General features: G+C 32.3%; 13 protein-coding genes and 1 long non-coding RNA gene across 34 annotated transcripts; 2 read left to right on the top strand and 12 right to left on the bottom strand.

The window, feature by feature from the left end:
• Window positions 1-13,240: 13,240 nt before the first annotated feature.
• On the bottom strand, window positions 13,241-14,035 carry LOC139494059 (GTPase IMAP family member 4-like). Its single transcript, XM_071282227.1, has one exon. The coding sequence runs from the start codon at window positions 14,033-14,035 to the stop codon at window positions 13,241-13,243; it is 795 nt and encodes a 264-aa protein (XP_071138328.1).
• A 34,408-nt stretch (window positions 14,036-48,443) lies between these two features.
• LOC139494058 (adhesive plaque matrix protein 2-like) lies at window positions 48,444-57,205 on the bottom strand (the record flags this gene model as incomplete). Its single annotated transcript, XM_071282226.1, has 10 exons — window positions 48,444-48,537; window positions 49,036-49,152; window positions 50,550-50,675; window positions 50,930-51,052; window positions 52,092-52,205; window positions 52,850-52,960; window positions 54,105-54,212; window positions 54,716-54,826; window positions 56,206-56,316; window positions 57,184-57,205. Coding segments are annotated over 10 exons (975 nt in total), but the record flags the coding sequence as incomplete, so codon positions are not given.
• A 44,811-nt stretch (window positions 57,206-102,016) lies between these two features.
• Window positions 102,017-102,853, bottom strand: LOC139494057 (uncharacterized). Its single transcript, XM_071282225.1, has one exon. It carries the CDS (start codon window positions 102,851-102,853, stop codon window positions 102,017-102,019), a length of 837 nt encoding a protein of 278 aa, XP_071138326.1.
• An 18,308-nt stretch (window positions 102,854-121,161) lies between these two features.
• Window positions 121,162-348,564, bottom strand: LOC139495273 (adhesive plaque matrix protein 2). 17 transcript variants are annotated; one of them, XM_071283550.1, is made up of 17 exons: window positions 348,383-348,536; window positions 346,483-346,531; window positions 345,853-345,963; window positions 344,444-344,551; window positions 343,494-343,604; window positions 342,468-342,578; window positions 340,954-341,064; window positions 339,713-339,823; window positions 337,974-338,081; window positions 336,899-337,006; window positions 335,620-335,730; window positions 334,857-334,970; window positions 333,463-333,585; window positions 333,091-333,216; window positions 332,236-332,361; window positions 121,748-121,864; window positions 121,162-121,247 (listed from the first exon to the last, which is right to left on the bottom strand). In XM_071283550.1, the coding sequence occupies exons 1-17, from the start codon at window positions 348,464-348,466 to the stop codon at window positions 121,216-121,218; spliced, it is 1,761 nt and encodes a 586-aa protein (XP_071139651.1). In that variant the 5' UTR covers window positions 348,467-348,536; the 3' UTR covers window positions 121,162-121,215. The 17 variants fall into 17 exon arrangements, with proteins under 17 accessions (XP_071139651.1, XP_071139650.1, XP_071139657.1 ...); XM_071283549.1 differs by lacking the exons at window positions 121,162-121,247; window positions 121,748-121,864 and adding exons at window positions 331,043-331,130; window positions 331,631-331,753; XM_071283556.1 differs by lacking the exons at window positions 121,162-121,247; window positions 121,748-121,864; window positions 332,236-332,361 and adding exons at window positions 331,043-331,130; window positions 331,631-331,753.
• Window positions 146,027-157,499, bottom strand: LOC139495313 (collectin-12-like). The gene is made up of 4 exons (XM_071283621.1): window positions 157,416-157,499; window positions 151,837-152,623; window positions 150,346-150,390; window positions 146,027-146,406 (listed from the first exon to the last, which is right to left on the bottom strand). Exons 2-4 carry the CDS (start codon window positions 152,207-152,209, stop codon window positions 146,120-146,122), a joined length of 705 nt encoding a protein of 234 aa, XP_071139722.1. The 5' UTR covers window positions 152,210-152,623; window positions 157,416-157,499; the 3' UTR covers window positions 146,027-146,119.
• LOC139495274 (uncharacterized) lies at window positions 181,897-186,832 on the bottom strand. Its single transcript, XM_071283568.1, has 2 exons — window positions 186,804-186,832; window positions 181,897-182,472 (listed from the first exon to the last, which is right to left on the bottom strand). Exon 2 carries the CDS (start codon window positions 182,464-182,466, stop codon window positions 181,975-181,977), a length of 492 nt encoding a protein of 163 aa, XP_071139669.1. The 5' UTR covers window positions 182,467-182,472; window positions 186,804-186,832; the 3' UTR covers window positions 181,897-181,974.
• LOC139495312 (uncharacterized) lies at window positions 234,984-265,560 on the top strand. Its single transcript, XM_071283620.1, has 6 exons — window positions 234,984-235,004; window positions 235,833-235,917; window positions 239,975-240,185; window positions 249,354-249,436; window positions 256,960-257,780; window positions 265,546-265,560. Exons 1-6 carry the CDS (start codon window positions 234,984-234,986, stop codon window positions 265,558-265,560), a joined length of 1,236 nt encoding a protein of 411 aa, XP_071139721.1.
• An 8,373-nt stretch (window positions 348,565-356,937) lies between the features above and the next one.
• Window positions 356,938-430,212, bottom strand: LOC139495280 (sodium- and chloride-dependent GABA transporter 2-like). 4 transcript variants are annotated; one of them, XM_071283576.1, is made up of 18 exons: window positions 430,113-430,212; window positions 408,418-408,483; window positions 402,652-402,702; window positions 401,094-401,316; window positions 396,030-396,164; window positions 385,395-385,566; window positions 383,099-383,173; window positions 382,009-382,180; window positions 379,657-379,821; window positions 378,783-378,889; window positions 377,113-377,240; window positions 376,061-376,069; window positions 372,457-372,569; window positions 371,118-371,270; window positions 369,693-369,789; window positions 366,958-367,031; window positions 365,143-365,316; window positions 356,938-361,835 (listed from the first exon to the last, which is right to left on the bottom strand). In XM_071283576.1, exons 4-18 carry the CDS (start codon window positions 401,182-401,184, stop codon window positions 361,629-361,631), a joined length of 1,872 nt encoding a protein of 623 aa, XP_071139677.1. In that variant the 5' UTR covers window positions 401,185-401,316; window positions 402,652-402,702; window positions 408,418-408,483; window positions 430,113-430,212; the 3' UTR covers window positions 356,938-361,628. The 4 variants fall into 4 exon arrangements, with proteins under 4 accessions (XP_071139677.1, XP_071139680.1, XP_071139681.1 ...); XM_071283579.1 differs by lacking the exon at window positions 376,061-376,069 and having other exon boundaries at window positions 402,463-402,702; window positions 430,113-430,211; XM_071283580.1 differs by lacking the exon at window positions 376,061-376,069 and having other exon boundaries at window positions 430,113-430,211.
• A 2,592-nt stretch (window positions 430,213-432,804) lies between these two features.
• LOC139495267 (epidermal differentiation-specific protein-like) lies at window positions 432,805-443,145 on the bottom strand. 2 transcript variants are annotated; one of them, XM_071283544.1, is made up of 9 exons: window positions 443,050-443,145; window positions 440,728-440,750; window positions 438,407-438,528; window positions 437,617-437,743; window positions 437,026-437,165; window positions 435,311-435,449; window positions 434,489-434,696; window positions 433,574-433,733; window positions 432,805-433,225 (listed from the first exon to the last, which is right to left on the bottom strand). In XM_071283544.1, the coding sequence occupies exons 2-9, from the start codon at window positions 440,737-440,739 to the stop codon at window positions 433,057-433,059; spliced, it is 1,077 nt and encodes a 358-aa protein (XP_071139645.1). In that variant the 5' UTR covers window positions 440,740-440,750; window positions 443,050-443,145; the 3' UTR covers window positions 432,805-433,056. The 2 variants fall into 2 exon arrangements, with proteins under 2 accessions (XP_071139645.1, XP_071139644.1); XM_071283543.1 differs by lacking the exon at window positions 443,050-443,145 and having other exon boundaries at window positions 440,728-440,799.
• A 1,174-nt stretch (window positions 443,146-444,319) lies between these two features.
• On the bottom strand, window positions 444,320-463,735 carry LOC139494056 (epidermal differentiation-specific protein-like). Its single transcript, XM_071282223.1, has 5 exons — window positions 463,646-463,735; window positions 447,971-448,092; window positions 447,479-447,608; window positions 445,310-445,508; window positions 444,320-444,489 (listed from the first exon to the last, which is right to left on the bottom strand). The coding sequence occupies exons 1-5, from the start codon at window positions 463,733-463,735 to the stop codon at window positions 444,320-444,322; spliced, it is 711 nt and encodes a 236-aa protein (XP_071138324.1).
• Window positions 463,736-508,624: 44,889 nt separating this feature from the next.
• LOC139494777 (uncharacterized) lies at window positions 508,625-517,889 on the bottom strand. The gene is made up of 3 exons (XM_071282970.1): window positions 517,696-517,889; window positions 510,920-511,079; window positions 508,625-508,793 (listed from the first exon to the last, which is right to left on the bottom strand). Exons 1-3 carry the CDS (start codon window positions 517,877-517,879, stop codon window positions 508,625-508,627), a joined length of 513 nt encoding a protein of 170 aa, XP_071139071.1. The 5' UTR covers window positions 517,880-517,889.
• A 7,373-nt stretch (window positions 517,890-525,262) lies between these two features.
• Window positions 525,263-529,968, bottom strand: LOC139494776 (uncharacterized). Its single transcript, XR_011657145.1, has 4 exons — window positions 529,834-529,968; window positions 528,081-528,197; window positions 527,664-527,782; window positions 525,263-525,358 (listed from the first exon to the last, which is right to left on the bottom strand). It is a non-coding gene; the product is annotated as an uncharacterized lncRNA (long non-coding RNA).
• A 5,252-nt stretch (window positions 529,969-535,220) lies between these two features.
• On the top strand, window positions 535,221-539,089 carry LOC139494775 (ninjurin-B-like). The gene is made up of 4 exons (XM_071282968.1): window positions 535,221-535,347; window positions 536,855-536,923; window positions 537,381-537,446; window positions 538,445-539,089. The coding sequence occupies exons 1-4, from the start codon at window positions 535,294-535,296 to the stop codon at window positions 538,919-538,921; spliced, it is 666 nt and encodes a 221-aa protein (XP_071139069.1). The 5' UTR covers window positions 535,221-535,293; the 3' UTR covers window positions 538,922-539,089.
• Window positions 539,090-542,782: 3,693 nt separating this feature from the next.
• Window positions 542,783-552,306, bottom strand: LOC139495266 (epidermal differentiation-specific protein-like). The gene is made up of 9 exons (XM_071283542.1): window positions 552,290-552,306; window positions 550,922-550,944; window positions 550,045-550,166; window positions 548,878-549,004; window positions 548,107-548,246; window positions 545,820-545,958; window positions 545,174-545,381; window positions 544,023-544,182; window positions 542,783-543,016 (listed from the first exon to the last, which is right to left on the bottom strand). The coding sequence occupies exons 2-9, from the start codon at window positions 550,931-550,933 to the stop codon at window positions 542,851-542,853; spliced, it is 1,074 nt and encodes a 357-aa protein (XP_071139643.1). The 5' UTR covers window positions 550,934-550,944; window positions 552,290-552,306; the 3' UTR covers window positions 542,783-542,850.
• Window positions 552,307-562,250: the final 9,944 nt, after the last annotated feature.

Genomic DNA, 562,250 nt, shown 5'->3' with positions numbered 1-562,250 from the left:
GCGACCGAAGAAATAAGATAGGCACTGAATAATATCTATATGGCAGATAAATTCAAAATCACAGCTTTTATGTGTGACCCAAGACAACACATACTGCAGCTTTTAATGCAAGCTACTACTTTGTGTTTGAAATGATCAAAAATCAAAAAGGACAGAACTGGGATAGAGACTAAATGACACTTTACATCAATAAAATGCTTATATTCAGGTCAATTCTCAATGATGAATATTTGCGTATTTTTCAAGAAGGCCATTTTGAAAAAAGCCGCCATTTTGAATTTCAAAGATAGATCAAAACAAAATCTTGCTAAGTACACCAAATCATTCAAATATGTTGATTTTAGTGCTTCCAGCATTAAATCCACTGTGGTTTGAGCTATACTGGAAAATATTTAAGAATGTATGGCAGCCATCTTAAAAAAAGACGCCATATTGAGTGTTGACGGTGGGTCTATAGCTATTATTGCTCTGTACACAAAAATGTACCATCATGCACAATTTGGTGCTCATTACTTGAGCAATTTTTTCACCGATCGGCCGGACTACAATACACATTCGTGTATTACAAATTTCGAATAAAATTATGTAGTACGTAATTCGATTTACGGACGTAAAACCCAGCAGTAGTTTGATTTTTAATAATACGTCAGTTACATCAGACGTCAATATAGAAAATAACGTTCCTTCAACATGAGACTGTGAAACATACAGTTTTAGATATGTTCCCTATGAGCATGTCCTTACAGGAGACCTCAACAAAGTCGAAGCCCGTGAGGTCGGGAGTTTTCTTCAGAAAGGACAGAAATATCGTCCTCCGTGTATAATAGATTGGAAACAGTGTCGTCAGGTCAATCAATATGCTCTGTCTACATAATGTACAAATTGATGTAATGAAAACACTTTAGGCAAATATTTGAATAAAATTATGAGATACTGTTTATATTCGTATATTTCCCCAAAATATTCTGAAATAAATGAATAGGTATGATATTCCCATTTTCTGGAATAAAATATCAACTCCAAGTATTCGCAAAGCGCTTTGTGTTCGTACCGGCAAACAAAGCAGCCAATAATGTAGTGGTGCTGTGACGCTTATACTAAAGGAAGTTCTTCAAAACGAAATGATAAATTTTCTATATGCAGGTCTGTACGCTCAACAGAGAGTCAAATTGTAAACAAGCATATTTAAGTCTATATGTTTGTTTAGGGGCCAGCTGAAGGACGCCTCCGGGTGCGGGAATTTCGCGCTGCATTGACGACCTGTTGGTGACTTTCTGCTGTTGTATGTTCTATGGTCGGGTTGTTGTCTTTTTGACACATTCCCCATTTCCATTCTCAATTTTATATCGAATTGATGGATCCATACGATGTGTCTTTGTCCAAACTAACTACGGACATGTTAACAACTTGTTAGATTGTGGTTCGTCGTCTGATCTTTAAATTACCGAACATGACTTATTCCCGATTGTGACTGTTTTAATGAGTGTGATTTCGCATTCCTTTAAGACATGTCACGGTACTTTTAAGATAAAGCAAAACCTAACGTCCACGGCTTCCCTCTTCATCTTCACACAATTAATATCATTTTTTTCATAGAACATTGCAAGGTTCATGTTCGGAACCATATCGAAATATATTGGTTTCACTAATGTCCTGCAATAATTATATCACATAATCTATAATTATGTTTATATAGAGATAGATTCCTTCTGATAAGAAATTATCAAGTTTGAATTATATATGCTATTTATAAATTTTATACGTTTGCAATCAATCCTACACTAATATAGCGTTTCGGCGATATTTTTTTTGGATTGATTTCAAACATTCAAAATTTATGATTATACAACTTGATAATTTATTATCAGAAAGAATTTATCTCTTTATATAAACATATAAATATATATAGATTTCACATTTTTGAGTTATTGGATTTTTATTTATAAAAAGGGGTGATTCTCCAGTTTTCAGACAATAACCTTGAAGTACTTTGACCAGTTTTCATTAAACTTTTTTGATTGATTTGTATCTATTATGATGACACCCTTTTTTTCATTAATTTTTAATATCACATTGAGAAGTTATTGAACTGTATTCTTGAAAACCGTCAGGCTTATCATGCGCCCGAGCTCATGACGCAGCTGTTTATTATTTTTATGCCCCACCTATGTAAGTAGAGGGGCATTATGTTCTCTTGTCTGAGCGTCCGTCCGTCCGTTTGTCAGTTCGTTCGTCCGTCCGTCTGTTCCGCTTCATGTTAAAGTTTTTGGTCAAGGAAGTTTTTGATAAAGTTGGAGTCCGATCAACTTTGAAACTTAGTACACCTGTTCCCCATGATATGATCTTTCTAATTTTATTGACGAATTAGAGTTTTTACCCCAATTACACGCAACACTGCACATATAAAATAATAGTCCCAGGTTGAAGACCCATTGGTGGCCTTTCGTCTATTTTCTGCTCTTACGTCAGGTTGATGTCTTTCTGAGACATTCCCCATTTCCATTCTAATTTTATTTCATATTTCAACTTTATTTTTCTTATTTTAAGTGTTTGATTTCATGCTTTTGAAGGGGATATAACAATACAAATGGTTTATATGCATATTACCTATCTATTCAGCGAAACATAAAAGGAGTTTGTCCACTCCACATTTACACGTGATTAGAATTAGTTAATATTCTAATCTTAAAATGCAGAATACATGTAAAGTGTATATATATGGATTGGTCCTGTGCCCGATAGATATCGATATAGTTAGTCCCCCCATATGTGAGACCAAATTCAAATCATTCCAATTATTACAAGAAAGGAAACATATAGGTTAGAGATACCTGAATAGGATAGGTCTAGGTCTACATGAACGAAAGCGAAACACCCCCTTTAGTGTTAGAGACTCAGATCAGATATTGATTTCTATTTTAGAATTACACACAATGAAATATTCTACAAGCTTGTAAGTTGAAATTCCAAAAACAAAATATTAAAATAAATGCTGAAAAATGTATTCTAATCTATAAATTAACTGTTAACAAAAATTAGAATTTTTGAAATACTAAGGCTTTTCTACCTGAGGAATAGATTGCTTAAGCTGTATTTGGCAAAACTTTTAGGAATTGTTTGGTCCTCAATGCTCTTTAACTTCGTACTTTATTTGGCCTTTGTTTTACATTTTTTGATTCGAGCGTCACTGATGAGTCTTTTGTAGACGAAAAGTGCGTCTGTCGTATATATAAAATTTTAATCCTTGTATTTATCTTAACAAGAAATATTTATTTTTCACTGAATATACCAGCTCCAAATATACGCACACGAAAAATTGGAGTTAATTACAAAGGATTATAATAAGAATGATGTTGATTGGTCCTGAACCCGATTGATAATAATATAATAACATTGACATGTGTAGTGAAACATATCAAATTTGTTAAATTTTAACTATTTATCAAATAATTTCTAAATTAGCTGCAGAAATCCAAAAGAAAAATTAAATTCATGTAAAATGACTGGACTATGAGAAGATTTTGTAGACAAGATATCAAATGTATTTACTGTAGAGGATATGGAAATTAAATAATCTTGACAAACTAACCATTTGTGCACATTTGATAACATCAGTTGACACAAACTGTAAGAGAAACACTAAGCATAATCATTTAATTGCTTGTATAAAAAAATCAACAATTGCATGGTGTTAATGTTAAATATCAGGGAAATACGGGCTGTTCTATAATTTTAAAATAACTTTGAGAGGTTACTGTTGCGACGAGACCAAAGGTACAGTTACGAGTCTAGAAGATCATGAAGATATGCATTGTATAAACATGAACGTTTATTAATCAGAACATTTACAACAAGACTGTGTGGCCTTAAGTGTGTTTAAGACATCATGTCCCTTCACATGCTAATATTTCCATGTTTAGTCTACAACTTCTACTACTGAGTCAAACTGATAGTTTGATTTTAAAGGTTTTATATTTTAAACTAGCGGATGTGGATCACAAGATAAAAGACAGATGAACTAACTAACAGACGCAGAACCGTTCTCATATTTGGAGTAGACATATTTGTATACAAACATAACTGGGGATTTTTTTTTACTTTTGTTTTAATTACGTATAAAGTAAACCCTTTACCTTCCAAAATACAGTTAGTACACTTTACAAACTAACAAGATCGTCTAAAGGAAGTTTGGTGTGCTCATCTTAATTAATGTATCAACAACACTGAACAATTTACCAATATTGATTTACTCTAAATGCATGAACAAAAATCCTAGTAACATGGAATAAATTTTTGTGTAAATCTTAGTCATTGGAATATTGCAGAACTTTAATCGCTTTGTTTTTTAATGGCGATTTTAAATAATACAAAAGTGTTCATCAAATGGATTGATGAATTTTGAAAAGCGTTATACTACTGCTGCCTTTATTTATATGCATAGTTCATTAAAGATACAAGGATTATAATTTAGTACGCCAGACGCGAGTTTCGTCTACAGAAAACTCATCAGTGACACTCATATAGTTTTAAAGCCAAACAAGTACAACGTTGACGAGCATTGAGGATCCAAAATTCCAAAAAGTTGTGCCAAAAACGACTAAGGTTATACGTGTATATGAAACGATAATGTATAAGAACCAAAACAGTAAAAGATCTATCTGACCAAAAGTACAAACGTCAAATTCATATAAGGTCAGATCTGCCAGAGGGAGTTAAAACCTGAGTTTGTCTAATATTTAAACATTTATAAACAGAAAATTTTAGAAAGTTTTATATAAATTTATCTGATTAACAGACATAGTTTTTATTTGGCAATTGTGAAGCTACATTGCATATACAACATAGATGTGCGTTTGGACATTTATTTAGCGGGAGGTGGTTTAAAAATACTGTACAACATAATTTGCGACTGAAAACTTCAATTGGTTCCAAGAAACATATTCTCAAAGCATCTTGTAATATTTTCGGGTATATTCCGTATAGCTTATAATCTTACCTCCTAAACATTTTAAGAATATGATTGGTTAAGAGCAACCGCGGTTAGACCGTGTTTATTACATTTAAGGTTAGTAAGGTTCCATGTTAGGTTAGTAGTGCAGTTGTGTCCCTTTATACAAACATCAGGCCGGTGAGAAAAATCTTAAAGTATTCAATAGACGATTAAATGGATAATAAACGATTGAAATTAATTCCATACAACACATTTAGAACTAACAGTTTGTTATTGTTGGCATTTGTTTTTTAATAGACCTAAGGAAGTTGGTTCATAATACTAACATTAATGTATTCCATTTTTGCTCTCATCCTATATGGAATTTACTACCCCCATATACATTGTATATCGTATTAGGGCACTATGTAACTAAAAATATCATTTTTAAATTGAAAAGGTGTGAGCATATAAATTAATGGCCAAATATCGGCGCAAGTTGAAGTCTTTTTTTAGCTTGTTGACAAGAATTTAAACTTTGAATACACCGACAGTAGAATATTTTTTCGGTGTACTACAGGATTGATCAATTCACGACGATCGTATTTGTTTATCATTACAAATGCTGAACCGTTTGACTAAAAACACTCACGGCTATCATTGTATCTATTAGGGAAACAAATGTGCTGTATATAATTTTTACCTTTTAAAGACATTTGATAAACAGACAATGAAAATATCAATGATATTGAAATGGATCTATCGCGTTTTTGTTGCTATTTGTTAGAGGGCCATTATTTGATTCATGTTTTGACAATTAAGCAATTATCTTTAAATGACAGTTATTGTCTTTATATATTAATAAGCACATTATGCAATGTCAAGATCCATCTATAGACAGATTTCAGACCCATGCCTTTGCATATGTTTATAACAATAATATTTAGTTTGCTTTTTTATTTACTGATAACAAAATCAATATTAATACCAACTAGAGGCTCTTAAGAGCATGTGTCGCTTATCTTGGTCTATGTGCATCTGAAACAATGGACACAGATGGACTCATAACAAATTTTTGTTTTAGTGATGGTGATGTGTTTGTAGTTCTTACTTTACTGAAAGTCTTGCTACTTACAATTATCGCTATCTTTTATGAACCTGGCCCATTAGTTACAGATGAAAATATTTTGTAAAAATTTGCAAAAATTTACAAAGTTTATGAAAATTATTAAAATTTAGGATTCAATTTTCCACTTTGGTCATGTTGACTTATTTGTAGATCTTACTTTGCTGAACATTTTGCTGCTCACACATGTAACAGTTTATCTTTTTCTATAATAATAATCAAGATAATGACCAAAAACAGTAAAAATGTCCTTAAAATTACCAATTCAGGGGCAGCAACCCAACAACTGGTTGTCTGATTCATCTGAAAATTTCAGGGCAGATAAATGTTGACTTGATAACAATTTAGTCCTGTCAGATTTGCACTAAATGCTAAATGAAATAAGTAACAGCCGGAAAAATAATTTATTATAATAACATATGAATTCAGACCTGTTGGTGACCTTCTGCTGTTGTTTTTTTCTATGGTCGGGTTGTTGTCTCTTTGGCACATTCCCCATTTCCATTCTCAATTTTATACTACTCATATTCATCCGGTTTTATTTAAGCCTTCAGGCGAGTAGCTACGTTTACGTCAAAACGCCCGGGCGTACACTTGAATGTGGGTAAAAAATATTTTAATCTCAATAAATTAAAAAGAACTGGTTAAAATCATATAAGCCTTGTAAATGTTTCTTCAATGGCTTGTATACTTGCGAATTAAAGTGACAAAATTTACTTTTCAACCAAATGGTATCATATTATACATTTGTTCATTTTCTGTCCAAGTCTGACTCTACTATGAATTCTACCTACTTTCCCTAAGTTTAGAGGTATTCATTATCAGTCGAGATTTGCTTTTTTGTCGAGCCTATGACATATCAGTCGCGAAAGCGAGACATAGCGATCTAAGATTTTGTGGGTGGCGTCAACATTTAGGTTCAGCATGTTGTTAAAACTTTTTTTAGATATCAATAACTTTGTCAAACATTCATAAAATTTCAGAAAGTTGGACATTAATTAATTTTCCCCTATTTACTGATAAAAGGAATTCATTTTTGCAGTTAACAAGTAGATACAGTCTAGGGTTTTAGTTTGTTACACATTAATTGATTTGTCAAACCTTCATCGAATTTTATGAAACTTAAGCAGAAGCTTTTTATGATTAATGTCTGAAGCAAAATTTTAAAAGAACTTGGTTTACATTTTTCAGTTGACGGACATATCTTTTCGCAATTAACAAGTATTATTTTTTACATGATAAATGTGTAGACCTCCATAGATTGTCATGAAACTTTGGTAAAATATGATAAAGAAAAAATATCTAAAGAAAATGTTTTTTTTTTAAATCCTGTAATGGACTGATAAATGGAATTTATTTTTTGCGGGAAGCAATCCCAGGCGAGAACCAAGGTTCCATAATACACCTTCAGATCTTTCAAAATTAATTATTTCATGTCCATTTACGAAATTTGCAAATAAAAAGGGGTCTTGGTTGAGTGGTTGCTTTACCACATGGTTCCTTTTAAACATATTTTAAAGTAACTGGTTTAGACATTTTCTCTAAAACTAATGACCTTTATATCTCAAATCAACACAATGAGTAAATTAAATATAAAAGATAAAAAAAAATGAAGACTCTAAGATATGTTGCTATTGATGAGTATTTAATGACAGAAATGGTATCTCATTCTTGATAACTCGTTAATTTCAGGGGCTTCGCCCCTCGAACCAACTATCATCAGGTGCGATGACCTGGACCCGATTGGGGCCCTCAGACCCCTTGCCGAGGTTCGGGCGTACACTTAAAAGTGGCTTAGCTACGCCACTGGCCTTAGCAAGCTAAGCAAGATTTGTGTCACTTGCTCTGTCAAACTTCCGATTATCGTGTGAGTCTGGTCCGACTGATTTCGAATTAACGAGAGTCGACTGTACTTTTTTCCTGATGAAACATATAAATTCATTAACTTATTTATAAAACACAACAACATATAAAAGATTGCAGTAATACACGACCGATAAGTAAGTTAATTCCAAATATCTAAACATTTTTTCTTTTAAGGTAGATCATAAGTAAATATATTTTGAGACAGAATTTTCTTATACTTAGCCAAAATGAAGATTTTACTATGCTTTTTTCAAAAATATAATAAAAAGTATGGGTCACCGTGCTATTTTTCAAGCTATATGTCGTTGAAAATTGCTTAAATTTGGTTAGATTGTTCATGGAAAAACACATTTGTGTGCACAAAAAAAAATATATGAGATAGAATTTTGAAATAAATTGTGAAAAGATAGTTTTTGTAATATATTTTAAGAAAATAAAAAGAAAAAATGGTGTCACCGAACTTGTTTTCTTGCTACAAGTAAAAAGAAAAAAAATCCCTATCAGTCCAGTATAATTTTTTTACTAAAAGAGTTATCTTCCCTTAAATGGCCCATTTGAAAAAAATGATTCTAAACCCAAAAAAAAAATGATATTTGTTTAAATATTTTGAATTATACAAAAAATTACCAAGTTTTCTTTATATTATTAAACAGTCTAACCTTTAAATTGCAAATCTGTCTCCAAATTTGCAGATTTAGGCAAATAACTAGACCCATTTTTTACTGTGATTGTACAATCCAAGATGGCGGTATACAATGTATCTACCTTAAACAAAAATTTTATAATGAATATACATTTTTGTATATTGTATTTTGTTTCATAATACTTGCTTTATCAACTATACATTAATTTAGTAACCTGAATTCGTCCGAAGATGGTCTAGCGTTTAGTTTTAATATTGTTTTATGATGCTGCTTTTGTTATTTGTGTTCATCCGTCATACTCTTTTCATTTTCATCAATCCTATTAAACATAATCAAACCACCATTTCTTTTCACATGGGATGTAACACTATTAGTCAAACTATTTTTATGACACCAATGTTTCTGAGATCAAGAGAAAAAAGAGTAATATATGAATATTGTCAAATTGATTATAACAAAACACAACTACTGTTTTAACTATATCTACTTATAACAGATAAAAAAAAGCAATCTTTTTAAAGGTTTTTTGGTATTTTATGCATAGTGCATTAATGTTATCGACAGCAGATACATTGGCAGAACTTCGTCCATAAAGAGGTGCTTTTTTTGTATATCATTTTTCTTTCATCTCTTTTGCTCTTTATTTCAAGCATACATTTGCGTAGTTTCAAAGATTGACTTTCAAGCATTTCTCCAGTTTGCCTGTTGTCTAGGAGCATGAATCTCTCGTTGCATTTTTTCAGGAGTTGTGTCATTGCTTTTGGTAAAGATTTGATAAATAACTCAGTATCTGGTTCTTCCTCGAGCTCTTCCTTGTCATCTCTCCATTGATCGGAGTGTGTAAAAGCAATTATCATGAAATCGTAAATCTTATGACCGAAATACTTTTCTAAATTCGAAAGGAATTTCTTGTTGTCATCCGATATTCTATCCATTTTACAACAAATAATAAAAAAATGCGGACCAGGATGAACTAAATCAAGACAACGGCAAAAGCAATCTTTTCTTGCGGAAGACGTCATGAATCCCCCTGGTGAATCTACAACAGTTACTTGCATTTCATTATGATGAGTAACAATCTTAACTGGAGTCATTGATGAAGATCGAAAATTAAAATTTTCGCCAGATCCTAATATACAGTTTCCAGTTCGACTTTTTCCTGAACCTCGAACTCCTAGCAGTATTATTCTCAAATCTTCATTTCTTTTGTGTGCCATTTGGACTAGAAAACGTGTAAAAAGCTGAAAAAAAAATTAATATATCATTTTAGAATTTAATTGTTTAAAGAACATATTACTGTAATTATTTAAAGCTGAACTATTAATTTTAAATGTGTAGAAATTCTGTTCGAGTATAGATCAAAGGAAAAACATAAACATGCGATGAAACATGTCTGCGTATGGATATTTTGTATATAAGAGTTTATCTATGATACCCTTTTAAAAGTAAGCTAGGAGATCATCGCAAAATAGTTATAAATACAGTTCAGTTTTATCTTTTTTAACAGGTTGAGTAAACCATATTTTTTTTGGAAACTCGAATTTTCTTATTTGGCAGAGACTTAACTAATAACTGAAACGTATCCTTTTTATAAATACAAAATGTATAATTGATGAAAACCAAAGTTATTGAAGTTAAAAATTCGTTCATGAATGCGTTCACGTTGTATAGGGCATTTTCAATTCTTTTTGTAGAACTATTTGAATTGTTGAACTTGCATTTTTATTATTTTTTTATTTTTGGTTAGCAACAACTTAATGAAAAAAAGGGATCTTTCCTGCTGAAAGAAAATATTTCTTACCATTTATTCAAATTTATGTATTGCGTGCACTTTTGTGTAACGCTGTATGAAATCAGTTAAACAGAATTAAATTCGTGACGAAGCTATATAAGAAACCATTTGTTTATACCTTTTTACAATGAAAATGCGGTATAGATATTTTCAGAATTCTTTATTGAACCGTGCACATGTATGATACTCTGACGTAGTGTTTGCTTTGTGACGAATAAGTTCCCGCCTCTATCTTCCTCTTTCCATAATCTAAATAGGCAGTGGTTTTGGTTTATCTTATATCTTTTACCATATCGAATGGTATCTTTATTGTCATCGGTTAGACTACACCTTAGAACTTTCTTTTGTTAAACTATGATATGTCATATCACATTTCTATCACTCTTGTGAGTTTGAAAACTCACTGAATACGTCTAGGGTAATGGCCTTATGGCAGGTTTTTTTGTCTCTTCTGTGACAACTTTCGAAGAATGCAAAACACATATATTTCAATTCGACGATGGTGGCGATAACGGCGGCGGGGACTACGCACCGTTTTGGTTGAAGCTTTTAATTTCAAGGGGTAAACGACATAGATGCTTTATAATCTGCATGCATATGCGTTTTGATTCGAAAGGAGTAGGTTCAGTAAGACCCCTTTTTGGCCCCAAAATATAGCAGTTTTACAAAGTTGTTAAAATGTAAACTTTTAGTTATTTATTGGACAGTAGAATGCTTCTGCTACATAAATATGGGCTGTTTTTGACAATACAATGCACATATATCGGGTACTAGCACCATAAAGTCATGCTAATTTACTGAAATCTTCACAGTTCTAGCATTTTAGTTAAATTTTAGACAGTTTTCAGGTAAAACGAAAGTGGCCGCATTCGTGTTCATCCTTAATATTGAAATGTAAGTTGTATTTTATGATAATACATAATATATATAAAGGTTGAGGATGAACACGGATGCGGCCACTTTCGTTTTTGACAAAAACCATTTGAAAAGTGACATTTTTCGGCATATTTGGTAGATTTTTCATATTTGAGCTTGAATCAAATTGTTTTTAATGACTAAATCAGTTAAAATATTTCACATAAACTAATTGATTCAAATGAAATAGACACTTTAGTGTTTAAAAAGTGGTCAAAATCTTTCGTCAGACGAACCTGCATTTGAGGATAAAATCGTTCCTTACCGGACCTACTCCTTTGTCTTGTCATTTTCAGAAGTTTTTTTTTAAGTAACTGTGAGTACTTTTAGATCGGTGCACTATGTCTTTATTTTAGTTTTCTGCGTTGTTCCGATTGGATGAAAAAATTCATTTCAAATAGATTTTTACAGTTTGTACTATAAGTCGTTACAATATTGGTTTTCTTGTTTGCACTACTCATTTGCAACCGTAAACGATTACGACAAATTTATTTTACGACATTGTTTGTAACGTTTTCAGGACTAGAATGACATTTTAGTCCGAAGCTATCCGGAGACTCTATCCGAGAGTTATTCCCCCAATATAAGTGATATGTATTTTCTATCTGGTTCACTGTAAGTGATATTGACCTAGGGCCTATATCAGAATTGGATCAAGGTCAAATGTCAAGGTCATATTCTAAAATTTGATGTTGGCTTATTCATACTTCTTTTCATAAAGCGTACAAGATACCAACTACATATTTTTATCAAATAGTCATTTGCGAGATTTTTGTTTTGGTTGATAGAGTGCGTAGACAATAAATGGGAGTTTTCGCCACTCTTATTATTAAATCGCTTGAAACCACACAATTTGCACTATGTTTAATTCATAAGCAAGCGTATCATATATCATAATTTCAAGTTTATTTGTGTGTCTCTTACAAATATTCTATTGTGAAACATGAATAATAAACTGTGTTATTACATTGTGGTATATCATTTTTTATCAACTACTTAACGCAGCCGTTGCTTTTGCATCTGAGAGCTGATTCCCTTAAACTATGCTATAGTTTAGTTGGTACATTTAAGTGATACTAACAACAGTTGGTTAATGTTTTCTTTTCAAATACATTTGTTCCAGCGACTGTGGTGATTTGTTCGGGCCTACCTTTTGTCAATTCAGCTTATAAAAATATGAAGCTGTACATGTCCGATTATGGTTTAAAGCACGAACCGTCATTTTAATACTATCACTCAAAGTTGATTAAGGTCGATCAAATAGTATAGGTGTCTTTTCGTGTTCTGAAGCAAAGCAACATATCTGATACGTAAACTTCCCTTATTACCCAATAACTCAATTTAACAAAAAAAGGTTCAAGTTTTCAAAAACAATCACCAATTTTATTCCTCCGAGGAAACACTGATCACCAAACGTTTCAAATTATTGTAAACAATAAGAAAAAATGCAAAAGTAATAAGTGACAAATGTCCTAGTTAGTAAACTCATAGTGTGCATGTGAAACACAGTTTAAACGGTACGGAACAATTGTCGAATTAATGTAAAATTGTAAGTGTCTTCACAACGAGTACTATTGCACACATGATATTTGATCGACACGTTCTATACAGTGTCTTAATGATTTGATGATCATAATAATCTGATAATAGTAAAACTTAAAAATTTGCTATCGATGACTTACTTAAATGCGTAAGACTTCCTTTCCGATACGGTATCTGAGAAAACCCTGGTGTATTAAAAAAAATAGCCTGGTACGATTTATAACTATTGAGCACAGGAACTTACGACGACATGATTGTAAATTATTGATCTTTAACATTTTACCGTCTTTCTGACAACAAGAGACTTATAGTATAATAACAAGAGGACATAGTTTGATATTTTATAAAATATGAATATATAAATTGTTTTATACATATCTAAACTCAGAGCGTACACGTTGTTGAATATTGATAGTGTTTAAAACTTAAAAAGGAATTCCCAATAATTTTTTCACCGAATCAAGAACTCTTCGAAAAAAATTTGGGCTCTGTTTAACTTCGTCTCTAGTCTTCCCACGTTCCTTTGCTAACTCTTCTTGTAAGAGTCGTTCAACTTTCTCAAAATGTGCATTCGTATAACAACCATGGCCATTGACACGTATCATGTTTTCAATCATTGCTAAAAGTCTCTTTACTTGATCTTCTTGTTTGTTGCCTTTTAGTCGGTTATTGAAGAATATGTGACGATTGCTGCATTTTCCAAACACAGAACGGAGGAAGTCGTTATCGATATTTTTGATATATTCAACTTCAGTCACTGGTGGTTGGACTCCTTCATTATCCTCTTGCCATTGGTCAAAATGCGTGAAAAGAATTATCGCATACTTAAGTAATTCTTCACCAAAAAACATCACGAAATGCTTCAATGCCGCATTATCTTCGTCTGTATATCTCCCAATTTTCAGACATAATATTACTGCGTTTGGTCCAGGAGATGTAAGGCTGATACATCGTTTTATTTCATGCAGGATTTCATCATTGGATCGATTAGTGTCAAACACGCCTGGAGTATCGACAACATCAATTTTCTTCTCAAATCTTGTGTTTGATCTTAGACTGCACTCGCTTGTTAATGAATTTGAAGTTCCACCAAATTTAAAGTAGCCAATATCACCAAGAATTGTGTTGCCGGTTTTGCTTTTTCCGCATCCAGTTTTACCCAAAAGTACAATGCGCATTTCATTAACAGGTGCTTGGGATCCATAACTATGATAAGCCATTACTTCTGTAAGAGATTTTAAACAGTTTTACTTCATTGATTACTGCTTACACATAAGCCCGTGTGGATTTTGCTTTTTCCACCTGCCCACCGTGGGCAGTCCTCTCGTGCCCACTCTAGCTATAATATCTTTTTTTGTAAAAATATTGATTACAAATGCTTATATGCTTTTTCCCAGTGAATTTACTTGCAAGTCTTTACTAGATGAAACAACAGAAATCGAATGTCCACTCCTCCAGGTGGTCATAGTGGTCAAGGTAGCAATTTTGCCCACCCGGTGCCCACTCCCATGGTGGACCGATAGACAAAGCTAAATCCACCCGAGCTGTAGTGTACTTAAGAATGTACTTCTTCAATATGTATATATATAAAAATAAAATTGAGAATGGAAATGGGGAATGTGCCAAAGTGACAACAACCCGACCATTGAAAAAAAACAACAACAGAAGGTCACCAACAGGTCTTCAATGTAGCGAGAAATTCCTGATATATATATATATATAAAAGTCTATAAAAGGACCAACCAGAAAATTTACTATGTAGATAAGGATAAATTATATCAGTCTAAAAATTTGCACAACGGTACTTCAGTTTTCCTTACTCTGACAATTACACAAACACTGCCCTCCAATCAATAATATATCATGCACTATCTACGCTGATGAAAAGGATTATAGCACTATGTTGACTATTTTGAAATTTGTACATATTAAGTCTGTTAGTCTTGTTAACACATCGTTGCCAATATTATTGAATTTTATGCCACTGTCATACAAGTAAAAGGTTTAGCTAGCTATACGACTAGGTTTAATCCACCATTTTCTACATTAGAAAATGTCTGTCCCAAATCAGGAATATGACAGTTGTTATTCAGTCGTTCGATGTTTTTAAGTTTTGATTTTGTCATTTGATTAGGTACTTTCCGTATTGAATATGTGGCTATGGTTTTTTTTTGAAAAAAGTTTGTTTCCGGTTTTGGAAGAAAAAAATAATTTGTTTCTGATCCTGAGAAAAAAAAATGTTTGTTTCACACTGAGCTGCCACTATATGTAATGCTAAAATTGAAAGAAAAAAATTGTTTTCGATTTCTCGCCAAAAAAAATAGATTGTGAAGAAAAAAATCCATAGAACAGCCCCCCCCCCCCCCCCCCCCCCCTAACGAAAATCAAATGGTTGCTGCCTAATTGCATGTGTTGCAATAATAAAAACATATTTTTTTGATTTTCAAATTTTTGTATAAAGGAAAACTATTTTAAGCATTATGTTGTACATGTTTAACATGTATGATGTACTTTTGTACATGTTGTTACTTGTATTTTTGCATTGTACAAATTATATCATGTACACAATTTGTGAACATGTGAAAAACCTATAAAAAATCGCAGGACATTTACAGGACATATGTAAAACATAATATAACAACTACACACGCTTTAAAAAAAACACGTAATTCATGTTTATCCTTCCGTGACAAGGTAAAACTACGACTATTGAAGCTATATTTTTATATATCGGATGTGGTCGACTGGTCTAGAGCGCTGGATATGAGGGGATGGACAAATATTTGCCAGTAGAAAATCTAACTGTAATACTGTTTGGTGTAAAAAGTAAAATTACAAAAATACTGAACTTAATGGAAAATCAATTTGGAAAGTCTATAATCACATGGCAATTTCAAATAACAAAACGCATCAAAAACGAATGGAAAAGAACTGTCATATTCCTGACTTGGTATGTGTAATTTTCAGACTAATATATGTATACTGTGAACGTTGTTACAAGAACAATAACGTTGCTTCATAATACTAATATGTTACGAACAATGACGTCATGTCATAATACTAATGTGTTCTCCATAACGACGTTCATAGTCTTGAAAAGTCCGAAGATTGATGAAAGCGCTAGACAATGCTGCTTTTAATACTCTTTTTGTTTATTTAATTTTTAATATATAATTCTGTACACCGCTTGAAAAGAAACTTTTTGTATATGTATATCTTATCGAAACAATATTCCAAAAATTTTAGATCTGTAAATTTGCTTTCGAAAATTTTTTGTTCTTCCCTCGCCGGGATTCGAACCCATGCTACTGAGAAATACATGTAGAAGGCCAACTAATATACCTCAATTAAGAATTGACTCTTGAATCTTAACGAGTCAAAATAGGTTGAATGGATTATATAAACCGGAGGCAAATAAAATACAAACCCAAACAAAAAAACATAAACAAGTCTAAATTGAAAACAAAGTTCAAACCTATGAATGCATTGGATGAAAAACGCAATTTTTTTATACGTGTCAATGTAACAAAAAATGTCGTTGTAGAGGTGTTATAGACAGCACAAACAACATTTTCCAAGAGACCAAAAAATAAAGGCAATAGTAGTATACTGCTGTTCAAAACTCGTAAATCGATGGGAAAAAACAAAATCGGGGTAAAAAAGTAAAACCGATGGAAACGCATTAAATATAACATTGTATAAGAGGAGAACAACGACACAATATTAAAATGTAACACACACAGAAACGAACTAATCATTAAACAAAATCCGATAAGAATAACAAATATAACATCAAAACCAAATACATGAATTTGGGATAGAAAAATACCGTGACATATTATAGTAATGTGAATTCACACTCAAACACAAGAGAAATCAAAGAGAAAAACAAACGACACAACGGAAACACAACGTTTAAATGTAACACATATAGAAACGAACTACAATACAAATAAATAGGGGAATATATTAGACAAAGAAACACACACATAATAGCGAACAAAAGGCACCAGGTTTTAAATTTAATACGCCAGAAGTGCGTTTCGTCCACACGAGACATACTAGAGACGGCCAAATACAAAAGTTCGAAAGTCAAAAACAAGTACAAAGTTGTACAGCTTTGAGGATCAAAAGTTCAAAAAGGTTGTGTCAAATACAGCTAGGGTTTTCTGTTTGGGACAAGAGACAAGAACATCCTTATTATTTAGAACAATTTATACTTTTGCAAACAGTAAATTCTATAAAAGGACTATATAAAAGATATACATGATAAAGCTGAAGTATTAACTACTTACAGAAAACAAAACCCTAATACACATGATACATTACATAAACCAACACAAAAAATAGACACACACGAGTTAGCCAAGGCCTCAACGCAAAAAGTGAAAAAAGTGACTTCACATACAAAAAGGTAAAAAAGGCAACAAATAATGAAGTCACATTTGAAATTCTAAAACAGCACACAAAAAATGATGTCACATTTGAATGACTAAAACTTTTTCTCAGAAATAAGATAGAATTAGGATTGATTTAAAATTACATTTAAACTTAATACTGGTATTACATTTAATAACCATGAAAATTGCAATACTTATTAATATCAAACTGAGGTAGCAATTAGACAATTAATTATAGTATATAGCTATATCCAGTTTATTTGTAATCAAACTGCTAAAGTAAAACATCGTACGAATTACGTTGAACCAAATCAAATCTAATAAATGAAGGCGGTGATTAATTTTCTTTACCATACCACATGAATGTAATGAAAAAGATGTCAAGAAATTTGACAAAATTCGATGAATTTACAAATATAACATCAAAACTTACTACATGAATTTGGGATATAAAAGTCCCGTAACACGTCTTATAGTAATGCGAATTCACACTCAGCAAAACAGTCACAATTGGGAATAGATCAGGTTCGGTAATGTAAAAGATTAGACGACGTAATGACAACCACAATCTAAAGTGGTAAAAATGTCCTTAGCTAGTTTGGTCAAAGACACATCAAAAAAAAATCAAAACGCATTTGACTAGCAGGTGATGTTTTTAAATCCTGCTGACTGCAATTGACGATTTTCAAATGGTCAATCATATACACAATAATATTTCCATCATTTTTTGTTTCAATTTTTGTTTGGTATTGTAATATTTTTATGTTGTTTTAAACTGTTAAGTTGACTTAAATTGTAAAATGTCAATATATCAAGTTCGAATTGGAAGACCTTGTAGGAAAACATTGGAACTTTCCTAATACATACAAAGGTGATGGTCCGATTTTTGCATCAAATATAAGGTTCATCTGACGAAAGATTTTGGACACTTTTTAATTACTTAAGTGTCTATTTCAGTTGATTCAGTTAGTTTATGTGAATGATTCAAACCCATCCAGTCATTAAAAATGCGCCGATCCAAGCTTAAATATGAAAATCTATCAAATATACCAAAAAATGTCACTTTTAAGATGGATTTTGTCAAAATGTTTAGACTGTTTCCGTCGCAAATGAAAGTGACCGCATCCGTGTTCATCCTCAACCTTTATATATGTTATGTATTATCATCAAATACAACTTACATTTCAATATTAAGTTTGAACACAAATGCAACCACTTTCATTTGCGACGGAAACAGTCTAAAATTTAACTAAAATGCTAAAATTGTGAAGATTTCAGTAATAAAGCATGACTTAATGATGCAAGTACCCGATAAATGTGCAATGTATTGTCAAAATAAGTCGATATTGATGTAGCAGAATCATTCTACTTTCAAATAAATAACTAAAAGTTCACATTTTTACAATTTTGTAAAACTGCTATATTTTGGACAAAAAAGAGGTCCTACTGGACCTACTCCTTTCATTCCCCCTTCTTCTAATAACCAGATGTGGTATGGTTGTATGGTATGAGTCAATTATCACACAAATTTCAAATTAGATTCAGATCGATACAAAAAAAATCTTACAAAAAACACAAACCGGGTGTTGCAGGGTATTTTTACATCCTTCTCAATCAAACAATATCAAAAAGTCTGAGAGTAATCGCAGTGACTGGCAGCTAGTTCAAAGCAAACGTATAAATGAATCTTGTATCTAAGACTAAAACATCAATCAGTACACATTCAACATCCAATGGATTTAGTGAAAAGACGTCATTGATAGTGAACACATTGGCAATCAAACCACATCTTACCACAGTTTTCAGATATATATACATATTTAAGGTTTACTCTTATAAAATGTTATTTGGAAGGAGAGTTGTCTCATTGGCACTCACACCACATCTTCCTATATCTCTCTATATATATATATATAACGTAACGTCAGATTCAAACGTACTTCAAATATCTTTATTAATATATAACCACTATATCAAAATATATAATTAAGCAGTCAAAGACAGTAAATATGAATTTAAAAAAATATTTTTTGTTCATTAATTTTACAAAGGCAATAGAAATCGCTTTTAAAATATCACACAGCGTTCTGCACGTTTTACACCTTAAACTGTCAATACTTTTAAGTGTATATAGAATCGTAAATAATTATGAAATTATTTAGATTTTAGCAAGATTGCACTAATGTGTGAAATAGCTTTCCTTATTTTCGGGATACAGTCCAATAAATCGTGAAAAGTAAGAGTTGTTCTGCATTGTAAGCAAACAAAATTGCACTAGTGCCTAAACTTTTGTTTGCCATAAAAAAAAAATCTACGTCTGCACTAGTGGATTTCGCTAACTTATGATCGAACGAAAGGTTTCTTTTTTTTGTATTCAAATTATGGTGGGCAAGTAAATTATTTATAAGCTAAAAAACACTCACCTGCGCCATACCTAAAGTTACAGTTTTGATCAAAAAGGCCCTAGATATCTAGCTTAAGTTTCTACCTAAGTGCGGACATAATTGTTGCCACATATTCTGTTTTATTAACTGTTTGGTTAGGGTTTGGTTGGGTATCTGACCTAAACTTTGGACCTACTTTAGAAACAAACTAATCCGGGTTAAGATGGTTAGCTGATGTCTACATACAAAAATTCAGGGTGGCGTTCGATTTAGTCATCAATTTTAATCATCTTAAACAGACCTTTTAAACCCACTGTAGAGAGCCGTGGTGTAGTGGTTAGTGCATCGGACTACTTTGTCCTAACACAAAGGTTCCTGGTTCGATTCCCGTTCCGAGAAGAAAATTTCAGGGACTGAATTTTCGACTCTCCCATGACACCATTTACGAGTATGGTCTTGACGAAAGTCCGTCGGAACGGGACTATCAATGGCTGACCCACTTTAAGAGAAAGCCATATCCCTTGCAAGTAAAAACAACCTTATTGATTTCGAAAACGAACAGGCTCTTGCCGTTACAAGGCAGCACTCGCACCTGCAAAGTGGAAAGGGGTTAATATAAGTTGCAATCCATCATGAATAAATATGTTTAAACTTAACTTCAAAATAAAGATCACAAAACCTTATTTTTCAAATTAAAAAAGTCTATTTTTTATCCGTCGACATGATCTTCGATTTGAATACTATTGATCAGATAACCGCTTTCAATATATACTTTAAGACTGGACTAGTATTCTTATTAGTTTTAAAAGTAGTAACCTCCCTCGAGCTTTTAACACGTTTGACACCGTATACGACTTTTCTTTCATGATACGATTCCCACATTCAACGACAATCGACTTTTCTTCATTCTTCGATAAAGTACAGTTCAATGATGTGCTTTCGAAGTAGCTCCTTAACCTCGCCGTTTTAACGTTCGGTACCTTTTTGCTGTCCACATCATTTGAGAAAGACGTGATGTTGTTGTTAATACCGCTGGAAGGTATTTCTAACGTCATATCTTGTTTTACCGATTCTTACCATCGGTAATAGAAAAACACATAGATGATACTTTGAATGAATTTTAGTACTTTGTAATCGTGAGAAAAAAAAGACTCGATTGATAGGTTTAGACCCCTATTAAAAGGTTCTATTTGCATTAGTAGTTGATGTAACTTAGCCCTTGGTCCCATTCACTGATGTCCCGGAATATGCATTTCTACAGGTAGATGGTTAATTAGCTTGTTAATAAAACCCGTTAATAATACACCTTACAAACTGGCAAAGTCCCAAAAAAGATTCACCCTTTCTGTCGTCGTCTTTGAAGAGACTTTTTGATTGACGACAGGGTAACAGAATGTTTATCATGTGGTGTTTAAAAAATATACAATCGATTTTGTAATGGAAATTGGAATTGTTGGAATTTAGCTTAAACCTTCCACAAGTCAAAACAACTTACTCAATAACCACAATGCACTTCACAGACGATCAGAGTACATAAATGCACTCGCCAATGTCAACCTAATAAAAACTATTATCGTAACCTTCTTTTTTAACAACTATTTAAACATTAAACCACGGACACGGGAGAAGCCTAGATACATCATCGTATCCTTCTCAAAAGAAATAAAAGTAACGAACAAACAAACAACAGTCGTGTTGAATCACTGTCAATTACCAAATGTATTTGCTATTCTGATTGATCAACGGTATCCCGCAGACTTACTTCTCTTTGCCATATATGCATAAAGAGAACAATACCATTCAATTTTCTAATGTTTTTTCATTGCGCTAAATACTGGAAAACTGGAAACATGGGAAAAGACGTCTCATTGGCACTAATACCACATCTTCCTATATCTATTAAATGTTTGTTGGGAGTAAAAGGTTAGTGTAAGGCGTGTTAAAACAGCTAAAAAACAACCATGTCATCCTAAGCCGTGATATGTTTAGCGTATTTAGAAGACCCATAAAGTATAATGAATTTTTAATTGTTTGCGACTAAATAGTACTACTATACAACGTACTTCACTGTTGAAACCGCTTAAACACGAGTATACTGTAGAGAGAAAAAAATAAGTAAAAACGTAAGGTATAAATAAATTAATTATGCAACGTTTGGTTAGCTTTTAGTAATTATCAGTCATTCAAATCAAGTTCCATTTCTAGGTTTGTTGCTATAAATTAATAGACGATGTAGAATATAACAAGCAAACGTTTCGGGAAGCCAAAATGAGAGATAGAGATGTTTAAATACATTGACATTTAAAAACACTAAATAAACTAGATAATATAAAAAAAAAATATATGTGGCAAGATTTCCAACCCTCCACAAGAGACTAAAATAAACAATTAAAGGTCAAAATACGGTCAATAATCATGAGCATAGCCCATACCGCATAGTCAGCTATAAGATGCTCCGAAATGACAATGTAAAACAGTTCAAACGAGAAAACTAACGGACTAATTTATATACAAAAATGAACGACAAACAAAGATAAAACACATAAACAAACGACAACCACTGAAATACAGGCTCCTGACTGAGGACTTAAAATACCATTAGAATCATGTGTTCTTAGATTCTTCTCGGTACCAATTTAGTTGATGGAAAAGATTTAACAAATCAAAAACGCATTCAATTTGATTTAAACAAATGCATACCTTTTATGTCTCATGTTTTTTTTTCTTGAAGTTTATAGTTTAAGTGATTTTGACCTTCAAATATCCTTTTTTGTCTGTCTTATGTTTGCAGTTGCATTTACGGAATTCTATGATAGTGTATCTAGTATGAACAAATGCACATGTAACCAACTACATAATTAAAAGTGAATTCACAACCGTGTTCAGTGACATGCAGTAAATGATTTCGACAACACCATTTGCTTGTAACCTCGAATGTAACGAATAACATATTGCATATAACAGAAAATACTTCGTCGCAGCAGGTAAAAAATATTGCTTTTAGAACCAGTCTTGTTTTCCTTTATTTCTTTCAGTGTACATTTTGTTTTAATATTACAGAAATCGTATGCAAAGACTATAACAAATAATTACGTATACTATATACTTAATCAAATAATACAGTTCGAACATATGTAAAGCCTTATGAACCATTAAATTTTCTCATTAATTGATTTATGTATATGGACAATAAAACTTGCCATATCAACGTCATAAAGGATTCAGCTCTAAACGGGGAAATGCGAGGCTCTGTCGAGCTTTTTCCCCGTTTTTGGGCTGATACCTTATATCGTTGATTTGGTAAGTCAGTGCACTATTATTGTCTTTATACTGCAATCTTGAAAAAACGAATTTCCAATTGTTTAAAGTGTAAATTTGATTTAAATATTGGGGAAATCCCAATTTGAAAAAGCCTCCTACCGGTATCAGGCGGAGAAATATACACAATGAAATGTACATTACCTGTTGAAACCAGCAATCGATGGTGAACGAATTCGTTTTGGGTATTGACAAATATATCGACAATTAACATAAAACATAAAAAAACTAGAAAATTTGACAAGAGAAATATTTTTTCCCAAAAAATATAAAGGAATTAAGTTTGAGTCTCCCCCCCCCCCGCCCTTTCGTTGCAAACATCCAAAAAAATAACAGGTTGAAGAGGTCAGATTGGATGAATAATTAAATATAGTTACTTTTATTTAAATATGCATGAGGAAAAGTGATATCGGGTCAGTGACTCTATATGGCATAGTAATATGACGGCGTGCACAAAGCTGAGTCCACAAACGTAACGTCTTCAAATTACTAAAACCATTTACGACGTCGGCACTTTCCTTCAGAAAACAAGCGCGTAACAAAAACACTGGACACTTAGTTTATCACATAACTTTAAATATTTACGTTCAACATATTTCTTTTTTCTTCGAACAAAAAAGTGCAGCAAATGCACATTCTGGAAATATAAATAGATATATGCTAAGAGCAGTGAAATGGAAACGTTCGCGATTATGCCGTGGACCCTTTTAAAAAAATAGCGTTAAAACGTCATTTTTTAAGATTGTAACATACTAGCTGGACATTAAAAAAATTCAGGTGTTCAGTCTGGACTATCGAATCATTCATATTTTGCAGATTATTTTAAACCTCTGGTTATGCACATTTGGAATACCAAGTTATTTTGAAAATAAAAAGATTGTAATAACATATTTTTCTTGTCGATTCTTCCATTTCGATTATTAGTCCTTCCAAATTACTACTTCTTACACATAACGAAGACCATTCCAAACTTATCTACCATGATCGTTTTTGATTTTTTTTGCGATGAATTTCGTGTGATGTCCGAGTCCGAATCCGAACAATTCTATTATACGAAAATGCAGGAAAATATGTTGAATTTGTATAAGTTTTAGGTCAAAAACTCTAATTTATGCTTATTTAATGTTACAAGTTACACCGTATTTTTGCCGTTTTCTATATGCCCGTTTCATGCTTTATAGATTAAATTTTAATTTACCTTACTAGTAATGTGGATTTTAATGGCATGCATTCATCATTTTATCATAAAAAAATTCTTATTCCTATTCTTATTCAAAAATATTTTAAACACGGTTGTATATAACTATTTAAAAGGCGCATTTTACAGTTGCCGTCAACTTTGTGCACGCCGTCTATACGATCAACGCATTTTTACTGCTCAAATAGAAAGAGTGCAGTATAAATATATAATTATATATATATTTATTGGATCCATTTTTGATCAATCAAAATTGTTAACATTTTTTAATTTACGTAGTTAAAACAGAAGATTTCGCAAAATGAATCTATACCGGTTACCACCATGACTTTGGAAATTCAATTTGCTATCAATAAAACCGTGACTTACTTAATCAATGACATTTTCATGTTATGTCATGTCAAAAATTACATTTTTATCCGAAAAAAAAGTAGACATAAGTTTCATTTTAATTGATCAAATTTGTTTATGCCCCAATTATGTTTTAAAAGTAACACTGTTTGATTGATTAAACTTATGAAGTCAGTTATAGTAAATTTAAGAAAATGTACTTGTCTGTATTTCCTGAACCTATTGGTTATTGTTCTGGTTGTTTTTAGGCGTAAACCACTTCAGACTTGGAACCATGTTTGAAAAAAAACTACCAGCTTTTTGATACATTGTTGTTTCAATTTGCTTTTTGAAACATTCTCTTTTATTCAAAGAGACAAGTTTTGAAATGGTATCAATCAGTTGTTTAATTTGCTGTTCATTTTCTGCCCCAGTCAGTCTGTTGTTGATTCCACAGTATCGTTTCGCTTCAATTGGTATGTACTTTTTGATAGCTGCAGGTAACGAATTGATGTAGCGTTGGAAGTCAGTATCACACCCAAGTTCTTCCATGTCTTCTTTCCATTGATCAATACGCGTAAAAATAAAAATTGTAAAACGATTTATCTTTTCACCAAAAAAATTGACATGCTTTTCAAGCATTTCGTTTATCTCTTTGGTACAACGACCCGCTGAGATGCACATGAGAAAAATGTGAGGACCGGGTCGGGTTGTATCGAGACAAGCAGCCAGGTTTTTCTCATAATTTACATCGTCCTTGTTTTTGTATCCAGGTGTATCTATTATACTCAGATTTAGATCGGATCGATTAACTGATATCTGTTTTACAACCCGTGTGCCCTGACCAGCATTGAAAATATTATCTGCATTTGATTCAGCAATATTCCTGACAAGACTACTTTTGCCAGAACCCGTATTCCCAAGCAACACAACTCGTACTTCATTTTCGTCACTAAGGGATGATGTCATGACGGACTGAAATAAATTATAAACTAATTCTTATAAAATGATGGATCCTGCATTTTGCTTCTGTGTATTTATCAGATATTTTTGAATTTCACAACAGTATAATGAAATGCCACAAAGTGTACAATGAACTGTGAATTAATGTTATAAAATAAATGCACCACACGGCTTCCATTGAATTTGTTTGACTACTAAAAAAACTAAAACTATTACGTTTCAGTAAGAAGCGGGAAGAAAATGCTAGCTGGTATAATATTATTTGAACACTCGGTTACTAATAGATCAGCCTTCGCATGTACAATTGTAACCAACATTTTTGATAGTCAGGGATTGAAAAAATAAACGAATAAATATGAAGATTAACGACCACACAGTTCCTTTATAGAATAGCTAAAATCAGTCTAAGGTTAATTTTCTGCTGAGTGTTGGACCCGTTTGTGTAAATAATTTTAACATTAATCGACAATATTTTTTCAAAAAAAGTTTATAATTAATCTTAACCATAACTAAGGAAAATACACTGATCTGGGGGTGCAATAGGAGACTACAGGTCATCTAGCAACCGTATCGATCAAATGTTAGACACTATGTTTTACCTTCACTAGATCTTTTACCCGACAACTTCGAATATAATTCATGTACAAGTTATTAAATTTGCATGATACTTTACACATGTGGTGTTTTCTATATGTAAGTTAATTCTTTAGGAAATAATCAAACTTAACATTTTGAAAGGCTATGATACACAACTATACGGATATTTGAACAAGAGTACAAGAGTGTCTACATTTATAGAATAAATGTGAGACTAGACATTAGTATAGCCAATACTATAGGTCATCATGACTTACGTACAACGAACAGCAAGAGAGCAATTGTTTTTAAACATGCATACAAGAATATATCATGTAAACACCAAACACAGCCAAAATACAAGTCGAATACTTGCCATCAGTTAAATCTGGTAATAATGGGATGATTTACATTTTCTCCCAAATGATATATGTATGTGTATGTTACTACAATCATTATTAAACTTCATATATTTGAATATTGTTTTTTTGCATTTTTTGGACATTCTAAGGATGTTCTATCCCATTAAAAGATTACTTTCACCGTATTTGGCAATGCTTTGGAATTTGGGTCCCAAATGCTCTTCAACCTGGTACTTTATTTTGCCTTTATAACTTTTTTGACTCAGGCTGACTTTGCAGCAGAAACGCGTTATTGCCGTTAATAATTCTAATCCTGGTGAATGTGATGGGTTTATGCATATATCATATATTAGGTCAACCAATCTCATTGTGAAGATCATGTACATGTACAATCTGTCAAAACGTTTTTGATATAAATTTAGTTTATCAAAACTGAAATTACCGAAAAACTCCTCATTACGTATGTAAACTAAATGTTTAGGTATTTGTGTACAGTAACATGATTTATACGCAAATTATCAATTGCACAATGTGTGCAAACACCTTAGGTACCTTAATGAAAATCATTTAGGTGTATTTGAAGACAATAAATATTCGAAAATTGAAAGAAAATCTTTATTCTAGAGAATAGGCACAACATGAAGAAATGACAACGTTAGCAATCGAAGAAAATCATTCAAGTTTTTCCTAAGATCAAAACATCGTTGCCTTTTTTATTATAATATGAATGTTATTTTCATATGATTGTCAAATCTCATCTCCAAATAAAGAGGCATAGAAATAACTCTGTAATAGCTCAAAAATAACCATGTTTGTTACAAGTTAAATAATACTATGACAATAATACAGTACAGTACATAATACATCTTCCATGAGCTCTTTTTCTTAATAATGTTATCAATATTTGACCATTTTCAAGTAGATAGTTGAAAATTGAAGAACTTGTGTTTGGTTAGAAAAAAAAAGAAACAATAAAGAAGCTTAAATCAGAACTCTTCGTTTATTTTGATTATGAAATTGCAAGACTTCTATAAATGGAAAATGTAATCACCATTTAATGTGAGGCTACCCATTAGCATGATATACTTTACAGTAGAGGTTTCAACTGTTAATTTTTTTATTAAACCATTGATAATTTACTTAATCAAAATTCTTTAATCAATTACGTTTAGTGACATAAATCGTAAACCATTATCGTCAAGTTTAAAACATAATGAAACCATTTATTAGCATTCTCATTATCTTTTTATTCAAATGATTTTAAAACAACTGAATTATTCCAATAACGGTTTTCTGAGAAAAACAACAGGATTTCGTGCTTAATGTTTAGTAACGCTTATTAACAAATCCAAAGGGGATATATTTTTTGAAAATTCCATATAAATGCCAATTCACATAAATTAAGATGAATACACATCTTGGTCCATAACAAGTAACACCTATTTCATATAACTTTATCGCAAACATCAATATCTACTTAGAATTTTGCACACTGCTTCAGAGTGTTCAAAATGATATCTTTACGGTTTTGGTCTGAACTGCAAACTGTTAATGAATTCCACAATAAGGCAAGCAAAATTTTTAAACAAAAAAGGCAACCAAAGGAAAGAAAATAGGAAATCAAATAGCATTGGTAAGTGCAAGTCAAATCAAATTTAAAATATTATACTTTTAAATGGCTGTCATTGATAGCCTTAAAAATAATGATATCAAACTCCTTTACCTTTCTACGGCAATTGATCGTTGTAAAAACGTACTTTGATGCATTGATAAGCAATACAAGTCTGACAGATTTGGATTATCACCATTGAGATCTAAACATTTTTTACTTAGTCCCTGGATCGGCCAGCTGCTACTTGTATTCAAATGCCCGTTAAAATAAGGAAATATTTTCTTCAACATTGTTTGAATTGTTTTGCAAAATCTGTTTCGATCATAAAGGTCAAAGATCAAAGGTCAAAGGTGTTCTCTAAAAATAGCAAATTTACAAAGATGTATGATATGATAATGTATCTGCATAATCATGTACACTAGTAAATAGTTATCAAAGGTTCTAGGATTATAATTTAGAACGCCAGACGTGAGTGTCGTCTACATATGACTCATCAGTGACTCTCAGATCAAAATAGGTGTGTCAAATAGGCTAAAATAACATATTCCTGGGGTAAGACAATCCTTAGTTTTTTGAAAAAAATTAAGTTTTGTAACAGGAAATTTTCATATAAAAATCACCATATAATTTATATTCATGTCAACACCGAAATATAAGTTATCTACTTCCCGAACATGAAGGAGAAGAAGAAAAATGTTATAATAAATAAACTTTTGAGATTTGTTAAGATGGTTTGTATCATCAATTAATCAAACATTATTTCAAATAAAACTTAAAAAGAAAATGTAAATCGGCACCATTCAACTAAGAGTTAAAACATTTTTAAGGTCATTTTTGTATTGTTGCTCAAGAACAATTACAAACGTCTCCTTTTCGTTAAGTTCTATATATTCATTTTAATATAGTATTTATTTGATTCAGGTTATACAGGCAGCACTTGTAAATTAAAAATGCATTGCATATTGCCACTATTTATCAGTTTTTATAAGTTATTGAATGTTTGGAACGGTAAATAGCATGGTAATATTTTAAAGATTTGAAGATATTGTTGTTTAAATGTAGTTTTAAAAATAATAATTCACATAAAAAGTTAATTTTCCATTCATTGATTGGTAATTTAACAACTTGAACAGTAATGTCATAGCATAATGAGACCACTCTTTTAAAATTGTTGCATGCATTTGACTAAGCAGTTCGTCACTATGCACAAAAAATTGCCTATAGGAAATAAAGAGAAGTTATAACCATAAAAAAGAAGACAGACAACAGGATGCCGTGCTAAAAATTTTGCGTAGAGGGTAAAATAATATCTAAAATCGTTTCATTGGGATTGAAGAAATATTTTTTTTTTTACAAATATCATTACACACAATTGACACAAACATTCATTGAAATTGGTGTGTATTGAAATATTTAAATAACTAACTCGACATCTAATGTGGTCATACGATTTAAAACCGTTAATAGTCAAGAAATGAAGTCAAAATAGTGTAGAAAGAAATTTTTTAAGTCATGTAATAAGCCTTGATAGTATCCAAATATCCGTAAAAATTATGGAAAATAATTGAAGATTTAGTGTTGAGAGTGTACCAACAATAATTTATTCGATCAATAAGTTTCAACATCAAAATATTTCCTCATAATGGCTGATTTTTATTAAGATGCGCTTGGTGCAGATATACAATGCAGACTAATAAAAAATTCACAATTATCAAATTCCAAAACATGGTACTATACTCATCCCACAAACTTTTGATATGTATTTTAAATTAACTCTTAAATGAACTTTTTGATATCTTTAGAGTCGGTACTCGTTTTGAAACCCCTGATTATTTGTCATTCTTTTCTATTTGTTTCATCATTTTGAACACAGTATTTATTTAAAGGTGACGCGACATTGCCTTTTTTTTTTAGATTTCACTTGTGAACTTAGAACATATTTTTGCTTAATTATTCCATATTTCACTCATTGGTTTAAAACATTCTTTCCAATTTTTGATATGATAGATTATAAACAAAATTAAAGGCTTTTTGTTTAAACACCAGAATATGCGGGTACATAAAGGTCATTTTACGAAAGACATTCGAATGTTTACGATTCAGATTTGAATAAAAAAGGGACAAAACATACCAAAAGGACAGTCAAACTCATAAATCGAAAATAAACTGACAATGTCATGGCTAAAAATGAAAAAGACAAACAGTAGTACACATGACACAACATAGAAAACTAAAGAATAAACAACACGAACCCACCAAAAACTTAGAGTGATCTCAGGTGCTTCGAAAGGGTAAGCAGATCCTGCTCCACATGTGGCACCCGTCATGTTGCTTATGTAAAATAGTTTAATTCGGTAGGTCACATTCATGAAAGGGAAGGGGATTGTAGTTACGACGTAAGGAACATATCCGATATCATTTGTGAAACAAACCTAACCTTTCTATGTGACATAAAGATCTAACTCTTATTACTGTTGCTTGAGATTCACAAATAATTTCGCAACTATGTACGCAAGACAATAGTTGCATACGGCTAAATCACTCGAAGTTACTAAAAGACACTCTTGTGTCTATGATTTCATTTAAACAAATTAACTTTGATTTACAAAACTTACAAAAATATCAGTACACATAAAAAAAAATATGCGTCAAAATGTTGAATACAAATGACATTTTTAAATGCTAAAATGAATCGTAGGATGCATAGTAATATGTCTGTTCAGAACTATATAATCAGGTCTGAGCATGTTTAATTTTTTTAAACGAAATCACTATGAGTACCGAACACATATTATTTTAAAACATATATTGTTATTTTACAAATAATTTTATATCAATATATATTTCTGACATAACTATGAGTCATGTGTAACGTTTACATATTAAATGAATTTTAATTGCACAATATGGGCAAACAACATTGCTGAACGTTTCTTAAATAGTTGACCAACATTGTGATTTGTAATAATATAAATATCAATATTATGCTAAATTAAAACATTTAAATAAGGTATTTGACAGCTAATGTAGTCATACGTGAGATACAGTTATCTACCAGGTCATAATTTTTTGACAAATCTATTTAAAAAAAAACGAAGATGGCAGTTTCCGTACTTTATCATTCCTGTCACAATAACACAACACAAATTATCCCAATTGTCTACGATAAACGAAAGGGTGTCATGTTTGTCCGAAACTTAAGTGAACTTGATTTTAAATTCTTTTAAAATATCATTTTTTTAAATCGTAGTTGTATTCACATAAAATATATTCTTCGATAACAAGTAAAGTCTGGTTCGTACAACTTTGGTCAACATTACTTATGCAGACATCAATATTTACTAGGAATTCTGTACCATGTGTAATCTAATTTAAAAACAAATTAAACTGATAGATATATAATTTTAGTTGGAAATGCCAACCATTATTAATTTGATTGTTAACGCTTAAGAATAGAAAAAGAAGGAGAGAATAATAAAAGAAAAAATTTAAAAGCATCTTGGAGTTGAAAGTTAAAATCAGATTTAAGATATGATTTAAGATATTATATCTTAATACTCCCGATAATTGAAATCTCAAAAACATTTAATTCAAAATATCCTTACCTTCTAACAGAAAATTTTCGATGAATTTCAACAAGTGATTTGATGCACTCAAGAGCAAATTAAGTCTGACAAGTATTAGTAATAAAATGTTGGTTAAATACTTAAGCTAAGTCATGTGATAAGCCTGTTGGAACTTGTATATAAATGATTCCTCCCACACTATATTAATAAGCCCTTTAAATTAAATTTGATAACTGTTTCGAATTTGCACATAATGTTTGGATTTGCATGTTTGATTTTTTTGTAGCGCGCGTCTGGCGTATATACAAAATTTTAGCCCTGGTATCTACAATGAGTTTATTTACTATCTTAAAACTAAACATATTGAATTGCAACAGTTACAGTAGATGCAACACTTTATTCTACACACAAAAAAACGCTACGGCGTAGGTAACTGAATATCGCAAATTGAATAAAAAGAGCATTGTCATATATTGGAACCATAACAAAGCATAACACGCTATTTTGTATTTAAGTTGTGATTCAATTAATGATAATTATCATTATTGCTTTAAATCGTTCATGCTAGGTCGTTGCTTTTTTTTTTGCTGCTTGATATTGTAACTCCATTGTGATATAATTTGATAATTTTTGAGTTTTAGTTTGGTATGGCACATATTGTCAAGTAACAAATTGTAAAGAATATTGATCAATGCTTGTAAACCTTAAAACTTAGCCAACTATTTAAGACATCATGTATCGTGTAAGAATCAAATATGGATAAACATTGATTTATTTTTAAACTAACATGGAAATAACAGGCTGTTTCATCTTCATAGGAACATAGCCTTTAATCACATGGTTAGCATTTCATTAGGAAATTTCAGTATACGCCGAACTTTTAATGCAAAATATGTATGCCTAACTCAAACACACATTTCTGCATACGTTTTTCATAAAATTTACTAAAATTAATGAATTGTGCAACAAACTATAAATGTATCATTGTATAAAAAACACTTATTCAACATATATATGGGCCATTTTCTCTCAACGTTACCAAATTATTACGAAATAAACGTTTTTAAGAAAGAACTATTCTGCCGAACTTGAATGCTTCCAGGCAATCTTGATTTACTATAAACATTTCTATTTATAGAATAATGTCATGAATTATGTCAATTTTTTAGATGGTTTGAATCAAATTTGTGTGAAACAAATTGTATCTCACACAACAGTTACATTCGACACGATATAGCATAAAACAATTTATGCAGACAATATCGCATGTGTCTTTAGTGCGTTATCTTTTTATCTTGAATAATAAGATAAATGCGCTATTCCTATTTTTTTAAAGTCTGTCATCAAACAAATTTTAAAAAATAATAATCAAAAATAAAACCTGTTAAATTCTTGGCCAATCTTTTGTATTCATTATTTGCCTGATTCTATCAATTAATCGAATTAGTTTGTATATGGATAAAGATTGGCTGATATTCAAATAAAACCAGGAAAACCACAGATAAATTGAAATGCACCTAACTAACAGAGATGTGTTAGGTTGTTTTTTCATTTCCTTATCCTTGATAATGTTTTTAAACATGTATTATGAATTATCATTAAAAAAAATTAAAGACCAAATTGATATTTGATATGACTGATACTAGATGAGACGATTTACATAAATAGACAAATACCAAAAGGATAGTCAAACGCATAATTCGATGGCAATTAAAGTAAAATAACCCCCTAAAAAACATGAAAAAAGACAAATCCTGCACCTAATATGGCACCAGTCTGATTATAGTGATAGTGTAGTCCCACTCGAACGAAAGATCATGGGTAGTGGTTTCGACCACTTGAGGGAAGCAAGACAAATCGTCGCTTTTGCAAAAACGCCACATTTTACACCGACTCATCCAACGTTTTCAAAAATCGCCCCACTCTTGTTAACCAAATAATGTGAAAGGGTTAAAACAATTTAACTTTCTTCTGCAACCTCGCCCCACTTATGAAAATTGGTTAAATCCCATTCAAAAATAGAAAAATCACAAAAATACTAAACTCCGATCAAAATTAAAGAACGAAAGGCCAAAATCAAATGGGAAAATCAAATCTCAAACGTAGCAAACGAATAGATAAAAACTGTCATATTCCCGACTCAATATAGGCATTTTCCTATGTAGAAAATGGAAGATAAAACCTGGTTTAATTTATTCCTGTCAACTCGCCCCACTGGTGAATATGGGTAAAACTCAGATAAATGTATAACTAAAGTATACAAACTAGCCCCACGTAAATATAAACTTATCTACACAGAATACAAACAATCGAAAATTTACTACTAGTATATGATTACTATTGAAATTCAATGGTTTTTCACTGTAGATTTTTGTTTATGGACAGCTGAAACATGTCTCAGGATGGGTGATTTTTTTGCTGTGTTAACGACCCATTTAATGGCCTTCGACTGTTATCTGCTTTCTTGTCGGGTTAATGTCTATTTAAAATGTTCCCCATTTTCATTCTTAAATTTATTATCTATTATTATGTAATTTACGTATCAATTGGAGAATAACTTTAGTATTGCAAACTAAGTTGGACTCTGTAGGGCGAGATGGCAGGTCTTCAATCCACGGGATTAAACCAATTTACATTAGAGGGACAAATTTTTTATAAGGTGGGTGACTTGGAAGATCTTTATTCTGTGGGATTTTAACCATTTCCATAAGTGGGGCGAGCTGTCAGATTTTAGTTCAAAGTGAGTTTGTCCTTGTTCATATGTGGGGCGTGTTGAAAGAAAGAGTGGAGCGATTATTTTAAAAGTGGGAAGAGTCAGTGGAAAAGTAGGGCGATAATTTATGGGGAGATTTGCCAGAGGACCGAGGAGTCATTGATTCCAATTTGAGCATGTCTGTCGACATGTGTGAAACAGATATTATAAAGGCTAACAACCTCGAATAATTGAATAAATAGCTTCCATTAAAGCAACAACCATCTATCTAGAAAATCAGTATAGGTAATGCAAGCTCAGGATTATCGTTTCAATTTGGAGATATATACTTTATTTACTGGCAGATCCGGATTGTTGTTAAAATAGACATTGACAATTCTCAATTTGGAACCTTAAATCATCGTTTGACGTGTTGTTTTCACCCGATTTTTAATGTCACGTTTTAAATTTAGATCAAGATATGACGAACAATTAACTTTATCAGTTTTTGTCAAGTTCGATGGGAAAGATGAGTTAAAAAAAATCATCAAACTTTGAAATCATCAGTGAGAGGACTTTAGGTATACAAAATCTATAGATAAAATAAATCGGACATAGGTTATAGTTAAGAAGCTGTGCATGATTGAGGATCGCTCTGTGGTGTTCTTTTTACCAGAATAACACTTTTGAAACATGATTAATGAGACAAATTATAAAAACATTGCAAGTCAAAGCATTTTATATCCCTCAACGTACAGTTAGTTATAGTATTTAATCAATTTTATTAAATTTTGAGAGTCACCAAATTTGTTTTTGCAATATATATCATTGAAATTTATGTATCATAAGTACGAATTACAGAACACATAAGAGTTTCCAGTCAACACGGCACTCTTTGGTTTTTCTTTTGGATGTTTTTATTCTCGTTGTAGGTCAATGCTAACATATAAGTATTAATAGTACAATGAAGGACCATTTAATTATCTACTTACACGAAGTTTTATACTTTATCAATATTTTCGAGTCAAGCGAGATAATTCGATATTACTTGAAGAAATTTTACCTTAATTGCAATAATAACAATTTACTTGAAATATACAACGCTGAGATTGACAAATTAGACTTTGAATGTGAGTATGGATTAAAACCCAAAACTGATTTAAAGATTAGAATTACCTGTTTATCAATTGAATCTTTTATGAAAACCGCATAATACTCATTTTCTTGTATTATTAGTTTCTTATATCAATTAAACAGACGTCCATTTGATTATTGTATTATATCCTCATTTCATTATTATATAGATATTCCTTCTGAACAAATATCACATAGTAATAAAATATGTAGGGAATAAATTACATTGACGGTTACAATTTTTTTCTGTACAAGATGCACATTTTGAAAATAGATGTCTATTCAATGATGCTCGATAAATTAAAACTGTTAAATCCCAAATTTTTTTTTAATTTTGGAACAGTGACAGGAGGCAAGGGTAATTTCTTTCTTCTTAAAAGTTGTTGCCTGTCATTCAATATCACTCATAATTTAGCAGTTCATTATTCTGTAATATGTCTTTTATGTTTATGTTTTATCTATTTTCAATATGTTTTCTATTCGCTATATATTTTCTAATGTCCATATATTTTCTATAAGCTATATATTTTCTATCCTCTATATTTTTTCTATTCTCCATATGTTTTCTATTCTCCATATGTTTTCAATTCTCCATATGTTTTCTATTCTCTAATGTTTTCTATTTTCTATATGTTTTCTATTCTCCATCTGTTATCTATTCTCTGTATGTTTTCTATTCTCCATCTGTTTTCTATTCTCTATATGTTTTCTATCCTCTATCTGTTTTCTATTCTTTATATGTTTTCTATTCTCCATATGTTTTTTTATTTTCTCTATATGTTTTCTATTCTACATATGTTTTCTATTTTCCATATGTTTTCTATTCTCCATATGTTTTCTATTCTCCATATGTTTTCTATTTGCTATTTATTTTCTATTCGCAATATGTTTTCTATTCTCCATATGTTTTCTATTCTCCATATGTTTTCTATTCTCCATATGTTTTCTATTCTCCATATGTTTTCTACTCTCCATATGTTTTCTATTCTCCATATGTTTTCTATTCTCTATATGTTTTCTATTCTCTATATTTTTAGTATTCTCTATATGTTTTCTATTCTCAATATGTTTTCTATTTTCAACATGTTTTCTATTCTCCATATGTTTTCTATTTTCCATATGTTTTCTATTCTCTATATGTTCGCCCTTTATTCTGCACTCATTACTGATTATTCTCCGTTATGTATACCCGATCAGTGGCGTAGCTAAGCTACTTTTCAGTGTACGCCCGAACCTCGGCAAGGGGTCTGAGGGCCCCAATCGGGTCCAGGTCATAGCACCTGATGGTAGTGGGTTCGAGGGGCGAAGCCCCCTGAAATTAACGAGTTATCAAGAATGAGATACCATTTCTGTCATTAAATACTCATCAATAGCAACATACTATAGAGTCTTAATTTTTTTTTAATCTTTTATATTATATTTACTCATTGTGTTGATTTGAGATATGAAGGTCATTAGTTTTGTCCAAACCAGTTGCTTTACAATATGTTTAAAAGGAACCATGGGGTAAAGCAACCACTCAACCAAGACCCCTTTTTATTTGCAAATTTCGTAAATGGACATGAAATAATTAACTTTGAAAGATCTGAAGGTGTATTATGGAACCTTGATTCTAGCCTGGGATTGCTTCTCGCAAAAAATAAATTCCATTTGTCAGTCCATTACAGGATTTAAAAAAAACATTTTCTTTAGATATTTTTTCTTTATCATCTTTTACCAAAGTTTCATGACAATCTATGGAGGTCTACACATTTATCATGTAAAAAATAATACTTGTTAATTGCGAAAAGTTATGTCCGTCAACTGAAAAATGTAAACCAAGTTCTTTTAAAATTTTGCTTCAGACATTAATCATAAAAAGCTTCTGCTTAAGTTTCATAAAATTCGATGAAGGTTTGACAAATCAATTAATGTGTAACAAACTAAAACCCCAGACTGTATCTACTTGTTAACTGCAAAAATGAATTCCTTTTATCAGCAAATAGGGGAAAATTAATTAATGTCCAACTTTCTTAAATTTAATGAATGTTTGACAAAGTTATTGATATCTAAAAAAAAGTTTGACCAACATGCTGAACCTAAATGTTGACGCCACCCACGGAATCTTGGATCGCTATGTCTCGCTTTCGCGACTGAAATGTCGTAGGCTCGACAAAAAAGCAAATCTCGACAGATAATGAATAGCTTTAAACATAAGGAAAGTAGGTAGAATTCATAGTAGAGTCAGACTTGGACAGAAAATCAACAAATGTATAATATGATACCATTTGGTTGAAAAGTAAATTTCGTCACTTTAATTCACAATTATACAAGCCATTGAAGAAACATTTACAAGGCTTATATGATTTTAACCAGTTCTTTTTAATTTATTGAGATTAAAATATTGTTTACCCAAATTCAAGTGTACGCCCGGGCGTTTTGACGTAAACGTAGCTACGAGCCTGCCGATCAAGACACTTATGTAACATAACAATTGCGCTTTGAGTGAAAGCTTACTTTTTCTGTAGGATCCTTTTGACGCTTTTGAGATTCCTAACTGCCAAATAGGTTACAATTCGTATTCTTTTTCAAGAATATATTACAATAGCTGTGTTTGGCAAAACGTTGTAATTGATTTTGGACTTTTAACGTTTATAGTTGGAGCGTCACTGACGAGTCCTTTGTAGGTGACACAGATGTCTATCAAGCGAATTAAAAGTCGGAAAATTTAGATTTTCTTTTACAAATACGCAGAACATAATGAAATGAAAATATCTAATTTTGTGTTTCAGATGTTGTTTCAGAAATTGTCACAAGAAATAAACGGAATAAGTTCAATCCAACATCAATTTATATATGACTACATTAGGTTTGTCAGAGAAACAAAAGATACCAAAGGGACATCCAAATTCATAGGTAAAATATGAGCAAACAACTCTCTGGCAACAACAGGAAGAGGTCCAAAAGACACACAGATGTATACAAACACAAGATAGAATACTGAAGAAAAGCAACAGTAGTATACCGCTGTTCAAAATTCATAAATCGATAGAGAAAACAAGAAATCCGGGTTAAAAACTAATACCGAGAGAAAACGTATCAAATATAAGAGAACTACGACACAACAGAAACACAACACCGAAACGTAACACACAGAGAAACGAACGGTAATGTAACAATGGCTAAAACCATGAAATTCTTTGTATTAATTTTGAGTTCGAATCTTAATTCAAACACTTAATGTTCATCCCTACTATTATACCACAGTAATACAACTCTCTTAGCGTCACTTTATCTATACAGTTGATGTACATAGTAAAAAGGCATATTTTGATTTCCTTGCTGGCATGTAAGTTTGCATTATAGTGATTTGGGTTGTAACTGTTTTTAGGGACATTTTTTCTGTTGTTTCTGTTTGTATTGATCACGCTTTGTTGTCAATATGGTAATATTGCGTATGGTTGTTATACACGTGAGAGGTTCGGATAGCTGTAAGGCCTGCTTTAACCGCTATTTTCTACATAAATAAATACCTGTATAAAGACCTAGATATGACAGTGCATTTCATTTGTTTGATGTGTTTAAACATTTAATTTTGACGTTTGGTGGGATGCTGTCCGTTTTTAGGTTTTCTTTGGGGTTCGGAGATTTATCATGTATAGTACGTGCTATCTATTGCTATTCATTCCATTAAATTTCCCAACATTTATATTTTTCAGGTTAATCGATAGTATTTTATATTAGAAAGAAATATAACAATGTGTACATGAATAACAAATATCCTTTAATAATGAAAAACAATTTTAAATGTCTAGGTTAACTTAATACTCGTCATCGTCGTTGTAGAATGGTACTGAAAAATAAAAATATATCAATTAATATAAATATGGAGAAATCATAGCATGTGAAATAGATATGACTAAGTTTTAAAGACATTCTATTACTTGTGTTGCCTTGGTTTATTTATAAATGGAAATTTTATATATTGATTGAAGTATATATGCATGGAAAGATAAATGACGTATATTATTGAATAATAATCGAACTTCTATCTCGTCATGACTTTCAAGTTACAATTCGACTTTTCAGAATCTGAAGGGCTATTGGTAATTTCATTGTTCGTACACCAAAAGAAATACAACGTTACGCTAGTGTTTGAATTGCCATTGTTAAGAACGTTTTAAACCTATCACAACGTTTTGATATACTCTTTTGAAAATATAACCAAGAATGCAGTATATTCTGAACCGGCGAATTGAACAAAGTAATCAAGGAGACGGTATACACCGTATCGCTATTTAATGCAGTCCAGTGGAAAAGCAGTCAACTCCCTGTTTGTGTCAAGTGTTGCAAAACAGAGTTCATAAGTATAAAAAAAAGTATTCACAATACATTGTTTGATAGATCGCCAGATACCTTTTAAGGTTTGTGACGTACTGAAAACCTGTAATTTCAAAACTTATCTGAAATGAAATAACTACTTATAATGTGTTCATAATCTTGCATTGTAACAAGAACCATATATAATAAGTAATCTCTAAAGGTAATATCTGAGTATCCCTTGGAAAATTTATTTCCCTCGTATTAACCAATCCAAATCTTCCATTTTAATATTAAGTATGATAATAACTTTCACATGTGGGACGGGTATATATCCCAGAATATATACATTTATAACTATTTCCTTCCCATTAACCAATCAAAATCTTGCATTTTAACATAACATTTAAAGAAATAAAAGAGAGGCCAACGATACTGATGGCACATTCATTAGCCGAAAATGAACTGACAACGCAATGGCAACAAAATCTAAATCCACAATACGAACAAATGTACACAAAACACACCATAGAAATCGTGAGACTGAGCAAACAGCGCTATAATTTAGAAAACTACTTAAGGTGGTACCTATCACTACAGGGAGATAACTCTGTAAAGTCAGCTGAACGTTTTAATTACGTTGTGTTGTAAAAGGAATATGAAGCTTCTCAATGGTCAAAATTGGTGTTTGTCAAATTACTATATAACCAGTGTATTTTTTCTGACAAAACGATTGGTTCAAAATTTTTAAAATTTTTATATTTTATGTTTGAGTGTCAAAGTTAATACTTTGACAAAATTTTATGAAAATTAAACGAGCCAAATTTATTTTAATGAAAGTGTTGGGTACCACCTTAAACTGTCTGTACACAATAAGAAAGCTTAGTGTTTGAACGTATAAACCAGTGTAGAAAACACTGAATTTAAATGCTAATATAAAAAGTATCGAATCCAAATATTAAAACGGATATCTTGATTTAGAAATAAAATTTTATCATTTTGACCGATATAATTCAATTTGCAGTTTGTATGAGATATATTTTCAAAACAAATGGTAAAGACAAGCGATCAAGAATATAGTTGAATAGCTTATATTATTTTAGTAATCATATACCGGAGTTTTTTCTTTGTGTTGCATTGAAATTTAAAATGGATAAAACATGACGTAATATGGATCAAACATGACGCAATATGGATCAAACATGCCAATAATACCGGGCGTTACCTTTGAAATGATATAAACTGTAACGACAAAATCAACCTTTCGATAAGCAATGTCAGTTTAAAACTTTAAATGAAAATTCTACACGTCTTTCTTTATATGGTCTTGGAGGCCTCTTTTAAAGACGGACAGGAAGGCCTTGTTTTATATAATTTATTACGTTTAAATTGAAATAAACACAACCCTGTTACATTTCCATAGATGAAAAATCCGTACATAGAGTATTGTTTAGAAGATGTGCATGATTAATGATTGTTTTATGGTGTTCTTTTTATAAACGGAATAACAGTTTAAAAAAAATGTTTTATGAGTCAAATATATAAGATATTGCAAGTCAGTGTATTTTATACCCCTAAAAATACAGTAACTCATAGTGACTTATCCACGGTATTGAACAAAATTTTGAGGACTACTAATTTCTTTTCAACATAGACCATTGAATGCATGGATCATAATTATAGAACAATAAAGAGATCTATTTGTCCATGCATATGCAACCAAAGCAATGTTTGTATTCCCACTGTACAGGATCACACTAGTTCAACTCTAACATTTAAGTATTATTATGATCAAAAAGGATCATTGTACTACCTGCTTACATGCAGTTTGATACTTTATCAATAGTTGTGAGTTAAGCGAGGTACCTCAAGATTACTTTAAGAAACTTAACCTAAATTGAAATAAAACATTCAACTTGCCAATGCAATATATGCTTACTATAAATATGATTAAGTCACCACTTTTAGACAATTAAAATATTTAGAAACTCCATTATAAATTCTAAGCCGGTGTTCGAATACTGTATTTATAAATATCAAGTTTTCTCAATATATCAAACATTCCTATATCAATTATTTTAGAATTCGTACATAGTGTTGAAAAAAATAGTATAGTCTTGTGATGAAATCGGAAATACTCAACGCTAATTAGGTTGACAAATTAGACTTTGTATGCGGCTATCTATTAAAACACAAAAGTTATTTAAAGATTAAAATTTCCTGTGTATCAATTGTATCTTGTATGAAAACCGCATAATATTCATTTTTTTGAATAGCTGTCTCTTATATTCAACAGACGTCCTTTATTATTTTTTTGAAGACTAATTTCATTTTACAAATATCCCTTTTAACAAATATTACATAGTTATTAATTCGTAGGGAATTTTATAAAATAGACGGTTACATATTTTTCTGCACGAGGAGCGCCTTCTGAAAAAAAGATGTCTCTTCAGTGGTGCCCGATAAATTAAAATGATAAATTTCTTCTTTTTGGAATAGTTATCAAAGGTACCAGGATTATAATTTAGTTCGCCAGACGCGTGTTTCGTCTACACAAGACTCATTTTAAACGCTCATATCAAAATATTTATAAAACCACACAAGTACAGAGTTGAGGATCCAAAATTCCAAATTCGAGGCAAGGTTATGATTTATCTTCTTCATAAGTGTTGCCTGTAATTTATTTGCTTCGTACTTAAACAGCCAATTATTCTGTATAGTGTGTTTTATGGGGTTTTAGGCTTTCTATTCGCTATATGTTTGCCCTTTCTTATACAGTTAATTATTGCCGATTATTCTCTGTGCTGTAGATCCGATCCAGACCCTCCTATTTCAAAGATTTCCTTTTTGCGTGATAGCTTACTTCTTTCAGTAGGACTATTTCAATGTTTCTAAGATATTGCCATGCCAAATATGGTTTCAATTTTTTATTCTATCACAAGAACAAATAATTTTAAGTTTACTTTAATTTTGTTTTGCAAAACGTTGTATTAATTTTGGCTTTAAAATTTTTATAATTGTAGCGTCACTGTCGAGTCTTTCGTAACCGACACGGATGTCTGGCGTACAAATTTAAAGTCGGGAATTTTAGAGGTTTTTTTGCACATATGCAGAAAATAATGAAATGAAAGATTAAGTTGTCCATGCATGTACAGTCAAAACGGCGCTCTTTGAGTTTTTCTCTTCGAAGTTTTTATTCCCACTGTAATAGATCAACGCTACCATATAAGTATTAATATGACAATAAGGGATCACTTAATTACCTGCTTAAACGAAGTTTTATACTTATAGATATGTTCGAGTCAAGGGAGGTAATTCGATATTACTTGAAGAAAATTTACCTCAATTGTAACAAAGACATTTTACTTGAAATATGTTTTTAACATATAGTCAACTTTTTTAAACAGTTTAAATATCCATTCTAAATTGTAAGTGGGTGTTCGAGTATTGCATTTATGAATATCTCTCAAGTTTTCTCAATCAACCAATCGTTCTCTTTTCATTTAGTTTAGAATTGGAACATATTGAAGGAAAATATAATAAATCTGTGATGAAATTATTATATTTAAGGAATGACTGTAATATTTTTTCTGTCTATGAAGAAATAACATAAAAAAATTGGTGCACACTGAATAACGCGCGTAGCGGGTTATTTAACAGTGTGCACCACATTTTTAATGTTATTTCGAATAGACAGAAAAATATTACAGTCATTTCTTATAATTTAATTCTAAATTCCATTTTAAACCGTAGAAAACCATGAAAAAACGTTGATGACGTCACGGTCACATGACTAAATTATGTCTATGGGTTCATAACAAAATAATGTCAGCCAATCAGAAGACGCGTTACATCCAAAATTAAATTATACTAATATACTCCACGCTTAGGTTGACAAATAAGACTTTGAGTATCGATTAAAACACAAAAGAAATTTAGAAATTAACATTACCTGTGAATCAATTGAATCTTGTGTAAAAACCGCATTATACTCAATTTCTTGTATATTTGTTTCTTATATGAAACAGACGTCCATTTGATTATTTTATTGTATCCTCATTTCATTATACAGATATTCCTTCTGAATAAATATTACATTAATTTATTCGTAATTTATTCGTAGGGGGGGGAAATTTTGACGGCTACATTTTTTTCTGTACAAGATGCGCATTTTGAAAATTGCTCGATAAATTAAAATGATAAATCCAAAACTATTTTATTTATTTTGGAACATTAACAGGTTACAAGGGTATGATTTCTCTTCTTTATAAGTGTTGCCTGTTATTCCATATTACAATACTTTAACAGCCCTATATTCTGTGTACTTTATGTCTATTGGTTTTCAATTCTCTTTATGTTTGCCCTTTATTCTACACTTAATTATTGCCGATTATTCTCTTTTTTGTAGACCCGATACCCTCCTATTACAAATCAGTGACGCTCGATTCAAAAATGTTTAAAGGCCAAACAAAGTACGAAGTTGAAAAACATTGAGGACCAAAAATTCCTAAAAGTTTTGCCAAATACAGCTAAGGTAATCTATTCCTGAGGTAGAAAAGCCTTAGTAATTCAAAAATTCAAAGTTTTTTTAACAGTTAATTCATAATTATGAAGTCAATACAAAAGTGCTGACTACTGGGTTGGTGATACTCGCGGGGAAATAAATCTCCGCTAGCAGTGTCATCGACCCAGTGGTTGTTAATAAACTCCAAAAAAAAAGAAAATTTTGGACCAATCATACCGATATTTCGGACCTAATTTCTATTTCAAAAAAAGAAAATTTTGGACCAATCATACCAATATTTCGGACCTAATTTTTATTTCAAAAAACAACGGCAGACATTATCTGTTAACAAAACTCTGTTCATTACCGGTTAATAAATTAAATAAAATTTTGGAGGATTGCAACACAATTTCATATAGCAGTATGAAATTGTTCAAATTATTATGGCATATTGTTATTCTAAACTATTTCCCAAAATTGATCGCCCTGAAGATCATAAAAAACATTTTATTAAAATAAATCATGTCAATAAAGGTTTTGATTTTGTAAATATTGCCGGTATATTTAACGATTATTCTGTTAAAGAAAAAATTCCTGGATATTTTGACAATACTGAGCTACCTCTTATTTGTTACATTTACAAGAAATCTACCCGGAATTTTGTGTTTAATTATAGTCAATTGTGTAAAGATGTTAATATCAGTGAAAATACACCTACTTCATGTAATTGTAGTACCTCCGAATATATTTATGGACCCATTTCCCATGTTATAACAGGAGATCTTAACATCGTTCAAGACCGAGAGTTAAAATCATTCCTGAGTAAAGGACCTAAATATCGTCCCCCGTCAACTATTAATTGGAATGAGTGTCGTAATATCATCCACGACTCACTTTAAACTTACTGTATGAAATGGATAAAACGGGAACAAGCTGACAAAAAATCTTTGAACTCTTTTTTTAATTCAGTAATGAAGATAGTTGATATACGTATTCAACATTTTAAAGAACATTTTACTATTAACAATAACCACAATAAACCTATTTCTCGTATCAAACATAAACTAAAAGAACTAGCCAAGAAATTTGTTTTTGTCCCGGCCGATAAAGCTGCTAATAATATTATTATTGTTTGACGTAAATTTTACATTGAGGTTCTGAAAAAAGAAATCACCAATTCACCAACATTCCAACTGACTCCATTTTCAGAAAACGACATCTGTAACAAACATAAACTTTTAGCTACCGCTTTACAAGCAGAGCCAAATACAATGAAAGTCCCAACTATGTATTGGCTTCCAAAGCTACACAAAACACCTTACAAATATAGATTTATTTCGTCTTCAAGCCATTCTTCCACTTTCTTCAAATTGTCTATTCTTCTTACCAGCACACTTGGTACCATTAAAAACCTGATAATAAATTGTTCAAATAAGGCCTTCGAAAATAGTGGAATTAATTACTTTTGGAGTGTCAAGAACTCGTTGGAAGTACTTGATAAATTGCATGCATATATTGGTGATTTTGAATCTGTTCAAAGTTTTGATTTTTCTACCCTGTATACCACATTGCCTCACATTCTCATTAAGAAAAAATTCACACACCTAATTAAATGGGCATTTAAAAAATCAGAATGTGAATATATATATGTTCAAACTCTTTTAGGTCATTTTTTAGTAGCAATAAACAAAAAAACTATGTCAATTGGACATGCTTTGATACTATATATGCCCTTGAATTTTTACTAGATAACACGGAATTCCAATGGGGACTAACTGTGCACCACTTATTGCGGACCTGTTTTTGTATTGCTATGAGTTACAATTGATGACAAAAATAAGCAAAGACCCATCGAAACAACATCTGATAAACAAACTTAATAATACTTTTAGATATTTGGATGATATTTTGGCTCTCAATAATGACGACTTCAGTATGTATATTAAAGAAATTTATCCTGTTGAACTTACTTTAAATAAAGCTAATACTAACAATGACCACTGCCCTTTCCTCGATCTTGATATCTATATCACTAACGGAAAGCTAAATACTAAAATTTATGATAAAAGAGATGATTTTTCATTTCCTATAGTTAATTATCAATTTTTAGATGGTGACGTTCCCTTGTCACCGTCTTACGGTGTTTATATATCTCAACTTGTACGATTCGCTCGTGTATGTAACAATGTTTTAGATTTTAACGAGAGAAATTTATGTATTACTGAAAAATTATTACACCAGGGTTTTCGATATCACAAACTAGTCAAAACATTTACTAAATTTTATCATCGGTATAAGGACATCATTCGTAAATATAACTCAACATGCAGACTTCTTATACGTTCAAGTATTTCACATCCAATTTTTTATGGAAATATTCTTTATAAAGCACAAAGGTGTCAGTATTCACCTCAAAAACTAACAAAACCTTTGAATAGACTTATTAAGAAGGGATATAGTTACGATACTGTTGTCTCATATATGTTATGATGGTATGATACTAAACCCCTAACGGGAAGGATTGTGCCTGATGTTCATATGATGAAATCATAATCTTTCAGTCAGTTTATTTGAAGTCTGGAGCTGGCATGTCAGTTAACTGCTAGTAGTCTGTTGTTATTTATGTATTATTGTTATCTTGTTAATTTTCTTTGGTTACATCTTCTGACATCAGACTCTGACTACTCTTGAACTGAATTTTAATGTGCGTATTGTTATGCGTTTACTTTTCTACATTGACTAGAGGTATAGGGGGAGGGTTGAGATCTCACAAACATGTTTAACCCCGCTGCATTTTTGCGCCTGTCCCAAGTCAGGAGCCTCTGGCCTTTGTTAGTCTTGTATTATTTTAATTTTAGTTTCTTGTGTACAATTTGAAAATTAGTATTGCGTTCATTATCACTGAACTAGTATATATTTGTTTAGGGGCCAGCTGAAGGATGCCTCCGGGTGCGGGAATTTTTCGCTACATTGAAGACCTGTTGGTGACCTTCTGCTGTTGTTTTTTTTTCTATGGTCGGGTTGTTGTCTCTTTGGCACATTCCCCCATTTCCATTCTCAATTTTTCACCATAGATACCAGGATTAAAAAAAATATTTACGCCAGACGGCGCGTTTCGTCTACAAAAGACTCATAAAAAATGCTTTGTGCGTGATAGCTTACTCCTTTTAGTAGGATCCTTTCGATGCTTCTGAGATTTCTCAATGCCGAAAAAGGGTTACAATTCATATTCTATTACAATAACAAATTAATTTAGATGTGTTTGGCAAAACTTTGTACTTTGTTTTGGCCTTTAACTTTTATAATTGGAGCGATACTGGCGAGTCTTTTGTAGCCGAAACAGATATCTTGTGTACAAATTAAAAATGGGGGATTTTAGAATATTTTTTACACATAAATTATGCAGAACATAATGAAATTAAAATATCCCACTTTGTGTATCAGCTGTTGTTTTAGAATCTGTCGCAAGCAACACACGGAATTAGACCAATCGCGAATCATTTTATAAGATATACGGCTATAAAAGGTTTTTTAAATGAGACAAAAGATACCAAAGTTTATAGGTCAAAAATAAACAGACAACAATATGGGAACAACAGACTGAAGAAGACCAATAGACAAACAGATGTATACAAAACACAACTGAAACTAGGAAATTCTTTGTAGTTATATTGAATTCAAATCTTGGTCTAAAAACTAAATGAACACCCCTACTGTTGTACCACAGAACTACAACTCATATATCATCATTTTATCTATACAGTTGATGTACATAGTAAAAAAGCATACGCCGTTTTGGTTTGTTTCCTTTGCTGTCATGTTACTATATTATTATAGTGATTTGGGTTGTGTTTGGTTTTTTTACATTGTTTCTGTTGTGTCTGTTTGATCACGCATTATTGTCAACATGGTAATATTGTGTACGGTTGTCATACAAGTGAGAGGTTCGGATACACGCATTATTGTCAACATGGTAATATTTTGTACGGTTGTTATACAAGTGAGAGGTTCGGATACAATATACATGTAAGACGTGGTTCAATCCACCATTTTCTACATGGAGAAATACCTGTATGAATTTATGAATATGACAGTGTTTCCCATTTGTTTGGTGTGTTTAAACTTTTAATATTGACATTTGGTGGGATACTGTCCGTTATTTGCTTTCTTTTGAGTTTTGGGTTTTTTCATATATAGTGCGTTTTATATTTCTTGGTGTTTATTTCATAAACTTATGCTAAAACATTTGGGTGTATCAATATCATTTGATCATAAGAATGAAGAAAACAATTTATATATGAATATCAAATATCCTTTAATAATGAAAAACAATTTTAAATTTCTAGGTTAACTTAATACTCGTCATCATCGTTGTAGGATGGTGCTGCAAAATAGAAATATATCAATTAATATAAACATGGGACAAACAATGTGATATCAATATATTCTTAAGTTGTAAAGACATTATAACTTGTTCAAATAAAAATAATAACTGTTTATCATGTGTACTTGTTTTGATATCTGAAGTGAAAGATTCCTATTGCTTTCAAATTATCATGTTTCCGTCCTTGATATGCAAAACTTTTAAAACAAAAAATCACACAGCCATCCATTGTTATCATCTATTGTTGAAGACGTCGCGTTGATTAAATCGTACGTAGTTTAAGAGCCCAATGTATGTTTATGTTATATAAGAGCAATATTTGATTCGTCCTTGATATACGAGCCAACATTTTATACGTACGTAAGATAAGAGCACAATATTTAATACGAACGTGACATAAGAGCACTACCTTTGATGCACAATATATGATTCGTCAGTGGTATATGAGCACAATATTTGATACGCACATGACATAAGAGCACATTATTTGATACGTACGTGATTTAAGGGCACAATATCTGCCACTATATCCTTTTGCACATGTACACACATATTTGGTACCTTTAACAGTACACTTTCCTCTATTTTTGCAAGGTCTTGAAGCACATGGGTTATCTACAAATTAAAAAGTCAAACAATTTGTCATATACAATCATCTGATGAATATAAAAGAAACACATCAAAGATACCAGCCTTATCAATCAATTCGTCACACTCGCCTTTTGTCTTAAACACATAAGTAAAGCTCTAAAAAATCACAGTCAGAAGGTCAAATAAAGTACGAAGTTGCATAGCATTGATGTGTTTCATAAAACAAATGGAAAGTGATTAAATGTTATTTAATTATGCTTAAATTAATATGCGACAATATAAGACAATAAGATAACTGAACTCAAGAATCGCAAACATATTATTAATTTGAGATCTATACACGAACAATTTTTACATCTGTTTAAATATATATGAATTGGGTAAAATTTGCTCGAGTAACTTCACATTTCATGAAATGCAGGAAAAGCTGCGCGATATCAGTCTCAATTTAAATCCAAGCATATTTCTGAGACTATAATATTTGATTTTTTTACTCTTGTACAAACATGATTTTTTAGTGCAATGCCTGCCGCTGTATCCGTATGCGCATTTGCATCTATAAGTTTTTCCATTCACTTTCCTCTGTTTTTGCATGGCTTTGAAACAACACAAGGGTTTGGTTTATCTTCAAAACAGGAATTTAATATGGAAATATAAATAAGAAGATGTGGTATGAGAGCCAATGAGACAACTCTGCTGTTGTTTTTTTCTATGGTCGGGTTGCTGTCTCTTTGGCACATTCCCCATTTCCATTCTCAATTTTATCTCCATCCAAGTCACAATGTTAAAACAGTTATCAATTATAGGTCTACGTATTGCCTTCAACACATAGCCTTGGCTCACACCGAAAGCAAGCTATAAAGGGCCCCACAATGACTAGTATGATACAATTATCGTGTGCATGAAAATAACCCACCAAAAATACCACGATTATCATTTAATTCGTCACACGCGCCTTTCGTTTTACACACACATCAATAAAGCAAAAAAAAAACAATTAGAAGACCAAGTACGAAGTTGAATAACATTATTTTTATTTCATATAAAAGAAATGCTAAGTGATTAAATGTTTTTTTTTCTAAAATCTTTTTGCAACAATATATTACATTATGATAACTGAATTCAAGAATCAGAAACGTATTAATACTTTGAGAACTCCACACTGAATAATTTTACATCGGTTAAAATATATTTGAATTTGGGATAATTTTATTCGTTTGATGTGTTTGAGCCTTTAATTTTGCTATTTGATTAGAGAGTTTCCGTTTTGAATATTCCGCGGGGTTCGGTATTTTGACATTTTGCTTCAGTGTCTTCACATTTCACGAATTGCAGGAAAAGCTGCGCAGAAGCAGTCTCAATTTAAATCCGAGCATTATTTTGCAACATTACTATTTGACATTTGTTTATCTTATACAAACATGATTTTTTAGTGCAATGCCTGCCGCTGTATCCATATGCGCATTTGCATCTATAAGATTTTCCATTCCAAATACACTTTCCTCTGTTTTTGCATGGCTTTGAAACAACACAAGGGTTTGGTTTATCTTCAAAACAGAAATGTAAGTATCAGCTTGTCCTAATTTAGCATTTATGAGGTTGGTAATGTTTATTTTGAACTGAATATTTACAAACTGAATTATAAATTAAACATCCTTGGTATTTCTCGCCGTACTTTTTCCTAATTTTTTTTATACTTCTTTCTTTCTGGCCTTTTCTGCTGTATGTTTTGTCATTTACTATCAATTTAATCAACCCCACCCTGATATAGATGTTTGAATTTTAATACTTCTTCACTTACATGCTTTAGCAGTACAATGTCTTCCACGGTATCCATAAGCACATTTACAGGTATAAGTTTTCCCATTATAACTACATTTTCCTCCGTTTTTGCAAGGTTTTGTGTTACATGGGTTTGGTTTATCTTAAAAATGAAAATTCCACATTACAATGTGATATATATCATATATTAATGAACATAAAGATACATGGAAAAATCAAAAATCAAGTAATTGATTCTAAATTGAACTCTTATTTCTTCAATTTAACAATACAAAGGTACGGACTTTCATGTTACAAATGGCCGTTTTAAGAATCTAAAGAATCATGGGTAATTTTATTGTTCGTACCCCAAAATGAAAATAATGTCACGTTATTGGTAACCTTTCCATTGTTTATGACATGTTTGACCAATCACGATGTTTTGGTATACACTTTGGAAAATATTACTCATGAGGAATTGGATTCTGAAAAGGCGAATTGAACAAAGTAATCAAGGAGACGGTAAACACCTTGTCGCTATTTAATGCAGTCTGGGGGGAAGCATTCATCTAGACAACTTCCTGCAAAACAAAGGTCATAAGTATAAAACAATGTATTCACAATATATTGTTGATAGCACGCCAGATAGCTTCTACAGGTTTGTGACGTAGTGAAAAAGCTTGTATAATTTCAGAGCTTATATGCAACTGTCATACAAGTGAGAGATTAAGCGCTATAAATCCAGGTTCAATCCACCATTTTCTACATTTAGAAATGCCTGTACAATCCATTTGATTAGGACCTTTCCGTTCTGAATTTTCCTCGGAGTTCAGTATTTTTGTGATTTACTTTTTATGCATTTTAACAACTATCTGAGTATCACTCGGCACATTTACATTGATAACTATTTTTCTCGTATCAACAAATCAAAATCTCTTATTTTAGCATGGAGTATGATAATATCATGAATATGTAACCTTCACATGTGGGACCTTTGTATCCTCCTACTCATCTACATTTATGACTATTTCCCTCACATTAACCAACCAAAAGCTTGAATGTTATTAACATAAAGTATAATAATATCTAACCTTCACATGTGAGACCTTTGTATCCTCCTACACATCTACATATATTGCTATTTCCCTCACATTAACCAACCAAAAACTTGCATTTTGACATAACGTATGATAATATTTTACCTTCACATGTAGGACCTGTGTATCCTCCTAGACATTTACATTTAAACCCATCATCACTCTTGTCAGGGTAACATCTGCCTTTGTTCTGACATGGATTGGGTTTACATACATTTTCTAGAAAGTGAAAATAACAGTTTTTGAAAATCATGCATCCGTAGCGCTTGTATACATTTGCTCTCAGCAGGTAATCTCAAAAGCCAAATATTTGAAAGCAAGAGATGTACAAAAACAAAAAAAGTTGAAGGGCTATATGACTACAAAAATTCCACTAAAATGATAGCTGTACCCCTCGGAGGAAGATTAAACCGTATTTTCCAATCATTTTTTTTATCTATAAAATTATTACAGAAAGCGTGTATGAAATAAATTAAAGTAATGAGAATAAGAATTAAACATAAAGAATGAGTAAGCATCAATGGAAATAAGATACAAAATTATATAAGATAGCGACTAAAATCGAACTTTTATTTCTGCCAAGCGCACATAGTCTCTTTCTCGGTTAACTGTTCTTGTTTAGTTTTCATATTGAAATATACATCAATTCGCTCTTTCAGAATCTAAACGACTATGGGTAATCTCATTGTTCGTACACCAAAATAAAAACAACGTTACGTCATTCCTTGAATTTCCATTGTAAGGAACGTTTTAAACCAATCATAACGTTTTGGTGTACGCTTGTGTAAATATTACCCACAATTTATTAGATTCTAAAACGACTAATTCATGAACATTTGTATATATGTAAACTGTTATCTTACCATCACAAGTAGGACCGGAATATCCACCTACGCATTTACATCTGTAACCATCCCGTCCTTCGGGATAACAACGACCTCTATTCTGGCATGGATTAGGTTTACATACATGTTCTGTTGAATTATAAATAAAGACTCTATTTGTTTGAGGGTCATCTGAAGGACTCATCCGGGTGCGGGAGTTACTCGCTGCATTGATGGCCTTTGGCTGTTGTCTGCTCTATGGTCGAGTTGTTATCTCTTTGATACGTTCCCCATTTTCATTCTCAATTTTATCTACCATTGCATTGAGTACGATACGACATTTCTCCACTCAAAACAGATAAATTTCAATTTTATAACGCGAGGTTTGCCGAGCGAGTTAAAAAATTTAAATTCAACCATCGAGACTGGAGAAAAAAGTATTAAACGAGATCTTTTAATAGATGCTGTTATATTGTTGGAAGATACGCAGTCTAAACTTAATTCTTCTTCTTTTCCAAAGATCTGAATACAGTCATCAGGCATTGTCATCTTTTTAAATGACATCGCAATAGCAAATGAGAGGAAAGCAAAACAAACATTTAACGTCATTATGTAATGTTTAATTATAAGCTGAGATGAAAAAAAGATTAAATGATTGGTGAATAGTGAAATGCACAAAACAAAGTTAACAACACTGATAAAAGAGTGAAACTTATAAAATACAATAAAGACTTTTATACGCATTTAACTATAGCATAAGCTTGTCATCATATCTAAAACGACTTTTTAGTGGCTTTATGCAAAATAGAGAAAATACTAAAACAAACATGCACTGGCTGTGTTTTGCACGCTTGCATTCGGTTCGAGTGTGTCGAATTACAAATAACTGTCATTTAACAAAATTCTTTTAGTAGTAAGTGGATATAATAAGGCATTGCTAAGTTAGTTAGAAAGAAACATGTCTTTCATCATTGTTAAACATATGAATAATGATTTGGTTAATTTGGGACTTTATTGCTATTGGTTTTTTTCTAGTTTAAAATTTAAATCTTTACTACAATTGGTAATTCCATTTCCACCATATGTATTCTTATTCATTAAATTTATGCATAACAATACCTTAATGATTTTCAATCTTTGACTATAACGTAGGATACAAGCATTTGGATATTGATATTAAGTATTGATGTGTTATTTACACATACTGCATATGATTACATATACTGCATATGATTACACAAACTGCATATGATTACACATACTGTACATGATTACACATTAATTATTATCTTACCTCCACATGTAGGTCCAGAATATCCTCCTTTACAGATACATTTGTAACTACTGCCTTTGTTGACACATCTGCCACTGTTCTTGCATGGATTGGGTTTACAGACATTAACTATATATATAAGAATATTTGGTATGTATGACAATGAAACAACAAACATCCAAGACACATATCATTTACTACATAAATAAAAAGATTTTGGTATGAGTGATAAAGAGACAATAAATATCCAAGTCAAATGGATTTGGGTTACAAGCCTTTACTATATAAGTGAGAAGATGTACGTGGTATGACCAATCAAATTGTCAGAATCTTTGCATGGATTTCACCTCCCTTTTATCGATCTGTATGGGGTCAGTGGTGAACTGACTAACACATATTTTGCATACGGGACTTGTCTTTTTTTAGTTTGTATATAAATAAAAATATAAGCAATGATATACAAACATATTAATCGATAACGTCACTTATAATAGTAAACGTGACGTCATAAACTCTATATGAAATCTACTAACACAATTTGAACCCATCGGATGTCACCACGTGACGGCGTTTAACCAATCATGACGTCATTATTTATGCGATGTGCGATAAAACACATTATTACACCTTACCATTACATGTTAGACCTGAGTATCCTCCGGTACATTGACATTTGTAACCACCGCTACCATCAGAAGAACATTTCCCGCCGTTTTTACATGGATTAGGGGCACAGACATATTCTATCAAATAGAAAAACACTTATTTATATAAAATTAGATTCATCATCATACAATTAGTTTTGTGGTAGTGATTCATGCATACCCGGGGACGTTTATCCAGTCAATGCGGCCGGTCTTGTTCCTTTAGAAATTGGTGTGATAATTCAGTGACTGTCCTTTTTGCCTGTGACGTCACTTTTGGTGGCATTGATACATTTGATAACGCACAGTGTATTATGTTATCATCAGCTCAGTCGTCAGTGGTTCGAAACTGATAATTCGCAATTTCGTTAAATTAGCAGTTATGTGAAAGATTATTAAGTATTAATATCAATCTTTGTCTTAACATGGTTGACACCGCTGCTTTTCAAGAAAAGCGAAAGAAACCAGCGGGACAGTCAAACTCTTAAGTCGAAAATTAACTGACTATAGTTATAAAGAAAAAGGCAAACAGACAGACAGACAGACAGACAGACACAACATAGTTAACTGAAAACTGGAAGTGATCTCAGTTGATCTGGAAATAACACCAAATCATGGTACGTCACATCCGGTTGTATGCGAAAGAAGGTCTAAAAAAATATTCCCATGAATTTGACAGTTGTAAAAAATTAACCTTGCATTTCAGTGCACTTAAATTTTTCTGAGTCATAAACATGTATGTTATGTGTCTAAAAATAGCATTCTCTTTTTATTTGATGGTCTTATAAAATATTTTGGAAAGTTAAGGTTACATAGTTACCAAAGCAGGTAACCAGTAAATAACAGTGTAACCATTGGGTTGTTTACTTCCGGTGATGGTCACTTTCTTATATGCAATGAAATGTAGTGTGAAATTTTCACTGTAGCACTGGAAAGGACTAAACTTTATTCATGCAAAGTATTTCTTTGGTTGAAATAAAGGTAAATACTGTACAATATTTTCAAAATTGCCAATTTAACAAAGACTAATAGGGGGAAATCAATGGTGGTATTACACCTAAACAGAAACTTCTCCACATGGGGTGTATATCTTGTTGCTCATTTTACAGTCCCGGTGATGAGTCTAATGTCACATCCCGGTCAACCAACTCTTGATGACGTCCGTAATATTTACGAACGGATGATTTCAACTTCAGCACGCGAAACTAGTGACTGTATAGCTACCTTGTGAGTAACAAAGCTTTATCATGAAAGTCATTTACATGAATAATGAAATAAAAAATTGTTATGAAATATACAATTTTCAAAACAGGTAAAAGTTACAAATTCATATATGACATGTATAGTATTGGCATCAACAATATCACAAGTTTGAGTAAGTGTGTGAAACTTATTATGCATATAAAAAATGCACAGCTTCTTAATGTTCCATCAAGTAATTAGTATGTGAAATAACCTCTAAAAAGATCTAAACTTACTCTCGCATTCTGGACCATAATATCCTGTACGACATTCGCATGAGTAGTCTCCAAATTTGTCAGCTGAGCATTTCCCTCCATTGCTACAGCGGTTTGGTTTACAGGCGTTTTCTGTAAAAAGAACATAACGTTTTTAAAGGAAAAATAATAGATTATTAATTTTGAATGCAACGTAATCATGTTTAAAAATACGTTTTAAACGATTCGCATTTTGTGGTCTAAATAAAAGAATCGCACTTATTTCTATAACAAAAGCACTTATGTATCAAAACGATGTCATTATGTGCAAAAAGCTTCTGTAACTACAAACTCTGATGATAGTGTAAATGAGTATATACTTTGGAAAATCCGACCATACATACTGATATATAACAAGAGTGTCTGAGACTAGAGATATATAAATGCAATCTAAACGACGTCTTTTTGGACGATATTGAGTGCGCATCTAATTGTTTATGAGGGCGATTTAAAGATTTGTAATATTATTGAAGAAAAATGATAGTCCTGTCATGATTATTTACATGGTAACCATATGACGTCGAGTTTTTTGCGTTTTTAAAAAGGTTGATATTCTGATATATATATATATTACTTTTTTATGAATAATTTTGGAATCAATAAACAAGTTAACAAATCATCCAATTTCTCTACATGAAATAGTGAATGTAATAAACTATGGATTCCTCGATTGACACAATTCGAGTATAAGGTAATTCCTTTGACGCCATGTTAACGATATAAGTGTGTATATTCTTTCATAAATCAGTCAAATTCAACTTGTCACATTGATCGCAAGATTCTGAACAATTATTTTTTTCCGTTTTGTTTTGCTCAATTAATTAATACGACCTTATCAGACTTGTGTGTATCTCGTGTTTCAGTTCAGCTGGTCAAATAAGAAAATCAATTGTTAAGTTATTCAAAATTGCTGCCAATGGGAATAATCTAAATTCAAATATCTATAGATCAATGTCCTACCTTGACATGTAGGTCCTGAGTATCATCCGACACATTTACATTTATATCCTGTTTTGCCATCGGGAAAACATGTTCCTTTGTTTTTACATGGATTTGGTTTGCAAGCATGTACTAATGATAGGAAATGAAAACTATTAAAATCACATGGATGGTTTGCAAGCATGCACTAATGATAAGAAATGAAAACTGTTACAATCATCAAATTAAATTAAATTAAATGTTTACATTCACACCAAGGACCAGATTATCCTCAACCACATATACATGTATAACTATTTCGTATTTAATCAATGTTAAAGATGTTTAGTAATCAGAATGATATTATTGGATTTTACCTTGACCTGGTTTTCAGTGAAACAAGAATCCCTCACTCCAACATTGATTTTAAATGGATTCTATAATTCCAAAAAATCAAGATTTCGATTAACATTACAGCGTTGTTTTCAATTTACCCTTATAAGACATGCTCTTCTGACTTTGAGACACCAACACACTTTAAAGTTATGATCCGTTATACTCCAGATAGAAGTAACCTTATGCCACGCGGTTATATAAAAAAAAACGATGTGCACCAACTATTTCTCGAGAGTATATTATTTTCAACATAAAATTGAGAATGGAAATGTTGTCAAAGAGACAACAACCTGACCAAAGAGCAGAAAGCAGCCAAAGTCACCAATTGGTCCTCACAAATGAAAGTGGGCCTCAGCTGGCCCTAAATAAATATGTACACTAGTTGAGTGTTCACAATACTGAATAAATGTAAAAACAAGATGCTGCAATAAATCTATGACATTTTGTCAGACATTTACTAGTAGTTGATATGAGAAATGCAAACCGATAACACATAATTGTTTGGACCTCACTGAATGTTGATTATTTCAGAGCACGTGTCATAAACATTGAAATTGGCATTTCGGATATGTACACGATCGCTTCGAGTGATAGTGACTGACAGTTCAAAATGTTTTCAATGTGGCTAATACATGAAAGATCGTTAAGTGAGAGACTTTTCGAATTTGCTTAATTGTGATGTCTACCGGTATATTAATGGAGGGATACCAATTTTTAATGATTTTATGATTTTTGCAAATTAGGGAAACCTAAACCTAATTTTAGGTATTTTTGACATATAGCTCTTCAACCATTTTCGGTACTTATACATCTTCGGATTTCAAATGTTTGGCTTTGAGCGTTCCTGATGAAGGTAAATCCAGAATAGCGCTTCGGACGCAATAAATTATAAAACGTGTTGTTTTCCATTTTTTAGAATGTTCAATGCATCAGAAAACTTACTCTTGGTAAACCACGAAATCAAACATCTACAAAACTATCATTTTTCCGAAATGTCTAAAAATAAGTACCAACAAAAATAACCAATCAACAATATTTCACTTCGAAGTAATCTTACATTCTAACATGACGTCCTTCAAGCGCTTTAAGTACACCCCGTGGTAAAATATGAATATATTCTTTGGGCTGTTCACATCGTACTCCCATGGCATATGTTGTTTTATGAATGAGCTACACGACGTCATAGAACGTTGACGTAAAAAAATAAGCATTTTACGGGAAACTACACGCTTGTGAAACCAAAAATCATCACAAGAAGGAAATGTAAACAAACAATGCTATAATGTGTTATATAAGCCATTTATGTAAACATTTAACATATTTAAGTAAAATTATCATTTAAATTCATCAAAACCTATCTAAAATGTTATTTCAAATAGTTTAAGCATGTCACTTTATATTCAGTTTGCTCATTTCTTTTACGTCAAATTAATAGTGCGTTTATTTATGGGAACCGCAGATAATGCCTTCAACTAGAGCGGTTCTATCCAAATAAAATGCCGTATTTGTCCTATTAAAATCGAAATAATTCATGGGGGCTTGACTATAGCTAGATTTTGCCACGGGTTGTCCCTTTATGTCGATACTTTGCACCTCGCTATCGCTATAAGGGCCAACCCGTGGTAAAATCACGATATATCCACCCCATACATTATTTTTTAATTATAACTGTTTAAATATGTTAGGTTTGCATATTTTTGATTTCTCTTAATAAGAAACGCTTATTCACAACTAATGAACAACAAAGATGTGTATTCTTTAAAACGAGTGAAACACTATCTGCACAGACGGGATATACAAGAATAAACAAGGGTCAAATTTGAAATAGTGAGTAAGAACCTAAGATTCATCATAACTTCTGAAATATAACGTTTAATATTATAACATACACGTGTTACATATCATACAGTAATTACCCCTGTTTTAACCAGACTTTGATATTTCCCATCAACGTGCAAATTGTAAAGTATCTACTTTATAAAGTTAAAAACAAAACGATTCAGGAAATAGTTGAAAGTAGTCGAAGTGAACCTACAATTATATGTCTAATATGGTTAAAGGTAATTTCAAAGTGATATCGATACATATTATCAAATTTTTCAAATTTAGATATTTTCCTCTCCATTATTGGTAATAAATCATTTGAATCTCCTCTCTTTCAAAATGAAGCTGATTGCTATATTTTTAGCTAAACAATTTGTTTCGATTTGAGTATGGTATTATATAATGGCATACACTTTGTTAATAAAAGCAATATCCTGCCAAACAAATATAATAATTTCGACCCTTGTACGCACTAACTCTAGGACTTCTAGTGTTACTCCAATAGGTTTTTGGTTATATTTCCCTTCTGATGAAGATTATAACACAATGTTGACTGCTGTACCGCTATTTTTTTATTTTTTACATATAATGTCAGTTTGTTTTGTTTAATATAATGGAATTGTATGCGACTGTCATACAAGTGCAAGGTTTAACAATCTATAAAACCAGGTTCAATTCACCATTTTCGGCATTAGACAATGCCTGTACCAATTCAGGAATATGACATTGTTATCCATTCGGTTAATGTGTTTGATATTGCCAATTGATTAGGAACTTTCCTTTTTGCATTTTCCACGGAGTTCAGTAATTTTGTGATTTTTACTTTTTTTAATAAACATTGACTCTTTGGCAGATTTTTTTTCAATTAAAATGTATGTTTGACTCTGATGTTTGCTGTATGTAGGGTATAGACAAGTGTCATGATTATCTGTTAACTTTTTTCCCACTCTTTTTGTGTAAGGTCAGAGACACATATTTCTGAGAAGGCAGTCACTTTTTTTCCAATGATATCTAAGAATACTTGTTAGTTTTGAAGGCTTTCACAACAAACTTTTTTATAAACACCGAAACCACAGTATTGCATATGTGTCGGGTGACTCAATGTTCTACTTACTAAATATGAGAACTATTTGAAATTTAAAATTATATGAACTATTATTATCGTGATGAAAAATAGAAAAATTTGAAGTAGATTAACCCATATTTTTTTTTTCAATCCAAGAAAGAGAAACTTGCAACTGAACCAATGAATTAAGTGAAAACAATTTAATACAGTGAAACCTGGCTTAACCGAATCCTGCATAAGCCGAAAACCTGTATAAACCAAACATGTTTTGAAGCACCGTTTTATTACATTGTATGCGTTGTGAACCTGATAAAACCGCATATCGGCCAAAACCTAACACAATCTCAAGTTCCGAAGAGGTTTAGTTTAAACAGGTTAACTGTAACACATTAATTAGAAAAAAAAGAGACCTGGTCTAGATCTGTTCGTTATATTGTTATATTGTATAGTATACTACAATATAAAAATAGTTAGATTGTCAATAAGACACCTATCCACCAAAGTTCCATCAGAGTGGATTTAAGTCATTACACAAACAAACAAAAACGGCCTTCGATAATTCGGAAAAAACATTACCTTAAAGTCGGCTTTAACATACCCTGACATGAAACAAAAAACTTGGCACAAGCACTTCAGGATTGTAGGGTTAACAATATTTGCCGTCACCAAATCCCTCCCTTTACTTGAGACAGAGGGGAAACAGTACAAAACAAGAAAAAAAATCAATTTATATTTGCTTGGGGGGAAATGAAATTTTGGTTATAGTTATGACCTTATACTTTAGTTTTCTGTTTGTACCCTGACTGACTGTGAATTCTAATGGACAAGTATGAAATTGTATAAAGACATAAGAAGATGGGATATGAGTGTCAATGAGACAACACTCCATCGACTAGCTCACACCGAGCAGCAAGCTGTAAAGGTCCCACGAATTACTAGAGTTTAACAAATCTAACAGCAACACTGAGGTCTATTACTGTGATGTCCCCATCATACACAATGCGCATTCAAAATAGAGCAGCAGTACTCTTAAGATTGATATATGCAGCATGATTGCTGTTTCAAATGTGTCTTCCCTACATGACTTCCTAAAAACCCTATACGTAAACGACGACAAGGAAGAGAAGGTGAAGGAAAAGGACAAGGAGGACGATATCTCATGGTTTTGTTTTGGAACATTTGCATTTGAATTATATGTGATCTCAAATTTTACTCATCAATGGTAAGTATTTCGTTTTGAAGAGGAGAAAAAACGAAAGAAATATACATAATGAACAACTTTCTATAAATTCAACTAATTTCTGTCTATAGCATCAAATTGTTTTTGCATTTAATGCTTTTCACAAATGTATCCCATTGTGTGCAAACATTCGGCGTCATTCCATTTATTTGATCCACTCAGAAAATGAACACAGTCTTCACCATTTCTCCAATTATCCGGCTGGTTAGTACTCCAATCAGTAAATGTAACTGGCGTATTGTCAGACACCCATATAAAACGAGATTCTCGAGTTTAATCATGTGCTCCAATCCATACACTTCCGCCTAAAATGCAATTAAACAAAGTTAAAATACCATGCCCTCGATGACATGTGCGATGCAGGGATCAACATTTAGCTGTTAAAACCCGAGATGTTCGATGAAGGGATACAATTTGACTGTTAAAACCCGTGATGTTTGATGAAAGGATTTATATATTGTACTGTTAAAAATTAAATGTTCGATGAAGAGATATACATTTAACTGTTAAAAACCGAGATGTTCGATGAATACATATATATATTCAACTGTTAAAACCCGAGATTTTAAATGAAAAGGTATATATATATTACTGTTAAAATTCGAGATGTTCGATAAAGAGATGAACATTGAGTTATTGAACCTGAGATGTTAACATTGTCACTAGTATGATATGTGTCTAGTTTTTCAGGTACATTATTAGTTTTTATGTAGTTGTATGTTTTGAATTCTTCTGAAGATCATTAACCACACCCTTCGTCCCAAATACATTTGTTATAAAAAGATGCAAGTTGGTGAGATACACATTCAAATAATAAATATAGTGGTTCTTCTTTGTGGTATTTGTCGATTAAAAATAAAATCAAAATTGTTTGACATCATGAAGGTTCTAATGGGATAAAACTTGCTGGATTTGTATTCGTCAGCTATTTTAGATATTTTGTTTAGTTATTTTGTTTAGCTATTATCTATAGCTTCAATGTATTCTAGGGTCAATACGTTCCCTCGTAAAGCTACTCCATTGGGAATACGTTTTCGACATCTTACTTTGAAATTTATAAGAAAATAACTTATTTCAATGTTATTTATCTATAAAATGCGAATTTCCGATGGTTCAGATGATATTAGGGAGTCTTTATTTAATGTTACAGCAACAATTACAGTTGAATTTTGGGACCATATCATCGTACTGGTAAATGTAGTTTATAATGAAAAGTAAAACAACAAAAATACCAAACTTTTAGGAAAATTCAAATCAAAAAGTCCCATATCAAATCGGGCAAAATCAAAAGCTGAATCACATTTAACAAATGTCATATTCCTGACTTGAAGTCAAAATTGCACTACCCTGATATCTAATATGTATACTACATGTAATTATGATATGAACCTTTTGAATTGTAAAGTCAAAATTCGTGGGGATTATCTGGATGAAATAATATACCACAAACTTATAATTTAAACCGGGTGGTGGGGTCCCATGTGAAACTATGTTTGTTCATAAATTTCGAATTGTTTTCAAGTCATTTGTCATATTATCGACAATTATAAACAAACATATTTTGCCTTTATTTTCAACATATAGGAAAAAAATATTTAACATAAATATTGAACTCCGAGGAAAATTCAAAAAGAAAAGTGCTTAATCAAATGGCAAAATCAAAAGCTAAAACACCTCAAACGAATGGATAATAATTCAATCTGCCTGACTTGAAATAGGCATTTTCATATGTATAAAATGGTGGATTAAACCTGATTTTAAGCTAGCTAAATCTCTCATATTTATGACAGTCGCATCAAATTTGATATGTAACAAAGAAGCAGAAAATGACATATAGACGAAGCGTATTAGCAAAGATTACAGACAAGAATACACAAATTTACCATGGTACAATAACACAATGATGGGATATATAAGTACAGAGCAACGTCATATATGTATAAAAGAAACATAAACATAATAAAACGGTATATATTAGACAAAGCACATTAGCATAAATGAAAGACTAGAATACAAAACTATTTAACAATAGCATAATAACGGGATGTATGAGTACAAAGTCATGTCATGTAAATAAAAGAAACACCAAAATGCATGTAAACAAAGCATATTAGCAAAAACGAAAAGCAAGAATACGATAATTATCATGTATGTGATCCGAGATAAAACTGTCATGAAATGATTCCGACACGCACTTTTTATGATAATATGTTTACCTGATATAATTATTGTAGTAATCCAATACCCTTTTTAATATTAATTGTCGAAGTTGCTAAAAAGAAATACAACAAAGAAAAAAAGTTGTTGAACCACACTTGTTTTTACTTTTCTCCGTTTGGTATTGTTTCCCAAGTTCATACTTTCTTTCCGCAACTTAAACGTCTTGAAATTAAATGTGATTTCGTACATGTGCTGTTTGTAATGTATTGTATTGTTTGCATTCGTTTTTATAACTGCAATCTCATTTTCTGGACACCTTTGTTTTCTTAAACAATTGTAACTGCTTTCAGATCAATTATATTTATAAAACATCATATTTAAGTTTAGTTTAGGTGAACAGTGTACATCAAAATCCAGGTTACTTCTCTTTAATTGGAAAATACTTAAAGTGTCGTGCAACAGCATTTTTACTTTTTATCTTTCATATATATGTTAGTGGATCATTAACCCATGCAAACCTCGTATTCATATGATTTTTAATACATTTAAAAACATATAAAAGTGTTATGTTATAAGCTATTCTCAACATTAATTTAAATATTCTTTATTAATACTATTTTGATATTTTTTGATATACTTGCATGCTCTTTTTTTATTTCAATATGTCTTTTTTTTTATATTTTTTCATATTTTGATATATCTGATATGTTTACAACGTCTTTAATTTTAGCTAAGAAATATTGATAAAGTAATTATATACAAGTGTACGTCAAACTCCTTGTTGTAGCAAAATTGTCAATTATGCGTCATATCTGAATTTTGAAAATGGATGATTTGATACTATTAATGTACGATAGATATATTTAAGTTTAAGATGACTCTGTTTATGCACCGAAAACATCTCTCCAGTTTTTAAGTTATGCTTAAATTGCGTATCCACACTAGAATAGCTCCTTTTTAGTGCAAATGTACACTTGGAAAGAGTTTAAATTGTTTGAACTCGGACGGAGTTGAATACAACAACAGATATCAATTAAATTTGATTGCACTATTGCCGTTAGAGACAGAGGATTCGTAATAGTACTGCAACCAGAGTTCATTTTTAAAACGTTTAATGTTCTGGAAGAACACATACCTAAATTACATATCGATGGAAAGAGAAAAACGTGTTCAATAAGAAAAGTTTGGTCGTAAAAATCCAGAGTGGTCACATTTTTCTGAAATTGAGGTCCTAAAATATCAATATGTCAATCACAAGGACAAAAAGAAGAAATGTTCTGATATTTATTCAATAGAATGATATAAAAGCGGTTCAAATATAAGCATATGATATGAACGATGTTAAAACGACATATTGGACTACTTATATGAATGTTCTTTACTTAACCATAATGTATCAATATTGCTCATTTTCGGATCAGTACGGTCTTTTGGTGTGTGTTTTAATGGATAGTTATACCAATAGTTTACTACGGTAATTTCCTAACAACACTGACATATTCATAATATACTGGGTTGAAACACAATTTACAAATAAATAGGGTTACCTTATAAACCTTATAATTGTAACTAATTAATAACGACTGCTCTGATTTCAGTTAAAAAAAATCAATATGTTTTAACATGAAAGCAGATAAAAATATAGAACTAAAAATAAACGCAGCACTTAAAAAGCCTGTAAGTGATAATCAGACAGATGTGAACTCGGATTACCGTTTTACGGTTAACGAATTCGACCAAGGAGGTTCATGAATGTATATACGGTTTTCTTTTATGTTATTCATAGAATTTCTTTCAAGCTACTATACTATTTGATGCTGTCCCACTGGCATGTGATGCTTTAAATATACATCAATTAATTAACTACATGCTTTATTAGTGTCAAATTAGTTTCAATTATTTTATTAAAATAGTTTAATGAACCTATTTTAGATGAAAACATGTATGTATTCATCACTTTGAAGTACTGATATGACTTACGTCTTTATCAACTGCCTTTATATTTTTATCTATTGTCTCCAGCTACATTATGATTAACCAAATATCCTTCCATTATACTTTATATCTAGCTTTTGAAACAAATTAATGTATGTGCTTTTCATTAAGACAACTCCTCGTATATTGAAATAAGAAAATAAATTTAACATAAGAAAATAGATTTGAAAAAGAAATGTGTATTAATTATAAAAAAGAAGATGTGGTATGATTGCTTATGAGACAACTCTCCAAAAAGAGACTAAAATGACACATCAAATTAACAACAATAGGTCACCGTTAAGTTAAGTCTTTACTTCCTTAAAGAAGTGGGCTTATTCGTATTAAGATTCCAAAAACACAATTTTAATAAGATTTAATCTTAGAATAGATAAACACTTGATTTCGTATAAAGTTATGATATACATGTATATAAAAAATAAGAACGTACACAAAATCCGTTTAACGATGAACCAATGCCTCTGCATTGAAATTCTTTTCAGAAAAAAATGCATGCATCCCTCTTTGACACTATAAATATAATACTGTTTATAATTTTTTTAGAGAATGAAAAGAATGTTAACAAACTTTCTAGTCTTTACTAATCAGACATCGAAGTCATCTATACAAACGTTAATCAACATAATTGTGTTTAACTTACTTTATATTTGTTTTAATTATAAAAAAAAAGCAAGTAATTGACAGTTATCGAAAAGTAATGGAATTACTTTTGATAAATTAATCGATTTCAATTGATTATGCACAAAAATCTAAGTAATCGATTATTAATCGATTGCATAAAATACTTTCATGTAATCGATTACATTTGTCAGTAATTGTGCCTACTCTTGACTATGATTGTCATGTTAAAGGTGATTCTTTTCAGGTATACTCTGTCATTCTCAGGTGCATCTATTACACATCGCTTTGAATATAGATTAAATTAAAAGTAAAATGCTATAAACCCTACATTCTACTGATTGTTGATGATCTGCACATTCAGGTGTTGTATTGTTATATTTGAAATACCCCCTGGTATATATCGGCATTTGAAAAGTTATCTTAAAATACAATTATACTTCAAATCCAACTTAGTATCAGTTGGGTTATTTATCATTCCACGCACGACATGAAAACAAATGAGTAAATTACCCAGTAGGTATAACCAAACAATGATTTCAAAATAATTTTTATAGATATTGTTCCGAAGTATGGGTACTATTTACTGTTAATAGTTCCCATACTTCGGAACAATATCTAAAACAAATAGTTTAAAATACGTGTTTCATTCAAATAAGGTTATCTCATATTCTTCAGTAAGGGAGACATATTGAGAAATCTTCAAAAAAAATAGCAATTATAAGATCTTGTGTACTTGATCAAATCGTGTATTTTCTTGAATATTAGATGATGTTGATGTCGTTATTCCCTCAATTACCTTTCTGGCTAATGTTTTTTTAGATAGTAGATAGTCTTATATATGTTTTAGATAGTAGAAACGTCTTGTATCAAGAATTGAAACTTTGAAGCAAATACATGTATTTACTTGAAACAGATGTAATTAAACAGATAAAATGCCTTGTACCAAGTCAGGAAAATGGCCATTGTTACATATTGTTCGTTTCTGTGTGTTACATTTTGGTGTTGTGTTTATGTTGTGTCGTAGTTCTCTAAGACTTATATTTGATACGTTTCCCTCAGTTTTAGTAACCCAGATTTGTTTTTTTTTTTCTCTATCGATTTATGAATTTCGAACAGCGGTATACTACCTCGCCTTTATATAATTAAACTGAGTGACATTTGTAATGTTGTTCTGATGAGAATGTTGATTTAAACATTATATACTAAAGATAAAGAAAAACATTCAATATCGACAAGTCATATAAAAGTGGGATGAAATATACCAAAGGGACAGTCAAACTCATAAATCTAAAACAAACTGACAACGACATGGCTAAAAATGAAAAAGACAAACAAACAGCACACATAACACAACGTAGAAAACTAAAGAATAAACAACACGAACCATAAACATAACAATTGGTCATCAAGATCTAAAATAAAATTCCGAAGAAAGTTCAAATAAAAACACCAAACTTCAAGACAAATTAAAAAAGGGAAAGTCCATAGAAACTTAAAAATGTTAACGCTTTCAACCAATGAGTGAATGAGAACAAAAATAAAAAAAATGTGGAAAATAAATGTTTGTCACAACAAACGGTCATATAAAAGTATGTTTGTCATGATAAACATGTATTTTATCTAAAAACCATTATATTTGACCTTCATTTTGATATGGATATTGACATTTCTCAGAATGTATGATAACATTGTTAATAAATCTATTTTGAATGAGAATTTATAAAAATGTATTAACTCAGTATTCGTTAAAAAGGTAAACTCTACAATGTAGTACATGTGTTAGTTATGATTCAAACATTTATCTGTAAGAAGAAAGACTTTGAATTCCGTCTTTTAGATCAACATTTTTTTTCTTTCTAAAATATACCAACTGTGACAAAAAAATGATGTTAGTAGGATATGCATTTGCATTTAGAATATAAAGTTAGTTTTTGTAGCTCACAAAAAATATATATTTATCTATTTGTCACTATCAAAGCCCTATGTCCTTTCAACATCAAATATACAAAGTGCAGGATTAACGTAAAACTCTGAAGGTTATTTTTCAATGGATGACATGACAAGGATAAATTTGGATTATTTCACGTTCACGTGAAAATACCTTTAAAACTATGATAGAACAAAGAAAAAATCAATAGTATATATATATATATATATTAAAAGGGGTCGAGACGTTATACAAGTAATGATCGTGTCTTTTTCAAGTCGCGTACAGTATTTCATGAATAAACTTTAATAGTTAAATAATTAAAACATAACGTTCCAACACCTTGAGTTAAAGTTGACTTGGATTTGGATTAACTATTTTGTAGGGATTTTAACTAAATAAAGAGCTACTCATCGTTTACTCGTTGGATATAACGATCAACGTTAAACTTTTGACATTATTATCTGATACTAGTTACAGTACCAGAATATATATACTGCTGTTGACAGCTGATAAACAGAATGTAGTTATCAAGCCAATAAGTTGTCATGATAATATAATTATCATGTTTTTTGTTTCGGCATAATTCGTTTTGTGTGTCCTATATAATAACATGTTTCTATGTTGTATTTGCTGTATTTTGCAAAATTGTGAGGAACTGTTGTTCTTCAATGCTCTCATCAACGTGGTACTTTATTTGGCCTTTTAATTTTTTTTATTCGAGCGTCACTGGTAAATCTTTAGTAGACGAAACGTGCGTCTGGTGTAAATAAAAAAATTCGTTCTAGGTATATATGATGAAATTATTGTTAACATAACTTGGTTATAAGTCTTTACAAAATAATATTAGAATTGTGCTGCTTAGAAATCACTCGAATACTCATAGATATTATTGATCATTATCTCAGACGCATTATTTTAACTTCTACAGTTTTCTTGAACTTTCCATTCTACAATTTTCTCAGAGTTTCCATTCTTCGGTGTTCTAGGAGTTCCCCTAACACCTATATATTCCGATTCCGATTAAGATATCAGACAGTTATGGTAAGAGGATAGTCGTAACGTAAAACTACGGTTTACCAGAAAGTGAAGACAACTCGAGAGATAAGTTATTTTCTAATTTTCGTGCAGTATGAGGTTTGTAGTCGATGATCGTAACTGGTATGAAATAGTAGTCACCAAAGAAAGATGATTGTAACTGATTATTTATAACAACTTGTATCAGAGTATTTTAAAATTACTATGCACATAACTCAAATATCGTATATGGTTTACTGCAAACAACATTGTTTGTTACTTTGTTGTAATATGTTGACATTAAGTTAAAGAAGTATCAAATTGAAACAGTTTTGAAATATACGGGTTTAGGAAACAGAGCAGCAAGGATGATAATTCAGTTAACTAATCATACTAATGGTGTCCTTTCCCAGTATATATTAATTTATAAGTCACCAACTCACGATTGCGTAATTAAATTCTGTCTTAATGTGGTATATAAAAGTCAGTTTGCAAGTAAGACTAATATTCCTTGAAGTTTGCCAAAATAAAAAGACATAAAAAGGTTGAAATGTAAAAATAGAGGAACAGCAATCAACATTGTGCTTTTAATATTAATCTTTATATAAAGCAACTAAGCAAAAAAGAAAGAGAACAAAAAAATAAACTGGATGTTCAAGTACCGAGCCACACCAAAAGGATATTTCCAAATCTGGACTCAATAGTAAAGGTAATAATGTCTAAGACAAACAAGCAAACTAACACGTTATAAAGATTATAAACAACAGTAATTTCCTCATTTGGTTTATATTAAATCATTAAAACAAAAATGCAAACGATTTCCAAAGAATTTTGTAACAATTTTGCTAAATTAACCAGAAAGGGAGGTTCAACAATTAGACCTTCACCAGCCTGGTTCTGTCGTCGGTGGATTGTATCCTGTGATCTGGATTCGTCATTGCACATTCTATTCAATCATCTGTCAACTGCCATGTTTTTGTAAATTCGAGAAAGTATTCAAAATCATAAATGTATTACGTAGTTTTAAAATTTACTAATGTTCGAGGACTTCATACATCATATCATATTATTTTGTCACACCCCTCAAAAAGACAAACAACAACGACAAAACAAAACAACAAAACAACAAACAATATAACGAATACTAGTGAACTATAATACTCAATATGTATTTTTATAGTTATTTAATATTCGTTATATTGTTTTATAACGTCAGAGTAGTCATTATAACGTAATATATCCAAGCGATGTAATTGTTGTTTCAATGGTGTAATTAATTCCAATGAAGAAGGCGAAATGTATGGGAAATGATGATATAGTTTTTATTATATAAAATTGTCAGCAAATAAATCTAATTATAACACTGTTGGATGTAATTTTTAGATTTATGTATACGTTTTTTTATTGTTTTTACAAATATCGTTCATACATTGCGTTGAGTCAAATAGGCTCTAAAGTTTTGAAGTGTTTATACAAAAGGCTTATCTAATTTTTGTTAATTTCTATTTCAACAATGCTTTCCATTGCTGAAACTGTTAAATGTGTCATCAATGATTAAGTCAAATTTAACAGTTTGCTACCGAATCGTCTAGTTTGCTATAATATTTTAAAGGTTCAATAGCATCTGTTGATATAGTGTATCATCTGTTTGTCCTACACGTAAAGCACACGGTTTTATAGTTTATTTTTCCCTGAATGGTATATATATTTCCAATTTTATAACAAAATACTTTGGTCTTATTAATAAGCGAGCATATGCACATATTTCCCGCATGGTCCACAATTATTTCTTTTTTAAAATAATAAATTATGTTTCTTAAAGAAGATTTCGTATGATTGGCAATGAGACAACTCCCCACAAAGAGACCAAATAACATTGACAGTAAAAACTTAATGTTACCTTAACAGATGTATATTGTTCAAGATAATGAACAAATAAAAGGAACATAGACAAGTAAGTAAACATTTTTTTATCTTTTTTTTTACGTTGTTAAACTAGTCGTGTAAAAGTATAAGATAAGACCATCTATAACAATCAGTTGAAAGGGCTTAACTCAATAAATAACATAAATTACCAAGGGAACCAGGTGCTGCAAGTTGTGTAAAACACCAACAATTAATTATTAAAACAATTAATTAATAAAAAGATTAGACGAAATCATCAAAATGTTGGAAAAAATGTATATTTATATATTAAAACCGTTTTAAAATTTTCAAATGCATTCAATATATAGTGCCTTGAATTAAGATTATATTAGAACTGCAAATATTATGAGCACTACATTTTACAGATTTTGGATGATCTGCACATTCACGTTTTGTAAATACCCCCTGGTAGTAAATATGTTTTCGAACATTTTTTTAAAACTAAATTGTGAAGATCAAGTTTTATCAAATTAAATATTCGGCGAAGATTTATTGAAGTTACTAGGATTTAACAAGCATTGAAATTAATATTTATCGGCATTTGTAAATTCAATTTTAGATACAACAATACTTCAAATTCCAATAAGTATCAGTTGGGTCATTTATCATTCACCACACGACATGAAAACGTTCAATCCCTAGTAAGTATAACAAAACAAAGACTCCAAATTTGTTACAAACTTGTTTATGGTTTCCATGCTACGTACTTATGTAACAAAAATTATTTAAATTACGTTTATCATTTCAAAAAAGGTTATCTTACGTATTTATTTAACGAGACATATTTCGTATCTTCAAAAGGGGATCAATCAAAAGATCGTGTGAACCTGTATTGGTCAAATTGTCTTTTTTCTTCCGTATTAAATGATGTATCTTTCGTTACGTCTACAATTACTTTTCTACTTTGATAAAATGATCAGCTTGTATCAGACCTTTTGGATTATAGCTCTTCATCTTTTATATAAGCTTTGGATTTCAAATATTTTGGCCACGAGCATCACTGAAGAGACATGTATTGTCGAAATGCGCATCTGGTGCAAGAAAATTGGTACCGTTAATTTTATTGTAATCAGAGGTGGAACTTTTTAACGAATACAAGTTTTTCGTAAGCAGATAAATTAAACTGAGTGATAAACGTAATCCTGCTCGGTTGTGAGTGTTGATTAACACAAATTAGGCAAACATATTTTTGTCTTGGGACAGGCTTTACAAAACATAATGAGGTGAGACGGTTTACCTAGTTTAAAGGCATACCAAACATTCCCTTCACATGTGATAGCACGTTGGTTAAAAGATAACATAAAAACAAATGTAAAAATCGGTAGATTTATCCGATCGATACACTACAGGTGAACATCTAACAAAAACTAGAGTGTACTTGGCAGGGTACTTATTCATCCCCATTCAAAAATTACCCATCGAAGATGACTTGAAGTTACTGACAGCCAATTAGAAAACAAGACAATACGTGATGCATCTTGTAATTGTTAGTTATCAGTAATAATGTAATCTACGAGGACCACAATTCATAAAAAAATCTGTGTTACTATTTTTCTTTGCTATATACTGTTTGTTTTCCTGATAATTTTATGATTTAGCTATTAGACATATTAAACTTGGTTCCTTTTCATCCAATTTACATTTGTAAATATAAATCTTAGCAATAATAATCATCAAATGCAACAGTGAACTGTTATTTTGAAGGTGAAGAAAAATTGTGGTTTTTAAATAACGTTAAGTCTTGTGAAAAAAAAAGATTGCCATATACATGATATATGTGTTATTCATTCATAGAACAGAATTTTAATGCTTCATGGTTTCATCAGAACGTTTCATAATGTAAACAATTTTGATATTTTTACTACCTTATCCAAGATAGTATTAGTTGCAAATATTAAAAGTAAACACTTGTATTTACAGCCAATTCCATTGAGTGGAATATCTTTGGTTAGCTTGTTTGTTATCTGAACCGTGAAGTCATTAGGTGTACTACCCTTCTCTCGAAGAAGCATAGTCCTACATACAGATATATTTTTTATCTGTGTGAATTGTCTACTCTTAAAGCAAGGTAGTTTACCTTACCTTATAATGACTTCACAACTCGGCTCGCAAGCAGGACAACCAAGAATACTACCTTTGAGCAACACACTCGATGGAATCGGCAGAAACAAATCTTTAATAAATATCTTTACATGATTTTCTTAATATAATACAATATTCTGAATAAATTTTATATTACACCAAATGCGTGTTTTATCTACTCATCAGTGATGTTCGAAAAAAAATGTTGAAAAAAGAGTCAAATAAAGTACAAAGTTGAAGAGCATTGAGGATCAAAAACTCCGAAAAGTTTGGCCAAATATCCCTATACAAGGAGTAGGGGCATTAAGGCCTAGTTTTGGCCCAAGAAAATAAAATGTTTGATAACCATTTTAAATTGGAACATAATGTTTAGAAATGCATCGGGTCAAGAAATATAAATGAAAAACATAAACATGATAAAGACGATTTAACGATGAAAACCTACAGAATTTATGCAGTTTTCTATCTTTATTTCCGTTGTGGAAACATCATGCGCAGCCAAGAAACAACAAAATAATTTAACAGAAGCTTTATTAAAACTCTTGGCATAATCTCACCAAATATAAAGTTGTTTCTAAGATGCGCACATACTTTTCAATCAGAAATATACTTAAAATTTAATGAAAAACAAGGAAAATCACGAAATTTAACACAATATGCAAATTAAGTCATGATTTGTTACCATGGTAACTTGGTCGATGTCAAATTTGTTTTGCTTTTCTTAGTACCTTATACCAAAGTCAAGTTTTCAGTTATTCAAGAATATGTATGATAACTTTTAAATTTGCAGTATTTTTTGGGCTAAGCAAGGGCCTTATTGCCCCTACTCCTTTCAATACTTTCATGCCTTCTACATGTTCAATTATAAGAGCTATTCTGTTTCAGTTGCCCATTTTTGTGAACAAACTTGGCATTTTAGTAATTTAATAATCTTTCCAAAAATTGTCCAAAAATGTCAGATCAGTTTAAAGTTTTAAAATTTACATGAGCAATGTTTACTTTGATAGGTTTTTCAATTCGCTTTTTAAATATTTGCAATGAGACTATAATACAAAAAGGTGTCTATTTGTCATTTGCTTACCGTAAAAAATGACATTATTGGCAGTCGTACAAAATGAAAATATATATGTTACCTTTTTTAATTTTATGCTAATGGTATACATTTGTACCATGTATATATCTGTCCTTTTAAACTTTTGGGTGAAAAATGAACAAATAAATTCGCATTTTTGGCCGTACGTTTTCAATTTTTTGTAGAAAGTTTTACATTGCTTGTTGGCATCGAGAATGGATGCTTTCATGCTCGCCCGCTTCAAGAAGACCATACAAGCGACTGTTTCATAGGCGCTCGTCGTCAGAAACAAGTGTAAACAATGCAAGTTCTAAAAGGGTCAAACCAACTTAAATGAGGAGGAATCATCATGCAATTGCCTAGCTCCTTGAATTTTTACCTTAGGAGAATCCAATCAACGCTTCTTTCCAGAAACAGTACTACAAATAAATAAACCGGATGTCAGTCTCTTTTTCAGCTTATCTAAAGGTTGATTTATAACAATGCAAACTGCTTAAAGTCTGAAAAGACCAGTTGTTGTGCTCACGTTTAACTTGACTAGTCTCGACATTGTCTCGACTTTACTTAAATAGTCTCATTCAGTACTTGGTGATCTTGGTGCAGTCTGAAATGGTCTTGACCAAGGCTCAACTTTCCAATTAAGTATTGACTGGTGTAAATCAGCCCACCTCACTAAATTAAATATTGATCTTTCAACATTCCAGCTTATTTGGTAGTTTGATTTATTGCTGTGAAATGAAAGAATTAAATTTTATAATATAGGTAAAATAAAAATGGTTAAATTCAGATAGGAATCTTAAAATGTTTTATTACTTTTTCAAGTCAAGTTTTCATCAAACTATGCAGCTATCTTGGGCATGACCATTTCAGAACTACAATGTACACCAAGATCATCAAATACTGAATCAGATTAATAAAGTAAAGTCGAGACCTAGTCGAGCATAAAAACTTGCCATTTTAAAATCAAAGCAGTTGGTAGTGTAAACCACTGCCGATGAAGTTCGCTACCTCTTCAAAACTCATGTATTAGACTATTTTGTCGAAATGGAAAATCATTGTCAATATTGTAAAACTGACTTACTGACTTAATCCACTTCGTCACAATGGGGACATAGAGCGACTACAGTTATTGTACAACAGTATGTTATAATTTTCTAATTTAAAAACAGAAATATGTGGTGTTATCATAACATTTAAAATTTAGGCCACAACTAATTCAGATATGTTTTTAAATATTTTATATATAATATATACACATGTGTCTCTAATCAGATACATGTATCACTGTTGTAGGTATCGCAATCACATGTCACGATATCGAAATAAAATGAGTTCAGCCTCAACCTTGACCTTGGCTACATATCAGTGATTTTTGTATATGGCAGTTTTTTAAGTAGCCCAGAAAAAAACGCTTAGATTAAAATAATCATAAACTGTCCGTCGTCGTCTTTTGAGACACGTGTCTTATCTTATAACGCCGTTTCTCTGCTCAGGGATTTCACAAGCACGGTTCTACTTCTGCACTTCTGCTTCAGCCTTATGTAGTCATCATCAATAAACTGATTAATAATTGCTTTGCCACTTTTGATGCACATGCAAATAGTAATTAGAAAAAAGGGTGATTAGTGCTTTTGGAATTATTTTTTTTAACACTTTTCTAATTATAAAAGATTTGATGGAAATATATATGCGATTAACAAGCCTTGATAAATGTATTTCGGCATTCTAAATGTATATTCGGGTGGTAAGTGGTATGAATCAAAACTTTTATTTTATTTCGCGAGCTGATCTATTTACAAACGTTATAAAACATTCATTTGATATGATCTTCACTTCTGTTGGGCAAAATACGAGGATATAAGTAACGTGTTTTGCTAAATCGTTCAGGTGTTCAAATGGCTAAAATACATTAAATTGAAAATATATCGATAATAACAAGATAAAATTATATCGGGGTTTGGTTTTTTTTTCGTTTTTCAACGTTTATTCAAACATTATTGTTGGTTTAATTACCTTTTAAAACACAAACGTGTAAGGTGTTGGTACGCAAACGTGTAAATGTATTCTGATTGCAGTTAACATGTTCAGTTATTAGACCCTATTTATTCTAATCCATGATTGTCTGCAGAAAAATTCACCACGTTATTGCTGTCTTCATTAAAGTTGCCACAACTTCAACGCTTTGCTGCTATAACAATGTAAAATGTCATAAAAAGGCAACAGTAGTATACAGGTGTTAAAAAAATTATCAATCGAGTAAGTGAAAATAAGTCCCGGTTACAAACTTAAATCGAACGAACAAATGAACTAAAAGAGACGAACAACGGTTTTATGACTAGCCGAATCTCCCGTTTGAATTACAGGTTAAAAAATATCTTTTCAATCACAACACTATGTGACATACAGTTCAAACTTGCAGAAGAATAGTAAATGTAGAAATTAATGTATGATAGTCCATGACAGAATGTTTACTGCGGCATCAAAACAAACCTTTTCCTATAAAAGAAAGTTCGTGTGTATTTATCACCCATTTTGTTTTTCAAATTATCAAACAAAATCAATTGAAGAGAAAAAAGATGACTGCTGTTCTCTGATAGTTTTTCGACAAGAATAATGTTAATTGTCCAAAAAAATTACTGCAAGTGAAATAAAAATTGTAGGCTGCAAATCCACCTCTTCCAATTCAGATAGCCTTCTGCACTCTTTGAAACAATTGTATTGATTTTTATAATACCAATTTTTATAAATGAAATATCGAGTTTCATATTGTTCCGGTAAACACAGCGTTGCCAAAACCATTTAATTCTACAAAACATAGTGAATATATTTGCGTCGCGAATACACGTCTTGTTTAATCTTATCTCTGCATGTTTGTATTAATAGAAATAATTATAAAACTTTCTCTGTAAGTTGTTTGAAGATTTCGGTTTTTGTATACACGCATAGTTGTGTGTATAGGGTGGTTAAAAATACTGTCAAAAATTTGATATTGAAAAATTCGATTAGTCGTAAGAAATATATGACTTGCTCAATACCTTTTGTGGGTTTTTTCATAGGTGTATTCCTTATAGCTGGATTTAAAAGTTGTGTTCAAATAGCTTTTGGGTCATATTTCGCGGCAATTGAAAAGAATTGTTTAATTTGTTTACAAAAATTAAAATTTGTATTACACAGCCGATAGAATATTCCTTTGATGAACTTCACGATTGATCAATTCTCGATTCGCGACTATCGTTTATTATTAATATCAGCGATCAATATATTTGATAGAACGTAATTTATGTTTTAAAACAGTTTTATCTTTTAAGATGATATCTTTATAAAACAACCATTATACAAGGGTCGTTTTTTATTATCTATATACATTGTATTTTGTTTATAACATATTTGGTTAGAAGCCTTTACCATGAAGTTGTTCGGTAACCATATTACGACATAGGATGTGCTAGTGGTCGGTTTTTATTTTTCTATTATAATGTTGCTCTTGTTATTGTTTTTCATTAGTCATTCTTTATTCATGTTTATCAATCATGTTTATCACAATCAAATCGAATTTCATTTTTACGTTTTTTGGTATACAATAATTGATTCAAATTGACGAAATGACACAAATATTAAAACTCATATTAAAAGAAAATAATGTAATATGTTAGTGTTGTAAACTTGATGGTAACAAAAAAAGAATAAAACTACTGTTGATTTACAAGATTAACTTATAAAAGGCAAATATGCCAATCTCTTTGCATGTTTTTTTTTGCTTTGTATTTATGCACACAACACATTACTGATATAAACAACAACAGATACATCTGCAGAACTTCGTCCAGAAAGGAGTGCTTTTTTTGTATATAATGTGTTTTTCGTCTCTTTCGTTCTTTATTTCAAACATATCTTGACGTAGTTTCAAAGATTGTTTTTCAAGCATTTCTCCAGTTTGCCTATTGTCTAAGAACATGAATCTCTCGTTACAATTTTTCAGGATTTGTGTCATTGTTTTTGGTAAAGATCTGATAAATAATTCAGTATCTGGTTCTTTCCCAAGCTCTATCATGTCATCTCTCCACTGGTCGAAGTGTGTAAAAGCAATGATCATGAAATTATAAATATTCCGACCAAAATACTCTTCTACATTCGAAAAGAATTTCTTGAACTCATACGTACTTCGCTCCATTTTACAACAAAGAACAAAAAAATGAGGACCAGGATGAACTAAATAAAGACAACGGTCAAAGCAGTGGATGCGTTCAGTGGGTGATTCTACAACAGATACGGGTATGTCATTATGGTAGTAAGAATCAATCCTAGCTGGAGTGCTTAATGACGATCGAAAATCAAAATGTTCGCCATGTCGTCCAAGTAAACAGTTTCCAGTTCGACTTTTTCCTGACCCTCGAACTCCTAGCAGTATAATTCTCAAACCTTCATTATACGTGAACCCCATTTTGACTAAACAATTATGTCAAAATCTGAAATAAAAAATCTTATCAGATTATAATTGAACCGTTTGAGGAGCATATACCGGTAATTAGTTTGAGATGTTCCACTCCTTTCGTATATAGGAAAATTTTGTTCTGGAATAATATTAAAGACAAACATATACAGGCGATAAAAAAAATGTTCATGCATTGGTATTTGGAAATTGATACAGAGTATATCTTTACAATTTACATATATATTTATGACACTCTTTTAAAAAGTGACATGAGAATAACAGACAGAGAATACTCAACATTGATAGACGGTTGATCATAGGATGATGAATAAAAAATACATTGCAGTTTTATCCTCTATTAAAGGTTGAAGATATAATAAGTTTTTTTTCGAAACTTTCGACTTTTTTTATTTAGCAGAAACTAAACTTATACCCGTAACATATGTATGTTATAAAAAAATGTATAATTGCTAATGAAACCACAATAATTGTAATTTAAAGTCCGTTCATCACTGCGTTTATGTTTACTTTGTATAGAGATAGGCTTATGTTGTGTTGTTTTGTAGCCAATAAGTCTAATGTTTCTCTTTCCGTAATTTAAATAAGCAAATACTTTGGTTGAACGCATATATTTTACCGTATGCAAATATTATATGCTTTGTTATCTATTAGACTAAATCTTAGGGAATCACAGTGTACCTTTGATTTATTGTTTTCCTGTATACTCATCCAAATTTTGCTCACGTGAATTTCACGTGAATCTCATTTCACGTGAATTTCACATGAAATTCACATTAATTTTACGTGAATATCACATGAATTTCACGTGAAATCACTTCACGTGAAATTCACGTTAACTTTTCACGTAAATTTCACGTGAACAAAATTTGCCTGTGTAATTTGAGATTGAAGGTAGATTTTATTTAAATTAATGAAGGATTGAATGAGTGTGATTTGTTGTATGATAGTGATGATACATTATTATAGATACTAATTTCGTTATCAATCTGTATGTTTTATCAGCAATATGTTATTTTTTACCTCCTATACGACATCATGAAAAATGAAAGGATATTTAAAAAGATTTCTGCCTCATATAATGACACAAATGTACTGATATGATCAAACAAATTATCTATATGTAAACGATAAATCAATATGTTTGTGTTTAACGGACTTAAAGTTGTAAAATATTGACAGATAAGATGCAAATAAAAATATAGACACACAAAACTAAAAATATGTCTAGATCTTTAACAAACATGAAAAATAAAAATTGTGATTATTTCAAAAAATTGGGAATCCAATGGGTCTTCAAGAGAGTGAGAAATGCCTTAACGCGGAGAAGAGTTTCAGTTAACCCCTGGACACACAAATATGTGTATTGGTTAAGTGAAAAAGACGTGAAACTTAACTCTAAAATTCACAAAAATACATACTAATACAAGAATAACAAAGGCCAGAGGCTCCTCACTTGGGATAGGTGACAAAATTAGATTTGTTTTTGCCTTCGATGTTAGGGGCCACATGGCAACGTGTTTGGTAAAAAGGCACGGATAATACATACCTTGTATGCATATTGTGTTCTCTAGATACGAAAACATCTATCACAATTTGTTAAAGTAAGGCATAACAGGTCAAAAGTACGGTCGTTAAGACGGAGCATTGGCTATAAACTAAGAAGGCCCCGAAAACATTGCTCGTGTAAAACCACTCAAACGGGATGGTCTAGTCTGTATAAAGGAATAAAAACGAAAAATATTCATGAACCACATCATTATATACCTGTATCATGTGTATGGAGCTATTTTCTTTCAAATCAATAGGTCATTATTTCGAAGAATCGACCCGGACGATATCATGGTTCAATGAAATACGCTCCAAGGCCTCAAATAATGACCTTTTTTAGGTCATCATTTTCGTTGATTTAAGATCTAACTATTATCAAATTCAAAATTGTATTCGTCTGAACATTTTTGTGGCTGATTGGGGAAACTATTAAAAAATATATGATAGGTGTAAAAAAGACGTCATTACCCGCATTTTAATTATAAAAACAAATAATGTTTTGTCAATTTATCGCTACAACACAGAGACATTTTTAGACTTAAAAGAGATAAAATTGAGAATGAAAATGGGGAATGTGTCAAAAAGACAACAACCCGACCTAAGATAAAAACAGCAGATGAATGTTAATGTAAAACTTTCATCCACTTTTAAAAAGTAAGATTTATCATATTCGTATGTAAGATTTAAAATTGATTCAATCGGAAAGAAAATCATTTAAGGACCTACGTATACTTATAATCGTACACATGTATTTATGCTCCCTTCCTGTCAGTTCTAAAAAAACAATGGCCATTATCCTGGCTTGGTACATGACAATTGATAAGAACAAAATAGTGGGTTGAACCTGGTTTGTGGCATATCAAACCTCCCGCTTTAATGGCAATGTTAAATATAACATTAAAATGACAACAAAACATTACATTACATTACATATTTTCCTATTCCAGGCATAGATTACCTTAGCCGTATTTGGCACATCTTTTTGGAACTTTGGATCCTCAATGCTCTTCAACTCTGTACTTGTTTGGCTTTATAAATATTTTGATATGAGCGTCACTGATAAGTCTTATGTATACAAAACGCTAACTATATACAGGACTACAATACAAATAAATAGGAGACCTTATAGAACAGAGGCACCAGGTTAAAAACTTAATACACCAGAAGTGCGTTGTGTCCACACGAGACTGACCAGTTACGCTCAGATGAAAAAAGGATAAAGTTGTAAAACATTAACGCAATAAAAAGGAATATCCCACTAAAAAGAGGTCGGCAAAAAGGATGCAAAATTCTAAAATCTTTATAAAAAACAATACTGTTTTTACGGTTTATAAGTCAGATAATGCATAGTTTATGGTTGTTTTGTCGTTTAACACACAGATTGGCGTCAGGATTACCCGAATATAGATTTCTCTACGGTCGGTCTTTCATTTGACACCCTCATTGTGTTCTATGACAAGAAAAACGTTAAAATATGCATTATCTATAACATAAACGACAACCACTAACAGGTACTAACCTTCACCCTAATCGAATTAAGGGCATATGTAAATGACGTAACTGTGACATATCGGGAAAAGATGCATTTTGCGATTGATTTTTATCATTGAAACTGATTTAACTTTAAAACGAGTTCATTGACCCCTCTTTTTTTATAATGACATTCGGTTTATTTACGAATGAAGGTGATTTGTACCAATTTCATAAAAAAATCAATGATGCAATTGTTTTTTAATTTGATAAATATACAGTACAAAATGATGTTTTCTTCTACGTTTATGAACATTTGATGTATTAATGTTAATTCTGAACAAAACATTTTATAAATTTAAAGAATAGTTATATAATAGAGAACTTATAAATAATATAACAAAAAAACAGCTTGTTTCTATCTTTTAAAACAAAAAAGTTATACATTTCTGTCGGAAGGAAAAAATACGTGCACAAATCCGAATTTTTAGCAAATATCTGAGAAATCTCAGTATACTCAAAAGGTAGTACGAGAAGGTATATTTTTTATTACATTTTTAATTTCAGCAGATAAATAATGCCTATCTATAATACTAAAATAACGAGGTCCAACTTGTCAGCCGTCATCACGTAAAAACGATGAATAAAACAAATCAACTTTATATATAACTAATATAGAACAATGCTGTTGATTGAAAATTACACCACTCCAGACCCTTTTGTTTTCCACATAATTAATATTGCCATTAATTGAGAAGTTCCGGGTCGAATCTGATACCGATACCAATAGTATATTCACCTGTTACCTATTACCTTATCTGTACGTTCCGAATCAGACAGGCGCACCACCAAACGATGTATTTTGCTATATACACGGGTCGTAATCACAGGGTTGACACTTCTTAATTCAATCATTGTCACATTGTTCCCGATTGTAGTATTTTAATCAGTATGACTTTCTAAGATGACAAGACGAATAATAAAAATCTGGACTTATAATAAGGTTTTCAATTTGTTAGCCGGAATAACGTAAAACAGCGAATCAAAGAATTCAACGTTATTTATAACTCATACAGGACAATGCTGTTGATTAAAAAATACTCCTTTCCAGTCCCTTTTGTTTTCCAAATAAAATTAATAATACCAATAATTGATAAGTTCCAGGTCGACGGGTTCAAACATAAAGATGTTGAAAGTAGAGAAAACTGTGCATCTTATAATCGGCATGACTTAATCAGATGACAATACCAATACTTAAATAAGGCTTACGCATAGTTCTATTCTTTAATTCAGTCACAGACCCGCGATACCACGGGTGTGTTCTAGTATATATCTTAAAGGAAAAAATCACCGTCAGAAACAAACTGTTGGAAATGCCCTTAACCGAGTGATATTGTAAACTAAACCTTATCCAGGCACTTTCAACAACACTCTGACAGGCAGTAATTGAATGGCATAAACCATTTATTTGATATTTTATAACAGATGTTTAATGAATTTATAACTTATTTTCATACAAATCTAAACTCAAAGTGAACACGTAGCTAAATATACAAAGTGTTCAAAACTTATTAAGCGAATCCAAAGTAATTTTTCAAAGCAGCAACAACTTTTTGAAAAAACGTTGTGCTTCGTTTCACATCGTCTCTTGTCCTCCCTTTGTCCTTTACCAATTCCTCTTGTAAGAGTCGTTCAACTTTCTCATAATCTTCATTCGTATAACAGCCATGGTCATTGACACGTATCATGTGTTCAATCATTGCTAAAAGTTTTTTTACTTGATCTTCTTGTTCTTTTTCTTTCAGTCGGTTATTGAAAAAAATGTAGCGATTGTTGCACTTTTTAAAAATAGAACGTAAATAATCATTAGCGATATTTTTTATATATTCTTCTTCAGACAATGGTGGTGTGATTCCTTCATTATCCTCTTGCCATTGGTCAAAATGTGTGAAAAGAATAATCGAATACTTGAGTAATTTTTCTCCAAAATAATTCACAAAATGCTTCAATGCCGCATTATCTTCGTCTGTATATCTTCCAATTTTCACGCATAATATTACTGCGTTTGGTCCAGGAGATGTAAGGGTAATGCATCGTTTTATTTCATGCAGGATTTCCTCATTGGATCGTTTAGTGTCAAACACTCCTGGAGTGTCGACGACATCAAATTTCTTGCCAAATCTTGTATTCGTTCTCAGAAAGCATTCGCTTGTTACTGAATTTGAGGTACCACCAAATACAAAGTAGCCAACATTTCCAAGAATTGTGTTGCCGGTTTTGCTTTTGCCACATCCAGTTTTACCCAAAAGTACAATGCGCATTTCATTAACAGGTGCTTGGGTTCCACAACTTTGATAATCCATTATATCTGTAAGAGATTTTTAACGAGTGTATTTCATTGATAACTGTTTCACTAAAAAAACATAACACTTGAACATTGATATATATTATTGCAACAACAATTTAGTTCATTTTTCTAGTCTTCAAGCATTTAAAATGTAGATTTTTGCTGCATATTTGACTCGGATTGCAGGTCGGGGGAGGGAGATACTCCAATACTTGATATGGGGTAATTGCTGGAGTTTTGTTACCCCATACAGTTAATTTTATTGTGATTTCAAAATGTATCCCTTTTCGTATCAAGAGTGTCAAAAAAGAGGAAATATGTTAATAAAAAGCCAGGAATACAAAGAAAAAAAACTAAGGTAGGTATAGGGAACTTTATTGACCTTATCGTGAATTTCTGATAGTTTTCCCGACCTCTTCACATATTTTCACGCTTTAAAAGGTGGCATATTCCAGCAGCAAGTCCAATCTGTATATAGAAGTACGTCCCCCGCCAGCCCCTGAGATATTTGATGCATTCACACTATCTTTATAGTAAGTACAATATTTTGATTTCTTACAAAAACATTAATGATTTCTTAAGTAGTGAGGTACCTAGAACATATTTTAATATGTGAATTGAATACTGACTATAACATTGTCTTATCAATAATGACCGGAAATCACCCTTAGATCCGTTCATAACCGGTAGATGGGTAGAAGGTTAATACCCAGGCCGATATGTTAAAGAAATTGTTTCAGTTTAGGTCAATAAAAGATGCATGCACAGAAAAAATGTTTATTGCGTGCATTTAAAAAGAAAGAATCCAAATTAGACTACAAATATGGATTTGTTGAAAGTTGTTTACATGTCAGTTCATAACAATTAAATCAGTGAAAAAAAATTATCCAAATGAGATATTATGGTAGGAATTGCAGATTTTACAAAAGAAAAAGAAATGCACATCCATTCTTTCTAAGAACTCGTCTGATTTGTTTTATAACAAAAAAACACTCTAATAAGAGTATTGTCAATGCCTTTTGAAACACGTTTGAAATGATATTTCTTCAATAGCCATTCCTAAATTGTTGTCTGACAGTATTTTTTTGTGAAAAAACTATTGTTGTCGTCTTATCGCATCATGATATAAAGGGTTTCTACGATATATTATCAGAAAGCAAACAATTCTGATATACAACACGAGCACCGTCACAAATTTTATAAGTATTGGTAAAGACTACTACAACATAAACATGATAAATCAAATATTCATTCAAAAGGCGGTAAGGGATTCGGAAATTACATTTTCCAAACAAAACAAAAAATGATGTTAAAATTTTCTTCATGTTACTTCATGGTATACACTACGAAATCGCGTTTGGCAAAGGATGACTTGATTGAATCGTTGTTTTTCTTCGATATTTTTCAATAATTTTTAAAAACAACATGAACAAGGACAAAGATCTTATATTCTATCATATTAAGTTTTACTGTTGATAATGTTCACGCTGAATATTCACAACGCTTGCTTTTCGATTCAATACCCAGTAACCCTTGCTATGGCAAATGAATATCACAGTAATGTATATTTTGGACCAATCATAGTGAATTTTAAACAATAAATGATTTGAAAACTGTGTGAATTTAGAATTTTTGAATATTTTGAATATTTCAAACAGTTTTATACAAAAGAAATGCATCTGTGTGGTCAATTGATTACAGTTTTGCGTATATGGTACTGTTTAAAAATTAATAGATTCATTTATAATAACATGCATAACATCTTTATCAAGATTTATCTAGAACTCTGCGATACTTAATATAGAATACCAAACACCGCTAAATTGAACCATCATCTATTTAAATACCAGGGCCAGCGCTTGTTCTTGAATTTAAGTAAGAAAAAAAAAATCTGAATATTTACCGTTATTTTCAAAGAGTGTCAAAATGATGATAGAGGGTAAGCTAGAATTAAAAGACTGAATTTACAACGAGACCATTGATTAACATAAGTTTAGGTGAACTTGCTACTTCCTGTTGAATATTAAAACGATAAATTACAAAACATGCTGGGCCGGAAAGTAACACATCATGATTATTATTGAAATTAAACTAATGTTCGTAAAAGTACGAATTATACTTTGCCATTTGAATATATTGATAATATATTTTTAGACTTTCGATGGCAAATTTCTAGACTCAGATCAAGACCAAAAATAGACACAGCTGGTATCCTTTATATAAAGTGCGTTGGAGTGCAGTTGTATTATTTAACGAAAGAAGAATATCTTTGTAGCAGAATGAGAGGTCAACAAATACATTCAGAAGCTTTATAGAAAGAGCTTCTCATTTAACGTATGTCAGTCATATGCGTCAATTTATGGAACTGGGTCTATTCACCTTTACAGAACACATGAAACAATCCTTGTTTGGAAATTTTCATGTCAGTAATTTTTTCCTTACTTTTGTTTGTTTTGAACACTGTTTGTCTTTTTTTCTCTCGCCTTTATCATTGTCCTCTTAGCATTACAACATGCAGGGAGATCCTAATTCCAAAAGTGGAGTATTGATCACAATATCGTTCTCCATACGAACGTGTACTGTAAATTAGCTTTTTTCTCATATACTAGTTTTAAGTTCACATTGCAACGATTTATATTCAAAAAAATTTCTTGATGGCATAGATGGTTGATTTGTATAATCCTTTGACATTCTGGTTTGAAAGAACAGCGTTACTGTTACTCTGTTAACACACTGATTTGACCAACTGAATGTTAATCAATCTGCTTGATATAAAGGGCTTGAGTAGAAGTTGTCCATAATTACACATGATTTTTATTTCAGACTTCCGAACTCTGTTTCGAAGATTAAATTGGATTAAATAACGTGGAGAGATAAGTAATGGCGTATAACTGTTAATTTTAAAATTTAAAAAGCGAGTCTTTTCTAGCCTTTTGAATATTTAAAATCTAACTGTATATAAGTGAACCAATATTGTGTAAACGAGAAATACTTGTGGAATCTGTTTCTCTTATGATTTGAAGAACATATTCTTCCTTTTCAAAAAAATGCTTTAAGTTGTGTGTGTTCTATGTGACGTCATCATGCATTGTTCTATGAGTCAATAGTTCAAAGTTTTTCATGACGTCCCACTAGAAACTTAATAGTTTTTCTTCAGAGATGAGGACTACTATTTTTACATCTTTCAGGACATATTCAAATTTGTGAATGACTATTCTAAAACTTTGGAATAAAAATTCAATATTGTCAAAAATAATCACGGTACATTTTTTGTATTTGATTTTTTAGTATAGGAATTATTACACTAATAATTACCTTCTAGCTGTACATGCAATCATATCATCTGTTTCCCTCAGGGTATAATACATAAACCGAGTGCCGAGTTGACATATATAACCCGCGGGAAACGTCATAGTCTTATGGTCTTTGAAATGTTTGCATCGACAAACATTTAATAGCATTCTATATAATAGTATCCCTCCCTATATGCTAGACAAAACAACAATAAGTATGAAGTAAATATGATAACACTTTTAGATATTTGACGGTACATTGGCTCTACATAATTGCGACTTCAGTAGTACACTAAAGAGATGTCTCCCATTGAACGGGCTTTTTATAAAGTGAGTACCTACAATAAACACTGCCCTTTCCTGGGTCAAGATATTTAAATGCTTTTCGAAAACGTTAAACCAAAATTAATGATTACACAGATGATTTTTCTAATTTCCTATTGTTAATTATACATATATATTTGTGGGTTTTGTATGTTTGTCATTTTATTGTTCATTAATGTGTTAAAGAGTTAACGTGTTAAAAAAAATATCCAATTTTACTGAATAGGTTCTTATTTATGTTTAGGAGCCAGCTGAAGTCCACTGGATTTTCTCGCTGTGTTGCAGAACCATTGGTGGTCAAATTTCCGTTCTCTATTTTATGAACATATGAGCAATCGACACGTAGGTTAAATTTGAGTTCACAATCATATGCATTGACATGCGGTTAACCATCTCAACCAAATAATGTAGCCTTTCTCTGAGTAAACGTATGCTGAGTATATTACCTTGAATTTATTAAATAATTTTTGCATGTAACAAAAAATATTTCGTCGCAGACAATTAAAAAAATATTGTAAGCGGGACAATGATATTTTTTTTCAAATACCTGCGTACATTCATGTTTAATATTTCAAAAAATATATATATCAGTCTATGGAAGAAGCGTATGGATACAAACTTTTCTTATATCACATAGCGTCATTGTCTAATATCAATTGTAAATATGCAGACATATTTATTATTATAAATATGTTGATGTTGTTTTCGGCAACGAAAAATTAAGAAAATACTAACTTTAATTCTTATTGTTCAAATATAAACAACATATGAGTTTAAATATACATTCAGAAGTTAGCTAGAAGCAAACATTTCTGTCCGTGTAAAATTTGAAGTGCTGTGTTTTTCTTATATACATAAATATACAAATGCTATTATTTCTAATATCAATGCGATACTTTTAAAATATCGTAGCGGTGTTTTTATAATATCACTATTAGAACGTATTAGTATTAATATTTGTCTGCTGAACCCATATTTTGGCAATTTTACCTATTATGCCTGTTTTGTTCACGCATCGTTGTAAATATGACAGAATTTGATGAGACTGCCATACAAGTGAGAGGTTAAGTGCTATAAATAAAGGCAACGGTAGTATACCGCTGTTCAAAACTCATAAATCCATGGGCAAAAAACAAAATCGGGGTATCAAACTAAAACCGAGGGAAACGCATTAAATATAAGAGGAGAACAACGACATAACACCGAAACGTAACACACACAGAAACGGACCAAGCATCAGACAAAACACCACGAGAATAACAAATATAACATGAAAACCAAATACATGAATTTGGGATAGACAAGTACCGTGCTACGTCTTATCTCAATATCTCAAAAATAAGAGAAAACACAAACGACTCAACGTTAAAATGCAACACACACACAAACGAACAACAATACAACAATGGCCATCTTCCTGACTTGGTACAGGATACTTTTAAAGGGGAATAAAAGTGGTGGGTTGAACCTGGTTTTGTGGCATGCCAAACCTCGCACTTTAATGGCAAAGTTAAATATAACATTGAGATGACAACATAATATTACAGGACTACAATACAAAAAAATAGGAGAACATAGACCAAGAAAAACATGATTAATAGATAACACAAAGCATCAGGTTTAAAATTCAATACGCCAAAAACGCGCCTTGTCCACACAAAAATCAACAGTGACGCCCAGATATAAAAGATCGAAAGTGAAAAAAGTACAAAGTTGTACAGCACTGAAGATCAAAAGTTGAAAAGTTTTCGCCAAATACGGCATTGTTTTTATGCCCGGGATAAGAACATTCTTATTATATAGAACAATTCATGCTATTGCAAACAGTAAATTTTATCAAATATATATGAAAGAGTTAACTAAAGAAACTGAGGTATTAACTAATTACAGAAAACTAAACCCGAATACATAACGCCAAGATATAAAAGATCGAAAGTGAAAAAGGTACAAAGTTGTACAGCACTGAAGATCGAAAGTTGAAAAGGTTTTGCCAAATATGGCATTGTTTTTATGACCGGGATAAGAACATCCTAATCATATAGAACAATTCATGCTATTGCAAACAGTAAATTTTAACAAATGAATATGAAAGAGATATACATAATGAAACTGAAGTATTAACTAATTACAGAAAATTGAACCCGAATACATAATGCTATTAAAGTTTAACACAGAATAGACACAACCGAATCAGTCCAGGCGTCAACGTAATTAAAAAAAATGTGACGTCACATACGATGGCGAAACGGCACAAACGTTATGTCACATTTGAATTTATAATTTATGAAATTTAGAAACAGCATGACGTCACTTATGAAAAACTATCAAAGTGAGATAGAATTAGGATTGATTTAAGATTATATTAGAACTAAATACTGATAATTCATTTAAACAAAATGCATATAGCAATACTTATTAATAGCAATTAACTGTAATATATATATATATATGTGCTATAAACAAGGTTCAATCCACCATTTTCAACATTTGAAAATGCCAGTACCGAGTCAGAAATATGAAAGTTTTTCCATTAATTTGGTGTTTTTTCATTGGATTTTACCATTTGATAAGGGACTTTCTGTTTTGAATTTTCCTCGGGGTTTAGTTTTTTTTAATTTTTACTTCTTAGTAGTTTTGTATTTAAATACAGTTTTAAGACCATTGCCTAAATTCAAATTGTTTTTGGCAACATCTTGCAAATTTCTCAATTGGTTTTGGAAGCAAAACTAATCAAATAAGAGTTTAATAAATAATGCAGTAATCAAATAGCTAAGTATCAGAATGATTGTTCACATATATAACATTTAGCAAATTTCATAATGAACGCACCGAAATAATATATATCCGATATGCTTGCAACGCACGCATGGAAGACTTTCTTAATTGATAACAATGAAACTTACTTGTTACAACGATGAATCATACTGTCCTCGTTCAGATTGATTCGACAAAATTTGACCTGTATTTTTAAATCTCCTTTTTTATACAAATTAGACCGTTGGTTTGCCTGTTTGAATGGTTTAACACTAGTAATGTTTTAGTTCCTATATAGCGTGGTGTTCGCTGTGAGCCAAGGCTCCGTGTTTAATGCCCTACTTTGATCTATAATTGTTTACTTTAAAAAAATTATTACTTTGATGGAAAGTTGTCTTATTCGATCTCATGCACCATCTTCTTTTGTCTATAAATCTTTAAAAGTTCCCCTTATAAATGACTGTTTTTTACCTTCATTGTAATTTGGAGCTGTATTTGATTGGATTGTTTGAATGAATGTTTCTTTAAGGTGGCTGGGGTGTCTTCCTCCATCTTGGATTTTAAATAAGCAGATATCTTTGGTCTATATATTTGATGAAATGTGCAAATTTTGAGAGTTGTATGTAAATTATGTAAAAGACTTTTGATATAAATATAGAAAATTGTGTGTTTTAACATAACTTCAGTTGTAATTTTGTAAAAACGCCTTGTTTGTGTTTGATTAGATTTTTTCAAACTTTGCCAAATAAGGGGAGATAACTCCGATAAAGTAAATTTTACAATAGAAAGTGTTATGAATTTACCTATTTTGATATGTAGCAAGAAAACAAGTTCGGTGACCCCATTTTTTCTTTTGCTTATTTGAAAGCATGTTATAAGAGCAATATTCTCACATTTTATCTTAAAGTTCTTATAGTACGTTTTCGTTTTATCACACAAATTTTAATTTTCCATGAATAATCTATACAAAATCTGACAATTTTGCGCAACCTGTAGCGTGAAAAAAAGTCCGGTGACCCATATTTTTTAATACAGTTTTGAAAAAAGCATGATAAAAGCTTTATCTTGACAAGTTATCAAAAAATTCTGTCAGTTTTAATTAAGACGCCCCAGCCACCTTAAGTAATGATATCTTTTGTCTATTTCGATATTACCAAGGTGGGTAGGCTATAGCAGTGTGACCAGTATATTATAATCTAATAACCGCTTTTAAATTCCGCCATTGCATCATCACTTCAAATAGATTTATAAAAAAAGAAAATGTGGTACGATTGTCAATGAGACATCTGTCCACAAGAGACCAAAATAACGCAGACAATAACAACTATAGGTAACCGTACGGCTTTCAACAATAAGCAAAGGCCATACCGCACAGTCAGTTATAAAAGGCCCCGAAAAGACAATGTAAAACAATTCAAACGCGAAAACTAACGGCTTATTTATATATATAAAAAAAAACGAAATACAAATATATATCACAAAAACAAACGACAAGCAATGAATTACAGGCTCCTGACTTGGTACAGGCACATACATAAATAATATGGCGGGGTCAAACATGTTAGTTAATCGCTTAAACCATGTGATTGAAAACAATAGACTGAACAGATTATCAACACTTTCAACTATCAATAAGGTCAAGCAACATTTTCGAAATGATAAGTTCATGTAAGCGTAAAGTTTGTTACAGTTACGAAATTTTAGTGATGTTGATCCTAAAACATTAAACCGGTCATGATCTAAGTTTGTGAATTATGTTTGCAGTTTTCTTGACATGCATTGTGACGTGTCATCGTATTCATTCTATATTAGAAAACTATAGCAGTTATATTAGAAAAGTATCGCATTCATAAATTTTTGATACCAAACAAGAACTATCTTTAAAAAAGATTTTCGACGTATTTAAATTTGAGTATATGTTTTAAAAAATCCCGCGGACATCTCACATGTGTAGGTGCGTTCTAAATCATGTACGTTCGTACCACAAAGTTTACATTAAACATTATATAATTGTACCGAATAAACAGCTGTCATTGATGTAAAGAGCTATTGGAGAAACACTTATTTTAATAGAAATATAAATCTTTGTAAGATATAGTTCAAATATTTATAGTTTTTCACTTGCTTTCCATCACGATATAATAAACGAGACTTTTTTTCAAACACAAACAAATCACCCATCATGATAGCATTTTGTCCAATCACAGAAAGGATTTTCGAGCATGCGTATTCTGTTGCCATAGTTAAGCCTCCTTAAGTTCAAAGGGCACAAACCAAAACTATACCGACTACGTCGGAAAAATCATCGCTATGATATAAGACAAATATCGCATTGATATTTTAAAATATAGCAGTATCGTTGATTTATAAGTGATTTTGGCGTAGCAAACAATTTAATTCATCTCAATTGCATTCCACTGAATTTGCTACAGATAAATCGTGCATTTATGTTTCATTTATTCAATAATTCAATGTTCTCGTTTAAAAGACACCTTGCTTGTTATAACATAAAATAACTTACATGAAAATTATACACCAGACGTATGTCGTGTTAAATGTCACCCTGTTTAAAGAAAAGAGTCATTACTTTATACCGAGAAATCTTCCTTTCTTCGTACAAATGCTAACATTTCCGACAATGCAACTCGTTTATATAAGACAATTTCGCTATGTGATATAAGGAAATAAAATTGAGAATGGAAATGTGGAATGTGTCAAAGAGACAACAACCCGACTAAATAAAAAACAACAGCAGACGGTCACCAACAGGTCTTCAATGAAGCGAGAAATTCCCGCACCCGGAGGCGTCATTTAGCTGGCCCCTAAACAAATATATACTAGTCCAGTGATAATGAACGCCATACTAATTGAAAGCTTTTATCGAATCGCTTCTTCCATCGACTGTGTATACAAAGACTGTAACAAATTAGGATAAATACTACATGATTAATGATAAAAAAAAGTTTGAACATATGTGTAGCCTTATGAACCGCAAAACTTTTTTTATTAATTGAGATACATATATGGTTAATACAAACATATTTCAATCTGATAATAACAACTAAAGTATTAATAATTTTAATAATTAGCACAGAAGGTTTTGCAAATTGACTCTATACGGGTATTCAATATAACTTTGGAAACTAAATTTGGTAACAATTAAAAAAGTGCTAACTAAATCCATGGCATGGGTAATTGATTGGTTAATATATTATATCATGTCACATATGAGATGTTTGACTTTATTTTATCCGCAAAACTGTAGACAATAGTTTCATTTTGGTTGATTTATTTATTGACTTACTAGCTACACTCTTTGATTGCCTTGATGTGTATTCCACTTATTATTGAAGTCAGTAAGTACGTATAAGAGAATGAACTTGTCAGTATTTATTGTACCTATTCGTTATTGTTCATGTTTATGTTACGAATTTTCAGAATTAACCAATTGATATTTCGAATGAAGTTTAAAATATAATAACCAACATTTTCAACAATTGTTGTTTCAATTTCTTTTACGAAACATTTTCTATCATTCACAGAGACAAGATTTAAAATGGTACTAATCAGTTGTTCAATTTGCTGCTTATTTTCTTCCCCAGTCAGTCTGTTGTTGATTTGACAGTATCGTTTTTCTCTAATTGATGAACACTTTTTGATAGCTTCAGGTAGCGAATCGATGTATTGTTGAAAGTCAGTATCACGCCCAAGTTCTTTCATGTCCTCAATCCATTGATCAATATGCGTAAAAATAAAAATTGTAAAACGATTTACATTTTCACCGAAAAACTTTACATGTTTTTCAAGCATTTTGTTAATCTCTTTGGTACAACGGCCAACTGGGATACATACGAGAAAAATATTAGGGCCGGGTCGGATTTTATCAAGACTAGCAACTAGGTCTTTGTCATAATTTTTGTCATCCTTGTTTTTGTATCCAGGTGTATTTATAATAATCAGATTTTGATCTGATAGATTAACTGATATCTGTTTCACAACCCTTGTACTTCGATCAACATTGAAAACATTATCTGTGTTTGATTCAGCAATATTCTGGGCAAGTCTACTTTTGCCAGAACCCGTGATCCCAAGCAACACAACTCGTACATCATTATCGTCGTCACTAAGAGGTGATGCCATGACGGACTGAAATAAATTACATACTAATTCTTATAAAATGTTGGATTCCACGTTAATCTTCCGTATAGTTTACAACATATCTTTCAATTTCACAAAAAGTATAAACAATTACGACAAAGTTAACAACGGAAATTTAATATGGCCAGGAGAAAAAATCAGCCAGACGGCTTCAATTGAATAGAATAACTACCTCGTAAAACTATAAACACACTTATATGACGTTTCAACACGTTCAATGTGAAGAAATTGCTTACTGTTATGATTTTAATTTAAATACAATGTACTTGTTTTGCCAGAACTTTTAATAGATAAACCTTTACATTTGACCATTGAAACCGACAATTGTGATATCCAAAGTTATTCAAATAACGAAATATATATGGAGTTTTGCAACCAAATAGTTTTGTAATAAAATAGTAGAAAGTAAGTTCCAAAAGAAATAATTATACATAACATTTGAAAGACTGTGATACACATATAGAAAACTAAAGGGAAACTCTTTGTTCCAAAATGTTGAATGTGACTCTTGAAATAAGAATGATAAATTTTACAGTAAAGGTACCAAATTTTAAAAAGTAAACTATTTATTTTCTAATTAATTTACATTCTTTAATTGATTATGTTTAGCGATGGAATAAATCGGGAAAAAAATCGTCAAGAATAAAAAAATAATAAAGCATTCTCATTATTTATTTATCAAATCATAATATAACTACTAAATTCAATCCGCATCGAGTTTCTGAGATAAACAGCAGCTTGCCGTGCTAAATACTTAACAACGCTAATTAACAAATCCAGAGGGGCTAAATTCCGTTTAAATGTCAATTTACATAAATTTATACAAATGCACATCTTCGTCGATAACAAGTAACACCAGGCCTTGAATGCATAAAACTTTGCTCAGTGTTCGGAGCACAAAAATCATGCTCGAAACATGAAATCCATCAATTTGATTGGATGATTCTCGAGTCTGAGTACAAAAATCATGCTGGAAAGTTTTATGACCGTGAGGCCTGGTTCATATAGCTTTGATCGACATAACTCTATCGCAAACATCAATATCTACTAATACTTCTGTGCAGGTAATCAGAGTGTATACAATGATATATATATATATATATATATATATATACGGTTCTGGTCTGAACTGACAACAATAATGAATTTAACAATAAGGGAATGACAAATTTTGAAACAAAAAAGGCAATCGAAGGAAAGAATAAAAAATCATGAAATCAAATACATTTGGTGAGTGCAAGTCATAATCAAATTTAAAATATTCAAGACTATATTTTGAATGGCTTGTATTGGTAACCTAAGAACTTGTGATACTTAACTCTATTACCTTTCTATGGCAATGTATCGTTATAAAAACGGACTTTGATGCATTGACGACTAATCCAAGTCTAACAGGTTTAGTTTATCACCATTGAGGTTTAAAAGGCGTTTGACTTTATCATGTGATAGGCCATTAATGTCCGTTTAAATTAAACGGAAATTCTTTTCACATTTCCAAACGTCTCCTTTTCGTCACGTTTTTATATTCATTTGAATATAGTGCTTATTTGATTCAGGTAAACCAGACTACACTTGTGAGTTCAAAATATATCCTTCCAAAAATATTGCATATTTCCACATTCATTAGTTTTATTAATTCGTACATGTTTGAATAGTTTTACATCTATAAAAACGTGTGAACGTCAAATTATTTCGGTAAATTTGTCAGATCACAATGAATCAAAGTACTATAAATGTTGCATGCTTTTGACTAATCAGGCTGTCATTAAGCACACAAAATTGCCTGTCAAAAAGCACACAAACATCCCAGTTCCTTAAATAAAGCTAAGATTTTTTACCAAAAAATCAGTAAAAACATACAAATATTCCCTTATCTTATCTTTCTAAAACAACTCAAATAGTCTGAAACTTTTAGGATGTCGTGATAAGTATTTGGCAAATTTCGCTAATTTACCATATAAGCAGAAGATACGAAAGTTTTTTTAATGAACTATAGGAAATTAAATTTTAATTAATCAAAACTGACCGTCGATATCATGACACACAGAAGAGACAAACATTTGAAGAAACATTCAGTTCAAATTGAAAAATATAAGAAAATGCCGCCCTATACCAACGTGATTTTACAACGTTGAAACATGTGCAAGTTTTTTTGGTTACATTACTATTTAAAAACTCCATTTCATCAAGGTCTTTAATTTCTTTCGAATAAAGTCTTTATTTATTCATAGCTACATTATGTAACACGTCTTTTTTTACATTGTTCTTGTAATCATATAATATATATTTCCAAAATTAGTCCATATTTGCTCTCGGAATTGGTTTTAATCTTTGAATATACAATAAATGAAATTGAGAATAAAAATGGCAAATATGTTAAAAAGACAACACCCAGAACAAAAGGGGAATAAAAGCCGAAGACCACTAATAGGTCTTCAACGCAGCCAGAAAATCCCGCACCTGGAAGTGGGCCTTAGATGGTCCCTAAACAAAAATGTGTACTAGGTCAATGAAAGGTGTCGTCATACTAAACTCCCTTATATATAAATGAACTAATGAAATAAAGGCTTTTTTTTTGCAAAATTTAAAAGACGTTGGTACATTTTAGATCAATTGAGCATAGACGTTCAATGAAAATTTGAAGAACTTTTTTTTAAATGTAGTTTGTATACCTTGTTCACATAAAAGTTCAGTTAACCTATGATACTTGGGTGAGAAGAATAACAATTTGAACAGTAATGTTACAGTATAATACATGTATGCATATAGTTTTGTTTTTTAATTGCCAGCATCACGCTTATGATGGTACCACGGTTAAAAAAATCATAAAGAAAGAATGAATGAATAACATAAAATCAAATAGCATCTAGGAATCAAAAGTCAAAATTTGATTTACGATAAAATACCTTGTAATGGAGTTGTAGTAAAAAAAAGTGTTAATATTTTCTTACCTTCTAACGGCGATTTATATGTGTAAACAAGTTAGTGCTTGGAAGCATTCGGTAATAATTCAGGTCTGTCTAGTTTTAGTTATCGTCATTTTGGTTTAAATACTTTTTAACTAAATCATGTGATAAGCTAAAGTTCTTGTTTGTAACGTTGCTATGGACAATTTCACAACGTCTACTTTTCGTCACGAATTTTATGTTCTTTGGGATAGAGTACTACGTTAACTACAGGTGACAAGACATTATCTTTATTCAGATTAAAATTTATTGATTCTATACCTTTTTTCTAAATCTTGGGTAAATTAAAAACAAAATATATTGGCTTTTTTGTGTGAACATCAAAATACGTCAATACATAGATAGTCATTTACCGATAGATGTTTAAATTTTTACAATTCAGATTGGATGAAATATTTGTTTTAAATATTGTTTTTAAACACTGTGCATACAAAAGTTCAGTTTTCCATTGATCTTAGAATGAATAGACTCACTGTCTAAACAGCACAATAAGACCAAATTGTTTACACCGTTGCTTGAGATTCAAAAATTTGGTCACAATCATGCACCTAAAATTTTCTTAAAGACAAGAATTACAAATCACACGAAGTAACTAAATATATGCTAAGAAGGCTTGTGATTTTATTTCATAAAGTAAACTTTGGGCTTTGCTCATTGTTTTATATTTGTTATGGAACAATTTACAAAAATATCGGTACCATATCTATGCGAATCGAAAAAGTTAGGAGTACAAACGTGTACAACTGAAGGGAAGAAAATATAACTACATAATAAAACTACAGTTGCTTTGCGTTTACGACCCATGAGTGGTCGTCGGTTATTGTCTGCTCTTTGGTCGGGTTGTTGTCTCTTTGACATAATCCCTATTTCCATTCTCATTTTTGTTCAGAACAGGTGTGTTAGAACTATAAAATCAAATACATTAAAGTCTATTCTTATTGATAAAAACGAGAAACGAAGACGTCCTTATTTTAAAAAGATATCGTTAATTACTAATAATATTCTATCAATACATTGATACGCCTCCGGGTGCGGGAATTTATCGCTACATTGAAGACCTGTTAGGGACCTTCTGCTGGGTTTTTTTTCTATGGTCGGGTTGTTGTCTCTTTGACAAATTCCCCATTACCAGTCTCAATTTTATTTCTGACACTTAAAAACATTCAGTAAACATTCGATTTTTTCAAATAACATGAATCACTAGACGTTTCTTAAATAGTTAGACAAGATATTGATCCATAGTAATATAAATTTTGATATTGTGCTTATTTAAAACATTTTAATAATTGACATCATATTTAAGGTTGTACCTAACACTACAGGGAGATAACTCTGTAAAGTCACCTAAACGTTTTAATTTCGTTATGTTGTTAAAGGAATACAATGGAATATTAAGCTTCTCAATGATCCATATTATTGGTTGTCAAATAGCTATATAACAAGTGTAATTTTTCCGACAAAACAGTCGGTTCAAAATTTTTAAAATGGTTATATTTTTGTTAAAGTGTCAAAGTAAATACTTTGACAAAATTTTATGAAAATCAAAACAGCCAAATTTATTTTAGTGAAAGTGTTGGGTACGATCTCAATTTTATTTTTGTTTTGTCTGGAATCGGTAGATGCTATTTCTACTGGGCCATTTTCTTTATATTTTTATTCACACAAAAAAAGAAATATTTCCGTTGTCTAAGATTCACGACAGGGTGCCTTTCTGAAAGTTTGGCGACGGTAATTTCTGAAAGAAGAGTGGACTAAAAGTCAATTTCTTCCAAAATATCAATGTAAACAATTTTAGATGTCTGCACATCAAATATCGTCTTTGATAACAAGTAAAGGCGTCTGGTTTATATAACTTAGGTCAACGAGCAGACACCAATATTTACTAGGACTACAGTATTAAGCAAAATTAAATGTTATGTATATAGTATAAGTCTACACTGCTAACCATCATGATTTTTATTTTAACACTTTTAAACAATTAGACCAAGAATAGAAACAGAATAGATGAGAATGAAAAAGTAAACTCTACGTGTATCTGAGAATTTTTGAAAGTCAAAATCGGATTTTAAATATATCTTTGAATTACCGATGATATGGTTCACTGTAATCTAAAAAACATGAATTACCTTCTAATGGATAATTCTATGTGTATTCAAACAAGTGCTTTTATGAATTCACCACCAAGCTTGAACAGTATAAGTTATAAAAATGCTTGGTTAAATACTTTGACTAAATCATGTGATAAGCCTGCCGCAATTTGTTTTTAAATGTCATTTAAAAGTATTGACTGAGAAGTGCATTTTTAGTGTAAACATATTTTATTAATTATATTCAGGTACATACATAGGCATTTACATAATAATACAAGTGAAAAAGTTAATAGGATCCAGAAACAAGCTCTTAGCTTATATTAATCCGTTTCCTAATAAGAACATTTCATATTTTAATACTCAAAGGGTAAAATGTTATAAAAAATAACAATGTTACACTAGATGGAAAGAAGAAAAAAACATATAATAAGGTTTGTGACACACAAGAAAGAAGAAAAAAATATATACATCGGAATAATAAAGTGTATGTTTCTAAACGGACACAATTAAAGATATAAGTATTACTTGTTGAACAAGATGTGTGCTATCATATGACAAATCTTTTACTACTGAGTATAAATGTTTGAACTGCCAAGAATATTTCAATGTTTTGTTCGTAGCTGAAGTCCGTTGAACCGTGTAGCAAGATTTCTTCCGACAAAAAATGTATTATATTGATATTATAAAAATGCTGTTCATGCATAATGTGAAAACGGGGGCAGTGTAACAAGTAGTGCGCTGTAGTTTCTATAGCACCACATAAACAAAGTGGCGAATCCACTATATTTTTAACAAAAAGATGATGATTTGGAGAACTGCATTGCATACGCAGTCTTGAGTGATAAATTTGACCTAATCGCTTACCAATGTAATAATAATTTGGAGGTTTAATCGCCCGAGACTGGACACAATTCCTGAATGCCCCCACCGAAGTACTGGTCTTAGCATTCTAAGGGAGGAGATTCCATGAACGTACAGTTGCCGGTAAAAAATAATTTAAAAACAGGGCTGTTCTTGTTCGAACAGGGGGGATTAGGGACGAGTTTCTCGTATTATGATAATGTATGGCTGCATGGGACTCTGGAACTAAGGTTGATAAATATTCCGGAGCAATATTATTTTTCATCTTGTAAAAATAAATTAACCTGTGGGCCTCCCTTCGATCTTTAAGCTTTTCCCAACCCGTTTCGAGATATAATCTCTCTAGGGACACCAACCTAGTACCCCCAGTTACGATCCTGGCAGCCTCTGTTTGCACTTTTTCAATCTTATCAATCAAAAAATGTGTGTTGTTGTCCCAGATGACATCAGCATATTCTAATAACGGTCTTATATATGTTAGGTGTATTGTCTCGAGTGTCCGTCTGTCAAGGATAAACTTAAATTTTCGAATAACATTCAGTCGTTTGTATGCCTTTTCTGTTATTACATCAATATGTTTGTGCCAAAGGCCATCGTTTGAAATATGTAATCCAAGGTGTTTATGGGTTGATACCTCAGCTACAGTTACGTTGTCCATGTTAAGTTTTGGATGATCAGGTTTGTTAAGTTTCCGTGAAATTGTCATGGTCTCGGTTTTCTGAGGGTTAAAGGTCACTAGCCAATCTGAAGACCATCTATGGATTTTTGCGAGATCACTATTCAAGTTGTTTGCTGATTCTTGGGGGTCATCTACTATCAAATATAAACTTGTATCATCAGCAAACAACTTAATAGAAGACTGTATATCAGATATGATATCGTTAATAAATATCAAAAATAAAAGAGGACCCAGGATCGACCCCTGGGGTACCCCAGCCATTATATTACCCCACTTGGATGATACACTATATATTACAACCCTTGGCTTTCTATCAGATAGATAATTGTTTACCCATGCCAAAACAGAACCTCTAATGCCAATAGCTTCTAATTTCCGTAACAACCCCTTATGCCAAACTCTGTAAAATGCCTTACTTATGTCACACAAATTTCTCTAATTTCTGTCCCGTCATCTAATGCCTTCCCAAACTCATTTGTAATATTCAACAATTGATTAATGGCTGAGTCCTGATTGGTTGGGTGTGATTATCTGGTTAGCTATTATATAGTTATGAACATGCTTAAAAACACATCTTTCTATGACGTTTCCGATAACGCTTATCAATTATATCGGTCTATAGTTTCTATAGTCACTTGGAGAGTCCTTCTTACGTACAGGGGTAACATTAGCACCTTTCCAGTCGGAAGGAAATTTGCCAACTGATAAAGATAGGTTAAATAACCTGCACAAAGGATATTTCATAATTCCATATGCTTCTTTTAGAAGTCGTGGGTTTATACGATCTGGTCCCGATGCCTTTGATACATCCAAAATCTTCAAGATGTCTACTACCTCGTTCTCAGATATTATCATATCACCGATTCCGTCTGTTCGTGTGTCAGGTATGTCTGGAAGGTGTTTATTAGAGTCATCAAGATTTGATTGACCACAAAAATAATCATTAAATATTTTTGCCTTTTTTGTAACTTCACAGATCAGATCATCATCTATCTGTAAAGGGGGGATGTTGCGACTGTCGCTGGAGTCACATTTCATCAAAGATTTAATAAGTCTCCAATATTGTTTGTCACCATGAGTTTCAGATATAATTTTGGTTGACAATTTTGAAAAATAATCAGTTTTAGAGTTTAAAACTAGTTTACTACACTTATTCCTAACTAATCGAAATTTTGTCCAGTCCGGAGCAGAATTTGTTTTTTTGGCTCTTTTATGGATACGATTTTTTTTACGAATCATCCTTTTGATATCAGCGGTAAGCCATGGTGGTTTATCTTTTCTGACTGTAATAATTCGGTTAGGAATGTTTTTATCTGCCTTGTCAATAAGTTCGTCCGTTATGGCACATGCCATGACATCAACGTCATTGGAAATAAATAAAGCATCCCAATCAACAAGTGATAGCTGGTGTCTATGTGAGTCATAATCACCTCTATCATACATGTATACTTTACGTTTACAAACTTGATGTAACTTGCATGGCTGGGTAAGGATACCTATTACAGGTAAATGGTATTTGATCAAGTAACGGGGCCCCAACATCAGAAAATAGGAGGTTAACAGGGTCATTTACTAAAATAAGGTCTAGAAGTGATGAACTGTGTTCTGTAATATAAGTTGGATCGGAGATAACTTGATGTAGACTGAATTGTGCTTTAATCATGCTAATTCTATCATTAGCGGTGTTCCTTAACTGGTTGGTGTTAAAATCACCTGTAACTATGATATCTAAATTGCATGATAAGGCAAGGTCGATAGACTGTTCTATGTTGTCCCATACCTGTGGGCTACTACTAGGTGGGACGTAAAAGGTCCCATAAAGATTTTTTTTGGTCTTGAATCTTACTTCGAGCCATATACACTCAGTACCACAGACCACTAAGTCTCGCCTTTCAGAGCAATTTAAGTTATCTTTAACATATACTATAACACCTCCCCCTGCCTTCCCCATCCGATCTCTTCGGAATGGTGTTTTATAACCCGGTAATAAAATGGCTTCATTGCTTACTTGCGATGAAAGCCGACTTTCGGTAAACGAGAGTAATTTATGGCAAGAATATTATGCGGCAATCAACTCAAGCTTCGGAACAATTCTCTGAATATTAAGATGAAGATCATCTCGGCTACTATTACTACTAAAGCTTGACTCTGTAGTCAACGGACCTGGATTTGACTCAATGCCCGATATCAATAACAAGATACAAACTATACTGAACGAGCAAGCTATGATATTAAGATCACAATGATCATGTAAACGGTCGTGTTCGTCAGGCGAAATTTTTCAGTAGCGCGTGGTCCGATTCGAAGTGTGTCACAAAATTTAAGAAAGAATGTAAAAAAATTAACAAAATTAATGAACAAAAAATATAGGTGAACATAACAAGAACACTATATTTTTGAGAAATTGTTCGGGGGTTCTAAATACAAAATAATGTAGTTAGTATAATCTTGCATGAAAAAAATATAATATACGTGGATACGTACTAAAATTTTAATGCTTGTGGGCATAGGTATAATAATTTTGACTGTTTTTCAACAATATCGAGAAACAAGATACGCATTTACCACAACTTTTACTTAAAACAATGTGGAATGCTGTAATTAAATTTCAATTATATAATTGAGATGTAAAATGTTTATCAGAAGAAAAGACAAAATAATGAAAATGAAACTATCCACGTATATGCCATACGAATAAACAAAATACAACCCTCATAACACCTCAAATTTTAAATGTCTGCATGTACACAGGTAATGTTTGAATCGAAAAATCTATATAAAGTCTCTAATGTGGTACATACAAAATTGACATCAACAATTGCCGTGTGAATTCATTTACTCATTGGCCAATGAAAAAAGAGTATATGACATGGTCAACTCGATTGGTTTAAATATAATAACCTTCTCCTCATAGAAATATACTATGGATATAAAAGTAGTAAAAAAAAACACAATTAAAAAAACAAAAAAAAAAACACACACACACCTGTTTCGTTGGTTGCAAAAGAACGTAGTATTGATATTAAGATGTCATTATCATAGTTAATCAAGAACAACACAAATGAGTTTACTAATACTGCTATCATATTAGACTACCATCCATCGGGTCTAACTTGTCGACTGCTTGGACGAATCTAGTTGTAGTTGTAACATCATAGTATAGGTTGTGTTTGTCAAGCATATATATTTTCCCATTCGTTGTCCATAACTGTTTAATTTTGTTCTTTTTCAACAGTTTTCTGCAGTGATAGAGTATATTGTTGCGAAGCATGGTTAAATCTTCATTGATGTAGACGGACTTAAAGTTTGCATTTTCTTTCAGATGTTTTCTACATTTAAGTATCCTGAACTTGACACCAGGTTCTGATAATCGAACAATTATCTGACGATGTTTTGGGTCACTGTTGACATCGGGGTCTGATACTTTACCAACTCGATGTGATCTGAGAATGTCAACTCCCTTAAACTCAGGATCAATATCATAGATAATTTTGCGAACCACTTCTGTTGTGTTTCTCTCATCATTTGGTTCAGGGACACCAGATATTCGGATCAAGCTTCTACGCCCAAATTGCTCAACAGCATCTACATCTTCTCTAAGTTTTTTGTTTTCATATTTTAGTTGGTCAATTTGTTCAAGTAGTGGCTCTGTGTGCGATTTAATTAGATTTGTAATGTCAGTAATAATATTGGACTTTACAGCATCTGCTATTTTTTGTATGTCTTTATCCGAGATGGTAAATTGTGGTAAAAGTGTATGTACCCCTTCCGCAGTATGAGAACTAACGTCTATGTATTGTTGATCCATTACGTCTGTACGTGATCTTTTATCCTCACGTTTTGGTGGGGTGGGATTACTTGTTCGCATACGCTTAGTATTGTTAATGGTTTATGAACTTGCGTGTATAGTGCTTACAATATATAATGTCAAATGTAAACAATGTACCTTTTACTCCGTGAGTTGTTTCAAAAGTCCTCCATTTTGAATGATTGTCCGAATTGAGTCGATGACCACAACATATTTAATAAGTCATAATCACCACTGAAACACACGGATTTTTCCTACAAATGTTTATCTTCTACAAATCATTGCCGATACAATCTTTCATAATCCCCAAACGATGCGTGTTTTTGAATATATTACATTTTTATATCTCACTGGTTTTAGCTGACCATCTACCCTTGAGCATGCGCCAAAAAAAAGTGCATTTTTGAAGAATAAAGACCGGAAAACGTAAATAATTATAAACCATATCACTGACTTTAATTGGGCATCTTATATATATGTTCTTTAACGCCTCTTTTTAAAATACAGATAGGAATATCATATTTGATTGTGATTTTCATATGCATTGGATGTAATAGGAAAATTTAAACAAATAATGTGACCTTAAATCAAACGATATGAGTAGTTTAACATGGGAAAATCAAGAGAATTAAACAAAGAAAATAAAAACAAAAATGAATGCACCTCAGTAACTGGAATCTGATAATATTCGTAATATACTATGTTTTCCCTAATTCTAATAGATTATCATGTATTACAAATTAAAATCGACGAATCTTTTAACAAATGGCAAGGCAAAAAACAGGCTGTAAAAATAGAAAAGTCTACAAAATAAAACAAGGGAAAATGCAGACCGAGTAAAACGAACCCAAATAAAAACCATATGTTATCTTATGTGCATCGGATGGAAAGACCTGATTATGATCTGAATATGGCATCTGTATTGTTCCTCGTTTAAGATATCACCCGGTGATTATTCTAAGTATATAGTCCCAATCACTATAATATTGTGGTTTTAACAATCGGAGTATACCTGCTATTACTGCCGATCAGATACTCCACAACGGTCAACAGACTCCTGAAGGTGACCGTACCATTTTTGAAAACATCAAAAGTTTCTTTCATAGCAAAATCTATCTATAAAGTTAGTAGATAGGTATTGCACGCTCTGGAATATCGTATCTTCTGGAAGATATATACTGTCATAAATTTGAAAGATTAAATCATCTCTTGTCAGTCTCAATCGAAATTTCATGTATGCTTTTAAGAGATTTAGGTCAAATGTGAAGCACCGTTAACTTTTAACCTTCATTCATAATGAGATAGATGCGTGCAACATAATAATCTATCTTTGAGTTATTTATTGATAAGAAGATGTAGTACGAGTGTCAATGTGATAGCTCTCCATGCAAGTCATACTTTGTGAAAGGAAACCCATTATAGTTCAAAGTACGATCTTAAATTGATTCTGATTATTATTTCATGAACGTAAAATAAGGAGACGGATTAAAATAAAATGGTTTCCGAATCCTAATTGTGACTGTGTTTATAATCAAACTTGCAATTTTCCTAGTAAAAATACTGTTTACAATAAACTTAAATTAACTGTTCCATATCGACAAAAGGTGAATCGTTAATACTGTCTGAGAATTTAGCAATCATTGCGATTTTTGCGGTTTGCCTTAACTGAATCGATGTTGTGAAGTAACAACTACTATATATTATATGTGCGCAACATATTTTGTTAAAACTTAAAATATGCATTGCAATAATTTCAATAAATGCAACATTTTTAAGATAGAAAAAATGCTACGAAATCTGCAACTTGATAACGCAAATTTAATATTAAGAGCATTGTGATACATTGGTTCCAAAAGAAAGTATAACGTCGTTTTTTATTTGTTTGTAATATCATATAGTGAATTCAGTGATTCAATATAATCATTATTGCTTAAAATCGGTCATAAAGATTTGCGTTGTTATGCTGCTTAATATTATCAAATACTTTGATATTGTTGGAGTTTTGTAGAACATGTATGGTCAAAGAACAAATTGTATAGAATATTGATCAATGTTTGTAAAAATAAAAACTTGTCCCAGTATTATATTATTTACCAGTGATTGACAAATATCGTGTTGGAATCAAATATGGATTAAGACATCATTCATTTTTTAACAAACATGCCAATAACAGGGTTGTCACCTTTTAGAGAAAATAGCATTTCATCACAATGTTGGCCTTTTTTATGCAATTTTGCAGTTCGTCGAATTTTTTCAATGATAATTATGTATGCCCTACTCATACAAACATTCCTGCTAAAAAGTATTTTGTAAAATTTACTCAAACTAATTAATTATGCAACAAATGAAAGACATTTCATTGTATAAATAACACTAAGTAAACATATTTTTGGTCCAGTTTCTTTTAACGTTACCGAATTTGATATCAATTATGTACTTTTGACGAGATCAATACGTTACATATGGACCTGTTCAGAATATATTGACATTGTCCGAAGTCCGAATGTCAAAATAGTATAATCGCTCCAATAATAACACATTTACTGATTGAAAATCCTCATAATATATTACGTTCAATGTTCTTTTGTGTATTTTCAAAAAGTATTATTAGTGAATTTTAAAATGTTATTGAAATTACCAATATCCCTTACACAATTTCATAGCTTGTTGCATTATCTTTCCTGTATTCTTATTGTCTGCATTGTTATATATCTCCTGTGACGTCATGATGTTATACATTAGCAAAATGAAATTAAATTGATCGTCAATTACACACAAATAGAAACATAGAGTCAATATACTTTAAAATAGATACAAGGCTTTGGATACGTAAAATATGTAATGTTATAAAAAAAAGTGTTTTTAAGAAAAAACTAGTCTGCGGACCCTGAATCCTATCAGGTCATCTTGATGTACTATACACATTTATATTTATAGAATAATGTTGAGAGGCATGTAAACTTTTCAGACGGATTTGATTTAGATTTAAATTTGTCTTTCACAAATTGTATCATGAACTACTGTTATATTTGACACGATATAAAATAAAGCAATCAATGCAGACAATAGCACACTTGTCTTACGTACGTTATCTTCGATCTTAAATATTGATCAAAAATGCACTAATCCTTTTTATAAAGTCTGGCATTAAACAAATTGAAAAGAAAATTGATAACAAATAATGTGTGTACATTAAAACACTTGGCAGATTTAATCTATTATCTACCGGTTTTTGACAATTCATCGCAATGTATTTATATATGGATACAGATTCCCCAAAATGGCATCTCATAACATGCTTTGTCACTGGTGAGCATTAATAAAAACCACATTTGAGGAAAATGATATGTAAAACACTTTATTTTACTGTTTTTGAAAGGATTATGGATGCTTCTTATTTTGATTCATATTATAGACCACCAAAAACAAATACAAATTGTAAAAATAAACCATGGCACTGGATACACACATCTTCTGTGTTTCTGATCTAGAAAGCATCTTTTCAAATACAAACTAGAAGGCCAAGATGAGTTATGATTTTGATGTTTTATGTTATAGGAGAATTTAAACCAAACCGAACTTGAGAACAATTTATATAATAACAACTGGCACATTTGTAATGATAAAAATGAGAGAAAAATGTATAATCATTCACTCAACTGATATATGTATCGGAACATGGGCTAATACTCAAATAATACCATAAAAAAAACAATAGATAAACCACAGATAAATAGAAATGAAATCACTTTACTAACTGAAATATATATGTTAGTTTGTTTTTTCTATTTCCTTATCCGTGATAATGTTTTTAAAATGCATTATATAGTTATCCTTACAAAACAATTTTTGAGAACAAATTTAATATTCAATATAACTGATATTGAATGAAATAAATACATAAATTAAAAGATTCCAAAATTATAGTCTATCGCATAACTTGCCGGCAATAATCAAGACACGAACACGAAAAAAAAACAAGTTAAAGTGAAAGATACTAAAGGGTCATTCAAACCCATAGATACATAACAATCTAACAATGACATGTAACTTTACATCAGTCTAAAACACAAAACATTCAAAACTAAAGACTGAATACACGAATCAAACATAACCAAGGGTATTATCAGGTGCTCCGAGGGGAAAAGACAGTTCCTACTCCACATGTATATATGACACCAGTCTGATTATGGTAATAGTGTAGTCACATTCGAAAACAAAGAGGATGGGAGTGTGTTTCGGCAATTGGAGCATTTCTATCGTCATCTATGAAACAAAAATGCTATCACAGTCAACAACCTCGTGAAAGTGGAAATAACGTTTTCGAAAACTTCACAACTTCGACTTCTTTGTTGAAAAACTTTTATGTAAGCAACGATCACCAATTAATGAAATCACGATCGGTAACGCAAGCGCATGCATATTTTTTATACTTAATATGCTAGCTCATCTGGAAAGTTGCTGCATCGAAATTGAAAATTCTCTCAGTTGGGACACTTGAATCATCTCTTTTGTCTTAAACATGTTAAAGTGTTGTTGTCAACCAATCATTAATATCATGTTTTAGATTAAGATTAAGATATGAGGCAGAATTAACTGTAACATTTTGTCAAGTTCAAAGGGATAGTTGGGTGGAACAAAATCCTCAAACTTGGTTTAAATTATTTAGATAGAGGACATCCGGTACGTAACGGACATCACGGAACGTCAACTTAAAGGAAAATTTTTGCGTTTTATTGCTCACTTATCCTTAGAAACACCTGAATAAATATATATCCTTTCGTAATTCACACAGTATCCATTATAACAGCGAACACCAATTATCAACATTTGACTCCTCAAAATACAAGCGTAACCTACTGTGGATTTATTATTTTTGTTGGATACTGACTTTTGTGGATTTCGTGGGTACAGGTTAACCATGAAATTAAAAGTTCAACCAATAAGAAATTTATCATAGAATTTTATGCACACTTTTATGTCATAACCACGAAGTTATATATCCACGATCATGAACGAGGTTTTCCTTCATCCACGAAATTAAATGAATCCACAGTAACGACAAATGTGAAACGATTAAAACACAAAAAAGATTAAAAGATTAAAATTACCTGTGTATCAATTGAATCTTGTGTGAAAACTGCCTAAAACTCATTTTCTTGTATATTCAATCTTATATTAAACAGAAGTCCATTTGATTATTATATTGTGTCCTCATTTCATTATACAAGTATTCTTTCTGAACAAATATAACATATTATCCTGCAATTGGGTGTTCTACTATACAGATACAGCCATACAGATATCGCTATGCTTTATCTGTATACTACACAGATATCGCTCAAAAGCTCCGCCCACTGCCGGACTGAGTATTGTATGAACCTGCGTGACCTCAGAATGTGTATTGCAGTCGCATAACCATGACGTATTAATTGCGAATTAACGATTTCTTTTATACGCTCTGTTTGCTTTCAAAAATTTCGTTAGAGCAATAAGAATCACACCAATTTCTGATAACATACACACATGAACAGCAGTCTTTTCTACGATGACAACTATCGATTTCAAAACTTGAATGTGTGCAAAAACAACCATGTCAATTTCAGCATGCATGTTTAGTGAATGTAGAGTCTAAAGCGAAGGACAACTTGTACACTCCTGTTTGAAATTGGACAATGTTTTGTTATTTGTTTTTACTGTTGAAATTGATTGTTATGTTAATATAGATAATTATTCACCTTAAGCGATGTATGATTGTTGACCATTCGAGATTCTTTTTGTTTGCGAACCAGTCTTCGGCAGAATTTGTGATTACTGTATCATATTACTACACGGGCCTCAAGTGATTTCAAATCGAAAATAAATGGAAAACATGTGTTTTTGTGTCTTTCATATCACAAATAATTTACAGAATTAATTGCAAAATAAAGACAATAGCTAAAAGCTCGCATACACCTTGTTTCTTAGCCTCGTCTTGTCTATGTAATTAATAATGTAGGGAATAAATGACATTCACGGTTACAAGTTTTTTCTGTGCAAGATCCGCATTTTGAAAATAAATGTCTATTTATCAAACCTTGATAAATTAAAATGATGAATCCCGAACTATTTTCTTGCTTTTGGAAACACTGACTCGAAGATAGGGTATGATTTCTCTACTTTATAAGTGTTGCCTGTCATTCCTCATTCTTTGTACTTAAACATCCCAATATTCTTTATCGTGTGTTTTATGGATTTTAGTTTTCTATTCTCTGATTGTTTGTCCTTTATTCTACACTTTTCTGTAGACCTGATCGATATATATATATATATATATCTATTAATTTTCAAAAAGTTTTATAAACTTGTATTTGTAATAAATTTATTTATTAAGTATATTCATTTGATCAAGTCATAGTGACAAGACTTCTTCTCTACAGCATTTGGCTTTTTTCAAAAATACAGCCAGATTTTTCAAAGTAATTAAATTTTCTGTTCTAGACTAGTTAAAGTGTCTCTGTTACAATTACTTTTACACCATAATGGTAAAAACTTTCTCCTTATATCAGCCAAAATTGGACAAACTAGTACAAAATGGAATTCATCTTCTATTTCATTTGTATTACAAATTTTACACAACCTATTTTCCCTTGGTTGGTTTTCATGTCTACCTTGTTCAATAGCTAGCTTATGGTTTGAACATAAAATTGAAAATATTTCATATCTAAGATTATATGACAGTTTCTGTATATTTTCATTTATACAAATATAATCCTTAACTTTTGAATAAAAAGCACACTTTGATGAGTTGCCAATATAATCTGACCAAGCTTGTAAGTTTATATCTGTAAGTCTCTGTTTAAATAAATGTAAAAACAATTTTGCATCTCCAACACTTTGACTTTCCCATACAACACCAAATCCATTTGAAAATAATAGTCATTGCACTTTAGAACACCAATTTAAACGTCCATGTTCATTCATTTTAAACATCATACGATAGCATAGTTTTGGAAGTCTGTTATCATCCATGCATTGTAAGTGTAGAAAATACTTAATAGGTTTACACGCATAATTTATATATAGTTCATGACGGCCACATTCACCTCTTGCTATGTGATTATTAGTCTTTTATCCCATTCCTAGTAGCCATTTACAAAATTTATTTTGAACAGTTCAATGTCTTTCACTTTCTCTGTTCCCCATAATTCTGCACCATAATAAAGAATTGGAGCAACCATAGAGTCAAATAACTATCTCTAGTTCCAAGTTTACACATACAATGTTTTATCATGTTCAGAGCCGTTTCACACTGCATTCGTAATGTTTTGCAACAGTAAGTCCATTTCAGTCTATTGGAAAAATATATTCCTAAATACTTATAATAACTGACAACTTTTAAAGGTTCATTATTGAAGTACCACTTCTCGTTTTTTAGATAATTTACCTCCATTTTTAAATACAACAATATTTGATTTGTCCATGTTTATAGTCATATTCCACTTTTCGCAATACTTTTCTAAATTGTTTAATCTTCTCTGTAGATCAATTGGTGTATCGGCTATAAGTGCAAGATTGTCTGCGAAGAGTAGTAGCATAACGTTATGAAAGTTCTCATGTATAAAGATGCCATTTCCACCACTGTTCTCAATTTCAGTTGCAAGTTCATTTATATACATTGCAAATAACCAAGGACTTAAAGTACAACCTTGTCTCACACCAGAATTACATGTAAAAGTTTCTGATAATCCATCAGTTGTTTTAACTTTTGCTTTGACATTGCCATAAATATTTTGCAATAGCTTTATCATTCTACCATGTAAATTTTTACTTAACAATATATAAAAAAGTTTTGAACGATTTATGCCATCAAAGGCTTTGCTAAAATCAATGAATGCACAGTACAGAACACCCTTTTTCCTTGATAAATATTTCATAATAATACTACACAGTATGAAAATATTATCTATTGTGGAATAGCCACTGCGAAAACCAGCTTGTTCTTCTATTAAATGCTCATTCAAATCTGACCATACTTTTAATCTATTACAAATAATACCCATAAAATTTTTACTTATAACACATAAAAGCGATATACCACGATAGTAACCACAATCATTTCTATCACCTTTTTTGAACAATGTAAAAATAATAGCAGTAGACCAACATTCTGGAAAATCTCCAGTGTGAAATATTTTATTAAATAATTTTAATAACACTGCCAGAAGTGTTGAAGATAAACATTTATAAAATTCCCCTGATAAACCGTCTTCACCTGGTGATTTATTATTTTTAAGCTTTTTTAATTCACTTAAAATTCCTTCACTAGTAATATCACTGTCTAAATATGAAAAATTTTCATCAGTACATAAATCACATTCAGCATTATGAGCCTGTACAAAATTATCAACAAATTCAGAAAAATTTACATCTTTATCTATTATTTCAGGGTTCAAAAGATCAGAAAAATAAGTTTTCCATTCTTCGCTAGAAATATTTGACCTAGGTATATTAGATTTACTAATAACTGATTTGATCAATTTCCAAAATTTACAAGAATCTCCAGTTTTGGCAATATTACATAATTCAGTTTTCTTATTCTCTTTGTGTTGTTTTTGTTTAGTTTCACACAACTTGTTAAAATTTTGTTTCGTTTTAACATATTCTTGTAGTATGTCAGCATTGCTAGTTGCTCGAAAATCATTTAATAATTTACACTTTTTTTCTTTTCATAGACACACATTCTGAGTCAAACCATTCCTGATTGTTAATAGCACGTTCACTGCTTTTATTATGACATGATAATAAACCTGCTTCTGTACAAATATTTTGCAAGTGAGATATTAATGCCTTGGCAGCGTCATTTGTATTGCTGTCTATTAATTCTAAAATATCATTTCAACCTGCTAAGGAAGTCGGATTTACTATTAGATCTTTGCACAACTGAGCTTTGTTACTGTTCCATTTAAATCGTATCTGTTTCTCATTACAATATTCTTCACCATTTTCAACATGTCCTGAAACTGGAATATCTAAGCATCAAGAAATTGGTAAATGTTTAGATAAATCAACAGAAAGTACACTAAAATATGATATCCATCTGAATATGTTATAGCTAGAAATAATATAATCTATAACACTAGCACCATTTGCACACATATAGGTGAATTCACCACCTCTATCATAATGTTTGCGTCCATTTAATATATATAAATCCTTTGCACAACACAACTGTATCAATGAGCGACCAAAATTATTTGTAATTTTGTCTTTATTGCGACGGTTACACTGCGTAATATATGACTTTGAGTCGTGATCGTTGTTTATTATGTATTGAAGACCAGGAATATAGTTAGGTTTATCTTCTGTGACAAAATCATTTAATTCTGAAGTCCTAGGTTTTACTAAATACTCGTCATCGTCGTTGTAGGATGGTGCTGCAAAATAAAAATATATCAATTAATATCAATAAGGAGAAGATAATGGGATATCAATATATTCTAAAGTTGTAAAGACATTATAACTCGTTCAAATAAAGATAACTGTTTTGCATGTGTACTTGTTTTGGTATCTGAAGTAAAAGATTTCTATTGTTTTCAAATTAATTCGGTGTTCGTGTACCAAAATGAAAATAACATTACGCTATTGGTTGAATTGCCATTGTTAAGAACGTTTTAAACCAATCACAACGATTTGATATACGCTTTTGAAAACATTACCAAGAATGCATTATATTCTGAACCGACGAATTGAACAAAGTAATAAAGTATACACCATATCGCTATAGCCTTTTTGTGATAATGCGGTGTAAAGCAACCAAAGCTATTTAAAAAGTAAAATCACAAAAGTACTGAACTCAGAGGAAAATCAATTCGGAAAGTCCATAGTCACATGGCAAAATCAAATAACAAAACGCATCAAAAACGAATGGACAAGAACTGTCATATTCCTGACTTGGTACAGGCATTTTCAATTGTAGAAAATGGTGAATTGAACCTGGTTTTAAAGCTAGCTAAACCTCTCACTTGTATAACAGTCGCATCAAATTCCATTATATTGTCACCGATGCGTAAACAAAACAAACAGACACAATAGTTAAAAATGTTAAAAATAGGGTACAGCAGTCAACATTGTGTTATCTGGGGGGACAGCAGTCAATTAGACAACTTCCTGTTTGTGTCAAGTGTTGCAAAACAGTGTTCATAAGTATAAAAAAATGTATTCACAATACGTTGTTTGATAGAACGCCAGATACCTTTTAAGGTTTGTGACGTATTGAAAACCTGTAATTTCAAAACTTATTTGAAGTGGCATAACTACTTATAAAATAAATGTGTTTATAATCTTGCATTGTAACAAAAACCATATAATAATAAGTAATCTCTAAAGTTAATATCTGAGTATCCCATGGAAAATTTACATTAATAGTTATTTCCCTCGTATTAACCAATCCAAATCTTCCATTTTAATATTAAGTATGATAATAACTTTCACATGTGCGACGGGTATATATCCCAGAACATATACATTTATAACTACTAGTATTTCCTTCACATTAACCAATTAAAATCTTGCATTTCAACATAACATTTAAAGAAATAAAAGAGAGGCAAACGGTACCAATGGCACATTTATTAGCCGAAAATGAACTGACAACGCAATGGCAAAAAAATCAAAAACCAAAATACGAACAAATGTACACAAAGCACACCATGAGACTGAGCAAAATGCGCTATAATTTAAAAAACTACTTAAGGTGGTACCTAACACTACAGGGAGATAACTCTGTAAAGTCAGCTGAACGTTTTAATTTCGTTGTGTTGTAAAAGGAATATGAAGCTTCTCAAAATTGGTGTTGGTCAAATTACTCTATAACCAGTGTATTTTTTCTGACAAAACGGTTGGTTCAAAATTTTTTAAATTTTTATATTTTATATTTGAGTGTCAAAGTTAATACTTTGACAAAATTTTATGAAAATTAAACGAGCCAAATTTATTTTAATGAAAGTGTTGGGTACCACCTTAAACTGTCTGTACACACTAAGAAAGTTTAGTGTTTGAACATAAAAACCAGTGTTGAAAACAATGAATTTTATCATTTTGATCGATATAATTCAATTTGCAGTTAGTATGAGATATATTTTGAAAACAAATGGTAAAGACAAGTGATCAAGAATATAGTTGAATAGCTAATATTATTTTAGTAATCATATACCGGTGATTTTTCTTTGTGTTGCATTGAAATTTAAAATGGATAAAACATGACGTAATATGGATCAAACATGCCAATTATACCGGGCGTTACCTTTAAAACAATATAAACTGTAACGAGAAAATTACCATTTTGATAAGCAATGTCCGTTTAAAACTTTAAATGAAAATTCTACACGTCTTTCTTTATGTGGTCTTGGAGGCCTCTTTTAAAGACAGACAGAAAGGTTTTGTTTTATATAATTTATGATGTTTAAATTGAAACAAACACAACCCTGTTACATTTCCATAGATGATAAATCCGTACATAGGTTATTGTTTAGAAGATGTGCATGATTAATGATTGTTTTGTGGTGTTCTTTTTATAAACGGAATAACAGTTTTAATAAAATGTTTTATGAGTCAAATTCATAAGATATTGCAAGTCAGAGTATTTTATATCCCTAAAAATACAGTAACTCATAGTGACTTATCCATTGTATTGAAAACAAATTTTGAGGGTCACTAATTTTTTTTAAACGTAGACCATTGAAATGCATGGATCATAATTAAGAAATATAGAACAATGAAGAGATCCATGCATGTGCAGCCAAAGCAATGTTTGTATTCCCACTGTAAAGGATCACGCTAGTTCAACGCTAACATTTAAGTATTGTTATGACCAAAAAGGTTCATTGTATTACCTGCTTACATGCAGTTTGATACTTTATCAATAATTATAGTAAAACGAGGTAACTCAAGATTACTTTAAGAAACTTAACCTAAATTGAAATAAAACATTCAACTTGCCAATGCAATATATGCTTACTATAAACATGATAAAGTCACCACTTTTAGACAATTAAAATATTTAGAAACTCCATTATAAATTCTAAGCCGGTGTTCGAATACTGCATTTATAAATATCAAGTTTTCTCAATATATCAAACATTCCTATATCATTTATTTTACAATTATTGCATAGTGATGAAAAAAATAGTATAGTCTTGTGATGAAATCGGAAATACTCGACGTTTAGGTTGACACATTAAACTTTGTATGCGGCTATCTATTAAAACACAACAGTTATTTAAAGATTAAAATTTCCTGTGTATCAATTGTATCTTGTATGAAAACCGCATAATATTCATTTTCTTGAATAGCTGTCTCTTATATTCAACAGACGTCCTTTATTAATTTTTTGAAGACTCATTGCATTATACAAATATTCCTTCTTAACAAATATTACATAGTTATTAATTCGTAGGGAATTTTTAAATTTAGACGGTAGCATATTTTTTTCTGCACGAGGAGCGCCTTCCAAAAATAGATGTCTCTTCAGTGGGGCTCGATAAATTAAAATGATAAATTTCTTCTTTTTGGAATAGTTATCAAAGGTACCAGGATTATAATTAAGTTCGCCAGACGCGTGTTTCGTCTACACAAGACTCATTTTTAAGGCTCATATCAAAATATTTATAAAGCCAAACAAGTACAGAGTTGAGGATCCAAAATTCCAAAAACTCGACTCGAGGCAAGGTTATGATTTCTCTTCTTCATAAGTGTTGCCTTTCATTTCATTTGCTTCGTACTTAACCAGCCAAATATTCTGTATAGTGTGTTTTATGGTTTTTTTTGGTTTTCTATTCCCTATATGTTTGCCCTTTCTTGTACACTTAATTATTGTCGATTATTCTCTGTTCTGTAGATCCGATCCAGACCCTCCTATTTCAAAGATTTCGCCATGCCAAATATGGTTTCAATTTTTTTATTATATCACAAGAACAAATTACTTTCGTTTTGTTTTGCAAAACGTTGTATTGATTTTGGCTTTAAAACCTTTATAATTGGAGCGTCACTGGCGAGTCTTTTGTAACAGACACGGATGTCTGGCGAACAAATTTAAAGTCGGGAATTTTAGAGTTTTTTGCACATATGCAGAATATAATGAAATGAAAATATCTTGTTTTGTGTTACAAAATATAGAACAAATAAAAGATTAATTTGTTCATGCATGTACAGTTAAAATGACACTCTTTGAATTTTTCTCTTCGATGTTTTTATTCCCACTGCAATAGGTCAACGCTACCATATAAGTATTAATATGACAATAAGGGATCATTTAATTATCTGCTTAAACGAAGTTTTATACTTATAGATATTTTCGAGTCAAGCGAGGTAATTCGATGTTACTTGAAGAAAATTTACCTCAATTGCAACAATGACATTTTACTTGAAATATGTTTTTAACATATAGTCACCTTTTTTAAACGGTTAAAATATCCATTCTAAATTGTAAGTGGGTGTTCGAGTATTGCATTTATGAATATCTCTCAAGTTTTCTCAATCAACCAAACGTTCTCTTTTCATTTAGTTTAGAATTTGAACATATTGATGGAACATATAATAGATTAGTGATGAAGTTATTATATACTAATATACTCGACTCTGAGGTTGACAAATAAGACTTTGATTATCGATTAAAACACAAAAGAAATTTAGAAATTAACATTACCTGTGAATCAATTGAATCTAGCGTGAAAACCGCATAATACTCATTTTCTTGTATATTTGTTTCTTATATCTAACAGACGTCCATTTGAATATTTTGTTGTATCCTCATTTCATTATACAGAGATTACTTCTGAATAAATATTACATTAATTTATTCGTAATTAATTCGTAGGGGAAAAAAAATTTGACGGCTACATTTTTTCTGTACAAGATGCGCATTTTGAAAATTACTCGATAAATTAAAATGATAAATCCAAAACTATTTTATTTATTTTGGAACACTGACAGGTTGAAATCATCCCTTCGTAAATTTTACGGACGCCATCACGAGTTGGTTGACCGTTATGGAATAACCGTTTCACAAATGATATCGGATATGTTCCTTACGTCGTAACTACAATCTCCTTCCCTTTCATGAATGTGACCTACCGCAGTAGACTATTTACCGGATTTGTAATCACATAAGCAACACGACGGGTGCCACATGTGGAGCAGGATCTGCTTACCCTTCCGGAGCAACTGAGATCACCCCTAGTTTTTGGTGGGGTTCGTGTTGTTTATTCTTTAGTTTTCTATGTTGTGTCATGTGTACTATTGTTTTTCTGTTTGCCTTTTTTATTTTTAGCCATGGCATTGTCAGTTTGTTTTAGATTTAGGAGTTTGACTGTCCCTTTGGTATCTTTCGTCCCTCTTTTACAAGGGTATGATTTCTCTTCTTTATAAGTGTTGCCTGTTATTCCATATTACAATACTTTAACAGCCCTATATTATGTGTACTGTGTTTTATGTCTATTGGTTTTCTATTCTCTTTTTGTTTGCCCTTTATTCTACACTTACTTATTTCCGATTATTCTCTTTTTGTGTAGACCCTATCCAGACCCTTTTATTACAAATCAGTGACGCTCGATTCAAAAAATGTTTAAAGGCCAAACAAAGTACGAAGTAGTAGAGCATTGAGGACGAAAAATTCCTAAAAGTTTTGCCAAATACAGCCAAGGTAATCTATTCCTGAGGTAGAAAAGCCTTAGTATTTCAAAAATTCAAAGTTTTTTTTAACAGTTAATTCATAATTATGAACATATCAACGATAACTGAAGTGCTGACGACTGGGCCGGTGATACTCTCGGGGAAATAAATCTCCGCTAGCAGTGTCATCGACCCAGTGTTTTTTAATCAACTCAATAAACTCATCATAGATACCAGGATTAAAAAAAAAATATTTACGCCAGACGGCGCGTTTCGTCTACAAAAGACTCATAAAACATGCTTTGTAAGTGATAGCTTACTCCTTTCAGTAGGATCCTTTCGATGCTTCTGAGATTTCTCGATGCAGAAAAGTGTTAAAATTCATATTCTATTACACTAACAAATTACTTTAGAGGTGTTTGACAAAACGTTGTACTTGATGTTGGTCTTTTAACTTTTATAATTGGAGCGTCACTGGCGAGTCTTTTGTAGCCGACACGGATGTCTGGCGAACAAATTAAAAGTTGGGAATTTTAGAATTTTTTTTAAAACATAAATTATGCAGAACATAATGAAATAATGAAATGAAAATATCTCACTTTGTGTATCAGCTGTTGTTTCAGAATCTGTCGCAAGTAACACACGGAATTAGACCAATCGCGAATCAATTTATATGATATACGGCTATAAAAGGTTTTTTAAATGAGACAAAAGATACCAAAGTGACATTCAAATGTATAGGTCAAAAATAAACAGACGACAACAATATGGGAACAGCAGACTGAAAAAGACCTCAAGACAAACAGATGTATACAAAACACAACTAAAACCAGGAAATTCTTTGTAGTCATGTTGAATTCAAATCTTGGTCTAAACACTAAATGTACATCCCTACTGTTATACCACAGGACTACAACTCTTGTATCATCATTTTATCTATACAGTTGATGTACATAGTAAAAAAGCATACGCCGTTTTGCTTTTTTTCCCCTTTGCTGTCATGTCTTTGTATTCATGTTGTATTCAAATCTTGATCTAAACGTACATCCCTACTGTTATACCACAGGACTACAACTCTTGTATCATCACTTTATCTATACAGTTGATGTTTATAGTAAAAAAGCATACGCCGTTTTGGTTTTTTTTCCTTTGCTGTCATGTTACTATATTTTTATAGTGATTTGGGTAGTGTTTGGTTTTGTGACATTGTTTCTGCTGTGTCTGTTTGTTTTGATCACGCATTATTGTCAACATGGTAATAAGATGTATAAGAATAAAGATAACAATTTATATATGAATATCAAATAGCCTTTAATAATGAAAAACAATTTTAAATTTCTAGATTAACTTAATACTCGTCATCATCGTCGTAGGATGGTGCTGCAAAATAAAAATATATCAGTTAATATAAATATGGGACAAACAATGTGATATCAATATATTCTTAAGTTGTAAAGACATTATAACTTGTTCAAATAAAAATAATAACTGTTTATCATGTGTACTTGTTTTGATATCTGAAGTGAAAGATTCCTATTGCTTTCAAATTATCATGTTTCCGTCCTGGTTATGCAAAACTTTTAAATCAAAAAATCCCACAGCCATCCATTGTTATCATCCATTGTTGAAGACGTCGCGTTGATTAAATCGTACGTAGTTTAAGAGCCCAATGTATGTTTATATGTTATATAAGAGCAATATTTGATTCGTCCTTGATATACGAGCCAACATTTTATACGTACGTAAGATAAGAGCACAATATCTAATACGAACGTGACATAAGAGCACTACCTTTGATGGACAATATATGATTCGTCAGCGGTATATGAGCACAATATTAGATACGCACATGACATAAGAGCACACTATTTGATACGTACGTGATGTAAGGGCACAATGTCTGCCACTATATCCTTTTGCACATGTACACACATATCCGGTACCTTTAACAGTACACTTTCCTCTATTTTTGCAAGGTCTTGAAGCACATGGGTTATCTACAAATTAAAAAGTGAAACAATTCGTCATATACAATCATCTGATGAATATAAAAGAAACACATCAAAGATACCAGCCTTATCAATCAATTCGTCACACTCGCCTTTTGTCTTAAACACATAAGTAAAGCTCGAAAAAATCACAGTCAGAAGGTCAAATAAAGTACGAAGTTGCATAGCATTGATGTTTTTCATAAAACAAATGGAAAGTGATTAAATGTTATTTAAGTATGCTTAAATCAATATGCGACAATATAAGACAATAAGATAACTGAACTCAAGAATCGCAAACATATTATTAATTGCGATCTATACACGAACAATTTTTACATCTGTTTAAATATATATGAATTTGGTAAAATTTGCTCGAGTAACTTCACATTTCATGAAATGCAGGAAAAGCTGCGCGAAATCAGTTTCAATTTAAATCCAAGCATATTTCTGAGACTATAATATTTGATTTTTTTACTCTTATACAAACATTATTTTTTAGTGCAGTGCCTGCCGCTGTATCCATATGCGCATTTGCATCTATAATTTTTTCCATTCCAAATACACTTTCTTCTGTTTTTGCATGGCTTTGAAACAACACAAGGGTTTGGTTTATCTTCAAACAGAAATTAAAGTATCAGCTTGTCCTAATTTAGCCTTTATAAGGTTGGTAATGTTTATTTTGAACTGAATATTTTCAAACTGAATTATAGATTAATCATCCTTGGTATTTCTCGCCGTACTTTTTCCTAATTTTTATTTATACTTCTTTATTTCTGGCCTTTTCTGCTGTATGTTTTGTCATTTACTATCAATTTAATCAACCCCACCCTGATATAGATGTTTGAATTTAAATACTTCTTTACTTGCATGCTTTAGCAGTACAATGTCTTCCACGATATCCGTAATCACATTTACAGGTATAAGTATTTCCATTATAATTACATTTTCCTCCGTTTTTGCAAGGTTTTGTGTTACATGGGTTTGATTAATCTTAAAAATGACAATTCCACATTACGATGTGATATATATATCATATATTGATGAACATAAAGATACATGGAAAAATCAAAAATGAAAGTAATTGATTCTAAATTGAACTTTCATCTCTACAATTTGACAATACAAAGGAACAGACTTTCATGTTACAATTCACCTTTTCAGAATCTAAAGAATCATTGGTAATTTCATTGTTCGTACCCCAGAATGAAAATAATGCCACGTCATTGGTAACCTTTCCATTGTTTATGACATTTTTAACCAATCACGATGTTTTGGTATACACTTTGAAAATATTACCCATGAGGATTGGATTCTGAAAAGGCGAATTGAACAAAGTAATCAAGGAGACAGTAAACATCGTGTCGCTATTTAATGCAGTCCGGGGGGAAAGCATTCATCTAGACAAATTCCTGTCTGTGTCGAGTGTAGCAAAACAAAGGTCATAAGTATACAACAATGTATTCACAATATATATTGTTGATAGCACGCCAGAAAACTTCAAGAGGTTTGTGACGTAGTGAAAAAGCTTGTATAATTTCAGAGCTTATATGCAACTGTCATACAAGTGAGAAGTTTAGCGCTATAAAACGAGGTTCAATCCACCATTTTCTACATTTGAAAATGCCTGTACCAAGTCAGGAATAAGACAGTTGTTGTCCATTCGTTTGATGTGTTTTATCATTTTACTTTGCCATTTGATTAGGAACTTTCCGTTTTTTATTTTACTCTGAGTTCAGTAAAGAAAAAATATTTAAGTTTTTATGCATTGAAATAACTACTGATAATTTTGTCATAATCTGTCATTGTAACAAGAACCGTATTATAATAAGTGATCTCTAAATGTAATATCTGAGTATCCCTTGGAACATCTACATTGATAACCATTTTTCTCGTATCAACCAATCAAAATCTCTTATTTAAGCATGGAGTATGATAATATCATGAATATTTAACCTTCACATGTGAGACCTTTGTATCCTCCTACACATCTACATATATTGCTATTTCCCTCACATTAACCAATCAAAAACTTGCATTTTTAAATGAAGAGGGATAATATCTAACTTTCACATGTGAGACCTTTGTATCCTCCTACACATCTACATATATTGTTATTTCCCTCACATTAACCAATCAAAAGCTTGCATTTTTAAATGAAGAGGGATAATATCTAACTTTCACATGTGGGACCTTTGTATCCTCCTACACATCTACATATATTGTTCTTTCCCTCACATTAACCAACCAAAAACTTGCATTTTGACATAACGTATGATAATATTTTACCTTCTCATGTGGGACCTTTGTATCCTCCACTACATCTACATTTATAACTATTTCCCTCACATTAACAAACCGAAAGCTTGAATTTGAACGTAACGTATGATGATATTTTACCTTCACATGTAGGACCTGTGTATCCTCCTAAACATCTACATTTAAACCCATCATCACTGTTGTCAGGGTTGCATCTGCCTTTGTTTTGACATGGATTGGGTTTACATACATTTTCTAAAAAATGAAAATAACAGTTTTTTTAAAATCATGCATCTGTAGCGCATGTATACATTTGCCCTCAACAGGTTATCACAAAAGCCAAATATTTGAAAGCAAGAGATGTACAAAAACAAAAAAAGTTGAAGAGCTATATGACTACAAAAATTCCACTAAAATGATAGCTGTACCCCTCGAAGGAAGATGAAACCGTATTTTCCAATGATTTTCTTTTATCGATAACATTATTACAGAAAGCGTGTATGAAATAAAATATAGTCATGAGAATCAGAATTAAACATAAAGTATGAGTAAGCATCAATGGAATTAAGATACAAAATTATATAAGATAGCGACTAAAACCGAACTTTTATTTCTGCCAAACGCATATAGTCTTTTTCTCGTTTAATTGTTCTTGTTTATTTTCGAGGTTTAGTTTTCATATTAACATATAAATCACTTCGCTATTTCAGAATCTAAAGGATTATGGGTAATCTCATTGTTCGTCCGCCAAAATAAAAACAACGTTACTCCATTGCTTGAATTTCAATTGTAAGGAACGTTTCAAACCAATCATAACGTTTTGGTGTACGTTTGTGTAAATATTACCCACAATTCATTAGATTCTAAAACGACTAATTCATGAACATATTTATATGTGTAAACTGGTATCTCACCATCACAAGTAGGACCGGAATATCCACCTACGCATTTACATCTGTAACCATCACGTCCTCAGCGAACACAACGACCTCTATTCTGGCATGGATTAGGTTTACAAACATGTTCTGTTGAATTATAAATAAAGACTCTATTTGTTTAAGGGTCAGATGAAGGACTCATCCAGGTGCGGGAGTTTCACGTTGCATTGGTGGCCTTTGGTTGTTGTCTGCTCTATGGCCGGGTTGTTATCTCTTTGACACATTCCCCGTTTCCATTCTAAATTTTATCTACCATTGCATTGAGTACGATACGATATTTTTCCACTCAAAATAGATAAATTTTCAATTTTAAAACGCGGGGATTGCCGAGCGAGTTAAATAATTAAATTCAACCATCGATACTGGGGGAAATGGTATCAACGAGACCTTTTAATAGATGCTGTTATATTGTTGCACGATACGCAGTCTAAACTTAATTCTTCTTCTTTTCTAAAGATCTGAATACAATCATCAGGCATCTTTTTAAATGACATCGCAATAACAAAATGAGAGGAAAGCAAAGCAAACAATAAACGACATTATGTAATGTTGAATGAAACGCTGAGATAAAAATGAATTTAAAATGATTGATGAAATGTGAAATGCACAAAACAAAGTTGACAACACTGTCAAAAGAGTGAAACTTATAAAATACAATAAAGAATTTTATACGTATTTAATTTTAGCATGAGCTTGTCATCATATTTCAAACGGTTTTTTAACGGCTTTAAGAAAAATAGAGAAAAAAATTAGAACACACATGCACTGGCTGTGTTTTGCACGCTTGCATGTGGTTCGAGTGTGTCGAATTACAAATAACTGTCATTTAACCAAATTCTTTTATTATTAAGTGGATATAATAAGGCATTGGTCAATTAGTTAGAAGGAAACATTTCTTTCATCATTGTTAAACATATGCATAATGGTTTGATTAATTTTGGACTTTATTGTTTTATTGTTTTTTCTAGTTTAAATTAAAATTTTTACTACTATTTTTTATTCCCTTTCCACCTTGGGTGTTCTTATTCAGTAAAGTTATGCATTTCATTACGTAAATAATTTTCAATCTATGACTATAACGTAGGATACAAGCATTCGAATATTGATATTGAGTAATTTAGATTGATGTATTATTTACACATGCTGCACATGATTACATAACCTGCATATGATTACACATACTTCACATGATTACACATACTGCATATGATTACACTTACTGCACATGATTACACATTACTTATTATTTTACCTCCACATGTAGGTCCAGAATAACCTCCTTTACAGATACAGTTGTAACTAATGCCTTTGTTGACACATCTGCCACTGTTCTTGCATGGATTGGGTTTACAGACATTAACTATATATATAAAAATATTTTGTTATGAATGACCACGAAACAATAAAATTCCAAGTCACATGGAAACCATCGAGACTTATGAAAAAGGTATCAACGAGATATTTTAATAGATGCTGTTATATTGTTGCACGATACGCAGTCTAAATTTAATTCTTCTTCTTTTCTAAAGATCTGAATACAATCATCAGACATCTTTTTAAATGACCTCGCAATAAGAAAATGAGAGGAAAGCAAAGCAAACAATAAACGTCATTATGTAATGTTTAATGAAACGCTGAGATGAACATAAATTCAAAATGATTGATGAATTGTGAAATGCACAAAACAAAGTTGACAACACTGTCAAAAGAGTGAAACTTATAAAATTCAATAAAGACTTTTATACGCATTTAAATTTACCATAAGCTTGTCATTATATCTCAAACGGTTTTTTAACGGCTTTAAGCAAAATAGAGAAAAAAACTAGAACAAACATGCACTGGCTGTGTTTTGCACGCTTGCATGTGGTTCGAGTGTGTCGAATTACAAATAACTGTCATTTAACCAAATTCTTTTATTATTAAGTAGATATAATAAGGCATTGGTTAATTTGTTAGAAGGAAACATTTCTTTCATCATTGTTAAACATATGCATAATGGTTTGATTAATTTTGGACTTTATTGTTTTTTCTAGTTTAAAATTTCAATTCTTACTACAATTTGTTATTCCCTTTCCACCTTGGGTATTCTTATTCATTAAGGTTATGCATTTCATTACGTAAATAATTTTCAATCTTTGACTATAACGTAGGATACAAGCATTTGAATATTGATATTGAGTAATTTAGATTGATGTATTATTTACACATACTGCACATGATTACATAACCTGCATATGATTACACATACTGCACATGATTACACATACTGCATATGATTACACTTACTGCACATGATTACACATTACTCATTATCTTACCTCCACATGTAGGTCCAGAATAACCTCCTTTACAGATACAGTTGTAACTACTGCCTTTGATGACACATCTGCCACTGTTCTTGCATGGATTGGGTTTACAGACATTAACTATATATATATATAAGAATATTTTGTTATGAATGACCACGAAACAATAAAATTCCAAGTCACATGGAAACCATCGAGACTGATGAAAAAGGTATCAACGAGATATTTTAATAGATGCTGTTATATTGTTGCACGATACGCAGTCTAAACTTAATTCTTCTTCTTTTCTAAAGATCTGAATACAATCATCAGACATCTTTTTAAATGACATCGCAATAAGAAAATGAGAGGAAAGCAAAGCAAACAATCAACGTCATTATGTAATGTTTAATGAAACGCTGAGATGAACATAAATTTAAAATGATTGATGAATTGTGAAATGCACAAAACAAAGTCGACAACACTGTCAAAAGAGTGAAACTTATAAAATACAATAAAGACTTTTATACGCATTTAAATTAAGCATAATCTTGTCATCATATCTCAAACGGTTTTTTAACGGCTTTAAGCAAAATAGAGAAAAAAACTAGAACCAACATGCAATGGCTGTGTTTTGCACGCTTGCATGATGTTCGAGTGTGTCGAATTACAAATAACTGTCATTTAACCAAATTCTTTTATTATTAAGTGGATATAATAAGGCATTGGTTACTTATTTAGAAGGAAACATTTCTTTCATCATTGTTAAACATATGCATAATGGTTTGATTAATTTTTGACTTTATTGTTTTATTGTTTTTTCTAGTTTAAATTAAAATTTTTACTACAATTTTTTATTCCCTTTCCACCTTGGGTATTCTTATTCATTAAAGTTATGCATTGCATTACGTAAATAATTTTCCATCTTTGACTATAACGTAGGATACAAGCATTTGAATATTGATATTGAGTAATTTAGATTGATGTATTATTTACACATACTGCACATGATTACATAACCTGCATATGATTACACATACTGCACATGATTACACATACTGCATATGATTACACTTACTGCACATGATTACACATTGCTCATTATCTTACCTCCACATGTAGGTCCAGAATAACCTCCTTTACAGATACAGTTGTAACTACTGCCTTTGATGACACATCTGCCACTGTTCTTGCATGGATTGGGTTTACAGACATTAACTATATATATATATATATATAAGAATATTTTGTTATGAATGACCACGAAACAATAAAATTCCAAGTCACATGGAAACCATCGAGACTGATGAAAAAGGTATCAACGAGATATTTTAATAGATGCTGTTATATTGTTGCACGATACGCAGTCTAAACTTAATTCTTCTTCTTTTCTAAAGATCTGAATACAATCATCAGGCATCTTTTTAAATGACATCGCAATAAGAAAATGAGAGGAAAGCAAAGCAAACAATAAACGTCATTATGTAATGTTTAATGAAACGCTGAGATGAACATAAATTTAAAATGATTGATGAATTGTGAAATGCACAAAACAAAGTTGACAACACTGTCAAAAGAGTGAAACTTATAAAATTCAATAAAGACTTTTATACGCATTTAAATTTACCATAAGCTTGTCATTATATCTCAAACGGTTTTTTAACGGCTTTAAGCAAAATAGAGAAAAAAACTAGAACCAACATGCACTGGCTGTGTTTTGCACGCTTGCATGTGGTTCGAGTGTGTCGAATTACAAATAACTGTCATTTAACCAAATTCTTTTATTATTAAGTAGATATAATAAGGCATTGGTTAATTTGTTAGAAGGAAACATTTCTTTCATCATTGTTAAACATATGCATAATGGTTTGATTAATTTTGGACTTTATTGTTTTTTCTAGTTTAAAATTTCAATTTTTACTACAATTTGTTATTCCCTTTCCACCTTGGGTATTCTTATTCATTAAGGTTATGCATTTCATTACGTAAATAATTTTCAATCTTTGACTATAACGTAGGATACAAGCATTTGAATATTGATATTGAGTAATTTAGATTGATGTATTATTTACACATACTGCACATGATTACATAACCTGCATATGATTACACATACTGCACATGATTACACATACTGCATATGATTACACTTACTGCACATGATTACACATTACTCATTATCTTACCTCCACATGTAGGTCCAGAATAACCTCCTTTACAGATACAGTTGTAACTACTGCCTTTGATGACACATCTGCCACTGTTCTTGCATGGATTGGGTTTACAGACATTAACTATATATATATATAAGAATATTTTGTTATGAATGACCACGAAACAATAAAATTCCAAGTCACATGGAAACCATCGAGACTGATGAAAAAGATATCAACGAGATATTTTAATAGATGCTGTTATATTGTTGCACGATACGCAGTCTAAACTTAATTCTTCTTCTTTTCTAAAGATCTGAATACAATCATCAGACATCTTTTTAAATGACATCGCAATAAGAAAATGAGAGGAAAGCAAAGCAAACAATCAACGTCATTATGTAATGTTTAATGAAACGCTGAGATGAACATAAATTTAAAATGATTGATGAATTGTGAAATGCACAAAACAAAGTCGACAACACTGTCAAAAGAGTGAAACTTATAAAATACAACAAAGACTTTTATACGCATTTAAATTAAGCATAATCTTGTCATCATATCTCAAACGGTTTTTTAACGGCTTTAAGCAAAATAGAGAAAAAAACTAGAACCAACATGCAATGGCTGTGTTTTGCACGCTTGCATGTGGTTCGAGTGTGTCGAATTACAAATAACTGTCATTTAACCAAATTCTTTTATTATTAAGTGGATATAATAAGGCATTGGTTACTTAGTTAGAAGGAAACATTTCTTTCATCATTGTTAAACATATGCATAATGGTTTGATTAATTTTTGACTTTATTGTTTTATTGTTTTTTCTAGTTTAAATTAAAATTTTTACTACAATTTTTTATTCCCTTTCCACCTTGGGTATTCTTATTCATTAAAGTTATGCATTTCATTACGTAAATAATTTTCAATCTTTGACTATAACGTAGGATACAAGCATTTGAATATTGATATTGAGTAATTTAGATTGATGTATTATTTACACATACTGCACATGATTACATAACCTGCATATGATTACACATACTGCACATGATTACACATACTGCATATGATTACACATACTGCACATGATTACACATTACTTATTATCTTACCTCCACATTTAGGTCCATAATAACCTCCTTTACAGATACAGTTGTAACTACTGCCTTTGTTGACACATCTGCCACTGTTCTTGCATGGATTGGGTTTACAGGCATTAACTATGTATATAAGAATACTTGTTATGAATGATCACGAAATAATAAACTCCAAGTCACATGGATTGGGGTTACAAGCATGTACTACTAGTATATAAATGAGAAGATGTTGTTTGAGTGCCAATGAAACAAATTTCTATCCAAGACGCAATGTATACAAAGTTAACAATTAAAGGTGAAAGTACTGTAGTATTGACTAAGAAAATAATGCAGATTTAAAAAAAAAGTATCAAAATCAATTACATTGTTAATACGACATAGTGTTTGAACATATAGTAGATAAAACAATATATACCGTCGCTGGGGTTCTAAAATGTTGTAAATTACAATTTTTTCAAGAAAAAAATTTCTCACAAACAGGCTTTGAAAAATATGACAAAATGCATGCTTCCAAAATGTCGTTTGTGAACTTGAACATTTTTGTAAATAGCAGTGAAATAAAAACTTTGACATTTCTGGATTATCCAAGAATTATCCTTAAATTATTTTCACTGAAATAAAGAAATGTACAATTTTTTTTTCCCAAAGCCATTCTACAACGATTTTCAAGTTTTCATGCAACATTTGGAAGCAAATTTTACAAACAACTAACATTGGCAATTTTGCAATATGTCTTATTTCACACATTTTGATTGGTCTAACTGTATGCTATTTTGTAATAGCAAAGATTTCCTCCCGCCCAGACCATTGGTGTCAAAATGTATTTTTAGCCAAAAAAGTCATATACGAAATATTTTAGAAGCCCAGCGACGATATATGGGATACTGTTGATTCATATATTTTTCATTGGTATCAATGTTAATGCATTGAAGAAAACATGCATTTTTGTTGGGGTACATTTTTAATCAGCCAATTACATCTTGAGCTTTCAACTCTTTAAAAATGTATAATAATCTTACGATCCCGAAAAAAAATTCAGAACAAAGAGAAAAATTGAGCATTTCCAGATCCCTAAAAGCCAAGTTTGAACACATCAAATTGGCATAATTACACTCCATGTAAAGCAAAAGTCTCGTTAGTGTTACTGTTCTGGAGTTTGCACTATTTTTTATCCGTTTATTTTTACTAAATTGCAATTACCGTTTTACCAAAAGTAAAGATACATCTCAATTGATACCCTCATTTGCTTGTGATATTTCGAAATTTCCCCGTCGTTCATAAAGAAATGAATACATTTACACAAGTTTATCAATATGACTTGATTACAATGAATTGAAAAGAACTTACAGTGGAGAGAAGTAAGTATTTCAAAGTCAAATATAAATACACAATGTATATAATAAGTTTTTTGGTTTGCTACTGACCCCCTACTGATCCATAAAGGGTAATTACAATTCAAATCTTTTCATGGATTTCACTTTCCATTAATAGATCTTTGTGGGGTCATAGGTGAATTGACTAACAAATGTATTGCATACGGTACTTGTCTTGTTAAGTTATATATAAATATAAGTAATGATATACAATAAGTCACTAGTAATACTAAACGTGACGTCATAAACTCTATTTGAAATCTACTAACACAATTTGAACCCATCGGATGTCATCCCGTGACGGCGTTTAACCAAGCATGACGTCATTATTTATGCGAGGTGTGATAATACATATTACACCTTACCTTTACATGTAGGACCATAGTATCCTCCGGTACATTTACATGTGTAACCACCGCGGCCATTAGATGAACATTTTCCGCCGTTTTTACATGGATTTGGGGCACATATATATTCTATAAATGAGAAGTAAAAATCATATATCTATGAATGTTCATAAAATTAGATACAAATAAAGACAGCAGTAGTATAGCTGTTCGAAATTCATAGATGAATAGAGAAAAAAACAAATCCGAGTTTCAAACTAAAACTGAGGGAAACGCAACAAATATAAGAAAACTACGATTCAACAGAAACACAACATCAAAATGTAGCACACACAGAAACGAACCATTTCCCTGACTTGGTACAGGTTTTAAGATAAAAATGGTGGGTTGAACCTGGTTTTGTGGCATGACAAACCTCCCGCTTTGATGGCAATGTTAATTACAACATTAAAATGACAACATTACATGACTGGACTACAATACAAATAAATTGGTGAAAACATAGGACAGAGAAACAAAACGAGTGATAGCCAACAGCAGGTACCTGGTTAAAAAATTAACAACATCGTACATTTAGTTTTGTGCTTGTGTTATATACATAGTAGGAGACGCTTATTCTGATAATTGTTCCTCTTGAATTGAATGCAATTACCTCAGTCAGTGTTTCGACTTCTGTGTTGACTTGAGTTATCATTGATATGTTAATAATTATAAATTTACTGTTAACAAAACTTTAAATTTTTGAAAAACTAAGGTTTTTTTTTACCTCAGCAATGGATTCCTTTTAAGTAAGCTGTATTTGGCAAAACCTTAAGGATTTTTTTTGTCCTCAATGCTCTTCAACTTCGATCTTTATTTGGCCTTTTATAACATTTTTGATTCGAGCGTCACTGATGAGTCTTTTGTAAACGAAACGCGCGTCTGACGTAAATATTAAAATTATTCCTGGTATCTATGATGAGCTTATTCGATACTAATATGAGTTTTTTCAATCAATTTGAAATTTCCTGTTGATCAATTACATTATTTATTTTGGAAATTATTGTTTCAGTTCTATGATGCAAAGTTGACTTTAGATGGAAATAGTTCTGCTTTATCTATCTCCGTTCGTCTATTTTTTCACGTATTAATTTCTAACCCCTAAATGTTAACTAAAACCGATAGTGATCGCAAGCTGAACCCGTCGTTTTGATCATGTAAGTACAAACCCAGGATAAGTTTAATTCTGTTGATCACATTCTGGGAAAAGGGGACAGAATTGTAGTTGCGAAAATACAGATATTCAATAACGGCAAACCAACTCGAAAAGGCATACGTAAAATTTGATAAGGGATGATTTACACTTTGCAACTTAAAACTGTTTTTTTAATAGCTTCCTTGAGAGAACCAAAGCAATATCAAGAAAGTCCCTAATTTCCGTTAGTATGTGATATAACCTCCTTACTCTCGCATTCTGGACCATAATATCCGGAACGACAATCGCATGTGTAGTCTCCAAATTTGTCTGCTGAACATTTTCCACCATTTCTACAGGGGTTTGGTTTACAGGCGTTTTCTGAAAATAGAACCGTATTCATTAAATACAATATCAAATTTATAGTCCAGTCGATTTGTGCAGATTTTTGACATAATTGCTCAGATTGTGGTAAAAGTATGAAATTTGGCATAGTAGTAGTACATGTCATGAACAACATTTTAAGCTATGGACCCAATCTGAAAATCGAAATTGGCGGAAAAGGCGGCCATTTTAAAATGGCGGCCGTTTGATCTCAATAGATTAATAATAGAAAATCATGAAAATGATACTAGAGAAGATATTGACATGAAATCTGGTTGATAGAAGAACAGTGCTGAATCCAATTGTCTTGTAGAACAAAAGTTTTGGAAATTTTACCCATATTGAATGGTGGCCATCTTGAAATTTTGTTTTAAGTCAAAATATGTAGTCATTATTCGATATAATAAAAAAAAATGCATTATGGAAGATATATACAAATGTATTTGTTTGAGCTATATAAACAGGACAAAAAGCTAACCTATCCCCCTCCCCTAGTTATTCTTCTGTTTTGTAGCGGGTACAAAAGCATTAAAACGCGGACACGAGGAGGATCATAAAACATTGTAAAATGAATTATTACTCTGAAAGCAATATTCGTGCCACCGCTTGTTCAACATAGAATAACAGGAGAATTTTATTTAATACGTAGAAATAAAGCAAGAAAATATTTGTCGTTTATAATAGTTGGCTGATTACTGGATAATTCGTTTTGTTGATATTGTTCATTTGAAACAACTTTCAAAAACCTTGATTGCAGACATAATGAATTTTATGTCATACAAGTAATGTTATAAGAACATCAACTGCTCAAATTTTCTCAATTGACGTTAAAAATATCTAACAATAAAATGAAATGTACATGTACATGTTTTGTCAAACCACACTCTGTTTATCATATTCTATCACATTGTCCTCCAGATTAACATAGAGTAGTACAACTTAATACTGCCTTCACACATTTGCATTTCCTTAGTAACCGCGTTCACTTTGACTTATAAGTTAAGCGCTTGCTGCAGAAAATTATTATACAGTCATATGGTATATTCATCAATTGACAAGGACTGTCATCTGAGGACTTCATATATATTGATTTGTTGATAGTCATCTTGAATGATGGCCATTTTGAAAACATGAATTTCCAATATATCATTATTCGCTTATCTTATTAATTCACTGTTTGCATTCATACTTTTTTTACTAATTTATATTGGATATTCACAAAGAGGTCAGATAAAACATGCACATGTTTACAAAATTAAGATATCAGTATCAAAATTTCTGTTACTAACACGTTTTCCTAAGTAACTTTTTAAAACAGAAATTACGTATGTATTATATGATTTATGACCGAAAGTTTTTTTTGGAAAAGATCAAAATTGTAGATCTCGAAAACACTGGAACTAGATATAAGAAAAACATAATGGGCAATTAGAATGGAAGGAATGTGTGAAACGGCAAGAGAGGACATGTAAGGGTTTGCAATGCCAAGCAGATACAAACGGAACAGTCATAGACATTTGAGCTGGCAATCACTCTTTTGATGCAAGCATACGAAGATGTTGGGTCTTGAATTGGTATTCCTTTCGCTCAATTCGAAACAGTTGAATGAGGGCTATGGAACTGCAGAAGCACTCCAGAATCACAAGGCAAAATGGCACAAATCATGTCAAACAAATTTTCAGACCTCAAAATATTTTATCAGCAAAAGGGAAAACATACTTCTGATGTTGAAGATAAGTTGCCAATTGAAACGAAACAATAAGTAACCAGACACTGAAAAGTGGAACTTGATAAAAAAGAACAATGACTGCAATATATTTTTTCTGTGGTGATGTATCTGAAGATCTCCATGATACATCGACATTTTCAAATCGACAAAAATAGGGCATGACTGTGCACTTGTACTACAAGACATATTCCCTAAGCCAAAGTAAGAGCTGGAGATGTCAAATCACTAGTATCATGCTTGATAAAACTTGACAACATAGCAAATAGCCAGAATAAAAGACACAGAAAGAAAGACAGGAATCTTTTATCCTTGGAGTTGTGCTTTCCTAAATAATGAAATACATTGATGGCACACGGTCTGGTAGAAGTATTGTACCAATCTCCAAGCTTTCAGATCACGCCAAATTGTACAGTAAACGCCTGGAAGATCTTGGAGTTATCATGGAAGGAAGAACTGATACAACGCAGTTAACAAAATTGGAATGTAGCCCGCCATAGGATATCTATAAGCATACAAGCAAGATAAATTGGTGCTCTTGATTTTCAAGAAATGTAATCGTGAAGCTCTGAAACAGACCTGATAATAAAAGGGTAAAAATGAAGGCATCACCGTGGCCATAGCATGGTTTAATTGTGCAACTCGTCATTGAAAGGATACAACTGCAACTTATCAGTCCTCAGATAGAGAGTAAGATGTCTCAATGATTGTGGAACTGATTCATTTGGAAAGCCTACATTGAATGTCCCTGTAAACCTTTTTATAGTAACAAGCTAAACTCTTCAAACTATTCTAGTTACTTTGACTATGAGGAGGCCTTCATCATCACGACTAAAAGACATGGCCTGTTTCAGAACTTCCCCAACATATTCGTTGAGAATCCGGAGAAAGTCGCAACCTTTCATGTGTGCTTGCATATCATCTATGGCAGCTAGTATTCAATTTTTCAGAAGTGTTGTATTAATCATTCCTTCCATGACAACTCATATTTACTAAGAACGTTTACTGTACAATTTACCAATATCATCAATTTCAAATATTAAAACAATATGTGTTCCAGAGTGTGAGCCGTCACTGTTTTCTATCAATATGGCGAGCCCCATTCCATGGATAACAGATTCTTGACTTTTTTCTGTGTCTCGAATTCTGTCTAATTGCCCTGTCGTGCAGTTTTAACAAACATTTAGCATGATATCTGCTCCTGAAATATTAATCTTCAGCACTGAGTCTTGCTAAAAGAACAATGGTTAGTAGTTCAAGTGACAGTCACATACTCTATTGTCGATCATAATTGTCGAGGATGATAGTCAGATACCTCATCACAATGAAAGAAAACAATTCCTGCAATCATATTGTTCTTGTTAATTCATCACAACTGTGGCTGGTTATTTTAGTGGTATTTACAATCCGTGACTCATCTTAGACTTTTTTCTTTTTTCCTGACAAAATGTGTTTTGATCTTAATATATTATCTTATGACAGGATAAGTACCTTTTGCCATTGACTTAATACCTACGTATTATTCCTTTTCAACATACAGTGGTCATAACTAATATTTATATTGTATATACGCATTTTTTGGTGGTAAAAAAGTAACTAAGCCCTACATGCTAAACTGCAATTAAAAGAATTTACGCGTATTTTTTAAATACATTTATTTGAACACTTGGTGAATATATCCTATATGAATAGCAACAGTCATATAAATAAATGATAAGAAAAACTAGTTGTAAATGCATATAAAACTTAGTATTAATTCAAAAAACAATTTAGGATAGCGAATAATGATTTATTTGAAATTTATATTCCAAAATGGCCACCATTCAAGATGGCCACCTAATACTTCAATAGTCCTCAGTTGATATTCTTTGTCATAAGATAAACGAAAGTTTATCAAAATTGGTAAAGTAATATCCAGACCCTCATTCATGTGTATGACAGGCACCATTATTTGGTTAATTAGAACGAGATTTACATTTTAGTTTATATATATTACAATCACATTGAAATCCGATGTTCTGATACATCTGTTGTCTTTGTCCATTATTCTCTAATATATGAACACCCCATACAGAACTTCATTTACATATATGACAGGGCAGGCAATATTTTTCATATTTTTTTTTTAATCATTTTTATTAATTTTTTGGACATGATCCGCCATTTTGATTTTCTGAATTGGGTCCATAGCTATAAATGTTAGTTATGACCTCAACTAACACTCTGCAAAATTTAATGCTTTTACCACAATCTGAGCAATTGTTTCACAAATCGACTGGACTATTATAGTTGCGGCTTCGTGTTGTATACAAGTTATGCAAGCAAAGCATTATTATTTATTGTTTGATAATCCTGTTTCAGAGTGTATAGAACACTAAAGGTGGTATGGGAGTCTAAAATAAAAATGATACAATTTGTTCATACTTTGCCAAAGTAATAAGTCAAACAAAAACTATGTCATTCTAAGCATGCACATGTATATCATATCTTGACATGTAGGTCCTGAGTATCCTCCGACACATCTACATTTATATCCTGTTTTGCCATCGGGATACCTTCTTCCATTGTTTTTACAAGGATTTGGTTTGCAAGCATGTACTAATGATAAGAAATAAAAACATCAAGTTAAATTATATTTAAATGTTTTACCGCCATATATATATATAGGCCACGTTCACTTGTATTTTTGTCCATCTGATGAGTTTCAACTGATTTTTATAGTTCGTTCTTATGTTGTACTGTTATACCACTGTCCAAGGTTAGGGGAGGGTTGGGATCCCGCTAACATAAACCCCGCCACATTATTTATGTGTGTGTCTGTCCAAAGTCAGGAGCCTGTAATTCAGTGGTTGTCGTTTGTTTATGTGTTACATATTTGTTTTTCGTTATTTTTTTACATAAATGAGGCCGTTAGTTTTCTCGTTTGAATTGTTTTACATTGTCTTATCGGGGCCTTTTATAGCTCACTATGCGGTATGGGCTTTGCTCATTGTTGAAGGCCGTACGGTGACCTATAGTTGTTAATATCTGTGTCATTTTGGTCTTTTGTGGATAGTTGTCTCATTGGCAATCATACCACATCTTCCTTTTTATATCCTCCATCACATCTACATTTATAATTATTTCCTTTGCATTAACAAAACATTGCATTTTAACATAAAAGTCTGATAATAGTTAATAATTCAATACGTCAGACGCGCGTTTCGTCTACATAAGACTTATCAGTGACGCTCAGATCAAAATAGTTGTAAAGCCAAACAAATACAAAGTTGAAGAACATTGAGGACTCAAAATTCCAAATAGTTGTGCTAAATACGGTTAAGGTAATATATTCCTGGGAAAAGAAAATCCTTCGGTTTTTTTTTCAAAAAATCAGTTTTATAACAGGAAATTAATTTCTAACCTTCATATCGGGGACCAAAGTATCCTCCACCACATCTACATCTACATTTATAACTATTTACCGCGCATTAACCAATCAAAATCTTGCATTTTAACATTAAAGTATGATAATATCGTCAGAAAATTTTATACGTCACATATATTTGTCGTTCAATGTACATACAAACAATAACTGGTACCAACCTGGTCGATATCTCGATGGTGAAGGCTTGTATACTGGTGGTGTGTAGTCCTGTGAAAGAATAATAAATAACCTCGTTATAGATATCAGGGAGAATATTTTGTGCGGAGGACACCCTCTTCGAAAAAAAAGACGCCATTTTCGTCTTCAAAACAAGTATCAGTGACATTCGAATCAAGAACGTAAAAAGCCAAAATAATAAAGTTGATGACCAACATTTTTTTGTACTTAAAGTTGATATTCTCAAACTGAAAATTATATTAAGAAGAGAGACCTTATGTGTTGTATAATATCTTTACATATTTTGTTTCATAGCAGTGGTGTTTGAAAATATTTAAATTAATGTTTTGCCTTGCATTACTTTATATAGTGCATCTTGGATTCATTTATAGATGAAATATATTTTAAATGCTGGACAAACTAATCTAGCAATAAAAAATGCTACAATTTGTTAAATAAAAACATAGTTATAGTTACAGCCGATTTTGTTAAGTGTGAAGCCAAAGGTAATATTTTTGGTTAGCTTGCTTGTTAGCTGTACCGTTAAGTCATTATTAGGTCAGGTAAACTACCCTCCTGTTCAATAGATAGATAGACTAGTAAAATGCTGGACTTGTCTACGCTTAAGGGAGGGTAGTTTACCTAAACTAACAATGACTTCACAGTTCAGCTAACAAGGAAGCTAACCAAAGATTTTGCCTTTAGCTTCACACTCATTGAAACCGGTTGTAACCATCTAAAATTTCAAATCATGGTGTACTGCACCTGACAAACAAATATAAGTGGTCGCAAATCTCAATTGCATGACCGTATTTGTTTTGCCAAATACAGCTCAGGTAATCTATTCCTGATGTAGAAAAATCCTTAGTATTTCAAAAATTCAAAAGTTTTGTAAACAGTAAATTTATAAATAGGACCACATCAATGATAATTTATGTCAGCTGACATCCTTAAAGAAAATTGTTTATACATACATCCTCATTGTCATCATATTGACGTGTGAAGTATCAAGGCAAAGCTGTGTACAACCCTTAGGATCAATGGTACTTTGTGGTCAAACATTTCTAAATTAAAATCTCTTATTTATACTAGTTATTTTCTAAATAAATTCGCCCATAAAGATGAATTGTTTATACAAACCTCTTCATTGTCGTTTTATTGAGCCGGTGTTATATTTAATACTAAAACCACTGTTACTAACAAATTCTTAGCTTCTATAATTCTTATTTTATAATATTTTTGTTTAAGCTTAATTTTTAAAATACTTTAATAATGAAATTCACAACAACAAATGCATAACTTGTTGAAAAGAATTATTCTACTTTCTGGGGTATCCCCTATGTAAAAAAAATTGATGACACTAGCCTTTACAATAAACTCAATACTCAATTAAAGAGTAAAAATCCGTTATAAATAGTATCCCTTGTCTTAATAAATAATAAAAATAAGACTACATGGCATGATTGCTAATGAGACAACTCTCAATTAGCCCACTACGTTAATTTGTTCATACATACATCCTCATCATCATCATAATCACGTGGTGACGTTCCTAGGCAAAGCTGGGTACAAGTAAGCAAAAGAAAGAAAGAAAACAACATGATGCTTCTGTGACCGTCTGGTTAATGCAGTTCAACAACTGTATATCTTTACTTATATAGTATACCAGTGTACAAGGGTTGTATTGTCAGTCAAGGTCGATAAAAAACTGCAATCATCATCATAGTATACCTATAAAAGCATCACTTGATTAGCCATAACATAAAAATATGAAATTAAACATTATTATAACGGATTACTTTAACTGATGCATAAACAAACAATACTACTTTTATATAATAAGGTTGTTCATGTTCATTATTGTTTTATTTACTTTATAGGCGAGTGATTTATTTAAAAAAAAGACGCTTAGTTAACGACTTTAATGCACCCACATAACACACGGCTGTATTATATATCATTCGAAAGCTGTTAATCTGTACTTTCTGTTTAGCCCGGTCGTAAAAAAATCGTACGGTGCATTATTGTTTTATTTACTTTATGTTTTATATCACTAAGAATATGTATGTTTTTTTTCTAATATATCGGTGCGGGTTTTTTAATCAAAAGATTACACAGGAGATTAGCAATGGGGTAAAATAAACAATAGATGAAACATCGAGGATGGTCCAGCTTGTCTTCATATTCCCACTCTGGAAAGGAAAAAGACATCTAACTTCTCTGTTGTCAGCAAAACAACAAATTGCATACACCCGCATATATTTCATAAACAGCTAAAGGTAAATAAACTAAGCTACGAGATTCTGGATGGGGATTTCTATATTCTTTATTCTTTTTTCCATTTTTTCTGTATTTTCTTTTTTTTGTGTTTTTTTTTGGGAGGGAAGGGGTGTATTTATTCTCTTTATTTTATATTTTAGCCACTAATCATTATATATTTATTATTTTTCGCATTTTTTTCTCTTATCTTTATCTTTTGGTCCTATGACTTTTCTGTTAACCCCATACAGGTCCTCACGTAAGATTAAGTAGTGATTGTGATTCTAGTTCAATTCTATGACTTTGATTTTTTTCATGTTTTTATAACTGAAGAATCGGCATATTAAGATACGAAAAAGAAAGATATGTTGGAAAAATTTAAACAACACTTTATACATTTCATGCGTCCGTAGCGCTTTCCTGAATTTATCTTCATCGGGAACACTACGAGCAGAATATTTGAAAGCCAATCATGTATAAGAACCGAAAAAGTTGAAAAGCTATATAACCAAAAAAGCCCCTAGTAAGTAAATCTATCTATGGACAACTTTTACTGAGGAGGTTCAGATATATGTTTCCAAACAATGTCGTCATTTATAAGGTTTGTTATAAATCATTTATCTGAAGGCCGACTAAAAATATTTAAAAACCGAAACAGTTGAAGAGATTTTAGACCAATAAGATCCTAGAAATAATAGCCAAATTCATCTAAATGCAAATTTCCATGAGCTGATAGTCATTCGACAACTACTTCAATATCACAGTGCTTTAAATCCAGCATTACCTTAAATAAATTTATTTAGCTCGAAATCGAAATTTCTGTTAAGTTCAACAGTTTACACAATTATGTGAGAAAAGACAATGACTCTTTAACCATATTACATATATTACAGTGAAGTCCTTAAGAATGAAATTATAAATTCATTTACATTCAAGTGCATGTGCTATATTTAGAGTTAGATAGTAAACATCATGTCACCATGGTCACTGCCATTTTTTTTTCCGAAATGCTTAAAAATAGGTACCAACAAAAATAACCAATCGACAATATTTCCCTTCGAAGTATGCTTACATTCTAACATGACGTCCTTCAACATGTTCAAACTCTTTGAGTACACCCCCGTGGAAAAAATATGAATATATTGTTTGGGCTGTTCCCGTCGTACTCCTACGTCATATGCTTTTTTTTATGAATGAGCTACACGACGTCATACAACGTTGACGTCAGAATATAAGCATTTTACAGACAACTACACGCTTGTGAAACCGAAAATCATCACAACAAGGAAATGTAAACAAACAATGCTAAAATGTATAAAACATATAACACATTTAAGTAAAATTATCATATAAATTCATCCAAACGTATCTAAATATGTTATTTTAAATAGTTTAATCATGTCACTTTATATTCCGTTTGTTCCGTTCTTTTACGTCAAATTAATAGTGCGTTTATTTATGGAAACGGCAAATAATGCCTTCACATAGAGCACTTCGATCCCAAATAAATGCCGTATTTGTCCTATTAAAATCGAAATAATTCAAGGGGGCTTGAATATATATAGATTTTACCACGGGTTGTCCCTTTATGCCGATATTTTACCCCTCGCTATCGCTCGGGATAAAATATTTTGCATAAAGGGCCAGACCTTGGTAAAATCACTACATTCAAGCCCCGTGAATTATTTCTTAATTATAACTGTTTAAATATGTTAGGTTTGCATATTTTGGATTTCTCTATACAAAACTAATTAACAACAAAGATGTTTATCTTTTAAAACGAGTGAAACGCTATCTGACCAGACGGGATATACAAGAATAAACAAGGGTCAAATTTGAAATAGTGAGTTAGAACCTTAGATTCATCATAACTTCTGAAATTTAAAACGTTTAATGTAATAACATACACGTGTTACAAATCATACAGTAATTACCCCTGTTTTAATCAGACTTTGATATTTCCCATCAACGTGCAAATTGTCAAGTATCTACTTTATAAAGTTAAAAACAAAACGATTCAGGAGATAGTTGAAAGTAGTTGAAGTGTACTTTCAAAGTGAACCTACAATTATATCTCTTATATGTTAATAGATAATTTCATGGTGATATTGATAAATAGTAACTCCAATTGAAGGTGTACTGCATTGATATGTTTAACAAAGTTTGCATATCTAATATATGTGATTGCTTTTTAGTCCAATATACAACGACTGATTCAATTTGATCCGATTCTATCAGACAAATATTTAAATTTAGATTTTTCCCCTCTGCATTATGGGTAATAACTCACCTGAATCTCCTCTCTTTCAAAAGTAAGCTGATTGCTATTTTTAGCTACAACATTTTTTTCGATTTGAGTATGGTATTATATAATGGCATACACTTTATTAATAAAAGTAATATCCTGCCAAACAAATATAATAATTTCAACCCTTGTACGCACCAACTCTTCGAACCCAATTGTTAACAAGAACTAGGACTTCTAGTGTTACTCCCATATGTCGTTGATTATATTCCCCTTCTGATTAAGATTATAACACAATGTTGACTGCTGTGTCGCTATTTTTTGACATTTTTACATATAATGTCTGTCTGTCTGTCTGTTTGTTTTGTTTAATATAATGGAATTTTATGAGACTGTCATACAAGTCAAAGGTTTAACAAGCTATAAAGCCAGGTTCAATCCACTATTTTCGGCATAAGACAATGCCTGTACCAATTCAGGAATATGACATTGTTATCCATTCGGTTAAAGTGTTTGATATTGTCAATTGATTAGGGACTTTCCTTTTTGAATTTTCCTCGGAGTTTAGCTATTTTGTATTTTACTTTTTTTTAGTAAGCATTGACTCTTTGGCAGATTTTTTTCAATTAAAATGTATGTTTGACTCTGATGTTTGCTGTATGTAGGATATAGCCAAGTTAGTGTGTCATGATTATCTGTTAACTTTTTTCCCACTCTTTTTGTGTTAGGTCAGAGACACATATTTCTGAGAAGGCAGTCACTTTTTTCCAATGATATCTTAGAATGCTTGTTAGTTTTGAAGGCTTTCACAACAAACTTTTTTTATAAACATCGAAACCACTGTATTGCATATATGTCGGGTGACTCATTGTTCTGCTTACTCCACATGTGGAGCAGGATCTGCTTTCCCTTCCGGAGCACCTGAGATCACCCCTAGTTTTTGGAGGGGTTCGTGTTGTTTATACTTTAGTTTTCTATGTTGTGTCATGTGTACTATTGTTTTTCTGTTTGTCTTTTTTCATTTTTAGCCATGGCGTTGTCAGTTTGTTTTAGATTTATGAGTTTGACTGTCCCTTTGGTATATTTCGTCCCACTTTTCTCTAACTAAATATGAGAACTATTTGAAATTTAGAATTATATGAACTATTATTATCGTGATGAAAAATAGATAAATTCGATGTAGATTACCCCATATTTTGCTTTTAAAATACAATATAGAGAAAATTACAACTGAACCACTGAATTAAGTGAAAACAAATAAATACAGTAAAATCTGGCTAAACAGAATCCTGTATACACCGAAAACCTCTATGAACCAAACATGTTTTTAAAGCACCGTTATATTAAATGGTATGCTTTGTGAACCTCATAAGACCGCATATCGGCCAAAACCGAACACAATCTTCAGTTACGAAAAGGTTTGGTTTAAACAGGTTTCACTGTAACACATTAATTAGAAATAAAAAGAGACCTGGTCTGTTCAATATATTGTATAGTATACTACAATATAAAAATAAAGTTAGATTTCAATAAGACACCTTGCCACCGAAGTTCAATCGGAGTGGATTTTAGTAATTACACAAAAAAAAATACGGCCCTTCAATAATTCGAAAAAAAACAATATCTAAAAGTCGGCTTTAACAGTCCCTGACTTGAACCAAAAAACTTGGGACAATGACTTGAGGAATGTAGGGTTAACAATATTTGCTGTCATCAAACCCTTCCATTTACATGAGACAGAGGTGAAACAGTACAAAACAAGCAAAAACTATAAAATCAATTTATATTTGCTTGGGGGAAATGACATTTGGGTTATAGTTATGACCTTATACTTTAGTTTTCTGTTTGTACCCTGACTGACTGTATTCTAATGAACAAATGTTAAATTGTATAAAGACATAAGAAGATGGAATATGAGTGTCAATGGGACAACACTCCATCCTTGTAAAAGTGTGTAACTCTACTGGCTCACATCGAGCAGCAAGCTGTAAAGGTCCCACAAATTACTATTCTAAGAGTTAAACAAATCTAACAGCAACACTGAGGTCTAATTTTTTTTCGTTTGTAACTCTATTACTGTGATTTCACCATCATACACAATGCGCATTCAAAATAGAGCAGCAGTACACTTAAGTTTGATATATGCAGCATGATTACTGTTTCAAATTTGTCTTCCCTACATGACTTCCTAGAAACCCTATACGTAAACGACGACAAGGAGGAGAAGGTGAAGGAAAAGGACAAGGAGGAAGATATCTCACGGTTTTGTTTTGGAACATTTGCATTTGAATTATATCTGATCAAATTTTACTCATCAATGATAAGTATTTCGTGAGGAGAAAAAACGAAAGAAAATACAGTAGTATCATGAGGCATATACATACTGAACAACTTTCTATAAATTCAACTTATTTCTGTCTATAGCATCAAATTGTTTTTGCATTCAATGTTTTTCACAAATGTATCCCATTTTTTGCGAACATTCGGCGTCATTCCATTTATTTGACCCACTCAGAAAATGAACACAGTCTTCACCATTTCTCCAATTATCCGGCTGGTTAGTACTCAAATCAGTAAATGTAACCGGCGTATTGTCAGACACCCATATAAAACGAGATTCTCGAATTGAATCATGATCTCCAATCCATACACTTCCGCCAAAAATGCAATTAAACAAAGTTAAAATACCATGCCCTCGATAACATGTGCGATGCAGGGATCTACATTCAACTGTTAAAACCAGAGATGTTCGATCAAGGGATAACATTTAACTGTTAAAACCCGTGATGTTTGATGAAAGGATGTATAAATTGTACTGTTAAAAATCAAATGTTCGATGAAGAGATATGCATGTAACTGTTAAAACCCGAGATGTTCGATGAAAACATATATATATTCAACTGTTAAAACCCGAGATTTTCGATGAAAAGGTATATATATTTAACTGTTAAAAATCGAGATGTTCGATAAAAAGATGACATTTAGTTGTTGAACCTGAGATATATGATGTTAACATTGTCAGTAGTATGATATGTGTCTAGTTTGTCAGGTACATTATTAGTTTTTATGTAGTGTATGTTTTGTATTCTTCTGAATATCATTAACCACACCCTTCGTCCAAAATAAATTTGTTATAAAAAAATGCAAGTTGGTGAGATACACATTCAAATAATAAATATAGTGGTTCTTTGGCATTTGTCGATTAAAGAATAAAATCAGAATTGCTTGACATCATGAAGGTTCAACTGGGATATAACTTGCTGGATTTCTATTCGTCAGCTATTTTGAGATATTTTGTTTAGTTATTTTGTTTTGCTATTATATATAGCTTCAATGTATTTTAGGGTCAATACGGTCCCTCGTAAAGCTACTCATTTGGGAATACGTTTTCGACATCTTACTTTGAAATTTATAAGAAAACAAGAATGTGTTCCCAGTACACGAATGCCCCACTCGCACTATACTTTTCTATGTTCAGTGGACAGCGAAATTGGGGTAAACCCTCTATTTTGGCATTAAAATTGAAAAGATCATATCATAGGGAACATGTATACTAAGTTTGAAGTCAAAAACTACCTTGACCAAACACTTTAACCTGAAGCGGGACAGACGGACGGATGGATGAACGAACGGATGAACGGACGCACAGACCAGAAAACATAATGCCCCTCTACTATCGTAGGTGGGGCATAAAAACTTATTTCAAAGTTATTTATCTATAAAATGTGAATTTCCGATGGTTCAGATGCTTGTAGGGAATGCTTAGTTAATGTTACAGCAACAATTACAGTGTTGTAGAAATACAAAAATTGCTAATATCGTGGAGGTGGACATTTCCTTTAGGGATAGACAGTCCTCATGCAGTCATTCTAACACGGCGCTGCTAAAATAGTAATGTCATCACCAATTAAATGTGTCCATTGCGAGGGAGGAATGTACATAATGAGTATACACAAAGTTAACTTAAAAAGACAAATATCATTTTAATGATAACAAACATTACATGCTTTTGTTCGTACGAAGGATATTGATTTTTGATTTTTGATTTGATGTTTTGATTTTTTGGTGTTTTAACACCACTTTTAAGCACCGTATTTAGGCTATTTCGTGACTGCCAGTTGTTATTGTTATAGGAAGCCAGAGGGCCCGGGAAAAAACCCCCGACCTTCGATAGGAAACTGACATTTCTTATCAATTAAGATTGGAGTCGAGTACACCCGCACGATCGGGGTTCGGATTCACAACTTCAGTGTTGACTGGCTAGTGATTACAGTAGTAATTACTTAGACCACTCGGCTACCGAGGCCCCTCAAAGGATATTGATAATTTGTGATAAACTTACCATTGAAAATCGATTTCAAAAACCAGTTCTCAACAAAATCATCAATTTTTACAAGGAATCCTCCTTTCCTCTGACAGTCTGTCTTAAACAATTAAGATAAAGCATACATAAAAATTAGTCTGATGATATGTTGACATAATTAAAAATAAAATAACATGAACATTTGTAGTGGAAACTGCCTACCATTCGGAAACACAAAGAAGTTTGTTGAGATTCGACACGTTTGTCTGAAATCTTTGAGGTTCTGTATTAGTTTTTAACTTCATATCACAATCAAGTCTCTGTCATCCATGTTGTTGTTTGTTTGTTTGTTTGGTGTTTATTTGTTAAATAAAATTGATGATATTAAACAGACTATCCAACTCAAAAATCCACTGTTTCGTAGCTTCCTTGTATAACGCAAGCTCTAGAAAATCACATTTACTGATAAACATAAGGGCAGGAACTGGTGTAATTGGGCAACGTAGAAATAGAAAGTTCACAATTGGGAAGCTGGAATCATCTTGTTGGTAGTAAAATTGTGTCTTTTCTTTATAGATTTCAGTCAACATATAAAAGCAGACATAACTATGTCTCTCAGATCCTCTATTTCATAATTTATGGGACAGGTGTTTCTAAAGCAACCATAAAAAAAAATTGAGAATGGAAATGGGGAATGTGTCAAAGAGACAACAACCCGACCGTAGAAAAAAAACAACAGCAGAAGGTCACCAACAGGTCTTAAATGTAGCGAAAAATTCCCGCACCCGGAGGCGTCTTTCAGCTGGCCCCTAAACAAATATATACTAGTTCAGTGATAATGTTTGAATCAAACTTTGAATTATGTAATGAGAGAACACGACCTTTATATCAAAACGATAATGCTAGCTTTTTAATTATTTATTTCAATAAGATTTCAAATGTTGTTCTTGGAGATGAATGCCTTACAAAAATCGAGACTTCATATTTTATATTGATATATATTGCATTCAAACTTACTTTTATTTCATTCCATTTTTTTTTTAATTCAATTGAAAGTTATAACAACCGACCCTATAAGATCTACATAACTGTAAAAAATAGATTTCAAATGTTGTCCCTGGTGATGAATGCTGAAAAAAAAGGAGACTACATATTGTGTATTGGTATATAATGTATTTAAACTTCCTTTTCCTTCATTCTATTTCTTTTTCTAATACAATTGAAAGTAATAGCAACTGACCCTTACCATATCCACTAGCAAATGTTGTCCATGAGGATGGGTGGCTTTTAAAAAAGGTAGACATTAAACATATTAAATTTTTACAATGTTTTTTTTTAATATTTATTCCATTAAACTTACTTTTGCATCATTCCAAGTCTTTCTTGAATTCAGTTGAAAGTTATAACAACTGCCCCCAACCAGATCCACATGTCATTTTCTTAGCTGTGAAAACATATATATTCGTAATTAAACTGTGATGCTTACAGGTTGCACTTTGTCAATACAGCTGTTTCTGAAAACACGTCTCTTTTGGGGAGAACTTGAGTATTCATAGAAAAATTAATTTTGTTTACATACTGGTTCCCAGTTATGCTATACGTGTTCCATCTCACAGAGACATAACTTGGGAATGTTACCAGTAAATAAACATGTGCATATTGTTAAAATTGAAATCTTAGGTCACCTTTCATTAGATGTGGGGGTAGTTAGAAAAATTAGTGTTAGTTTAAACTCTGAAAAGTTCAGGGCATATAAACGTTTAAAATATGCCGCACATCCCTATATTTTGACCTTTGAAAAAAATTGTGATGCATATGAACTTTCAATTCTAGGATAAAAAAATTCAAAACTTCATAGTAAAAGTTGTACAGTTTTTGCCGTACAAGGAGTTCCTATGGAAAATTGCATTGTCAATATTTTCAGAAATGCAACCTACACGTATAGTAGTTACTATTTAATGCATCTGAAAGTGATAAAAAAAGAAATACTGGTATGACTGCCAACGAGACAACTCTCCGCGAGAAACACATTACACGGAAGTTAACAGCTATAGATCATCGTATGGCCTTAAACAATGAGCATGATGAGCAATGCCCACACCTCGAAATCAGCTATAAAAGGACCAGAAATCGCAAATGTTAAATAGTTCATTTCGCCGATTGCTCCTACAATTGAGTAACATAAAATAACGCACCAGTAACACAACTGCTTCTGTTTATGCTTTTAGATAAATGAGTAAATTGTGCTGTTTTCGGTCTGTTCCTTTGCATGCATCTGAATGAAGATTAATTCTGAACCACTCATCGAACAAAGTATTGATATAAGCGTTTAAATATCTTAAACATTGTCTTTATCAATGACATACCTGGTTCCCCAGACTTTCCAATTTCACCCTTTTCTCCACCTGCTCCTACAATCCAGATATGTTAAATGATGAATTCGTACCATACATTGAAGAAAACTGTGTCTTTCACATATGCAATCCATTAACTTCATTCTGGTTCAAATGGATGAAATCAGCGTCCGAAACATGCAACATATTTCAACAAGCCAGGGCATCAAAAGTATGATTTTTCCATAATACTAAGGATTTTCATATTCCAGGCATAGATAACCTTTGACGTATTTGATACAACGTTTTGATATTTTGAGTCTTCAATGCCCTTCAACTTTGTACATTGTTTTGCCTTCTTGACATTTTTTTTTATAATCGAGCGTCACTGATGAGTCTTTTTAAAACGAAATGTGTGTCTTCCGTAAACACACAATCCTGATAGCTATGATTGGTTGATTTACTATCCGTACTGAATAACGAATTAGTGTGTATTTGTTTCTATTTGCTTAGTCTTTATTTTACTATGTTGTCGTTTTTTTTTCTTTCGGAAAATGACTGTAACAATACAGTTGTTTTTCGTTTGATCTGTTTATGGATAGCTGTCAATTTTGTCAACTAAATGGAATTCTGGTTCAAATGGATGAAATCAACATCCGAAATATGCAACATATTTCAACAAGCCAGGGCATCAAAAGTATTTTTTTTTCATAATACTAAGGATTTTCGAATTCCAGGCAGAGATAACCTTTGACGTATTTGGTACAACATTTTGGAATTTGGGGTCTTGAATGCCCTTCAAATTTGTACTTGTTTGGTTTTATATCTTTTTTGATCTGAGCGTCACAGATGAGTCTAATGTAGGTTAAACGCGTGTGGCGTATCAAATTAAAACCTTGTACCTTTGATAACTGGTAAGAAAAGTATACAATTATTTGATATATGCTTTTATTTGCTTCGTTGTTAAATATTTGTTTGGTTTTAATTTGATTGAGATTGTCACATTGTGATGACTACTGTAACCCTATTTTTACAAATTTTACCTATTATGTCTGTTTTGTCCACACATCGTTGTCAATATAATAAAATTTGACGCGATTGTCATACAAGGGAGAGGTTGGCCTTTAAAACCAAGTTCAATCATTTTTTTTTATATCAGAAAATGCCTGTACCAATTCAGGAATATGACAGTTGTTATTAGTTCGTATAAAGTGTTTTATCTTATTTTGCCATTTGATTAAGATCTTTTCGTTTTGAATTTTCCTCGGATTTCAATATATTTGTAATTTTACTGGACACTGCCGCTAGCGAAATTGATAGGTGCCTTTTGGTTCTCATGTTCGTCACAAATGTGAACGTTCGGCTTGAAAACCATCATCAACTGTTTTCGTGATATTTATAGGTATCAACAGTGGTTTCTACTATTCTAATCATTATCAATACACTTTATACTTAACTTTGTCTTCAGTACAAATATTTCATTTTGAATGTTCTAAGCCTTTATTGATTTGTGTATAATTGTACCTTTTTGTCCATTGTCGCCAATAGCACCTTTCTGTCCTGTAGTTCCCTTGTTTCCATTGATACCGTTTTCGCCATGTTCCCCTTTTAAGCCAAGTAGTCCATTTTCTCCCATAAGACCTTTAACACCAGTGACTCCCTTTGCGCCATTTTCACCTTTGTTTCCTGTAGGACCAATAATACCAGGTGATCCCATCTCGCCTTTTGAACCTTTTTGACCCTCTGTACCTATAGCACCAGCTGTTCCTTTGTCTGCGTCTATACCTTTTGCACCATTTTGGCCTTTATCTCCAACTGTTCCTTTTTTGCCCTTATCTCCCAATGGTCCTCTAATTCCTGTTAGTCCCTTTTCACCAACTGTTCCTTTATCCCCCATTGGTCCCTTTTTCACCTGTTATGCCTTTATCTCCCATTGGTCCACTTATCCCTGTTGATCCCTTTTCTCCAATTATTCCGTTATCTCCATTTGGTCGCTTTTCGCCTGATACGCCTTTTTCCCCGATTGGTCCCTTTTCGCCTTTTTCTCCTTTTCGATCATTTATCCCTAGTGGCCCCTTTTCACCAATTGTACCTTTATCTCCAATTTGACCGTTTGCTCCTATCAAACCATTGTTTCCTTTTTCGCCTTTAATGCCAGATGCGCTAATTGGTCCTCTCAGTCCAGTCTCACCTCTTTCACCTTTCACTTCTTTTTTACCAGTATTGCCTTGATTACTACCAACACCCGGATTGCCTACGTTTCCTCTGGAGTCCTTATCAACCTTAATTAGGTCTTTCATATCACTGTTATCTTGAATAAAAAGAAATGAATTATATGAATGTTATGAAAATGGTGAGGCCTTATTATTTTCAAATTATACGATGTATGAGCTTATCGTCAAAGAGACAGCATATTACCAAAACTGTAAGAAAATAATAGAAATATCTGCGGAACAGTGTTATCCCTTATGGGTCTGCGTTTTATCTTTTTATAATTGCATTTATATTGAGCTCGCTGAAAGTTTTGTTTCAATCTTTACATTGATTTGCTGATCCAAAAACATGTGACATTAGCCAGATAATCGGTATCACATGTGTGTTTTTAATGATATATTGCTTTTTGTCTGAAGTTGCCGAGAAAATTTTCAGTTATCTTCGTACTAAAACATTGAAGATAATTGTTTCATATAAGTTCACATTAGCTTATATGACAATTGACCTTTGTTTAAACTTGTAGTTTATATTTACCTACACTGGCAAATTTCACTCACATGAATTTCACGTGAATTTCATTTATGTGAATCTCAAATGAATTTCACCTCAAACGAGTTTTTTTTTGTTTTTTTTGTGAGTTTCACGTGAATATCATGTGAAACTCATGCGAATTTCACATGAAAATCACGTAAATTTTGTTCATGTCAAAATCACATGAATTTTTAAAATAGAGTAATTCAAATAATATCTAAATTTTGAAATTTAATGCAAATCATGAAAATATCAATTTTTTGGGTTGTAGATGTCTTGTCAAATTCATATAGTTGAAGATATTAGCAAGCAAAATCGAGGGAACAGCGCAAATGGTGATACAAGCATGAAAATGACCACAAAGCATCATTAATATATACTTTTTAAGAAATATTTTTTTGAAGATGGCCACAGCCATTTTCTAAAATGGCTGTTTTCTTCAGTTTGAAAATATTGATTTTTCTGGAAAAATTTTCTTTTGGTAAAAAACAATCATCAGGTTTTGGCGGCTACCTTCCTTACATCATATATTTATTAAAAATGAATATTTGACATTTCCAGTATTTGCGCATGCGCGAAAATATTACAATATTCTTTCAAAATCATTTGAACTATTTACTATATATTTAGTGTTTTTGGATTTCTAATGATATTATGAATTGGTTTAATAACATTTTTCAAGGTTATGATACACATGTGTTTAACACTTTTGCGCATGTGCAAACTATTTATAGACATCAAGAGTGATTTGTATATATGCACTACCAGGCAATTCTCGGGTATTCGATGGATAAGGCGAAAATGTGGTGAATCAGAAACATCAATTGCAGATCAGCCACTTTTGGAAATGCCTAAGCATATTCACTGGGAATGGCCTGATTTGTACGGAAAAGATAAGTTTGTCGTCATGTTTGGTGGATTGCACATTGAAATGACTTGTTATAAAACTCGGGGTAATATATTGAGTGATAGGGGATGGGCATGTTGTCTTACTAAAGCCAATATTGCAACACCAAGAACGGCAGATGCTTTGTATGTATGTTCAAATGTACCTAGGACTAGATAGGCGCATCAGATAACTGCATGTATTTTGCTTGAACTGTTAATTTCGGATTATGAAAGCTAAACTCAGAATATATAATTATGTCATGGCTCTGTGACGTTCAATGATTTTAAAGACTGGTGTAAAGAAATAGAGTCATCTCGACCACAGTTTCATACCTGGCGTTCAATTATAAAATAAGAACTTCTTCTGATTTTAATATTATGCTCATTTCATGAGTGAGATTTCGTATTTTACAAACAGTCCATATAAAGCATGATAGGGTATTGATTTAGGTCTTGATCAAGTAAATAATTCGCGATCGTTACCGACCCATCTCCAAGATATGACTTCCCTTCCCGAACATCACACAAAGGTGGCAATGGAATTTGAAAATGATACTTGCACTGTACGTAAGACCAGCAAATTTCTTTCTTATAACACAATTGATCAGGCACAAAAACAGAATAATGAAATTGTGAAGGGCGATAATGGTGCTTTAGGATTAACCGAAGATCCCATTTAAGCAAGTGGATGTATGGAGTCAGTATACTAGAGAATAAATTTGGAAGATCTTGTGGTTTGGGTCATTCTTTAACAGATGAACGACCTAATGAAGACTCTACAAAAATACTCCATTTAGGAAATTGTTGAACAGGTAAGATATGTAAATAAACTCCAAGATATTGGTCCAAACAATACGAAGATCTTTTGAACCAAATGCAAAACGAAGGAGAACCTGCTTTTTATAACCGAATAAAAAATAACAACTTCCTATTTTGGCCGCAAATTGACACTGGAAACGTCTTTGTCAAAAACATAGCTAGAGAAACCTTGAAAATGATTGGGAAACTTTTCTAGACTTTTCATTTCTTGTCACAGTAGACACTTTTACTTGGAATATTTCTTTATCCATAAAAACCAAACTGCTCCTCCGTCTTTATCGCATGATGTTTCTTGAAATAGTGGTATTAAATCGCTGCAAATGGGTTTACTTGAAACATTCTGCGATTTGCTGATCCAAATTCGGACGCATTTATCGTCGGTGTGGCAGCAATGGTTCATTCCAGGTCACAAAGTTGGGCAAATATAGTTGATGATTATGCAAATAATGTCATACTTCCTTACATATAATCTTGCATCGATAAGTATTCAAGAGTAGACATTGTATTTGATGTTTATTAAATGAATAATTTAAAGGCTGTGACAAGACAAAGGCAATATTTTTTTGTGCCAGATGGAAAGGTGTTGGTTCTGGTAGAACACCAATGGTTTGGAGTAGTTTTCTCTGTGAAGATGACAACGAAACGAAATTTTTCAAGTTTCTTAAGAGACTAATAAAAATTTGTATGTTACTCATGGTGAAAATATTCTTTGCAATTTTAATAAGGATACTTCCTATCTACCCCTTGTAATCATGAAGAAGCAGATACACGAATGTGTGTCCCTATTCGGCATGATTATGAGAAGTGTAGTACTGACACAGATGCAATAGTATCAAGAATTGCAGCAATAGCAAAACTTGTTAGAACACATTGTGGATAGGTTATGGAAGGAATAAAGATTTTTGATGGCTTCCTGTACGTGACATATCACATGCGTTTGGTCCCTATGTAGCTGCCCTTCCTTTTGTCCATGCATTCAGTGGATATGACACTTTGTGGAATTGTCGTGGGCAAGGGAAGAGGTCACCTTGGCTAACAATGGAAGGTTTTCCAGATGTAAAGGACTTTTTTTTTGGCTTAAGCATGAAGTGAGGCACGATGTGAATTGTTCTTTTCCAGAGCACATCAAAAGAGAAGTAAATAAAGAGGGAGTTGTTTGGGTTCAGCCTGATTCATGTATTCGACAGGTAAATGTACCAAGTCATGAACACTGGGGTTGGATGAAAGAAAGAATCAATGACAGTTGGAAACCAAAATGGACTTCTTTGACTGCCGTTGCATCCTCGTGTCAGGAACTTTTGAAATGCGGAAACAAATATCCAGCTGTGTTTGTGACCGCATATGCTACTGTTCTGGTCTTCCTTGTACGGGTTGTTGTATAGGCAACTGTCAGATAATTATAAGACGAGCAACCTGTCTTTCTAACCAAACTAGGCATTTTAACTTAAGAAAGAGTGGTATTACTTGTTAAGTTGATGAAGATTATTAAAATATTTTCTACGTATTTGCCTCCAATTTGGAACCGGAAATCACTATTTTTCTTCATTTATGTGTTGTTTTGTCGTACTAAGGAGCTGTTGTTAACGTTTTATCATAACTTACATTGCAGTATACCTATAACACATCTTTCAAGGGTTAACATCCTTTGTGAAATTGCTTGAAAGTATAAAAATCGAAATTTTTGACATTTTTGCCGGCATTTTGAAACCGGAAGTCATCCAAAGTTTCATTAATGTATCGTCTAGTCGTAATTTATAAACTGTTTTATGCTTTTTATCAAATCTAACATTGGATTTTACATATAACACACCTTTCAAAGGATTAACAAATAATGGCTAATTTGTAATGACGTCATTTCCAATATGTGTGGTGGCCATCTTGAAAATTTATCATTTGGTTAACCTTTATACCAAATTTCATGCTTGTATCACGATTTGCACAATTATGTCCATAATATCTCCCACTAATATGAAAAATTTTACATCAAATTTTCAAACGAATTTCATGTATAAGCTCGGATGAGGTGATTCACACGTGAAATTTTTCATGTGAATTTCATGTGAGATTTATGTGAAATTGATGTAATCAAATTTTGCCTGTGTAGATGCTAAATGCCCTTGTTTATCAGAACTTGTAGTTTATATTAATCTACATGATAATTGACTTTGTTTGTCTGAACTTGTAGTTTATATTAGCTTCCATGCTAAATGACCTTGTTTGTATGACCTATAGTTTATATGAATTTACATGATAATTGACCTTGATTGTCTGAACTTGTAGTTTATATTAACTTACATAATATTTGACCTTGTTTATAAAAAAAAAGATGTGATATGATTGCCAATGAGAAAACTGTCAACAAGAAACCAAAATGACACAGACAATAACAACTGTAGGACACCGTACGGCCTTCAGCAATGAGCAAAGACCATACCGCATTGTCAGCTATAAAAGGCCCCGATATGACAATGTAAAACAATTCAAAGGAGAAAACTAACGGCCTTATTTATAAAAAAAAATGAACGAAAAACATATTTATGTGACACGTAAACAAACAACAACCACTGAATTACAGGTTCCTTACCTTGGACAGGCACATACATAAATGATGTGGCGGGGTTTGTCTGAACTTGTAGTTTATATTAACTTACATGATAATTGTTTGTCTAAACTTGTAAGTTTCGAAGTATTACTTGTCAATACTTGTATCTGCTTTTCTAGTCTCACACTGTTTTTATTTTATCTGGAATAGATTATTATTAACAATAGATAATTTAAGAAAATATCTAAACGAAGAAGCACAATATAAAAAGTTGTTCAACAAATGACCGAACAACAATTAACTTGTTTGATTGCTTTACATTTGTAGAATTTGTTACAGTTAAGAAAATATATAATTGTATATGGAAAAATTGGTATTAAAGGGGCACTAGATTCAAGATATATAAAACAATTGTTTTTGTTCAATAATAAATGAAAGTGAAATATTGAAATAATAATTCGCTATTACCGGCCAGTATGGTTCAATTTTGTCAAAACAGGCGAAAATATTGATGATGAATTATTCACTTACAAGTGGTTATCATATATTTTTAAAATCTAAAATGAACTCAAACAGATATAGAAAAAGAAAAATCCGATTGCACAAGTTTGCCTTTTAGTTATATGTATATTTTTTTGTATATCGCATATATCGCTTATATGACCACCGAAGGTCTTCAGTGATCAACTCGATAGTTGTTTAAATGGCAAGACTATAATACATACGAAACATTTTATCGAGCGCATGTCCTGTCAATTGTTTGTTTAACTTTATTATAAATCAATACGAGAATTTGAGTTTAATCTTGGAACATGAATTTGACAGCTAGTGCCAATCAAAAGACCTATGAACGATTTTGAACTTTAAGTTTTTTTTAGGACTTATTCAGTTTCTGCCACAGGACAGACATCTCTGCCTTCTCTTACAACTTTGACCGTCGAAATATATGATTTTATAATGATAATACTAAAAGTATGTTAAAACGTAAAATTTCGATGACACAGTGACTGTTCTGCCAATTTTTGATGTTTTATTTTCTTGTGTATGTCTATGAATCTTTACGTAGATCGTCAGGCAATAATGCACATCTATATAAGTTACTTTGATACTGGTATGAACAAATTCAAAAAAAGGTTTCTGAAATAACAAATACGTTTAGAAATATACTTACCATTCAAATATACAAAATTGACAGCTACTGCTAGTAAAACACAAAATAACTGCACAATAATAAAGGCTAGAATTAATTTATCCCTTTTTCTACTCGCCTTATGAAATTCAGAAAGTTTATTATTCAAAACAGTTTCCCGAAAATGATCACTACTTTGAAAATGTTCAGTCTGAAAAATGTTTACAAGTTCAACTTGGTCGCCCATTTCCAATGATAACGTCACTTTTTTCAATTTGTCTCCCAATGTGAAACAAAGAACCAATGCGTGAAGTATTGAATATTACTTCCGTGTTTATAGAAATGCATGGCTTTACAACTTTATAGTATATTTTGTCACGTTGTTCAACAATATATGAATTAGTTCAAGTGCCTTAAGAGACATTAAATCCTAAGAGTCTTCGGACTATCCTCATTTTTCAACTTAATAGATGTGTTCTACTTAAAATATAGTGTTACTTTGAATGATGTACTTGAATAAATATTTTGTTTGTATAACAAATCTAATTTTTCTTTTATAAAAATTAAAAGTAAAAATTAAAAGATGGGGCATAATAGATTATGAGACACCTATTCACAAAACATAATCTCCAACGAAAATTCATATAGGAAAGTCCCTAATCAAATACACAAAACAAACAGTCATAATAGGTAGTAAAAATGTCACAACAGGGGTACGGCAGTCAACATTTTGTTATAATCATAATCACTATAAAACAAATCAAAAATATGTCAACGAAGATAAACAAAATTAATATAATCTAAAAGGAAAGATTAAGTGCAGTCAAAAAGATATCTGAATCATCTCCCGTAACGCTACTCTGTAGATTTAGATATATACGCTTATAATCTTTGAACACCTCCATTATTGTTTGTAAAAAGTAAAATCATAAAAATACTGAACTCAAAACTCAAAACGGAAAGTCCCTAATGATATGGCAAAATCTAGAGATAAAACACATCAGACGAATGGACAACAACTGTCATATTCCTGACTTGGTACAGGCATTTTCAAATGTAGAAATGGTGGATTAAACCTTTTTTACAGAGCTTTACGTCTCACTTTCATGACAATCCCATCAAATTCCGATATTTGTACAACTATAAGTGTTCGTATTTCATTCAATCCTATTTGATATGTACAATTGTCTGTTCTATAAGATTGATAAAAAGCAGCTTATTCAAAGAGTAAAAAACTACAAAGAACTGACAATAGAGGGGCGACAAATACAAAAGGGACATTCAAATTCATAAACCAAAAATAAACTGACACCGTCATAGCTTAAAAAAAGACAAACAGACAAAGTGTAGTACACAAACATATAACATAGACAAAACAGACTAAGCAACACTAACCCAATAAAGTCATGTGATCCGGAAAAGGTAAACAGAACCTGATCCACACGTGGCACTTGTAGTGTTACTCATTTGAGTACTATCCGGTATTAAGTATAAATTGGTAGGTCACATTCGTAAAAAAGGGGCGGGATTTTAGCTACGATATTAGGAACATATCTGCTATCATCTGTGAAACTGATATTCCATAATGGTCAACCAACTCTTGATGGTGTTTGTAAAATTTACAAAAGGAATAATTTCAACTTCACCATTTTTAAAACCTTTGTTAAATTGCTTCCATGTTAGCAGTAACCCTCTTACAAGGAAACAATAAAAGGAAATACCGGGAAATATCTATCAATTTGGAGATGAACACTCCTGTGCAGGTGCTACTGGAATGTTGCTACAGAGAAATTAAAAGTTCACAATTGGGAAGTTTTGTTGTATCCTTTATTGCTGGCTCTAAGGTATAGAAGCGTTCAACATAGTAACCAAATTTTGCATTATTCGGTCAGAGAACATGATCAATATCACGAAAAGTATAGTTAAAGGATACTACTAACTTCTTTTATATTTTCGTAAGGTGTTCTTGTATAAAGTAAGTCTCTTAATATAAAGTATCAAACATATGTCAGATTTCGTAAATATATTGTACATAAATCTTCAAAACTACTTTACTAAGTTTTAGTTACCGTAGGCACACATGACAGTAGCCAGATTTGAACTTTTTTTTAGGAATTTATTATTAAAAAAAATAGATCTTTAACAGCCTGGTTTTTAACGTGTGCAAATTGTTTCGAATTGGTTTTTTTTCAACAAACACAATCATAATATTGTATTTCTGAGATTTAAATCATAAGATATTTAGACAAATGTATCTGCAAATATTTTTTTTAAAGAAACGGATAATTGATGCTATTTATGACCTAAATATTCTTCATGCTCTTAGGATTGTTACTGACAAAGAACATTTATTTTCTAAATATAAATCAATTACCAAAAATATGGCGTGTATCGGTGTAAGTCAATCACAATACGTTGAGAAGGCTTTAATTATGAAAATGAAATAGATCATAATATTTAGATATATAACATGTCACGGTCGTTTAAAGAAAACTTCAATGTTTGATAAACTTGTTTAATATATTGAATTCCGCCTAATTTCCAGAATATATGATTCAAGTCTTTCACATTGAATTTATTGACTCCAGAAACTTACTATCGAAAAGGTACACACAAAATGTTTATGCAAACTATGTTAAATATATCTCAATTTATACGAATCTTGGCACTTTTTCCCCACGTTTGCCACTTGTTCTTGATCTTTACTTATCTTCTATTTACAGAAATTATGGTTATATGCTAGTCAATTGAGCATTTATGCTTTTTTTTAAATTTCGTTTTTAAATCAAACAAAAGAGTCATTTACATGTACATATTATCATGACTCTATAACATAGTTTTTTAATGTATGAAAAGACACTGTTTGCATTTTACCAGATTTATTATTTAATGTAAAATTTTCTGTTCAAACATGTATACTGAAAATAAGGTAAATAACGAACATATGAATTACAATTTGGAAAAGAAAAGAAACTTTACTTCGTATTTATATATGTCTCTTTAGAAAACAGACAAATGTTTCGGGCATTTTGTTATAGGAATCAGTCTGATTTTAATTGGTTCAGAAGACATTTGACTGCAAATATTGGACAGGTTGGTCTGAAAACTAGTTCACCTGTTTTTATACGCCCGTCAAAATTTTGACGGGACGTATTATGGTATACAAATGTCCTGTGTCCGTCCGTCTGTCCGTCTGTCTGTCCGGCGTAAACATGTCGCACCGTAACTTCAGAATGACTTATCCAAATTTCATGAAACTTAATATAGTTGTTTCTTATGATGGTCAAATGATCTGTATACTTTTTGGTGAAAATAAGATTTAAACTTTTTGAGTTACGGCACTTTGTAACTAAAACAGGGGTGTGTTTTTTTCACATGTCGCACCGTATCTCAAAAACGATTCTTGATTATGGCTTAAAACTTTATATACTTTTTAGTTATATTAACTCTAATATCTGTATACATTTTGGTGATGATTCAAAATTTCATTTTTGAGTTATTGAGTATTTTGTAAAAAAAGGGGGAGTGACTTTTTACATGTCGCGCCATATCTCAAACACTATTTACCATTATTAACCATTAAAGGTCAAGGTACGGTTTCCAACACGGAGCCTAGGCTCACACCGAACAGCAAGCTAAAAAGAGCCTAAAAAATTACTAGTGAAAATGGATAACATATGAGGATAGAATATTATATTGAGAACCAATTATATCATGTGCGGTGATTTTTTTTATCAAAGAAATATCTTGATTAATCAAAAATCAATGTGTTATTACTTACTCTACGAGTTCAAAAATAGTGATTTTGCCATCGCGTTATTTTTATTTTGTGTGTAGCCATGGTGTAGTCTATTGTTTTTATCTTATACACTTTTATTTCGAATGTCTTTTGTACATGTTGTATTTTCTGTCTCTTGTTTACTGTATTATACCATATATTTGCTATGTAGATTTAAGATTTTTTCTAATATCATGTACTGTGAATTCATTATTATTCGTTGGATACCAATTTTCGTGGATTTCGTGGTAACAGGTTAACCACGAAATTAAATGTTCAGCGAAAAACAAGTTTTCTATAGGCGTTTATGCAGACCTTTGGCAAAACCACACATTAAATATCCATGAACATACAAGTTTTCCTTAATCCACGAAAATTGGTACCCACGAAAATAAATGGATCCACAGTATATGTTGATTGTAAAAATTGCTGATTTTCTTTTTTGTTTTCTTTTGTTTGCTCCATTCAATATCAAATGAACTTATTTATTTTGGTCTTTGATGTCAAGGTTGATAAAATAGATATCATTCACGTTTAGCAAATACAAAGAAATCCATAGTTAATATACATTCCTCCAAAAGTTAAGCCCCACCTACTTTTATTGCATCGATTGTTTTTCAAATTTAAAAATCAATTATTCCTCGAAAAATAGAAAACAATCATATAGCAATTTTGCTAATGGATACCATAAACAAACCACAAATATAATTTTGGTCACTTATGAAGGTTCTATGTATGTAGGTTTTTCGTTCATAGAAATAGTGTAAATTACACAATTCAGAAACGGAATTTAAGTTTCACTGTGATTTTATTTTTTTTCAACAATTAATCACCCAATATCATTAAAATTTTCTACATATAATTGTAATCCTTGGTATGTTAGGCAAATTTAATGTCAATATTTGAGTCAATAGCATGTGTAACAAATTCTCTTCCGGTACAGTTTCATAACAAGACGTATCATTCTCGGTACACGCCTTCAAAACTTTAGTTGAGGAAATCTGTTGCATTAAACAACAAATGCCACTTTCAAATCAAAACTTTTGTAAAGGTTGATCTCTGCGACTGAGATTTCCGACAATGGCATCTCAAACATGTTTGATAGGATTTATGTATGGAGTCAAGGAAGGCCAAAAATTATGTGTAAATGGCTGGTTGCTCTTTGGACTCGGTAAAAATTCTTGCCCTGTGTGGTATAGCCTTGTCATTCAGGTACAAGGGTCTTTGACAATGTTGACGCTAGTAGGGGATTATTAAAATGAGGGACTACAATGTTTTAAGGCACCAAATCTCTGTATGTCTGTCCGTTTATGTTACCCTGCAGAATATGCATACCCAGCTTATAACGGTATTAGAAGCAACCCCGCAGTGGAACACCACCAGCACTGAATGTAGTCCTTGTGCAAAGATTGTTTTTTGTCATACGCCTTTTTTCCCCGCGAAATTCGTATTATGGCGTCTACTGACAGTAAAGGAAACTGACTCCGATCTGACCAATGAGTGTTTTGTCAGGTTCTTATGTTCAAGCATATATGGTTATTATCCAATTTAAAGCTGTCGGTAGAGTTCCTGCTTGTAGGTACAGGTATCTATACACCACGACTTGCTCTTCGTTTGCCTCTATGAAGTCGACGGACCAATGTACGAACACTTACACGACCACCTGGAGAAACAGTGTATTTGTCAATGCGCAGATGACCTTTGATAAAAGTTTGCTTGACTGATTTATCGGAGTTCAATCTTTTTGGTCCTAATGAATTTTCTTTGTGTATGTTAAAGGTAAACATTCATATTTTTTGGCAATAGTTAAAAAATATTGCCAGTTATATTTCGGTGGTGCTTAACTTTTGGAGGACTGTATATATATGTCATTTAGAAAGATTATGCACAAGTATCAGTTAGTGTGAGGCTAGAAGATCCTTTTATTTGCATGGGTATTTTCATCTCTTTGTATTAATTTTTTGCACCACATGTAGAAAAAAAAATGAATAATAATTAAAAACCAATTGTTCAGAGAACAATTGAAGGTCTTTCCACAAGTAAAGATCTATTTTGATATTGAAATATGAAAAATCAGTTTAAAATGTTAGTTCCTATGGCTTTATGATGTATTTTATATGAATTTAAAGCAAAGGTCAAAATCTAGAACGTCCTATAAACCTATGACCTTGACCTCAATTTCAAGGTCACAAACCAAGGTCCTTAAATCAAAAGACCCTAGGTCTTTAATATGTTTGGTTAAGGAGTAATATCACTTTATGTGTAATTCTAAATGTAAGATGAGCAAAAACTCCCATTTATAGTCTGCGCACCCTTTCAATCAAAATATGCAAGTAAGGACATGTCGCAACTAACAATTTATGAAAAAATATTTGTCTATATGTCATACGGTATTTGAAGATAAGTGAAAATAAGCCAAAATCAAAATTTAGAATATGACCTTGACCTTTGACCTTGACCTCATTTTCCTTTTTTTTCACCAAGGACCTCAAATCTAAATACCCTCGGTCTCTATCACTTATGGTTTACTAGTTAGAAATGCATATCACTTGAATCAAATGAAAAAGGGGGAATAACTCTCATATGGAGTCTCCATAAAGCATCGGTCCAAATGAATATCCTAATCCTGAATATGTAACGAGCACTTTGGTAAAATAAATTTGTCGTAATCTTTTACGGTTGCGAAGGAGTAGTGGCCACAAGAAAAACAGTGTTAGGGGAGATAACTCTTACACTGTAAAGTATTTTATTTTGTCGTTGTAAATTTTTAAAGCGTATAAACTATATGATATCATATTTCAAATATCTAAGCGACATCTTTTGAAACCTCAATACTACGCAAGAAAAAAAATTAGGCGGAAGAAAAAAAAAAAATTAAAAACCAATTGTTCAGAGAACAATTGAAGGTCTTTCTACTTGTAAAATTCTATTTTGATTTTGAAATATGAAAAATCAGTTTAAAATGTTAGTTCCTATGGCTTTATAATGTATTAATATGAATTTAAAGCAAAGGTCAAAATCTAGAACGTCCTATTAACCGATGACCTTGACCTCAATTTCAAGGTCACAAACCAAGGACCTTAAACCCTAGGTCTTTAATATGTTTGGTTAATGAGTAATATCACTTGACGCGTTGTTCTAAATGTAAGATGGGCAAACATTCCCATTTATTGTCTGCGCACCCTTTTAACCAAAATATACAAGTAAGGAAATGTCGCAACTAACAATTCATGAAAAATTATTTGTCAATATGTCATCAGGTATTTGAAAATAAGTGAAAATAAGCCAAAATCAAAATTTAGAAGATGACCTTGACCTTTGACTTTGACCTCATTTTCATTTTTTTGGACCAAGGACCTCAAATCTGAGGACCCTAGGTCTCTATCACTTATGGTTTACCAGTTAGAAATGCATATCACTTCAATCAAATGAAAAAGGGGGAATAACTCTCATATGGAGTCTCCATCAAGCTTCGGTCCAAATGAATACCCTAATCTTTAAGACGTAATGAGCAATTTGGTAAAATAAATTTGTCGTAATCCTTTACGGTTTCGAAGGAGTAGTGGCCACAAGAAAAACAGTGTTTGGGAAGATAACTCTTACAACGTAAGGTATTTTGTTATGTCGTTGTAAATTTTTAAAGCGTATAAACTATACAATATCATATTCCAAATATCTAAGCGACATCTTTTAAAACATCAATACTACGCAAGAAAAAAAATTAGGCGGAAAAAAAAAAAAAAATTAAAAACCAATTGTTCAAAGAACAATTGAAGGTCTTTCAACCAATAAGGATCTATTTTGATATGAAAATATTAAGATTCAGTTGAAAATGTCAGTTGCTATGGCTTTATGATATAAAAATATGAATTTCGAGCAAAAGGTCAAAATCTAGAACGTCCAATTAACCTATGACCTTGACCTCAATTTCAAGGTCATAAACCAAGGATCCCAAATCAAAAGACCCTAGGTCTGTATTATGTATGGTTGATGAGTAATATCACTTTACGCATAATTCTAAATATATGAGGGGCAAAAACTCCCATTTTTTGTGTACGCACCCTTCCAATCAAAATTCATAAGTTATGACATGTCGCAACTAACAATTTAGTAAAAAAATTGTCGAAATCTTATAAAGTTAATGAACATAAGTGAAAATAAGCCAAAATCAAAATTTAGAATTTGACCTTGACCTTTGACCTTGACCTAATTTTCATTTCTTTTTACTAAGGACCTCAAATCTAAAGACCCTTGGTCTCTATCACTTATGGTTTACTATTTAGAAATGCATATCACTTAATTTAAATAAAAAAGGGGAATAACTCTCATATGGAGTCTCCGTAAAGCTTCGGCCCAAATGAATATCCTAATCGTTAAGATGTAATGAGCAATTTGGTAAAATAAATTTGTCGTAATCTTTTAAGGTTGTGAAGGAGTAGTGGCCACAAGAATAACAGTGTTTGGGGAGATAACTCTTACAACGTAAAGTATTTTGTTACGCAGTTGTAAATTTTTAAAGCATATAAACTATACGACATCATATTCCAAATATCTAAGCGACATCTTTTGAAACATCAATATTACGCAAGAAAAAAATTTAGGCGGAATAAAAAAAAAAAATAATAATAATAATTAAAAACCAATTGTTCAGAGAACAATTGTAGGTCTTTCCACTAGTAAAGATCTATTTTGATATTGAAATATGAAAAATCAGTTTAAAATGTTAGTTCCTATGGCTTTATGATGTATTTATATGAATTTAAAGCAAAGGTCAAAATCTAGAACGTCATCTTAACCTATGACCTTGACCTCAATGTCAAGTTTACAAACCAAGGACCTTAAATCAAAAGACCCTAGGTCTTTAATATGTTTGGTTTATTAGTAATATCACTTTACGAGTAATTCTAAATGTAAGATGGGCAAAAACTCCCATTTATTGTCTGCGCACCCTTTCAACCAAAATATACAAGTAAGGACATGTCGCAACTAACAATTTATTAAAAATTATTTGTTGATATGTCAAAAGGTATTTGAAAATAATGAAAATAAGCCAAAATCAAAATTTAGAATATGACCTTGACCTTTGACCTTGACCTCATTTTTATTTTTTTGGACCAAGGACCTCGAATCAAAAGACCCTATGTCTTTATCACTTATCGTTTACCATTTAGAAATGCATATCACTTAATTAAATGGAAAAGGGGGAATAACTCTCATATGGAGTCTCCGTAAAGCTTCGGTCCAAATGAATATCCTAATCCTGAAGATGTAACGAGCAATTTGGTAAAATAAATTTGACGTAATCTTTAATGGGTGCGAAGGAGTAGTGGCCACAAGAAAAACAGTGTTTGGGGAGATAACTCTTACAACGTAAAGTATTTTGTTACGCAGTTGTAAATTTTCAAAGGGTATAAACTATACGATACCATATTCCAAATATCTGAGCGACATCTTTTGAAACATCAATAATACGCAAGAAAAAAAATTAGGCGGAAGAAAAAAAAAAAAAATTAAAAACCAATTGTTCAGAGAACAATTGTAGGTCTTTCCACTAGAAAAGATCTTTTTTGATATTGAAATATTAAAAATCAGTTTAAAATGTTAGTTCCTATGGCTGTATGATGTATTTATATGAATTTAAAGCAAAGGTCAAAATCTAGAACGTCATATTAACCTATGACCTTGACCTCAATTTCAAGTTCACAAACCAAGGACCTTAAATCAAAAGACCCAAGGTCTTTAATATGTTTGGTTTATTAGTAATATCACTTTACGCGTAATTCTAAATGTAAGATGGGCAAAAACTCCTATTTATTGTCTGCGCACCCTTTCAATCAAAATATACAAGTAAGGACATGTCGCAACTAACAATTTATGAAAAATTATTTGTCGATATGTCATAAGGTATTTGAAAATAAATGAAAATAAGCCAAAATCAAAATTTAGAATATGACCTTGACCTTTGACCTTGACCTCATTTTTATTATTTTCGACCAAGGACCCCAAATCTAAAGACCCTATGTCTTTATCACTTATGGTTTACCATTTAGAAATGCATATCACTTAATTTAAGGGAAAAGGGGGAATAACTCTCATATGGAGTCTCCGTAAAGCTTCGGTCCAAATGAATATCCTAATCCTGAAGATGTAACGAGCAATTTGGTAAAATAAATTTGTCGTAATCTTTAACGGTTGCGAAGGAGTAGTGGCCACAAGAAAAACAGTGTTTGGGGAGATAACTCTTACAACGTAAAGTATTTTGTTACACAGTTGTAAATTTTTAAAGCGTATAAACTATACGATACCATATTCCAAATATCTAAGCGACATCTTTTGAAACATCAATAATACGCAAGAAAAAAAATTAGGCGGAAGAAAAAAAAAAAAAAAAAAATAATAATAATAATCAGAACAAATTCAATAGGTCTTTCCACGGAAAGGTGGAAAGACCTAATAATTAAAAACCAATTGTTCAGAGAACAATTGAAGGTCTTTCCACAAGTAAAGGTCTATTTTGATATTGAAATATGAAAAATCAGTTCAAAATGTTAGTTCCTATGGCTTTATGATGTATTTATATGAATTTAAAGCAAAGGTCAAAATCTAGAACGTCCTTTTAACCTATGACCTTGACCTAAATTTCAAGGTCACAAATCAAGGACCTTAAATCATAAGACCCTAGGTCTTTAATATGTTTGGTTAATGAGTAATACCACTTTACGCGTAATTCTAAATGTAAGATGGACAAAAACTCCAATTTATTGTATACGCACCCTTGCAACCAAAATATACAAGTAAGGACTTGTCGCAACTAACAATTTAGGAAAAAATATTTGTCAATATGTCATACAGTATTTGAAAATAAGTGAAAATAAGCCAAAATCAAATTTTAGAATATGACCTTGACCTTTGACCTTGACCTTATTTTCATTTTTTTTTACCAAGGATCTCAAATCAAGAGACCCTAGGTCTTTAATATGTTTGGTTAAGGAGTAATATCACTTTATGTGTAATTCTAAATGTAAGATGAGCAAAAACTCCCATTTATAGTCTGCGCACCCTTTCAATCAAAATATGCAAGTAAGGACATGTCGCAACTAACAATTTATGAAAAAATATTTGTCTATATGTCATACGGTATTTGAAGATAAGTGAAAATAAGCCAAAATCAAAATTTAGAATATGACCTTGACCTTTGACCTTGACCTCATTTTCCTTTTTTTTCACCAAGGACCTCAAATCTAAATACCCTCGGTCTCTATCACTTATGGTTTACCAGTTAGAAACGCATATCACTTATATCAAATGCATAAGGGGAAATAACTCTCATATGGAGTCTCCAGATAGCTTCGGTCCAAATGAATTGCCTAATCCTGAAGAAGTAATGAGCAATTTGGTAAAATAAATTTGTCGTAATCTTTTACGGTTGCGAAGGAGTAGTGGCCACAAGAAAAACAGTGTTTGGGGAGATAACTCTTACAACGTAAATTATTTTGTTACGCAGTTGTAAATTTTTAAAGTGTATAAACTATACGACATCATATTCCAAATATCTAAGCGACATCTTCTGAAACATCAATACTACGCAAGAAAAAAATTTAGGCGGAAGAAAAAAAAAAAAAATAATAATAATTAAAAACCAATTGTTCAGAGAACAATTGTAGGTCTTTCCACTAGTAAAGATCTATTTTGATATTGAAATATTAAAAATCAGTTTAAAATGTTAGTTCCTATGGCTTTATGATGTATTTATATGAATTTAAAGCAAAGGTCAAAATCTAGAACGTCATATCAACCTATGACCTTGACCTCAATTTCAAGTTCACAAACCAAGGACCTTAAATCAAAAGACCCAAGGTCTTTAATATGTTTGGTTTATTAGTTATATCACTTTACGCGTAATTCTAAATGTAAGATGGGCAAAAACTCCCATTTATTGTCTGCGCACCCTTTCAATCAAAATATACAAGTAAGGACATGTCGCAACTAACAATTTATGAAAAATTATTTGTCGATATGTCATAAGGTATTTGAAAATAAATGAAAATAAGCCAAAATCAAAATTTAGAATATGACCTTGACCTTTGACCTTGACCTCATTTTTATTATTTTCGACCAAGTATCCCAAATCTAAAGACCCTATGTCTTTATCACTTATGGTTTACCATTTAGAAATGCATATCACTTAATTAAATGGAAAAGGGGGAATAACTCTCATATGGAGTCTCCGTAAAGCTTCGGTCCAAATGAATATCCTAATCCTGAAGATGTAACGAGCAATTTGGTAAAATAAATTTGTCGTAATCTTTAACGGTTGCGAAGGAGTAGTGGCCACAAGAAAAACAGTGTTTGGGGAGATAACTCTTACAACGTAAAGTATTTTGTTACACAGTTGTAAAGTTTTAAAGCGTATAAACTATACGATACCTTATTCCAAATATCTAAGCGACATCTTTTGAAACATCAATAATACGCAAGAAAAAAAATTAGGCGGAAGAAAAAAAAAAAAAAAAATAATAATAATTAAAAACCAATTGTTCAGAGAACAATTGAAGGTCTTTCCACTAGTAAAGATTTATTTTGATATGGAAATATAAAAAATCAGTTTAAAATGTTAGTTCCTATGGCTTTATGATGTATTAATATCAATTTAAAGCAAAGGTCAAAATCTAGAACGTCCTATTAACCTATGACCTTGACCTCAATTTTAAGGTCACAAACCAAGGATCTTAAATCAAAAGACCCTAGGTCTTTAATATGTTTGGTTAAAGAGTAATATCACTTTACGGGTAAACCTAAATATACGATGGGCAAAAACTCCCATTTATTATCTGCGCACCCTTTCAACCAAAATATACAAGTAAGGACATGTCGCAACTAACAATTTATGAAAAATTATTTGTAGATATGTCATACGGTATTTGAAAATCAGTGAAAATAAGCAAAAATCAAAATTTAGAACATGACCTTGACCTTTGACCTTGACCTCATTTTCATTTTTTTGGACCAAGGACCTAAAATCTAAAGACCCTAGGTCTCTATCACTTATGGTTTACCAGTTAGAAATGCATATTACTTATATCATTTACATAAGGGGAAATAACTCTCATATGGAGTCTCTGGAAAGCTTCGGTCCAAATGAATTGCCTAATCCTGAAGATGTAATGAGCAATTTGGTAAAATAAATTTGTCGTAACATTTTACGGTTGCGAAGGAGTAGTGGCCACAAGAAAAACAGTGTTTGGGGAGATAACTCTTACAACGCAAAGTATTTGGTTACGCAGTTGTCAGTTTTAAAAGCGCATACACTTTACGATATCATATTCTAAATATCTAAGCGACATCTTTTGAAACATCAATACTACGCAAGAAAAAAATTAGGCGGAAGAAAAAAAAAAAAAAAATAATAAATATAAATCAATTGTTTAAAAAACAATTGTTAACGGTCTTTCCCCTCTGAAACACGATTGATTTTTTATTAATTGCTTAATTAATTGAGTGATAGATTGATTGATTGGTTGGTTGGTTGGTTGGTTGGTTGGTCGGTCGATTAATCAGTTGATTGATTGATTGATAGATAGAGTTGAAGCCTCACGGAACACGTTGAAAAGGATTTGGATAGCGTAATTCCCGTGTTTAAACACTTGAGACCTAGCCTCTCGGAACACGTGAAAACGGCATTGATGGCCTAGTGCCCGTGTTTAAACACTTGAGACCTAGCCTCTGTGAACACGTGAAAACGGCATTGAGAGCCTAGTGCCCGTGTTTAAACACTTGAGACCTAGCCTCTGTGAACACGTGAAAACGGCATTGAGAGCCTAGTGCCTGTGTTTAAACACTTGAGACCTAGCCTCTAGGAACACGTGAAAACGGCATTGAGGGCCTAGTGTCCGTGTTTAAACACTTGAGACCTAGCCTCTGTGAACACGTGAAAAACGGCATTGAGAGCCTAGTGCCCGTGTTTAAACACTTGAGACCTAGCCTCTGTGAACACGTGAAAACGGCATTGAGAGCCTAGTGCCTGTGTTTAAACACTTGAGACCTAGCCTCTAGGAACACGTGAAAACGGCATTGAGGGCCTAGTGCCCGTGTTTAAACACTTGAGACCTAGCCTCTGTGAACACGTGAAAACGGCATTGAGAGCCTAGTGCCCGTGTTTAAACACTTGAGACCTAGCCTCTGTGAACACGTGAAAACGGCATTGAGAGCCTAGTGCCCGTGTTTAAACACTTGAGACCTAGCCTCTGTGAACACGTGAAAACGGCATTGAGGGCCTAATGCCCGTGTTTAAACACTTGAGACCTAGCCTCTGTGAACACGTGAAAACGGCATTGAGAGCCTAGTGCCCGTGTTTAAACACTTGAGACCTAGCCTCTGTGAACACGTGAAAACGGCATTGAGGGCCTAGTGCCCGTGTTTAAACACTTGAGACCTAGCCTCTGTGAACACGTGAAAACGGCATTGAGAGCCTAGTGCCCGTGTTTAAACACTTGAGACCTAGCCTCTGTGAACACGTGAAAACGGCATTGAGAGCCTAGTGCCCGTGTTTAAACACTTGAGACCTAGCCTCTAGGAACACGTGAAAACGGCATTGAGAGCCTAGTGCCCGTGTTTAAACACTTGAGACCTAGCCTCTGTGAACACGTGAAAACGGCATTGAGAGCCTAGTGCCCGTGTTTAAACACTTGAGACCTAGCCTCTAGGAACACGTAAAAACGGGTCCGTGCAACATTTTAGTTGTATTGAAATTATGATATTTGTAGGAACATGAAAGGATATATATACACGCCTATAAAAAAATCCTTGCATCTTCCTTTATACATGTTTTTTTTTTTTATAGGGTTTCCCAGGATGTGTGTCTTATTTACTTATTGATCTTATTGTGTGTGCATTGTATTCAATTTTGTATTTAAAGGAAATCGAACCTGACCTGCATGGTTTGAAATGTACGTGCACATTTTAATTTTTTCGAAAAGGGGGAAACCCCTTTTTGATTTTAGGTAGTACCGGATGCAGCGATTGTGACGTCACCAAGCTGATATAGTCAAACAGATAGTTTATTATAATCCTTTGCAGCGAGAGACGTCGTCCTGAGCACATGCACCTATGTATAAAGAATGTGCAAACGGATTTAATTTTCTTTCATTTACAGGTCATTGATGTCGGATTGTGCATGCATTTTTTGCACACGTATCTACGGGAACACAGATTTGTTTTTTTAATGCATGTTTAGAAGTTTGATTCTAGGATTTTACTACTTTTTACGAACTTTGGATTGATTTCTACATCATTGATTTTAATTTCTCAATCCAGATTGGAACGTTAAGCGGACTGCACGTGATTTGTACTGCTAACGGAAAATATATTTTCTCGATTTATTTTACAGGTAAACTATTGTCCAATCGCTGACCGCTGACCACTGGTCGACTCATTCATTGCATGCACACAAAAATGCTATTAATGCCGGTGTTATAGTACTTTAACAAAACGTTTATCGATCAATTCTCAGAAATACATGTACATGATTTGGAGCAGATATTTTATTGTGCATGAATAGATTTGTATTTCAGAAAGAAATTTATTTATAAAAAAGATGGATTAGCATTTTTATAATAAAATAGAAATGGGATTCCTAAAAAAAAAAGGGGGGGGGGGGTGTTAGATAGGTAGTTGTGGGCATTGGATTATTTACAAAGATAAATTGCATGTACGCATCATGAGAGCTGTAAAGTTTGAAGCTATAATTAGTAAATTTGTTGATATTTCCATTTCAGTGGCATGAAAACCCCCAAAATACTACGCATATTTTTTCGACAAAATTTCACGACATAAATAATGTCGCGACTAACATTTTGCTCACATTTGTTTCAAATTTACCCCTAACTTTTTTCAAAGAAAAAGCAGTTTGAAGTGAATGTCAAAATTTAGATCATGACCTTGACCTTTGACCTTGACCTCATTTTTTAAGTTGGGACCCCAGGACACCAAATAAAGCGGTTCTAGGTTTATACGCCTAAAGGTTCACGAGTTCATATGCATATCACTTATCTCAAATGCAAAAGGGGAAATAACTCTCATATGGAGTCTCCGGATAGCTTCGTTCAATTTAAGATCCTAATCCTGAAGACGTAATGAGCAAATTGGTAAAACAAATTTGTCGTAATCTTTTACGGTTACGGAGGAGTAGTGGCCACAAGAAAAACAGTGTTTGGGGAGGTAACTCTTACAACGTAAAGTATTTGGTTACGCAGTTGTCAGTTTTTAAAGCGCATACACTGTACGATATCATATTTCATATATCTAAGCGACATCTTGTGAAACAACAATACTACGCAAGAAAGAAATTAGGCGGAAGAAAAAAAAAAATAATAATAATAATCAGAACAAAATCAATAGGTCTTTCCACGGAAAAGTGGAAAGACCTAATAATAATTAAAAACCAATTGTTCAGAGAACAATTGTAGGTCTTTCCACTAGAAAAGATCTTTTTTGATATTGAAATATTAAAAATCAGTTTAAAATGTTAGTTCCTATGGCTGTATGATGTATTTATATGAATTTAAAGCAAAGGTCAAAATCTAGAACGTCATATTAACCTATGACCTTGACCTCAATTTCAAGTTCACAAACCAAGGACCTTAAATCAAAAGACCCAAGGTCTTTAATATGTTTGGTTTATTAGTAATATCACTTTACGCGTAATTCTAAATGTAAGATGGGCAAAAACTCCTATTTATTGTCTGCGCACCCTTTCAATCAAAATATACAAGTAAGGACATGTCGCAACTAACAATTTATGAAAAATTATTTGTCGATATGTCATAAGGTATTTGAAAATAAATGAAAATAAGCCAAAATCAAAATTTAGAATATGACCTTGACCTTTGACCTTGACCTCATTTTTATTATTTTCGACCAAGGACCCCAAATCTAAAGACCCTATGTCTTTATCACTTATGGTTTACCATTTAGAAATGCATATCACTTAATTTAAGGGAAAAGGGGGAATAACTCTCATATGGAGTCTCCGTAAAGCTTCGGTCCAAATGAATATCCTAATCCTGAAGATGTAACGAGCAATTTGGTAAAATAAATTTGTCGTAATCTTTAACGGTTGCGAAGGAGTAGTGGCCACAAGAAAAACAGTGTTTGGGGAGATAACTCTTACAACGTAAAGTATTTTGTTACACAGTTGTAAATTTTTAAAGCGTATAAACTATACGATACCATATTCCAAATATCTAAGCGACATCTTTTGAAACATCAATAATACGCAAGAAAAAAATTAGGCGGAAGAAAAAAAAAAAAAAAAAAATAATAATAATAATAATAATCAGAACAAATTCAATAGGTCTTTCCACGGAAAGGTGGAAAGACCTAATAATCAGAACAAATACAATAGGTCTTTCCACGGAAAAGTGGAAAGACCTAATTAAAGGTTTGCGGTTTTTTTTAACAGAAACTTCAGTTCATTATTATTGATTGTATATGAGCCAGTCCATGCGAAAAGGTACAAAAAGTCCTTTTGACGAACTTTTTTTTCCATTTATTATTTTGTTTGTTTCTAAAAGATAAATGTTTTCTACTGATGCTCCCACAGAGAAATCGATCACGTTTTATAAAAGAAAAGCATACATGAGACAATCGTATTATAAGAAACAAATATAAGCATATTTAGCATCTTTTTTTGGGACCCTTTATAGATCGTTGTTCGGTGTGAGCCATGGCTAGGTGTTGAAGACTGTAACTTGACCTATAATGGATTACTTTAAATTGTTTCATTGGCACTCATACAACATCTTTCTATTATATATATATATAAGTCTGAAAATTACACCAAACAATGTTAGAGTTAGATTTTCTATTGACAAATTTTTGTCCGTCCCTCAGCGGGATTCGAACTCACACCTTTGATACACTACAACACCAATCGCTTAGCCTCATGTCCAGCGCTCTAGATCACTCGACCACATCCCCTATATTAAAATATAACTTCAATAGTCGTAGTGTTACCTTGTCACGGAAGGTGAATCTAGAGATAGACATGAGACACGTGTATATACATGTATATATATATATATATATATCTTGTATACCCGATAATTACTTTATGACTTGCATAATTGATTATATGTATCTCTTATATTCTGTTTTTGTGACCAACTGATTTTTTATTAAACGCTGCTTAGTGTAACACGTGTTTGTTTTTGCAGGTCGAAACAGAAACTGTATGTATATTTAGAAATGGTAAAAAATCACGAACTGTATCGCAGAGATGACAGTATCATAACGTAGATGTAACACAAAAAAAAAACGACATCCATTATATAAAGTGCAATTTCAAAAGCAGATTGTAGATCTCTTTTATGTGATAAAATTTGGTTTGTTTTAAAAGTCTTATGACAAAGAGAGGCAAAAGTACCAAATGGACACTCAACCCCAAACGTTGGAACAACCTGATAACGCCAAGGTGAAAATGAAAACGGTCAGAAGACACACAATAGTTTTAAGTATGACAATAACGTGGAAAATAAGAACTGACTTACACCAAACTCTCAAGACACCATGGGTGATCACAGGTTTTCCGACAGCATAAACCGATACCGATACACACAAAGAACACGTCACGTTGCTCATATAAATGCAAACCTGATGGTAAGTCGTATTTGGTAAATCAAACTGGAGAGGATGCGGGTAAGACTTTGGTTAATACGATTAGGACATATCCTTCGTTCTCTGTCATAACGTCCACTCAAAGTAACTCGTGATGCGTTTGTAAATTTTTTTTCGGAATGATTTCAACTTCCCCAGTATGAACTATCCGTTTTATAGCTTCCTTATAGAAACCATTCTCTATCAAGGAAATCAGTATAGGAAACACAAGCCCTGAAATATCACGTCAACTGGGAGATATATATCCACAGTTAAAAATTCTGTGTTTCGAAAATAAACTCTGCGTAAGAGACATTTTTTATTCATTTTTGAAGCATAACATGTATTATATACAGGGTAAAAAAAAAATAGATTGTGTGCAGGCGATTTGGTGTCACGATATCACAGTAGCATGGGTTCGAATCCCGGCGAGGGAAGAACAAAAAATTTGCGAAAGCAAATTTACAGATCTAACATTGTTAAGTTGATGTTTAGACGAGTTGTATATACATTATGTACACAGCCATGTATCACCATCATTGATGGCGATCCGATGGATACATCTGTTGTAGGGTTGTCACTGACTCAGACGTACTTATGAATATAATTATTTTCTGTGACTGTATCTTACATTAATTTGTAGGATACTTCACTATAGATAATTTAGCTGATCTGTAACAATAACATCTTCATGCCTTATATATCATGTACTGTAGTACGCCGCTAGATTAAAACTGACGTGGAAAGGTAACACATGCCCACCGAAAGCTCTTTTTTTTGAGAGCCCAGGTGGTCGTGTGGTCTAGCGGGATGGCTGCAGTGCAGGCGATTTGGTGTCACGATATCACAGTAGCATGGGTTCGAATCCCGGCGAGGGAAGAACAAAAAATTTGCGAAAGCAAATTTACAGATCTAACATTGTTGGGTTGATGTTTAGACGAGTTGTATATATACAATGTATATATATATCTTAAAGGTGTTTTCATGACAATTGGCTCTTGTGAATCTTAATACGTGTATATATATTTTATGATTATTCCTAAATGTAGTGTCTAAAAGATTGCCAGAAGGCATGAAAGAGCTATTGACATTATTTCAACATACTGTTAATATTTGATGTGAAATGTAGACTTTTCAAATTATATAAATCTGAAAATGTCAATACAGCTCCCTTTACAAATATATAAGTTTGAGATACATAACGAAAACAAATGATTGTTGTCTCTTTATAAAGATAAGTAAACAACACATACAACTATATTTTATTATTATTACAAAAAAGATGTGTACAAATTAAAAAAACAATTGTTCAGAGAACAATTGAATGTTTTTCCACCAGTAAAGATCTATTTTGTTATCAACATATAAAAAATCAGTTTAAAATGTCAGTTCCTATGGCTTTCTTATGAATTTAAAGCAAAGGTCAAAATATAGAACGACGTTTTAACCTATGACCTTTACCTCAATTTCAAGGTCACAGACCTATGATCTCAAATCAAAAGACCCAAGGTCTTGAATATATAAGGTTAATGAGTTATATCACGTTACGCATAATTCTAAAAATTAGAGGGGGAAAACTCCCATTTATTGTTTACAAACCCATTCAACTAAAATATATAAGTTACGACATGTTGCAACTAGCAATTTAGTAAAAATATTTGTCGGTATAATACAAAGTTTTTGATAATGAGTGAAAATTAGCCAAAATCAAAAATTTCGAATATGACCTTGACCTTTTACATTGACCTAATTTTCATTTTTTTGGACCAAGGACCTCAAATCCAAAAACCCTAGGCCAATTTTACTTATGGTTTACCAGTTAGAAATGCAAATCACTTCAATCAAATACATAAGGGGGAATAACTCTCATTTGGAGACTCCGGATAGCTTCGGTCAAAATTAAAATCCTAATCCGGAAGATGTAACGAGCAATTTGGTAAAATAATTTTGTCGTAATCTTTTACGGTTGAGAAGGAGTAGTGGCCACAAGCAAAACAGTGTTTGGGGAGATAACTCCTACAACGTGAAGTATTTGGTTACACCGTTGTCAATTTAAAAGCGTAAAAACTATAGGATATCATATTCCAAATATCTAAGCCACATCTTTTGAAACATCAATTTTACGCAAGAAAAAAATTAGGCGGAAGAAAAAAAAAAATTAATAAAGATCTTTTTTGATATGAAAATATTCAAATTCAGTCTTAATTGTCAGTTCCTATGGCTTTATGATGTATAAATATGAATTTAAAGCAAAGGTCAAAATCTAGAACGTCCAATAAGCTTATGATCTTGACCTCAATTTCAAGGTCACAAACCAAGGACCTTAAATCAAGAGACCCTAGGTCTTTACACTACAAAAGTCTAAAAGTCTGAAAAGACCAGTTTTTGTCTTGATTTGCCTGAACTTTTACTCGACATTCTCCAAAAGTATGACTTGTGTCTTAATTTTTCTTGACAAATTCTGATTTATATCAAATTTGTATGAAATTTACTTGACATATTCTTGACATTCTGAATATGGTCTTAAAATTTCTTGACAAATTCTTGACATTTGAATACTGTCTTAAAATTTATCGACATATTCTTGACATTCTTATTTTTTCTCAGTATGGCTTGACATATTCTGAACATTTGGAATTGTGTCTTAAATTTACTTGACAGTTCTCAGTTTTACAAATCATGACCAATATTCATGATATAACTTTAATCTTTATTTTTCTTTACATAATATACTGTTGTTTCAAGTTACACTACTTACAACAAAAAATAAAAGTTGGCATTTAAAATAATTGAAAATTTGGGCATCAAAATATTTTTACAAAATGCAAATGTGGCTATAAAATCTAATGTATAAAATAATTTAAATGTGGGTGTGTTGTAATAAAACAATTTAAATGTGTTTTTTTTTTTAAATTACAAATTTTGATTCCTCAATCTTATAAATTAAATGATTTAAACCAATCATACTGTAGACATATTTTATTCTACATTCATAATATTCATTTGTTAATATGGTAAATAATTATTGTACAAAAATGTGATTTATATAAATAGCAAATTATGATGATATACAAATCATTCATTAACAGATGAAAAATTTGTGTAATGTCATCTGTTGGAATATATATTAAGTATTACACATTGACAGGATGTTCCCCATAAAATTAAGATATTCATACCCCAGAATACACACAACTGTTAAATAGAAATTACTGATTTACCTGTAATCATCCATACAACTTATCAGTTGACCAGCCATGCCACTACAATTTCAAAATTTGTTTAATAGATGAAATTGATGAAAATCATCATTTTGATGAAAAATTATAAAATTCAACACTCAAATTTGAATAAAAAATGTTTTTGAGTTGTTCTGAAAAAATGAATAAGTTTTTTTAATCAAGATGAGAACAAATTTGTTGACCTACACGTAACCCCCCCCCCCCCCTTTCTTTTTTTAGCCACACAAACCTAAAAGATGAATTGTGGGGTCCAAAAGAGACACATGGTCGCATTATAAACTGCCTACAAGACACCTATTTTAGTAAAGCATATTTGACTGGCAGTTTTGCGAATTGTAAAAATCTAAATGCTGTTTGTCAGTTTTATTGACTTATAATGAAAGTGAAAACCATCAAAACTAAACTACATGGGGGATTAATCAGGGTATTCCAACTTAGGTGAACCAAAAGGGTATTTTACTATACCAAATTAATCCTTGATACTTCAAAGTTTAGTTTAGCAAAAATAAAAAGGGAGTATATAACAGCAATAGAATGTCATAAACAGTGCAGAATAAGTCTGTACACATTTCAGGCGATATTTATACTGTTGAGAAAGTGTCAAGACATTAAGACTGTCAAGAATGTGTCGAGACATATTCAGACATTATTTAGAATATCAAGACAGATTAAGACATTATTAAGAATGTCAAGAATATGTCAAGACAGATCGAGACAAATTTAAGACAGTCAAGAATTGGTCGAGACTAATCCAGACTCTAATCAGATGATACAGGAAGTGTCGAGAAATTTTAAGACAATGTTCATACTATCAAGACACTTGTCAAGAAAAATCAAGAACCTTATTAGACAAATAAATACTATGTCAAGAATTTTTAAATATTATTTAGACAAATTAAGAATGTCGAGTAAAAATTCATGCAAATTCAGACAAAAACTGGTCTTTTCAGACTTTTTGACTTTTGTAGTGTTAATATGTTTGGTTAATGATAAATATCACTTTACGTGTAATTCTAAATGTAAGATGGGCAAAAACTCCTAATTTTTGTTTGCACACCCTTTCAACTAAAATTTACAAGTAACGACATGTCGCAATTAACAATTTATTATAAATTATTTGTCGATATGTCATAGGGTATTTGAAAATAAGTGAAAAAAAGCCAAAATCAAAATTTAGAATATGACCTTGACCTTTGACCTTGACCTAATTTTCATTTTTTTGTAACAAGGACCTCAAATCTAAAGACCCTAGGTCTCTATCACTTATGGTTTACCATTTAAAAATTCATATCACTTAATTCAAATGGAAAAGGGTGAATAACTCTCATAAAGAGTCTCCGTAAATCTTCGGTCCAAATGAATATTCTTATCCGTAAGATGTAACCAGCAATTTGGTAAAATAAATTTGTCGTGATCTTTAACGGTTGCAAAGGAGTAGTGGTCACAAGAAAAACAGTGTATGGGGAGATAACTCTTACAGCATAAAGTATTTTGTTTCGCTGTTGTAAATTTTTAAAGCGTATAAACTATACAATATCATATTTCAAATATCTAAGCGATATCTTATGAAACAACAAAACTACGCAAGAAAACAATTTAGGCGGAAGAAAAATAATAATAATCAGAACCAAATCAATAGGTCTTTCCACGGAAAAGTGGAAAGACCTAATAATCAGAACAAAATCAAAAGGTCTTTCCACGGAAAGGTGAAAAGACCTAATAAAAATCAGAACAAATTCAAAAGGTCTTTCCACGGAAAGGTGGAAAGACCTAAGAATAATCAAAACAAAATCAAAAGGTCTTTCCATGGAAAGGTGGAAAGACCTAATGAACAAAATGCTTTATTCTGCACATCAAAAAGAAGCAATTATTTCGAATCTGTAATACGAGATGGCATTTGGACACACGATAGGGCAGAACACTTAATATCTTTTGGTAATCTTTCCTTGTTTTCAAAATCTGGTCTATGTTTAACTCCATCAATATCTGTCCACATTGATCCTTTTTTCGCGGTGTGTACATATAGGGAGCTATCAATTATCAATCCACGGTTTTTGGCCAGTGGATGATTTTCACAAATTGAAATTGTTCCTCTGTCTGTTCTGGTTTCTATGGTCACGTAGCATACCTTTTTCTGTGAATCTGGGTGGAATTCCATAGAAGAGTACCTATTCAACTTTGTAAATCCTACTTTGGAAGCTTCTTTCCATTGTGTTTCCTTGGTTACTTGTACTCCTATTCCACCAAAAGCACCAGCATTTGCGTCTACACCAACATTAGCTAATTGTTGGTATTCGATATCGCATCCAACTTTAACATGAACATTGTGAGAACTAGCATTAGCTATATAAACATCCATTGTATTCTGCAAATGATAAATTGAAAACATTATCTTAAGGTGGTAGACCTAGGTTAAGGGAAATAACTCTTAAAATCATCAGTACGTTTGTGTCAGCCATTTTCATAAATACGTTCTAAGCTTCTAGGATACATAGATTATTTTCAATCTGTTTCAGGTAAATGCTTAAAATTCATTGAGGAAACTTGACTTTTACAAACACATAACTGATTTAAAGAGTTATCTCCCTGTACCAAGGTCTACCCCCTTAATTGGTTTACTAAATCAAATAAAATGAACATGTGTTTGCAAGTGATACTTGGGCCAAAAACATTTGAAAATCTACAATTCGATATAAACAATTCATAGTTTGCTATTCAGTTTGAGTCAATGCTTTGTACTTTGTATATAATGTCATCAATTTGTATCATGTAATTATAGTCCAAGAAAGTGTTTTTTTTTTCAAACATTCTGCAAAATCAATGGATATATTTTTACTAAATCAGGGCAATTTCAAGACACAAATATTGTCGAACAATAAAAGCCGCATGCTATGCGCATTACAGTACTCTTCAAAAATATTGATTCGATAACTTTTTTCTCCGATTTCCGTGTTTCTCGGAATCACACCGAGTACCGCGGATTTCACTCCTAAAATCCTCCAAAGATTCTCTCCCAACACCGCGTGGCTGTTAATTGGTTTATTGCCCATCGGATGTACTTCAAATTAACGACGCGTGACAACATAATTGGATTACCCAGATAATTTACCTTTGAACATTTAATCGATCTTGGTTGCACAGGTGTGCTTTAAAATCACGGTATTATAAATTGAACAAATGTTTTCCTTTCTTTGACAGATAAAGATGTGACAATATCATTTAGAATAAGATAATTATTATCCTTTATATTTGTGTCTTATGCCGTTATCTTTAAAATAGAAATTACATACGAAAAAGTATGAAGAAAATTGTTATTTTGTGTTTCTATTACAGTCCGGTCAGGTCTTACATTGTGTAACTGTGTTCTTTCAGCAAGGACGATTTTGCCACAATTAGTTTCTTTTATAACTTATTCAATAAGCAATATATAAGCGCATTAATTGTTCATTATTAAAAAATCAACTGGCTAATAAAATCATGTTGTTTTTTCGGTAACCCGATTCATCGGATCATCAAGTAAACTTAATTTATTGAGCAATGTAAAATATTATGTTTGACCACCTCGGTACATTTATACAGACTTGAATAATTCAAATTACGAACAGAAACTGTTAAATGACAACTCTGTTGACAAAGAAAATAATTTCAAGTGATATTGATAGTGCTCGTCATTTTCGCATTTTACGGAACGGTTTTCAAATTGACGAAAGTATTTATATTAATTTCGTCATTTGAATTTGGAAAGTGAAAAATATTTTCACATTAATTATATAATAAATGTACTATAATTCTACCGGTGTTTGACAAGTTTATGACGCTCAATCATTTTACGTTTACAAAAGATGTTAAAAGTTGTGATGATAAGTAATCCGCTTATCGCTATCCGATAGGTCACTAATCCTTTAATTATTAATAAAATTTATCAAACCTCATAATTGCCCATCATAATATTCTATTCCAGTTAAATCAGTCATCATTTTATTTTCAAAATTTCCCAACCGCCTACAATTGGCATTTCTTTATCGTATTATCATTATTATTGTCATTTGAATACAATCAATCACCCCGGACAATTTCCATCATAATTTCAATTAATACATCACCAACTGTAAATCTATATTATTGACCATGGACATATAACTATAAATGTACTTTCTTTTTTGAAAGATAAAACATTAAAATTCAAATAGTTAAAAATGTGTTCACGTTTATTCGGATAAGAATTATATTTTCCTGATAAATCAATTGTAAAAGGACCTTCTGGAGCCTCAATACGATTGCACAAAAATGTCGTTCTGCAACTTTAGAAACCTTGAATGGACTTTCCCACGGTCGGCCAGAAAGGTCACCTGAGTTTACTAGTACGCGATATTTTTTCCCGCCCTTTAAAAAACTCGTGCTGTGGATAACATTGATGTTAACTATTTTTAGCATTTAACATTGTTAAGTAAGTCAAGTTCAAGTTCAACCCAAACTGTTGATAACTGAGATGTGTATCGTGGAATTGTCTTCGCACGGCAAATAATTGTTTTTAAAATCTTTTGTTGAAAATACACAAATTTACATTCATTGTGCGAAAGTTAATAATAAACAAAGTTGAATTAATGCAGCTGGAAGTATTCCTGTTGTAACGGAAATGTATTATTATTCTGCTGTACTGCCAACAAATCGTAAAACGAAAATGCCGTAATTGTTAAGCATAACGAATGGTGAATAATATTTTCCTTTTTACTTGAATATACAAAACTTTCAAACACGTAATTTTATTTAACTGCTCAAATTATTTTAGCGAAAGTTTCCGGTTATTTTTACACAAGTATGCTCATTTCGTCAATAAAATATTAATTTACTGGTGAAGACATCGAGGTCAAAATTAAGTAGTTTTCATTTTTTTATAAAACTTGAATACAATTGAAAGAATTAACAACAACATTTTGCTTTTAAATCTTTTATTCATTCCAGCAATTAGATAATCGTAAAAAGAAAATGCCGTAGATTTACACAATTATTACGGGGCAATTATTTTGTCTAATGAATGGTGAATAAATTTTCCTTTTTACTTGCATATATAAAACTTTTAGACTTATAATTTTTAAATAAAGACTTTAACTTTGAAGTAGAATATTTTGTTTTTCACATATTCCGCTATATTTTATAATCGTTTTTTTTAAAAGCAAGTACATTAAGGTTAAGATATTTTTAGATGGGCTAACAAAAAATACGAAAATATTTTGACTTTAGTTTTTATTACCACAAATGAAATTTAATTAGTATTAAAGACATTTAAAATTATACACCTGTTTGACACTTAAACTGGTACAGTAGACCGGAAATATATTCTTTATTACTTCAACCTTTACCTGTCAGGTAATCCAATTACCCATTCAGTCTTGTGCCGGTATAGATCAAAGTAGGATAAGGGCAATTAATTCCTCGGTGTAGAGAGTGAGCTCGTTATCACAATAAACATTTACCTGATTTTGGGAGAGATTACTCCCAAATTCCTCCCAACATTTTGGGAGGAATATCGGAGTTTTTCGGAGTGGCTCCGACATTTTCCTCGGTGTAGGGTGTGGGAGAGTTGGTACTCTTGAAGGGTACTGTATACTCATACAAGATTTGTACACAATTTAGAAAAGTATCGCGGCTGGTTAACTATCATTTAGTTTCTCCAGCGAAATTCACAAGTCATAGATATTTTCCTACGTAAAATGCAAATTGTTAAGCAATTTAATACCTTATATTATCTTGTTAGTTTCAAGGTAAGTTGTTTATCAATCATTATCAAAGTTGACCTTAGTTGCAGTCGTATTTTTTTTTTTCAATTTGTCTATAAATTCCTGTTAATTAGATTAAAAGGTTTTAGCTTTTTCATCCAAAGTTTAATTTAGACGGAACTAGTCATTATGAATAATTATAAATCTATTGCTTTTCGACCGCAACGTTTTATATCAATGACTGACCAAGAACTTACCTGATGAAAATTTTCCAGGGGACCCGCTTGTCAGATAGAAATTATTTTTTGTGCTCAATAAGTTTTTTGCTCAAAATTAAAATTGGATGGTTTGTGTGTTTTATTTCTTATTTAAACCTGTTCTTGTTTTCAATGTAAACAACGGTGCTTGGAACGACTCAGACTTGTCTCTTTATTCGTTTAAAAAAACATATTTCGCTTGTTGATAATATGGCTTGTAACCTATATAGCATGTTTTATGTGTATTGTTTATATATGTGACCCGCCATGTCATTTCCAGGCTTATGGAGGTAGAACGTCATTGTTAGAAAAATTATAAACATGAAAAATATCGAGATTCAATGAAATAGGTATTTGATTGATTGATTGATTGTTGGTTGCTTAATGTCCAGTGGCAAATATTTCATGCATATTCAGGACGAGAAATAGGTATTTGTGAAGAAGAGATAAACACTTTCCTTTGCTTCTTTCTTGCGGACGCCGAACTATACATTATTGAAGAAGTTTTACTTTTTTGTTTGAAGTGAAAAATATTTGAATCTACATTTTAAATTGATACAAAAAAAAAATCAAAATTCTCTGCTCTATAAATTTTCTTTCATAAATGCAGTCAGAAATATATCCATAACAAACACTTACTCATAAACTGTTACGCGTCGCATACTATGTATAGAGACATGCATAATAAATCTAAATTAAAAGAAGGAATTTTTAACTCTTACTTTTGTCGTACTGACTTTCTGTGCTGCGTCTCTCACATGTCTCAGTCTGATGACTTTTAGTGCCTGGTGTAAAACAAGAGAAAGTTCTAGTAAATATAGATGTTTATTTCTTGAAATCAGTAATCAAAGTGCTACAGATTTTACACAATAAAATAGCAAGTCTCACTTGATAATAAATTTAGAATTTCACAAATGAACTAAATTAAGGGACATAACTCTATGCAAATTTTAACTAATTAAATAAAACTTGCCCAAACTCTATTTTATCAAGTGAAACAGCTTTACAAAACTTTACGTACAGGTTAATGCATAATACAATATGTTAAATAAACCGAATCATTTCAACTAAAAAGGATATTTAATTTCAAATGTTTTGTATAATAATTTGTTGCTATGGAAACAATTAGCTTTTAAAATCAATAAAATCATTGCCATACTATCTTAATATTTAAATGCATAAATTCTAATACCAAATACAATTTATTCTGAATAAATTTGTATGTAAAATAACTTTGCATAATTCTTAAACAGTAATTACTCTTATTGCAAAATATTAAAATATAGAATATACCCATGTATGTATGTATGTATGTATGTACGAAGATCCCTCCGTGAACGGAGCATCCCTCGATTGCTGCAAGGGTACAGTGGAATCCGTGTACACTCCCTATCAGGATTAATGGAGATGTGTCACTAACATATATACAACCCACCACCAGGACAATCCCCAACCCAACACAGAGGGAGTGTTAGGAGACACATGGAAGTCTGTTATTATGGTGGAGGAAGCCGAAGAACTCGGAGAAAAACCACCGGGCTTCTCGGCGGGAACAGACAAACCGAAGAGATATCTATAGATTGATCTCCAGGTCAAAGTCGGGGACCACTTTGACCTACCGAGGCCCCCAAAGTACCCATTCTAGTTTATTCTCCGGTCTAGGTACCAGAGATGTGTGTGGGAGGGTGAAAATCACCCTACTAATAGTACTGAAATTCCAGCGCCCCGAGCCAGGATGGAACCCGGGACCTTCAGCACTGTAGCCATCGGTCTTAACCACTAGGCCACGAACCCACACACAATATAAACAATATAAACAATATGTATAACAATATAAACAATATGTGTAACAAACATGTACTCCTGTCACGAGTTCCGTGTATGTGTGTATTATAATAAAATCAACTAAATTCAATTTAAATGTTCAAACAATTTTGTAAACAAAATGAAATCCTGCGGACAAGTGTCGCTTACAATAACCTATTTTATGAACTTAATATATACAATATATAAATAAAATATAATAACACAACTTACAGAATAAATAAAGTAGAAAATAAGGTTTCATGTCTTTGTTATTTAGCTTTCGATTTAACTCTATAATCATTGCTTTAAAGTTTTTCAACAAAAGACATTTCTCCCGGCAAATAAAATTACAAATTATCTCCCCTGGACACTGTAATACTTAAAGTTAATACGGATACAATATGAAATATTTCCGGACTTTCTCTAATCTTTTGAAAATAACTATTTTGAAATCAATTATATATTTCTAAACATAGAATAGATTTGTATAAAATAAATTCTTGAAACATTTCTCAATTGTTTACATAAATAAAAAGTATCGTGTCCTAAGCGTAACCAACACAAAAGTAATTAATCACAATGGAAACGAAAGAAAATATATACAAAATATATACAATTAATTTAAGTGAATTTCATAAACTGAATCTTAACTTTAGTTAGATTTTCAAAAATATAAAGTAATTAAAACTCTTTAATTTAAATAAACAAAAATACAAAAAATATACTTCAACTTACCTGGTGTAAAACAAGAGAAAGTTCTAGTAAATATTGATGTTTATTATTTGAAATCAGTAATCAAAGTGACCGTTGAAAACATAGATTGTTTCCATGCGGGCGTGGTCACATGATCACTGATTTCTTAACTTTCTCCTGTTTTCACCAATCAAAAATTACCTTGTAATTTAGCTCCCTTGACCACAACCTATTTTCACTGGTTGGTCAATAATCCAGTCATGGGTGACAGGTGTTATAAACAATTTCACACATGAGTAATAGGAAAAAGTAAAATCACAAAAATACTGAACTCAGAGGATATAGGTTGTTTAACAAAAGCCTTAATTTACATGTAAGGTACATAATCCAAAGTAAATAATTTAGCACTTACATGTCTCTTTGTTATCCGTCTTAATTACGTAATCTAAATATTAAAGTTGTATGTCATTCTTCTTTATCAAAAATTAACATTCCAAAAATAATGTAACTTATGTAAGGAGGAATTTTAGAAAATAAAATAAAATTTAAACTTCAAAATACTTTAACTAGTTGTTATAGAAAAAATTATGAATTGCCAAAGACAAAATTTTAATATAACATGTATATGAACTCTCGTTTTGAATCGAATATGTATATGAACTCTCGTTTTGAATAGTTATATGAACTCTCGTTTTGAATATTTATATGAACTTTCGTTTTAAATTGATTATTTCTCGTTTTAGTTTTAAGTTGACATGGTTGAATATTTCTTGTTTTAAATGTTTCTTTATTCTTAAATATAATGTTTCTTATTTCAAATATCCAAAGAGATTATAGATTTACTATTTTACAACTTAATCCGATGGCTGTCAATAGTGCGAAACTTACACTCAACTTCAAAAGAAGCAATTATCGCTATTTTGCTAAGTTAAGCCGGAGGACAATAATCCGTTTATTATTACATAACATTGGACAATTATATTTATATTTTCTGAGAACCTTTTATAATGTTTTAAATACCCTTATCTTTGACTTAATTTATGTTTTGTAAACTGTTGCTTTGGCAGTCTTCCCCTAGCTTTCAAGCTTTAAACTTGTGAATAAATTTGTATATATATTTTATACAGTCTTGCGTTGAAAGCAGCCAAAGTGTCGATTATAGACCTACAGACTTTAATGTAACCCGTGCCGAAGTTCACGGACTCATGCCGCAAGTTCACGGGGTTATAATTGGGGAGGATTCCTCGATTACCGTAACCTTAAGCAGCCAAGCGAGTGTTTTATTTATGAACTAGTCCCAGTATATGAAAAATTAAAAATGGAATTACCGAAATTGGAACTTTTTAACGCGTTCGAAACAAAAAATGCAGACGTTTGGATAAAGAGATACGAACTAATGTGTGAATTTTCAAAGTGGGATGACGTACAAGCCACAAGAGCATTCACGTGTTTCATAGACAATTATGCTTTAGCATGGTATATGCTACTTGACGACGAAGACAGGAACAGCAAAGATAAACTATTCCGTAAGTTCAAGCCGTTTTGGTAGAAATTGTATGCAAAAAGTAGGATTTTGGAAGGAAGCGGCCAATCTGAAACAAAAACACGATGAAACCGTTTCACAATTCATATCTAGGGTTGAGAGACTATGTTTTCTAGCAGGTCAAACCGTATTTATGGAGCGTTTTATATATCAAGGACTTAGACCAGAATTTGTTGTTCCGTTTGTAACCGCAACTGGTCTCAAACAAAAGTTTACCATAAGTAAGGCTATCGATGCTGCATTGCTAGCAGACATGACAATTCAGTTGAAGTCGAAACCGGAACCAGACCAAGTCACCAGTGCTATTAAAGACAATCCTTCTCCGCAGAACCAACCCAGAAGTAATGGTAAGTGTGATACATACTGTCATAATTACGAACAATTTGAGAATGCACATTTTTACGTTCCCCCTGTCAATGTACTTAATAGCAATTCTCTGTAACCACCAACCAAGTTGCGGCACGCATAGTCTCAGATTTTCTTGAAACCTGGTCTGTTGGTAGCTATCGATAATCTAACAAGAAAAATGTTGACAAAAAATTTGTTTATGCCCCCGTTGCCATGGTTACGGGTCCCCTTGGATTTTGCCTCAAAAATGCATATTTTGAGGATAAAAAATTACCCATTTTAAGCAGTTATTATGCATACATTTCAAGTTTTATGAATATTTTGACTATAATTCATTAAAATATAACACTTTATGAGTAAGATGAAAGATAAAAATTATTTCTGACAAAAGGGGAGGAAGGGGGCAGCACTGGTTCAAATAGTGGAATTTTCAATGTATTCAAAAAGGCAAATTATAGGCATTTTGCATGACATAATTTTACACTTTTGCATCCACAACCAATTATACTAAAGTGATAAATGTAAATTATGACTGTTGCCTAGAAATAATTTATCGTTAAAGGTTTGGGAAACAGGTTGCTAGGGTGGTTGCTATGGGAACATAAAAGTGTCATTTTTGGTATTTTGAAGAAAAATTTTGACATTGTTATTTGAATAGTTTAAAAACAGTGACAAATACAAAATAAAAATCACTTGGGACATGTTGTGCATTCAATGACCTAAAAGTTGACCTCAAGGTCAAAGTTTATTTATGACCTTGACTTTGACCTTCGGTCTTTTTTTATTTAATTGTGTTAGAAATTTTATCAAATAAACCCCAAAAGTATTTAGAAAAAGTGTTTAAACAAAATTTTGCTTACATTTCGTTAGAAAGCAAAATGCCAGAGGTCAAGGTCATGTTAAAAGTTCTTAGCAACGACCCTTACTTGATATAAAAGTACCTAGCAACCATACATAGTTGGGTTCAGAACTATGATATACATCATAATTAAAAGTTGAGGGGTCAATATTTTCAACATAAACTTTACCAGCCATTCTCATATAATCAGAAAAAGCATAGCAACCATCCTTGTATTGGTGCTTTACTAAAGTTGTAATTCATTCTTACATTTAGACTCTCAAATTTCTTTAAAGAACAGGTATTGTGTTTCTTAAATAGTTCACGTACATGAGTCAACTCATGTAAATTTCAGTTAATCGCAAGCAACTCTGTTTCCTGTTCTTAGAATTACAAATGCTGTTTTTTTCCAAAGTATTTTATCAATTTTACGAAAAAATACCAGTTGAATCATTATTTCATTAAGTAGGGGACTCGTGTTTTACTTTTATGTTCTTAATCTTGAATCTTCAACGCATGTAAAAAAGTAATATAACAAAACATTATTTTTATTGAAACTTATATGGATAAATGAACAATATAATAGTAAAAATTACCAACAAACCTCAATCATTTAATCAAAATATTCGAAAATTTCATTTTACTCCATATAGGTGGTTTGCCTTTTAATGAATACTAGTATTAAAGGAGAAAAATTCAAATAACAGCATTTTCTTTTGTTTCCTTATCCCAATTATTTACTTTTCTTTAGTTACTCTTGTAGCTATACATAGCTTATTCTATATTAATATATTCATGTTAATACTAAATGACGATAGTTAGCCCAAATTGACTTTAACAGGGTATTTACTCTTATTAGGGGTTGTCAAATAAAATTAAGGTAGATTCATGGTATACCGCCATCTTGGATTGCACAATCACAGTACAAATTGGTCTATTTATTTGCCTAAATCGGCAAAGGAGAAGGTACCTATGAAAAGGGGAGTTTTTGCCCCCCTCTCAAAAGACGTCTTAATTCATACCATTGCTAGCCTCAGTATAGAAACTTTAAAAAAAAAATGTTTTTTTTTTGTTTCGGTAAAAAGAAGGTTGTCTAGCAACCATTTTTACTACATGATATAATTAGCACATACGAATTGATGTGTCTGTACAAAAAACCATATTTTCCAGATAAGATGGTTGGTTTGAGAAAAACTTGAAGGTACAAATGAACAGTCACTTCAATTTGAGTTCACAAATTGCTTAGCAACTACTTAGCAACAGAAATTTTCCTGAGCAACGGTTAATAAAGGGTGATTTGTGTCCTCTGAAGTATGAATCTAGCAACATAAATTTCATCAAAAACAATTGTCCTTATTTTTTTTACTAAAATTTTTTTCTTTTCAAATGAGCCATTTAAGGGGAGATAACTCTTTCAGTAAAAAAAATATACTGGACTAAGAGGGATTTTTTTTTTATTATTACTTGTAGCGAAAAAACGAGTTCAGTGACACCATTGTTTCTTTTTATGCCCCACCTACGATAGTAGAGGGGCATTATGTTTTCTGGTCTGTGGCTCCGTTCGTCCGTCTGTGCTTCCGTTCGTCCGTCCGTCCGTCTGTGCGTCCGTTCAGGTTAAAGTTTTTGGTCAAGGTAGTTTTCGATGAAGCTGAAGTCCAATCAACTTGAAACTTAGTACACTTGTTGCTTATGATATGATCTTTTTAATTTTAAAGCCAAATTAGACTTTTGACCCCAATTTCACGGTCCACTGAACATAGAAAATGAAAGTGGGAGTTTCAGGTTAAAGTTTTTGGTTAAGGTAGTTTTTGATAAAATTGAAGTCCAATCAACTTGAAACTTAGTACATATGTTCCCTATAGTATAATTTTTCTAATTTTAATGCCAAATTAGATTATTACCCAATTTCACGGTCCATGGAACATGGTAAAGGATAGTGCGAGTGGGGCATCCGTGTACTTTGGACACATTCTTGTTATTTTCCAAAAACATATGATGAAACCTATTTTCCCACAAATATTCAAAATTCTATCTCAAAGAAAAAATTTTATGCACACAAGTGTGTTTTTTCAAGAACAATCTAACCAAATTTAGGCAATTTTCAATGACTTTTAGCTTGTAAAATAGCACGGTGACCCAACCTTTTTATTATATTTTCAAAATTCAATTAATATACACAAGGTCAAAGGTCAAGGTCATCAATGACCTTTGACCTTTGGACAAATTTATGGTAATTTAATTGCCAATAGTTTGCACATCATAGTCATTCAATAATAATTACTTTTTGTGGATTATTTTAATAAAATGGCTACATTTTAGAGGTAAAAAGGCAAAAATGATCGACACATTTTTGTTTCCATAGCAACCATCCTAGAACCTAATTTCCCAAACATTTTGCTATATTTTTTTTATTAGAAACTTTGATACTTTTCATTCATAACCACAGGTTAAATGGAGGTGGATGCAAAAATGTCTATTTTGTTCATACAAAATGTGTAAAATTTGTCTTCTGAACTATCATGAAAAATGACCTCTGCTTCTGCGGTTGTGACAATATTCAGCCAAAATATTTTTTATATATGACATTGCTATTTTGTTTGTTAAGTTTCATGTTTCTAAAAAATATTTACAAATATCATTAAATAAAACCTAGTTTTGATTACGAATGACTGCAAAGTAGTTGTTTTTTCGATGCTAAATTCCTCAAAATATGCGGGAAATCTCATTCACTTGGTTGCCATGGCAACCATGAACTAGCAACATTTGTGTGGGCATTTTTCTTACTTTTTTACATGATCACATGTTTTGGCTAAGTTTCATGAAAATCGGTGACTATGCGTGCCGGCACCCCTATATAAAATGGTTGGTGGTTACAGAGAATTGCTCTTAATCATGTGAATAGACTGATACGCCCCCCAAATAATAGGCTTCAGAAAAACAAATTGATTTTTTATCCAAGAAGTGCTAAGTCCAACCCGACCCATAATTCAACCAGACACATGTTTATGAATTCTAGAAATAGCCCGCCTAATCCGAATATTGTTAATCTGTTCGCAAATTCAGGCTGTTCAAGAGCCGATTGTAAAATAAATGTTAGAATAGGTTCCTCGGTTATACATACTCTTGTCGATACCAGTGCAGCAGTATCGGTCATAAATACAAATACTTATAAGTCATTACAAGTAGACATACCTTACCCTGTAGATAAATCAGATTTGTTAGGTGTACGTGGTGTAAATGACAATTTTATCAGAGTGCTAGGCAAAGTCACACTGCCCGTTGCAATAGGAAAGCTCACTTTATTTCACGATTTTTTTATTTTGGATGATGTCAATATGCCACTTATTTTAGGCCGAGACTTTATGCATGATCAAAAAGCTGAGATAAGTTTCCCCAAACAAGTTTTATCATTACAAAATGGAATGACAGAAGTTTCTTTAAGTCAGGGCCAAGATCGGGATCACACCCACAATTTTGTTCGTGTGCTATCCGATGTTACATTTCAACCTAGAGAAAGAGTTATTTTTCCTGTGAAAATAGATAATTTTAGCGAAAACACATCAGGTATAATTGAACCGAATTTTTCACTTGCTGGCAAACACAGTATAATGGGAGCACGGTGCTTAATACAAAAACATAATAACAATTCTGTTTTTGAAATTTTAAATCCTACAAATGCTGCAATAACACTAAAACAAAATACTATAGTTGGAAATTTTATTAAAATTCAAGATGATAAATTTTTTGGAGAATTAAAAGAAAATTTGGAGTTTATAGATAGTATCAGAACTGGCGAAGCTTTAAATTCAAATAACAATTATATCAAAATTGCTACCGAGATGGGTATTGATCTTTCAAAATCCGATTTAAGCGAAACACAAAAATATCAGTTATTGACTCTGTTAGGGCAATATAGGCAAGCTTTTGCTAAAGACATAACCGAATTGGGCTGTACCAAAATAGGCAAACACATCATTGATACAGGCGATGCAAATCCAGTCAGACAATTTCCGTACCGGACTACCCCAAAAACAAAGGAAGAAATAAATACACATTTGGACGAAATGTAGGAACAAGGTATCATTCGAAAAAGCATGTCACCATGGAGCAGCCCCATCTTACTTGTAGCAAAACCCAATGGCGAGAAGAGAGTATGTGTGGACTATCGCAAACTAAATCGTTTGACGAAAATATATACCCAATCGCTCCCGAATCTTTCAGATGTCCTAGATACACTTGGGGAAAAGCATGCGCAGACATATAGCGTCTGTGATATGAGACAGGGCTTCTGGCAACTGGAGCTTGATGAACAATCCAAAGAAAAGACTGCTTTTATGACGCATCGAGGTCAGTACGAATTCAACCGACTTCCATATGGCCTCGCAAATTCTCCTGCAACCTTCAACATGATCATGAATGAAGTTATCAGAGATCTCAATTGGAAAAGCGCATTAGTTTATGTAGACGACATTCTAATTTACAGTAAGAACTTTGAAGAACACCTTTGTCACTTAGCAGCCATATTTGATAAACTAATCGAAGCCAATCTGAAATTGAAGCCGTCAAAGTGTCAGTTCGCTTGTAAAGAAGTCCAATATTTAGGCCACATTATCACGAAAGAAGGCATAGCAGTGGATCCAGAGAAGACGGCATCTGTACATTCCTTTGCAGCACCGAAAAATGTCAAAGAAGTACGTATGTTCCTTGGACTATGTAATTATTACAGGAAGTTCATTCACAACTACTCCAAAATAACTTCTCCTCTCAATCAACTGCTACACAAAGATCAACAATTTCATTGGACAGACGAATGTCAACGATCGCTCGAAACCCTCAAGACAAGACTCACTTCAGCTCCTATTCTAGTATTTTCGGACTTCAATAAAGAGTTTATTCTACATACTGACGCAAGTGGTACTGCAATAGGATATGTTCTAGGTCAACACGACAAAGACAAGAAACTCCGAGTTATTCCGTATGGCGGACGTATGCTACGAAAACCAGAACAAAGATGGGACGTTAAAGACAGAGAATGCCTCGCACTAGTTGTAGCTATCAAACAGTTCCATGTTTATTTGGCCAATAACAAGTTTCACGTGTATACAGATCATATAGCTTTGCAATACATTCATCGTATTAAAGAGAGTACCGGACGTTTAGCAAGATGGTCTATGTATCTTCAGACATACAATTTTGAAGTTCACTATCAACCAGGAAAAGATAACGTTTGCGCTGACTTCCTCTCCAGAATTCAGCACCCCGAGAACCAGCGTCAGCATCGACTCAGTATAGACGAAATCGAAGCTACATATACAGCAACCGATCAATCTAGAAAAGAAACAAATCAACAGATGTATAACGAAAATCAAAGGTCAGTCGTCCAGCCAGTCCTGTTACAAGACTCTGGCAAATCAAAACATAATTCAGTATCAGCAATTAAGGCAGTCACTGAAGCAGATAATAGTTATCGTAATGCGGACCCATTACTCATGATCATCGAAACCACAAAGCTAACACAGGATAGAATCCAAGCAGCTCAAAATGAAGACGAAGAAGCAGGACAAATGCTACAATACATTGAACAGAATACTCTACCACAAGACAAAAAGACAGCTGACGTTATAGTCCGTGAGTCAAACCACTACGTTGTTTCAAATGGTATACTATTTCACCATTACTATCCAAGAGGAAAAGGACACTTATCAGATAGGGTCATCAAACAATTAGTTGTACCGAAGTCATTGCGTAACGACGTACTTTTATCGTACCATGATGCAATTATTGCAGCGCACCCCGGTATTGACAGAACTTACAACAACATCCGAAGAAGTATTACTGGAAGAGAATGTACTCAGACATTGAAGATTATGTGAAAACCTGTATTGAATGTCAACAAGGCAAGACTAATCCGCACTCTAAGAGAGCACCTTTACAGCCGCTTCCGGCAACTGGAGTATTTGAAAGAATACACATGGACATTCTTTGCAATTTACCACAGTCAGCAGGTGGATTCAACCAAATCTTACTAGTAGTATGTCCGTTCTCTAAATGGTGTGAAGCCTTTCCACTTAAAACAGGAGGAGCCGTAGAAACTGCAAGAATCTTGTACAACGAAATTATATGTCGATATGGTCCTTGTAGACAAATTCTTACAGATTTAAGGAAAAATTTCACTTCAAACCTCGTGAAAGAAATCTGCAAAATTTTCCAGATCACCAAGCTCAATACGTCATCCTATCACCCAGAATGCAATGCAGCAACCGAACGACAGAATCGCACATTAGCAACATCTCTGCGAATGTATCGTCATGACAACCAGTCGACTTGGCCCGACTATTTACAAGGCGTCATGATGTCTTTCAGAAACACAATACAAACTGAGTCCACACAATATAGTCCATATTATTTGGTCTTTGGAAGAGAGCCTCTAAATCCTATAGATATTGCACTGATTCCAGAATCTACAAAAGGTCTGAGCAAAGATGCAGTGTCAGCATTTAATTTGATCGTTGATAATCTCACCAATGCCAGAAAAATAGCCAAGACAAATATTGAAGCTGCACAACAGAAGTATAAAACGCAACACGACAAAAACGTAGAGGAACCGAGTTTTTATATACTAGACAAAGTGTGGCTTTACTGTACCCGGACTCCAGTTGGGTTGTCGCCCAAACTCCAACGAAAATGGACTGGACCATATTATATTGCGGAACACATAGGCGAATATACTTACCGTTTGCGCAAATCTTCTGACTATAAATTATTAAAGGCTCCAGTGCACGCTAATCGATTAAAGAAGTATCTCGACCCCAAGAATCGCCCCACGAACCCACCCGATGTAAATGAAGATCACGACCTAAACCCAGAGGAACTCATGGACATGCCTGAAATCCTTGACAGAGTCAATGACACAATAATCAATCATACACAAAATCAAGTAGGGAAAAATAATCAAAATGATCCAACAAAATTACACAAAGATACGCAACCGTCACAAAATCCAAACCCTCAACAGGACATATATGATGTCGAAAGAATACTTAAGTGTAGAAAACGAGGCAACATTAAACAGTACCTTATTAAATGGCGAGGTTATAGTAGTTCACAAAATACATGGGAACCATCAAACAACATACCTAATAATTTAATCCAACACTTTCATGCTCAGAGTTAAAGTAAAAGAAGGCGAAAACGACATGGATAACTTTAATAATAATCCAGGCCAAGTTTTTTTTTTCAGTACATGGTTTTAATCAAGTCTAGATAATCAACTCAATGAGAAAAGTATATTTTTGTTTGTCATTTTCACATTTGAAATCTATTTTATTAAGAAAACTTCATTCTCTAAGATGAATATTCATTTCTTCTCTGAGATATTTTCCACTGACATTAAGAAATTAAGCAATTAATCGAGCTTAAGTCGGTGTATCTTTGTTGTATCATAGAACCTAGTGTTTTACACAAGTAAAGATTGTAACTTTGAACAAAGATCACTGACTATAGTATACCAAATAACCACAATTATTGTTTAATTGTCGTTATTATTTTGTATCATTTCACGCACAATGCTAGATAAGTTGTTGAATTTACACGTATGAGCTTCCATATGAATACATAGATTATCAGTGGAATAACAAAATCATTTTAGAATACAATTTTGGTCCGAAACAGGAGTGCAAGGTGGACTCGTCTCTTATCTTGTGTTCTTGTTTCCATGGGTGTACAGGAGTGACGACCTGTATACTACATGTCAGAAAAATGCATTATTATGTTTGATCAAAACCTGCTTACAAGGTACAAATAGCCACTGATAATCTGATAATCGGTTTAAATTCTTGATAGTGTTTTTGAAAACCTTCCAGAAAATATAGTGTAGTTTGTTAGAATTCTAAACGGGCAAATGATCATTATTGCCCCCCGCCCTTTTTCCGCGATTCATTGAATACTTAGATACTTAGTTCTACTTTTATGATTATGATAAATCGCCCTTTGATGTTTATATATCTATACATATAAAAGAGCCATGTTCTTTTGAGTTGTGAAGTTGAAATAGATATTACAGTATATTTATGAAGTCCCTCTCCTCAAAATGTTATAGTATATTTATGCCAGGAGTCCCCCTCCTCGTCGTGTTTTAGTATATTTAGGTCAGGAGTCCCCCTATACTCAGAGTGTTTTAGTATACTTATATCAGTAGTCCCCCCTCCTCAGAATATTAGTAAATTCATGTCAGTAGTCCCCATCTTCAGAATAATTTAGTGTATTTATGATAGTCCCTCTCCTCAAGGGTATTTAAGTATTTTTATGTCCAACTCCTCATAACCCCCTTTGTATATTAATGAAAAGGTCCAACATATGTGCATTTTCTATGTTCGTGATGTTTTCAGTATGAACACACTTTCAGCAACCAGAAAGATGAATTACCCATAGACGAATTACCCAAATAAGAATTACCCAAAGACGATTTACCAAAGACGAATTACCCATAGATGAAATAACATTACAAACCCAAATATACAAAATGTAGCAATTTGTGCTCGGGACGAGCACTTCGGGGAAGCAGTGGAGAATATAACCGGAAGAAAAGTGACATTGGAAACTTTTACTATAATTTGCAAAGTGCTATATATGAACTCTCGTTTTGAATCGAATATGTATATGAACTCTCGTTTTGAATAGTTATATGAACTCTCGTTTTGAATATTTATATGAACTTTCGTTTTAAATTGATTATTTATCGTTTTAGTTTTAAGTTGACATGGTTGAATATTTCTTGTTTTAAATGTTTCTTTATTCTTAGATATAATGTTTCTTATTTCAAATATCCAAAGAGATTATAGATTTACTATTTTACAACTTAATCCGATGGCTGTCAATAGTGCGAAACTTACACTCAACTTCAAAAGAAGCAATTATCGCTATTTTGCTAAGTTAAGCCGGAGGACAATAATCCGTTTATTATTACATAACATTGGACAATTATATTTATATTTTCTGAGAACCTTTTATAATGTTTTAATACCCTTATCTTTGACTTAATTTATGTTTTGTAAACTGTTGCTTTGGCAGTCTTTCCCTAGCTTTCAAGCTTTAAACTTGTGAATATATTTGTATATATATTTTATACAGTCTTGCGTTGAAAGCAGCCAAAGTGTCGATTATAGACCTACAGACTTTAATGTAACCCGTGCCGAAGTTCACGGACTCGTGCCGAAATTCACGGGGTTATAATTATCTTGAATATAATTATAGATACAGATAAACTGTTAATAGCAAAAATGTTAAGCAAAGTAAGATCTACAAATAAGTCAATTTGACCAAAATTGTCAATTGACCCCTTTAGGAGTTATTGCCCTTTAAAGACTTTTTTCACAATTTGTTCATCATGTTGACTTACTTTAAAAAATCTTCTCCTTTGAAACTGCTGTATCAATTTCATCCAAACTTAGGATAAATGAGTTTCAGAGTATCTAGTATAAATTTTATATTTTATTTCCTTGTATGTCAAGAAACATAGCTCCTATGGCTAAAATAGAACATAGGAGAAAATGATTTATTTTTTTTTTGCTTTTGAAGAAAATAGGACGATTCAAAGAACATTTAAATAAATTGAAAAGCCAAAATAATCATTGATGAGAGATTTAACCAAAAAAATTAAGGTGAGTGATTCAGGCTCTTGAGAGCCTCTTGTTTCATGATGTATTCCGGTTTAAAATGGAAATAAGAATTAAATTATAAGAAATGACTGTAATATTTTTTCTGCCTATTCGAAATAACATAAAAAAAAAACGATTGATCTTGCTATCAATTTCTATCAAATTGGAAAGGTGAGGAGTTTAGCATAGAAATATCGAATCGTAAAAGAACGGCAGTATATGCAAACAGGATACTTAAAGTAGATAAAAAAAAACTGGCAATAGCATGGCAAAAAAATGGAAAAAAACACAAGCACCAACAACAGTAAACAAAACGTAATAGAAGACAGGATAGTATTACTGTAAACCATCTTATTTTCGCGGATTCTTAATTACGCGTTTTTCTATTTCTAGTCCACTTTGCGGCTATTTGATTTCGCGATTTTCTTATCTACTTGATGTAGTTTGATAAGTAAAGATCCAAGTAATATATATTCGCGACGATTTATATTCGTGTTATTTTACTACTCGCGCGAATGACGCGAAAATAAATCGCTCGCAAAAATAAGTTTACAGTATGTATTTTCCTACTCCCCTTATGATTGTCAGAAAATTCAATATTCCTTTCATTATAGCTGACTATATGGTATGGGCTTTGCTCATTGTTTAAGGCCGTACGGTGACCTATAGTTATTAATTTCGGTGTCATTTTGTTTTTTTGTGAAGAGTTGTTGTCACATTGGCAATCATACCACAGCTTCTTTCTTTATATTATGTGGACAATCTTATCCAGTTTGGCAAAGCTAAGTCTCTAGAATGTTTACAAGTTCAACTTGTTCACCCAAATAAAATTTCTAAATACAGTGAAACCTGACTAAACCGAATCCTGCATAAACCGAAATTCTGTATAAATCAAACAAGTTCTTAACCACCGTCATATCAAATTGTATGCGATGTGAACCTGATAAAACCGCACATCGGCAAAAATCGAACTAAACCTTTTGTCCAGTAGAGGTTCGGTTTAAACAGGTTTCACTGTAGCAGTATTTAGCGATGTATAAATGAAACTCCGACTTTCTGTAAAGAGGGAGGGCGAAAGGGGGGTCCCAATAACAGCAAAACAGCAAATTGATTTGACTTATTACAGAAAACAAGGAATAAAATGGACAAAAACAGATAACAGTAAATTGAATATTAAAATAAGTCGGGTCCTTGACAAATCCTGTGTTTCTTATTACGGGTATAATCCTTTGTAATGAAGTCCATTTTCTATGAACATGGTTTTTAGAATTTTGTATCTAGATATGTATTTGGTATATTCTTGTCCGTCCGTCGTCAACATGTCGGACTTTAATTCAAACACTCTTTAACCAATTTACATAAAACTTTGGGAAATTGTTTATATCTATTGACGTGAGCTCCCTATTATTTTTTTTTTGTCATTTTTAGATTTTAAGTTTCTGAGTAATGGGATTTATTCAATAAAAATGGTGTTTTTTTTCCGTTTTTTTATAATATCTCAAAAATCCTTTCACAAGTTTGCAAAGAATTTTTGTGAATTGTTTATATCTATTGACATGAGCTCCCTTTCAATTTTTATAAATTTTAGATTTTACGTTTCCGAGTTAAGGGGTTTTATAAATCAAAAAGTGTTTTTTTTTTCTAGTTTTCGGACATTAACACAAAAACGTTTTTAGCAGTTCTCATGAAACTTTGTTGAATTGTTTATATCTATTTAGGCGAGTGATATGGGAGCCAAATTTACATTTTTAATGCACCTACCTAACACACGGCTAAATTATATATCACTGGAAAGCTAAGAATGTGTACTTTCTAAATATCCCGGTCGTCAAAAGAAATTATGGTGCATTTTTTTTTTAAATCGAGGTCAAAGGTCATGGGTGCAATTTCAATTCACGGATACTTCCAGTTGTAAAATCGAGTCAAAACAAATGCAAAAACGAAACAATTTTATAGGAATTCTGTATTACTGTTGGGAAAATATATTTCTATCATAATATTAATTAATTTTGGTTGATTTTAACGGTAACGCATGTTACATAACGTTTTCTCTCGGAGTCTTTGAAAATCAACATTTAAGTCACACAAATGTATCTGTAGTCACCCTTGCATTATCTAAATTATATAATACCTCCATATCATTTGATTGCACGTATTTACAAACATATATATCTGCAAATTTGATATAAATAATCCGAAACAAAATATTTGAAGCAAGGGGAAAATATAACATATGACGTATTTTTAATTGTTTAGAAAAGTCCCATGATGAGCTGTTTATTGAAATTAAGGAAGCGTATGGTCTCCTGTTAGTTTGAAAGCCTGACAACCATAGAGAGATTTTCTTTTATATATGTTGCAATATGTTGATATATAAAAAAGAAGATGTGGTATGATTGCCAATGAGACAACTATCCACAAAAGACCAAAATGACACAGACATTAACAACTCATATATCACTAAATCAGATATGATAAGAGTACTAACAAACATAACTAAAATGAGTAAAGTGCTACTGGTATTTTTATATCAACAAATTGACAATTTTAATATAAAACATCACAAGGAAAATATGATCACTCATTGTACGTCAAAATGTGTTTGATTTTACTTCAGTCGGCTACCGTGTATCTTGAGATATATAATTAATCAAACAACACTTGATAAAGTAGTTTGTACTCTTTTTAAATATTACACTAGTGATGACGTTCGGCTACTTTGGCACTAAGTATTACGTTTTTTTTTTATCTTGTTTCACCGCTTCAAACGGAGGACAAGGCTATCCTAATATTGAACCTTTTATTTGGCTTTCTAATGTTAAAATCCCGTGATCGAAACGTCGGACCAATGGGATGTTGTACCATTTAGGTGTCGGAATATTGCGATATCGGAATATTATAGCTTCATTTTAACTTGTAATCTCATCATTCTTATCGGTCAATATATCCATACAAAGACAACTTTCTTGGCATGGGCATATATCAGTACAGCAGAGGTTTTGCTCAAAGCGGACACAAGATCTACTATATACAGATTGAATTAAAAATTTGGAATAGACATGAGGGATTTGTCAAAGAGACACCAACCCACTAAAAAGCAGGCAACGGCCAAAACCACCAATGGGTCGTCAATGCAGCAAGAAACTCCCAAACCCGGAGGCGTTCTTCAGCTGGCCCCTAAACAAAAATGTACTACTTTGAAATGATAATGGACGTCATACTAAGCTTCGAAATATACTCAAGAAGTTAAAATAAAAAATTATACAAAACTAAGAAAGGCACGATGCTCCTGACTTGGGACAGGCGCAAAATTGCGGCGGTGTTAAACATGTTTTTGGAAATCTCAACCCTCCCCCTATACCTATACCAATGCGTGAACAGATCAAATCTTGTAGAAAGTTGGATGACATCATACCGGACCGATGTTGCCTTTTAGCCAACCAAAGTCATACGGAGATCTTTTATTGTTTCTGTAGTTGGGTCGACATTGTCTTGGATAAAATTTTAACCCCCAGAAGAAAAATAATGCCATGTAGAATGTATGCCCCATTTTTATTGTTTCTAATCTCCTGATCAGTCAAACTTGTTAATAGTTATCAAAGGTGTGTCCATAAACACGGTGCATTGGTAGTGATAAAGCTAAATGAAAAAGAGTAAAAAAAATATTTTTAGATAATATACATTCTACTAAAGCCATACATCTAAGAACTTTGTCAATAGGAATATCGTACGCTTTATTAACTGCATGCCGCAGATGTGCCATCATCCAAAAGATACGGAAGCCGATAAGGGCCATTCAAAAAAAAAAATTATGTCGTAATTACGACATAGCATGTCGTAATTTCGACATAACATGTCGTTATAACGACATCGCTATGTCGTAATTTCGACATAATATGTCGTTATAACGACATCGCTATGTCGTAATTTCGACATAACATGTCGTTATAACGACATCTCTATGTCGTAATTTCGACATAATATGTCGTTATAACGACATCGCTTTGTCGTAATTTCGACATAACTTGTCGTAATAACGACATCACTATATATATTAAAGAATATGTATTATGATTGCCAAGACACTAAATGACACAGAAATTAACAACTATAGGTCATATCATAATGCCCCAATAACTAGAAAAGCCCCCGCATAATCAGCTATAAAAGAGGGACGAAAGATACCAGAGGGATAGCCCCCGAATTGCTGTGTGGCAGACAGTGTTATTAATTAATTATTAGCTCCCTTGGTAAAACTCCAAATTTCATATTTAATGTATTTCATTGTTAAATAATTTACATGAAGCTGAATAAGTATATATCTGTTAATTGCATAGCTTTTGCTATTTGAATTCATTGATTAAAGATATTTATTTATATTGTAAAGTTTAATATTTGTATCGTCGCAAAATCTTTGGTCACCTTCTTTGGTTACCTTCTGTGAGAAACTTATATATTTTATAGATCCTGATTGAAAGTAATAAGAAACCGACCGGGGACTAAGCGCACAACTCCGTGGTTTGTGGTAATGAGGGTGAAAGGACGTATCTATTGCTGTGTATTTACTGTCAAACGATGGGCACGATGTTCCTAAAACACGACGTTACACATAAAAAGCGGCGTCGAAGAGGGCTTTTGATTAATTTTTGCAAGTTTTATTCGTTTTTTTATATGTTGGTTGATTTATTTATTATATTACAAATTTTTTAAAATTTCTGATTCTGGTTCTGTTCGTTTTGTGATGTCATTTTATCATAAATTACCTCAAGTTGTGGAAATCTATTTAATAATGTTTACCCTTTAAGTTATTTCAACTAAAAATGCATTACTGTCGGAAGTAATGTGGGAAAGAAAGATTGGACAGAAGTAGATATAGGCAGATGTGGTACAGTTTTCCGTAAAAAAGATAATTTTTTTTAGATGTACGAAACTTTTATCATATGATGTTTAACTTTCAAGGTGCATATCATCTGTCATTGTAAAATTTCTAAATCTTAACTCAACCCCAATACAAATATATCTGACACTCTGCAAGTAAATCGAACATTTTTACCCTTGGTTAAATTTGAATAGAATTGTATTTTCCCTGGTACATAAGTTGTCGAAATAGACCCCTTCAATTATTTGAACCTTGGCTTGAGAATTATTTCCGCAAGTCATCTATAGTGTTTAGTTTCTGATATACATTTTAAAATATAGTAATCTACTCCTGGATCGTCCGCGAAAGCGGCTTAAATAATCCCGGGTTTTTAAAATTCGATGAAACGGTTTTCATCGCTGTTTGGGATTTGTCTTTCAATTACTAGTACCTCCATTTCATGCACAAGTTTATATTGACGAAAAGTTCCGGCTTCGCTAATACAGGAATTAATTTCATCACGACAGTTACAACATGAATAGCAGGACAAATCGCGAAGTAAAACACTCCGTGAACTGGTATATAAGTCTTTTAATATTGGTGATTGCACCTTACTGAAATGACGACTTTAAATGATCTATGGAGTACTTCCACAATATAAATTTCAATTCGAATTTTACATTTAGAGGATTGTCTTGGTGTCTAAAATTTGTCTTTGCAAAATTTGGACGAAGTTCATGTAATGAGATGTTTTTCCCCATTTCACCATTCTTTTAAATAAATCGTTAAAAGCTATAAACGATTAATAAAAATTGCAAAATTTAACCTGTGTCGAACCTATGTCCCCGGGTGGAGTCTATAGCAACATGCGCTATTCTTTTTTTTCGGCAGCAATCATCAACCTGTTTTTCCAAATTTCACAACACGATTTGTTTTAATTATCATGAACATTTAATTGAAACTTTAGCACATGTAACGACGGAAATTAGCGTCTTTCGAACTTTCGACGTTTGGACAAATTGGCTACTGTTTTGTAATGTGTGGAAGCATTTTATTCCTTTAAGACCCAAACATGTAGTTAATAAGAAAAGAATCTTGTCATTTTTTACTCTTCGTGTATCTAACTTTTGTTTTGATTAATTATAAAAAATACGCGTTAACTGCTTTGAAAAATGAAATATCAACTTGGACAAAATGGCTACCGTTTGAAAAACGATTGTGTAGAGAAGATTTTATTGAATAAGCAATATTTGAACTCACGAACAATGAGGCAAATATTTGTACTTTTGTTAGATATTATTATTGTCTAACTATTTTTATTCATTTTCTGCTACTTACAAAATTCACTTTCAGTCGTTGAGATAACGAAAAACGTTGTTGGACATTTTTCTTATTCCCGCTTAATATAAAGCCACCAAATCAAATAAAATTTGGCAAAAATAACGTCTTTAACGCCACAAAGAACCGGCACATGTCGTTGTTCCTGCCAAGTATCAAGAAGATCAGAGAATAAGAAATAGGATCACTATACATAAGATTTAAAACAGTTTTTCATAAATGTAACGTTGAACATCCGGTTTTTTTCACATAGCTTTGCTAATATAATCATCAAATATACTAGATATTACTTAGTATATGATCAAGAGCTGTAAAAACATAATTTGAAACATATATTGAATTTGCTTTAATATTGGTTCGTGTTTTCAAACATTTTCATTTTGTTTTGCGGATGAAATTTCGAAGATTCCTGTTTTAAATCCTAGAGGTTGTAGAAACATCGTGTCCAACGTTTGTAAGTAGAAAGAGAGCAATGAATATATTTCAATTCACCCTTATTACACGAAGGCATGTAGTTGGGCGATGGTTTATAGGTCGGGTGTATGTCTGTTCTCATATAATTCCTCACATGTTAGTTCAATCAAGTAGAGAGTTTATCAGACAACAAATGGAAGTTTTTAACGACCTTGACTGGCTATACAGCCCTTGTACGGTCGGTAGATTATCAGACTAACTCTGTAACTCCTTCAATAGGATCTATAAATTATATAAGTTTCTCACAGAAGGTAACCAAAGAAGGTGACCAAAGATTTTTCAACGATACAAATATTAAACTTTACAATATGAATAAATATCTTTAACAAATGAATTCAAAAAGCAAAAGCTATGCAATTAACAAATATATACTTATTAAGCATCATGTAAATTAATCAACAATGAAATACTTTAAATATGAAATTTGGAGTTTTACCAAGGGAGCTAATAATTAATTAATGTTAACACTGTCTGCCACACAGCATTTCGGGGCCTCTCCCTCTGGTATCTTTCGTCCCTCTTTTATAGCTGACTATGCGGGGGCTTTTCTAATTATTGGAGGCATTATGATAACATATAGTTGTTAATTTCTGTGTCATTTAGTCTCTTGGCAATGATAATACATATTCTTTAATATATATAGTGATGTCGTTATTACGACATAGCTATGTCGTTAAAACGACAAAGTGATGTCGTTATTACGACATGTTATGTCGAAATTACGACATAGAGATGTCGTTATAACGACATGTTATGTCGAAATTACGACATAGCGATGTCGTTATAACGACATATTATGTCGAAATTACGACATAGCGATGTCGTTATAACGACATGTTATGTCGAAATTACGACATGCTATGTCGTAATTACGACATAAATTTTTTTTTTTGAATGGCCCTTATCGGCTTCCGTAAAAAGACAACACAGAAATGTTTTTAAAGCAAGTGGCATAATTTCAATTGAATAATCCAGTGAAATGTTTCTAGATAATGGATATTCATTTGATTGGATTACAACTTTACCCTATATCTGCTTCCGTAAAGTAGCTGCACTAAGTGCTTGCAACCAGTTTCGCAGTCACTGCTCAGATCTTTAAATTTTACAGACCGAATATCACAGTCATTTTAAACGGGTAATTTTCCGTCATTACGGCATAAGACAAAATTATAGAGCTACTGTATACAATATTGGATGTACCTTGGCCTTGTTGAAGCTGTATACATGTAACTATGAAGCTCATAATATGTTGTGTAGTTTTCTCGGCGGCGATCCTCGGGCAGAAATTAAGCCCGGTTAACTGATCAAGTAATTAAAGTTGTTAACCAGAATACTTCCTTGTGTACAGGCACGTCATCTTTAATCGTCGAAATGTTAGTAAAAGCTGTTTTATGTCTAAATAGCTCTTTAATTTCTGATTTCAAATTTTGTAGCAAATATTTAGCGATGCAAGCTCGATGGTATAAAGATTTAATAGTAAAATTATCATGAGTTATTTTGTAAATCAGATCATTGTAGGAGATATATGTAGTAACACTCAATACAGCTAGGGTTTGCTCCTCAGAGGATACCTTATGAAGTTGTGTAACTTGCTTATAGGCTTTATACATTTGCAAAATATACAAACAGACAAATCAGAATGAGTTGTAGATCTACTGTCCTCGTTGATATATGAGAAGATCTACTGGTTGGTAGAATTGGTACATGTAGTACAAAGTCTTTGTACAGACAAAACTTCATTTAAGTGTTAACTACATAGTTTCTATGTAGTAAATATATGACAGACTATGCATCTGTGTCAATAAATGGATAGTTTTTTTGCTTTTTAGCAAAGGAAGGGTTTCATTGTGAACTGGACTGTGAAAATTTGACACGACTCGGAAGATTTTCTACAATTTTCCGATACGATTCCTTATTTAGAAAGGGGTGAATTCTACAGAACTCAAAAACTATGTTTTACTTTGATTTGATCTTTATTTTGGGCGATTTTATATCTATTTAAGCTACACTGAAGTTAAAGATAGAAATAGAACCGTTTAAATATGATTTATCGTACTCTAATAACACTATTAAGTACACGGAAATCGACTAATATATTCAGTAAAAAACGATAACGAAATAAATAAGGAATTCCGGAAATTATAGTGATTTTACCCAACATCATAAAATTACAGAAATTCGTGATTTTAAGAAATGTTGAGATAAAGTCTTGATCTTGAATGAAAAAACGATAACTGATGAGTAATTTGGTGTGATCTAAAACGGATAGATTGCAAAAACATTTAATAAAAATTTAATTGTAGATCCGAAAAGGTCGGGATTATGAAAATTTTCGTACAAAATGTCAAATATTTAGAAGGAATGCAAAAGCATGCGGACTTACAGTTGTAAATATTGTTTTTCATTATTTTAAGAATCTAATTCACTTAATTATTCTGTCTAAAAGAAGAGATACGACTAATTTCCATTGCTTGAAAAACATGCCGTAATTATATAATTTTCAACTAATTTCTGAAATTAACGTCAATTTTACAAAAACTGCACCGTACGATTTTGTGACGACCGGGCAAAAATCAAAGTTTAATCATTATTCTTTCATTTAAAAAAAAATTAGCCGTGTGTTAGGTGGGTGCATTAAAGTCCTTAACTAGACGTCTTTTTCAAATATTACACTCGCCTAATTGTTGTAGGCGCACTTTCGATTTTTATTCATTTTCGATTTTTTGTTATTCAGTTAGGGAGTTTATTCATTAAAAAAGATGGTATTTTCCAGTTTTCGGACAATAACTCAAAAATGTTTTCAGCAGTTCTCATGAAACTTTGATGTATTGTTTATATACATGATACATGTTGACTGATTTTTTTAAATATCTGATATGACATTGAGAAGTTATCAAATATTTCTAAAAGTGACGGGCGTTATTATGCGCTCATGGCGTAGCTGTTTATTTGTTATAGAATACGTTTTTCAGCATTTATTTTTGTACAGATATAGAAACTCGCACATGCTTGTAATTTAAATAGTGTGTAATATAATTAAGAATGGAAATGAGGACTATGCCAAAGAGACAAAAATGATATCTAGTAAAAATTCAAGGGCAGTTATGGTATCAAAGTAAACATAATTGCCATAGTTCTAGTGTTTGTTGCTACTAAAATCTACATAAAAGAGTTTGAATATATATATTCACATTCTGACTTTTTTAAATGCCCATTCAATGAGGTGTGTGAATTGTTCTGAATAAGACTATGAGGCAAAGTACATAGGGTAAAAAAATCAAAAGTACCAATTATAAGCATGCAATTTATCAGGTACCTCGAACTAATTTTGACACTCCAAAAGTAATTTATTCCACTTTTTTTAGAGACCTTATTTGAACAATTTCTTATCAGGTTTTGGATTGTATCAAGTCTACTAGTAAGTAGAATACATAGTTTAGTTGGGGAACAATGGCTTGAAGACGAAATAAAACTTTGTTTGTATTAAGTTATGTGCAGCTTCAGAACCCAGTACATGGTGGGAACTTTCATTGTACAATGTATGTGGTTCTGCTTTGAAAAGAGCTGAGTTTATGTACCATATAATATAAAAGGTTAAGTGGTTGTAAGGACCTAGTCCTTAATTGAGATCCTTGTTAGATATTCCTGGTCATATGTTTTTCGTCTTATTAAGATTTGTTCTAATTTAATATGTTCGTACGGGAAACAAGGAACATTATCCTCATACAAAAAAATAAGATAATTCTAAATAAATGTTCCAAAAAAAAAATGGAATGTATTACAAAGGATAATCTGGAATTGTCCTGGACCTCACTTCTGTGATGGGTATATGTTAATGGAATCCTTCTCTGAATACAGGACCAACATATTAGTAGTGGTAGACCCTAATGTCCAATGATCTTCAATTTCTACCGAATTTTGGCTGTCAAAGAATGCTAACATTCCAATTTGCAATAACAGTTAACAGCAAATACATTATCACAATAACAGATAACAAAAAAACTAAAAGCCCAATAACAGCTAACAAAGAATAGGACAATAACAGCTAACAGCAAATAGATTTTCAGAATAACAAAAAACAAAGAATTAAAATGCCCCATAACAACATAACAGCTAAACCCCTTGCCCCCCTCTGTAAAACAGGGACGAAAGATACCAGAGGGACAGTCAAACTCATAAATCGAAAATAAACAGACAACGCCATGGCTAAAAATGAAAAAGACAAACAGACAAACAATTATGTCAATTTTACAAAATGCCTAAATTTAGAAAATGCCTGTAAGTGAGAGGTTTAGCTAGCTATAAAACCAGGTTCAATCCACCATTTTCTACATTAGAAAATGCCTGTAACAAGTCAGGAATATGACAGTTGTTATCCATTCGTTTGATGTGCTTTTGATTTTCCTTTTTGAATTTTCCTCGGAGTTCAGTATTTTTGTGTTTTTACTTTTTTCTGTAACATATACAGAGATTGGCAAAACCACAAAATCAAATATGATTTATTCAGTTTCCAATAATTTTAAATAATTTCGATTAATACACACACACTTCTATAGAGACCACAGACTATCATCAAGCGTCAAGATAATATAAGTTTTATTTTTAACATATATATATATATATATACTACAGTGAAACCTGACTAAACCGGTCCTGCATAAACCGAAAAACAGTATAAACCAAACAAGTTCTTAAGCACCGCATGTCAAATTGTATGCGTTGTTAACCTGATAAAACCGAACATCAACCAAAATCGAATAAAACCTTAAGTCACGTAGAGGTTCGGTTTATACTGGTTTCACTGTACTAGTATATTGCTTCATGTGTAAGGTGTTCCTATCACGTGATGTTGTCATTCAGGTGGCATTTTTACCGTTTGCATATAATCGTGAGGTTTGGCTAGCCATTAAAGCAGGTTCCCAAAAAAAAATCTTAATATGTCTTGTATCAAGTCATACATAGGGCAGTTATCATCAAATATTCCTTTTATATGCATCTTTGCATTTGTTTTTGTATCAGTTCAGTGTTTCTGTTGTTCCGTTGTTTTCCTCTTAAAGTTGATTTGTTTCCATCAGTTTTGGTTTGAGAGCCAAATTTCGTTTCGCTGTATCGATTTATGGCGATTGAACAGCGGTACACTACTGTTTATTTTTAATAGAGTATGTATTATTTATCATTTTAGTTAGTTTAATTAAAAACTTTTATCGTCTTAAAAAATAAGAGTAGAATCTCCAAGGAACATTCAAAACGGTAAGTCCCTAATCCAATGGCAGAACCACATCAAACGACTGGATAACAATTGTCATATTCCTGATTTAGAACAGACATTTTCTTATGTAGAAATTAGTAGATTAAACCTGGAATTGTAGCTAGCCCAACCTCTCACTTGTATGACTATCGCATAAGATACTTACTTCTACAGATCGGATACTAAATTGTAAGTATGATGATAAAAAGCATAGGGCATGGAATAGTGCTGGGTTTAATGTTTTAATGCGGCGGCTTGTTTTAAAACATGGTCGCCATAAAATATAAAAATGAACAATGATCACTTATATATGTCAGATATGAGATCAAATGAAACAGGATATTAGATCAAAGTGTTTAAGACAAAACTAACTATTAACCCATATAATGGTGTCAATACGGTGTCATTTTCCTATCTGTCCGTCATAAAAAATTAAAAAAAAAAAAAAAAATTACAAAGATAACGTCAAATTTAACATGGTTGTGCTGCTAGATTATTCAGTCAATATAAGCTGTTACAGCCGATTTCAATGAGTGTGTAGGCAAATGTAACATCTTTGGTTAGCTTGCTTGCAAGCTGAACCATGAAGTCATTTTAGGTTAGGGAAGCTACCCTCCTTTTAGAGTAGACAAGTCCGACAGATAACCAATCTATCTGTCTGAAGGACTAGTCAACTTCGAATGGAGGGTAGTATTCCTTACAATTACTTCACGGTTCAGCTAGCAGATATTACCTTTAGCTACACACTCATAGAAATCGGCCGTAACCCTAATGGAAATGTAAGTATGGCTGCCATAACATATCAAAATAAATAAATATCCTTTATTTAAGGCTACAAAATGTTCTTTACCACGTTTCGTTCCCGAGGGTATCACCAGCACAGTAATCAGCAATTCTGTGTTGGCATGAATATCAATTATTTGGTCATTTAAATAAATTTCCAGCTGACAAAACTTTATATTTTTTGAAAAGGTTAGGATTGACTTATCCCAGGAATAAATTACCTCACCCGGATTTTGCACAACTTTTTGGGAAATTGGGTCTTCAATGCTCTTCAACTTTGTATGTTTGGCTTTATAACTATTTTGATCTGAGAGTCACTGATGAGCTTTGTGTAGACGAAACGCGCGTCTGGCGTATAAGATTATAATCTTGAAACCTGTGATAACTATTTGACGTACCTTTGGTAAACATGTATGCCATTATACCATGCGTACGTCATATTTATTTAAATTTCAGGATGTATTTAAGTGAATTAAGCAAAGCTAGAATATATAATTGATACTTTCAGTAGGAAGACCTTTAGTATATAAGTCATATAAAAGGAGTCAGTGTTGAAAAATAAGGTTAATCCAATTCTTGAACCAATGTTTTGTTCTTACATTCTTACATATATTTCCAATCTACATTTGATATATATATATATATATATATATATGATGTTTTTAGAGACAATATAGGTAAATAAAAAAAAGGGGGGTCAGTCAAACTCCTTTTTGACACCATAAATAAGACTCATGGCACAAAGGAATAGGAAGACTGCATGCATTTCATCTTAGACCAAAGGTGAAAAAGAAATTCACAAACTCCTGGAGCGTGATAATATAATAGAAAAAATTGGAAATACTCAGGCACCATGGGTATCTTCAATAGTCACGCCGCCGAAAAAGAATCAAGATGAAGTAAGACTGTGCATGGACATGAGGGAGGCAAATGAGGTAATTATACGAGACAGACATTTATTATCGACAGTGGAAGAACTGATATATGATCTGAACAATGTTTCAATCTTCAGTAAACTAGAATTACGATCACATCACTGGGTAGATGCCTCTGCTGGTGGACTATCAGTCCCCGACGGTATCATCTGCGCAGTAGTCAGTACTTCGGTACTGACATGATTTAACACACCTCTCTAAAATTGTACGTTTATGGATTTTTGAAACTAATAAGAAACTAAGGTTTCAACTCCCTCAGACAAAGTTAGCTTTAGATGAATGGCAATTTTTTAAGGTATTTTTGACATACAGCTTTTCAACGGTTTCGTTACTTATACGTCTTCGGATTTGAAGTATTTGGCTTTGAGCGTTCCTGATGAAGGTAAATCCAGAATTGCGTTCGGACGCCTGAAACGATTAAACGTGTTGTTTTCAATTTTATACTACCAATTAGAATTAGATGAATCATCTAATTATATATCACAACACTTAGCACTCTCAATGGATTATTCAGATACAAAAGACTAAATTTTGGCATTTCCTCTGCATTAGAAATTTTTCAAGAGACATTTCGCAGTTTTATTCAAACGTTCGAAATGCAAAGAACATTTCTGATGACATCATAGTCTATGGAAATTCCCTAGAGGAACATGACCAAGCTCAAGATGATTCTCTAAAAGATTTACAAAGAAACGGCTTAACTGTAAATAAAGACAAGTACGAGTTCAACAAGAACAAAATTACATTCTTTGGGTCGTCTTCTCAAAGGCAGGCATTCACCTGACCTTAAGAAAGTTCAAGCAGTCAAAGATGCTGAAGCATCGACAACTGTTCCAGAGCTTCGCAGCTTTCTTGATATACTTACTACTCGTCCCGATTTATCAGATACTATGCATCTATTTGTGAACCATTACGAAAGTTAGCACGACACAATACAGTTTAGGAATGGAATCCTGAGCATCAAGAGACATTTGACAATCTTGAAAATGAGCTATCTAGTGAGACAGTGATGACTTATTTTAACGCTGCTTTACAAATAAACATACTACTCGATGCTAGCCCAGTGGTTTTTGGAGCAATTATCTAGAAAAACAACAACAGTCAATAACATATGTAAGCATAGCATTCATTACGTAGAGTCGAGGTATAGTTAAACGGAAAGAGAGGCATTGGCCATATTACATGTATTATGGGCCTGTGAACATGTTGACATTTTTATTCCTAGAACAAACAACGTTGATGTGATTATTGATCATAAGCCTCTAGAAAGAATTTGGCAAAAGGTCAAAATGCCAATGAGAATAGAAAGCTGAGTATGTTTCTTTTTTTATTTGTAATGACATTTCTATCGCGGAAAAGTGGTTATGTTTTTAAAAATTTCAATTGAATCGAATAATTTATTCAAAAAGATTGTCTTTTGAGTAGAATAATTATATTTATATACCCTCCCTATCCGACCCTTTTGTGAGTTACGTGAAACAGAATAAAAGGTATACCTAAATTTAGAAAGGTTAAGAACTGACACGAAGACGAATATAAATACATTCAGGTCGCAGTATGATTTCCTATTCAGTGTGTATCGTCCTAAACATGCATGAAATATTTGCCACTAGACATTAAGCAAGCAACCAAAAATCAATCAACCAATCCAGTGTGACTCAACAAGATTTTCAAAATCTTACACACGGATATGTTAAATCTGGCTATATTTTATAAAAGTCTACATTAAAATTTATCTCACATAATTTATGATAACGTTTCTTTATTGTATAGCGATAAATTAACAAAACTTCACGTCATTTGTTTCTAAAATTAAAAGGCGGGCAATGACGATTTGTTTTACACCTTTCATCGATTGAACTTCAAGAAATTAGTTCCGAAATCGGCAACAAAACAACTACCACACGAATATAATTTTGAAGTAAATTACAGATTACATTTTTATGAAGGAAAATAATGACCTCACACAGGTCCTTATTCTATGCCTGGGAGCATATTTCATTGAAACATGGTATCGTCCGGGTTGATTCTGAAAAAAGAATGACCTATGGTTCTGAAAGAAAATAACTCCATATAGGTATATAACTTTGTTTATTAGTTTAGTAGAAAGTTAGTTTTGTTCATATGTAGATTAGAAGTATACATGAGAACACAAACCCGTCCGACATGACAAAGCTACGGAAAATATCTATATACAATTAAAAACCAATTCTTCAGGGAACAATTAAAGGTCTTTCCACCTCGATAATAAGAATGAAATTTAAAAAACGATGTTAGAAAATGTCACTCCGCGTTGATGTAATGTGGTAAATCAAACTGATATTAAAAAAAATAAGATTAATAGGTTTATGCAGAAGACTTAATTGTTATATAATGAACCAGAGAGAATTTTTAGCAAAGGTCAAAATCTGGAAGGTCAAATTTACCTTTGACCTTGACCTCAATTTTGAGGTCAAAGGTCAGTGGTCTCAAATCAAAAGACTTCAGGTCAATCACTTGTAAGGTTGTGGAGAAATACTGATTTCAAATACAAAAGGGGAGAAAACTCCTATGAGGGTTGACCAAAAACTCTTCGACTTAGATAGGTTGAAGTTGCGCCTTTTTGTAAACAGTTATTTGGCAAACACATCATATCATTTACTGTCACAGTTTCTTTGGAATAACGATAACAAGCAAAATAAAAAAATATTACATGACCTTGACCTTTGACCTTGACCTCAATTTTTTTCAAATAGATCAAGGACTTCATATCAAAAGACTGTAGGCCTCTACGACTGATAACGTATGAATTTATCCAAAAAATCGCCTATCTTAAATTTTCAAAGGGAAATAACTCCCATAAGATTCTTCCGATCACTCAAGTCAAATCAACCAAATCATTCTTAAGAGTAGATGAACAAGTTAGTGAACACAGTTTGCTTAAATGTTTTACGGTTTTAGAGATATAGCGATAACAAGAAAAAGGGGACGCGGGGAGATAACTCCTTTAAGTATAAGTGTTCGGTCACACAGGGTGAGCTTTGAAACCCCCATTACTGTACAACATCATTGGCCAAAAATCCATTCGATATGTTGTAAGACAAAAAAGTATCTCAGACGGCAGAAGAAAAAAAAATCAGAAGAAAAACAAACATGACAAAAGGTCTTTCCACGAAAAGTGGAAAGACCTAAATATACATTTGATTTTTAAAATTTATTTGACAATTTAATATTTAGAAACTACAAGAACAATATTAATAGACAATCAGAAATTTCAATCAGTCCGATATGAATATTTGCATACATGAACAATACATATTCAGTGTTCTCTAAGTGAACTATTTGTTCAAAGAAATATATACATGTATAATTTCATTCGTTCAATATTTTCAAGTTGTCAAGCCAAAGCAAATAAATATGATAACAACAATCACATAACAACATAGTATGCATTCCTGAAATCTCATGTTATCTTATACCCTTGGCTGTTTTTTAGAGAAATGTCTTAAGGTTCACAAGTATAAATAATAAATTCTAGACTGATGCTAAAACGAAAATGTCTTTGAAATGTATAATAAAAGAAAGAAGCAGTAAAGACAACTCTTTGTTGAAGCCATATATAGCGGCGTGAATCAGAGATGGATATTAATACATGTAATTCCAAATATCTTTCAGAGTACATACAATCTAAGAGTTCCTCATTTTGCAATAGTATTTAAACATTTTACTTTTTCTAATCTCCACAAAAGTATTCCTATTATCACAAATTGTGAAAACATACTCTGACTTTAACAGATTTTCTTTTACTGAAAATGAACATTTTCAAGCTCATACGTGATTTTAAGTAAAACAAGATATTTGTCACGTTTGGTGGACGTAATTTTTCATCAAATATTCGTCATTCCCATGGGTAGAAAATGTGTTCTCAGAACACAGAACACCTCAGAAGCTAACATAACCTTTAAATAGACTCTAAGTATTAAAGTAAAATAAAGTAATATTTTGTATCTTAGTTTCTTCTGTATAATTTGGAGTTTAGTATGGCGTTCATTATCACTGAACTAGTATATACATTTGTTTAGGGGGCAGCTGAAGGAAGCCTCCGGGTGCGGGAATTTCTCGCTGCATTGAAGACCTATTGGTGACCTTCTGCTGTTGTCTGCTCTTTGGTCGGGTTGTTGTCTCTTTGACTCATTTCCCATTTCTATTCTCAATTTCATCTTGTTCTTGCCAACTTGTGCCTTCATTTTTTTAAGGTTTATTTAGATTAGGGTCCACTACAAACTGTTCAGAGTCTGAATTGACCAGTTTTTGTGCTCGACCATTAAAATCGAGCACACATTTAACTCGACTAGTCTCGACATTGTCTCGACTGTACTTAACTGTACTTAAGTGTACTCGACTAGGTCTCGACTTTACTTAATTAGTCTGATTCAGTACTTGATGATCGTTGTGTAGTCTGAAATGGTCTTGACCAAGGCTCAACCTGTCTTATCTAGTCTCGACCTGTCTCGACTAGTCTTGATCTTCAAATTTAGTTTTGACTGGAGTAAATCAGCCCATCTAACTCAATTGAATATTGATCTTACAAAATTCAATTTGGTAGTTTGATTAATTGCTGTGAAATGAAAGAATTTAATTTTACAATAGGTAAAAATAAAAATTATTATATAAATTCAGATAGGCATCTTTATTTTTTTTATAACTTTTTCATCAAACTATGCAGCTATCTTAGATATATATTAAGCTAACTGAATCCCAGGTCATTTTTGTTTTTTGTTGAATTGCTGTCAAATTTAAGAATAAAAGTAATCTTGGTAAAAAAAATCTAGGATTTGCAATTCCGACAAAATAGAGATAGTACACTTTAATTTTTTTAATAACTTTTTCAAATCAACTTGGATTTTCATCAAACTATGCAGCTAACATAGATATATATTAAGCTTACTGAATCCCAGGTCATTTTGTTTTTTGTTGTATTGCTGTCAAATTTAAGAATTAAATAAATCTAGGTAAAAAAATCTAGAATTTGCAGTTTGAACAAAATAGAGATAGTACACTTTAATTTTTTTAATAACTTTTTCAAATCAACTTGGATTTTCTTTAAACTATACAGCTACCTTGGTGATGTATTATTCTTACTGAGTTCCAGGTTGTTATGAAGTTTGTTGTATGGCTGTCAAATTTAAGAATTAATTTAATCTAGGTAAAAAAAGCTAGGATTTGAAAAATAGAGATAGTACACTTTAATTTTTTTCATAACTTTTTCAAATCAGCTTAGATTTTCATCAAACTCTACTACTATCTTTGCAATATATTGATCTTACTGAATCATATGTTGTTATTTAGTTTGGTGTATTTCTGTCAAAATTTAAGAATTTAATTAATCTAGGTAAAAAATCTACGATATTAGAAATATATCTTTCCTGATAATTTGGGAAAAAGCATATATAAAATAGTTATATAATTCCTTTAATGTTTTATTCCTTTTTGATATATATCATATAAATATATCAGAAAGGGATGAAACATTAAAGAAATTATTAAAATAGTTCTTCTGATTTGTGGTGATTCATAAAGCAATACCTCCTGCTTGGGTCGAACTTATTAAAAATATCACATCTACCAGAGAGTTTTAAATTCTAAATAACATTTATCAAAGTTGAACATCCTGTTAAATCTATATCGCAAGGCTTTTTTAATTCACTAGATAAGTAATACACGAGTTTAAGAAAAGTAGGGCTTTCTTTTTACCTGTAAAACTGACGTGTACTGATGTAATTAAACCATGTAAAGTGCCATGTCATTAATTTGTCAAACAAATATTTTAAGATTTGATTAAAATAAATTTTTACTGTAACTTTGGAACACATTTCTTTTTAAAAAAGATTATCAAGGATTGTAATGAAAGTTCATGATATTAAATTTTTGTTTTAACAAAAAAAGGTGTCTTTTTTTAAGATTTCAAAACTTTTTCAAATCAGCTTGGATCTTAATAAAACTTTTCAGCTATCTTTATTATATATTTCTCATACAAAAAACAAGGTTGTTTTGTATGTTGGTGTTTTGCTGTCAAATTTAATGACCTAGTTAATAGGTAAAGACCGTAATATAGTTTTCAGTGGTAAACGGACATAAAGTCACAGGACAAAAATTCACAGGACATAAAGTCACAAATTTGGTAGGACAAAAAGTCACAGGGCAAAAAGTCACAAATAATATGTTGACAATTGTTTGAATATATAAGAGAAATATCATGAAATGTTTTCTTTTTAATACATATATTCATATTAAAGTTTAAGAAATGTGTCATTATACTTGAAAGATTTATTTAATTTCTATCATGCAAAAAAAAAGGTTTCTTGGCACCATGAACATGATGAAGCCATTTAAGCGCCAAGCCACTTTGACATTTTTTTTTTTAACAATTATTTGATTTACTTTGATATTTTTTGATACATTTTGTTTACAAAGGTAGATTTTATACAATAGTTCAAAAGAAATACAAAAATATTTCAGTAGAAATAAACGTTTTTTAATGAAAGAAAATGGTCAGAAAAAATTAATTGTGACTTTTTGTCCTGTGACTTTTTGTCCGTGACTTTTTGTCCTGTGACTTTCTGTCCTACATTCTCTTCGGTTTGACAAAATTCAGATAGATACCTATAGGTTGCACTTCTGTAAATTATTGACAATGCAATTTCCCAAAGCAACTCCTTTTACGGCTAAAACTGTACCACTTTTACTATGAAGTTTGGAAAAAAATCTTATCCTAGAATTGAAAGTTCATGAGCACCACAATTTTTTTCAAAGGTCTAAATATAGGGCTGTGCGGCATATTTTCAACGTTTATATGCCCTGAACTTCTCATAGTTTAAACTAACACTAATTTTCTTAACTACCCCTTCTTCGAATGAAAAGTTACCACAGATTTCAATGTAAACAATATGCACATGTTTATTTACTGGTAACATTCCCAAGTTATGTCTCTGTGAGATGGAACTTAGAGAGCATAACTGGGAACCAGTATATGAACAAATTTCATTTTCTATGAATATTCAAGATCTCCCCAAAAGAGGCGTGTTTTGAGAAACAGCTGTATTTACAAAGTGCAACCTATAATTTAAATATTTAAATTTGACAGCAATAAAGTAAATTACCAATATAACCTGTTTTTTTTAAAGAATAATATATAATAAAGATAGCTGTAGAATTGAATGAAAATCCAAGTTGCTTTTACAAAATCTAAAGTGTTCTATCCGAATTTTATCTGAACTGCAAATTCTAGCTTTTTTTTTACCTACATCAATTTAATTCTTAAACTTGTCAGCAATACTACAAATTACATAGCGACTTATGATTCAGTAAGATCAACATATTGCTAAGATAGCTGTATAGTTTAAAGAAAATCTAAGTTTATTTGAAAAAGTTATGAAAAGATTTAAATTGTACTATCTAAATTTTGTCCAAACTGCAAAACCTTGCTTTTTTTACCTAAATTAATTTAATTCTTAAATTTGACAGCAATACACCAAACAACATAATGACCTATGATTTAATAAGATCAATATATATCTAAGATAGCTGTATAGTTTGATGGAAATCTAAGTTGATTTGAAAAAGTTCTGAAAAAAATTAAAGTGTACTATCTCTACTTTGTTCAAACTGCAAATCCTAGCTTTTTTCACCTAGATTAATTTAATTCCTAAATTTGACGGAAATACACCAAACTTCATTACAACCTGGGATTCAGTAAAATTAATACATCGCCAAGGTAGCTGTATAGTTTGATGAAAATGCAAGTTGATTTGAAAAAGAAATTAAAAAAATTAAAGTGTACTATCTCTATTTTTTTCGAACTGCAAGTTGTAGCTTTTTTTACCTAGATTAATTTAATTCTTAAATTTGACAGCAATACAACAAAAAACAAAATGACCTGGGATTCAGTAAGCTTAATATATATATATAAGATAGCTGCACAGTTTGATGAAAATCCAAGTTGATTTGAAAAGTTTAAAAAAAAATTAAAGTGTACTATCTCTATTTTGTTCGAACTGCAAAATTCTAGCTTTTTTTACCTAGATTAATTTAATTCTTAAATTTGACAGCAATACAACAAAAAACTAAATGACATGGGATTCAGTAACCTTAATATATATATCTAAGATAGCTGCATAGTTTAATGAAAATCCAAGTTGATTTGAAAAAGTTATTAAAAAAATTAAAGTGTACTATCTCTATTTTGTTCGAACTGCAAATTCTAGCTTTTTTTTACCTAGATTAATTTTATTCTTAAATTTTACAGCAATACAAAAAAAACACTAAATGACATGGGATTCAGTAAGCTTTATATATATCTAAGATAGCTGCATAGTTTGATGAAAATCCAAGTTGATTTGAAACAAATTAAAGATGCCTATCTGAATTTATATAATAATTTTTATTTTTACCTATTGTAAAATTAAATTCTTTCATTTCACAGCAATAAATCAAACTACCAAATAAGCTTGAATTTTGTAAGATCAATACTCAATTGAGTTAGATGAGCTGATTAACACCAGTCAAAACTCAATTTGAAGGTCAAGACTAGTCGAGACAGGTCGACACTAGTCAAGACAGGTCAAGACTAGTCAAGAAAGGTCGAGACAGATCTAGCCTTGGTCAAGACCATTTCAGACTACACAAAGATCATCAAGTACTGAATCAGACTAATTAATAAAGCCGAGACCTAGTCGAGTACACTTACGTACAGTTAAGTTCAGTCGAGACAATGTCGAGACTTGTCGAGTAAAATGTGTGCTCGATTTTACTGGTCGAGCACACAAACTGGTCAATTCAGACTCAGAGCAGTTTGTAGTGGGATCTATAAAGGAAAAAAAAGTCAAGAGTTAGCAATTTTAATTTCCCTCAATTTCAGCAATATAAATTATATCATCTCGCAAATTAATTCAGAGTTTGGAATGATGAAGTCGAACGCACCTATTTCATCACACTTGAGGTGTTTGGTGTTTTTATTTTCATAGCAACAACGTCATGTTTCACAGTTTTATTTTGACTCATGAAATTAAATGTTCTATTGCAATGTTTTGCCTCTCTTTTATCATAACTGTTCATCTTATTAATGTAGTTGTAAACCTTGTTTTCAAATAATGGAAAATCAGACATATGGATTTAAGTAAAACAAGTTCGACATATACGCTAGAATTATCTCTCTTTGATAGGTTAAGTGTTTATTTTTCATTTAATCAAAAACCTTTAAATAAAAGTTCCTTAAAATATTATCCAATCAAAACAGTATATTAACATTTGAGGTGAAGGTCTTGTCAAGGATGTGATTTTTGGGGATAAAAAGGAATGTAACTACATTTTATGATTAAACTGTCGAAGTTTTCAAAGGAAATTAACATTTCTATGTATTATAAATTCAAGGTATGTTATTATCAATACACGGTATTATACACACAAAGATAAATCCAAGAAATTAAGTCTACTTTTACTTTGTGTACTGCACGAGATGTCTTGAAAGTAGTCTTATCTTAGACGTATTTACTTTGCTATTTTTTTATTATTATTTCTGCAAATAACTTAATATATTTGCGTAAGTTGTGAATGCATGTTAATTGCAGTTCAATAAAACGCTTAATGAATATTATAACTATGAAACTATATGTATTTGTGCGTTTCTTTGTTACAAATGACGTGGCTCTGTACTTATACATCCGGCTATTGTGTGTAATTGTGACATGCTAAAGTTTTGTATCCTTGTCTCTCGTATGTTTGCTAATGTGCTGTGTTTATATACAGTTTTGTGTTTCTTTGTCATATATTGTTTTTTTGTGATTAAGTTTATATCACTGCTGTACCCCTATTTTGGATATTTGTATCGATTATGTCTGTTTATTGTGGTGAATACATCTCCAGGTTGCATCTAACATTTTCTACATAAGGGACTGTGCAATATTTATCTAAGGGTGGGACCGGTGTACAGCAAATATTAAATTAAATAAAACTTTACGCCCCGCCAATATTCATTATAAGAAAAGTTCTTACTCCGCTTCAATTAATGAAAAAAAAGTCCTTGCACCGCTGGAAAAAATGAAACACATATATGGAAACATGATATTTTTTAACTAAAATGCACAACATTCAATAATACATGTATATCAGAGTTGATATTCCAACTCAAATGCACATAATTCAATATTATAAAGATTTTATTCTTGTGAAAGAAGTCAACTTAGGAGCCCTGTGATTGAATGTAAGGGAACAATATATTGCAAAATTGAGATAACCAATAATATTGAGCGATGGCTCATTAACTTTCCTACTTTATATAATTTTTGGTGGACTATTTTGTATAATCATAACCCTCATATAACTGGCATAATAAGTAAAATTCTTACCTTGAAACGACAAGATGGTGGTCAAATTTCAATCGCCGACACCTTTCGTGATGACGTAGATTCCCCCTTGTAATAATAATGTACTACATGTATAAGCAATTTAATATTTTTTTAAAGTGCCAAACATTTATTTTTTCTTATTTTAGTTTAAAAATTCTTTGTACGTAAATGTACAATGTACATGTATATTTTATACATTCTGTTACTCAGAATTTCATTTTTTTTTATAAATGATTATAAAAAGCATAAACACATAAAAATATATTGAAGCGCTGTATTGGGTTATTTTGTTTTAGATTCAATGTTGCTTTTTCTATCAAGTTACTTTTTCCTTAAGAAATCACAAATATATGTTTTGATAAGAATATTTAGACCTTTAAACATGTTGCATTCAGATAGTTTTAATCGGTTATACTCTGATTTAATTTATTTATGCACACACGAAGGTTTTTTTTTTAAAGTTTGCGCCCCGCCAAATGTTTGTTACAAAAAACTTTGCGCCCCGTTCATAAATTGCATGAAAAAAGTATTTGCCCCGTCTATGTTTGCACCGGCCCCACCCTCAGATAAATATTGAACAAACCCTAAGAAAATGCCTGTACCATGTCAGGAAAATAAAAAGTCCTTTTAGTGTGTTTATCCATATGTTAAATGTGTATGAGCTTTGATTTTGTGAGCTGATTACGAACTTTCAATTTTAAATTTTCCTCCGAGATCGGTAGTTTTGTTAATTTACTTTTAAAATTTCATATTTACATTTTAACTCAAGTGTTTTGATGATATTTGAAAATCGATTAACATGTGACACAGTACGACACTACTGTATTTTTTTGAATTTTTGTCGTAAATAATAGTAAGCCAGATGTTGTTTCGTATATTGATATAAACCATATTATTATACGTAGAAAACAAATTTGCTTGTTACTAAATCAACTGTCGTGTTAATCACAGTTGAATCCTATAAAAACAATCTTTGAACTTGTATTGATCAAATGATATATTACACGTGACTTTTGTGTGGTTAAACATGGTAATGCTTTCATTTCGCTGTTTAACAGTTCCATGTTATACTATCTAAACCTTTATCATTTTTATGTTTTTGTTATAGATTTTTTGTTTTTAACTTATAAAAAAGAAGATATGGTATGATTGCCAATGAGACAACTATCCACAAAATTACATACTTCAATCATTTATGTTTTAGCGCTGGTGAGATTTTGTAGCTTATAATTATGGTGAATAAATGTAATCAAAAATATCATCAGCACTGGCAGGTTCAACCCTCGCATCATTTATTTAACTACTGTTATAATATGATGTCAAATTAAGTTTATCCATAACTATACTATAACTAGGTACTATATACTTTCAGATTACTCCTTCTTAAATAATAGTAACGGGAAATCTCGACAAAACAACCAGTAAGACATAGTAAGCACACAATAAAGCGTATGTGTATCAATATGTTAACCAATGGGCGGAAACTAGTTACCCTTTCGATCTACCAGATATAATCGTCGGCTTTTGGTCTTCGTAATGTTCTATCATTTTTGTCCTTGTGTCTTTTGTGTTTATCTTTTTGTCTTTCTTATGCTTTTGATTGTCTTCTTTCCTTCTTTGTCTTCATATACATAATTGGGTGTTTTATTAACATAACAAGCCCTGTGCGATTCGCTTTATCATTTGAATATTTCGTTTTGTTTCAGGTTAAGGATCATGTCTAAAATGAATAAAACAGTAGGCATAGAAAATTCCTTAAGGTATTGAATTTCTTAAAAATAGATAAAACAATAGTTTTAGATATTTGCTCAGCATATTGGTGTGTGTTAAAATTTTTAAATAGTATGGTATTTGGTTTAGATTGAACACAGCACAGCAGAGGGATATTTATTTTGTAAAAAAAAAATGACGTGAAACAAAAAAAAGTCTACAATACTGTTAAGACAATGAGCTTGCAGTTAATCAACATCCGTTCAGTTTTTTCATAATTTGCATACGTTCCTATTTTATGTAACTTCTACACACCAGCACTAAATTCTATTGTCTGAAAGGCTTCTAAAAATAATATGACTTACTGCAAGCGATTTATCTTAACTGCATGTATCACTATACATACGTTTATAAATTTACTAAAGCAATGATCACGACTTAAACATTTGTTATGCAGACCTTAATTTATGTCAAAATCAACATAGAATGGTATACAGCAACCATGAAGAGTTTTGTAACATATAAAAATGCTATTGCAAAAAGTCTCTGAGACAACCAATTTCTTATTTCACTCAAGCTGGCTGCCGACTACAGTTAGAATTTTTTTTAACTTATCACACATTCTTTTTTCTAGAAACAATGAAGTTATTGCACATTTAAACAATCAAGTTACATATATCGGTCTATTTCAACAATTGGAAAGACAATGTCTTGTATCCTCAAACGTAAAATGCTTAATTTATTGATGAATAGCAAAGCAATGCAGTCAGGTGGCCGTAAACAAATTGTTGTCGTATGTTGCTAGTTAACATATTTGTTTTAGTTTTTAATGTTTGTGCGTTTGAATTTGGCATCTGTTAAAATAATTTTATTTCAACTCCTTGTAGTTTGGTATTATTGCTTCGTTACATTATACATAAATCAGACAGTCTGATTTATTGTTTGAATTGTTTTTCATTTCATTTTGTTCAAATGTAACACATCTCCTCATTGTATAGTGATCGGCTGTACAGGAAATGTACATCTTTAAATATTTATACTGAAAATGTAAAATTAAACTTACTGAAACTTTGAAAAAGCAGTTATTTATTGTTTGATTAAAGACATACCAGCTGCTGATAATTGAATGATCCATGTCGACCAATTTTATCTTACCCTTGTTTCATCTAGGAGTATATAGGGTAATCAAATGATCGATACTTGTCTATTCTGGTGATCTAATACAACATCCTTCTTTTTCTTAATCTGTTCAAAGCAATCCATCAAACGAGGAACCACTTGAGATGTACAATGTAACTAAACCAAAGAGAGGATTTGCCGTAATAATTAACAACTATTCGTTCTCTGAAAAAAGCAAATTGAGGAAACTGTGCGGTGGAAAAAGTGATACAAAACGATTAGATAGTACCCTAGGGAAACTGGGGTTTATCGTTAAAAAACACGAGAATTTAGATGTTAAAGGAATTATAACAGTCATACAGACATGTAAGAATAAATATAAGTACAGTTCATTAATTTATTTTCCCATAAGGCTACGGAAGGATATAAATAATGCATACTAGCATATCCAGAAAAACACAAAGGGAAAAATTTTAAACGCACCCATGTTAAACTGCTTAGTAAAGTAAAAATCATCAAAAATTACAGCCTCAAAAGTGCCAGACGCGCATTACATTAAATACTGTTCATAGTTGTAGTGCAATTAAAAACCACAGTTATAAAGGTTTTGCCAAAACAGAGCTGTAATTCCTGAGGTAGAAATTCTTATTTTTTCGAACAGTTCAAAGCTAAGTTAATATTTGAGAATTAATGTGCTAAATACTGGGTGGTAATGCAATATAATATCGTACAGTATATAAAACAAAAGAAATATCGACGAACACATCTGTAACATAACGAGATCCAATAACATCTAAATGAAGAATAATTTATTTCTTACCTCCAAAAAATATTGATTCTAGATACTTTTTTGTTTGTTTATATCAAGTTGTAAGAAAAGACCACAAGAGGTATGGATGTTTCCTTTGTGTTTTGTCAAGCCATGGAACTGAAGATTACATTTTTGGAACAGACGGAAGAAGAATATCAGTTTTCAAATTGATTAATTGCATAGCTGATTGTAAAACATTACAAGGGAAGCCGAAATTGTTTTTTGTAGATGCAAGTATTTCTTAATTTAAGGAGGTTTGCTACTAAGTTTCAAAATATCAAGCTTTTCATAACAGTAGTATACGTTGATAAAAATTAAAAATCACAAAAATACTGAACTACGAATAAAAAATAAAAAGAATTTTATAAATCTTTTACTTGTAAATTAATTATCCATCTGTAAAAGATTTATAAAATCCTTGTTAATTTTTTTTAATAGTTTTTCGAGCATTCAAATGCATAAAACCAGAGCATTCTGAAAATCTGACAAAAATCTCAAAACATGATAATCGAACATCCTTAAGATTAAGATAACCAAAAAAATTAGTAGATTTTGCAAAATGAAAGATTCTTTAAGCAGGAAGGACTTTGTCGATTTAAGACATGCATCCAGGTTTCGTATGCTCATTATTCAATTTGAAAATCTACCTTTTCCTAATTTTCCTAATTTTATCTCATTTATCAAAGTCGTGATTAACAACCACTGCATGCATTCCTATTTCAGAAATACTATGAGGCTCAAAACAACGATGTAGTCATCCCAACCTTTAAGGAAATCGTTGTGAAAAGAATAATGTTCAAATCTAAAAACCAAAATATATGAAAGATACATGTATTGATGATCTTGATGATATCGATAATCTAATTTGAAAATTGAAGTGAAGATATCGTAAAGTAAACAAATATACATAGATATAGTCTTACAAATGATTACTGTACATGTAGAAAACATATTTCAAACGGGATAGTACATCCTCATTTTTACGGAAATGTCGTTTACCGTGCCAGGGAATTTAGAAACGGTTCTATCCTTTAAATAAGCTTATGATAAAAGGCTACCAGTTTAACAATGTAAGAAAACCATTGAATATTGTTTGTATTGGTATTAATATTGATTTTTTTATCATTAAATTAAAAGCATACTAAATGTTATTGAAATATACTTATACACATTTATGGATCTACAACCTGTCGATACCTGTATCTTGGCATGGAACAAGTACAGATTTTGTTTAACTATTTATGACGTCGTTACACTAAATCCTTTCGATGTTGGATGTGTACTGATTGACAATTTAGTCTTAGAAGCCTTATTTCTTTTTTATTTGTTGTCGGTGGGTTTGAACTAAAGACTATTACTATCCTGTATATGTTGTAGCATTTATAGGGTGTCCGCTTTTTTTCAAATATGAACTTTTCGGAATAAATCATTTGTCTCTTTAGAAATAAGATTATGTGTCAAAAAAATTCTTTGCTGTGAAACTAAAGATCTGCACTTTGGGGTTTTCTGTTAGAATACACTTTGAATAAGCGTTTGTGCCTGTCCCTAGTCAGGATCCTGTAATTCAGTGTTTGTCGTTTGTTTATGTGTTACATGTTTGTTTTACGTTAATTTTTTGTACATACATAATATAAAAAAAAAGAAGATGTGGCATTATTGCCAATGAGACAAATGTCCACACGAGACCAAAATGACACAGACATTAACAACTATGGGTCACCGTACGGCCTTCAACAATGAGCACAGCCCATACCGCAAAGTCAGCTATAAAAAGCCCCGATAAGACAATGTAAAACAATTCAAACGAGAAAACTAACGGCCTTATTTATATCAAAAAATGAACGAAAAACAAATATGTAACACATAAACAAACGACAATCACTGAATAACAGGCTCCTGACTTGGGACAGGCACATGCATAAATAATGTGGCGGGGTTAAAAATGTTCGCAGGATCCCAACCCTCCTTCTAACCTGGGACAGTTGTATAACAGTACAACATAAGAACAAACTAAAAAATCAGTTGAAAAAGGCTTAACTCATCAGATGGACAAAAGTACAAGTGGAAGTGGCCGGGTACTTATACATCCCGACACAAAAAGACAGAAATGAACAGATCTGAGAGTACCCGCAGTTATCTGACAGCTGGTTCAAAGCCATTAACAACTAATAAAAAAAAATCATGCATCTAAGACTAAACTATCAATCCGTACACATCCAACATTCAATGGATTTAGAGTAAAGACGTCATAAACAGCCAGAGAAAAACATGACCTTGTGCAATGCCAAGTTACAGGTGTCGCCAGATTGTAGATCCTTGAATGTGTATATGTATATAACATACTAGTAATATTTAGTTACCTTTTAATTTACTGAGAACCAAATGAATATTTATACCAATAAAACAATACTCAATGATCTTATTACAGTGTTGAATAAGACCGTTAGTTTTCTCGTTTAAATTGTTTTACATTGTCATTTCGGGGCCTTTTATAACTGACTATACGATATGGGCTTTGCTCATTGTCGAAGCCCATACGATGACCTATTGTTGTTAATTTCCTATTCATTTTTGTCTCTTGTTGAGAGTTTTCTTATTAGGATTCACACTACCTCTTCTTTTTATATTGGTCCGAAACGTTCCTTGATCAACCAAATTGAAATTATAGCCGATTCCCTAAGTATCGTCAAATAAAATCTAATAGTAAAGCCTGCAGTAACCACTTACACCACTCGGTCTCCAAGGCCCCATGTTCATCTTATGTACTAGTATTTGAAAATTATTTTTAAGTTAAGATAATCGGTAATTACTGTTAACCTCATCATGCATTTCATTAGATGACGTCAAAAGACAGGATCTACAACGTACGTCACGAGTCACGTGATATTTGTAAGTTTCCAGCCGCCATTTCTGGAATTTCGAAGCGAACAAAGGTAAGAAACCTATGATTAATTTGCCATGAAAGCATGTATAGGTAAAAATATATGGACAAGCACATAACAGGGGTAAATACTGACACGGTTTAGCATTACTGTTTCATGTAAAACGTCCTATCTTTACAAACACTTTCGAAAACCGTGAGGGGATCATGTATCTCAGTCTGCACGGTGTAAACACAGTGTAGAACATTCTTTCATTTCCCCCGTGACAGAATGATAATGATAGTATAGACCATATAGACCAACAGGTGTCACGGAATAGAAGTTCCTTCATAATATAAGTACCAAAAGGAAAATATATTCTGGAATATTGTTTCCACAGGAATAAATATTACGTAAAATAGTGATAGTTTACCAGTTTCGTGCATGTTATGCGGGGGTACAGTGGTTACCTTTCTCCTTTGTCCTGCCATTTCTCTAGCCCCCTTTTCCTTTCACGCATATCTTCTCTTGAATTTTAGTCTAATCGGCATCTGGTCAAAGTGGTGCCTGCGGGTCGATTTAAATCGGCACCGAGTCAAATACCACTACCAGTACAGAACCAAACAGAGCATGGATTCAATTTTTGGTACTCCTCATAAGAGAATCACTGATTGTTTGGAGGTTGGTTCAAACTCATTTTTCTGTGAAACACAGGTGCAAGAAACTCAAAAAACAGGGGCGAGGGACATTCAATTCCTAGATCGAAAACAATCTGACAACGCCATGGCTAAAACGAAAAAGACAAACTGGCAAATAATAGTTCAGTTTACAAAACACAGCATAGAAAACTATAGACCAAGCAACAAGCCTCCCCACATTTCTTTCCAGGTCCCCTCTATCTCTGTCCACCTTTTCATGTTTTTTTTGTTTTTTTTTTTATTTACAAAAGTTATGCTAACGGTCACATAGAAAAATAAATATGCTAACGGCCACATTAAAATAAAAAATATGCTAACGGACACACACAGTGCATGTAGTAATCTATTTTCTATATATTGAGATTACTTTAATCAAAAATCATATGCTTCTTTTTGTAAATTCATTGAGTTGTTAAAGCGTTGACCTTCAAAACCGAGTAAGTCAACATCTCCTGAATCAGATACAGTTTTGATCCTGTATTTACCGTTTGTTGAAATTTCCATATAGGCTAATTTTTGCCTGGTTTAATCAAATATGTAATAAAAAATATACCTCTATGTGCTACTGTTTGAGTTAAATGCGGTCGAAATTTTGTATATTTACTCAAAATTCGGATTTGTGGTCGTATTTCCCTTTCGATAAAAAGCCATAACGTTTTTTGTTAAATAATTTGTAATTTCTGTATCTTATAAGTATCATAAAAATTTATGCATTTTGTATTCAGAAATAACTCATATTTATCTAATGGTCATGAATTGAGAAAAAAACGTAATTTTTTGCTGTATGTAAAAACATTGCACTATTTACAGTTTTATAAAATTTGGCCCAAATAATTTCAATGGAAAATGAAACAGAATGTCGTTTTAAAAAATTGGGGTCCATGCACTTGTTTTCAAATTAAATCAGTTTGAATGATAACAATCAGTCGAAACATGCATCTTTTCACGATATGTCACAATTTGACGTCGCAAAAATAACGTTTTACGTTAGCAACGTCATTACCCCCCCCCCCCTTTTTTTCACTGTATAGTATGCCCTTAATCAGTAATAAAAAAATTCCACTTGACAACATTGCCTTTTTGCTGTGGACTGAAGTTATAAGATGGTTCAATTTAGAAAACACATCTGGTATGAGATCCTAAAGCAGACATAACAGTTAAGGAAGCTGGGCATGTGCCTATTTGGAGGGAAATTTATTCGCTTTAAGAGTGGGTACAAGAACACTACAGACGGTGAATCACCACCAGGATATTTTGATCCATCCAACTGTGACATCAGTTTTGCCATTCCATCCATTGATGTTCTACGTGAATAATATACACATTACAATGATTGCTTTTGTAAAAGACTATCTGATTCACCGTCTGTAGTGTTCTTGTACCCACTCTTAAAGCGAATAAATTTCCCTCCAAATAGGCACATGCCCAGCTTCCTTAACTGTTATGTCTGCTTTAGGATCTCATACCAGATGTGTTTTCTAAATTGAACCATCTTATAACTTCAGTCCACAGCAAAAAGGCAATGTTGTCAAGTGGAATTTTTTTATTACTGATTAAGGGCATACTATACAGTGAAAAAAAAAGGGGGGGGGTAATGACGTTGCTAACGTAAAACGTTATTTTTGCGACGTCAAATTGTGACATATCGTGAAAAGATGCATTTTTCGACTGATTGTTATCATTCAAACTGATTTAATTTGAAAACAAGTGCATGGACCCCAATTTTTTAAAACGACATTCTGTTTCATTTTCCATTGAAATTATTTGGGCCAAATTTTATAAAACTGTAAATAGTGCAATGTTTTTACATACAGCAAAAAATTACGTTTTTTTCTCAATTCATGACCATTAGATAAATATGAGTTATTTCTGAATACAAAATGCATAAATTTTTATGATACTTATAAGATACAGAAATTACAAATTATTTAACAAAAAACGTTATGGCTTTTTATCGAAAGGGAAATACGACCACAAATCCGAATTTTGAGTAAATATACAAAATTTCGACCGCATTTAACTCAAACAGTAGCACATAGAGGTATATTTTTTATTACATATTTGATTAAACCAGGCAAAAATTAGCCTATATGGAAATTTCAACAAACGGTAAATACAGGATCAAAACTGTATCTGATTCAGGAGATGTTGACTTACTCGGTTTTGAAGGTCAACGCTTTAACAACTCAATGAATTTACAAAAAGAAGCATATGATTTTTGATTAAAGTAATCTCAATATATAGAAAATAGATTACTACATGCACTGTGTGTGTCCGTTAGCATATTTTTTATTTTAATGTGGCCGTTAGCATATTTATTTTTCTATGTGACCGTTAGCATAAATTTTGTAAATAAAAAAAAAAACAAAAAAAACATGAAAAGGTGGACAGAGATAGAGGGGACCTGGAAAGAAATGTGGGGAGGCTTGTTGCTTGGTCTATAGTTTTCTATGCTGTGTTTTGTGAACTGAACTATTATTTGCCAGTTTGTCTTTTTCGTTTTAGCCATGGCGTTGTCAGATTGTTTTCGATCTAGGAATTGAATGTCCCTCGCCCCTGTTTTTTGAGTTTCTTGCACCTGTGTTTCACAGAAAAATGAGTTTGAACCAACCTCCAAACAATCAGTGATTCTCTTATGAGGAGTACCAAAAATTGAATCCATGCTCTGTTTGGTTCTGTACTGGTAGTGGTATTTGACTCGGTGCCGATTTAAATCGACCCGCAGGCACCACTTTGACCAGATGCCGATTAGACTAAAATTCAAGAGAAGATATGCGTGAAAGGAAAAGGGGGCTAGAGAAATGGCAGGACAAAGGAGAAAGGTAACCACTGTACCCCCGCATAACATGCACGAAACTGGTAAACTATCACTATTTTACGTAATATTTATTCCTGTGGAAACAATATTCCAGAATATATTTTCCTTTTGGTACTTATATTATGAAGGAACTTCTATTCCGTGACACCTGTTGGTCTATATGGTCTATACTATCATTATCATTCTGTCACGGGGGAAATGAAAGAATGTTCTACACTGTGTTTACACCGTGCAGACTGAGATACATGATCCCCTCACGGTTTTCGAAAGTGTTTGTAAAGATAGGACGTTTTACACGAAACAGTAATGCTAAACCATGTCAGTATTTACCCCTGTTATGTGCTTGTCTATATATTTTTACCTATACATGCTTTCATAGCAAATTAATCAAAGGTTTCTTACCTTTTTTCGCTTCGAAATTCCAGAAATGGCGGCTGGAAACTTACAAATATCACGTGACTCGTGACGTACGTTGTAGATCCTGAAAGAGAGGGACTAAAGATACCAAAAGGGATAGTCAAACTCATAAATCGAATATGAACTGACAACGCCTGACTAAAAATGAAAAAGGCAAACAGACAAAATTAGAACACATGATATAACATAGAAAACTAAAGAATTAGCAACACGAACCCCGAAAAGTAATTCAGTTTTTACATATTATAAAAATAACCATGTAGTATTATTTTTCTATGCAGTATTTCCAATGAACCTTTGAAAATATAGTCACTTTTCCTGAACGAATCAAATAAGTCAAAACATACAAATTATTTATATTACAATATTTATTGGTAATAAACAGTGTAATTCCATATTCAATTAAAAATTTTAGGCTTGCCGAACTCTCGCAGATGATATTTGTTCGAAACCATATATGATAAAACCAGATTGTGTTATCTGTTTTTCAACTTTAAAAGGTATAGTGATATCATTAATTAATACATACACTATTTCATATATTTGAACAAAGATGTATCCAAACAAAACGTTTAGAACATTCGGCATAACAATCACATTTGTGACAGGACGCAATTATTATCAGACTTACTTAAAGGAAGAAAAAACACAGCATAGCGAAAATATGAAAGAACGTTAGAGTGGTTGATCATTAAGTTTGGAGGTATTCACAGGATATATTGTAGTCACAGTATAATGTAATACCTATTGGACACAACAAAGTTTAGCAATGACATATTATACAATTGTTTGACCAAACAATTAATTCATTTGAATACCTCAGAGATGCTTGACAGAGCATAAAGGCTCCTCTACATAACATAAGGAAGAAATGACAGGAGGTAAAGGCAAAACGACAAAACACATTAAATATTTACATTATAAGACAGTTCCGGCGTTCCATAATTTCAAGTTAAATTCCCGAGATTATGTTTTGACATATTTGTAATTATAGTTCCTAACAAATAAAAACAATTTAAACCCTTTGATAATCAAAATTACACCAGAAGTTGAAATATATTTCTTTATAGGGGCAAATCAAGGACTAAAGGAAAATTTCTAGTCTGATCTTTCTAGTCAATTGAGTTAGAGACAATGAATTATTAATAAGTTATTATCACAGTGGGTTTGATTATAGAACCTACAGTGAAGACATTTCTTTGTATAAAATGTAAATGTACTGAGTTTGGTGACCATAACAAAATACCCGCTTAACAAATTATGAAAAATATGCTTCTAAGTTCATATCTACAATTTCATCCCATGTTCTGGAATAGGACACAACAAACAAGACGTATTACCGGGTTTAAACGAACATAAGCAACAGAACGGGTGTCAAACATTGAGGGTGATATAACCTTTCTTATCACTGAGATTACCCCAGTGATTTTGAGGGTTCGTGTTGCTTAGTCTTTAGTTTTCTATGTAGTTTTTTGTGTACTTTTGTTTCTCCTTTTAAGCCATGGTGTTTTCGACTCATGAGTTTGAATGTCCCTTTAGTATCTTTCACATTTCACGCTTAATTTTCTGAATGAACAATAGAGTTTATTTTCTTTTGAATTTTATTGGCTTATTGGCATGTATTTTCCCTTCTTGACTTTTACGTCAAGATGTGGCACTGTTCAATCTGTGTACAACTTCATATGAATAATGCGCTGCATTGCACAGTGATAAAAACATGTCAGTTTGGAATTTAGATGATAATTGGACCATTGAGGATAAATTATCATATATCGTCTATTCAGTAATTTTCTTATAATAATGTAGAATACATTTAATGGTTAGTGGACACTACCAAAATAGTTCTTGGCAGCAAAACATATCATCCGACCAACCGGGATAATACCAGTTCAGTTTTCATACAAACACCCTCTTGATTAAATTTAATGTGAACTCGCAAATACAAGTATTAAAGCTAATTGGAAGGCATGATCCACTACAACATGCTAGCTGATGCAGGTACAGCTATCGTCAAGTTGACTGAAATCCTCCACTCAAAAAGAAAACACAAAATATAGTCAGTGAGTTAGCTTTATACAAGAGACCAGCTGATTTAGAAACAGCTTTAGAGGATCAAAAATATGACTACTTGTTAAGAGAACCTTCACATTAGTGGTTCTATACAGATAAACTCAACTTCTTTTGAACTTTGGCAAGTTAGGAAACCGTATATTCTATGTTATCATGTGTTTTATTGAGAAAAATACCATTAACATCAAAACAATTCAGGATCAAGATTATTACTATCCAGTACATGTAGTAGCAATTATAGGGTGTCAGCTTTTTTTTTCAAATATGTACTTTTCGGAATTAACCATTTGTCTTTTTCAAAATAAAATTCTGTGTCAAAAAGAATATTTGCAGTTAAATTAAAGATCTACACTTTGGGTTCTCTGTTAGGATGTACTTTGAATAAGCGTATGTGCCTATCACAAGCCAGGAGCCTGTAATTAAGTGGTTGTCGTTTGTTATGTGTAACATGTTTGTTTTTCGTTCATTTTTTGTACATAAATAAGACCGTTAGATTTCGCGTTTGAATTGTTTTACAATGTCATTACTTGGCCTTTTTATAGCTGACTATGCGGTATGAACTTTGTTGAAGGTCGAACGGTGACCAATAGGTGTTAATGACAGTGACAGTTTGGTCTATTGTGGAGAGTTGTATCATTTGGAATCATATTTTTGTTGTTGTACAAATTGGTTTGAAAATTTAGGATGTTTGTTTGTTTTGTTTTGGAATTTTTGTCAGATTTTCGAAATCCTCTGGTTTTATCCATTTGAATGCCTTAAAAAAATTTGCCCAAGGACCCCCATTTTTATTTTTATAAATCTTGTACATGTATAATTATAAGCCATTTGTAAAAGTCTTATAAAATCGATGTTTGTTTTATGTTCTGGCAGCATACTCAAATTGATGTTTGGATGATTATCTTACATATAAATTTACTAGTAAATAAATGTGTAAAAAATTTGATGTTAGTAAAAGTCTTAAAATATGAAAAATTTATATAAAAAGTGTCCAAATTCAAAACATTATCAAACTCTCTAAAAAAAATTTAATAGTTTTTGAGAACTTTAACTGGTCGATGATAAATCTACGAAAAATCAAGAGAGAACATTTTCCCGCCAAAATTCCAATGGCTAATATCTCAATAACAAGCACATTGACCCTATATGTTTTTTTATTTTTTTTTATTCCTCAATTAATCTCTTATCAATATATACTAGTTTTATGGAGAGTTATTTAGTATGAAACTGAGCAGCAAACATCCTTAAACATCCGCTTTGCATTCGATGTCTCCTGTTAACAACTTATCTATCACGCATATGAATTATAACATGTTGGCAATAGTTTGATTTTGTTCTGATTGTAATTCCAGGTTATTTGTCTATGATTCTAGGTCACACTTCGAGATTTGATTTTTGTTCTTTTCCGATTGAAATATATGAAATATTTGTTGTGTACTGTTTGCATATTGTTTGACTGTTGGTTATTTGGTAGTTGTCTTTGGCAAGACATAGTTCGTCATCGAATCATGAGGGTGAATCTTCAAACTGTTGAATTTAAGTTTTATTTAACTCGGTCTATATGACAATAAGGAGATGTGGTAAGATTGCAAATGAGACAATTGTCCGCAAAAGTTAACTAGAGGCTCTTAAGAGCCTGTGTCGCTCACCTTGGTGTATGTGAATATTAAACAAAGGACACATGACAAAATTGTGTTTTGGTGATGGTGATGTGTTTGTAGATCTTACTTTACTAAACATTCCTGCTGCTTACAATTATCTCTATCTATAATGAACTTGGCCCAGTAGTTTCAGTGGAAAATGTTAGTGAAAATTTACAAATTTTATGAAATTGATAAAAATTGACTATAAAGGGCAATAACTCCTTAGGGGGTCAATTGATCATTTTGGTCAAGTTGACTTATTTTTAGGTCTTACTTTGCTGTACATTATTGCTGTTTACAGTTTATCTCTAACTATAATAAATGAAAATTCTAGGGCAGAAAGATCTTCACCTTGTATTTTAGTAGTTGTCATTGGTTAGTGCCTGTCGTTTATGTTTTTTCTGAATTGTTTTACTAGTATTCTAAATAAGGCCGTTAGTTTTTTCGTTTGAATTGTTTTAAATTGTCATTTCGGGCATTTTGTAGCTGACTATGCGATATGGGCTTTGCTCATTGTTGAAGGCCGTACGGTGAATTATAGTTGTTACTTTCTGTGTCATTTTTTGGTCTCTTGTATAGAGTTCTGTCCTTGGGATTCATACCGCATCTCGTATTCATGTGTATACGCATTGCGTTTGACTAGTTTATTCATGTATTGAAAAGGATATCCTAAAATTATGAAACACGTAGTTTGACTAGATATCAAATAACCTTATTTGATTTGCCGAATCTATTTTAAATGTTGTAACGCATCAAATATTTAATTTAAGATGTAAAAATCTCTAACATAGTCTTTTTTCATTAACAAAGTAGTGTTACTTTATATGCCGATTGTTTTTTGTTTAAGGTGAAACTGCAAAAATGATGGATGAGACGTCAGAATGGCAAGGATCATATTTCATCAAATCACTGTGTGATGTACTTAAAAAAGATGGTGAAGTGTTGCGTTTGAGTGCAATTCTCGATAAATTGAAACAAGCAGTTAAAATATCAAGTAACCATCAAACTATGGAAATCAGAGATAGTTCAAGTAAAGCAATAAGCTTTGTGCCGGACAGGTTTGTTTTACAATATGTACATTACAATTCAATTGATTAATTATAATGTTTTCGCATTTCATATTCATTTATCATTAAACGTCATTTGTACTCATATCTTTACAAAAACACCCTGCTTATTTAAGGCCGATATGTAATAGATTTCACGTTGTAACTCGTTTTGAGTTATATGAAAAGTTTAATTTAAGTGGGAGTCACAATAAGACAAGTATTTCAATGTAATGTGTAATTGAGCATATTTTCAATTACATGTAATTGAAAGTAATCAATTACATTGTCATTTTGCCATGTAATTATGAATTACTTTTCAATTGCTTTGAATGCCATTTAAATAATTGCATTATATAAACTTTCAAATATTTCGTCTCTTATGGTGAAAGCATGTATATACACTTTATTTATATTAAATTCTCTATTTTTTGTAATAAAAATATTGTTTTAAGTACAAATTTGTGCCATAATGAAAATGCAAAAGCGCTGCTTTTTTAACCATTATAATTATATAATTTAATTTTGGATGTAACGCGTCTTCTGATTGGCTGACGTTATTTTGTTATTAGGCCATGGACATAATTTAGTCATGTGACCATGACGTCATCAATTTACGGTTTAAAAGGGAATTTAGAATTAAATTATAAGAAATGACTGCAATATTTTTTCTGTCTATTCGAAATAACATAAAAAATTTGGTGCACACTGTTACATAACCGTTATTCAGTGTCCACCAAATTTGGATTATTGAAAAGGATAAAACACATGTGGTGAGTACAAATGTATTACGAAGCATAATATATGTGGTAATTTACTAATGTAACTATTATGCACAGACATAGATTCAAATAATAATTACAAAAAAAAATATTGTTTTTCTTTCTGTTAAAACAAGATATTGTTCACTACTTATTACACAAGATGCAATAATAGTAGTATATTTGGAATCGAACACACCTTTCCTTTAGAGCAGTAGAACTAAGTACATCTTCCTTTATTTTTTCGATAAAGAGTTTAATTTTTGTTTTGCATATATACTTTATATCCGAGCGTAGCAGAAGAAGTTTAATTCATTTTTCATGTGCAGTTTTAGCAAAGTCTGTATACATTCAGTTTAATTTTATCGAATTTGCATTTATTACGTATTTTCCATATAGCCCATTTGAAATAAAGTATTATTCCATTAGCAATGGTATTATTCGAATTCTCTGTGCAAATTCCTAATAAAATATCTTTTTCAACGAGAACCTCGTCGCTTATAATGTTACAAAGTTTTTCTAACAACCGTTTCTATCAATGGTTTAACATTGTTACATTGATAAAATAAATGCTCCAGAGTTTCAATATTATTTTATCACATAAGTGACATTTTCCATTTGACATATGCATTATTTGCAGTCTGTTTTCTGTATATATAATCCTGTATATACATTTCCATTGAAATTCTTTAACTTTTCTATTAATACTCATTTTATTTAGATTTAGCCTAATTTTTTCCCAATTTATATACTTGCTATACAAATTTTCCAATTTTGTTTGACACTTAGGGGTCTCAGTTAATTATGTTAATGTTTAATTGCAGATATTTCAATGTAAAATCCTTAAATGATTTTTTGTCTCGATTTAAAAATTAAAGGTTTTCATAAATTTTGATTTTCTTGCTTTTTAACGCAGGTTGATCATCGTTATTTTTTAAAATCTGCATGAATGTTTGTGGTATGGAAATTTTAGTTCGTGAATACTCCGAAATACAATTACGTTTCTCTATTAATTGTCTATATATTTCATTGCACGATTTAAGATCTTTGGTATTATCGTCCCATAAATCACAAATAGTTTTGATCTGACTTTTTGAAAAGGAAGAATAAAATAAAGATTTGCCCTGAAATAAAATATTCGAGTTTTCAATTGATCGCTGTTTCTTTATTTCCATTTCATTAAATATACCCTGTGTGATCTTTGTCAATTTTGACCACGATTGTAAAGCACTTTTGTAATAATGTGGTAGGTTTTTTTTATCTTAAGACCTTAAAGTTCAGAACATTTACACAGAAAAAGTTCATCCTCAAATTTCTTATCACATTTTTTTAACCAAAATTTACCTATTGCATTCCAACTAAATAATTGCTTATGTAATATCGAATATAAAAATTTGATATATTTACTTTCTATTCAACTATCTAAATTTACCATCCCCATGCCCCTTTTTAACATCTAAACAACAAACCTTCCGGTCTACTTGATTCACTTTCCCATCCAAAATAAAATTCCATATTATCTTATTCAATTCTGTTTTGTATTTTTCGGGTATACCTCTTATTTCTGACTCATAACCACACACTGATATTATTAAATTTTTAACAATAAGGACTTTTCCAGAGTAAGTCAACTTTCGACTTTTCCAGAAGTGTACACAATTTTGTACTTTTTCTAATATTGATTTCCAAATTTTGTCATTGTCAATGTCATAACCATGGTGATTACCTAGTGTTTTCATGTTATCTGTTGTCCAGCTTATCTTTTTGAAAGTAGGTCGTCTGCGTTTATTTGCGCCAATATTTATTCCCTTAGTCTTTTCGTAATTAATTTTAGAACCCGATGCCTTTTCATATTTGTCTAATATTTCAAAAGATTTTTTTACAGAACTTTCATTTTTGTCGAGCCTTCGACTTTAGACGAAAAAGCGAGAAATAGCGATCCTACATTCCGTCGGCGTCGGCGTCGTCGTCGGCGGCGTCCACAAATATTCACTCTGTGGTTAAAGTTTTTGAAATTTTAATAAATTTCTTAAACTATCCTTGAATTGTACAAAACTTAGCCAGAAGCTTGTTTATGATCAGGAAATAGTATCCAGAAGTAAATTTTGTAAAAAGAAAATTTCATTTTTTCCGTATTTCACTTATAAATGGACTTAGTTTTTTTCTGCCAGGAAACATTACATTCACTCTGTGGTTAAAGTTTTTAAATTTTTAATTACTTTCTTTAACTATCCTGGAATTGTAAGAAACTTGTCCAGAAGCTTGTTTATGATCAGAAGATAGTATCCAGAAGTAAATTTTGTAAAAATAAAATTCCATTTTTCCCGTATTTTACTTATAAATGGACTTAGTTTTTCTTCCAGTTAACATTACATACAGTCTGCAGTTAAAGTATTTAAAACATTTTTTAGATTCTTAAACTAGCCTGGATTTTTACCAAACTTGGACAGAAGCTTCTGACAATCAAAAGATAGTATCGAGAGGAATAATTTTATTGATTTTTTCATCATTTTTGATGAGTGTGCGATTAACAGCAAAAGTAGGCGAGACACTGGGTTCCGCGGAACCCTTACAAATTTTTATTAAATAATTGCGTGTCGTCTGCAAACATATTCAATTTGGTTTCTATTAGTTCCCCATTTTCAACCCCGGGCAATATAATGCCTTGAACGTCTTTTTCTGCACTTATTGCACAGGCAAGGGGCTCTGCCTGTTATATATATATAAAAGGGAGCTATAGGACACCCCTGCCAGGCTGATCTAGAAATTGAAAAATATTTTGAGACGTAGCCATTTGTTTAAATACACGTCTTTGCACGTTTTAGTAGCATTTGAACCCAACCACGAAAATTGTCCCCAAAATTAAATTCCTTCATAACGAAGTCTAGCCATCTCCATTCCATCCTATCAAAGGCCTTTTGTTGGTATAAAAAGACAATTATACCCAATTCAGCAGTGTTAGAGGGCGCCAGTTTCGTATATTTTCCCGTTCCCCACCCTTCAATAATAATGTTAAAACTCCTTTATATTGCGAGTCCGACAATTTTTTTTCATTAAATATTTCTTGCAATAACGTACAAAATTCTTCTTGTATGATATTCCAAAATATTACATAAAATTCAGATATGATCCCGTCCTCCGCTGGGGATTTATTTGTTTTTATAACTTTTAGAACTTTCATTATTTCCTCCGCGATAATATCACGATCAAGTAATTTTTTGTCGTCATCGTTTAGTTTATTTTCGATGTGACTAGTTAAATCTTTAACACTTTCCAAATTCCATCCCTCGGAGCTAAATAAATTTGAGTAGAATTTAACTTGTTCGTTTAGTATTTCGTCTATTTTATATTTATAATGTCCATTATCTGTTTTTATTCGACTCCATAATTTGTTTTTTTCGTTTTGCTTTTCGAGATTGAAAAAGTAGCTCGTCGATTTTCCCCCTTCTTCCTCCATTTTACACGCGCCCTTATTTAAGACGCCTCTGATTTGTTCTCATAGTAATTTTTAATTAGCGATTATATTTCTGATATCTTATTTTCAACCTCCCCTGACGTAGTACTACTTAATTTGAGCTTTTCTAATTTCTTTTCAAGGTTGATAATATAACTTTTTTGAGAATTTTTGTTTAATATGTTACTTACTTCCATTGTTAACTTTTTTATTTGTGATTTTGTTACATCCCACCAATCTTGATTTTTTTCGAACCTACTTTTTTCATTTTTCCAGGTTTTCCACCAAATTTTAAAGGCATTCTTAAATTCTTCCTCTTTTTATTGTATTTATATTCATTATCCACATACCGGGACCTCTTTGTGTTTCATCAAGTTTTAATTTAAATGACACAAGATCATGATCGCTAAAAGGACAATGCGCGATACCAACATTGTAAATTTTATTTGACAGATTTTCAACGAAAGATATAGGCTTTTCTAGACTTTGAATTTCCTCTCTGAAACGTATATCGTTTATCTTTTGGATATCTGTCTCTCCAAATATCTGTTAGATCATATTGTGACAATAAAAAAGTAATTCCTTTGAACCAATGTCATCACGATTATGAGAGGTATTTCTATCAATTGTTTTGTCAAGAGTACAGTTAAAATCCCCATACCAAAATATTGTAATGGTCTACACTATCGTCTGTAAAATTACCAAAAAAATTATGAAATGATTCGAAAAGCCGTTTCCTCTCGATGCCACTATTATTGGCATATATATTTAAAATATGATAAATCACACTTTCCGTTTTGATGCTACATTTTATTATTTGACCGTTTTGCGGGTTACTATTATTAAACGCGACTTCGCAGGGACAATTTTTTGTTTGTAAAATAGAGATACCACGAGAATCACTGGTTCCGCAATTCCAAACACTTTTAGTACCCCCATTTAACTTCCATTCATTTTGCCATTGCGTTATATCATTTACTGTGCAATGTGTTTCTTGTAGACTAAATTAAATCATGTTTTTTGTTAGCTAACCAATTGAAAACTAAATTACGTTTCTTTTTATCACGTAAGCCGTTTACATTCAATGTTATGATTTTGATCGACATTCTTTAGTAGTTTTTTTTTAAAGTTCACGATTTGATTTACATTTTAACACCGCTATGCCTCAATGATTTAATTGAAAGTTCACGGTCAAAGCCACCGTTTTAAGTTTACTTTCAATTTTACGAGTCATTGACCAATTATAAAAATACACATTTGTTGAACACATTTCAAATTGTCCACCTAAATTAATAACAATACAGATACATCGATACAGTTTGAAGTACAATAGATAGAAAAATAATCTAAAATAATAATTCAAAAGCTGCAAATCAGTAGAATAAAAAATATGTACATGTTACATTTTTGGATTGATTTGTTTTTATTGTTTTACATAAAAAGTAGCAAATACAATAATAATTTCGGTTTGTGCATTATTACTCATAATCATCTGGGAAACCTGGTTTACTTTGTTTACTGTCTTTCTCTGCAGACATTGGCGTCAGGATATGTCACTAAGCTTGCGCTTGGTGTCACAAGGACGAGGAGTATTATGGATTGGTAACATCTTAGGGTGAAGAAATTCTCGTAGTTTGACACGAATTGTTTGGGCCCCTTCAATTGTGATGTGAACTCCACTAGCATCTGTTTTTTTCGTAAAGCGCCTTAACCACTTTACCATTTTTGTGAAGATATTATCTACATCAATATAGGTTAGCACTTCATCTTTGAGACACAATTTTTCCACAATTTATTAACATGTGTAGCTGTTTCATAGACTCAATGTCTGAATATGGTTACTGTTACCACACACACCAATACCAGCATTCGGAAATGCTTGTTTAACTTTGACAATAGCCTGTGTTGCATAAACATTCACCTGATCACTGTCGTGCTTGTTTTTACTCAAGTCATTAGTACCTAAGCTTATGATGACCTTGCCTACATTTGAGCAATGGCTTTTCACACGATGATTTTCAAAAGCCGCACCAAACACTGATCTTTTTTTTCTAGAGTGGCACCATTTATAGAGGCATTAATCAAATTGTCCTCAAATTTACCAACTCTCAAGCAGTTTGAAGCTCCTAACATTACATTTGTTTCCTTTGATTTGGTGTGGTATGTGTTAGGTGTTTGTAGATGGTTTGTTGGCACTTGTAATGGGTCGATGGACTGACTTTCATTTTTGTCGTTTTCTTGAGCTTCTCTACCTTCGAAAATTTCGCTAGCATAATTACCATAAGACTTAATCATAGTAGGGTGTTTAAAGTCATCGTAATCATTACGGACATGGCCGCTTTTTTGCAGAAGGAACATTTGGATTCGAAAAGACAGTCTCGTGCAAAATGCCCAATTTCTGAACAGTTATAGCAGCGCTGACTACATCTGGTTTGTCTTTGCCAGCGTAGGAAGGGTGGTTTCTTTGTTTACAGTGAATACATTCTGTTCGACCATTGTCGGCAAACATTCGGACATCATAACTACCAAATGTTGTTTTGTTTGGTATTGTCGGAGCACAATTAATGATTTGAATCTATCCTGAACCATTTTCTATATTCTTTCCTCGAATAAATCCCCGCTTTACTGAACCCGGGACGACTTGCCACACTGTAGCATTTGTGTAGCTAGATAGCAGTCATTTAGTTCATAAGGAAGGTCTTTAATTGTTATGTTTGTTATTGTGTTGTCTACCTCAATAAATTTGACGCTTCTGTTTTTTATTGTTAGATCACACTGTACTAACCTTTCTTTGGCATCTATGTCACTTAAAGTTACAACACAGCTTTTTTTCTGTCAATTGGATGGATTAACACTCTCTAATTCTATTTGTTTTTCAAGTTCTTTTATTATTTCATCGTGTGTTATCCCCTTAAAGCCACGAGTATAGAAATGAACCGATAGTGTTCTTTGTATATTGGCCATTTTGAAAAACTGGTGAGTTGAGATCAGATGTCGCACAGATAAAATGTCAATAGAATCTCACTATCTCCTGACTAAAAAAGTCTATAAACACAGGAAACACAGAGCAAAATCCTCTCTGCATACGAAAATCCAAAAAACAATTTGGCTCCAAGAATGTTTTACAGCAGAAAATCGAAGATTTATCGGAGCTAAAAAATTCACTCACTCTACAAACAAGGGACATAACCAATTTCTGTCTTAGTCTTTTGTTTGTGTTATTTATCTCAAACCGTAAATGATTAACAACGGGATTGTACATACATTAATTTTTAGTTAGACGAAGATATTGCAAAAACAGTTCTTATAAACCAGAATATAATTTTACAATTAAAGTAAATTCGCCAGAAATTATTAAATATACCATATTAAACTTTTGCATTTCGAGTTCAAAGTAATAAACCAGAAATCTCCAAATAACCGATCTGCACATTTATCTAATATTTAAAAAAAAAATGAAGTGCTATACAGTGCATCTTTTAAAACAATTAATGCAGTATAAAACACAGAGGGTGTCAGGATTGATCAAATGGATGACCTGCTGCAGGGAAATCTTTCTGAGAAAAATTTGCCACCTCAATGTGTTTTTACGACAAGAAAAACATTAATATATACATTTTCTGATTTATATACCGTCGACAAACTATAACTTGTTCTAAAAATATTTTGAAGGAATTGTATTTTATTTTACCGATCGCATGAAAGTTCATGTTGTATTGTTCTGGGTTGAGTCAGGATATCGTCGTATGGTAATGGATGATGTTTAAACTAGATGTATTGTAGTTCAGGTCACTGCGTATGGATTCATATCGTCGAATTATTGTCTGGGAAGTCAATTATGCATTGTCGGTACATTTATGAAGGTTTTGATAAAATAAAGGATTTTCATAAAAAAAATTAATTACTTTTACTTCCTTTATAACAAATCTTAGCCATTCAGTTATATATAATGTGTTCAGCATTTTTTTCTTTAAATCTGAAATTTCATATAACTTCAGAATGACGATCTATTTTTTGGAGTGTGTGGGCATAAACAGCCGACAAATTGTAAAAATATTACCAAAGAGCATAGAAGTTGAAATAATATGTTTTTTTCTTTAGAGAAAGAGACACATTCAAAATTAACAAACTTACAAAAAACAGCATGGACAATTTGACAAACAAAAGAACACAACAAAATGTTATCAAACTTTTTAATTGTAACACCAACGTAAAGTTTTTCTTTGCTTAAATTTATTAAATTGGTCAACTTCGTCTTTAGTGAAAGTATGTAAAAAACTTCAATTGTAAAATAATGATTTTTTTACGTTAATAGACCTATAAATGAGTACTTTCAAATGACCGAAGCATAAAAGAAAGAAACGCACCCCATATGATATGTTTGTAACACTTACTTTTTTACAGTCATATAAACAACGAAATCAAGTTAGGAAAAAGGTCTTATTCTAGAACATTTTGGGTGTACGTCCTTCACGGCAGTAATAAAAAAACGTCATATGATATTTCTGACGAAACGGACAGTAAGTCGATCTGAACATTGTAATCATTTCTGCCGCTGTCAGATTTTTCAAGATAACATCCCAAACTTGCGTTTTACTCCTGTATTATATTGTATGTCAAGTCAGTTATGTTGGTAAGTTGACAAGGTCAATGGACACACGTCTTAAACTTTATTGTTAAGGAGACATAATATCTATGACATGACTTTTAAAATTGAAGGTTATTACTTATCTATTGTAGTCTTATAAAAGCATTAATTACCAAGATATATATCTAAACAAATATAAGATAGAAATCTCCTGACATCTGAAATGAAGACAGAACAGTGTGGGTATCACATTGTATTTAAGATTAAATATCCAGTACTCTTACACATAAATATGACAACACTTTTGTATGCAGTAATCAATCAACAAAATGTTTGCAGACTTTTCAAATGAACTGTTTAATTTGTCTCTTTTTCAGTGGTGTGTGCCGGATATGTTTAAAGTTGACTGTAAATGGATCATGCGACGACTGTACATATGACTCGACACATGCACGAAGGCGTAAGTAATTTAATATTCTTTTTTATTTAACGTACCACAGCATGCACAGTAAAGCCTCAGAATGGTAAATTAAACATAGAATAAATCATGTAAACCGATGATTTGTTGAACATTTTCATATGGTCTTGGCTGTTATATCCTACTTTTATTCCTAGCATTATGAAAAAAAAATACCTATCTCATAACACCAAATTGGTAAGAGAATAATCAAATTTGTAGCGTAAAAATAGAGAGAGAACTTTCAGCTTCAGAGTTTCCAATAGTATTATGTCATGCTTACATGTTTGTACGAGCAAGCTCGAGGTATCAAAAATTTTGAAATTTTGATTCGAGTCAATATTTACAATATAAAGAGGACATACTGGCCCTCGAAACTAATGCAGACAACATTTTTACTCATTGTATTTCAATATTGCTGTGATTTTTATTTTACAATCCATCCGTACACAAAACTATATTTGATTTACAAAGCGGATGTATATATATTTACACAATAAAGTGCAAATATGGTAATTTGTGGATGATGCTGTCAACTAATTTTATGACATTTGTGCAAGTCTGAGATGTGAAAGCTGCTGATTGCATTTCAAATTGATGATTTAATTATTTGAATAAATAGGGCATGTATTCTCTGTTAATTGGGACAGAAAAAGTAATATAACTTAGCTGCCCATAGACATACTATATTTGCTTTCATTTATCATCAATATTTTATACGATCGAAGTACTATTCGTTACTTAAATTGTTTAAATAATCTTAATATCGTTCCCCGTCAATTATTAATTGAAATGAGTGTCGTAACATCATTCACGTCTTATTCCGTACTAACTGTTCTAATAAATAGAACGAGAGAAAGCTAACAAGAAGTCATTAGATTCCTTGTTTGATACAGTAATGAACATAGTTGATAGTCGTATTCAACATTTGAAAATCATTTTTCTCCTTACAACACCAATAATAGCCCAATTTCTCGTATCAGATATAAGCTTAAAAAATTCACCAAGGAATATGTGTAAGTCCCGGCTGATATCAATATTATTTGATGTAAATTTTACATGAAGGATCTTCAAAAGGAAACCACGAATTCACCAACATTCCAACTGACTTCATTTTTCGGAAAATGACATATGTAACAAACATAAACTTTTAGCTTCCTCTTTACAAGCAGAACCAAATACAATGAAAATTTCAACTATGTATCGACTTTCGAAAAACTCCTAACAAATATAGATTTATCTATCTTACTTGCTATAATAAAGAAGATATAACGTTATCACATGGCATTCAGGTGATATTCGGCAAATTCCGGATAATACACCTCAATGCTACGTTTTCAGTGCAAAACATTACAAATTAGTGTACAAAACAATACTCTGGATACTGGAAAGTATATTGTGCAAAATACAAATAATAATAACAAATAATAAATGCATTTATAAAAAAAAAATATATTTAAAAGTTTCAAACATAATTTAGAATGTTACTTTATAAAAGTTGACTTTTCCAAACAGTGTTCATGATGTAAATTGTTGAATTATTTTTTTTTGTCGATTTGTCCATATTAAAATATGTTTCCTCTCTGTTGAGGCATATGCTAAAAAGATTTCATTTGAAATGTACAAAATTTTGAGTCCGACGTCTGTGAACTTTTCAATATTTGAACTTCTATTTTGGAACCACGTAAAAGGATCAATATATGAATATGTTACTTTTCTCCATTGTTGAAGCATATGATAAAAAGATCATAACATGTCATTTTTCATATCGCATGCATAATCAGCCCTCGGTCAATATCTCTTGGGCTGATATTGAACCTAGGGCTGATAATACATGCGATAAGAAAAATGCCATGTAAGAATCTGATAATATTAGCTTGCTAAACACCATTTCGGAAAAATATGGAATTCAATCAATTTTAATGCTATTATCATACAGTAAAAATTATATGTTATTTCTTCTAAGTACATGATAATCACTTTTTCCTGAGTTAAAGAAGCACTAGTTGTCAGATTCATGTTCTCTGATTTTAATCAAATTCTCATATTTGATTAATAACAATGTAAAATTTAATCAAACTATCAAAAGTCTTAAATAAAGGATAAACAAGGCACACACATGAAAATACTGAACTTCGTTTCGTGTGTATTTTAGTCTGGACGCCATCTAATTAATTGTCGAGTTGACCTCTTAAGTCATCCGATGTCCATATTAGCTATGTAAACATAAATATAGTTATAAATAAATTAAGCAAACTCATGCTGTTGGATTATTCTAGGTCTGTTTAATTTCATATTATAGATGAAAAATAAATGTTTATCATTTTTTTTACCTGTATCAGAATCACTTTTTGTGGATAGAATCAGTTAATCAAATGATTTACCTTTGTTTCACTTTCAATGTTGACATTCTTTTCCTTTTAATGACTATACACATACAATTCACGTGTTATCCATCTCTTGCTAAGGAGTTAAATTGAAGTTCACATGAATACGGATTCAATGACGTCGAATTATTCACTTGCAAGTGAATAATTCATAATCAATGTTTTTTTTAGCTTATCTTGACAAAATTAAACCATAATTGCTGATAAAAGCGAATTGTTATTTCACTATTTGCATTTCATCAATGATTGAGCCCCAAAAAAATAGTATATTACATTTTGAATATATCTTGCCCCTTACATACTGAATAAATATTAATGTACATCTCCTCATATAAAAAAAATATTATGTTTTTTTGACATACATGTATTAATGGAAGAATTTAAATTTCTGATTAATAAATATTATTAAAGGTTGAAAATGACGCTCAATGATTAAGAAAAAAAACTTTCAATAAAGGATTTCCGTGTCGTGATTTGCATATTTAAGTGATATCTGTTACAAACCCAAATCCCATTAAACAATGCCGACCGTGCTAGGACTAATATAAAACTGTAAAGGTAGAGAACCACTAATTCAGGCCCGGTTGGAAACAAAATAAAAGAAAGTAGTACATATTGAAACACAATACTTCTTACGCATAAATGTATCTTTGTCAATAGCGGGAATATTTGGGTAGTGTTGGTATCAAATCAAAGATTGGAGACTTTGGATCACTGTATAATCATTGTTGAAAGTTTCATATGAATAATAAAGAAGTATATGAAATTGTGATAAGAGGGCATATTTGGTCTGTTGTTCAGATCAGAAGTTCCTGTTTTTGTACTATCAACCTTCCGGGAACCAGTACACTCTAATATGATATTAAATGTATGTTGATTTTTTCAGCAAAAGTCAGGATAAGGTACAATTTTGATATAAAATAATTACCACTATATTTGAACAAGAGAATGGAACCATTAATGCTTGAAGTTTCAGAACTTAACATAGAAACCAATTGGGCTATGAATAAGTGGTTTTATACCTAAAAGAAGTGCCCGAGTAAAGCAAATACTTGCACAAAAACAACAAAAAAGGGTACTGATTTCATAGGATTCCCTAAATTCCAGTGCAATCTAAAATACACCAATAAGAGATCAAACAATAAGTTGTCTCTTTTATGAGTTAGTTTGGATTTCATATACAGCGAACGGTATTTGTTTATTGTAGAAGGACCTACGTTAATTTGGTCTTATCTGAATAACTTTCCAATCGTCTTTAGCATTTGGTATTTTGTTTGGTCTACTTTTCTGGTGTTTTTGTTCTGATTATAAATTCTTTCCACTTTTCTGAGGACAGACCTATTATATTTGTTCAGATTATTTGGTCTTTCCACTTTTTATGGGAAAATATATTGTATTTGTTCTATTATTTAAAACTCAAATTTCATCAGTGGAAACTTAACTGTTTTGATTACTTGTAGATATTGGCGTTCATCATTGATCTTTTCAACTTAATGTATTTACATTCGTATCCGTAGATTGGGACCTTAACATATGCAAATATAACTATCTATTAAGAACCCCCTTTTACTCGCACTTTTGTTTCTTTTGAAAAAATCAGTCATTAGGTATCTGTCTCATTGACAGATGTATATTACCCCTATAAACTCATTCATTGAATTTCAAGAACAAATAGTAACTACGTCAACTTGAAACTCGCTTGAAGAAAAGGGACTACAAACACAGAAATATCAAAAATTTCAGAAAGCGGAGTCAATTCCGAGGAGTGAACTATCGGAATACAAAGTTAATAAGAAAAATAAAAGGACTCTATGTGTTCTTACTTACCAACCATCTCTTAAAAACAGCTTTGGTGTCATTCGTGAGCATTGGAAAACAGTTGAAAAGAATTCCAAACTATCTAAGATTTTTCCCGAGCCTCCCATGATAGCTTTTAGGCAACCTAATAGTCTGCGGAACCTGCTGGTGCGAGCTGAAGTGTCTGATAATAGAAGTACTTCTTGAGAATGTCGTTTGTGTGAAGAAAAACGCTTCAAATGCTGCCTACAGATGCAACATTTCACAGTAAGGCAACCGAAAATAACTATAAGATATTTTGCAATGATACCTGCAAAAGTATGAATGTTATTTACATACTAGAATGTTCGGTTTGTGGCCTCCAATATGTTAGTGAGTCAAAGCAGCCTTTCCACTAACGCCTCAATGGCCATAGGAGTGATATCTCTAAGAAGCCACATCTCCAAATTTCTCAGCACTCCAGACAGTCGGGTCACAAACTTGATGACTTTAACCGCATGAAAATTCTAGTGATTGAACAGAACATTCACTGGAGTGATGCCCAGCGACAGGTTCGGGAAAGCTTTTTGATAAAGGAACTTAATGTTCATCATCCAAACGGCATCAATAAGAACTTTTGATGTACTTGTAATTTACATGAGGAAAGACATTTCCTAAGATAAGCTTACATTTTCAAAGTAGCATAGAAAGTAAAATCACATAAAAACTGAAGGTCAAAACGGAATAGTAACTTATCAAATTCCAAAATCAAATGCTCAAACACATCAAACGAATGTATAACAACTATCAAATTCCTGATTTGGTGGAGGCATTTGTAGAAAATTGCGGATCAAACCTAGTTTTATAGCTTGTTAAACCTCATACAAGTCCATCATATTTATGTTGAACTTGGAGAATACAATTTGACATTTATTAAGGATTGCTGAGTATTTTTTTGGGAAAAAGGCAAGTAGTTGAACTTAAAATATGCCTGTTTATATTACTGCTCGAGTCGAAATTAAATGATAACTCAGATCATCTGGTTTTGAAAATTCCAGAGAACAGATTTATTCCTACTAGACATGACGACGTGGACAGCCATGATGACAGGTGTTGAATGCCTTTTCGTTGATTTGCTGTGCAGTTTGCCTTTGCTTGATTTCTCCCAACTGTTCTTGTTATGTCCCACCTACGAAAGTAGAGGGGCATTATGTTTTCTATTCTGTGCCTCCGTTCGTCCGTCCGTCCATTCGTCCGTCCGTGCGTCCGTTCGTCCAACTTCAGGTTAAAGTTTTTGGTAGAGGTAGTTGTTTATGAAGCTGAAGTCCAATCAACTTGAAACTTAGTACAATTGTTGCTTATGATATGATCTTTCTAGTTTTAAAGCCAAATTAAACTTTTGACCCTAATTTCACGGTCCACTGAACATGCAAAATGATACTGCGAGTGGGGCATACGTGTACTTAGGACACATTCTTGTTAACATTTTCACTGTATACGGCATAGTTTAATTAGGAAGCACTTACATTTTATGATATTGTATCAATAACGCCAGTGTAATCAAAAGTAAACATGGGGTTATTAACTTTTTTGGGGTCTGTCGACGTTTCGTGTGGTTTTAAAGTTGTTTAAGAATGATAAAAAAAACGAAAAAAAAAAGAAAAAAAAAACATTTATCTTTAAAATGTCTTATATTATAAATATATTGTTTAATCTAGAGAGAAACATATTGTTTTGAGGGTCACCTTTGTACATTTGTGATAAATTTCCAAACAACAAAATATCTTGTGTAAATAGTATACTTATACCATTCTGTCGAAAGCACATTTCAGTTTGCTCAATAATTTGTTGTACATAAAAACAGTCCCACGGTATATGTTCAATTGATTCCAGTTCATTCTTACAAAAAGTACAATATGGATTTTGCACTACCCCAGTTTTGTTGAAAAAACTTATTTGTTGCCATAATTTTATGATTTATTCTATCCTGAAGCCCTCGTAGCTTAGTATTTTTTGTAATAGCAATTGATAGTTGAAAAATCTTTTTCCTGTTAAACTAAAATTGCGTCCCATCTTTTTACTCCTGTAGGAACAGTGTTGCGTTTGTTTAGCACCAAATATATATCTTTAGATCCCTTTTTGCTTTTAAGAGTGGTCTTTACAATTGATGGTATAAAAGGAGATACTAATTTATAATCTCCCCTATTAGTTTCTTTGGAAGTCTTAGTTAGCATAGATATTATGCTATTATATTTCATGATCTCTATATTTATCTGAAAACACTCCTGAAATTGATAAAAATTAAGAAAGGTACCATTCTCCCCAACAATATCATTTACATGCAGAATACCCTTACTATACCAGTATTTGAAAAACACTGGTTTATTGTCAATTTGGAATAGGTTATTCATCCAAATTGGACTAGAAAGAAAATATTCCCAGTCAGGCATATTCATTTCTTTTTTCAATTACCATTTGCCAAGCACCCAGTACGTCTTTCCAAAATTTATTCTTGATACCTTGATGTAGTTGCTTTACATAGCTATTACCACAACTAAAGAATCTATCTTTATCAACATATGACAGAAATATATTTACAATTAAAAATTCTTCTGATCCAAGTACATTTCAAAGCACATATAAAAACATGTAAATTAATCATTTTTAAGCTTCCATCAGAATAATCTTTTTGTATTACATCTTTTTTCACTCTATGAACTGGTGAGTTCAAAATAAACTTATTCCCCCTGTTTTTGAGTAACAGAAAGTTCCCCTTTATCACAACCTGCATTTAAGGATCTTACAACAAAACATTTTAAGTCAGGACAGGAAAATAAAAAAAATCACTTGAAAAACCATCTGATCCAAGCGTTTTATTGCTTTTCATTCTTTTTAAAGTTTCGCCAGCTTCATTTCACCTTCTAGTTTATCTTGTTCTTCTAAACATAACTTTCTAACATTTACATTTTTAAGACTATTTTCAATATTGTTAGGTTTACAACATTCAACATCTCTTTTTTGTACAAATTTTATAAAATAATTTAATCTGTTTAAGTATTATTTTTTGGTTTTTAAGTTAACTTCATCATGAGCTAATGGAAGTGGGGGAATTTTTTAAAAATTGCCGGGCCTCACAAAACAGTCATTGGACAAGGTTTGCTTGTGAGGTTAACACTATGGTTGTAAAAAAAGCTAGGGATGTAAATGAAAATATCGTAAGTTAACTTGGACCAGTCTTTATGTAATCAATTATTAAGCAATATGCTCAAGTGAAGAACGTCCAAATCCACCTCTTTTTCTACTGAAAAGTGTAATGAAAATTTGTATGACACATGTTCTTTATTAAAAGCCATTTTTTTGCAGGAAAGCCAAATTACGTTTGTGCTCCAGACGGTACCATTTACATTGCAAAAGCAATGAGAATAGTTCTCATTGGAAAGACAGGAGCTGGAAAAAGCTCAACAGGAAACACAATCCTGGGAGAAGAAGCATTTTTAGTCAGTGCCTCAGGAACGGCTGTCACAACTAAATCAGATAAAAAAAGTTCAAATCGATTTGGTTACGAAATGCAGGTTATAGACACTCCAGGGTTATTCGACATTGATGCTGCTACAGATGACACGGAATTAGAAATCGAAATAAAGAAATCGATTGCGTTAAGCACACCCGGCCCAAATGCAATAGTCATAAACATTGCTGCTGGTCGCAACACAGAAGAAGATATGCATGCAATTAACCGCTATATCGAATTGTTTAATGACGAAATGTATGATTATACAGTTGTTGTTTTCACAAAATTTGATGAATGGGTCATTAATCAAAAAAGAAACAAAAAACCTTCAGAATTTGCAGACTTTTTAGATTCCTTGCATATTGTTATAAAACAATTCCTAGACCGTATAGGTAAACACAGATACATGGTCTTCGACAATTCAAAAGAAAACAAAGAGGCTGACGAGCAAGTATTGGAACTATTGACCAAGATTGACACATATATAATGAAAGTAAACGAATGTCCATTTTACACTCACCAATTTCATGCTTTATCCAATCTAGCTATAATCAGTTTTCAGATTTCCAATAATGTTGGACTGGCGTTTGCACTAGAGAATCACTGTTTGATGAGTCAAATATACAAGCTTATTATATTTCTTAAACGTAAGATATGTCAAATTTGTGAAAAGGTATGCCCATGTTTCTGTAAAAGTCAAAGGTGTGCCTCATTTGAACTTTCACTTTTGGAAAAAAATCTTATCTAATAAAAGGGTTTAAGACAATGGTTTTTAAAGATACTGAGGTAAATAAAATTGAAAGTTATTTCACGTTTTTTCACAGACAGTAATGGAAAAAATATTAGAATGATAAAAAAAACAATGTTATGGAGTTATAATATCCATCACTGTATTGATATATTACTTTTTAATATATAAATGAAATAAAAGAGTACTAATTGACTGAAAAGTTTGTTCTCGGGTCAAAACAATGTAAACGAAATCAAATAATTCGATGATGAAACAATAGAGCCAGATATTTCAAACAAAATTGGACGCTAATTTTCCATGAAATGATAATAATATAAAATAACAATTACAAGGAGTCTGTCACTCATGTCTAAAAATGTGTCTAGGAAAAATATACAGTTTGTAAGGTGTTCGTTATACAAATAGTACAATGACGACAAAATGTTCATTGTAGTAACTGTTTTGTTATTTTATGTATTTAAAGCAAAACACATATGCTTTCAATTGACCGAACCCAGTGTCTGTTCCACGAACGAATGTAATTTATATGGAAATTGTAAAACAATACAAATAAAGTAAAACATAAAATTGAGAATTGAAACGGGAATATGTCAAGAACCAGCATCCAATAAAGAGCAGAAAATAAATCGAGGAACGACAGCAATTGGTCTTTAAAACAAAGATAAGATTTCGCAACCGGTGTCGTACTTCATCTAGCTACACACTATATGGCACATTTTCAATCAATTTATATTCACATGTAGTATTATTAATAGAAGAATATACATAAATCAAACGCATTAAAAAAATTGTTATGAAATAAATAAACATTTGTATAGAATGCCCCTATAGAGGACGACTAATGTTCCTAACTAATTAAATCTCTCAAACACGAAAACCTTTTTCTTTGAAATTGATAGGGTGTTAATACACCACAAAAGATGAGTTAAGATATAAAAAGATCATTGATTTGGTAGTATCTTTGTGGGTATGAAGCACTTACGAAGAAAAAAAAAACACACACAAAATCTTCGAACTAGTTTAACGTTAACACCCAGTTAGCTGTACATACGTTGAATTTTGACGTGTTTCAGAAATAAATAAATTACAAATTGTTTGAATTGTCAAAACATAGTCGATGACCATATAAAAAGAGTGTAGCAATGACAAGGAAATTCAAGTTTCCACAGAAAAATAGTTCTACAGATAAATGAATGCATCTATTTTAGAGAATACTTGATTTTTAGAAAAAATAAGAATAGCTTTCTATACAAAAAAAAAACGTAAAATCACAAAAATCCTGAACTCCGAGACAAATTAAATCGGAAAGTACATAATTACGTGGAAAAATCAAATGATAAAACACATAAAAGACGAACGGGCACATACTCCTGACTTGGTACAGGCATTTTCAAATGTAGAAAATGGTGGATTGTACCTTGTTTTTATCACTTATCCTCTCACTTTGTACGACAGCTTCGTCAAATTACGTTACATTTACAACGATGCGTGAACTTAACAGACATTATAAATAAAATAGTTCTGTAATATTTCCAAAAAGAAATTTCGACTGACAGTTTTGTTTCTCTTATAAACCACAGGTATATGAAAATTTTGACAAACATCGGTGACAGATTTGAAATTGATCACAACTAGGCAAACTATACTTATCGAAAATCTGATACATTGAATCCAAAGATGGTCCGGAATTTAAATAAGAAGATGTGATCTGAGTGCTCATGCCAACTAACCATCTTCGCTCCCAATTTTAGATGAAAGTATTTATCTTTAAAAGGAGCCTGGCTCACATTGAGCAGCAAGCTAAAAAGCCAAAGATGATAAATGTAGAACAGTTTAATAACATTAACGGTTCCAATTTTTCCTGCACCAGATGCGGATTTCGACAATACATGTCTCTTCAGTGATGCTCGTGGCCAAAATATTTGAAAACCAAAGCTTATTTAAAAGGAGAAAAGCTATAATTCAACAGGTCCAAAAAGTATAGCCAAATCCGTGAAAGGAATGAGAGCTTTGCATGAGGGAGATACATTCTTTAATTTATAATAATTTCAAACATTTTGTAACATCAAAATTTGATAACACAAAATAAATCCATATTTTTATGCCAGTACCGAAGTACTGGCTACTGGGCTGGTTATACTCACGGGGACTACGTCCACCAGCAGAGACATCGACCCAGTGGTAGTAATAACATTAACGGTACCAATTTTACTGCACTAGATGCGCATTTCGACAATACAGGTCTCTTCAGTACTGCTCGTGGCCAATATATTTGAAAACCAAAGCTTATATAAAAGGTGAAGAGCTATAATCCAATAGATACAAAAAGTATAGCGAAATCCGTGAAAGGAATGAGAGTTTTGCATGAGGGATATACATTCCTTAAAAGAGGGACGAAAGATACCAAAGGGACAGTCAAACTCATGAATCTAAAACAAATTGACAACGCCATGGCTAAAAATGAAAAAGACAAACAGAAAAACAATAGTACACACGACACAACATAGAAAACTAAAGAATAAACAACACGAACCCCACCAAAAACTAGGGGTGATTTCAGGTGCTCCGGAAGGGTAAGCAGATCCTGCTCCACATAATTTATGATAATTTATAACATTTTGTAACAGCAAATTTTAATGACCCAAAAAAATCCGTATTTTCAGGCCAGTCTTTTATTTTTTAAAGCAAACGAGAAACAAGAAACACCTATGAATCACATTAACAAACGACAACTGTTTTAAGACAAATGCAGAACAATGCAGCAGGTTAAAATGTTTCCACAGGCGCTTCCTTCCATACACGAAGAGACATACTATTAAATACCAAGCTGCAACAGTAGTATAACGCTGAAAGTAATAAATTGATTGAGAGAAAACAATTTCGGGTAACACTATAAAACCGAGGGAAACACATTAACTATATTACGTTACGGGAGTTAAACAACAGATGAAAGAACAGGGTCAAAAGGAAAATTTTAATTTGGAAAACATGATGTTACACATAACAACGTGTACAGGTTTATTTAGATAATTATGATAATTTTGTTGTTAGAATTATGGACCTCTTTTTCAAAACTAATAAATGTGTTGTTCAGAGTACAAGGACTGAAATACAAATTTATCGTCATACCAAATGCTTATAAAAGGTAGTGCACATGTAATATGTGAAACAAGATAGGACACAAAATAAGTAAATATTGAATTACAGAATTGCATTATAAATTGTGTTACCAGTTTGAATAAACACGAGAAGAAAGAACGATATGACAGTACTCGCAGTTAGATACCTTAAACTATTTACCAAAAAAATACATTCATAAGAGACTGAAATCAATTCAAATACATTTCCGGAATTTAGTTTTTACGCCATGGAACAGACCAAAATCATGACTTATGCAATGTCAAATCAGCATTTAATTTAATAATAAAATTCAACCAAATGTAGCAAAGACGTATCTACACTAATTGTGGTCATAAACTATGATTGATAGCAATACAGGAATACATCTGCTATTGAAGCGGACATATATGTTGTCAAGGAGATATCTAGTAAGTGTATTTAGCATACCTTCCTTTAACGTTGCCGAAAAAGGCTTTAAATGAGTAGCAGAAAATATATTTGCAATGCAATTTTAAAAACCATTTACTCAAACATGAATAGGAAAGAAACTTAAATACGGAAAAGAAAATATTTTGGAAAAAAATGCAATACTAATGAGAAGTGCAAGAGAGAAACACAAAGGCAAGGGTTCAATAAAAGAAACAAAGAAAACTTATGGGGACAAGTTGACAAATTACGTTTAGATTTTGTAAGACCGTGTCCCGTCGTGTTCAGATATTTATAATTTGGACAACAAACGAGTGAAATTTTCCAAGTGTTTACCAGGGGGTGCTCTCCTTTTAAGAATAAATTAGATAGAAGACGGTTTATAATATCTGAAAGTCTTCCACGTCCACTTAATCATGTTTATTGAATACAAAATAATCAATCTTAATTCTTACTTCATCCTATTTTTTTAATATTATAAGCCCAAAGTCATACTGCTGCACAAACCTCTGCGAATTGAGTTTAAATTCAACAGATTCCTTGCCAAAATAAGATCTATTTAATTTATTGAATATAAGCACCTGAAACTTTAATATTTAATGGTTTACAATTGATTGCAAATAATTGTTTATGCAATTACAGCCTGTTGCCTGTGTTAAAAAAAATGTCACCTTGACGTAAAAGATCATTTTTTACCCTTAAAAGATGAAAAATTATGGATGTCGGCCGTGAACACTTGAAAACGTGATCTTAATATGTTTAATTCAATTTTTTATGAAGACTAACTATTTTTATTAAATATTATCAATGAATATGCATTATTATTTAACTTTTGATGTTAACTATATAAATTGCATTTGAGTTATTGTAAATTTGAGGCAGGGAAAAACTATAACTTTTATATGTCTTTTGTCGTTTTTTGTTCATTGTCAAGACATTGTCCGTTCATCTTTGTCAGATTTGTGCGTTTGACTTTCCATCTTTATTTTTAATTGTGTCTATAATTCAAGAGCCTTTTATAACTTGTTTAACATACCAGAAGCCTTCGTTAAAAAATACAGTTTGAATATTATTGCAGAAAAGGGCATAAATGAATTCATTCAAATTTATATTTGAAATACATAGGGTTGATAAATTATCATGAAAATGTAACGCCAGTGTACCTGAAGTACATATAATGACTGAGTTACATATATAACATGTATTAGGCGAGTGACTTATTTCAAAAAGACGCTTAGTTAACGACTTTAATGCACCCACCTAACACACGGCTGTATTATATATCATTCGAAAGGTAATAATCTGTACTTTCTGTTTTGCCCGGTCGTAAAAAAATCGTACGGTGCATTTTCTGTTAAATCAAGGTCAAAAGTCGTGAAAAAACATTTCAATTTTTGCGATTACTAAACAAAAAGCCATTTTCTAATTCCTGTACCATAACATTTTCAAAAAGATCATATGAACTTTATATAACATGATACATTATTTCAACATCAAACAAAAAATAAGAGGTTACATGCGTAATATTTCCCGAAATTCATCACAAATCCTAAAAAAAAATAAAAATTGTTCCAAAAGCAAACAATATCTTAGAGGATTGATATTTGTATGCTAAAAAAATAGATAAATGTATACCTTTTAGGTCAAGGAATATTTGTTTTGTAACTTTAAGATGCAATTATTAATTATTGTTCATAGAACAGCCTTCCGTTGAAGTGTTTGCAGTTGCCCAAAAATCTGCCATCTGCAAAATAGTGATCATTTTGTTATTTTAGTTATGATAGCACATCGCTTATTGTCAATATCATGGTAGAGAATGATTTTCCATAATAACAGAAGGGGTATTTAAAGTTCGAATAGAAAAAATACGAGCTAAGTGAGGTAAAAATATGTTTTTACGCAGTCAACCTTATTTACTTTTTGTAATCATGTTTAAATGCAAACATGACTTTTGTCGCAGGCAACATTGAAGTACGTAACAATATTTGCCACCGGATGTAAAGCAACTAACAATCAATCAATCACAAGTCCCATATAAAGAAAATACAAATTGAGCTGAAACTGTTTAGATTAAGACAAAGTTGGAAGGAAATAAGGGAAGCAAATACATATCTTCGATGCCATATGACAGAGAGTAAATTTCCGAAAACTATAATGCAACAAGTTTCTGGTTGAAATTGTTTAAGGTATTTTAAAACAGTCCCCGTTAGATAAAAATTTAGGTGGCTAAGAACTGGATCGAAATACATACACTCCTTTGTTTGCTTGTCATAACTATATAAGAATTACCGTTACATTTATCATGTATATTTTCACGAGTAGGTATAAAATAGATTATAATACTTAAGATGATTTAAAAGACCTACTAAGGGCTCGTCTCCGTTGCCCCGCACATCTACTGCATTTACTTGACCGTCACACCTCCCCCACAATTTTGGCATTACTATATATTTCTTATATTTCTTATGGTAAAAATTTATCGAATATTCGTTTCATACAGAATTTCCCCCAAAAGGATCAATGCAGTTTTTAAATAATACTCAATGTATACACATTTATGGTGTAATTTGTCAACCGTAGAGTCGTGAGTATATCTTTTCGCAACATGTCTATTAAATTTTGTGTTTTATCCGGAGCATACAGGAATAGATTATGGATACATGATCGACTGTTTTCGAGCAGTTCTTATCAAGGATATATGAGAAGCTACCAACTCTCACCAACAAAACATGTCTTTTTTGTCGCATTTATGCTCGACAAATACTTTATCATAACTTTACAAATAAATAACCTTGACTTAAATTTTTCACTAATACGTCCGAAGAGTACACCTTGATTTGTACAAAATTGAAGAGAGACAAGAGTTTTTATAATCATTTAATGTGATTGTGATCTTTTAATTTTGCCAATTGATAAGAGGCTTCCAGTTTTGAATTTTCCTTGCCGTTCGGTATTTTTTTTATTTGATTTTTTATATTGATGCCTACTTTAGTTGCTTCTGTTTACAGTAATTTAAGGTAAAATACACTTTTGTAAGTGAGGTAAAGTAACTAGTAATTTTTCTATCAATCTTTTCCAAAAAGAAGATAGAGAACAGACTGGGAAATCCACCACACGAACCTTACAGAAAACTAATTATATCTAATGTTAATACAACTTGGACAGCCATTGCTCCTCAAGTAGAATTCGGTATTATTTCCAATTGTTTTTGATTTTTTTAAGTTCAAACGATCAAGGACGTATATAGTTAAATCAATTTTTGACTTTAAATAATCATAATTTTTTACTATAAAAAATGTTTCTAGAGATCAGTTTTTGGTGGGATTCGTGTAGCTTGATCTTTCGTATGACATGTCGTGTCGTGTGTACTTTTATTTGTCTGTTTGTCAATTTCTTTTTTCAGCCATTGGGTTTTTAGCTTATTTTCAATCTACGAGTTGTAATGTCCGTCTGGTACCTTTTGTCCCCTCTTCGGTACCCTGATGAAGAAAGCACAGTACATTCAAAGTGAATAATTAAACTCATCATGCAATGCAAAACAATTAATATCCCAAACGCGCGTTTTGTCTTGAAAAGATACTTTAGTGACGACCGAATAGAAATCTAAAAAAAGTGCTAAATCCGAAGAGTAATGAGGGCCAACATTTTAAAACTTATTTAAGGCAAACGTACTTATATCTGACATACATGTGTTTTTTAGCAAATGGTGACAGAGGTATTTGAGGTATGTTTTAAGTATAATTCAAAGTAAAACAGGGATACCTTATATTCTTTCAGATTTTATCTTTAAAAGATGTATCATAAAGAATCGTGACGATTGCATGGATTTTTTGTACATGCTAGGTGATATTTCAAAGATCAGAAGATTTCAAGATGACAACTGAAAGATATTAATATCATATTTTCTTGTTTAGATCGAGGTTGAAATAGCATTCTTTAGAATTGTTAAGATTGCATGTTTGTGTCAAACAAAATGTGCAAATTGTTACACTGACAAAGATATTTATATATGTAGATGAATCGCTTGAAGTGCATTGTGATATTCAATCAAATTGTAAAGGATGCATGTAATTAGATACTTGTAAACGACATTTTTCTCCAGATTGGAAAAATGATTAAACATAATTCTTTCTACTTACAGAATGCTTTTGAATAATAGAATTATTACGCATTTCAATATACTGAACTTTAAGTCTATTACTTCAGCAGGTAGCATGGCGTTTTAAAAAGAAAAGTCAATAAGTATTTGTTTTATAAAGATGTGAAATCGCCTTCAACACTAAAATTTTCATGCAATTATTTCTGATTTTGATGCATATTCTTAGTAATGTAAAATATTTGAAATCAGTCAGTTTGTTAAAATGAAAGAAAACCGACTAACGATAAATGCACAATAGGGGTAAATTAAAAGTACAGAATACTTTTTCACTAGCAATCGGCTGTTTTGAATATATTACCAAGTTGTACCCTGTTGTCATTAGGTTTGATGCGGTGATTTTTTAATGGATAAGGATATGCGTTAATTTCATCAAGTCTAGTGCAATATGGGCAAAAATTTTGTTCATAAAGCAAATATTTATTTTTTAAATCTCTTGCACATGTACGTATGGTTAAATGTTTCCTAACGTCCTACTTAATTAAAGTTGGTATAAATATACCAGGGTAAAGTCAGAGAACCTTACTTTCATTTAACTAATTAGATTTGTTCAGTAAATCCCTAATTGAAAGGTTATTAGTATTCATTTAAAAAATATGTCTTGGAAGTTATGAAATTCAAACGATACTGCGAATTTTATTGTATTAGTGGTTTTAAATTTTGTGTTTGAGCCAACGTTTCATACTTGAAGTTTCTTAACTTGTTGCTTTTAATTTCTGTAAATACTCAACTGAAAATTTGAAGCTATCAAAAAACGACGATTCTTGAAAATAATCATTTGTTATTTAATAATGATTTGTGGGACATTGAAGATTGAAAAGTTTATTTTCACAAAAATTGTGTGTCTTTCAGTAATGACAACATTCAACAATTGTTCTAATAAAATATTTGTTTCAAACAATATTGATATGTGCATCATTACAAATAGTCTCGATTGAAGCAAATTCAAAGTAAACATTGTAATTGTTATATGAGTCCCTAACTACCATAGAATAGAATTTTCAATTGATTAACAATCACCAAAGGTGTTAAACATGTCTAAAAACAAAATGCTTTAATATACTATGACTTAACTTAAACCTCAAGAAAACTTTATAATTGTCTAGTTTCTTTTACATGATTCGAGTGTTTTTAATCTCCACTGACCATTACTAGTGAACATTTGTGGACAACTTTCAAACGACTGTAAACATATACATTTTGTATTTCCTGACTTGGCTACTTTATAATTTAAAAAAAAGCTAGAATATGCCTATTATGGAACCGCTGTAATAAAAGCAATTGTTGATAACGTATTTATTAATAATCCATTTGATGTTGGATTTTCTCTAAGATTCACGACTTTTTATCAGTTGCTAGTGGGTTTTAACTAATTGTAAATCTTTGCGAGAACTCTCAGATCTCAGTTTATTCGCATATAATTTCGTAAAACCTCTTTTCCAGGTAAGAGGTAACATTGGGCGCTTGAAAACCTGGTTACCCTTACCAGCAACATGACATTCAGTGAAAGTCGTTTGTTGCTGTTTGTATTTTCAGTGTAAATTGTTATTTTTGTATAGCTATAGGATAGTTGTTTTATTGTCAATCATACCAGAGCTTGTCATTTGTATAGTATACGCGAACATATATTCACTGTTAAGTATAGGTGAAATTTGACAAAGCATGCCAAGGAAAACAGACCATGCAATTTCAGTGCCAAGTTGGCATGAAAAGAACCAAATTCATTTGTACCTTCGTATCATATATGACATGCATAATAGATAAGTTTTTTTTATCTGAATTATCATATAACAATCAAACAACTTTGAATAGTTTAAAGTCAATTTTATGTGTCTTACAATGTCTTTGTTAGGCTTATTGTCTGTTTAAAACCGTACCAAATAAAACGGGTTTCTGTTTAGTTTTGTGGCTAAACTGTACGCTAAATGTCAAATTGCGTTCAACATAGTCTTCATTCTTTGAATAATTCAATATATATGCAATAAGGCTTTTAGGTTTATTACATACACTTCATGCATATCGTGAACGAGGTTGAATAATGCACTATTCTATGTGTAAGTTCTTTTTTAATATTGAAATTGAACATACTGCTATTACTAGGTATACGACATGCAATCAAGATCGGTAAAAATTTACAAATATTTGCAATGCTAGTGATTTACAATGACGTTTAACTTAGTAGAAATCAGTTCAAGCATCTTATTCTCAACAAAACCCATTTTCTTATTGTCAAATTATACTAACTTGGTGTCATAAGAATTGAACAGCTTATATGATTCGTGTAAAGGCGTAAGAAAATGTTCATTCATGGAAGACGCTTCAACATCTTTTGTTTATTACAACTCTAAATAGCTGAAAGAAAGCCAATGAGATATAATTGATCGAATCATATATTGTGCATGTGAGATAACCAGCTTTCTACCTGTTTTCAAAGTACTCAGAAATGTATTGTTGTTGATATAAGAGAGTCGAAAGATACTAAAGCTACATTCAACATGTTCAAGTTCATCAGTCGAAAATACACTGAATACATCCTAGCTAAAAAAGGAAAAGACCAACAGACATTCAAAAGTTCAGAAAAACAACACAAAAACAAAAATGCCACACGAACCCACTAAAAAAAAATTAGGGTGATCGCTGGTGCTCCGGATGGGGGGTGGGGGTAGCTTATACATGTTGCACCCGCTGATTACTAAGGTATATTCTGATACATTTATGTATGTGTGCGTCTCTGAAAGTTTTTACATTCTAAATAAATTGTAAGGTCCAAACATGACTAAAACATTATTGACAAATTAAATTAATCCCTCTTTAAAAAGCAAAATTTAGTGGGTTTTTTATTTATTATTTTTACTTTTCATCATAATTGTCAAACTTTTTTATAACTTAATCTTTGAAATTTTTCGTTGTTAAGGGCATACGATACAGTTTTGATCCTGTATTTACAGTTTGATGAAAATTACCATATATGCTATTTTCCCCTGATTAAATCAAATATATAATAAAAATATACCTCCATGTGCTACTTTTTGAGTTAAATGAGGTCGAAATTTTGTATATATGAATTGAGAAAAAAACGTCATTTTTTGCTGTATATTTATCAAAATTAAAATAATGCACTATTTACAGTTTTATAAAAATTGGTCCACATAATCTCACTGGAGAATGAAACAAAATGTCGTTTTAAAAAATAGGGGTCCATGCACTCGTTTTCAAATTAAATCAGTTTGAATGATAAAAATCAGTCGAAAAATGCATTTTTCCCGATATGTCACAGTTTGACGTCGCGAAAATAACATTTTACGTTAGCAACGTTATTACCTCCCCTGTAACTGTATCGTATGCCCTTAAGGTTAATGCATTTTTCTAAAGACAGGCTCATGGCAAATGTGGAAAGTGTTTGGTAACATTTTAGAAAAAAAAACATTCTTTTTCCTCTAGATATAGTTATTTTATTGTTGATATCTAGATCAGTTAGAAAAATAACGAGTTCGTCAAAACTTTTTCTTTTTCGAAAACGTGTAGTTGAAGATAAATGGTTATTTTCTAAACAAAATATCCAGAAAAGCCTGAAACCATGTCAACCAAGAGGCAGTAAATTCTATAGATTGATGTATTTTACTCATTATGCCATATGCTTCTAAAGTGTATATTAGTTCGGCAAGTACTGTATTCTTAATATCAAATGCCAAGTTAGGAACATATCTAGAGTGTGTACAACAAGTGTCATGGTCAATTGTTAAATTTTCTTTGTTAACATTTAAAAGGTTGTATTTTATTACGCATTTGAATAACACTGTAATGCATGAAGATATTCTATGGAAAAGCCTTTGGACAGGAAGAAAAAAAATAATTGTTTACAAAACATTTATGATAACAATTCTTACACTTTTCTAAAACATCGTAAAACAGTCAAAAATAAGAAAAACGACAATAGACATGATAGACATGATTTTCTCGGTCAGATTGATTATTGGATTAGATGTCTTTGTCACTTTGGGTTTGGGTTGGTTATAGAAGAACAATGATATTATCTGAAAACATCACTTTTGCACATCTTTCAAGCACAATTTTGAAAAAAAAGCTATGAAAATAGTTTGGCATATATAACAAGAATTATAATAAAAATAGCTATAATCTACATACTAATATTTTACCAGCCTCATTCAAAAGATAGCTATGATGTATATGTGATTTTTTATTATTTTGTTTTCTTCTAATTTTTGATTATTCATTCATTCATTCACTCATTCATTTATTTATTCATATATTGACATACAAGTAAATTCCTGTCAGTTGGTTGAGTAAACGACTATATATGACCAAACACTATATTTCGGATAGGACTACAATTTTGCTTGTGTTTTTGTACGACAACTGTACACCTTTCTTTGTATAAACATGTTAACACATTTAAAATTGTATTGATATGTGGTAATTAAAAATTGAAATGATAACAAAATAAATCCCTTTATGAAAAATGTTTTAGTATGTATGCCAAGAACGGTGGTGTGTGATTTTAAATTTGTCATTAATCGGATCATTTAATAAAAAAAAATTGTATGCCATATTATCTTCATAGGTTTTGTTTCTCTAGTGTTAGTAGACAGACAATCACAGAGAGAATCATTCAGTTGTCATTCGTAAATGCGTCATAACAATTTATTAATTAAATAGTGGGTTTTTTTCTTTGCATCGACATTTTACACGTATATTATTTTTTCAAACCATTAACTCGATGACGCATTCCAATGCCTGTATAATCATTTCATCATTTTTCTGTCTTCATAATGATGTGTATATTGCTTTTGGCACACATTTTTTGCTACATTCGTTATTGCAACGCACTTAACGTACTAAAAGTTGATATGGTTTTTCATATTGAATTACGAAGAACGAATACTTTAGTTGTATTTGGTAGAAGAACGCTATAGTGGAAAAAGACTTTATTTTTCCTATTGTTTTTCTTATCAATATTTTGTAATAAATGGCAGATTTTTTTTCTGTTACAAAGATTTTAATATTGATCTTTCGGCGTAGATTTTCGTATTTTGGTGTTTCATTAAACAATACCCATTTCTAGCACTTCCATACTAAAATATAGACAAAAATGTCACAGGTTCTCTGTTAGGTATCATGTTTACTTATGTACAGGTATTACAACATTTTTTTTTAATTTACAACCATATTGATACGAACATTATAGTACATATCAATGAATTCCAATGAACTGTTAGGTTCGATTAGACGATAATTGCACAGTTAAGGTGTGATTTTATATGTAAAATATACACATCAAGTTTAAAGTCAAATTACAAATTGTCAATGGTTTATACCATTTAATAAAACAATTTCAACTTTTAAACTATGTTTTAATGTTTTTCGTGAAATTGATGCTGACAAATAACTGAGTATAAGTTCCAGTCCGACATCGATTCCTCCATTGTTTATATTGTCAACTTCCTACTGTGATAATCAACGTATTGCGTTCATTTTGCATATATAAGTGCCTTGATGAAGAAAGAATAGTACATTCTTGTGTAAAATACCATTCCTTTTTTTTTTATTATTATTCATGACTTTTAGTGAAATTAAATTCTATCATAAATATAGTATCAAGATCTCAAACTCTGCTTGCAGCCTTTTTTTTTTTACTTGAAAACATTAAAAAAGAAGCACATCATGAAAAGTCATAAAAGAGGGACGAAAGATACCAGTGGGACAGTCAGACTCATAAAAAAGTAAATGTCAGGAGCGTTTCGTCTACAAACGACTCACCAGTGATGTCGAAAAATAAAAGTAAAAAAGACAAACTAAGGTATGAAGTTGAAAGACATTGCGGAACAAATTTTAAAAATATCAGTTACTAGTAGGCAAAACTATATACAATATTAGGTCAATATGAGAAAAATATCAACTTTTTGTATGAACCTGAGAAACTGGGGAAGGGCGAGGTTTTTATACTGCCTATTAAAAAATAAAATCATAGCTATTTGAATTGTAACACAAATTTCATCCCTTAATGAACCCCTGACTGTGGAAAAAGTGTTCCATGATGAAATTGACATTGAACAAAATATAGCTGTGTTACTATATTTAGGAAATAAACACAACTAGTTGCAATATAAAAACTGTAATGGTACTAATATCTGGTTTTCATGTGTTCTGTGTAAAACGTGATAGCGAGTTGTAAACAAAATGAAAGATAAATATTTCACATTGTTTCTACATTTACACTATCCTGTAAAATTGTGAAGATTTCATGTATTTTGTAAACGCCAGATTTTGTTCTTAGATCGGACGATTATATGTGAAAGAGATTTATATCATATGTTTTCGTTAAGATCGAAATTGAAATAGCATTATTAAGAATTGTATAGATTGCATGTATATGTTACACGGTCAGTGCAGATGACATCAATGAAAAGTGAAGGAGAACTATATCGTATATATATGTTAATACATCAGTTGAGGTACTTTTTTTCAAATTGTAAAGGAAGCGTGTAATTTAACACTTGTAAACGACACATACATTTTTTGTTTTGATAGGACAAATAATCAAACATAATTTTTCCGACGCACCCACTTTTGAGTACTTGAATTTAGTACTTTATTTAATACAAATTGAACTTTTAAAGTAAAATTGTCACTTACATTGTAAGTAGTAGCGTGGGATATTTACCATCAAAATCTCAATTTGCCTCAAACTGTTGTGCTTTATATCTTTTAATACGTTTGAATGGTGTCTAGTATAAAAATGCATAATTATTACATAATTTAAGTTTTTCAGTGTAACTTGATACCCCATGATTTTGTTCTCTTAAAAAGTTCTTAAATCATGATGTTTTATAATTTTGGGCACACAAAAGTCCACATGAGCTACTTCCATGCAGTGAACATATGAAAAAATTACCCTATGCAGGTTACAGTCTTGTAATTGACTGCTCCATAGGCTTACATGCAAAACAGCTGATCTTTGAAAATAAAAAAATAGAAAATGCTACATAGAAAAAAATTTCATGTTCATATCATGTATGTACTAATGTGAAATTGTGATTTAATCGAAAAAAGGGGGTCAAGCCACGAAGAATAAAAAGTTACGTAATCCTGAAGTAAATTTTTTTTCTACTTTCTGTTTGCTATTTTTACTAGGCCGCACCACTTCCAGTAAATATGATATCCTTCCACTTTCCTGGATTGATATCCCCAAAAGATGCAAGATTTTTTTTAAAGTCTATATATATGTTTCAATTCAGCATAAACCTATAATCAAACAGAAAAAATTGAGTTCAGAAAAAAATTCAGAAAAATTGCACTATTTTGTTTCCCTCCATGTTTTGACATGCACCGGAAACTGGAGTTGTAATACAAGACTGGTACCTAAAGTATGTTAAGATATTGTTGGAACAAAATTTAGATTTTTCTCAATGATTTGAAATGTGACGTTTTCATGGGGAGTCTCGAAGAACGCATCCTTTCGAATGTACCTTACAAACCCTTGTCTTGGCTCCGTTATATTGATGACATCGACATCAAATGGAACGAAACTGCAGAACGTCTGCAAGAATTTCTCGATTTCTGTAACAACTTTCATCAATCGATAAAGTTCACATCTGAAGTTTCAAATGAGAAAATTGCGTTTCTCGACACCACCATAACTTTAGAAAACGGAGTCATGACAACCGACCTTCACACCAAAAAAACTGATAAACACCAATTTCTCTCTCCGAAGAGATGCCACCCGAAACACTGCTCCCGGAGCATTCCGTACAGCCAAGCCATCAGGTTAAAACAGATTTGTTCATCGGAATCAAAATTAAACCATCGTTTGGGGCAACTCAGACAGCAACTTAAGTCAAGAGGTTATAAGAGCAAAAATATTTCAGAAGCTTTCGGTAAAGCAAAAGAAAAAGACCGAACATACCTACTTGAACTACAAAGAAAAGACGGCCCAGACAAATAAAATCCCGTTTGTTGTTAGCTTTCATCCTGACCTGACAAATCTTTCATCAATTGTCCACAAACACTCGCGTCTTATTGAAAATGATCCTCCCTTAAAAGAGATTTTTCCATCACCTCCCGTTATGGCTTACCGCAGACCCAAAAACCTCAAAGATATTCTAGTAACATCCAAAGTATCTAAACAGAAGATATCAACAATCGGAGGTTATACACCATGCGGAAGGGGCAATTGTGAGTGCTGCAGAGTCGCCACTATCGAAACCCAATTCGTCAGCACAGTCACAAAGAAAAAATACAACATATTCATAACATCAAATTGCAAAACGCAAAATTGCATTTATGTTCTAACGTGTGGAATTTGCAAATACAATATGTTGGTGAAACAGAAACACCATTTAACATCCGACTAAATAACCATCGGTCATTTTATACAAAAGAAAGGAACTGCCCAATTACAAGACACCGTTTAATGGCAAGACACGATTTTGAAAACGTCACATTTCAAATCATTGAGAAAAATCAAAATGAGTCGCCACTATCGAAACCCAATTCGTCAGCACAGTCACAAAGAAAAAATACAACATATTCATAACATCAAATTGCAAAACGCAAAATTGCATTTATGTTCTAACGTGTGGAACTTGCAAATACAATATGTTGGTGAAACAGAAACACCATTTAACATCCGACTAAATAACCATCGGTCATTTTATACAAAAGAAAGGAACTGCCCAATTACAAGACACCGTTTAATGGCAAGACACGATTTTGAAAACGTCACATTTCAAATCATTGAGAAAAATCAAAATGGGTATACACAAGGAAGACAAAAAAGAGAGAGATTTTGGATGCACCAGTTACGAACTCTTGAACCTGATGGACTCAATGAGAGAGACGAAAAAAGATTTAAAAACAAATCAAAACCATAATTATCTTGAAATCATACAAATTAATTTATAGAAATTCATACAATTAATCGAACATCTATAAATGTGTTAAACTTTTATTCCAAGTTCATGTAGTTGTAGCTACAAACATGTTTTATGCAACATCAATCAATATGTTACACTTTTCCTCAATTCTTGTATAGATTTAGCTACAAAAATATTTTTTGTCATGCATCCGATTTCACCTTGAGAGATGCACACGCCTGATGAAACTAATTTGTTTAGCGAAATATTGCGTATTTCTATTTAACATCTAATAGAACTTTTTAATGTATTAATTAGTGTGTTTAAGTTATATTCTTAGACATTTATATATATATGTTTATTAGTCTAAAAAAATCCAATTGTAAAAACAGCTGTATTTTTGTAAGACGATCCCCTGGATAAGACATTTAAATTGTATGACGTGATGTATGCATTCTCAATTGATATACGTGGAATTAGTTTATAAAGGGTTAGACGAAAAACGATCATATTAAATGTTAGCGGGAGCAATTTCATATTTTCTTTTTTTTTTTTTTTTGCTTGAATTGAAATAAAATTCTCTAACATTTGAAAAGACTATATTGCATGTTATTTAATACACGACAGGGGATATCAGCTGGCAGTATAATTATGTAATTAAGACATCAACTATGGCATGTTTTCAATACAACTGCATTGGAATCAAGTAAACGAGTCTTAATATATAACCCAACACGCGTCACTACTTCAATTTGACAAATGTAATACAATAATGATTTTAATTCAAGTTCACAAAAATAAAATAAATGATTTTCAGTTCAATTTTAGTTTTAATCAAACGTCAATGATATAAAATACTTTTATCTTACAGTTTTTTATGATTATTAAAAGTGTACTTAATGGCACTTTAAATGATTACGTGGAATTAGATACAAATGGTTTTTAGTTCAAAGCAACTCAGTCTTGAAAATGCTATAAAAATAGAATCTAAAGTCTTACATGCATGATTTTAGTAGTTAGTGGTTGTCAGTAACTGCGAGAATTCTCCGATCAGTACTTAGTGTCTTTTTGTTGTTTGGATAAACAAGTACCAGGCCACGTCCTCTCTGTTTTTGTAAGATATATTCCTATTTGTATCCATCTGAGGAGTTAAACCTTTCCTTATAGTTTGCTCTTATATTGTACTGTTACACTTCTATCAAGGTGAGGGAAGGGTTGGGATCCCGCTAACATGTTTAACCTTACCACACTCTGTATGTATTTGCCTGTCCCAAGTCAGGAGCCTTTAATTCTGTGGTTGACGTTTGTTGATGTGTTGCATATTTGTATTTCGTTTATATTTTGTATATAAATTAGGCCGTTAGTTTTCCCGTTTGAATTGTGTTACATTTGTCAAGTCGGGCATCTTAAAGCTGAATATGCGATAATTTTCCTATTATGTATCTTTGAAGATTCATTTGAAAATGTGTAACTATAATGAGTTAAAAGATTGCATGAATAACAATAGGTGTGCAGCTGTTCTTGGCAACAATGCTAACATTCGGATCATGATCTTTTAAAAGCTTGCATACTGCATGTGAAGTTTAAACCTATCAATAAATCAGACTACGAGTAACAGTTATTTTTTCTTAGGGGTTTGAACCCCCTTAAGTCTTAAACTGCCCCTTTTTTCCGATTTTGGATAAAAATGTTCTAGTTCAATATATGACCGCTTATTATCATTAAAACATATAATCATCACAAAATACAATAATAATAGTATGGAATTGATTTTTTTATAAAGATCTTTGTAGTGAATTGAAATATACTTTTTAAATTCCAAGTTCGTAAATTTCTACTGGAACAAAAAAAAAGGGGAAACGTGACAGAATATTCAAGTATTTGAATAAAAATAATTAAGGTATGATGTTCTCTTAAAATTTCTACTTAGTTTTTTGTGTATTTTGGCACTAAATTGGGTACAAATATTTGATCTTCTAAAATGTAGTACCTGAATAAATACAAGTAAAACAATAGTATATGATGATACTGCCAAGTCATGTTCATCCGTTTAAGTGCAAATTTATATTGAAATTTAGTTCGTGCAGATATAAAACAAGCTATCAAAGTTGCATTAAATGTGTTATACATGTATGGACATTATATACAATATACTGTATTCAAACTTTAAAAGGAAATACGGAATTCCTTCCGCGAACAAAAATCATTTAAGCACTTTAAAATGAGTTAGTATTGAAAATCAATAGAACACTCTTTTAACATATAATTAAGGTTATTCAAAGCATTGCGATTTGTTAACATTCAAATTTTTTAACTGATTTATTTCATTTGATAAACTTGAATTGAAGGAATTTGTCGTATCATAGCTTTTAATTAAAGCATTTCAAAGGAATGACGTTAGTTAACAGTATGATGTTTGAAGTAATAATATTATTCTTCATTTTAACGGACTTGCATTGAATTTTTCCTTTATATTTCGTAGCGATATAATTATACCAACACCTCCCCTTTGCACCCCTTGCAATGTACGCAAATTACGACCAATATACTCTTTACAAATGCTAAAGAAAGTAATGTTGATCTAAACTTAAAAAGGAATATAGATTTGCTCCCGCGATCTTTTGATATGACATTCATCAAATAAGAGTAAACAGATTTTCACAAAATGTAAGCCTGCATATATTGACATGCATATATTTGTTAACGTTTAAGGGGGTACACAACAATATACCCCCCAAAAAAGCCTGTCGTTTATTTTTTTTTTCTCTCTCTCATTGATAAACTAGGCCAAATTAAGCATCTTATAAAAAATTTAAGAGATTTGCACTATCGGTTTAAAAGATTTGGCAACTCAAATATTGCATCTTTTACATGCTAGTTGGCCAAATTTGTCTATTAAATTTTGTGTTTTATCCGGACCATTCAGGAATAGATTATAGATACATGATCGACTGTTTTCGAGCAGTTCTTATCAAGGATATCTGAGAAGCTACCAACTCTCATCAACAAAACATGTCTTTTTTGTCGCATTTATGCTCGACAAATACTATTTCATAACTTTACAAATAAATAACCTTGACTTAAATTTTTCACTAATACGTCCGAAGAGTACACCTTGATTTGTACAAAATTGAAGAGAGACAAGAGTTTTTATAATCATTTAATGTGATTGTGATCTTTTAATTTTGCCAATTGATAAGAGGCTTCCAGTTTTGAATTTTCCTTGCCGTTCGGTATTTTTTTTATTTGATTTTTTATATTGATGCCTACATTAGTTCCTTCTGTTTACAGTAATTTAAGGTAAAATACACTTTTGTAAGTGAGGTAAAGTAACTAGTAATTTTTTATCAATCTTTTCCAAAAAGAAGATAGAGAACAGACTGGGAAATTCACCACACGAACCTTACAGAAAACTAATTATTTCAAGTAGAATTCGGTATTATTTCCAATTGTTTTTGATTTTTTTAAGTTCAAACGATCAAGGACGTATATAGTTAAATCGATTTTTGACTTTTTAAATAATCATAATTTTGGACTATAAAAAAATGTTTCTAGAGATCAGTTTTTGGTGGGATTCGTGTAGCTTGATCTTTCGTATGACATGTCGTGTCGTGTGTACTTTTATTTGTCTGTTTGTCAATTTCTTTTTTCAGCCATTGGGTTTTTAGCTTATTTTCAATCTACGAGTTGTAATGTCCGTATGGTACCTTTAGTCCCCTCTTCGATACCCTGATGAAGAAAGCACAGTACATTCAAAGTGAATAATTAAACTCATCATGCAATGCAAAACAATTAATATCCCAAACGCGCGTTTTGTCTTGAAAAGATACTTTAGTGACGACCGAATAGAAATCTAAAAAAGTGCTAAATCCGAAGAGTAATGAGGGCCAACATTTTAAAACTTATTTAAGGCAAACGTACTTATATCTGAAATACATGTGTTTTTTTGGCAAATGGTAACAGAGGTATTTGGGGTATGTTTTAAGTATAATTCAAAGTAAAACAGAGATACCTTATATTATTTTAGATTTTATCTTTAAAAGATGTATCATAAAGAATCGTGACGATTGCATGGATTTTTTGTACATGCTAGGTGATATTTCAAAGATCAGAAGATTTCAAGATGACAACTGAAAGATATCAATATCATATTTTCTTGTTTAGATCGAGGTTGAAATAGCATTCTTTAGAATTGTTAAGATTGCATGTATGTGTCAAACAAAATGTGCAAATTGTTACACTGACAAAGATATGTATATATGTAGATGAATCGCTTGAAGTGCATTGTGATATTCAATCAAATTGTAAAGGATGCATGTAATTGGATACTTGTAAACGACATTTTTCTCCAGATTGGAAAAATGATTAAACATAATTCTCTCTACTTACAGAATGCTTTTGAATAATAGAATTATTACGCATTTCAATATACTGAACTTTAAGTCTATCACTTCAGCAGGTAGCATGGCGTTTTAAAAAGAAAAGTCAATAAGTATTTGTTTTATAAAGATGTGAAATCGCCTTCAACACTAAAATGTTCATGCAATTATTTATGATGTTGATGCATATTCTTTGTAATGTGAAATATTTGAAATCAGTCAGTTTGTTAAAATGAAAGAAAACCGACTAACGATAAATGCAAAATAGGGGTAAATTAAAAGTACAGAATACTTTTTCACTAGCAATCGGCTGTTTTGAATATATTACCAAGTTGTACCCTGTTGTCATTAGGTTTGATGCGGTGATTTTTGAATGGATAAGGATATGCGTTAATTTCATCAAGTCTAGTGCAATATGGGCAAAAACTTTGTTCATAAAGCAAATATTTTTTTTTTAAATCTCTTGCACATGTACGTATGGTTAAATGTTTCCTAACGTCCCACTTAATTAAAGTTAGTATAAATATACCAGGGTAAAGTCAGAGAACCTTACTTTTATTTAACTAATTAGATTTGTTCAGTAAATCCCTAATTGAAAGGTTATTAGTATTCATTTAAGAAATATGTCTTGGAAGTTATGAAATTCAAACGATACTGCGAATTTTATTGTATTAGAGGTTTTAAATTATGTGTTTGAGCCAACGTTTCATACTTGAAGTTTCTTAACTTGTTGCTTTTAATTTCTGTAAATACTCAACTGAAAATTTGAAGCTATAAAAAAACGACGATTCTTGAAAAAAATCATTCGTTATTTAATAATGATTTGTGGGACATTATAGATTGAAAAGTTGATTTTCACAAAAATTGTGTGTCTTTCAGTAATGACAACATTCAACAATTGTTCTAATAAAATATTTGTTTCAAACAATATTGATATGTGTATCATTACAAATAGTCTCGATTGAAGCAAATTCAAGTAAACATTGTAATTGTTATATGAGTCCCTAACTACTATAGAATAGAATTTTCAATTGATTAACAATCACCAAAGGTGTTAAACATGTCTAAAACAAAATGCTTTAATATACTATGACTTAACTTAAACCTCAAGAAAACTTTATAATTGTCTAGTTTCTTTTACATGATTCGAGTGTTTTAATCTCCACTGAACATTACTAGTGAACATGTGTGGACAACTTTCAAACGACTGTAAACATATACATTTTGTATTTCCTGACTTGACTACTTCATAATTTAAAAAAAGGCTAGAATATGCCTATTATGGAACCGCTGTAATAAAAGCAATTGTTGATAACGTATTTATTAATAATCCATTTGATGTTGGATTTTCTCTAAGATTCACGACTTTTCATCAGTTGCTATTGGGTTTTAACTAATTGTAAATCTTTGCGAGAACTCTCAGATCTCAGTTTATTCGCATATAATTTCGTAAAACCTCTTTTCCAGGTAACAGGTAACATTGGGCGCTTGAAAACCTGGTTACCCTCACCAGCAGAATGACATTCAGTGAAAGTCGTTTGTTGCTGTTTGTATTTTCAGTGTAAATTGTTATTTTTGTATAGCTATAGGATAGTTGTTTTATTGTCAATCATACCAGAGCTTGTCATTTGTATAGTATACGCGAACATATATTCACTGTTAAGTATAGGTGAAATTTGACAAAGCATGCCAAGGAAAACAGACCATGCCATTTCAGTGCCAAGTTGGCATGAAAAGAACCAAATTCATTTGTACCTTCGTATCATATATGACATGCATAATAGATAAGGTTTTTTTATCTGAATTATCATATAACAATCAAACAACTTTGAATAGTTTAAAGTCAATTTTATGTGTCTTACAATGTCTCTGTTTGTCTAATTGTCTGTTTAAGACCGTACAAAATAAAACGGGTTTCTGTTTAGTTTTGTGGCTATACTGTACGCTTAATGTCAAATTGTATTTGATAGATGCGTTCAACATAGTCTTCATTCTTTGAATAATTCAATATATATGCAATAAGGCTTTTAGGTTTATTACATACACTTCATGCATATCGTGAACGAGGTTGAATAATGCACTATTCTTTTTTAATATTGAAATTGAACATACTGCTATTACTAGGTATACGACATGCAATCAAGATCGGTAAAAATTTACAAATATTTGCAATGCTAGTGATTTACAATGACGTTTAACTTAGTAGAAATCAGTTCAAGCATCTTATTCTCAACAAAACCCATTTACTTTATGTCAAATTATACTAACTTGGTGTCATAAGAATTGAACAGCTTATATGATTCGTGTAAAGGCGTAAGAAAATGTTCATTCATGGAAGACGCTTCAACATCTTTTGTTTATTACAACTTTAAATAGCTGAAAGAAAGCCAATAAGATATAATAGATCGAATCATATATTGCCCATGTGAGATAACCAGCTTTCTACCTGTTTTCAAAGTACTCAGTAATGTATTGTTGTTGATATAAGAGAGTCGAAAGATACTAAAGCTACATTTAACATGTTCAAGTTCCTCAGTCGAAAATACACTGAATACACCCTAGCTAAAAAAGGAAAAGACCAACAGACATTCAAACGTTCAGAAAAACAACACAAAAACAAAAATGCCACACGAACCCACTAAAAATAAATTAGGGTGATCGCTGGTGCTCCGGATGGGGGGTTGGGGTAGCTTATACATGTTGCACTCGCTAAGTACTAACTTAAAGGTATATTCTGATACATTTATGTATGTGTGCGTCTCGGAAAGTTTTTACATTCTAAGTAAATTGTAAGGTCCAAACATGACTAAAACATTATTGACAAATTAAATTAATCCCTCTTTAAAAAGCAAAATTTAGTGGGTTTTTTATTTATTATTTTTACTTTTCATTATAATTGTCAAACTTTTTTATAACTTAATCTTTGAAATTTTTCGTTGTTAAGGGCATACGATACAGTTTTGATCCTGTATTTACAGTTTGATGAAAATTACCATATATGCTATTTTCCCCTGATTAAATCAAATATATAATAAAAATATACCTCCATGTGCTACTTTTTGAGTTAAATGAGGTCGAAATTTTGTATATTTGCTCAAAATTCGGATTTGTGGCCGTATTTTTACCTTACGAAAGAAAGAGAACTTTTTTGTTTTAAAAGATAGACACAAATTGGTTTTTTTTTAATAATTTGTAATTTCTGTATTTTACAAGTATCCAAAAAAATTATGCATTTTTTATTCCGAAATAACTCATATTTATCAAATGGTCATGAATTGAGAAAAAAACGTCATTTTTTTGCTGTATATTTATCAAAATTAAAATAATGCACTATTTACAGTTTTATAAAAATTGGTCCAAATAATCTCACTGGAGAATGAAACAAAATCTCGTTTTAAAAAATAGGGGTCCATGCACTCGTTTTCAAATTAAATCAGTTTGAATGATAAAAATCAGTCGAAAAATGCATTTTTCCCGATATGTCACAGTTTGACGTCGCGAAAATAACATTTTACGTTAGCAACGTTATAACCTCCCCTGTAACTGTATCGTATGCCCTTAAGGTGAATGCATTTTTCTAAAGACAGGTTCATGGCACATGTGGAAAGCGTTTGGTAACATTTTAGAAAAAAAAACATGTAGACTACAGTCAAATTCATCCTAGTTATCGCGATTGTTTTCATCTTTTATAATATAACCAATTATAATTGTATGTCAGCAAAAAATAAAAATATCTGGCTATCTAAAAAAATGAACGCTTCCAAGAACCAACCTTTCTTAATATTCTTTTTCCTCTAGATATAGTTATTTTATTGTTGATATCTAGATCAGTTAGAAAAATAACGAGTTCGTCAAAACTTTTTCTTTTTCGAAAACGTGTAGTTGAAGATAAATGGTTATTTTCTAAACAAAATATCCAGAAAAGCCTGAAACCATGTCAACCAAGAGGCAGCAAATTCTATAGATTGATGTATTTTACTCATTATGCCATATGCTTCTAAAGTTTATATTAGTTCGGCAAGTACTTTATTCTTAATATCAAATGCCAAGTTAGGAACATATCTAGAGTGTGTACAACAAGTCTCATGGTCAATTGTTAAATTTTCTTTGTTAACATTTAAAAGGTTGTGTTTTATTACGCATTTGAATAACACTGTAATGCATGAAGATATACTATGGAAAAGCCTTTGGACAGGAAGAAAAAAAATAATTGTTTACAAAACATTTATGATAAAAATTCTTACACTTTTCTAAAACATCGTAAAACAGTCAAAAATAAGAAAAACGACAATAGGCATGATTTTCTCGGTCAGATTGATTATTGGATTAGATGTCTTTGTCACTTTGTTTTTTGGGTTGGTTATAGAAGAACAATGATATTATCTGAATTTGAAGAGCTTGTTGACAAAAACATCACTTTTGCACATCTTTCAAGCACAATTTTGAAACAAAGCTATGAAAATAGTTTGGCATATATAACAAGAATTATAATAAAAATAGCTATAATCTACATACTAATATTTTACCAGCCTAATTCAAAAGATAGCTATGATGTATATGTGATTTTTTATTATTTTAATTTCTTCTAATTTTTTATTATTCATTCATTCATTCACTCATTCATTTATTCATTCATATATTGACATACAAGTAAATTCCTGTCAGTTGGTTGAGTAAACGACTATATATGACCAAACACTATATTTCGGATAGGACTACAATTTTGCTTGTGTTTTTGTACGACAACTGTACACCTTTCTTTGTATAAACATGTTAACACATTTAAAATTGTATTGATATGTGGTAATTAAAAATTGAAATGATAACAAAATAAATCCCTTTATGAAAAATGTTTTAGTATGTATGCCAAGAACGGTGGTGTGTGATTTTAAATTTGTCATTAATCGGATCATTTAATAAAAAAAAAATTGTATGCCATATTATCTTCATAGGTTTTGTTTCTTTAGTGTTAGTAGACAGACAGTCACAGAGAGAATCATTCAGTTGTCATTCGTAAATGCGTCATAACAATTTATTAATTAAATAGTGTTTTTTTTTTTTTTTGCATCGACATTTTACGCGTATATTATTTTTTCAAACCATTAACTCGATGACGCATTCCAATGCCTGTATAATCATTTCATCATTTTTCTGTCTTCATAATGATGTGTATATTTCTTTTGGCACACATTTGTTGCTACATTCGTTATTGCAACGCTCTTAACGTACGAAAAGTTGATATGGTTTTTTATATTGAATTACGAAGAACGAATACTTTAGTTGTATTTGGTAGAAGAACGCTATAGTGGAAAAAGACTTTATTTTTCCTATTGTTTTTCTTATCAATATTTTGTAATAAATGGCAGATTTTTTTTCTGTTACAACGATTTTAATTGTATTTGAATTCCAATATTTCAAGAAAGAGTCTGTACCAGGTTTTCAACGTAGTTTCAACATTATTTGTACAAAATTGTAGAGAGACAAGGACTGCTCAATGCAATTTGAATTTAAAAGTTTATATGATAACGGGATATTGATCTTTCGTCGTAGATTTTCGTATTTTGGTGTTTCATTAAACAATACCCATTTCTAGCACTTCCATACTAAAATATAGACAAAAATGTCACAGGTTCTCTGTTAGGTATCATGTTAACTTATGTACAGGTATTACAACATTTTTTTTTAATTTACAACCATATTGATACGAAAATTATAGTACATATCAATGAATTCCAATGAACTGTTAGGTTCGATTAGAAGATAATTGCACAGTTAAGGTGTGATTTTATATGTAAAATATACACATCAAGTTTAAAGTCAAATTACAAATTGTCAATGGTTTATACCATTTAATAAAACAATTTTAACTTTTAAACTATGTTTTAATGTTTTTCGTGAAATTGATGCTGACAAATAACTGAGTATAAGTTCCAGTCCGACATCGATTCCTCCATTGTTTATATTGTCAACTTCCTACTGTGATTATCAACGTATTGCGTTCATTTTGCATCTATAAGTGCCTTGATGAAGAAAAAATAGTACATTCTTGTGTAAAATATCATTCCTTTTTTTTTTATTATTCATGACTTTTAGTGAAATTAAATTCTATCATAAATATAGTATCAAGATCTTAAACTCTACTTGCAGCCTTTTTTTTTTTTACTTGAAAACATTAAAAAAGAAGCACATCATGAAAAGTCATAAAAGAGGGACGAAAGATACCAGTGGGACAGTCAGACTCATAAAATAGTGAATGTCAGGAGCGTTTCGTCTACAAACGACTCACCAGTGATGTCGAAAAATAAAAGTAAAAAAGACCAACTAAGGTATGAAGTTGAAAGACATTGCGGAACAAATTTTAAAAATATCAGTTACTTGTAGGCAAAAATATATACAATATTAGGTCAATGTGAGAAAAATATCAACTTTTTGTATGAACCTGAGAAACTGGGGAAGGGCGAGGTTTTTTATACTGCCTATTAAAAAATAAAATCATAGCTATTTGAATTGTAACACAAATTTCAAACTTATTTTCATCCCTTAATGAACCCCTGACTGTGGAAAAAGTGTTCCATGATGAAATTGACATTGAAAAAAATATAGCTGTGTTACTATATTTAGGAAATAAACACAACTAGTTGCAATATAAAAACTGTAATGGTACTAATATTTGGTATTCATGTGTTCTGTGTAAAACGTGATAGCGAGTTGTAAACAAAATGAAAGATAAATATTTCACATTGTTTCTACATTTATACTATCCTGTAAAATTGTGAAGATTTCATGTATTTTGTAAACGCCATATTTTGTTCTTAGATCGGACGATTATATGTGAAAGAGATTTATATCATATGTTTTCGTTTAGATCGAAATTGAAATAGCATTATTAAGAATTGTATAGATTGCATGTATATGTTACACGGTCAGTGCAGATGACATCAATGAAACGTGAAGGAGAACTATATCGTATATATATGTTAATACATCAGTTGAGGTACTTTTTTTCAAATTGTAAAGGTAGCGTGTAATTTAACACTTGTAAACGACACATACATTTTTTGTTTTGATAGGACAAATAATCAAGCATAATTTTTCCGACGCACCCGCTTTTGAGTACTTGAATTAATACTTTATTTAATACATATTGAACTTTTAAAGTAAAATTGTTACTTACATTGTAAGTAGTAGCGTGGGATATTTTAAAAAAAGTATTTTTTAATGAAGATTTTAAATTAAAATCATAATTTAACTTCAAATGTAGTCATATCTGATGTTGGTTAATATTCTTACAAATGTAAATAATGCGTTGAAGGGTTGGTCAAACAGTAACACGTTGTCTTTTGCGATGTTTGAAAATGTCTAAAGGTTGCAGTCTTGTAATTGACTGCTCCTTAGGTTTACATGCAAAACAGCTGATCTTTGAAAATGTAAAAATAAAAAATGCTACAAAGAAAAAAAATTTCATGTTCATATCACGTATGTAACAAGCAAAATTTGAAATCAGTCATGTCTACTAAATGATCTGTAAATCTCATTCTAGTCTATCTTTATGAATGTTTTCCTATTATTTGGATACTGTGGAGCTAGAAGAGTATTCTTCTCTATTATTTTTATTTTTTCCTCTGGTTTAATTGAACCACATTGAATAGTTTACCCCCTCTCCCTTTTTTCACTGAAATCTACCCACGTGGGCTTCTTGTGTAAGTCAAAATTGAAAAACTACCCAAAACTTTTTCTTATTGAAGAATTTGCTACAATACAACTATCTGGACACAAAAAAAAAACATAATTTTCTCTTTTTTGACTATACTTGTCTTTATACATGCCTACTATACCATGGTTTTTAGACTGTACTTGACCCACCAATGCATATAAAATTTGAAATACAATTCAAGAAAAAACAAAATGAAAACTCAAGTTGGTGTTTTAGGTAAGAATATTGATTACTTTTCACACCTAATCACAAAAATCCTTGTCATGATGGATAATTTCAGAAAAATTCTACTTTTTAAACAAATTTTTGACCCAAATATGGAAATTTCAATTATCCATGCAGTGCCGCAGACAAGAAAAGAAGTATAGACTCGTGAAAAATGAAAATTTTGTGAAAATCTTTTCACCAAAAGTTCATTTCATACATATTCTACCTAAATGTCAACAATTGAGCCATGAAAATAATAACCCTAAAGAAAAAACATTATTTTTGTATGTAGCTGTCTCTTCAACTTTGCTCTAATTTTCAATAAAAATGTGCAGCTAGAATTTTCATCATAAGAAGATTTCATTGACATTCATTCACAGTATTTTGTAATTTGACTCTAAAAAAAAATCAAAAGGCATGTTTTGTTATTTTTTTTTTTTAAATAGTTTTAAAACTTCGAAACTGACTTTTTTGTTTTGGTAAAGCGCTTTTTTTTAATGTGTCGATGTTAGTGGCATGTCCAGTGGCAATTATTAAGCATATTCAGATCGCATAAAAATAAAGTCTAACATTTGAAACATAAGTCACGTAAGGAAGGTTGATTGTGCAACCGAAATGAAAAGTTAAACATTAAACTGACACAAAGAGAGAGAAATTTTCAGTCGTTCGGAAAACACCGAAAGTATTCAATTATAAGTTACTTATAACATACTTATACTGCATGTGGACACTTTAAATTATATTATTTATATGTGAATGTTATACTTAATTCATTGATATGTATTTTTAACATGTTTAATGGGGAATATTTGATGGAGATAAATTTTCTAACGAAAATAAATACAGTTTGAAATTGACAGACGAGAGTTTACCTTACAAGTAGGCGTCACTTTAAAGTTTGAAGGGAATATAAATCAGTTTGAAATAGCTTTAAAGGGCGTTGCTTATTGGTTTTACGGAGATTAACCGGGTTTTAAAATATCTTGAATGACTGCAAGGGAATCTATTTGACAGGTATTAAAATAGTTAAAAATGGATTGAATAAGATAGAACCCAGTTTTTAACTTTTGTTTGTCTGATACAATATTCCAGTAAACTTTTTTGAAAATTGTTAAAACCTTATTGTTCGTTTAAGCTTATTTCGGGTTACCAGTGAAGGGAATTTAAGTCGTTTGTACAAATTTTAATTTCTACATGCACTGTGTACTGTTCCTCTGGTATCTTTCGTCCCACTCTTGTAGAAATTACAATTCGTAAAAAGACAAATACAAATAATAATTTGTACATTTATTGTACAAATCATGTTTTGTACAACGTGATACCTTGTACACAACATATATAAAAGGTGTTGGGCCGAGGCCTATCCTCATTATGTATCCCCAGCCACATGCTGTCCTTCTTCTTGATATTAAGAATTGTTTGAATTTATCGTATGTATGGGGTAATGCTCCTTAGATTCCATGCGTATATATTAAATTCAAATCTATTCATTTTTTTAATACATGTATAACAAAAAGAAAACACATATGGCCAGGATAGCTGATGAGGATCACAACTAAATTTGTATACATATGTCTTTGTTAAGGCCTAACTAGGTCCATAAAACCATTTATATAATAAGATCTACTGGATTTCTCCTGGACTGGACTGATTTTACAATTTCATTTACTGTTATCTGTTTTTGTCCCTTTTCAATTACTTGTTATCTGTTTTTGTCCCTTTTCAATTCCTTGTTATCTGTATTTCATCCAAATCAATTAGTTGTTTTGCTGTTATTTGAACCCTCTTGCCCCCATCGTTGATGTATATACACTCTTCGTCACCTTAATTTTTCCAAGTGGCCTGGAGTCGAAAATAAACAGAAACTAGCTATCATAAAAACACATTTTCTCCATTTGGATATTTACGTTTCACAAAAAGAAAATAATATAAAAGATTACAAAAAATATGACTTTGAGTTTCTGCACCTTATTGTTTGGACAGCGATTTTCTTGTTGCCCTCTTCTAATATATTTATCCAATTGCGTTTTGTAGATTTGTCTGTAACTTTCATAGCTTCAGGAACATGAGGAAAGATTGAGGTCTGAAAACCATGTTTACCCTTCACTTTATATATGTGACAGAACTTTTTATTTTACTACCTGTATTTAGTTGCTGTCTGACATACTAGTATTTGTTTTTGTTGCATTGTTTGATGTTGTCGTATTGGTACGTGACGCCGTTTACCAAATCACAACGTAATAATTTACCCGCGGTACGATTAAACATTGTTTTTTAGACTGTTCGACAGTTGTGTCTCACTATCAATCCTAACACATTTCATAATTTTATGAACTTATAAAAAAACATGCAACGGCGCCACCACACTGTTTTGGAAGAATTTGTATATGATTCGTTTACATATTTTTTTATCATTTTGATTTTTTGTCGATGGTTCTAAAAGAAACAAATGCATAAAAACTAGCAGATGACTTTTCAAATACCATACTTTTGAAGCTGTCAATATTATTTCAAAGCACATCAGACATCCATAGTGTCTAGTGTGGGTAGATTTGCATATGTCAGATTAGATATATAGGTTTTTTTATATGACATTACAAACTTTGATACTTAATACTTAAAGCAAATTGTAAACCTTCGTGTCCACACTCCTTTGAGTGAAAAACATTCACCATGTTATATTGAAATTTGTATTCTTCACCGCCAATTGTTCTTTGTTCTCGTATGAATAGAATTGTCATGAAATTACGATTTATTGCATGAACTTGTATGTTAATTTATCAAAGCGTAGCAACGTTTATTTTGCAAAGTAGTATATAAACCATGCAACGTACAGGTAAACAATCATTGTGTTTTTTAAATTTAAAGTGGTACATTGGAACAGGTAACAATAACCATATAAGTCTGATCATTTATTTTACATAAAAAGACTAAACTCAGTTAAGTTTTAAAAAATGATTTTGTCATGATCAGTTATTGATCATCAATTTATGTGTTCTCACTGATAATCAATTCGTCTTTTCCTTATATTTTAGATAACGATGGATACTGCTTTAACTGCTATACTCAACTTTACCGGTAAGTTGACCGCAAAAAACATAACAGAGTTTATAGGAAACAAATTAACTAGTCAATCGATAGGTTGGCTAACAAGTAGAGAGTTAAACAACGCATTTGGAGAATGAACGGCTCGTGTGCCAACTCAAATTATCAAGGTCCTAGAAGAAATACACAATGGAATGAAAAATACAGAAGAATCATTTAAAAAATTAGCAGAAGAAATGAAATGGGAACAATTAGATTCAAGAATATTTTCAGCTGAAACTAACATTTGCCATCGGTTTCTGCTCCTGAAATCAATCCTGACAATTGAAGATGAAAAAAAACAGAACCGATGCAATAGATTTGTTGCGAACTGGAATATTAGATATCAATAATGGTGTTTTTCGTGATATGTACGTCATTCATAAGGTATTGCTAGGAGAGACATTTATAAGTCCAGCAGAAAAGGGACTACTCCAAATGTGGTTTGAAAAAGTTCAGAACAATATGATTAAACATCCAAAATCTGCAGTGGCATATCATAAACATGCAATGCACTATTTCAATAAGGTTTCAACTCTGCAGCTCCATGGCTTTATCCTCCTCTGGGGAACATGTAAATCCTCAACATTCTATACGGATCAACTTGTTACGATACTGAATAACTTGGTATCCCAACAGAAGTTGGTGGACGAATTTATACCCGCAGCTTTGATACACCTCACAAATCCCTGTAAAGAACGGTTATTTGTTCTTCGAGCTTCGAATAATAATGTTATTTACGGATGTCCGCGTAGTGTCACTAACTGTCAAGATTTCTTAGAAGAATTGTATATGGCTACTGCTATGTACGTAAACAAGCCTTTTGAATTGAAGAAACATAAACTTATACTACGAGAAAGGAGTGCCAATAATGAAGACGAAGAGTGGATCTTTATGAAGTCTGCTACATTTAGTGTTGACGGTAGTCTTTGTATCCGAAAAAATCCTGGCAAAAATCTGGCAAATGACAATCAATATATTGATGTGGTCGATGACTTACCTTATTGGGAACAAACTGCAGATAAAGCAACAAAATTTTTTGTAATGCCACTTCACACCACTGACAAAAGTATGAAAGTATGTATTTGTACTTGTAACAAACGGTTTTTACAGTACTCTGCCAACACGTTAGCATTTACTGACAGTCGATACAACATAGAATTTACTATGACACAAACAGAACATCCAGAGTAGACAAGTAATGTTAGGTTGATAAAAAGGACGTAAGCTCAAAACTTCTTGTTCATCTCATATTTGATTTATAACATACTTAATCGTTTAAACAAAATATTCACATTATAAAGTGTCTAAAATGAACAATTAACGATGCATTTGACTGGACAATTTATATCAGAATGCCGTGTGTATCTTAATCTATATGCCATTCACATATAAGAACCGGTAATAGCTGAAAAGGACAAGTTTATCCATCTCTCAAGCCAATAATTTGTTCGACGTTTTTACAAAAAAAATACCAAAGCTAGTTGCTAAAAGCTGGTTACTAATGCCCTTTACAGATTTTTTTTCTGTAATACGGATTTTAATTTGATTGCTTTGCATTGTCCGTTTTTCATAATTGGTAAAACGGTGGTATTGACTCAGAGGAAGTAATCATAGTGACAATATTAATTTCACTCAAAAGAAGTGAAAATATTTCTTTTCAACTATGCTCACAGTTTAAACTAAGAAACGTTAAATAAATAAACAACTTCAGTCTATCGCGGACAAATATTTGTACTGCAAAGCTTATTTTAAATGACAGTACTAAAACACCAGCTAATGGGTTTGCAATAACTTTTGGAAACATGCATTTTATACTAGTCAAGCATATTCAACAATACTTAAAAGAATCATTTTGTTGTCTCGCCTGCAACGAAAGACTCAGTATACAAGAAATTTATATTATAATTTGGCGGCGCCGAGAGCGTAAAACATTTAAGAAAGTAAATAATGAAACTGACATTTATCAAGATAAGATATGTGATTTCTTGAGGGACTACATATTGTTTACGCTTGAAGAAAAATAATAAATCAAGAGTTCCATGTGGCGAAGTTGAAGTCATCCTTTCAATTTTACGAGCACTTCCACGTGTTGGCTATCCTGTTATCGAGTATACTTTTCGCTTATGACAACGGCTATTTTCCAATTGTCGTAAGTACAATTCCGTCCACTCTCCCCAAATATGACCTACCGAATTAGACTTATTACCGAATTTGTACAAACATACTTACTCTTCCTGAGCACCTGAGATCAGCTGCATTTTTGCTGTAGTTCGTATTTCACAGTCTTTGGGTTTCTACTTTGTGTTTTGTGTCAGTTGTTTGTTTGTTTTGTTTTGGGTTTTTTTCTTTCGTTTGAGCCATGACGTTTTTAGTTTATGTTTGACCTGTGAGTTTGAATGTTCCTTTGATGTCTTTCGCGCCTCTCTTCTATACAACAATATTCGACAAATTTGCAAAACTCTACTGTAACGTATAACACTGAAGAGTATGAAATACAAATCAAATCCAAAACTGGAATGATCTGAAGTGTTCTTATAGGAATTTTACCAATATTTCATAGCCCTCTTTATTGTTAAATTCTGCACTTTCAAGCATTCATAGCTTTATTGTCTTAAGTTTAGATAAAGTGGTATATCAGAGCACACTGATTTTCGGAAGTTTGGTAGTAAAGCAACACGAACTTCTGTTTCATTTGATACCAAAGTTATCAAGATATTTTACTTATTGACAACTCTACAGCTATTAGAAGAAACTATTTTGTTTGAAATATCTACTTATTTCTTGTATGTTCTTTCTGACTAGGCCGAATAATTGGTTCTATAACGTAAGGCTTAACAGGTCCTGTTTCATAGAAACATCCATTATATTGCTTTATGAAAAACTTTTTTCTTATTCCAGGAATAAATTACCTTAGCCGTCTATTGCACAACTTTTTGGAATTTTGGATCCTCGATGCTTTTCTACTTTGTACTTGTTTGGCTACATAACTATTTTGATCTGAGCGTCACTGATAAGTCGTATGTTAACGAAACGCACGTCTGTCGTATTTAATAATAATACTGGTACCTTTTATAACTATTTACACCAGTGGGCCGATGCCGCTGCTGGTCGATGTTTCATCCCGGAGGGTATCACCAGCCCAGTAGTCAGCACTTCGGTGTTGACATGAATTTCAATTATTTGGTCAGTTTTATAAATTTCCTGTTACAAAACTTTGAATTTCGGAAAAAAAACTAAGGATTTCTTTTTCCAGGAATAGATTACCTAAGCCGTATTTGGCTTAACATTTTGGAATTTTGAATTCTCAATGCTCTTTAACTTTGGACTTGTTTGGTTTCATAACTATTTTAATCTGAGCGTCACTGATGAGTCTTATGTAAACGAAACGCAACTCTGCCGTATTTAATGATATTTCTGACTATTTACACCACTGGATCGATGCCCCTGGTTGTTGACGTTTCGACCTCGAGAGTATCAACAGTCCAGGAGTCAGCACATTGGTGTTGACATGAATATCAATTATATGGTCCTTTTTATAAATTTGATGTTGACAAAACATTGAATTTTTGGAAAAACCAAGATTATTTACACCACTGGATAGATGTCCCTGCTGGTTGACGTTTGGAGAGTATCACCAGTCAAGAAGTCAGGACTTCGGTGTTGACATGAATATCAATTATATGGTCATTTTTATAAATTTCCTGTTGACAAATCTTTGATTTTTTTGAAAAACTAAGATTTTATTATTCCAGGAATAAATTACCTTAGCCGTATTTGGCCCAATTTTTTGAAATTTTGGGTCCTTTAATGCTCTCCATCTTTGTTCTTGTTTGGCTTTATAATTATTTTGATCTGAGCGTCACTTATGAGTATTATATAGACGAAACGCGCCTCTGTCGTATTAAATTATAATCCTCGTATCTGTGATAACTATATATGGTTAGTACAAATTCGGTGATAAGTCTTATTCGCTGTTGTGATAATCAAAGAATAGATGACGAAAGTGCGGTAACGACAATTGGAATATATCTGTTATCATCAGGGACACAGTAAATATGCATCCGTACCACTGTCAAAGTATGACCTCAGCTTTACCAATTGGAATCATTTCTTGATTAGCTTCCTTTTCACTAACAATTCTAAAATGTTTCCGAAATGAATATTCATACTCCGTATGTGCTGCTTAAATGATATTACATATACACGGAGGTTTCGCTATTTGAAAGATGTCATCAACCACTCACGCCCCCGACCCCACCGGTCCACCTTTTGTCTTGAAGGTTTGTCCTCAACCAACCCTTATTACCGATATAAAGATGCACATCAGAACAATCGTAATCAAAATTATATTATTGATATTCTTTATTTCAAGATTCCTTTGATAGAAGCTTTTGATAAATTCATCAAACTTATAATTATTCAGTATAAACCCAATAATGTTATCAAATAACATAAAAGGTACACTTTTATGCACATGAAGCGCATTTCTACAAACAATGTCTCTTCATTGATGCCCTAAACCTTATAAAAAGTTGAAGAGCTAAAAAAAAATAAGTACAAAAAGGTAAAACAAAAGCAAGGCAAGGTATCAGACCTTTGCAAGAAGGAAACATAATCCTTAATTTAAAATAAGTTGTAAAATTTGTTACAGCAAATTTTAATAACACACAATACTTATTGTCGTGCCAATCGATTAAAGGACGACATCAAAAGTTTAATGTAGGATAAACAAACTTAATTCACTTAGTTTTTTCACTGACCCTCCAAAAATTTATAAAATTGACCATATAATTGATATGCATGTCAACACCGAAGTGCTGACTAGTGGGATTGGGATACCATCGGGGACAAAACGTCCACCAGCAGTGCCATCGACCCAGTGGTGTAAACAGTTATCAAAGGTGCCAGGTCAGATGTGCGTAGTCGTTTCGTCTAAACATGGTAGCATGGGTGTCTTTCGTCACTTTTAATTGCACAATAGCCGAACACAATAGGTCAAAATTTTCAATCAAGTCATCAAATTTGATGAGGAATGCTATTAACTAATGTAAATTTAAATGAACATATTGATCAGGTTTTAACGTATAATAACTTATATTTTTACAGACGTAAGTTATTTTTGCTTGGCTTTCAAGTATTTTAAATTGGCGTATCAGGAGTTGTAATTTGTATTGGTACATTTTCTGAAGGAATATACACAAAATTACATAAAACATATAAGATAAAATTGAAAACAAGAATACATAACTCTACCATAGTCAAATTATACAATGACGGGATGTATAAGTAAAGAGCAACGTCAGATATGTATCAAAGAAACTTATAAGAACATTAACAAAAACGAAATACACGAATACAAAAATGTTTTACAATAGCACAATAACGGTATGTACAAGCATAGATCATCGTCATATGTATCACAGAAACACGAAAATGAAAGACAAGAATACGATTATAAAACAATAACACAATAACGGGATGTACAAACACCGAGCACGTCAAATGAATATCAATAAAACAGACTATACTGTAAAAGCAATATTCATAAAGACAAATAAAAGAATAGTACCATACGTTATAAATATGATAAACAAGGTAAGTACCTAGAATCTGTTCTTCAAAACCATCGTGTATTGTTTGTGAAGTTAATACGGAATATTTATCATTAAATATACTGCGTTTTTTGCAAAGTGTGAAATAATTCTATGATAATTTTTAAATGCTAATCAGTCATTAAACAGCAGCTTTTGTGTTAACGTTTCAAACAAAACTGTATTTTGCTAATTATATTCAAAAAGTAATAAAAGAATAATAATAATTTAAAATATATATAAATGAATTTAAAAAGTAATAGAAGTAATAATATGTTCCGGACCATATGAGTATTTTGACATTCGCGTATGGTCATGACCATATGCGTATACTCATATGTTCCGACCGTACGCGTATGGTCGGACCATATGAGTATATACTCGTTTGGTTATTAACGGGCCGGACCATATAGGTATTTTTCCGACGTAGTCGGTATTAGTTTCGGTTTGTGCCCTTTGAACTTAAGGACGCTTAACTATGGCAACAGAATACGCATGCTCGAAAATCTTTTCTGTAATTGGACAAAATGCTGTCATGGTGGGTAATCAGGTTGTGTTTGAAAAAACGTCTCGTTAATTATATCGTGATGGAAAGCAAGTTAAAAACTATAAATATTTAAACTAGATCTTACAAAGATTTATATTTTTATTAAAATAATTGTTTCTCCAATAGCTCTTTGCATCCGTGACAGCTGTTATTCGGGACAATCATAATTGTTAAATAAATGTAAACTTTGTTGTACGAACGTACATGACTTTTAGAACGCACCTACGCATGTGCGATTTCCGGGGGGTTTTGCTGAATGTTTATAGAAAGATACGAGGACCGAGAATATTGAACACAAACAGAAAAAAAACGTTATTTAAATGGTATCTTTGTTCCTCTGAAGGTTATCGAAATGATAGTTTTAAACATATACTCAAATTTAAATACGTCGGATATCTTTTTTAAAGATGGTTCTTGTTTTTCAATGATATGCATTAAAAAACTTTATAAAAAAAACAATGATTGCTACATGCAACTGTATTATTTACAATTCAAATAATATTACATATTGTTCCAAAGTTCGTTTTCATTGCTAGTTGTATTCTTGCATAGGATAGGGTGACATTTACTTCCACACGGTACAATAGCTTTTTCTTGTGTCCTGGGTTATTCCGACGTGTTAACGGTGTTTTTAAAAAAGCTCTAGATCTCCAATATCGTAACAAGTACATCATATCACCAGACAACTTTAAAGATAAAAAAAAGTGTCCTGGACGGTAACGTCATTCATTTTTTAAAAGCAAAAACACGTATACAAGTATAAAATTTTTGAATATTGCACTGCTAATGCTAATTATATTAAGTTTCAAAAGTAGGCAAATTATTAAACTCTTTATCCTGTCGACTTTTACGTCAGTTTACTAATAATAAAACAGTTGATTTCTTGTGTAACATTTCATTAAGATGTTTTTGGAAGTTATCTTCCCAGGTCGACATTTTGCCATTCACTCTTAATAACACATCGGGAATGGAAAAAATGTGTTTACTATAGTTTTGACTAGTGATGAAATTTACTGTGTGAAACTGTTTATTTAATTTTGTTCATCTTGTTATAAATAATTTTTAATAGATCTCTAATAAAATGACCGTTGGTATAGTGTCTTATTAATGACGTGACAACTAGAACGGTTTCAAAAGTAAACCTGTTAATTACCCAGACCATACTCGTATGGTCCGGAACATATATATGTTTGTATTTATTAGGTTTATATAATGCTCGATCGTTAGTTATATTTTAAAACTACCGATGCAAGATCAAATTCTAAAACAGCAATAAGCATGATAAGCTTGGTCATATTATTTTATCAAATTTGTTATCTGTTTGCTTTCTGTCAGTTATAGAAAACAAAAAGAGATATATACATAATTGAGCAGCTCTTAAGTTCTAGCGATAGGAATTAGTTGGTAGGTCAGTGTTGGACAACAGTTATCTTTGAAATTGTACATGTATACAGTTCTGTGTTTTATCATGTTCATACGTATAAATGTTCATGAATGTTCTTATTGACGTACAAAATTACGACAGATTCGATATTGTGGTGAAGGGGATTTCTGACTTCGTTTTGGTATTTAACACGGTAAAGTGTCCGGCTATGATCGTGTTTTTTTAGTGCTTTAATTCGTTTTTTTCGAGTGTAGTTCGGGCTTTTTCGAGTGAAAAAATATACGATAAGGTCAATCAACTGCTAATTCGTAATTATAATAGTGTTTTCATGACTATCAGACTTATTTTGATTACTATAAATGTTTTGATCAACAAAAAAGCACAATTTCCTTGTATCTAACAATAAAAATGAGTGTTTATTGTTGTCCGGGCTTTTTTTTGAGAGCAAGTGTGAAATCATCCGGGTTTTTAAAAAAAATGGTCCGGATTTTTTCAAAGAAAATTGTGATAAAAAAAGATATTCTTGACTTGATTTTTTTTTTCTTTTTTAAGTTTATAACTGTAATCAAGTGAAGAACAATATCATATCTTCCCAACAATCACAAAACCATATTACTACGGTGATCAAAATTAACCTTTTTCAATTAATATTCTGTTCGGAAAACATTCTAAAATAACTTTCCAGTATTAAATTTGAAATTATTGGATCTTTTGTAAAAAGGTCTTCAGAACATAGTGCATAGGACTTTTAACTGCATGCTTTTCATGTTTTTTTGTTGTTGCAGTTAATAATATTTTTTTCGAGGTAAACCCAACGTTTTTATACGAGACATATTATGGTATACCGTTGTCCGTCCATCTTCGGCAAGTCGGAAAATAATTCAAAAACGCTGTAACCAATTTAGATTAATTTTCGGAGAATTGTTGATATCTATTGAGTTATCCTCCTTTTTCGGATTTTATGATTTTAAATTTAACGTTTCCGAGTTATTAAATTAAAAAAAAAACCTAGAGGCTCTAAAGAGCCTGTGTCGCTCACCTTGGTTTATATGCTGCAGTGCATATTAACAAAGAACACTTTTAAACATTGCAGACAAGAATAGAATTCATGACATAATTCTGTTTTGGTGATGGTAACTTGCTTGTAATTCTTACTTTACCGAACATTCTAGCTGTTTACAGTTATCTTTATCTAAAATGAACTTGGTCAAACAGATTCAAAAGAAGTATTATTTGTAAAAGTTAACGGACAACGAAGATGACAGCGACGAACGCCAAGTGATGGTAAAATCTCACTTGACCTTTTTTGGGCCAAATAAGATAAAAAGGGTTGATTTTACAGTTTTACGGACAATATTTTTAAAGTGCTTTCAGAAGTTTTCGAGAAACTGTGGTGACTAACCTCCCTTTGTTTTTTTGATAAAGTTTTGACATTGAGAAATTATTTATCGGTTTCATAACAAGTAAGACGGATATCGCTTGATATCAACTCTAGTTATTTAATTTCAATATAACACGGCGAGTTTATTTTACTTGAAATAAATAACGAGAGTCGATATCAAACTTTATCCCATTCTCACAAATTTATTGCTCTTTATGGTCAATACTCTCATTATGTTGAATCAAAAATTACGAGATTCCTAGCTGTAGTATTGACATCGTCGTAACCTTTGCAGGTCAGCAATGACCTAACACATAGCCTATGAGATGTCGTAATATCATTGATTCTGGCTAAGCAAACCAAATTAACGCAAATTTTCCTAGCAATTTTTCGTATCACACTCTGTGCATTGTGATACGATAAATGTCTATTCATGAAATATATAGATAATAAGCCACAACCATAAAGCCCCGGTCACAACGAACCTACGCCACATCTATACAGCGTCACGACATGCAATTTTGTCAAATCGCGGGTCATCTATGGTCGTCGTTAAACAAGCACACGACAGTCGCACGATATTTTGAGCATCGTGGCGTTGTTGTGTGTCGTGGTACGAAAATTGGACATGCACCTTTTTTGCTCTACGATTTTGTTTTGTGCCATTGTCTTTTGACTGTCGTGAAGGTATCTTACAATCGTCGTGCGACTGTCATGAGATTAACATTGTCGTGGGTATCAATATAATGACTTTTAATCAAACAATCGTCGCACGGCTGTCGTACGACAATCTCACGACTGTCGCAAGACAGTCGTGATCCAGTAGCACGAATAACAAATTTCGCACGATGATCGCACAACATTGATTGACTGTGGTAGGACAGTGGTACGTTCGTCATGCAACATATTTTCGTTGTTTTTAGAAGAGCACAATTCGGCGGGAAAATGTTTGGAAATTCATACCGTCTACCACTTAAACAAGACTACGATTATGCTTGGCCCTGCTGAATAGTCGCCTTTACGGACTACAAAAAGAGAAGAAAATATGGTTCTGTTAGAGTTATTTCAGCCCATGAACAATATTGGAACCACCGAAATGCCCGGAACGAACTTCGTCTGATGTTTGGGCAGTATAGTACACTGGTGTAAGAGTTGGAACGGGAATCTGCCGGTGATTTCGTACGATGATGCCACGACTGTCACATGACCAACTTGTGACACACACATGACAGTACAATTACAATTGTTTGTTCGGTCTTGTATCCATCGTGGAACCATCATGGACATGTCGTCGTCATAACGAGAATGAAATTTATTTGTGATAATATAATTGGTGAATAACTCATCCAGTGATTCTGCTATGAAAGTAATATTAATTTGTAAAAAACGACCAACTCACTCAATTCAACAAGAACGACATACGTCGTTTGAACGGATATAGCTTTAAGATATATTGATTGAAGAATTTTATGTGTACACAAACTAAACGAATACATTTAAAATAGATAAATAGACGAGGTATTAGAAATCGGACACCTTCAGCAAGAGCAGGTGTTAGAAGGACCTCGGTGACTCCGCAGGGAGTATGATCGCTTAAATCAAATATGCGGAGTGTAATACCTGGCCATATGTCGGAGTCTATATTTACAACTTCTTTACCTGGGGCGTTGTCATACCAACATTATCAACGGCAAAAAAGGTTGTTACCAACACTTTCTCACAATCCGGACAACGCTTTCCACATTTCTGATATATCACCTTTTATTTTACCATGGCAACTATGACTGTGAAGAGAACCCCAGTCAACTTTTGATAACAAAAAAATAATGTCATAAAAAGGTAATGCGACCAATAATGATTATTTACCAGTTCATACTAGAATTGAATGTGTTAACGAGTATTTATGCATAAATGTGACACAGCCAATTAAATTTGGCTTGTCTTCTAAACAATTGAGTCTTATGTAAACTATAATCCTGGTACTTTTGATAAGTGTAAGTCACATTATGTGAACACAGTTATAGATATACACATTGTTGTTTGCCTAAGTGACAATTTTTTTTAGATTCAATTATAAATGAATCTTATAAATTACAAGAATATATTGAAGGTCTTAATATTTGCCTTTTGAACAAAATATTTATAAGACTTTTTGTTATTCTCTTTTATCGCATGTGTATTAATGTCGACTGAATAAAAGACATTGTGTTATTTTTGCATTTCTTATGTATACTTGAAACATCGAAGGGTTAGCAATATTTGTATGGCTTCAACTTAGTAATAAACAAGGAATAACAGTCAGTGTTGTCGAATTATTTTATTTTTTATTTAAAAAAATGAAAAAATATGAATTTAAATATGTTTGATAAAGATGACTTTGGAGAGAGCATCCGTACTTTTAAAAATTTGATAGTCTGAGCAGTCGAATAAAGCTAAATTTCATTTGTCTAAACATTTGTAGTAAAATGAGAAACTCAAATCCTAAGAAGACATTCGACTAATGTACACACAATGTTTCATTATCCTCCAATTTATTTGCTCTCGTTGATGTCCGCATTACATATTTCAAATAATTTCACACTGAAGATCGCGTTAGGTAGCTAATTCGTCTTTTATAATTGGAAGTACAATTTAAACGTTTCTTTACGACTTCTGTGTTCATGAAATAGAATTTAGTGCAACACTATTAAAGTTATAAATTATATCACTGAAAAAATGAAATTTTCTCAAAATATAATTAAACTCTATCAGTATGTGTCGCTAGTATACATAAGTATACATAAGCATGTCTTATAAGATAAATACGTTCATAAATTAAACCAATTATTTTAAGATTTATTAATCTATCAATTACTTTTTCACTCGTAAAAAATCAAATATTCGACTTATTTCAAATAATATCAATTACCCAAGTTTTAAAGCTTGCATGGTAGAAATTAAGCCATTTCCCAGACGTCAGCCTTTTGTTCTAACAGTGGATTATTTTTCAAGAATCCATGATCACCATGATCACTACAGATAACTTATATCACAACTTTTAACTTTAACGTACGATATGTTATCCTCTCAAAACCGAGTGACAAATGAAAGGGGCAAACTCGCACGTATATTCGTCAGTGAAGTATGTAGTCAATGCATGATACCACTAGACAACGAATGCTGATATAAATTCTCATTTAAATATCATTCATATAGCGTACATCTGTCAACACATGTCAATAAACTGTGTTTCTGTCTTTTCGTTTTCTAATAAGATATATTAATACTATATAAACAAGGAATTGTAAACATCACTTAGTAGTAGTCAGTACAATTCCTTAATTGGATAAAAACATCCATGTATACATTACACTCATCACTTTTTACGTACAAGGCCTTTTCTTTTTTATCATAGCAAACGCTTACTTTTGGTTTAAGTATTCTAATGATATCATATCATCACTAAGTTTTTCTTTGTTTGATTATAAATGGTCCAAATATACATTTACATTTAACTGACTTTAAATTGATTTAAGTGTGATAAGCCACGACTGTAAAACTACTTCTTTGACTGTAACACAGAAACAAAATCGTCAATTTTTAATGAAAAATGAAATATAAATGCCTCTAAGATTAAAAAAGGTATTCTTGTAGAGAAAAACATTACAATAAAAAAATCATTCCGGGTCCTAGGCTTGAACTTGGCACTGTTAATATTACACTTATTTCTTTCGGTGCCAACGAGTAGACGATCACGGCTTTGAAAAGCTTACATGTTACACTTCCAAATTGACATACTTATATATTGAAGATAAGTTCTGCTTTGGTTTCAGAATGCGTACAACATATATTACTACTTTATTGACGATGGATGCCAAATTTTATAACGTTGAAATAATCTAAATATAATGAAAGGGAACCAGTTTATACAAAATTTATCTATAATTGTTCAATTAAGACCAAACATAATTTATTTTATCACCAACTAAAATCGTGCGAAGTGGTATTATTGTGGTATTTATACTTCAATTAGAGTCATTTTTAATGTGTGGTAAGGTCAATTAAATGGACGATATAGACGATTTTGACATGCTCATTCGGTTACTAAATACTATATATGTAAATATAAAAGTTTCTAAATGTTGGTAATTGGTTTTTTTTAAATTTCAATCTGTATATTGATGATTTTTCTTTTTTGAATAGCAATAATTTTTAATGATTAAACATTGAATTAGATAGTTAGTTAGAAATATAAAATCTGGTAAAAAATAGGGTAGATAACAACCAATTTAAGTTAAATTGAACTTATATTAAGTTAAATATAAATGTGAACCGTGTGGATCTATTCATTTCCAGCTATAAGAGAATAAAAAAGACAAAATACGAAATTATTTTCATGAAATTACGTTAATTCATTGTCAGATTATGAAACAGATAGTCGTTTTACTAGAAATATGTACAGTAGTTGTCGTTTGTTTATGCAATTAATACGTGTTTATCGTTTCTCGTTTTTTATATAGATTAGACCGTTGGTTTTTCCGTTTGAATGATTTTACACTTAATTTTGGGGCCCTTTATTGCTTTTTGTTCGGTGTGAGCTAAGGCTCCGTGTTGAATGCCGTACATTGACCTATAATGGTTTACTTTTATAAATTGTTATTTGGATGGAGAGTTGTCTCATTGGCACTCACACCACATCTTCCTATATCTAAGCTAGATAATTGATAAGAGGTAGTGAATTCGGAAACGATAATCAACTCGGGACTAAGGCTCCCGTTGATTATCGATCACGAATCCACTACTTCTTATCAATTATCTACTACAGATTAGTAATTATCAGAAGAAGAAATACAATAAGGGGTTTCAAAATAATCAGAAGAAATAATGTAAGTTTTTTTTCTTTTGGAAAAGGACAGACCTTATTTATTAATAACCTTTAATTTTACACTACTAAGAGTATTCAATTCAAAACTACGGTATATCTTTTAAAGTTTCGTGGAGTCAATTTTGGTTTGATTTTTTATCAATTTGGTACAAATTGAAGCAGAATTGTCCCGGGTTTATTTTTTTTCCAATTTGGACATAATCTTATTATAAGGTTTTTTACTTTTACTTTTTATACATTTTTTTATTAAACATACACTGTAAGGCCTAGGTAATAAATAAAAAAAAACACGAAAAATGTTATTGTTATTTGTTTTCCATCATTTGCCTTATCGTGCACAAAAAAATCTTCATATGTTTACTATTCATAATCACTGTTTCATAGTTTTAATTAGTATTAATTATTAAAAAAACAATATAATTGCAAATTCGTTGGTTTGTTTGTATTATGAAAAATACTTTAAATTTGTAATATCAAGTTTAAGCTTGTAATCATGGATTTTTTCATAATATCTAGCAATATCTTACTTGATTTAATTACTTCCCTGATAATTAAAAAAAAATAAATTAAAAAATCAATAAAACTGTTAGTAAATTTACCAAATCACTTATCATGCTAAGGATATTACAAAAAAAAATACAAATTCAGTGTAGCATTTGCATATTTCATTTTGACGTCATACTTGTGCACTTACAAGAAGAAAATTATAACGTTTTGATACTTTGCCTTACTTTTAAATTAAAAATTGTTTATTTTAACTAACATTTACCACCTGCAAAGACAACCAAAATTTTGTTTTGATGAGTATGTGAATCTTATACATATTTCATGAGATGATTCGACGAATGTTTTTTCCAGTATAAATAAGTAGCTCCTCAAAATACATAAAAACGGACAAACTACTTTTTAAACATCATAATTGTGAAGATTTAAACGCACATCAAATAGGAATAGGTCTTGTATATCTAAGATGTAATATTCAAGACTGAACCATTTATATAGGTTTTTTACATATGATAGTACAAACTTTGATATTAAAGCCAATGTATAGCCTTCATGACTGCATTCCTTTGAGTGAAAATCGTCCGCCAAGTAATATCTTAATTAACTTATCAAAGCGTAGCAACATTTATTTTTTAAGGTAGTATATAAACTATGCAAAGGAAAAGGTAAAAAATCATTGTGTGCTTTAAATCTGAAGTTGAAACAGCATTGGGACAGGTAACAATTATCATATAATTACTACACAAAAAAGTGTAATTAAAGTAACACACATTTCAGTTCAGTTTTAAAAACTATATTCTTATAATTAGTTACTGTTCATCAATTTACGTTATTATTATATTGTAGATCATGCTAGCCCTTTACATACCCGAGATTTTGTGTACGCTGACTGCGGAAGAAATAACAAAGTTTGTAGGAAAAACAATAACAGGTCAAACGGTAGGATGGTTAACAAATAGAGCGTTTAACAACACATTTGGATTAAAAAAGGTTCGTTTGCCCGAACAATTTATACAGAATTTGGAGGAAATACACAATGGAATGAAAAAAAACGGAAAAAGCATTCCATATGTTAGCAGTAGAAATGAAATGGGAACAATTGGATTCAAGAATATTCCTAGCTGAAACTAACATTTGCCATAAGTTTTTGCTCCTCAAATCAATCATGGCAATTAAGGATGACAACAACAGAACCGATGCAATAGATTTGTTGCGAACTGGAATATTAGATATCAATAATGGTGTTGTTAGTGATATGTACGTAATCCATAAAGCATTACTAGGAAAGACAGTAACATGTCCTTCAGAAAAGGGATTACTCTTAATGTGGATGGAAGGAGTTTACAAAAATATGATTCAACATCCAAAATCTGCAGAGAAATATTATGCACATGCAATGAACTATTTTAATAAGGCTGCAATTCTGCAGTTTCATGGTTTTATTCTTTTCTGGGGAGCATGTAACAGCTCACAATTTAGCCTTCAACAATTAAAAACGTTACTGGACAACTTGTTAACCCAAAAAAAGTTGGTGGACGAATTAATGTCTGCAGCTCAAAAACACCTCCCAAACCCCAGTAAGTGAAAGTCATTTCAAATAATAATTTAAGATAATTGGTGACCGCGTAATATATATGTAACATTCATGGACTTAAAACAAAAACTGTTTATTTTGCATTCGTTTCGACGAAAAACTGAATTGAAGATGCAAAAACTTATATTCAATGAAGATGAGGAGTGAATCTTTATAAGGTCCCTTACGTTTAATTGTGACGGTAGTAATTGTATCTGGAATACTAGCAACAAACCGAAAAAAGAAAATTAATATATTAATGTGATAAATGATGCACCTCTTTTTTTCTTTTTTTTTGCAATGCGAAATCAAATTACTGACTATAGTATGAAAATTTGTATTTGCAAATGTAACAAAACATTTATACTGCCCTCGGCAACACGTGAGCATTTAGTGACAGTCGCAACAACATATAATGTATTATGCCTTAAACAGTATATCTAGTTTATACACTTGACATATAACGTTCTGTTAGTGAAAGGAGAGAAGCTCTAAATTTCATTTTCACGATAGTGATTCAAATTCTCAATTTATATATAACATACTATATCGTTTATCATCAGAAGAAAACAATTAATGGAACAATTTGCGGTGTATGGACTTCAGAATCTTTATTCGCAATTCGCGTGTATCTTAATCTAGATGCCATCTTCTTACAGTCCTTGGATGGTGTAAACTTCCCACTAACACCATACCCCATTACACCATACACCATACCCCATTACACCATACACCTTGTACCATTACACCATACACGTTACACCTTTGCACCATACACCTTACACTTTACACCATACACCATTCCCCATTCTATCTACACGATCCGAAACTACCCATAATGCAATTAAATTTTAAATATTAAGATTGTTATTATGTTTATGCTTACAATCCGAAAAAAATGAAATAAAAAAAACTTCGTTTGCAACCAACGAAAGGTCGTAAAGTATCATTCACACCATTCCCGATCGCACGTTACACAATCACACCATTCCTCATACACCATTACACCATTCCCCTTACACCATACACCATAGCACCATACACCTTACACCATTGCACCATATGCTATACACCATTACACCATACACGTTGTTTTGGTAAGTTTACACCATCCAAGGGCTGTAACCAACGAGATGACTTCCGATGATGAAGACGTTCATTTAATCAAATATAACCATAGATATAGATATCAATAGATAACGAGCATTTTTCCGTATCTGTTTGATTTCATTTTATAAGAGGAAACACAATTATATGTACATCGTCGTGTTCACCTTGTTTCAATTGCAATGTTGACATTATTTTCCGTTTGATAACTGACCACGTCATGTTTATTCGTAACCAATCTTGCTAGCGAAAATGTCAGGAATTATGTTACTTACTTTATTAAAACAGATAATTCAAGCTGGCTGCTAAAAGCGAATTATTTTCAATTATTTTTTTCTCATCATTAATTAAACCAAATAAAATCATATCATAACTAATGCCCTTCTAAATTTTAGTTTCACGAATCTTCATTTTGCTATTTTTAATTATGTATTTGCTGTAATACTGAATATAATTTGATTGTTTTGCACTTTTTCTCATTTTTCATAATTGGTTTTGATTAACAATCATAAAAAGGTGGTACTGACCATAAAGAAGAAATCATAGTAACGATACAAATTTCACCCAAGAGAAGTGAAAATATTTCAACGCTACTTCAGTTTCAATTTTAGAAACGTTGAAGAAATATTTAAAAAAATAGAAAAAATGAAAACACAGCAAATCCCAGACAAATATTGGTGCATGATCAAGCTTATTTTTTTATTCATATTAAGATTGGTGCGATTCGTACCATCTTTTACGAAAGAATGTGACTGCAAGCCAACTACACGCACAATACGAACGCATTATTGTCAGTGATATATTGTTTCTTTTTGTCTTGTCACTAATTCAAAAATACACTTTTAACTGTTTTCTTTAACCTTTTCGAATCAACTTTGATTTTCGTCAAAACCTAAAGCTATCTCAAATATATATTGATTTTACAGATATTGGTAATTTGGTAGATTGCTGTCAAATTTAAATTTTAAATTTATAGGTAGCTACCTAAATTAAGGCATTTTGAAAATTTTAGCTTTTGTAACCTATCATTTAAGTCCTTAAATTAAAATGCAATAAACCAAACTACCAAAAAACTAGCATTCTGTAAGATCAACATATAATTATAGAGATAGCTGAAAAGTTTGATGAAATCCAAAGTTGAATAGAAAGTGTTATAAAAATAATTTGAAGATGACTCCAAGAATTTAGACCCAACTGATTTCTTTTTTATATCTTAATTAATCGTTTAATTTGACAGCGATCAGCTTATCTAAAAAATTACCTGGAATTTTGTAAGATCAACATATAATTGAGTTAGATGGGCTGATTCAGACAAACAAGATTAAATGTAAAGTTCGTGACTGAGTCTAGACTAGTCCAGACTGGAAAAGACAGTTCGAGAGTAGTCCCGACTGAGTCAAGACTGGTCAAGACAAGTGGAGACAGGTGGAGACTGGGCAAGACTGGTCGAAACTGAGACAAGACTGGTCGAGCATTCGTCGAGACGATTTCAAACTTCACCACGATTATAAAGAAATGAGTCAGAGGTATTAAGTAAAGTTGAGATCAAAGTCGATTACAGTTTTAAAAGTACTGTGGATATTATGTTGATTCTTGCTAAGTGAAACCTGTGCTCGACCAGTAGTTTTTCTAATTCTAAACAGTTTGTTATGTAGGTCCAATCCAGCAACTTGTTATAATTTTCTATGTCGGAGCCCCACTTCAAGCAGCCAAAATGAAAAAAAAATAAGAAAACGTTTATCTCCGTTTCCACACTGTATATGTATGTATGACTCGAATATATGGTGGGTTCCAAATCTATGGCAGATTCCTAATCTATGGCAAGTTTTGTAATTTCCTAAACTATGGCTGATTTTTGTCGTTACCAAATCTATGGGAAATTTTGAGCAAATGGAAAAGAATGCAGTACATGTATGATCAATGAATTGTCTAAAACTAGTGGAAATGAACGACACGTCTATAAAAATTTGTGGAAATAATGGTCAACCAAATCATGATGGTAACCAATTTTTTTTGTGAATGAAGAATTCCTTAATACAGACTTCAGGCTTAAAATGTTGTGCCCCGTAAAAATTAAAATAAATATATATAATCATGCTATCTATCATTGTCTATATTTAACCCATTCCTTAGACCAACTAGTAAGTCCCTTAACAAAAAAAAAGTAAAAAAAAATAATAATAAACAGCTTGAATTTTCAAATGATATTTATTTCATTGTTAATACATCTTTTTTTATTTGTTGACCATTTAAATCAAATAGATATCCGTTAATTTATTTTTCACTTAATAAACTTTGCCAGATGCAGATAGTAAACTATTTACTATAACTCCTTTTTTAATAATCCGGTACTGAAAAAAGTAGTGCCCTAGCTTGTTCATCGCGTGTTTTGACAGCACATTTTGACCCTCTTCTGAATAATAGATCACAACCTCCTTTAAACCAGTCGCAAATTGTTGTCAATGATATTACCTTCATCTGGAATCGTGTTCAAATCTATGAGCTTTGCAATCGTTTGTGGAGGCGACCATGTAATATTGCGTTATTCTATTGTGATGCAATTTAAAGATCTGCCATAGATTTGGAGAAAACAAAAATCTGCCATAGAGTTGTTTGGCGTTTGTAACGTCACATTTGCCATAGATTATGAATCTGCCATAGATTTGGAACCCGCCATAGATTTGAGTCCTACATGTGTATGTAAACTGGAATTCAATTAACGTTTTTGATTTTACTACATTTCCATTGTAAATGCTTTTCAATTCAGTTTTTGTTCCAATAATAATAAATATTTGTTATTTTCTTTTCGTAAGCAGGTCACCCATGACATTTCCATTATGTTTTAGTGAAACATAAATTTTGCATTCTGTACCTTTGTTTTATTGAACATGTTTTGTTTAAGAAAAACAATGGTAAACATTATTTCATTGTGTTTCAAAAATTACACTAATGTCCTGACAATGTCCTAACAATGTCCTGACAGTGTCCTGACAATGTCCTGACGGTGTCCTGACAGAAATGAAAATGCTAAATTCTTTTTTTATATTGGATGGATTTACTTGAAATTTGGAATCAAGCAAGATGAGAACTTATATTTAATAAATAAAATTTAAAAAAAATAAAAAAATATTTATAAAAGTTTAAAAACTTGACCTGACCAACTTGACTTTGAAACTACTAATGTCCTGACCGATATGAAACAGCTACAAATTGTTTTACTTTTGACAGGATAGACTTCGAATTCGATACCAAGGAAGATTAAAACATTTAATATAAAAATATAGAAAAAAAGAGAAAGAAAATATTGTCAAGAGTTAGAAAACTTGACCTGACCAACTACGTCTTTACCATGACTAATGTCCTGACCGATGTAAAATGCCTATAACTTCTTTTATTCTTTAAAGGATCGATTTCAAATTTGATGTCAATGAAGATTATATTACTAAAAATATAAATACAAGAAAAAGAATTAAAAAAATAATAATTTAAAGAGTTAAAAAACTTGACCTGACCAACTAGTCCAGTCGATTTGTGCAGATTTTTGACAAAATTGCTCAGATTGTGGTAAAAGCATGAAATTTGGAATAGTGGTAGTATATGTCATGGACAACATTTTAAGCTATGGACCCACTCTGAAAGTCAAAATTTGTGGAAGATGCGGCCATTTTAAAATGGCGGCCTTTTGATCTCTATAGATTAATAAAAAAAAAAATATGAAAATAATATTAGAGAAGATATTGACATGAAACCTGGGTAATAGAATAACAGTGCTGATTCCAATTGTCTTGTTGAACAAAGTTTTTTGAAATATTACCCATATTAGTTGGCGGCCATCTCGAAAAATCTTTGTTTTTTTAAGCCAAAAAAGGTAGTCATTATTCGATGAAAATTAAAAACAAAAAACAATGTCGAAGATATACAAATGTATTTGTTTGAGCTATATAAACAGGACGAAAAGCGAGCCTATTTGTATACCTGTCATTTATAATAGTTGGCTGATTACAGGATAATTCGTTTTGTTGATATTGTTCATTTGAAACAACTTTCAAAAACCTTGATTGCAGACATAATGAATTTCATATCATACAAGTAATTAATTAAATAATTTATAATGTTATAGGAACATCAACTGCTCAAATGTTCTCAATTGACGTTAACAAAAATGAAATGTACATGATTTGTCAAACCTCACTCTGTCTATCATGTTCTATCACATTGTCCTCCACATTTACATAGAGTAGTACAACTTAATACTGCCTTTACACATTTGCATTTCCTTAGTAACCGTGTTCACTTTGACTTATCAGTTAAGCGCTTGCTGCAGGAAGTTATTATAAAGTCATATGGTACATTCATCACAGATGACAAGGACTGTCATCTGAGGACTTCATATGTATTGATTTTTTTGTAGCCATTTTGAATGATGGCCATTTTGAAAACATGAATTTCCAATATAACATTATTCGCTAATCTTATTTATTCACTGTTTGCATTCACATTTTTTTTACTAATATGCATTGGATATTTATAAAATTGTCAGATAAGGCATGCGCATGTTTACAAAATAAAAATATCAGTATAAGAATTTTTAACTTACTCGTTTGCCTAAGTAACTTTTTAAAACAGAAATTACGTATATATGATATAGTTTATGACCGAACGTTGTTGTTGGAAAAGATCGAAATTGTAGATTACTAAAACACTGGAGCTAGATATCAGAAGAACATAATGGGCATTTAGACTAGAAGGAATGTGTGAAACTGCAAGAGAGGACATGTGAGGGTTTGCATGCAATGCCAAGCAGATCCAAACAGAACAGACATAGACATTTGAGCTGGCAATCACTCTTTTTGATGCAGGTATACAACGATTTATCCTGCTTGATGATTGATAAAACTTGACAACATAGCAAATAGGCAGAATAAAAGACACAGAAAGAAAGCCAAGAATCTTTTATCCTTGGAGTTGTGCTTTCCAAAATAATAAAATAGATTGACGGCACACGGTCTGGCAGAGTTATTGTACCAATCTCCAAGCTTGCAGATCACGCTAAATTGTACAATAAACGCCTGGAACAACTTGTAGTTATCATGGAAGGAAGGACTGATAGAACGCATCTAACAAAATAGGAATGTAGCTAATAAAGGATATCTGCAAGCATACAAGCAAGATAAATTAGTTCTCTTGATTTTCAAAAAAGGTATTCTTGAAGCTCTGAAACAGACCTGATAATTAAAGGGTATCCCCGTAGCCATAGCAGGCAAACTATATATGCTTGATACTTAGAAAAGCTTTACAGGGACACTCAACAACAGCTATTAACACGAATCAGTTCACCAGACATACGTTTCCTTAATATGAATGATACAGGATGGCCAAACATCGAGACACAATCCAGTAATATCGATGAGTGGAAGACAACACTCACCATTTCTCAGTTATAATAGTTCAATAGTGCAACTCGTCATCGAGAGGGTACAACTGCAACTTATCAGTCCTCCGATAGAGAGTAAGATGTCTCAAAAATTGTGTAACGGATTAATTTTGAAAGCCTACAATGAATGTCCCTTGAAACCTTTCTATAGTAGCAAGCCTAACTCTTCAAACTATTATAGTTACTTTGACTATGAAGAGGCCTTCCCTATCACGACTTAAACATTTTGTAAAAGACATGGCCTGTTTCAGAACTTCCCCAACATATTCATTAAGAATCCAGAGAAAGACTAAACCTTTCATGTGTGCTTGCATATCATCTATGGTAGCTAGTATTCAATTTTTCATAAATGTTGTATTAATCATTCCTTCCATGACAACTAATATTTACTAAGGACGTTTACTGTACCATTTTACCATATCATCAATTTCAAATATTAAAACAATATCTGTTCCAGACTGTGAGCCGTCACTGTTTTCTATTATTTTGGCAAGCCCCATTGCAATGGATAACAGATTCTTGACTTTCTTTCTGTGTCTCGAATTCTGTCTAATTGCCTTGTCGTGCAGTTTTAACAAACATTTAGCATGAGATCGGCTCCTGAAATATTAATCTTCAGCACTGAGTCTGGCTAAAAGAACAATGGTTAGTAGTTCAAGTGACAGTCACATACTCTATTGTCGATCACAATTGTTGATGCTTCATGATGATAGTCAGATACCGCATCACAAAGAAAGAAAGAAATATCTGCAATCATTGTTCTTGTTGATTCATCACAACTGTGGCTGGTTATTCTACTGTTTTTTTCAATCCGTGACTCATTTTGTTTATATTAAAATTTGCTTTGACAGGATTAGTACCTTTTGCCTTTTGATTCTCCCATTGCATGTCCTTCATCAACGTGGAACAGTTGTATGCTTACAAAAAATGACTGATTACCAGCTCTAATGTCTATGTCTGCTCTTTTTGTATTTGCTTGGCATTTTAAATCATCACGTGTCCTCTCTTCCCATTACGGAATTCTTCCCAGTCTATTTATTTATTAGATTTTTTTCAGCTCTAGTGATTTTGATACCTACGTATTTTTCCTGTTCAACATACAGTGCTCATATTGTATATACGCATTTTTTTTATGGTAAAAAAGTACCTAAGCCCTACATGCTAAACTGCAATTAAAAGAATTCACGTATTTCTTTAAATACATTTATTTGTTAACATATGCATACCTTATTTGAGCACTTGGTGAATAAATCTTATATGAAAAGATACAGTCATGAATAAATGATAAGCAAAACTAGTTGTAAATGCATATAAAACTTAGTATTAATTCAAAAAACAATTTAGGATAGCGAATAATAATATATTGCAAATTTACGTTTCCAAAATAGCCACCATTCAAGATGGCCACTAAATACTTCAATAGTCCTCAGTTTATATTCTTTGTCATAAGAAATACGAAAGTTTATCAAAATTAGTTAAGTAACATATTTTTCATATTTTTTCTAATAATTTTTATTGACTTTTTGGACATGATTTCAAAATGGCCGCCCAGAGCCGCCATTTTGATTTTCTGAATTGGGTCCATAGCTATAAATGTTAGTTATGACCTCAACTAACACTCTGCAAAGTTTGATGCTTTTACCACAATCTGAGCAATGGTTTCACATTTCGACTGGACTAAACATCGACTCTGCTCTGACTAATATGTCATGACCGATGCAGAAAATGTTAATAATTTTTTATTATTGAAAAAAAATGACTTAAGTTTCTTACCAAGGATGATGATAGCATTAAATATGTAAATGAATTCCTTCAAGTTCGGCAGATTCATTCTTTCTTTAAAAAAAAGGTTATTTCATTTTTTTAGGTAATGTAAAGAAATAATGGCCTATTGGATAAGTATTGTTATTCAATGCCATTTCTATATATTTTTAAAATTTGTGTAATTTTTACACATTGTTTTTTAAGCGGGTCTGTCTTTTATTATTTGAGTTAAGCATAAATATTTATCATTTATAGTTCAGCATATACTTATGCAAATTGCACATTGCAAGTCTTAATGAGTGATTACAGTTTTTCGTTTCTTGAATGTAACACAGCGTGTGATTGTCAGGTTTGTGTCATTACATTACATATTATAATTCATAAAAATTGGACGTCAAAAGTAACATAGCATAAAAGGTTATTTAACATGTTTCATAAAAATCCTAACTGGTTTTAAGCTGACATAAATAACAAGGCATTCCAATACTAGATTTTATTACTAATCACAGATTATAAAACACGTCTTTCCAACAACAATGTCAAAACAATCCATAGAAAATAATAGTTCTTCCACACTTAATACAAATCTTTTTTAAGTCAACGCTTTTATACATCAATTAAATTACAAATATAGCATACAATTTTTTACTAAACATCAATTAATCGACAATAACAATCAAAACTTCTTTCGGAAAATAAATTTTGTTTATGTCATGAAAATATTGTCTTTTTTAAGCAGAATGAGTTTATGTTATACAATTCAATTAGTTGGTTATATTAAAGAAAGGAGGTTTTTTTATTTTAATAACTTAAGATACAAAGTGTTCCTGGTGAAGCTTATTTCTAGCGGTGCGTCTCCTCGCCATACTTTATTTGGAGGGAAAGTCCCAAAAGAAATACGATAGAGCGGGTCAATAAAAATACCGGGTATACTGTTATTATTTTATAACTGGTTTCCAACCTGGTCGATATATAAATGGTGAAGGCTTGTATACTGGTGGTTTGTAGTCCTGTGAAAGAATAATAAGTAAATTCGTTATAGCAATCGTCACAAATCGGCCGATTCCGTACCTCATAGAAGGAAAGAAGCAGAGTCACCCGAGGATTGCCGGTTGTTTGTTATAGATATCAGGGAGAACATTGGGTGCGGAAGGCACCATTTTCGTCTTCAAAACAAGTATCAGTGACATTCGAATGAATAATTTTAAAAGCCAAAATAATGAAGTTGATGACCAAAATTTTGTTGTACTTGAAGTTTATATTCTTAAACTGAAAATTTTATTAAGGAGAGAGACCTTATGTGTTTTATAATATCTTTACATATTTCGTGTTTGTAAATTTTAAAACTAATGCTTTGCCTTGTATTACTGTATAAAGTGCATCTTGGTTTCATTTATAGATGAAATATATTTTAAATGCTGGACAAACGAATCTAGCAATAAAAAATGCTACAATTTGTTAAAAAAAAAAAAAAACATTATAGATTTTTTATTTAAGTAAAAAACAATTAATCCTAGTTTCATATTAATGTTACTAATCATAGCTCATAGTTATAGTTACAGCCGATTTCATTGAGTGTGAAGACAAAAGTAATATCTTTGGTTAGCTTGCTTGTTAGCTGTACCGTTAAGTCATTATTATGTCAGGTAGACTACCCTTCTGTTCAACAGATAGATAGATTAGTTGTCTGCTGGACTTGTCTACGCTTAAGAGAGGGTAGTTTACCTAAACTAACAATGACTTCACAGTTCAGGTAACAAGCAAGCTAACCAAAGATTTTGCCTTTAGCTTCACACTCAATGAAACCGGCTGTAACCATCTAAAATTTCAGATCATGGTGTACTGCACCTGACAAACAAATATAAGTGGTCGCAAATCTCAATTGCATGACCGTATATTATTTTATTCATCTAGTACATTAAAAATTTCGCCTATCCTTTTCTTTCCAGAGTTTGAAGATATAAAGTTGAAAAATGTTATCGTTGAAAGTCATTGTTATTTTTTCATCGTTTTTGTGAGAAAAGGGTGTCAATGTTCTCTTTTCGTTGCTGACTTTTATTTCATCAAAAGCCAATGCTACGAAATAAAAGACCAGTTACACAAATTAAAATTCAAGAGATGGTCGTGTATGGAAACCACAAACAAAAGCAAATAAAAACTGTGTGTTGATTTTTCTATTTTATCAATAAGGGAGGTATTGAATAAATTTTAACTATCGTAATTTTTTAACACATGTATGCAAGGTCTTTGCATAGTTATTCTGCTTAATGATATCATGTGTGATCTAATTTGATATTGTTGGAGTTTTGTATGACATATATTGTCAAGTAACAAATTGTAAAGAATATCGATCAATGTTCGTAAAGTTAAAAACTTACAATTGGCCCAATTTTGTTTATATAATCTACCGGTGATTGACATGAATCGAGGTATGTTTGAATATGGATAAAGAAATGGAGTACTTTAAATAAACACGCAATAACACGATGTGTTACCTTCAAAAGAATATCAAATTTGATCCAAACTAGGCTTTCATTATAAAATTTAAGTATACACCGAACTTTTAATGATAAATCTGTATGCCTAACTCATACAGACATTCCCGCCAAAAAAGTATTTTGTTAAAATTTGCTCAAATTATTAAGTTATGCAACAAATTATACATGTCTCCTTGTATCTACAATACAAATGCAACATTTGTCGCACCAGTTTCTAATAGCATTTCCTAATTTTTATGAAATAAGCGATTTCAAAACAAAAATTATTTCGCCGAACTTGAATGCTTCCAGGTAATCTTGATTTATTTTAAACATTTGTTATTTATAGCTCAATATCATAAATCATACCATAGCATTTAATTTGAAAATATCATTCATCACAACCAATTATTGAAATCCAGACCACTGTTACATATCAAAGGACACTGAATAAAGCATTCTATAGAAACACTATCACATTTGCCTTTAGTACATTATCTTTAATATCAATATCAATACAAAATTAACTGCTGTTATTAAAAACCCTAGTAACAAATTTAGATCAATAAGAACGTTTATTAGATCGACGAGACACAGTTAACAATTAACCACTGAATATCTGCATCTTCTATTTTCCATTCTTGAAAGTATTTTAAAAATACAGACAAGACGGCCAGGATAGGTTGTGATTTTCATATACATGTTGTAGGAAAATTTGAATAAGTTATCGTGGATGAAATAAATACAATTTTTCAAAGATTCCACGAAGGAAAATGTCATTATCAGATTGCAAAAAAAACCAACACGAACGACGATAAACAAGTTAACAAAAGAAAAGCGATCAATACCCCCATAAAAAGTCAAACATGTGACACAATGACAATGCCAAGGCAAAGTAGCTAACATCGGTTACGATCCTATGTTTACTCGAGGGATCAGTAGATCCTGTTTTATATATAGAATCAGTCTTGTCGCAAAGTACAAACCTTATAATAAGTCTTACTCAGTAGTTACAATTTGAGAAAAAGAGGACGGGTTTGTTGTTTCAAAAATTTATATATACCAGCCGTCATATGTGAAATAGATATTGAACAACAACCATTACCGCCTGTACACATAGTGCGTTAATCCAAAAAAACGACAAAGTTATTTTTCATTTACCTGTATTATTAAAACCGTTTTTTTTTCAAAAGTGATAATTTTCGAAGGGTTAAATATTTCTCAGTGGTGTCTTGCCATTGACTTTGTTTTGACTTGTTTGTTTGAATTTTGGCTGTGAATGTTTGTCCCTAATATTTTATTAACTGTGCATTTGCATTCAGATATCGCAGATCAAATTTATTCGTTCATAGTGTGTTAATTTACGTTTATTGATTAAGGTTAAGCCTGCCAATTGATATTTTATCGTGTGTTTTTCTATGTTGTGATGTTATGCTATTGTTTCCAAAAAGGGAGAAGGTTTGGTACCATTAAAACGTTTAACCCCGCTGCAAATGTTTGCACCTGTCCTAAGTCAGGTATCGGATGTACAGTAGTTGTCGTTTGTTTATGTAATTTATACGTGTTCCTCGTTTCTTGTTTTTTATATTGATTATACCGTTAGTTTTCCCGTTTGAATGGTTTAACACTAGTAATTCTGGGGCCCGTTATAGCTTGTTGTTCGATGTGAGCCAAGGCTCTGTGTTGACGGCCGTACATTGACCTATAATGGTTTACTTTTATACATTGTTATTTGGATGGAGAGTTGTCTCATTGGCACTCACACCACATCTTCCTATTTCTATTTAAATAAAGATCAAGCGGAACACAGCAATAATGACCTTGAACACCACTTGATAAATAAACTCTTGGAGGCGATAGTAAAGTTAAAGAAAGCTTCACAAGTTGGACCGTTTTGTAAAAAGGTTCCATGTAATAAAAAAAAACTTATCATGGAAATCATGCTTGGAAACGCAAGCTCAGGAAAATCGCTTCTACTTAGAGTTATATTCAACATATGCCGGAACTTTTGTAATGTTGCTGCTTAGAAATGAAAGATGGTTTACGATTTATTCTCTATAAACTACATTTTTCTTTAGAGAAAATTAATCAAGGACACTCTATACAAAAGTATCTTGAACCATTTTAGTATTTTTGAACAACCGGTTTTCCTTAATCGAAAATTGAAATGTGAATAACATGCATGATATAACAGGACATATATAAATATTAACAAACAAAATTGAATGTTATCAGACTGTTTACGAATGAGTCCGTATGCTAGTCAGAATATAAATCAAGGACACTCTATACAAAAATATCTTGACCTATTTTTGTATTGTTGAACAACCGGTTTTCCAAAATTAATCTTAATAGATTGAAATTAGAATAAGATGTATGATATGATAAAGAATATTTATAAATCTTAACAAACACAATTTAACGACTGCCAAAATAAATATATTCATTCTTTGCATATATGCCTAACTTTAGATGAAATTTAAAGAACATTGTACATCCCGAACCCGTGTTAGATTTGTCAACAGAAGGGTATCAATGAAACTAATAGAATAAAAGGCATTGTGCGTCAACGTTTGTAATGGGCTTTTATTTTCGTCGAGTTATGTTAAAGGCTTGTACTGACATTGTATCAAATTTCGATTCAGAAATGAGCATACTTTTAACTATCATTATAATAAACCTTTATATAACATCCATAAAAAGTACATTTTACATAAAACAAAACAATAATAAGTGAACACTTATCAATTCATATCTTGTATATTAAATATATATATATGTGGTGATGTTTTTCCTTGTTAAAAATGCAAATTATAATTTACTGCAAATTTGAATTCGTCTGATAGTTTTATGTTGCCGATTTGGACATTTATTTTTTAAAGTTCAATTTATGATAGGTGTCATTACCCGCATTTTAATTTTAGATACAAATCATGTGAAGTTTTCTTAATGCTTTACGTCAATACAGACACTTTATCATAGATGTGAGAATAATTGTCATTGTAAAACTGTCATAACACTTTTAATAAGGCCATATTTAACATATTCGTGAGTAAGTTTTTTTAAAAATCTTCTTTGATACACACTGAATAGGTTGATCGATTGTTGGTTGCTTACTGTCCAGATTGGGGGAGTGGAGGTTATATAATTATATTCTGTTTAACATGTTTTGTCATTTAAAAGAAAATAATTTTGAGAATTTCATTCGATTCACAAAAAATTGTTGAGAAAACAATCACTTATCTGCGATAGAAATGTCATTACAAATAGAGAAAAGATACATAGCACCCCTCCCTTTCCATAAACTAAGTTAGTACAATAAACTACTGACGAATTGGCTTGTATTTTTCATACACCGTTATCGGATGGTACCAATTAATTTATGTCTTACTTCATGCAGTTCTAAACGTATTAGAAAGGAATATCACACTTTAGTGTGGTCGTTAAATTAGGATGCTAAATTTTGCAAATCTTTATAAAAATTGATATTTGTTTACGGTATATAATTCAGATAATGCATATTTTAAGGTTTTTTTTGTCATACGGTCGATCTTTCATTTGATCAATACTGACACCCTTCGGTGTGTTCTACGACCAGAAAAACTTTAAAATATGCATTTTCTATAACGTAATATCACATGTGTTCTCGTTCTGTCTTTAAAATAATATGCTCTACTGTTCCAGAAAATAGGTCTTTGCAGTAAGATCAACAAAAGAGGGACGAAAGATACCAAAGGGACAGTCAAACTCATAAATCTAAAACAAACTGACAACGCCATGGCTAAAAATGAAAAAGACAAACAGAAAAACAATAGTACACATGACATAACATAGAAAACTAAAGAATAAACAACACGAACCCCACCAAAAACAAGGGGTGATCTCAGGTGCTCCGGAAGGGTAAGCAGATCCTGCTCCACATGCGGCACCCGTCGTGTTGCTTATGTGATTACAAATCCGGTAAATAGTCTAATTCGGTAGGTCAAATTCATGAAAGGGAAGGGGATTGTAGTTACGACGTGAGGAACATATCCGATATCATTTGTGAAATGGTTATTCCATAACGGTCAACCAACTCGTGATGGCGTCCGTAAAATTTACGAAGGGATGATTTCAACTTCACCATTTGGAACTCTTGATTTAATAGCTTCCTTGTGAGCAGTAACCCTCTATCAAGAAAATCATGATAGGAAATGCAAGCACGGGAATATCGTATCAATTGAGAGATATATACCCCGTATGCAGGCGCTGCTGGAATGTTGCTACTTAGAAATGGAAAGTTCACAATTGGAAAGCTGAAATCATCTCTTTTGTCGTAAAGTTTTGTCTTCAACCGACCCTCATTGTCAATTTCTAGATGTAAGTCAAGATATGAAGCTGACTTAACTGTATCTGTAGTATCCTTTATCTCCAATTCGATGGGATAGATGCGTTCCACATAGTCACCAAATTTTGAATTGTTTAGTGAAAGAACGTCATCTATATAGCGGAAAGTAGAGTTAAAGGATATTGCTAACTTCTTATCTTTCTTCCTAAGAAGTTCCTGCATGAAGTCAGCCTCATAAATCAGGATTACATTAACCATGTTAACGTATTAACGTAAAAAGTCATATTTCCTACACCAATTGAAATATCTCAGCATCTAAACTCATAGGGAAAGATATTTTCTACCGGAACTTTTTAAAAAGTTATGAATTGTTTCTGTTTTCTCCTTTGTTTTCTATGGTATATTGTTTATTTTTAATTGTCAATTGTATATTAAATACTCTGTGTTATAATCATTAACGTTTAAATGTATCATTTAGCAAGATTATTTATAAATTTTAACCCCTTTACAAAAATAATGCAGAAATAATTAATATTCTACAGGACGTGGTTTCTAATTTTGATATCGTCTTACTTCTAATACTAAGCTATTCGTCTCTATATTATGAAAATATGTCAATTTAAATATGATAGGTTTATGAATAAAATAATAAAAAGACATTATAGGCATTGAAATATTTTGTGTTCACATCAGTCTTTTTTCAATGATAGTCACGATTCACTTATCAAGAGTCTCATTTTTCTAATGCACTATTCTCACCTGATAAATATTACAGGTTAATGAGCATGCATTGTAAGAATGTCATTCAATTAAAGATCAAATTTCAATACATTATCCGATTTACAATTTCACGGGTGAACTTCAAATTTATTAATCATTATGACAACATTTGAAATTAAAACATCGGTAAGATTTTTTGAATCAGTAAAAGAATCTTTTACTCATTAAAGTTGTTCCTAAAAGAATTGTTTTTTTATGATACAGCATTTTTGTATTTTTGTAAAGAAATGGTACATTGTATGTGTGTATCAGAAACTATAACAGGAAGGAGACCCAACTATTTAAATGTTAACAAAAGCTTATCCTTAAATATTGGATCATCGGATAATTTCAAATTTTAAAAGAATAAAATAATTCAAGTTCATTAAAATTAAGAAATTCAATATCTAAGGTAGCACAATACACAGATTTTTTCACTCCCAAATCAGACAACTTTAAACTTATGTAATTCATTTCATCCTTCTTTATATTTTATAAGTGAGGTACCAAAAGAAAGAAGAAAGATCAATCTTTTAAATAGTGATAATTTCATTATGACATAATTATTACATAATTAATTGTTATGTAATTAGTTGCTAGATTGTGATGTCCACACTTGAGAATGAATTTAACGTCTTTGTTCTTCATAGCATCCCAAAATTTTATAGATTCTTGTACTACACAGCTTGACCTCCAAAACCTTGTCTCAGATTTCCAAAAACATCAATAGAACAAACTTTATACCCAATTGAATTTAGTGATCTCTTATGAATTGATGTTGCAAACTTCATTGAAGATTTATGAGAGAATGGAATACAATAGGAAAAATCTGAGACACAGTTTTGGAGGTCAAACTGTGTTGTGCAAGAATCAATAAAATATTTTGGAATGCAATGAATAACAAAGATGCTAAAATTCATTCAAGTATGAACATCACAATATAGCAATTAATACATAACAATTAATTATGTAATAATTATGTCATAACTTAATTATCACAATTTGAAAGATTATTCATTCTTCTTTCTTTTGGTACCTCATTTATAAAATTTAAAGAAGGATGAGTGGAATTACATCAGTAACTACACCGGGCATCATTTCAATATAATTGCTATTTGTATTTTGAAAATTGTATCTGTGATATATGAAAAGTAAACTAAATCATTTGTTGAAGAACTGTTCGATTCTTAATTTGTATCTTTTTTACTCTGACTGACAAGAAGGAAACTTACAAAAGATTCAAATTCAATAATCAATCTACTGGAACCAGAGGTAGATTATTTTTTTTTTAATCTGTTGGTTTTTAAAACTCGGTAGCAATACACCGTTTGTAGAATATAAAGAGTTTAACGCATCTCAAGATAAGATTCCATATGGTATGATTTTGTAACTGTATGACAAATATGGAAATTTAATCATTTAGAAAACAGTCCAAGAAGAGTACTATAAAATATAACATAGCCAATGTTCTTGATCGTTATAATGTAAATATTTAGTATGAACGCAATCTAAATGCGGATAATATGGTTTGCAAATTAAAAGTTTTGTGTGTTGTTAAAAGATGTTGCAAAGAATATTTCAATATTTGTTTGGATCTTATTCAAGTATAAAATGTCCAAAACAAATTTATATAAACACATTAACATAAATATCAAAATACTTGTGGGTTTCGAGACTATAAAGATAAGTCAAACAAACGTACGATTAAAGAGAAACAACTCTAGTTGTCAAGTTTAAATATTTATTTAAACGCGTGTGCGTTGCATGAATGAAACAATTGTAACTTCAACATATGTTGGTATTAATTTTAATTAACTCATCGGGAGTGTGCATCGGAAATAAACACATTAATTTTAAAAACAGCTGATGGCATGATACGGGTTCTACTCATATATTTTATGATGGTAGAGTACTAACCCCCTACCTGGAGGGATGATGCTTAATTTCATATGATGAAGACATAATCTTTCAATAAGTTTAATTTATGTCTGGATGTGGTATGTCTGTAACTGCTAGTATTCCTTTGTTTATGTATGTATCATTGTTATTTTGTGTTCTTTCTTTTGTTACCTATTCTGACTCGGACTTTTTTCAACTGAATTTTACTGTGTGTTTTGCTATGTGTTCCTTTATTCTTCATTTTCTAGAAGTATAAGGGAAGGATCACCCTAAACATGTTTAACCCTGCCACATTTGTTTGCACCTGTCCAAGTGAGGAGCCTCTGGTCTTTGTTAGTCTTGTATGTTATTTTTTTTTAAATATGTTTTGGGATGAAGTTTGACGTTCATTTGCACTGAACTTGTACACAACTTTATTAAGGGGCCAGCTGATGACCACCTCCGGAGTGCTGGAATTTCTCGTAGCGTTGACACCCATTGGTGGCCTTCGGCTGTTGTTCGCTCTTTGGTCGGGTTTATGTCCATTCTCAAATGTATACTCAAGTAAATTATGAAAACAAATAAAATTAGCAACATACGGACTTCATCGCTGGACTAAAAGTATACAAATATTAAGCTTTTTACCGTCCCCGCTTTTTAAAAAACATGAATGTAATGTCCATACTTTTTAATTTTGTCCTGAAAAAAATGTTTACACATCCTGTGCAAATAAATCTGCGTTTGTACTTCATCCATATTTCGGGCAACCAGTAACGTCACAACGACATCATGCTTGATTTTTGTTTGAAGAAAGAAAAAGACATTTGTAACATGAAGTCAATATGTTTGTAATCTTAGCTAGCAAATAGAGGATTAGGATATAGATTTTACATTAAACACATTTACTGACAAAATCATTTTGCATGAGAGTCACTAACACTATATAGTTGAAAGTTTTTCTACTAATTCCAACGCAGTAAGTGTTTGTCAGTGATAGTACAATCAAGGTAGCAAACAATTCATTGTTGGCCAATTGAGTCGATTGGTCACTTTTGCAATGTCATGTTTACCTTCTATTGGAAAATTATATTTTGCAAATATTTTCGGACGTCAGGGAATCTGGAGTACAAATTTTATACATCAAACCATGTAGCAACTGCAAAAGGAATAGTTTTTTTAACAAATGGAAACATGGAATGTATAGAAAATAAACAAATGAAATGGCTCTTCTAATTCATTTTTTTATCATGCTTTCCACTTGCTTTTTTTCAAACATCAATGTCACAACAAACACGAAAATTAATTAGCTTGAGCTCAATAATCCTTAAACGAATATGTTTGTCGATAATACAACAAACAGCATTTAGTTTAGATGCATAATAATTCAATAATTTCGGTAACATTAAAATTTACAGAAAACCGTTCCGTAGGACTTTAAGATAGATTGGTTATCTTTTTTATGAGCATCCCCTATAAGCATGTGGCAAACACACGATTTCATATACCATGGTGTCAAAATTTTCTTTTCATCACTTCATAATCTGAACAGCTGCTGTATATAGCAAATATATTATATGCCGTTTTATTTGGGATTTTTCGTTGGTTTTTTTTTTTTTTTTGGGGGGGGTGTTGTCGTCGTGTTATTGACATTTTTGTCTGATGCTTCTGTTTGTTGTATTCACACATTGTTGTCAATTTTGTGTTTTGGGCGGTTTTTATACAAGTAAACTCATATACCTGGTTTAATTAACCCTTTTATAAATGGAGAAATGCCTTTAAAAAGATACGAATTTGACAGTGCATTTCATTTGTTTGATGTGTTCAAACATTTAATTTTGACATTTGTTGGGAGGCTGTGCGATTTAGATTTTCTTTGGGGTTTGGTTTTTTTCATATATAGAACATGTTATATTTCTTGATGTTCATTCCATAATATTTCACGATACTTAAATGAAAGATAACAATTTATACATGAATATCAAATATCCTTTAATGATGAAAAACAATTTGAAATCTCTAGGTTTTACTTAGTACTCGTCATCGTCGTTGTAGGATGGTGCTGCAAAATAAAAATATATCAATTGATATAAATATGGAGAAAACACTGTGATATAAATATATAATTAAGTTTTAATATAAAGATTATAACTTTTGGCAGTTGTTTGAATTTAGGATATTGTCATTCGAGGTTTGCTTTTGGCGCAATAAAGTTTCCCACCTGACTAAATGTATTTTTTTGTGTTATTTTTGATTAATGTGAATAATAATGTGAAAAGGATCCGAATCCTTCATTTGATTTATAATATGTATTGCGTACATAATGAAAATTGTTTTTATTTTTGTCGATTTGTTTTGTGATTGTTACCTGTAGCGGCCTAGGCAGACAGAAACAGACGAAAACTTCTTATGTTTCATTTGTCTTTAATAGAATAAAAGCTTTGCTTAAGATGAGCTGATTCCATACAAAGATCATTTTTGTATCGTTTATTTTGTAAATAATGTATTTTCGCTTGAAGTTATGAATTAGAACATAATATGTGTGTTCTTGCTTGGACTGGTGAACAAATAATACAAATAAAATCATAAAAAAAATATTGTTGTGTTCTGTGTACTACTGTTTGTCTGATTGTCTGGGTTGTTTTTCTTTTTTTTAACCATTACGTTGTAAGTCGATTTTCGATTCCTAAGATTGAAATTTCAACTGGCATCGTAGCCTCTTTTGCAAACATTACTTGTTTTACTGACGCCATTATGATTTAATAAACTATATGATATTTCTTTCACATATAACAAAGATCATTAAAATCGTCGTTAACACAACGCCATTTCCTTTTTAAAGTTATGACATTGTCGATTGATACTTATCATCGCCTTTGAATTGTATTGAACAACACAATGGATGTCGCTAAGGGACCTAAAACTGCTAACCGTAGCTAAGTTGTTCTTGCTTTCGTCCTGATATATCTGTATCTTATGTTTGTGCAATTTTCTTCTTTGTTACTGTTGGCTTATTGTGAACTCCTTATTGTTTGGTGTTAATTTGTTACATATGGATCTATCCATGTTTCCTGTAAACCAGTTGGTTAACATATCTCCATCTTCATAGCAGCTTAAAAACATTTCTTAATCATTCTGGCAGAATAAATTATTTTTACAATTATATTTTAAAACACAGTTTTACATTGAATACAAAACGTATTTAACTTTCTTTGTCATTTATCAAAGCAATACCTTTATGGCATGAGATAGTTTAGCAATTCTTTTTCAGAGTGATAACCTCGTAAAGATAATAAGTGAAGTATTATACAGCAAATATGATGTAATGACATATAAGCTCTGAAATTCATTGCACAAATATCACTCCGATAGCAGCATTGGTTTTTCGATTCTAAGATAAATGTCTCTGATTTGCAACCACTGTTCACCATGTAATTGTCGCCTTATAAATATATTTTTTCAGTAAATAGTAAAAATGAGGTGAAATGTTCTCTTCAGTTAGACAACATAAACCATATTTATCTAACTATTAAGCGATGAGTTTTGTTAGCAAAAAAAAAATTTACAATACGGTCATCAAAGATAATAGATACATTAAAGATGCACAAAGCTCTTGCACAAAACACAAACCAAATAAACTCATAATATTGTTTTATAAATAACAAGCCATACGTGAATTTGTCGACGTTGTAACATACTAGAAGCGGTTATTGCCAACATACACAATTGTAGCGTCACTGGCGAGTCTTTTGTAACTGACACGGATGTCTGGCGTACAAATTTAAAGTCGGGAATTTTAGAGTTTTTTGCACATATGCAGAACATAATGAAATAAAAATATATAGTTTCGTGTTACAAAATATAGAACAAATAAAAGATTAAGTTGTCCATGCATGTACAGTCAAAATGGCACTCTTTGAATTTTTTCTCTTCGATTTTTTTATTTCCATTGTCATGTATCACGCTGTAGGTCAATATTCGATATTACTTGAAGAAACTTTACCTCAATTGCAACAATGACATTTTATTTGAAATATATTTTCGCCATATAGTCACCTTTTTAATACAATTTTAAAATATCTGGTAAAATCCTTTAAAAATTCTAAGCGGGTGTTTCAATATTTTATTTATAAACATCAAGGGTTCTCAATTAATCAAATATTCTCCTATCATTTATTTTAAACTGATGGAAATATTATTTTTGTTCTCCGACTTTCTTTCTTTGTTTCTTTAATTATTTATCTATCAATCTATTTATACTTTTTCTTTCGTTTCTTATTAAATTCTTAATAAGAGTACTTTTCCTCTTTTTTAAATCTATAGATGACACACCCGTACAAAGGTTACAGTTAGAAACTTTGCATGATTGATGATTTTGTTTACCGGAATAACAGTTTTAAAACATTTTGCATAAGTCTAATTCTGAAGATATTGCCAGTCAAAATATTGTATATCCCTTAACGTACAATAACTTATAGCGTGTTATCCATTGTAAAGATAACGCAATTCGAGGGTCACCAATTTTTTTTACAATATATATCATTGAAATGCATGGATCGTAAGTACAAAATATAGAACAAATAAATGATTAAGTTGTCCATGCATGTACAGTCAAAATGGCACTCTTTGAATGTTTTCTCTTCCTTTTGTTTTATTCCCACTATAATGGATCACGCTGTAGGTCTACGCTAACATATAAGTTTTAATATGACAATAAGGGATCGTTGCATAACCTGCTTACACGAAGTTTTATACTTTATCAATATTATCGAGTCAAGCGAGATAATTCGATATGACTTGAAGAAACTTTACCTTAGTTGCAATAATAATATTTTACTTGAAATATGTTTTTAACATATAGTCACCTTTTTTAAACAGTTAAAATATCCATTCTTAATTATAAGAGGTTGTCCGAGTATTGCATTTATGAATATCTTTCAAGTTTTCTCAATCAACCAAACGTTCTCTTTTCATTTAGTTTAGAATTGGAACATATTGATGGAACATATAATAGATTTGTGATGAAATTATTATATATTGATATACTCCACGCTGAGGTTGACAAATAAGACTTTGAATATCGATTAAAACATAAAAGAAATTTAGAGATTAACATTACCTGTGAATCAATTGAATAATGTGTAAAAACCGCATTATACTCAATTTCTTGTATATTTGTTTCTTATATTTAACAGACGCCCATTTGAATATTTTGTTGTATCCTCATTCCATTATACAGATATTCCTTCTGAATATATATAACATTAATTTATTCGTAATTAATTCGTAGGGGGGGGGGGAATTTTGACGGCTACATTTTTTTCTGTACAAGATGCGCATTTTGAAAATTGCTCGATAAATTAAAATGATAAATCCAAAACTATTATATTTATTTTGGAACACTGACAGGTTGAAGTCATCCCTTCATAAATTTTACGGACGCCATCACGAGATGGTTGACCGTTATGGAATTACCGTTTCACAAATGATATCGGATATGTTCCTTACGTCGTAACTACAATCCCCTTCCCTTTCATGAATGTGACCTACCGCATTAGACTATTTACCGGATTTGTAATCACTTAAGCAACACGACGGGTGCCACATGTGGAGCAGGATCTGCTTACCCTTCCGGAGCACCTGAGATCACCCCTAGTTTTTGGTGGGGTTCGTGTTGTTTATTCTTTAGTTTTCTATGTTGTGTCATGTGTACTATTGTTTTTCTGTTTGTCTTTTTCATTTTTAGCCATGGCGTTGTCAGTTTGTTTTAGATTTATGAGTTTGACTGTCCCTTTGGTATCTTTCGTCCCTCTTTTACAAGGGTATGATTTCTCTTCTTTATAAGTGTTGCCTGTTATTCCATATTACAATACTTTAACAGCCTTATATTCTGTGTACTGTTTTATGTCTATTGGTTTTCTATTCTCTTTATGTTTGCCCTTTATTCTACATTTTATTATTGCCGATTGTTCTCTTTTTTGTAGACCCTATCCAGACCCTCCTATTACACATCAGAGACGCTCGATTAAAAAAATGTTTAAAGGCCAAACAAAGTACAAAGTTGAAGAGCATTGAGGACCAAAAGTTCCTAAACGTTTTGCCAAATACAGCTAAGGTAATCTATTCCTGAGGTAGAAAAGCCTTCGTATTTCAAAAATTCAAAGATTTTTTTAACAGTTAATTCATAATTATGAACACATCAATGATAACTGAAGTCAATACAGAAGTGCTTACTACTGGGCCGATGATACTCTAGGGGAAATAAATCTCCGCTAGTAGTGTCATCGACCCAGTCCGACCGTGCAAGGGCTGTATAGCCAGTCAAGGTCGTTAAAAACTTCCATATATCGACCCAGTTGTTGTTAATAAACTCATCATAGATACCAGGATTAAAAAAAAAATATTTACGCCAGACGGCGCGTTTTGTCTACAAAAGACTCATAAAAAATGCTTTGTGCGTGATAGCTTACTCATTTCAGTAGGATCCTTTCGATGCTTCTGAGATTTCTCAATGCCGAAAAGGGTTACAATTCATATTCTATTACAATAACAAATTACTTTAGATGTGTTTTGCAAAACGTTGTACTTGATTTTGGCTTTTTAACTTTTATAATTGAAGCGTCACTGGCGAGTCTTTTGTAGCCGACACGGATGTCTGGCGTACAAATTAAAAGTTGGGAATTTTAGAATTTTTTTTACACATAAATTATGCAGAACATAATGAAATAATGAAATGAAAATATCTCACTTTGTGTATCAGCTGTTGTTTCAGAATCTGTCGCAAGCAACACACGGAATTAGACCAATCGCGAATCAATTTATATGATATACGGCTATGAAAGGTTTTTTAAATGAAACAAAAGATACCAAAGTGACATTCAAATTTATAGGTCAAAAATAAACAGACAACAATATGGGAACAAAAGACTGAAGAAGACCAATAGACAAACAGATGTATACAAAACACAACTAAAACCAGGAAATTCTTTGTAGTCATGTTGAATTCAAATCTTGGTCTAAACACTAAATGTACATCCCTACTGTTATACCACAGGACTACAACTCATATATCATCATTTTATCTATACAGTTGATGTACATAGTAAAAAAGCATACGCCGGTTTTTTTGGTTTTTTTTTCTTTGCTGTCATGTTACTATATTTTTTTAGTTATTTGGGTTGTGTTTGGTTTTTTTGACATTTTGTCTGTTGTGTCTGTTTGTTTTGATCACCGCATTATTGTCAACATGGTAATATTTTGTACGGTTGTTATACAAGTGAGAGGTTCGGATACACCCATTATTGTCAACATGGTAATATTTTATACGGTTGTTATACAAGTGAGAGGTTTGGATACAATGTACATGTAAGACGTGGTTCAATCCATAATTTTCTACATGGAGAAATACCTGTATGAATTTATGAATATGACAGTGTTTCCCATTTGTTTGATGTGTTTAAACTTTTAATATTGACATTTGGTGGGATACTGTACGTTATTTGCTTTCTTTTGGGTTTTGGGTTTTTTCATATATAGTGCGTTTTATATTTCTTGGTGTTTATTTCATAAACTTATGCTAAAACATTTGGGTGTATCAATATCATTTGATCATAAGAATGAACATAACAATTTATATATGAATATCAAATATCCTTTAATAATGAAAAACAATTTTAAATTTCTAGATTAACTTAATACTCGTCATCATCGTCGTAGGATGGTGCTGCAAAATAAAAATATATCAGTTAATATAAATATGGGACAAACAATGTGATATCAATATATTCTTAAGTTGTAAAGACATTATAACTTGTTCAAATAAAAATAATAACTGTTTATCATGTGTACTTGTTTTGATATCTGAAGTGAAAGATTCCTATTGCTTTCAAATTATCATGTTTTCGTCCTAGATATGCAATTTTTTTAAAACAAAACATCACACAGCCATCCATTGTTATCATCCATTGTTGAAGACGTCGCGTTGATTAAATCGTACGTGCTTTAAGAGCCCAATGTATGTTTATATGTTATATAAGAGTAATATTTGATTCGTCCTTGATATACGAGCCAACATTTTATACGTACGTAAGATACGAGCACAATATTTAATACGAACGTGACATAAGAGCACTACCTTTGATGCACAATACATGCTTCGTCAGCGGTATATGAGCACAATATTTGATACGCACATGACATAAGAGCACACTATTTGATACGTACGTGATTTAAGGGCACAATATCTGCCACTATATCCTTTTGCACATGTACACACATATCCGGTACCTTTAACAGTACACTTTCCTCTATTTTTGCAAGGTCTTGAAGCACATGGGTTTGGTTTATCTACAAATTAAAAAGTGAAACAATTCGTCATATACAATCATCTGATGAATATAAAAGAAACACATCAAAGATACCAGCCTTATCAATCAATTCGTCACACTCGCCTTTTGTCTTAAACACATAAGTAAAGCTCGAAAAAATCACAGTCAGAAGGTCAAATAAAGTACGAAGTTGCATAGTATTGATGTGTTTCATAAAACAAATGGAAAGTGATTAAATGTTATTTAATTATGCTTAAATCAATATGCCACAATATAAGACAATAAGATAACTGAACTCAAGAATCGCAAACATATTATTAATTTGCGATCTATACACGAACAATTTTTACATCTGTTTAAATATATTTGAATTTGGTAAAATTTGCTTGAGTAACTTCACATTTCATGAAATGCAGGAAAAGGTGCGCAAAATCAGTCTCAATTAAAATCTAAGCATATTTCTGAGACTATAATATTTGATTTCTTTACTCTTATACAAACATGATTTTTTAGTGCAATGCCTGCCGCTGTATCCATATGCGCATTTGCACCTATAAGATTTTCCATTCCAAATACACTTTCCTCTGTTTTTGCATGGCTTTGAAACAACACAAGGGTTTGGTTTATCTTCAAAACAGAAATTTAAGATGGAAATATAAATAAGAAGATGTGGTATGAGAGCCAATGAGACAACTCTCCATCCAAGTCACAATGATTAAACAGTAATCAATTGTAGGTCTAAGTATTGCCTTCAACACATAGCCTTGGCTCACACCGAAAGCAGGCTATTAAGGGCCCAACAATGACTAGTATGATACAATTATCGTGTGCATGAAAATAACCCACCAAAAATACCACGATTAATAATTAATTCGTCACACGCGCCTTTCGTGTTTCACACACATCAATAAAGCAAAAAAAAAAAACAATTAGAAAACCAAGTGCGAAGTTGAATAACATTATTTTTATTTCATATAAAAGAAATGCTAAGTGATTAAATGTTTTTTTTTTTCTAAAATCTTTTTGCAACGATATATTACATTATGATAACTGAATGCAAGAATCAGAAACGTATTAATACTTTGAGAACTCCACAGTGAATAATTTTACATCGGTTAAAATATTTTTGAATTTGGGATAATTTTATTCGTTTGATGTCTTTGAGCTTTTAATTTTGCTATTTGATTAGAGAGTTTCCGTTTTGAATATTCCGCGGGGTTCGGTATTTTGATATTTTGCTTCAGTGTCTTCACATTTCACGAATTGCAGGAAAAGCTGCGCAGAAGCAGTCTCAATTTAAATCCAAGCATGATTTTGCAACATTACTATTTGACTTTTGGTTAATCTTATACAAACATGATTTTTTAGTGCAATGCCTGCCGCTGTATCCATATGCGCATTTGCATCTATAAGATTTTCCATTCCAAATACACTTTCCTCTGTTTTTGCATGGCTTTGAAACAACACAAGGGTTTGGTTTATCTTCAAAACAGAAATGTAAGTATCAGCTTGTCCTAATTTAGCATTTATGAGGTTGGTAATGTTTATTTTGAACTGAATATTTACAAACTGAATTATAAATTAAACATCCTTGGTATTTCTCGCCGTACTTTTTCCTAATTTTTTTTATACTTCTTTCTGTCTGGCCTTTTCTGTATGTTTTGTCATTTACTATCAATTTAATCAACCCTGATAAAGATGTTTGAATTAAAATAATTCTTCACTTACATGCTTTAGCAGTACAATGTCTTCCACGGTATCCATAAGCACATTTACAGGTATAAGTTTTCCCATTATAACTACATTTTCCTCCGTTTTTGCAAGGTTTTGTGTTACATGGGTTTGGTTTATCTTAAAAATGAAAATTCCACATTACAATGTGATATATATCATATATTGATGAACATAAAGATACATGGAAAAATTAAAAATCAAGTAATTGATTCTAAATTGAACTCTTATTTCTTCAATTTAACAATACAAAGGAACGGACTTTCATGTTACAAATGGCCGTTTTAAGAATCTAAAGAATCATGGGTAATTTTATTGTTCGTACCCCAAAATGAAAATAATGTCACGTTATTGGTAACCTTTCCATTGTTTATGACATGTTTGACCAATCACGATGTTTTGGTATACACTTTGGAAAATATTACTCATGAGGAATTGGATTCTGAAAAGGCGAATTGAACAAAGTAATCAAGGAGACGGTAAACACCTTGTCGCTATTTAATGCAGTCTGGGGCGAAGCATTCATCTAGACAACTTCCTGTTTGTGTCAAGTGTAGCAAAACAAAGGTCATAAGTATAAAACAATGTATTCACAATATATTGTTGATAGCACGCCAGATAGCTTCTACAGGTTTGTGACGTAGTGAAAAAGCTTGTATAATTTCAGAGCTTATATGCAACTGTCATACAAGTGAGAGATTAAGCACTATAATTCCAGGTTCAATCTACCATTTTCTACATTTGGAAAGGCCTGTACAATCCATTTGATTAGGACCTTTCCGTTCTGAATTTTCCTCGGAGTTCAGTATTTTTGTGATTTACTTTTTATGCATTTTAACAACTATCTGAGTATCCCTCGGCACATTTACATTGATAACTATTTTTCTCGTATCAACAAATCAAAATCTCCTATTTTAGCATGAAGTATGATAATATCATGAATATCTAACCTTCACATGTGAGACCTGTTTATCCTCCTACACATCTACATATATTGCTATTTCCCTCACATTAACAAATCAAAAGCTTGTATTTCAAAATGAAGATTGATAATATCTAACTTTCACATGTGGGACCTTTGTATCCTCCTACACATCTACATATATTGCTATTTCCCTCACATTAACCAACCAAAAACTTGCATTTTGACATAACGTATCATAATATTTTACCTTCACATGTGGGACCTTTGTATCCTCCACTACATCTACATTTATAACTATTTCTCTCACATTAACAAACCGAAAGCTTGAATTTTATTAACATAAGGTATAATAATATCTAACCTTCACATGTGGGACATTTGTATCCTCCTACACATCTAAATTTATTTCCCTCACATTAACCAACCCAAAGCTTGAATTTGAACATAACGTATGATGATATTTTACCTTCACATGTAGGACCTTTGTATCCTCCTAAACATCTACATTTAAACCCATCATCACTGTTGTCAGGGTAGCATCTGCCTTTGTTTTGACATGGATTGGGTTTACATACATTTTCTAAAAAATGAAAATAACAGTTTTTTTTTTAAATCATGCATCTGTAGCGCTTGTATACATTTGCACGCAGCAGGTTATCTCAAAAGCCAAATATTTGAAAGCAAGAGATGTACAAAAACAAAAAAAGATGAAGAGCTATATGACTACAAACATTCCACTAAAATGATAGCTGTACCCCTCGGAGGAAGATGAAACTGTATTTTCCAATGATTTTTTTTTTATCGATAACATTATTACAGAAAGCGTGTATGAAATAAAATATAGTCATGAGAATCAGAATTAAACATAAAGTATGAGTAAGCATCAATGGAATTAAGATACAAAATTATATAAGATAGCGACTAAAATCGAACTTTTATTTCTGCCAAACGCACATAGTCTTTTTCTCGTTTAATTGTTCTTGTTTAGTTTTCATATTGACATATAAATCACTTCGCTATTTCGGAATCTAAAGGATTATGGGTAATCTCATTGTCCGTACGCTAAAATAAAAACAACGTTACTTCATTGCTTGAATTTCAATTGTAAGGAACGTTTCAAACCAATCATAACGTTTTGGTGTACGCTTTTGTAAATATTACCCACAATTCATTAGATTCTAAAACGACTAATTCATGAACATATGTATATGTGTAAACTGGTATCTTACCATCACAAGTAGGACCGGAATATCCACCTACGCATTTACATCTGTAACCATCACGTCCTTCGGGAACACAACGACCTCTATTCTGGCATGGATTAGGTTTACAAACATGTTCTGTTGAATTATAAATATAGACTCTATGTGTTTAAGGGTCAGCTGAAGGACTCATCCGGGTGCGGGAGTTTCTCGCTGCATTGGTGGCCTTTGGCTGTTGTCTGCTCTATGGCCGGGTTGTTATCTCTTTGACACATTCCCCGTTTCTGTTCTAAATTTTATCTACCACTGCATTGAGTACGATACGATATTTCTCCACTCAAAACAGATAAATTTTCAATTTTAAAACGCGAGGATTGCCGAGCGAGTTCAATAACTAAATTCAACCATCGAGACTGGGGAAAATGGTATCAACGAGATCTTTTAATAGATGCTGTTATATTGTTGCACGATACGCAGTCTAAACTTAATTATTCTTCTTTTCTAAAGATCTGAATACAATCATCAGGCATCTTTTTAAATGACCTCGCAATAAGAAAATGAGAGGAAAGCAAAGCAAACAATAAACGACATTATGTAATGTTTAATGAAACGCTGAGATGAAAATAAATTTAAAATGATTGATGAATTGTGAAATGCACAAAACAAAGTTGATAACACTGTCAAAAGAATGAAACTTATAAAATATAATAAAGACTTTTATACGCATTTAAATTTAGCATAAGCTTGCCATCATATCTCAAACGGTTTTTTAACGGCTTTAAGCAAAATAAAGAAAAAAAAACTAGAACAAACATGCACTGGCTGTGTTTTGCACGCTTGCATGTGGTTCGAGTGTGTCGAATTACAAATAACTGTCATTTAACCAAATTCTTTTATTATTAAGTGGATATAATAAGGCATTGGTTAATTAGTTAGAAGGAAACATTTCTATCATCATTGTTAAACATATGCATAATGGTTTGATTAATTTTGGACTTTATTGTTTTATTGTTTTTTCTAGTTTAAAATTTAAATTTTTACTACAATTTGTTATTCCCTTTCCACCTTGGGTATTCTTATTCATTAAAGTTATGCATTTCATTACGTAAATAATTTTCAATCTTTGACTATAACGTAGGATACAAGCATTTGAATATTGATATTGAGTAATTTAGATTGATGTATTTTTTACACATACTGCACATGATTACATAACCTGCATATGATTACACATACTGCACATGATTACACATACTGCATATGATTACACATACTGCACATGATAACACATTACTTATTATCTTACCTCCACATTTAGGTCCAGAATAACCTCCTTTACAGATACAGTTGTAACTACTGCCTTTGTTGACACATCTGCCACTGTTCTTGCATGGATTGGGTTTACAGGCATTAACTATGTATATAAGAATATTTGTTATGAATGACCACGAAACAATAAACTCCAAGTCACATGGAAACCATCGAGACTGGGGAAAATGGTATCAACGAAATCTTTTAATAGATGCTGTTATATTGTTGCACGATACCCAGTCTAAACTTAATTCTTCTTCTTTTCTAAAGATCTGAATACAATCATCAGGCATCTTTTTAAATGACATCGCAATAAGAAAATGAGAGGAAAGCAAAGCAAACAATAAACGTCATTATGTATTGTTTAATGAAACGCTGAGATGAAAATAAATTTAAAATGATTGATGAATTGTAAAATGCACAAAACAAAGTTGACAACATTGTCAATAGAGTGAAACTTATAAAATACAATAAAGACTTTTATACGCATTTAACTTAAGCTAAAGCTTGTCATCATATCTCAAACGTTTTTTTAACGGCTTTAAGCAAAATAGAGAAAAAAAACTAGAACAAACATGCACTGTCTGTGTTTTGCACGCTTGCATGTGGTTCGAGTGTGTCGATTTACAAATAACTGTCATTTAACAAAATTGAAAATTATTATTAAATGGATGTAATAAGGCATTGGTTAATTAGTTAGAAGGAAACATTTCTTTCATCATTGTTAAACATATGCATAATGGTTTGATTAATTTTGGACTTTATTGTTTTATTGTTTTTTCTAGTTTAAAATTTAAATTTTTACTACAATTTGTTATTTCCTTTCCACCTTGGGTATTCTTATTCATTAAAGTTATGCATTTCATTACGTAAATAATTTTCAATCTTTGACTATAACGTAGGATACAAGCATTTGAATATTGATATTGAGTAATTTAGATTGATGTATTTTTTACACATACTGCACATGATTACATAACCTGCATATGATTACACATACTGCACATGATTACACATACTGCATATGATTACACATACTGCACATGATTACACATTACGTATTATCTTACCTCCACATGTAGGTCCAGAATAACCTCCTTTACAGATACAGTTGTAACTACTGCCTTTGTTGACACATCTGCCACTGTTCTTGCATGGGTTGGGTTTACAGACATTAACTATATATATAAGAATATTTGTTATGAATGACCACGAAACAATAAACTCCAAGTCACATGGATTGGGGTTACAAGCATGTACTACTAGTATATAAATAAGAAGATGTGGTTTGAGTGCCAATGAAACAAATTTCTATCCAAGACGCAATGTATACAAAGTTAACAATTAAGGGTGAAAGTACTGTAGTATTGACTAAGAAAATAATGCAAATTTTTAAAAAAAAGTATCAAAATCAATTACATTGTTAATAAGACATAGTGTTTGAACATATAGTAGATAAAACAATATATACCGTCGCTGGGCTTTCAAAATGTTGTAAATTACAATTTTTTCGAGAAAAAAATATCTCACAAACAGGCTTTGAAAAATTTGACAAAATGCATGCTTCCAAATTGTCGCTTGTGAACTTGAACATTTTTGTAAATAGCAGTGAAATAAAAACTTTGACATTTCTGTATTATCCAAGAATTATCCTTAAATTATTTTCACTGAAATAAAAAAAATGTACAATTATTTTTTTCCCAAAGCCATTCTACAACGATTTTCAAGTTTTCATGAAACATTTTGGAAGCCAATTTTACAAACAACTGACATTGGCAATTTTGTAATATGTCTTATTTCACACATTTTTATTAGTCTAACTGTATGCTATTTTGTAATAGCAAAGATTTCCTCCCGCCCAGACCATTGGTGTCAAAATGTATTTTTAGCCAGAAAAGTCATCTACGAAATATTTTAGAAGCCCAACGACGATATATGGGATACTGTTGATTCATTTATTTTTCATTGGCATCAATGTTAGTGCATTGAGGAAAACATGCATTTTTGTTCTGGTACTTTTTTATTCAGCCAATTACATCTTGAGCTTTCAACTCTTTAAAAGTGTATAATAATCTTACGATCCCGAAAACAAATTCAGAACAAAAAAAAGAATTGAGCATTTCCAGATCCCTACAAGCCAAGCTTCAACACATCAAATTGGCATAATTACACTCCAGGTAAAGCAAAAGTCTCGTTAGTGTTACCGTTCTGGGGCTTGCACTATCTTTTATCCGTGTATTTTTACTAAATTGTAATTACCGTTTTACCAAAAGTAAAGATTTATCTCAATTGATACCCTCATTTGCTCGTGATATTTCGAAAGTTCCCCGTCGTTCATAAAGAAATGATTACATTTACACATGTTATCAATATGACTTGATTACAATGAGTTAAAAAGAACTTACAGTGGAGAGAAGTAAGTATTTCAAAGTCAAATATAAATACACAATGTCATTTTGATTGCTACTGACCCCCTACAGATCCATAATTGGTAATTACAATTCAAATGGGTTGAGGCCGAAGACCAAATCTTTTCATAGATTTCACTTACCCTTAATAGATATGTGGGGGGCATTGGTGAATCGACTAACAAATGTATCGCATACGGTACTTGTCTTGTTAAGTTATATATAAATATAAGTAATGATATACAATAAGTCACTAGTAATACTAAATGTGACATCATGAACTCTATTTGAAATCTACTAACACAATTTGAACCCATAGGATGCCACCACCTGACGACATTTAACCAAGCATGACGTCATTATTTATTCTAGGTGCGATAATACACTATATTACACCTTACCTTTACATGTAGGACCAGAGTATCCTCCTTTACATTTACATCTGTAACCACCGCTGCCATCAGATGAACATATCCCGCTGTTTTTACATGGATTAGGGGCACACACATACCCTATTGATGAGAAAAAATATGTATGTATTAGATGTAAAGTTAGAAGAATGAATTGCTCAGTCGTCAGGGTTTCGTTTTTTACAAATACCTTTTACTTCCCTATTGATCAATTACGATTTTTTACGAAACTATTAGTCCAGTTCCATTATGCGAAAGAGGGACGAAAGATACCAGAGGGACAGTCAAACTCATTGATTGAAAATAAACTGAAAACGCCATGACTAAAAATAAAAAGACAAACAGACATATAATAGTACAGATGACAGAACATATAAAAGTAAAGACTAAACAACACGAACCCACCAAACACTAGGGGGATCTCATGTGTATCATATGCAGATCCTGCTCCACATGTGACACCTGCTGACTTCAAATGGATTTGGTTATGATTTATCTATCCCCATACGTCTAATGTTTTTACGTATAAATTACTGGCCCCCTAACCGTTAACTTAAACCGATAGTGATCGCAGTGGAACCCGTCGTTCTGATCATGTTACTACAAACCCAGGATAAGTTTAATTCTGTTAATCACATTCTAGGAAAAGGGAACAGAATTGTAAAAATAGCGGCCAACCATATCGTGATGGCGTACGTAAAATGTAAGAAGAAATTATTTAAACTTCGCATCTTTAAACTGTTCGTTTAACATGTTTAATAGCTTGCTTGAGAGCAGCAAAGCTCTTTCAAGAAAGTCATAATGTCCAGTGATACAACCTCCTTAAGGAAGTTCGCTGCTCAGTTTCAAAATAAATAACTTTCCATAACACTAGTATATAATTAGAGAGGAAAAATTGAGGAATCAAAAAAGCAAAAAAAAAATATAGGGGTCAATGTGTTTGTTTTCAAGATATTAGCCATTGAAATTTTGGCGTGAAAATATTCTCTCTTGATTTTGTCATAGCTTTAACATTAACCAGTTCAAGTTCTCCAAAACTATTAAAAAATAAATATTTTTTATCAGATGTTTCCAAATGGTTTATAATTATACATGTAAAAGATTTATAAAAGGAAAAATGGGGATCCGTTGGCAAAAAAATTTAAGACATTCATATAAATAAAACCAGAGGATTTCGAAAAGCTGACATAAAAATGTAAAACATGACAAGCAAACATCCTTCATAAACTTACTCTCGCATTCTGGACCAAAATATCCTGGACGACAATCGCATGTGTAGTCTCCAAATTTGTCTGCTGAACATTTTCCACCATTTCTACAGGGGTTTGGTTTACAGGCGTTTTCTGAAAATAGGACCGTATTCATTAAATACAATATCATATTTATAGTTGCGGCTTCGTGTTGTATACAAGTTATGCAAGCAAAGCGTTATTATTTTATGTTTGATAATCCTGTTTCAGAGTGTATAGAACACTAAAGGTGGTATGGGAGTCTAAAATAAAAATGATACAATTTGTTCATACTTTGCCAAAACGTAGTATATATTAACATATGTTCAAAAATATATTCAAAATGATAGGTCACCGCGCATTTTCTCACGCTACATCTTGTGACAAAATGGCACATTTTGAATGGATTATACAGAAAGAACACAATTTTTTGATAAAAAAACTAAACATAATGATAGAATTGTAAAATAAATTAGGAAAAGATAGCTTTCAGACAATGCTTTGAGAACATCAAAAGAAAAGACAGGATCCCCGTACGGTTTTTTCTGGCTAAAATACAAATTTGGAAAATTCCATGTAAATTCGTTTAGAAAATACACTCTTTTAGAGTTACCTCCCCTAAAATGCCATTTTAAAAAATTTGAATAAAAACAACCAAAAATATTCTACACTTTTAAAAATATTAATATTTATAAGTTATATTCTTATAAATTGGTTCTTTTTAAATGAAAATTCACATTAAATATCTACATTCCTGCATTGTATATTGCTAACTTGATATAAAATCTGGACCTTAGGTTCTCTCTTTTTCACAATCCAAGATGGCGCAATAAACCCATACTACCTTAAGTATGTTTATTTCGAATATTGTAGAATGTTTTAATCACACACTATCAGTAATTAAAAATCAAGGTTCTCAAAGATGAAAATTAATGTTTGTCAAAGAGCTATCTATCTAACATAGTTATTCATGTAATATGTATGGTTAAAAAAAAATATTTTTTTTTGTGTCAACAGTTCAAACTAAATATATTGTCAACATTTTAAGAAAATTTAACGATCCAAGTGTCTTTTTTAGTCAAACTGTTTGGTATTCAATAAATCCGGTTTTGTGTATTTTCAACCAACACAAAAAATTTTGTCGGTCTTCATTTTCCTTTTGAAATTTAACTTTCTGTATGGAAAGCAGAATTTTTTCAACATATGAATTTCGATTAATATATTATGACCTTGGATTACTTCCCTTTGAAGTATGTAAAAGGTTTAAGAGTGTAAATTCGTTCATAAATTATTCAAATTAACTTGTAACATTGATAGCTAGACACACGAAAAAGTTGCTTCTTTTTTTTTTTTTTATCTTTAATTTATCACTACGATCCCGTAAAAATCTCTTTTCAAACTTGTGTATATTGCATGCCTCAACTTGTAACCAAGTCATTATTCATTCGAAATTGTGGCAAAGGGGAATAAGTCAAACAAAAACTATGTCATTCTAAGCATGCACATGTATATCATACCTTGACATGTAGGTCCTGAGTATCCTCCGACACATCTACATTTATATCCTGTTTTGCCATCGGGATAACATCTTCCATTGTTTTTACATGGATTTGGTTTGCAAGCATGAACTAATGATAAGAAATAAAAACATCAAGTTGAATTATATTTAAATGTTTTACCGCCATATATATATAAGCCACGTCCACTTGTACTTTTGTCCATCTGATGAGTTTCAACTGATTTTTATAGTTCGTTCTTATGTTGTACTGTTATACCACTGTCCCAGGTTAGGGAAGGGTTGGGATCCCGCTAACATGTTTAACCCCGCCAAATTATTTAGGAGCCTGTAATTCAGTGGTTGTCGTTTCTTTATGTGTTACATATTTGTTTTTCGTTATTTTTTTACATAAATGTAATGTTAGTTTTCTCGTTTGAATTGTTTTACATTGTCTTATCGGGGCCTTTTATAGCTCACTATGTGGTATGGGCTTTGCTCATTGTAGACGGCCGTACGGTGACCTATAGTTGTTAATGTCTGTGTCATTTTGGTCTTTTGTGGATAGTTGTCTCATTGGCAATCATACCACATCTTCTTTTTTATATCCTCCATCACATCTACATTTATAATTATTTCCTTTGCATTAACAAAATCTTGCATTTTAACATAAAAGTATGATAATAGTTATCAAAGGATTATAATTCAATACGTCAGACGCGCGTTTCGTCTACATAAGACTTATCAGTGACGCTCAGATCAAAATAGTTGTAAAGCCAAACAAATACAAAGTTGAAGAACATTGAGGACTCAAAATTCCAAATAGTTGTGCCAAATACGGCTAAGGTAATATATTCCTGGGAAAAGAAAATCCTTCAGTTTTTTTAAAAAAAATCAGTTTTTTAACAGGAAATTAATTTCTAACCTTCATATCGGGGACCAGAGTATCCTCCACCACATCTACATCTACATTTATAACTATTTACCGCGCATTAACCAATCAAAATCTTGCATTAAACATTAACATTAAAGAAGGATAATATCTTACCTTCACATCGGGGACCAGTGTATCCTCCACTACATGTACATTTATATCCTGTCTTTCCCAAGGGGGCGCACTTTCCTTTGTTCTTACAAGGATTAGGGCTACATACATTTCCTAGAAATAGAAAAAAATATATCAAATTATTAAGGAAAACTGTTTCAATATTTTGTAGTCACTCAAAGATAGAGAGGTAAAGTTGACATTAAAGGATTTTCTTTTTGTTGTCTTAAACAACATAAATTTGATTCCCTAGAAAAAAAATTAACGGCGACATATATTTTCTAGAAATACAAGAAAAAACAAAAAAGGAAAGAACTTAGTGTAGCAAATGCATTTAAGAAAAATGTTTCCATATTTTGAAATCACAAAAAATAGAGAAGTAATGTTCACAAAGAATTATTTTCTTTTTTGTATTCTTGAAAAACACAAATTTGGTTTCCTATAATTTATTTTTTAGTCATATTTAAATGTCATTTGATGAAAGTTCAAAGCCTGTAGACTTTAGAAATAAACCACCCCCGATGACCGTAAATTTAAAATAAAATACGCACACTAACTATAAATCAAGTATATATACACGGTTTCTGTGTGTAAGGCTTCACGCAATAATATTTAAGGAAAATTATAGGAACTTACTATGTGTTCAAAGGAACCTGATGTTCAGTGGTTATCGTTTGTGGATGTGGTTCATAAATGTTATTTTTTTTTGTATAAACTAGACCGTTGGTTTTCTTGTTTGAATGGTTTTACATTGGTCATTTGTCGGGCCCTTTATAGCTTGCTGTTCGGTGTGAGGCAAGTCTCAGTTATAACGATCGTACTTTGACCTTTAATTGTTTACTTTTAAAAAATTTAATTTAGATGGAGTGTTGTCTTATTGGCACTCATACTACATCTTGTCATATTTATGAAATTATATAGTAAATTGGCATTCATTTTAATTGAATACTTACTTTCGCAAAGTCTGCCAAAGTTTCCATTTCTACATACACATTTAAATGTTTTTCCAACAGGTATACATCTACTTTTATTTTTACATTGGTTTGGTTTACATGCGTTTTCTGAAAATATAAATGATGTTCAAAATGTAATACTAGAATTCGTGAATAAACAAGATATCGGCTATACGTCTAAAATTACATTACATATATAATTCATAAGAATTGGACGTCAATAGTTACTTAACATGAACTAGTATGGTTCGTAAGAACCCTGCGTAAAAAGTTACCTAACATGTTTCATAAAGATCCTAACTGGTAATAAGCTGACATAAATAACGAGGCATTCTAAAACTAGATTGTATTATTAGTAACAGATTACAACACATCCTTCCAGCAACAATGTCAAAACAATCCATAGAAAATAATAGTTCTTCCACACTTAATACAAAACTTTCTTAAGTCAACGCTTTTATACATCAATAAAATGACAAATATAACATTTATTTGTTTACTAAACATCAATTAATCGACAATAATAATTAAAACTTCTTTCGGAAAATAAATTTTGTTTATGTCTTGAAAAAATTGTCTTTTTTTAGGTAAAATGACTTTATGTTATACAATTCAATTAGTTGGTTATATTAAAAAGGGAGGTTTTTTATTTTAAAAACTTAAGATACAAAGCATTCCTGGGGAAGTTTATTTCTAGCGGCGCGTCTCCTCGCCATTCTTTATTTGGAGGGAAAGTCCCAAAAAAATCACGGTAGAGCGGGTCTTCATTCTAAACTCAAAATGATATATATACAACATACTTTGAATACAAGTGTATCGGATAGTGTAGTCACATTCGAAGGTAGAATAAAAAGTGTTTTACGACATTTGACTTTGATCTTGCTGACTGATAATGAAAATTATCGATAGAAACTAAGTGGGGACGTGGTGTTGTCAATATAATTGACCTGAAATTAACAACGTCGTCATAGGTAAAATAGCGATCATTTGTCATCACAACTCAATTGCTTTTCTCGCTTTTGCTGTACCGGTTCCAACGAGAAACCCAATCTCGTTGAGATAATCAACGATAATCTGTAATTATCAAAATAAGATAGAGATCATTCAAATCTCTAAAGGGGCCTCGGTGGCCGAATGGTCTAAGTAGTTTCTACTGTAATCACTAGCCAGTCAACACTGATGTTGTGTGTTCGAATCCCGCTCGTGCAGGTGCACTCACCTCCAATCTTAATTGACTAGAATTGTCAGTTTTCCTATCGAAGTTCGGTGATTTTCTCCGAGTACTCCAGCTCCCTCCACCTATAAAAACTAGCCGCCACGAAATATCATAAATGCGGTGCTTAAAAGTGGCATTAAAACACCACAAAATCAAAATCAAAATCAAATCTCAAAATGATTGCATAACATACTTAGGTTGCAATTGTATCCATAGTATCCTCCTTTGCAGACACATTTGTAGGAGCCACCACTGGGTTTACATACTCCATTGTATTTACATGGCTTCTTTAAACAGGGGTTTACTAAAATATAATAAAAGGTTATATGTATGGTAAATACAATTGACCAATTTTAACTGTACTTGTTACTTTCATTTTAGGTCTTCTTCAAACCTTTAATACATAATTTATATTGTAGGTATTTTCGTGGCTTCCATAATTTTGGATTTACAGAATTACATATAAACTCATCCTAGATACAGGATTGCAATTTTGTATTTTTCGTCTACAAAAGACGTTTGAATTAAAAAAAAAAGGCCAAATAAAGTACGAAGTTGAAGAGCAGTGAGGAAGAAAAATTCAAAAACGTGTATATCTTATATATACTTATTATATTGGTAAACATTTATCATTGCATCAACTCCTCCTTCCTTTATTTTTAATATCTTATATCATTATACGTAACAGGAATACCCAGTAAAGTGTTTTATCGATATACGATTTGGTTGAGGCTTGATTGTTAACAAGGCGTGCGTTTTATCTTTATGAACTACTTAATTAAAACACTAGGTATACCGTTACTAGTTTATAACTGGTACCAACCTGGTCGATATCTCGATGGTGAAGGCTTGTATACTGGTGGTTTGTAGTCCTGTGAAAGAATAACAAATAAACTCGTTACAGATATCAGGGGGAATATTTTGTGCGGAAGACACATTTATCGAAAAAAGACGCAATTTTCGTCTTCAAAACAAGCATCATTGACATTCGAATGAAGAAATTAAAAAGCCAAAATAATGAAGTTGATGACCAAAAGTTTGCTGTACTTGAAGTTTATATTCTCAAAATAAAAATTATATTAAGAAGAGAGACCTTATTTGTCTTAAAGTATCTTTACATATTTTGTTTCATAACAGTCGTGTTTTTAAATTTTAAAATTAATGTTTTGCCTTGTATTACTTTATAAAGTGCATCTTGGTTTCATTTATAGATGACATACATTTTAAATGCTGGACAAACGAATCTAGCAATAAAAAATGCTACAATTTGTTAAATAAAAACAAAAACATTATAGATTTTTTATTTAAGTAAAACACAATTAATCCTAGTTTCATATAAATGTTACTAATCATAGCTGCTCAAAGTTATAGTTACAGCCGATTGCATTGAGTGTGAAGCCAAAGGTAATATGTTTGGTTAGCTTGCTTGTAAGCTGTACCGTGAAGTCATTATTAGGTCAAGTAAACTACCCTTCTCTTCAACAGATAGATAGATTAGTTATCTGCTGGACTTGTCTACGGTTAAGGGAGGGTAGTTTACCTAAACTAACAATGACTTCACAGTTCAGCTAACAAGCAAGCTAACCAAAGATTTTGCCTTTAGCTTCACACTCAATGAAACCGGCTGTAGCCATCTAAAGTTTCAGATCATGGTGTACTGCACCTGACAAACAAAAATAAGTGGTCACATATCTCAAGAATCTAGAGAGATTCATTTCCGAACAAATTTTCAGTGGCTCATATTTCGAAAAATAGCACACACACACACTTCATTTTTTTTCGAGTATCCAGTTTTTTGTATCTAATTACTATCAATTTATAACAGTCTTTTTAAAAGCTTGTTATTTTAAAACAGAGTTGATTAACTCATCATAGATACCAAGATTAATGTTTTTATTTACGCCATACTCGCGTTTCGTCTACAAAATACTCATTAGTGACGTTCGAATTCAAAAAAGTTAAAAAGGCTAAATAAAATACGAAGTTGAAGAACATTGAGAACCAGAATTCAGAAACGTTTTGCCAAATACAGCTCAGGTAATCTATTTCTGATGTAGAAAAAGCCTTAGTATTTCAAAAATTCTAAAGTTTTGTAAACAGTAAAGTTATAATTATGACCATATCAATGATAATTTATGTCAGCTGAAATCCTCAAAGAAAATTGTTTATACATACATCCTCATTGTCATCATATTGACGTGTGAAGTATTTATAGGCAAAGCTGTGTACAACCCTTAGGATCAATGGTACTTTTTGGTCAAACATTTCTAAATTTAAATCTCTTATTTATACTAGTAATTTTCTAAATAAATTCGCCCATAAAGATGAATTGTTTATACAAACCTCTTCATTGTCGTTTTATTGATCCGGTATTATATTTAATACTCTGAAAACCACTGTTACTAACAAATTCTTAGCTTCTATAATTCTTATTTTATTTTATTTCTGTTTAAGCTTAATTTTTAAAATACTTTAATAATGAAATTCACAACAACAAATGCATAACTTGTTTAAAAGACTTATTCTACTTTCTGGGGTATCCCCTATGTAAAATAAAATGATGGCACTAACCTTTACAATAAACTCAATTCTCAATTAAAGAGTAAAAGTCCGTTATAAATAATATCCCTTGTCTTAATAAATAATAAAAATAAGACTACATGGCATGATTGCTAATGAGACAACTCTCAATTAGCCCACTATGTTAATTTGTTCATACATACATCCTCATCATCATCATATTGACTTGGTGACGTTCCTAGGCAAAGCTGGGTACAAGTAAGCAAAAGAAAGAAAGAAAACAACATGATGCTTCTGTGACCGTCTGGTTAATGCAGTTCAACAACTGTATATCTTTACTTATATAGTATACCACTGTACAAGAGCTGTATTGTCAGTCAAGGTCGATAAAAAACTGCAATCATCGTCATAGTATACCGATAAAAGCATCACTTGATTAGCCATAACAGAAAAAATATAAAATTAAACATTCTTTTAACGGATTACTTTAATTGATGCATAAACAAACAATACTACTTTTATATAATAAGGTTGTTTATGTTCATTATTGGTTCATTTACCTTATGTTTAACATCACTAAGTTATGTATATTTTCTTCTAATATATCGGTAAAGGTTTTTTAATCTTAGGATTACATATATGATTAGCAATTGGGGCAAATTTAACTATAGAAGAAACATCGAGGATGGTGTCAGCTGGTCATTGTATATCCTTTCGAGAAGGGAACAAGACATCTAACTTTTCTGTTGTCAGCAAAACTACAAATTGTATACACGTGCATATATCGAGTAAACAGCAAGAGGTAAATGAACTAAATTTATGAGGTTCTCAATAGGGATCTTCATTTCCGTAATTTTTTTGCGAGGGTCCTATTTTTCTATATTCTACTCCTCCCCAAATTATCTTGTCTCTATTTGTTAGCCACTTATCATTCTATATTCATTATTTGTTACTATGTGTGCTCTCTATTCTTTATCTTTTTGTCCTATACAGTGAAACCTGTTTAAACCGAACCTCTTCTGGACTAAAAGATTGTGTTCGGTTGTGGCCGATATTCGGTTTTATAAGGTTCACAATACATACAATTTGACATGTTTGATAAAACGGTGCTTTAGAACATATTTGGTTTATACAGGTTTTCGGTTTATGGAGGATTCGGTTTAGCCAGGTTTCACTGTATTCACTTTTATAAAACCTTTATCGGGTCCTCGTGTATGATTCAGTAGTATTTGTAATCCTGATTCAATGCTATGACTGACTTTTAAATGAAGGATCGCCATATTTATATGAGAAGAAAAAATAAGATATGTTGAAAAAAATCAAAACAACACATTATTTTGTGCTGACATAAATTATCATTGATATTGTTTATCTATAAATTAACTGTTTTCAAAATTTTGATTTTTTTTAAATACTAAGGCTTTTCTACCTCAGGCGTAGATTACCTTTGCTGTATTTGGCAACACTTTTAGGAATTTTGGATCTCAATGCTCTTCAACTTCGTACTTTATTTGTTTTTTTTTTTTTAACTTTTTTGGATTCGGGCGTCACTGATGGGTCTTTTGTAGACGAAACGAGCGTTTGGCGTGTATACAAAATTTAGTCCTGGTATATATGATGAGTTTATTTATAAATCGCATGCGACCGAAGCGCTTTTTTTGGATTTATCTTTATCGGAAAAACTACAAGCCGAATATTTGAAAGTAAAATGATCGAGTTGTTTTCTATTTGACATATTTCCCATTTCCATTCTCAATTTTTTTATTAAGATTATAACACAATGTTGACTGCTGTACTCCTATTTCTGACATGTTTACCCATTATGTCTGCTTGTTTTGTTCACAAATCGTTGTCAATATAATGAATTTTTATACGACAGTCATACAAGAGAGAGATTTAGCTAGCTATAAAACCAGGTTTTACCCACCATTTTCTACTTAAGAAAATGTCGGTACTAAGTGCGGAATATGACAGTTGTTATCCATTCATTTGATGTGTTTGAACTTTTAATTTTGCCATTTCATTAAGTACTTTCCGTTTTTAATTTTTCTACGGAGTTCAGTATTTTTTTTATTTTCCTTTTTGTTATGAATCATTGACCTCAAAGCCGACTAACTGAAAGTCAAATATGTTTAAATCCGAAACAGTTGAAGAGATATCTGACCTAAAAGAGCCTAAAAATAATAGTCAAATTCCTCTAAGGCCAAATTCACCTAATCTGATAGTCTTTCAACAACGGCTTCAATTTCATCATGCCTTAAATCCGCATCACTTATGATTAAGTTATGTTGCTCAAAATCGAAATTCACCATCTTAATTCAGCAGTTTTCACAATTACTGGGGATTCATTTATTTTCGTGGGTATCAATTTTCGTGGATAGAGAAAAAAAGACGTTTCGTTGTATACGTAAATTCGTGGATCGCTGATTACAAAACAAAATAGATACGTTATTCGTGGATTGCTTTTTGATTAAGGAGATCATATAAACTCCTTGGTTATAAATAATAAAACAAACAAAAAAAGAAGGAATTCATTGAAAATGTTTTGAATTGTTAAAATCCTCGCTAGGTTAAAGTGTTCATTGATAACTTCTATTACAATAACGGACAGAGACAACTTATTATTTGTTTGTTTTACAATTTGTAAATTCTTGTCGGAATTCTATAAGGCTTTCAAAACTTTATGATTGAAAGCTCATTTCCCTAATCACTATATAATGAACAGTCATATAAGTATAAGGTGTGAAAATAAATGTTCCTGTCATAAACAATATTACCTACGGGCAATATCTCCGTACTTAATCCTATTGATTTTTACTCACTAGTAAACCAAAGTAATTAACAACTTGCAGTTATTTTCCATGAGCAGTTTTAATCAATTTTAGAAAGTAAACTATCACTGGTATTCGATATATTTATCATTGATTTAATTAAAATACTTGTATCTTCTTTCAATAAAAAAAAAAACCACGTGTTATGTTACAATGTTTATCGCTAGTCAACACTATACTAGAACTGCATAACATAACCGAAAATAAACATCCGACTCCATACACATTTCTCGTGATTATTCTTAGTTGAATTTTTAAATTCGTGGTTCGCTGTGACCCACAAAACCCACGAAAATTGGTATACCACGAATAAAAATGAATCCACAGTTTGTGAGAAGAGACAATGACTCTATAGCCATATAACTAATTTCACAGACGTTCTTAAGAATGAATTTATAAATTTATAAATTCAAGTACATGCGCTACATATAGAGTCAAATAGAAAACAAGCATGTCACATGGTCACTGCCAATTCTTTCCAACATTTAGGTCCCTTTTAAATTTAAAAAAAATTTAATAAAAACTATTTAAACGTAATGTGTTGAAATGTAATAATTATTCTAATGATAACATGTACATATAGAGTCAAATAGAAAACAAGCATGTCACATGTATACTGTCAATTCTTTCCAAAATTTAGGTCCCTTTTAAATTTAAACAAAAATTAAAAACCAATTGTTCAGAGAACAATTGAAAGTCTTTCCAAACTAAAGTAATTTGGATAAGAAGGTAGTTTCTTTATACTGATGCGATAAATGATGGTTTAATTATCTTTTTGAGTGATATAAGGGAGATAATATGCTACTACCGGTGAAATTAATGTCACATCCGGTCTCATATGATAGCTTCTTTCACACTGATTCCAAAAATATATAGTTTCTATATACTTTTGTATGTAGAATGGGAGATAATTGGCAACTTCCGGTTTGTTGGAAGTCATTTTTAGTCTTCAGTAATCTGTTCATGTATCTATATGACAAAATATATGGATTCTGGGTACATTTAGGTGAAAGAAATTGCAAAAATAGCTACTTCCGGTTTTCTAAAGGTCACTTCCGGTAGCCATTTTTCAAGGTCATTAGTCACTTAACCTTTTGTATGAGGTCAAATGTCTTTATAATGAACTTAATTGAAGTTATAATCAAATAACTTCATATCAAGACATTTCAGGGGCACCAACTCCTATAAGATGCCATTTAATTGTATAAGACTAAATGTAACATATCTTCATTACAATAAAGCTGACATTTGCACTTGTTCTTTTATGTGTATCTCTCAAAGTGTCGGAGAAAATGCAAAAACAAGCAAAAGTCACAATTTAGAACTTGACCTTGACCTTTGACCTTGACCTCATTTTCTAAGTTGGGACCCATTGGACTCAAATAAAAACATTCCAGGGTTATACGGTTAACGGTTTATGAGTTAAATAAACATACCGACAAATTTATTTTGTAAAGGTAGATAACTCCTATAAAATTTCATCGAATCGCTTCGCTCCAAATGCGCCAAAAATTACTGAGGATGTAACGAACAATTTGTAAAAAGAATTTTGTCGCTATCTTTTTTTGTTACGAAGGAGATGCACACAGATGATAAACAGTGAATAGGGAGATAACTCTTACAAAGAAAATGGTTCGGCTTAGCAGGGTAAAATTTAAAAGCGCATAAACTATACGATACCATATGAGAAATATCTAAGCGACATATTGCGAAACAAACATTTATCGCAAGAACAAAATTTGGCGAAAAAAAAAAATAATAATCAGAAGAAAAACAATAAGTCTTTCCACAGAAAAGTGGAAAGACTTAATAATTAAAATCTATTTAAACGTAATGTGTTGAAATGTAATAATTATTCTAATGATAACATGTACATATAGGGTCAAATAGAAAACAAGCATGTCACATGGTCACTGCCAATTCTTTCCAACATTTAGGTCCCTTTTAAATTTAAAAAAAAATTAACTAAAAACTATTTAAACGTAATGTGTTGAAATGTAATAATTATTCTAATGATAATTAAAATAACAATGCATATCGGAGAATTCAGCCGTAAAACCCACAAATATATTTTTGTCTTCAAAGATAAATTTTATTTATCGTGCTTCGTTTTTCCCGATTTTTATTTTTCGTGCTACGTTTTTGCGATTTTTTATTTCACGTGTTTCCGTGTTCAGTACCCCCTTTATCACCCTCTTCAAAATCTCACGTAACAAAAACGCAAAGTAACTGTAGATACTGTGGATTCATTTATTTTGATGGGCATCAATTTTCGTAGATTGCTCAAAATTTGCTTATTCGTGGATATTTGATTTCATGAGTATGCCAAAATCTGTATACAAATAAACTCATCATAGATACCAGGACTAAATTTTATATATACGCCAGACGCGCGTTTCGTCTACAAAAGACTCATCAATGACGCTGGAATCCGAAAGAGTTAAAAAAAAAAGGCAAATAAAGTACGAAGTTGAAGAGCATTGAGATCCAAAATTCATAAAGGTGTTGCCAAATACAGACAAGGTAATCTATGCCTGAAGTAGAAAAGCCTTAGTATTTCAAAAGATGAAAAATTTTGTAAACAGTTAATTTATAAATATAACAATATCAATGATAATTAATGTCAGCACAAACAGTGCTGACTACTGGGCTTGTGATACCCTCGGGGAAATAAACCTCCACCAGCAGTGGCATCGACCCAGTGGTTGTAAATAAACTCATCATAGATACCAGGACTAAATTGTATATATACGCCAGACGCGCGTTTCGTCTACAATAGACTCATCATACTAAACCTATTGAAAATATGTTATTCGTTGAACATTTGAATTCGTGGTTCGTCAGTACCCTCGAACCCAAACGAAAATTGATATCCAGCGAATAATAATGAATCCACCGTCAATCATACTTTTTCCCAATGGGAACCAACTATGCTTTTCTTCTTGTCAACTTCTTGTTTTATTCTTACGAGGGTGACATAATAACATTAGTCTCGCAAAAAGAATAAAAAAGAAGATAGCAATACCCTTTAAGGATGTACTTAGGTGAGGTTAGGTGAAAATTAATAAATTAAAAAATTAAAATTGATACTATAAGCTGTTAGAGCATCAATTAAGGATAAAAATAAGCTAAAAATAATGATAGGTCATGGACCTCCTTTTCGAGATATTTGAGATTTAAAATATGGCGGGAAAAGGCTGAATCGGACTTTTACCTTATTTTGGCATTGGTATTATTAGGTCTCAAAACAAAAGAAAGGAAATTAAGAATCTTCTAAAATTTTGGTAAATGACCTTTCATGAGCTATGAAGTCTTATATTAAAAAATAAATGGGTGTTATGGGGCAAAATATTTTACATTGTATTGTGTGGAAAAACACCAAGGAGTCCGAACATTTGACACAAATTCCAAAACCTCACCTAAGTACATCCTTAACTTCATGTTCAGTTGTAAGATGATTTGCTCTCACTAGATAATTCAAAGACTGATGATAATGTTGAACACATCAATCCCATCCAGCTGTAAATAAACAGATAATGTGAAGTTTGGTCAGAGTCTGACTTACATATCAAAATTGATAATGAGGGTCGATGGAGACTACTATACGATAAAGGTTGCACTTTATTAATATAGACATGTAATTACCCCTAGGAACTCCGTTTGCAGGAAAAGCCATGCCACTTGTTACTATAAAGTTTCGTAAAAAGTTCTATATAGTTATCAAAGGTACCAGGATTATAATTTAGTACGCCAGACGCGCGTTTCGTCTAAATAAGACTCATCAGTGACGCTCATATCAAAATAATAATCCTAAAAAGTTGATATGCCCTTTTTTTATTCAAAGGTCAAAACATAGGGCTGTGCGGGTTTATATGTCAAAAACTTCTAAGAGTTTAAACTTATACTAAAATTATGCATAGTTATAATATAAATTTAAACACTTAGAGTTGGTCTCCCACAGAATTATTTTTTTACCGCTTACATCTGTGTTTAAACTAGAAACATTCCCAATTCGTCTCCCTATGGCATGAAATATAGAGATCTATCAGCTTCATAATTTTGAACTTTCCATTTTTATGTGCATATGTAATATTACAGTAGCGCTTGCATATGGCATATACTTGTATATCTCTTAGGTGATAAGATATTCAAGAGCTTGCATTTCCTGATGATTTTATTGAGAAAGTTTTGCAAGGGGTAGAGTTGAAAACATCTCTTAAAAAGGTTAGCGGACGCTATCATGAGTTGGATGATTGTTGTGGAAAATCTTGTTCATAGATGACGACCTATATGACCCAACTGTCGTAAACACAATCCCGTCTTGTTATCCTCGGATGAGACTGACTAAATTAAATGTATCACTGAGTTTGTACTTATGTAAGTAACATAACTGCTGCGGCGTTGGAAGCCGAATCTGCTTATCCTTCAAGTTCATCTCCGTTTTATGTTGGGGTAAGTTTTGCTATGTTATTTTTTTTTTTGTGTTTGTCTTTCGTTGTTTTTCGTTTTTATTTTGCCGACGTTTCTTCAGTTTATTTTTGTTGGGAATCGTTAATGCTTTCCTCGGACTGTTTATGACGTCTTTTTTTTTTATTATTATTAAATTCGTTGGATGCGTACTGATTAAAACGTTATTTCTTCATTGGTTGTTAAAGAGGGGCGAAGATCAATGACAAATGTAGTGCGTTTACTTAGAGATTGATATCTTGTTTATCTTTTAATATAAAAAAGAAGATGTGGTATGTTGCCAACGAGATAACTTTCCACAAAAGACCAAAATGACACAGACATTAACAACTATAGGTCACCGTACGGCCTTCAACAATGAGCAAAGCCCACACCGCATAGTCAGCTATAATAGGCCCCGATAAGACAATGTAAAACAATTCAAACGAGAAAACTAACGGCCTTATTTATGTAAAAAATGAACGAAAAACAAATATGTAACATATAAACAAACGACAACCACTGAATTACAGAATCCTGACTTGGGACAGGCACATACATACAGAAGTATTTTTGTTATTGTTTATGTTTTGTGTTGACATGATGAGTAAACCCCCTTATTTATGTCATCGTTTTCTTACTTTCAGTTTATTTGTTTCTTACATTCCTGGAGGATGTTGGCTAATTTCATTTTTGACTTTTTGTCAGAAATTTGTTTTCCTTTAGTTTTATAGATGAAGTATCATTACAAAAATTTCCCCAAATCCTTACTTTTTTTTGAATAATTTTTATTACCAGGACCCAGTCAGGAATATGACAGTTGTTATCCATTCGTTTCATGTGTTTTATCATTTGATTAGGAACTTTCCGTTTTGAATTTTCCATTGAGTTCAGTATTTTTGTGATTTTACTTTTTACATAAAAATAAAAACAAAAATTTGTTAAATCTTATAAAATCCTTATATTTTTTTAAGGTTTGTGAAAGAGAAAGGTGCCAATGATAAATGTAAGAATATGTAGAGAATCATACCCTTTAAATTTCCAACGACTTAAAATATCAAAAAACAAGAACAATTACCTTAATTTTTTCTGCTTTCGTAGATTCGTTATTTGTACACTATCAATTTATAACAGTCTTTTAAAAAAGCTTGTTATAAAGTCTTTTTGTTATTGTTTATGTTTTGTGTTGACATGATGAGTAAACCCCCTTTTCAACCAATTTGTTTACACCATTTTACTTTGTGCTGTTTCGTTACTGTCCTAGGTTCGGAGTGAATGGGCACCCACCAATACATTTTCATTCATTTCATGTATCTGAGGTACCTGGATTAGTCATCAGGTTATGACATTGAAACGATAATTCAGAAGACAATGTTGACCTAAAAAGCAAATACTCATCAGTCATAAGCCATTAAGAATAGGTCATGTCGGACAAATATGATCGTATCGAGACCTTTGGTCAGTACAACAAAAAAAAACTCTGATAATAATAGATTTTATTTTACCAATGATGTTAAAAATTAGACAATAGACAACTATCATAAAATATTAAAATATCAATCGGTTAGGTAAATGAAATCCCATTTGCATCATGATAAAATATGTACATAACAAGACGATGAATAAAAAACGTTTTTTTAATGAAAAACTGCAGCTGTCTGCAGGAAATGTGCCTTATTAAGAAAATAATCTATCGATGCAAACATTTTTTTTTCTTTGTCAAATGTAAAATTAATAAAATATGCCTTGTAATTAAATTAATCTGTTGTAAGAACAGATTTGTGTTGCTTTAAACTATTTATTAAAGTATACTTAAGGGAGTTCACTTCTCAGTTTCAAAATAATTAGCTTTTCAGAACACTAATTTATACTGATAATAAAATAATCAAAAGAGAAAAAAATATAGGTCAATGTGTTTGTTTTCGAGATATAAGTCATTGAAATTTTTGCAGGAAAATATTCTCTCTTGACTTTTCATAGCTTTATCATTGACAAGTTTAAGTTCTCAAAAACTTTTAAAAATAATTGAAATTTTTACAGATTGCTTATCATTAAACATGTTAAAGATTTATTGAAGAAAATGGGGGTCAATGGGCATTTTTTTTTAATGCATTCAAATGGATAAAACCAGAGGATCCCAACATTTGTCAAAAGTTCCAAAACATGACAAGCGCACATCCTTAAGTCTCAAAGTCAAATAGACTACGACCATTAAAGAAGGCAGGCCCATTTAATCTGAAAATCCATAAAAAATTAGTTGTAACCTGAAGCGGGACAGATGGACGGACGGACAAATGAAAGTAAGAACGAACGAACAGACTTAGGCACAGACCAGAAAACAATATGCCAAGAAATGGAGCATTAAAAATTCAATACCAAACTAACCCTGGCTGATTTCAACCTCTATTTACACTTTCAACTTTTTGCACAGCTGCATGTCTAAAGCACATTTCTAACAAACTTTGCAAGTACATTAAGATCAGTTAAATGAAATGAAGTTATGAGTATATACTTCCTGCATCTTTAATGACTATATGATAATTTACATATGTTATAGATAAAAACAATGATTATTTATAATAATAAAATGATGAAATGACAATACATATCTAATCTTTAAACTACAAATACATAATAAGTAAATTCAGAAATTATTGTGGGCTTTTTATTAAGGAAGTTCGCTACTCAGTTTCAAAATAACAAGCTTTTTATAAAAGAGCAAAAATAAAATATAGGTCAATGTGCTTTTTTTCAGATATAAGCCATTGAAATTTTGGCAGGAAAATGTTCTCTCTTGATTTTGCCTAGCTTTACCATTGACAAGTTTAGGTGCTCAAAAACTATTTAAAAATAACAATGACGTATTAAATTATAATCCTGGTACCTTTGATAACTAATTATAATACTTTTACTGATGGCTTATAATGATACATGTAAAAGATTTATAAAAAGAAAAATGGGGGTAAATGGGCAAAATTTTATAAGGCATTCAAATGGATAAAAACAGAGGATTATGAAAATCTGACAAAAATTCCAAAACATGACAAGCGAACTTCCTAATGCAAATAATGTGAATGAGTGTGTATCACAATAATAAGAACTTGCATTCTGATAACTTAAAAACATATATCTGAATACAGACATTTTTAACTTAAACATATATCTGAATACAGACATTTTTAACTTAAACATATATCTGAATACAGACATTTTTAACTTAAACATATATCTGAATACAGAATTTTTTTTATAATTCACAATAATTAAATCAAATTTTTGTTCATTCTTGAAAAATCACAATAATAAATGTACACAATAATTTCTGAATTTACAGTAAATATGTAAAAACTGACAACTACATACATGTTTAATAAAACTGTTAAGATATCGGTGGGTATCTTAAACCTATTTTCTATGTCAAATTCATTGTGCCAAACTTTTTTTCAGTATAAATACATGTATCAGCTGCACATTCCATAAAAATTCTTTTGAGAAAAAATACATGAACATTTCAGTACAATTTACAATCGCTTTAGATCATAAGATTCTAAGTGAAAAGATTTCTTGAACTATAAGTTGTAAGGACCGTTCCAGAAAATACTATACCCCCACCTCCTCCCCAGGAGAGGCATTTTTTTTAATTTTATGTGGGTGGTTTAATTTGAAATACAAGTACCAAAATGCAAAGGGAGTGTTGTTCTAATTTATTTTTAATTCCATGGGTGGGAAAAAGGTCCTTTCCTAGGGTGGATAGTATTTTCTGAAACAGCACTATGGTAAACACGGTTTTTAAAACTAATCTCATTTCAAAAAAAATTGTCCAATGATTTTCAAGAATGTAATCCATTTGTTTGCTAAAACTGTAAATATTTATAATATATTTTAACACTACCGGGGTAATCATTAAATCATAGCTAATTAAAGCTGACTAGAATAATGGTAATGTTCTTTGTGCTGTTTGTGGTACAAACATTCTTCTCTTTTATATATATATACAACAGATCTTTCTCCAACAACACAATGACAGAATGATAAAAAAAAATACAACCTTTAACATTTCAAGCTCATGGTAAAATTGTTTTTACCATCTCTAAAGATGAAGCAAATAGTTATCAAAGGTACCAGGATTATAATTTAGTATGCCAGACCCAAACCATGAAATTACCATTTAAAAATATTTCAAGGACAGAAGTCTGCTACAGAGGGAGCTGGAAATCACCAAACTTGGTAGATTATCAACGTTTTGAAGTATAATGTTTGTAGAGGGGGAGGGGTCCTGATCCCAAAATCCCCGGCTTAAAAACATGAAATCTTGAGGTCCCAAATTTATCGAAATTTAAATCCCCACATCCCGAAATTTGAAAAAAGAATTCCTAGATATCGAAAGGATCAATCCCCAAAGCTTAAGCTTAAAATTACCCGATCCAAACATCCAGAAAAGTCCTCCCCCCCCTCTTTGTATACTGCAAAGATTATATCAGAAACTGAAATTGTTTCAAGTCCAGTATATATATAGCTTCAACAAAAACTAATCCCGGACCAGTATTTCACTGAAGTAATGTGAAAAGTATAAAGGTTCTTTTTAGAAAAAGACGTTATTTGCAAACAATGTTTTCCCACTTTAGAGATTACTCAAGGGGCATAACTTTAGAACAGTTATTTGTAGCAACAGTGAGTATGCAACTTTTCCAAATGTGGGTTTAACATTATTTGTCTGGTACAATTTTTTATGAATATAGGTAAACTATGATTTTCAATGTTTTATAAAGAAAAGTTTTGTATATGCGCTTGCATTATGAATTCGGGAAAATCACAAAATAAACTTTTGAAGAAAAAACATATTTGGAGGAAATCTACACCAGATCAAAATATCATCTATATGGGTTTGTATTCATTACTGGGAATTATCAAACAATATTCATTATACAATTGTTTAAATAGGCTACCCCTACCTTCGAAAAATGTTCATAAAAAGGGACATACTACAAACAAGACAGCTACCACACAACAAAAGCCTAGGTAGACATGATGAGTGAAGTTTATTCAACAACTTTAGTCCTAAACCACCTATAGTTCACTTTTGACCAAATATAGTGATGGAGGCTTTAACAAAGGCAGGAAATCAAATATGCATGAAAAACATTTTTTTCCGAATACACAAAAAGTTTGTATCCATGAAAAATATGAAAAATATTAATCTTTTTAACTGTTAAAAATTTCATTTTTTTAAATCGTTGTTGGGATTTTTTAAGCATAAATAATAAACAGTATATGCAGCGATCTATATGTTATGCAAATTATTTTAAGCAGTTAACAGTGCAGGAATGGAGTATCGTAGAATGCTGCCATAATGTTTTTGATAGTTTAGCATGATGATGAATATACAGTGAAACCTGATTAAACCGAACCCTGAATAAACCGGAAACCTGTCTAATCCAAACTTGTTCTGAAGACCAATCATATCACATTTTATGCATTGTGAACCTGATGAAACCGAATACCTGCCAAAAACAAACAAAATCTCAAGTCCCGAAAGGGTTTGGTTTAGTCAGGTTTCACTGTACTTATATTAGAACATAAATATAATAAATCTTGGTAAAATAAGACAATTTCAGTGTTTTGTATTATGCGAAGATGTTAAGGAGGTAGACCAAGGTTAAGGGAAATAATTCTTAAAATCATCAGTACGTTTGTGTCAGCCATTTTCATAAATATGTTCTAAGCTTCTTGGATACACAGATTATTTCCAATCTGTTTCAGGTAAATGCTTAAAATTCATTGACAAAACTTGACTTTTACAAACGCATAACTGATTTAAAGAGTTATCTCCCTGAACCAAGGTCTACCCCCTTAAATAACATATCTATATAGAAAATGTTTACATCATATATAAAGGGTATACCTTCAAAAATCAAATAAACTGTGCATTATTTGTTTCAACTAAAACACAATTCCCTTTTCAATGAATTCGGGAATAATTTCATTTATTTTGTTTTAAAAAATTGCCTTTCTATTTTTTTTACAACATTTAAATAAAATCTATTGACACTAAATATGAGTCGCTTAATATCAATTCATTTTCCTAAAAATAGTATTTTTGCATTGTTTTTAAATCTTAAATTGTTACGAAAAGTTTGTTTAAATTAATTCAAATTCTATACTACATATAAATTTACATATTAGTATGTCTAAGGTTTGTATTGAGAGGTTCCATTTCTGCATCATAGTTGTTTTTAGACAGATTGTTCATGGGGTAGAGGTATTCATTGTTATCCATGTACGTGTAGGGCGGGGCTGTAGGCTCCGGGGCAGGGTAGTACCCATCATAGTCCTGCTGTCGTTCATCTTCATCCGAACCACACATCAGGTAATGTACTTTCTGCAATGAAAATAACATAAAAACTTATCTAAATATTCTGCATTTATATTTTTGAAATTATTAGATATAAAAGAGTGGTTTTTGAGTGTAATATCTGTGTTTATTATATCGTCGCCGGGCTTCTAAAATGTTGTAAATAACAAATTTTTCAAGAAAAAAATATCTCACATACAGGCTTTGAAATTTTTGGCAAAATGCATGCTTCAAAAATGTTGTATGTGAACTTGAACATTTTTGTAAAAAGCAGTGAAATAAAAACTTTGACATTTCTGGATTATCCAAGAACTTAAATTATTTTCACAAAAATAAAGAAATGTACAATTATTTTTCAAGTTTTCATACAACATTTTGGAAGCAAACTTTACAAACAACTGACATTGGCAATTTTGTACAATGTTGTAATATATCTTATTTCACACATTTTGATTGGTCTAACTGTATGCTATTTTGTAATACCAAAGATTTCCTCCCGCCCAGACCATTAGTGTCAAAAAGTACTTTTAGCCAAAAAAGTCATATACAACATTTTAGAAGCCCAGCGACGATATGCTAAGAAGTAAATACTAATAAATTGTATGTGTAATATGATTAATGACAATGTTGATGTATCAGCCATCAGTGCTAATATTGTTATTGGTCACAGCTAAAAGCTTTATTATATACTTAGAAGTAAATACAGATAAATTGTATGTGTAATATATGACCAATGACAATGTTGCTGTATCAGCCATCAGTGATGATATCAATATTAGTAATTGTTGAAAAAGTTTTATCACACCCCTCATTTGTACGAAGTCACATCATCAATATCAGTCACGGTTGCAAAGGCTATTTCAAACCTCCAATCTGTATTAATATGACCTACCGAATTAGACTATTTACCGGATTTGTAATCACTTAAGCAACACGATGGGTGCCACATGTGGAGCAGGATCTGCTTACCCTTCCGGAGCACCTGAGATGACCCCTAGTTTTTGGTGGGGTTCGTGTTGTTTATTCTTTAGTTTTCTATGTTGTGTCGTGTGTACTATTGTTTTTCTGTTTGTCTTTTTTATTTTTAGCCATGGCGTTGTCAGTTTGTTTTAGATTTATGAGTTTGACTGTCCCTTTGGTATCTTTCGTCCCTCTTTTTTTTAACATCACATAAAAAATATCTTCTTGAGGTACATCATAAAGAGCTCTTGGGATTGTATTCCTGTCCAGGTTGATACAGATTTTATAATAAGAATGCCGTTCTCTATCTATTTTTCACATGGACCTAATTTTTGCTATTTTGCCATAATGTTAAATCTGTGTATAAACTTTTGTAGTAAAGCTGTATTATTTTTTTTAGTAAACCTGTAACTCATTTATATATTTTGACAAGAAACTATGCACGACAAATGTCAAATATGCAACTTTCAACATGTTTATGACACCATTGGGGTTAATGTCTCTTTCACGAGATGTCTCCTTTTATTCATAAGATAACAATAAAAAAGTCATAAATTTATTGTTTAAAACCAATAGAAATATCACTGCCTATAAACCCGTCAGAGTTATCTCCCTCTAGTGTCAGAGTTTTTACAGAGTTATCTCCCTGTAAACTCATAAAAGGGAAAGAAGCACATACCTCATCACAAGAGCCATCATATGACATACAGCTATGTAGTACAGCTGCCGGGATGGCTATATAACGAAAAGCTGCGTTTGAAAGAAATATCTCTGCCCATCAAAACTTATAAAAGGGATATAATATAGACCTCATCAAAGGGAGATAATATACAACTCATCAAAGGGAGATAATACATACCTCATCACAAGAGCCATCGTAAGAAATACAGCTATGTAAAACAGCTGCCGGGATTGCTATATAAAGAATAGCTGCGTTTGAAAGGAATATCCCTGCCCATCAAAACTTATAAAAGGGATATAATATAGACCTCATCAAAGGTAGATAATATACAACTCATCAAAGGGAAATAATACATACCTCATCACAAGAGCCATCGTAAGACATACAGCTATGTAGCACAGCTGCCTGGATGGCTATATAACGAAAAGCTGCATTTGAAAGAAATATCTCTGCCCATCAAAACTTATTAAAGGGATATAATATAGACCTCATCAAAGGGAGATAATATACAACTCATCAAAGGGAGATAATATACAACTCATCAAAGGGAGATAATACATACCTCATCACAAGAGCCATCATATGACATACAGCTATGTAGTACAGCTGCCGGGATGGCTATATAAAGAATAGCTGTGTTTGAAAGGAATATCACTGCCCATCAAAACTTATAAAAGGGATATAATATAGACCTCATCAAAGGGAGATAATATACAACTCATCAAAGGGAGATAATACATACCTCATCAAAGGGAGATAATACATACCTCATCACAAGAGCCATCATATGACATACAGCTATGTAGTACAGCTGCCGGGATGGCTATATAAAGAATAGCTGTGTTTGAAAGGAATATCACTGCCCATCAAAACTTATAAAAGGGATATAATATAGACCTCATCAAAGGGAGATAATATACAACTCATCAAAGGGAGATAATACATACCTCATCAGAAGAGCCATCATATGACATACAGCTATGTAGCACAGCTGCCGGGATGGTTATATAATGAAAAGCTGCGTTTGAAAGAAATATCTCTGCCCATCAAAACTTATTAAAGGGATATAATATAGACCTCATCAAAGGGAGATAATACATACCTCATCAGAAGAGCCATCATATGACATACAGCTATGTAGCACAGCTGCCGGGATGGCTATATAACGAAAAGCTGCGTTTGAAAGAAATATCTCTGCCCATCAAAACTTATTAAAGGGATATAATATAGACCTCATCAAAGGGAGATAATATACAACTCATCAAAGGGAGATAATACATACCTCATCACAAGAGCCATCATATGACATACAGCTATGTAGCACAGCTGCCGGGATGGCTATATAACGAAAAGCTGCGTTTGAAAGAAATATCTCTGCCCATCAAAACTTATTAAAGGGATATAATATAGACCTCATCAAAGGGAGATAATATACAACTCATCAAAGGGAGATAATACATACCTCATCACAAGAGCCATCGTAAGACATACAGCTATGTAAAACAGCTGCTGGGATGGCTATATAAAGAATAGCTGCGTTTGAAAGGAATATCCCTGCCCATCAAAACTTATAAAAGGGATATAATATAGACCTCATCAAAGGGAGATAATATACAACTCATCAAAGGGAGATAATATACAACTCATCAAAGGGAGATAATATACAACTCATCAAAGGGAGATAATACATACCTCATCACAAGAGCCATCGTAAGACATACAGCTATGTAAAACAGCTGCTGGGATGGCTATATAAGGAATAGCTGATATTATCCAACTGATCAGTACCCACACGTCTAATAGATAATAATTGTTGTAGCTGACTTTATTGTTGATGGTTTGCTGGAAATTATATATCCACAGGCCCTAAAAAAAGAAAAAAATAATGATTTTCTCACCAACAGAGGACCATAACTGCACAAAATTATCAGAACAAACAAAAAATTTAACTTGATCCATAACATGTCATGATAAAACTATATACCAATTGTAAATCAATACCTTCAAGTATGATGAAAATAAGTATAGAAAACACTCTAACATTAGATATGATTAAAAGTTCTCTAAAATTAGATATGATGTACACAATGTATTTCTATTTTCAAATTATACTCAAATATATTTAAGGTGGTACCCAACACTTTAACTAAAATTAATTTGGCTTGTTTAATTTTCATTAAATTTTGTCAGAAGTATTTACTTGGACCCTTTAACAAAAATATAAAAATTTCAAAAACTTTGAACCAACCGTTTTGTCGGAAAAATTACACTAGTTATATAGCAGTTTGACAAACTACAATTTTGATCATTGAGAAGTTTAATATTCCTTTTACAACACAACGTAATTAAAACCTTTAGATGACTTTACAGAGTTATCTCCCTGTTGTGTTAGGTACCACCTTAATAGTTCCAAATATTTTTTCTTTCATTTGTCACAAATTAATATAGATTTGTTACTTTTTGAAAATGTCATTTTACAATGTCTTTTTAAAATGAGTTATTTCCCTTGGTGCAGAAATATGGTTTAACATTGTATTCGATCATTCGATAATGGACCATAACTCTGGTCTAAATCAATAGACTGGAACAAACTTCGAACTTGATCTACAACTTGTCATGATGAAACTGTATACCAAATATCAAATCAATATCTTCAAGAACGAAGAAGCATTGGCAGTATTCCAATTCCAGCGAGAAATACACTTAACTGTTTATCAGATTAAAGCATTTTATATTGCAACGAGGATGGTTTTCAGATCTTACAATATATGTAAAATTTATGCATGTGTCTCAAGGAACCCCAAGCCTTTGATATTGATTTGATAAGCTTTATTTATATGTTTCATAGTGTAATTGGCATCCATTTCGCTGATGTTATCATAGTTAAAGAAAGAAAAGAGGTGGCAATGGTAAATGTATAATAAATCTACCCACCTAATTTTCAATAGCGTTTATTTAAGACAAGGACATGGATCTTGCATTTTTTCATTATTCCTTTATTCAGATATATTTTTTTTTTTTAAAAGCTTGCTTTTTTTCCAAACAGAATAGGCAATATCCTTAAGGTGGTACCAAGAACCTTGACTAAAATCAAGTTGGCTCTTTAATTTTAAAAAAAGATTTGAAAACATATGTACTATATTTTTTTTAAATTGAACCACACACTATTAAAAAAATTCATGGATATACATAGTAGTTAGCAAAACACTTATTTTGATCATTGAGAAGCTTAATATATCGTCAAAATACAACCTGATTAAAATGTTTAGCTGATTTTACAGAGTTATCTCCTTGTAGTGTCCAAGTTTTTACCAAGTTATCTCCCTGTAGTGTCAGAGTTTTTACAGAGTTATCTCCCTGTAGTGTCAGAGCTATCTCCCTCTAGTGTCAAAGTTTTTAGAGTTATCTCCCTGTAGAGTCAGAGTTTTTACAGAGTTATCTCCCTTTAGTGTATGAGTTATCTCCCTGTTGTGTTACATACCACCTCAAGATCTATATCATACTTACAGCTGCAGAAATAGATGCCAGTCCACACCAGATACTGATGATCACTCTCTCTCCAATGGAAAAGGTCTGCTTCACTGAAAGTACACAATCAAAGTACTTTTTAGAGAAATCGGCCAACAAATTCATTAGCTACAACTAGGGGGTGTTTAACAACCTTGACTACCTATAAGGGTCGCACAAGGTCATTCATTAGATACAATACAGCTTAGGCAGACAGATGCGGGTCGTGTTATTTCGTAATAAAAGTGTCCCCCCAAATATTAAAGTTGGTTAACAGTATTATGTTTGGTAATTTGAAAGGTCATACAAATTGTAATGACACAATTAATTGATATATTGTTAAGTTGACATGCTGTCTGCTATGTCCTTTTATTTCTTATTGTCCATTTCTGCCTTTTTCACAATCAAGACAAGAGTCTTAAGGATGTTCTAAGGTGAGGTTATGATTAAGAATTTAAAATTGATACTATTATCTGGTAGAGCATTCTTTAAGGATAAAATAAGATAAAAATATTGATAGGTCATGGACCTCCTTTTCGAGATATTTGAGATTTTAAATATGGCGGGAAGAGGCCAACTTGGACTTTTACCTTATATTTGCATTGGTATTATTTGGGTCTCAAAACAAAAGAATGAAAATCAAGAATCTCTTAAAATTTTGGTATATGACCTTTCATGGGCTTTTAAGTCTTGTATGAAAAAATAAATGGGTGTTATGCAGTGATCTGGAAGTATTTTTTCTCTATGGGCCCAGGGCCCCTCAAAAATAAATTCAATGGGCCATTTAAAAAAAATATGGGCCATGTTGTCAAATGAGTGGGCCATTTGCATAATTTGAATTGACTACAGTGAAAAAAAAAAATGGTGTATATTTCGCCAATGATTGATTGATTGATTGTTGATTGCTTAATGTCCAGTGGCAAATATTTCATGCATATTCAGGACGAAAACATGTTCACAATAAATGCAATAGGTAGGTCTTGTCACAATAGAGGCCATCTGGGATGATGGTCGGTGAAATTTGGACTGTCACTGGAAAATGAGGGTTTATTGGATAGGGACAGAAATTTTGCCTTGCAACAGGCCACCTACGGACCCCTCAAAGAGTTGTTGCAAGGCTTCTTAACGTGCAAAGAGCGTGGAACTCTCTCTACACGAGACATCGGATTTAACGTCCCCATTCTGACCGGACGTGACTGCAAACTTGATACATCCTGCATAGCCAAACGGATGCCCCACTTCAGCAATGTTTTACTGCTGGTCGGGAGAAGACCAAGTGACCATATTTCTATTCCCCAGTCACCCTTGGGGGTATATTTCGCCAAAGAGGTGGTGGTACATTTTTTGTACTTACCTTACTGATTTTAAATAATATATGTGATTTTGTTTCAAATTTCAAAGAAAATAAAATAAGTTCTTCCAAACCAGACAATATTTAAGATAACCTTTATTTACAATGTTTAAACTGGTACTATTGTCTAGTTCATGTTCAGTTTTTTAACATTAAATTTGGGTCTTCGTCGATACCATACTTATTCCAACGTTCCGTATCAGAGAACGTTTCTTGCATATCCTATGCACTTCTTGTATTATTAATACTTCATGAATCACAATAACAACAATAACAGTAGAGAGTATCATTAAATGAAAGAACAAAACAACAATTCGTTGAAGGCATGTTTACAAAATGTCAAAACGAGTCAAAGACCAAAAAGTGACAAGGACAGTTAAGCGCCTTTTATGGAGACAAAAAATATATTCATAAAAAAGCTTTGGGGTTTTTAAATCGAAATAATAGCAAGCTAAACTAATTTAAAAGATTATAATAAGAGATAAATCTCGTCTGTACTAGCCAAATTTCACAAATTTTAAGTTGTTTATTAAAAATCATACCATGAACGATGGCTAATTACGTTTTTTGGGTAATCAGTTGTACCGCATGGTTCTATTACATTTGCCTGGGGTCCTGGCTAATCTTGTCAGTATTACGACGCACAGCTAGATATCGTGCCGGGATACCAGGCTACTATTACATGTATTACCATATAATTATATATGATAACACCCAAGACGTACCAAAAATATATAGGTGCTCCTAAATTGGAGGAACATTGCACAGTTGTGTACACACACTTGGCGGCACGGAATACGATCTTTAATCCATTTTGATTATATTTAAACGTTTCGAAACAAAGTAAAAAATATCGTGCGCCATGTGGGCGCTTACATCAGTCACTATATGCGCCATTTCTGGTGGATATGCGCTATAGGCGCAGGGCGCATGTCCTTCCCGATCACTGGTTAAGAGGCAAAATATTTTACCTTGTATTATATGGAAAAACACCTAGGAGTCCGAACATTTGACATGAATTCCAAAACCTCACCTAAGTACATCCTTAAGTGTTTTGTGTACTATTATTTGTTAGTTGGTGTTCTTTTTTGGGCGATAGCATTGTCAGTTTATCTTTGACTTAGGAGTTAGGTTTGAATGTCTCTTTTGAAAACCTTGAGATTTGTGAAGAATCATAGATTACCAATGGTCATCTCAAGGAGAATGATTTTCTCGCTTGAGCCAGTTTAGAACAAGTGAGAAAAGCAAAAGAGTTGACATGACCAATGATAATCTGTTAAATGCTGGTTTGCCTATGGTGATTTTGATTATTACATTGACAACGGCACTTAGGGTCAGTAAGATCAAAGGAAAATTTCGTCAAAATTACGATAATAAAACTTACCATAAACAAGAATTAAGGAAATGGCGAGGAGTATTACAATAATAAATCTCAATCTAACAACTGATTGGTCCATCAGAACTATCAGGTAAATTCCAACCTAAAAATAGAAAAAAAGTCACTTTCTATGAAAGGGTTAAAATGAAATCATTATATAAAATTGCTTCTAATCCAAAAACAGAAAATATAGCATTCTATAAAATGGCTTACACCCTTAGTTTAAAATAGATGAAATTGCCTGAGCTGATAATTTTTTTGAATGTGGATCCTTAATGTAGCCTGCTTATTTATCAGAGAATCATGAGCAAATACCAATTTTGAAGTCTTTTGTTTAACAAGATCGCTGGGTTTCAAACCCATGACCTGCGGCACAAAAGGTGAGTGACGAGGAAGTTTTACAGTACACACTTGCAATCAAGACCCCCCCCCCCCAAAACAATCATGACTTACTATGGCTCACCTTTTAAAGCCAGACAAAAAAAAAAAAAAAATAATGTGTCTATCAGACAAAGACGCCCCCACAAATTCGGCAATTTTTCCATTCTTAAAGTCATAAGAAACGAGTGACTGGTGAAAAATGATGTTCTTCCAATTCTTGAACCAATGCATACAAACATCATAAACTTAAGTCTTCTGTGCACGAATTTATCATTTTTTTTCGTGTAAATTTCGTATAATCGTTATTTTCTTTTTCAATCGGTCAGTGTTGTGAAAATATGGCAGGTAATTAAAGTTCTTTTCTTTTTCAATCGGTCAGTGTTGTGAAAATATGGCAGGTAATTAAAGTTCTTGTTTTAAAGCCGAAGTTTAACAATTGTCACCTGTTTGTCAACAATAAACAAAAAATCAACAAAAAAGCATGGAAATTGAGCATGTGTTTAACATGTAAATTCAGATAATAGTTTATTTTAAGGACATCTATGCATATTGTGATCACCGGATTTTTATGAGATGGGTCACACTGAGGTCACTTTGCATACGGAAAATAGGTCGGGGGAATTGCTTCCTGAAAAGAAGCAATTAAAAGAAAGTAAACTTCTTCTAAATATGAATAAATTAAAGAATTTTCTTCAGAAAAAAGTATATGTACATAAGTTTTATAATGAAAACTATCCATTGAGTTATAAAAAAACGTATGCATTATTTTTTTTGATTTGAGGTTTTCTTATGACTTTAAAAGGACATAACTCAATTCAAGAAAGAGACAAGTGATGCCACCCAAATAAAAGTTTGATCTGTGTCTAACATGTCTAATGATATAAATAAGTTTTATAACATTTGGTTGATGCAAACTAAATTTATAGAACGGAAACCAATTTCTACCAACGTATGAAGATGCATAAGAACTTATAGACAGACAAGGGTGAACCCTTATTGGGGTGAACCCTTATTGCCCCTTTCATAAATATTATCAATAAATATTCGTACCTTTGACATATGTAGGACACCTAATCCCATCAGGAGCAAAATTAACAAGAAACTAGTAACAAACGTGGTACAACATCTACGATCGGTAAATCTGGCATATCTCGACGTTAAACTGTCCACTATATTGTCCACTATGGTCATCACAGCAATGCACTGAAATGAAATAAGAATTAAGATCTATTGTTACGATTTAATTTATTATAGAAGTCTGTAAATTCAGAAATTGTTGCGAGGTTTTTATTTTTTTGGGAAAAATGCAACAGAGTTGTAAAGGCAATAATTTAAACCGGCATTTTGATATATTGTATATCTAAGTATTAAACAGGATTTTTCTCAAAATCGTAAAAATCAAAATCGCATTTAAGTCTAAAAATTATTCTGATAATTAATGATAAAAACATGCTATAACATTAAATCATGGCTAAATTTGTCCTTAATTGTGTCATCTGCTCCCTATATACTCCAAATTTAAAAGTAGATTTTTTTGTCATGGCACCTGGTTTTCAACAGATTATAAATAAGCAAACGGAAACGAAAAATTCAAAAAATTTTCCATTTGTAAAGGGCATAGCCCTAGAGCTGTTAAAGTCACACCACCACAAATCAAACTTGATATGTAGTGTGTATAAGTTTCATAACATTTGGTTGAGGCAAACTAAAGTTAGAGAACTGAAACCAACTGCAGGACACACGGAACAAACATATACGTACAGACATACAAGGGTAAAATTTAATGCCTCTTCATTACGGCAGGTTAGAAAACAGTAATATTTGAGCTGAGTCGGATTTGGGCTGCGTCGTATAGAAATCGACCTTATACAAACGAAAATCCATACCCCTGTTAACCTATTGTGGGTTGAAATAATTTCTACGGAAAGTCTGTAATTGTTCCAAAAGTAGGTTTTATAAGAAGACAACCCTTTAGGGTGGTACCTAACACTACAGGGAGATAACTCTGTAAAGTCAGCTAAACGTTTTAATTACGTTGTGTTGTAAAAGGAATATTAAGCTTCTCAATGATCAAAATTGGTGTTTGTCAAATTGCTATATAACCAGTGTAATTTTTCTGACAAAACGGTTGGTTCAAATTTTTTTATATTTGAATATTTTTGTTAATACTTAGACAAAATTTTATGAAAATTAAATGAGCCAAATTAATTTTAGTGAAAGAGGTAGGTACCACCTTAAAACAGCCCAAAATGCATCTTTTATATCTTCTTAAGTATTCCAAAATGGATCAAAGTCTTATACATGTATTTGTGTACATGAACTTGCATAAGGTTGATTTCTACAAGACGAAGCTCATTTAATGGAAGCAGTCAAAGTTATCTTTACTTACCAAAAACATCACACCGGAAATAAACATTGACAGAAAAAACAGCATGGCGTACACAGGTGGAACCTTCAAAACAGCAAACGCTGCTGGCATACTGTGGAATACAACCTTAAAACCTGAAGAAGAAAAAAACAGATTCTTACAACAGCTTCTCACATAATGTATATAGAGAGAATACTAGTTTAAGTAACGTGGTTGTAAAAACAAGGCTTTTTACAGAACCAAGAACCAATTTTAATGATGGGTTGTGAAAACAGAATAAGACTTTTAACAGTGATATTGTTGGCTTTTTTCAAAACTACCTCTACCCTTTTTTATTGGGAAAATATGCGTCATTTTCATCAAATTGGGAAATTTAAAATAAACCACAAATTTGACTGAAACTTCAATTTACAGACTTCCTTTTAAGAGTCAACCCCTGCTTTGAAATAAGACCCCTTTTTGTCAATGATTATACATAAATAGACCCTCACATCTGCTCAAACAGTCATTTTAGGCATGAAAAATGTTTAAATGAGTGTTTTTCAGTTTTTATTCATGCACAATTACTTCTGAGACTGCACTGTTTGGGAAAAAAGTTGTCTTTTTGGGAATAATTTTAAGCCATTTTTTTTTCAAATTGGGATTCTTCTCCAGGGGAAAAAGCCTTTATTCTCCACTAATTTAAGGCAAACAATATCATTGTTTAATGATGTTCATTGATGTTGTAGATAAGCGATTTGTCAATTGTTATACTCAAATGAAGAGGTTTTCTTAAATATATATTTGACAAAATCTGCATTTTAGTTGATGTGTGCTTCCTATATGTATCCAATTTATACAAGATACCACTACACTTACAAGTCTACACAAACTTCCATTTGAGATTATTTTAACCCAAAGCTATTTCTTTCAAAAGTACAATTAGTGATTCGCTGTGAGCTTAAGCTTGCTGTGCCATTACAGTGCAATATGTATTTACAATAATAACAGTTCTTTTCATCTTTATTTGTTTGAACTGAATAACTTGGAAAAGTTTTAATATAATGTTTATTATACATGTATGTATTAGTGATGACTTCATCAAACTCAAACATGTTTAACCCCACCACTTTCTGTATGTGCCTGTCACAAGTCAGGAGCTTGTAGTTTAGTGGTTGCCGTCATATTTGGTTTTTTTTGTAAATTGTTTTGTCATAAATAAGGCCTTTTGTTTTTTCTCAATTAAATGTTTCATATTTTTCAAGTCTTGGCTTTTATAGCCTACTATACTGTACGGATTTTCTCATTATTGGAGGTTGTCTTCCACGAGATGACTGATATATATATTGATTCAAATTGGAGGACATTTCTAACATTATAAATAACATTACAAATAATTTCAACCAAACAAAAAACACAGGAAACGAAAAACATAAACAAATAAAACCAACGAAATATTTCCAACTACACAAACTGAATACCTAAAACAGTCATGCTTTATTTACAACATAAAAAGCAGGTGCTACAACTCGCAAATCAACCAAAGCCATGATAAATGAGTGATGTGAATAGTTTAAGATTCTTTTGTCTGCTGAAGACATGTATGTAAATCTACCCAAAAATCCTTTTAAATAATTAAGGACAGATTTCAGTATTTTTTAATAGATCTAAAGGGAGATCACTTTAAAAACATTCATGTGTAAGTACTGCTAAATTTAAACATTTTTGCGATTAAAATGATTTGTTTTTTCAGAATTTAATGAACATACATACTACATTTCAAGTTGATGTATCCACAATTTTATTGCAAACTGTTTTGACAAGAAACTGATACAGGCTTGACAATTTGACAGACAGACAGACCTGCTATATGCATTCTTCATGGGGTAATAAAACATAATTACACAAGAACGAGAACCTTAAAGCAGTGTTCTCTTTAAAACCTGACTATAAAGCCTTCTTAGTAACTTAAGCTTGGAAGATATTAGTATTGAATTTGTCAATTTGCAGGCATGAACTGGTGATTTGAGGGTAAAAAAGCTTCATGAAACATACACAACAGCCCGGATGGATTTGGGTTTTTTCCACCGATCCACTGTGGACATCCCATCCATGCCCACTCCAGCTATAATCTCTTTTTTTGTAAAAAATATTGATTAAAATTGCTTATCTGCTTTTTTCAATTGATGGTACTTGCAAGTATTTTGATTTAACAAAAAAATATGCATGCCCACTCCTATGGGTGTGCAGAGTGGACAAGCTAGAAATTTTGCCCACTCGGTGCCCACTCCCACTGTGGACAGGTGGACTAAGCAAAATCCACCTGAGCTGTAGTGTATGTATCAGCAAATGATAAAAATGAAATTCCAATAATTTTATCTTAATATTCTACTCTCTGCAATCTACACATATGCCTATGTAAATTGTCATGATAAATCATATTCTCTAGTTAGTAGTACATTTTCATTTTCAGTATGGTAAATGTAAAATTAGCTTCTTTTTTCAATGTCCAGGGCCTTTTAAAGATGACTATAAAAGGTAAGGACTATGTTTTTTTATTGTTGAAAGCTATTAGATCACCTATATTTACTTTTATTTTCGTCATTTGAACTATGGTGGATAGTCTCATTGGCAATCATATCACATCTTGTCACTTTAATATAAATGACAAATTTCTTTATTCAAATCCTTCCCGTCTTCATCAGGTTAATTAACTAATGTAAAGTTTTCTACCTTATTTTTCGTTCATTGATCTAAAATTCTAAAAAGTTATCCGGAAAGCTTAGCTTCTTAATGAGCTAGGCTTTGTACTTTTAAGGAATTTCTCCATTTATTGAATGATACCAGTAACACTTCATGTAAACAAATGAAACAGTTATCTGTGCATTGCTGTCATGACTGTGGGTTCTTTTTTCTTCAATTAGTACATATTTTAATGGATTCAGGAAGATCTTAGTTCATTATTTTGCTGAAGACAACATAAAAGCCGTCAGAATATTTGTACTTTGTTTAACATTTTTATTCTTGGTTTAACTAAACCTATGATATGATTGGTATCCCACCAATATTTCCAGTTACAAGCAAGCATTGATAGATTATGCCTGATGAATATTTTCTGACACATGACCATGTCTACACCAATGAAAACACTAGAATTAATTTTGTGGGACACATGACCATGTCTACACCAATAACACTAGAATTAATTTTATAGGACACATGACCATGTCTAAACCAATGAAAACACTAGAATTAATTGTTTAGGACACATGACCATGTCTAAACCAATGAAAACACTAGAATTAATTGTGTAGGACACATGACCATGTCTTAACAAATGAAAACACTAGAATCATTTTTTTGGGACACATGACCATTTCTAAACAAATGAAAACACTAGAATTGTTTGTTGGACACATGACCATGTCTAAACCAATGAAAACACTAGAATTTAATTTGTAAGACACATGACCATGTCTACACCAATGAAAATACTAGAATTAATTTTGTGGGACACATGACCAGGTCTACACCAATGAAAACACTAGAATTTAACTATCATACTGAAAATGTCAACATAAAACTGTTAATTATATCCTGTAAAAGGAATGGCATGCAAATGATAGGGTTAAGTGAATGGACTTACTCGCCAGCCCTGTTTGTATAAAAAATAAAAATAAATACAAAATCATTTTAAAACAATTCCGTTACCTTTAATTCCTAATCAAATACAGATCTTTCACCTTTTTATTAAAATAATACAGATATCTTTTTGTTATGTACAATTCATATTATTTTTTAGTACATTTGTTCAGACATTCAGTTTTTCTTTTATAAAAAAATGTTTGATTGTTGTAGGGTTTTTTCACCTAATCTTGTATATTCATAAATAATATACCCTGTTACCACCTTTGCCACACAACATTTCAACATTGCAAGTGTTAGAGGTAGATCGGGTGTCTTTTTCTGAGCATCCCTTATGGGCATGTTGGAAACATACTTATATAATTTAACATATTTCTTCAAGTATCTTTCAGTATACAACAAAAACTTTTAAAACTTTTAAAAATTTAAAGATTAAACAAAAATTTAAGTCTATTTCAAAATTTAAGAAAATATTTTCTTTAGAATCAAGGGCAGATAACTATACTGAATTTTATAGAGAAAATGGGGTTTTTTTTCATGAGAGGAAGGCCCATCCATTACCATTATTTCATTGAATATGACATCAACTATTTTAAATATTGGTAACCTAGGACAAAACAACATGAGTGCATCTTTCTTTATAGTTAGATAGAATCAGAAGAAATTATATTGCAACAAAAGTTTCAGCCAACGAACAGCTACATTTGTGTATTACCAATGTTATTTCAACTGATGGGGCGGAGCTTACATTTTAATTTGCATAAGGACAGTTTATTTGATGTCGTGTGTGATAAGGATTATTGCAGTTATAATTAATATTAAATTCTTATCATCTATCAGTGTCATCAAACGCATATATACAAAAGAACTGAGTGTATTATATGGGACGAATAACTGGACACTGCATTGACAAGTTTATCCAAAAACTCCCATCTATAGATGGACTGGTCCTAAATAAGCGAACTTCTTAAACCCCGCCCAGTCAAGTGAAATAAATGTAGTAATACATCCCAAACGATTTGTAAATTGACACAAATATCTCAACTCTCATACCTTTAAACATTGTCTCTGTAAAAATAGCTACATTTTTCGTCTCCAGGAGGTTTCCTAGATACGGTGCCATTGCCAACTGTGGGACTTGTACTATACAAGCATACACAAAAATAACCACCAGCCAATTTCTGTAATATAAAACCAATTTTCATATTACTTTGTATTAAGATAGTACCAAATATCTTAACTAAAATAAAGTTGCTTCATTTTAATTTTAATAAAATTTTGTCAAAATACTAACTTTGACCCTTTGACAAAAATATAAAAATCTCAAAAACTGAAACAACACACTTTATCGAAAAAATTTCATTGGATATATAGCAGTTTGACAACACTACATTGAAGACCAATTGGTGGCCTTCTGCTGTTGTCTGCCCTATGGTCAGGTTGTTGTCGATTTGACACATTCCCCATTTCCATTCTCAATTTTATTTTGTTCCTTCAGATGTTTAATATCTACCTAACAATGGAGTGTGAATAAAACGTTCAGCTGATTTTTCCAGAGTAATCTCCCTGTAGTGTTATGTATCACCTTAAACCTTTTACGTATTTAATTTTTCTTCTGTATCTTACAAACTTAACCACTGTTCTTTTAGGACCTTATACATGTGTTATAGAACAATGGTTATGTAATGCTATATTACTTTAATGTTAATACAGATTTTTTTTTAATATGCTATAAGTGTGATACTAGGTCTTCTTTCTATACGTTCTTCTTTTAGTTTGGATATTTTCCTTCCTGTTTCAGTTATAAGCAAAGAATGTTACCATGGTTACTGTGTATTCATGTGACATTTATATCATATTATTCATTTTTACTTAAAATTTCAAAATATGACCACTGTACAAAAAAATTGTACATTGTTAAATAACTAATATTTTCATTTTAAAATCTGGTTAAGGAAGTTTGGTTTGAGATTTTTGTCAAATTTTCGGAATCCTCTTGTTTTATCCATTTGAATGCCTTTCAAAAATTTGCCCATTGACCCTCATTTTTCTTTTATAAATATTTTAGATTTATAATGATAAGCCATCTGTGAAAGTCTTAATTATTTTTTAATTGTTTTTGAGAACTTAAACTTGTCAATGATGAAGCTATGAAAAGTCAAGAGAAAACATTTTCCCGACAAAATTTCAATGGCTAATATCTTGAAAACAAGCACATTGACCTGTATATTTTTTTTGCCTTTTTTGCTTTCTTAATTAATCCCCTATCAATGTATACTAGTTTTATGGAAAGCTATTTATTATGAAACTGAGTAGCGACTTCCTTAATACCAATCCTCTGTACACATCAATCGAAGTTGGGCATGGATGGTCACCAATTTTGTTGAATCTTTCTCAGACAACAAACATTGACATAAGATATGAAAAGGCATTTTTTAATTCTTGTCCGAAAACTGAAAAATCCCCCCTTTTTCAATGAATAAAACCCTGTTACTTGTAAACGTAAAATCTTAAAGTTATTAAAAAACGAAAAGGAGCTCATGTTAATAGATATAAACAATTCACCAAAGTTTCATGCGAATTGTTAAAAGTGTTTTTGAGTTAATGTTGAAGACAGACAGACAGACCGACAGACGTAGGACAACACATACAACAGTATACCATGTCCTGTTAACGAGCGTATACATTTTATGCAACAAAGATCATATTTCCAATCCACTTACACATTTCGACTGATACGACCTTTTCCAACCCATTTTCCTATTGATACAGGTATAGCTGTCCAAACAGGTAACCCAAACATCAACAAATTAAAACCATTGATCCAGTCCTGAAACATAAAGAATGAAATTAGAACAGATATCAGATTCCAATTTTTCCATTTGTAAAGGGGCATAACTCTAGAATGGTTGAAGTGACACCACCAAATTCAAATTTGATCTGTATGTTGTGGTAATAAGCTTTGTGTATATGTTTAATAGCATTTGGTTGAGCCAAACTACAGTTAGAGAATATTTTGTATAAGTTTCATAAAGTTTGGTTGAAGCAAACTGGTTAGAGAACTGAAACCAACTTTGGGACATATGCCAATGCATACAAAAAGACAAGGGTAAAACTTAATGCCCCCTCTACTATGGCATTCACAGGTCATTGGAAGATGGCTTCAAATTTCAATAAATTATATTATTATTGTTTTTATTTTGAATGTTTATTTGAAAGAAGTGTTCAGAAAAGGGAGGTCACCAAATTCAATAATAACTATTAGAGTAAAATTTGTAATTCAAGAAATGAGTTATGGGAAAGAGCTATGTCCACAAAATCCATTAAAAATAGTACTCCATGAAGAAAAATATTTTAACAGTATTTGATAAACATACTTTAAGGGTATAAACTCTAAATAGAGGTGCTCATACTTACAGCAGGCTAATACATAGGAGAAGAAATAGTAACTTAAGGAAGGATTTATGGAGGTGTTCCTACTTACAAGAGGCTAATACACAGAAGAAGAAAAAGTAACCTACATTTATAACAGAAGGAACTATGGAGGTGCTCCTACTTACAGGAGGATAATACAAAGAAGAAGAAATAGCAACTTACATCTATAACAGAGGGATTTGCCTTCGGATCAACAAATCCTGTGAAGTCAAGTTTATAGAACCTCTTCAGGAAATTTCCCGTATGATTTGGATCCAAGTTTTTATATCCATAACCCATCACAGCAAATAACAAGCCTAAACTTGCTGGTCCCAGGAGGAACAGAATCTGAAAAAGTAAAATAAATATATATGAGAGGTACCAGAATTAAAGAAATGTATAGAGAGCAAATAAAATCACATGCACAGGTTTAGTCTTGAGCATCTGAAAATTTATGAAAACATCTTACATGCACGCAGCCAGCTAAGGGCTATTCAATTCAAATATATGTGGGAAGGTAGAAAGGGACTTTTAAAATATCCCTACAACCAAGAACCATTTTTTTAGATTATTTAGCATTAGGTTAGTAGAATTTTAATAAAAAAAAGACTCATGACCCACATTCAATAAAAATACTTCCTTTCCTACCCTCCAAAATACATTTTAATGGAATAGCCCTAAGCTACAGCAGGTAACATAACAGTTTGTATTTCGTCGTCTTTAGTGTTTTATATCTTAATTTGTAGACTGTTGTTTTCATTTTAGTGTTTTGCTATGATTTTGTTGGGTCTTTTTTCAACTTTTAGAGTTTTGATTTTCAGTTTATGTCTTCTGCCTCTTTTTCATTTATAATTATTTTTTATTGCTAGTTTTCCATTGACACAATTTATTTGGAGTTATTTCCCTTTGGAAGCCAAATTGCAGGGCTAACAGATTGATTTTCTTATTTGACAAACCAAAGGAGTAGGTCAGGTAAGGGCTGATTTTGGCCTCAATTTTCAAGTTCATCTGACGAAATATTTTAGACACTTTTTAAACACTTAAGTGTCTGTTTCAATTGATTTAATTAGTTTTTGTGAAAGATTTTAATTGATTAAGTTATCAAAAACGCTCCGATTCAAGCTTAGATATGAAATATCTATCAAATTTGCCAAAAATCGTCACTTTTCAAATGGTTTTTGTCAAAAATGAAAGTGGCCGCATCCGTGTTCATCCTCAACCTTTATATATGTTATGTATTATCATCAAATACAACTTACATTTCAATATTATGAATGAACACGAATGCGGCCACTTTCATTTAAGACGGAAACCGTCTAAAATTTAACTAAAATGCTGTAATTGTGAAGATTTCAGTAATTTAGCATGACTTTATGATGCTAGTACACAATATATGTGCATTGTATTGTCAAAAACAGCACATATTTATGTAGCAGAAGCATTCTACTTTCCAAAAAATAACTAAAAGATTACATTTTCACAATTTTGCAAAACTGCTTAATTTTGGGCCAAAAAGGGGTCTTACTGAACCTACTCCTTTGAACAAGTTGTACGAGCAAGTCTGATAAACAAAACTAAGTACTTTAAATGTAGAAATTAATGCAATGTTTTTATCATTGTGAAACTGCGACAGGGTTATAATTGCAATAATTTAAACTTTTTAAATTTAACAATTTAAAATTAAAAACTAAACAGGCCTTTTCTCAATGTTGTAAAAATTAAAATCGCATTTTAGTCTTAAATTACAAAACTGCAATAATAAATGCATGCAATAATTTCAGAATTTACATGTACAGTGTATAAAAGTTATAACTTAAAACATGGGTTTAAACAAATAAAAATAGATATGAAAACAACTTTTTTTCTAAAATGGAGTGGACAATAGTACAATTTGAAATTTGGGTGTTTTTTAATAAAGGATATTAATATTGTGTCCATTCCCATAAAACATGGCGGCAAAGGGAAAGAAATAATTTGAATTTGGTTGTTTTATGAAGGATTTAATCGTTGCTGGGCTTCCAAAATGTTTTTTCTCACCAACAGGCTTTGAAAATTTGGTCAAAATGCAAGTTTCCAAAATGTCGTGAACTTGAACATTTTTGTTTTTTTGTTTATGGCAGTGAAATAAAAACTTAGACATCCCTGGACTACCTAAAAACTTTATTTATTTTCATGGAAATAAAGAAATGAACAAGCATTTGCTTCCCAAACTTATTATACAACAATTTTCAACTTTGCATACAACATTTTGGAAGCAAACATTACAAACAGCTGAGATTGAAAATTTTGTAACAGGTCTTATTTCAAATGTTTTGATTGGTCTAACTGTGTGCTATTTTGGAATATTAAACATGTCCTTTCCAAAGACGATTTGTGCCAAAAAGTAGTTTTAGCCAACAAAAGTCATAGACAACATTTTTAGAAGCCTAGCGACCTTACGTACATTGCCATACAACATGGAGACAAAGGGAAGCAACTCTAGCTAAAATTCATTAAAACCTTATTATCTAACAAATACGAAGTATTATTTCTTACCCATCCACACACTCTAGGTCCAAAAGCTATAAATAGAAACACTAACAACCATGTGACAAGCAATGCTATAGGAGCCAGAGAGAAATTGATCTTTTGGAATGCCTCTGAAAAATGCCACACTGGAAATTCTGTAATGTTAGAGATATAAGGAATCTCTTGAAGATAACTATAACTGTAAAAAGAAAAAAAATGTCAAATTCATTAAGTTTTTAAGAGTTTGAATGTCTCTTTGGTATTTTTCGCTCTTTCATCTGTTCACGTAAATAACAAATTTCTAAAATGATTCATTTTGTGGCTAAAATGTGTAAAAATTTAACATGGCTATCATTAGTTATACATGTCAACCTTGGTGAATTCTCGAAAGAAATGTATTATAAAAAATTTCAAAGGTGAATTTGCTATAATTCCAAAATTCGATTCAATTTCAGGCTAAAGGCTCAACTGCTGTTTTACATACTGATTTTTACAAATAAATTACAAATTCTTTAAATAATTACACAATAAACAGTAATGCAAATATTTAAGGGGGTACCCAACCCAACACTTTGACTGAAATAGACTTGGCTCGTTTAATTTTCATATAACTTTGACAAAATATTTACTTTGACCTGTTTAGGCTAATATGAAAATTTCTAGACTTTTGAACCACAATTTACAGGAATATTTTAGTTGGATATATAGCAGTTTGACAAATACTAATTTTGATCATCAAAAAGCTGGATTTCTCCTTACTAATAGTATCTGATTTAAATGCACAGCTGGTTTTTAAGAATTAACTCCCTTGTGTTAGGTACCCCACTTAAACTTGGACAGTAAATCATATATATGTTCAAAGCGACCCTTTCGATAAGATGGTCTGCATCAAACAGCGGAAACTATAGAGAGTTTAGTATGATATCCATCATTTGTCCATTATCATTGAACTAGTATACATATTTGTTTAGGGGACAGCTGAAGGACGCATCAGGGTGCGGAGTTTCTCACTGCATTGAAGACCCATTGGTGGCCTTTGGCTGCTGTCTTCTTTATGGTCAGGGTTGTTGTCTCATTGACACATTCCCCATTTCCATTCTCAATTTTATATACTTACTCGAAGAATTCCTGTTCAGGCAGACGGGCATCACTTTGTCTACCTTGAGGTCCTATAAAAGCTGGAACTGATTCACTGTAAATAGAAATTCAATTATGATTTATCATCTTAAAATTAATAAAATTACTGTAATTATAAAAAAAATTGACAGACTGTGGATTCATTATTATCCATTGGATATCAATTCTCAAAGATTTTTAAGGTGGTAGACCTTGGTTCAGGGAGATAACTCTTTAAATCAGTTATGTGTTTGTTAAAGTCAAGTTTCATCAATGTTTTTCAAGCATTTACCTGAAACAGATTGGAAATAATCTATGTAACCTAGAAGCTTAGAATATATTTATGAAAACGGTTGAGACAAACGTACTGATGATTTTAAGAGTTATTTCCCTTAACCTAGGTCTACCTCCTTAAATGTTGAAGGAATAACAAATTATATATGGGCTTGTATGCAGACCTCAGAAAAACCATGAAATTAAATATCTACGAACATACAAGTTTACCTTTTATATCCATGAAAATTGGTACCCACGGAAATAAATGAATCCACAGTATGCAATAAAATTAACATATTTTCACCAGCAGTTTCGATTTATAACTTTTCAGTATTTTGATGTTCATATCTAACTTAAACATGTTAAATAGTCTATTCTATCACTGTAATAAATTGTAATGAATTTAGCTAGATAAGTTGGTTTCCTTGTTTGAATTCTTGTCCAACCCTTTTATAGCTTACAATATGGTATGGGTTTTGCTTTGCTGAAAGCAGGCATAATAATCAGGTCTCAGCATTTCAAAGATATTTAATTTTGTTCCAGGAACAATGATGCCTAATTGCAGCATTTAAAGTGGTTAGAAATTAAGAAGAATTTTTAAATACATTGTAAATTCATTATTGTTTATAACCATGATAACAGATATATATTGGAATAGCATACCAAGAAAGATAACCCAATAATTTTCTTCTGAAAATTGTTAAAATGTTTCATGGACAGTGAAAAAAATCAGCAAGATAACTGTAAACACCTGTATGTATATTTTAACCTAAATTTAATACTTAGGCCTAAAAGTGCATGTGATACTGATACTTTATGGACATATGGATATCATGGATATATTATAAGCAGATGTGGTACGAGTGCAAATGGGACAATTCTCCCACCAAGTCACAACTTGTAAAAGTAAACCATTATAGGTGAAAGCATGGCCTTCGATGCAAAGCCTTGGCTCAAACCAAACAGCAAGCTATAATTTATAAAGGGCCATAAAAATGACTAGTGTAAAACCATTCAGTTAGAAAAACTAACAGTCTAATCTATATAAAAATATTAAGAAAGAAGAAACACTTAAAACATGTGAAACTGCGAGCTACTGCTCACTGGCCATGGTGTTACCCCTGCCACAAGTGGATAATTTTAATAGTGTAAAATCATACAAGTGTTCTGTAAACAGGAAGTTGTCGAGTGATGAATCTGAAAACGCATCACACGGTATAGCAGACATATAAACCCTGAAACCAAATTTCAGAAATCCTTGTTTTGTAGTTCCTGAGAAAAATGTGACAAAAAATATTCATGGGACGGACGGACTGACTGATTGATTGATGGATGAACAGACGGATAGACAGAGGTAAAACAGTATGCCTCCCCCTTTTTCAAAGCGTTAAGTGGGGGTATAAAAAATGAAATTCCTATCCTATTCTTACCCAACTCTATTAGGCATAGGCATGCATAATAAAACATAAACATTTTCAAAGAGAGGCTGCAGACAATTTTTTTTTCATTCTTACTTTGTAGTTTGATGATCAAAACATTGATCTGAATTCCACCCATGGCCACAGGTACCCCATACATAGGGTTTCTCAACCATTGATAACATGGCATATAGACCTACATGGCAGATCAGAGGAGCAAGGTATAAAAGAGAGGCCCCAGGTATATTTTTTATACTTACATTGTAGTTTCATGGTCAAAACATTGAACTGAATTCCACCTATGGCCACAGGTACCCCATACATAGGGTTTCTCAACCATTGATAACATGGCATATAGACCTATATGGCAGATCAGAGGAGCAAGGTATGAAAGAGAGGCCCCAGCCCCTAGGTATATTTTTCATACTTACGTTGTAGTCTCATGATCAAAACATTGATCTGAATTCCATCTATTGCCACAGGTACCCTATACATAGGGTTTCTCAACCATTGATAACATGGCATATAGACCTACATGGCAGATCAAAGGTGCAAGGTATACAAAGAGAGGCCCCAGCCCCCAGGTATATTTTTTATACTTACGTTGTAGTCTCATGATCAAAACATTGATTTGAATTCCATTCATTGCTACAGGTACCCCATACATAGGGTTTCTCCACCATTGATAACATGGCATATAGACCTACATGGCAGATCAGAGGAGCAAGGTATACACAGGTCAGGAAGAGGTCAATAAGTAATGCCACACCAATACCTGAAATATGATGCATTGCATATATATATAAATCATTGACAAGGACTTAAATCATGATCTTAAATGATTACAATTGTCAGTTTTCCAGCCAATAATTACAATGAATTATAAAACCAGGTTCAATCCACCATTTTCTACATTTGAAAATGCCTGTACCAAGTCAGGAATATGACAGTTCTTGTCCATTCGTTTTTGATGCGTTTTGTTATTTGATTTTGCCATGTGATTATGGACTTTCCAAATTTGATTTTCCTCTGAGTTCAGTATTTTTGTGATTTTACTTTTTATGTGTTATTCTGTTTGGTTAATTTAATAAAAATTTGTCCCTACGGAGTACTAACTGTAGATTTAAGTACAGCTCTTTGTAAGAACCAGGCAGAGTGCGATACATGATGGTTTCAGATTTTATCTATAATTAGCCTAGTAGAAGCATTTAATGAATATTGCTCAAAAAAAAATTTAAGTGGGAAAATATGAGTGGTTGTCATGGTAACGGACACTCTATTTTTTGGTCGTTAAGCTTGGTAAAATCTTTCAAAAAACAGCTAAATCACCACAATTCAGAGCCCGCTTATGAATAGAATCATGCATTTTTCATTAATGTTCAAATCTAACATTGATAGAACTTGGTTTAAGCTTCATTTTAGTGAAGATTGCATGTCAACCAAATTTGTAATTTTTTTGTAAATTTTTGCGAAAAAATGCATATTTTCAACATTTCTGAAATTGGGATTTTTTCGAAATTAACAAATTTTCTCTGGTGTTTTTCAAAAAAGTGCAAATGTGTACAGAATAGTTAGCACTGAAGTTATGAAGTTTGGATACTACTTTACCAAATTGAATGGAAAAATGCGTGGGATTTTCTTCAGTTTTATCACCATAGCAACCGATTTTTTCCTTGGAAACGGAGTTTTATTTGCAGAATATTGCAGTTTAAGAGCTTAAATGTCTTGGATTTTTTCATAACCGATAAGAAAATACATAAAAACTTTAAATTACTATCATCAAGTGTTGTTGACTTCAATTGTTACCACAGAAACACATATTAACCATAGCAACATCTACTCTGAAACTGCATAAATAGAAATTTATGTAAAAAAATACATAAATAGAGGGCGTTTATTTTCAAATTGGAACATGACTGCATGCTTTGCTTCACTCACAGTCTTGTCTGTTTTTTTTTCTTCAGATTTTTCAATAAATGTAATATATAATGTAATATTGGGGTTAGAAGGTAAAAAGGGGGGGGGGGTAGGTTCATTTTTTTAAAAAGATATCATACATGAAGATTTTTGAAAAGATAACGTTTGGTCGGCGAGCCTGATAATAAATAGAATCATTTTTTTCTCTCAGAAATTTCTTATATAACATCGATATAACTTGGTTTTAGCTTCAGAGCTAAGTTAAGGTACATTGTAGTTGTCATGTTTTGGGATTTTTGTCAGATTTTGGGAAACCTCAAGTTTTATTCATTTCATTCAATGCCTTAAGAATAAATTTGTAAGGGTTCTGCGGAACCCAGTGTCTTGCCTACTTTTGCTGTAAATCGCAGGCTCAACAGAAATGAGGAAAAAAATCGCTAAAAATATTCCTCTTGATACTATCTTTTGATTGTAAGAAGCTTCTGTCCAAGTTTGGTAAAAATCCAGGATAGTTTATGAATCTCATAAATGTTTTAAAAACTTTTACTGCAGACTGTATGTCATGTTAACTGGAAGAAAATCTAAGTCCATTTAAAAGTAAAATACGGAAAAATGGATTTATCTTTTTACAAAATTTACTTCTTGATACTATCTTATGATCATAAATAAGCTTCTGTCCAAGTTTGGTACAAACCCAGCATGCCCAGGATAGTTGGAGAAAGTTATTAAAATTCTAAAACCTTTAACCACAGAGTAAATGTAATGTTTCCCCGCAGAAAAAAAATAAGTCCATTTATAAGTAAAATACGGAAAAAAATAGAATTTTATTTTTACAAAATTTACTTCTGGATACTTTCTTATGATCATTGGTATCTTGTAGAGAGTTGTCTTATTAACAATTATACCACATCTTAAGATCAAATGGTCACTTTTAGAAATTTCTTTATAGTTAACCAACAACATTCAAACTTGATCTCTGTTTTGTGGTAATAAGCATTGTGTATACATGTTTCATAAGATTTGATTGAGGCAAACTATAATTGCAAAATAGAAACCAACTTTGTGACAACTAATGTACTGACGGACATGGATTAAACCTACTACAACGCCCCCTCCCCCCTTCCAAATTGCGGCGCGGCCATAAAAGTGTTTATTTTAGTTTTTGCCATTGTACCTTGAATTGATCAAATGTGTGCACAACGCGTGGGACATCGGAAATTTATTCTTTTTTTACACATGAAACACTAAAGTCTTGTATTCATGAATGATTACAACTTGTTGGGACTAGAAAACATTGATAATTACAAAGAAAAATAACATTGGTATGTACTGCGCTGTTTCTAGTGTTGCATTTAATTAAATAAGACCATGTGTGGAATTTGTCTTCAAATTATTACTGTTATTAATCTTGTATTTATGCAAATATTCTCAGCTTAGTGGTTTCATTCCAAATCTCGGGATTAATGCAGTCTTTTATAAAGGTTACAGAGACAGATACAGAAAATAGTGGCGTAATTCATGTAAAGGTTAAAAAAACGTTGAAAATAGCAAAATATTTTTTTTGAAATTTGAACCTAAAATAAGATGCTCCGCAGGGAGCAGCTTTATACGACCGCAGAGTTTGAACCCTGAACATTGGGGCAAGTATGTACACAACATTCAAGGATTGTGATTAAATAGTTGACACAACAAAGGTTTCTGACACATAATGAATGTGGTCTCAGAACTTAAACTTAAAAGCTTTAAATTTTAAATTGGACATTACCTATTATGGTCCAATATCCAAAATCAAAATACATGGTTAGATTCAGCATATCAAAGAACCCCAAGAATTCAATTTTTTATGAAATCAAATAAAGTTCAATTTTGGACCTTTTAGACCTCAATGTGAACCAATTTGATAACCGGTCCCAAACATCAAAAATCTAAATACATGATTAGATTAAGCATATATCAAAGAACCCCAAATATACAATTTTGTTGAAATCAAACAAAGTTTAATTTTGAACCCCAATTTGGTTCAACTTGAAAACTGGGCCTATAATAAAAAATCTAAGTACATGTTTAGATTCAGCATATCAAAGAACCACAAGGATTCAATTTTTGTTGATATCAAACAAAGTTAAATTTTGGACCACAATTTGGACAAACTTGAAAACTGGGCCCATAATGAAAAATCTAAGCACATGTTTAGATTCAGCATATCAAAGAACCCCAAGGATTCAATTTGTGTTAAAATCAAACTTAGTTTAATTTTGGACCCTTTGGACCTTAATGTAGATCAATTTGAAAACGGGACCCAAAATTAAGAATCTACATACACAGTTAGATTCGACATATCAAAGAACCCCAATTATTCAATATTTGATGAAATCAAACAAAGTTTAATTTTGGACCCTTTGGGCCCCTTATTCCTAAACCGTTTGGACCAAAACTCCCAAAACAATCCCAACCTTCCTTTTATGGTCATAAACCTTGTGTTTAAATTTCATAGATTTCTATTTACTTATACTGAAGTAAGGGTGCGAAAACCAAGAAAAATGCTTATTTGGGCCCCTCTTTGGCCCCGTATTCCTAAACTGTTGGGACTTGAACTCCCAAAATCATTCCCAACCTTCCTTTTGTGGTCATAAACCTTGTGTTTAAGTTTTATTGATTTCTATTCACTTATACTAATATTATTATGCGAAAACCAAGAATAATGCTTATTTGGGCCCTTTTTTGGCCCCTAATTCCTAAACTATTAGAACCAAAACTCCCTAAATCAATCCCAACCTTCCTTTTGTGGTCACAAACCTTGTGTAAAAATTTCATAGATTTCTATTTACTTAAACTAAAGTTATAGTGCGAAAACCAAGAAAATGCTTATTTGGGCCCTTTTTGGCCCCTAATTCCTAAACTCCAAAAATCAATCCCAACCTTCCTTTTGACACACACACACACACACACACACACACACACACAACAAGATATAATGTTATCGGAATCTTGAACTTATGAGATGTATGTAGAAGGACGCATAGTAAGGAATAATTCATAATTGATACAATTATTTTGCTTGATATTTTTTATATGATAATCTTGCCGGTAATATCATAATTATTTTACCGGGATTAGCACAATTCCAACTTAGCAGATGTATTCTATTTGTCTATCTCGGAGATCCTGAATTTTAATTGCGGGATAGTAGTACAACAAAGGAGTTATTAATTATATGTTAATAGCTACATGTATATTTAAAGAGGATTCCATTATACTGGACTTCTGATATTAGCGATCAACAATTGACTATTATTGTTTTTTAAGTCACCACCAACTTAAAATGTGTTCAATTTGCCTGTCCGTCTATCCGTCCGTCCATCACACTTAAGTTTCATTTTAGAAATGCTTTGACCAAATGATTCTATTATTGGTTTGTTAATATTATGTTACAGGTCAATTTTCTGATTTATGCTGGAATAACATCTTAGAAGGGTGTGTGCCATAAAAAAATAAGAATTTTCTTACAATTGTTAGGGCCATATCTATCTTGCCTTGCCATAAGCCAGGTTGGCCCAGTTATTGTAAACCCATGAAGTTCATCATCTGCTAACTTCCAAAAATTGATAATCAGATGATGAACTCGGAACAAAGTCCGACCAAATGCAATTATCTTTTTAAGTATCTACTTGTATGCAACATTTTAAAAAATCAACATACCCCCCTACCCCCTCTTCCCCTCCAACCCCAATGTTACATTATATATTACATTTTTTGAACAATCTGAAAAAAAACCCAGACAAGACTGTGAGTGAAGCAAAGAATGAAGCCATATTCCAATTTAAAAATAAACACCCTCTATTTATGTATTTTTTTACATAAATTTCTCTTTTTGCAGTTTTTAAGTGGATGTTGCTATGGATAATATGTGTTTCCGTGGTAACAATTGAGGTCAACAACACTTGACGATAGTAATTTAAAGTTTGAGTTGGCTTTTATGTATTTTCTTATTGGTTATAAAACAATTCAGGACATTTAAGCTCTAAAACTGCAATATTCTGCAAATAAAAACTCTGTTTCCAAGGAAAAAATCGGTTGCTATGGTGATAAAACTAAAAAAAATCCCACGCATTTTTCTATTTAATTTGGTAAAGTAGTATCCAAACTGCATTACTACAGTGCTAACTATTCTGTACACATTTGCACTTTTTTTTTAAACACCTGAGAAAATTTGATAATTTCGAAAAAATCCCAATTTCAGAAATGTTGAAAATATGCATTTTTTCACAAATTTTTTCAAAAAATATACAAACTTGGTTGACATGCATTCTTCACTAAAATGAAGCTTAAACCCAGTTGTATAAAAGTGTAATTATGAACATTAATGAAAAATGCATGATTCTATTCATAATCAGGCTCTAAAATGTGGTGATTTAGCTGATGTTTTTAATGATTTTACAATGCTTAACAACCCAAAAATAGTGTGTCCGTTACCATGGCAACCACTCATATTTTCACACTCAAAATTATTTTTTGAGCTTTATTCATTTATTGCTTCTATTAGTCCATTTATAGATAAAATCGGGAACCCCCCATATATCACATGTATATGGCACTCTGCCTGGTTCTTATAAAGAGCTGTACTTAACACCAACAATCAATCAAATCAATATTTAACTAAGACGCCGTGTGATTGCCTTCAATAATGAGACAAACTCATTGTTGAGTTGGTAAACTTCTGGGGAGTTGGTGACCTTCTGCTGTTGTTTTTTTCTATGGTCGGGTTGTTGTCTCTTTGACACATTCCCCATTTCCATTCTCAATTTTATCATGCTGTAATAAAAACAATTTTGCATGTTTTAGACCGATCTCATTTTCATTTAATGTTGTGATGTATTTTTGTTTTTGTTGGACCAATTTTGTTTCATTTTAATTAAGTTGCTGTGTGTCTTTGTTTTGGGTATATTGTTAGATTTCAGTCAAATCATTATTGACAGTAGTGGGTCCACTTTGCGGGTGCGAGTGCTGCCTTGTAGCGGCATAAGCCTACTCTTTTCGAAATCTACAAGGGTGTCTTTAACATGCAAGAGATATGGCTCTCTCTTAACATGGGTCAGCCATTTGTCGTCCCCTTCCGATGGACTATCATTGTTTCCTCAAGACCATACTCGCAAATGGTGTCAAGGGAGAGCCGAAAATTGAGTTCCTGAAATTCTCATCCCCATCATTGGTATCAGCATTCATAAAGGATGGTATTTTATATCTAAACTAAATTTTAAGTGAAAAGAACTTGATGTTTACACATATTACATAAGGGATACAAGGACTATATCCTGTTTTGTTCCAAATATCTATGAGTGTTCTTAAGTGAAAATTTCTATTTTTTAAGTTATTACTTCAAAACATTAAGTGATAAAAACTTAGAGCTTCACAAATTTTAAACTCTATGCATGATTTACATATATTTTTAAAAATTTTAATTTGCTTAAAATATTTCCCAAAATTAACTCTTTATACATGTGTTATACTAACAAGAAGTCCATTTTTGTATCACACAGGAGGGGGATTGATCCCTTATTTATAAAGGAACAGTTTTCATTTGATTACTTTAATTATACACTATATAAAGTTTTACACTCAAGAATAGGATTTAGGAAACTTTAGTGTTAATTATCAAACACATTTTTAGTTGCTTATTTTTATTTTCCAATGATTAAAAAGAATTTTTACTTGCTTATTTTTATTTTCGAATGATTAAAAAGAAAACTGACAGTATTTATCAAGAATGTACTCATTGTCCCGGTACATAGTACTTAGTATAACTAGTAATTCACTATCTTGTCAAGTTGATGATGAAATATGAAGTAGTACTTGAGAAAGCATGACAAAATTTTTAAGTTTATTCAACAAATTGCAAAAATCCAAGTATCAGAAACTAGGATGTAGTGTGACAGATATGAAAAGAGTTCACACATTAAAACAAATTACTGTAAATTCAAAGCTGTTCAACAAAACATGAATTCATTCTGTTCAACAGTAACTGAGAAAAGTGTGACGAAAAATTACTTTGAAATTAGAGAACAAACCAAAAAATGGATGAGAATAAATGAAAGCATTTTAACACCACTATACGATAAATTGATTGTTGGTTGTTTAATGTTCAGTGGCAAATATTTCATTCATATTAAGGACAACCCCCCAATTAGAAAAGGGATATAATATTATAAACCAGGTGCTCCGCAGGGCGCAGCTTTATACGACCGCAGAGGTCGAACCCTGAACAGTTGGGGCAAGTATGGACAAAACATTCAAGCGTGATACAGCTCTGAATTTGGATTGTGATCAAATTTTTGACATTACATGGTTTTTTTTTACACAAAACAAATGTCAAGATTTTACAAATCAATTAAAGATTTCTTCTTCAAACTTTTTAAATCTAAAATTAAATAGTTGACACAGCATAGGTTTCTGACACAGAATGAATGTGGTCTAATGAACTTAAAAGTTTTTTTTTGCCTTTGAGCAATTCACTATGCTGTTGAATATTAATCCTCTCAAAAAAATGTTTGAAGAAATTTTCTTTTTATTTATGAAATCTGAAATGAGAAAAATTTAACCCCCCCCCCTTTTTTTCACATCCCTGTTTCCCTTTTTCCAAAACTGATATCAATTCAAATTTCTAATGGAGTTTGCAACAATAACTACTCTTTTAAATACATCATAAAATATTAAAATGTAAAATAAAGTGCTTATTATCACTGAATGGTAAAGATTGGTTGGTAGTAAAAGTGAATATACATTGTTTATTGTATAAAACAATAAAAAAAACTTCATCAGCAACATTCTATATTGGCAAATTTCCAATGAAGTTATTTACATAAAGTTATTGGCAAATAAAAATAGAAAATGACATCATAGTCATGTCTGGCAAATGTCCAACATACCTTATCTAAAAACATTTTAGATAAGATAAGGAAAAAAAGCTTCATCAGCAACATTTTATATTGGCAAATTTCCAATGAAGTTATTTACAAAAAGTTATTGGCAAATAAAAATAGAAATAAAAATAGAAAATGACATCATAGTCATGTCTGGCAAATTTCCAACATATATTATCAACTACTATTCTATACAAAGAAAGATAACTCCAATTGAAAATTAATTGCTATTGCACAATATTGTGCAATTAGATATTTCTTGCTTTTGTGCAATACTGTGCAATTGAAAATTTCTTGCTATTGCACAATACTTGATATGGAATCCTGATTTGGACCAACTTGAAAACTGGGCCCATAATCAAAAATCAAAGTACATAAAGCATATCAAATAAGCCCAAGAATTTAATTTTTGATGAAATCAAACAAAGTTTAATTTTGGACCCCCATTTGGACCAACTTAAAAATTAGGCCAATAATTAAAAATCTAAGTACATTTTTAAATTCAGCATATCAAAGAACCCCAAGGATTCAATTTTTGTTAAAATCAAACTAAGTTTAATTTTGGACCCTTTGGACCTTAATGTAGACCAATTTGAAAACGGGACCAAAAATTAAGAATCTACATACATAGTTAGATTCGGCATATCAAAGAACCCCAATTATTCAATTTTTGATGAAATCACACAAAGTTCAATTTTGGACCCTTTGGGCCCCTTATTCCTAAACTGTTAGGACCAAAACTCCCAAAATCAAACCAAACCTTCCTTTTATGGTCATAAACCTTGTGTTTAAATTTCATAGATTTCTATTTACTTATACTAAAGTTATGGTGCAAAAACCAAGAATAATGCTTATTTGGGCCCCTTTTTTGGCCCCTAATTCATAAACTGTTAGGACCAAAACTCCAAAAATCAATCCCAACTTTCCTTTTGTGGTCATAAACCTTGTGTCAAAATTTCATTGATTTCTATTTACTTATACTAAAGTTATTGTGCGAAAACCAAGAATAATGCTTATTTGGGCCCTTTTTTGGCCCCTAATTCCTAAACTGTTGAAACCAAAACTCCCAAAATCAATCCCAACCTTCCTTTTGTGGTCATAAACCTTGTGTCAAAATTTAATAGATTTCTATTAACTTAAACTAAGGTTATAGTGCGAAAACCAAGAAAATGCTTATTTGGGCCCTTTTTGGCCCCTAATTCCTAAAATGTTGGGACCAAAACTCCCAAAATCAATACCAACCTTCCTTTTGTGGTCATAAACCTTGTGTTAAAATTTCATAGATTTCAATTCACTTTTACTAAAGTTAGAGTGCGAAAACTAAAAGTATTCGGACGACGACGACGACGACGACGACGACGCCAACGTGATAGCAATATACGACGAAAATTTTTTCAAATTTTGCGGTCGTATAAAAAGGTAAACAATTCCACTAGACATGTTAGACATTGAGATTGCACCAGGCTTACAGAATATTTTATGAACCTGTTTAAATACAAAATAAATTTTAAGGTGCACCTGCAAATATGCATTTCAAGTGCACAGCTTGAATTATGTCACACCAAATGTATTGTTTACTTTCAAGATAGGTCATATAAGTCAACAACTATTCACAAGTCAACAATGTTGATAAAGATAAATATCTGTTACTGTAAATTCAGAAATTACTGAGTGCATTCATTATTGCGATTTTTGAAAAATGAATAATAGTGTGAGATTATTAATTACTATTTCAGGAAAATTTGCATATATATATCTACATGTATCAGATATCAGAATGCAGTTTTTTAAAGGTTATAATCACCCATGTAACAAATGTGTCACCCATTCTCAATATTTAGATAAAAGAAGATGTGGTATGAACGCCAATGAGACAACTCTCCATCAATAATTTGTAAAAGTAAACAGTTATAGCATGTATAGGTAAAAGTGTATTATTCATGTTAATAAAAACCTTGCAATAATAATTTTAGAATTTAGTGTTTTCAAGGTTCCTATTTACAAATGATTTATCCCATTGGACAATTGTTGAACATATTGAACTTGAAATTCTAAAAATAACTTGAATACAACAGGTCTGTCTCATATCTTGACTTAAATCTTGTAAATTTATATATATATATATATATATAACAATAAGAGTGGGTTTAAAACAAAACTTTACTACAAAATAGATGATTGTGTCTTGTCTAATAACAAAGCTATTCTTTTAGAAGAGTACAATCCAAGTTTTATTGAAAGTTGAAAGAATATCTTTTCAACAATGGCTGAGAAAATTAAAAGTCATTTTTTAAGCCTTCTTATACAAGTCTACTGAGCAGACCATTGGAGGGCTGTATACATGGTATAGCCAGTCAAGGTCGTAATAACTTCCATATACAATATGTATATGCAAGTCTAATACCTTTTGCAATAGGAACATGTTGAGAAAACAATCCCACAATTCCTTTCTGGTGATATCCTCCTAACTTCATCTGTATAAAAAGAACTGGTACACACACAATCAGGAGGTCTACATATAGAGCCAACAGTGACATACCTAAAAATATAAGATACAGTTACAGCGGATTCCACGGAGTGTGTAGCCAAAGGTAATATCTTTGGTTAGCTTGCTTGTTTGCTGAACCGTGAATTCATTGTTAGGTTAGGTAAACTACCCTACTTTATAAATAGACTAGTCCTACAGAAAACCAATCTATCTGTCTGTTGGACTATGTTACTTTGAAAGGAGGGTAGTATACCTCACCTTATAATGACTTCACGGTTCAGCTAACAAGCAAACTAACCAAAGATATTTCCTTTGGCTACACACTCAATGGAATCTGCTGTAATAATGGTATACAAACTGTTAGTCTTCATACATATAGCCAACAGACATACCTATATGAAAGATATGATAACAACAAGTCGACAAGAAGAGGAGCACATGCATGTACAGTTAGTACTTTATTTTAAGCTTTAATTTGGTTATACCATATATGCTACTTTGTATCTCCATAAATTTTTTTTTTCTTTTATTTGTTTAACTATGCATGTGCCTGATGTTCATATGATAAAATCATAATCTTTCAGTCAGTTTAATTGAAGTCTGGAGCTGGCATGTCAGTTAACTGCTAGTAGTCTGTTGTTATTCATGTATTTATTGTCATTTTGTTTATTTTCTTTGGTTACATCTTCTGACATCAGAATCAGACTTCTCTTGAACTGAATTTTAATATGCGTATTGTTATGCGTTTACTTTTCTACATTGGTTAGAGGTATAGGGGGAGGGTTGAGATCTCACAAACATGTTTAACCCCGCCGCATTTTTGCGCCTGTCCCAAGTCAGGAGCCTCTGGCCTTTGTTAGTCTTGTATTATTTTAATTTTAGTTTCTTGTGTACAATTTGGAAATTAGTATGGCGTTCATTATCACTGGACTAGCATATATTTGTTTAGGGGCCAGCTGAGGGACGCCTCCGGGTGTGGGAATTTCTCGCTACATTGAAGACCTGTTGGTGACCCTCTTCTGTTGTTTATTATTTGATCAGGTTGTTGTCTTTTTGACACATTCCCCATTTCCATTCTCAATTTTATGTGTAGTATCTCATGGTTTGTATTTATATGTATTATCTTTATGGTATGTGTACTGTACATGTATTGCAATATCTTAAATTTTGTACTGTACAGCTGTACATGTATTTTTTGTGTCTGAAACATACTGTACATTGATTTTTTATGTCTTAAATGAACTGTATTATCTACATGTTTATGTCTTCAATATCTATTGGATCATTTATGTATTGTTTGTCTTAAATATATAACATGTTTTGTTAATTTCTAAATGTACTGGGTTTTTATTTGTCTAAAACAAGCTGCATTATGTTTATGTCTTAAATGCTACATGCACATAATGTATTGTTTATATTCTAAATGAAGTTTTTTTTCCGCCTTACATACTGTAGTGTATTGTTCATTTCATAGACATATAGAGGTGTTTTGTTTACGTCTTAAACAATCCACATTGTAAACTATTGTAAACTGTAAACCATCTTATTTTTGCAAGCGATTTATTTTTCGCATCTTTCACGAATAGAAAAATAACGCGGATATAAATTATCGCGAATATGTAAAACTTTGATCTTTCTTTATTTAATTACAACAAGCAAATTTGAAAATCAAGAAACTAAATTATTGCGAAAAGGCTTGTAAGGGCTCAGTGATATTGTTTGCCTTAAATTAGTGGAGAATAAAGGCTTTTCCCCTGGAAAAGAATCCCAATTTGAAAAAAAAATGGCTAAAAATTATTCCCACAAAGACAACTTTTTTCCCGAACAGTGCAGTCTCAGTAGTAATTAGGCATAAATACAAACTGAAAAACACTCATTTAAACAATTTTCTTGCCTAAAATGACTACCGGTATATGTGCCCATTTGAGGGTCTATTTATGTATCATTACTGACAAAATGGGGTCTTATTTTAAAGCAGGGTTTGACTCTTGAAAATGGGTCTGTAAATTGAAGTTTCAGTCAAAGGAGTAAGTTGGTAAGGGCCATATTTGGCCCCAATTATAAAGTTCATAGTAACAAGCAAATAAAGGTTTTAAGTTGCCTTAAATACATGTGAGAAAGTTAAACAGAACTGTTTTGGTCAAAGTTTAAGTCTAAGACGTTGATTTTCACATCCCAAAAAGGTCAAGATAAGGGATTTTGGTGAAATTTGACAAAATGAGCTGGATTTCAACCAAATTAAGGACCAGGAAACATAGAGCGCAGGCGTCGACAAACTTAATATTCAAATAAGACATGTGAAATGTCTTCACAAACATTATTTTAAAAGATATTTGTTGTCGACGTATGCGCTCTGTGTTTCCTGTCCAATAATCTATTGAAATTTACCTATTTTCATTGATTTTTTCGTGAAAAATCAATGAGTATAACCTATGACATCATAATGTAACGTAGAAACGTAAAGTTTTCATCAAAATAGCTTATTTCCTATCTAGTCACTATATTAGCTTTAATTTATTGTGATATTGGTCAATAAATCCGAATTTGAAATTTACGCTAAACTAGAGGCTCTCAAGAGCCTGTATCGCTCACCTGATTCTACTTGGGTTTTTGAAATCATATGAAAAAATATAAAATTTGGCTAAAAGTGACAACACAACCTCATTGATAAGGAAAGGAACATGTTTAATTTCATTCAAAAGTCCCCCACGGGCGGCCATCTTGGATGGCGGACGGCTACAAAGTAACAACACTTGGTCAGCACCTCATAAGGAACATTCATGCCATGTTTGGTTTTATTCCATTCAGTGGTTCTCTAAAAGAAGTCATTTGTATGCATTTCCCATAGGGTCCTATGTTAAACTAAGTCCCCTGCTGGCGGCCATCTTGGATGATGGATCTGCTACAAAGTAACAACACTTGGTCAGCACCTCATAAGGAACATTCATGCAATGTTTAGTTTTATTCCATTCAGTGGTTCTCTAAAAGAAGTCATTTGTATGCATTTCCAATAGGGTCCTATGTTAAACTAAGTCCCTGCTGGCGGCCATCTTGGATAATGGATCGGCTACAAAGTAACAACACTTGGTCAGCACCACATTAGGAACATTCATACCATGTTTGATTTCATTCCATTCAGTGGTTCTCTAAAAGAAGTCATTTGTATGCATTTCCCATAGGGTCCTATGTTAAACTAAGTCCCCTGCTGGCGGCCATCTTGGATGATGGATGGGCTACAAAGTAACAACACATGGTCAGCACGGCATAAGGAACATTCATGCAATGTTTTGTTTCATTCCATTCAGTTGTTCTCTAAAAGAAGTCATTTGTATGCATTTCCCATAGGGTCCTATGTTAAACTAAGTCCCCCGCTGGCGTCCATCTTGGATAATGGATCGGCTACAAAGTAACAACACTTGGCCAGCACCACATTAGGAACATTCATGCCATGTTTGATTTCATTCCATTCAGTGGTTCTCTAAAAGAAGTCATTTGTATGCATTTCCCATAGGGTCCTATGTTAAACTAAGTCCCCCGCTGGTGGCCATCTTGGATGATGGATTGGCTACAAAGTAACAACACTTGGTCAGCACTCCATAAGGAACATTCATGCTATGTTTGGTTTCATTCCATTTAGTGGTTCTCTAGAAGAAGTCATTTGTATGCATTTCCCATAGGGTCCTATGTTAAACTAAGTCCCCCGCTGGCGGCCATCTTGGATGATGGATCGGCTACAAAGTAACAACACTTGGTCAGCACTCCATAAGGAACATTCATGCTATGTTTGGTTTCATTCCATTTAGTGGTTCTCTAGAAGAAGTCATTTGTATGCATTTCCCATAGGGTCCTATGTTAAACTAAGTCCCCCGCTGGCGGCCATCTTGGATGATGGATCGGCTACAAAATAACAACACTTGGTCAGCACCCCATAAGGAACATTCATGCTATGTTTGGTTTTATTCCATTCAGTGGTTCTCTAAAAGAAGTCATTTGTATGCATTTCCCATAGGGTCCTATGTTAAACTAAGTTCCCGGCTGGCGGCCATCTTAGATGATGGATCGGCAACAAAGTAACAACACTTGGTCAGCACCTCATAAGGAACATTCATGCCATGTTTGGTTTCATTCCATTCAGTGGTTCTCTAGAGGAAGTCATTTGTATGCATTTCCCATAGGGTCCTATGTTAAACTAAGTCCCCCGCTGGCGGCCATCTTGGTTGATCGATCGGCAACAAAGTAACAACACTTGGTCAGCACCTCATAAGGAACATTCATGCCATGTTTGGTTTCATTCAATTCAATGGTTCTCTAAAAGAAGTCATTTGTATGCATTTCCCATAGGGTCCTATGTTAAACTAAGTCCCCGGCTAGCAGCCATCTTGGATGATGGATCGGCAACAAAGTAACAACACTTGGTCAGTACCTCATAAGGAACATTCATGCCATGTTTGGTTTCATTCCATTCAGTGGTTCTCTAAAAGAAGTCATTTGTATGCATTTCCCATAGGGTCCTATGTTAAACTAAGTCCCCCGCTGGCGGCCATCTTGGATGATGGATCGGCTACAAAGTAACAACACTTGGTCAGCACCTCATAAGGAACATTCATGCCATGTTTGGTTCCATTCCATTCAGTGGTTCTCTAGAAGAAGTTCAAAATGTAAATTGTTAACGACGACGACGACGGACGACGACGACGGACGACGGACGCCAAGTGGTGAGAAAAGCTCACTTGGCCCTTCGGGCCAGGTGAGCTAAAAAGGGGGCCATTTTAGGACCTTACTGAACATACTCCTTTATGGTAAACCGGTATTTTAAATTTCCCAATTTGATGAAAATGACGCATATTTTCCGAATAAAAAAGGGTAGAGGTAGTTTTGAAAAAAGCCAACAATATCACTGGGGCTATTAAAACACAAAATAAGGTATCTGCAAAAAATAAGTTGGTTTACAGTACCCGGTATATATATGTCTTGACCTACCATTGGCTATCCTAAAGAAAGACATATACATAGGATACACAGAGATCAATGCCAGTTGTAAGAGATTCCATGGAGCTATGAATTCACCCATTGTTAGTCCTTTTATTACGTAATCACTTTTAATAATCTCAAGAAATGGGGAATCTGGTATGAATATATCTATCACATTTTATATCCCATTAACACTATATTAACTATTCCAGACTGGCTCAACATCCATGATCTGAAAAATAAATATAAAACATCACTCTAACAAATTTCATACTATAATTTCAGAAATTATTGTGAGGTTTTAATTAATAGGATTAATGTGACTGGTCAAGTATAGCAATAATTAGAACTAGCTATACATAGAGAATATCATATGGCTTTTTCAATATCGCATCCGTATCAACACGAGACACCAATATAATCCAAAGAGCTCTGCTCGAGGGATTATATTGGTTGAGGGTTGATATGGTGTGTGATATTGAAAAAGCCATATCATATACACTTTATTATATACATATACCTCAAGTAGATGTTTTTATGTAACATGACGTCATACAGATTATAGGTTTGACATGACGTCATGGATTTGAAAGCCTTTGCAACAGTGACTGCAATCGATGACGTGACGTCATACAGATTAAAGGTGTGATAAAGCTTTTACAACCGTGCTGATATCGATATCATCACGGGTGGCTGATACAGCACGCTTGCCAATGATTATATTACACATACAATTTATCTGTATTTACTACTAAGTATATAATAAATGTATATATAGCATTCCCAGATATTTGATACAAATAACTGTTGGGAGATTTTCTGAAAATCATGATACCTTATCTAGCAATTTTGTCCCATTTCCCAAAACCACTTATATATCTATAATTAATGCAAACAACAATTTTAAAATAATTACTTTTAAATACTAGTATTATTCAGAAGGTTTCAACCATCCCAAGCTTTAACTGCTGAAACATGTGAAAACTAAAATAGTGTTGGGATGTGGCGTTTTAAAATATTTTTTTATTTTTATATAAGTTTGTAAATTGAACTCTTAAAATATATATATGTTCTATTGTATTGTACATGTTTTGCACTGTATTGTATTAAATTGGATCATAATGTTTGTTTATATTGCTCGACCCTTACGTATGTAATTTAGCAATACAGATTATTCATGTTAACAAAAGTGCAGAAATCCATGGAACAATGGGCTAAGTCAAATATGAGTCAACTAGAACAATACAAGGTACTGATATATCACTGTTTATAATTATAATTACTTACTGTGAAATATCCGAAAGGTCAATAAAAACCAGTAAACCCTATCCTATGGCAATTATAAAACAATATATTGTTTATAATTATAATTACTTACCGTGAAATTTTCGAAAGGTCAATAAAAACCAGTAATCCCTATCCTATGGCAATTATAAAACAAAAGTATGTAAACTGAATCATATATCTCCACACAGATGTAGTTCTAACGAACTTGTGTCATATTTCTAACCTTGATGATTTAGTAAGCACTTCAACCTCTTTTAAAATAGTTTGATCTTATACTAACCTTAGCGTATGCCAACAACACTTGACAAAATTCTTCCTTGTGTCAATTTAACTGAAAAAAATATAATAAGATGTAATTTCCTTGTGAAATAATTTCAAAAATCGTACATTTCCTTGAATAAGACATGTATCAGATTCTTTAATGTAGATCAGATGTCTTTTTTTCTATTATTAGCATCCATTCTGAGCATTTTTCAAAAAAACTGTTTTTAGTTTTATTTTTTTTATTAAGTATCATTCAACAATTGCAATGTCAACATGGTCAATGAAAGTAAAACTGAAACATCTGAATCTTTGAATTTAAAGATTGAACTATCAGAAAATAAATTGCTGATAACAATGATAAAGTGGATTAAAAAAATTTCAAAACAAATTCCATTTAAAATCAAGGGCAGATAATAATTGTATTGAATCTAATCTGACAATTTGTGTTTTATTTTTTTTTATTTTAAGAAAATAAGGCACTTGACCTCTAATTTTATTTCATAATTAAATTTCCTTGTATAAAAATAAGTTTTAAAAAATCATACATTTCCTTGACTATTTCCATAATTTTCAATATCATATGAATAAAAGATTTAAGGTGAGACATTTATAATACTGTGGAATTAGGTATTTTGTCTAAGGGGTTTATTTTTCCTTATTTTATTATTAAAATGTGTAAAGTTGGGAACATAATTATCAATGAAAAATTAAACTGAGGTCAGGTCAAGTGAACCCTGACCTCTCAGGCAGATATGTACTAAAAATTATTTTACAATCTATTTACAATCTACAGACAATTTATTACATTAGTAATATGACATTATACAAATTGTACTTTTAGTTATATATCATGTATATAGTGACTGAGAAACTTAACTAACTACGAAATGACACTCAATTATCATTGATCAACCAAGAACATAAGGGACATCATCAAAAAATCAATGAAGGATAAAAAACTTAATTCAAATAGTTTTGACATCGATTTTACATATATATTTATTGGTCAATCAATTTTTCCCAAATTAAGTTAAGAGGGGGGTATGGGGGGTCAGTGAAAAAACTATTTGAATTAAGTTTTTTATCCTTCATTGAACTTTTGATGTCGTCCCTAAGGTCATTTGAAAGTTTATTATTATATAAATTATATCATGTACATACATGTACAAACTGTATAACAATCAACTTCTTAAATTTTTTGGATTATCAGTCCTGTCAAACTGGATCTCTAACAGCTATGTCAAAGATGTCTAAAAAAGTAAAGAGTCAATTAACTTCACTTAGAGAATTTTCACGGATATCTGAATAAGAAAACTGAAATATGTAGTTTTGATTTTTTGGAATTACAGTCCTGTCCTGTAGAAAAGGCTGTAATCTCAATGTCAACAATGCATTTCAAAAAGTGGACAAGCTTATACTTAAAGAATGTAGACTATGAATTATTTTCGGAAATACAAGTTGTTATTTATTTTTTATTGTACTGGTCGAAATGACTCTAGTATCAATGTCAACAATGAATTTCAAAAAGTGGACAATTAATTAACCTTTACCTAAAGAATGTACACTAGTTGATGTTATTATTTTCGGAAATACAATTTGTTATATATTTTTATCGTACTAACTGTACATGTATGCATACCACATGACGTAACCTACATTGTAACCACAATATCTTATCAAACAAAACATTTCCTGTGTGACTGATGTATTGGTCTTTCGATAAATGTGGGTGTAAATGGTGTAACAACATTACATGTATACATATATTTGTTAAATTGTTATAATACCTTCTTCAATGATGAAAAATAATGATATTTTTATTATTTTTAAGATTGGGTTGCTGTCTTTTTCACATTTCGATAAATGTGGGTGTTAACTTTATAAGTAGAAATTTCTTCTTTAGTGATGAAAATTTATCATGTTAATGCTTTCATTATTATTTTTAAGATAAGGTTGCTATTTATTCACATATATATATGCATACACCCTAAATATCCTTTAAAAGTTGTAATTAGACTAAGAAAATTTTATTTATATTTTAGCTATCTTTTTTTAAAGAAAATGATTACCTTCAAGTGACAAGTTTCCAATGGGAACTCACTATGCTAGGGCGTAAAAGATATCTTTTGAATTTTTTTTTAAATAATATTTTTCTTATTATTGCTGCCTTTTTCACATACACTCCACATCTCCATATACATGATATATAATAAATTATTATATATACTTTGATTTATGTCTACATCAAGTTTTGATAAGGCAAATCAAATATACAGTATACAATGTTGATTATTAACCTTATAACATATTTCAAATAACATATCATAGCCATATTTAAATGACTATTTTCTTTGAAACAATCTCAATTTTCTCAAAATTTACAATAAAAATTAACCCACGTCAACACACTCTTACTACATCTCAAACTAATAGTGACCACAATCATGACAATTATGATGTCATTTTCAAGTGTACTGGTTCATTTCTATAATCAGAAGGGATTGTTTATTTTAAGTATCCTTAATATGTTGTCAATTAGTTTAGCATTTTAAAAAGTTGACAGTAAAATAGAAAATATCATAATATTTCCAAATGTCATTTTGCAAAGTTTTGTGCAAATTGATTTTTTTATAGCTTCTAATTTTTCTTCAATATAAACAGAGATTATTGTATACAAGATGTGAGCTGAGGAGGATTTAGAGGGTTTTTCAGGGGGGCAGCCCCCCCCCCCCCCCCCCCCCCCCCCCCCCCCTGGATCCACTACTGGTGAGGGTATTAAATCAAAAAGCAACATTTAACCCAATATTTATTGTATGATTGGTGCTAGGGTAGTCAGACAAGTAAACTGTCATGTGACCTAGTACAGTATACTAAGATTGAAATCAGAAAAATGGTAATAATCTTTCAGATGCTTGGGGTCATGTAACATAGTTAAGATCAAAAGAATATAAAAACATATGGCACTTCAGGATTTGTTTTTCAAGCCACATATAAATAATTTTCTATTTTTATTTGATTTTATTTCAGAATATCCTACAGAGCACAGTTTTCTATTTTCAGTATCTAAGGCAAAACATAATAATGTGTGTCTTTAAAGTTTCTTCCATACTGAAAAGATGATAGGAAATTAAGGAATTTGTTTATACTGTACCTTGAGTATATACTATTTTGGTTTTTTCAAAAATACAAATTACAAATTGGGGTTAAAAGAAATACATAGTAATGTTTTAATTTGACTTTCTGGACTTTTAAGTACGAACCTATTGTAAAAAAAACAAATAATTACATAATAAATCTTAAGTTTTAATTTTTATATACACATGTACATGTATTTCAATTGCACAAATTGTCTCTATCAATAGTTCCATTTGGTGTACAAAATAAATCAAAGTTCAGAAGCAAAGTTCTTTCAAACACTATTCATATCTGGTGATCTAAGCGTATGACTTTTTCATATAGATCTTTTTTTTTAAATGTTTGTTTATTTCTTGGAAAAAGAAATTTTGAATAATAAAGGAAGTTCTATGTACACTCATATAAATGTTTCTATTGAAAATATCAAAATAAACATTAATTCCAAAAAATCTTATTCCTGTATTAAATTTCATTAAAAATAACTAATTTGTTTCCAATAAAATTGCAACAATTTTATGTGTCCTAAGCAAAAACCCACACTCCCACAAAAGCTGAATGGTCAATGCCTTTGTCAGACTGACCAGTGTAATGATATCAATTACTGGTCATTATTTCCCTCAATCCATAAGTAAGTGGCCATGGTCACTTTATAATCAAAATGTCATTATAATGATATAACTACTTCCATTCTTGACCATTCTTTAACACACAGCTGTGTTTAGGGAAGTTTAAGCACTATAAAGAAATAATTCAAGATTTTGATATGGCCTCAGAGGAAAGGAATCTTTTAAGGGTCACCATGGGAGATTTTAGTACCTCCTCAAGGTATATTAAAAGAATCAGTTGAGGGTCAGTGTGGGACTTTAATATTGATATGCCCGTGGCCTCAGAGTTAAGGAATCAGTTGAGGGTCACTATAGGAGATTTTAATACATGATCGTCATCCTCCTAGTAAATCAAAAGCCAGGAATCTTTTAAGGGTCACCATGGGAGATTTTAGTACTTCCTCAAGGTATATTAAAAGATTCAGTTGAGGGTCAGTGTGGGGGTCTTTAATATTGATATGGCCTCAGAGTTAAGGAATCAGTTGAGGGTCACTATAAGAGATTTTATTACATCCTCAGAGTATATTAAAAGCAATCAGGTGAGGGTCAGTGTGGTAGATTTTAATGTATACTCAGAATAAAGTTAAAGCAATTAGTCCAGGGTCAGTTTATGGGACTTAAATGGAATGCCTCCTGTTTGTCAAAGTAAAGGAACTAGTGGAGGTTTAGTGTTGGAGATTCTAATACAACCCTCAGAGTAATGAAATCAGCTAAAGAGCAGCAGTACATGATATTTTAATTCACCCTAAGACAATGTAAGAGTGAAGAAATCAATTGAGAGTCATTGTAGGAAATAAAACCTCCTTAACTTCAATCAGACTTTATTATATTGAATATTTTTAATTTCTACATGTATGTCTGTTTATATCAGAAGTTTATACAAACTTGTTTTGATAGATAGGGATTTTTAAAAAGTGCAAAAGTGCAAACAAAATTGCTTCATAAAAATTCAACAAAAAAAACTGATTTGTAAATAATGTGAATAACGTAAGAAGTAATAAAGTTTAAAATATCATAGAGATTAACGAGGCAAAGCAAGGGCGGATCCAGCCATTTTAAAAAGGGGGGGGTTCTCAACCCAGGACAAAGGGGGTTCCAACTATATGTCCCCATTCAAATGCATTGATCGTCCAAAAAAAAAGGGGGGTTCCAACCCCCGGAACCCTCCCCCTGGGTCCGCCACTGCAAAGTTTGTTGACAATTTTCTGCTAGAAAATGATATTTTTTTTTCTAAGTTTAAAAGGGTGGGAGGGGGAGGGGGCATACTGTTAATCCAGCAATTTCATTGGCGGATCCAAGGGGAGGGTTCCAGGGGTAAGAAACCCCCCTTTTTTTTGGATTTGAATAGGGACATATATAGTTGGAACCCTCCCCCTTTCTCTGGGGTTGGGAACCATTCCTTTTAAAAATAGCTTGATCCGCCCCTGAAATTGGGTGTCTTTTTATACTTCTATCACCCAACAGATACCCTGTAGTTCTTGATTAAGTTACATGTTCCAGTGGCGGATCCAGGGGGAGGGTTCTGGGGGTTGGAACCCCCCCTTTTTTTGGATGATCAATGTATTTGAATGGGGACATATAGTTTGTCCTGGCTTGGAAACCCCCCTTTTAAAATGGCTGGATCTGCCCCTATGTTCCTTCCTGCTGAGGGCATTTAGTATACTAGCAGTTTCAGTAAACATTTATAATTAATATATTAGTAAAAAATGAATAAAAGAAAGGGATTTAGGCCAAACTCTCCTCTTAAAACAATGGAAAGCATCACCATTATATAATTACCTTGCTATTTAAAGTCTTATGCACCTTTACAAAACATCTACATACATGTATATCTATCAGACAAATAGATCATTATTAATACATGTAAACTTTGCATATATAATATAAAATATACACCCTTCATTTAACAAGCTAAATTATTTATCCATTTTTCTCCATTAAAAGTTAAACGTAAACATTCAAAACAAGTAATCATTAAATGATTTCTCCATTACAAATTAATAGCAGACGGCAAAAATCATAAATAACCAATGACAACAAACCTCAATGTCCCTGTGTCTGCTGCTGCTGCTGGATGTGACACAAATTACAATGGCATGCTGTAAAACCTGGAAGTAAATCAATAAAGAATTGTTAATCAATATTTTTTCATTAGTATAGTTTATAAAAGAAAACATTTATCTTATTTCTGAAACCTTTTCAGTTGTATTATAAAAGTATAATAATTGTTTATGCTCCAGTTATGAAAACTTAAGTAGGTCAATTAATGCAACTACCTTCTAAGTTTTAAGTATAAAGGTACAATGTACATTTTTTGTATGTGTATGCTACAGTTATGAAAGAATCTCGTCTGTTAAATTTTCTGGAACCTTTTCATTTTTATGTATAAAGGTACAATAAGTGCTTATGTTCCAGTTATGGAAGCTTAAGTCGGTCATTAATGCAAAGTCTACATGGTTCAGTTGTTTTCTATGTCATAGAGGGAATTTCCATTTCTTAAATTAAAATCATATATTTGTGTATTTAAATTGTATTGATTTACTTTTACATGTACATGACGTAGGTAATTGTAAAGGTTCAGTAGCTTATTGACAATACATTAAAATTGAGAATGGAAATCGGGAATGTGTCAAAGAGACAACAACCCGACCAAAGAGCAGACAACATGTACATGTATGTCAACAGTCTTGCACAAACTTCCATAAAAATCTATCAAAGTAAACAGCTGTTAAAAACACGAAACATATAAAGTTTCAAGCTTAAATATTGATTTAAAGAAAGACAAGGATTATAGTTCAAAGTGTCTGCATTGTTTATTTTCATTGTTTTATATATGTAAACTGTATATTATGTATATAAATGTTTTAAGCCATTGGCCCATATGGGCGTAAAGTGCTTTTCAATAAAGTTTATTAATAAAAACTAATCTGCCACCAAAGTCCTGAGCCCAAAAAGCAGATTGGTAAATGTTTTGCGCTCACCCAAAAAAGTCCAAGAAATAATACCATTAAATTAATCTGTACCGTCAATTTTAAAATTAAAATATATATGTTCTTTTTTAGTTTTTACATCTTTATAGTACAGTTTTTAATCCCTTCTCTCATTGCTGTCAGAGCAACTTTCATACAATTATCAATAATACAATTCCACAATTTCCCTTATGCCACTGTTAAATGTCAATGTAGTTTTGGATACATCCATTGTATATATATGTAACCTTTGAGAAAAATAAATCATTAGACTTACTTGAAAAAATATACTGATTTCTCAGTAAGTTAACATGGGTCATTTCTAAATACTGATGCATAATTATTCATCTATTGATACAACGAAACATGAGCCTGCATAATTATGTCATCAAGAGGTCCCTTGAGGAACACAAAAATTATGACATGAACGAAAAGGGGGAGCAGGAAAATAATTTCCCTCAAGGCTGACCTGCAGTTAATGATGATAAGGGATTTTCAAGCCATCCCATTTAAACACATTAATTATATAAAGAACAATGTTTATATGTGTTAAATGTTAAAATTTAAATAAGAATGTGCCCTTAGAACATGATTTCTCCACTCCATTACCATTTTCTGTGTACAGTGGAGCCTGAATTTCAGGGTCAAAACTCTAAATTTGGCATTAAAATTAAAAAAGATCATATCATGAGGAACATATGTGTACTAAGTTTCAAGTTTATAGGACTTCAACTTCATCATAAACTACCTTGGGCTTGACCATAAACTTTAACCAAAAACTTTAACCTGAAGCGGGACAAACAGACGATACAGATGGACAAACAACACACAGAGTGTTAAATAATGACCCTAGGTGGTGGGGCATAAAAATCAAATACATTGAAAAAATGAGAGAAAAGAAATAAAAGGTTCAAGGTGGCACTGTGAAGAATACAGAAAATAGAGAACATGTGAAAGATGATAAATCAGTGCTTTCAATTCTCAAACATGGCCCTATACATTCATGTACATGATGTACATCATATTTTGAATGATAGACAATGAAGAAAAGTTACCAAACAAGATCTGTATAGAGGAGGGTTTGGATGGGGTTAAATGATTAAAGAATAATGCCCTTAGAAAATGAAGATTAGAGAATAACGGGCAAAAAAATGAAGATTAGACATGTTAGAGAAAAAAGGGGTTAATTTTTTGAAGATTAGAAAAAAAAGGGGTGAAAATTAATGTTTACAGAATAGACCCCCCCCCCCCTCAGTTAAAAAATGATAGTAAAACATGGCTGTTCCTGTTATCAATTGATGAGTCAACTGAGTTATAATGGGGTCTGATAACTATTCTAACTTCAGAATTTAACAAAGGTTAACCAGGTGCTCCGCAGGGCGCAGCTTTATACGACCGCAGAGGTCGAACCCTGAACAGTTGGGGCAAGTATGGACAAAACATTCAAGCATGATACAGCTCTGAATTTGGATTGTGATCAAATTTTTGACATTACATGTTTTTTTTTTACACAAAACAAATGCCAAGATTTTACAAATCAATTAAAGATTTCTTCTTCAAACTTTTTAAATCTAAAATTAAATAGTTGACACAGCATAGGTTTCTGACACAGAATGAATGTGGTCTAATGAACTTAAAAGGTTTTTTTTGCCTTTGAGCAAATCACTATGCTGTTGAATATTAATCCTCTCAAAAAAATGTTTGAAGAAATTTTCTTTTTATTTATGAAATCTGAAATGAGAAAATTTTAACCCCCCCCCTTTTTTTTCACATCCCCGTTTCCCTTTTTCAAAACTGATATCAATTCAAATTTCTAATGGAGTTTGCAACAATAACTACTCATTTAAATACATCATAAAATATTAAGATGTAAAAAAACTGCTTGTTATCACTGAATGGTAAAGATTATTTAAATTTATCAGTTGGTAGTAAAAAGTGTATATACATTGTATATTGTATATAACAAAGATTTAAGTTGATTCTGGACAAAGAAAGATAACTCCAATTAAAAAAAATTCTTGCTATTGCACAAATAGGATATTTCTTGCTTACTATTCTGGACAAAGAAAGATAACTCTAATTAAAAAAAAAATTGCTATTTCACAATATTGTGCAATTAGATATTTCTTGCCATTGCACAATACTGTGCAATTGAAAAGACTTGCTATTGCACAATACTTAATATAATAATTTTAGATCCTGATTTGGACCAACTTGAAAACTGGGCCCATAATCAAAAATCTAAGTACATGTTTAGATTCAGCATATCAAAGAGGCCCAAGAATTCAATTTTTGTTAAAATCAAACTTAGTTTAATTTTGGACCCTTTGGACTTTAATGTAGAATTTGAAATTTGAAAACAGGACCAAAAATGAAGAATCTACATACACAGTTAGATTTGGCATATCAAAGAACCCCAAGGATTCAATTTTTGATGAAATCAAACAAAGTTTAATTTTGGACCCTTTGGACCTTAATGTAGACCAATTTGAAAACTGGACCAAAAAAACTTCAATAATCAAGAATCTAAGTACATTTTTAGATTCAACATATCAAAGAACCCAACCGATTCATTTTTTGTCAAAATCAAACTAAGTTTAATTTTGGACCCTTTGGACCTTAATGTAGACCAATTTGAAAACGGGACCAAAAGTTGAGAATCTACATATACAGTTAGATTCGGCATATCAAAGAACCCCAATTATTCAATTTTGATGAAATCAAACAAAGTTTAATTTTGGACCCTTTGGGCCCCTTTTTCCTAAACTGTTGGGACCAAAACTCCCAAAATCAATACCAACCTTCCTTTTATGGTCATAAGCCTTGTGTTTAAATTTCATAGATTTGTATTTACTTATACTAACATTATAGTGCGAAAACCAAGAAAAATGCTTATTTGGGTCCCTTTTTGGCCCCTAATTCCTAATCTGTTGGGTCCTAAACTCCCAAAATAAATACCAACCTTCCTTTTGTGGTCATAAACATTGTGTTTAAATTTCATAGATTTCCATTTACTTAACCTAAGGTTATTATGCAAAAACCAAGAAAAATGCTTATTTGGGCCCTTTATTGGCCCCTTATTCCTAAACTATTGAAACCAAAACTCCCAAAATCAATCCCAATCTTTCTTTTGTGGTCATAAACCTTGTGTCAAAATTTCATAGATTTCTATTACCTTAAACTAAAGTTATGGTGCGAAAACCAAGAAAATGCTTATTTGGGCCCTTTTTGGCCCCTTGTTCCTAAAATGTTGGGACCAAAACTCCCAAAATCAATACCAACCTTCCTTTTATGGTCATAAACCTTGTGTTAAAATTTCATAGATTTCTATTCACTTTTACTAAAGTTAGAGTGCGAAAACTAAAAGTATTCGGACGCCGGACGACGACGACGACGACGACGACGACGACGACGACGACGACGACGACGCAGACGCCAACGTGATAGCAATATACGACGAAAATTTTTTCAAAATTTGCGGTCGTATAAAAAGTTTTGGTTAAGTAACAATACACATGTAGCTTCCTTTCAAATGACTTCTGTTTGTCAAGGGAAATCCTGATAGGAAATTTATGCAATTAAGTACTTACAAAATCAACTGATAAAATAGAGAAAGTTATATTTATATATTTTGTAAACATGTATGCAAAAAGATTATATGAATATATATATATATATATATATATATGTACATGTGTATAGCTACATACATTGTACATATCTACATTGTACATTTGTAAATGTGCATCAAAATAAAAAAAAAGAATTTTTTGAAAATTAGTGAAAAAAGGGGTGAAAATTTAATGTTTACAGAATAATAGAACCCCCCATCCAGACCCTCGTACATGTATGTGACTTTATTGATACATTCTATGCTGATTGATTGATTGGTGTTTAACACCACTTTCAGCAGTTTTGTATTATAGTCAGTTATTATTTGGTGGAGGAAACAGTTGAAAGCTTTAATTGACCTTTAGTAGGAAAACTGCCATTTTTTATTCGATTAAGATTCGAGTCGAGCGCACCTGCATGCCATGTTTGGGATTCCAACTAATAACCTCAGTGTTGAAAGGCTAGAGATACAATACAATTACATAGTTTAACTAGTTAGACCACTCTGCCACCATTTCATAAATGATTACAATGGGTTAAAATTGACATGCAAAATCACTGATACATGTACATTATAAAGTCTATAAAAAAGAAGATGTGGGATGATCGCCAATGAGACAACTGTCCACAAGAGACCAAAATGACACAGACATTAACAACTATAGGTCACCGTACAGCCTTCAACAATGAGCAGAGCCCATACCGCATAGTCCGATATATAGTTCATTAATCCATCATCGCCTTTACAAACAAATAAGTTAGGATCCTTCTTGAAAAAGTCATTAGAACTGAGGGCAGGGGACTCTTAACAACTTGTTTGTTGTTATACATTTTAATGCTGTTGATATTTTGTATGTTTAATATGTATGTATATATGTTTATTGTGTTTATTGTATTAATATATGTTGGTCACAAACTGTAAAGTTTATATGACAATAAAATATTTGATTTGATTTGATTTATTAATTATGTAATCAGATAATGATAAACCAGAATTATTTTTTTTAAATAAAAAAGTATTCATAAGCATCTCATTTTGTATTTTGTGTGTCGCTTCTCTTCCTTCCACAATAACCTCTTCATACTGCCTCTGTGTCCTATGTTAAAGGTTTGGATGGGGTTAAATAATAAAACATGTTAAAGAATAATGCCCTTAAAAAATGAAGATTAGAGAATAACGGGCAAAAAAAATGAAGATCAGAGAAAAAAGGGGTTAATTTTTTGAAGACTAGAGAAAAAAGAGGTTAATTTTTTAAAGATTAGAGAAAAAAGGGTGAAAATCAAATGTTTACAGAATAATAGACCCCCCCCCCATCCAGACCCTCATGTTACATATGTACATTTGTAGTTACCATACATTTGTACATAGTCACATTTTTCATCTTCCCTTATGATTATTCAGTTTAGGTTATTTTGGTAAGAAAATGAAAATGAAGGTATTGTTTCTGTCATCAGATGGACTTTAAAGACTTTCAATCACAGACTAATAAATGCCAACGATTTCAGGGGAGTGTTCTAGACTTCATTGTACATGTACATATTCATGATATTCTAGTATGTATATTTAATTGGAAAGACAGCCCCCCCCCCCCCCCCCCCATCCCCTCAAGATATTCATAAATTTGTACATGTGTATAGCTACAAATTTGAAAGTACAAAAAATGTACATTTTGTACCTGAGTCCACATTAAAGATAATAATATCCCTGCAGATATATATATATATATACAGTTAAGTCAGATAATCACTGATAATCCTGCAAATCTGATAAGGGAGCTACCATTTGATTTTTATGGGGGGGCTAGGATGAAATTTGAAAAAAATAGGCAGGACAGGAGTTTTGAGTAAAAAAAAAAGGCAGGATGAGACACTTGCAAAAAAAAAAAGTCAGGACGACAATTTAGGTAAAAAAAAGTCAGGATAAACTTTTTAAAAAAAAGGCAGGACCGAACAGAGTGAAAAATAAAAAGGCAGGACAGAGATTACAGCTAAAAAAAAGGCAGGACAACATTTTTCATCCTAGCCCCCCCATAAAAATCAAATGGTAGCTCCCTAAATGAGACACCTCAAAAATTTTGTAAGAAAACTTGGTGAAGTAAATAATTGTAGTGTTCATTTCGCATGTGTTGTATCTAATTCTACATCTTTCAGAACTATCTTAATAGAAAATTTAAAAAAAAAAGCAATACTGGCCACTGGGTCAAGGAATTTGTTAAAATCTTTACAAATTGATTTTATTAGTAACTTGCTGGACTATACATGCTATATGGATAATTAATATCATTTATTTTAGTCTGCATGTTATCCATGTTATCTATAATCTGTCCTTTATTCATTATATTTCCATATTTAGTAATTATAAGGCTATCCTGTGCTACATTAAATAGATTCATAGATAAAATTAAGATAATTATGTAAATGAGGAACCAGCTTTACAACTGGGGTTCACTATAGGTCATTTAATGACAGATTAAGCTATAAACATGTACAAAATGTACCGCTATTACACTAATAGAGTAATTTTAATTTACATGCAGTTTAAAGTTTTTTTTAAACATTTTTGTAATACATGTACATGTATACAAATGTACACGTTGTAACTATATATTTGATTTTGGAAAAACTGCATAAATGCAATTTGGAACTCAAGACAAGTTCATTATATATATCATGATTATAACTGCTTGAATTTTTGTGCATTCATCCCTGTACATGTGTTCTTATTCACATAAAAGAGGGACGAAAGATACCAAAGGTACAGTCAAACTCATAAATCTAAAACAAACTGACAACGCCATGGCTAAAAATGAAAAAGACAAACAAACAACAGCACACACGACACAACATAGAAAACTAAAGAATAAACAACACGAACCCCATAATCCGATGTTAACCCTTACATAGATCATGTATACAGATATGTTAATTTTATCTTATGTTAAGTCCCAATACAGAAATTATACCAATTTAGATAAATAAATGCTTAACATACTACATGTAACATAGATTTCATAGCTACAAATGTACCAAATGCACTTATGACGTAAAATTACATGTACATAAAATTGAGAAGGAAATAGGAAATGTGTCAAAGCGACAACAACCCAACCATAGAGCAGACAATAGCCAAAGACTACCAATGGGTCTTTATTGTAGCAAGAAACTCCCACACCCTGAGGCTACTTAAGCTGGCCCCTTAAAAAATATGTACATGTATCAGGCCTCTACATTATCGTTAACTCACTTGTCCGAATTTATAATTGAAAATCCTACGTATTGATTTTGTACATGTTATATGGGCAGGAATTCGCTAGTGAAATTTTAGGGTCAATAGTGTTTATCCAATTAAAAAATAAAGAAATCATGCAAATATGGAGAATAAAAATTGTTTAAATATCAAAGTGGGTTAGTCTTTATTGCCAAATGCAAAAAAAATGGATCCAATTAAAAAAATCAACAAAAATTCAGCACTTGTTATGTGCTGGTAGTTGAAAACTGTAGACAAAAAGTGTGACATTTCTGCAGTGGCAAAACCCCTAGTCATATTTAGAATATGCCTGAAGAATTGTTCTACTATAATAGTTGAAAATCAACTGCAAAATGATCCGTCTATCATTTAGAAACCCCATTTTGTACAGAATCCGATTATTGCTGCAAATAAAATACGTTTGAAAATGGACAAGTGCATGTAACTTTTCCCGTCAACAAATGTTACATGCACCTTTTCATTAGCTGATTAGCTTTGGAAACAAGTTATTGGTCCAGCATGGCAAATTTTGAAAGGTGTCAACAATGGGTACAATTTGGATTTCATGATTTTTATCAATCAACTAAAGTTTGAAAAATATAGAAGCTAAGAAAATTTATTTCATTTTCGTGTCAATACTGCCCAATAATACTCATCTTTTTATAACAGTTGTATACTTTTTATAGTAAGCTTTACCATAATTATTTTTTTCACATTTCAACCCACTGACAATTACATTAAAATGTGGCTTTGTCATCTTTCACACTAGGCATCTACCAGTGATCAAGCAGATGATAAGAGAGTGGGACCAGGTTAATTTGACCTCACAATGAAGTGTTACATGCACTTTCTGTGTAAATTAGGTTCTTTGATAATGATGTGTGACTTGCTTTGCAATTTTGTCAAAAAATATAAGTTTATCTTGTATTTAAACAGGTTTGACCCTTACGATATTCATTTTATTGCTGGAGAGATTTCTGTACATAACATTGACACGAAAATATTTACCAAGGAAAGGTGTCTATGATACATGCAAAAGCTTTTTTTTGTACGTTTTGCCTTATCAATCTAATATTTTACATGAAATACCACAGATTAATTGCCAATTCGATTAACTAGTACTTGTATTCATTCTCAGCATTATAAAGATAACTGGCCACTTAATTTGAAAACATAAAATGTAACATTGACACCAGAATAAAAACAATATTACTTTATTACACTTAAAGCATAATTGGCCAGTGCATAATATTAAATCAAATGTAAATTTATGCTGAATTCTTAACAGAGAAGTTGTTGATCTTTCTTGATTTCTAGACTTTACAATATTTACTTGTAATTCTTATCGTTTAAAGGCATGTAACATTGACACATCTTCTGCGTCCAGGTTACATGCTACAACCTAATAAATGTGCATACAATTATTCAATCAATAAAATCTTGTTGAAATTTAAATTTGCTTCATTAAAATGATATTAAAGAAGTAAATGAGTTTTAATTATTTGTGTTTATTTTTTTCCTGGTTGATTAGCAATTTTTCCTCATCATTTGTTGGTGTTCCTGTCAATGTTACATACATAACCCAGAATTATAATGTTTTAAAGCATTGATTTCCAAACCTCTGTCATTGTCTGTTATGAGCTTTAAAATGAGTTTATCTGAGTTTATAAATGACTAACATCTGAAATATTGTCATCACACAATTTCTTTGATGCTCCTATGATAACTTTATGAGTAACATGGACTACGATTTTTGTATCAGGTCTTTTTTGTGTTACATGAGAAGATTTTACTGTGTTGAAATCAACAGTTCATCTCATTTTTAATATTCAAAGTTATTATTATGATACCTATTTTAAAAAATAATGTATAAGGTAAACCCAAATTAAACTTTTTTTTCATTAAGAAATTGTGTATGTAACATTGACAGAGTCTATTATTTAGACTTTTACATGTTCAGGCCAGTGTTACATGCGTAAACAAAACTTACTGCCATATGGAGCTATTATCTTATTTTTATTTTACAAAATTAAAGCGTTTTCATGTTTTCCTGTTTAATTTGTTTTTTAACACTAGTTAGTAACATTGACAACAATATTTTGTGTCAAGATTTTTTTATGTTACATGCAAAGGTATTACTTCCTTAAAGTCAGACATTTATATAACATTTTATAACCTAAATGATTAATTAGATGTTACTGGGCAGCAATTACATTATTTCTCCAAAGTTGACTATTAAGCACACCACTTTCATCTTCTGGTCTGCATGTATGTAACATTGACATACAACCTTTTACTTTTCTGTCAATGTTACACGCATGAACAGAACTGATAACATTTACTTACTCCTTTTGCTCTATAAAGAGATTATTGATAATTTAACTTGTTTTACCACCATCAAACTTTATCTTTATTTCTAAATATAGATATTCTTTTTAGAAGTGTATTTTCTTCATTGACAACAAAATTGGTGTCAGTCTTGAAAATTTACTTGCAATTTTAAATAAAAAAAAATCTACAGGCAATATAAACCTAAGAAAGAAAAAGATGATCAGCAATACATGTGATGAAGGAAACTCTCAGTAAGATGCTGCAAAAAGAAACTGTCCCTGTCAACCAGTCAGATGGTGATGTCCCTGGCAGCCAGACAGATGGTGATGTCCCTGTCAGCCTTGAAGATGGTGATGTACATATCAGTCAATCAGTTAGTTGGTGATGTTCCTGTCTGACAGTCAGTCAGTCTGTGATGTTCTTGCAAGCCAGTCAGAGGGTAATGTCCCCGTCAGCCAACAGATGGTGATGTCCTAGTCAGCCTGGCAGATGGTGATGTTCATATTAGTCTGTCAGTTGGTGATGTTCCTGTCAGTCAGTCATATGGTGATGTTCCTGTCAGCCAGTCAGATGGTGATGTCCCTGTCAGCCAGTCAGATGGTGATGTCCCTGTCAGCCAGTCAGATGGTGATATCCCTTTCAGCCTGTCAGATGGTGATAACCCTATCAGCCTGGCAGATTATGATGTCTGTGTTAGCCAGTCTGATAAGGTCCCTATTAGTGAGTCAGGTGGTGACAGTCCTTTCAGCCAGTCAGATAGTAGTTCTGTGTCAGAAAAACAGAGGATGGTGACTGTGTATGCAGACATACTAGTGATTTCCAATTTGACCATTCTACAGCAGTGTAGAAGACAGTTATTTCAAAATCTTGTTTATTTATCCCTTTTCATTCACCAGTCAACACATTGATGTTCATTATAGAAATCATGAGGAATTCAATTTGTAACATTTTTTTTTTAATTGTTATGCCAATAATTGACATTCCAGAATATCTTTTGCATTATAAGAGGTTCAGACTCCTTCTGATTTCAAAATAATAATAATAAACTCATCATGGATACCAGAATTGAAATTTTGTAGGCCAGAAACACTTTTCGTTTACAAAAGACTATTCAGTGACGCTAATGAAACAAAAAAAGTAAAAGAAGGCCAAATAAAGTTGAAAACAGGACTATGGTCTAATGGGTGTTGGTTTTCTCTTCTGAATTGTTTTACACTGGTCATTATGGGGCCCTTTAAATTGTGGATTCCTGTAGTTTAGGTAACAAGTTTTCAAGATGAAATGGCATTGAAAAATCGAAACAAGATATTTGAGAGTTTCTATATTATTGTAAATTTTATAATCTATGCATGGATTTTGGTTCTGATTGAGGGTAGATTATTTGTTCTTTTGTTTTTTTCTTTTTTCAGATAGATAGTTGAAGATGTTGGAGACAGAAAACAAGAAACTTGTTTTGAATGTTTGAAATAAAATTTATTGTTTAAACCTTAAAAAGTTATCATAAATGTAAGATTAACCAGCAGAAATAAAACGAGATATAGGGTAATATGTCTATCAGACAACAACCTCAAAGATGAAACCCAAATTGTTCTTTATAGAAGTTATGTAAACGATTGAAAATAAGATTCTCAATAAATGCAGCTGTATCAACCTCTCGTAGATTTGTCCATATTTTGTCTTGGTTTTTCATACTATTAGTTTTAAGTGTAACTGTGTCACATGAATGAGGGATACATGTATCATTTTGTACCCTTACTTTGTCAGTATTAGTTATTGAGTGAGAAACTTTGTGGATGCTGATGGTTGTGTGGTTGTCTTCTTATCAATCTCATCCCTGTGCATAAAAAAACGGGTTGCTTACTTACTGATATAAAAATGTGTCATGTTGTGGAAATTTTGGATGACTCCTTCATCAATTGATCTATCTTTGGTCTTAATTTTATTTTTCTGGTTATTTTGACATTTGAATATCTTTTAATTTAGCCTTCCATAGTGTACCACCATGAACAAGTATAACTACTGGTATAGTTAAAAAATATGTCTGCTGTCTGAAACTTAGGTGAATGGTTTTGGTATTAACCACTATTTAAATAATATCATATATGAGAAATGTGGCAGTATAATTGTATAATTTACATTCAGATGGTTGTTTGGAGGCTTTTTATATCTTTTAAGGTCAATTCTGGCATGGTTCATTATTTATATTTTTTGTGTCCACGTTACATGCAACATTTAAGTCATTATTTTATGACAGAAATGAGATAATTGCAAAACTATCAATACAATTTTTTAATGTGAGGGTAACACAATGAAAAAGAGCCTTTACACGTTCAGAAAGAAAATGATTCTTACTGTATTTATCTCTTAAACATTGCATGTAACATTGACAGAAAAGTAGAGGAAACTTGTTTTCACAAAATTTCTGAAAGAAATGAAAATATACATTTTAGAGTTTTGATGATAGACAATGTTTTGTGATCAATATATATGATATTGAATGTTGAATAAGTTAAGGAATCATTAATCTCAATTTGGAAAAAGTGTCAATGTTACATGCTCCAAATTCATTATTTGCTTTGGTTCCAAACTGACGCAAGTTTAAAAATGATTTTTTTGGTTAAAAATAGAAGGACACCATTTGTAGCAATAATTTGTAAAAAATTTAGAAGCTTATAATGATTTTTATTTTTTTCTTACAATGTCACACTAAAGTAGCATTAGCGAATTCCTGCCCATATGCAATAATAACACTTGTGCTTTGATTGTAGCCTAATAAAGGGAGCATTTTGTTATGTTATATGAATACCACATCAAAATTCATTTTATTATTTCAGACTGAAGATTAAATCATATCTCTTCCCATACCACTAGGTTCTCCTATTCATGGACCTATATTCATTCTGAAGTAGTGGTATGGTTTAAACCAAATACACCTGGCACCTTATTTATAAATAAACCTTTTAAACTTATTGGTGGTCTCAAAACAAGATTTTACAATTTATTTTGATTTTTACATACATTGATATATCATGATATATGATCATGAAGTACATAAAACATTTTAGGAAAAAATCTGCCTTTTTAGATTTTATTTAATTTTTACATCTTAACTTATTATTTTAACATATAGATCTTATCAGATAAAACCTCTTTTAATGTATTGATATGCCTAAAAGCAAAATCAAAAGATACAAACTTTAATTTAAAATTTTAAAGTTAAGGTAAAACTCCATGTCATGCATATGGAGGTGCTCCTAATTAAAGGAGGCTTAACTTATACTAAGAAGAAACATTAACATTGCCATTTGGTTTCCATCCCCTTACTTATTTTCCCCTCATCAATGGCTGCCAGCATGTACAAATAGTTCAATCAAAGACATATAATACAAGTATTATATGACTCTGGTTCAATCAATGAATATTTATTTCATTTTGTATGATCAATAAAACAATCATTCATATATTTGGGAATGTATAAGTCTTGAATTTGATCTATGAAAACATCTGACATCGATTTTTTCACTTGTCCCATCGGACAAGTAGTATGATGAATCTACTTGCCCGACACCTATTTCCACTTGTCCCGGACAATCAGACAAACGGTAATGTCGAGCCCTGTAGTATACTAGTTCAGTGATAATGGACGTCATACTTACAGTAACTCTGAATTATACACAAGAAACTACATGTAAAATTAAAAATCATGAAAGACTAACAAAGGCCAGAGGCTCCTGACTTGGGACAGGCGCAAAATTGCGGCGGTTAAACATGTACATTTACATGTAGGTAAAACAAAATAGTTTGACAACATACACAATCCTGACAATTGAATCGCAAGCATTTTGGTAAAAATTAACAAATTCTAGCTGTGACCAAGCAATTGCTCTTTAGCATGATCCAACTGTGTTTCCAGAATGGGGAACCCATACTTTAAAGGCAACTACACATGTACAATATAACTAATCTTACAGTATAGTATTGTTTTTGTTCATTGTTAAAAGGCTGTACAGTTCACTATTTTTCTAAACATATCTTTACTTGCTACAGGTACATTGAAAGTTGAAAGATACATGTAGTCGTATCATTTGCAATCCTTATCCACCTGTTTCCAATGCTACATTGCACATCTTCACCCTCTAAACAGGACCCCTGTTGAGTTAACTTAAATATATCACTACACTAAAGTGTCAAGATTTAGATGGCATAGGGGAACAGTGTAATTTACTTATCCCTCTAGCCATGCTACATGTAGCTAGGCCTGCACCAGACTTTAATGATAAATACTCTTGAAAAGGATTGGTTAAAAAAACAACCTGGGACATAATTGTGTATAAAAAATAGTTATAAACATGATAAATTGGTTTTGATATAACAGGAAAATTTATTGTCAAATAACACCTGGATATTAATGGCACTCAAAGGAAGATACGCACGTATTAGTTTCCTCAATATATATACAATTATACATCATGTCAGATATATGCATGTATGTAAGTGTATTGTATGTACATGTAATTATATACATGCTTTTTTATAAACTATGTGGCATTATATTTTAATTATTATTTATTTTGAATATATAACATTTAATTAAATAAATGTGTCAATCACTTCAATCCATGTTTTGAGATGCATTTATATTCAACAACTAATACATTGTATGTATATCACATTTAATTACCTGAAAAACTCTTTGACTTACATGCATAACATGTATCCCCTATCACACTGAAACATATTAATGTAGACAACAGCAAAAGTAGACATGTACAAGACACTGGGTTCCAAGATACCCTTAATTTTTTTTTGTATTTATTTATTTGAAATTCTAACATGTCTAACGCACATTTTGATGAACCTTTATATTCATAATTTACCTAGACTTTAATCTAATCTAATATACTGTACACATACAAAATCCTATTACAGTAGAAAATTCAATAAACAAAATTTTTTAAAAAAATCAGGAAATTTTTTTTATTGTACTAATGAACTCAAAATCATTCAATTTTTTTTTGTCGCGTTTTTGAATTTCTGGATCTGCGCAGAAATCTACTTCCGTTTCCGATCTTGTTTACATGAGACTTTGAATAATATGGGTTTGTTTTTTCTAAAAAAACTAGTAATTACGATGCGAAATATGTTCTAGTTACCCCCCTTTGGCCGATCATTTGATATTCTCGCTTAACTGATTTCGAATTGTGTTCACTCCACCTTTAGTTTTAAAGTGAATTCTTTTTCCTAGTCATTACATTAGAATACGTTAGAGTAATCAGATCGAAATTTAGAGTTAGAAGTTTGAAGTTAAAAGTTTGACGATGGCCGACAGACCTCGCAGAGACGTCCATGGAATGAATTATAAGTCACTATCGGAGTACGGGATCCCAGATGCGGGGGAAACCAAAGAGGAGAAGAAACTTGAAGATCCAAGCAGTGTTAAAAGGAAGTTGGACGTGAGGGACGAGAAAAAATCTCTAAGCAGTGCGAAGAAGAAGTTGGCGGCAGCCCTCAGTCTAGACAAATCCTGCAATGAAGATGATGTTGAAGACGAGGAGTTGAGATGTTTAAGGGCGGAGTTATAAAGCACAGAAGATGATTTAAAATCACAGAGATTACAAAACGAAAAGTTGAAGTTGAAGGAAGAGTTAAAGAGAAAACAGCAGGAGTTAGAAAAAGAGAAAGGTGAGAGTAAAAGTACTTTACATAAGAAAGTGGCTACGACATCTAGCGACAAAAGTAAAGAGAAGGTTTTACGGGAAAAATCAATTAAAGACCCTTCACTAAATGAACTTAGGCAATTTGAAAAATTAAACGAAATAGTAGACAAGAAGTTATCAAAGCTAGGTCTTCTTGAGCAAACAATTGATTCTGATTCGTCTTCTAGTACTTCATCTGAAAAATCTCACTCTGTCACTGTTAAGAAGGGAAAAAAGAAAGTAGATTGTATCAGGGTTTCGGATAGTTCCGATTCAGAGTCAGATTGTGACGAAAAGAAAAAGAAGAAAAACAAGAAAACCAAGTCCGGAATTAAAGCAAAGGCTTCCGACAAAGTCAAAACTCAATTGCTCTGGCCCCAATCTGCTCTTCAATATGAATTCGTTAACGAGTCTGTGTCCTTTAACGATTTAGATCCTAAACTTTTTACTGCAGGTGAGCTGGAGATAATTACAAGTAAAAGCATTTCAGAAAAAGAGAGGTCAGGTCGTTTAAATCTACTAAAGAAGATAACATATTATAGCAATATTTATTCTTGGAAAGGTCTGCTATCTTTTTATGCTGCGTGGTTACGCAAAATTGAGTTAGGTCAGAAGTCCTGGGATGATGATCCATCGTCTATCGAAGTTCCTATTCTTACTCAGTATATTGTGCCTAAAGCAAAAACATCGAGTTTTCCCGCTAAGTCGTCGGAAAATAAGGATGACCAGGTTTGGTTTTGTACTCTTTTTAATAGGAACCGTTGTACGCACAAAGGGTCACATACAACTTTCATTAAAGGTCAGCAGAGAGTAGTTCAGCACATTTGTGCAGTATGCTGGAAAAAAGATAAAAGCAAACTAAGTCATCCTGAATGTGCTAACTCCTGTCCTAATTTTCCAAAGTCTGGATGACTAGATATATCTTTTTCTCCGATGAATCCTGACGCTGAAATTTTTTATCCTGAATATTTGAAACGAAATCAAGCACGTAAAATTTTTTCTAGTTCCAATACGGTAGTATATGAAGGTAATAGAGATTTTTCAAATTGTTCAGTTTGCAAAGAAGTACTCAATTTAGATAAACATTGGTTTGAGTTTTTAGAAAGATCTGTGTCGGATCACGAACTTATTATGAGTTCGCAGAAGTATAATTTTGAGGATAGTAAAATCCCAGTGGTTTCGCATTTGAATATAGACTTCTTCAAATTCATGTTAACAGATTATTTTGATAGGAACATTTGTCAATTTTTGGAATTCGGTTTTCCTATTGGTTGTGAAAATTGTACTGAATTTTCTTCTGAGAAGATCGTTCAAAATCACAAGGGAGCGGTCGAGTTCCCGGATGATTTAGAGAAATATTTGAAAAAAGAAATCGAGAAGAAAGCAGTATTAGGACCGTTTCACGTAAATCCGTTTTCTCATGATATTGTCATTTCGCCGCTGAATAGTGTTCCCAAAAAAGGTTCTCAGGAACGGAGGATCATCTTAGACTTAAGTGTAAAAGGAGGGGGTGCTGTCAACGGTTATATTGACAAAGACAGCTATTTAGGAAATGAGGTTCATTTAAAATATCCAAATGTTGATGCATTAGTAGAGCTTATTAAAAAGCATGGTCGGAACTGTTTTATTTTCAAACGGGACTTGAGTAGGGCTTACAGACAAATTTTCATTGACTTACACGATGTGCACTTAGTTGGATACAAATGGAATGATCATTTATATTTCGATAGAGTCCTCAGCATGGGTTTGCGATCAGCTGCTCATATTTGCCAGCGTGTTACAAATGCAGTTGCTTTCATGTATCGGCAAATGGGATTTGATATAGTAAACTATTTAGATGATTTTGCGGGGGTGGAATCAGTTGACAGAGCCGATAAGGCATATATTGAATTAAAGCGTTTACTTGATTCCTGTGGTTTAGAAGAATCGTCTCATAAGGCAGTTTCTCCTAGTACTAGGATGGAGTTTCTGGGGATAATATGTGATACTAGTAAACTTTTGTTACAAATTCCTGACGATAAATTAAAAGATATTCAGGAAATTTTACTTTTTTGGACAAACAAGAGATCTGCCAAATTACGCGATATTCAATCGTTGGTAGGGAAATTAAATTTTATGGCGAGCTGTGTTAGACCTGGACATATATTTATGAGCAGGTTGCTCAATTGGCTTAGATCAGCTTACGATCAAACTGGTTATATTGTAGTGCCTAGTTATGTTCAAAATGATATATTGTGGTGGGTCAATTTTCTACCTCATTACAACGGCATATCAATGATGATGATAGAGGAATGGTCGATACCGGACGAAGTTTTTTCTTCTGACGCTTGCTTGTCGGGTTGCGGTGGTTGGTTTGGTGGAAAATTCTTTCATCAAGTTTTTCCAGAATTTATTATGGAGTCTAATCTACATATAAACTGTCTCGAGTTATTATCTATTATAGTATGTTTAAAGTTGTGGGCGCAGTGCTTCAGGGGAAAGAGAATTCGTATTTTGTGCGATAACATTACTTCTGTTACTGTAATTAACACTGGTAAGTCCAGAGATACCTTTTTACAGTGTTGTCTGAGAGAACTTTGCTACATTGCTGCTATATACGAATTTGAGATTAGGGCTGTTCATTTAGCAGGAACTGACAATAGGTTACCTGATTATTTATCGAGATGGCATACTTCGGATAAATTTGCTGCATTGTTCTATAATGCGGTATCAGGTTCATTAGAAGAGTTTAGTGCGGAAGAACATTTGTTTAAATTTTCGCATAAGTGGTAATTACGTTGATAAAGTTTATATTTGAACAAGCATTGGACAGCCAATAAAAGAAATTTTTGAATGCTTTTCAGATTTAGAATTATTACAGTTAAAAGAGGATGTTAAAGTTTCTACTAGAGCAGCATATGCGCTAGGATCGAAGAAAAACTTATTAGTCCAATGGAGAGCCTTTTTACTATTTTGCACGTACTTTAATATGAGTTTTATTCCTGCAAATTTGAATACTATTTGTTGTTATGCACAATTTCTCAGTCGGTCTTTTAAATCTGTAGAATCTATTAAGAATTATATTAATGGTGTAAAAGTTATGCATTTAATGTTGGATTGCTCTTTTCCACACTTAGACAGTTTTGTTTATAAATTACTGCTTAAAGGATTGTCACGAACCAAGTCACATATGCCACGTAGAGCTTTACCCATTTCACCAGATATTTTATTAGAGATGGTGGTACATTTTAATTTAGAAGATGGTTCTGATTGTGTATATTGGTGTCTTTTTTTGTTTGCCTTTTTCTTGATGTCCAGGAAATCTAACTTAGTTCCAGATTCTTGTTCTCAATTTGACAAGAATAAGCAATTGACCAGAGGTAAAGTCTTTGTTGTTAACGATATTGCTATAGTTGTTTTTGAATGGACTAAGACTATTCAACATGGGGAAAGAAGATTAAAGATTCCGTTGGTTAAAATCCCTGGCTCTGTCCTTTGTCCGGTTTCTGCGTATAATCATATGTGTAGTAAAGTTCCGGCATCTCATGATTCCCCTGCCTTTGTTATAAGTAAGAATTCGAAGTTGACACCAGTCACTTATGGTCAGTTCCAGAGAAAGCTGAAATCTGTTATTCTGAAGACAGGGAGAGATCCTAATCTATATTCATCACATAGTTTTAGGAGAGGTGGTGCCACTTTTGCATTTAGTTCACATGTACCTAGTGATCTTATTCAATTACACGGGGACTGGGCAAGCGATGCCTATAAAATATATTTAGAATTTTCTATGAAGGATAAAATTTCTGTAGTTAGAAATATGGCAAAATTTGTTTGATTGTCTTTCAGAAGTTGTGACCAGTAAGAAGGTTTTGGTTTTTACAGATTCTATAGGGAAATATTTGGATGACATAATTTGCATGGATTTGGTCGCGGTCAGAGGAGCCAGGATACATTCTTTAAGAAACATGATTAAGGGTAGAGATATATGTTTAGCTAACTATTCTCATATTATTATTCACTTAGGTACGAATGATATAGTTAATAACTCTGTTGACAAAATTATTGCTGATTTTAGGGAACTTATTGTTACTATCAAATCTTATTCATCAAGTATTAAAATTTTTATATCTTCTATTCTGCCAAGGCCTGTTGATTTTTCTTATACAGGTAATAAGTGTAAAAGTGTTAATTTAGAATTGAGCAGGATGTGTTCTAAGAGTAATTTAAGCTATATTAGGTCTTTTAAAAGATTTTTTCATAAAGGCATTCCAGTAAGGTCATTATTTGCTTTTAAAGATGGTGGGCTTCACCTTAATGAAGCTGGGCAATATGAATTGCGCCAGTGTTTCCAGCATGCTATTAATCATATGTAAATAATTTAGTATTTTGTATTTTGTCTTCATGTATGTCATTATTATTATTTAGTTTTTATAGGCTAGCCTAAAGGGAGTGTTTCATTCCTTAGGTGTTTGAATTTTCAAGGGAGTGTTTCATCCTTTGGATTCATTAGTGTATATATGTCTCTTTAAGGTACTCTACTTTTAGGAGAGATTTCCGTGAGTATCTCCTAAGTAGATCTAGCAGCTGAAGAAGTGTTTTATTCTTCCTGCTTGGAGTTGAACTTTCAAGAGAGTGTTACATCTCTTGGGTTTAACCACATCTGTAACTTGTTTGGTTTTGTTTGGCGGGCTAGTTTGGCGGATATTTAATTTTTGTGGCCCGCCTTAATTTATATTATTCTAGTTTAACTGAATAAGTATTAATATTTGTATATGTATTGGTAATTGTTCTTTATATTATTGTAATTCATGTATGTAAAGATTTATGTTTTCGGCCAATTAAATTTATATTATTATTACAGTCTTTTATGAAGCCAAGAAGTAATTGGTTTGTTTTTTCTAAAAAAACTAGTAATTACGATGCGAAATATGTTCTAGTTACCCCCCTTTGGCCGATCATTTGATATTCTCGCTTAACTGATTTCGAATTGTGTTCACTCCACCTTTAGTTTTAAAGTGAATTCTTTTTCCTAGTCATTACATTAGAATACGTTAGAGTAATCAGATCGAAATTTACCCACCCGCCCTCTCCTTTTTTTTTTATTTTTGTCAAATTTCTAGTTTATTTATTTTATTTTATTTTTGCATTTTATGCATCGGTAACTTATGTGGCGGATATTAAATTTTTGTGGCCCGCCTTAATTTATATTATTCTAGTTTAACTGAATAAGTATTAATATTTGTATATGTATTGGTAATTGTTCTTTATATTATTGTAATTCATGTATGTAAAGATTTATGTTTTCGGCCAAATAAATTTATATTATTATTACAGTCTTTTATGAAGCCAAGAAGTAATTTATATTAATCAGTCTAAGAAAGGAACTAATACTAATTCATTTAAAAAAAAAATGTTACCTGATGACACCAAAATAGGAAACGTTACGGTATTTCCGTTTCTCTTTTAAACATTGTTGATTTTTTTTTTTAAATCATAGACTTCGTCCCCATTCACAGGTAATGCCTGCCTCATATTAATTTCACAGCATTTAAATTTCATTTGTATGATCATGATGATGGTCCCAGATGTAGCAGGAATTTTAACCTGTTGATATGTTTAATTTTCATGTTTACCTGCCTCAATGAGAAATAAACACCAAGAGTAAGTTATTGGAATACATTGTAAATCATACATGATACATAAGAGCAAAGACTGGTTTTGCTTATAAATGCGGCTTTGTTTACAAATTAAAATTTCATCGATCGTGGCTCAGACTTCGGGAAATGGAGGCCATCCAAACTTGCTGGCATTAAAATTCTAATGTTGATATCAAAGGTATATATTTCCAATCGACATCGAATAATATGTTTTCATAAAAGCTATTTTGTTACGTATTTACTTACTATTTGGCAAATTCCAAACTTCCCCTACAATCCAAAATTATAATTTTAATTGGTTAAAGCTACTTCCGGTCGCTGGTTAAGTCGGCCTAAAACAATCTCGGCCTTTGGCACACTCGGAATTTTTATACTAATTTTAACCAGCTTGACGCAAACTCTAAACTTTAAACTATTCTAGACCCCCCAAAAACATATGTTGTCTAGTGTTGTAGACTATGAAGAGACACATATAGAATTGCGAAAATAAGGTCCACATTGGTATAATATAAATGATCCTGACCATATGAGTATTGGGACCATACGAGTATCGTCATGACCATATGCGTATACTCATATTGTCAACTCATGATACGCGTATGGTCGGACCATATGAGTAAATACTCGTTTGATTATTAACGTACCGGACCATATGAGTATTTGGGCCATTTTGGGACTTTTATACTAGATCATATTAGTGACCATTAATGAGTCCGGCTGGGGACCATATAGTTTTTTTTTTCAAATATGCATTAGAAACGTTTCGATAATACAATAAACTCTATCATAAAAAAAAATGATGGTTACAAAGAAATGTATTACTTTTATAATTCAAAGGCTACATAAACATTAAATATAAATGCCACAGTCAGATGATCTTAGTTTTCATCGCAAATTGTATTCTTGTGCGTATGCTTAGTTTGACATTTCAACGACTTCAATATGGCACCATAGCTTTTTCTGCATTTGCACGTCTTGACTGTGCACGAACCTTTTTCTGTTACAGACGTATAACTAGGACTACATAGTACAGAAAGAATTGTAACAAGCACAAGTGGTGTGAACTTTTATGAAGCTAAGAATCTTTTCTGCCTCTGAATTTAAACTGCTCGAATTTCAGGGAACTTTTTACTTAAAAAAAACTAACAGATATTAGTTACAAAACTATCTTTTGAATTATGTCACCAGCTGTATATGAAGAGATTAAAATGGTTGGAATGATTAAAAAAAAAACATCCACAGTTACCCGTATACTCGAGGGACAACTGATTATGAGCGTCCAATCTGTAGTACTGATTTTTTTAGTGATCCGTTACTTGCCATGTTAAGTGAAAGAAAAAAGAGCAAATAAATGTGTGAAACTGATTTTATAGTTAGTTCTTATGATTACGCCCCTCCCCTTTTTAGCCATAATAGTATCGCTGACCACAACGACTATAAATGCATATGTTCTTAAATAAACCAGTAATTCAACAATTTCCTACCACAGAACACAATTTAGGAAGATCGATATTCTACTTATTTCTACCGAAATTGTTGGGTCACGATTTTGTTGTGAGTAGAAGTTTATATTTATAGATTATATTTTTTATGAAATATGTGTTTATATCAAAATTTTTTATCATACACATTAATAATAACAATATATTTTATGATAATGCTTTGGTCCCTCCAATCCGTATGGGCTCAAATCCCATCTACCGTAACATGTACCAATAGCGGAGCAGATGCATTCCACAAGAATTACAATGAATTTGTGCATCACGTCTTCCAATCTTTGTGTTTTTGGACAATACTGTGAAGCTATAAGCTACTACATAAAATTGATTTGCAAAGTACCCATGCAGCAGCAGTAAATCATACATACCAGGATTAAATTTTGTATTTACGTCAGACGCGCGTTTCGTCCACAGAAGACCCACCAGTGACGCTCGAATCCAAAAAAGTTTTAAAAAAAAGCCAAGTAAGAGGTAGACATGTCTCAAAAAAGGAAACATTTGAGGTTCAAAAGTATGAGAAATATACAAAAGGAGAATTCAGCCAGAGAGACTTTATGTGCGTAGTGAGTAACAAATTCCAGCCTTTAATATAATTTAAAATATGTTGTCTGACTGTACATATTTTTATGTTCTAAAGTATTCTATTAAATGAATTCTAATTACTTATTTTTTGTAACTCCGTCGGCGCAAACTACCAATTCCTATCCCGGATAAAGGAGGATGCAAGTCATTTTTTTTTTGGAATTGTTGCAACTGTATATTTTATTTTGGCGCAAACGATCATACTATGTATTCTAAAAACACATGGCGGAAACGTAGCATTGGAGAAAAAGGTTGTGGCGCAAAAGGACGATTTTTTGGCGCTAACGGATTTCTCTCGTTTCTTTTGTGGTCCTGACCAAGTGTTGTTACCATGTACCTGATTTGTCATTATATATAAATAAAAAGAAGATGTGGTATAATTGCCAAATGAGACAACTCTCCACTAGAGACCAAAATGACGCAGAAGTTAACAACTATAGGTCACCGTAAGGCCTTCAAAAAGTGAGCAAAGCCCATACCACACAGTCAGCTATAAAAGGCCCCGAAAGGACAATGTAAAACAATTCAAACGAGAAAACTATGTATGTAGAAAAAAAAGAGCGAAAAATAAGGTTATTGTCCATTTAAAGTAGTTTCCCTAAGTTTTAATGTATTTATTGGTAATATCTATAAACTTTACAAAAGTCTTCTGCTTTTGACTAAATTACGAGCCAGTATTACACCCAATTTGACCTGATCATTATTAGGGTATCTGTTATGATTTTAACCATTTTTTACATGATTTCCAAAACCAAAGTAGAATCAGGTGAGCGACACAAGCTCTTCTGAGTCAGTCTAGTTTTATATGTTGTTGATACTCGCCCGTACATCCTAAATGCAAGAATAGGCAATAAAAATGAATATATAATTTTATTTGTAAATTACACCCACATGGGTCAAGCAAAAACATAAAATATAAAAACAGAAACATAAAATATCAAAATTAAGAATATAAAAATATATCACATAAATTGGAAAGGTAGTATTTCACTTATGCAAAAAGAAAATCTACTTATTTATTCGCATATGCAATTGCAAAAAGTATATAGCTATGAAGCTCAACCCCATTTCTCGTCACCCTTTGCAAAATTACGAAAGATATGTTATGTTTAAGTTGGCACTTTTGATTCGTTGAATTCAGTATGAAAATCAAAGTACTGGCATCCATAAAACACGCCCTTTTCTGTTATTGTGCGCTCTGTGTCATCTCCATAATACAGTACGGCAGTGAATGGAATGTTGATATTTCCTTTGGTTAATTTCGATGTTACCGTAACTCTGCAATTATAGAACATGATATCAATTTCATACACAAATATTTGTTTACCAGGTAAAGTCTAATTGACTAAAATTGAGCATTTAGATAGATATATTCCGCTGACATTGAACCAATACCAAAGCAAAATGATGATTACTTATTTTTTTGGAAAACATTTCTCTTTCGACAGCTAGTCACGGAGAGAATGATGTTGAGTTATGCTGTTTTGTTCGAAAAACAGTAATCATAACTCTACAATTATATTTCAAATTATCAATTTCATCCGAATAAAGTCATCACACCATGATTGGAATTTTGAATTTTTGCCAGACATGCGGTATATCTACATTTGATTGAATTATACATACGTTGAATACCGGGGAATTTTTGAAGGATACTCTGCAATCCATTTGTCAGTTTTTGACTTTTTTGTTCCTGTAGTCCGCCCCATACTAACAGACATTTCAGCGCTAATACTGACTTCTGTTTCGCCAACTAATGGAATTCCAACATTTCCTTTCACAGTTGCTGTAATGAGACATTTTAATGATAGAGTTGTTATTTCTTTGTTACATTATTTTTTTTCACAAGTTAATAAGTTTTTAGGAAAATAAAGATATTATCAAATTTGTAATAATGAAAGTAATTAACTGATGATTCGAAATAAAAGGGAAACGACACATCAACTTTATAGTTCTTGTTCAATAGTTTTTTCGAATCTCACCACATGTATAAAAGCACAAAAAAGTATATGGTAAACCAACTGATTTTCCGGCGAGCGATTTATATTCGTAACGTCCACAATTAGAAAAACAAGAATGTGTCAACAGTACGCGGATTCCCCAATCGCACTATCATTTTCTATGTTCAGTGAACCATGAAATTTGGCATTACAACTAGAAAGATTATATCATAGGGAACATGTTTATTAAGTTTCAAGTTAATTGGACTTCAACTTCATCAAAAACTACCTTGACCAAAAACTTTCACCTGGAGCGAGACAGACGAACGGACGAACGAACGAACGGACGAACAGACAAACGGACTAGCGAACGAACGAACGCACAGACAAGAAAATATGATGCCCATCTACTATCGTAGGTGGGGCTTAATAACGCGAATATGTATAATTTCGATCTTTCCTTAAACTTCATTAAATGAATAAGAAAATCGCAAAATTTAATCGTAGCGAAGCTGACTATCTGGGCTAAACCCAAAATAAAGTATCAGTGAAAATAAGTTGGTTCATGGTATTTATTTTTCTAATTTTGCTTATATCTTACTTGATATTTTAGCTGCTTTGTCCCATCTAAATTCATACGTATCTTCTCTTGTTATGGTTATTTCGTCAGTCTTTGTCACCGTCTGTTCCACTGAGGTATTATTGACTTGAGTCCAGCTGAAGACAGACGTGGGGGTCCTGATGATATCTGCTCTGTCTAAGTCATAATCAATCTGAAGCAACTTCATATTACCTTCAGTTGCTGGTTTCTTTAACAATGAAAAAAAAAAATAAACACAAAAATACCGAAATACAAGGAAAGTCCCTTGTGAAATGAAATGAGCACAACTTGGTACTGGTATTTCCTTATGTAGAAAATGGTGGACTGAACCTGCAAATGATTTCTATAAAGGTAGCAATGACGGTTATGAGAGTACCGAATATACGTAGGTACAAAACTTGTCAAGACGACAATAACCCGATCAAAGAGTTGAAAACATTCCAATGTCAATAATGGGACTTCAACGTAGCAAAAGAATTTCCAGAACCCGATGGCGATCTTCAGCTGGTCCCACAACAATTATTCTCTGTTGTTATATGTGTACTATGTAATGCTGAAGTTAACAAAGAATCAAATTATGTTGTTAACTGTTGTCACGACAATACCTCGATCTTTGTTGGAAGGAAAACATTTTATTAAGCTCACGTTTCTCAAAATTTATTTTTTAGGTGTACCGATTCGTGTTTGTCTTTACGAATGTTTACGTTTGGTCGTTGCATGTGTTGTCTGCAATATTCGTGCTTTTAAAACAAATCGGTGTAGAAATGAGTGATCAACTTAAGAATTTGTGATAAAAAAAACCGAATCTAATCTGATATTTACCAACATTATCTTGCCAAATGATGAAATCCTGTCATTCTTAAACCCACCTTCATCATTAGGTTTATCAGACGCTACATACTTCCCTTTCAGAAACAGACTTTGATCTCCAGCATAGTTTGGATGTTGATATCCAACCCATCTAGTGCAAAAAAACAAAACAATTATCTATACATTAGGGACGACATCAAAAGATCAATGTAAGATAAAAAACTTAATTCAAATAGTTTGGGGGTGGGGGGTTGAACGGCTGCAAGATTTGGTTATCCGACATTGATTTTTACATATATCTATATGGGTCAATCAATTTTCCCCAAATTAAGTTAAGAGGGGGTGGGGGGATCAGTGAAAAAACTATGTGAATTAAGTTTTTTATCCTTCATTGAACTTTTGATGTCGTCCCTTACAATCTTTGTATCGTTTCTGATGATGGTGAATGCAAGCTTCATTTTTATGCCCCACCTACGATAGTAGAGGGGCATTATGTTTTCTGGTCTGTGCGTCCGTTCGTTCGTCCGTCCGTCTGTTCGTTCGTTCGTCTGTTCGTTCGTTCGTCCGTCTGTCCCGCTTCAGGTTAAAGTTTTTGGTCAAGGTAGTTTTTGATGAAGTTGAAGTCCAATCAACTTGAAACTTAGTACAAATGTTCCCTATGATATTATCTTTCTAATTTTAATGCCTAATTATATTTTTATCCAATTTCACGGTCAATTGAACATGGAAAATGATAGTGGGAGTGGGGCATCCGTGTACTTTGGACACATTCTTGTTTTTTTTATAAATAAAGCCGTTAGTTTTCTCGTTTGAATTGTTTTCGGGGCCTTTTAAAGCTGACTATGCGGTATGGGCCTTGCTCATTGTCGAAGGCCGTATGATGACCTATAGTTGTTAATTTCTGTGTCATTTTTGTCTCTTGTGGAGAGTTGTCTCATTGGCAATCATACCACATCTTCTTTTTTTTTTTTTTTTTTTTTTTTTATAGATGTTCGATTCCAACAACTTTATCAAGCATTATTTTCCTTGTTAAATTTCACCAGACACTAACCACTAATCAAAATGTCATCATTTTCCCTAACTCATATTGTTTACCATTATAGGATGCCAATCACAATTTGAAAATATAAGATCTACATATTTCCTTACATTTATGTACACAGGCATTCAAGTTTATATACGTACAATTCTCCAAGAGGTTATGCAAATAAAATTCACACTTCGATGAAGAGAATAACTTCATATACGACACGTTTATTCTTATCCAATATTATATCATAGTAGATATCAAGTAGTTTATAAAACAAATTCAAAATATTAAGCGACTAATATTTTATATTAGGCAATTGTCAAAATAAGTTATTATCAGAGCAATACTTAGATAAAATCATAAGCTCAAACACATCAAACGAATAGGAATCAACTGTCATACTCCTGACCATGGTACATGCATTTCATTAAGTAGAATGATTTTTCCTGGTCAAAAGCAAGCTAAACATCCCACGTGTATGACAGTCGTTTATAATTCCATTAACCTTATAAAAATGTGTGAATAAAACAAATAGACATATAATAAATGAAATTTCAAAAATTATGGTACAGCAGTCAGCGTTGTGATATAATCTTAATCCCTATGAACAACAAAACTTATGTTAACAAAAAAAGACCATGACACAAAAACACATTTGCGGGATGTATCAATTTCTACGAGCAGAACAGATACTTACGCGCCACTTTTCACCTCAATTGATGACATTTTGTTATCAAATTTGTACCATTTAAGGTTCTCTACATCATCACTGAATGTCAGAGACCGCCCGTTAAAAGTATCAGCATAAACTGTACACTCTGGCTCTTCGGTGAAATTCTAAAAATAAATCTGCAATCACATATCTTATATGAGGGTTAATTTTGCCCATCAATCTATGACTTATAATTCAGCATCCTATTATTCTCTATTCTTTATGTTTTTGCCTATTTTTCTGTATTCTTTTTATGTACATTTGTGGTACCTATAGTTGTTTATTTTTCTTTTATTTGGTCTCTAGTGGAGGGTTATCTTACTGCAGCAATCATATCACAACTCCATATTTATTACAACACAATTGCTAAAATAAAAAAGGCCAACAGAACACAAGACTGATCTCTGTTGCTCCAGAAAGTTAGGCAGATCCTGCGTCACATGTGGCACCCGTGAAGTGCTTGGTAATCAGTCGTTGATATGATAATCTGAACTTTGTTTGATATTTTATTTATTGTATAATAAGTTTTGTTTACAACAGTGCGTTTTGGTTGTGTAAAGTACTTAGTATACATACGTAGTCATCTAGCAATTTTAAAGATGACGCTCTGTCTTGGAAATACTTTGTGAACTTGTCGTAAACTTCCCCTTCTTCTATAACACATATACGTCCTTTATAGTTCTTAAATTGATACAGTATCCACCTTTAACATTTAAAATAAAACAGAAGATTGAGGCGGTACCCAACACTTTCACTATTAAAAATGAATTTGGCTCGTTTAATTTTCATAAAATTTTGACAAAGCGTTGACTTTGACCCTTTGACAAAAATATAAAAATTTCAATAAAATTGAACCAACCATTTTGTCAGAAAAATTACACTGGTTATATAGCAATTTGACAAACACTGATTTTGATCATTGAGAAGCTTAATATTCCATTAACAACACGACGTAATTAAAACGTTTAGCTGATTTTACAGAGTTATCTCCCTGTAGTGTTAGGTACCACCTTAAACGAAATTGTATATATAAGTGGAATACCCACATCAGTTTTTTCTATGTATTTTTATCTCTTTGCTACAAGTACTAGGGCATATACAAGAAAGAAAAAAAGGTTTGTCAATATATTATATATATATAGTTCCATTGAAAAAATAAGTTTTGTTTATAAGAAATATCTGATTTATTTGTATTTTAGTGTTTCAAATAATTGTAATGCAACTGAAAAATAAAATTTGTATTTGAAAATAATTTCAATTATTCTCTGATTGATTTAATTTTTCTAATACAATTCGCGTCTATACATTCTAAATATATGTATGTGTGTGTGTATGATTCTAATAATAGTTTGATAGTTTAACATACACCCCTCTTTCGCATTTAACACTTGACGTCATATCATCGAAGCCTGCATCAAGCAAATCTGGACAGGATTTGGTAAATTCTTTGCTTCGTCCTCCAAATTTCTTGTGTTGATAAAGAGTTATCTACAATGAGTTCAAAGACAACAATAGAGCGTTAACTAAAAATTTCCTCCAACAGTTATATATTGGAATCATGCATACTAATAGTTAAACACAATGCAAAATCATTTCAATTTGAAAAAAAAAAAATCTTTAACACAAGCAATGCTATTCATTTATATGTCCATCACAGCATGCAGAATAAAATTGAGAATGGACATGGGGAATATGTAAAAGAGACAACAACTCGACCATAGAGCAGACAACAGCCGAAGGCCATCAATGGGTCTTAAATGCAACGAGAAACTTCCACACCCGTAGGTGTCATTCAGCTGACCCCTAAACAAATATAATTATTAGTTAAGGTCATACTAAGCTCCGAATTTTACACAAGAAACTAAAATTAAAAATCATACAAGACTCACAAATGCCAGATGTTCCTGACTTGGGACAGGCACAAAAATGCGGCGGGATTAAACGTTTTTTTTGACATCTCAACCCTCCCCCTATACCTCTAGCCTATGTAGAAAAAACAAACGCACAACAATACGCACAGTAAATTCAGTTTAAGAAAAGTCCGAGTCCAATGTCAGAATCAGGGGCGTAGCTGCCGTTAGGCACTTTAGGCACGTGCCTACACATAATTTTTCACAAATATTTTTTTTTACTAAAAAAAATAATAAACAACATTATCTGCAGAAGAAAGCCAGTGAAATTGTTAAAACTCTTTAATTATCGAATGTCATGTGTACACTAGTCTCTCGTCCTTAGTGAATGGAATATTGAATAGAATTGAATGTTTTTACTATTTTACCTTATATAGAAACTATAAACTAGAGCTTTGGTTTAGATCATTTCACTATCAATAAAAACCTGAATGAACCTCAACTTAGACACATGAAGTTTTTAATTATTTGCTGTTAGTTTTCAACTAGCTTTCCACTATGTCTTCACCCGACTTGCCAATGTTGGTCGTCCGTTTGGCTGTGCAGGATGTATAAATACGCAATTAGGTCTAGTCAGAATAGGGACATTAAATCCGATGCCTAGTTGTAGAGAGAATGCAACTCTTTGAGGAGTTCGTAGTTGGTCTACTGAATAGCAAAATTCGGTGCCTATCCAATAATCCCTCATTTTTCAATGCATGGCATTTTTTATTTCCAGACCTTCGTCCTGAACGACACCTATTACAGGTCCTAGCTCCAAGTTGTAGTTATTGTAAAATTGTTTTTTTGTCCTGAACTTGCATAGATATTTGACACTAGATGTTTAAAAATCAATCAATCAACTGGCTTCCAGTAATTTTGAGTACTCTTAGTCTCAGATCTGCGTGTAATGGCCAGCCCACAATTATTTTAAACTCCTAAGCAGGTAGGGATTTTACAGTAGAGGATATAAAGAAATACGAATTTCTTGAAGTTTGTTAGGCATCGACTTTGTGTGTATGTGTTTGTGTGGCTTGAGTGAAGGTTTAAGATTCAAAAGATTGATGGTTGATGTCTAGCCAAAAGGATAGTTTTATTGTATATAGTAAGATCAGTGTTCACGTGCCTATTTTTTAATGAAGGATCGTCAATATGTACTATAAATTAAGTTTAAAGTATATATCAATCAGAACGGAATTAGATATGATAATACCAAACAGGGTGTACTGCTTAATTAAAGGGATAGTCCATACGCTGATCTACGCTGGGCAATGCATATTGTACATATTTTTTTTATATTTCCAATTATACTGCGTTATTTAATTCACCAGTCTGATGTTATGGTACATAATTCATAATTCTTCGAACTTTTTATCTTGTATATTATAATTATCATGATTAAATAACTAGTAAATTTAATATTTTTGTACATAAAATTTTACAGCTAAAACGCTGAAAACCGTTTTCCGTCGGGGGGGGGGGGGGGGGGGGGGGGCTCCGCCCTGGACCTGCTGGGGGCCTTGAGACCCAGACCCACTGCCGATTTGTGCCTACAGTTGACTGAATACCTGGCTACGCCCCTGAGAATGCATGTTATGTTAAAGACAGTGAAACTTGTTTTAACCGAACCTTTTCGGGACTGAATATTTTGTTCGGTTTTGGTCGATGTTCGATTTCACCAGGTTCTCAGAGCATATAATTTGATATGACGGTGCTTTAGAACATGTTTGGTTAATACAGGTTTTCGGTTTATGCAGGATTCGGTTTAGCCAGGTTTAACTGTATATAAATATTTTACCTTTGGTTCCATTTTTACAGCGTCTAAAAAGATAAACAATTGCGAAGCTTAGGAACCAATAAGTATATGCTGAAAAATGAAACGATCAAAATAAGTTTAGAACAATGACGTCTTTTAAAATAAAAGTAGTAAGTATATAAATAAGTAATCAAAGAGTAAAATAAGATCTAAAGTTTATCGTACAGATGGGCGTAAAACAATTCAAACAAATATAATTATTAAATTTTAAGTGCCATCGTGTCTGTCAATCAGCTGATTGTTATAAGAGAGGATTAATTACAGATTCCTTTTCCAAATAACCAGCCAGGGAATGAAAATCATAAGATATGTCCAAATATAGGTCTTATGACCATATTAAGGATGGTACGTGTGTGAGACATGTATTATGATGTACAACAAAACTGTCTTAGGACAGTCCTAACTTCCGTTGTCCTAGGACAGCTTCCGTTGACATGGCATCAGTACTACACGAAAAATATTTTATTATTTGTATAAATACCCCGACAAATTTTTGTCATGGTTTTATATGCTAGGATGAATATCATGATCTGGCTGGTTATATATATATTTAAGGTTGGCATTTAAAATATGATTGTGCATATACTTTTTGATATAGAAAATTATCATCACATATTTGTATAGCAACATATATTAACATATCGATTCAGTAAATTATGTCAGAAAATAATAACTTAAATGTTATAAAGTTAACATTTAAAAACAGATAAAATCATTGACATGTGGGAAAGAAATAAAAACTACTTTACATATGTTTTCATTACCTACATATTAATTAGAAAAGAGTTTTCTAATATTATTTGTTCATCTCTACTCGAAAGTAGTTTGCTATAATGTTGTCTGTTTAAGATAAAACTGACAACATATATTTTGGGCAAATTTTTGGTTCGCCGTTTTCTACATGGGTAAATACCTGTGTGCTAAGTCAGGAATATGACAGTTGTTTTTCATTCGTTTGGCGTGTTTGAGGCTTTGATTGAGGCATTTGTTAATTAATTTGCCGTTTTGAATTTTCCTTGGAGTTATTTATTATTGCTATTCTACTTTTTTTTATTCATTTAAAATAAGATTTTGATTCCTAAAGTGCCGCTTGTATGGTGTGCCTACTAAATCTAACATTTTGTTTTCACCGTAGTTTCTCATACTCGAATAATCCTTATAACATAATATGGGGTCAATAAACTAATCATAGATACCAGGATAAAATTTTGTATTTACGCCAGACGTGCGTTTCGTCTACAAAAGACTCATCAGTGATGCTCTAAATAAAACAAACACCTCCTATATTGATGACATGTATCATTCCTTAGATATTTAGTTTCAATCTTAGACGTGTTATAACTGAAAGCGACACTATTAGGTTAAACGGTCATTATCGCAAATTGGCTGGCCGATACTATACGAGTGCGTTTTTTGTTCATCGATTTACGAGTCTTGAACAGCGGTATACTTATGTTGCCTTTACTAATAACTTTGCATACTAAATATGTATATGAACTGTAATTTAACCTATTGCGTCCCTTTCCCGATTGTTTAGTTCAAACATATTTTTTTAAAAGGATTGGGAATAGTGGATTGGGAAACAAGTTTTGCAACTTATATTTATCCCTTTCCACTTTGCAGGTGCGAGTGCTGCCTTGTAGTCGCATTAGCATGCTCTTTTTCGAAATCTACAAGTGTCTTTAACGTACAAGAGATAGGGCTCTCTCTTAACACGGGTCCGCTATTTATCGTTCCCTTCCGACGGACTATCATCGTTTCCCAAGACCATACTCGCAGATGGTGTCAAGGGAGAGTCGAAAATTCAGTCCCTGAAATTTTCATCCCGGAACGGGAATCGAACCAGGAACCTTTGTGTTAGTAGTCCGATACACTACCCTACACCACGGCTCTCCGATTGCTATATTTTGAATAAAATGCAGATGGGCTAGTACTAGTATGTTAAGCAGCAGACGCTTATCCTGCCGATCTCGAATCTTTTGGAGTTCAAGTGTTTCCTTCTTTTTTTTTTAGGTAACCTGATGTTTACTTTTTATATCAATTAAAAAGAGAAACCTGCTATTTTAATTTTTTTTGAAAAAATTTGCAATCAGCACTACAAAAACAAATTAGATGTCGCTTGAGTTTGCATTTATTATTTTTCCTTTTCTGTTCGCTTTTCGATTTTTAATGGAGATATGGCTCATGAGAATTTTTGACAATGGCACATAAATTAAACTAAACTTCGATAATTTGTACATACTAACTAACATGATCCGTTCAGACTAAAACAACATATTTTGAAGAAAACATTATTGTACTTACATGGGTTTTCGATAGATTAACTACACCTTTTTAACAGCTCTACTGCCTTTTATATTATCATGTTTATTAAAGAGAAACGCTACAGCAACGGAAAAATAAACATTGCACTTGAAAGAGCAACCGTTTGTAGTAATGATATACAAATAGCTTGGTGATGATACCGGATCTGTGTTAAAAGAATAAATCATTTCTTCACGGGTATGTAACTGGGTTAATATTACTATATATGATACACTTTAACAAAATATTTGTAAATATTTGTAAACAGTGATGCATAAATCTGAAATAATTGTTGTAATGTTCCAGTTTTGCTACGATGTGGGGGGAAACCAATGTTGTTTATTTTTCAGCCGCTATGACGACACTTAAAAAGGAGGATTGATAAATATGATAAATAAACTTATCATAGATACAATGATTATAATTCCGTACGCCAGACTACAAAAGACTCATCAGTGACGCTCGAATAAATAAAGTATAAATACGCCAAAAAAAAAGACCGTTTAGGTGAGAGGTTTATATAGCTTTAATATCAGGGTTAATCCAGCATTTTCTACTTAAGAAAATGCATGTAGCAAGTCAGGAATATCACAACTGTAAACCATTTGTATTTTGTGTTTTAGATATCGATTGTGCTTTTAGCTTAGGGACTTTCGGTTTATAGTTTTTCTCATTATTCCAAAATAAGCATAGAATAGTCACTATTATATGCTTATTTTGGAATATCAGTGTTAATTTTTGCCATCATTATTCAAGTCAGAAACAGTCTATGATACCGTATTAAACAATATCTAAATAAACAAGAATGTGTCCACGTTGCACGGATGCCCCATCCGCACTATCTTGTCAATGTTCAGATCATATTATGATAGGCAACATGTGTTTTACGTTTCAAGTTCAAGTTGATGGACTTCAACTTCATAAAAAACTACCAAAAACTTTAACATAAACGGACGAAGAGACGCACAGACCAGAAAACATAATGCCTCTTTACTATCGTAGGTGGGGCAGAGAAAGTATAGTATATACTGGCACTGTTTATGTTCATAACTGTGCTGATGTGTTCAGATCTTTTTATTTAGTAAAGTGAAAAATGATTTAAAATTATTGTGATTTTTAACAAATGAACAACAATGCAAGCTTAATCATTTCAGTTTCAGGAAAATCTGCATCTATGAAAATATATCAAATATCACGATGTTAGTTTTTAATTCACATAATCATATTATTCTCATTAATAAAAAAAACTCACTATAATTTCTGAATTATATTATACATACGTTGAATATGATGGAATCTTAGATGGATACTTTGCAACCCATTTTTCACGTTTTGTTGTCTTTGTTCCTAGAGCACTCCCAACACTAACAGACATATCAGGACTAACACTGACTTCTTTTTTACCAATTAACGGAATACCAACATTAGCTGTCATTGTTGCTGTAATGAGATATTGTGACATTTTAAATATTTTTTGATTGGGAAAGGAAATGTGGAATGTGTCTAGGAGACAACAACCCGACCATAGAGCAGACAGCAGCAGAAGGCCACCAATGGGTCTTCAATGTAGCGAGAAACTTACGCACCCGGTGGAGTCCTTCAGCTTGTCCCTTAAAAATATATATACTAGTTCAATGATAATGGAATTAATTGTTTAGCTAATGAGCAAACATTTACACTAGCAGATAACATTGTCATTGCAGGACGAAGTTGGAAGGGTAATTTTAAATGTGTTATTTGAGGATCTGAACTAATTTCACATGGGTAAATGTATAACCAGAGCGAACAAAGAGTATGTTCCTATATATTGCAGAAATAAAGGGGTATACCTATAAAATTGAGAATGGAAATGGGGAATTGGTCAAAGAGACAACAACCCGACCACAGAGAAAAAACAACAGCAGATGGTCACCAACAGGTCTTCAATGTAGCGAGAAATTCCCGCACCCGGAGGCGTCCTTCAGTTGGCTCCTAAACAAATATATAGTAGTTCAGTGATAATGAAGGCCATACTAATTTCCAAATTGTACACAAGAAATGCCGATCTCAATGACAACTAAACTTACCAATTCATATATGAAGGAATGGATTGGGTTTACAAATTTAGAAATCATGGACAAAAATTAATAATATAGAGACTAAAAAAATATTAAGGATATTGGTGTGCTATTGATAGAAAATGATAAGAGGAAAATAGTGTTAATAAATCTTAAAGATTGAATTAAGTTAATGATCAAATAAATCATTTACGAAATTTTACCTGGTACTTTTGTTCCTCTGTTCCATTTAAATTCATACGTGTTTTCCCTTAGTATGGTTATTTCTTCCGCTTCTGACAAGGTCTGTTCTACTGATGTATTATTGACTTGGGTCCAGCTGAAGACAGTTGAGGGGGTCCTACTCGTTTGTTTCTTATCCAAGTCATAATCAATTTTCAATATCTTCATCTCTCCAGAAGGCTATTTAAAAAAAAAATAATAACTATGATGATTTTTCATTGTTTGATATCCAGTGGCATACATTTCAATTTTCAGCAATTTCATCTATCCAGAAGGCTGTGAAAAAATAAAAACAATAACTATGGGGATTTTTGATTGCTTTATGTCCTGTTGCAAACATTTAAATTCTCAGCAATTTCATTTCTCCGGAAGGCTATTTCACAAATTTTAATAACTATGGGACTTTTGGATTGCTTTATGTCCAGTGACAAACATTTCATTTTTTAGCAATTTCATCTCTCCGGAAGACTTTTTAGAAAATAAAAATAATAACTATGAGGATTTCTTCTGGCTTAATGTCCAGTGGCAAATATTGCATGCATGATCAGGAAAAGTTTTGATTAACAAGATCAGTTTTTTTATTACAATTTCTTTTGCAGTGTGGTATGCCTTTTCATCTGTGTACTTTTTGTTGTAATGTTAAATTTCATTCTTGTCCAGTATATATCTTTTTACATTTAAGAGATACTTCTTTGTAATTTGATTTTTGATTTTTGGTGTTTTAACACCTTTTCTAAGCTCCGTTTTTTAGGCTTTTTCGTGGCGGCCAGTTTTTATTGGTGGAGGAAGCTTGAGAGCCTGGAGAAAACCACAGACCTTCGATAGGAAAACTGACAATAAAACTGAAAACTACCCCCCTTTTTCTAAAGTCGCATATGAGTGTTCGGAAATCTCATTTAATGATGGGTTTCTACTTTTTATATGAAAAATTTAATAAGGAAGAAAATAGATTCATGTTTTCAATCATTCTACTGTAAAAAGAGCCTTTAAATTGGAGTTAAATATTCAATTTTTTCCCCTTGAATACAACATGTGACATTTGATCAAGATGTCTGAAAAACTGCACCATACTTTCTTTTGACGACCAAAAGAATCTCAAAGTACGCATATCTCCGAATACAAGGATACCATTTTTGACGATTAAAGTTTCGTAATTCCGACTTTGGTCACCGGGCTATAATCCTTGTCAATTAAGATTTGAGTAGAGTACAACCGCACAAGCGGAGTTCGAACTCACAACCTCAGCGTTGACTGGCTAGTGATTACAGTAGTAACTACTTAGACCACTCGTCCGCCCTTCTGTTAATAAACTTGTTGTTAATAAACTAGACATTAAATATAATAAAACAAGTGAAACTGCGAGCTTCTGCTCACAGATGATAATTGTCTAATGGTGTAAAAATGCGTAAGTGGTCAGTTACCAGGAAGAGAGTCGTGTTTAAGTGGTAAGTGCATCGAACTACTAACACAAAGGTTCCTGGTTCGATCACAGCTGCGGGGAGAAAATTTCAGGGACTTAATTTTCGGCTCTCCCTTGACACAATTTGAGAGTATGGTCTTGAGGAAACGATGATAGTCTGTCGGAAGGGGGCGATAAATGGCTCAGTAAAATCCTAAAAAAAGGAATTCAAAAAGATGTATTTATGACATAATGTTATCGACAGTCTACTCACATTCTATTTAGTATATTATCTAAATAACAACGATGTGGTTGTACCGTACTGTTTAGATTGATTTTTCTTTATATCCAAAAAAGTTAATTTTCATCATTTGATTGTCAGCTTTGTTTTTAAAATTAATTAAAGAATACATTATAAGATATACAAAAGATGTGGTAGGGTTGCCAATGAGACAACTATCCACAAAAGAACAAAATGACACAGACATTAACAACTATAGGTCACCGTACGGCCTTCAACAATGAGCAAAGCCCATACCGCATAGTCAGCTATATATGTTTGCTAATCATTAGATATTGTGTTTGCATACTGTTATTTCTGTTTCAAAAATTGTCCGTTTTTACCATGGCAATGTCAGTAAATTTTTGAATTATGAGTTGGAATGTCCCTTTGATATTTTTCGCCTCTCTTTTATAAAATGTGGATAAATAATTTTAATGTCACTCTAGATGAAAGTTACTCCATACTTACAAAATTGTCCAGCAATCTTATAGATGATGCATAGTCATTGAAATTATCACAGAGATTGTCATTATAATCTTCGCCATCCTGCACGACGAAAATATTTCCTTGGTAATATTTTTCTGAGTAGAGTATCCACCTTAAACAATCAATTAAAAATCACAAATGAAGTTACAAATCCGAATATAATTCATATGAAAAATGAATTATTCATTGAATCATTCAATATTTTATGTGGATTTTTTAAACTAAAGTTAGAGAACGGAAACCAACTTTGGAACCTACGAACGGGTAGAGGTACGGAAGTACAGACGAACAAGGGTAAATCTTGATGCTCCTTGATACAGAACCGAACTTTATAAAACAAGTGTGGACACAGATCAGTGTGGATAGTATATTTTTATGTTGACAGTGTTTTTGTTACATAGAGGGTTCTCTGTTTTTTTCCAATGGTTTTCTATGTTAAACTATGGTGCACAGTGACAGCAAACTACTACTTACACCCCTCTGTTGCATTTTGCACTTGATGTGATGTCATCAAAGTCGTACTCATCTAAATCGGGACAGGATTCTGTAAAATCTTGGCTTCTTCCACCATAACTGATGTGTTCGTACAGCGTTATCTTCAATTAGAATAAATACATATTATAATATAAGGAATTTATCCAAAATACTTATCAGGTTAGAGTAAGAATATTATGCCCAGCTAGGATCAATCGGCAATTCTCGGGTGAATCCGCTACTCTCCTTCGTTAGATGAAGGTACGGAATCAGCCGAGTTATTACGAATGCAGCTAGGATAACACAATTTCATGTTCAATGTTCAAAACCTTGTGAACTAAAAATCTGGCAAAGAGTGTTGGTCTTGTACAACTCTCAGTGCATTTTCAAATGACATTATCATGTTTGTGTCTTTATAATGAAATATTTGCCACTGAACCTTAAACAAAATTCATCAACTATGTTGAATGCACTTTTTTTAATGAAATGCATTGTCAGAAGTTTAATTTAATTGCGTCCATCGTCATTTAAACTTACAGTTGTTGAGCACAGAAAATGAAAAAGACATATGTAACAATTGTAAATTTCTTTTCCGTGCATTTAAACATAGAAACGTTGCGCACGATGTTCCTACAACACGACGTTACACCACCACGACGTCAAAGAGAGTTTTCTGAAACTTTTGACGAACATTTATTCAATTTGCAAGTTTCATTTGCTTTTTTTTTTTATGTAGTTGGTTGATTCTAAATCTGTCTCTATTAATTTTGTGATGTCTATTTACCATTGTGGAAATCGAGCAAATAATTTTTACCCTTAATTCACCTTAAAATGTTAACAGTATTGTCGTAAGTAATGAATTTGAAGGAAGGAAAAATGGGACAGACGTATACGGTTTTCAATAAATGAATTATAACAAAACTTCAATCGCAGACTGCTAAAATTGCATGGTGCATATCATCTGTCATTGTAAATTTTTCATATCTCGATTCAACTCTTATACAAATATATCCGACACTCTCCAAGTAAATAAAACATATTTACCCTTGATTAATTTGAGTTGAATAGTATTAAAAAGATTTGCTTGACACATAATTTGTCGAAATACAACCATTAAATAAAATGAAGTTATAACCCTATCTTGAAAATTGTTTTCCCAGTCATCTGAAGTTGCTTGCATGCTTCTAAAATGTACTAATCTTCTCCTGAATCGTCCGTATTATACGGGGTTGCATTAATTCAATGAAACTGTTATGGTCGCTGTTTCCGATACGTCTTTCAGTTACCTCCGTTTCATGTATCAGGAATATACAATGGAACACATTTTGCACATGTAACGTCGAAAAAAATTGCGTTTGTTTGCATTTTTCGACGTATGGACAAAATGGCTACCGTTTTGTAATATTTCGTAGCATTTTATTCCTGTAAGACCCAAACATGCAGTTAATAAAAAAAAAATGTAGACTTTATGTTCTTTTCGTGTATCTAACTTTTGTTTTGGTAAATTATTAATTACTTATTGAAATATCAGGTTTAAAACCCGCATTAATTGCTTGGTCAAATGAAATATCAACTTGGACAAAATGGCTACCGCTTGAAAAACGACTGTGTAGAGATGGTTTTATAGAATCTACAATTTTTGAACTCACGAACAATGAGGCAAATGTTTGTTCTTTCGGTAGATGTTATAATTATCTCACATTTTCTAGACATTTTTAGCTATGTCAACTTTTAAAACTACCTTTCAACCGTTAAGTCAACGGAAAACGTCATTGGACATTTTTCTTATTCCAGCTTAATATGCAGCCATCGAGTCAAACGAAATCAGTCGACACAAGAACGGCTTTATTTTATTCAAGAACTGACACACTTCGTTGTTTCTGCCAAGTTTCGGGAAGATCAAAGAATAAGAAATAGGATCACTATACATAAGAGATATAACAGTTGCTAAAAAATGTAACGTTGGACATCCGTTTTTTTCACATTCCTTTTTTGTTTTAATCCTCAAATATACTAGATAGTACTAAGCATATGACCAAGACCTATAAGAACATAAAGGAAAACATATACTGAATTAGCTTTTATATTGGTTAGTGTTTGTTAACATTTTATTTTGTTTTGCGGAGGAAATTTCAAAGATTCTGTTTTAAATCATAGGGGTTGTAGGAACAGCATGCATGACGTTAGAACAGACATGTTATAAGTTACCAATACTAATTATGATTATAGATCATTATTCTTCTCGGATGTATTCATTTATCAATTATGAATGTTTTATGTATTAATTTATGATATATTTGTATTTGCATATATATTATATTTGTACTAATGAGCATTATTTGCTCGAAGTAATAAAAGAATTGAGTTACGAATGGTGGTTATTAAAGGTCTATCAGTAAAAGTCTTATTATTCTGAGTTGATAATAAAATTGAGAATGGAAATGGGGAATGTGTCAAAGAGACAGCAACCCGACCAAATTAAAAAACAACAGCAGAAGGTCACCAACAGGTCTTCAATGTAGCGAGAAATTCCCGCACAAGGAGGCGTCCTTCAGCTGGCCCCTTAACAAATATATACCAGTTCAGTGATAATGAACGGCATACTAATTTCCAAATTGTACACAAGAAACTAAAATTAAAATAATACAAGATGTAATCTCAAATTACAACAGAAAAACTAGGGGTCACTTATCTTGTTTTGTTGTTGTTGTTGTTGTTGTTGTTAGAATACATTGAAATCAATGAAACTATAGTTATTTTATGTAAATGTTAAGAGAAATTATAATATATATGTCGTGTACAAGTTGCGATTTTGTACAGGTTATAACATGTACAAAAATATTGTACATGTTATAACTTGCATGATGCAAAAATACAAGTTATAACATGTACAAAAGTACCCCATACATGTTATAACCTGTACAAAATATTGCTTAAAAATGGTTTTAACTTGTACAAAATTTAAAATAAATCTTAAAGAAGTAAAATATACATTTAAATTCACCAATGCATAAAGAACAACAATAAATAAGGCTAATATATCTTTATATCAATATCTTTGGATCTATTCTTCAACATGTTTGGCCTTCAGTATGACTTATGTCACTTTTTGTTTTTAAACTATAATATCATTGCATGAGGCGAATGTCATTTTGATGTTTTAAATATATATCATTTACTTTGAAAGCATTTATTTGTAGTCTTTGGATGTTGTCTGCTCCATTTGCGGGTTGTTGTCGTAAGACACATACCCAATTTCAATTTTCAATTTAATTGTAGACACATCTATCCTGGATATCCTCTTATGTCTTTAAGTGTCAACTAGAATGAAAGTATTTTACTATTGCATTCAAAGGGGACACTCACAATTATAATTCATCAAATAAAGATAAGTCCATAGATAGGCATAAGAGAATCATAAGACCTAAGATATATGGGTCGTTTTCAATAAATCTTACATCTTTTTTGATAAGATTATACTGCATTTAAGACCCATTTTGGGGGTATTTGTCTGCGTACAGTGTCAGAAAATCACAATTCAAATGATTTTTTTGCGATTTTCTGATCGGCTTGATATCTGCAAACGGTACTTTTTAAGAACGTTAATATTACTTTAACGAAAAATCGTAGCTTCTATATCATTGTATGTAACATATTATCTACAAACTAAATCGAATCTGCGTACAGGAGGTACATGTCTTTCCTGTTACCGCTACTTAAATCAGCCGTTAAATTATTCTCCCTATGAATATTGAATCAGTCAGTGTTGATCTCAAAAGTACAAAGTAATCTTTAAGAATGATATAGAATTACTGTCTGTTGATGAGGTAAATATACGTTTTTTTTTACTTTTAAAGTGACTACCAATAAATGCTTTCAAAGTAAATGATATATATTTAAAACATCAAAATGACAATCGCCTCATGCAATGATATTATAGTTTATAAACAAAAAGTGAGTTATAAATTGACATAAGTCATGCTAAAGGCCAACAACGTTGAAGAATAGATCCAAAGATATTGATAATGAAGCCTGGTCCAATGAAAACTATTTCAGCTCTCTCTTGCTTTTACATAGTAAGCATATACGACATTGTTTTAGTCTTTGCATGTTATAAACATGAGAGGGGGGAGTATTTCCCAAAATTATAAAAAATCGATCTTAAATTTGTTGGAAGGATTTAGAAACTAGTATCTAATGTAATTGTCATTGAGGAATGCAAGCTTCTAATAAATAGTTTCACACTTATTTCAACCATGATGGACTGCATAAACATACAATTACATGAAAACACATTTTGCCAACATTATTCATGAAACATATATTTCTGAAACTTTGTGATCATTGTCCTTAACAGAAAAAGACACGTTCTGGCCTATTTATTGTTGTTCTTTATGCATTGGTGAATTTAAATGTATATTTTACTTCTTTAAGATTTATTTTAACTTTTGTACAAGTTAAAACCATTTTTAAGCAATATTTTGTACAGGTTATAACATGTATGGGGTACTTTTGTACATGTTATAACTTGTATTTTTGCATCATACAAGTTATAACATGTACAATATTTTTGTACATGTTATAACCTGTACAAAATCGCAACTTGTACACGACATATATACCGTTGTGAGGTAACATAATTGGTTAAAACTGGACGGAAGAATTATTTTTTATTATTCTTTTTATAAATATTATTAAATAAAAATAGGGGGAGAAGATCCTTTTTTTCTTGAAAAAAACCTAACACGAATTGTCCTATCTAATATAATTATCTACCCTTGATTTCATTTTTTTTTTGGGAGGGGAAGGGGGGTAAAATAATTAATGTACAATTAAGGACACTTATTCTATGTGTAGTTTATTTATTCTTACAATGTAACACTAAAAAAGTAATATGTCCACCAGAGATGCCCAGGAAAAAACACCTCTGATCTACCGTAAGCATTATATTTTTTATTTTAAAGAACATTTGTTGTGTACACCTTATTGAATCTTTCAAACTCAGCATTTATAATGTTGTCTACCCAAGCCTAGCAAGTTTAGGATGGTACATGTAGGTAAGAATTTTATTATTTAAAAAACAAAAAGTACACATTTTAAGCAAGAAAACAATTTTTTGAAAAGTTTTCTTCCTGATTACGTTTACGTCATTGCCTTTTATAGCTGACTATTCGGTATAGGCTTTGCTCATTGTTGAAGACCGTACAGTGAGTGACCCATAGTTGTTAATACCTGTGTCATTTTGGTCTCTTGTTGACAGTTGTCTCATTGGCAATCATACCACATCTTCTTTTTTATAATTTTATTTTTGTCAATCAAGTTTAAGCTTTTACCTTTGGTTCCATTTTGTCAGCTTCTGAAATATCAAAGTATATATATTATAGAATGATATATCACTCAGACAAACAAGCACTGGCATTTATGTGCCTAGCTTATTTATAAAGCAATATCCATCTGGAAAGATGTAAACCTAATAAAATAAGTCTATTTTCGTATATATGATTAACATTTAATTAAGGTCAAGAAACAGTAAATGGGCTATGTCGCAGATTTTGCTAAAAATTTGCATACAGCCTTGGCTCGTTAAACTACAACTGAAAATCGAAAAAATAATACATTTATCTCTTTTATTATCTGAAAAATTGCAGATTGATTTCTTTTGATATGGGTGAATATTTTGTATAGAAAGCACATAAAATCGGCGAAAAACCTCCTAAAATTTGTCTTAAAATCGCCAAATCTCTAATTCCACTCCATAGATTTTTCTTAAAAAACTATATATTGTTGACACATAAATTTCTGTTCTAATGATATAAAATAATCATAGGGTCACCGACTTCGTTTTTTGTCTAATAATCAATTTGTTACCTTGTTGGTATTGAAAAACGTCAAAAATCAACGTTTTACGGCCTGCAACGCGATAACGTTACGATTATTTCGACGTTTTGTTGGATTTTTTTTCACAAAGAACGCTACTTTAAATGATTCGAAGTATACCGTAAAAACGAAGTCGGTATTTTGCATCATTATAACGAAAAAATATGTATCAACAACATATAGTCTTTTAAGAAAAATCTATGGAGTAGAGACCAGGCTCAAGCTAGCAGCCACTCGCCAGCAGCCACTTCGCTGGCAGCCAGTTTTCAGATATGTCTATAAACCCAAAAGTTGCATAAGATTCAAACGTACTTTAAATGTTTTTATCAATCATATAATCACAAAATAATCTGTTTTTATATATGAGTGAGTAGCCGAAGACACTATTTAATGTTTTTTTTCTTCAAATTAACATGTAATTTCCTGATCATTACTTTATTCGCTTTTCATATACCAAACAGCGTGCTGCGCGCAATTTTAAATAGTGTATGAAGAATAGTAAATAGCTATGCACTTATTTAAATGCTGGCAAAATTGTTGTTACATGACATCGACGTTTCCATAAGAAATCAATTTTGTTATATTGTAAGAAATAGCTTTCCATAGTCTCAGCATCCTGTCAAGTAGTTCCTAAAAAGTATCAATAGTTTTGCATTACAAGAATAGAAAATTGCACTCGTGCTTTGCTATTTCTTTGTCAGACAAATTTGTTTTGACAAAAGATTCTACTTCTGAACATGCAAGCGGAATGCGCTCACATTTGATTATACGAAAGGTTTATTTGTTTGTACTTAATGTATGGTGTGCACGGAAAATATAAATTAGCAATTTATAAAAGAAACCTACCTTTGGACCTATGGTGAAATTTTCCCACCTGGGACTTTTGACCCATTGGACCCTAGACCCTTACCCATCATTTGCACCTAGTGGGTAAAAAGTATTGCCGTAGGGAATTATTGACAGACTTTTGAAAATTTGGGGTAGGCATGTTTGACCCTTAAGACCTAAGTTCGGACCTATGGTGAAGACAAACCATGAGTTGTCCCACCTGGACCTTTTGGTCCATTGGACCCTAGCCCATTACCTACCATTTCCACCTAGTGGCTAAAAAAGTATTGCCGTAGGGATTTTTTACACTCCTTTAAAAATTGGGGTAAGGCATTTTTTTTTAATTTAACTTTGGACCCATGGTGAGGACAAACCATAAGTTGTCCCACCTGGACCTTTTGACCCATTGGACCTTAGACCCTTACCTATCATTTGCACCTAGTGGGTGAAAAAGTATTGCCGTAGGGAATTATTGACAGACTTTTGAAAATTTGGGGTAGGCATGTTTGACCCTTAAGACCTAAGTTCGGACCTATGGTGAAGACAAACTATGAGTTGTCCCACCTGGACCTTTTGGCCCATTGGACCCTAGCCCATTACCTACCATTTCCACCTAGTGGCTAAAAAAGTATTGCCGTAGGGATTTTTTACACTCCTTTAAAAATTGGGGTAAGGCATTATTTTTTAATTTAACTTTGGACCCATGGTGAGGACAAACCATAAGTTGTCCCACCTGGACCTTTTGACCCATTGGACCTTAGACCCTTACCTATCATTTGCACCTAGTGGGTAAAAAAGTATTGCCGTAGGGAATTATTGACAGACTTTTGAAAATTTGGGGTAGGCATGTTTGACCCTTAAGACCTAAGTTCGGACCTATGGTGAAGACAAACTATGAGTTGTCCCACCTGGACCTTTTGGCCCATTGGACCCTAGCCCATTACCTACCATTTCCACCTAGTAGCTAAAAAAGTATTGCCGTTGGGATTTTTTTACACTCTTTAAAAATTGGGGTAAGGCATTTTTTTTTAAATTTAACTTTGGACCCATGGTGAGGACAAATCATGAGTTGTCCCACCTGGACCTTTTGACCCATTGGACCCTAGCCCATTACATACCATTTCCACCTAGTGGGTAAAAAAGTATTGCCGTAGGGAATTTTTGACATACTTTTGAAAATTTGGGGTAGGCATGTTTGACCCTTAAGACCTAAGTTTGGACCTATGGGGAAGACAAACTATGAGTTGTCCCACCTGGACCTTTTGGCCCATTGGACCCTAGCCCATTACCTACCATTTCCACCTAGTGGCTAAAAAAGTATTGCCGTTGGGATTTTTTTACACTCTTTAAAAATTGGGGTAAGGCATTTTTTTTTAAATTTAACTTTGGACCCATGGTGAGGACAAACCATGAGTTGTCCCAACCTGGACCTTTTGACCCATTGGACCCTAGCCCATTACATAACATTTCCACCTAGTGGGTGAAAAAGTATTGCCGTAGGGAATTTTTTAACACTCTTTTAAAAATTGGGGTAGTCATGTTTGACCCTTAAGACCTAAGTTCGGACCTATGGTGAAGACAAACTATGAGTTGTCCCACCTGGACCTTTTGGCCCATTGGACCCTAGCCCATTACCTACCATTTCCACCTAGTGGCTAAAAAAGTATTGCCGTAGGGATTTTTTTACACTCCTTTAAAAATTGGGGTAAGGCATTTTTTTTAAATTTAACTTTGGACCCATGGCGAGGACAAACCATGAGTTGTCCCACCTGGACCTTTTGACCCATTGGATCTAAGACCCTTACCTATCATTTGCACCTAGTGGGTAAAAAAGTATTGCCGTAGGGAATTTTTGGCAGACTTTTGAAAATTTGGGGTAGGCATGTTTGACCCTTAAGACCTAAGTTCGGACCTATGGTGAAGACAAACTATGAGTTGTCCCACCTGGACCTTTTGGCCAATTGGACCCTAGCCCATTACCTACCATTTCCACCTAGTGGCTAAAAAAGTATTGCCGTAGGGATTTTTTTACACTCCTTTAAAAATTGGGGTAAGGCATTTTTTTTAAATTTAACTTTGGACCCATGGTGAGGACAAACCATGAGTTGTCCCACCTGGACCTTTTGACCCATTGGACCTAAGACCCTTACCTATCATTTGCACCTAGTGGGTAAAAAAGTATTGCCGTAGGGAATTTTTGACAGACTTGAAAATTTGGGGTAGGCATGTTTGACCCTTAAGACCTAAGTTCGGACCTATGGTGAAGACAAACTATGAGTTGTCCCACCTGGACCTTTTGGCCAATTGGACCCTAGCCCATTACTTACCATTTCCACCTAGTGGCTAAAAAAGTATTGCCGTAGGGATTTTTTTACACTCCTTTAAAAATTGGGGTAAGGCATTTTTTTTAAATTTAACTTTGGACCCATGGTGAGGACAAACCATGAGTTGTCTCACCTGGACCTTTTGACCCATTGTACCTTAGACCCTTACCTATCATTTGCACCTAGTGGGTAAAAAAGTATTGCCGTAGGGAATTTTTGACAGACTTTTGAAAAGTTGGGGTAGGCATGTTTGACCCTTAAGACCTAAGTTCGGACCTATGGTGAAGACAAACTATGAGTTGTCCCACCTGGACCTTTTGGCCCATTGGACCCTAGCCCATTACCTACCATTTCCACCTAGTGGCTAAAAAAGTATTGCCGTTGGGATTTTTTTACACTCTTTAAAAATTGGGGTAAGGCATTTTTTTTTAAATTTAACTTTGGACCCATGGTGAGGACAAACCATGAGTTGTCCCACCTGGACCTTTTGACCCATTGGACCCTAGCCCATTACATACCATTTCCACCTAGTGGGTAAAAAAGTATTGCCGCAGGGAATTTTTTACACTCTTTTAAAAATTGGGGTAGGCATGTTTGACCCTTAAGACCTAAGTTCGGACCTATGGTGAAGACAAACTATGAGTTGTCCCACCTGGACCTTTTGGCCCATTGGACCCTAGCCCATTACCTACCATTTCCACTAAGTGGCTAATAAAGTATTGCCGTAGGGATTTTTTTACACTCCTTTAAAAATTGGGGTAAGGCATTTTTTTTAAATTTAACTTTGGACCCATGGTGAGGACAAACCATGAGTTGTCCCACCTGGACCTTTTGACCCATTGGACCTAAGACCCTTACCTATCATTTGCACCTAGTGGGTAAAAAAGTATTGCCGTAGGGAATTTTTGGCAGACTTTTGAAAATTTGGGGTAGTCATGTTTGACCCTTAAGACCTAAGTTCGGACCTATGGTGAAGACAAACTATGAGTTGTCCCACCTGGACCTTTTGGCCAATTGGACCCTAGCCCATTACCTACCATTTCCACCAAGTGGCTAAAAAAGTATTGCCGTAGGGATTTTTTTACACTCCTTTAAAAATTGGGGTAAGGCATTTTTTTTTAATTTAACTTTGGACCCATGGTGAGGACAAACCATGAGTTGTCCCACCTGGACCTTTTGACCCATTGGACCTAAGACCCTTACCTATCATTTGCACCTAGTGGGTAAAAAAGTATTGCCGTAGGCAATTTTTGACAGACTTGAAAATTTGGGGTAGGCATGTTTGACCCTTAAGACCTAAGTTCGGACCTATGGTGAAGACAAACTATCAGTTGTCCCACCTGGACCTTTTGGCCAATTGGACCCTAGCCCATTACCTACCATTTCCACCTAGTGGCTAAAAAAGTATTGCCGTAGGGATTTTTTACACTCCTTTAAAAATTGGGGTAAGGCATTTTTTTTTAATTTAACTTTGGACCCATGGTGAGGACAAACCATAAGTTGTCCCACCTGGACCTTTTGACCCATTGGACCTTAGACCCTTACCTATCATTTGCACCTAGTGGGTAAAAAAGTATTGCCGTAGGGAATTATTGACAGACTTTTGAAAATTTGGGGTAGGCATGTTTGACCCTTAAGACCTAAGTTCGGACCTATGGTGAAGACAAACTATGAGTTGTCCCACCTGGACCTTTTGGCCCATTGGACCCTAGCCCATTACCTACCATTTCCACCTAGTAGCTAAAAAAGTATTGCCGTTGGGATTTTTTTACACTCTTTAAAAATTGGGGTAAGGCATTTTTTTTTAAATTTAACTTTGGACCCATGGTGAGGACAAATCATGAGTTGTCCCACCTGGACCTTTTGACCCATTGGACCCTAGCCCATTACATACCATTTCCACCTAGTGGGTAAAAAAGTATTGCCGTAGGGAATTTTTGACATACTTTTGAAAATTTGGGGTAGGCATGTTTGACCCTTAAGACCTAAGTTTGGACCTATGGGGAAGACAAACTATGAGTTGTCCCACCTGGACCTTTTGGCCCATTGGACCCTAGCCCATTACCTACCATTTCCACCTAGTGGCTAAAAAAGTATTGCCGTTGGGATTTTTTTACACTCTTTAAAAATTGGGGTAAGGCATTTTTTTTTAAATTTAACTTTGGACCCATGGTGAGGACAAACCATGAGTTGTCCCAACCTGGACCTTTTGACCCATTGGACCCTAGCCCATTACATAACATTTCCACCTAGTGGGTGAAAAAGTATTGCCGTAGGGAATTTTTTACACTCTTTTAAAAATTGGGGTAGTCATGTTTGACCCTTAAGACCTAAGTTCGGACCTATGGTGAAGACAAACTATGAGTTGTCCCACCTGGACCTTTTGGCCCATTGGACCCTAGCCCATTACCTACCATTTCCACCTAGTGGCTAAAAAAGTGTTGCCGTAGGGATTTTTTTACACTCCTTTAAAAATTGGGGTAAGGCATTTTTTTTAAATTTAACTTTGGACCCATGGCGAGGACAAACCATGAGTTGTCCCACCTGGACCTTTTGACCCATTGGATCTAAGACCCTTACCTATCATTTGCACCTAGTGGGTAAAAAAGTATTGCCGTAGGGAATTTTTGGCAGACTTTTGAAAATTTGGGGTAGGCATGTTTGACCCTTAAGACCTAAGTTCGGACCTATGGTGAAGACAAACTATGAGTTGTCCCACCTGGACCTTTTGGCCAATTGGACCCTAGCCCATTACCTACCATTTCCACCTAGTGGCTAAAAAAGTATTGCCGTAGGGATTTTTTTACACTCCTTTAAAAATTGGGGTAAGGCATTTTTTTTAAATTTAACTTTGGACCCATGGTGAGGACAAACCATGAGTTGTCCCACCTGGACCTTTTGACCCATTGGACCTAAGACCCTTACCTATCATTTGCACCTAGTGGGTAAAAAAGTATTGCCGTAGGGAATTTTTGACAGACTTGAAAATTTGGGGTAGGCATGTTTGACCCTTAAGACCTAAGTTCGGACCTATGGTGAAGACAAACTATGAGTTGTCCCACCTGGACCTTTTGGCCAATTGGACCCTAGCCCATTACTTACCATTTCCACCTAGTGGCTAAAAAAGTATTGCCGTAGGGATTTTTTTACACTCCTTTAAAAATTGGGGTAAGGCATTTTTTTTAAATTTAACTTTGGACCCATGGTGAGGACAAACCATGAGTTGTCTCACCTGGACCTTTTGACCCATTGTACCTTAGACCCTTACCTATCATTTGCACCTAGTGGGTAAAAAAGTATTGCCGTAGGGAATTTTTGACAGACTTTTGAAAAGTTGGGGTAGGCATGTTTGACCCTTAAGACCTAAGTTCGGACCTATGGTGAAGACAAACTATGAGTTGTCCCACCTGGACCTTTTGGCCCATTGGACCCTAGCCCATTACCTACCATTTCCACCTAGTGGCTAAAAAAGTATTGCCGTTGGGATTTTTTTACACTCTTTAAAAATTGGGGTAAGGCATTTTTTTTTAAATTTAACTTTGGACCCATGGTGAGGACAAACCATGAGTTGTCCCACCTGGACCTTTTGACCCATTGGACCCTAGCCCATTACATACCATTTCCACCTAGTGGGTAAAAAAGTATTGCCGCAGGGAATTTTTTACACTCTTTTAAAAATTGGGGTAGGCATGTTTGACCCTTAAGACCTAAGTTCGGACCTATGGTGAAGACAAACTATGAGTTGTCCCACCTGGACCTTTTGGCCCATTGGACCCTAGCCCATTACCTACCATTTCCACTAAGTGGCTAATAAAGTATTGCCGTAGGGATTTTTTTACACTCCTTTAAAAATTGGGGTAAGGCATTTTTTTTAAATTTAACTTTGGACCCATGGTGAGGACAAACCATGAGTTGTCCCACCTGGACCTTTTGACCCATTGGACCTAAGACCCTTACCTATCATTTGCACCTAGTGGGTAAAAAAGTATTGCCGTAGGGAATTTTTGGCAGACTTTTGAAAATTTGGGGTAGGCATGTTTGACCCTTAAGACCTAAGTTCGGACCTATGGTGAAGACAAACTATGAGTTGTCCCACCTGGACCTTTTGGCCAATTGGACCCTAGCCCATTACCTACCATTTCCACCAAGTGGCTAAAAAAGTATTGCCGTAGGGATTTTTTTACACTCCTTTAAAAATTGGGGTAAGGCATTTTTTTTTAATTTAACTTTGGACCCATGGTGAGGACAAACCATGAGTTGTCCCACCTGGACCTTTTGACCCATTGGACCTAAGACCCTTACCTATCATTTGCACCTAGTGGGTAAAAAAGTATTGCCGTAGGCAATTTTTGACAGACTTGAAAATTTGGGGTAGGCATGTTTGACCCTTAAGACCTAAGTTCGGACCTATGGTGAAGACAAACTATCAGTTGTCCCACCTGGACCTTTTGGCCAATTGGACCCTAGCCCATTACCTACCATTTCCACCAAGTGGCTAAAAAAGTATTGCCGTAGGGATTTTTTTACACTCCTTTAAAAATTGGGGTAAGGCATTTTTTTTAAATTTAATTTTGGACCCATGGTGAGGACAAACCATGAGTTGTTCCACCTGGACCTTTTGACCCATTGGACCTTAGACCCTTAACTATCATTTGCACCTAGTGGGTAAAAAAGTATTGCCGTAGGGAATTTTTGACAGACTTTTGAAAATTTGGGGTAGGCATGTTTGACCCTTAAGACCTAAGTTCGGACCTATGGTGAAGACAAACTATGAGTTGTCCCACCTGGACCTTTTGGCCAATTGGACCCTAGCCCATTACCTACCATTTCCACCTAGTGGCTAAAAAAGTATTGCCGTAGGGATTTTTTTACACTCCTTTAAAAATTGGGGTAAGGCATTTTTTTTTAAATTAAACTTTGGACCCATGGTGAGGACAAACCATGAGTTGTCCCACCTGGACCTTTTGACCCATTGGACCTTAGACCCTTAAATATCATTTGCACCTAGTGGGTAAAAAGTATTGCCGTAGGGAATATTTGACAGACTTTTAAAAATTTGGGGTAGGCATGTTTGACCCTTAAGACCTAAGTTCGGACCTATGGTGAAGACAAACTATGAGTTGTCCCACCTGGACCTTTTGGCCCATTGGACCCTAACCCATTACCAACATTTCCACCTAGTGGCTAAAAAAGTGTTGCCGTAGGGATTTTTTTACACTCCTTTAAAAATTGGGGTAAGGCATTTATTTAAAAATTTAACTTTGGACCCATGGTGAGGACAAACCATGAGTTGTCCCACCTGGACTTTTTGACCTATTGGACCCTAGCCAATTACCTACCATTTTCACCTAGTGGCTAAAAAAGTATTGCCGTAGGGAATTTTTTACACTCTTTTAAAAATTGGGGTAGGCATGTTTGACCCTTAAGACCTAAGTTCGGACCTGTGGTGAAGACAAACTATGAGTTGTCCCACCTGGACCTTTTGGCCCATTGGACCCTAGCCCATTACCTACCATTTCCACCTAGTGGCTAAAAAAGTATTGCCGTAGGGATTTTTTTACACTCCTTTAAAAATTGGGGTAAGGCATTTTTTTTAAATTTAACTTTGGACCCATGGTGAGGACAAACCATGAGTTGTCCCACCTGGACCTTTTGACCCATTGGACCTTAGACCCTTACCTATCATTTGCACCTAGTGGGTAAAAAAGTATTGCCGTAGGGAATTTTTGACAGACTTTTGAAAATTTGGGGTAGGCATGTTTGACCCTTAAGACCTAAGTTCGGACCTATGGTGAAGACAAACTATGAGTTGTCCTACCTGGACCTTTTGGCCCATTGGACCCTAGCCCATTACCTACCATTTCCACCTAGTGGCTAAAAAAGTATTGCCGTAGGGATTTTTTTACACTCCTTTAAAAATTGGAGTAAGGCATTTTTTTTAAGTTTAACTTTGGACCCATGGTGAGGACAAACCATGAGTTGTCCCACCTGGACCTTTTGACCCATTGGACCCTAGCCCATTACCTACCATTTCCACCTAGTGGCTAAAAAAATATTGCCGTAGGGATTTTTTTACACTCCTTTAAAAATTGGGGTAAGGCATTTTTTTATAAATCTAACTTTGGACCCATGGTGAGGACAAATCATGAGTTGTCCCACCTGGACCTTTTGACCCATTGGACCTTAGACCCTTACCTATGATTTACACTTGGGCGTTTGGCCAATTTGACCTTGAATTATTACCTGCCAATGTACCTTTGTGAAAGAAGAGAGAAAAAAGCCACTTAATAAACACAGGGTATGTCTGATCAGAGAGAGAATAAGGCTCAGGAGGTAGAAATCTTTAGTTGCCGGTACCCAGAATCTAAATCGTTCATTTATTCATAGGAGCATACCGAGGAGGGGTGTCTTTGAAGGTGCTGGTAGCACCTAATATCAGACCGGCTTCGTCGTTGAATTGCTGACCACGTGCACGCCTCAAGTAAAGTCCATCATCATAGGTGATCTTGGCGTTTTAGGGTTGAGGTAGAGATCGTTACCACTAGGATCCACTGTGAAAATAAATTCACCATATATACCAGAATTAAAATATCTTAAAATTTCAAACGCATCCACCAAGTTTCAGGTAAATTCATGATCCCAATACCTTGTTGACGAGTACACCACCCAAAGCAATCAAGTCTCCAATACCCAAGGCAGATAGAATGGTTTTAGATACCATGTGAAATGCCCTCATTGCCAACCCTACGAACATGTGTAGGTATCCACCTTTTTTTATGTTTTCTTTATCTGGGTGATACTCAGCTCCAGATTAATAACACAAGTAACTTTTTGAAGAAGTTTGATAATCTTTTAACCTGCCGAGAGGTGAGTCACATCTTGTGTTCGCATTACAGGTTTGCATGGGACAAAAAAATGGAGACTTGACAACCTTTCTTGGCAGCCCAGTGTAGTTTATTTACTTGACCTTTCAAACCATTATCGTGTTAAGTTATTATTTATTCCCTTAGAAGATGAAAATGGAAAATGAGGTGTAACCCGTGGAGTTTGATGGGGTCACCATCCTGATCGGTGAGATAAGTGCACATGCGATTGATGGTTTTCAGGGTCACTGGTAAGTACACCAGTTTTTTTGGGGGGTTCTTCATGCCAGGATCGACACCGGGAAAGAAACTACAGATGGCGGATTACTGCTTTCCATTAACATAGCTCCCATAGATAATAGCGCTATTTGCCAGCTGGATGCTGATGATGTTGATGATACTAACAATGTGTTCCCCTTCTGTATAGCCCTATCGTAGGTGTAAATTTGCCGTTCTAATCCCAAGGCGGTGTTGCGGCTATTTGTAAAGTTGAAATCTTCTTCGTAGTGCCTGGCGAGAGTTAGTGATGCTCTTAGGGTTTCCCGATTTGCATCGATAATGACTTTGGCTTTGTGTTTGTTGAGCCGCAGCTGTCGCTGTATTTCATCGTTGATGCCATAGGAACCTGTATGAATGTTGGGGATGGAGTATATGTAGTAGGTCTCATGATTTACCAAATGACATCTCATAATTCTTTCCAATTTTTAGTGAATTGAAGCGGGTATGAATTTGGGTATGGTTCCCGGATACTACTATTATGAACGAGAACCCCTGCTTTAGATCGGTTTTACTTACGAATTGCTGTAAAATAATGTTGTTCATTTATTTTCGGGCTTCAAACACGACGTTCATCTTGTGTCTGTCAGATTCGAAGTAAAGAACTCTGTCGGAGATTCCAAGTGCAAATGCTTCGGTGTTGGCGGAAACATTGCGATCGAATTCAGCTCGTATCTTGATGGGCACCGTGAATTCTTTCAGCCGCTCGGACTGATGACTTGCATAGATGATAAACACCGGCTATAAGCCTGTGAAATCAGAGGTATCGGTGTTGACGCCGCCGTTACTGAGGAGGGTGACCATGTTGTAGAGTTTCTTTCTGATGTCTGCAGCCTCCTTGAACACTCTGGCAACCCTATTTTGGGTAATAAAGGCATTAAATACGACGGCTGGGTAGCGTTCAGCGTTGACAGTAATATTTATGTTCTGCAATCGACAGTGATCGCACACGGCGGCGTCATGGGTCTTATCCACTTTTGTCGGATTGGATTGCAACGATTGTATATCTAGGCTTTTAAGTACCACTTGTGGCAGAGAGGCGCCAGTTGAATTGTGTGTTTTTGGGAACGGTGATAGAATCACACTGCCTCATGCGAAATCTACAGTCGATTTTACTTTTACTTTGTATAGTTTTGTACAGCCGCATCTTGTTTTTGTCTGATAGGGTGACGTGAAGAACGAACCAAGAGATCTGACTCAGAATATTATTTGCCATATCGTTGACTGCGGCGGCTTAGTGCATGGCATCGGCGTCTGAATCACGCGCACTAGTGACAATGGGGATAATTTTCCCATAACGTGCTGCGAACCTTGTGTTTTCGGTCTTAGCTTCGGTAGATGAATCCATGCACCACAGCTGGTTGAGACCTTGGGATTTGGAGAAATCGTCGTGATAAATCAGAATTTCCAACATGGTAGTGGCAACGCCTGGGTTATTGATATGTTCGATTAGCTGGCCTGAGAGAAGAGATACATGATTCCATCATGAAAGAGAGACACTAGATCTGCATCAGCATATGCACTACTGTCGTTCTTTTGCAGTTGCCCCTCTACCAAAAGATAACTTTTAGCGGGATGGAGTAATAAGTCTTGGGTTTCGATATTGATTAGGATATCACCTTGATTATTCAGGTTGGCACCAGTTTGAGGTTCGTATTCGTGAACCTGATAAATCCCTGGAGACTTTCATCGAAAGTCAATCCTTCGGTGATTGTAAGGATGTCAGACATAATGTATGTATTTTTAGCGTTGACGAAGTAGTAGATGGTTTATACCACTTTACCAACCACAATTTTCAACACCTTTCAAGGCTACTGTGTCAAACAAACCTGTCCTACCGTAGTCGTACTTTCGTGCGTAACTTTTTTTTATTTGCAACATTTATTTATAGAAAGCTACGATGAAGCGCCTTATATTCCTCAATGCTGATATGTCTACCCTTTTTCATAGCATCAATAATCAACACAATTTCGTTGCACACACCATTATTTCGTGCTCGGTAAGCTGCATTACACAGTTCCAAGCGATCGAGAAGCTGCTTGAAGTTGGCAGGAAAAAACACGACTGGCAGCCCACTGCCAAACTTATCACTTTGGTAGATGTGGGATACGATTTCCTTCCTTGTAACTCTTGTTCGCCTTCGCCGTTTTTAAGAGGGTGGCATTGCATTGATACATGGCACCGGAACTTTTCAGGATCTCTTCAAAGTCGTCAAGGTCGTCAGCGTCGAACGAATCTGGTTTCTTTTTCACCATTAGTTCCCAGAGGCCAAGGGTTCCTTTGTACCTCACACCATCCAGAAAAATATCATCGCCGTCAAAAGTAACTGATAAACTTCGGATGAAGAAACCATCGTTTTCAGATCGCAATCCAAGGTTGTGGTCTGCGGAAGGAGTCATACTGAGCTGCAAATACTGCTGTGCTCGAGGTCCGAGGACGGTGGTTGTAGGTGGTGCAATAGGTAGAGGGTCGGCAAACTCGGGCGTTGGAGAAGGAAGGGCTGGCACAACCGGGAGGTAAATCTTCAATTGTTTTGGTGATTTTTTTAAACTGCTTTCCGCTGAGCCTCAACCTCAGGCTTAAACACTTTGGAAAGGTCCAATCATGTCAGGGCGGTGCTGCATGTTACAGGATTGAATGCTCCGCTTAGTTACATGCAACTCCTTTGAGAGTGCCTCCCGCTGCTTTGGGACGGGAATTTGGATGAACGTCATTTATTCATAGCGTTGGAACAAACGCCCCTAGGCGTTGGTGTGAACGGCTTCGAACGCCTTCAAGGCTTTGAAAGAACGCATTCGAACGCACCTAAGCGTTGGTGTGAACGCCTTCGATTGCCTTGCACACCCCAATAGTGTTGGTTCGAATACCAAGTCGACCCAGGTCGATCGATTATATGCGATGGTTCAAGCGTGGGTCGAATGCCCATCTTCTGAAGATTCCTGTATCTGAGACATACGTCTTTACGCGGTTTGCATCGGTGATTGCACCGAAACAAGTTTTGGCGGGCATTTGGGTTGTTGTGGGCGTTGGGATCTTCCATTATGTTTATAGCCAATTCAACAGACTTTCATCCATATCGGGACATATATAATGAAACACAACCCAACCACACTTGTAACACAGTCTTCATACCTTGCCCGGGGCCGACTCAAATTTAAGTTTCAGGGCCATATACACCTATAAAACTCATCAAATTGCATCGATATTTTCCATTTGCCTTGGTGGTTTTAATATCGACGGTTACAAATACATAGGCTTTTGACCAGCAATGTTTACACTGAATGGCAAACTGCTGTAAATTCAAAAATTATTGCGTTCATTTATTATTGCGATTTTGTCATTTTAAATTAAATGCGATTTTAATTATTACGATTTTGAGAAAAGTCATGCTCAATTCAGTTAAGATTTTACAAAATGCGAGTTTTAATTATTGCGTTTACAACTCTGTCGCATTATTCGCAATCATAAAAACCTCGCAATAATTTCTGAATTTAAAGTATTCCTTGGTGAGATTGTTGCAGTGATCTCGTCGGATTTGTTCGGAATTCTTAGCATCATGCTAGAAAAAGCATAGGACATTGGCATTCTCCCGGATAGACTGGCGGGGCAGTTGAAGTAGTTGTCACAATTAAAAACAATCAATGTTGTGGCGATCACTCACGTAGTAGTCTTCATTTGCTAAGCATCAAGTCGTCGAACACAATGAGGTTTGGTCGAGTTTCCGGGGCTTAGTTCATCACTCCTTTGCTCGAAGAAAAAAGTTTCGATACCACTCCGGTGTCGTGGTGGTGGTAGGGCGTTGACCACATCGATCAACGAGTAGGGTGACTTGCCTTTGCACTGTACGAGGTTTAGGATATCTTCCTTAGTGAAGCCTGTTCCCAGCGCTTGCTGCAACATCCGGTAGATGGGCTGGTGAAGCGATTTCCCGAAGACGTACAATTGATCGTACTTGAGGCATCCATCGCACAGGATTATGTTGTTTAACAACGTTGGCTTACCACAGTCCGACTTCCCAATGATAACCCTCTGATTGCGGTAGGAGGTAGCGATTGCTCCTGTTGGGGGCGTTGGCACTGTAGGAAATGTCTTCGACGTTCATTTATTTGAATAAAATAGCGATGAACTTATGCTTGCTATGTCATTGGAAGACGGACATAGTTAACCCCAGCGAGGTAATGACCAGGAATCGAACAGGCGACGGATTAAAGTTGGAAATTGTAAGGTATGCGGTGCCATGAAGTCTCAGTTTGTTGCTGCAACTGGTGCAGGGTTCATGGACAAACTACTAGTAATCAACCGATCACCCATGGAAATGCGTCTACCCGGAAACAACTTTACCGGGCCAGAGATTAAACTTAGCAAGCGCCTGCACCCAGAAAGCTCGGTCAAACCACATTAATCGAGTTTACCAGGCTGCATATCACCACGATCTCTGTTATGCCTAGGACAAGGATAAAACCGCCCGTTACCCCATCTGTGGCAAAGCTATGGTAGCCTCGCTTAACACCATTGCCAACACTTCCACACGCGAACGCATGGACCACAGCATCATCGGACCAATCATCGATACCAAAACTCGATTTGGTCTGAGTATTTAGAAAATAAAAGTTCGCTGGACCGATGATTTAGCGGATGAGTTGCACAAACCAGTTCGAGGCACGTTTCAAAAACGCGGTGTAGTAGTGTGGTGTGGATGAGACCTAGGAGGCCGACCTTGTTGATATGAGTGTCAAAACACCTACCGCATCGAACATATCTTGCGTAGAAGAACATGGGGAGGGATGAAAGAGCTTAACGTCAAGTGGAGGGGTACCCCACGGAGTTCAACTATTGGGTCAAAGCTGCGGATGTGCAATAGACTAGTTCATATGACTGGAAAAAAACTGCTGTGTTATCATATAGTTGCGCAGGTCCTCTTCAGATATGAGATTCGATTCGCGCCGTCTCCTGTCCGCCGTGTGATAAGACTTCACCTTCAATTCGATGGTATTGATTTTCTCTAGAACCGCCATGCTTAGATCCACATAGTTCTTTGCATATACCATCCTTTGGTCACTAGTTCTTGTGCCGCAAGGTAGACACTTTCCCACCTTTTTTTTCTCGATACCGGCAAGGTGTTTTTTTTTTGTCCTCGAGAGCTATTTCACGATTGCTTCTAGCGCAGCCTCTAGCTCATTGTTATCTTTTATACCATCTTTCAACTGCTTGGTCACCTACCGTTTTGTCACAGCATCCGAGCTGTCCTTGGGATATCATAGGCTAGTAATGCGATTGTCGTTCATTTCGAAATGATGCACGATCCACCAGACGGATATGCACTGTCTTGCATGGGATCCAAACTTATCCATTTATTTATAGAGCGAAAAGATTGCATTTTCCACGATTTTCCCATTGTTAGCATCTTCAAAACGGACAGACAAAAATGACCACAAACCACATCCCCTCGCGTCTCAAGTTCATCAGTTTTGAAAAGGATCTCAGGCTACAAATAGTCTACCATCTCGTCGGGCGTTGGCAAACCATAAGAGTCAATGTAATATTTTGTCGGTCTGCGCTTTTACCAAAACGACAAGTGCGTTAGACGATCCTTCCAGCTGTCGTGGTTAAGGTTCCACATTTGGTGTGTCAGACCATTGGTAGTAGTGTATCAGGCATGACCGCACCCCAACAGTACTGAATCTTCGTGGTGGTTACAGCCTGTTTGAGCTGAGTGTTTAAAAGGGGTTTGTAGGGGAGAACTAAATTATGCACCCATATGCCGCTCATTTATTTACGGTTGACGATTTTGTAGTGGCCACGGGCAAGGGTGCTAATTCCATCATGCATGATATGACGGTTGTCATCGTTGGCTGATAGGGCTCTCTTGTGACACTCAAGTGTATATATCTTATGCCTATGACTTTTGATTATGTATTCATAGCCCGGTAGCTCACTGTGTACTTATCAAGGCATCTCTTGTAGTTTTCAAAGGTAATTTTTGACGATGCACTTCTTCGCCCCTTAAGCCCTCTTCGCTTTGCGCTTGCCAACTTTGAGCGCGTATATCTTGGACCGCAATCCAAGACTCAGTCATGGGGACTCCGGCTCATTCATCATTGAACATTCCAATAATTTTCCTGTTCAGACCTCATTTGATACCGGAAGTGTGGTCACTTGAATAGTTGAATGTGCCGAACTTCTGCCGCCAGTGTTCGTTAATGTCTTTGTAGACATCTGGAGGTTCGACATTGTAAACGATACTGTCGGTGTAACAGATGGTTGTCTTGTCACGGTAGGTTTGCTTTAGGTATTTGTAAACATAGTCCGCCATTAAGGTCTTAGATATGTCTAGGTAAATTGGCTTGTCAAATTTCTATTTAGTCTTACGCATGTGCATGGCTGCAAGATACTCACTGAAGTTAACCCGGCGATCAAAATTGAGCTTGGTGACGAGCTTCATCACTTTTTTCTCGTTGGTAACCATTCGGACGTCAACCCCTTTTGCGGATATTTTCTATTGTCTTTCCGACACCGCATTGTTCATGAGCTTGAAAAAGTCTTTTTCAAAGTTAGTGGTGGCAGCGGCTCTGAGCGCGGTGGTTAGATCTATATAAATCTTCAGCCATATAATCTGGTTTAAACTTATAACCGTGTGGTTTTCTGATCTTGAGTCTGAGCGCAAGTACTGTTTTAGGTTGACGTAGTATACAACATACCTCAGTTTGTCTCCGAGGTTTCTTTACTTTGTTCAGCTGTACAGTTTCCGGGGCAAGCGAGTAGCCATTGTGGTAGTCATGAAGTTCCTTGAGATATTCGAAGTCTACCTCCAATATAAATCATTAGTCGTCTTCACGGCAAGGGTCTCAAAGGTTGGTTACGTCGGTGTTAATCCATTCAAAGCCACCGATCGGTTAATAGCTACTCATATCCCATCCATACAGGTTATCAGCATCCGCATACATCAAGTAGTTGGTGGGCTTGTCGGCATTGAATCATTCGATATAAGGCCAGGGTTGTTGACTTTTGGCAAACCGCTGCGCTTGCTGCGCTGTGCCACCTCTAATCCCTTTTGCATCTCTGAAGTTCTCAAACACATCGCACAGAAAGAGTACATCCGTTTTCAGATACAAGTCATGATACTCTCTCATGCTGGCGATATCCATCTCCTTTCACACACTTGCTGCGCGTATTAGTTCATAGTCTGCATGGCTTACTCCCTCACCGGTGATGGTATTGTATAATGCTTCACTGGGTGGCAACTCGGTCTCTTGGAGTTTTTCAAACCCATTTACATAGTCATAAGGGTACACACCCTTTCGCAAGAGTAAACCTTCATCAAGAGACTTCCCCGGCGCGTCAGCAGGTTTATCATTACCTCCATCTATGACTTCCTTGACTCTCTGTGAGCACCCGGCGTGCTCATTGTCCTTGTTGATCGTGCTGCCATTGACCTCCAGCGATCCAAATGGGCTTGTCAGTTGATACCAGTGTCGTGACAGTACCAGGATAGCTATGTAGGTTGGGCACTCCTGCGCAAGGTAGCCCTGTATGAGTGTCAGATGTGCGTTCTTGTCCAGCTTCTTCCCTTTTATAAGCCTGCTTCCCAGCTCAAAATATTCGCGGTGTGACACAATGTATTCTAGCTTACGCCTGTCTATGACCTCGCGCAGTGTGATTTTCCGACCGTTTTCGGACTCCGCGGGTATCACCCGGTACAATTCGGGATCAAACGTTCCTCTACCAAATACATTCTTGAAGGCTGCTGTTGGACTTGAGTTCATTCAGGCTCGCAATCATAAATTTGAGACTGTCCAAACCTCAAACTCTGGTGAAGGGGTTTCATTTCCCCGTCTTTCATCTTGTATTCGCTCACCTGGAATGTCTTGCTAAACGAGATGTACTTTTCCTCCGAATTGGGAATGCATGTGAGCTGCCCCGGTGTCGATCCAAGGTTCTTAATGAACAGATAACTATCATACCCGGCCAGATTGTGAAAAATACAGGTATAAACATTTTGTACTTCAGGTAACACTGGTTATGTGCTGCGCCCCTGTATTTGCGGTAAAGTGGCAGTAATCCCTCATCTTGTCCTCACCAAGCGAACAATCACACAACCAACTCTGCGTGGCCTCCTGGTGGTTTTCTTGTCCTCTTTCGTCAAGACCATATGCTGCATAAGATAGTTTCAGGTGTAAATGGCCTTGATTGTTTTCTCTCAAGGCATTCAACAAAGATATGTGCCACATCTTCGTTCGGCTTTTGCATGACATACAGAACTGGTGCCTTGGTATACGCCTTGTCGTCAAAGCACTTGATGGGGTAGCAGAAACACGAAGGCATGTGCTTTTGGTAGGCTTTCGTATGTGGTTAATAAATCCTGGTTTCAACCTTCTCGGTTAAACACTAAAATTCCGCGAACACCACGAAAGGGACTCCTATCGAGTGAGTGTTGTCAAAGGTCTGGTAGGTCCCTTCCTTAATAAGCTTGGGCAGATCGATCTTAACCGCCTTGTGGTTGACGCAACAGTCTTTGTGGGTCTCCAGGACTTCTTTAATGAACTGGTTCACGCACCTGTAGCACAGGCGGGTCTCACAATTGTGGTCCGAAGTCTGGCTCAACACCAGCCAAGACCTTTTTTATCAGCACCAAGTTGATGTCTCTCTCCCGCTGTTCGCTAACGTCTAATATGCGCAGCGGGTATACTTCATTGTCGTTAATTTATAATACATTGACTGTCAGGGTTGAATTGACCTTCTCAATCTTACCAATACCCTTAAGGCTGACCGAGAACTACATCTTTTTTTCAGATTGAGCTCTTCCTGCCACGGTGGTACTGTATTATCATGTCTGTATGTTTTGGGTATACCTCGTCATGGTGCAAGGCTGAAAGTATGGCCCACTTAAAACAATCCTCATCAGTTTTTTCATATTGTTTACAGCCTTCTTTCAAAGTACTGTGACCCTCCCAGCGGCCGGTGTTTGTTAATATTGACTTGAAGTTTTACAATTGCTTTCAATGTTCAGCCACATTTTCAGAGGTTCACTGGGCAATCTTTACTCCGATCTTTTTGTCCATCTAATCAAGGGTTTCAGCTAAGATCGTGGCCTCGGTGAAAATCTCGAGTGAAAGTATCCCTTGTTCTCATCATCTGCATTACCTGATGGATTAATATTCACAAAGGTACAGTGTAGCACCACATTGATTTTTGCTCCTTTCAATGTCCAAATTGTTATAAGTTCCTCCAGTGACATATGAGAGACGTCAAGGAAAGTCTGCACATCCATAGCAATAATGGGGGTCATCTTCCAGGTAGTATATGCCTCTTTCAAGGCTTTCGTTGGCGGATGCACTATCGACAGCCTGCTAATACCTTTCAACCCAAGTTTTTTGCCTGGGTGATAATCGTCTTCCTCGTCTTGGGTTTCGGAAGCACTGATATTTAAGGTTGGTTTCTTCTGTTACAATCAACTCAACCAACTGATCTTTCCCAAACCGGGAGTACCATCAAAGGTGGTTCATTTTGGTAATACCTCTCAGGGATTTGACATTTTCAACAACTTACTCCATGTCCGCTATTGGATCCATGTCTTCATCCCAACAATAAACAAGATCAATTTAGGTTACCCCAACCACCATCCCCAATTCAATTTATTAAACACAATTGTTTTGGTCCTAAAAATCATATCTTGACACTGTCAATCCTACCGTCCACGAAAGTCGTGGTAATCATACCCAGTGCGCATGGATTTTTCATACCATAGCTTTCAATTTGCAAAGTTCTATTGGCCTACCCCTAATCTTTTAAAAGCTGTCAAAAATTCCCTACGGCAATACTTTTTTACCCACTAGGTGCAAATGATAGGTAATGGTCTAAGGTCTAATGGGTCAAAAGGTCTAGGTGGGACAACTCATGGTTTGTCCTCACCATGGGTCCAAAGTGAGATTAAAAAAAAAATGCCTTACCCCAATTTTTAAAAGAGTGTAAAAAATTCCCTACGGCAATACTTTTTTAGCCACTATGTGGAAATGGTAGGTAATGGACTAGGGTCCAATGGGCCAAAAGTTCCAGGTGGGACAACTCATAGTTTGTCTTCACCATAGGTCCGAACTTAGGTCTTAAGGGTCAAACATGCCTACCCCAACTTTTCAAAAGTCTGTCAAAAATTCCCTACGGCAATACTTTTTTACCCACTAGGTGCAAATGATAGGTAATGGTCTAAGGTCTAATGGGTCAAAAGGTCCAGGTGGGACAACTCATGGTTTGTCCTCACCATGGGTCCAAAGTTAGATTTAAAAAAAATGCCTTACCCCAATTTTTAAAAGAGTGTAAAAAATTCCCTACGGCAATACTTTTTTAGCCACTAGGTGGAAATGGTAGGTAATGGGCTAGGGTCCAATGGGCCAAAGGGTCCAGGTGGTACAACTCATAGTTTGTCTTCACCATAGGTCCGAACTTAGGTCTTAAGGGTCAAACATGCCTACCCCAACTTTTCAAAAGTCTGTCAAAAATTCGCTACGGCAATACTTTTTTACCCACTAAGTGCAAATGATAGGTAATGGTCTAAGGTCTAATGGGTCAAAAGGACCAGGTGGGACAACTCATGGTTTGTCCTCACCATGGGTCCAAAGTTAGATTTAAAAAAAAAAATGCCTTACCCCAATTTTTAAAAGAGTGTAAAAAATTCCCTACGGCAATACTTTTTTTAGCCACTAGCTGGAAATGATAGGTAATGAGCTAGGGTCCAATGGGCCAAAAGGTCCAGGTGGGACAACTCATAGTTTGTCTTCACCATAGGTCCGAACTTAGGTCTTAAGGGTCAAACATGCCTACCCCAACTTTTCAAAAGTCTGTCAAAAATTCGCTACGGCAATACTTTTTTACCCACTAGGTGCAAATGATAGGTAATGGTCTAAGGTCTAATGGGTCAAAAGGTCCAGGTGGGAAAACTCATGGTTTGTCCTCACCATGGGTCCAAAGTTAGATTTAAAAAAAATGCCTTACCCCAATTTTTAAAAGAGTGTAAAAAATTCCCTACGGCAATACTTTTTTAGCCACTAGGTGGAAATGGTAGGTAATGGGCTAGGGTTCAATGGGCCAAAAGGTCCAGGTGGGACAACTCATAGTTTGTCTTCACCATAGGTCCGAACTTAGGTCTTAAGGGTCAAACATGCCTACCCCAACTTTTCAAAAGTCTGTCAAATATTCCCTACGGCAATACTTTTTTACCCAATAGGTGCAAATGATAGGTAATGGTCTAAGGTCTAATGGGTCAAAAGGTCCAGGTGGGACAACTCATGGTTTGTCCTCACCATGGGTCCAAAGTTAGATTTAAAAAAAAATGCCTTACCCCAATTTTTAAAAGAGTGTAAAAAATTCCCTACGGCAATACTTTTTTAGCCACTAGGTGGAAATGGTAGGTAATGGGCTAGGGTCCAATGGGCCAAAGGGTCCAGGTGGTACAACTCATAGTTTGTCTTCACCATAGGTCCGAACTTAGGTCTTAAGGGTCAAACATGCCTACCCTAACTTTTCAAAAGTCTGTCAAATATTCCCTACGGCAATACTTTTTTTACCCACTAGGTGCAAATTATAGGTAATGGTCTAAGGTCTAATGGGTCAAAAGGACCAGGTGGGACAACTCATGGTTTGTCCTTACCATGGGTCCAAAGTTAGATTTTAAAAAAATGCCTTACCCCAATTTTTAAAAGAGTGTAAAAAATTCCCTACGGCAATACTTTTTTAGCCACTAGGTGGAAATGGTAGGTAATGGGCTAGGGTCCAATGGGCCAAAAGGTCCAGGTGGGACAACTCATAGTTTGTCTTCACCATAGGTCCGAACTTAGGTCTTAAGGGTCAAACATGCCTACCCCAACTTTTCAAAAGTCTGTCAAAAATTCGTTACGGCAATACTTTTTTACCCACTAGGTGCAAATGATAGGTAATGGTCTAAGGTCTAATGGGTCAAAATGTCCAGGTGGGACAACTCATGGTTTGTCCTCACCATGGGTCCAAAGTTAGATTTTAAAAAAAATGCCTTACCCCAATTTTTAAAAGAGTGTAAAAAATTCCCTACGGCAATACTTTTTTAGCCACTAGGTGGAAATGGTAGGTAATGGGCTAGGGTCCAATGGGCCAAAAGGTCCAGGTGGGACAACTCATAGTTTGTCTTCCCCATAAATCCGAACTTAGGTCTTAAGGGTCAAATATGCCTACCCTAACTTTTCAAAAGTCTGTCAAAAATTCCCTACGGCAATACTTTTTTACCCACTAGGTGCAAATGATAGGTAATGGTCTAAGGTCTAATGGGTCAAAAGGTCCAGGTGGGACAACTCATGGTTTGTCCTCACCATGGGTCCAAAGTTAGATTAAAAAAAAAAATGCCTTACCCCAATTTTTAAAAGAGTGTAAAAAAATCCCTACGGCAATACTTTTTTAGCCACTAGGTGGAAATGATAGGTAATGGTCTAGAGTCCAATGGGCCAAAAGGTCCAGGTGGGACAACTCATAGTTTGTCTTCACCATAGGTCCGAACTTAGGTCTTAAGGGTCAAACATGCCTACCCCAACTTTTCAAAAGTCTGTCAAAAATTCGCTACGGCAATACTTTTTTACCCACTAGGTGCAAATGATAGGTAATGGTCTAAGGTCTAATGGGTCAAAAGGTCCAGGTGGGACAACTCATGGTTTGTCCTCACCATGGGTCCAAAGTTAGATTTAAAAAAAAATGCCTTACCCCAATTTTTAAAGAGTGTAAAAAATTCCCTACGGCAATACGTTTTTAGCCACTAGGTGGAAATGGTAGGTAATGGGCTAGGGTCCAATGGGCCAAAAGGTCCAGGTGGGACAACTCATAGTTTGTCTTCCCAATAAATCCGAACTTAGGTCTTAAGGGTCAAATATGCCTACCCTAACTTTTCAAAAGTCTGTCAAAAATTCCCTACGGCAATACTTTTTTACCCACTAGGTGCAAATGATAGTTAATGGTCTAAGGTCTAATGGGTCAAAAGGTCCAGGTGGGACAACTCATGGTTTGTCCTCACCATGGGTCCAAAGTTAGATTTAAAAAAAAATGCCTTACCCCAATTTTTAAAAGAGTGTAAAAAATTCCCTACGGCAATACATTTTTAGCCACTAGCTGGAAATGGTAGGTAATGGGCTAGGGTCCAATGGGCCAAAAGGTCCAGGTGGGACAACTCATAGTTTGTCTTCACCATAGGTCCGAACTTAGGTCTTAAGGGTCAAACATGCCTACCCCAACTTTTCAAAAGTCTGTCAAAAATTCCCTACGGCAATACTTTTTTACCCACTAGGTGCAAATGATAGGTAATGGTCTAAGGTCTAATGGGTCAAAAGGTCCAGGTGGGACAACTCATGGTTTGTCCTCACCATGGGTCCAAAGTTAGATTAAAAAAAAAAATGCTTACCCCAATTTTTAAAAGAGTGTAAAAAATTCCCTACGGCAATACTTTTTTAGCCACTAGGTGGAAATGATAGGTAATGGGCTAGGGTCCAATGGGCCAAAAGGTCCAGGTGGGACAACTCATAGTTTGTCTTCACCATAGGTCCGAACTTAGGTCTTAAGGGTCAAACATGCCTACCCCAACTTTTCAAAAGTCTGTCAAAAATTCCCTACGGCAATACTTTTTTACCCACTAGGTGCAAATGATAGGTAATGGTCTAAGGTCTAATGGGTCAAAAGGTCCAGGTGGGACAACTCATGGTTTGTCCTCACCATGGGTCCAAAGTTAGATTTTAAAAAAAATGCCTTACCCCAATTTTTAAAAGAGTGTAAAAAATTCCCTACGGCAATACTTTTTTAGCCACTAGGTGGAAATGGTAGGTAATGGGCTAGGGTCCAATGGGCCAAAAGGTCCAGGTGGGACAACTCATAGTTTGTCTTCACCATAAGTCCGAACTTAGGTCTTAAGGGTCAAACATGCCTACCCTAACTTTTCAAAAGTCTGTCAAATATTCCCTACGGCAATACTTTTTTACTCACTAGGTGCAAATGATAGGTAATGGTCTAAGGTCTAATGGGTCAAAAGGTCCAGGTGGGACAACTCATGGTTTGTCCTCACCATGGGTCCAAAGTTAGATTTAAAAAAAATGCCTTACCCCAATTTTTAAAAGAGTGTAAAAAATTCCCTACGGCAATACTTTTTTAGCCACGAGGTGGAAATGGTAGGTAATGGGCTAGAGTCCAATGGGCCAAAAGGTCCAGGTGGGACAACTCATAGTTTGTCTTCACCATAGGTCCGAACTTAGGTCTTAAGGGTCAAACATGCCTACCCCAACTTTTCAAAAGTCTGTCAAAAATTCGCTACGGCAATACTTTTTTACCCACTAGGTGCAAATGATAGGTAATGGTCTAAGGTCTAATGGGTCAAAAGGTCCAGGTGGGACAACTCATGGTTTGTCCTCACCATGGGTCCAAAGTTAGAATTAAAACAAATGCCTTACCCCAATTTTTAAAAGAGTGTAAAAAATTCCCTACGGCAATACATTTTTAGCCACTAGCTGGAAATGGTAGGTAATGGGCTAGGGTCCAATGGGTCAAAAGGTCCAGGTGGGACAACTCATGGTTTGTCCTCACCATGGGTCCAAAGTTAGATTTAAAAAAAAAATGCCTTAACCCAATTTTTAAAAGAGTGTAAAAAATTCCCTACGGCAATACTTTTTTAGCCACTAGGTGGAAATGATAGGTAATGGGCTAGGGTCCAATGGGCCAAAAGGTCCAGGTGGGACAACTCATAGTTTGTCTTCACCATAGGTCCGAACTTAGGTCTTAAGGGTCAAACATGCCTACCCCAACTTTTCAAAAGTCTGTCAAAAATTCGCTACGGCAATACTTTTTTACCCACTAGGTGCAAATGATAGGTAATGGTCTAAGGTCTAATGAGTCAAAAGGTCCAGGTGGGACAACTCATGGTTTGTCCTCACCATGGGTCCAAAGTTAGATTTAAAAAAAAATGCCTTACCCTAATTTTTAAAAGAGTGTAAAAAATTCCCTACGGCAATACTTTTTTAGCCACTAGGTGGAAATGGTAGGTAACGGGCTAGGGTCCAATGGGCCAAAAGGTCCAGGTGGGACAACTCATTGTTTGTCTTCACCATAAGTCCGAACTTAGGTCTTAAGGGTCAAACATGCCTACCCTAACTTTTCAAAAGTCTGTCAAATATTCCCTACGGCAATACTTTTTTACCCACTAGGTGCAAATGATAGGTAATGGTCTAAGGTCTAATGGGTCAAAAGGTCCAGGTGGGACAACTCATGGTTTGTCCTCACCATGGGTCCAAAGTTAGATTTAAAAAAAATGCCTTACCCCAATTTTTAAAAGAGTGTAAAAAATTCCCTACGGCAATACTTTTTTAGCCACGAGGTGGAAATGGTAGGTAATGGGCTAGAGTCCAATGGGCCAAAAGGTCCAGGTGGGACAACACATAGTTTGTCTTCACCATAGGTCCGAACTTAGGTCTTAAGGGTCAAACATGCCTACCCCAACTTTTCAAAAGTCTGTCAAAAATTCCCTACGGCAATACTTTTTTACCCACTAGGTGCAAATGATAGGTAATGGTCTAAGGTCTAATGGGTCAAAAGGTCCAGGTGGGACAACTCATGGTTTGTCCTCACCATGGGTCCAAAGTTAGATTAAAAAAAAATGCCTTACCCCAATTTTTAAAAGAGTGTAAAAAATTCCCTACGGCAATACATTTTTAGCCACTAGCTGGAAATGGTAGGTAATGGGCTAGGGTCCAATGGGTCAAAAGGTCCAGGTGGGACAACTCATAGTTTGTCTTCACCATAGGTCCGAACTTAGGTCTTAAGGGTCAAACATGCCTACCCCAACTTTTCAAAAGTCTGTCAAAAATTCCCTACGGCAATACTTTTTTACCCACTAGGTGCAAATGATAGGTAATGGTCTAAGGTCCAATGGGCCAAATGGCCAAGATGGGAAAATTTCACCATAGGTCCAAAGGTAGGTTTCTTTTATAAATTGCTAATTTATATTTTCTGTGCACACCATACATTAAGTACAACAAATAAACCTTTCGTATAATCAAATGTGAGCGCATTCCGCTTGTTCAGAAGTAGAATCTTTTGTCAAAACAAATTTGATTGACAAAAAAATAGCAAAGCACGAGTGTAATATTTATTCTTGTTATGCAAAACTATAATATTGATACTTTTTAGGAACTACTTGACAGGATGTCGAGACTATGGAAAGCTATTTCTTACAATATAACAAAATTGATTTCTTATGGAAAAGTCGATGTCATGTCGATGTCATTACTATTTAAAATTGCGCGCATTACGCTGTTTGGTATATTAAAAGCGAATAAAGTAATGAACAGGAAATTACATGTTAATTTGAAGAAAAAAAAAATTAAGTAGTGTCTTCGGCTGCTCACTCATATATAAAAACAGATTATTTTGTGATTATACGATTGATAAAAACATTTAAAGTACGTTTGAATCTTTTGCAACTTTTGGGTTTATAGACATATCTGAAAACTGGCTGCTAGCGAAGTGGCTGCTAGCGAGTGGCTGCTAGCTTGAGCCTGGTGGAGTAGAGTTAGAGATTTGGCGATTTTAAGACAAATTTTAGAAGGGTTTTCGCATATTTTATGTGCTTTCTATACAAATGATCATCCATTTTGTAAGAGTTCAATCACTAATATTTCAAATGAAAATTGAGATAAATGCAATATTTTTTCGATTTTCAGTTGAAGTTCAGCTAGCCAGAGTTGTATACCAAATTTTACTGAAATCTGTGACATAGCCCATTTACTGTAACTTGACCTTAACTTTGATTAAAGAATTAAATTATCTATACTAGTAGATGTCTGCGAAATTGTGGTACAATTCGAGGCAAGGGGTGAACTAAAGAGGTTTTTTAATTTAGCGTGTAGTACGTCGACTGAACATTCGCGAAACATATAATGTAAGACACGGATCGATAATGACAAACAATACAGTTTTCTGTGGAAAAAAGATTGTTTCAAAGACAAATTCATCAAGTACTAAACACGTAACATTTATACTTCATATTACAAGTATTTCCGACTATGTATGGTGTCAAAGGAGCCAAGAATTTCTAATATTAGAAAATAGCTCTTTTTGTCCACTTTGGCTTGCCACACTTTTAGTGATATAGAGGCTACATATAGATGAGGGTCTAGATGGGGTCCTTTGATTTCTATATTCTTTGTTTTCTCTATTCTTTATAAATGTTTCTTACTATTCCATGTTCCTTATATTCCAGTACCCCACTATTATCTTTTATATTCTTTTTTTTTACCTTCATTCTTCTATTCTTTGTCATTTTTGCCCTTTTAGGTAGTAAGTAACACTACGGAGAGATAATTCTATAAAAATCAGCTTAACGCTATTGTTAATGAAATATTAAGCTTCTTAATGATGAGGTAACTACGATCGAGGCAACGCTAAAATTTGCTGCGCTAGAAAAGAACATTTTTGCGTGAAAAAAAATTCTATATAAACAGAAAACCAGGTCAGTTACTTAACTTTTTATAGTACATCGTTGTGTTTACGCTACAAGTTCCAGATTGTGCTAAAACGAACGTTATATTGAAAATACATGAACAACGATTTTCTACTCTTCTATGAAGCCATTGTTTAATTGTTGTACCGTGGTAACGTCTTAGCGACGTAGGAATAACTTTTTAAAATTTAGATTTCCTCTCTATTGACTATTCAATATATATTAAACTTGAGTGAAAATAAGAATAAATACTAAAATGTCAGAAGCGCCCGATCTAACCAATGAACTGTTTGAGCTATTAACAAAAATAGATAGCCGATTAACCGTGATCGAAGCCCGAACTGACCGAATAGAAAACATCGAAACAGCGCTAGGTCAGTTAACTAGGAAAGTCGATACAATGAAAAGTGACATTATCGAACTAAAAACGAAAACCGCTGACCTGGAGAATAATGCCAATTTTATAAGTAACAAGTATGAAGAATTACGTGGTGAAAATTCTGCTCAAGATAACAAAATTAGACAGTTGCAGAAAGATGTATTGGATATAAGAGATGCTGAAAAAAATACAACAGAATTAAAAGAGAAAATACTAGATCTACAATGCAGGTCTATGAGGAATAATTTGGTATTTACAGGTCTCGAAGAGTCTGCTGAAGAAAACACCAAACAAGTGCTGCATAAATTTATAAGGGAAGAACTCGATATTAGAAAAGAAATTCAACTTGGAACCGTTCATCGATTTGGACAAAAAGATAACAATGGCAGGCACAGACCTATTGTGGCGAGCTTTATTTTTTACGAAGATCTGCAATCCGTATTATATTCCGGACCAAAACTAAAAAATAAACCAAACTTTGGCATAAATACTCAGTTCCCAAGAGAGATTGAAGAGAGAAGAAAAAAATTGTACCCCGTGATGAAAGAGGCAAAGAAAAAAGGAAAAAGAGCATACATGATAAAAGATAAGCTTTTTATCGAGGGAAATATTTATAAACCGGAAATTAAGAAACAATCACCTGGTGAACAAAAAACCGAACAGTCGACTTCCCTCTCAGGAACACCACCAACAGACAACAGGAAATCACAAAAACGAGCAAGACATGGGTCAGAACAAGAATAGGGGCACAAAGAAGGAGTAGCTGAAGAAAATGAAAAAAGATGTTATTGTGTCTCTGTTAACAATAGTGTTTGTAAATTAAATATTCTTAGTTTAAATGTCTGTGGCATAAAGAAACGACTACAATATCCTGAATTTATAGAATTAATTAATCGTTATGATATAATATGTCTTCAAGAAAGTAAAACTGACAATTGTGATGAAATTTTCGTACCTGGCTATATCAGTAAAATGAAAAACAGACACGATATGACATTTAGAAAATCTGGTGGACTTATGGTTCTTTATAAAGAAAAATTATGCGAACATATTAAGTTCCTCTCGAGTGATAGTAATTTTGTTATATGGTTTGAAATCTCATCATCATATACTAAACTTGATGCTGAAATAGCCATTGGGTCTGTTTATATTCCACCGGAAAACACTAAATATAGTTCACCCGACGCCTTTCGCGAAATCGAAACTGATATTCTAAAATTTTCAACTAAATACAAATATGTGTGCTTAAATGGCGATTTCAACAGTAGAACATCGACTGATGCTGATTTTATCCCAACTGATGGAAATGATATTTCTGATATTCTGAATTTACCGGAAATCACAGAAAACGACACCTACAAATTCGAAATCTACAACATACCGATAGCAAGAAATAATAAAGATAAAACAAAAAATAATTATGGGAAACTATTACTTGATTTATGTAAATTTACAAATATGTATATTATAAACGGCCGCATAGGAGAAAATATGACGGGGGAACGGACGAGCAAAAATGCTGCTGTTGTTGATTATTTCATAGGGTCGCTAGATTTTATTAACATTATCTCAAATTCGAAGGTTTTAGATTTTAGTTGTTTATATTCCGATATCCACAGCCCTATATATATAGATGTCGACATAAATAAATGTACATGTGAATATGGATCAGTACCGATAAACTCGATGAGCGGAGAGAAAATAAAAAAATGGGATATAAACAAGAAAGAAGATTTTATTATAAATTTAGACAGAGAAAAGATTTCTGAATTACAAAGTTATCTTGAAGAAACCAAATCTTGTCCTACTGATTCAAACATTTTTATAAACAAAGCTGTAGAAACTATTACGAACATATTTGTGACTTCTGCGAAGAAAACGTTCGGAATCTCAAAAAACAAGTCAAAGAACGAAAATACCCCTCAGAGTACAAGATCGCAAGATGAAAAACCATGGTTTAACATAGATTGTAAAATTGCTCGGAAAAATGCGAGAAAATACAGAAGAAAATATAAATTTAACAAATCCATTGTAAACCAGGAAAATAAAAAACGCAGTGAAAGACTATACAAAAATACCATGAACAGAAACATAAAAAAGTATAGGAAAAATGTGCGAAATGATATGAAAAATATGAAAACCACGAACTCAAAAGAATACTGGAAAATTCTAAATGGAGGCTCTAGAAAGAAACAACCTAATATTTCAATTTAAAAACTTTATGATTTCTTCAAAAATTTAAATCAAGAAAACATAGAAGAAGAACAAGAGCTTAACTATGAAGAGATTGAAAGAAATGTCGAAAATAATCTATTAAATGAAATGATTACGCCCGAGGAAATAATAAGAAATATAAAAAAATTGAAAAATAACAAGGCAAGCGGCGATGACCTGATTATAAACGAATTCTTCAAAGCTACGTCTGCTTCAACAGAAATCATTAATATCTTTGTAAAGTTATTCAATCTTATATTTGATACAGGAATCATACCAGACAGTTGGTTATCTGGAAATATACACCCTTTATTCAAAAATAAAGGCAATCAACAAGACCCTCAAAACTATAGACCTATCACTATTCTTAGCTGTTTTGGAAAACTGTTTACGTCCATCCTAAATGAACGATTAACGAAATATTTCGACACCTTTTCAATAATACATAACAATCAAAGTGGCTTTAGGAAAAAATATTCAACAACAGATAACATATTTATATTACAAAGCCTATTCGACCTAGCTAGATCGCAAAAGAAAAAGTTATTCTGTGTTTTTATTGATTTTGCTAAGGCGTTCGACACAGTTTGGAGAAACGGCCTATGGTTTAAGATGGCATTGAATCACATTGATGGAAAAATGCATACAGTAATACATAGTATGTACAACAATATAAAATCAAGAGTTATATACAATAATCAAAAATCTGATTTTTTCCCATGTAATACTGGAGTTAGACAAGGAGAAAATCTTTCCCCTCTATTATTCTCTCTATATATCAATGACCTCACTGATTTTTTGCTATCACATAATGTGAAAGGTTTGTCATCAATATCGAACTCCCTTGAAACTAGCCTCAATATCTATTTAAAGCTGTTCATTTTATTATATGCCGATGATACTGTTCTAATGTCTGAAACAAAGGAAGACCTTCAAATGCAATTAAATTGCTTCAGTGAATATTGTGATACTTGGAAACTTAAAGTAAATACATCTAAGACTAAAGTTTTAATTTTTTCTAAAGGAAGACAGCCTAATAATATTAATTTCATTTATGAAGAAAATGAAATTGAAATAGTGAAAGAATTTAACTACCTTGGACTATTGTTAACAAGATCCGGATCCTTCAACACAGCAAAGAAAATACTATCAGAAAAAGCAACAAAAGCTATGTACAACGTTATTAAAAAAGGAAGGCAGTGTAATTTATCAATTGAATGCCAATTAGAGTTATTTGACAAACTGGTGAAACCAATTCTTCTATACGGATGTGAAGTATGGGGATTTGGAAAAAATGACATTATTGAACAAGTTCATCTTAAATTTTTAAAGCATTTACTACACCTCAAGAGATCTACCCCAAGCATGATTGTGTACGGTGAAACTGGACGATACCCATTGGAAATAAGCATTAAATGTCGAATGATAACATATTGGTGCAGGCTGCTTATAGATGAAAATAAGTTATCATCAATCTTATACAAGTTTGTATATTCCCGATATCACACACACAATGATGATATTTTATGGATAAAGAACATTAAAAATATATTGGACAATGCCGGATTTTCAAATTTATTTTATGTGCAAAATACAGACCTCACCAAATGGTTACCAAAAAGTATCAAACTTAGATTAATTGACCAGTTTAAACAAAGTTGGAATTCAGCTATTCAGAGCACATCAAAATGCATTACTATATATATATAGGCTCTTTAAGGAAAATTTTGAATTTGAGAATTATTTCAACATCATAAATGACCGAGATATATATACACTTTGTAAATTCCGAACATCGAATCATTCACTGCCAATAGAAAAGGGGAGATGGTATAACATTGACAAAAGCGATAGAAAATGTTCAATATGTACGAAAAGTGATATCGGAGACGAATACCACTATATTTTTGTTTGCCCGGCTTTACAAGATGAAAGAAGAAGATTCATCCCAAATGAACTAATACCAAGACATAACACTATTGCATTAAACAAACTGTTTAATTGAAAAAAAACCAAAGACACTTAGAAATCTCTGCAATTTTATAAGATGTATTAATAGTAAGCTCACTCCTTCTTAACAACCATAATTTATATACCATACCTATACTTATAGGAAGTATTTCTTTATACAATTTTAACTATTACACTTGACTATCAAAATCTATATATATATTCTTTAATATGTTATCTCATCCGAAATTTTTGAATTTTATGCATTTTAAATGCATAATTTGTTTTATATGTATATTATTTTTCAACTTCTCTGTAACCTTTGTACTTGCATGGTTTTATGAGAATAAACTATCTATCTATCTAATGATCAAAATTATTGTCTGTTAAATGAAACTGCTACAATACAATTTTTTTTCATTAAGTGTGTTGTTCAAGATTTTTTCTCCAGACATTGTCAAACGGGTCAAATTAAGTAAATATTTTGGTCAAAACTTTCTGAAAATTAAACGAGCCAATTTGATAATAGTCAAGTTGTTTGGTACCACCTTATATAAGGGAATTTTCCTGTCCTTCACATCCCTTTGTTTTCTACTCTGTAAACTCATCAAGACCCTCATTAACTCCATATATTTAAAACTAAATGACTTAACATGCTGTTAGTTTTCTCCTTTGCATTAAATTGCATTTGTCATTTCAGGGCGTTCTACATATAGCTTACTATGTGGTATTGGTTTTTCTTTATTCTTTACATTGACGCATCCCATTTATTCTCTATTCTTATTTTTTCTCTCTCTATTCTTTAAACTTTCGGCCTTTATTCTGCACTTTTCCAAAAATTTTCTATTCTGTAAGCCCCATCCACACCCTTGAAAGAGATTTTTTCTGATAAATGATAATAATCAAGTTTTTCATCATCACACTAAAGATGCTTGCTTCTCTTGTTTTTTTTTGTCTTTTACCTTTTTGGCAGATATTAATAATTGTTTTATCAGTTTAGCATTAAACGTGCCATTAACAATTTTACCTACTTTATTTTTCATAATTTTAATATATATTCTTTTAAAAGTCAAATTTTAAATTTTATAAAATATAATTAATTTTTCATAGTTTTTAAAAGAATAAATAGGAAATGTGTCCATACAAATCTTAACTCTTAGGATTCTGTCTAGACTCATTATTTTCGAAACTGACACCAAGATTGTAAAATGCTGTATAAACTGAGGACCAAGATTGGTGCACCAAGATTGTAAACTGAGCACATTAACATCATTTTATAACAAAGTTTCAAATCTATCTTTAATGGTACATTGTAAAGCCTCGTTCTATTTTGTCAACTGGGGACCAAATTGATTATATGATATAGCAAGAAAATTTAAGCTTCTATCTGTTGGACTCGACATGATAAAAAATAACGAGTCCCTGGACAAAAATCCATAGCAGTTGCGGATCCAGCCATTTTCAATAAGTGGGAGGGATGTGGTTCCAAACCAATGATAAGGATAAAATTGGGAGGGGTTCAGACCATATGTCACCATTAAAAAATCGTCTACGAAGTTTTACCTAAAAAAATGGAAGGGGGTAAGGTTTGGGGGATAGGTAGTTGGCATAAAATTAAATATATAGCTATTGCCAAGCAAAGCAAGCCAATTGATTTTTAAGACTTGAAGTTAAATACATATTCCTTTCAAAGAAAGACATTTCCCCCTTTTCCTCTTTCCCCTAAACCCAACTTCTACCGACTGAATCAGTAATAATCTAATAATCATAATAAAACACATGTAGTCTAGATAAATGTAAGAAAAAGAAAACTATAAGACTGTTGTACTTACAGTTATAAGTAATTTAAATCTGAATGTCTCAGGTATAAAACTCTACCTCCAAAATATTTTACCTGTATCAGCAAAAAAAAACCAACCAAGAACATCTTTAGTACAAAAGTATTTTCGCCTGATTGAGTGATTGGACATCTGATAGTAGAAAAATATTTTAAGTGACCGGTTATAGGTTTACAAAACCTGTTATAAGTCTATAAAATTTGAAAATTATAGATATTAAAAAAAAGAAAAATTATAATCCATTCGATCCCAAAACCGGGGGTGCATGTCCCAAACACCTGCGGTCATGATAACATTTTAAATTAAATTATCAATATATATAAACAACTACTCTCTTTCGATCACCTAAATAATAGAAATATATGTTACATATACAATTTAAAATTTGCATCTATGTATAAATACTTACATTAAATATATGTGTCCATCAATGATATATAAAATATATTCTGTAGACTGTATTAGTATAAGTACGTGTGCACGTATACTGTCAGCCAGCCAGGGGGCATCTAAGGTCATGACCAGGTCAACTAGTCTACTATTTACAATAGATATACATTCTTGTTAAATTGCCTACATGGTTAGGTCGGATCAAGATGATGACCTGGTCAACTAATATGTATTATATATCGTCCTGACTCCATTTCGCTGAACTAGTATACAATATTGTAGTATCAATCATCCTCATGGGGTGTTTGATTATGTGATTATTTTGCCGTTTTCTAAGTGATTACTGGATCATTTGATAATATAAGACTGTATTTTTGATTATTTGACTACTTTGTGCAAATGTGATTATATTGTCAAAAACATATTGGGATTATATGATTACTAAGACATCCATATGAGGGACTCAGTATTGTAAGGGTTGGCTAAAGCTCAGCTGTGAGATTTTCTCGCTGCGTTGTTCACAAGATCCATTGGTGGAATTGGGATGATTATTGCTCCGAGCTTTGTTTTTTGGCCAATTTTCGGAAAAAATAATTTAAATAATAAGCTAAGGTACGGAGAGAAAAACAAAACATTTTCTAAAAAATTATACAGAATCAGCATAGAGAATAACCGACAACAAATATAAATTGAGAAAAATCGTCTATAATAAATTAAAAAATACAGAAATGAAGGACCATGCCAGCATGATATGAATTAAAACGTACCATCATGAAAGATTACGAAGCCAGAGAAAAGGCTGTGCATTTTATAATCAGCATGATTTTATCATACACCAAAAATCTAAGCGAAAATAAGCCGAATTTACTTTAATTCAGTCGCGGACCCGCGATCTCTCTAGAGTGTTCTAGTAGTATGTGTAAAACTAGCAATAAAGGTGGCATGGCCGAGTCTGTATCAAAAATGATAGAATTTGTTCATTCTTTGCCAAAATGTAGTATATATTGTGATATGTTAAAAAAAAATAAGATAACGGGCAATTTCTCAAGCTATAAGTTATAACAAAATTGACTCATTTTAATCTTTTATGGATTATACAGGAAATAACATTACTATGTGATAAGAAATTAAACTGAACAATCGAATTAAAATTAAATACGAGAACGGATAGCTTTTAGTAAATGCTTTGAGAATATCAAAAAAAAAGATAGGTTCGCCGTGCGTTTTTTTACGGCTAAATATAGAATAGCAAATTTTCATATTCCTTCATCAAAAATGCACTTTTGTCCATTATATTTATTCTTGATATTTTAACATCCAATTATTCCGTTTTAATGTTTTGTTGTTGCTTATTTCATTTTGATTGGTTGACTTTGGATTTTCCTTTATTATGCGTTTTTGTCTATTTTTCTCTACTGTATGATTCTATAAACCCCATCTACACCCTAGTTCTTTGTTTTATTACTTAGCAATAATTATTACAAGTTGTTCAATTAATGTTTCCTTGAAGTTCTCAAGCTAACTCATCTTCTGGTCCTCGCCAAAAAACATGCTCGAATCAACACTTTGATTGGTTCATTTTGGAGTATGAGTACAAAAAACTGACTCGAATGTTTGATGACTTCAACCGTAGCACCTTCCCCTAAGATGTGGCTGAAAAATTATATCAAATTTAAAGGATATCTATTTTTGTATCTGCCTTTTATAGTAAGAAAAACATTGTTATCGTTCATTAATCTTAAAGGCTGTACGGTGATCTATGGCTATTAATATCTTCTTGTGAAGAGTTGTCTTCGGGTAATCATACCACATCTTCATTTTTTTTTTAAATTTTAATAAAAATGTAAAATAGTTATATTAAAGATTTTTATACATATTTTTCGATTATTATTTAGAAGTAGGACCATAGATTCCATTGTACCTCATACATGGTTTTGTATATGTGTTTTTGTGTCAAACATGGCAGGTTTTGTTATATATTTGTATGTGTAACGGTATTTTTGCGATTAACATGTGTCGTATCTACTCAACATTACCCTACTATGACAGAAATAAAATCGCGACAGCCATTCATGGCCATTCAGACAATGCGGACAAAAATGAATGTGTTCTTTCCGCGAACGTAGAACTCAATATGTTTAGTATCAAAATGTGTAATTTATGATGAGAACAATTTTTCTCATTGTATGCATTATCTGCATATAGATTTATAAGTCAATAACATGGAAAACCATAGCTGTACAGTAGGAAATATTTGAGAACTGTTTTTTTAGATTGTCAACTCAAATGACTGGAGTTATCTTTCTTTGTCATGATTACTTGAAACGTATCCATCGAGATGATGATAAAAACAACCCGATATCACCCATTGCTGGATTTTCTCATAAATGCAACAGAGTCTATATCAAATAGATATGTAAATCATATAAGAATTATGTAAATTTATGGCGAATACTACCCTTGCTTTGTAATAGACCGACAATCTTATTTGGATTTTTAACATGCTAGTTTACAAGAAAAGAGTCAACAAGAAGACATGTCATCTTGCCAGACTCATAATTCTGACTTCTAACCGAACAGTTTTTAGTTTAGTTCTTACATTTCAATGCCGCGTGCTTATAGCAGAGATGCAAGAAATACCAATTTTTTAGTTCTTAGTTCGACTTGCGCTTGATTCCAACCAACGAACTCATGGCACGCTACCACAGAGAGGGTTCCCAGAATAGTTTGTATGTATCAGGTATATATGGAAGTTATCATAAAAAGTCATTATTATATAAATATAAGAAGATGTGGTATGAGTGCCAGCGAGACAAGTTGTGACCAAAATGACAACTTGTATTAAGTAAATCATTATAGTTCAAAGTACGTTCTTCGACACGGACTCTTGGCTCACAACTAACAGAATTGGTAATTTTAATGAAATTTTGCTAAACTAAAATTAACAAGCATACAAGACTAACAAAGGCCAGAGGCTCCTGACTTGGGAAGGCGCAAACATACGGTGGGGATAAACATGTTTTGTGAGATCTCAACTCTACCCCTAGCTCTTGTCAATGAAGAATAAACAAAGAAACAGAAATTCGCACAATTCAACTCAGTTTAAAAGAAGTCATTGTCCGATGTCTTATATTATTATAATTTTAGTTTCATGGTACAATTTGGAAATTAGTAAGGCGTTCATTGTCACTAGTATATATTTGTTTAGGGGCCAGCTGAAGGACGCCTCCGGGTGCGGGAATTTCTCGCTACATTGAATACCTGTTGGTGACCTTCTGCTGTTGTTTTTTATTTGGTCGGGTTGTTGTCTCTTTGACACATTCCCCATTTCCATTCTCAATTTTGTTGAAAACAAAAGAAACAAGGCAAAATGACAATGATGCATACATTAACATAGTACTACTCAGATCATACATACAATACGTTTCTCATATTTTCACCATGTCAGTGAACAGTGTTCAAGAATGATCAACACACGTGAATATATATAATTTTATTTCTAAATTACACCCATAATAAGGGTCATGCAAAATATAGTTAAGCATAGAAACACATATATAATATTAAATATCAAAGCGTAAAGACATTTCAAATTGAAAGTCAGTATTCCAGTTATGCAATTTTTAAATGGTCAATAAACTGATTTTTTGCGCATACATGGAAATATTTTGAATTATTTCAAATAAAGCAGTAGATCATGTTGCAAAATTGGAGTTTCTATGGTCAGTAAATGACTGTATTTCTGATAACATCCCCCCCCAAAAAAAAACCCCAACAACATCAGCTTTTAATAGTTTTCCCACAACAAGGAGCTAGTTATCCTTTATGTCCTATATATAAGATTGATTGATTGATTTGTGTTTTAACACTACTGTGCTTTCTCTTGGTGGTAGCTTTTTATTGATAGAGAAAGCCGAAATTCAAGAAAAAAATAATAATTATATGAACATAGATATTTGTTAGTTGGAAAGATTATAAATTGTTTGTCATACATGTACCATTTCAAAAAGTGCAATGTTAAGAATGTTTATGTTGGCTTCGACAGTTTTTCTTCGTTGAATTCGGTAAAGAAATCAAAGAACTGAACTCCATAAAACACCCCGTGCTCTACTACTGTGTGTTTAGTGTCGTCCTCGTAATAGACCTTTTCAATATCTCTCGATACCTACAGTTGAGAACGACTACGACAGGTAAAATGTGAGGGGTCGTCTCAAAAACTAAAACAGGGAGATCATTATTGATTTTATTGCTTTCATTGACAATGATACAACTTTCCTACAGAGTCCAAATGACATGGATTTTTTAATTTATCTAAGTCACATTTCATGTTTTAAGACGTTGAGCTTTTAGCTGTCCTGTTGAAATTTGGAAAAATGAAAAGGACAAAGCATGTTTTATTTTAGTAAATATTTAATCAAACAATGTTTTATGTCTGTTGGCAAGGGCAGCACATGTTTCCACAATGACTGTCAGTTTTGGCCTTGAGTGCCTCCATAATGTCCTCAATACTTTTCAATTCACCAATTTGATGTTCCACTTCAATTCTGTATTCACCAATCACTCGATTAAGTTTTCTGCATTTTTGCGCCTGTCCTCAGTCAGGAGCCTCTGGTCTTGTATGATTTTTAATTTTAGTTTCTTGTGTACAAATTGGAGTTCAGTATGTCGTTCATTATCACTGAACTAGTATATATATTTGTTGAGGGGCTAGCTGAAGGACACCCCCCAGTTGGGGAATTTCTCGCTGAATTGAAGACCAGTTGTTGACCTTTTGCTGTTGTCTACTCTATGGTCGTGTTGTTGTCTCTTTGGCCCATTTTTCTTTTTTATTCTATAACCAAAACTATATACCGGAATTGAACATAGAGAAAAAAATATTGACCCGATGAAAACTAAACAAAATATAGCAATGGCAGAGTATAAAAAAAATCAACACAATTTTATCAACTTCTTGTAAGAAACCAAAAGGTCATTTTCAGGAACGGGGGAAGGACACTACGACGGAGGGGCAAGGTATGTTGTTTTCTTGTCCAAAAAGAGTTTGAAATGTTTTAAACAAACTCTATAGTATAAACCAACAACTTAAAATATAAATTTAATATCATACGCAACTATGTACCAAAAAAATGCACTTCTTAAATGTTGTAACCTTGAAACGAGAAGTCAATTATATATTTTTTCTAAAATTCATCAAGGAAAAACATCAACTCTCACAAGATATCTTCAAGCGGAGAAGTCCGTCGATGAAAAATAGATGTGATATTTTCCTTCCACTTTAACAATCATTATGTGATTTTCGCTCCAGAAATTGAATATGTACATCAACTAAGGTGAAGTTCGGTGAAAAAACATCAAGTTGGTCGTGTTCACAAGTGTGATACGGACGGACGGACGGTCTTGAAAGTAATTATTTTTTACAAATTTTGAAAAATTTCATAAAACCTATTACACCAACGATCATTACTAGCATGCGGCAAATATTTGGTGAAGACTCACATAATCATTAAATTGAAGGGATGCATACTGATTGCAGTATAATTTTTTTTATCATTCAACATGAAATTTCTTCTAAATACATACAAAATAAGAAGATTATATGATAGATATATATATATATATTTATTTATTTGGTTAATATATATTCTGAAACTATATATAGTTAACTCAGTATATAACCGCCAATCCAATATGTTACGCAATGAGAATCGGGATGTTTTTTTTGTCTTTGAGACGACCCATCCATTTTACCTGTAAACTGTAGGTGTCATTAGTCGGTGTCGAGAGATATTGAAAAGGTTTAATACAGTGTGGCCGTGTATGGGATGTTGAACTTTCCCTCAGTAACTATTGATGTCAATTTAATTCTACAATAAAAAAAAATAACAATAATTTTATACCAAAAATGGGTCATTCTCAGGTTAGATTTAGAAGACTTGAATAAGCTTAGTTGAAATCAGTTCTTTGAGCTATGACAAAGACTCTTCTCAGAATTAGTTTATTGCGCTATGACACAGACTTTTTTGTTTGTATAAATTGTCAATAGAGTACTAGAGGGTTTTGATTGCTTGAAAACATCTTTTATCATAAAAAATAATAGCCAAGTGGTATGATAATTTTCTAACAATTGTCGATTAATCTTGAAAGACTTGACTGACACGATTAAACATTTGATAACTATAAAAATAACTCCATGATGTGTCGCGATTTGTCTGTATGTGACGTAATTTTTAAAGCTTTAATAACATTAGTTACATGTTGTGTTAGTAACCAATCGTAGTCCCATAACGATATAGGAGGTAAGATAATGTTAAATCCACTCGATAAAAAAACACTACCTCTTATTTAAGAAATGAATGCTTCTTTTTGTAACTTCATTATATTAGGGTGTAAAAGCGTTGACCGAAGTACATTTTGTATGATGTGCACACGGTCAACGCTTTTACAACCCTATAAAGTTACAAAAAGAAGCATTTAGACTTATAATTACATTATTTTAGCTAGGATCATGAAAACACAAATTAAATATTTTTTTTCTTTTATTTAATTCACCTAGGCCTGTGAACTTTATTATGGGACTTCGTGTTATCATAAATGATAAGTTTTATTGTGAAATGTAATTGGTTAAGGAATAACACGTGCTGTGCAGTTGGCCAATCATAATAACGTATTATTATGAAACATACATATAATGTTATTATAAATTAATAAAAAAAATAAACTGCATTTGTTGGCACCTGTTCTAAGTCAGAAACGTTATGTTCGGTAGTTGTCGTTTGTTGAAGTTGTTCAAAAGTGTTTCACATTTCTTGTACTGTATATAAATTAGACCGTTGGTTTCTTCATTTCAATGGTTTAACTGATTGACAAGTATTTTTTTTGGCACTTTATACAGGTTATAGCTTGCTGTTCGGTTTGAGCAAAGGCTTCGTGTTTAAGACCGCACTATGGTCTTTACTAGTTTATTTTGACATATTATGACTTGGATGGAGAGTTGTCTCATTGACACTCATACCACACCTCCTTATATCTACTCTTTATATAAACCGTTAGGTATTAAACTACTCATGTGTGAAATCTACAACTTACAAAATCAGTTGGAATTAATGTATTCCGGAAAAAAATCCTAAATTTAAAACTGAAACAATAAGTTTGAAGTTCGTTAGTGAAGGAACACAAATATCTAAAAAACATTGATTGTTTATGAAGCTCCTTTTCGAGATATCCAAATGACAGGAAAAAACTGACTGGACTTTTATTCTATATAATTAGTATATTTGCACTAGTTGATATTTGTGTTTTAAATCTAACAAAAGAAATCTAGAAATTGCTTATATTTTGATAAATGACCTTTTTTGACCTACTGAAGTCTTGTATTAAAAGAAAAAAAACCCAGGTGTATTGTAGGAAGGACATAAATTCCCTAACTTCACCTAAGTACATCCACAAATAATCAACAATTTTGCTGTGTAGTATGTTCATGTTTATGTTTACATAAAACTAGTTGTTTTCGCGAAAATATGTTGATTTACAGACTTTTAAAAGTACTTGATCAAAATGTAAGTGTTTATTTTCGAACACTTCCTCTTGCTAAAAAACTAAAGAAATACTGGTTTTAACAAAATCATAATAACAATAAGATTATAACGAGGTGTTTTAAAATTGGTTGGGGTTTTGAGGCACCGTTAAAACAGTTGAACCTTTTTCTTTGCCATTTAAACAAATCGCGCAAACTGCATCCGTAAACCGTTACAAAGATTCATCACATACATGTAGTCTTTGACTCCTGATGATATCACCTAACATTTGTTATTACAATGAGCCAACATGATATATGAATATCATAGCATCTATGCTCATACCTACATATTAACGCCATGAGAAACAAACTATTCCCTGGTTTTCGATACATTTATTTTAGTTTCGATTACAAATATTCTCTCCGGCCGGCAACGGTCAACGTAACGAAGCATATTTTGTTTTTTCCTATGATACAACATTTTTCGCGGTCAGGGAAAACATGAAGCCACAAACTTTATTAATTGCAAGGTTGGGTTGAATATATATTGCAATCTTTAACTTCTTTAAACCTTTGTCAATTCTAATTCGTTTTTTTTGCAGAAGTAACAAGATATGAATTTCGAATTTCCATTTCATAATAAAAACACATGACAACTGATGTTTCACGATAATCCAATTCAATGATCTATGCACTTATTATAGAATCACGTGACAACAGCAATTCTTCCTATCACAAGGACTATTCAGTATTACAGTCTGGTACACCAGAGGGCCTATTAAATGGGTGATAAACTTGTCGGTTTCTTTATATTTACATCATTTTATTCTGACCGATCGCTATCCTGCGGATGCTAATAACAAGTTAAGCATAGTGTTCACTCTCTTTCCCATACAACCTCCCAATCCTAACATTGTATATCATATTATACATACGTAGAATACGGTGGAATTTTGGACGGATAATCAGCAATCCATTTCTCAGTTTTTGACGTTTTAGTTCCTGCAGTGCTACCCATACTAACGGATATCTCAGTACTAATACTGACACTTGCTGATGCAACTGATGGAATTCCGACACTTGCTGTCATTGTTGCTGTAATGATATATTTTGTACTTGTTACAAATATGTATTAAAACGTTTTTTACCTTTAGAAGTAGAAAATATGGCAGTTGTTGTCAAATATATTTCGTATCAATGTAGGTTTGTGTTTGTTATTGACTAGAAGTTCAGTGATTATGTTGTTCGAAGTATTTCCATTTGTTGTTGGTTTATTCATCGCATTTGTCAATTTATGACTATTGAATGATGGTATGGATAATTATCAAAGGACCTTTTGATAAATAAAAATACATCATCATGGCAGATATTATGTAGTCTGGAGAATTCATGTATAGTCATTTCAGTATAGAATGTTAGTCAATTTGCAGATTCTCTGATGGGTTTACAGGCTTGCTAATATTGGACAATATGAAAATTATAAGCAAGAATGAGCAAGCAGATAATATACTGCATTATTGGTACTGCAATAGAGTACAAGGGGCAAACAATATAACAAAAAAATAAATAAAAAAAACGTCATGAAGATGAAAAAAAGTACAAATGAATACCACGAACTATGACCATCCGATTTTTGCATGTTTCTAATTCTGATCGTCCAAAAAGATTAATCAAAAAGATGTTTGTAAACTTTACCGAAAATAGCCCATATGTGACCTTCAACTGTTTTCTACTCTTTCTGTTTTTCACTTTGACACATTCCATATTTCTATTCTCAATTTGTTGGAAGTATTATAACTTAAAAAATTGACAAGTTAATGTAGTTGACTATTAAAAACGTTTGGTGCGATTTAAGTTGGTTTACACAAATATAATAATTTGTGTTCTTGTTTATGACGCGTTGTGAAATTATTGATTTGCTAATTTTTTGAGATTCACATAAATAACTATAGATTTACCTGATACTTTACTTCCTCTGTTCCATCTGAATTCATACGTATCTTCCTTTTGAATTGTTACTTCGTCAGTTTTTCGTAAAGCCTGTTCAACTTCGGTTTTATTCTTCTGAGTCCAAATCAAGACAGATGATGGGGTCCTGATGACATTTGTCTTATTCGAGTGATACTGAATGCTTAACAAATGCATCTGACGGGCCGGTTCCTTTAATAATGAACAAATAACTATACGGCTAACGACGAAGACGATTAAAGCAGGGAACATAAACAAATAAGGAAAGCACAAAAAAAAATCATTTATACCCAGGAGCCCCCTTAACACAAACAATTATCAAAACAATAAAATACGTTCTTGATATAATTACGTATCGCTTTTTGTTTAATTTAAAATAAGACAGTAGTTTGAAATGCAGAAATATTAGAAGTTTAAGAAAAATGCCAAGAGCAAAACGACCAAACAACTTGATGATTTTTACTATGGTTGATAATTACCACCTATAATCTTTATCATTTGATATCTGGTTGATAGTTTCTCTTATGATATTCATCATTTGCACTTTGGTTGATAGGAACCTCCTACGATCTTTATCATTTGATCTCTGGTTGATAAATGCATCCTATGATCTTGGTCATTTTGTCTCTGGTTGATAATTGCCTTATGTGATCTTTATCATTTTGTCTCTGGTATATAGTTGCCTCTGATGGTCTTTATCATTTTGTCTTGGTTGATAACTGCTTCCAATAATCTTTATTGTTTTATCTCTAATTGATTATTGCTTTCTATAATCTTTATCGTTTGGTCTTTGGTTGATAGTTGCCGCTTATGATCCTTATCATTTGGGCTCTGTTTGATGGTTTGCTTATTGGATCTACACCAGTTTTTCTCCGGTTGAAAGCTGCCTCATATGACCTTAATCATTTGGTACCTGGTTGATAGCTGCATCACATGACCTTAATCATTTGGTACCTGGTTGATAGCTTCCTCATATGACCTTAATCATTTGGTGTCTGGTTGATAAATGTAGTTGCCTCATATTATCTTAATCATTCGGTCTTAGGTTTATATTTGCCTCATATGATCTACATCAATTTGAGTATGTTGATAGTTGCCTCTTACCATCGTTTTTATTTCGTCTCTGGCTGATAGTTGCTCCATATGATCTGCACCATTCCGTCTCTGGTTAATACAATTTTCATTGGTATTCTTACCTCAGCTTATTTTATATTTCCTAGAAAACGTTAATCTAGCGTCAAACGAATGTTGTCAAAATATTGTGTGTAGTGTGACAATAATGCATTTTTATTGATCAGTCTAAAGCGTTACAATATACACAGTTTCTAAGTAATGTCTAAATTTTATTAACGGATAATTTAGAGATCGAGTAAAATATTACCAACACATATTGAGGTCAAATGGTAGACTATTTTTAGTAGAAAATATACTTACGCACCACTTTGCACCACAATTGATGACATTTCGTCATTAAACTTGTACCAATCTAGGTTTGATACATTTTCATAGAAAGTTAGAGACCGTCCATTGAAACCATCATTTTGGTACAGTGTACACACCGCTTCTTCAGTAAATTCCTAAAAAGGATTTATGACTAGATATATTTATGCCTTTATGATATTATCTACTCGCAATCTATCTTTAAACTTGTGTGTATGCACCGATTGCAAATAATATTGACTTATTTATTTGTTTGTATAGCGATTCAGATTATAATACAATGTTGAATGCTATTTCCCTACTTTTGAAATTTAAACCTAATATTTCTGGTTTTTATTTCACACATGGTCGTCAATATAATGAAATTTAATGCGACTTTCATACATGTGAGAGGTTTTACAAGTTATAAAACCAGGTTTAATCCACCATTTTGTATGTATGAAAGGGTGAGCGATATAAAACCAGGTTTAATCTACCATTTTCTACATTTGAAAATGCCTGTACCAAGTCAGGAATATGACAGATCTTGTCCATTCGGTTTTAATGCGTTTTGTTATTTGATTTTGCCATGTGATTATGGACTTTCCGAATTGATTTTCCTCTAAGTTTAGCATTTTTGTGATTTAACTTTTTACCCCACTAAAAGCTGAGCATGCTATCAGATTCAACTGCGCATAACTTTTTCCTGTACCAAGTCAGGAATGTAACACTTGTGATCCATTCTTTGATGTGTTTGATCTTTTAAATGTGACGTTTGATTATAGAATTTCCGTTTTGAACACGTCGAATTTTCTCGGAGTTGTATATTTTTGTTATTTTTTTTTTATTTGGGAACATTTCAACTTGTACATTTTGAAATTACAAACACTTTTTTTTTCTTCAATTATCGTTATTTTCAAACTCATATATATAGACTAAATGTTGGTTTTGCTATTTTTAGACATTATACATAATTATTTGTCTGACGTTTAAATAATCTTTTTGATGGAGAGGGGAAAAAGGGTCAATGAAAAGAAATTTGGTACTTATTTGTAATCAAATGAAGCATACAATAAAAACCCCAATGTTCAGATTTTGGTATTATTGTCTCTTTTGACAGCGATTGCGCCGATGCATTTCTCTTCTGACAACTAATGCACCCATGTTTTGTGACGGATCTGATCATTTACAATATTTCTATATTATGCAGAAAAGGACGACATCGTAATTATTTCATAAGCCTGAGGCATATCAAGGTTTTACATTGACGCTAGTTGAAATATCCATACATTAAGCATGTTAAGATATCAAAAAGCATACAAAAACACACAAAAAATTGCCACGTATGGAGTAGGATCTGCCTTCCTTTTAAGAGTACCTTCGAAAATCCCAGATTTAGTGGTGTTAGTGTTGCTTGCTCTTTTGTGTTCTATGTTGTTTCTTTTTTTTGCCGTGGTGTTTTCATTTATTTTCGACTTTTGGTGTCTAGGTCTCTCGTTTAATAGTTAAAATTGAGCATATCATTTTAAAATTTTCAAGTATCTTTCTACTTCGAAACTGATTTTGTTAAATTTGAACGCCACTTATGCGTGTTATGTAGGCAAAACTTAAGTCAGGCGTGCAACACTGTAACACTAGAACCAAACAATTAGAAGCATGGTAGTTACATTTAAATCTTTAGTTTTTAATGCAGTGTTTTGTAATCTGTTCTTCGCCTTTTCATGTTTCTTAAGTCATTGTATTGTTTGTCCTTCGTTGAAAAAAAGCTTTAAAACTCCCAAATTTGTTTATAACTATTTAAGATATATTAACGAATATGCATGATATAAGTTCTATATAAATAAAATAGATGCATTTTTGAAAAGAACAATGCGTTGTTATCTAAGATTTATCAAAAAAATAATGCAAATAAAAATGATTGCTGAGGTGAATCAAAACCGCCAATTATAAAATAATTCCAATGTCATTCTGGATGAGAGTAACTCTATACTTACAGAGCTGTCTAGCAATCTCAAAGATGATGCTTTGTCATTGAAATCCTTAACGTTCTTATAATCAATGCCATGTTGTATGACGTATATTTTTCCTTTGTAATTTTTTTCTGCATAAAGTATCCACCTTAAAAATATAAATTACAACCGAAAAACGAAGATCAATAGAAAGATATCTATGAAAATTAAATACAAATGTACATATAACCGTATGATCAATAGATAAACATATCGGATTAACCAATGTGTCAGAAAATTTAATAAATAGAAACAAATGTGGAATCATCAAACGACAAATAATGTCTTGAAATAACAAAAATTGCAAAAAACAATCTCGTTTTTGCCTTAAGATAATATGGGTGTCTTAAGCCATCTTGGATGATTGTAAAAAACTGAGAATATAATGTCAAGAATTTCCATCATTTTAGCAAAAATTGATGCAGGAATACAAATAACTATATTAAATTTTAATTAAATGTGAAAGATTTATAAGATTTTAACTCGGAAATATAATATTGTCACAAGCGTTTATTATTTTTGCATGTGTAAACATCTACATTACTTTTTCAATTTTTACTATTTTCAACTTATGCGGAGACCTTATTTATTAATGGTAAGGTCAATTAAAAGAATAACAATCGAACAATGAATGACCCATCGTGTCCATATACTCGAGCCAAACAACGTTTTATATCTGAGTCAAGTATTTGTACTATTGCACTTTTCAAAATCAATTTACTAACACTTAAAACAATGGGAAAAAATCATTATAACATTCGTACGATTTCCGAACTTGAGGTTGTCCATAATCAGATTTAGGGACCTTTTATATCTGACTCTGTGGTATGGGCTTTGCTCGTTGTTGTTGAAGGTTGGTCGGAGACCAATAGTTGTTATTTTCAGTGTCAATATGTCTTTTGATGAGACCTGTCTTATTGGCAATCATACTACATCTTTTTATTATACATTTACCTGAGGTGTCATATTTTCAGCTTCTGCAATAAACAAAAGTGAGAATAGTATTACAAGCAATAATTGATATGTGTTTGTGCTTAGAAAATATATAATATATTAAGAAGATGTCGCAATGAGACAACTCTCCATCCAAGTCACAATGCTAAACAAGTAAACAATTATAGTCCAACGTACGGCCATCTGATGTACAGTAGTTGTCGTTTGTTAATGTAATTTATACGTGTTTATCGTTTCTCGTTTAATGCCCCACCTACGATAGTAGAGGGGCATTATGTTTTCTGGTCTGTGCCTCCGTTCGTTCGTCTGTGCGTTCGTTCGTCTGTGCTTCTGTTCGTCCCGTTTCAGATTAAAGTTTTTGGTCAAGGTAGTTTTTGATGAAGTTGAATTTCAATCAACTTTAAACTTAGTACACATGTTCCCAATGATATAATCTTTCTAATTTTAATGCCAAATTAGAATTTTTGACCTCAATTGTACGGTCCACTGAACATAAAAAATGATAGTGCGAGTGGGGCATCCGTGTACTGTGGACACATTCTTGTTTTTTTTATATAGAGTAGACCGTTGGTTTTCCCGTTTGGATGGTTTTACACTAGTAATTTTGGGACCCTTTACAGCTTGTTGTTCGGTGTGAGCCAAGGCTCCGTGTTGAAGGCCGTACATTGACCTATAATGTATAATTAATTTTTTTTAAATTGTTATTCGGATGGAGAGTTGTCTCATTGGCACTCACACCACATCTTCCTATATCTATTTAACACGGAGCCCGAGTTCAAATATAATAGCAAGCTATAAAGGTCCCAAAACGACTAGTGTAATACAATCCTAGCAGAACACCAAGGGTATAATCTATTAAAAATGGGACACGAGAAGCATCTATGAACCACACCAACAAACGAAAATCACTAAGCAACAGGCCTCCGACATAGGAAATATGCATATATGCATCTGGTTAAAACGTTTTAACAGGCACCAACCTTTACTCTTACCTGACACATTAACAATACAACTTTAAAAGTCACACCATAAAATACCAATTGAAATGGCTTAACCCGATCAAAAAAGCCATTTAACAAAAACACGTAAACATACAATGAATAAATAAGTTTCATCTATGACACAATACAAAATCAATATTAAATCGGAGGTGCCTGTATAATAGTTATCAAAGGTACCAGGATTATAATTTAGTACACGTTTCATCTACATAAGCCTCATCAGTGACGCTCATATCAAAATATTTATAAAACCAAACAAGTACAAAGTTAAAGAGCATTGAGGATCCAAAATTCTAAAAAGATTGTGCCAAATACGGCTCAGGTAATCTATGCCTGGGGTAAGATAATCCTTAGTTTTTACGAAAAAATTCAAAGTTTTGAAAACAGGAAATTTATAAAAAGGACCACATTATTGATATTCACGTCAACCAAGAAGTGTTGACTACTGGGCTGGTAATACCCTTGGGGACGAAACGTAGATAAAGGTTACAAGAAGCAAGATAAGTTAGAAGTAGTATCACATATAATACATGCAATTTGTTTTTAAATAAAAATTTAAGGAATTAAATTACAAATTTTGATAAGTGATTGAAGCATGATGTCACCATGCTGACCTGATTGCTGTACTTTAAAAGACGGAAACACGTGTTTACGTTTCAAAATAAGTCTTGTAAATACTTAACCCTCACTCGTTTTTTTCATAGCAATCATAGCAAATTCAAAATGCTATACAATTTGAAACTGCAAAGAAACTGTTTTTTAATACAAGCAGAAGATAAAAATAGCGAAAAGAAAATGTAAGTCAGATGTAAGTATGATGAGTCTTATTCAGATATTCACATTAGAAAAAGTAAGTGTCCCTTCATTTCCACTCATTTTTTTCTTCTTTATTCATGCTTATAACAATGTACAATATTCCCTTTTAAATTGATTTTGTTGATTTTCAAATATTTTCTCAATTCTGTAAGATATTAAAACGAGAAAAATGCTAAACGTCATTTTAAAAATAAATAAGGTGTAATGACTCACCAGAAATTTCGAAGGACGATTGACAATTACGGCAAGCACTATAAAAACACAAATATTATCAGCTAGGTTTACAAACCCCACTGAATCTAGAATTTCTGCGCACAAATGGACAAGTACTGATACCAGGATACAATAACATGAGTGGATTTATTCATCACCAACACAATGTCACTTCCTCTATCAAAGTATAATTATACAAATATTCGGAAAAGTTAAATTTGAAAGTTATCAAAAAGTTATGAGATCATTTATTACAATGACGCAAAAATTCGTAATAAAAAAGGTAATAGTTTCAACAAATTGTAACGTACAGACAACTAGTTTGTACAGCACATATATATATGAAAAAACTACAACAATTTGTGCCAAATACGGCTAAGGTAATAAATGCCTTGGATAAGACAATCCTAAGTTTTTCGAAAAATTTAAAGTCTTCTTAAGAGGAAATTTATAAAAATAGCCAAGTGTTTATTCTTCAGGCGTGAGATAAATAAAAATAGTTCAAACTGTTTCTTGATTAAAAAAACATCAACTCAGAATACGAAAAAGAAATATTTGTTGATCAAAGTTAGATAACTCTTCATTTTTCGAGTAAGTCTTCTTGTTCATTAAACATACATCATAGATCCCTAATGCAAGTTATCACGTGTAAAGGCTATTCTATGTTTCCAGTATGATGTCAGACAAAGTTATTCAGTTACGTATACGGTTAACCATAGTAATTATGTAAAAATGTTTTTTATTTGGTACGAGTAAGCATTGTCACTGATGTGCAATAGTTTGTAATGTACAATTTGAGTGGTAGCTGTTAAAAGACAAATTTATTAACCGATATTATTGTCTCATCATATTGTGGATGAGACAAATTAGGTCACCAATATACACAGCAAAAAAGGACCTAGACCAGGTTCCTCGACACAAAATATTGTGTTACATTGAAATGATAGAACTGAAGTATGATGGCATTTGATCAGGTAACCAAAATAGTTATGAATTAACAAATATTAAATTTACGTTTTTAATTCACTATTGAGAAGCTGAAGACATCTATTTATTCGTAAAGTTGTTTCGTCCCAATTTACGTGCACATATTACATCGTCACTATACAATTTTTTTAAATTATTGTAATGTATGAAAAAAGACGATTTGGGTTTATAATTTGTCAATTTGCCGTTTTTTAATCCATAAATAATATCATTGTTCGAACCCAAAATTGAAAATAATGTCGTGGCATAGGCTGTATTTCTATTTTGTATGACGCTGTTAGCCACTCACTTTGATTTGATTGTATTATGATCGTTTTGTTTTAATATTCTGAAAATTCCTATTTGTTTATGTCGTGCTAAAATTGATCAATTAAGGTAGATTCATGGTTTACCGCAATCTTGGATTGTACAATCACAGTACAAAATTTAATTTAATTATTTGCCCAAATCAGAAAATTGGAAACAGATTTGCAATTTAATGGTTAAACTGTTGGCATATATAAAGAAAACTTGTTAATTTATTGTATTATTCAAAATATTCTAACAAAGATCAACCTTTTGGGCTTTTTAAATAATTTTTTTCAAATGAGACATTTAAGGGGAGATAACTCTTTTAATACAAAATTTATACTGGGCTAATAGGGATTTTTTTTTTTACTTGTGGCAAGAAAACAAGTTCGGTGCCACCATGTTTTCTCTTTATTTTCTTAAAACATATTATGAAACCTATCTCACAATTTATTTCAAAGTTTTATCTCATAGAATTTTGTTTATGCTCTGTTACATGTATGTGTTTTTTCATGAAAAAACTAACCAACGACTCATAGCTTGAAAAATAGCATATTTTTGAAAAAAAGCATAGTAAAATCTTCATTTTGGCAAATTATAAGAAAATTCTGTCTCAAATAACATTTACTTATGATCTACCTTAATATTTTTTTTAATTTGTTTTTGTATATTGTAAAAACAATTCAACAAGGTAAAACAAATACTAATAAGCAGAACGTCATTAACATAGTACATGCAGTAGCCAAAATCTGTTAAGGAAGTTCGCTTGTCATGTTTTGTTTTTTTGTCAGATTTTCGGAATCCTCTGGTTTTATCCATTTGAACGTCTTAAAAAGATTGCCCATTGTCCCCCCTTTTTCTTTTTATAAATCTTTGATCATGAACTAAATGAGGTGCAAAAGATTCCAGAGGGACAGTCAAACTCGTAAATCGAAAATAAACTGACAACGCCATAGCTAAATAGAAAATGACAAACATATAAATAATAGTACACAAAACAAGACAAAACAAAGAAAACTAAAAACTAAGCAGCACGAAACCCACCAAAATCAAATATATTTTATACTATAATCTAAATTAATGCATTGCTAACTATTTATTTGTAACCCAAATTTGTACTTATTTTCATCCCTTAATAAACCCCTGATTATATAAAAGGTGCTCTATGATAAAACTGAAATTGCAAAAAATAAAACTGTTACTATATTAAGGAAACAAACACAACTAGTTGCAGGATAAATCATTGTTTTTTATTCACTCCAAGCTAACTGTCATTACTTTCACATGCACAAGACAATGTGTACACAAATAACTAAAATAACAGTTTATTATTTTACCATATTTTTTGAAAAAAATAATTTCACTTTTTTTTTGTAATTAATTAGAAAGTACGCCGTTTAAAGGGAGCGTAACAAGATACAGCCAATTCTATGTATACAAGCGCTAAAAATGGATATAAAAATGATCATAATGATTAATGATAATAGGTCGTCTAATAAGAATTATGTATTCCGTCCGGTTTATCTTTAGAACCGCCGAGTACCCTATCATTGGAAATTTACGCCTATAATTAATGATATATAAAATGCGAGAAAGATAGGATAGAGAGAATGATATTTAGCGAGGTTGTTATTAGTTTTGTTATGTAACATGTGTACGAGATTTTAAAGGATGTTTTCAGTAACGTATTTCACGGTTTAGATTTATAAAACTCATGGACGAACAAGAATCAGTACAAAACGATCATTTCAATGAAAGCCTATTTCTTAAATGTTTACCCGTTTAATCTTTAAAAAAACGAAAACATGGTTTATAAATGAAGTGTGTCAGAGGGCAGTATTTCTGATTTAATTTAACATATGAATTTACACGTTATTAGAAAAAAAATGCACAACATTTGATGAAAATTCAATACGGGGAGAATATTATTTTTTTTTACTGAGTTATATATTGACTGAGCAATAAAAGTGATTTGATAAAATTTTATTAGCAAATTACACACATATGAGTCGAGCAAAACAAAAAATATGAGCATAGAAACACATATATACAAATGTATATATATATATACAGCCCTTGGATGGTGTAAACTTCCCCAAAAAACGTGTATGGTGTATGGTGCAATGGTGTAAGGTGTATGGTGTAAGGGGAATGGTGTAATGGTGTATGGGGAATGGTGTGATTGTGGAACGTGTTATCGGGAATGGTGTGAATGATGGTGTACGACATTTCATTAGTTGAAAACGAAGTTTTTTTTATTTTGTTTTTTTTTTCAAATTGTAAACATCAACAATAATAATAATCTTAATATTGGAAATTTAATTGCAATATGGGTAATTTCGGATCGTGTAGATAGAATGGGTAATGGTGTATGGTGTAATGTGTAAGGTGTATGGTGCAAAGGTGTAACGTGTATGGTGTAATGGTGTATGGTGTTAGTGGGAAGTTTACACCATCCAAGGACTGTATATATATCTATATAAGCATTTTCCAAACTATTAAACATTTGATTGAAAGTCAAGACTAGTATTCTACTTTGTTTGTAATGTCTGAATTTATAATGCGAAAAGAAAAATAAAGTAGTTTTAAATGCAAAATCAACCCACTGCCTTCAATTCATTGAAGAAATAACGTAATATACGAGTTATAGTGGTTGAATTCTCTTATAATTTTATCCTTCCTTTTCAAGGATTTTGCAGAAAGTTGTGTTCTGTACATGTGACGTCACCAGACATGGACGCTTTTTTCATGACGTCACAAAAGGTCAATTCAGAAGAAACCTTATAAGTAAATATTGAGCAATCATTTGCCGAGAACGGATATTTCACTAGTAAAGGGGATATGTTCTCTGATCGATCAAGAAATGTGAAATCAGCAACAAAAATTAAGAAAATCTGGTTATCTATTATGTCACTTATGTAAGAAGAACGCATGATTACATAATATACATATATATATATATATATATATATATGTGTGGAATAAATGAAAAGATCAGATTGTTTTATTTATACTTGTTACACTGTAAAATACAGAAGATATATACAGAAGAATGTTTATGCTGTTAAACTTGTTTCCTTGAATACGTTTTTGAAATCAAAGAAATTACATCCATAAAAAACGCCCTTTTCTGCAAATGTGTGTTCGATGTCGTCTCCGTAGTACAGTATGGCGGTAAAAGGAATGATGGTTTTTCCTTCGGTAAATGTCGATGTTGCCGTAACACTACAATTATACAAAACAATATCAACGTGATATAAAAAGTGTTTTCTTTTTTGTGCATATTACAATTAAATTAAAAACATATGTAAATGATAATAATACAGAGAATCGTAGAGCTATTCAGTTCCGTTCTGAACACCCTTTCATATAAAAGGAATAAGAGAGATAGTTTTTTTTTCTTTTTACACAAAATCCAGCATTTTGATTTTAATATAAAGTATTCTATACCGGACAATATTTCATACAAAATATTGTACGCAGACGATAGATTTGAGAATATGGAGTGTGAATGCCAATGAGACAACTCTCCATCCAAGTCACAATTTATTCTTTTTTGCCAGGAAAAATGTATACCAGACTGTATTTTGGTTTGATTAAGTAATTGAGAGTTGCGGTTCACATAAGTAATTGACTTATAAATGAAAATGAAGTTTTTGAACAATCCATAAAATATTGTCTCTAGTAAGACAGTGTATGTTCACCTGTGTAAATATGTTTGTTGATTGATTCAATTGATATTTCATAGTGTGTCGTTCTATGTTGGGATGTAACACTATGTTTCAGGTAAGTATGAAAGTTGACAAATGCTGAAATATTCAAACCCACTGCATTTGTTTACACCTATCCTCAGTCAGGAACCTAATGTTCAGTGTTTTGTCGTTTGGTTATGTGGTTTATAAGTGTTTCTCGTTTCTCGTATTTTTTTTAATGTAAAATAGACCGTTGTTTTTCACCTTTGCATGGGTTTAAACTTAATCTTGTCATTTTTTGAGCCCTTGCTGTTTGGTGTTAGCCAAGGCTCTGTGTTGAAGAACGTACTTGATTAGAGTGTTGTCTCATTGGCACTCATACCACATATTCTTATACCTAATAGATATAATATAACTTTTGATAATCTACTATACCGATATAATATCATTAGACTTTGTATTAGGGCACAGTTTAAATGACGATAGTTTGCTTAACATACAAATATAACTATTTAAAAGTTAATCAAACTATAAACAGTTTAACAGTCAGGATAACAAACTCCTTTGATCATAGAAGTTGATAACGTATAATAAAGTAGGTACAGTAAAGTATTTCATATTATACAGCAGGATTAAAGAACATCAGTTGTTCGACCTGTTAGTCAAATGCGTTTTGTTTAAATATACTTCTTCACTTTTTTGGTCTTTTGGAAAATGTTGTTAGTGCTGTATTTAGACCCTTCTTCAACGAAATTTGTTTTACATGCACACGTATTAAAATTGCGTTTTTTTTTATCCAACGCAATCATAGGTTTGAATGTAGTTTTCAGTTTAGACTTATTTATATTTTTTCAATTGGGCTTGTATCATATTTTCCCTCCGGTTTATATGATCCGTTCGTTCTATTGACTCCTCGAATAATATTATATATGGCCTTCCAAATACCGTTTCGATCCCTAACATCACTGAAGAGACGTTTATTGTAGAAATCCGGATCTGGTATACACAATAATTATTGACACCTTATGTTTATGGCATACCATCTTGGTCACTAGTTAATTGTTTTCTGTTTAGTATTAACAGTTATATTAAGATTCATTTTGTTACATTGTGTGATCATTTTTATTTGGCAATCGCGAATTGCAGTCAGCAGGATTTAAGAACATCAGTTGTTTGACCTGTCAGTCAAATGCGTTTTGTTTAAATATACTTTTTCCCTTTTTTGATCTTTTGGAAAATGTGGTTTGTGCTGTATTAAGACCTTTCTACAACGAAATTTGTTTTGCATGCACATGATGCACACGTATAAAAATTGTGGTTTTTGTCCAACGCAATCATAGGTTTGAACGTAGTTTTCAATTTAGACTTGTTTATTTTTTTTCGTTTGGGCTTGTATCATATTTTTTCCTCCGGTTTATATAATCCGTTAATCCTATTGACTCTTAGAATTCAAGAGTCTATCTAAAATGAGGGTAAATTATATATGGCCTTCCAAATACCGTTTCGATCCCTAACATCACTAAAGAGACATTTATAGATGAAATCCGGATCTGGTGTACACAAAATATATTGACACCTTATGTATGTGGCATAACATAGGTTTGAACGTAGTTTTCAATTTAGACTTGTTTATATTATACATGTTATACATATACAAACGTGGAATATCGTGGAATTTTTGCAGGATACTCTTCAACCAATTTGTCAGTTTTGGACGTTTGTGTTCCTGCTGTACTCCCCATCCTAACACACATTTCAGTACTCAAGCTGACCCCAGCAGAACCATTACATGGAATACTAATATTTGCTTTTAAGGTTGCTGAAATGAGAAATTTTACACTTATTCACACAATTAATGTAAAACCAGAGAATTCAAGTTTTATCTTCATAAGCAGGGAAATAAATAGATCTAGTTCATATGTAGATATTTTATTATAATGGGGAATTTTCACTTCATATCAAAAAGTATTAATCTAGAATATATATATAAATGAGTTAAAAAAGAGAAAATGAGTAAAAATAATCTTGTATAATGTCCTTTGTTTGCTCTATAAACAAATTCATGCTCTAGCACTGTAGGCAAATATCAATAAAACATGATAAAATTGAGAAAGAAAATGGGGAATGTGTCAAAGCGACAAGAACCCGACCATAGAGCAGACAACAGCCGAAGGCCACCAATGGGTCTTCAATGTAGCAAGAAACTCCCGCACCCGTAGTTGTCCTTCAGTTGGCCCTTTTTTTTTTTTTTTTTTTTTTAAGACATATAAACGTTTTATTCCTAAATATTTCCTGTTTACAATTACCTTAGTCGTACAGGATCAGGCTAAGGGTCCCTGTTTACAAATTGAAACCATCTATCCAGGGGAAATAGAAGGCAATAAAAAAAGTAGTCCACTTTTAACCTTGGATTTACATTTAGTGTAAAAAATATAACCATATAATGTTAGAAGCATCTAACAGTTCTATACTTTAATACAACATAGTAAGTAAATAAGTATAAGATACCCACATAAAAGATTTGCATTTACTACAATAAACATGATAAGCTAATACTTTTTTATCACTTTTTTTTTATGTTTATATAAATTGATACAATCGATATTCTAATACTATAAACCATGAAAAATTTACTTTGAATCAAGCTATATTATACTATATTAAATGTCTAAATTTTCTTTATTACAGACTCCAATTTTGTCTTCTCTATGATATCAACGCCTTTCAAAAGAAGAACAAATTTAAGATTAATTTTCAAGTTTTGTTTCCAGATTTTATAAATATCTTGTGGTGTTTTAGGCGTTTTGTTAAATTTTATTGAATTCCTAATTTTCCATAGTGTCCATTTAAAATATAAGATAATTATGTTTAAAAAATTATCATATTTTAGTTCTCCCGTGTTTTTACCCAATAACACGTCCTTTTCACCAAACGGATTGTTTATTCCTATGTTTGATTTGATCAGTATTTCTTGGAGGTTTTTTAAAATTAACTGTGATGTGCAACAACTGAAAAATAAGTGTTGCAGGGTTTCTATATTATTGTCATTTTGACAAATGTGGCATTTTCCATTTGATAACTTCATTTTTTTTAATCTTTCTTCAGTATATAAAATATTGTGCAAGGATCTCCATTGGAATTCTTTTACTTTATTTTCAATTTTCAAATATTTCAATCCCGACCACATATTTTCCCAAGGTATATTTGTTCCAAATATTTCCTCCCACTTAATTTGACATTTTGGAGATACATCTTTATTTAAAACCGTACGAATATAATTGAGTTTTAACTTTGATTGTTTGATTTTTCGGTTGTTTAAGTTAATGATCTCAAGGTCATTTGATATCTTTAATTTACTTTCATAATGCAAATTCTGGTTTCTGCAAGATTTCAAAATTTGCACGAAATCTTTAGGAATTGCCTGTTTTATTTTTGAAAATTCGGAAATACAATTTCGCCGATCAATCAGCTTCCTATAAATTTCATTACAGCTAATGAAATCTGTAGTTTCTGAATTCCAAATGTCCTGGATAGTTGTGATACCGCTTTTTAAAAAAGAAGAGTAAAACAATGGTTTATTTTTGAAACGGATAGAAGAGTTTCCAAATATCCTCGTATTTAAAATGGCACTTTTATATGGAGGTGAATCAACCTTTTGAATGAATCCTGACCACGTATCTATAATTTTCTGATAAAATTGTGGTAGTTGGTTCATATCTAAACCATTTAAACTTGAACATTTACATACAAAAAAGGCATCATTATATTTTTCGTCAAATTTCTGAAGCCAATACTTACCGATCGCATTCCAGCTTTCCAATGGCTCCTGAATTAAACGATATACAAGTTTTGTTTGTTTACTTTTTATAAACGTATCTATACTTACCATTCCCATCCCCCCTTTTATTTCATCCAAACAGCAGACATTTCTATCTACCTGGTTCACTTTTCCGTCCCATATAAAGTTCCAAATCATATTATTTAGCTCTTTAGTGTATTTATCCGGAATTCCTCGTATTTCGATCTCGTAAGAACAAAGAGAAAGTATCATATTTTTTACTATAAGTGTTTTACCTTTAAATGTAAGCTTCCTACTTTTCCATACATGTATACAATTTTTAACTTTTTCTATAATTTTTCTCCAAATATCATCGTCATCTATTTCATAACCATGGCACACCCCTAATGTTTTAACATTGCCTGTGATCCATTTGATTTTATCAAATTTAAATCGTTTTCTTTTAGAAGCCCCTAATAGTAAGCCTTTTGTTTTGTCATAGTTTATTTTAGAACCCGAAGCTTTTTCGTATAAGGACAAAATTTTAAAAGTATTTTCTACAGATTTTTCATTTTTATTAAATACCTGGGTGTCATCTGCAAACATGCATAATTTCAGTTGGCCCTTAAAAATATGTATACTTGTACACTGATAATGGACGTCATAGTAAACTCCGATTTATACACAAGAACCTAAAATTAAAAATCATAAAATACTAACAAAGGCCAGAGACTCCTGACTTGGGAAGGCGCAAAGTTGCGGCGGGGTTAAACATGTTAATGATATCTCAACCCCCCCTATACCTCTAGCCAATGTAGAAAAGATAACGCATACCAATACGCACATTAAAGTTCAGTTCAAGAAAAGTCCGAGTCTGATGTCAGAAGATGTAACAAAAGAAAATAAATAAAATGACAATAATACATGAATAACAACAGACTACTAACAGTTAACTGACATGCTAGCACCTGGCCTCAATTAAACTGATTGAAAGATTATGTCTTTATCATATGAATATCAACCACAATCCCTCCCGTCAGGGGTTTAGTATCATACTTATATATGAGAAGAACATCACCCGTGTGATGCCAACAACTGTTCTTTAAATAAATGTGTTTAGTTGGCACTCACACCACATCTTCCTATATCTAATTAGTTCCGATGCAAAGACCCACCCTATAAGTGAATCAATATTAAAGCCAAAATATGCAATCTTTAATGAACTGACAGTAATATCGTAACTATATCCCTTCTTAAGAAGTCTGTTCAAAGGTTTTGTAAGCTTTTGAGGTAAATAATGACATTTCTGTGCTTTGTAAAGAATATTACCAGATTGGATGTGAAATACCTGATCGTATAAGATGTCTGCATGTTGAGTTTTATTTACGAATTATTTCGAATTATTTCCTTATACCGATGATAAAATTTAGTAAATGTTTTGACTAGTTTGTGATATCGAAAACCCTGGTGGAATAATTTTTCCTTAATACATAAATTTCTCTCGCTAAAATCTAATATGCAAATTGCCATATAATGACGATGTGTAGTTTGATACATGTAAAAAACTAAAGGCTCTAAAGAGCCTGTGTCGCTCACCTTGGTCTATGTGAATATTACACAAAGGAAGCAGATGGATTCATGACAAAATTGTGTTTTGGTGACGGTGATGTGTTTGAACATCGTACTTTACTGAACATTCTTGCTGCTTATAATTATCTATAATGATTTTGGCCGAGTAGTTTCAGTGGCAAATATTAGTACAAATTTACAAATTTTAGGAAAATTGTCAAACATTGACTCTAAAGGACAATTACTACTTAGGGGGTCAATGGACCATTTTGGTCATCTATAATACTAAAATTATGAGGTCCAATTTGTCAGCCGTCATTGGGTAAAAACGACAAATCAAAGAATTCAACTTTATATATAACTAATATAGGGCAATGGTGTAGATAAAAAATTACACCACTCCAGACCCTTTTGTTTTCCACATAATTAATATTGCCAATGATTAACAAGTTCCGGGTCGAGTCCGATACCGATACCAATAGTATATTCACCTGGCTGTTACCTATTACCTTATCTGTACATTCCGCATTTGACAGGCGCACCACCAAAAGATGTATTAGGCAAACGGGTCATAATCACAGGGTTGACACTCCTAAATTCAATCATTTTCAAATTGTTCCCTATTGTAGTATTATAATCAGTAAGACTTTCTAAGATAACAATACGAATACTAAAATTCTGGACTTAAAATAAAGCGTATAGGTACAGTTTTCAATTTGTTAGCGGGCATGACGTCAACAGCGAATACAAGAATTCAACTTTATTTACAATGCTGTTGATTAAAGAATACTCCATTCCAGGACCTTTTGTTTTCCAAATAATTAATAAATACCAATAATTCACAAGTTCCAGGTCGACGGGTTCAAACAGAAATATCTTGAAAGCAGAGAATACTGTGTATCTTATAATCAGTATGACTTTATCAGATGATAATACCAATACTAAAATAAGGCTTACGCATTGTTATTTACATTAATTCAGTCACGGACCCGCGATATCACGGGTGTGTTCTAGTGTTTATTAATTTTAAGGTCTTACTTTGCTGTACATTATTGCTGTTACATTTTCTCTATCTATAATAATATTCAAGATAATAACCAAAAACAGCAAAATTTCCTTAATATTACCAATTCAGGGGTTAGCAATCCGACAACGGGTTGTCCGATCCATCTGAATATTTCAGGGTAGATAGACCATGACCTGATTAACAAGTTAACCCCGTTAATTTGCTGTAAATGCTTTGTTTTTTTTAGTTATAAGCCAAAAATTGCATTTTACTCTATTTTATGTTCTATTCTTAGCCGTGGCGGCAATCTTGGTTGGTTGACCAGGTCACTGGACACATTTTTTTTAAACAAGATACCCCTATGATGATTATGGCCAAGTTTGGATTAGTTTGGCCAAGTAGTTTCAGAGGAGACGATTTTTGTAAAAGATTATTAAGATTTACGAAAAATGGTTAAAAAATGACTTTAACATGTTTAAAGGGCAATAAGTCCTAAAGGGGTCAACGTATTTGTAAATCTTACATTGCTAAACATTATTGCTGTTTACAATTTATCTCTTTCTATAAATATATTCAAGATAATAACCTAAAACAGCAAAGTTTTCTTAAAATTACAAGATAAGAGGCAGCAACCCAACAACGGGTTGTGCGATTCATTTTAAAGGCAGATACAACTTGAATTGATAAACAGTTTTACCCCCATTTCAGATTTGCTCTAAATGCTTTTTTGAGTTATAAGCTCAAATTTGTATTTTACCCCTATGTTTTATTTTTAGCCATGGCAAACATCTTGGTTGGTTGGCCGGGTCACCGGATACATTTTTTAAACAAGATACGCCAATGATGATTTTGGCCAAGTTTGGTTTAATTTGGCCCAATAATTTCAGAGGAGAAAATTTTTGTAAAAGTTAACGACGACGTACGACGACGACGGACGACAGACGACACCGGACGCCAAGTGATGATAAAAGCTCACTTGGTCCTTTGGGCCAGGTGAGCTAAAAAGAAAAAAAAATCAACTAAAGGGAAGTGCGTGTGATTTTTTAAAATGTCGACCTAAACAATTGTTATATATTTTGAATCAATTGTGGTTTTTACCTGAATAACAGTATGAAATGTAATACCAATTCTTTAAAAAATAATGATGAACAGATGAAATATCAACTAATGAGATGTGGCATGATTGCAAATGAGACAGCTATCAGGCAGAGTTTGAATATTTACATTGTAGGCAATAATACGTCCCAGTACAACCATTGGCAATGATGAAAACACATTCCATATACAGGCATAGTCTGCATTAATTGAAAAGCCATGAAACGATGAATTTGAACCAAATCAAACATATACATGTAGCTATTTCAAAAAGGATATGTTTACTATAAAATTGATAGGTACATTTTACATTATTTGTGACAACTGTGAACATTGGATAGCATACCAAATGTATCTCAATACTATGTGTAATTTGGAAAGGAGTAGGTCCAGTAAGACCCCTTTTTGGCCCCAAAATATAGCAGTTTTACAAAATTGTTAAAATGTAAACCTTTAGTTATTCATTGGACAGTAAAATGCTTCTGCTACAGAAATTTGGGCTGATTTTGATAATACAATGCACATATATCGGGAAGTAGAACCATTAAGTCATGCTAAATTACTGAAATCTTCGCAATTCGAGCATTTTAGTTAAATTTTAGACGGTTTTCGTGTAAAACGAAAGTGGTCGCATTCATGTTCATCTTTAGTATTGAAATGAAAGTTTTATTTTATGATAATACATAACATATATAAAGGCTGAGGATTAACACGGATGCGTCACTTTCATTTTTGACAAAAACCATCTGAAAAATGATATTTTTCGTAATATTTGATAGATTTTTTATATTTAAGTTTGAATCTGTGCTTTTTTTTTATGAATATAACAGTTAAAATCTTTCACACTTACTAATTGAATAAAATAAAATTGACACTTAAGTGTTTAAAAAGTGGTCAAAATCTGTCGTCAGATAAACATGAAATTTGATGCCAAATTCGGTCTTTCCGGACCTACTCCTTTCTTGCGAAATTTGGAATTATTTTTACCTGGTATTTTAGAGGCTTTATCCCACCTGAACTCATATGTATCGTCCCTTTCTGTTAGAACGTCGGTTTTTGTTAGAGTCTGCTCTGCTGATGTATTATTCACTTGAGCCCATTTGAAGACAGTTGAAGTTGTATTTTGGATTTTACTCTTTTTCAAGTCATAATCAATACTCTTCAGCTTCATCTTACCCGCAGGTTTCTTTAACACATACAGATATAATTGTGGTTGTATGGTGGTATAAGATGACGAATATAAAATACACAACCAATTTTGCATAGGTACTATTTTTGTAATTAAAATCTGTAGTACTGAAAATATACTTTTGATTTTTAGTACTATTTCTTTACTTTAAAATTATTGTACTATTTACGTACCTGTATTTTACAGTACTTGATTTGTACTTGAAATTTTGATACAGAAATATTACCAAAAGCGATCACAATATTCCATGTTTGAAAATCATAATTTTAAGAGATTTGAAATGGACATACCGCGGTACTATCAAAATGCTGCAAAGATAACGTTGTAACCAAAAATATATAGCACTTAAATTTTCAAGTACAAATCAAATACTGTAAGATACAGGTACCTACATATAACATTAATTTTAAATTAACAAAAGTACTGAATATGAAAAGTAGATTTTCCAGTACTACAGATTTTTGGTACAGACATAGTACTTATGCAAAATTGGCTGTGTAGTATATGAAAATTTTAATTATCTTCTTTGAATGTCAGACTGCTTTGTTTGTATTTATTTGTTATTATTGATAACAACAAATTTAAATAGTGTGTTGAGTTGGGACTCACCGTGTGTTCATGTTTAAAGAAAATATGATTTGATAAATGTTCAGCTTAAGGTTTATTGTGTTTCAACCTTCAGTTTTTGTGTACTGTTCGTTGCACGGTTGTTTGATTTTGTCTGTTTCATTTACGGTTAGTGTTGTCCGTTTTAGGCTTGATGATAACTTTTTCTGTCTATAAGTTTTGTACACATGTTGATAACCGTTGACATTACGGTAGATTGGTGGTCTCAAAAAAAATGCAAAGATTTTTTTTTAAATTTATGAAAATACAGTTTATATTTTTGAATATGATAAAATGTATAGGTAACCGTGCTTTTTATGAAGTTACGGATTGTAGAAAAAAAAAAGAAAAGATTGTGTATAGAATATCCATGGAAAACCCAATAACATAAAATGAAAACCCCACTATAGCGTTCTATGATAGAATATAGCTCTAATAATATTCTTTCAGATAAGAAAAAGAAATAATGGGGTCACGATACTCGTTTTCTTGCTACATAATAAAATATTTATATTCACAACACATTCTATTATAACAGTTAGTTTATTTTTTATATCCTATTTTATCTGAGTTATCTACCATTATATGGCAAAGTTGTTTACAAAAATCTGATTTTTGTAAAATACTGCCGGAAATATGATAAAGCACTTATTTAAAAAAAAAATTAAAAGTCTTGCACATGAAATACATACTACTCTTGAAATTTGCACATTTCATTAGATATAGAGAAAAACACCTTAAGTATATAACAAAAATAATATATATTTATTTACCAAGATAATTTTTCTGAACGAACACAGGCTGTGATGGGCAAGTCCTCCGTTATCCATTGGTGGGGTATCAGACATTTTATAAGTCCCTTTCCGATACAGAGTTTGCAACCCAGCGTAAGAAGGTGCAGTGTATCCAACCCACCTATTGAAATAACATTTAGTTAGAGAAAGCTTGATGATTCATATGCTTGTGAAGTAAATTATGTTGAACCTTCTGTACGTGATTCCTCTTGCATTATGAAAAAATGAGTCTCAAACTAAATCAAACATGAAACGTTGACACCATGCCTGATTGAAAGTCTGTACTGCAATATTGTAAGATTCAATTTAAGTGCTTAAAATATGAACGATCGCATGCAAAGATAATAATTAAAACACAAATTTAAACAGTAAGACATTTTTTTTGTTATGAGGAACAATCAACACAGTCTATATTAAAAAAAATCAGTTAAAAATGTAGCAATGACGTAGTATAATTAGTGTATATTTCCATGTTATGGCAGTGTGCAAATACAATTCTTGGAAACCAAAATGAATTTCTGGTTTTACTTACATCAGGAACTCAAACTTAAAAATATGAAAGCAAAGGCTGTTTGCTTATTTCAATCACTGAGGAACATTATAAAAAAAGTAACAAAAAAGAGACGCCAAATCCAATTTTGATTATCTTTGCCTGAGGGAGTTGAAAGCTTTTTTTCTTGATAATTTCATTTTTTTCACAGAACAGTTTAAACCTTATTTGATCTCGATACAGTAAAGAAAGAGGTTACTATTACTTTAATCTTTTCCTGGAAAAGGGTAATTTTTTTTTATAGTAGGAAAGATACTTACGCACCACTTTTCACCTGAATTGAAGACACTTCTTTATCAAACTTATAGTGTTTAATGTTTTGTACATCGTCAGTGAAAGTCAGTGACCGCCCTGAAAAACAGTCTGTGTACACTGTACAAATCGGCTCTTCAGTGAAATCCTAAAAATGGAGCCCAATAATAAATCTATAAACTGTAATTATCATTTCTTCCACTCTCATCTTAATAAACATCTTAGATTTTTGTAAAGACCATTTAAGAACTTGAAACCTTTAAAATTATATCTCTATTGTAAATCCACGGGGAGGAGATCGAGTCATTTCTTGATTGACGAGGATTAGCAATTGATGTTGAAAGTCTTTTATTGTCGGGTACTACGAAATTCTCTTACAATCAAAACTGACAGTGAATTTAAGGATAATTTCTTCATTTATTCATCTTAATGTAAGAGAAATTTTAGAAGAACAGATCTTTTAAATTTTATTGGTCAAACGGTAAAACAGACGTGTAAAAAATAGAAGACATATACAAAATTTTGATCAGATAAAGGAAACAATAGTTTGTCCAACAGTAACTTCTTGTCGTTTGCAGGATACAATATAATCTTATTTAAGGGTAAGCGATTATGCTTATAGATAGATTAGGAACAATAAAACATTACCAGTTTAATAAAAGAGATAACATTATTGCCAAACAAACCTCGTTTGTTTAGGTGTAACATATTGCTTTTTTTGTTCATTTTTTTTGTAAATACATTAGGCCTTTTGTTTTCTCTTTTGAATTGTTTTACATTGTCATTTCGGGTTCTTTTAAAGCTTACTGTGCGGTATGGACTTTGCTCGTTGTTGAAAGCCGAACGGTGACCTGATTGTTAATGTCTGGGTCATGTGGTCTCTTGTGGAGAGCTGTCTCATTGGCAATCATACCATATCTTCGACTTTGTTGACCGTCATTGATATCGAATGAGAACAGTTGGTCTACATGGAACCCACAAGTTTAACAAGAGACTCTTTTGTAATGACAACAGATGACAGCGAAAAGATGAAACCGTGTGCATTAAATGGAATTTCGAAAATAATCGATCAATCAAGATTATCGTTATTGAATAAGTTACTACGAGTTACATGCGACGTGTTTAAATTTGAAAGTAAGAGACCGTATAATTTGTGGAAATATGCTAGACACGAAAAAATTATTACAAAAGATGAAATCGACCGCGCAACTCGGACATGGATTTTCGGATATTCAAAATGAAAAATTCAGAAGTGAAAAGGAGCAACTCGCAAACCCGTCACAGAACAAGAATCTACCTTTTGTAAGATAATTACGCTTGTCCATAGATACAGAAGGTGTCATTCGATGCGCCGGACGCATGCACAATTCACAGATTGACGACTCTTGAAGTTTCCAGTGTTGTTAGCGAAGAAAAATCAATTTACGGACTTAATTGTGCGCGCACCTGCAGATGTTACATTCAGGAGCTTGACAGACAATTACGCAAATCCGCCATATTGAATACCTTCTATTAGACAATGCGAAAACTGCATCGTACAGAAATATGTAAAGTGCCGAAAAGTGAACGAAAAAGCGTTTCCACAGCAAATTCCACCTCCTCTACCGAAGGATAGAGTCACCGACATGATTCCGTTTACGACAACTGGTGTTGAAATCGCTGGACCACTATTCGTTAAGGATAATGGACTTGTTACAAAATCGTATATGTGTTTATTCACACGTGCTTGCATTCGTGCCGTACACCTAGAACTTGTTACAAATATGACAATCGAATTATTCAAATTAGCGTTTAGACGATTCGTTAGTAGGAGAGGAATTCCCAGTACAGTGTATTTAGACAATTTACCAACCCTCACATGATATTCCGAAGGAAATGAGCATTCAGATTAATTGGATATTTATTCCGAACGCAACACCATGCTATGATGGATGGTGGGAGAGACTAATTGGAATTACGAAAACGACATTTAAAAAAGTGCTCGGGAAATCACAAGTAAATTCTGACGTATTACGTATTACGTATTATGAACAACTTTTTTAGAAATCGAACCTGTAATCAACGATCGTCCGATTACGTATGTGTTGTCCGACATTCGCGGTCCAGTGACGCTTACGCCGTCACATCTGCTACAAGGAAGAAGGTTATCACAAGAGAACAATTATGATTCAGAGCACAATAATTAAAATTTTGATTTTACAGAGGCAAACACAAACGTTACCACCATAAAATAACATTAATTGAATACTTTGCAAAACGATGGAGAATGGAATACCTAACCGGATAAAGAGAATTTCATCGCGTCGCTGGAGACCAAAGCGCACATGTGAAATCCGGTTTCGTCGTACAAATCATGGATAATTCACCGAGAATGATGTGGAAACTAGCAGTTAAAGAAGATTTGATCACCGGGAAAGATGAAGTAGTGAGAGCAGTCAAACTTCGTACATCAAATGAACTGATTACAAAGAGACCAATTGTGAAACTGGTGCCATTGGAAATATGAATTTTAATTGTTAAAAGTGTTTTTTCAATACCCATTTTATGAACAACACATGCACAGTAATTGCATTTTGCGGTCTCTAGAATGTTGTGAATTAGTTGTAGTTGTAGTTGTAGTTTCAGTTTAATATTTTTATTCTTTTATTTGCTTAACGTTTTACAGCCATTTTACGTAACAATAGGCCCATCACGTCGTCACTTGCCGACGTCTCTCTTGTATATTTTCGACCTTAGTAAAGCATACGAAATATTGAAGACGCTTTTGTGTTTATTCACCTTTATTATCGATACGTCCAAAACAGCTATATTAATTTTCGAAGACATAATGTTTTTATTCTCCCTTCTTGTATCTTATGAGCCATTCTCTGTAAGGACCAAAATAACTGTTCACACCTATGTCACAGATTTTTACCATTATTTGTACACATACTACATAACTAATATACTAAACAACTAACACTCTAGAAATTGATTTTGGGCTTTGTTACTATAGAAATAGCGGCCATTTTGATTTTGGGTTTTTTTTTCAATGAAAATTCTAAAAAAATTCCTAAATATCAATGCTTATTTTCCCGTAATCCTGACAGTAAATGATAGAGACAATTATCACATCTAAAAGCTGTTACCTTTGCCTTTCTAAAAATATATCACATATTTGGCTGACAATTGTGTACATATGCTTATTTTCTATTGGAGAAGGGGGTGATTCTGATATCTAAATGAAAACCAAAATTCATTGAAGCTTTGACAAAATTTCCGAGATAGTTTATAGAAAATATTGTCAAAATCATAAAGATAAACCCCCCATTTAAAAATTAAAAAAAAATCAGGGATGTGTTTTTTGATTTGGATTGAAAACTGAAAAAATCAACTATGTGTCAATGAATTATCTCCCATTATGGTTCTTCTTCATTGAAAACATAAAGAAACAACAGGAAGTACAAGGGTTAATGCCCAAAATAAGTGCAGACGAAATGCAGACACTGATAAAACCATTATATTGTTGGTAAAAATAAGATATATCAAGGTAGATAGTACTATGGAGTGCATTTTCTCTCCAAAGTTTGTGGATTGTGAAGAACTCATTTGATGAACCTCTTGCCAAACACTGAAACAGTGAAACAGTGAAACACAGGCAGTACATATCCATATATATACCAAATGTTTGCTTTTTTTCTGAGAATGGTCTTAAACCAACAGTAGCTCTAGATCTTCACATCAATATTGTATTACAATTAAATGAAGAAGAAAAAACAATTCAAATTGTGCACGTCGCATGTTATGCCAACAAAAAGTTTTCATCCAGATATTGACCACATCAAGGATTCTGGACTCGAGTCGTTACCTTACAGAACTAGCCTTAAACTAGCAAGTAGTGCACCAAAGGAAAAGGATTTTATTCATCTTATTATCTAGACAAGAATGTGAGTAATGAAAATAAAATGAAATTGACATGACACCCCCACCTTTTCCCCCTTTTATAGTTTGAATTAGTTTAAGTTATATATAAATTTTCATAATTATCATTCATCATTGATTATTTGTTAAACATTCTCAATTACTAAGACAATGCAAACATGTCTTTTAATGAAAAAAAGGAGCACTTTCTAGGAATCAAATTTGTTTCAAAACAGATATTTAATTTACAATGTACCTCCTTTCATGACTTTCATGAGTGTAAGAATTGGGGTCCTCTTATTTTTATGTATTATTTACTTTTTACACATTTTCTATATTTTTAAAACAAATACTTATTCTGTACAATTTTAAGGAAAATGATTTTATAATTAAAATGTAGATTTCTATAGTAATTTGATTTCTTTTTAATGTTTGTCCTTCATTCTGAGATTTATAATCTATATTGTCCGTGGCGGATCCAAAAATTTTCATAAGTGAGTGCCCACTGACTGACCTAAGAGGGGGCCCGCTCCAGTCACGCTTCAGTGATTCGCTATATAAGCAACCAATTTTTTTCCCAAAAGGGGGGGGGGGGGAGAGCAGGCCCCCTGCCCCCCCCTAAATCCGCCTCTGATTGTATTACCTTATTATTTTGTTTTCCACAGTTATTCTTCTTACTTTTGCATCCTATTATTCTCTATTTTAATTATGATCAATTATGTGTGCTTATTTATCTCCAATTATAATGTTCATAATTATTTTTTAATTCAATAATTTGCTTATATTAATTATTCTTTGTTTGGTAAACCCTATTAAGCTTCAGTTTGGTTCTTTGGTTTTTACAGAGAATGACTCTTATAAAATTCGAGAAATTGAAAAGTTATTGTTCTAATTCGATTACGTAATATATATCTTATCGTCAGACCTGTTCTTTTCGTGTTTACACATTTTTGATTGCAATTTGTTTTGATTAAGTTGACATCGACCTTTTTTACCTGAAGAAACAAGAAGAATTAGTAAGAAATATAAGCGATCATATGTATTATACTAAAATGACGTGTTAAATGACTTGTTGGACAGAAAAGTACAATGTACAATTTAAGTGAAAATTGTATCTTTAACAATGGGTAATTGAAATAAACGAGACCGGAAAGTTGCAATTGAACTATTTACATTTAAATTCTGATTGATAATAGCTCTATACTTACTTTGCAGTCTAGTAATTCTAAGGACGACGCACAACCCCTGTTTGCCATATTTTGGTTGTACATCACTCCAAAGAATATACTTGTATGTTGGTCTTTATCTTGTAGGACGAAAACGTTTCCTTTGTAATTTTTTTCACTGTATAATATCCACCTACACAAATGAAAAAGATGAATAAATGTCTATTGAAATCTTCTATTAGAAATGACTGCACTATGAATGAATTCATGTATTTATGATTTAATCAACAAACCACAAAACTATGTGATATCGTAAACACTTGTTTGACAGCTAGTTATTAAAGAGACAAAATATATCAATTTGACCTGGAATATCTTATGAACTGGGCAATATACAATTATTTATATGCGGGCGTTGTTTGAATGTTGCTACACAGTTATAAAAATTCTACAAATTGAAAGCTGAACTCTTCTATCGAAAATTGCAGTTCTCAAATGACTAGTTAACCAAGACATGAGTTACACTTGACTCTATATCATTGGTGTTCATTAATTCAAGTTCGATTGGATAGATGAGTTCAACATTGTTGCCAATCTTAATATTTTATAAGAGGACATAATCTATGTATCGGAAAAGGACGATGATAGCTTCTTTTCATTCTTGAACTGGTTGTTGAATCACAAAGTATGAGTTTTGTCTTTCTAAATCAAGATATATGTTCATACGATGATCAGTGCTTTTAATGTACTAAAGTTTGAATCAGTCTGTCCTCTTCTATAAAATTATCATAATGAAAATAAGGAAATGTGGTATGATCGATAATGATACCATCTATCAATCAGAGATAAAATGAAGTACTGTGGATTCATTTATTTTCGTGGGTATCAATTTTCGTGGATTGCTGAAAACCTGCATATTCGTGGAAATTTGATTTCGTGGTTTTGTCCGTCTCTGTATGCAAAGCCTATTGAAAATATGTTATTCGTTGAACATTTGAATTCGTGGTTCACCGGTACCCACGAAATCCACGGAAATTGGTATCCAACGAATAATAATGAATCCACATTAGTTTAAATCAGTTATATATCAACTTAGGACCTTATATATAAAAACCCATATCGTATAGTCGTCCACAAAAGGCCCTGACATGACAAGACAAATGAAACTGAATTCAAACGAAAAACCAAACGCGCTAATCGATAACAAAACAATTTACGACAAACAAAAACAAGACAGGAACCAACAACAACCACTTTCATACAGGTATCAAATTGAAAACCATAAAAAATAAGCTTAAGTAGCAATCAGTTTATATGGATTATTTTCATATTTACAGCTTTTTGAAACAACAACACAGTAACATTGAGAATGTGAAACCCCTTTTCTAATCAAATGTCTACCGGTAAGGTCAAGATTTCTTAACCAAATCTTTGTATCTATGCAATCATTTGGTAACAGTTTAATTAATTTGTGATTAGGAAAATGTCTGACTTAATAGTGTACCTGACATACGTAAATAAAGTTAATTAAAATACAACAGATCATGTATAACAAATTGAAATAAACACACCATAAGAAGGACCAACAAGATCACTACCGATCTAAAATACTAGTTAACAATCGGGAACGAAAATACTTTTCTTTAGTCATACATTTAATTCACAGAGTTTTCCATGTAAAACTGATATATCAAAATCTACCAAAGGACTATAAATAAGGCAACAGTAGTATACCGCTGTTCAAAACTCATAAATTTAAATCCATGGACAAAAAACAAAATCGGGATAACAAACTAAAACCGAGGGAAACGCATTAAATATAAGAGGAGAACAACGACATAACACTAAAATGTAACACACATAGACAAAATCCCACGAGAATAATATACATAACATCAAAACCAAATACATGAATTTGGGATAGACAAATGATGGCAGTATAGGTTGAATTGAATTAAGGTCGTAAGGGTATATTTCTGCAGTAAAATATAAAATTACTGATTGTTTTAAGCAAAAGTATCACCAAGTTGATGGTAAGTGTTTTTAAAGTAATCAAATGAACGTAAGTTAGCAGGATTTTTACTTAATTTGAAAATAAACAATAATTCATAACAATACAAGAAAAAGTCTGCTATAAAAGGGGCAAAATTAGTGCAAAATAGGAATGTCTAGAGAAACATTTACAGCTTTGATCATCTCATGACAGTTCCAGTTGGTATATCTAGGAAAGTTTCAAACTACCGAATAGGTATAGTAGCCCATGAAAGAATGACAGTTTAATTATGCTTATCGAGACATTAAGCTTACATTCTGATATTTTTTTTATATACATACAATGCTAATGCTATTGGAAATGATAATCATGTGTTTATTACAGCTACCTTCGATTTTTCTCTTCTTCAAAAAATGATGTCTTAATTATATGCTATTTCTTTTTTCAACAATAATTTTTAATAAACTGACATTTTGAAAACGTATATAAAATTTGGTATACTTACACCCCTCTCTTACATTTGACACTCAATGAACTCGTGGTGATGTCGTCAAGTAAATCTGGGCATGATTCTGTGAAATCTTTGCTTCTTCCCTTGAAATCTCGTCCAGTGTATAACGTTATCTTCAATGAAAACTCATCATGATCATGATCATCATAATCATCATCATCGTCGTCGTCGTCGCCTTGTCGTCAATATCATCATCAAATATGTACAAATGTGTTAATGATAAGTGACAAATGTGCTTTGATTAAAATACATCAAGGAAAATTTAGACAAAAACACCTTTTATATTAGTTGGTGTTTGAAATGTATTTGTATGATTTACAAACATTTTATTATAATTAAGAGTAGGTGTTGCATAAAAACGGTTATGTAAATTTAAGTAAGATCCTTAAATAATCCAAAAGAAATGTTTACCTTTGATTCCATTTTACAGCTTTACAAACGAACTAACAATCAATAGGAGCTGCTAAATTATACGTCAATCAAGAGCTGTTGTGTCTACGTGTCAATGATGTATGAATCAATATCCGTCTAGAAAGATGTAGTACTGTTAAAATAACTTAAAAGATCTACAAGTTCTTATATTTATCACTGCTTTTAAAGAAGCAATTATGATAGTGATACAGCATTTCAGTGACAGAAGAAGTGTATATTTGCCACCAAAGGACTTATTTTGCTTAAATTCAGAATGTTATAAATCTGTTCATTTCGTTTTACGTAAAAAGTAAAATCCCCAAAATACTGAACTCCGAGGAAAATTCAATCGGAAAGTCCCTAATCACATGGCAAAATCAAATGACAAAACACATCAAACGAATGCGTAACAGCACACAGGCACCTATCAAATTAAAAACAGATTCATGAGTAAAACATCTTTTGTTCCATTATATAAAGACTCGACAACACACCATATGTTTTAAAATACACGAATTACAGATAGTAACTATAGTTATTATATAAATAATTTTATTTTGTATCTATTTTCTGGTACAATAACATAATCTACATTCGAAGATATACAAAACGGTCATAATATACATCAAAACATAATGTCTTTAGGGAAATATTGCATGCGACGTTAACAAAATTCGACTTTTGAAAATGATTATTTAGATTATGTCCTCCATTAATGCATTTTTTAGTTGATCATGTTTGCATTTAATGTACTTTTGATCATTTTCAGGAAGGTTTGTAACATTTTTTTCATAATTTAGTTCTGATTCAAATTCAAAAAGATACAAAATAAACACAGAAAAGACACGTTAATCTACGTCTTAAATAAACCAAGGTTACAAAAACTGACAAAAGATACAATGCTTGTACCAATAAGTTAGGGCTTTTCTGATTTCCTGAGGAAAATGTAAGGCGTCATATTTGAATAGAATAAAATAATCATTGTTATGGGGTTTTGAACAGATACAATCGTTGAATCAAGTTTATTCAGTTGACATTATCCTTTTTACGATTTCTACGAAAACATGCTTCAACGTAGATACAGAGTTTAAAAAAAATGAGCAATTTTAGTAAATCATGAAAACATGAATACATAAAACGAAAAATAAAAATGTAAAAACATTTTCGATTGAAAGTCAGTGTGCCAATCATGCAAACAACTGTAATGGTTTTGACTTTTTGTCTGGCATATAGTTTGAACAGGAAATATGTTTATAACTATGAACATCCTTAATTTTAGAATAATTTTGCTATGCTTAAGCTTCGACAATGTCATCTCATGCTTTAATTTTCTCGTAGAATAAATTTCATACAGAAAAAAATCAAATTCAACATACGATTTTTACATCATTTACTGTATTGTTTACCACATTTGGCGAAAATTATAACAACTGTCAAAACAATCTTCCTGCACCTTCTATATACACTGAACTGTTTTGATAGATATAAAATGCATCAGTTTTACGTTTTCTGTGTGTGTTTTGTGTAATGTTGTTTGTCGTTTTGTCGTTTTTTGATAATGCCATTACATTGTCAGTGTGTTTTTGACTTATATTTAGTTTACGGTTGATTATCAAAATGCAACCGACAATCAATTAATATAACTGGTTAAACAAATACCTAGTCGAAATTATTATCAGTTATAATATTTTTTTATTAAAAAAAGTTTTGATACTACCTCATTTAATGTTGAAAGCTTTTTAAATGTACTTACATGCCTTTTTAGGCAGCTCAACGTACTGTTAACTACAGAGGGTATTTATCCATACATAAGTTTAGTACCTAAGGAAGAGTTATTTAACAACAGATAAACAAACATGACATATGAAAGAACTTACCGTGTTTAAATAATATATATATATATATAAGAATTATTCAATACTGATAACCGGATCTGTGTTGCTTTGTTGTAGATAGGAACATGATCATTGTACCATACATAAACAACAATATAAATAGAAGTAAATATAGATAAATTGATGAATAAAACGTATATTTTTTTTAAATGGTTAAAATTGTTTTCTCTAGGATTTGAAAATATAGTCGGTAATTTTAATGATGCTATGACAGTCTCATTAGGGTGATCAATACATTTTGTAAGTTGTACTGTAATCCCACTATTCAAATTAATCAGATAATTGTTATGCTACTTGGTATCAACTTAAACATTGTGAAACTATCTATGAAAATGTACAAATACTGCTACTACATATAATATGACTGACAGTCAGTATAGGGTAGGCATTGATACATACTGTACAGGATTAAATCTATAATAAAACCAAACTGTATATGGTCTGTCTGATGCTAATAACATTAGAGGAATCGTTTTCAATTTTTGTTGCGACTGTCATTAAAGTGAGAGGTTAAGCGCTTGAAAACTAGGTTCAATCCACCATTTTCTACATTTGAGAATACCTGTACCAAGTCAGGAATATGACAGTTGTTGTCCATTTGTTTGATGTGTTTTATAATTTGATTTTGTCATTTGAAGTTTTTAATTTTCCTCGGAGTTCAGTATTTTCGATATTTTACTTTTTAAACAAAGTGAAAAGATTTGTTATGTAGCATAATCAGGACTCACTATCAAATTCAAATTCTATGTTTAAAAACTGTATCAATAGCATATCAAAGTTAACACTGATGTAGTGAGTTTGAATCCCGCACTCGATTCAAATTTGTATTGTCACGGATTTTCAGTTTTCCTTAAGAGAGTCGCTTGTTCTCTCCAGGCAGTCAGGCTTCCTATTTAAATCTGACTTCTACGGCATAGCACAGTAGTGTTTAGAGGAGGCGTTAAACCAATCAACCAATCAATCAATCAATCAATAAATCATCATATCGCACTTCATCGAAAGCAAGGCAAATATGCTATTTCTATAAACTGCGTCTAAAAGTCACATTTAAAACAACGAGAATATCTTACAAGACTTGACACAGTCCAATTAGTTGTTCAATTTGATATTCTTTCTAGATGATACTAACCTTTCACCTATGCGTTGCCGACTGACATTGAATAAGAATTTATTAGCCAAAATACAAACTATATTTGGTTGGACATTTAATTCTCTAATTTTGCGCTATTTTCACATTTCTTGGTCGGTATGAGAAAAATATTTCTCCTCACTAGTGAATAATCTGTTGTCGGCAAATGATTGGTCGAAATTTATTCGTGACGGCAAATTTACTTGGTTTCTTCTGAATTTTCCTATTGGGACGTCATGAAAAAAGGCGACCATACCTGATGAAGTCACATGAAAAGTACACAACTTTCTTCAAATCTTTGAATAAGAAGGATAAAAATCATTAGAGAAACAGATTCCACCCCTATAACTCGTGTATTACGTTATTTCTCCATTCTCGACAGTTAGATTTTTACTATAATTTAAAAGCTCGGCAAGCCTCGCACTTTGAATATTAAAATTTAATTATCTCGAGTGGACAAATATCGTAACACACTTGTTGCAGTTGTGGAATCTATATTTAACACCTTCATTTTAAAGAACAGAGAAAACAAAACCTTCGGATAATTGAGACATATCAGCGTATTTGGTAGATGAGTTTAAAAGTCGAGAGAAACACATGAAGAAGTAAATGTATAAGAAATCTACAATATACTGTAATATAATATAGCTATAATCTATGAACAGATACAAGTAATGTTTTCATGACGTCCAAAGAGCATGCATTGAAGCTTTGAATGTGGTGTAAGAGAAGAAATATGAAAGGAACAATAGAAGAAGTACATGTAAATGTATGAAAAATCTACAATAACTATAATCTATGGACATATATATGAAGAATTTTTATACGGCTTCTAAAGATCATGCGAAGAAACTCTAAACGTGGTGTAAGAGAAGAAATTTGCATTTTAATTATGTTGTTCAAATTCATTACGTATGCTTAATAATTTGCAAAACAACTTATAGTTTCTTTTGTCATGTCCGGGTAATATATATGACACTAAATTTAAACTAGGAAATATTATATTTTAATATTTAGTATGCTTGTTACTAGAATTAATATTTATAACATGCATTTTGAAGAAAAGGATTTAGCAAATGAAATTGATACTAAATACTGAGTTATATGAAATTTAATTGACACCCACTTTGATGAGGAATAATGGAACGAAGCGGGTTTTTCTATTTTTATTTATTTCCAACCTCGACAATAACATCACATATTTAAATTATTGACGCCTTTTGTCCTACAATGTAATAATATAATCACACCCAGCTTTACCTATGAAATATTATAATTAGAAATTTAAAAATTCAGTAATAATATCTCTTTTTACAAAATGCATTGTAACTAAAATTAGGTTTGTACATGCAACTGGTTTTAAAATATTCAGTTATTTGAGATTTTATGAAATGACATTTAAAAGGATAATTATATACCGGAACGTTATAATTTCGTTTCGATGTCTTTTGTCGTCTTATTCATGTACCCTGCTTTAGGGGAAGACCCTAGAATAAGCGAACACAACAACGACAACCACCGGACTTAATGTTCCTGACTTGGGATATGTACATAAAACATGTTGAGTGTTTAATAAGGGTATTTTTGGACAGTGGTGTACCAACACAACATATAGAAAAATCAATTCAATCAAATATTAGGTACAAGGCAGAATGTTTTTATTCTTAAATATTTAGGGTAAATGTCGAACTTAAAGGTCAATATATTTTAATGTTTTATATTGGGGATTAATTAATTGTCATGGATTAATAACCTGATTTTTCGTGGTTTTATGATTTGGTGTTTAGTCAAAATCTGCAAAGTCAAGGCTATATAAAATTGGTGTTTTCTGCTCTTTGGCCGAGTTGTTGTGAAATTGACATATTTTCCATTTCAACTCTCACTTTACGTTAAACACTTAAAATCATGGTTTATCTGCAACTACGTACCAGGAACATAGGCATTCTTTGAATAACTATTAATTTCAAGTACGCCATAATTTCAAAATCGTTAAACTTATATTTTACGATTCCAACTGGCCAATACTGTTATCTGTAATTTCCAAAAAATATGTTTCTATGCATTAAGAATAACTTTCTTTTCTGGTTGTCTAACTGTACGACTAAAGTTTAAAAAACCCAAAGCAAAGCATTACATTGACTGTAGTTTGTCGATCTTAACGAAAATTTAACCAAAAGACTTATCATCTGCTTATCAAGGACATAATCAAAATTTTGAGATTGCTTGAACTTCAAAAGGAGTTTATACAAGATAATTTTCTTTTACTATGAACTGATCTATGGACCTTATAACCTTTGTGATAGTGACCGTAAATGGTAATCAGTGAGGCTGTCAGTTGTTTTTCCTCACACATATTTTGGATCAGTTTTTGTGTTACATATACCCAGTCATTGATGGTGTAAACTTACCATGAACACCATACACCATTACACCATTCACCATACACTATTACACCATACACCCTGATCCATAACACTTGACACAATACACCATTGCACCATCCACCTTACACATCACACTATTTTGCAATTTAATTTCAAAGAAAGCGTGCGATTGCAAAATTATTTATTCATTTAAAAAAAAAAAAGAATTTTGATCACAATATTGTAAATTATTGAATAAAACTTAAAATATGTTATTTTGCATAGTTTTTTAAATGTCGTAAACCTTTCATTCACACCATCACCGATCGCACGTTACACCATTACACCATACACCAAAGCACCATACACCTTCTTCCATTGCACAATATGCAATCACTTTTAATTCGACAATGAAATCAATTCATATATCAGTATATTAAGTGGCAGTGACGGTTATGTTATCAAAAGGTGTGAGGACTAAGTGAAAAAAGCTATGACACAAAGGAACAACATGAACGAATACATACATGTACTAATTATTTATTCAACTGACTGAACTATTTAAGATATATCAATTTTTAAGTTATAAAAGTTTCAGTTGCCTATTGAGAAATACCGGCGATAGCAGAAAATCTAAAGAAATAACAAAAACAACGACACGACAGAAAGATAGTATTTATGAAATACTTAAATAATTGGCCGCATAATATTGACCCTTGCAGTTTATAGTTGTGATGGAAAAAACCTTGAAAATATCCCTTTACTAGTACAAGATAAAAGCTAGCTATATATACATATATAGTGCTAAAAAAAGGTTTTATGAGCTAAACATGAAGCTGTTATAAGTCTCCCAGATAGTTTATCCTTGTATTGCTAATAACTTAGTAAAATTATGCAACGGTGACCTGTGTTTTTTTAACAAAGCAACCCAGATCGGGGTATCATTTCTGAATGATTATCATAAACAAGCATCATTTAAATACATGGAAGGGATTTCAGATATATATTTGATTTGTTTGTTTATGTATTGTAATATAACCCTTCCTTAGAAACTGAAATTATGTTTAAACACCTTCAGTGTTAAAATTTAGAAAACAGTACGCTGGACTGTCTTGAAAGAAGTAAGTACAGTGAAAAATGGTTCTCTTCATTTACTGAGTTAATACGAAATCGCTTTCTAAATGAACCTATTTAACATGATTGTAGCTTCAACTAAATTGCGATGCGATATTGAAGCAATGATATGCAATATGCATAGCGAGTTTTATATGAAAATGAAGAAGTGGTATGATTGCAAATGAGACGATGAATTTTTTTAATCATACGCTTTTTATAGACCATAAATTATCAATGAAGATATTTTTTTATGTAGCACGGACAGTTCTTTCTTTAGCCGTGGGTCTTTCCTTCATTGCAGGAAGCGGGGACTTATCCGTACTGTAGGACGTACCTAACTTAGAACAGGCTTATGGAGTATAGTGGTTGTTGTTAACTTTTCTCCTTGCGTGACTTTGTGTGCTGAGGAGTGACAAGTGCATTGATAATTTCAACATGGGTGGCTTTCATCTTTGAAGCAGGATACATTAACGTTAAGAGAAACTTTCTGTAATCTCTTGTTTGAATGCTACGTCATACCGAGCGGTAATTATTTTTTTTAAGTGTCGCTGGTTTTGTTCTAAATATCCCTTTGTCACCAAAATACTCGCAAGCAATCATTTTCTTTTTTTATTTTATTTTTTAAAAGAATGCAAATGAGTTTTAAACCTGTTTGGATATTTTATAGACTATAGAACTGACATTTAATTCCGGGAGTCATAATATTAGTCATGGAGGCAGAAATTCAGGAACAAGAAGCAGTAGAACCAGCCTTTGAGTATAAGGTGATGTATATTACTATGTTTTAGGTTAAAACAAGCAATATAGTAAAAGATCGACTATAAAAGATAAATGAACTAGATACAGATAAATAAAAACAATGTATATAAAACACCCTATTTATGCTTATCATATGAGGCAAAACAAAGATCACGTTCATTAACCTGTTCACCCCACTTGTCCCACTTGCCCCACGTCCCCAACAAAAAAAACTAACAAAATCCCACGGTGTTCGAAAATAGGTTGTCTTGCACGTATATATAATGAGTAGTTATTTTTATACTATTCAAGTAACTTACCAATACTAAGAAATCATAAGTGTGATCTATGTTCCTGTGGCATTTAAACAACTGACGCAGAACTTGATCTTCCTTTACATTCATAGATTAAAAATACAAAAAAATCCTATCAAATAGTGTTAGATTTGTGGATCTGCAAAGCGCTTTAAAAAACCTCTGTTCAACTTATTTACATCATTTCTATCAGAGGTCAACGACGCGCATTAGGGTCATGGAAAAACATGACTATAAGGATGTTATAAATCAGATATTATGAACAGATTATGGTTAGCCGTAGCCCGTCCGTACTTCTTTCAGTCCGTCAAGAATTTCAGTGGCAAAGTGCAGTTGATTAAAAAGTGTGGTGGCTCAAACTACTGAAAGTGTCGAGAAGAAGAAAAAGAGAAACAAATGTCAGTCTAGATGTTGGTCAGTGGCATCTTTTCTTTTGCTTTTCTATCTCAATTATGTTGCTAAAGATAGGCAACGATGAAGCAAAGTTATCGAAAATTGATCATAAAAGCATATTCAGTTTTCCGAAGAAAGACAACTCATTTATCAAAAACAAATGAGAAAAAAAAAACATGAAAATTTTTTGAAAGTCGAAGATAGTTATCAAAAGTACCAGGATTATACGTTTATACGCCAGACGCGCGTTTAGTCTACATAAGACTCATCAGTGACGCTCAGATCAAAATAGTTAAAAAGCCAAATCAATACAAAATTGAAGAGCATTGAGGATCCAAAGTTCCAAAAAGTTGTGCCAAATACGGCTAAGGTAATCTACTCTTGGGGTAAGAAAATCCTTAGTTTTTCGAAAAATTCAAGGTTTTGTAAACAGAAAATTTATAAAAATTACCATATAATTGATATTCATGTTCATTCGTTTTCTTCTAACTACCGCTGCTTAATTTACTACACATAAACACGTATACAAATGATAATGAGAAAAATAGTACCCTGTCAGACATTTGTTTAATAACATATACTTCATGATTTAAACATTAATTTTTGATGACTTCAAAGAAAAAAGTGCAACATTTGGCCATTCGAATATTGCTATCAGAGCTATTTCCCGTATTTTCCTATCTTGTTTAATAAATGCATTTGTTTGATATGATGTGAATTGATAATCAGTAACCATGCAAAGATGAAATTTAAGTTAACAATATAATTGGCATTTTTAAACTTATGAAGTATTTATTATAGTATAGAGATATATTGATAATTGCAGGTCAAATCAGAGTCCACAATGTCACAGGGAGATGAGGCAAAAGAGAAAACAAAGAGGTCGGAGAGAAAGGTGTTTATGTATTGTTTTTAATTACAGAATGCTCACAGAAAAGGATAAAACTTACTTTTGAAATAAAAAAGGATAAAGAAAAAAAAGCAGTCGACACAGTAAAAAAAGGATACCCCCTAAAAGACACCCCCAAAAAATAAAACCAACAAAACAGAACTTCAACAAGACAAAAAAAAAAAAAAAAAAAAAAAAACCGACATCTACACAAACAATAGAAAATAGGATGTCTGGCATGTCGTACAACATTGGGTTTATCAACGTATTGAAATGGTTGCCCACTGAACGTGTATTAGGCTTGCTTTGAAGTATTTGTTTTTGAAATTTTCATATAAGAATCAGAATAATTACATAGGTCTTGATTGATACTCAATTTAACATGGTATGCATAATACATGTCAGTATTTTACACCTCAATTAACTCTGTTAAAATATATTAACACCAGTTATTTTAATCTAGGTCTATCCGGAAAATCAGACGATCCCTGAAGATATGACAAACGCAAGAAACGAATCGAACTCGAATGTAAGTTTATAAAAAATAGAAGTTTTTGAAAGATGTTCATATCACATAATATGATTCGAAAGAAACTTGAAGGAAACAAATAAAATCTGTGGGAAGTACATAAACACACATATGAACGACTGCTATCGGATGTTTTATGGTCGCCATCACCAGTTTGGTGACCGCTATGGAATACCCATTTTAAAGATGATAGCGGATATGTTTCTAATGCCGTAACTAAAATCCCATCCCGCTTTCAGAATTAGACCTATTATTGGGCTTGTACTAACATAAGCAACATATGCTTACCCTTCCGGAGCACCATGTATCTACCAAAACGGGTACCATTTCTGTTGAGTGCGTGTTTCACAGTCTATAGTTTGCCATGTTGTGTAGTGTGTAATTGTTTTGTCTGTTAGTCCTTTTCGTCTTTTACCATGGTGTTTTTTCAGTTTATTTTCGAATGTGAATGTCTGATACGATGTTTTCTTCTAAATAATACTAATTTACCAGATGAGACAAATATTAGAAATGTAAAATTTAATTAAACAATTCGTTCTAAATTTTGAATTTCTTGGAATAACTCACAAACATCTTAACCAACAAATACGCGATGTTGTGTTGAATTTGCCCGTCACATCTGTTGATTAAAGGATGTGTTAAAATTATAAGTTCAATAGCATATTCTATTTAAAACATGACTCTACCTCATTAGCTTTCCTTTGAAAAAAGTAAATTCACTAAAATATTGAACTTCGAGAAAAATTTAATAAGGAAAGTCTTTAATCAATTGGCAATCTCTAAAATTTGGTACAGGCACTCTCCAATGTATAAAATTGTGGATTAAAACCTGGTTTTATAGTCAGCTAAACATTTCATTAGTATGACCGATGCATCAAGTTCCATTATATTGACTTTTGATAAAAAAAACAACATCTAATTGATAAATGTATAGTTTAATTGTATAGTCATTTATCAGAATCAATGTCGACTAATACAAATTTTTGTTTCCATTTTAGCCGGTGGAGAATAATAAAAACGACCTTCCAAGTTCTAACCGATTTACAGAGAGCAAGAATTTCATACAAAGCATAGCAGATGTGTCGCTTATGATGGCAAACATTTCACAACTGAGGGCAATTTTGGGTTGTGGCGACAGCAATTCATTTTACATACATCTCATGACACTAGTTATTCTATCACTGGTGTCACACATAATTTTTGTTTTCTTTACTGTAATTAGATCCCATTTTAAATACAAACACCGTATTGCAGTGAAACGAGCAAAGGAAGGTGTATTAAAAGACGGTTCAGTAAGGTATTGCTGTTGTCTTACTGAAAAGTATATCCGTAATGAATACAATGATAGCGATCTGTGTCAGTGTCCACATTGCTATGCAGATCTTTATCTGAATTATATCTGTAATATTCTCGTTTTCATAACAATTTGTGCTAACATTGGGATAACAGGAATAGGTATTACTGGAGAATGTTAACCTTATGACTAAATGATTTAATTTTGGATGTAACACGTCTTCTGATTGGCCGATGTCGTTTTGATTATCATAGACAAAATTTTGTCATGTGACCGTGACGTCATAAATGATTTTTCATAATTTAATCCGGTTTAAAATGGAATTAAGAATTGAATTATAAGAAATGACTGTAATATTTGTAGAGGGTTATTTTAAAGTGTGCACCACATTTGTTATGTTGTTTCGAATAGACAGAAAAATATTACAGTCCTTCCCTAATGTTATATTATAGAATTTTTGGAATTGAAATGCAGTACAATTCAATCAATCTATCTGTGTTATGCTTATAGGATAATACTGTGTACCAAATATCTTGCTTGCAATATTTTTTAAGGAAACTTATATACATATGCACAGCTCATAATTATTATGAATTAACATGATTTGTACCATTTTAATGTTGTTATACCATTTTAGGAAACCATATCATTTAAGGAACTATTATGATTAATAAACTAGCAACATGTTTTGAGAAGACGTTTACAATCTTACGTAAAAGGTGATGGATTAAACCTGGTTTTATAGCTAGCTCAACCTCTCGCTTGTATGACATTCACATCAAATTCCATTATATTGACAACGATGTGTGAACAAAACACACAGGCATGACAAACTTACATAGTAGGTAAAATTGTCTAAAGTAGGGTTACAGCAGTCAATATACTTACATGTATAATTATAATCACTATAAAAACAAACAAATATGTTACAAAGAAAATCCGAAAAGACATATGTACAGACAAAGGACATCCGCAAAAATGAAAGACAACAATACAAAAATGTACAAAAACACAATAACACAATAATGACGAGAACTATAAGTACAGTGCCTTGTAATATGTCTTACGGGTTAGGCCTTGATAACACAAACATTTTCCTCTCGGTTAATTTTTCTTATATTTACATCATTAAAAAGGTAGGGTCCATGCAACATCTGCCAAAGTCTTAATGAATTTCATCATTTTATTTTATTTGTAGGGTATATTGAATATGACCAGTTTTGTGGTACTCTAAAAAACGGTCTAAAGTACTAGTAGGTAAAAAATATTGAGTGCTTTTGTACATGTTGTCATTAGAAATACCCGTGACTGTTAAATTGCAATTTAAAAACGGATTTTAAAACTAATTCTGAAACATCATGGTAATACAAATAGCCTGAATGTAATAAAAAACGGTTTTTAATAATTGATACGGCGAAAAGTATGGCCAGCTCAGATAACACATTGTTTTTCAAATTTAGCCAAATTTGGCGTTTAATTCGTGCACAAAATTGTTTAAATATTTATTGGTTAGTTATCTTGAAAATCATAATCTTTTATCGAGTTTGACCAGGTTAACAAGGCACACGTAAAAACTAGAATTTTGGGACAAAATTCATTTTCCCATTACAAAACCCCCTACAGACTGTCTTTTCATTTTTAATGTGTAATATTCAACGGTGTACATTCCCAATGATAATTGTAATAAATTTTATAAGAAAAAAACAATAATATTCAGTATTGGACGAGTATCCTTGGGGCGAGTTGACATATTTTTTTTTATCACAACTATTAATTGGTTACTCTCCCCAGACTTCAAAATGCCCCTGTCATCAATAGCAGACGCTATCAGAATTCATTGTTCACTATGTCACTATCTAAGTCAATGTAAGAACTATATTTGTGTTAATGTAGATTATATATTAGCATAAGCTTGTACTAGAATTGATGTTCAGATTATATCTTCTAGAATATGCCTTTTATATTTGAAAAAAAAAACCAAACACAACCAGTAAGTACAAACTCTGTATCAATGACTCAGCACTAAAACCATATAACTCCATTATTTAATCCATTTGTTCAAATCGACTTGTAATTACTTAAAACATTGCCTAGCACACAGATGTATTGCTTTAATGTTAACAAATTCACCACATGAAACTTCATAGCATGTAAATCGGAAGAAATGAATAAAGCAACGCTTATACGAAACAGTTTAACGACATGCATTAATACAGATCTACGTACCCTGCGCAACATTGCCTCTTGTTTCGGTGTATTAATTCACACCATGTTCGTGTTGCTCAGTCGTGAGTTTTTCATTTCTGTTTTTGCAGACTGTTGTTTGAATTTTCGTCATTTTCCGTTCCATGCAAAGGCGTTGTTACTTTGTTATACATGACGTATGTCTTTTATTTAAGAAATGACTGTAATATTTTTTCTGTCTATGAAGAAATAACATAACAAATTTGGTGCACACAGAATAACCCGCGTAGCAGGTTATTTAACAGTGTGCACAACATTTTTTTATGATATTTCGAATAGACAGAAAAAATATTACAGTCATTTCTTATAATTTAATTCTAAATTCCATTTTAAACCGTAGAAAACCTTGAAAAAACGTTGATGACGTCACGGTAACATGACTAAATTATGTCTATGGTCAAAATACACTGACAAAATAACGTCCGCCAATCAGAAGACGCGTTACATCCAAAATTACATTATTATTCCATAGGTATCTTCTGTCTCTCTTTACAAGATAATAATTTGTAATTTAACATTATTATTTAAACAAGTAAAATCACAAAAATAATGAATGGCAAAAGTCATAAGCTCAAACACATTAAACGAATGGCCAGCAACTGTCATATTCCTGGCATAGTACAATAATTTTCTGATATAGAAAATGGTGGATAAAACCTGCTTTTATAGCTAGCTTAACCTCCCACTTGTATAACAGTCGTATAAAATTAATATAAGCGCAAGAGGGGTTCCGTGATGACTTGTTTGTATTTATTGCAGAAGGCCGTCGTTTCGTTAACTAGACACGTCATTGTCAAATAAGAACTTGAAATTTATGTCGTTTTTCTTCTCAAGTGTTTGCTGGTATTAAGGGAAATGAGCGATATGAATTCTACAAGGACTCTGAATTGTGTTTCCAAAAAGGTTTACATGCTGTCTTGTGAACCGCTTCCTGGTGCAGGAGCACTTAATGTGTATGTCAGGGGTCATGGAAAATCACCATAACAAACTTTCTTTCTAATGATATGCATGACGCATTTGTCACTAAAGTCTTGATATTCATCATCGAAATCCTGTTTATTAACTATCAATTCTTAGAAATAAATCATCAATCGGCGATAATTCATTTTTGTAAATCTAGTTGGCGTCTTTAAGGTCCATTTTGTTTCTTTAATAAATTGTTTTAGATTTTGCTATCAGTGGTGTTGTTTTAAATATTCTATTACGTAACGGAATATGCTCTATTTTTATTTTGTAAAGCCGTACAGTGACATAGTTATACATCGTTATCCGTTGGCTTTGTTGTATAGTTGATTGATAAGTTATCATACGACATTTAGACATCTCTATACTGGTATTGACGAAGAACGCTCCATTTCAACCATAAAAACAAGGAACTAAGTTTAACTTTTTTATTTGTATTGCGGTTGCGCATCTAAAACACTGTTTTTGGAATCTGACTTCATACATATACAAGTTTACATATAATTTATGTCTTCAGTTTGAAATCATCTGACCCATTAGTGATAATTTCCGAAAGGAACAATTTATGTTTTCAACAGATAACGCAAAATTTTCAATAAGTGTTATTTTAACTCCGCGCCTGCTATTCTAATGATACTAAATGGTCCTCTATTTAAAACCATGAATAAACACAAATAAACAAAACATATACAACACTTCAATCCAATAATAAAGCAGCACCTGTTGTGCAGTCGAAACAATTTATTTTATAAAATGTCTGTACAACAACAAAACTACAATAACTATAGTATCATGAATAATGTTTCTTTTATAACATCTAAAACGAATAGGCAAGATTGTTTGAAATGTATAACATTGAACATAAAAAAAACATATCATGAACTGTTTACATTTGTATGTTGGTTATGGCAGTTTTGTTTCGTTGAAATCAGTATGGAAATCAAAGAACTGGCACCCATAAAATACACCCTTCTCTGTTAATGTACGTTCTGTATCGTTTCCGTAACACAATATAGCAGTGAACGGAATGGTGATATTTCCCTGAGTAAGTTTTGATGTCATGGTTACTCTATAATTGTTTAAAAAAATATAAATTTCTCACATAAGATAGTCTCTAGCAGATGTCAGCATATAACTATTATAATGCAATTTAAAAAAAAATGTATTACTGGCTATATAAAATGACATAATGGATAAGAGTCTGAATTTAAACAGTGAAAACTCGACAATTAGTTATTATTAGGAAGCAAATACGTTTTATGATAACACATGATGTATATATCTTATACAATCTAATTATATATTTGGCTATACTTTTTGGAACTTTTGGATTATAGATCTTTTATATAAGCTTTGGATTTTACATATTTTGGCCACGAACATCACTAAATAGACATGTATTGTCGAAATGCGCATCTGGTGCAGAAAAATTGGTACCGTTAATGTTATAACATCAAAAAGAATTCTAGGTATCACAAGTCCTTTACCAGTCTTTAATTTTATTTTCAATACTTAGTGCAAAGTTGAAGAGCACTGAGGACCAAAAATTCCAAATATTTCGGTTCTTATACATTATCGGCTTTCATATCTTCGACACTGAGCAATTTATATGACGGTTAATTCAGGAAAGCGCCTCGGACGAAATAACTATTTAACGTGTTGATTTATTTTTAAGCGTTCATTCCGAATCTCCAAATTTTCATATTGTAAAAATATAAAACAATTGAATGAGCTGATTTTTTGTTAATTTATAAACATCTATTTTACTTGATACTATGTTTGGTATTGCAATGTGCTACGCGTGCGATTTACCTATCATAACTGTTTGCATTAAGCTGCTCTTTGTTTATATATATGTTTCCGTAGCCAAAGTCCATGCTGTGCACCATTTATCATTTTCTAATATTTTATAAACATTCCTGATTTTTCAATTTGAATTCATCGCTTTTTCCCTGAACAAATATTGATGAATCAAGACGATACTATCATTCAATGCAACCGATTTGCTCTGACAGAATGTATTTGTAATTTGCTAAACAGATTCAAGCCTCAAAATTATATACTATTATACATACGTTGAATAACGTGGAATTTTCGAAGGATACTCTGCAATCCATGTCTCTGTTTTTGATCTTCTTGTTCCTGCATTTATCCCCATACTGACAGACATCTCGGCGCTAATACTGACTTCAGCTTCACCAACTAATGGAATGCCAACATAAGCTGATATTGATGCTATACCAACAACAAAAAAGAACATCTTTGATTACTTTAAAACAATTTAATCAACGATATCATTATTACAACGGGAGTAAATTGGAAAGGAATTTCATAGTGTAATTTGAGGCTTTAAGATAAATTCGCAATAATTCTTGCTAGACTTTCACAGCAGTACTACTAATTAATCGATTTCTAATTACATCAATTATATCATTCAACTTAAATATTCATTGGCTGACGACAATCACGAGGCCCCTCGAAATAAAATTCTATTCTCTTATAAAATACAATAGCTATGACTGCACCTGCAATCTTGATAATGTTCAAACCTTGCTTATACTACTGACGCTTGATATAATGTTGGTTTTTATGGTTACAGAATGAACAAATTATTTGAAAAATCGACAGCTCCTTTTTTCTAGATAGGGGAAAGCGTTGATTGGGCGTTCATATGAGGCATCAAATGCTTCGGTCACCGGGTTTAACACCCCGATAAAATGATTTCAGAAGAATTTCATGTCTGATATAAGATTTTACATCATAGTTTCTCTGAAGCAACCGTGAAGATGAAGACCAAGAATAAATTTTATTTTTTTGCTACACTGTTTTACACTTATTTATAGTATTTATGATACGTTTTCCTTATACACACATTGTTTTCCTATTTAAAATCAATGAGTATATTTTTGACAAATCGCATGGTTCAATTTGTAGTTATTTTCCATCGCAATTCTTGAAAGTAAGATAATTTCAGACCAAAATATATGCAATCTCCAAATATAAATAATGCTAAAGGTTCCGTTTATGCAATATTGGCCTAAGCAATGTAACTTTGCAATATACAATATTTTCCTATTAGTGTTAAGTCATATATAGACCTAATAAGAGCCTGACTGCATGGTAATGTTGATTAATTTTTACGGGCCTAATGAACAAAACACAAACTGAGCCAATGTGGATCATTGAATTCGGATTCTTAGAAAAACTCTTGATTAAACACACTTACATGATACTTTAGCGGCTCTGTCCCATCTAAACTCATACGTATCTTCTCTTTGTATTGTAACTTCATCGGTCTTTGTCACTGTCTGTTCTACTGAGGTATTATTCACTTGTGTCCAGCTGAAGACTGATGTTGGGGTTCTGACAATATTTGCTCTCTCCAAGTCATAATCAATTTGTAGTAGCGTCATATTACCTTCAGGTGAGGGTTTCTTGAATATAAAAAAAAAATGATTCTAATTATACCAACAAAGACAAAGACGAAAACAACAACTAATCAAACCTTTTAGCTTAATGAGTTTTTCTCGTGATTCTAAGAGTTATTCTGTGTGTTTAACAGTACTCGTCGTAATTTCAAACTTATACAACGAGTTCATTATTGTTTATAAGTGGTAGCACAAACATGTTCCCCTTTCGTATAAAGCACAAACATTAACCGACATCTGCCACTGGTTGTGTTTCTTAGTCTTTAATGTTTTTGTAGTGTTTTTTAAACAGTTATCTTAAACGTATTTTTCATTTGGTCAAAGTGTGGACTTTTATTGCCCTCGGATTTTTTACCGTTTACCTTGCATAAAGCATTTGTATTCATACCTGACTGCTTGTGTTAAGATATAATTTAAAACAGAACATATCTAACGGATATTTACCACCATTATCTTGCTAAACGAGGAAATCCTGTCATTTGTAAATCCACCTTCATCATTTGCTTTTACAGAAGCGGTATATTTCCCTTTCAAAAACAGACTTTGCTCTCCATCATAATTAGAGTATCTATATCCAATCCATCTACATAAAAACGAAATGCTTTATACATGATAATCTGGCAATGATTTGCTGTTTATTGTATTAAATCATGAACAATTAAAAGTTTCTGAATAGGTTGTTTGTGATAGGTTCGCACATAGGGTTATTAAATATGAATTTCATCAATAAATAATATAATTTTGCAATGACTTGTTAAGAGTGGTTGTCTAGTTATTTTTGTTTTGGTTCTTTTCATGTATATCAAGTGTGCAAGTTATAATTTGATAAATGAAAAAGTAAAATCACAAAAAAACTGAACTACGAGGAAAATTCAAAACGGAAAGTCCTTTATCAAATGACAAATTCAAAAGATAAAACACATCACATGAATGGACAACAACTGTCATATATCTGACTTGGTACCGGTGTCACTTTTATGAAGCTAGTGGCTTCTTAGATAGATGAGCATAATCACATACTCTCGTATTTTGGTCGATTATTGGAAAAATATCACCTATTGATTTTATAGGAAAATTATTCCATAAAAAATGGACGAAGACAACGGACGCCACGTAATGATGAAAGCCTACTTGGCCGTTTGTGCCAGAATAGGTTCTCAATGTTAATGAATCTATGACATTGTATTTATTTCTTTTCTCCTGATTTGATATTTAAATCAACTGTTGTATTGCTCAAAGACTACACTTTTCAGCTAATCACATGTCTTATCTAGTGCGACACAATTATATTACAAGGATCACAACACTTTTCTGTCAACCAAGAAATGTTTTTTTTAAACCGAAGGTCAATGTTCTTTAATTGTAAATTTCGTATAATGATTTTCCTTGAACATTTTGAATGACGCTAATTATGTCTCCAGAACTTCCTCCTTGTTTTGGCTTTGTAATCAATGAAAATATCTTTATCTAATTATTAGGTCTTTCCACTGTTCTGTGGAAAGACCTATTGTTTTTCTTCTGATTATTTTTTTTTTCTTCCGCCAAATTTTGTTCTTGCGATAAACTTTTGTTTCGCAATATGTCGCTTAGATATTTGGTATATGATATCGAACAGTTTATGCGCTTTTGAAATTAACCCTGCGTAACCGAATACTTTTCTTTGTAGGAGTTATCTCCCCAAACACTTTTTCCTTGTGTTCACAACTCCTTCGCAACCGTAAAAGATTACGACAAATTTATTTTATAAAATTGCTCGTTATATCCTTCGCATGATTTGTCTAATTTCGACCGAAGTAATATGAACGCTCCAAATGAGAGTTATTTCCCTTTTTGTATTTGAAATTTTAAAATGTATTTTAAACTGGACACCATAAGTGATAGAGACCTAGGATCTTTTGATTTGAGGTCCTTGGTAAAAAAAAAAAATTAGGTCAAGGTCAAAGGTCAAGGTCATATTCTAACTTTTGAATTTGTCTTATCTTCACCAATTTTCATTAACCTTATAAGATATCGACAAATTATTTTGTATAAATTGTTAGTTGCGACATGTTGTAACTAAATAATTTTAGTTGAAAGGGTGCGTAAACAATGAATGGGAGTTTTAGCCCATATCATATCTTAAATTATGTTTAAAGTGATATAACTTATTAACCATACATATTAGAGACTAGGGTCTTTTGATTTGAAATCCTCAGTTTGTGACCTTGAAATTGAGGTCAAGGTCATAGGTTAATTTGACGTTCTAGATTTTTACCTTTGCTTTAAATTCATATCTATACATCATAAAGCCATATAGTCTTACATTTTAGACTGATTTTTTACATTTTAATATCAAAATAGATATTCACTGGTGGAAAGACCTTCAATTGTTCTCTGAACAATTGGTTTTTAATTCTTATTATTTTTCCGTCTATGTGTTGGATATGAACGTATCCACTACTCTTCCTAAAAGAAAGCTAGATGAGATTATGATTATCCAACATTTCTAATCGCTAATAATCAACCTGAACTAAGAAAAGAAAATTAGGTCTCCTTAAAAATATCGTTTAAAAAACTATATATGGTACTGAAAATAAATAAAAAATGCGTGCATTCAATATGATTGCATTAAAAACGGGACAAAATAGAATGCAAAAAATAAATTATTGCGATTTGATGAAAATCTTACTAAATACGTGAAATCAAACATAACAAATAATAGAGATTGATTAAAAAATGTAAATAGACTTACGCGCCTGTTTTAACCACAATTGATGACATTCTGTTATCAAATTTGTACCATTTTAGGTTCTCTACGTCATCGATGAATGTCAGAGACCGCCCAGAAAAATTGTTTTCATATACTATACATTCCGGCTCCTCTGTGAAATCCTAGCATAGAAATAATTTTCTCGGTTGAGTGTCCGAAATGCTTTTCGGGACTAACCGTCGCAAATAAGTAATTTGTGCATGAGGGATTTCAAATGTAGATACACCAGTGGCTTCCATCATTTATCTTATATAAAATAGTCATATCACATTTGTTCTCCTTATCTCAGCTCTTCTACTGCACGTTTTATCACTGAAGAGACATGTATTGTCGAAATGCGCATCTGGTGCAAGAAAATTGGTACCGTTAATTTTATTATGAAGAATGCATTTTTTCATATATATTTCAAGTTTATGTTTACCTTTTTCAGATATGGCTTTATTTAACTCGATGTATCTTATGAAAACAGACTTTACCAGTTCAAATTTGTTTTCTTTACTAGCTGAGGAATACATCCAGATGCACTTGCAATAAATAAAATTTGTTTTTCTCTAATGAATAAAAAGTACTAATTGCAATTTCAACTAGACAATCTTTGTATGTAGGAGGAAAAGGTGATGTGTATCATCATAATCAGTATAATTAATACAATTTTTACGATGTTCACATTATATTAAATGAGAGAGCAAATACTTGTAATGAGACAGATAGTGACTTATTTCAAAGATCGATAAAAATTTAATTTGTACATACGTAGTTGCCTATCAATTTTACAGATGACGCTCTATTGTTGAAATATTTTGAAAATTTATTATACACGTCACCTTCCTGGATTACGAATATGTTTCCTTCGTAGTTCTTTCTCTTATAAAGTATCCAGCTGTTAAAAAAAGCATGAAAAAATCATATTAGTGAAACAAATATTTTATTACAGTTTATTGCACGCTCAAATGACTGTACCAGGTCTAGAGTATAGCAGTTGGTATCCGTCCCTTCGTTGTGTTTTGGGGTATTGATTTTTCCATTTGATAACGGACTATTCGTTTTGAATTTTACACGGAGTTCGATTTGTTTTTGTTATTTTATTCTACTAATGTGTATCTTTGAACTCTTTACCTTAAAATTGGAGGATAACATGTTCATTGTAGTAGTCAAATATGAATCTATACAAGAAAAATTATCATTTAAAATTACAAAAACTTCAAAATAATGAACAATCGTTCAATCACCATGATTACAAAATGACTTTTTTTTTCAACTGTATATAGTTTTCTTTTTCTTTTTTTGTTGTTGCTTATTTATCACTTATTTTTCATCGACTTTGAATTAAAGGCTAAAGAGATACATTTACTTCATAAGGCTGACTAAGACCTTCTGTTGACAGAAACAGTCGATTGATAATACAAGTTTACGATGCTCTTCAACTTTGTACTAGTTTGGGTTTATAAATATTTTTGATTTGAGCGTCACTGATGAATCTTATGTAGACTGGCATACTAAATTATAATCCTGGTACCTTTGATAACTAATTACGACAAAAGATTTTAATGCAGCGTTCCGATTATGAATTTTCGATTTATATACGTTTCATATGTACAACGAATTTCCTAGTTGAAAGGATGTTCAATAACTTGTGCTTCCTACTAGGCGCGTTTTTGACATTTCCCCCCTAATATATCTGTTTGTTTGCCTGAACCATGTTCTATATGACACTTACTGATACTTGAGCCTGCTATTTTATTGGGAACGAGTTTAAAAGTGGTATGGCATATATTTCTTTGAAAAATAAAAAAAAATGTGTGTTTCCCTTGTTCCCACGAAAGCACGATGATATCCAACGGATATGAAATGAATCCGATTTAATAAAATATCCGTGAATAAAACTTGAAAAATAAGAAATGACATGATTGTTATACATACACTCCTCTGTCGCACTTTACGCTCGATGTTATGTTGTTGAAGCCAAAGTCAAGTAAATTTGGACATGAATCTGTTATCTCTTGGCTTCTCCCTCTGAAATTCTTGTTTTCGTACAATGTTATCTACAATAACAGTCACATTATTAGTGAAATCAGTATAGACAGGTAAAGGCAGCTTGCATTTTGGAACTTTATGAAACAGTATAAAACACGTTTATAAAATGTGTTACAGTTTTATAAACAATAGAAACATGGAGAAAAGAATGTAGAAAAAAAAACATAGCACGTGTCTTTATAAAAAGCTGATTTAGAATTATGTAATCGATGATATGCATGTTGATATGTTATGCAAATGAAAAACATCTAGACAATTAATTGATAATTGTCTTACGGGATTAAATTAAGCTGAACGACGAGAATATTTTTTTTGTACCTAAATATTCGTTTACGGACATACATTTATCTATACGTTTCGTATACAGTAAATCTCTCTTTATTTCAGATTTTTTAGTTTACGCAATTTGCAATTAAGATAAATGAACTCATCATGGATACCAGGATTTAAATTTTATATTTACTCCAGACGTGCGTTTTGTCTTCCAAAGACTCATGAGTGACGCTCGAATCAAAAAGAATTAAAAAGGCTTAAACAAATATGAAGGTTAAGACCATTGAGAACCAAAAATTCTTTAAGGTTATGCCGAACACAGCTGAGGAAATCAATTTCTGTAAATATCCAGGTCAAATATCGATAAACATCATGTAAAATTTTACATTTATTTTTGCACTCAATTAAACACAATTAAAACATTTTTGTGTAAAACAAAGCCTACATCAAGTAAACTCTGGATTTCACACTTAAAACAATAAATATTTACCTTTGGTTCCATATTAACAGCCCCTAAAATAAGATTATTAAAATTATGAGAATATTCAAAAATTGTCAACTAATATTAATTTCTGTGCTGACCAATCCAGTTACAAATTTGTCAAAAAAAAAACCAACCAAGCTTTATAATCGTAACATGTGTGTCAAAGTCTCCAAATTTGTAATTTATCATTGATAGCACTTAAAAGATGTTATAGTGACAGTCTTGAAAGCTGGATCACGCAAACATTCTTAATTGTTCAAAATTGATCTAAAATGCATTAAAAGAAGAATAGGTTGTCAATTAAGATCGAATTACCAGGGTTAAAAAAAGATCCATAGCTTTACCTAATAGATTGAAAATACATTAACACTACTTTTTTTTTGGTAACGCTCTATATAAATATATCGCTTGTTTTAAGCCTCCATCACGATGTTCTATACATGTTGGAAGAACACCGTATCTAATTGTTCCGATATTTGCTTTCACTGATCACATATAACACGGAGGTATATATGATTTCTATATAATAAGTTTCCAAAAAATTATTTATCAAGGAATCAGTTATTATACTAGGAATGACTGTAAAAATATTTTTGTTGTTGATGAAATTAAATTAAGGACAAATTTTAATAGTATTTTATTTGTTTTATTAATCGCTACCATCCTTTAAGCTAATTTAGGTTATATTAAGATTTGTCAATCTATAATAACCTTCCTCATACAGCAATGGGTCGTAACCTCTCCTGGCTGACCATCAGTTCCAGGGTATATGTCCAGTTCATGCAGTATTCAGTACGTCGGTACTGACATGACTTATCATAAAACACTTTAAAATTGCCCGTTTGAAAAGAAATTATAAAGTTACTAAAGTTTCAAATTGAATAAACTACATTTAAATATGATTAAGCTAGTTTGGTTTTTATGACATGTATGAATCCCTGCAGCCAAAAACTTAGAAAACATGTAGATTAATGGAGAGTTGTATTATAAGAAGTGGCGACTGATGGGCAAAATAATGTTTGATACAAATCGACCTTTTAAGTGACGCTTAAATAAAAAAAATGTATAAAAAGCCAAATAGAATACGAAGTTAAGGTGTTCTTAGGACCGAAAATCCCAGATTTAAACATATTGAACTCCGAGGAAAACTCAAACCGAAATAATCAAATCAAATGTCAAAAATGAAAGAATCAAACGAATGGACAACAACTGTCATATTCCTGACGATAATAGTTTCGAGGTTAATATTAAAAAACATCGAGACAAACGTAGTCAATTGACGGTTTCTGGCAGATAGGCTGAACGGAAAAAAGAGTTGCTTTTGTCAATGAATTTTACAATTAACTTGAAAAAAAAGAAAAAAGTGTAACTTACGAAAACCAGTCTAAATCTTCTATATCATGTTCGTACACCTATATATTTTAAATGTTTTTGTTTTCTTATTTTTATATAGCAAAAAATATTATTGATTTTCTCGTTGTATAACATAACCCGGAAGCATATAAAGTATAAATGACCTACTGATTCTACCCGTCAAAACCGAGGCAATGGTCGCTATTTAACGACCTTTGGCCTGAGGGCACTTCTTTGATTGAATTATACAAGATAGAACAATAATAATATATGTTCTAAGATTCTTTTATGATAACACCTTTCGTTATGAAAAATATGAGCTTTAACGAGTACTTGGATAGAAAACGGGAGCCATTATTGTCTAGTACACTAATAATACTGTCAAGTGCAGAAGTTACCAATGACAATTTATCGATTTCATGTTCATTTACGAAAAAATAACAAATTCTGCCTTCCATATTAATCTATTTTCAATTTAAAACTAAATTTTGTGATTATAGGAATTTCTTAAATTATTTTGACGTTAAATGACACAATAATGATAATAAAAAAGTAGGAGCTGTTTATGTTTCTTATTCGTTAAAATGAACGTTAATTATGCAATAATCTAGTTAATGTCATATGAATCTTCTAATTAAAAACAACAGGAATATGTTTTTTTCTGTTTTGAATGTTTATCAATGCTACGATCTGCCAAAATCCGAAGTTTTAAACTTGTTTGTGATGAACTATCGCTGAATGAAATACTATTCTCATACCAATTTATGAGCATTATGTTTTTTGGTCTGTGCGTCCGTTCGTCCGTCTGTTCGTCCGTCTGTTCGTTCGTTTGTCCATCAGTCCCGCTGCAGGTTAAAGTTTTTGGTCGAGGTAGTTGTTGATGAAGTTGAAGTCCAATCAACTTGAAACTTAGTATACATGTTCCTTATGATATGATCATTTTAATGTTTAATGCAAAATTAGAGGTTTTACCCCAATTTCACGGTCCACCAAACATAGAAAATAATAATGAGGATGCGGCGTCCGTGTACTAGGGACACATTCTTGTTATATAATAAGTTAGAGATTTGTAACAAACATACTAAGACATACATGCATTTACAACTTAGTTAAGTATTTATTCATGCATTGGTCCAACCATTTATATTACATTAAAAGTTCAAAAACTCTTGTTATATGACTTTACACATATTGCATTAAATGATTTATAGTTTTAATCGATAAATTTGAAAACAAGTTAAATTTTGATTAAATTCCAACCAAAATAAAAACAAAAATATGTCTGTGTGAGATAAATAAAGTAAAAAAAAAGAAGTATAAGAGTTTGAATAATAGGAATAAATGTGGTTCATAAAAGTATAAAACAAAATCCATTGTCATTGTTAGTAGTAGAGAAATAGTATAAGGTTAATATCTGTTCAGGTCATATTTCATTTATGATATAATTGTTTTTCTTTTTTATGTGTAGCCCAATAATTGAATTACCGGATTCTTGAAGCTAAGTATAATCACGTTCACTTTAATATATTCCTTTAAAGATCAACGGGTAATCGATTTCAATTACAAATCCTGCTTAGTGAACCTCAGGGCAGTTATAACTTACTGATTAACATTGTTTGTTTCGAACTCTTAGTACGATCAAACTAAGGTAATAATTTCACTTCATTCTTCCCCAATTAGGAAACAGAAAATCCTATTATTTATTTGCAATCCACACTGATGCTTAAATTTGAATAATTGGGTTCACAAGTTGTTACATACTCATCTTACTGATGTTTGATTTTGAATAACTGATTTTGAAAGCTCTTTTGTACGCAGTTGACTATGCGCTTGATGCATATTTAATTGATGATTGCTGTTTGTTGATCACGTTGACGTATAGTTGCAAACAACAACGTGATTTTGAATCTTGTTGATACATGTCTTATTTCGATATACACCAGTTTCGTATCTTTTAATTATTATCTTCCGTACTGAATCTTTAAATCAAAATACTTTGTAAATAAATCTGTACACATTGAAACTTATTAAAAATAAGTTCGACAACTAATTAAGTTAAATAAATATGTAAAGGGTAATACACTATTGAAGTTTAATAAAGAAAATTGCATCGTTAGTTATTGTAAGCCTATTTTGTAAATAATTTTTACTTTTGTAAATAATTTTTGAATTTTCAAAATAGAGTGCGTATGATACAACGAGACAACAAAGAAAAAACCCAAACTTAACATAAAAATAAGTGAATACAATTTTGTTTTCCTATTTTCGATTAAAAACAAATTTCCACAATACATGAAAAATAGATAATAACCCGTAGCTGAAAGGATATTTATATATATATATATATATATATATATATATATATTATAAATTTAGCTGATCTGTAAAAATAACATCTCCATGCTTTATATATCATGTACTGTAGTCCGACGCTAGACTAAAACTGACGTGCAAAGGTAACACCCGGCCACCGAAAGCTTCATTTTTATGAAGCCCACGTGGTCGTTTGGTCTAGCGGGACGACTACAGTGCAGGCGGTTTGGTGTCACGATATCTCAGTAGCATCGATTCAAATCCCGGCGAGGGAAGAACAAAAAATTTGCGAAAGCCAATTTACAGATTTAACATTGTTGGCTTGATGTTTATACGAGTTGTATATTATAAGCGATATAGATAATGCGATTATATGAGTATTTTTTGTATGATTTATATTTGGTCTGCGGTTCATGAAAGCTGTTAACCGTGAACACGCAAATCAATATTGATAACAAGTCAGTACATTAAACCTGACAAAATAACATTTTAGACTATAGCAATCACCAAAACGAATGGAAACCCACTGTCATATTTCTGCTTGGTACGGACATTTCTAAAGAAAATGGTGGGTTAAACCTGGTTTAATACATGTAGGTAGTTAAAGCCTCCATTTGTAGACAGGTATTCATAGTTTCGTCTAATTAACAAAATTGGCTGGTATTATTGGTTAATGGGACAATTACTTAGACTTGGCAGTAAACTGGATTACTATTCATAACATACATACAACACACTTGAAAAAAACAAATATACAAATATTATTACAAAGACGCAAAAGAATTGTTTGTAGTTGATTATATAAAACAAATCTTCAAAAAGAAATAGAAATAAAAATCTAAAAGTGAAGACATCAAAGACAACACTGTAAAAATTTCTTGCGCGAGAATCGAACCTCAGAGCCTGCGCCAGCAACTCCGAAACCAAATCCCGTTGATTCACGAACACTGAGTCACAAGTATCAAAAAGGGGCATAAAAGCACTAAACGAGCTGTCACTTCAACATTAAATAAGACATGGATAAAAAATAAAGCATTCTCACTCAAGTAAGTGATGGAAATATATTGCTTTTTCTGTAATCTTTATAGCTAGTAGTAATCACTTTTTTTTTTATTAAATAGATTCAAATTCCAACTCATAATCAGCATATCTTCATATTGTGTTAACATTTTCATTCGAACAATTCGACTTTTGCTTGTTTTACCTTTTCTTTAGAAGTATGGTAGTGAAGATAAGTTTTAAATAAATATACTAAGCGACTAAAAGATGTCCTTACCATTGACAGTTGTTTTCCTTTACTTACTTTAATTTGTATACTTTTGAACACGTATAATTGGTCCATCGTTTTGTTTAACTCTTATGAGATCATTGCTTTTTTCCGATTTTTTTATATATGAAATATTCTATTTTACTATAAATTTAGTAGCAATACACTTAATAAACATTAAACGATCAAAAAAGGATGTGAAGACAACGACAATCAGGTTATGATATAGAACCACGAATTCGGCCCAGTGTTTTTAGTAATGATAGCATAAGCAATTATAATAGGAGGGTATAGTTGCCCTGTTGCATAGATCACACGTACTGGTTTGTATACTATCTTATTTCCGCAAAAAAGTAACATGCAATTGAAGGTATGTTAAATTATTGTCTCTTTGATAGTAATACACCACATCTTCTTTCCGTATTTACACGTTGTACTTCTCATAACATGTTAAAGTGTCGGACGATTTATGAATAAAACTACAAATCAACAATTTTTCAATGAAGATGTTTAACCATTTTAGGTTTTACTAAAAACAACCTTTGTCATTGAAATAAATATTTCTTTTTATAATGCATCTAATCTTTATCACAAAGTGAAGGTGAAGCACAACATTAAGTAATGCTTTGTCTTACCTTTTTCTGTAAGATATGATATGGCCTAGACTATGAGATTCTCTTTTTAAACGAATTTGATATCCAGATTTATATTCACGGTGCATTGATTAACTCCTGATCAATAATGAAACATTTAACAATGACTATCATTTAATTCATATCTGTTTTTTCTAATTGCCAAATTGCTGAATAAATGATGCTCTTGGTGATATTTTCAATGTTAACTATTGCAGACCTATCGATTTGGATATCACATATGCAGCTTTAATTTTATAGATAAGAAAATAAGAAAATATTGTAAGATCATTTTTTGGTAATTCATATGAAATTTTTGATTAAAATGTATATCAAAATCATCAGGGACGCTTTCTCATTCTTTTGCGTAACTCCTAGAATATCAAATATCAAATAATGAATTCAACATAAACAAAATGCAATGTTTCTATCTGCTACATGACACAAATAGAAAACACTATTCGTATTGCAATATTTGTACAAATTATTAAATACTTACTTGGCAAGTTGAAGAAGTAAATCCAAGGACATGAACTTGTAAAATGGTTGATAAAATTACATACATGTAAGTAGTCAGTGTCAACTAATCAGTAGAATTCTCCGAGTAATATCATTTGCGATATAATTGAACATGTTGAATATTAGGAATAAGACAATTTTCAACATAGATTTCTTTCCCCAATATATTGATACGTTATTTTACCTTAACAGTAGTACAATTAATTTTGCTGTTAATATGGAGAAGTACGTTCAAACATGTCAAATTTTATTTGTATGTTTCTTCTCTTTGAAATGAAAAGATTTAAATTGTTGCACATGCGAGAATCATTAAAGAAAAATGAACTGTTACAAATGTTTGTGACACTTGTAGGTTTTAAACAGAGACAACATTATTATTGATGGCTGATCTCTGATATATTCATAAAGTGCCTTTCTTTTCGAATTTTGACACGTCCTTGGTAGCACTTCCTTTTGATCTTTATTTTATTAATTGACAAAGATATTTCTAATTCATAGAGCCTATGATACCCACGGTTATTCACCTATTGATTAAAATTAGTTTTCAAAAACTTCAGTAAAAGGGAGTATCAATTTTTGATTTTTTTGTATTTGTGCCGATCAAACTGATTGAGCTCTGTAAGCTTCTACAAACTTACCTTGGCGATATCTGGCACTGTAACTTTAAACTTTTGTGGAATCGGCTAGAAGATTCAGCGTTGTTGCTTCTGAGATTCTAGGTTTCGACTGACAGATCCGGAACGAGGCTCTTCCGTCTTTCGGATCTGTCTCCTCCGGCATTAGAACACCGTTGACGACCCCAAGGTACTACACTCCCCCCGACTTTATAAAAAAGGAGTAACCCCAGGAGAAACACAAATGGGTGCTATTCTGGTGGGATATAAGTATGGGATACAATAAAAAATAGGGACCCTTAAATTTGAAATGCAGTGGACCCGCCAAGTATCCCAACCCCTTGGGAATTAAACAACAGGTGGTACCCCGATATCTGACAATCCTGGGATCCCTAAGACACATCCCCAAGGATTATACATATATATTATTTCATCTTTGACAACGGGCCGTTAATTTATTAACTAGAAGCCAACTGCCTTTAACTAAAATAATTGGGAGCCAACGGGCTTTAAAATCATTTATAAATGGCCAACGGGCCCTGATAACAATTACTTTCAAACTAGAGATCCCTGCCTACGGGTTAACTCCGTACAGACGGCCACCATTGAGGTGGGCCACCCGTAAAATATCCCTCGGAGAGGTTGCCCTCACGTTTCCCACCGCCTTAGCCACCTCATACAGGTAATGATGGTGGCCATGCCGTGCATTAGGCGGAGGAAAGTAAGGGGCATCTCTCTCTAAGAGGATCCTTAACGGAGGCACCAACCTCAATGCGTCCTTCTGTTCAGGGCTAAAGGCATGGACGTCCATTCCAAACCCAAAGTAGGCGTTGCAGTATGAGTGCTGCAACTCTCTTACCTGAGCCATCCCCCTGGAAGCAGTGAAGATGGATCAGCTTGAGAGGATTGACTGCAATGCCCCTCAAAACCTCCGACACTTCGTGATGAGCCCGGGCGTGAACCCTATCAAGTCGGTCGCCCCTGATGTGCAAGACCACAGGCTGGTCAAAGCGACACGACTGGAGGGCCCATCTCAAAGTGAAGATCGGACGAGCATGCAGCTTCTCCTCTACCGTAAAATCCACCCCACCTCTCCAAGGGAAGACACACTGATGAGTCACCAGTTGATGAAACCGGTGCTGAGTGGCATCCTCAAACTGACCGGCACTCTTGGGATGGATTCCCACCGCCCCGACCCATCCCGGCTCCAGCCTCAACGGTACACGGGGCCAAGTCTTCGGATCACAAAAGACTGCAACCCCTCCAGCCAGCTTGACTGGGTCCACAGGAGCAGAGGTCAACCGCACCCGAAGAAAATCCCCAAAGGATGTCTGGGAAGGCATCCCCATCTTGCTCAGGGAACGATCCGGGTGCATATGGCTGTCAAAAGCCTCTGGAAGGTCCCTGCACAATTGGGCTCCACTCCCCTACTCCCTGAGGAATTTCGCTGATGCCCTGATCCCTGTGCCCCCACAGACAAGGATGAGCCTCGTGACCCTAGACCCGGAAGTGACCGGCTTGGTCTGGGATACGGAAGGGACATGAGGGAGGGTACAGGTCGGGTAGGGGGGACATGAGGGAGAGAACGGGCCTTGGAGAGTGCCCCGTGGGACTGAACACCCCAACCTGCCTCATGTGCCTGGGAAACCCCTGTGTGCAAACCGGAGCCCCTAGCCTGCAGAAAACTCCTGCCTTGGCTGGTGGACTCCCCTGCTCACTAGAGGAGCTCGCCTGTGAAGGCTCACTGGAGCTGAGGTGGACTTCCCCCAGAAAGACCCGGCGCTGATGCCCCTGTAAAAGAGCTATCAACTCTACCTGCGCACTCCAGTGCATGAACACTACAGGGGAGTTGATTTGCGACAGGCTGAAGGTCGGTGGAACCTCCCACTGTGCCAATTGGCACACAGCGGCGATGGCTCCCCACTCAGCACTTAGGTCCTCTAAAGTTAGCCCCACAGTCTCCAGTTGGCTAATAATCCAGTGGATGGGGTTCCCCATCGCAGCACCCCCTAGGACCCGAAAGAGTGTGTTCAGGGAAGTGAGGCGCACTCGGGCTAACCCTGGATCGGAAACACTCAGGTCACGGAACACCTCGGCCACATGTTCCGCCAGTATGTGCCCTTCCAGGCCTGGCTTCACAGCCGAAAACTTGACAAGACAATCCAGTCCCAACTGATCCATCCTGCCCTTCAAAGTGAGATGTTGCCAACTCACTGCGGACGGGGAAGCCATACTGGTCCCGACAAACATCCTCCTGACCCTGGGCATCCATCCGCACCCCCTGAGATGAGGCTGTCTGTAATAGAGGTGAGGACCCTGCCGTGGCCTTTCTTCTGGCAGCTCTCCTCCGGTGGTCTTGTCTACTTCTGTTTTTTCTTTTGTTCTTGTTCTTCTCCACCTCACCCTGTACCTCACCCTCAGTGACGCCCTCAGACCCCCCTTCTGACCCCCACCTACCTCTAACAAGGGTCCAGCTCCCGCAGTTCCTCCTCCGGTACCATAACCACTAGCTCCTCCACCATTTCAGTGACGGAGGACTGCACTGGGGAGGATGGCGGGCTGCCATTCCCTGGGGTCTGTGTTTGGTCCTGTTGTAGATTGTTCTTCTTATTGTCCATCTGAATTTTTTTTTACCTTTGAGTGCAGGGAGATCCTGGACACGTGCACTCTTGTGGAGACCGAACATCCAGGACACTGATAGGCGTCCATTCTGTCAGCCTCATCGGGAGTGATGTTCACACATCGCCCATGAAACAATTCCCTGCACTTGTCACACCTGATCATTAGACCCCCATCATCTGGTCCCCGGCATGAGCAATAAATGTTCCTACCCTTTTTTTCTTCGGATCCCAACTCCTCTATATCTTCCAATTTTTACTTATTACTTGGACTTGTAGTTTTTTACACCAATTGGGTCACGATCCCTAATAGACCTTGAGATGAGGAACTCAGATGACGTAATTAAAAAAAAAATTAGTCCGCCATACAATTGTGGATTCTGTGATTTTAAAAATCGACATAAATGAACAATAAGAACTGTTTTATAGAGCTGATGTGATGAGAAAAGAAATATGTAGATTTGACATTAAATACATTATTAGAAAGGACAATTTTTTTATTGAATTTTATGATAAGAATTTTGGGATTATTTCATGAGGAGAGTGACATTTTTCACCATCTTCCGGGGTCAAGCAATTTACGAAAAAAGTAATCTCACTTGCCACCCCGAAAATGTAACCGTACAGGTATAAATGTATCAGCTTCGATATGAGCCATCATACATGTTCAAGTAAACTATATGGACTGAGCAACGGAGGAAAACGTTACCATTACCACCTATGGAGAATTAATTGTACATGTTTACCCAATTGGGGACTTCTCTATCCTTACACAACTTAATCCGGTCATGATGTGCCACTACCATTGCTGTTTTCATTTTGACCCGGTAGAGGTATGGAGTGAGACTTTCCACCACCACCCCGGGGCCCTTCCATGATGGTGTCAATTTTCGACATTTCCCCTTGCTGGTGGCTGTATCCAATTGATACACTAGATCCCCCACTTTAGAACACCACCTTGAGGTCGTAATCCCTTTTGAGGCGTTCTTGTGCCGTTTTTAGATTGGCCCTGGCAAGCTCATGGGCCCTTTGGATGGCTTCCTCTAGGTCCGATAAATATTTCTCTCTATCCTGAATCCACTCCCTCTGTGGCCCCCTGAACATCAACTCAGCAGGCTTATTGACTTCTCTGCCCAACATGAGGTAATTAGGAGTAAACCCTGTGCTTTTACTAACTGACGCACGGAACGCACCAGCCAATTGCGGAAGGAATAGATCCCAGGACTTCTGATTTTTTTCCAACAAATCACTGCACTGAAGCCATCAGCGTTCGATTGTAACGCTCTACTTGGCAATTGAAGGAAGGGCGGTATGAGGTGGTTCTACTCTTGTGTATTTGAAGCAGGTTACACATGACTTTAAACAGATGGGACTCAAAGTTCCTCCCCTGGTCAGTGACAACTTGAAAGGGACTTCGGAAACAAGAGAAAATATCATTCACTGCTGTACGGGCTATTAATTCAGCGCCCTGGGCTGGAAGGGGGATACATTCCACCCATTTGGTAAACTGGTCTATCAACATGAGGATATGTTCATTCCCTCGTTGGGTTTTTGGGAGGGGCCTCACAAAGTCTAAATGAACCCTTTGCCCCGGCATGATGTTTTACCATAGGGTGACGGTTTGGACGGGCAGCCTTTTAGTTTCGGCTACACAGGGCACAACTTACTACATACTGTTCAATCTCTTTCTTCATCCCTCTTCCATAATATATTGACTTGATCCTTTGGTAGGTTCGGTCCCCCCCCCCCCCCTTGATAGCGCGCTGCAGGAATATCATGGCACAACTCCATAAGCCTCTTCCGGGATACTTGAGGGATAACCACCCTGTTCGAATCACCTGTAGGCCCTTTCTTGTACAGGATATTATCCCTACTAAGGATAAATAATTCCCGATTTAGCAAATTGTACTTGATGGCGGGGCCACTAAGGAAAATTTCCTCCTCAGAGGGTTCCCCCTCTGTTTTTCTCCATTGAACCACCCATTTTAATTCCAGGTCCTTACTCTGATTTTCTTTAAA

Source organism: Mytilus edulis, chromosome 11 (genome assembly GCF_963676685.1).
Source record: "Mytilus edulis chromosome 11, xbMytEdul2.2, whole genome shotgun sequence".
Taxonomy (NCBI): domain Eukaryota; kingdom Metazoa; phylum Mollusca; class Bivalvia; order Mytilida; family Mytilidae; genus Mytilus; species Mytilus edulis.
The sequence above is the reverse complement of the archived record's forward strand: the minus strand, read 5'-3'. Positions and strand labels throughout refer to the sequence as shown.

Excerpts from the sequence above, each read along its gene's own strand:
- LOC139494059 (XM_071282227.1), bottom strand. The coding sequence starts at position 14,035 with ATGGCTTATCATAGTTATGGATCCCAAGCACCTGTTAATGAAATGCGC.
- LOC139494057 (XM_071282225.1), bottom strand. The coding sequence starts at position 102,853 with ATGTATGATAGAGGTGATTATGACTCACATAGACACCAGCTATCACTT.
- LOC139495313 (XM_071283621.1), bottom strand. The coding sequence starts at position 152,209 with ATGGGGGATAAAGGAACAGTTGGTGAAAAGGGACTAACAGGAATTAGA. Across the intron at positions 150,391-151,836 it reads TGGCGACAATGGACAAAAAG|GAGCAGGTGGAGAAAAGGGT; the intron begins GTACAATTATAC and ends TCTGGATTGTAG. Across the intron at positions 146,407-150,345 it reads TGGAAAGTCTGGGGAACCAG|TTGAATGTAGATCCCTGCAT; the intron begins GTATGTCATTGA and ends TGGTTTTAACAG.
- LOC139495274 (XM_071283568.1), bottom strand. The coding sequence starts at position 182,466 with ATGGATGTTTATATAGCTAATGCTAGTTCTCACAATGTTCATGTTAAA.
- LOC139495312 (XM_071283620.1), top strand. The coding sequence starts at position 234,984 with ATGGCAGGACAAAGGAGAAAG. Across the intron at positions 235,918-239,974 it reads CTGTTTTTCAACTTTAAAAG|GTGAAACTGCAAAAATGATG; the intron begins GTATAGTGATAT and ends TTTTTGTTTAAG. Across the intron at positions 249,437-256,959 it reads CTCGACACATGCACGAAGGC|GAAAGCCAAATTACGTTTGT; the intron begins GTAAGTAATTTA and ends ATTTTTTTGCAG.
- LOC139495273 (XM_071283549.1), bottom strand. The coding sequence starts at position 348,466 with ATGTTGTTTTCTTTCTTTCTTTTGCTTACTTGTACCCAGCTTTGCCTA. Across the intron at positions 338,082-339,712 it reads CTCTGGTCCTACATGTAAAG|TTAATGTCTGTAAACCCAAC; the intron begins GTAAGGTGTAAT and ends TTATATATATAG. Across the intron at positions 333,586-334,856 it reads CAAAGGTCCTACATGTGAAG|ATAAACCAAACCCATGTAAC; the intron begins GTAAAATATCAT and ends TTCATTTTTAAG.
- LOC139495280 (XM_071283576.1), bottom strand. The coding sequence starts at position 401,184 with ATGGGTGAATTCATAGCTCCATGGAATCTCTTACAACTGGCATTGATC. Across the intron at positions 385,567-396,029 it reads ACATGTTCCTATTGCAAAAG|GTATTGGTGTGGCATTACTT; the intron begins GTATTAGACTTG and ends ATCATATTTCAG. Across the intron at positions 371,271-372,456 it reads TTTCCGGTGTGATGTTTTTG|TGCATTGCTGTGATGACCAT; the intron begins GTAAGTAAAGAT and ends ATTTCATTTCAG.
- LOC139495267 (XM_071283544.1), bottom strand. Across the intron at positions 435,450-437,025 it reads ATTGAGGTGAAAAGTGGCGC|ATGGGTTGGATATCAACATC; the intron begins GTAAGTATCTGT and ends TTTTTGCACTAG. Across the intron at positions 433,734-434,488 it reads CAAAGCAGCTAAAATATCAA|CAACTGTGAAAGGAAATGTT; the intron begins GTAAGATATAAG and ends GTCTCATTACAG.
- LOC139494056 (XM_071282223.1), bottom strand. The coding sequence starts at position 463,735 with ATGAGGGCATTTCACATGGTATCTAAAACCATTCTATCTGCCTTGGGT. Across the intron at positions 447,609-447,970 it reads GCAAAATGCAACAGAGGGGT|GTGGATACTCTACTCAGAAA; the intron begins GTAAGTAGTAGT and ends TGATTGTTTAAG. Across the intron at positions 445,509-447,478 it reads TAAGATTGCTGGACAATTTT|CCTTCTGGAGAGATGAAGAT; the intron begins GTAAGTATGGAG and ends TTTTTTAAATAG.
- LOC139494777 (XM_071282970.1), bottom strand. The coding sequence starts at position 517,879 with ATGAAGCTGAAGAGTATTGATTATGACTTGAAAAAGAGTAAAATCCAA. Across the intron at positions 511,080-517,695 it reads TAAAGCCTCTAAAATACCAG|CAACCTTAAAAGCAAATATT; the intron begins GTAAAAATAATT and ends TTCTCATTTCAG. Across the intron at positions 508,794-510,919 it reads AAAATTCCACGATATTCCAC|TGTTACGGCAACATCGACAT; the intron begins GTTTGTATATGT and ends GTATAATTGTAG.
- LOC139494775 (XM_071282968.1), top strand. The coding sequence starts at position 535,294 with ATGGAGGCAGAAATTCAGGAACAAGAAGCAGTAGAACCAGCCTTTGAG. Across the intron at positions 535,348-536,854 it reads AACCAGCCTTTGAGTATAAG|GTCAAATCAGAGTCCACAAT; the intron begins GTGATGTATATT and ends TGATAATTGCAG. Across the intron at positions 536,924-537,380 it reads CAAAGAGGTCGGAGAGAAAG|GTCTATCCGGAAAATCAGAC; the intron begins GTGTTTATGTAT and ends ATTTTAATCTAG.
- LOC139495266 (XM_071283542.1), bottom strand. Across the intron at positions 549,005-550,044 it reads GTAAAGTGCGACAGAGGAGT|CTGGATACTTTATAAGAGAA; the intron begins GTATGTATAACA and ends TTTTTTTAACAG. Across the intron at positions 544,183-545,173 it reads CAGAGCCGCTAAAGTATCAT|CATCAATATCAGCTTATGTT; the intron begins GTAAGTGTGTTT and ends TTGTTGGTATAG.